Below are 576716 nucleotides of genomic sequence, written 5' to 3' on the forward strand. Positions count from 1 at the left end.
TGGTGGAATATCTCCATCAACCTGGGAGCATACAGTCAACACTACAGGCGACATCCCCAAAGCCTGAGGAGGAAAGTTTCAAACACCTCCTGGCGTGCAAGATTTGGCATGACATCAAACTGAGCAAGGTTGGACCATCCCCGCAAGTGCAAAATGTTGCATTACACCACTTTCCCGTGAGCAAGGTGGCCAGAAAGTGGTCTGGTGTCAGTGTGTGTGACTGGGCAAGTCTAGAAAGACAGCTTACACGGGCAGCTTCTGGATGGTTCTTGAGAAGCTGGTGCGGGAGCCTACAGCAGCAGGAATTGGTGGGGGCCATGGCAATCAAGAGCACCGGGAAAACAATATGCATAGAAAAAGACCTACACCTATATCCTAGCCGGTCAGATAGTATCCCAAGACAGCTGAGAGGACTACCCCAAACCAAACACAGTGATCTCCCATCGATTCCACTTGGTGGCTATTGCCCAGGACAGCAGAGAATGGCCTCGGTGGATTTCAGACACTGAAAACCTTCGGGGGCAAACGATTTTCATGATCCTCCAGCTGAATCACTGCTGCTTGGAACTCCTTAGCGTCAGCTTAGTCATGCAATGCACAACGACCAGGTTCCCTACCTTAAATTGTAAAAGGAAGATGAAGAAGGGGGACATGAACGAAAGAAGGAAGGGAAGGCATAGAGAAAGAAAGAGATTGACAGAGAGGAGAGAGAGTGAGATATTTAGAGAGATACAGGGAGAGATACAGAGGGAAGAAAAAGAGTCATCCTTTGCGTTCTACTTCTGGGGAGCTCATGCCCAGTTGAGCCCTACTCAGCAAGTTCACCGTTCACGGAAAGAGCTCACTGGGGCGTAGGAGCTTCTGGCACATCCTGAGCCTTCTGCTTCCTTGAAGGCATCCCCCGGTTCGTTCAGACTACGGGAATATTGGTCGGTCTGCCCCGTCCACAGGATGGGCCAGGTTATTTAAATTTTTTTATTTTTTGACACCTACTATTTGTATTGCGATCCATGGCAGGTTTGCCTGTGCACTGCTGGCTCCATCCCGAAGACCTCAGATACCCTTGATTGGAGTCCCCGTTCACAGAGGGAAAGTCCGCTGACGTCATAAGGAGTGCTGCTCCGCCCCGAACAACCGGGGACACATTTATCAGAGACCCCTTTCAGGCAGCGACAGTCCATTGATGTCATAAACGGGAGGTACTATACACTTTACACCCGTGGACAGATGGACCACAGTCGCCCTTCATGAAGGGACAGACCTCTGACAACATAAGGGGGCGGTCTGAAGGACAGACATCCGGGGGCATACTTCGCAGGGACCAATTTCACTCAAGGGCTGGTGCCTTTTAGGTCCCGACGAGGGCTCTTATGGTCCACGGGTGTCCCCCCCCAACCTGTCCCCCCTGGGCACTTCCAGTTACCATCCTTCTCTCGGGCCCAGTCCTGCCGGGTCTGTTTTCAGCGATCCGATTGGAATGCGCCTTTGTTGCCCAGGCTGCCTGACGGTTGAGGTCAAGTGCGGGTGGTTCTAGGGCCTTGAAGGCAACGTCTGGCTTCGCAGTCGGCCTCACACACCCCATGAAGCGCTACCGGCCGGCTGTTTGACCGGGAAACCCTTCCCACCAGCAGCTTGCGTGAGAACTATGGTTCCGGGCGCCTTCGTGTGGCCCGGCTTTCTGAGCCTCCACAGCTCAGGCCACGGGTTCTTCACAGAGCCTGCTGCTGTCCCCTCATAGAGAGCGGACGGGCTGGGGTGAAAGTGGTGTCTTCGGCCTGGGACGGGGGAGGACTAAGGCCGACAGCGATTTCCCGGGCTGTTTTGGTCCCCACAACCTTTAGGCCACCATCCGCTACCCGAGGTAGCCAAGCTCTAAGCGGTCCGGGCAGTGGCCCACACCCGCTTCCGAAGGTTCCTGCATTGACACTGGGACTTCAAGAGATCTACGTGAAGGAGGCCACGGCCTCCTAGGCCCTTGCTTGTCAGAGAGCTCACGGATCTGGAGGCTCCTTTGTGCTTTGGGAGCCTGTGCTTACTCTCCACCTGGGGTTCCTTGTCATCAGGGGACCTCACCACCAGCCAGGACACGCAGGCGCAGATAAAGACCGGAAGCCGCGCCTTCCGGCTTGTGAAACTCCGACAGGCCCCGCCCTTCACACCCTGGGAACAAGCAAGCAGTCTCCTAATGCTGTGCCTCGGCTCTCATACTCCATGTCCGCAGGGAGTCCTGTGCTCTTGGGCCAGGCAGCACCCATGTACCCCACTCAGTGCCAGCTCCGGGGCTGCTAGGGGACCCCATGCTCTTGGGCTCTTGTCCTCTGGCGCCTCTTGTTTTCCACCTGCTTCTGCCTGCCAGCTAGTTCATCCCAGCGATGCTGGCGGTGGACTTGGCTGGCTTTGCACAAGATGCACTTACCACGTTGAGCAAGGTGTACTTGACCCTTTCGGGTTCCCTCATGCAAACTCACCTGGGTGACATAGCGTGCTGCTTTGGGATGCCTTCTTCACCGTGCAGAGCAAAGAACACAAGAAACCTCATAGGCATTCCTAGGACTCTTCTGTCCGTTGCTCCCGCCTTGAGTCTGTGCCCGCAAAGCTGCTGGGGCGCACTTCAGAACGCAGTCGCCAAAGGTGCTCCCGCAGACCTTTCCCCTGACAAGAATTTCAAGCCCTGGGGCCTGCAGCCAATGGCTGACCGACCGGTTTGCTGAGTGGGGCCAGTGTCCGCACTTGGCTAGCCTTATTCAGACTCAATCCCTGCCTGCCTGATCCCCTTCTCACAAGACCTTGTGCTGCCTGCGGACTAGAGGTCCCCAACTCTTCTGGGTTCCTCCCTACCCACCTAGTGCAGCACCAAGGACTCCTTTAGCCACCTGCCTGCCTTCCTGCTTGAGAAAGGAAGTCAGTGCCTGCTGGAATATCTCCATCAACCTGGGAGCATACAGTCAACACTACAGGCCACATCCCCAAAGCCTGAGGATTAAAGTTTCAAACACCTCCTGGCGTGCAAGATTTGGCATGACATCAAACTGAGCAACGTTGGACAATCCCCGCAAGTGCAAAATGTTGCATTACACCACTTTCCTGTGAGCAAGGTGGCCAGAAAGTGGTCTGGTGTCAGAGTGTGTGTCTGGGCAAGTCTAGAAAGACAGCTTACACGGGCAGCTTCTGGATGGTTCTGGAGAAGTTAGTGCGGGAGCCTACATCAGCAGGAATTGGTGGGTCCATGGCAATCAAGAGCACCGGGAAAACAATATACATAGAAAAAGAGCTACACCTATATCCTAGCCGGTCTGATAGTATCCCAAGACAGGTGCGAGGACCATCCCAAACCAAACTCACTTATCTCCCATCGATTCCACCCGATGGCTATTGCACAGAACAGCAGAGATTGGCTTCAGTGGATTTCAGACACTGAAAACCTTCGGGGGCGAACGATGTTTCATGGTCCTCCAGCTGAATCACTGCTGCTTGGATCTCCTTATCGTCAGCCTAGTCATGCAATGCACAACGACCAGGTTCTCTACCTTAAATTATAAAAGGAAGATGAAGAAGGGGGACATGAACGAAAGGAGGAAGGGAAGGCATAGAGAAAGAAAGAGATGGACAGAGAGGGGAGAGAGTGAGAGAGAGAGGGAGAGAGAGATAGTTAGAGAGATACAGGAAGAGATACAGAAGGAAGAAAAAGAGTCAACCTTTGCGTTCTACTTCTGGGGAACTCACGCCCAGTTGAGCCCTACTCAGCAAGTTCACAATTCACGGAAAAGATAATGCCCCCAGAGAGAACCTTTATTCATAAAGATAATGCCAAGGCAGAGAACCTTCGTTCATAAAGATGATGCCCAAACAGAGGACATTCTTTCATAAAAATGATGCCCAGAGAGACAACGTTCATTCATAAAGATTATACCCAATGACAGAACCTTCATTCTTAAAGATGATGCCCAAGGAGAAAACCTTCATTCACAAAGATGATGCCCAGGCACTGAACATTCTTTCCTAAAGATATTGCACTGGCAGAGAACCTTCTTTCATAAAGATGATGCACAGAGGGAGAAATTTCGATCATAAAGATGATGCTCAGACAGAGAACATTCATTCATAAAGATGATGATCAGGCAGAGAACATTCATTCATAAAGATGATAACAAGAGAGAGAAACTTCTTTCATAAAGAGGATGCCCAGAAAGAGAACCTTTATTCAATAAAGATGCTGCCCAGAGAGGGAACCTTCATACATAAAGATGATGCCAAGGCAGAGAACTTTCATTCATAAAGATAATGCCTAGAAAGAGAAATTTCTTTCATAAAGATGATGACCAGGCAGAGAACCTTCATTCAGGAAGATGATGCCCAGAGAAAGAACCTTCTTTCATAAAGATGATGCCCATAGAGGGAACCTTCATTCAAAAATATGATGCCCAATCAGAGAAGCTTCTTTAATAAAGATGATGCCCAGACAGAGAGCCTTCGTTCCTAAAGATGATGCCCAGAGAGAGAGCCTTCCTCCATCAAGATGATGCACAAACAGAGATCTTTCTTTCTTAAAGATGTTGCCCAGAGAGAGAACCTTCATTCATATGATGATGCCCAGAGAACCTTCATTCATAAATATGATGCCCCGAGATAGAACCTCCTTGCATAAAGATGATGCCCATAGAGAGAACCTTCATTCATATAGATGATGCCCAGACTTAGAACTTTTTTCATAAAGATGATGCCGAGAGAGAGAACCTTCATTCATAAAGATGATGCCAGAGAGAGAACCTTCTTCCATAAAGATGATGCACAAACACAGATCTTTCTTTCTTAAAGATGATGCCCAGAGAGAGAACCTTCTTTCAAAAAGATGATGCCCAGAGAACCTTCATTCATAAAGGTAATGCACAATCAGAGAAGCTTCTGTCATAAAGATGATGCCAATAGACAGAGCCTTCTTTCATAAAGATGATGCACCGGCAGAGAACCTTCATTCATATAGATGATGCCGAGACTTAGAAACTTGTTTAATAAAGATGATACCCAGAGAGCAAACCTTCATTCAAAAAGATGATGCCCAATCAGAGAAGCTTCTTTCATAAAGATGATGCCCAGGCAGACAACCTTCTGTCTTTAATATGATGCCCAAAGAGAGAACCTGATTTCAAAAAGATGATGCCCAGAGAGAGCCTTCTTTCATAAAGATGATGCCCCGAGAGAACCTTCATTCATAAAGATGATGCCCAGACTTAGAAACTTGTTTCATAAAGATGATGCGCAGAGAGAACACCTTCATTCATAAAGATGATGCCCAAGTAGAGAACCTTCTTCCATAAAGATGATGCACAAATAGAGATCTTTCTTTCTTAAAGATGATGCCCAGAGAGAGAACCTTCTTTCATAAAGATGATGCCCAGAGAGAGAACCTTCATTCATAAAGATGATGCCCAGGCAGAGAACCTTCTTTCAAAAAGATGATGCCCAGAGAACCTTCATTCATAAAGGTAATGCACAATCAGAGAAGCTTCTGTCATAAAGATGATGGCAATAGACAGAGACTTCTTTCATAAAGATGATGCACCGGCAGAGAACCTTCATTCATATAGATGATGCCCAGACTTAGAAACTTGTTTAATAAAGATGATACCCAGAGAGAAAACCTTCATTCAAAAAGATGATGCCCAATCAGAGAAGCTTCTTTCATAAAGATGATGCCCAGGCAGACAACCTTCTCTCTTAAATATGATGCCCAAAGAGAGAACCTGATTTCAAAAAGATGATGCCCAGAGAGAGCCTTCTTTCATAAAGATGATGCCCCGAGAGAACCTTCATTCATAAAGATCATGCCCAGACTTAGAAACTTGTTTCATAAAGATGATGCGCAGAGAGAAAACCTTCATTCATAAAGATGATGCCCAAGTAGAGAACCTTCTTCCATAAAGATGATGCAAAAATAGAGATCTTTCTTTCTTAAAGATGATGCCCAGAGAGAGAACCTTCTTTCATAAAGATGATGCCCATAGAGAGAACCTTCATTCATAAAGATGATGCCCAGGCAGAGAACCTTCTTTCGTAAAGATGATGCCCAGGAACAGAACCTTGTTTCATAAATACGATGCCCAGCAGAGAATCTTTTTTCATAAAGATGATGCCCAAACAGAGAACTTTCTTTCATAAAGATGATGCCAAAGCAGAGAAACTTCTTTCATAAAGATGATGCCTAGAGAGAGAACCTTCATTCATAAAGATGATACAAGAGATAGAACCTTGTTTCATAAAGATGATGCCAATAGAGTGTACCTTCATTCATAAAGATGATGTCCAGAAAGAGAAACTTCTTTCATAAAGATGATACTCAGGCAGAGAACCTTCATTCATAAAGGTGATGCCCAAGCAGAGAACCTTCATTCATAAAGATGTTCGCAGAGAGAGATCCTTCTTTCATAAAGATGATGCCCAGGCAGAGAACCTTCGTTCATTAAGTTGATGCCCAGAGAGAGAACATTCATTCAGGAAGATGATTCCCAGAGAAAGAACCTTCTTTCATAAAGATGATGCCCATAGAGAGAACCTTCATTAAAAATATGATGCCCAATCAGAGAAACTTCTTTAATAAAGATGATGCCCAGACAGAGAACCTTCTTTCCTAAAGATGATGCCCAGAGAGAGAACCTTCCTCCATCAAGATGATGCACAAACAGAGATCGTTCTTTCTTAAAGATGTTGCCCAGAGAGAGAACCTTCATTCATACGATGATGCCCAGAGAACCTTCATTCATAAAGATGATGCCCCGAGAAAGAACCTCCTTGCATAAAGATGATGCCCATAGAGAGAACCTTCATTCATATAGATGATGCCCAGACTTAGAACTTTTTTCATAAAGATGATGCCGAGAAAGAGAACCTTCATTCATAAAGATGATGCCAGAGAGAGAACCTTCTTCCATAAAGATGATGCAAAAATAGAGATCTTTCTTTCTTAAAGATGATGCCCAGAGAGAGAACCTTCTTTCATAAAGATGATGCCCATAGAGAGAACCTTCATTCATAAAGATGATGCCCAGGCAGAGAACCTTCTTTCGTAAAGATGATGCCCAGGAACAGAACCTTGTTTCATAAATACGATGCCCAGCAGAGAATCTTTTTTCATAAAGATGATGCCCAAACAGAGAACTTTCTTTCATAAAGATGATGCCAAAGCAGAGAAATTTCTTTCATAAAGATGATGCCTAGAGAGAGAACCTTCATTCATAAAGATGATACAAGAGATAGAACCTTGTTTCATAAAGATGATGCCAATAGAGTGTACCTTCATTCATAAAGATGATGTCCAGAAAGAGAAACTTCTTTCATAAAGATGATACTCAGGCAGAGAACCTTCATTCATAAAGGTGATGCCCAAGCAGAGAACCTTCATTCATAAAGATGTTCGCAGAGAGAGATCCTTCTTTCATAAAGATGATGCCCAGGCAGAGAACCTTCGTTCATTAAGTTGATGCCGAGAGAGAGAACATTCATTCAGGAAGATGATTCCCAGAGAAAGAACCTTCTTTCATAAAGATGATGCCCATAGAGAGAACCTTCATTAAAAATATGATGCCCAATCAGAGAAACTTCTTTAATAAAGATGATGCCCAGACAGAGAACCTTCTTTCCTAAAGATGATGCCCAGAGAGAGAACCTTCCTCCATCAAGATGATGCACAAACAGAGATCGTTCTTTCTTAAAGATGTTGCCCAGAGAGAGAACCTTCATTCATACGATGATGCCCAGAGAACCTTCATTCATAAAGATGATGCCCCGAGAAAGAACCTCCTTGCATAAAGATGATGCCCATAGAGAGAACCTTCATTCATATAGATGATGCCCAGACTTAGAACTTTTTTCATAAAGATGATGCCGAGAAAGAGAACCTTCATTCATAAAGATGATGCCAGAGAGAGAACCTTCTTCCATAAAGATGATGCACAAACACAGATCTTTCTTTCTTAAAGATGATGCCCAGAGAGAGAACCTTCTTTCAAAAAGATGATGCCCAGAGAACCTTCATTCATAAAGGTAATGCACAATCAGAGAAGCTTCTGTCATAAAGATGATGCCAATAGACAGAGCCTTCTTTCATAAAGATGATGCACCGGCAGAGAACCTTCATTCATATAGATGATGCCGAGACTTAGAAACTTGTTTAATAAAGATGATACCCAGAGAGCAAACCTTCATTCAAAAAGATGATGCCCAATCAGAGAAGCTTCTTTCATAAAGATGATGCCCAGGCAGACAACCTTCTGTCTTTAATATGATGCCCAAAGAGAGAACCTGATTTCAAAAAGATGATGCCCAGAGAGAGCCTTCTTTCATAAAGATGATGCCCCGAGAGAACCTTCATTCATAAAGATGATGCCCAGACTTAGAAACTTGTTTCATAAAGATGATGCGCAGAGAGAACACCTTCATTCATAAAGATGATGCCCAAGTAGAGAACCTTCTTCCATAAAGATGATGCACAAATAGAGATCTTTCTTTCTTAAAGATGATGCCCAGAGAGAGAACCTTCATTCATAAAGATGATGCCCAGGCAGAGAACCTTCTTTCAAAAAGATGATGCCCAGAGAACCTTCATTCATAAAGGTAATGCACAATCAGAGAAGCTTCTGTCATAAAGATGATGCCAATAGACAGAGACTTCTTTCATAAAGATGATGCACCGGCAGAGAACCTTCATTCATATAGATGATGCCCAGACTTAGAAACTTGTTTAATAAAGATGATACCCAGAGAGAAAACCATCATTCAAAAAGATGATGCCCAATCAGAGAAGCTTCTTTCATAAAGATGATGCCCAGGCAGACAACCTTCTGTCTTAAATATGATGCCCAAAGAGAGAACCTGATTTCAAAAAGATGATGCCCAGAGAGAGCCTTCTTTCATAAAGATGATGCCCCGAGAGAACCTTCATTCATAAAGATCATGCCCAGACTTAGAAACTTGTTTCATAAAGATGATGCGCAGAGAGAAAACCTTCATTCATAAAGATGATGCCCAAGTAGAGAACCTTCTTCCATAAAGATGATGCAAAAATAGAGATCTTTCTTTCTTAAAGATGATGCCCAGAGAGAGAACCTTCTTTCATAAAGATGATGCCCATAGAGAGAACCTTCATTCATAAAGATGATGCCCAGGCAGAGAACCTTCTTTCGTAAAGATGATGCCCAGGAACAGAACCTTGTTTCATAAATACAATGCCCAGCAGAGAATCTTTTTTCATAAAGATGATGCCCAAACAGAGAACTTTCTTTCATAAAGATGATGCCAAAGCAGAGAAATTTCTTTCATAAAGATGATGCCTAGAGAGAGAACCTTCATTCATAAAGATGATACAAGAGATAGAACCTTGTTTCATAAAGATGATGCCAATAGAGTGTACCTTCATTCATAAAGATGATGTCCAGAAAGAGAAACTTCTTTCATAAAGATGATACTCAGGCAGAGAACCTTCATTCATAAAGGTGATGCCCAAGCAGAGAACCTTCATTCATAAAGATGTTCGCAGAGAGAGATCCTTCTTTCATAAAGATGATGCCCAGGCAGAGAACCTTCGTTCATTAAGTTGATGCCGAGAGAGAGAACATTCATTCAGGAAGATGATTCCCAGAGAAAGAACCTTCTTTCATAAAGATGATGCCCATAGAGAGAACCTTCATTAAAAATATGATGCCCAATCAGAGAAACTTCTTTAATAAAGATGATGCCCAGACAGAGAACCTTCTTTCCTAAAGATGATGCCCAGAGAGAGAACCTTCCTCCATCAAGATGATGCACAAACAGAGATCGTTCTTTCTTAAAGATGTTGCCCAGAGAGAGAACCTTCATTCATACGATGATGCCCAGAGAACCTTCATTCATAAAGATGATGCCCCGAGAAAGAACCTCCTTGCATAAAGATGATGCCCATAGAGAGAACCTTCATTCATATAGATGATGCCCAGACTTAGAACTTTTTTTCATAAAGATGATGCCGAGAAAGAGAACCTTCATTCATAAAGATGATGCCAGAGAGAGAACCTTCTTCCATAAAGATGATTCACAAACACAGATCTTTCTTTCTTAAAGATGATGCCCAGAGAGAAAAACTTCTTTCAAAAAGATGATGCCCAGAGAACCTTCATTCATAAAGATGATGCCCAGACTTAGAAACTTGTTTCATAAAGATGATGCCAATAGACAGAGCCTTCTTTCATAAAGATGATGCACCGGCAGAGAACCTTCATTCATATAGATGATGCCCAGACTTAGAAACTTGTTTAATAAAGATGATACCCAGAGAGAAAACCTTCACTCAAAAAGATGATGCCCAATCAGAGTAGCTTCTTTCATAAAGATGATGCTCAGGCAGACAACCTTCTGTCTTAAATATGATGCCCAAAGAGAAAACCTGATTTCAAAAAGATGATGCCCAGAGAGAGCTTTCTTTCATAAAGATGATGCCCCGAGAGAACCTTCATTCATAAAGATGAAGCCCAGACTTAGAAACTTGTTTCAAAAAGATGATGCGCAGAGAGAACACCTTCATTCATAAAGATGATGCCCAAGTAGAGAACCTTCTTCCATAAAGATGATGCACAAATAGAGATCTTTCTTTCTTAAAGATGATGCCCAGAGAGAGAACCTTCTTTCATAAAGATGATGCCCAGAGAGAGAACCTTCATTCACAAAGATGATGCCTAGGCACAGAACCTTCATTCATAAAGATGATGCCCAGCAGAGAATCTTCTTTCATAAAGATTATACTCAGGCAGAGATTCTTCTTTCATAAATATGATGCCCAAACAGAGAACGTTCATTCATAATGATGATGCCCAGAGAGAGAACAATCATTCATAAAGATGATGCCCTGGCAGAGAACCTTCTTTCGTAAAGATGATGCCCAGGCACAGAACCTTGTTTCATAAATACGATGCCCAGCAGAGAATCTTCTTTCATAAAGATGATGCCCAAACAGAGAACTTTCTTTCATAAAGATGATGCCAAAGCAGAGAAATTTCTTTCATAAAGATGATGCTTAGAGAGAAATCCTTCATTCATAATGATGATACAAGAGATAGAACCTTGTTTCATAAAGATGATGCCAATAGAGTGTACCTTCATTCATAAAGATGATGTCCAGAAAGAGAAACTTCTTTGATAAAGATGATACTCAGGCAGAGAACCTTCATTCATAAAGGTGTTGCCCAAGCAGAGAACCTTCATCCATAAAGATGTTCACAGAGAGGATCCTTCTTTCATAAAGATGATGCCCAGGCAGAGAACCTTCGTTCATTAAGTTGATGCCCAGAGAGAGAACCTTCATTCAGGAAGATTATGCCCAGAGAAAGAACCTTCTTTCATAAAGATGATGCCCATAGAGAGAACCTTCATTCATAAAGATGATACGCAGGCAGAGAACTTTCATTCCTAAAAGTGATGCCCAAGCAGAAAACTTTCATTCATAAAGATGATGCACAGTGAGGGAACCTTCTTTCATAAAGAGGATGCCCAGAGAGAGAACTATTATTCATAAAGATGATGCCCAGAGAGAGGAACTTCATTCATAAAGATGATACCAAAGCAGAGAACATTCATTGATAAAGATTATGCCGAGACAGAGAATGTTCTTTCATAAAGATGATGTCCAAACAGAGAACTTTCTTTATAAAGAGGATGCCCAGAGAGAGAACCTTCATTCGAATAGATGATTCCCAGGCAGGGAACCTTGTTTTATAAAGAAGATGCCCAGAGAGAGAATCTCCATTCATAAAGATGATGCCAGAAAGAGACCTTCTTTCGGAAAGATGGTTCCCAGGCAGAGAAACTTTTTTCATAAATATGATGCCCACAGAGAGAACCTGCTTTCATAAAAATGATGCCCAGAGATAGAGCCTTCCTTTAAAAAGATGATGTCCAGGGAGAGAGCCTTCATTCATATCGATGATACCAGTCGAAGAAAGCGATGGTGTCCGGCTATCAAAAGATATAGTGTCTGGGGTCTTAAAATCTTGAAGATAAGCAAGCAGCCATCTAGCTCAGAAGCAAAAAACCCACATGGAAGAAGCACACCAGCTAGTGCGATCATGAGGTGTCAAAGAGACCAGGAAAGGGCATCATGGAAAACAAAAAAAAAAAAGAATATGTGTGTGTGTGTATGTGTGTGTGTGTGTCTGTATATGTATATGTATATGTGTATATATATATATATATATATATATATATATACCACATTGAATGAAGGGGGAAGTGCAGAGTGGAGACCCAAGGCCCAAGTTTCAGCCACTGAAGATCCTCTCATAGAGGGGCATAGGAGAGGAGATGGGTCAGTCAGGGTGCAAGGTAGTACCGACAAAGAGCACAGCTTTACTCAGATCCTGGATGCTTCCTCCCCCCAACTACCATCATCCGAATTCTACCCTGCAGGGCTGGATAGGGCAGAGGTTGTACACTGGTACATATGAGGGCTGGAGGCACAGGGAAACCAGGGTGGATGATACCTTCAGGACCAAGGGTGTGAGGGGCAATGCTGGGAGAGCGTAGGCTGAGTCGGTTGGAAAGGGGGAACTGATTACAGGTATCCACATGTGACCTCCTCCCTGGTAGAGGGATGACAGAGAAGGGGGGGAAGGGCGACTCCGTATAGAGCAAGATATGACAAAATAACGTTGTATAAATTACAAAGGGCACATGAGTGAGGGGGGAGCGGGGAGGGAGGGGAAAAAAGAGGACCTGATGCAAACGGCTTAAGTGGAGAGCAAATGCTTTGAGAATGATTGGGGCGGGGAATATATGCATGTGATTTATACAATTGATGTATGTATACGTATGGATTGTGATAAGAGTTGTATGAGTCCCGAATAAAATGTAAAATAAGAAAAGGGAAAAAAAGGAATGAAAAGAAAATGATTAGGGCAAAGAATGTACAGATGTGCTTTGTACAATTGATGTATGTATATGTATGGACTGTGATAAGAGTTGTATGAGCCCCTAATAAAATGTTTAAAACAAAACAAAACAAAAAGATGATGCCAGAGAGAAAATCTTGTTTCATAAAGATGATGCCCAGAGAGAGTACCTTCATTCATAAAGATGATCCCAAGGCACGTAAGATGATGCCCAGTCAGAGAACCTTCTTTCATGAAGATGATGCCCAAACAGAGAACTTTCTTTATAAAGATGATGCCCATAGAGAGAACCTTCATTCATAAAGATGATGCAGAGACAGAGAATGTTCTTTCATAAAGATGATGCCCCAAAAAAGAATCTTCATTCATAAAGACGATTCCCAGGCAGAGAACCTGATTTCTTAAAGATGATGCCCAGAGAGAGAACCTTAATTCATAAAGATGATGCCCAGAGAGCGAACCTTCTTTCATAAAGATGATGCCAAGGGAAATACTTTCATTCACAAAGATGATGCCCAGGTAGAGAACCATCTTTCGTAAAGATGATGCCCAGGCATAGAGCCTTCTTTCGTAAAGATTATTCCCAGGCAGAGAACTTTCTTTCATAAATATGATGTCCAGAGAGGGAACCTGCTTTCATAAAAATGATGCCCAGAGAGAAAGCCTTCTTTCATAAAGATGATGTCCAGGCAGACAGCATTCATTCATATAGATGATGCCCAGAGAGAGAACCTTCATTCTCAAAGATGATGCCTAGAGAACCTTGTTTCATAAAGATGATGCCCAGAGAGACAACTTTCATTCATATGGATGATGCACAGGCAAAGAACCTTGTTTCATAAAGATGATGCCCAGAGAGACAACTTTCATTCATATAGATGATGCCCAAGCAGAGAACCTTGTTTCATAAAGATGATGCCCAGAGAGAGAAGCTTGACATAAAGATGATTCCCAGACAGAGAACCTTAATTCATAAAGATGATGCCCAGGCAGAGGAACTTTCGTAAAGATGACGCCAAGTCCGAGAAGCTTCTGTCTTAAATATGATGCCCAAGAGAGAACCTTCTTTCATTAAGGTGATGCCCAGAGAGAGAACCTTCATTCATTAGATGATGCCCAGTGAACCTTCATCCACAAAGATGATGCCCATTCATAGAACCTTCTTCCATAAAAATGATGCACAAACAGAGATCTTTCTTTCATAAATATGATGACCAGGGAGAACCTACTTTCATATAGATGATGCCCCGAGAGAGAGCCTTTCTACATAAAGATGATGCCCAGAGAGAGAACCTTTGTTCATAAAGATGATGCCCAGGCAGAGAACCTTCTTTCGTAAAGAAGATGCCCAGGCAGAGAACCTTGTTTCATAAAGATGATGCCCAGCAAAGAATCTTCTTTCATAAAGATGATGCCCAAACTAAGAACGTTCTTTCATAAAGATGATGCCCAGAGAGAGAAACATGTTTCATAAAGATGATGCCGAAACAGAGAACTTTCTATCATAAAGATGATGCCCAGAGAGAGAACCTTCTTTCGTAAAGATGATGCCCACGCAGAGAACTTTGTTTCATAAAGATGATGCCCAGGCAGAGAACCTTCATTCATAAAGGTGATGCCCAAGCAGAGAACCTTCATTCATAAAGATGTTCGCAGAGAGAGATCCTTCTTTCATAAAGATGATGCCCAGGCAGAGAACCTTCGTTCATAAAGTTGATGCCCAGAGACAGAACCTTCATTCAGGAAGATGATGCCCAGAGAAAGAACCTTCATTTATAAAGATGATGCCCAGATAGAGAACCCTCTTTCATAAAGATGATGCCCAGGCAGAGAACCTTCTTTCGTAAAGATGATGCCCAGAGAGAGAACCTTCCTCCATTAAGATGATGCACAAACAGAGATCTTTCTTTCTTAAAGATGTTGCCCAGAGAGAGAACCTTCATTCATACGATGATGCCCAGAGAACCTTCATTCATAAAGATGATGCCCCGAGAAAGAACCTCCTTGCATAAAGATGATGCCCATATAGAGAATCTTCATTCATATAGATGATGCCCAGACTTAGAACGTTTTTCATAAAGATGATGCCGAGAGAGAGAGAACCTTCAATGATAAAGATGATGCCCAGAGGGAGAAAATTCATTCATAAAGTTGATGCCCAGAGAAAGAACCTTCATTTATAAAGATGATGCTCTGACAGCGAACCTTCTTTAATAAAGATGATGCCAGAGAGAGAATCTTGTTTCTTAAAGATGATGCCCAGAGAGTATTTTGATACATAAAGATGATACCCAGGCAGAGAAACTTTCGTAAATATGATGCCCAGTCATAGAACCTTCAGTCTTAAATATGATGCCCAGGGAGAACCTGATTTCAAAAAGATGATGCCCAGAGTGAGAGCCTTCTTTCAAAAAGATGATGCCCCGGCAGAGAACCTTCATTCATATAGATGATGCACAAACTTAGAAACTTGTTACATAAAGATGATGCCCAGAGAGAAAACCTTCATTAATAAAGATGATGCCCAATCAGAGAAGTTTCTTTCATAAAGATGATGCCCAGGCAGAGAACCTTAATTCATAAAGATGATGCCCAATCAAAGAACCTTCATTCATAAACATGATTCCCAGAGAGAGAACCATCTTTAATAAAGAGGATGCCACGAGAGATAACTTTTATTCATAAAGGTAATGCCCAGAGAGAGAGCCTTCATTCATAAAGATGATGCCCAGAGAGAGAACCTTCATTCATAAAGATGATGCCCAGAGAGAGAATCATCATTCATAAAGATGATGCCCAGGGAAAGAACCTTCATTCACAAAGATGATGCCCAGGCAGAGAACCTTCTTTCGTAAAGATGATGCCCACGCAGAGAACCTTGTTTCATAAAGATGATGCCCAGCAGAGAATCTTCTTTCTTAAAGATGATGCCCAAACTGAGAACGTTCTTTCATAAAGATGATGCCCAGAGAGAGAAACATGTTTCATAAAGATGATGCCTAAACAGAGAACTTTCTTTCATAAAGATGATGCCCAGAGAAATTTCTTTCATAAAGATGATGCCTAGAGAGAGAACTTTCATTCATAAAGATGATACAAGAGATAGAACCTTGTTTCATAAAGATGGTGCCCATAGAGTGTACCTTGATTCATAAAGATGATGCCCAGAAAGAGAAACATCTTTCATAAAGATGATGTCCAGGCAGAGAACCTTCATTCATAAAGGTGATGCCCAAGCAGAGAACCTTCATTCATAAAGATGTTCGCAGAGAGAGAACCTTCTTTCATAAAGATGATGCCCAGGCAGAGAAACTTCGTTCATAAAGTTGATGCCCAGAGAGAGAACCTTCTTACATAAAGATGATGCACAAACAGAGATCTTTCTTTCTTAAAGATGATGCCCAGAGAGAGAACCTTCTTTCAAAAATATGATGCCCAGAGAACCTTCATTCATAAAGGTAATAAACAATCAGAGAAGCTTCTGTCATAAAGATGATGCCCAGGCAGAGAACTTTCATTCCTAAAAGTGATGCCCAAGAAGAAAACTTTCATTCATAAAGATGATGCACAGAGAGGGAACCTTCTTTCATAAAGAGGATGCCCAGAGAGATAACTATTATTCATAAAGATGATGCCCAGAGAGAGGAACTACATTCATAAAGATGATGCCAAGGCAGAGAACCTTCATTCATAAGATGATGCCCAGGCAGATAAACTTTTGTAAAGATGATGCCCAGTCAGAGAACCTTCTTTCATAAAGATGATGCCTAGAAAGAGAACCTTCTTTCATAAAGATGATGCCCAAGCAGAGAACATTCATTGATAAAGATTATGCCGAGACAGAGAACGTTCTTTCATAAAGATGACGTCCAAACAGAGAACTTTCTTTATAAAGAGGATGCCCAGAGAGAGAACCTTCATTCGAATAGATGATTCCCAGGCAGGGTACCTTGTTTTATAAAGAAGATGCCCAGAGAGAGAACTTCCATTCATAAAGATGATGCCAGAAAGAGAACCTTCTTTCGTAAAGATGATTCCCAGGCAGAGAAACTTCTTTCACAAATATGATGCCCACAGAGAGAACCTGCTTTCATAAAAATGATGCCCAGAGAGAGAGCCTTCCTTCATAAAAATGATGTCCAGGCAGAGAACCTTCTTTCGTAAAGATGATGCCCAGTAGAGAATCTTCTTTCATAAAGATGATGCCCAAACTGAGAACGTTCTTTCATAAAGATGATGCCAAGAGAGAGAAACATCTTTCATAAAGATGATGCCCAAACAGAGAACTTTCTTTAATAAAGATGGTACCTAGAGAGAGAACCTTCATTCATCAAGATGATGCCCAGGGAGAGAACCTTCATTCACAAAGATGATGCCCAGGCAGAGAAACTTCTTTCGTAAAGATGATGCCCAGGCAGAGAACCTTGTTTCATAAAGATGATGCCTAGCAAAGAATCTTCTTTCATAAAGATGATGCCCAAACTGAGAACGTTCTTTCATAAAGATGATGCCCAGAGAGAGAAACATGTTTCATAAAGATGATGCCCAAACAGAGAACTTTCTTTCATAAAGATGATGCCCAGACAGAGAACCTTCTTTCGTAAATATGATGCCCACGCAGAGAACCTTGTTTCATAAAGATGATGCCCAGGCAGAGAACCTTCATTCATAAAGCTGATGCCCCAGCAGAGATATTCATTCATAACGATGTTCGCAGAGAGAGATCCTTCTTTCATAAAGATGATGCCCAGGCAGAGAACCTTGGTTCATAAAGATGATGCCCAGGCAGAGAACCTTCATTCATAAAGGTGATGCCCAAACAGAGAACCTTCATTCATAAAGATGTTCGCAGAGAGAGATCCTTCTTTCATAAATATGATGCCCAGGCAGAGAACCTTCGTTCATAAAGTTGATGCCCAGAGACAGAACCTTCATTCAGGAAGATGATGCCCAGAGAAAGAACCTTCATTTATAAAGATGATGCCCAGATAGAGAACCCTCTTTCATAAAGATGATGCCCAGGCAGAGTACCTTCTTTCGTAAAGATGATGCCCAGAGAGAGAACCTTCCTCCATTAAGATGATGCACAAACAGAGATCTTTCTTTCTTAAAGATGTTGCCCAGAGAGAGAAACTTCATTCATACGATGATGCCCAGAGAACCTTCATTCATAAAGATGATGCCCCGAGAAAGAACCTCCTTGCATAAAGATGATGCCCATATAGAGAATCTTCATTCATATAGATGATGCCCAGACTTAGAACTTTTTTCATAAAGATGATGCCGAGAGAGAGAGAACCTTCAATGATAAAGATGATGCCCAGAGGGAGAAAATTCATTCATAAAGTTGATGCCCAGAGAAAGAACCTTCATTTATAAAGATGATGCTCTGACAGCGAACCTTCTTTTATAAAGATGATGCCAGAGAGAGAATCTTGTTTCTTAAAGATGATGCCCAGAGAGTACCTTCATACATAAAGATGATACCCAGGCAGAGAAACTTTCGTAAATATGATGCCCAGTCATAGAACCTTCAGTCTTAAATATGATGCCCAGGGAGAACCTGATTTCAAAAAGATGATGCCCAGAGTGAGAGCCTTCTTTCAAAAAGATGATGCCCCGGCAGAGAACCTTCATTCATATAGATGATGCCCAGACTTAGAAACTTGTTACATAAAGATGATGCCCAGAGAGAAAACCTTCATTAATAAAGATGATGCCCAATCAGAGAAGTTTCTTTCATAAAGATGATGCCCAGGCAGAGAACCTTAATTCATAAAGATGATGCCCAATCAAAGAACCTTCATTCATAAACATGATTCCCAGAGAGAGAACCATCTTTAATAAAGAGGATGCCACGAGAGATAACTTTTATTCATAAAGGTAATGCCCAGAGAGAGAGCCTTCATTCATAAAGATGATGCCCAGAGAGAGAACCTTCATTCATAAAGATGATGCCCAGAGAGAGAATCATCATTCATAAAGATGATGCCCAGGGAAAGAACCTTCATTCACAAAGATGATGCCCAGGCAGAGAACCTTCTTTCGTAAAGATGATGCCCACGCAGAGAACCTTGTTTCATAAAGATGATGCCCAGCAGAGAATCTTCTTTCTTAAAGATGATGCCCAAACTGAGAACGTTCTTTCATAAAGATGATGCCCAGAGAGAGAAACATGTTTCATAAAGATGATGCCTAAACAGAGAACTTTCTTTCATAAAGATGATGCCCAGAGAAATTTCTTTCATAAAGATGATGCCTAGAGAGAGAACTTTCATTCATAAAGATGATACAAGAGATAGAACCTTGTTTCATAAAGATGGTGCCCATAGAGTGTACCTTGATTCATAAAGATGATGCCCAGAAAGAGAAACATCTTTCATAAAGATGATGCCCAGGCAGAGAACCTTCATTCATAAAGGTGATGCCCAAGCAGAGAACCTTCATTCATAAAGATGTTCGCAGAGAGAGAACCTTCTTTCATAAAGATGATGCCAAGGCAGAGAACCTTCGTTCATAAAGTTGATGCCCAGAGAGAGAACCTTCTTACATAAAGATGATGCACAAACAGAGATCTTTCTTTCTTAAAGATGATGCCCAGAGAGAGAACCTTCTTTCAAAAATATGATGCCCAGAGAACCTTCATTCATAAAGGTAATAAACAATCAGAGAAGCTTCTGTCATAAAGATGATGCCCAGGCAGAGAACTTTCATTCCTAAAAGTGATGCCCAAGAAGAAAACTTTCATTCATAAAGATGATGCACAGAGAGGGAACCTTCTTTCATAAAGAGGATGCCCAGAGAGATAACTATTATTCATAAAGATGATGCCCAGAGAGAGGAACTACATTCATAAAGATGATGCCAAGGCAGAGAACCTTCATTCATAAGATGATGCCCAGGCAGATAAACTTTTGTAAAGATGATGCCCAGTCAGAGAACCTTCTTTCATAAAGATGATGCCTAGAAAGAGAACCTTCTTTCATAAAGATGATGCCCAAGCAGAGAACATTCATTGATAAAGATTATGCCGAGACAGAGAACGTTCTTTCATAAAGATGACGTCCAAACAGAGAACTTTCTTTATAAAGAGGATGCCCAGAGAGAGAACCTTCATTCGAATAGATGATTCCCAGGCAGGGTACCTTGTTTTATAAAGAAGATGCCCAGAGAGAGAACTTCCATTCATAAAGATGATGCCAGAAAGAGAACCTTCTTTCGTAAAGATGATTCCCAGGCAGAGAAACTTCTTTCACAAATATGATGCCCACAGAGAGAACCTGCTTTCATAAAAATGATGCCCAGAGAGAGAGCCTTCCTTCATAAAAATGATGTCCAGGCAGAGAACCTTCTTTCGTAAAGATGATGCCCAGTAGAGAATCTTCTTTCATAAAGATGATGCCCAAACTGAGAACGTTCTTTCATAAAGATGATGCCAAGAGAGAGAAACATCTTTCATAAAGATGATGCCCAAACAGAGAACTTTCTTTAATAAAGATGGTACCTAGAGAGAGAACCTTCATTCATCAAGATGATGCCCAGGGAGAGAACCTTCATTCACAAAGATGATGCCCAGGCAGAGAAACTTCTTTCGTAAAGATGATGCCCAGGCAGAGAACCTTGTTTCATAAAGATGATGCCTAGCAAAGAATCTTCTTTCATAAAGATGATGCCCAAACTGAGAACGTTCTTTCATAAAGATGATGCCCAGAGAGAGAAACATGTTTCATAAAGATGATGCCCAAACAGAGAACTTTCTTTCATAAAGATGATGCCCAGACAGAGAACCTTCTTTCGTAAATATGATGCCCACGCAGAGAACCTTGTTTCATAAAGATGATGCCCAGGCAGAGAACCTTCATTCATAAAGCTGATGCCCCAACAGAGATATTCATTCATAACGATGTTCGCAGAGAGAGATCCTTCTTTGATAAAGATGATGCCCAGGCAGAGAACCTTGGTTCATAAAGTTGATGCCCAGAGAGAGAACCTTCATTCAGGAAGATGATGCCCAGAGAAAGAACCTTCATTTATAAAGATGATGCCCAGATAGAGAACCCTCTTTCATAAAGATGATGCCCAGGCAGAGAACCTTCTTTCCTAAAGATGATGCCCAGAGAGAGAACCTTCCTCCATTAAGATGATGCACAAACAGAGATCTTTCTTTCTTAAAGATGTTGCCCAGAGAGAGAACCTTCATTCATACGATGATGCCCAGAGAACCTTCATTCATAAAGATGATGCCCCGAGAATGAACCTCCTTGCATAAAGATGACGCCCATATAGAGAACCTTCATTCATATAGATGATGCCCAGACTTAGAACTTTTTTCATAAAGATGATGCCGAGAGAGAGAGAACCTTCAATGATAAAGATGATGCCCAGAGGGAGAAAATTCATTCATAAAGTTGATGCCCAGAGAAAGAACCTTCATTTATAAAGATGATGCTCTGACAGCGAACCTTCTTTAATAAAGATGATGCCAGAGAGAGAATCTTGTTTCTTAAAGATGATGCCCAGAGAGTATTTTGATACATAAAGATGATACCCAGGCAGAGAAACTTTCGTAAATATGATGCCCAGTCATAGAACCTTCAGTCTTAAATATTATGCCCAGGGAGAACCTGATTTCAAAAAGATGATGCCCAGAGTGAGAGCCTTCTTTCAAAAAGATGATGCCCCGGCAGAGAACCTTCATTCATATAGATGATGCCCAGACTTAGAAACTTGTTACATAAAGATGATGCCCAGAGAGAAAACCTTCATTAATAAAGATGATGCCCAATCAGAGAAGTTTCTTTCATAAAGATGATGCCCAGGCAGAGAACCTTAATTCATAAAGGTGATGCCCAATCAAAGAACCTTCATTCATAAAGATAATTCCCAGAGAGAGAACCTTCTTTAATAAAGAGGATGCCACGAGAGATAACTTTTATTCATAAAGGTAATGCCCAGAGAGAGAGCCTTCATTCATAAAGATGATGCCCAGAGAGAGAACCTTCATTCATAAAGATGATGCCCAGAGAGAGAATCATCATTCATAAAGATGATGCCCAGGGAAAGAACCGTCATTCACAAAGATGATGCCCAGGCAGAGAACCTTCTTTCGTAAAGATGATGCCCACGCAGAGAACCTTGTTTCATAAAGATGATGCCCAGCAGAGAATCTTCTTTCATAAAGATGATGCCCAAACTGAGAATGTTCTTTCATAAAGATGATGCCCAGAGAGAGAAACATGTTTCATAAAGATAATGCCCAAACAGAGAACTTTCTTTCATAAAGATGATGCCCAAGCAGAGAAATTGCTTTCATAAAGATGATGCCTAGAGAGAGAACCTTCATTCATAAAGATGATACAAGAGATAGAACCTTGTTTCATAAAGATGGTGCCCATAGAGTGTACCTTCATTCATAAAGATGATGCCCAGAAAGAGAAATATCTTTCATAAAGATGATGTCCAGGCAGAGAACCTTCATTCATAAAGATGATGCCCAAGCAGAGAACCTTCATTCATAAAGATGTTCACAGAGAGAGAACCTTCTTTCATAAAAATGATGCCCAGGGAGAGAACCTTCGTTCATAAAGTTGATGCCCAGAGAGAGAACCTTCTTACATAAAGATGATGCACAAACAGAGATCTTTCTTTCTTAAAGATGATGCCCAGAGAGAGAACCTTCTTTCAAAAATATGATGCCCAGAGAACCTTCATTCATAAAGGTAATAAACAATCAGAGAAGCTTCTGTCATAAAGATGATGCCCAGGCAGAGAACTTTCATTCCTAAAAGTGATGCCCAAGAAGAAAACTTTCATTCATAAAGATGATGCACAGAGAGGGAACCTTCTTTCATAAAGAGGATGCCCAGAGAGATAACTATTATTCATAAAGATGATGCCCAGAGAGAGGAACTACATTCATAAAGATGATGCCAAGGCAGAGAACCTTCATTCATAAGATGATGCCCAGGCAGATAAACTTTTGTAAAGATGATGCCCAGTCAGAGAACCTTCTTTCATAAAGATGATGCCTAGAAAGAGAACCTTCTTTCATAAAGATGATGCCCAAGCAGAGAACATTCATTGATAAAGATTATGCCGAGACAGAGAACGTTCTTTCATAAAGATGACGTCCAAACAGAGAACTTTCTTTATAAAGAGGATGCCCAGAGAGAGAACCTTCATTCGAATAGATGATTCCCAGGCAGGGTACCTTGTTTTATAAAGAAGATGCCCAGAGAGAGAACCTCCATTCATAAAGATGATGCCAGAAAGAGAACCTTCTTTCGTAAAGATGATTCCCAGGCAGAGAAACTTCTTTCACAAATATGATGCCCACAGAGAGAACCTGCTTTCATAAAAATGATGCCCAGAGAGAGAGCCTTCCTTCATAAAGATGATGTCCAGGCAGAGAACCTTCCTTCGTAAAGATGATGCCCAGTAGAGAATCTTCTTTCATAAAGATGATGCCCAAACTGAGAACGTTCTTTCATAAAGATGATGCCAAGAGAGAGAAACATCTTTCATAAAGATGATGCCCAAACAGAGAACTTTCTTAAATAAAGATGATACCTAGAGAGAGAACCTTCATTCATCAAGACGATGCCCAGGGAGAGAACCTTCATTCACAAAGATGATGCCCAGGCAGAGAAACTTCTTTCGTAAAGATGATGCCCAGGCAGAGAACCTTGTTTCATAAAGATGATGCCCAGCAAAGAATCTTCTTTCATAAAGATGATGCCCAAACTGAGAACGTTCTTTCATAAAGATGATGCCCAGAGAGAGAAACATGTTTCATAAAGATGATGCCCAAACAGAGAACTTTCTTTCATAAAGATGATGCCCAGACAGAGAACCTTCTTTTGTAAATATGATGCCCACGCAGAGAACCTTGTTTCATAAAGATGATGCCCAGGCAGAGAACCTTCATTCATAAAGCTGATGCCCCAGCAGAGTTATTCATTCATAAAGATGTTCGCAGAGAGAGATCCTTCTTTGATAAAGATGATGCCCAGGCAGAGAACCTTGGTTCATAAAGTTGATGCCCAGAGAGAGAACCTTCATTCAGGAAGATGATGCCCAGAGAAAGAACCTTCATTTATAACATGATGCCCAGATAGAGAACCCTCTTTCATAAAGATGATGCCCAGGCAAAGAACCTTCTTTCCTAAAGATGATGCCCAGAGAGAGAACCTTCCTCCATTAAGATGATGCACCAACAGAGATCTTTCTTTCTTAAAGATGTTGCCCAGAGAGAGAACCTTCATTCATAGGATGATGCCCAGAGAACCTTCATTCATAAAGATGATGCCCCGAGAAAGAACCTCCTTGCATAAAGATGACGCCCATATAGAGAACCTTCATTCATATAGATGATGCCCAGACTTAGAACTTTTTTCATAAAGATGATGCCGAGAGAGAGAGAACCTTCAATGATAAAGATGATGCCCAGAGGGAGAAAATTCATTCATAAAGTTGATGCCCAGAGAAAGAACCTTCATTTATAAAGATGATGCTCTGACAGCGAACCTTCTTTAATAAAGATGATGCCAGAGAGAGAATCTTGTTTCTTAAAGATGATGCCCAGAGAGTACCTTGATACATAAAGATGATACCCCGGCAGAGAAACTTTCGTAAATATGATGCCCAGTCATAGAACCTTCAGTCTTAAATATTATGCCCAGGGAGAACCTGATTTCAAAAAGATGATGCCCAGAGTGAGAGCCTTCTTTCAAAAAGATGATGCCCCGGCAGAGAACCTTCATTCATATAGATGATGCCCAGACTTAGAAACTTGTTACATAAAGATGATGCCCAGAGAGAAAACCTTCATTAATAAAGATGATGCCCAATCAGAGAAGTTTCTTTCATAAAGATGATGCCCAGGCAGAGAACCTTAATTCATAAAGGTGATGCCCAATCAAAGAACCTTCATTCATAAAGATGATTCCCAGAGAGAGAACCTTCTTTAATAAAGAGGATGCCACGAGAGATAACTTTTATTCATAAAGGTAATGCCCAGAGAGAGAGCCTTCATTCATAAAGATGATGCCCAGAGAGAGAATCATCATTCATAAAGATGATGCCCAGGGAAAGAACCGTCATTCACAAAGATGATGCCCAGGCAGAGAAGCTTTTTTCGTAAAGATGATGCCCACGCAGAGAACCTTGTTTCATAAAGATGATGCCCAGCAGAGAATCTTCTTTCATAAAGATGATGCCCAAACTGAGAATGTTATTTCATAAAGATGATGCCCAGAGAGAGAAACATGTTTCATAAAGAAGATGCCCAAACAGAGAACTTTCTTTCATAAAGATGATGCCCAAACAGAGAAATTTCTTTCATAAAGATGATGCCTAGAGAGAGAACTTTCATTCATAAAGATGATACAAGAGATAGAACCTTGTTTCATAAAGATGGTGCCCATAGAGTGTACCTTCGTTCATAAAGATGATGCCCAGAAAGAGAAATATCTTTCATAAAGATGATGCCCAGGCAGAGAACCTTCATTCATAAAGGTGATTCCCAAGCAGAGAACCTTCATTCATAAAGATGTTCACAGAGAGAGAACCTTCTTTCATAAAAATGATGCCCAGGCAGAGAACCTTCGTTCATAAAGTTGATGCCCAGAGAGAGAACCTTCTTACATAAAGATGATGCACAAACAGAGATCTTTCTTTCTTAAAGATGATGCCCAGAGAGAGAACCTTCTCTCAAAAATATGATGCCCAGGCAGAGAACCTTCTTTCGTAAAGATGATGCCCACGCAGAGAACCTTGTTTCATAAAGATGATGCCCAGCAGAGAATCTTCTTTCATAAAGATGATGCCCAAACTGAGAATGTTCTTTCATAAAGATGATGCCCAGAGAGAGAAACATGTTTAATAAAGATGATGCCCTAACAGAGAACTTTCTTTCATAAAGATGATGCCCAAACAGAGAAATTTCTTTCATAAAGATGATGCCTCGAGAGAGAACCTTCATTCATAAAGATGATACAAGAGATAGAACCTTGTTTCATAAAGATGGTGCCCATAGAGTGTACCTTCATTCATAAAGATGACGCCCAGAAAGAGAAATATCTTTCATAAAGATGATGCCCAGGCAGAGAACCTTCATTCATAAAGGTGATGCCCAAGCAGAGAACCTTCATTCATAAAGATGTTCACAGAGAGAGAACCTTCTTTCATAAAAATGATGCCCAGGGAGAGAACCTTCGTTCATAAAGTTGATGCCCAGAGAGAGAACCTTCTTACATAAAGATGATGCACAAACAGAGATCTTTCTTTCTTAAAGATGATGCCCAGAGAGAGAACCTTCTTTCAAAAATATGATGCCCAGAGAACCTTCATTCATAAAGGTAATAAACAATCAGAGAAGCTTCTGTCATAAAGATGATGCCCAGGCAGAGAACTTTCATTCCTAAAAGTGATGCCCAAGAAGAAAACTTTCATTCATAAAGATGATGCACAGAGAGGGAACCTTCTTTCATAAAGAGGATGCCCAGAGAGATAACTATTATTCATAAAGATGATGCCCAGAGAGAGGAACTACATTCATAAAGATGATGCCAAGGCAGAGAACCTTCATTCATAAGATGATGCCCAGGCAGATAAACTTTTGTAAAGATGATGCCCAGTCAGAGAACCTTCTTTCATAAAGATGATGCCTAGAAAGAGAACCTTCTTTCATAAAGATGATGCCCAAGCAGAGAACATTCATTGATAAAGATTATGCTGAGACAGAGAACGTTCTTTCATAAAGATGACGTCCAAACAGAGAATTTTCTTAAAAAGAGGATGCCCAGAGAGAGAACCTTCATTCGAATAGATGATTCCCAGGTTGGGAACCTTGTTTTATAAAGAAGATGCCCAGAGAGAGAACCTCCATTCATAAAGATGATGCCAGAAAGAGAACCTTCTTTCGTAAAGATGATTCCCAGGCAGAGAAACTTCTTTCATACATATGACGCCCACAGAGAGAACCTGCTTTCATAAAAATGATGCCCAGAGAGAGAGCCTTCCTTCATAAAGATGATGTCCAGGCAGAGAACCTTCTTTCGTAAAGATGATGCCCACGCAGAGAACCTTGTTTCATAAAGATGATGCCCAGCAGAGAATCTTCTTTCATAAAGATGATGCCCAAACTGAGAACGTTCTTTCATAAAGATGATGCCCAGAGAGAGAAACATGTTTCATAAAGATGATGCCCCAACAGAGAACTTTCTTTCATAAAGATGATGCCCAAACAGAGAAATTTCTTTCATAAAGATGATGCCTAGAGAGAGAACCTTCATTCATAAAGATGATACAAGAGATAGAACCTTGTTTCATAAAGATGATGCCCATAGAGTGTACCTTCATTCATAAAGATGATGCCCAGAAAGAGAAACTATTTCATAAAGATGATGCCCAGGCAGAGATCCTTCATTCATAAAGGTGATGCCCAAGCAGAGAACCTTCATTCATAAAGGTGTTCGCAGAGAGAGATCCTTCTTTCATAAAGATGAAGCCCAGGCAGAGAACCTTCGTTCATAAAGTTGATGCCCAGAGAGAGAACCTTCATTCAGGAAGATGATGCCTAGAGAAAGAACCTTCATTTATAAAGATGATGCCCAGATAGAGAACCCTCTTTCATAAAGATGATGCCCAGGCAGAGAACCTTCTTTCCTAAAGATGATGCCCAGAGAGAGAACCTTCCTCCATTAAGATGATGCACAAACAGAGATCTTTCTTTCTTAAAGATGTTGCCCAGAGAGAGAACCTTAATTCATAAAGATGATGCCCCGAGAAAGAACCTCCTTGCATAAAGATGATGCCCATATAGAGAACCTTCATTCATATAGATGATGCCCAGACTTAGAACTTTTTTCATAAAGATGATGCAGAGAGAGAGAGAACCTTCAATGTTAACGATGATGCCCATAGGGAGAAAATTCATTCATAAAGTTGATGCCCAGAGAAAGAACCTTCATTTATAAAGATGATGCTCTGACAGTGAACCTTCTTTTATAAAGATGATGCCAGAGAGAGAATCTTGTTTCTTAAAGATGATGCCCAGAGAGTACCTTCATACATAAAGATGATACCCAGGCAGAGAAACTTTCGTAAATATGATGCCCAGTCATAGAATCTTCAGTCTTAAATATGATGCCGAGGGAGAACCTGATTTCAAAAAGATGATGCCCCGGCAGAGAACCTTCATTCATATAGATGATGCCCAGACTTAGAAACATGTTACATAAAGATGATGCCCAGAGAGAAAACCTTCATTAATAAAGATGATGCCCAATCAGAGAAGTTTCTTTCATAAAGATGATGCCCAGGCAGAGAACCTTAATTCATAAAGGTGATGCCCAATCAAAGAACCTTCATTCATAAAGATGATTCCCAGAGAGAGAACCTTCTTTAATAAAGAGGATGCCACGAGAGATAACTTTTATTCATAAAGGTAATGCCCAGAGAGAGAGCCTTCATTCATAAAGATGACGCCCAGGGAAAGAACCTTCATTCACAAAGATGATGCCCAGGCAGAGAACCTTCTTTCGTAAAGATGATGCCCACGCAGAGAACCTTGTTTCATAAAGATGATGCCCAGCAGAGAATCTTTTTTCATAAAGATGTTGCCCAAACTGAGAACGTTCTTTCATAAAGATGATGCCCAGAGAGAGAAACATGTTTCATAAAGATGATGCCCACACAGAGAACTTTCTTTCATAAAGATGATGCCCAAACAGAGAAATTTCTTTCATAAAGATGATGCCTAGAGAGAGAACCTTCATTCATAAAGATGATACAAGAGATAGAACCTTGTTTCATAAAGATGATGTCCATAGAGTGTACCTTCATTCATAAAGATGATGCCCAGAAAGAGAAACTTCATTCAGGAAGATGATGCCCAGATTGAGAACCCTCTTTCATAAAGATGATGCCCAGGCAGAGAACCTTCTTTCCTAAAGATGATGCCCAGAGAGAGAACCCTCCTCCATCAAGATGATGCACAAACAGAGATCTTTCTTTCTTAAAGATGTTGCCCAGAGAGAGAACCTTCATTCATACGATGATGCCCAGAGAACCTTCATTCATAAAGATGATGCCCCGAGAAAGAACCTCCTTGCATAAAGATGATGCCCATATAGAGAACCTTCATTCCTATAGATGATGCCCAGACTTAGAAACTTTTTCATAAAGATGATGCCGAGAGAGAGAGAACATTCAATGATAAAAATGATGCCCAGAGGGAGAAACTCCATTCATAAAGTTGATGCCCAGAAAAGAACCTTCATTCATAAGATGATAGCCAGGGAACCTTCATTCATAAAGATGATGCCAGCGAGAGAACCTTCTTACATAAAGATGATGCACAAACAGAAATCTTTCTTTCTTAAAGATGATGCCCAGAAAGAGAACCTTCTTTCAAAAAGATGATGCCCAGAGAACCTTCATTCATAAAGGTAATGCACAATCAGAGAAGCTTCTGTCATAAAGATGAAGCCAATAGAGAGAGCCTTCTTTCATAAAGATGATACCCAGGCAGAGAACTTTCATTCCTAAAAGTGATGCCCAAGCAGAAAACTTTCATTCATAAAGATTATGCACAGAGAGGGAACCTTCTTTCATAAAGAGGATGCCCAGAGAGAGAACTATTATTCATAAATATGATGCCCAGTGAGACGATCTACATTCATAAAGATGATGCCCAGGCAGAGAACCTTCATTCATAAGATGATACCCAGGCAGATAAACTTTCGTAAAGATGATGCCCAGTCAGAGAACCTTCTTTCATAAAGATGATGCCTAGAAAGAGAACCTTCTTTCCTAAAGATGATGCGCATCAGAGTACATTCATTGATAAAGATTATGCCGAGACAGAGAACGTTCTTTCATAAAGATGATGTCCAAACAGAGAACTTTCTTTATAAAGAGGATGCCAAGAGAGAGAACCTTCATTCGAATAGATGATTCCCAGGCAGGGAACCTTGTTTTATAAAGAAGATGCCCAGAGAGAGAACCTCCATTCATAAAGATGATGCCAGAAAGAGACCTTCTTTCGTAAAGATGATTCCCAGGCAGAAAAACTTCTTTCATAAATATGATGCCCAGAGAGAGAACCTGCTTTCATAAAAATGATGCCCAGAGAGAGAGCCTTCCTTCATAAAGATGATGTCCAGGCAGAGAGCCTTCATTCATATCGATGATGCCAGTCGAAGAAAGCGGATGGTGTCCGGCTATCAAAAGATATAGTGTCTGGGGCCTTAAAGTCTTGAAGAAAAACAAGCGGCCATCTAGCTCAGAAGCAAAAAAGCCCACATGGAAGAAGCACACCAGCTAGAGCGATCACGAGGTGTCAAAGAGACCAGGAAAGGGCACCATGGAAAACAAAAAAAAAAAAGAATATGTGTGTGTGTATGTGTGTGTATATATATATATATATATATATATATACCACATTGAATGAAGGGGGAAGTGCAGAGTGGAGACCCAAGGCCCAAGTGTCAGCCACTGAAGATCCCCTCATAGAGGGGCTTAGGAGAGGAGATGGGTCAGTCAGGGTGCAAGGTAGTAACGATGAAGAGCACAGCTTTACCTCAGATCCTGAATGCTTCCTCCCCCCAACTACCATCATCCGAATTCTACCTTGCAGGGCTGGATAGGGCAGAGGTTGTACACTGGTACATATGAGGGCTGGAGGCACAGGGAATGCAGGGTGGATGATACCTTCAGGACCAAGGGTGTGAGGGGCGATGCTGGGAGAGCGTAGGCTGAGTCGGTTGGAAAGGGGGAACTGATTACAGGGATCCACATGTGACCTCCTCCCTGGTAGAGGGATCACAGAGAAGGGGGGGAAGGGAGACTCCGTATAGAGCAAGATATGACAAAATAACGATGTATAAATTACAAAGGGCACATGATGGAAGGGGGAGCAGGGAAGGAAGGGGAAAAAGAGGACCTGATGCAAAGGGCTTAAGTGGAGAGCAAATGCTTTGAGAATGATTGTGGCGGGGAATGTATGGATGTGCTTTATACAATTGATGTATGTATACGTATGGATTGTGATAAGAGTTGTATGAGTCCCGAATAAAATGTAAAAAAAGAAAAGGGAAAAGAAAGAAATAAAAGAAAATGATTAGGGCAAAGAATTTACAGATGTGCTTTATACAATTGATGTATGTATATGTATGGACTGTGATAAGAGTTGTATGAGCCCCTAGTAAAATGTTGAAAACAAAACTAAACAAAAAGATGATGCCAGAGAGAAAATCTTGTTTCATAAAGATGATGCCCAGAGAGAGTACCTTCATTCATAAAGATGATGCCCAGGCACATAAATATGATGCCCAGTCAGAGAACCTTCTTCATGAAGATGATGCCCAAACAGAGAACTTTCTTTATAAAGATGATGCCTAGAAAGAGAACCTTCTTTCATAAAGATGATGCGCAATCAGAGAACATTCATTGATAAAGATTATGCCGAGACAGAGAACGTTCTTTCATAAAGATGATGTCCAAACAGAGTACTTACTTTATAAAGAGGATGCCAAGAGAGAGAACCTTCATTCGAATAGATGATTCCCAGGCAGGGAACCTTGTTTTATAAAGAAGATGCCCAGAGAGAGAACCTCCATTCATAAAGATGATGCCAGAAAGAGACCTTCTTTCGTAAAGATGATTCCCAGGCAGAAAAATTTCTTTCATAAATATGATGCCCAGAGAGAGAACCTGCTTTCATAAAAATGATGCCCAGAGAGAGAGCCTTCCTTCATAAAGATGATGTCCAGGCAGAGAGCCTTCAATCATATCGATGATGCCAGTCGAAGAAAGCGGATGGTGTCCGGCTATCAAAAGATATAGTGTCTGGGGTCTTAAAGTCTTGAAGAAAAACAAGCGGCCATCTAGCTCACAAGCAAAAAAGCCCACATGGAAGAAGCACACCAGCTAGTGCGATCACGAGGTGTCAAAGAGACCAGGAAAGGGCATCATGGAAAACAAAAAAAAGAATATGTGTGTGTGTGTATGTGTGTGTATATGTATGTGTGTGTATATGTATGTGTGTGTATATGTATGTGTGTGTATATGTATGTATGTGTGTGTATATGTATGTGTGTGTATATGTATGTATGTATGTGTATGTATGTATATATATATATGTGTATATATATATATATATATATATATATATATATATATATATATATATATATATATATATATACCACATTGAATGAAGGGGGAAGTGCAGAGTGGAGACCCAAGGCCCAAGTGTCAGCCACGGAAGATCCCCTCATAGAGGGGCTTAGGAGAGGAGATGGGTCAGTCAGGGTGCAAGGTAGTACCGATGAAGAGCACAGCTTTACCTCAGATCCTGGATGCTTCCTCCCCCCAACTACCATCATCCGAATTCTACCTTGCAGGGCTGGATAGGGCAGAGGTTGTACACTGGTACATATGAGGGCTGGAGGCACAGGGAATGCAGGGTGGATGATACCTTCAGGACCAAGGGTGTGAGGGGCGATGCTGGGAGAGCGTAGGCTGAGTCGGTTGGAAAGGGGGAACTGATTACAGGGATCCACATGTGACCTCCTCCCTGGTAGAGGGATCACAGAGAAGGGGGGGAAGGGAGACTCCGTATAGAGCAAGATATGACAAAATAACGATGTATAAATTACAAAGGGCACATGACAGAGGGAGGAGCGGGGAGGGAGGGGAAAAAAGAGGACCTGATGCAAAGGGCTTAAGTGGAGAGCAAATGCTTTGAGAATGATTGTGGCGGGGAATGTATGGATGTGCTTTATACAATTGATGTATGTATACGTATGGATTGTGATAAGAGTTGTATGAGTCCCGAATAAAATGTAAAAAAAGAAAAGGGAAAAGAAAGAAAGAAAAGAAAATGATTAGGGCAAAGAATGTACAGATGTGTTTTATACAATTGATGTATGTATATGTATGGACTGTGATAAGAGTTGTATGAGCCCCTAATAAAATGTTTAAAACAAAACAAAACAAAAAGATGATGCCAGAGAGAAAATCTTATTTCATAAAGATGATGCCCAGAGAGAGTACCTTCATTCATAAAGTTGATGCCCAGGCACGTAAGATGATGCCCAGTCAGAGAACCTTCTTTCATGAAGATGATGCCCAAACAGAGAACTTTCTTTATAAATATGATGCCCATAGAGAGAACCTTCTTACATAAAGATGATGCACAAACAGAGATCTTTCTTTCTTAAAGATGATGCCCAGAGAGAGAACCTTCTTTCAAAAATATGATGCCCAGAGAACCTTCATTCATAAAGGTAATAAACAATCAGAGAAACTTCTGTCATAAAGATGATGCCCAGGCAGAGAACTTTCATTCCTAAAAGTGATGCCCAAGAAGAAAACTTTCATTCATAAAGATGATGCACAGAGAGGGAACCTTCTTTCATAAGGAGGATGCCCAGAGAGATAACTATTATTCATAAAGATGATGACCAGAGAGAGGAACTACATTCATAAAGATGATGCCAAGGCAGAGAACCTTCATTCATAAGATGATGCCCAGGCAGATAAACTTTTGTAAAGATGATGCCCAGTCAGAGAACCTTCTTTCATAAAGATGATGCCTAGAAAGAGAACCTTCTTTCATAAAGATGATGCCCAAGCAGAGAACATTCATTGATAAAGATTATGCCGAGACAGAGAACGTTCTTTCATAAAGATGACGTCCAAACAGAGAACTTTCTTTATAAAGAGGATGCCCAGAGAGAGAACCTTCATTCGAATAGATGATTCCCAGGCAGGGTACCTTGTTTTATACAGAAGATGCCCAGAGAGAGAACCTCCATTCATAAAGATGATGCCAGAAAGAGAACCTTCTTTCGTAAAGATGATTCCCAGGCAGAGAAAATTCTTTCACAAATATGATGCCCACAGAGAGAACCTGCTTTCATAAAAATGATGCCCAGAGAGAGAGCCTTCCTTCATAAAGATGATGTCCAGGCAGAGAACCTTCTTTCGTAAAGATGATGCCCAGTAGAGAATCTTCTTTCATAAAGATGATGCCCAAACTGAGAACGTTCTTTCATAAAGATGATGCCAAGAGAGAGAAACATCTTTCATAAAGATGATGCCCAAACAGAGAACTTTCTTTAATAAAGATGATACCTAGAGAGAGAACCTTCATTCATCAAGATGATGCCCAGTGAGAGCACCTTCATTCACAAAGATAGTGCCCAGGCAGAGAAACTTCTTTCGTAAAGATGATGCCCAGGCAGAGAACCTTGTTTCATAAAGATGATGCCCAGCCAAGAATCTTCTTTCATAAAGATGATGCCCAAACTGAGAACGTTCTTTCATAAAGATGATGCCCAGAGAGAGAAACATGTTTCATAAAGATGATGCCCAAACAGAGAACTTTCTTTCATAAAGATGATGCCCAGACAGAGAACCTTCTTTCGTAAATATGATGCCCACGCAGAGAACCTTGTTTCATAAAGATGATGCCCAGGCAGAGAACCTTCGTTCATAAAGTTGATGCCCAGAGAGAGAACCTTCATTCATACGATGATGCCCAGAGAACCTTCATTCATAAAGATGATGCCCCGAGAAAGAACCTCCTTGCATAAAGATGATGCCCATATAGAGAACCTTCATTCATATAGATGATGCCCAGACTTAGAACTTTTTTCATAAAGATGATGCCGAGAGAGAGAGAACCTTCAATGATAAAGATGATGCCCAGAGGGAGAAAATTCATTCATAAAGTTGATGCCCAGAGAAAGAACCTTCATTTATAAAGATGATGCTCTGACAGCGAACCTTCTTTAATAAAGATGATGCCAGAGAGAGAATCTTGTTTCTTAAAGATGATGCCCAGAGAGTACCTTCATACATAACGATGATACCCAGGCAGAGAAACTTTCGTAAATATGATGCCCAGTCATAGAATCTTCAGTCTTAAATATGATGCCCAGGGAGAACCTGATTTCAAAATGATGATGCCCAATGTGAGAGCCTTCTTTCAAAAAGATGATGCCCCGGCAGAGAACCTTCATTCATATAGATGATGCCCAGACTTAGAAACTTGTTACATAAAGATGATGCCCAGAGAGAAAACCTTCATTAATAAAGATGATGCCCAATCAGAGAAGTTTCTTTCATAAAGATGATGCCCAGGCAGAGAACCTTAATTCATAAAGGTGATGCCCAATCAAATAACCTTCATTCATAAACATGATTCCCAGAGAGAGAACCATCTTTAATAAAGAGGATGCCACGAGAGATAACTTTTATTCATAAAGGTAATGCCCAGAGAGAGAGCCTTCATTCATAAAGATGATGCCCAGAGAGAGAACCTTCATTCATAAAGATGATGCCCAGAGAGAGAATCATCATTCATAAAGATGATGCCCAGGGAAAGAACCTTCATTCACAAAGATGATGCCCAGGCAGAGAACCTTCTTTCGTAAAGATGATGCCCACCTAGAGAACCTTGTTTCATAAAGATGATGCCCAGCAGAGAATCTTCTTTCATAAAGATGATGCCCAAACTGAGAACGTTCTTTCATAAAGATGATGCCCAGAGAGAGAAACATGTTTCATAAAGATGATGCCCAAACAGAGAACTTTCTTTCATAAAGATGATGCCCAGAGAAATTTCTTTCATAAAGATGATGCCTAGAGAGAGAACCTTCATTCATAAAGATGATACAAGAGATATAACCTTGTTTCATAAAGATGGTGCCCATAGAGTGTACCTTGATTCATAAAGATGATGCCCAGAAAGAGAAACATCTTTCATAAAGATGATGCCCAGGCAGAGAACCTTCATTCATAAAGGTGATGCCCAAGCAGAGAACCTTCATTCATAAAGATGTTCGCAGAGAGAGAACCTTCTTTCATAAAGATGATGCCCAGGCAGAGAACCTTCGTTCATAAAGTTGATGCCCAGAGAGATAACCTTCTTACATAAAGATGATGCACAAACAGAGATCTTTCTTTCTTAAAGATGATGCCCAGAGAGAGAACCTTCTTTCATAAAGAGGATGCCCAGAGAACCTTCATTCATAAGATGATGCCCAGGCAGATAAACTTTTGTAAAGATGATGCCCAGTCAGAGAACCTTCTTTCATAAAGATGATGCCTAGAAAGAGAACCTTCTTTCATAAAGATGATGCCCAAGCAGAGAACATTCATTGATAAAGATTATGCCGAGACAGAGAACGTTCTTTCATAAAGATGACGTCCAAACAGAGAACTTTCTTTATAAAGAGGATGCCCAGAGAGAGAACCTTCATTCGAATAGATGATTCCCAGGCAGGGTACCTTGTTTTATAAAGAAGATGCCCAGAGAGAGAACCTCCATTCATAAAGATGATGCCAGAAAGAGAACCTTCTTTCATAAAGATGATTCCCTGGCAGAGAAAATTCTTTCACAAATATGATGCCCACAGAGAGAACCTGCTTTCATAAAAATGATGCCCAGAGAGAGAGCCTTCCTTCATAAAGATGATGTCCAGGCAGAGAACCTTCTTTCGTAAAGATGATGCCCAGTAGAGAATCTTCTTTCATAAAGATGATGCCCAAACTGAGAACGTTCTTTCATAAAGATGATGCCAAGAGAGAGAAACATCTTTCATAAAGATGATGCCCAAACAGAGAACTTTCTTTAATAAAGATGATACCTAGAGAGAGAACCTTCATTCATCAAGATGATGCCCAGGGAGAGAACCTTCATTCACAAAGATGATGCCCAGGCAGAGAAACTTCTTTCGTAAAGATGATGCCCAGGCAGAGAATCTTGTTTCATAAAGATGATGCCCAGCAAAGAATCTTCTTTCATAAAGATAATGCCCAAACTGAGAATGTTCTTTCATAAAGATGATGCCCAGAGAGAGAAACATGTTTCATAAAGATGATGCCCAAACAGAGAACTTTCTTCATAAAGATGATGCCCAGACAGAGAACCTTCTTTCGTAAAGATGATGCCCATGCAGAGAACCTTGTTTCATAAAGATGATGCCCAGGCAGAGAACCTTCATTCATAGAGATGTTCGCAGAGAGAGATCCTTCTTTCATAAAGATGGTGCCCAGGCAGAGAACCTTGGTTCATAAAGTTGATGCCCAGAGAGAGAACCTTCATTCAGGAAGATGATGCCCAGAGAAAGAACTTTCATTTATAAAGATGATGCCCAGATAGAGAACCCTCTTTCATAAAGATGATGCCCAGGCAGAGAACCTTCTTTCCTAATGATGATGCCCAGAGAGAGAACCTTCCTCCATTAAGATGATGCACAAACAGAGATCTTTCTTTCTTAAAGATGTTGCCCAGAGAGAGAACCTTCATTCATACGATGATGCCCAGAGAACCTTCATTCATAAAGATGATGCCCCGAGAATGAACCTCCTTGCATAAAGATGACGCCCATATAGAGAACCTTCATTCATATAGATGATGCCCAGACTTAGAACTTTTTTCATAAAGATGATGCCGAGAGAGAGAGAACCTTCAATGATAAAGATGATGCCCAGAGGGAGAAAATTCATTCATAAAGTTGATGCCCTGAGAAAGAACCTCCATTTATAAAGATGATGTTCTGACAGCGAACCTTCTTTAATAAAGATGATGCCAGAGAGAGAATCTTGTTTCTTAAAGATGATGCCCAGAGAGTACCTTGATACATAAAGATGATACCCAGGCAGAGAAACTTTCGTAAATATGATGCCCAGTCATAGAACCTTCAGTCTTAAATATGATGCCCAGGGAGAACCTGATTTCAAAAAGATGATGCCCAGAGTGAGAGCCTTCTTTCAAAAAGATGATGCCCCGGCAGAGAACCTTCATTCATATAGATGATGCCCAGACTTAGAAACTTGTTACATAAAGATGATGCCCAGAGAGAAAACCTTCATTATTAAAGATGATGCCCAATCAGAGAAGTTTATTTCATAAAGATGATGCCCAGGCAGAGAACCTTCTTTCAAAAATATGATGCCCAGAGAACCTTCATTCATAAAGGTAATAAACAATCAGAGAAGTTTCTGTCATAAAGATGATGCCCAGGCAGAGAACTTTCATTCCTAAAAGTAATGCCCAAGAAGAAAACTTTCATTCATAAAGATGATGCACAGAGAGGGAACCTTCTTTCATAAAGAGGATGCCCAGAGAGAGGAACTACATTCATAAAGATGATGCCCAGGCAGAGAACCTTCATTCATAAGATGATGCCCAGGCAGATAAACTTTTGTAAAGATGATGCCCAGTCAGAGAACCTTCTTTCTTAGAGATGATGCCTAGAAAGAGAACCTTCTTTCATAAAGATGATTCCCAAGCAGAGAACATTCATTGATAAAGATTATGCCGAGACAGAGAACGTTCTTTCATAAAGATGACGTCCAAACAGAGAATTTTCTTAAAAAGAGGATGCCCAGAGAGAGAACCTTCATTCGAATAGATGATTCCCAGGTTGGGAACCTTGTTTTATAAAGAAGATGCCCAGAGAGAGAACCTCCATTCATAAAGATGATGCCAGAAAGAGAACCTTCTTTCGTAAAGATGATTCTCAGGCAGAGAAACTTCTTTCATAAATATGATGCCCAGAGAGAGAACCTGCTTTCATAAAAATGATGCCCAGAGAGAGAGCCTTCCTTCATAAAGATGATGTCCAGGCAGAGAACCTTCTTTGGTAAAGATGATGCCCACGCAGAGAACCTTGTTTCATAAAGATGATGCCCAGCAGAGAATCTTCTTTCATAAAGATGATGCCCAAACTGAGAACGTTCTTTCATAAAGATGATGCCCAGAGAGAGAAACATGTTTCATAAAGATGATGCCCAAACAGAGAACTTTCTTTAATAAAGATGATGCCAAAACAGAGTAATTTCTTTCATAAAGATGATGCCTAGAGAGAGAACCTTCATTCATAAAGATGATACAAGAGATAGAACCTTGTTTCATAAAGATGATGCCCATAGAGTGTACCTTCATTCATAAAGATGATGCCCAGAAAGAGAAACTATTTCATAAAGATGATGCCCAGGCAGAGATCCTTCATTCATAAAGGTGATGCCCAAGCAGAGAACCTTCATTCATAAAGGTGTTCGCAGAGAGAGATCCTTCTTTCATAAAGATGATGCCCAGGCAGAGAACCTTCGTTCATAAAGTTGATGCCCAGAGAGAGAACCTTCATTCAGGAAGATGATGCCTAGAGAAAGAACCTTCATTTATAAAGATGATGCCCAGATAGAGAACCCTCTTTCATAAAGATGATGCCCAGGCAGAGAACCTTCTTTCCTAATGATGATGCCCAGAGAGAGAACCTTCCTCCATTAAGATGATGCACAAACAGAGATCTTTCTTTCTTAAAGATGTTGCCCAGAGAGAGAACCTTCATTCATACGATGATGCCCAGAGAACCTTCATTCATAAAGATGATGCCCGAGAATGAACCTCCTTGCATAAAGATGACGCCCATATAGAGAACCTTCATTCATATAGATGATGCCCAGACTTAGAACTTTTTTCATAAAGATGATGCCGAGAGAGAGAGAACCTTCAATGATAAAGATGATGCCCAGAGGGAGAAAATTCATTCATAAAGTTGATGCCCAGAGAAAGAACCTCCATTTATAAAGATGATGTTCTGACAGCGAACCTTCTTTAATAAAGATGATGCCAGAGAGAGAATCTTGTTTCTTAAAGATGATGCCCAGAGAGTACCTTGATACATAAAGATGATACCCAGGCAGAGAAACTTTCGTAAATATGATGCCCAGTCATAGAACCTTCAGTCTTAAATATGATGCCCAGGGAGAACCTGATTTCAAAAAGATGATGCCCAGAGTGAGAGCCTTCTTTCAAAAAGATGATGCCCCGGCAGAGAACCTTCATTCATATAGATGATGCCCAGACTTAGAAACTTGTTACATAAAGATGATGCCCAGAGAGAAAACCTTCATTATTAAAGATGATGCCCAATCAGAGAAGTTTCTTTCATAAAGATGATGCCCAGGAAGAGAACCTTCTTTCAAAAATATGATGCCCAGAGAACCTTCATTCATAAAGGTAATAAACAATCAGAGAAGTTTCTGTCATAAAGATGATGCCCAGGCAGAGAACTTTCATTCCTAAAAGTAATGCCCAAGAAGAAAACTTTCATTCATAAAGATGATGCACAGAGAGGGAACCTTCTTTCATAAAGAGGATGCCCAGAGAGAGGAACTACATTCATAAAGATGATGCCCAGGCAGAGAACCTTCATTCATAAGATGATGCCCAGGCAGATAAACTTTTGTAAAGATGATGCCCAGTCAGAGAACCTTCTTTCTTAAAGATGATGCCTAGAAAGAGAACCTTCTTTCATAAAGATGATTCCCAAGCAGAGAACATTCATTGATAAAGATTATGCCGAGACAGAGAACGTTCTTTCATAAAGATGACGTCCAAACAGAGAATTTTCTTAAAAAGAGGATGCCCAGAGAGAGAACCTTCATTCGAATAGATGATTCCCAGGTTGGGAACCTTGTTTTATAAAGAAGATGCCCAGAGAGAGAACCTCCATTCATAAAGATGATGCCAGAAAGAGAACCTTCTTTCGTAAAGATGATTCTCAGGCAGAGAAACTTCTTTCATAAATATGATGCCCAGAGAGAGAACCTGCTTTCATAAAAATGATGCCCAGAGAGAGAGCCTTCCTTCATAAAGATGATGTCCAGGCAGAGAACCTTCTTTGGTAAAGATGATGCCCACGCAGAGAACCTTGATTCATAAAGATGATGCCCAGCAGAGAATCTTCTTTCATAAAGATGATGCCCAAACTGAGAACGTTCTTTCATAAAGATGATGCCCAGAGAGAGAAACATGTTTCATAAAGATGATGCCCCAACAGAGAACTTTCTTTCATAAAGATGATGCCCAAACAGAGAAATTTCTTTCATAAAGATGATGCCTAGAGAGAGAACCTTCATTCATAAAGATGATACAAGAGATAGAACCTTGTTTCATAAAGATGATGCCCATAGAGTGTACCTTCATTCATAAAGATGATGCCCAGAAAGAGAAACTATTTCATAAAGATGATGCCCAGGCAGAGATCCTTCATTCATAAAGGTGATGCCCAAGCAGAGAACCTTCATTCATAAAGGTGTTCGCAGAGAGAGATCCTTCTTTCATAAAGATGATGCCCAGGCAGAGAACCTTCGTTCATAAAGTTGATGCCCAGAGAGAGAACCTTCATTCAGGAAGATGATGCCTAGAGAAAGAACCTTCATTTATAAAGATGATGCCCAGATAGAGAACCCTCTTTCATAAAGATGATGCCCAGGCAGAGAACCTTCTTTCCTAAAGATGATGCCCAGAGAGAGAACCTTCCTCCATTAAGATGATGCACAAACAGAGATCTTTCTTTCTTAAAGATGTTGCCCAGAGAGAGAACCTTCATTCATACGATGATGCCCAGAGAACCTTCATTCATAAAGATGATGCCCCGAGAAAGAACCTCCTTGCATAAAGATGATGCCCATATAGAGAACCTTCATTCATATAGATGATGCCCAGACTTAGAACTTTTTTCATAAAGATGATGCCGAGAGAGAGAGAACCTTCAATGATAAAGATGATGCCCAGAGGGAGAAAATTCATTCATAAAGTTGATGCCCAGAGAAAGAACCTTCATTTATAAAGATGATGCTCTGACAGCGAACCTTCTTTCATAAAGATGATGCCAGAGAGAGAATCTTGTTTCTAAAAGATGATGCCCAGAGAGTACCTTGATACATAAAGATGATACCCAGGCAGAGAAACTTTCGTAATATGATGCCCAGTCATAGAATCTTAAGTCTTAAATATGATGCCCAGGGAGAACCTGATTTCAAAAAGATGATGCCCAGAGTGAGAGCCTTCTTTCAAAAAGATGATGCCCCGGCAGAGAACCTTCATTCATATAGATGATGCCCAGACTTAGAAACTTGTTACATAAAGATGATGCCCAGAGAGAAAACCTTCATTAATAAAGATGATGCCCAATCAGAGAAGTTTCTTTCATAAAGATGATGCCCAGGCAGAGAACCTTAATTCATAAAGGTGATGCCCAATCAAAGAACCTTCATTCATAAAGATGATTCCCAGAGAGAGAACCTTCTTTAATAAAGAGGATGCCATGAGAGATAACTTTTATTCATAAAGGTAATGCCCAGAGAGAGAGCCTTCATTCATAAAGATGATGCCCAGAGAGAGAACCTTCATTCATAAAGATGATGCCCAGAGAGAGAATCATCATTCATAGAGATGATGCCCAGGGAAAGAACCTTCATTCACAAAGATGATGCCCAGGCAGAGAACCTTCTTTCGTAAAGATGATGCCCAAACTGAGAACGTTCTTTCATAAAGATGATGCCCAGAGAGAGAAACATGTTTCATAAAGATGATGCCCACACAGAGAACTTTCTTTCATAAAGATGATGCCCAAACAGAGAAATTTCTTTCAAAAAGATGATGCCTAGAGAGTGAACCTTCATTCATAAAGATGATACAAGAGATAGAACCTTGTTTCATAAAGATGGTGCCCATAGTGTGTACCTTCATTCATAAAGATGATGCCCAGAAAGAGAAATATCTTTCATAAAGATGATGCCCAGGCAGAGAACCTTCATTCATAAAGGTGATTCCCAAGCAGAGAACCTTCATTCATAAAGATGTTCACAGAGAGAGAACCTTCTTTCATAAAAATGATGCCCAGGCAGAGAACCTTCGTTCATAAAGTTGATGCCCAGAGAGAGAACCTTCTTACATAAAGATGATGCACAAACGGAGATCTTTCTTTCTTAAAGATGATGCCCAGAGAGAGAACCTTCTTTCAAAAATATGATGCCCAGGCAGAGAACCTTCTTTCGTCAAGATGATGCCCACGCAGAAAACCTTGTTTCATAAAGATGATGCCCAGCGGAGAATCTTCTTTCATAAAGATGATGCCCAAACTGAGAACGTTCTTTCATAAAGATGATGCCCAGAGAGAGAAACATGTTTCATAAAGATGATGCCCAAACAGAGAACTTTCTTTCATATAGATGATGCCCATACAGAGAAATTTCTTTCATAAAGATGATGCCTAGAGAGAGAACCTTCATTCATAAAGATGATACAAGAGATAGAACCTTGTTTCATAAAGATGGTGCCCATAGAGTGTACCTTCATTCATAAAGAAGATGCCCAGAAAGAGAAATATCTTTCATAAAGATGATGCCCAGGCAGAGAACCTTCATTCATAAAGGTGATTCCCAAGCAGAGAACCTTCATTCATAAAGATGTTCACAGAGAGAGAACCTTCTTTCATAAAAATGATGCCCAGGCAGAGAACTTTCGTTCATAAAGTTGATGCCCAGAGAGAGAACCTTCTTACATAAAGATGATGCACAAAGAGAGATCTTTCTTTCTTAAAGATGATGCCCAGAGAGAGAACTTTCTTTAAAAATATGATGCCCAGAGAACCTTCATTCATAAAGGTAATAAACAATCAGAGAAGCTTCTGTCAAAAAGTTGATGCCCAGGCAGAGAACTTTCATTCCTAAAAGTGATGCCCAAGAAAAAAACTTTCATTCATAAAGATGATGCACAGAGAGGGAACCTTCTTTCATAAAGAGGATGCCCAGAGAGAGAACTATTATTCATAAAGATGATGCCCAGAGAGAGGAACTACATTCATAAAGATGATGCCCAGGCAGAGAACCTTCATTCATAAGATGATGCCCAGGCAGATAAACTTTCGTAAAGATGATGCCCAGTCAGAGAACCTTCTTTCATAAAGATGATGCCTAGAAAGAGAACCTTCTTTCATAAAGATGATGCCCAAGCAGAGAACATTCATTGATAAAGATTATGCCGAGACAGAGAACCTTCTTTCATAAAGATGATGTCCAAACAGAGAATTTTCTTAAAAAGAGGATGCCCAGAGAGAGAACCTTTATTCGAATAGATGATTCCCAGGTTGGGAACCTTGTTTTATAAAGAAGATGCCCAGAGAGAGAACCTCCATTCATAAAGATGATGCCAGAAAGAGAACCTTCTTTCGTAAAGATGATTCCCAGGCAGATAAACTTCTTTCATACATATGACGCCCACAGAGAGAACCTGCTTTCATAAAAATGATGCCCAGAGAGAGAGCCTTCCTTCATAAAGATGATGTCCAGGCAGAGAACATTCTTTGGTAAAGATGATGCCCACGCAGAGAACCTTGTTTCATAAAGATGATGCCCAGCAGAGAATCTTCTTACATAAAGATGATGCCCAAACTGAGAACGTTCTTTCATAAAGATGATGCCCAGAGAGAGAAACATGTTTCATAAAGATGATGCCCAAAGAGAGAACTTTCTTTCATAAAGATGATGCCCAAACAGAGAAATTTCTTTCATAAAGATGATGCCTAGAGAGAGAACCTTCATTCATAAAGATGATACAAGAGATAGAACCTTGTTTCATAAAGATGATGCCCATAGAGTGTACCTTCATTCATAAAGATGATGCCCAGAAAGAGAAACTATTTCATAAAGATGACGCCTAGGCAGAGAACCTTCATTCATAAAGGTGATGCCCAAGCAGAGAACCTTCATTCATAAAGGTGTTCGCAGAGAGAGATCCTTCTTTCATAAAATGATGCCCAGGCAGAGAACCTTCCTTCATAAAGTTGATGCCCAGAGAGAGAACCTTCATTCAGGAAGATGATGCCTAGAGAAAGAACCTTCATTTATAACATGATGCCCAGATAGAGAACCCTCTTTCATAAAGATGATGCCCAGGCAAAGAACCTTCTTTCCTAAAGATGATGCCCAGAGAGAGAACCTTCCTCCATTAAGATGATGCACCAACAGAGATCTTTCTTTCTTAAAGATGTTGCCCAGAGAGAGAACCTTCATTCATAGGATGATGCCCAGAGAACCTTCATTCATAAAGATGATGCCCCAAGAAAGAACCTCCTTGCATAAAGGTGATGCTCATATAGAGAACCTTCATTCATATAGGTGATGCCCAGACATAGAACATTTTTCATAAAGATGATGCCGAGAGAGAGAGAACCTTCAATGATAAAGATGATGCCAAGAGGGAGAAAATTCATTCATAAAGTTGATGCCCAGAGAAAGAAACTTCATTCATAAGATTATAGCCAGGGAACCTTCATTCATAAAGATGATGCCAGAGAGAGAACCTTCTTACATAAAGATGATGCACAAACAGAGATCTTTCTTTCCTAAAGATGATGCCCAGAGAGAGAACCTTCTTTCAAAAAGATGATGCCCAGAGAACCTTCATTCATAAAGGTAATGCACAATCAGAGAAGCTTCTGTCATAAAGATGATGCCAATAGAGAGAGCCTTCTTTCATAAAGATTATACCCAGGCAGAGAACTTTCATTCCTAAAAGTGATGCCCAAGCAGAAAACTTTCATTCATAAAGATGATGCACAGAGAGGGAACCTTCTTTCATAAAGAGGATGCCCAGAGAGAGAACTATTATTCATAAAGATGATGCCCAGAGAGAGGAACTACATTCATAAAGATGATGCCCAGGCAGAGAACCTTCATTCATAAGATGATGCCCAGGCAGATAAACTTTCGTAAAAATGATGCCCAGTCAGAGAACCTTCTTTCATAAATATGATGCCTAGAAAGAGAACCTTCTTTCCTAAAGATGATGCCCAATCAGAGAACATTCATTGATAAAGATTATGCCGAGACAGAGAACGTTCTTTCATAAAGATGATGTCCAAACAGAGAACTTTCTTTATGAAGAGGATGCCAAGAGAGAGAACCTTCATTCGAATAGATGATTCCCAGGCAGGGAACCTTGTTTTATAAAGAAGATGCCCAGAGAGAGTACCTCCATTCATAAAGATGATGCCAGAAAGAGAACCTTCTTTCGTAAAGATGATTCCCAGGCAGAGAAACTTCTTTCATAAATATGATGCCCAGAGAGAGAACCTGCTTTCATAAAAATGATGCCCAGAGAGAGAGCCTTCCTTCATAAAGATGATGTCCAGGCAGAGAACCTTCATTCATATCGATGATGACAGTCGAAGAAAGCGGATGGTGTCCGGCTATCAAAAGATAGAGTGTCTGGGGTCTTAAAGTCTTGAAGATAAACAAGCGGCCATCTAGCTCAGAAGCAAAAAAGCCCACATGGAAGAAGCACACCAGCTAGTGCGATCACGAGGTGTCAAAGAGACCAGGAAAGGGCATCATGGAAAACAAAAAAAAGAATATGTGTGTGTGTGTATTTGTGTGTGTGTGTTTGAATGAAGGGGGAAGTGCAGAGTGGAGACCCAAGGCCCAAGTGTCAGCCACTGAAGATCCCCTCATAGAGGGGCTTAGGAGAGGAGATGGGTCAGTGAGGGTGCAAGGTAGTACCGGCGAAGAGCACAGCTTTACCTCAGATCCTGGATGCTTCCTCCCCCCAACTACCATCATCCGAATTCTACCTTGCAGGGCTGGATAGGGCAGAGGTTGTACACTGGTACATATGAGGGCTGGAGGCACAGGGAATCCAGGGTGGATGAAACCTTCAGGACCAAGGGTGTGAGGGGCGATGCTGGGAGAGCGTAGGCTGAGTCGGTTGGAAAGGGGGAACTGATTACAGGGATCCACATGTGACCTCCTCCCTGGTAGAGGGATGACAGAGAAGGGGGGGAAGGGAGACTCCGTATAGAGCAAGATATGACAAAATAAACATGTATAAATTACAAAGGGCACATGAGGGAGGGGGGAGCGGGGAGGGAGGGGGAAAAAGAGGACCTGATGCAAAGGGCTTAAGTGGAGAGCAAATGCTTTGAGAATGATCGGGGCGGGGAATGTATGGATGTGCTTTATACAATTGATGTATGTATATGTATGGACTGTGATAAGAGTTGTATGAGCCCCTAATAAAATGTTGAAAACAAAACAAAACAAAAAGATGATGCCAGAGAGAAAATCTTGTTTCATAAAGATGATGCACAGAGAGAGTACCTTCATTCATAAAGATGATGCCCAGGCACGTAAATATGAAGCCCAGGCAGAGAACTTTCTTTCATGAAGATGATGCTCAAACAGAGAACTTTCTTTATAAAGATAATGCCCATAGAGAGAACCTTCATTCATAAAGATGGTGCAGAGACAGAGAATGTTCTTTCATAAAGATAATGCCCCAAAAGAGAATCTTGATACATAAAGACGATTCCCAGGCAGAGAACAGGATTTCATAAAGATGATGTCTAGAAAGAGAAACTTCATTCATAAAGATGATGCCCAGAGAGAAAACCTTCATTCATAAAAATGATGCCCAAGTAGAGAACCTTCTTCCATAAAAATGAGGCACAAATAGAGATCTTTCTTTCTTAAAGATGATGCCCAGAGAGAGAACCTTCTTTCATAAGGATGATGCCCAGAGAGAGAACCTTCATTCACAAAGATGATGCCCAGGCACAGAACCTTCTTTCGTAAAGATGATGCCCCGGCAGAGAACCTTCATTCATATAGATGATGCCCAGACTTAGAAACTTGTTTAATAAAGATGATACCCAGAGAGAAAACCTTCATTCAAAAAGATGATACCCTATCAGAGAAGCTTCTTTAATAAAGATGATGCCCATAGAGGGAGCCTTCTTTCATAAAGATGATGCCCAGGCAGAAACCTTCTGTCTTAAATATGATGCCCAAAGAGAGAACCTGATTTCAAAAAGATGATGCCCGGAGTGAGAGACTTCTTTCATAAAGATGATGCCCCGAGAGAACGTTCATTCATACAGATGATGCCCAAACTTAGAAATTTGTTACATAAAGATGATGCCCAGAGAGAAAACCTTCATTAATAAAGATGATGCACAATCAGAGAAGTTTCTTTCATAAAGATGATGCCCAGAAGAGAACCTTCATTCATACGATGATGCCCAGAGAACCTTCATTCATAAAGATGATGCCCTGAGAAAGAACCTCCTTGCATAAAGATGATGCCCATATAGAGAACCTTCATTCATATAGATGATGCCCAAAGGGAGAAACTTCATTCATAAAGTTGATGCCCAGAGAAAGAAACTTCATTCATAAGATGATAGCCAGGGAATCTTCATTCATAAAGATGATGCCAGAGAGAGAACCTTCTTCCATGAAGATGATGCACAAACAGAAATCTTTCTTTCTTAAAGATGATGCCCAGAGATAGAACCTTCTTTCAAAAAGATGATGCCCAGAGAACCTTCATTCATAAAAGTAATGCACAATCAGAGAAGCTTCTGTCATAAAGATGATGCCAATAGAGAGAGCCTTCTTTCATAAAGATGATGCCCCAGGAGAACCTTCATTCATATAGATGATGCCCAGACTTAGAAACTTGTTTCATAAAGATGATGCCCAGAGAGAAAACCTTCATTCATATAGAAGATGCCCAAGTAGAGAAACTTTTTCCATAAAGATGATGCACAAATAGAGATCTTTCTTTCTTAAAGATGATGCCCAGAGAGAGAACGTTCTCTCATAAAGATGATGCCCAGAGAGAGAACTTTCATTCATAAAGATGATGCCCAGAGAGAGAACCTTCATTCACAAAGATGATGCCCAGGCACAGAACCTTCTTTCGTAAAGATGATGCCCAGGCAGAGAACCTTGTTTCATAAAGATGATGCCCAGCAGAGAATCTTCTTTCATAAATATGATGCCCAAACTGAGAAAGTTCTTTCATAAAGATGATGCCAAGAGAGAGAAACATCTTTCATAAAGATGATGCCCAACCAGAGAACTTTCTTTAATAAAGATGATACCTAGAGAGAGAAATTTCATTCATAAAGATGATGCCCAGAGAGAGAACCTTCATTCACAAAGATGATGCCCAGATAGAGAACCCTCTTTCATAAAGATGATGCCCAGGCAGAGAACCTTGTTTCATAAAGATGATACCCAGCAGAGAATCTTCTTTCATAAAGATGATGCCCAAACTGAGAACGTTCTTTCATAAAGATGATGCCCAGAGAGAGAAACATGTTTCATAAAGTTGATACCCAAACAGAGAACTTTCTTTCATAAAGATGATGCCCAAACGGAGAAATTTCTTTCATAAAGATGATGCCTAGAGAGAGAACCTTCATTCATAAAGATGATACAAGAGATAGAACCTTGTTTCATAAAGATGATGCCCATAGAGTGTACCTTCATTCATAAAGATGATGCCCAGAAAGAGAAACTTCTTTCATAAATATGATGCCCACGCAGAGAAAATTCATTCATAAAGTTGATGCCCAAGCAGAGAACCTTCATTCATAAAGATGTTCGCAGAGAGAAATCCTTCTTTCTTAAAGATGATACCCAGGCAGAGAACATTCGTTCATAAAGTTGATGCCCAGAGAGAGAACTTTCATTCAGTAAGATGATGCCAGAGAAAGAACCTTCTTTCATAAAGATGATGCCCATAGAGAGAACCTTCATTCATAAAGATGATGCCCAGATAGAGAACCCTCTTTCAGAAAGATGATGCCCAGGCAGAGAACCTTCTTTCCTAAAGATGATGCCCAGAGAGAGAACCTTCCTCCATCAAGATGATGCACAAACAGAGATCTTTCTTTCTTAAAGATGTTGCCCAGAGAGAGAACCTTCATTCATACGATGATGCCCAGAGAACCTTCATTCATAAAGATGATGCCCCGAGAAAGAACCTCCTTACATAAAGATGATGCCCATATAGAGAACCTTCATTCATATAGATGATGCCCAGACTTAGAACTTTTTTCATAAAGATGATGCCAAGAGAGAGAGAACCTTCAATGATAAAGATGATGCCCAGAGAAAGAAACTTCATTCATAAGATGATAGCCAGGGAACCTTCATTCATAAAGATGATGCCAGAGAGCGAACCTTCTTTCATAAAGATGATGCCCAGAGATAGAACCCTCTTTCATAAAGATGATGCCCAGAGAGAGAACCTTCATTCACAAAGATGATGCCCAGGCACAGAAGCTTCTTTCGTAAAGATGATGCCCCGACAGAGAACCTTCATTCATATAGATGATGCCCAGACTTAGAAACTTGTTTAATAAAGATGATACCCAGAGAGAAAACCTTCATTCAAAAAGATGATGCCCATTCAGAAAAGCTTCTTTAATAAAGATGATGCCCATAGAGAGAGCCTACTTTCATAAAGATGATGCCCAGGCAGAAACCTTCTGTCTTAAATATGATGCCCAAAGTAAGAACCTGATTTCAAAAAGATGATGCACAGAGTGAGAGACTTCTTTCATAAAGATGATGCCCCGAGAGAACCTTTATTCATAAAGATGATGCCCAGACTTAGAAACTTGTTACATAAAGATGATGCCCAGAGAGAAAATCTTCATTAATAAAGATGATGCACAATCAGAGAAGTTTCTTTCATAAAGATGATGCCCAGAAGAGAACCTTCATTCATAAAGATGATGCCCAGAGAGAGAACCTTCATTCACAAAGATGATGCCCAGGCACAGAACCTTCTTTCGTAAAGATGATGCCCAGGCAGAGAACTTTGTTTCATAAAGATGATGCCCAGCAGAGAATCTTCTTTAATAAAGATGATGCTCAAACTGAGAACGTTCTTTCATAAAGATGATGCCAAGAGAGAGAAATATCTTTCATAAAGATGATGCCCATACAGAGACCATTCTTTAATAAAGATGATACCTAGAGAGAGAATCTTCATTCATAAAGATGATGCCCAGGGAGAGAACCTTCATTCACAAAGATGATGCCCAGGCACAGAACCTTCTTTCGTAAAGATGATGCCCAGGCAGAGAACCTTGTTTCATAAAGATGATGCCCAGCAGAGAATCTTCTTTCATAAAGATGATGCCCATACTGAGAACGTTCTTTCATAAAGATGATGCCCAGAGAGAGAAACATGTTTCATAAAGATGATGCCCAAACAGAGAACTTTCTTTCATAAAGATGATGCCCAGGCAGAGAACATTCTTTCGTAAAAATGATGCCCAGGCAGAGAACATTCATTCATAAAGGTGATGCCCAAGCAGAGAACCTTCATTCATAAAGATGATGCCCTGAGAAAGAACCTCCTTACATAAAGATGATTCCCATATAGAGAACCTTCATTCATATAGATGATGCCCAGACTTAGAACTTTTTTCATAAAGATGATGCTAAGAGAGAGAGAACCTTCAATGATAAAGATGATGCCCAGAGAAAGAAACTTCATTCATAAGATGATAGCCAGGGAACCTTCATTCATATAGACGATGCCAGAGAGAGAACCTTCTTTCATAAAGATGATGCCCAGAGATAGAACACTCTTACATAAAGATGATGCCCAGAGAGAGAACCTTCATTCACAAAGATGATGCCCAGGCACAGAAGCTTCTTTCGTAAAGATGATGCCCCGGCAGAGAACCTTCATTCATATAGATGATGCCCAGACGTAGAAACTTGTTTAATAAAGATGATACCCAGAGAGAAAACCTTCATTCAAAAAGATGATGCCCAATCAGAGAAGCTTCTTTAATAAAGATGATGCCCATAGAGAGAGCCTACTTTCATAAAGATGATGCCCAGGCAGAAACCTTCTGTCTTAAATATGATGCCCAAAGTAAGAACCTGATTTCAAAAAGATGATGCCCAGAGTGAGAGACTTCTTTCATAAAGATGATGCCCCGAGAGAACCTTTATTCATATAGATGATGCCCAGACTTAGAAACTTGTTACATAAAGACGATGCCCAGAGAGAAAATCTTCATTAATAAAGATGATGCACAATCAGAGAAGTTTCTTTCATAAAGATGATGCCCAGAAGAGAACCTTCATTCATAAAGATGGTGCCCAGAGAGAGAACCTTCATTCACAAAGATGATGCCCAGGCACAGAACCTTCTTTCGTAAAGATGATGCCCAGGCAGAGAACCTTGCTTCATAAAGATGATGCCCAGCAGAGAATCTTCTTTCATAAAGATGATGCCCAAACGGAGAACGTTCTTTCATAAAGATGATGCCAAGAGAGAGAAATATCTTTCATAAAGATGATGCCCAAACAGAGAACTTTCTTTAATAAAGATGATACCTAGAGAGAGAATCTTCATTCATAAAGATGATGCCCAGGGAAAGAACCTTCATTCACAAAGATGATGCCCAGGCAGAGAACCTTCTTTCGTAAAGATGATGCCCAGGCAGAGAACCTTGTTTCATAAAGATGATGCCCAGCAGAGAATCTTCTTTCATAAAGATGATGCCCAAACTGAGAACGTTCTTTCATAAAGATGATGCCAAGAGAGAGAAATATCTTTCATAAAGATGATGCCCAAACAGAGAACTTTCTTTCATAAAGATGATGCCCAGGCAGAGAACATTCTTTCGTAATAATGATGCACAGGCAGAGAACATTCATTCATAAAGGTGATGCCCAAGCAGAGAACCTTCATTCATAAAGATGATGCCCCGAGAAAGAACCTCCTTACATAAAGATGATGCCCATATTGAGAACCTTCATTCATATAGATGATGCCCAGACTTAGAACTTTTTTCATAAAGATGATGCCAAGAGAGAGAGAACCTTCAATGATAAAGATGATGCCCAGAGAAAGAAACTTCATTCATAAGATGATAGCCAGGGAAACTTCATTCATAAAGACGAACCAGAGAGAGAACCTTCTTTCATAATGATGATGCCCAGAGATAGAACCCTCTTACATAAAGATGATGCCCAGAGAGAGAACCTTCATTCACAAAGATGATGCCCAGGCACAGAAGCTTCTTTTGTAAAGATGATGCCCCGACAGAGAACCTTCATTCATATAGATGATGCCCAGACTTAGAAAATTGTTTAATAAAGATGATACCCAGAGAGAAAACTTTCATTCAAAAAGATGATGCCCAATCAGAGAAGCTTCTTTAATAAAGATGATGCACAGAGTGAGAGACTCCTTTCATAAAGATGATGCCCCGAGAGAACCTTTATTCATATAGATGATGCCCAGACTTAGAAACTTGTTACATAAAGATGATGCCCAGAGAGAAAATCTTCATTAATAAAGATGATGCACAATCAGAGAAGTTTCTTTCATAAAGATGATGCCCAGAAGAGAACCTTCATTCATAAAGATGATGCCCAGAGAGAGAACCTTCATTCACAAAGATGATGCCCAGGCACAGAACCTTCTTTCGTAAAGATGATGCCCAGGCAGAGAACCTTGTTTCATAAAGATGATGCCCAGCAGAGAATCTTCTTTCATAAAGATGATGCCCAAACTGAGAACGTTCCTTCATAAAGATGATGCCAAGAGAGAGAAATATCTTTCATAAAGATGATGCCCAAACAGAGAACTTTCTTTAATAAAGATGATACCTAGAGAGAGAACCTTCATTCATAAAGATGATGCCCAGGGAGAGAACCTTCATTCACAAAGATGATGCCCAGGCAGAGAACCTTCATTCACAAAGATGATGCCCAGGCAGAGAACCTTCATTCATATAGATGATGCCCAGACATAGAAACTTGTTTAATAAAGATGATACCCAGAGAGAAAACCTTCATTCAAAAAGATGATGCCCAATCAGAGAAGCTTCTTTAATAAAGATGATGCCCATAGAGAGAGCCTACTTTCATAAAGATGATGCCCAGGCAGAAACCTTCTGTCTTAAATATGATGCCCAAAGTAAGAACCTGATTTCAAAAAGATGATGCACAGAGTGAGAGACTTCTTGCATAAAGATGATGCCCCGAGAGAACTTTTATTCATATAGATGATGCCCAGACTTAGATACTTGTTACACAAAGATGATGCCCAGAGAGAAAATCTTCATTAATAAAGATGATGCACAATCAGAGAAGTTTCTTTCATAAAGATGATGCCCAGAAGAGAACCTTCATTCATAAAGATGATGCCCAGAGAGAGAATCTTCATTCACAAAGATGATGCCCAGGCACAGAACCTTCTTTGGTAAAGATGATGCCCAGGCAGAGAACCTTGTTTCATAAAGATGATGCCCAGCAGAGAATCTTCTTTCATAAAGATGATGCCCAAACTGAGAACGTTCTTTCATAAAGATGATGCCCAGAGAGAGAAACATGTTTCATAAAGATGATGCCCAAACAGAGAACTTTCTTTCATAAAGATGATGCCCAGGCAGAGAACATTCTTTCGTAAAAATGATGCCCAGAGAGAGTACCTTGTTTCATAAAGATGATGCCCAGCAGAGAATCTTCTTTCATAAATATGATGGCCAAAATGAGAACGTTCTTTCATAAAGATGATGCCAAGAGAGAGAAATATCTTTCATAAAGAAGATGCCCAAACAGAGAACTTCATTTATTAAAGATGATACCTAGAGAGAGAACCTTCATTCATAAAGATGAAGCCCAGGGAGAGAACCTTCATTCACAAAGATGATGCCCAGGCAGAGAACTTTCTTTCGTAAAGATGATGCCCAGGCAGAGAACGTTGTTTCATAAAGATGATGCCCAGCAGAGAATCTTCTTTCATAAAGATGATGCCCAAACTGAGAACGTTCTTTCATAAAGATGATGCCCAGAGAGAGAAACATGTTTCATAAAGATGATGCCCAAACAGAGAACTTTCTTTCATAAAGATGATGCCCAGGCAGAGAACATTCTTTCGTAAAAATGATGCCCAGGCAGAGAACATTCATTCATAAAGGTGATGCCCAAGCAGAGAACCTTCATTCATAAAGATGATGCCCTGAGAAAGAACCTCCTTACATAAAGATGATTCCCATATAGAGAACCTTCATTCATATAGATGATGCCCAGACTTAGAACTTTTTTCATAAAGATGATGCCCAGAGAGAGAAACATGTTTCATAAAGTTGATACCCAAACAGAGAACTTTCTTTCATAAAGATGATGCCCAAACGGAGAAATTTCTTTCATAAAGATGATGCCTAGAGAGAGAACCTTCATTCATAAAGAAGATACAAGAGATAGAACCTTGTTTCATAAAGATGATGCCCATAGAGTGTACCTTCATTCATAAAGATGATGCCCAGAAAGAGAAACTTCTTTCATAAATATGATGCCCACGCAGAGAAAATTCATTCATAAAGTTGATGCCCAAGCAGAGAACCTTCATTCATAAAGATGTTCGCAGAGAGAAATCCTTCTTTCTTAAAGATGATACCCAGGCAGAGAACATTCGTTCATAAAGTTGATGCCCAGAGAGAGAACTTTCATTCAGTAAGATGATGCCAGAGAAAGAACCTTCTTTCATAAAGATGATGCCCATAGAGAGAACCTTCATTCATAAAGATGATGCCCAGATAGAGAACCCTCTTTCAGAAAGATGATGCCCAGGCAGAGAACCTTCTTTCCTAAAGATGATGCCCAGAGAGAGAACCTTCCTCCATCAAGATGATGCACAAACAGAGATCTTTCTTTCTTAAAGATGTTGCCCAGAGAGAGAACCTTCATTCATACGATGATGCCCAGAGAACCTTCATTCATAAAGATGATGCCCCGAGAAAGAACCTCCTTACATAAAGATGATGCCCATATAGAGAACCTTCATTCATATAGATGATGCCCAGACTTAGAACTTTTTTCATAAAGATGATGCCAAGAGAGAGAGAACCTTCAATGATAAAGATGATGCCCAGAGAAAGAAACTTCATTCATAAGATGATAGCCAGGGAACCTTCATTGATAAAGATGATGCCAGAGAGAGAACCTTCTTTCATAAAGATGATGCCCAGAGATAGAACCCTCTTTCATAAAGATGATGCCCAGAGAGAGAACCTTCATTCACAAAGATGATGCCCAGGCACAGAAGCTTCTTTCGTAAAGATGATGCCCCGACAGAGAACCTTCATTCATATAGATGATGCCCAGACTTAGAAACTTGTTTAATAAAGATGATACCCAGAGAGAAAACCTTCATTCAAAAAGATGATGCCCATTCAGAAAAGCTTCTTTAATAAAGATGATGCCCATAGAGAGAGCCTACTTTCATAAAGATGATGCCCAGGCAGAAACCTTCTGTCTTAAATATGATGCCCAAAGTAAGAACCTGATTTCAAAAAGATGATGCACAGAGTGAGAGACTTCTTTCATAAAGATGATGCCCCGAGAGAACCTTTATTCATAAAGATGATGCCCAGACTTAGAAACTTGTTACATAAAGATGATGCCCAGAGAGAAAATCTTCATTAATAAAGATGATGCACAATCAGAGAAGTTTCTTTCATAAAGATGATGCCCAGAAGAGAACCTTCATTCATAAAGATGATGCCCAGAGAGAGAACCTTCATTCACAAAGATGATGCCCAGGCACAGAACCTTCTTTCGTAAAGATGATGCCCAGGCAGAGAACCTTGTTTCATAAAGATGATGCCCAGCAGAGAATCTTCTTTAATAAAGATGATGCTCAAACTGAGAACGTTCTTTCATAAAGATGATGCCAAGAGAGAGAAATATCTTTCATAAAGATGATGCCCATACAGAGACCATTCTTTAATAAAGATGATACCTAGAGAGAGAATCTTCATTCATAAAGATGATGCCCAGGGAGAGAACCTTCATTCACAAAGATGATGCCCAGGCACAGAACCTTCTTTCGTAAAGATGATGCCCAGGCAGAGAACCTTGTTTCATAAAGATGATGCCCAGCAGAGAATCTTCTTTCATAAAGATGATGCCCATACTGAGAACGTTCTTTCATAAAGATGATGCCCAGAGAGAGAAACATGTTTCATAAAGATGATGCCCAAACAGAGAACTTTCTTTCATAAAGATGATGCCCAGGCAGAGAACATTCTTTCGTAATAATGATGCACAGGCAGAGAACATTCATTCATAAAGGTGATGCCCTAGCAGAGAACCTTCATTCATAAAGATGATGCCCTGAGAAAGAACCTCCTTACATAAAGATGATTCCCATATAGAGAACCTTCATTCATATAGATGATGCCCAGACTTAGAACTTTTTTCATAAAGATGATGCTAAGAGAGAGAGAACCTTCAATGATAAAGATGATGCCCAGAGAAAGAAACTTCATTCATAAGATGATAGCCAGGGAACCTTCATTCATATAGACGATGCCAGAGAGAGAACCTTCTTTCATAAAGATGATGCCCAGAGATAGAACACTCTTACATAAAGATGATGCCCAGAGAGAGAACCTTCATTCACAAAGATGATGCCCAGGCACAGAAGCTTCTTTCGTAAAGATGATGCCCCGGCAGAGAACCTTCATTCATATAGATGATGCCCAGACGTAGAAACTTGTTTAATAAAGATGATACCCAGAGAGAAAACCTTCATTCAAAAAGATGATGCCCAATCAGAGAAGCTTCTTTAATAAAGATGATGCCCATAGAGAGAGCCTACTTTCATAAAGATGATGCCCAGGCAGAAACCTTCTGTCTTAAATATGATGCCCAAAGTAAGAACCTGATTTCAAAAAGATGATGCCCAGAGTGAGAGACTTCTTTCATAAAGATGATGCCCCGAGAGAACCTTTATTCATATAGATGATGCCCAGACTTAGAAACTTGTTACATAAAGACGATGCCCAGAGAGAAAATCTTCATTAATAAAGATGATGCACAATCAGAGAAGTTTCTTTCATAAAGATGATGCCCAGAAGAGAACCTTCATTCATAAAGATGGTGCCCAGAGAGAGAACCTTCATTCACAAAGATGATGCCCAGGCACAGAACCTTCTTTCGTAAAGATGATGCCCAGGCAGAGAACCTTGCTTCATAAAGATGATGCCCAGCAGAGAATCTTCTTTCATAAAGATGATGCCCAAACGGAGAACGTTCTTTCATAAAGATGATGCCAAGAGAGAGAAATATCTTTCATAAAGATGATGCCCAAACAGAGAACTTTCTTTAATAAAGATGATACCTAGAGAGAGAATCTTCATTCATAAAGATGATGCCCAGGGAAAGAACCATCATTCACAAAGATGATGCCCAGGCAGAGAACCTTCTTTCGTAAAGATGATGCCCAGGCAGAGAACCTTGTTTCATAAAGATGATGCCCAGCAGAGAATCTTCTTTCATAAAGATGATGCCCAAACTGAGAACGTTCTTTCATAAAGATGATGCCAAGAGAGAGAAATATCTTTCATAAAGATGATGCCCAAACAGAGAACTTTCTTTCATAAAGATGATGCCCAGGCAGAGAACATTCTTTCGTAATAATGATGCACAGGCAGAGAACATTCATTCATAAAGGTGATGCCCAAGCAGAGAACCTTCATTCATAAAGATGATGCCCCGAGAAAGAACCTCCTTACATAAAGATGATGCCCATATTGAGAACCTTCATTCATATAGATGATGCCCAGACTTAGAACTTTTTTCATAAAGATGATGCCAAGAGAGAGAGAACCTTCAATGATAAAGATGATGCCCAGAGAAAGAAACTTCATTCATAAGATGATAGCCAGGGAAACTTCATTCATAAAGACGAACCAGAGAGAGAACCTTCTTTCATAATGATGATGCCCAGAGATAGAACCCTCTTACATAAAGATGATGCCCAGAGAGAGAACCTTCATTCACAAAGATGATGCCCAGGCACAGAAGCTTCTTTTGTAAAGATGATGCCCCGACAGAGAACCTTCATTCATATAGATGATGCCCAGACTTAGAAAATTGTTTAATAAAGATGATACCCAGAGAGAAAACTTTCATTCAAAAAGATGATGCCCAATCAGAGAAGCTTCTTTAATAAAGATGATGCACAGAGTGAGAGACTCCTTTCATAAAGATGATGCCCCGAGAGAACCTTTATTCATATAGATGATGCCCAGACTTAGAAACTTGTTACATAAAGATGATGCCCAGAGAGAAAATCTTCATTAATAAAGATGATGCACAATCAGAGAAGTTTCTTTCATAAAGATGATGCCCAGAAGAGAACCTTCATTCATAAAGATGATGCCCAGAGAGAGAACCTTCATTCACAAAGATGATGCCCAGGCACAGAAGCTTCTTTCGTAAAGATGATGCCCCGGCAGAGAACCTTCATTCATATAGATGATGCCCAGACGTAGAAACTTGTTTAATAAAGATGATACCCAGAGAGAAAACCTTCATTCAAAAAGATGATGCCCAATCAGAGAAGCTTCTTTAATAAAGATGATGCCCATAGAGAGAGCCTACTTTCATAAAGATGATGCCCAGGCAGAAACCTTCTGTCTTAAATATGATGCCCAAAGTAAGAACCTGATTTCAAAAAGATGATGCCCAGAGTGAGAGACTTCTTTCATAAAGATGATGCCCCGAGAGAACCTTTATTCATATAGATGATGCCCAGACTTAGAAACTTGTTACATAAAGACGATGCCCAGAGAGAAAATCTTCATTAACAAAGATGATGCACAATCAGAGAAGTTTCTTTCATAAAGATGATGCCCAGAAGAGAACCTTCATTCATAAAGATGGTGCCCAGAGAGAGAACCTTCATTCACAAAGATGATGCCCAGGCACAGAACCTTCTTTCGTAAAGATGATGCCCAGGCAGAGAACCTTGCTTCATAAAGATGATGCCCAGCAGAGAATCTTCTTTCATAAAGATGATGCCCAAACGGAGAACGTTCTTTCATAAAGATGATGCCAAGAGAGAGAAATATCTTTCATAAAGATGATGCCCAAACAGAGAACTTTCTTTAATAAAGATGATACCTAGAGAGAGAATCTTCATTCATAAAGATGATGCCCAGGGAAAGAACCTTCATTCACAAAGATGATGCCCAGGCAGAGAACCTTCTTTCGTAAAGATGATGCCCAGGCAGAGAACCTTGTTGCATAAAGATGATGCCCAGCAGAGAATCTTCTTTCATAAAGATGATGCCCAAACTGAGAACGTTCTTTCATAAAGATGATGCCAAGAGAGAGAAATATCTATCATAAAGATGATGCCCAAACAGAGAACTTTCTTTCATAAAGATGATGCCCAGGCAGAGAACATTCTTTCGTAATAATGATGCACAGGCAGAGAACATTCATTCATAAAGGTGATGCCCAAGCAGAGAACCTTCATTCATAAAGATGATGCCCCGAGAAAGAACCTCCTTACATAAAGATGATGCCCATATTGAGAACCTTCATTCATATAGATGATGCCCAGACTTAGAACTTTTTTCATAAAGATGATGCCAAGAGAGAGAGAACCTTCAATGATAAAGATGATGCCCAGAGAAAGAAACTTCATTCATAAGATGATAGCCAGGGAAACTTCATTCATAAAGACGAACCAGAGAGAGAACCTTCTTTCATAATGATGATGCCCAGAGATAGAACCCTCTTACATAAAGATGATGCCCAGAGAGAGAACCTTCATTCACAAAGATGATGCCCAGGCACAGAAGCTTCTTTTGTAAAGATGATGCCCCGACAGAGAACCTTCATTCATATAGATGATGCCCAGACTTAGAAAATTGTTTAATAAAGATGATACCCAGAGAGAAAACTTTCATTCAAAAAGATGATGCCCAATCAGAGAAGCTTCTTTAATAAGATGATGCACAGAGTGAGAGACTCCTTTCATAAAGATGATGCCCCGAGAGAACCTTTATTCATATAGATGATGCCCAGACTTAGAAACTTGTTACATAAAGATGATGCCCAGAGAGAAAATCTTCATTAATAAAGATGATGCACAATCAGAGAAGTTTCTTTCATAAAGATGATGCCCAGAAGAGAACCTTCATTCATAAAGATGATGCCCAGAGAGAGAACCTTCATTCACAAAGATGATGCCCAGGCACAGAACCTTCTTTCGTAAAGATGATGCCCAGGCAGAGAACCTTGTTTCATAAAGATGATGCCCAGCAGAGAATCTTCTTTCATAAAGATGATGCCCAAACTGAGAACGTTCCTTCATAAAGATGATGCCAAGAGAGAGAAATATCTTTCATAAAGATGATGCCCAAACAGAGAACTTTCTTTAATAAAGATGATACCTAGAGAGAGAACCTTCATTCATAAAGATGATGCCCAGGGAGAGAACCTTCATTCACAAAGATGATGCCCAGGCAGAGAACCTTCATTCACAAAGATGATGCCCAGGCAGAGAACCTTCATTCATATAGATGATGCCCAGACATAGAAACTTGTTTAATAAAGATGATACCCAGAGAGAAAACCTTCATTCAAAAAGATGATGCCCAATCAGAGAAGCTTCTTTAATAAAGATGATGCCCATAGAGAGAGCCTACTTTCATAAAGATGATGCCCAGGCAGAAACCTTCTGTCTTAAATATGATGCCCAAAGTAAGAACCTGATTTCAAAAAGATGATGCACAGAGTGAGAGACTTCTTGCATAAAGATGATGCCCCGAGAGAACTTTTATTCATATAGATGATGCCCAGACTTAGATACTTGTTACACAAAGATGATGCCCAGAGAGAAAATCTTCATTAATAAAGATGATGCACAATCAGAGAAGTTTCTTTCATAAAGATGATGCCCAGAAGAGAACCTTCATTCATAAAGATGATGCCCAGAGAAAGAATCTTCATTCACAAAGATGATGCCCAGGCACAGAACCTTCTTTGGTAAAGATGATGCCCAGGCAGAGAACCTTGTTTCATAAAGATGATGCCCAGCAGAGAATCTTCTTTCATAAAGATGATGCCCAAACTGAGAACATTCTTTCATAAAGATGATGCCCAGAGAGAGAAACATGTTTCATAAAGATGATGCCCAAACAGAGAACTTTCTTTCATAAAGATGATGCCCAGGCAGAGAACATTCTTTCGTAAAAATGATGCCCAGAGAGAGTACCTTGTTTCATAAAGATGATGCCCAGCAGAGAATCTTCTTTCATAAATATGATGGCCAAAATGAGAACGTTCTTTCATAAAGATGATGCCAAGAGAGAGAAATATCTTTCATAAAGAAGATGCCCAAACAGAGAACTTTATTTATTAAAGATGATACCTAGAGAGAGAACCTTCATTCATATAGATGAAGCCCAGGGAGAGAACCTTCATTCACAAAGATGATGCCCAGGCAGAGAACTTTCTTTCGTAAAGATGATGCCCAGGCAGAGAACGTTGTTTCATAAAGATGATGCCCAGCAGAGAATCTTCTTTCATAAAGATGATGCCCAAACTGAGAACGTTCTTTCATAAAGATGATGCCCAGAGAGAGAAACATGTTTCATAAAGATGATGCCCAAACAGAGAACTTTCTTTCATAAAGATGATGCCCAGGCAGAGAACATTCTTTCGTAAAAATGATGCCCAGGCAGAGAACATTCATTCATAAAGGTGATGCCCAAGCAGAGAACCTTCATTCATAAAGATGATGCCCTGAGAAAGAACCTCCTTACATAAAGATGATTCCCATATAGAGAACCTTCATTCATATAGATGATGCCCAGACTTAGAACTTTTTTCATAAAGATGATGCTAAGAGAGAGAGAACCTTCAATGATAAAGATGATGCCCAGAGAAAGAAACTTCATTCATAAGATGATAGCCAGGGAACCTTCATTCATAAAGACGATGCCAGAGAGAGAACCTTCTTTCATAAAGATGATGCCCAGAGATAGAACACTCTTACATAAAGATGATGCCCAGAGAGAGAACCTTCATTCACAAAGATGATGCCCAGGCACAGAAGCTTCTTTCGTAAAGATGATGCCCCGGCAGAGAACCTTCATTCATAAAGATGTTCGCAGAGAGAAATCCTTCTTTCTTAAAGATGATACCCAGGCAGAGAACATTCGTTCATAAAGTTGATGCCCAGAGAGAGAACTTTCATTCAGTAAGATGATGCCAGAGAAAGAACCTTCTTTCATAAAGATGATGCCCATAGAGAGAACCTTCATTCATAAAGATGATGCCCAGATAGAGAACCCTCTTTCAGAAAGATGATGCCCAGGCAGAGAACCTTCTTTCCTAAAGATGATGCCCAGAGAGAGAACCTTCCTCCATTAAGATGATGCACAAACAGAGATCTTTCTTTCTTAAAGATGTTGCCCAGAGAGAGAACCTTCATTCATACGATGATGCCCAGAGAACCTTCATTCATAAAGATGATGCCCCGAGAAAGAATCTCCTTACATAAAGATGATGCCCATATAGAGAACCTTCATTCATATAGATGATGCCCAGACTTAGAACTTTTTTCATAAAGATGATGCCAAGAGAGAGAGAACCTTCAATGATAAAGATGATGCCCAGAGAAAGAAACTTCATTCATAAGATGATAGCCAGGGAACCTTCATTCATAAAGATGATGCCCAGAGATAGAACCCTCTTTCATAAAGATGATGCCCAGAGAGAGAACCTTCATTCACAAAGATGATGCCCAGGCACAGAAGCTTCTTTCGTAAAGATGATGCCCCGACAGAGAACCTTCATTCATATAGATGATGCCCAGACTTAGAAACTTGTTTAATAAAGATGATACCCAGAGAGAAAACCTTCATTCAAAAAGATGATGCCCATTCAGAAAAGCTTCTTTAATAAAGATGATGCCCATAGAGAGAGCCTACTTTCATAAAGATGATGCCCAGGCAGAAACCTTCTGTCTTAAATATGATGCCCAAAGTAAGAACCTGATTTCAAAAAGATGATGCACAGAGTGAGAGACTTCTTTCATAAAGATGATGCCCCGAGAGAACCTTTATTCATAAAGATGATGCCCAGACTTAGAAACTTGTTACATAAAGATGATGCCCAGAGAGAAAATCTTCATTAATAAAGATGATGCACAATCAGAGAAGTTTCTTTCATAAAGATGATGCCCAGAAGAGAACCTTCATTCATAAAGATGATGCCCAGAGAGAGAACCTTCATTCACAAAGATGATGCCCAGGCACAGAACCTTCTTTCGTAAAGATGATGCCCAGGCAGAGAACCTTGTTTCATAAAGATGATGCCCAGCAGAGAATCTTCTTTAATAAAGATGATGCTCAAACTGAGAACGTTCTTTCATAAAGATGATGCCAAGAGAGAGAAATATCTTTCATAAAGATGATGCCCATACAGAGACCATTCTTTAATAAAGATGATACCTAGAGAGAGAATCTTCATTCATAAAGATGATGCCCAGGGAGAGAACCTTCATTCACAAAGATGATGCCCAGGCAGAGAACCTTCTTTCGTAAAGATGATGCCCAGGCAGAGAACCTTGTTTCATAAAGATGATGCCCAGCAGAGAATCTTCTTTCATAAAGATGATGCCCATACTGAGAACGTTCTTTCATAAAGATGATGCCCAGAGAGAGAAACATGTTTCATAAAGATGATGCCCAAACAGAGAACTTTCTTTCATAAAGATGATGCCCAGGCAGAGAACATTCTTTCGTAAAAATGATGCCCAGGCAGAGAACATTCATTCATAAAGGTGATGCCCAAGCAGAGAACCTTCATTCATAAAGATGATGCCCTGAGAAAGAACCTCCTTACATAAAGATGATTCCCATATAGAGAACCTTCATTCATATAGATGATGCCCAGACTTAGAACTTTTTTCATAAAGATGATGCTAAGAGAGAGAGAACCTTCAATGATAAAGATGATGCCCAGAGAAAGAAACTTCATTCATAAGATGATAGCCAGGGAACCTTCATTCATATAGACGATGCCAGAGAGAGAACCTTCTTTCATAAAGATGATGCCCAGAGATAGAACACTCTTACATAAAGATGATGCCCAGAGAGAGAACCTTCATTCACAAAGATGATGCCCAGGCACAGAAGCTTCTTTCGTAAAGATGATGCCCCGGCAGAGAACCTTCATTCATATAGATGATGCCCAGACGTAGAAACTTGTTTAATAAAGATGATACCCAGAGAGAAAACCTTCATTCAAAAAGATGATGCCCAATCAGAGAAGCTTCTTTAATAAAGATGATGCCCATAGAGAGAGCCTACTTTCATAAAGATGATGCCCAGGCAGAAACCTTCTGTCTTAAATATGATGCCCAAAGTAAGAACCTGATTTCAAAAAGATGATGCCCAGAGTGAGAGACTTCTTTCATAAAGATGATGCCCCGAGAGAACCTTTATTCATATAGATGATGCCCAGACTTAGAAACTTGTTACATAAAGACGATGCCCAGAGAGAAAATCTTCATTAATAAAGATGATGCACAATCAGAGAAGTTTCTTTCATAAAGATGATGCCCAGAAGAGAACCTTCATTCATAAAGATGGTGCCCAGAGAGAGAACCTTCATTCACAAAGATGATGCCCAGGCACAGAACCTTCTTTCGTAAAGATGATGCCCAGGCAGAGAACCTTGCTTCATAAAGATGATGCCCAGCAGAGAATCTTCTTTCATAAAGATGATGCCCAAACGGAGAACGTTCTTTCATAAAGATGATGCCAAGAGAGAGAAATATCTTTCATAAAGATGATGCCCAAACAGAGAACTTTCTTTAATAAAGATGATACCTAGAGAGAGAATCTTCATTCATAAAGATGATGCCCAGGGAAAGAACCTTCATTCACAAAGATGATGCCCAGGCAGAGAACCTTCTTTCGTAAAGATGATGCCCAGGCAGAGAACCTTGTTTCATAAAGATGATGCCCAGCAGAGAATCTTCTTTCATAAAGATGATGCCCAAACTGAGAACGTTCTTTCATAAAGATGATGCCAAGAGAGAGAAATATCTTTCATAAAGATGATGCCCAAACAGAGAACTTTCTTTCATAAAGATGATGCCCAGGCAGAGAACATTCTTTCGTAATAATGATGCACAGGCAGAGAACATTCATTCATAAAGGTGATGCCCAAGCAGAGAACCTTCATTCATAAAGATGATGCCCCGAGAAAGAACCTCCTTACATAAAGATGATGCCCATATAGAGAACCTTCATTCATATAGATGATGCCCAGACTTAGAACTTTTTTCATAAAGATGATGCTAAGAGAGAGAGAACCTTCAATGATAAAGATGATGCCCAGAGAAAGAAACTTCATTCATAAGATGATAGCCAGGGAACCTTCATTCATATAGACGATGCCAGAGAGAGAACCTTCTTTCATAAAGATGATGCCCAGAGATAGAACACTCTTACATAAAGATGATGCCCAGAGAGAGAACCTTCATTCACAAAGATGATGCCCAGGCACAGAAGCTTCTTTCGTAAAGATGATGCCCCGGCAGAGAACCTTCATTCATAAAGATGTTCGCAGAGAGAAATCCTTCTTTCTTAAAGATGATACCCAGGCAGAGAACATTCGTTCATAAAGTTGATGCCCAGAGAGAGAACTTTCATTCAGTAAGATGATGCCAGAGAAAGAACCTTCTTTCATAAAGATGATGCCCATAGAGAGAACCTTCATTCATAAAGATGATGCCCAGATAGAGAACCCTCTTTCAGAAAGATGATGCCCAGGCAGAGAACCTTCTTTCCTAAAGATGATGCCCAGAGAGAGAACCTTCCTCCATCAAGATGATGCACAAACAGAGATCTTTCTTTCTTAAAGATGTTGCCCAGAGAGAGAACCTTCATTCATACGATGATGCCCAGAGAACCTTCATTCATAAAGATGATGCCCCGAGAAAGAACCTCCTTACATAAAGATGATGCCCATATAGAGAACCTTCATTCATATAGATGATGCCCAGACTTAGAACTTTTTTCATAAAGATGATGCCAAGAGAGAGAGAACCTTCAATGATAAAGATGATGCCCAGAGAAAGAAACTTCATTCATAAGATGATAGCCAGGGAACCTTCATTGATAAAGATGATGCCAGAGAGAGAACCTTCTTTCATAAAGATGATGCCCAGAGATAGAACCCTCTTTCATAAAGATGATGCCCAGAGAGAGAACCTTCATTCACAAAGATGATGCCCAGGCACAGAAGCTTCTTTCGTAAAGATGATGCCCCGACAGAGAACCTTCATTCATATAGATGATGCCCAGACTTAGAAACTTGTTTAATAAAGATGATACCCAGAGAGAAAACCTTCATTCAAAAAGATGATGCCCATTCAGAAAAGCTTCTTTAATAAAGATGATGCCCATAGAGAGAGCCTACTTTCATAAAGATGATGCCCAGGCAGAAACCTTCTGTCTTAAATATGATGCCCAAAGTAAGAACCTGATTTCAAAAAGATGATGCACAGAGTGAGAGACTTCTTTCATAAAGATGATGCCCCGAGAGAACCTTTATTCATAAAGATGATGCCCAGACTTAGAAACTTGTTACATAAAGATGATGCCCAGAGAGAAAATCTTCATTAATAAAGATGATGCACAATCAGAGAAGTTTCTTTCATAAAGATGATGACCAGAAGAGAACCTTCATTCATAAAGATGATGCCCAGAGAGAGAACCTTCATTCACAAAGATGATGCCCAGGCACAGAACCTTCTTTCGTAAAGATGATGCCCAGGCAGAGAACCTTGTTTCATAAAGATGATGCCCAGCAGAGAATCTTCTTTAATAAAGATGATGCTCAAACTGAGAACGTTCTTTCATAAAGATGATGCCAAGAGAGAGAAATATCTTTCATAAAGATGATGCCCATACAGAGACCATTCTTTAATAAAGATGATACCTAGAGAGAGAATCTTCATTCATAAAGATGATGCCCAGGGAGAGAACCTTCATTCACAAAGATGATGCCCAGGCACAGAACCTTCTTTCGTAAAGATGATGCCCAGGCAGAGAACCTTGTTTCATAAAGATGATGCCCAGCAGAGAATCTTCTTTCATAAAGATGATGCCCATACTGAGAACGTTCTTTCATAAAGATGATGCCCAGAGAGAGAAACATGTTTCATAAAGATGATGCCCAAACAGAGAACTTTCTTTCATAAAGATGATGCCCAGGCAGAGAACATTCTTTCGTAAAAATGATGCCCAGGCAGAGAACATTCATTCATAAAGGTGATGCCCAAGCAGAAAACCTTCATTCATAAAGATGATGCCCTGAGAAAGAACCTCCTTACATAAAGATGATTCCCATATAGAGAACCTTCATTCATATAGATGATGCCCAGACTTAGAACTTTTTTCATAAAGATGATGCTAAGAGAGAGAGAACCTTCAATGATAAAGATGATGCCCAGAGAAAGAAACTTCATTCATAAGATGATAGCCAGGGAACCTTCATTCATATAGACGATGCCAGAGAGAGAACCTTCTTTCATAAAGATGATGCCCAGAGATAGAACACTCTTACATAAAGATGATGCCCAGAGAGAGAACCTTCATTCACAAAGATGATGCCCAGGCACAGAAGCTTCTTTCGTAAAGATGATGCCCCGGCAGAGAACCTTCATTCATATAGATGATGCCCAGACGTAGAAACTTGTTTAATAAAGATGATACCCAGAGAGAAAACCTTCATTCAAAAAGATGATGCCCAATCAGAGAAGCTTCTTTAATAAAGATGATGCCCATAGAGAGAGCCTACTTTCATAAAGATGATGCCCAGGCAGAAACCTTCTGTCTTAAATATGATGCCCAAAGTAAGAACCTGATTTCAAAAAGATGATGCCCAGAGTGAGAGACTTCTTTCATAAAGATGATGCCCCGAGAGAACCTTTATTCATATAGATGATGCCCAGACTTAGAAACTTGTTACATAAAGACGATGCCCAGAGAGAAAATCTTCATTAATAAAGATGATGCACAATCAGAGAAGTTTCTTTCATAAAGATGATGCCCAGAAGAGAACCTTCATTCATAAAGATGGTGCCCAGAGAGAGAACCTTCATTCACAAAGATGATGCCCAGGCACAGAACCTTCTTTCGTAAAGATGATGCCCAGGCAGAGAACCTTGCTTCATAAAGATGATGCCCAGCAGAGAATCTTCTTTCATAAAGATGATGCCCAAACGGAGAACGTTCTTTCATAAAGATGATGCCAAGAGAGAGAAATATCTTTCATAAAGATGATGCCCAAACAGAGAACTTTCTTTAATAAAGATGATACCTAGAGAGAGAATCTTCATTCATAAAGATGATGCCCAGGGAAAGAACCTTCATTCACAAAGATGATGCCCAGGCAGAGAACCTTCTTTCGTAAAGATGATGCCCAGGCAGAGAACCTTGTTGCATAAAGATGATGCCCAGCAGAGAATCTTCTTTCATAAAGATGATGCCCAAACTGAGAACGTTCTTTCATAAAGATGATGCCAAGAGAGAGAAATATCTTTCATAAAGATGATGCCCAAACAGAGAACTTTCTTTCATAAAGATGATGCCCAGGCAGAGAACATTCTTTCGTAATAATGATGCACAGGCAGAGAACATTCATTCATAAAGGTGATGCCCAAGCAGAGAACCTTCATTCATAAAGATGATGCCCCGAGAAAGAACCTCCTTACATAAAGATGATGCCCATATTGAGAACCTTCATTCATATAGATGATGCCCAGACTTAGAACTTTTTTCATAAAGATGATGCCAAGAGAGAGAGAACCTTCAATGATAAAGATGATGCCCAGAGAAAGAAACTTCATTCATAAGATGATAGCCAGGGAAACTTCATTCATAAAGACGAACCAGAGAGAGAACCTTCTTTCATAATGATGATGCCCAGAGATAGAACCCTCTTACATAAAGATGATGCCCAGAGAGAGAACCTTCATTCACAAAGATGATGCCCAGGCACAGAAGCTTCTTTTGTAAAGATGATGCCCCGACAGAGAACCTTCATTCATATAGATGATGCCCAGACTTAGAAAATTGTTTAATAAAGATGATACCCAGAGAGAAAACTTTCATTCAAAAAGATGATGCCCAATCAGAGAAGCTTCTTTAATAAAGATGATGCACAGAGTGAGAGACTCCTTTCATAAAGATGATGCCCCGAGAGAACCTTTATTCATATAGATGATGCCCAGACTTAGAAACTTGTTACATAAAGATGATGCCCAGAGAGAAAATCTTCATTAATAAAGATGATGCACAATCAGAGAAGTTTCTTTCATAAAGATGATGCCCAGAAGAGAACCTTCATTCATAAAGATGATGCCCAGAGAGAGAACCTTCATTCACAAAGATGATGCCCAGGCACAGAACCTTCTTTCGTAAAGATGATGCCCAGGCAGAGAACCTTGTTTCATAAAGATGATGCCCAGCAGAGAATCTTCTTTCATAAAGATGATGCCCAAACTGAGAACGTTCCTTCATAAAGATGATGCCAAGAGAGAGAAATATCTTTCATAAAGATGATGCCCAAACAGAGAACTTTCTTTAATAAAGATGATACCTAGAGAGAGAACCTTCATTCATAAAGATGATGCCCAGGGAGAGAACCTTCATTCACAAAGATGATGCCCAGGCAGAGAACCTTCATTCACAAAGATGATGCCCAGGCAGAGAACCTTCATTCATATAGATGATGCCCAGACATAGAAACTTGTTTAATAAAGATGATACCCAGAGAGAAAACCTTCATTCAAAAAGATGATGCCCAATCAGAGAAGCTTCTTTAATAAAGATGATGCCCATAGAGAGAGCCTACTTTCATAAAGATGATGCCCAGGCAGAAACCTTCTGTCTTAAATATGATGCCCAAAGTAAGAACCTGATTTCAAAAAGATGATGCACAGAGTGAGAGACTTCTTGCATAAAGATGATGCCCCGAGAGAACTTTTATTCATATAGATGATGCCCAGACTTAGATACTTGTTACACAAAGATGATGCCCAGAGAGAAAATCTTCATTAATAAAGATGATGCACAATCAGAGAAGTTTCTTTCATAAAGATGATGCCCAGAAGAGAACCTTCATTCATAAAGATGATGCCCAGAGAGAGAATCTTCATTCACAAAGATGATGCCCAGGCACAGAACCTTCTTTGGTAAAGATGATGCCCAGGCAGAGAACCTTGTTTCATAAAGATGATGCCCAGCAGAGAATCTTCTTTCATAAAGATGATGCCCAAACTGAGAACGTTCTTTCATAAAGATGATGCCCAGAGAGAGAAACATGTTTCATAAAGATGATGCCCAAACAGAGAACTTTCTTTCATAAAGATGATGCCCAGGCAGAGAACATTCTTTCGTAAAAATGATGCCCAGAGAGAGTACCTTGTTTCATAAAGATGATGCCCAGCAGAGAATCTTCTTTCATAAATATGATGGCCAAAATGAGAACGTTCTTTCATAAAGATGATGCCAAGAGAGTGAAATATCTTTCATAAAGAAGATGCCCAAACAGAGAACTTTATTTATTAAAGATGATACCTAGAGAGAGAACCTTCATTCATAAAGATGAAGCCCAGGGAGAGAACCTTCATTCACAAAGATGATGCCCAGGCAGAGAACTTTCTTTCGTAAAGATGATGCCCAGGCAGAGAACGTTGTTTCATAAAGATGATGCCCAGCAGAGAATCTTCTTTCATAAAGATGATGCCCAAACTGAGAACGTTCTTTCATAAAGATGATGCCCAGAGAGAGAAACATGTTTCATAAAGATGATGCCCAAACAGAGAACTTTCTTTCATAAAGATGATGCCCAGGCAGAGAACCTTCTTTCCTAAAGATGATGCCCAGAGAGAGAACCTTCCTCCATTAAGGTGATGCACAAACAGAGATCTTTCTTTCTTAAAGATGTTGCCCAGAGAGAGAACCTTCATTCATAGGATGATGCCCAGAGAACCTTCATTCATAAAGATGATGCCCCAAGAAAGAACCTCCTTGCATAAAGATGATGCCCACATAGAGAACCTTCATTCATATAGATGATGCCCAGACTTAGAACTTTTTTCATAAAGATGATGCCGAGAGAGAGAGAGAACCTTCAATGATAAAGATGATGCCAAGAGGGAGAAAATTCATTCATAAAGTTGATGCCCAGAGAAAGAAACTTCATTCATAAGATGATAGCCAGGGAACCTTCATTCATAAAGATGATGCCAGAGAGAGAACCTTCTTACATATAGATGATGCACAAACACAGATCTTTCTTTCCTAAAGATGATGCCCAGAGAGAGAACCTTCTTTCAAAAAGATGATGCCCAGAGAACCTTCATTCATAAAGGTAATGCACAATCATAGAAGCTTCTGTCATAAAGATGATGCCAATAGAGAGAGCCTTCTTTCATAAAGATTATACCCAGGCAGATAACTTTCATTCCTAGAAGTGATGCCCAAGCAGAAAACTTTCATTCATAAAGATGATGCACAGAGAGGGAACCTTCTTTCATAAAGAGGATGCCCAGAGAGAGAACTATTATTCATAAAGATGATGCCCAGAGAGAGGAACTACATTCATAAAGATGATGCCCAGGCAGAGAACCTTCATTCATAAGATGATGCCCAGGCAGATAAACTTTCGTAAAGAAGATGCCCAGTCAGAGAACCTTCTTTCATAAAGATGATGCCTAGAAAGAGAACCTTCTTTCCTAAAGATGATGCCCAAGCAGAGAACATTCATTGATAAAGATTATGCCGAGACAGAGAACCTTCTTTCATAAAGATGATGTCCAAACAGAGAACTTTCTTTATGAAGAGGATGCCAAGAGAGAGAACCTTCATTCGAATAGATGATTCCCAGGCAGGGAACATTGTTTTATAAAGAAGATGCCCAGAGAGGGAACCTCCATTCATAAAGATGATGCCAGAAAGAGAACCTTCTTTCGTAAAGATGATTCCCAGGCAGAGAAACTTCTTTCATAAATATGATGCCCAGAGAGAGAACCTGCTTTCATAAAAATGATGCCCAGAGAGAGAGCCTTCCTTCATAAAGATGATGTCCAGGCAGAGAACCTTCATTCATATCGATGATGACAGTCGAAGAAAGCGGATGGTGTTCGGCTATCAAAAGATAGAGTGTCTGGGGTCTTAAAGTCTTGAAGATAAACAAGCGGCCATCTAGCTCAGAAGCAAAAAAGCCCACATGGAAGAAGCACACCAGCTAGTGCGATCACGAGGTGTCAAAGAGACCAGGAAAGGGCATCATGGAAAACAAAAAAAAGAATATGTGTGTGTGTGTATTTGTGTGTGTGTGTTTGAATGAAGGGGGAAGTGCAGAGTGGAGACCCAAGGCCCAAGTGTCAGCCACTGAAGATCCCCTCATAGAGGGGCTTAGGAGAGGAGATGGGTCAGTGAGGGTGCAAGGTAGTACCGGCGAAGAGCACAGCTTTACCTCAGATCCTGAATGCTTCCTCCCCCCAACTACCATCATCCGAATTCTACCTTGCAGGGCTGGATAGGGCAGAGGTTGTACACTGGTATATGAGGGCTGGAGGCACAGGGAATCCAGGGTGGATGATACCTTCAGGACCAAGGGTGTGAGGGGCGATGCTGGGGGAGCGTAGTCTGAGTCGGTTGGAAAGGGGGAACTGATTACAGGGATCCACATGTGACCTCCTCCCTGGTAGAGGGATGACAGAGAAGGGGGGTAAGGGGGACTCCGTATAGAGCAAGATATGACAAAATAAACATGTATAAATTACAAAGGGCACATGAGGGAGGGGGGAGCGGGGAGGGAGGGGGAAAAAGAGGACCTGATGCAAAGGGCTTAAGTGGAGAGCAAATGCTTTGAGAATGATCGGGGCGGGGAATGTATGGATGTGCTTTATACAATTGATGTATGTATATGTATGGACTGTGATAAGAGTTGTATGAGCCCCTAATAAAATGTTGAAAACAAAACAAAACAAAAAGATGATGCCAGAGAGAAAATCTTGTTTCATAAAGATGATGCACAGAGAGAGTACCTTCATTCATAAAGATGATGCCCAGGCACGTAAATATGATGCCCAGGCAGAGAACTTTCTTTCATGAAGATGATGCTCAAACAGAGAACTTTCTTTATAAAGATAATGCCCATAGAGAGAACCTTCATTCATAAAGATGATGCAGAGACAGAGAATGTTCTTTCATAAAGATAATGCCCCAAAAGAGAATCTTGATACATAAAGACGATTCCCAGGCAGAGAACAGGATTTCATAAAGATGATGTCTAGAAAGAGAAACTTCATTCATAAAGATGATGCCCAGAGAGAAAACCTTCATTCATAAAAATGATGCCCAAGTAGAGAACCTTCTTCCATAAAGATGAGGCACAATAGAGATCATTCTTTCTTAAAGATGATGCCCAGAGAGAGAACCTTCTTTCCTAAAGATGATGCCCAGAGAGAGAACCTTCATTCACAAAGATGATGCCCAGGCACAGAACCTTCTTTCGTAAAGATGATGCCCCGGCAGAGAACCTTCATTCATATAGATGATGCCCAGACTTAGAAACTGGTTTAATAAGGATGATACCCAGAGAGAAAACCTTCATTCAAAAAGATGATACCCAATCAGAGAAGCTTCTTTAATAAAGATGATGCCCATAGAGAGAGCCTTCTTTCATAAAGATGGTGCCCAGGCAGAAACCTTCTGTCTTAAATATGATGCCCAAAGAGAGAACCTGATTTCAAAAAGATGATGCTCGGAGTGAGAGACTTCTTTCATAAAGATGATGCCCCGAGAGAACCTTCATTCATACAGATGATGCCCAGACTTAGAATTTGTTACATAAAGATGATGCCCAGAGAGAAAACCTTCATTAATAAAGATGATGCACAATCAGAGAAGTTTCTTTCATAAAGATGATGCCCAGAAGAGAACCTTCATTCATTCGATGATGCCCAGAGAACCTTCATTCATAAAGATGATGCCCCGAGAAAGAACCTCCTTGCATAAAGATGATGCCCATATAGAGAACCTTCATTCATATAGATGATGCCCAAAGGGAGAAACTTCATTCATAAAGTTGATGCCCAGAGAAAGAAACTTCATTCATAAGATGATAGCCAGGGAATCTTCATTCATAAAGATGATGCCATAGAGAGAACCTTCTTCCATGAAGATGATGCACAAACAGAAATCTTTCTTTCTTAAAGATGATGCCCAGAGATAGAACCTTCTTTCAAAAAGATGATGCCCAGAGAACCTTCATTCATAAAAGTAATGCACAATCAGAGAAGCTTCTGTCATAAAGATGATGCCAATAGAGAGAGCCTTCTTTCATAAAGATGATGCCCCAAGAGAACCTTGATTCATATAGATGATGCCCAGACTTAGAAACTTGTTTCATAAAGATGATGCCCAGAGAGAAAACCTTCATTCATATAGAAGATGCCCAAGTAGAGAAACTTCTTCCATAAAGATGATGCACAAATAGAGATCTTTCTTCCTTAAAGATGATGCCCAGAGAGAGAACGTTCTCTCATAAAGATGATGCCCATAGAGAGAATTTTCATTCACAAAGATGATGCCCAGGCACAGAACCTTCTTTCGTAAAGATGATGCCCAGGCAGAGAACCTTGTTTCATAAAGATGATGCCCAGCAGAGAATCTTCTTTCATAAAGATGATGCCCAAACTAAGAAAGTTCTTTCATAAAGATGATGCCAAGAGAGAGAAACATCTTTCATAAAGATGATGCCCAACCAGAGAACTTTCTTTAATAAAGATGATACCTAGAGAGAGAACCTTCATTCATAAAGATGATACCCAGGGAGAGAACCTTCATTCACAAAGATGATGCCAAGGAAGAGAACCTTCTTTTGTAAAGATGATGCCCAGGCAGAGAACCTTGTTTCATAAAGATGATGCCCATCAGAGAATCTTCTTTCATAAAAATGATGCCCAAACTGAGAACGTTCTTTCATAAAGATGATGCCAAGAGAGAGAAACATCTTTCATAAAGATGATGCCCAAACAGAGAACTTTCTTTAATAAAGATGATACATAGAGAGTGAAATTTCATTCATAAAGATGATGCCCAGAGAGAGAACCTTCATTCACAAAGATGATGCCCAGATAGAGAACCCTCTTTCATATAGATGATGCCCAGGCAGAGAACCTTGTTTCATAAAGATGATACCCAGCAGAGAATCTTCTTTCATAAAGATGATGCCCAAACAGAGAACTTTCTTTCATAAAGATGATGCCATAGAGAGAACCTTCTTCCATGAAGATGATGCACAAACAGAAATCTTTCTTTCTTAAAGATGATGCCCGGAGATAGAACCTTCTTTCAAAAAGATGATGCCCAGAGAACCTTCATTCATAAAAGTAATTCACAATCAGAGAAGCTTCTGTCATAAAGATGATGCCAATAGAGAGAGCCTTCTTTCATAAAGATGATGCCCCAAGAGAACCTTGATTCATATAGATGATGCCCAGACTTAGAAACTTGTTTCATAAAGATGATGCCCAGAGAGAAAACCTTCATTCATATAGAAGATGCTCAAGTAGAGAAACTTCTTCCATAAAGATGGTGCAGAAATAGAGATCTTTCTTTCTTAAAGATGATGCCCAGAGAGAAAACCTTCATTCATAAAAATGATGCCCAAGTAGAGAACCTTCTTCCATAAAGATGAGGCACAATAGAGATCATTCTTTCTTAAAGATGATGCCCAGAGAGAGAACCTTCTTTCCTAAAGATGATGCCCAGAGAGAGAACCTTCATTCACAAAGATGATGCCCAGGCACAGAACCTTCTTTCGTAAAGATGATGCCCCGGCAGAGAACCTTCATTCATATAGATGATGCCCAGACTTAGAAACTGGTTTAATAAGGATGATACCCAGAGAGAAAACCTTCATTCAAAAAGATGATACCCAATCAGAGAAGCTTCTTTAATAAAGATGATGCCCATAGAGAGAGCCTTCTTTCATAAAGATGGTGCCCAGGCAGAAACCTTCTGTCTTAAATATGATGCCCAAAGAGAGAACCTGATTTCAAAAAGATGATGCTCGGAGTGAGAGACTTCTTTCATAAAGATGATGCCCCGAGAGAACCTTCATTCATACAGATGATGCCCAGACTTAGAATTTGTTACATAAAGATGATGCCCAGAGAGAAAACCTTCATTAATAAAGATGATGCACAATCAGAGAAGTTTCTTTCATAAAGATGATGCCCAGAAGAGAACCTTCATTCATTCGATGATGCCCAGAGAACCTTCATTCATAAAGATGATGCCCCGAGAAAGAACCTCCTTGCATAAAGATGATGCCCATATAGAGAACCTTCATTCATATAGATGATGCCCAAAGGGAGAAACTTCATTCATAAAGTTGATGCCCAGAGAAAGAAACTTCATTCATAAGATGATAGCCAGGGAATCTTCATTCATAAAGATGATGCCATAGAGAGAACCTTCTTCCATGAAGATGATGCACAAACAGAAATCTTTCTTTCTTAAAGATGATGCCCAGAGATAGAACCTTCTTTCAAAAAGATGATGCCCAGAGAACCTTCATTCATAAAAGTAATGCACAATCAGAGAAGCTTCTGTCATAAAGATGATGCCAATAGAGAGAGCCTTCTTTCATAAAGATGATGCCCCAAGAGAACCTTGATTCATATAGATGATGCCCAGACTTAGAAACTTGTTTCATAAAGATGATGCCCAGAGAGAAAACCTTCATTCATATAGAAGATGCCCAAGTAGAGAAACTTCTTCCATAAAGATGATGCACAAATAGAGATCTTTCTTCCTTAAAGATGATGCCCAGAGAGAGAACGTTCTCTCATAAAGATGATGCCCATAGAGAGAATTTTCATTCACAAAGATGATGCCCAGGCACAGAACCTTCTTTCGTAAAGATGATGCCCAGGCAGAGAACCTTGTTTCATAAAGATGATGCCCAGCAGAGAATCTTCTTTCATAAAGATGATGCCCAAACTAAGAAAGTTCTTTCATAAAGATGATGCCAAGAGAGAGAAACATCTTTCATAAAGATGATGCCCAACCAGAGAACTTTCTTTAATAAAGATGATACCTAGAGAGAGAACCTTCATTCATAAAGATGATACCCAGGGAGAGAACCTTCATTCACAAAGATGATGCCAAGGAAGAGAACCTTCTTTTGTAAAGATGATGCCCAGGCAGAGAACCTTGTTTCATAAAGATGATGCCCATCAGAGAATCTTCTTTCATAAAAATGATGCCCAAACTGAGAACGTTCTTTCATAAAGATGATGCCAAGAGAGAGAAACATCTTTCATAAAGATGATGCCCAAACAGAGAACTTTCTTTAATAAAGATGATACATAGAGAGTGAAATTTCATTCATAAAGATGATGCCCAGAGAGAGAACCTTCATTCACAAAGATGATGCCCAGATAGAGAACCCTCTTTCATATAGATGATGCCCAGGCAGAGAACCTTGTTTCATAAAGATGATACCCAGCAGAGAATCTTCTTTCATAAAGATGATGCCCAAACAGAGAACTTTCTTTCATAAAGATGATGCCATAGAGAGAACCTTCTTCCATGAAGATGATGCACAAACAGAAATCTTTCTTTCTTAAAGATGATGCCCGGAGATAGAACCTTCTTTCAAAAAGATGATGCCCAGAGAACCTTCATTCATAAAAGTAATTCACAATCAGAGAAGCTTCTGTCATAAAGATGATGCCAATAGAGAGAGCCTTCTTTCATAAAGATGATGCCCCAAGAGAACCTTGATTCATATAGATGATGCCCAGACTTAGAAACTTGTTTCATAAAGATGATGCCCAGAGAGAAAACCTTCATTCATATAGAAGATGCTCAAGTAGAGAAACTTCTTCCATAAAGATGGTGCAGAAATAGAGATCTTTCTTTCTTAAAGATGATGCCCAGAGAGAGAACGTTCTCTCATAAAGATGATGCCCAGAGAGAGAATTTTCATTCACAAAGATGATGCCCAGGCACAGAACCTTCTTTCGTAAAGATGATGCCCAGGCAGAGAACCTTGTTTCATAAAGATGATGCCCAGCAGAGAATCTTCTTTCATAAAGATGATGCCCAAACTAAGAAAGTTCTTTCATAAAGATGATGCCAAGAGAGAGAAACATCTTTCATAAAGATGATGCCCAACCAGAGAACTTTCTTTAATAAAGATGATACCTAGAGAGAGAACCTTCATTCATAAAGATGATACCCAGGGAGAGAACCTTCATTCACAAAGATGATGCCAAGGAAGAGAACCTTCTTTTGTAAAGATGATGCCCAGGCAGAGAACCTTGTTTCATAAAGATGATGCCCATCAGAGAATCTTCTTTCATAAAAATGATGCCCAAACTGAGAACGTTCTTTCATAAAGATGATGCCAAGAGAGAGAAACATCTTTCATAAAGATGATGCCCAAACAGAGAACTTTCTTTAATAAAGATGATACCTAGAGAGAGAAATTTCATTCATAAAGATGATGCCCAGAGAGAGAACCTTCATTCACAAAGATGATGCCCAGATAGAAAACCCTCTTTCATATAGATGATGCCCAGGCAGAGAACCTTGATTCATAAAGATGATACCCAGCAGAGAATCTTCTTTCATAAAGATGATGCCCAAACAGAGAACTTTCTTTCATAAAGAGGATGCCCAGGCAGAGTACCTTCTTTCGTAAAGATGATGCCCACGCAGAGAACCATGTTTCATAAAGATGATGCCCAGCAGAGAATATTCTTTCATAGAGATGATGCCCAAACTGAGAACGTTCTTTCATAAAGATGATGCCCAGAGAGAGAAATATGTTTAATAAAGATGATACCCAAACAGAGAACTTTCTTTCATAAAGATGATGCCCAAACGGAGAAATTTCTTTCATAAAGATGATGCCTAGAGAGAGAACCTTCATTCATAAAGATGATACAAGAGATAGAACCTTGTTTCATAAAGATGATGCCCATAGAGTGTACCTTCATTCATAAAGATGATGCCCAGAAAGAGAAACTTCTTTCATAAATATGATGCCCACGCAGAGAACATTTATTCATAAAGTTGATGCCCAAGCAGAGAACCTTCATTCATAAAGATGTTCGCAGAGAGAAATCCTTCTTTCATAAACATGATGCCCAGGCAGAGAACCTTCGTTCATAAAGTTGATGCCCAGAGAGAGAACCGTCATTCAGGAAGATGATGCCAGAGAAAGACCTTCTTTCATAAAGATGATGCCCATAGGGAGAACCTTCATTCATAAAGATGATGCCCAGATAGAGAACCCTCTTTCAGAAAGATGATGCCCAGGCAGAGAACCTTCTTTCCTAAAGATGATGCCCAGAGAGAGAACCTTCCTCCATCAAGATGATGCACAGAGATCTTTCATTCTTAAAGATGTTGCTCAGAGAGAGAACCTTCATTCATACGATGATGCCCAGAGAACTTTCATTCATAAAGATGATGCCCCGAGAAAGAGCCTCCTTACATAAAGATGATGCCAAGAGAGAGAAATATCTTTCATAAAGATGATGCCCAAACAGAGAACTTTCTTTAATAAAGATGATACCTAGAGAGAGAACCTTCATTCATAAAGATGATGCCCAGGGAGAGAACCTTCATTCACAAAGATGATGCCCAGGCAGAGAACCTTCTTTCGTAAAGATGATGCCCAGGCAGAGAACCTTGTTTCATAAAGATGATGCCCAGCAGAGAATCTTCTTTCATAAAGATGATGCCCAAACTGAGAACGTTCTTTCATAAAGATGATGCCCAGAGAGAGAAACATGTTTCATAAAGATGATGCACAAACAGAGAACTTTCTTTCATAAAGATGATGCCCAGGCAGAGAACATTCTTTCGTAAAAATGATGCCCAGAGAGAGTACCTTGTTTCATAAAGATGATGCCCAGCAGAGAATCTTCTTTCATAAATATGATGGCCAAAATGAGAACGTTCTTTCATAAAGATGATGCCAAGAGAGAGAAACATCTTTCATAAAGATGATGCCCAAACAGAGAACTTTCTTAATAAAGATGATACCTAGAGAGAGAACCTTCATTCATAAAGATGATGCCCAGGGAGAGAACCTTCATTCACAAAGATGATGCCCAGGCAGAGAACCTTCTTTCGTAAAGATGATGCCCAGGCAGAGAACCTTGTTTCATAAAGATGATGCCCAGCAGAGAATCTACTTTCATAAAGATGATGCCCAAACTGAGAACGTTCTTTCATAAAGATGATGCCCAGAGAGAGAAACATGTTTAATAAAGATGATACCCAAACAGAGAACTTTCTTTCATAAAGATGATGCCCAAACGGAGAAATTTCTTTCATAAAGATGATGCCTAGAGAGAGAACCTTCATTCATAAAGATGATACAAGAGATAGAACCTTGTTTCATAAAGATGATGCCCATAGAGTGTACCTTCATTCATAAAGATGATGCCCAGAATGAGAAACTTCTTTCATAAATATGATGCCCACGCAGAGAACATTCATTCATAAAGTTGATGCCCAAGCAGAGAACCTTCATTCATAAAGATGTTCGCAGAGAGAAATCCTTCTTTCATAAAGATGATGCCCAGGCAGAGAACCTTCGTTCATAAAGTTGATGCCCAGAGAGAGAACCGTCATTCAGGAAGATGATGCCAGAGAAAGAACTTTCATTCATAAAGATGATGCCCATAGGGAGAACCTTAATTCATAAAGATGATGCCCAGATAGAGAACCCTCTTTCATAAAGATGATGCCCAGGCAGAGAACCTTCTTTCCTAAAGATGATGCCCAGAGAGAGAACCTTCCTCCATCAAGATGATGCACAGAGATCTTTCTTTCTTAAAGATGTTGCCCAGAGAGAGAACCTTCATTCATATGATGATGCCCAGAGAACCTTCATTCATAAAGATGATGCCCGAGAAAGAACCTCCTTACATAAAGATGATGCCAAGAGAGAGAAACATGTTTCATAAAGATGATGCCCAAACAGAGAACTTTCTTTCATAAAGATGATGCCCAGGCAGAGAACATTCTTTCGTAAAAATGATGCCCAGAGAGAGTACCTTGTTTCATAAAGATGATGCCCAGCAGAGAATCTTCTTTCATAAATATGATGGCCAAAATGAGAACGTTCTTTCATAAAGATGATGCCAAGAGAGAGAAACATCTTTCATAAAGATGATGCCCAAACAGAGAACTTTCTTTAATAAAGATGATACCTAGAGAGAGAACCTTCATTCATAAAGATGATGCCCAGGGAGAGAACCTTCATTCACAAAGATGATGCCCAGGCAGAGAACCTTCTTCCCTAAAGATGATGCCCAGGCAGAGAACCTTGTTTCATAAAGATGATGCCCAGCAGAGAATCTTCTTTCATAAAGATGATGCCCAAACTGAGAACGTTCTTTCATAAAGATGATGCCCAGAGAGAGAAACATGTTTTATAAAGATGATGCCCAAACACAGAACTTTCTTTCATAAAGATGATGCCCAGGCAGAGAACATTCTTTCGTAATAATGATGCCTAGGCAGAGAACATTCATTCATAAAGGTGATGCCCAAGCAGAGAACCTTCATTCATAAAGATGATGCCCCGAGAAAGAACCTCCTTACATAAAGATGATGCCCATATAGAGAACCTTCATTCATATAGATGATGCCCAGACTTAGAACTTTTTTCATAAAGATGATGCCAAGAGAGAGAGAACCTTCAATGATAAAGATGATGCCCAGAGAAAGAAACTTCATTCATAAGATGATAGCCAGGGAACCTTCATTCATAAAGACGATGCCAGAGAGAGAACCTTCTTTCATAAAGATGATGCCCAGAGATAGAACCCTCTTACATAAAGATGATGCCCAGAGAGAGAACCTTCATTCACAAAGATGATGCCCAGGCACAGAAGCTTCTTTCGTAAAGTTGATGCCCCGACAGAGAACCTTCATTCATATAGATGATGCCCAGACTTAGAAACTTGTTTAATAAAGATGATACCCAGAGAGAAAACCTTCATTCAAAAAGATGATGCCCATTCAGAGAAGCTTCTTTAATAAACATGATGCCCATAGAGAGAGCCTACTTTCATAAAGATGATGCCCAGGCAGAAACCTTCTGTCTTAAATATGATGCCCAAAGTAAGAACCTTATTTCAAAAAGATGATGCACAGAGTGAGAGACTTCTTTCATAAAGATGATGCCCCGAGAGAACCTTTATTCATATAGATGATGCCCAGACTTAGAAACTTGTTACATAACGATGATGCCCTGAGAGAAAATCTTCATTAATAAAGATGATGCACAATCAGAGAAGTTTCTTTCATAAAGATGATGCCCAGAAGAGAACCTTCATTCATAAAGATGATGCCCAGAGAGAGAACCTTCATTCACAAAGATGATGCCCGGGCACAGAACCTTCTTTCGTAAAGATGATGCCCAGGCAGAGAACCTTGTTTCATAAAGATGATGCCCAGCAGACAATCTTCTTTCATAAAGATGATGCCCAAACTGAGAACGTTCCTTCATAAAGATGATGCCAAGAGAGAGAAATATCTTTCATAAAGATGATGCCCAAACAGAGAACTTTCTTTAATAAAGATGATACCTAGAGAGAGAACCTTCATTCACAAAGATGATGCCCAGGCAGAGAACCTTCTTTCATAAAGATGATGCCCAGGCAGAGAACCTTCATTCATATAGATGATGCCCAGACTTAGAAACTTGTTTAATAAAGATGATACCCAGAGAGAAAACCTTCATTCAAAAAGATGATGCCCAATCAGAGAAGCTTCTTTAATAAAGATGATGCCCATAGAGAGAGCCTACTTTCATAAAGATGATGCCCAGGCAGAAACCTTCTGTCTTAAATATGATGCCCAAAGTAAGAACCTGATTTCAAAAAGATGATGCACAGAGTGAGAGACTTCTTTCATAAAGATGATGCCCCGAGAGAACTTTATTCATATAGATGATGCCCAGACTTAGAAACTTGTTACATAAAGATGATGCCCAGAGAGAAAATCTTCATTAATAAAGATGATGCACAATCAGAGAAGTTTCTTTCATAAAGATGATGCCCAGAAGAGAACCTTCATTCATAAAGATGATGCCCAGAGAGAGAACCTTCATTGACAAAGATGATGCCCAGGCACAGAACCTTCTTTCGTAAAGATGATGCCCAGGCAGAGAACCTTGTTTCATAAAGATGATGCCCAGCAGAGAATCTTCTTTCATAAAGATGATGCCCAAACTGAGAACGTTCTTTCATAAAGATGATGCCCAGAGAGAGAAACATGTTTCATAAAGATGATGCCCAAACAGAGAACTTTCTTTCATAAAGATGATGCCCAGACAGAGAACATTCTTTCGTAAAAATGATGCCCAGAGAGAGTACCTTGTTTCATAAAGATGATGCCCAGCAGAGAATCTTCTTTCATAAATATGATGGCCAAAATGAGAACGTTCTTTTATAAAGATGATGCCAAGAGAGAGAAATATCTTTCATAAAGATGATGCCCAAGCAGAGAACTTTCTTTAATAAAGATGATACCTAGAGAGAGAACCTTCATTCATAAAGATGATGCCCAGGGAGAGAACCTTCATTCACAAAGATGATGCCCAGGCAGAGAACCTTCTTTCGTAAAGATGATGCCCACGCAGAGAACATTGTTTCATAAAGATGATGCCCGGCAGAGATCATTCTTTCGTAAAAATGATGCCCAGGCAGAGAACATTCATTCATAAAGGTGATGCCCAAGCAGAGAACCTTCATTCATAAAGATGATGCCCAGGCAGAGAACCTTCATTCATAAGATGATGCCCAGGCAGATAAACTTTCGTAAAGAAGATGCCCAGTCAGAGAACCTTCTTTCATAAATATGATGCCTAGAAAGAGAACCTTCTTTCATAAAGATGATGCCCAAGCAGAGAACATTCATTGATAAAGATTATGCCGAGACAGAGAACCTTCTTTCAAAAAGATGACGTCCAAACAGGGAATTTTCTTAAAAAGAGGATGCCCAGAGAGAGAACCTTCATTCGAATAGATGATTCCCAGGTTGGGAACCTTGTTTTACAAAGAAGATGCCCAGAGAGAGAACCTCCATTCATAAAGATGATGCCAGAAAGAGAACCTTCTTTCGTAAAGATGATTCCCAGGCAGAGAAACTTCTTTCATACATATGACGCCCACAGAGAGAACCTGCTTTCATAAAAATGATGCCCAGAGAGAGAGCCTTCCTTCATAAAGATGATGTCCAGGCAGAGAACATTCTTTGGTAAAGATGATGCCCACGCAGAGAACCTTGTTTCATAAAGATGATGCCCAGCAGAGAATCTTCTTTCATAAAGATGATGCCCAAACTGAGAACGTTCTTTCATAAAGATGATGCCCAGAGAGAGAAACATGTTTCATAAAGATGATGCCCAAACAGAGAACTTTCTTTCATAAAGATGATGCCCGGCAGAGATCATTCTTTCGTAAAAATGATGCCCAGGCAGAGAACATTCATTCATAAAGGTGATGCCCAAGCAGAGAACCTTCATTCATAAAGATGTTCGCAGAGAGAGATCCTTCTTTCATAAAGATGATGCCCAGGCAGAGAACCTTCGTTCATAAAGTTGATGCCCAGAGAGAAAACCTTCATTCAGGAAGATGATGCCCAGAGAAAGAACCTTCACTTATAAAGATGATGCCCAGATAGAGCACCCTCTTTCATAAAGATAATGCCCAGGCAGAGAACCTTCTTTCCTAAAGATGATGCCCAGAGAGAGAACCGTCCTCCATTAAGATGATGCACAAACAGAGATCTTTCTTTCTTAAAGATGTTGCCCAGAGAGAGAACCTTCATTCATAGGATGATGCCCAGAGAACCTTCATTCATAAAGATGATGCCCCAAGAAAGAACCTCATTGCATAAAGATGATGCCCATATAGAGAACCTTCATTAATATAGATGATGCCCAGACTTAGAACTTTTTTCATGAAGATGATGCCGAGAGAGAGAGAACCTTCAATGATAAAGATGATGCCAAGAGGGAGAAAATTCATTCATAAAGTTGATGCCCAGAGAAACAACTTCATTCATAAGATGATAGCCAGGGAACCTTCATTCATAAAGATGATGCCAGAGAGAGAACCTTCTTATATATAGATGATGTAGAAACAGAGATCTTTCTTTCCTAAAGATGATGCCCGGAGAGAGAACCTTCTTTCAAAAAGATGATGCCCAGAGAACCTTCATTCATAAAGGTAATGCACAATCAGAGAAGCTTCTGTCATAAAGATGATGCCAATAGAGTGAGCCTTTTTTCATAAAGATTATACCCAGGCAGAGAACTTTCATTCCTAAAAGTGATGCCCAAGCAGAAAACTTTCATTCATAAAGATGATGCACAGAGAGGGAACCTTCTTTCATAAAGAGGATGCCCAGAGAGAGAACTATGATTCATAAAGATGATGCCCAGAGAGAGGAACTACATTCATAAAGATGATGCCCAGGCAGAGAACCTTCATTCATAAGATGATGCCCAGGCAGATAAACTTTCGTAAAGAAGATGCCCAGTCAGAGAACCTTCTTTCATAAAGATGATGCCTAGAAAGAGAACCTTCTTTCCTAAAGATGATGCCCAATCAGAGAACATTCATTGATAAAGATTATGCCGAGACAGAGAACGTTCTTTCATAAAGATGATGTCCAAACAGAGAACTTTCTTTATGAAGAGGATGCCAAGAGAGAGTACCTTCATTCGAATAGATGATTCCCAGGCAGGGAACATTGTTTTATAAAGAAGATGCCCAGAGAGAGAACCTCCATTCATAAAGATGATGCCAGAAAGAGAACCTTCTGTCGTAAAGATGATTCCCAGGCAGAGAAACTTCTTTCATAAATATGATGCCCAGAGAGAGAACCTGCTTTCATAAAAATGATGCCCAGAGAGAGAGCCTTCCTTCATAAAGATGATGTCCAGGCAGAGAACCTTCATTCATATCGATGATGACAGTCCAAGAAAGCGGATGGTGTCCGGCTATCAAAAGATAGAGTGTCTGGGGTCTTAAAGTCTTAAAGATAAACAAGCGGCCATCTAGCTCAGAAGCAAAAAAGCCCACATGGAAGAAGCACACCAGCTCGTGCGATCACGAGGTGTCAAAGAGACCAGGAAAGGGCATCATGGAAAACAAAAAAAAGAATATGTGTGTGTGTATTTGTGTGTGTGTGTTTGAATGAAGGGGGAAGTGCAGAGTGGAGACCCAAGGCCCAAGTGTCAGCCACTGAAGATCCCCTCATAGAGGGGCTTAGGAGAGGAGATGGGTCAGTGAGGGTGCAAGGTAGTACCGGCGAAGAGCACAGCTTTACCTCAGATCCTGGATGCTTCCTCCCCCCAACTACCATCATCCGAATTCTACCTTGCAGGGCTGGATAGGGCAGAGGTTGTACACTGGTACATATGAGGGCTGGAGGCACAGGGAATCTAGGGTGGATGATACCTTCAGGACCAAGGGTGTGAGGGGCGATGCTGGGAGAGTGTAGGCTGAGTCGGTTGGAAAGGGGGAACTGATTACAGGGATCCACATGTGACCTCCTCCCTGGTAGAGAGATGACAGAGAAGGGGGGGAAGGGAGACTCCGTATAGAGCAAGATATGACAAAATAAACATGTATAAATTACAAAGGGCACATGAGGGAGGGGGGAGCGGGGAGGGAGGGGGAAAAAGAGGACCTGATGCAAAGGGCTTAAGTGGAGAGCAAATGCTTTGAGAATGATCGGGGCGGGGAATGTATGGATGTGCTTTATACAATTGATGTATGTATATGTATGGACTGTGATAAGAGTTGTATGAGCCCCTAATAAAATGTTGAAAACAAAACAAAACAAAAAGATGATGCCAGAGAGAAAATCTTGTTTCATAAAGATGATGCACAGAGAGAGTACCTTCATTCATAAAGATGATGCCCAGGCACGTAAATATGATGCCCAGGCAGAGAACTTTCTTTCATGAAGATGATGCTCAAACAGAGAACTTTCTTTATAAAGATAATGCCCATAGAGAGAACCTTCATTCATAAAGATGATGCAGAGACAGAGAATGTTCTTTCATAAAGATAATGCCCCAAAAGAGAATCTTGATACATAAAGACGATTCCCAGGCAGAGAACAGGATTTCATAAAGATGATGTCTAGAAAGAGAAACTTCATTCATAAAGATGATGCCCAGAGAGAAAACCTTCATTCATAAAAATGATGCCCAAGTAGAGAACCTTCTTCCATAAAGATGAGGCACAAATAGAGATCTTTCTTTCTTAAAGATGATGCCCAGAGAGAGAACCTTCTTTCATAAAGATGATGCCCAGAGAGAGAACCTTCATTCACAAAGATGATGCCCAGGCACAGAACCTTCTTTCGTAAAGATGATGCCCCGGCAGAGAACCTTCATTCATATAGATGATGCCCAGACTTAGAAACTTGTTTAATAAGGATGATACCCAGAGAGAAAACCTTCATTCAAAAAGATGATACCCAATCAGAGAAGCTTCTTTAATAAAGATGATGCCCATAGAGAGAGCCTTCTTTCATAAAGATGATGCCCAGGCAGAAACCTTCTGTCTTAAATATGATGCCCAAAGAGAGAACCTGATTTCAAAAAGATGATGCCCGGAGTGAGAGACTTCTTTCATAAAGATGATGCCCCGAGAGAACCTTCATTCATACAGATGATGCCCAGACTTAGAAATTTGTTACATAAAGATGATGCCCAGAGAGAAAACCTTCATTAATAAAGATGATACACAATCAGAGAAGTTTCTTTCATAAAGATGATGCCCAGAAGAGAACCTTCATTCATACGATGATGCCCAGAGAACCTTCATTCATAAAGATGATGCCCAGAGAGAGAACCTTCATTCACAAAGATGATGCCCAGGCACAGAACCTTCTTTCGTAAAGATGATGCCCAGGCAGAGAACCTTGTTTCATAAAGATGATGCCCAGCAGAGAATCTTATTTAATAAAGATGATGCCCAAACTGAGAACGTTCTTTCATAAAGATGATGCCAAGAGAGAGAAATATCTTTCATAAAGATGATGCCCAAACAGAGAACTTTCTTTAATAAAGATGATACCTAGAGAGAGAACCTTCATTCATAAAGATGATGCCCAGGGAGAGAACCTTCATTCACAAAGTTGATGCCCAGGCAGAGAACCTTCTTTCGTAAAGATGATGCCCAGGCAGAGAACCTTCCTTCATAAAGATGATGCCCAGCAGAGAATCTTCTTTCATAAAGATGATGCCCAAACTGAGAACGTTCTTTCATAAAGATGATCCCCAGAGAGAGAAACATTTTTCATAAAGATGATGCCCAAACAGAGAACTTTCTTTCATAAAGATGATGCCCAGGCAGAGAACATTCTTTCGTAAAAAAGATGCCCAGGCAGAGAACATTCATTCATAAAGGTGATGCCCAAGCAGAGAACCTTCATTCATAAAGATGATGCCCCGAGAAAGAACCTCCTTACATAAAGATGATGCCCATATAGAGAACCTTCATTCATATAGATGATGCCCAGACTTAGAACTTTTTTCATAAACATGATGCCAAGAGAGAGAGAACCTTCAATGATAAAGATGATGCCCAGAGAAAGAAACTTTATTCATAAGATGATAGCCAGGGAACCTTCATTCATAAAGACGATGCCAGAGAGAGAACCTTCTTCATAAAGATGATGCCCAGAGATAGAACCCTCTTACATAAAGATGATGCCCAGAGAGAGAACCTTCATTCACAAAGATGATGCCCAGGCACAGAAGCTTCTTTCGTAAAGATGATGCCCCGACAGAGAACCTTCATTCATATAGATGATGCTCAGACGTAGAAACTTGTTTAATAAAGATGATACCCAGAGAGAAAACCTTCATTCAAAAAGATGATGCCCAATCAGAGAAGCTTCTTTAATAAAGATGATGCCCATAGAGAGAGCCTACTTTCATAAAGATGATGCCCAGGCAGAAAACTTCTGTCTTAAATATGATGCCCAAAGTAAGAACCTGATTTCAAAAAGATGATGCACAGAGTGAGAGACTTCTTTCATAAAGATGAAGCCCCGAGAGAACCTTTATTCATATAGATGATGCCCAGACTTAGAAACTTGTTACATAAAGACGATGCCCAGAGAGAAAATCTTCATTAATAAAGATGATGCACAATCAGAGAAGTTTCTTTCATAAAGATGATGCCCAGAAGAGAACCTTCATTCATAAAGATGATGCCCAGAGAGAGAACCTTCATTCACAAAGATGATGCCCAGGCACAGAACCTTCTTTCGTAAAGATGATGCCCAGGCAGAGAACCTTGTTTCATAAAGATGATGCCCAGCAGAGAATCTTCTTTCATAAAGATGATGCCCAAACTGAGAACGTTCTTTCATAAAGATGATGCCAAGAGAGAGAAATATCTTTCATAAACATGATGCCCAAACAGAGAACTTTCTTTAATAAAGATGATACCTAGAGAGAGAATCTTCATTCATAAAGATGATGCCCAGGGAGAGAACCTTCATTCACAAAGATGATGCCCAGGCAGAGAACCTTCTTTCGTAAAGATGATGCCCAGGCAGAGAATCTTGTTTCATAAAGATGATGCCCAGCAGAGAATCTTCTTTCATAAAGATGATGCCCAAACTGAGAACGTTCTTTCATAAAGATGATGCCCAGAGAGAGAAACATGTTTCATAAAGATGATGCCCAAACAGAGAACTTTCTTTCATAAAGATGATGCCCAGGCAGAGAACATTCTTTCGTAAAAATGATGCCCAGAGAGAGTACCTTGTTTCATAAAGATGATGCCCAGCAGAGAATCTTCTTTCATAAATATGATGGCCAAAATGAGAACGTTCTTTCATAAAGATGATGCCAAGAGAGGGAAACATCTTTCATAAAGATGATGCCCAAACAGAGAACTTTCTTTAATAAAGATGATACCTAGAGAGAGAACCTTCATTCAAAAAGATGATGCCCAGGGAGAGAACCTTCATTCACAAAGATGATGCCCAGTCACAGAAGCTTCTTTCGTAAAGATGATGCCCCGACAGAGAACCTTCATTCATATAGATGATGCCCAGACTTAGAAACTTGTTACATAAAGATGATGCCCAGAGAGAAAATCTTCATTAATAAAGATGATGCACAATCAGAGAAGATTCTTTCATAAAGATGATGCCCAGGGAGAGAACCTTCATTCACAAAGATGATGCCTAGGCACAGAACCATCTTCCCTACAGATGATGCCCAGGCAGAGAACATTGTTTCATAAAGATGATGCCCAGCAGAGAATCTTCTTTCATAAAGATGATGCCCAAACTGAGAACGTTCTTTCATAAAGATGATGCCCAGAGAGAGAAACATGTTTCATAAAGATGATGCCCAAACAGAGAACTTTCTTTCATAAAGATGATGCCCAGGCAGAGAACATTCTTTCGTAATAATGATGCCCAGACAGAGAACATTCATTCATAAAGGTGATGCCCAAGCAGAGAACCTTCATTCATAAAGATGATGCCCCGAGAAAGAACCTCCTTACATAAAGATGATTCCCATATAGAGAAACTTCATTCATATAGATGATGCCCAGACTTAGAACTTTTTTCATAAAGATGATGCCAAGAGAGAGAGAACCTTCAATGATAAAGATGATGCCCAGAGAAAGAAACTTCGTTCATAAGATGATAGCCAGGGAACCTTCATTCATAATGACGATGCCAGAGAGAGAACCTTCTTCATAAAGATGATGCCCAGAGATAGAACCCTCTTACATAAAGATGATGCCCAGAGAGAGAACCTTCATTCACAAAGATGATGCCCAGTCACAGAAGCTTCTTTCGTAAAGATGATGCCCCGACAGAGAACCTTCATTCATATAGATGATGCCCAGACTTAGAAACTTGTTTAATAAAGATGATACCCAGAGAGAAAACCTTCATTCAAAAAGGTGATGCCCAATCAGAGAAGCTTCTTTAATAAAGATGATGCCCATAGAGAGAGCCTACTTTCATAAAGATGATGCCCAGGCAGAAACCTTCTGTCTTAAATATGATGCCCAAAGTAAGAACCTGATTTCAAAAAGATGATGCACAGAGTGAGAGACTAATTTCATAAAGATGATGCCCCTAGAGAACCTTTATTCATATAGATGATGCCCAGACTTAGAAACTTGTTACATAAAGATGATGCCCAGAGAGAAAATCTTCATTAATAAAGATGATGCACAATCAGAGAAGATTCTTTCATAAAGATGATGCCCAGAATAGAACCTTCATTCATAAAGATGATGCCCAGAGAGAGAACCTTCATTGACAAAGATGATGCCCAGACACAGAACCTTCTTTCGTAAAGATGATGCCCAGGCAGAGAACCTTGTTTCATAAAGATGATGCCCAGCAGAGAATCTTCTTTCATAAAAATGATGCCCAAACTGAGAACGTTCTTTCATAAAGATGATGCCCAGAGAGAGAAACATGTTTCATAAAGATGATGCCCAAACAGAGAACTTTCTTCCATAAAGATGATGCCCAGGCAGAGAACATTCTTTCGTAAAAATGATGCCCAGAGAGAGTACCTTGTTTCATAAAGATGATGCCCAGAGAGAGAGCCTTCCTTCATAAAGATGATGTCCAGGCAGAGAGCCTTCAATCATATCGATGATGCCAGTCGAAGAAAGCGGATGGTGTCCGGCTATCAAAAGATATAGTGTCTGGGGTCTTAAAGTCTTGAAGAAAAACAAGCGGCCATCTAGCTCACAAGCAAAAAAGCCCACATGGAAGAAGCACACCAGCTAGTGCGATCACGAGGTGTCAAAGAGACCAGGAAAGGGCATCATGGAAAACAAAAAAAAGAATATGTGTGTGTGTGTGTATGTGTGTGTATATGTATGTGTGTGTATATGTATGTATGTGTGTGTATATGTATGTGTGTGTATATGTATGTATGTATGTGTATGTATGTATGTATGTATGTATGTGTGTGTGTATATATATATATATATATATATATATATATATTTATATATATATATATATATATACCACATTGAATGAAGGGGGAAGTGCAGAGTGGAGACCCAAGGCCCAAGTGTCAGCCACTGAAGATCCCCTCATAGAGGGGCTTAGGAGAGGAGATGGGTCAGTCAGGGTGCAAGGTAGTACCGATGAAGAGCACAGCTTTACCTCAGATCCTGGATGCTTCCTCCCCCCAACTACCATCATCCGAATTCTACCTTGCAGGGCTGGATAGGGCAGAGGTTGTACACTGGTACATATGAGGGCTGGAGGCACAGGGAATCCAGGGTGTATGATACCTTCAGGACCAAGGGTGTGAGGGGCGATGCTGGGAGAGCGTAGGCTGAGTCGGTTGGAAAGGGGAACTGATTACAGGGATCCACATGTGACCTCCTCCCTGGTAGAGGGATCACAGAGAAGGGGGGGAAGGGAGACTCCGTATAGAGCAAGATATGACAAAATAACGATGTATAAATTACAAAGGGCACATGACAGAGGGAGGAGCGGGGAGGGAGGGGAAAAAAGAGGACCTGATGCAAAGGGCTTAAGTGGAGAGCAAATGCTTTGAGAATGATTGTGGCGGGGAATGTATGGATGTGCTTTATACAATTGATGTATGTATACGTATTGATTGTGATAAGAGTTGTATGAGTCCCGAATAAAATGTAAAAAAAGAAAAGGGAAAAGAAAGAAAGAAAAGAAAATGATTAGGGCAAAGAATGTACAGATGTGTTTTATACAATTGATGTATGTATATGTATGGACTGTGATAAGAGTTGTATGAGCCCCTAATAAAATGTTTAAAACAAAACAAAACAAAAAGATGATGCCAGAGAGAAAATCTTGTTTCATAAAGATGATGCCCAGAGAGAGTACCTTCATTCATAAAGTTGATGCCCAGGCACGTAAGATGATGCCCAGTCAGAGAACCTTCTTTCATGAAGATGATGCCCAAACAGAGAACTTTCTTTATAAAGATGATGCCCATAGAGAGAACCTTCTTACATAAAGATGATGCACAAACAGAGATCTTTCTTTCTTAAAGATGATGCCCAGAGAGAGAACCTTCTTTCAAAAAGATGATGCCCAGAGAACCTTCATTCATAAAGGTAATAAACAATCAGAGAAGCTTCTGTCATAAAGATGATGCCCAGGCAGAGAACTTTCATTCCTAAAAGTGATGCCCAAGAAGAAAACTTTCATTCATAAAGATGATGCACAGAGAGGGAACCTTCTTTCATAAAGAGGATGCCCAGAGAGATAACTATTATTCATAAAGATGATGCCCAGAGAGAGGAACTACATTCATAAAGATGATGCCAAGGCAGAGAACCTTCATTCATAAGATGATGCCTAGGCAGATAAACTTTTGTAAAGATGATGCCCAGTCAGAGAACCTTCTTTCATAAAGATGATGCCTAGAAAGAGAACCTTCTTTCATAAAGATGATGCCCAAGCAGAGAACATTCATTGATAAAGATTATGCCGAGACAGAGAACGTTCTTTCATAAAGATGACGTCCAAACAGAGAACTTTCTTTATAAAGAGGATGCCCAGAGAGAGAGAACCTTCATTCAAATAGATGTTTCCCAGGCAAGGTACCTTGTTTTATAAAGAAGATGCCCAGAGAGAGAACCTCCATTCATAAAGATGATGCCAGAAAGAGAACCTTCTTTCGTAAAGATGATTCCCAGGCAGAGAAAATTCTTTCACAAATATGATGCCCACAGAGAGAACCTGCTTTCATAAAAATGATGCCCAGAGAGAGAGCCTTCCTTCATAAAGATGATGTCCAGGCAGAGAACCTTCTTTCGTAAAGATGATGCCCAGGAGAGAATCTTCTTTCATAAAGATGATGCCCAAACTGAGAACGTTCTTTCATAAAGATGATGCCAAGAGAGAGAAACATCTTTCATAAAGATGATGCCCAAACAGAGAACTTTCTTTAATAAAGATGATACCTAGAGAGAGAACCTTCATTCATCAAGATGATGCCCAGGGAGAGAACCTTCATTCACAAAGATGATGCCCAAGCAGAGAAACTTCTTTCGTAAAGATGATGCCCAGGCAGAGAACCTTGTTTCATAAAGATGATACCCTGCAAAGAATCTTCTTTCATAAAGATGATGCCCAAACTGAGAACGTTCTTTCATAAAGATGATGCCCAGAGAGAGAAATATGTTTCATAAAGATGATGCCCAAACAGAGAACTTTCTTACATAAAGATGATGCCCAGACAGAGAACCTTCTTTCGTAAATATGATGCCCACGCAGAGAACCTTGTTTCATAAAGATGATGCCCAGGCAGAGAACCTTCATTCATAAAGCTGATGCCCCAGCAGAGATATTCATTCATAAAGATGTTCGCAGAGAGAGATCCTTCTTTCATAAAGATGATGCCCAGGCAGAGAACCATCGTCCATAAAGTTGATGCCCAGAGAGAGAACCTTCATTTATACGATGATGCCCAGAGAACCTTCATTCATAAAGATGATGCCCAGAGAAAGAACCTCCTTGCATAAAGATGATGCCCATATAGAGAACCTTCATTCATATAGATGATGCCCAGACTTAGAACTTTTTTCATAAAGATGATGCCGAGAGAGAGAGAACCTTCAATGATAAAGATGATGCCCAGAGGGAGAAAATTCATTCATAAAGTTGATGCCCAGAGAAAGAACCTTCATTTATAAAGATGATGCTCTGACAGCGAACCTTCTTTAATAAAGATGATGCCAGAGAGAGAATCTTGTTTCTTAAAGATGATGCCCAGAGAGTACCTTCATACATAAAGATGATACCCAGACAGAGAAACTTTCGTAAATATGATGCCCAGTCATAGAATCTTCAGTCTTAAATATGATGCCCAGGGAGAACCTGATTTCAAAAAGATGATGCCCAGAGTGAGAGCCTTCTTTCAAAAAGATGATGCCCCGGCAGAGAACCTTCATTCATATAGATGATGCCCAGACTTAGAAACTTGTTACATAAAGATGATGCCCAGAGAGAAAACCTTCATTAATAAAGATGATGCCCAATCAGAGAAGTTTCTTTCATAAAGATGATGCCCAGGCAGAGAACCTTAATTCATAAAGGTGATGCCCAATCAAAGAACCTACATTCATAAACATGATTCCCAGAGAGAGAACCATCTTTAATAAAGAGGATGCCACGAGAGATAACGTTTATTCATAAAGGTAATGCCCAGAGAGAGAGCCTTCATTCATAAAGATGATGCCCAGAGAGAGAATCATCATTCATAAAGATGATGCCCAGGGAAAGAACCTTCATTCACAAAGATGATGCCCAGGCAGAGAACCTTCTTTCGTAAAGATGATGCCCTCGCAGAGAACCTTGTTTCATAAAGATGATGCCCAGCAGAGAATCTTCTTTCATAAAGATGATGCCCAAACTGAGAACGTTCTTTCATAAAGATGATGCCCAGAGAGAGAAACATGTTTCATAAAGATGATGCCCAAACAGAGAACTTTCTTTCATAAAGATGATGCCCAGAGAAATTTCTTTCATAAAGATGATGCCTAGAGAGAGAACCTTCATTCATAAAGATGATACAAGAGATAGAACCTTGTTTCATAAAGATGGTGCCCATAGAGTGTACCTTGATTCATAAAGATGATGCCCAGAAAGAGAAACATCTTTCATAAAGATGATGCCCAGGCAGAGAACCTTCATTCATAAAGGTGATGCCCAAGCAGAGAACCTTCATTCTTAAAGATGTTCGCAGAGAGAGAACCTTCTTTCATAAAGATGATGCCCAGGCAGAGAACCTTCGTTCATAAAGTTGATGCCCAAAGAGAGAACCTTCTTACATAAAGGTGATGCACAAACAGAGATCTTTCTTTCTTAAAGATGATGCCCAGGCAGAGAACTTTCATTCCTAAAAGTGATGTCCAAGGAGAAAACTTTCATTCATAAAGATGATGCACAGAGAGGGAACCTTCTTTCATAAAGAGGATGCCCAGAGAGATAACTATTATTCATAAAGATGATGACCAGAGAGAGGAACTACATTCATAAAGATGATGCCAAGGCAGAGAACCTTCTTTCATAAAGATGATGCCTAGAAAGAGAACCTTCTTTCATAAAGATGATGCCCAAGCAGAGAACATTCATTGATAAAGATTATGCCGAGACAGAGAACGTTCTTTCATAAAGATGACGTCCAAACAGAGAACTTTCTTTATAAAGAGGATGCCCAGAGAGAGAACCTTCATTCGAATAGATGATTCCCAGGCAGGGTACCTTGTTTTATAAAGAAGATGCCCAGAGAGAGAACCTCCATTCATAAAGATGATGCCAGAAAGAGAACCTTCTTTCGTAAAGATGATTCCCAGGCAGAGAAAATTCTTTCACAAATATGATGCCCACAGAGAGAACCTGCTTTCATAAAAATGATGCCCAGAGAGAGAGCCTTCCTTCATAAAGATGATGTCCAGGCAGAGAACCTTCTTTCGTAAAGATAATGCCCAGTAGAGAATCTTCTTTCATAAAGATGATGCCCAAACTGAGAACGTTCTTTCATAAAGATGATGCCAAGAGAGAGAAACATCTTTCATAAAGATGATGCCCAAACAGAGAACTTTCTTTAATAAAGATGATACCTAGAGAGAGAACCTTCATTCATCAAGATGATGCCCAGGGAGAGAACCTTCATTCACAAAGATGATGCCCAGGCAGAGAAACGTCTTTCGTAAAGATGATGCCCAGGCAGAGAACCTTGTTTCATAAAGATGATGCCCAGCAAAGAATCTTCTTTCATAAAGATAATGCCCAAACTGAGAACGTTCTTTCATAAAGATGATGCCCAGAGAGAGAAACATGTTTCATAAAGATGATGCCCAAACAGAGAACTTTCTTCATAAAGATGATGCCCAGACAGAGAACCTTCTTTCGTAAAGATGATGCCCACGCAGAGAACCTTGTTTCATAAAGATGATGCGCAGGCAGAGAACCTTCATTCATAAAGATGTTCGCAGAGAGAGATCCTTCTTTCATAAAGATGATGCCCAGAAAGAGAACCTTGGTTCATAAAGTTGATGCCCAGAGAGAGAACCTTTATTCAGGAAGATGATGCCCAGAGAAAGAACCTTCATTTATAAAGATGATGCCCAGATAGAGAACCCTCTTTCATAAAGATGATGCCCAGGCAGAGAACCTTCTTTCCTAAAGATGATGCCCAGAGAGAGAATCTTCCTCCATTAAGATGATGCACAAACAGAGATCTTTCTTTCTTAAAGATGTTGCCCAGAGAGAGAACCTTCATTCATACGATGATGCCCAGAGAACCTTCATTCATAAAGATGATGCCCCGAGAAAGAACCTCCTTGCATAAAGATGATGCCCATATAGAGAACCTTCATTCATATAGATGATGCCCAGACTTAGAACTTTTTTCATAAAGATGATGCCGAGAGAGAGAGAACCTTCAATGATAAAGATGATGCCCAGAGGGAGAAAATTCATTCATAAAGTTGATGCCCAGAGAAAGAACCTTCATTTATAAAGATGATGCTCTGACAGCGAACCTTCTTTAATAAAGATGATGCCAGGGAGAGAATCTTGTTTCTTAAAGATGATGCCCAGAGAGTACCTTGATACATAAAGATGATACCCAGGCAGAGAAACTTTCGTAATATGATGCCCAGTCATAGAACCTTCAGTCTTAAATATGATGCCCAGGGAGAACCTGATTTCAAAAAGATGATGCCCAGAGTGAGAGCCTTCTTTCAAAAAGATGATGCCCCGGCAGAGAACCTTCATTCATATAGATGATGCCCAGATTTAGAAACTTGTTACATAAAGATGATGCCCAGAGAGAAAACCTTCATTAATAAAGATGATGCCCAATCAGAGAAGTTTCTTTCATAAAGATGATGCCCAGGCAGAGAACCTTAATTCATAAAGGTGATGCCCAATCAAAGAACCTTCATTCATAAAGATGATTCCCAGAGAGGGAACCTTCTTTAATAAAGAGGATGCCACGAGAGATAACTTTTATTCATAAAGGTAATGCCCAGAGAGAGAGCCTTCATTCATAAAGATGATGCCCAGAGAGAGAACCTTCATTCATAAAGATGATGCCCAGAGAGAGAATCATCATTCATAGAGATGATGCCCAGGGAAAGAACCTTCATTCACAAAGATGAAGCCCAGGCAGAGAACCTTCTTTCGTAAAGATGATGCCCAAACTGAGAACGTTCTTTCATAAAGATGATGCCCAGAGAGAGAAACATGTTTCATAAAGATGATGCCCAAACAGAGAACTTTCTTTCATAAAGATGATGCCCAAACAGAGAAATTTCTTTCAAAAAGATGATGCCTAGAGAGAGAACCTTCATTCATAAAGATGATACAAGAGATAGAACCTTGTTTCATAAAGATGGTGCCCATAGAGTGTACCTTCATTCATAAAGATGATGCCCAGAAAGAGAAATATCTTTCATAAAGATGATGCCCAGGCAGAGAACCTTCATTCATAAAGGTGATTCCCAAGCAGAGAACCTTCATTCATAAAGATGTTCACAGAGAGAGAACATTCTTTCATAAAAATGATGCCCAGGCAGAGAACCTTCGTTCATAAAGTTGATGCCCAGAGAGAGAACCTTCTTACATAAAGATGATGCACAAACAGAGATCTTTCTTTCTTAAAGATGATGCCCAGAGAGAGAACCTTCTTTCAAAAATATGATGCCCAGGCAGAGAACCTTCTTTCGTCAAGATGATGCCCACGCAGAAAACCTTGTTTCATAAAGATGATGCCCAAACTGAGAACGTTCTTTCATAAAGATGATGCCCAGAGAGAGAAACATATTTCATAAAGATGATGCCCAAACAGAGAACTTTCTTTCATATAGATGATGCCCAAACAGAGAAATTTCTTTCATAAAGATGATGCCTAGAGAGAGAACCTTCATTCATAAAGATGATACAAGAGATAGAACCTTGTTTCATAAAGATGGTGCCCATAGAGTGTACCTTCATTCATAAAGAAGATGCCCAGAAAGAGAAATATCTTTCATAAAGATGATGCCCAGGCAGAGAACCTTCATTCATAAAGGTGATTCCCAAGCAGAGAACCTTCATTCATAAAGATGTTCACAGAGAGAGAACCTTCTTTCATAAAAATGATGCCCAGGCAGAGAACCTTCGTTCATAAAGTTGATGCCCAGAGAGAGAACCTTCTTATATAAAGATGATGCACAAAGAGAGATCTTTCTCTCTTAAAGATGATGCCCAGAGAGAGAACCTTCTTTAAAAATATGATGCCCAGAGAACCTTCATTCATAAAGGTAATAAACAATCAGAGAAGCTTCTGTCAAAAAGATGATGCCAAGGCAGAGAACTTTCATTCCTAAAAGTGATGCCCAAGCAGAAAACTTTCATTCATAAAGATGATGCACAGAGAGGGAACCTTCTTTCATAAAGAGGATGCCCAGAGAGATAACTATTATTCATAAAGATGATGCCCAGAGAGAGGAACTACATTCATAAAGATGATGCCCAGGCAGAGAACCTTCATTCATAAGATGATGCCCAGGCAGATAAACTTTCGTAAAGATGATGCCCAGTCAGAGAACCTTCTTTCATAAATATGATGCCTAGAAAGAGAACCTTCTTTCCTAAAGATGATGCCCAAGCAGAGAACATTCATTGATAAAGATTATGCCGAGACAGAGAACCTTCTTTCATAAAGATGACGTCCAAACAGAGAATTTTCTTAAAAAGAGGATGCCCAGAGAGAGAACCTTCATTCGAATAGATGATTCCCAGGTTGGGAACCTTGTTTTATAAAGAAGATGCCCAGAGAGAGAACCTCCATTCATAAAGATGATGCCAGAAAGAGAACCTTCTTTCGTAAAGATGATTCCCAGGCAGAGAAACTTCTTTCATACATATGACGCCCACAGAGAGAACCTGCTTTCATAAAAATGATGCCCAGAGAGATAGCCTTCCTTCATAAAGATGATGTCCAGGCAGAGAACCTTCTTTGGTAAAGATGATGCCCACGCAGAGAACCTTGTTTCATAAAGATGATGCCCAACAGAGAATCTTCTTTCATAAAGATGATGCCCAAACTGAGAACGTTCTTTCATAAAGATGATGCCCAGAGAGAGAAACATGTTTCATAAAGATGATGCCCAAACAGAGAACTTTCTTTAATAAAGAAGATGCCCAAACAGAGTAATTTCTTTCATAAAGATGATGCCTAGAGAGAGAACCTTCATTCATAAAGATGATACAAGAGATAGAACCTTGTTTCATAAAGATGATGCCCATAGAGTGTACCTTCATTCATAAAGATGATGCCCAGAAAGAGAAACTATTTCATAAAGATGATGCCCAGGCAGAGAACCTTCATTCATAAAGGTGATGCCCAAGCAGAGAACCTTCATTCATAAAGGTGTTCGCAGAGAGATATCCTTCTTTCATAAAGATGATGCCCAGGCAGAGAACCTTCGTTCATAAAGTTGATGCCCAGAGAGAGAACCTTCATTCAGGAAGATGATGCCTAGAGAAAGAACCTTCATTTATAAAGATGATGCCCAGATAGAGAACCCTCTTTCATAAAGATGATGCCCAGGCAGAGAACCTTCTTTCCTAAAGATGATGCCCAGAGAGAGAACCTTCCTCCATTAAGATGATGCAGAAACAGAGATCTTTCTTTCTTAAAGATGTTGCCCAGAGAGAGAACCTTCATTCATAGGATGATGCCCAGAGAACCTTCATTCATAAAGATGATGCCCCAAGAAAGAACCTCCTTGCATAAAGGTGATGCTCATATAGAGAACCTTCATTCATATAGATGATGCCCAGACTTAGAATATTTTTCATAAAGATGATGCCGAGAGAGAGAGAACCTTCAATGATAAAGATGATGCCAAGAGGGAGAAAATTCATTCATAAAGTTGATGCCCAGAGAAAGAAACTTCATTCATAAGATTATAGCCAGGGAACCTTCATTCATAAAGATGATGCCAGAGAGAGAACCTTCTTACATAAAGATGATGCACAAACAGAGATCTTTCTTTCCTAAAGATGATGCCCAGAGAGAACATTCTTTCAAAAAGATGATGCCCAGAGAACCTTCATTCATAAAGGTAATGCACAATCAGAGAAGCTTCTGTCATAAAGATGATGCCAATAGAGAGAGCCTTCTTTCATAAAGATTATACCCAGGCAGAGAACTTTCATTCCTAAAAGTGATGCCCAAGCAGAAAACTTTCATTCATAAAGATGATGCACAGAGAGGGAACCTTCTTTCATAAAGAGGATGCCCAGAGAGAGAACTATTATTCATAAAGATGATGCCCAGAGAGAGGAACTACATTCATAAAGATGATGCCCAGGCAGAGAACCTTCATTCATAAGATGATGCCCAGGCAGATAAACTTTCGTAAAGATGATGCCCAGTCAGAGAACCTTCTTTCATAAAGATGATGCCTAGAAAGAGAACCTTCTTTCCTAAAGATGATGCCCAATCAGAGAACATTCATTGATAAAGATTATGCCGAGACAGAGAACGTTCTTTCATAAAGATGATGTCCAAACAGAGAACTTTCTTTATGAAGAGGATGCCAAGAGAGAGAACCTTCATTCGAATAGATGATTCCCAGGCAGGGAACCTTGTTTTATAAAGAAGATGCCCAGAGAGAGTACCTCCATTCATAAAGATGATGCCAGAAAGAGAACCTTCTTTCGTAAAGATGATTCCCAGGCAGAGAAACTTCTTTCATAAATATGATGCCCAGAGAGAGAACCTGCTTTCATAAAAATGATGCCCAGAGAGAGAGCCTTCCTTCATAAAGATGATGTCCAGGCAGAGAACCTTCATTCATATCGATGATGACAGTCGAAGAAAGCGGATGGTGTCCGGCTATCAAAAGATAGAGTGTCTGGGGTCTTAAAGTCTTAAAGATAAACAAGCGGCCATCTAGCTCAGAAGCAAAAAAGCCCACATGGAAGAAGCACACCAGCTCGTGCGATCACGAGGTGTCAAAGAGACCAGGAAAGGGCATCATGGAAAACAAAAAAAAGAATATGTGTGTGTGTGTATTTGTGTGTGTGTGTTTGAATGAAGGGGGAAGTGCAGAGTGGAGACCCAAGGCCCAAGTGTCAGCCACTGAAGATCCCCTCATAGAGGGGCTTAGGAGAGGAGATGGGTCAGTGAGGGTGCAAGGTAGTACCGGCGAAGAGCACAGCTTTACCTCAGATCCTGGATGCTTCCTCCCCCCAACTACCATCATCCGAATTCTACCTTGCAGGGCTGGATAGGGCAGAGGTTGTACACTGGTACATATGAGGGCTGGAGGCACAGGGAATCCAGGGTGGATGAAACCTTCAGGACCAAGGGTGTGAGGGGCGATGCTGGGAGAGCGTAGGCTGAGTCGGTTGGAAAGGGGGAACTGATTACAGGGATCCACATGTGACCTCCTCCCTGGTAGAGGGATGACAGAGAAGGGGGGGAAGGGAGACTCCGTATAGAGCAAGATATGACAAAATAAACATGTATAAATTACAAAGGGCACATGAGGGAGGGGGGAGCGGGGAGGGAGGGGGAAAAAGAGGACCTGATGCAAAGGGCTTAAGTGGAGAGCAAATGCTTTGAGAATGATCGGGGCGGGGAATGTATGGATGTGCTTTATACAATTGATGTATGTATATGTATGGACTGTGATAAGAGTTGTATGAGCCCCTAATAAAATGTTGAAAACAAAACAAAACAAAAAGATGATGCCAGAGAGAAAATCTTGTTTCATAAAGATGATGCACAGAGAGAGTACCTTCATTCATAAAGATGATGCCCAGGCACGTAAATATGATGCCCAGGCAGAGAACTATCTTTCATGAAGATGATGCTCAAACAGAGAACTTTCTTTATAAAGATAATGCCCATAGAGAGAACCTTCATTCATAAAGATGATGCAGAGACAGAGAATGTTCTTTCATAAAGATAATGCCCCAAAAGAGAATCTTGATACATAAAGACGATTCCCAGGCAGAGAACAGGATTTCATAAAGATGATGTCTAGAAAGAGAAACTTCTTTCATAAAGATGATGCCCATAGAGAAAACCTTCATTCATAAAAGTGATGCCCAAGTTGAGAACCTTTTTCCATAAAAATGAGGCACAAATACAGATCTTTCTTTCTTAAAGATGATGCCCAGAGAGAGAACCTTCTTTCATAAAGATGATGCCCAGAGAGAGAACCTTCATTCACAAAGATGATGCCCAGGCACAGAACCTTCTTTCGTAAAGATGATGCCCCGGCAGAGAACCTTCATTCATATAGATGATGCCCAGACTTAGAAACTTGTTTAATAAAGATGATACCCAGAGAGAAAACCTTCATTCAAAAAGATGATACCCAATCAGAGAAGCTTCTTTAATAAAGATGATGCCCATAGAGGGAGCCTTCTTTCATAAAGATGATGCCCAGGCAGAAACCTTCTGTCTTAAATATGATGCCCAAAGAGAGAACCTGATTTCAAAAAGATGATGCCCGGAGTGAGAGACTTCTTTCATAAAGATGATGCCCCGAGAGAACGTTCATTCATACAGATGATGCCCAGACTTAGAAATTTGTTACATAAAGATGATGCCCAGAGAGAAAACCTTCATTAATAAAGATGATGCACAATCAGAGAAGTTACTTTCATAAAGATGATGCCCAGAAGAGAACCTTCATTCATACGATGATGCCCAGAGAACCTTCATTCATAAAGATGATGCCCGAGAAAGAACCTCCTTGCATAAAGATGATGCCCATATAGAGAACCTTCATTCATATAGATGATGCCCAAAGGGAGAAACTTCATTCATTAAGTTGATGCCCAGAGAAAGAAACTTCATTCATAAGATGATAGCCAGGGAATCTTCATTCATAAAGATGATGCCAGAGAGAGAACATTCTTCCATGAAGATGATGCACAAACAGAAATCTTTCTTTCTTAAAGATGATGCCCAGAGATAGAACCTTCTTTCAAAAAGATGATGCCCAGAGAACCTTCATTCATAAAAGTAATGCACAATCAGAGAAGCTTCTGTCATAAAGATGATGCCAATAGAGAGAGCCTTCTTTCATAAAGATGATGCCCCAGGAGAACCTTCATTCATATAGATGATGCCCAGACTTAGAAACTTGTTTCATAAAGATGATGCCCAGAGAGAAAACCTTCATTCATATAGAAGATGCCCAAGTAGAGAAACTTTTTCCATAAAGATGATGCATAAATAGAGATCTTTCTTTCTTAAAGATGATGCCCAGAGAGAGAACGTTCTCTCATAAAGATGATGCCCAGAGAGAGAACTTTCATTCATAAAGATGATGCCCAGAGAGAGAACCTTCATTCACAAAGATGATGCCCAGGCACAGAACCTTCTTTCATAAAGATGATGCCCAGGCAGAGAACCTTGTTTCATAAAGATGATGCCCAGCAGAGAATCTTCTTTCATAAAGATGATGCCCAAACTGAGAAAGTTCTTTCATAAAGATGATGCCAAGAGAGAGAAACATCTTTCATAAAGATGATGCCCAAACAGAGAACTTTCTTTAATAAAGATGATACCTAGAGAGAGAAATTTCATTCATAAAGATGATGCCCAGAGAGAGAACCTTCATTCACAAAGATGATGCCCAGATAGAGAACCCTCTTTCATAAAGATGATGCCCAGGCAGAGAACATTGTTTCATAAAGATGATACCCAGCAGAGAATCTTCTTTCATAAAGATGATGCCCAAACAGAGAACTTTCTTTCATAAAGATGATGCCCAGGCAGAGAACCTTCTTTCGTAAAGATGATGCCCACGCAGAGAACCTTGTTTCATAAAGATGATGCCCAGCAGAGAATGTTCTTTCATAGAGATGATGCCCAAACTGAGAACGTTCTTTCATAAAGATGATGCCCAGAGAGAGAAACATGTTTCATAAAGTTGATACCCAAACAGAGAACTTTCTTTCATAAAGATGATGCCCAAACGGAGAAATTTCTTTCATAAAGATGATGCCTAGAGAGAGAACCTTCATTCATAAAGATGATACAAGAGATAGAACCTTGTTTCATAAAGATGATGCCCATAGAGTGTACCTTCATTCATAAAGATGATGCCCAGAAAGAGAAACTTCTTTCATAAATATGATGCCCACGCAGAGAACATTCATTCATAAAGTTGATGCCCAAGCAGAGAACCTTCATTCATAAAGATGTTCGCAGAGAGAAATCCTTCTTTCATAAAGATGATACACAGGCAGAGAACCTTCGTTCATAAAGTTGATGCCCAGAGAGAGAACCTTCATTCAGGAAGATGATGCCAGAGAAAGAACCTTCTTTCATAAAGATGATGCCCATAGAGAGAACCTTCATTCATAAAGATGATGCCCAGATAGAGAACCCTCTTTCAGAAAGATGATGCCCAGGCAGAGAACCTTCTTTCCTAAAGATGATGCCCAGAGAGAGAACCTTCCTCCATCAAGATGATGCACAAACAGAGATCTTTCTTTCTTAAAGATGTTGCCCAGAGAGAGAACCTTCATTCATACGATGATGCCCAGAGAACCTTCATTCATAAAGATGATGCCCCGAGAAAGAACCTCCTTACATAAAGATGATTCCCATATAGAGAACCTTCATTCATATAGATGATGCCCAGACTTAGAACTTTTTTCATAAAGATGATGCCAAGAGAGAGAGAACCTTCAATGATAAAGATGATGCCCAGAGAAAGAAACTTCATTCATAAGATGATAGCCAGGGAACCTTCATTCATAAAGATGATGCCAGAGAGAGAACCTTCTTTCATAAAGATTATGCCCAGAGATAGAACCCTCTTTCATAAAGATGATGCCCAGAGAGAGAACCTTCATTCACAAAGATGATGCCCAGGCACAGAAGCTTCTTTCGTAAAGATGATGCCCCGACAGAGAACCTTCATTCATATAGATGATGCCCAGACTTAGAAACTTGTTTAATAAAGATGATACCCAGAGAGAAAACCTTCATTCAAAAAGATGATGCCCATTCAGAAAAGCTTCTTTAATAAAGATGATGCCCATAGAGAGAGCCTACTTTCATAAAGATGATGCCCAGGCAGAAACCTTCTGTCTTAAATATGATGCCCAAAGTAAGAACCTGATTTCAAAAAGATGATGCACAGAGTGAGAGACTACTTTCATAAAGACGATGCCCCGAGAGAACCTTTATTCATGTAGATGATGCCCAGACTTAGAAACTTGTTACATAAAGATGATGCCCAGAGAGAAAATCTTCATTAATAAAGATGATGCACAATCAGAGAAGTTTCTTTCATAAAGGTGATGCCCAGAAGAGAACCTTCATTCATAAAGATGATGCCCAGAGAGAGAACCTTCATTCACAAAGATGATGCCCAGGCACAGAACCTTCTTTCGTAAAGGTGATGCCCAGGCAGAGAACCTTGTTTCATAAAGATGATGCCCAGCAGAGAATCTTCTTTAATAAAGATGATGCCCAAACTGAGAACGTTCTTTCATAAAGATGATGCCAAGAGAGAGAAATATCTTTCATAAAGATGATGCCCAAACAGAGAACTTTCTTTAATAAAGATGATACCTAGAGAGAGAATCTTCATTCATAAAGATGATGCCCAGGGAGAGAACCTTCATTCACAAAGATGATGCCCAGGCAGAGAACCTTCTTTCGTAAAGATAATGCCCAGGCAGAGAACCTTGTTTCATAAAGATGATGCCCAGCAGAGAATCTTCTTTCATAAAGATGATGGCCATACTGAGAACGTTCTTTCATAAAGATGATGCCCAGAGAGAGAAACATGTTTCATAAAGATGATGCCCAAACAGAGAACTTTCTTTCATAAAGATGATGCCCAGGCAGAGAACATTCTTTCGTAAAAATGATGCCCAGGCAGAGAACATTCATTCATAAAGGTGATGCCCAAGCAGAGAACCTTCATTCATAAAGATGATGCCCCGAGAAAGAACCTCCTTACATAAAGATGATTCCCATATAGAGAACCTTCATTCATATAGATGATGCCCAGACTTAGAACTTTTTTCATAAAGATGATGCCAAGAGAGAGAGAACCTTCAATGATAAAGATGATGCCCAGAGAAAGAAACTTCATTCATAAGATGATAGCCAGGGAACCTTCATTCATAAAGACGATGCCAGAGAGAGAACCTTCTTTCATAAAGATGATGCACAGAGATAGAACCCTCTTACATAAAGATGATGCCCAGAGAGAGAACCTTCATTCACAAAGATGATGCCCAGGCACAGAAGCTTCTTTCGTAAAGATGATGCCCCGACAGAGAACCTTCATTCATATAGATGATGCCCAGACGTAGAAACTTGTTTAATAAAGATGATACCCAGAGAGAAAACCTTCATTCAAAAAGATGATGCCCAATTAGAGAAGCTTCTTTAATAAAGATGATGCCCATAGAGAGAGCCTTCTTTCATAAAGATGATGCCCAGGCAGAAACCTTCTGTCTTAAATATGATGCCCAAAGTAAGAACCTGATTTCAAAAAGATGATGCCCACAGTGAGAGACTTCTTTCATAAAGATGATGCCCCGAGAGAACCTTTATTCATATAGATGATGCCCAGTCTTAGAAACTCGTTACATAAAGACGATGCCCAGAGAAAAAATCTTCATTAATAAAGATGATGCACAATCAGAGAAGTTTCTTTCATAAAGATGATGCCCAGAAGAGAACCTTCATTCATAAAGATGGTGCCCAGAGAGAGAACCTTCATTCACAAAGATGATGCCCAGGCACAGAACCTTCTTTCGTAAAGATGATGCCCAGGCAGAGAACCTTGTTTCATAAAGATGATGCCCAGCAGAGAATCTTCTTTCATAAAGATGATGCCCAAACTGAGAACGTTCTTTCATAAAGATGATGCCAAGAGAGAGAAATATCTTTCATAAAGATGATGCCCAAACAGAGAACTTTCTTTAATAAAGATGATACCTAGAGAGAGAATCTTCATTCATAAAGATGATGCCCAGGGAGAGAACCTTCATTCACAAAGATGATGCCCAGGCAGAGAACCTTCTTTCGTAAAGATGATGCCCAGGCAGATAACCTTGTTTCATAAAGATGATGCCCAGCAGATAATCTTCTTTCATAAAGATGATGCCCAAACTGAGAACGTTCTTTCATAAAGATGATGCCCAGAGAGAGAAACATGTTTCATAAAGATGATGCCCAAACAGGGAACTTTCTTTCATAAAGATGATGCCCAGGCAGAGAACATTCTTTCTTAAAAATGATGCCCAGAGAGAGTACCTTGTTTCATAAAGATGATGCCCAGCAGAGAATCTTCTTTCATAAATATGATGGCCAAAATGAGAACGTTCTTTCATAAAGATGATGCCAAGAGAGAGAAACATCTTTCATAAAGATGATGCCCAAACAGAGAACTTTCTTTAATAAAGATGATACCTAGAGAGAGAACCTTCATTCATAAAGATGATGCCCAGGGAGAGAACCTTCATTCACAAAGATGATGCCCAGGCACAGAACCTTCTTTCGTAAAGGTGATGCCCAGGCAGAGAACCTTGTTTCATAAAGATGATGCCCAGCAGAGAATCTTCTTTAATAAAGATGATGCCCAAACTGAGAACGTTCTTTCATAAAGATGATGCCAAGAGAGAGAAATATCTTTCATAAAGATGATGCCCAAACAGAGAACTTTCTTTAATAAAGATGATACCTAGAGAGAGAATCTTCATTCATAAAGATGATGCCCAGGGAGAGAACCTTCATTCACAAAGATGATGCCCAGGCAGAGAACCTTCTTTCGTAAAGATAATGCCCAGGCAGAGAACTTTGTTTCATAAAGATGATGCCCAGCAGAGAATCTTCTTTCATAAAGATGATGGCCATACTGAGAACGTTCTTTCATAAAGATGATGCCCAGAGAGAGAAACATGTTTCATAAAGATGATGCCCAAACAGAGAACTTTCTTTCATAAAGATGATGCCCAGGCAGAGAACATTCTTTCGTAAAAATGATGCCCAGGCAGAGAACATTCATTCATAAAGGTGATGCCCAAGCAGAGAACCTTCATTCATAAAGATGATGCCCCGAGAAAGAACCTCCTTACATAAAGATGATTCCCATATAGAGAACCTTCATTCATATAGATGATGCCCAGACTTAGAACTTTTTTCATAAAGATGATGCCAAGAGAGAGAGAACCTTCAATGATAAAGATGATGCCCAGAGAAAGAAACTTCATTCATAAGATGATAGCCAGGGAACCTTCATTCATAAAGACGATGCCAGAGAGAGAACCTTCTTTCATAAAGATGATGCACAGAGATAGAACCCTCTTACATAAAGATGATGCCCAGAGAGAGAACCTTCATTCACAAAGATGATGCCCAGGCACAGAAGCTTCTTTCGTAAAGATGATGCCCCGACAGAGAACCTTCATTCATATAGATGATGCCCAGACGTAGAAACTTGTTTAATAAAGATGATACCCAGAGAGAAAACCTTCATTCAAAAAGATGATGCCCAATTAGAGAAGCTTCTTTAATAAAGATGATGCCCATAGAGAGAGCCTACTTTCATAAAGATGATGCCCAGGCAGAAACCTTCTGTCTTAAATATGATGCCCAAAGTAAGAACCTGATTTCAAAAAGATGATGCCCACAGTGAGAGACTTCTTTCATAAAGATGATGCCCCGAGAGAACCTTTATTCATATAGATGATGCCCAGACTTAGAAACTCGTTACATAAAGACGATGCCCAGAGAAAAAATCTTCATTAATAAAGATGATGCACAATCAGAGAAGTTTCTTTCATAAAGATGATGCCCAGAAGAGAACCTTCATTCATAAAGATGGTGCCCAGAGAGAGAACCTTCATTCACAAAGATGATGCCCAGGCACAGAACCTTCTTTCGTAAAGATGATGCCCAGGCAGAGAACCTTGTTTCATAAAGATGATGCCCAGCAGAGAATCTTCTTTCATAAAGATGATGCCCAAACTGAGAACGTTCTTTCATAAAGATGATGCCAAGAGAGAGAAATATCTTTCATAAAGATGATGCCCAAACAGAGAACTTTCTTTAATAAAGATGATACCTAGAGAGAGAATCTTCATTCATAAAGATGATGCCCAGGGAGAGAACCTTCATTCACAAAGATGATGCCCAGGCAGAGAACCTTCTTTCGTAAAGATGATGCCCAGGCAGATAACCTTGTTTCATAAAGATGATGCCCAGCAGATAATCTTCTTTCATAAAGATGATGCCCAAACTGAGAACGTTCTTTCATAAAGATGATGCCCAGAGAGAGAAACATGTTTCATAAAGATGATGCCCAAACAGGGAACTTTCTTTCATAAAGATGATGCCCAGGCAGAGAACATTCTTTCTTAAAAATGATGCCCAGAGAGAGTACCTTGTTTCATAAAGATGATGCCCAGCAGAGAATCTTCTTTCATAAATATGATGGCCAAAATGAGAACGTTCTTTCATAAAGATGATGCCAAGAGAGAGAAACATCTTTCATAAAGATGATGCCCAAACAGAGAACTTTCTTTAATAAAGATGATACCTAGAGAGAGAACCTTCATTCATAAAGATGATGCCCAGGGAGAGAACCTTCATTCACAAAGATGATGCCCAGGCACAGAACCTTCTTTCGTAAAGGTGATGCCCAGGCAGAGAACCTTGTTTCATAAAGATGATGCCCAGCAGAGAATCTTCTTTAATAAAGATGATGCCCAAACTGAGAACGTTCTTTCATAAAGATGATGCCAAGAGAGAGAAATATCTTTCATAAAGATGATGCCCAAACAGAGAACTTTCTTTAATAAAGATGATACCTAGAGAGAGAATCTTCATTCATAAAGATGATGCCCAGGGAGAGAACCTTCATTCACAAAGATGATGCCCAGGCAGAGAACCTTCTTTCGTAAAGATAATGCCCAGGCAGAGAACCTTGTTTCATAAAGATGATGCCCAGCAGAGAATCTTCTTTCATAAAGATGATGGCCATACTGAGAACGTTCTTTCATAAAGATGATGCCCAGAGAGAGAAACATGTTTCATAAAGATGATGCCCAAACAGAGAACTTTCTTTCATAAAGATGATGCCCAGGCAGAGAACATTCTTTCGTAAAAATGATGCCCAGGCAGAGAACATTCATTCATAAAGGTGATGCCCAAGCAGAGAACCTTCATTCATAAAGATGATGCCCCGAGAAAGAACCTCCTTACATAAAGATGATTCCCATATAGAGAACCTTCATTCATATAGATGATGCCCAGACTTAGAACTTTTTTCATAAAGATGATGCCAAGAGAGAGAGAACCTTCAATGATAAAGATGATGCCCAGAGAAAGAAACTTCATTCATAAGATGATAGCCAGGGAACCTTCATTCATAAAGACGATGCCAGAGAGAGAACCTTCTTTCATAAAGATGATGCACAGAGATAGAACCCTCTTACATAAAGATGATGCCCAGAGAGAGAACCTTCATTCACAAAGATGATGCCCAGGCACAGAAGCTTCTTTCGTAAAGATGATGCCCCGACAGAGAACCTTCATTCATATAGATGATGCCCAGACGTAGAAACTTGTTTAATAAAGATGATACCCAGAGAGAAAACCTTCATTCAAAAAGATGATGCCCAATTAGAGAAGCTTCTTTAATAAAGATGATGCCCATAGAGAGAGCCTACTTTCATAAAGATGATGCCCAGGCAGAAACCTTCTGTCTTAAATATGATGCCCAAAGTAAGAACCTGATTTCAAAAAGATGATGCCCACAGTGAGAGACTTCTTTCATAAAGATGATGCCCCGAGAGAACCTTTATTCATATAGATGATGCCCAGACTTAGAAACTCGTTACATAAAGACGATGCCCAGAGAAAAAATCTTCATTAATAAAGATGATGCACAATCAGAGAAGTTTCTTTCATAAAGATGATGCCCAGAAGAGAACCTTCATTCATAAAGATGGTGCCCAGAGAGAGAACCTTCATTCACAAAGATGATGCCCAGGCACAGAACCTTCTTTCGTAAAGATGATGCCCAGGCAGAGAACCTTGTTTCATAAAGATGATGCCCAGCAGAGAATCTTCTTTCATAAAGATGATGCCCAAACTGAGAACGTTCTTTCATAAAGATGATGCCAAGAGAGAGAAATATCTTTCATAAAGATGATGCCCAAACAGAGAACTTTCTTTAATAAAGATGATACCTAGAGAGAGAATCTTCATTCATAAAGATGATGCCCAGGGAGAGAACCTTCATTCACAAAGATGATGCCCAGGCAGAGAACCTTCTTTCGTAAAGATGATGCCCAGGCAGATAACCTTGTTTCATAAAGATGATGCCCAGCAGATAATCTTCTTTCATAAAGATGATGCCCAAACTGAGAACGTTCTTTCATAAAGATGATGCCCAGAGAGAGAAACATGTTTCATAAAGATGATGCCCAAAGAGGGAACTTTCTTTCATAAAGATGATGCCCAGGCAGAGAACATTCTTTCTTAAAAATGATGCCCAGAGAGAGTACCTTGTTTCATAAAGATGATGCCCAGCAGAGAATCTTCTTTCATAAATATGATGGCCAAAATGAGAACGTTCTTTCATAAAGATGATGCCAAGAGAGAGAAACATCTTTCATAAAGATGATGCCCAAACAGAGAACTTTCTTTAATAAAGATGATACCTAGAGAGAGAACCTTCATTCATAAAGATGATGCCCAGGGAGAGAACCTTCATTCACAAAGATGATGCCCAGGCACAGAACCTTCTTTCGTAAAGGTGATGCCCAGGCAGAGAACCTTGTTTCATAAAGATGATGCCCAGCAGAGAATCTTCTTTAATAAAGATGATGCCCAAACTGAGAACGTTCTTTCATAAAGATGATGCCAAGAGAGAGAAATATCTTTCATAAAGATGATGCCCAAACAGAGAACTTTCTTTAATAAAGATGATACCTAGAGAGAGAATCTTCATTCATAAAGATGATGCCCAGGGAGAGAACCTTCATTCACAAAGATGATGCCCAGGCAGAGAACCTTCTTTCGTAAAGATAATGCCCAGGCAGAGAACCTTGTTTCATAAAGATGATGCCCAGCAGAGAATCTTCTTTCATAAAGATGATGGCCATACTGAGAACGTTCTTTCATAAAGATGATGCCCAGAGAGAGAAACATGTTTCATAAAGATGATGCCCAAACAGAGAACTTTCTTTCATAAAGATGATGCCCAGGCAGAGAACATTCTTTCGTAAAAATGATGCCCAGGCAGAGAACATTCATTCATAAAGGTGATGCCCAAGCAGAGAACCTTCATTCATAAAGATGATGCCCCGAGAAAGAACCTCCTTACATAAAGATGATTCCCATATAGAGAACCTTCATTCATATAGATGATGCCCAGACTTAGAACTTTTTTCATAAAGATGATGCCAAGAGAGAGAGAACCTTCAATGATAAAGATGATGCCCAGAGAAAGAAACTTCATTCATAAGATGATAGCCAGGGAACCTTCATTCATAAAGACGATGCCAGAGAGAGAACCTTCTTTCATAAAGATGATGCACAGAGATAGAACCCTCTTACATAAAGATGATGCCCAGAGAGAGAACCTTCATTCACAAAGATGATGCCCAGGCACAGAAGCTTCTTTCGTAAAGATGATGCCCCGACAGAGAACCTTCATTCATATAGATGATGCCCAGACGTAGAAACTTGTTTAATAAAGATGATACCCAGAGAGAAAACCTTCATTCAAAAAGATGATGCCCAATTAGAGAAGCTTCTTTAATAAAGATGATGCCCATAGAGAGAGCCTACTTTCATAAAGATGATGCCCAGGCAGAAACCTTCTGTCTTAAATATGATGCCCAAAGTAAGAACCTGATTTCAAAAAGATGATGCCCACAGTGAGAGACTTCTTTCATAAAGATGATGCCCCGAGAGAACCTTTATTCATATAGATGATGCCCAGACTTAGAAACTCGTTACATAAAGACGATGCCCAGAGAAAAAATCTTCATTAATAAAGATGATGCACAATCAGAGAAGTTTCTTTCATAAAGATGATGCCCAGAAGAGAACCTTCATTCATAAAGATGGTGCCCAGAGAGAGAACCTTCATTCACAAAGATGATGCCCAGGCACAGAACCTTCTTTCGTAAAGATGATGCCCAGGCAGAGAACCTTGTTTCATAAAGATGATGCCCAGCAGAGAATCTTCTTTCATAAAGATGATGCCCAAACTGAGAACGTTCTTTCATAAAGATGATGCCAAGAGAGAGAAATATCTTTCATAAAGATGATGCCCAAACAGAGAACTTTCTTTAATAAAGATGATACCTAGAGAGAGAATCTTCATTCATAAAGATGATGCCCAGGGAGAGAACCTTCATTCACAAAGATGATGCCCAGGCAGAGAACCTTCTTTCGTAAAGATGATGCCCAGGCAGATAACCTTGTTTCATAAAGATGATGCCCAGCAGATAATCTTCTTTCATAAAGATGATGCCCAAACTGAGAACGTTCTTTCATAAAGATGATGCCCAGAGAGAGAAACATGTTTCATAAAGATGATGCCCAAAGAGGGAACTTTCTTTCATAAAGATGATGCCCAGGCAGAGAACATTCTTTCTTAAAAATGATGCCCAGAGAGAGTACCTTGTTTCATAAAGATGATGCCCAGCAGAGAATCTTCTTTCATAAATATGATGGCCAAAATGAGAACGTTCTTTCATAAAGATGATGCCAAGAGAGAGAAACATCTTTCATAAAGATGATGCCCAAACAGAGAACTTTCTTTAATAAAGATGATACCTAGAGAGAGAACCTTCATTCATAAAGATGATGCCCAGGGAGAGAACCTTCATTCACAAAGATGATGCCCAGGCACAGAACCTTCTTTCGTAAAGGTGATGCCCAGGCAGAGAACCTTGTTTCATAAAGATGATGCCCAGCAGAGAATCTTCTTTAATAAAGATGATGCCCAAACTGAGAACGTTCTTTCATAAAGATGATGCCAAGAGAGAGAAATATCTTTCATAAAGATGATGCCCAAACAGAGAACTTTCTTTAATAAAGATGATACTTAGAGAGAGAAACTTCATTCATAAAGATGATGCCCAGGGAGAGAACCTTCATTCACAAAGATGATGCCCAGGCAGAGAACCTTCTTTCGTAAAGATAATGCCCAGGCAGAGAACCTTGTTTCATTAAGATGATGCCCAGCAGAGAATCTTCTTTCATAAAGATGATGGCCATACTGAGAAAGTTCTTTCATAAAGATGATGCCCAGAGAGAGAAACATGTTTCATAAAGATGATGCCCAAACAGAGAACTTTCTTTCATAAAGATGATGCCCAGGCAGAGAACATTCTTTCGTAAAAATGATGCCCAGGCAGAGAACATTCATTCATAAAGGTGATGCCCAAGCAGAGAACCTTCATTCATAAAGATGATGCCCCGAGAAAGAACCTCCTTACATAAAGATGATTCCCATATAGAGAACCTTCATTCATATAGATGATGCCCAGACTTAGAACTTTTTTCATAAAGATGATGCCAAGAGAGAGAGAACCTTCAATGATAAAGATGATGCCCAGAGAAAGAAACTTCATTCATAAGATGATAGCCAGGGAACCTTCATTCATAAAGACGATGCCAGAGAGAGAACCTTCTTTCATAAAGATGATGCACAGAGATAGAACCCTCTTACATAAAGATGATGCCCAGAGAGAGAACCTTCATTCACAAAGATGATGCCCAGGCACAGAAGCTTCTTTCGTAAAGATGATGCCCCGACAGAGAACCTTCATTCATATAGATGATGCCCAGACGTAGAAACTTGTTTAATAAAGATGATACCCAGAGAGAAAACCTTCATTCAAAAAGATGATGCCCAATTAGAGAAGCTTCTTTAATAAAGATGATGCCCATAGAGAGAGCCTACTTTCATAAAGATGATGCCCAGGCAGAAACCTTCTGTCTTAAATATGATGCCCAAAGTAAGAACCTGATTTCAAAAAGATGATGCCCACAGTGAGAGACTTCTTTCATAAAGATGATGCCCCGAGAGAACCTTTATTCATATAGATGATGCCCAGACTTAGAAACTCGTTACATAAAGACGATGCCCAGAGAAAAAATCTTCATTAATAAAGATGATGCACAATCAGAGAAGTTTCTTTCATAAAGATGATGCCCAGAAGAGAACCTTCATTCATAAAGATGGTGCCCAGAGAGAGAACCTTCATTCACAAAGATGATGCCCAGGCACAGAACCTTCTTTCGTAAAGATGATGCCCAGGCAGAGAACCTTGTTTCATAAAGATGATGCCCAGCAGAGAATCTTCTTTCATAAAGATGATGCCCAAACTGAGAACGTTCTTTCATAAAGATGATGCCAAGAGAGAGAAATATCTTTCATAAAGATGATGCCCAAACAGAGAACTTTCTTTAATAAAGATGATACCTAGAGAGAGAATCTTCATTCATAAAGATGATGCCCAGGGAGAGAACCTTCATTCACAAAGATGATGCCCAGGCAGAGAACCTTCTTTCGTAAAGATGATGCCCAGGCAGATAACCTTGTTTCATAAAGATGATGCCCAGCAGATAATCTTCTTTCATAAAGATGATGCCCAAACTGAGAACGTTCTTTCATAAAGATGATGCCCAGAGAGAGAAACATGTTTCATAAAGATGATGCCCAAAGAGGGAACTTTCTTTCATAAAGATGATGCCCAGGCAGAGAATATTCTTTCGTAAAAATGATGCCCAGAGAGAGTACCTTGTTTCATAAAGATGATGCCCAGCAGAGAATCTTCTTTCATAAATATGATGGCCAAAATGAGAACGTTCTTTCATAAAGATGATGCCAAGAGAGAGAAACATCTTTCATAAAGATGATGCCCAAACAGAGAACTTTCTTTAATAAAGATGATACCTAGAGAGAGAACCTTCATTCATAAAGATGATGCCCAGGGAGAGAACCTTCATTCACAAAGATGATGCCCAGGCACAGAACCTTCTTCCGTAAAGGTGATGCCCAGGCAGAGAACCTTGTTTCATAAAGATGATGCCCAGCAGAGAATCTTCTTTAATAAAGATGATGCCCAAACTGAGAACGTTCTTTCATAAAGATGATGCCAAGAGAGAGAAATATCTTTCATAAAGATGATGCCCAAACAGAGAACTTTCTTTAATAAAGATGATACCTAGAGAGAGAATCTTCATTCATAAAGATGATGCCCAGGGAGAGAACCTTCATTCACAAAGATGATGCCCAGGCAGAGAACCTTCTTTCGTAAAGATAATGCCCAGGCAGAGAACCTTGTTTCATAAAGATGATGCCCAGCAGAGAATCTTCTTTCATAAAGATGATGGCCATACTGAGAACGTTCTTTCATAAAGATGATGCCCAGAGAGAGAAACATGTTTCATAAAGATGATGCCCAAACAGAGAACTTTCTTTCATAAAGATGATGCCCAGGCAGAGAACATTCTTTCGTAAAAATGATGCCCAGGCAGAGAACATTCATTCATAAAGGTGATGCCCAAGCAGAGAACCTTCATTCATAAAGATGATGCCCCGAGAAAGAACCTCCTTACATAAAGATGATGCCCATATAGAGAACCTTCATTCATATAGATGATGCCCAGACTTAGAACTTTTTTCATAAAGATGATGCCAAGAGAGAGAGAACCTTCAATGATAAAGATGATGCCCAGAGAAAGAAACTTCATTCATAAGATGATAGCCAGGGAACCTTCATTCATAAAGACGATGCCAGAGAGAGAACCTTCTTTCATAAAGATGATGCACAGAGATAGAACCCTCTTACATAAAGATGATGCCCAGAGAGAGAACCTTCATTCACAAAGATGATGCCCAGGCACAGAAGCTTCTTTCGTAAAGATGATGCCCCGACAGAGAACCTTCATTCATATAGATGATGCCCAGACGTAGAAACTTGTTTAATAAAGATGATACCCAGAGAGAAAACCTTCATTCAAAAAGATGATGCCCAATTAGAGAAGCTTCTTTAATAAAGATGATGCCCATAGAGAGAGCCTACTTTCATAAAGATGATGCCCAGGCAGAAACCTTCTGTCTTAAATATGATGCCCAAAGTAAGAACCTGATTTCAAAAAGATGATGCCCACAGTGAGAGACTTCTTTCATAAAGATGATGCCCCGAGAGAACCTTTATTCATATAGATGATGCCCAGACTTAGAAACTCGTTACATAAAGACGATGCCCAGAGAAAAAATCTTCATTAATAAAGATGATGCACAATCAGAGAAGTTTCTTTCATAAAGATGATGCCCAGAAGAGAACCTTCATTCATAAAGATGGTGCCCAGAGAGAGAACCTTCATTCACAAAGATGATGCCCAGGCACAGAACCTTCTTTCGTAAAGATGATGCCCAGGCAGAGAACCTTGTTTCATAAAGATGATGCCCAGCAGAGAATCTTCTTTCATAAAGATGATGCCCAAACTGAGAACGTTCTTTCATAAAGATGATGCCAAGAGAGAGAAATATCTTTCATAAAGATGATGCCCAAACAGAGAACTTTCTTTAATAAAGATGATACCTAGAGAGAGAATCTTCATTCATAAAGATGATGCCCAGGGAGAGAACCTTCATTCACAAAGATGATGCCCAGGCAGAGAACCTTCTTTCGTAAAGATGATGCCCAGGCAGATAACCTTGTTTCATAAAGATGATGCCCAGCAGATAATCTTCTTTCATAAAGATGATGCCCAAACTGAGAACGTTCTTTCATAAAGATGATGCCCAGAGAGAGAAACATGTTTCATAAAGATGATGCCCAAACAGGGAACTTTCTTTCATAAAGATGATGCCCAGGCAGAGAACATTCTTTCTTAAAAATGATGCCCAGAGAGAGTACCTTGTTTCATAAAGATGATGCCCAGCAGAGAATCTTCTTTCATAAATATGATGGCCAAAATGAGAACGTTCTTTCATAAAGATGATGCCAAGAGAGAGAAACATCTTTCATAAAGATGATGCCCAAACAGAGAACTTTCTTTAATAAAGATGATACCTAGAGAGAGAACCTTCATTCATAAAGATGATGCCCAGGGAGAGAACCTTCATTCACAAAGATGATGCCCAGGCACAGAACCTTCTTTCGTAAAGGTGATGCCCAGGCAGAGAACCTTGTTTCATAAAGATGATGCCCAGCAGAGAATCTTCTTTAATAAAGATGATGCCCAAACTGAGAACGTTCTTTCATAAAGATGATGCCAAGAGAGAGAAATATCTTTCATAAAGATGATGCCCAAACAGAGAACTTTCTTTAATAAAGATGATACCTAGAGAGAGAATCTTCATTCATAAAGATGATGCCCAGGGAGAGAACCTTCATTCACAAAGATGATGCCCAGGCAGAGAACCTTCTTTCGTAAAGATAATGCCCAGGCAGAGAACCTTGTTTCATAAAGATGATGCCCAGCAGAGAATCTTCTTTCATAAAGATGATGGCCATACTGAGAACGTTCTTTCATAAAGATGATGCCCAGAGAGAGAAACATGTTTCATAAAGATGATGCCCAAACAGAGAACTTTCTTTCATAAAGATGATGCCCAGGCAGAGAACATTCTTTCGTAAAAATGATGCCCAGGCAGAGAACATTCATTCATAAAGGTGATGCCCAAGCAGAGAACCTTCATTCATAAAGATGATGCCCCGAGAAAGAACCTCCTTACATAAAGATGATGCCCATATAGAGAACCTTCATTCATATAGATGATGCCCAGACTTAGAACTTTTTTCATAAAGATGATGCCAAGAGAGAGAGAACCTTCAATGATAAAGATGATGCCCAGAGAAAGAAACTTCATTCATAAGATGATAGCCAGGGAACCTTCATTCATAAAGACGATGCCAGAGAGAGAACCTTCTTTCATAAAGATGATGCACAGAGATAGAACCCTCTTACATAAAGATGATGCCCAGAGAGAGAACCTTCATTCACAAAGATGATGCCCAGGCACAGAAGCTTCTTTCGTAAAGATGATGCCCCGACAGAGAACCTTCATTCATATAGATGATGCCCAGACGTAGAAACTTGTTTAATAAAGATGATACCCAGAGAGAAAACCTTCATTCAAAAAGATGATGCCCAATTAGAGAAGCTTCTTTAATAAAGATGATGCCCATAGAGAGAGCCTACTTTCATAAAGATGATGCCCAGGCAGAAACCTTCTGTCTTAAATATGATGCCCAAAGTAAGAACCTGATTTCAAAAAGATGATGCCCACAGTGAGAGACTTCTTTCATAAAGATGATGCCCCGAGAGAACCTTTATTCATATAGATGATGCCCAGACTTAGAAACTCGTTACATAAAGACGATGCCCAGAGAAAAAATCTTCATTAATAAAGATGATGCACAATCAGAGAAGTTTCTTTCATAAAGATGATGCCCAGAAGAGAACCTTCATTCATAAAGATGGTGCCCAGAGAGAGAACCTTCATTCACAAAGATGATGCCCAGGCACAGAACCTTCTTTCGTAAAGATGATGCCCAGGCAGAGAACCTTGTTTCATAAAGATGATGCCCAGCAGAGAATCTTCTTTCATAAAGATGATGCCCAAACTGAGAACGTTCTTTCATAAAGATGATGCCAAGAGAGAGAAATATCTTTCATAAAGATGATGCCCAAACAGAGAACTTTCTTTAATAAAGATGATACCTAGAGAGAGAATCTTCATTCATAAAGATGATGCCCAGGGAGAGAACCTTCATTCACAAAGATGATGCCCAGGCAGAGAACCTTCTTTCGTAAAGATGATGCCCAGGCAGATAACCTTGTTTCATAAAGATGATGCCCAGCAGATAATCTTCTTTCATAAAGATGATGCCCAAACTGAGAACGTTCTTTCATAAAGATGATGCCCAGAGAGAGAAACATGTTTCATAAAGATGATGCCCAAAGAGGGAACTTTCTTTCATAAAGATGATGCCCAGGCAGAGAACATTCTTTCTTAAAAATGATGCCCAGAGAGAGTACCTTGTTTCATAAAGATGATGCCCAGCAGAGAATCTTCTTTCATAAATATGATGGCCAAAATGAGAACGTTCTTTCATAAAGATGATGCCAAGAGAGAGAAACATCTTTCATAAAGATGATGCCCAAACAGAGAACTTTCTTTAATAAAGATGATACCTAGAGAGAGAACCTTCATTCATAAAGATGATGCCCAGGGAGAGAACCTTCATTCACAAAGATGATGCCCAGGCACAGAACCTTCTTTCGTAAAGGTGATGCCCAGGCAGAGAACCTTGTTTCATAAAGATGATGCCCAGCAGAGAATATTCTTTAATAAAGATGATGCCCAAACTGAGAACGTTCTTTCATAAAGATGATGCCAAGAGAGAGAAATATCTTTCATAAAGATGATGCCCAAACAGAGAACTTTCTTTAATAAAGATGATACTTAGAGAGAGAAACTTCATTCATAAAGATGATGCCCAGGGAGAGAACCTTCATTCACAAAGATGATGCCCAGGCAGAGAACCTTCTTTCGTAAAGATAATGCCCAGGCAGAGAACCTTGTTTCATTAAGATGATGCCCAGCAGAGAATCTTCTTTCATAAAGATGATGGCCATACTGAGAAAGTTCTTTCATAAAGATGATGCCCAGAGAGAGAAACATGTTTCATAAAGATGATGCCCAAACAGAGAACTTTCTTTCATAAAGATGATGCCCAGGCAGAGAACATTCTTTCGTAAAAATGATGCCCAGGCAGAGAACATTCATTCATAAAGGTGATGCCCAAGCAGAGAACCTTCATTCATAAAGATGATGCCCCGAGAAAGAACCTCCTTACATAAAGATGATGCCCATATAGAGAACCTTCATTCATATAGATGATGCCCAGACTTAGAACTTTTTTCATAAAGATGATGCCAAGAGAGAGAGAACCTTCAATGATAAAGATGATGCCCAGAGAAAGAAACTTCATTCATAAGATGATAGCCAGGGAACCTTCATTCATAAAGACGATGCCAGAGAGAGAACCTTCTTTCATAAAGATGATGCACAGAGATAGAACCCTCTTACATAAAGATGATGCCCAGAGAGAGAACCTTCATTCACAAAGATGATGCCCAGGCACAGAAGCTTCTTTCGTAAAGATGATGCCCCGACAGAGAACCTTCATTCATATAGATGATGCCCAGACGTAGAAACTTGTTTAATAAAGATGATACCCAGAGAGAAAACCTTCATTCAAAAAGATGATGCCCAATTAGAGAAGCTTCTTTAATAAAGATGATGCCCATAGAGAGAGCCTACTTTCATAAAGATGATGCCCAGGCAGAAACCTTCTGTCTTAAATATGATGCCCAAAGTAAGAACCTGATTTCAAAAAGATGATGCCCACAGTGAGAGACTTCTTTCATAAAGATGATGCCCCGAGAGAACCTTTATTCATATAGATGATGCCCAGACTTAGAAACTCGTTACATAAAGACGATGCCCAGAGAAAAAATCTTCATTAATAAAGATGATGCACAATCAGAGAAGTTTCTTTCATAAAGATGATGCCCAGAAGAGAACCTTCATTCATAAAGATGGTGCCCAGAGAGAGAACCTTCATTCACAAAGATGATGCCCAGGCACAGAACCTTCTTTCGTAAAGATGATGCCCAGGCAGAGAACCTTGTTTCATAAAGATGATGCCCAGCAGAGAATCTTCTTTCATAAAGATGATGCCCAAACTGAGAACGTTCTTTCATAAAGATGATGCCAAGAGAGAGAAATATCTTTCATAAAGATGATGCCCAAACAGAGAACTTTCTTTAATAAAGATGATACCTAGAGAGAGAATCTTCATTCATAAAGATGATGCCCAGGGAGAGAACCTTCATTCACAAAGATGATGCCCAGGCAGAGAACCTTCTTTCGTAAAGATGATGCCCAGGCAGATAACCTTGTTTCATAAAGATGATGCCCAGCAGATAATCTTCTTTCATAAAGATGATGCCCAAACTGAGAACGTTCTTTCATAAAGATGATGCCCAGAGAGAGAAACATGTTTCATAAAGATGATGCCCAAACAGGGAACTTTCTTTCATAAAGATGATGCCCAGGCAGAGAATATTCTTTCGTAAAAATGATGCCCAGAGAGAGTACCTTGTTTCATAAAGATGATGCCCAGCAGAGAATCTTCTTTCATAAATATGATGGCCAAAATGAGAACGTTCTTTCATAAAGATGATGCCAAGAGAGAGAAACATCTTTCATAAAGATGATGCCCAAACAGAGAACTTTCTTTAATAAAGATGATACCTAGAGAGAGAACCTTCATTCATAAAGATGATGCCCAGGGAGAGAACCTTCATTCACAAAGATGATGCCCAGGCACAGAACCTTCTTTCGTAAAGGTGATGCCCAGGCAGAGAACCTTGTTTCATAAAGATGATGCCCAGCAGAGAATATTCTTTAATAAAGATGATGCCCAAACTGAGAACGTTCTTTCATAAAGATGATGCCAAGAGAGAGAAATATCTTTCATAAAGATGATGCCCAAACAGAGAACTTTCTTTAATAAAGATGATACCTAGAGAGAGAATCTTCATTCATAAAGATGATGCCCAGGGAGAGAACCTTCATTCACAAAGATGATGCCCAGGCAGAGAACCTTCTTTCGTAAAGATAATGCCCAGGCAGAGAACCTTGTTTCATAAAGATGATGCCCAGCAGAGAATCTTCTTTCATAAAGATGATGGCCATACTGAGAACGTTCTTTCATAAAGATGATGCCCAGAGAGAGAAACATGTTTCATAAAGATGATGCCCAAACAGAGAACTTTCTTTCATAAAGATGATGCCCAGGCAGAGAACATTCTTTCGTAAAAATGATGCCCAGGCAGAGAACATTCATTCATAAAGGTGATGCCCAAGCAGAGAACCTTCATTCATAAAGATGATGCCCCGAGAAAGAACCTCCTTACATAAAGATGATGCCCATATAGAGAACCTTCATTCATATAGATGATGCCCAGACTTAGAACTTTTTTCATAAAGATGATGCCAAGAGAGAGAGAACCTTCAATGATAAAGATGATGCCCAGAGAAAGAAACTTCATTCATAAGATGATAGCCAGGGAACCTTCATTCATAAAGACGATGCCAGAGAGAGAACCTTCTTTCATAAAGATGATGCACAGAGATAGAACCCTCTTACATAAAGATGATGCCCAGAGAGAGAACCTTCATTCACAAAGATGATGCCCAGGCACAGAAGCTTCTTTCGTAAAGATGATGCCCCGACAGAGAACCTTCATTCATATAGATGATGCCCAGACGTAGAAACTTGTTTAATAAAGATGATACCCAGAGAGAAAACCTTCATTCAAAAAGATGATGCCCAATTAGAGAAGCTTCTTTAATAAAGATGATGCCCATAGAGAGAGCCTACTTTCATAAAGATGATGCCCAGGCAGAAACCTTCTGTCTTAAATATGATGCCCAAAGTAAGAACCTGATTTCAAAAAGATGATGCCCACAGTGAGAGACTTCTTTCATAAAGATGATGCCCCGAGAGAACCTTTATTCATATAGATGATGCCCAGACTTAGAAACTCGTTACATAAAGACGATGCCCAGAGAAAAAATCTTCATTAATAAAGATGATGCACAATCAGAGAAGTTTCTTTCATAAAGATGATGCCCAGAAGAGAACCTTCATTCATAAAGATGGTGCCCAGAGAGAGAACCTTCATTCACAAAGATGATGCCCAGGCACAGAACCTTCTTTCGTAAAGATGATGCCCAGGCAGAGAACCTTGTTTCATAAAGATGATGCCCAGCAGAGAATCTTCTTTCATAAAGATGATGCCCAAACTGAGAACGTTCTTTCATAAAGATGATGCCAAGAGAGAGAAATATCTTTCATAAAGATGATGCCCAAACAGAGAACTTTCTTTAATAAAGATGATACCTAGAGAGAGAATCTTCATTCATAAAGATGATGCCCAGGGAGAGAACCTTCATTCACAAAGATGATGCCCAGGCAGAGAACCTTCTTTCGTAAAGATGATGCCCAGGCAGATAACCTTGTTTCATAAAGATGATGCCCAGCAGATAATCTTCTTTCATAAAGATGATGCCCAAACTGAGAACGTTCTTTCATAAAGATGATGCCCAGAGAGAGAAACATGTTTCATAAAGATGATGCCCAAACAGGGAACTTTCTTTCATAAAGATGATGCCCAGGCAGAGAACATTCTTTCTTAAAAATGATGCCCAGAGAGAGTACCTTGTTTCATAAAGATGATGCCCAGCAGAGAATCTTCTTTCATAAATATGATGGCCAAAATGAGAACGTTCTTTCATAAAGATGATGCCAAGAGAGAGAAACATCTTTCATAAAGATGATGCCCAAACAGAGAACTTTCTTTAATAAAGATGATACCTAGAGAGAGAACCTTCATTCATAAAGATGATGCCCAGGGAGAGAACCTTCATTCACAAAGATGATGCCCAGGCACAGAACCTTCTTTCGTAAAGGTGATGCCCAGGCAGAGAACCTTGTTTCATAAAGATGATGCCCAGCAGAGAATCTTCTTTAATAAAGATGATGCCCAAACTGAGAACGTTCTTTCATAAAGATGATGCCAAGAGAGAGAAATATCTTTCATAAAGATGATGCCCAAACAGAGAACTTTCTTTAATAAAGATGATACCTAGAGAGAGAATCTTCATTCATAAAGATGATGCCCAGGGAGAGAACCTTCATTCACAAAGATGATGCCCAGGCAGAGAACCTTCTTTCGTAAAGATAATGCCCAGGCAGAGAACCTTGTTTCATAAAGATGATGCCCAGCAGAGAATCTTCTTTCATAAAGATGATGGCCATACTGAGAACGTTCTTTCATAAAGATGATGCCCAGAGAGAGAAACATGTTTCATAAAGATGATGCCCAAACAGAGAACTTTCTTTCATAAAGATGATGCCCAGGCAGAGAACATTCTTTCGTAAAAATGATGCCCAGGCAGAGAACATTCATTCATAAAGGTGATGCCCAAGCAGAGAACCTTCATTCACAAAGATGATGCCCAGGCAGAGAACCTTCTTCCCTAAAGATGATGCCCAGGCAGAGAACCTTGATTCATAAAGATGATGCCCAGCAGAGTATCTTCTTTCATAAAGATGATGCCCAAACTGAGAACGTTCTTTCATAAAGATGATGCCCAGAGAGAGAAACATGTTTCATAAAGATGATGCCCAAACAGAGAACTTTCTTTCATAAAGATGATGCCCAGGCAGAGAACATTCTTTCGTAATAATGATGCACAGGCAGAGAACATTCATTCATAAAGGTGATGCCCAAGCAGAGAACCTTCATTCATAAAGATGATGCCCCGAGAAAGAACCTCCTTACATAAAGATGATGCCCATATAGAGAACCTTCATTCATATAGATGATGCCCAGACTTAGAACTTTGTTCATAAAGATGATGCCAAGAGAGAGAGAACCTTCAATGATAAAGATGATGCCCAGAGAAAGAAACTTCATTCATAAGATGATAGCCAGGGAACCTTCATTCATAAAGACGATGTCAGAGAGAGAACCTTCTTTCATAAAGATGATGCCCAGAGATAGAACCCTCTTACATAAAGATGATGCCCAGAGAGAGAACCTTCATTCACAAAGATGATGCCCAGGCACAGAACCTTCTTTCGTAAAGATGATGCCCCGACAGAGAACCTTCATTCATATAGATGATGCCCAGACTTAGAAACTTGTTTAATAAAGATGATACCCAGAGAGAAAACTTTCATTCAAAAAGATGATGCCCAATCAGAGAATCTTCTTTAATAAAGATGATGCCCATAGAGAGAGCATACTTTCATAAAGATGATGCCCAGGCAGAAACCTTCTGTCTTAAATATGATGCCCAAAGTAAGAACCTGATTTCAAAAAGATGATGCACAGAGTGAGAGACTTATTTCTTAAAGATGATGCCCCGAGAGAAACTTTATTCATATAGATGATGCCCAGACTTAGAAACTTGTTACATAAAGATGATGCCCAGAGAGAAAATCTTCATTAATAAAGATGATGCACAATCAGAGAAGTTTCTTTCATAAAGATGATGCCCAGAAGAGAACCTTCATTCATAAAGATGATGCCCAGAGAGAGAACCTTCATTCACAAAGATGATGCCCAGGCACAGAACCTTCTTTCGTAAAGATGATGCCCAGGCAGAGAACCTTGTTTCATAAAGATGATGCCCAGCAGAGAATCTTCTTTCATAAAGATGATGCCCAAACTGAGAACGTTCCTTCATAAAGATGATGCCAAGAGAGAGAAATATCTTTCATAAAGATGATGCCCAAACAGAGAACTTTCTTTAATAAAGATGATACCTAGAGAGAGAACCTTCATTCATAAAGATGATGCCCAGGGAGAGAACCTTCATTCACAAAGATGATGCCCAGGCAGAGAACCTTCATTCACAAAGATGATGCCCAGGCAGAGAACCTTCATTCATATAGATGATGCCCAGACATAGAAACTTGTTTAATAAAGATGATACCCAGAGAGAAAACCTTCATTCAAAAAGATGATGCCCAATCAGAGAAGCTTCTTTAATAAAGATGATGCCCATAGAGAGAGCCTACTTTCATAAAGATGATGCCCAGGCAGAAACCTTCTGTCTTAAATATGATGCCCAAAGTAAGAACCTGATTTCAAAAAGATGATGCACAGAGTGAGAGACTTCTTGCATAAAGATGATGCCCCGAGAGTACTTTTATTCATATAGATGATGCCCAGACTTAGAAACTTGTTACATAAAGATGATGCCCAGAGGGAAAATCTTCATTAATGAAGATGATGCACAATCAGAGAAGTTTCTTTCATAAAGATGATGCCCAGAAGAGAACCTTCATTCATAAGGATGATGCCCAGAGAGAGAACCTTCATTCACAAAGATGATGCCCAGGCACAGAACCTTCTTTGGTAAAGATGATGCCCAGGCAGAGAACCTTGTTTCATAAAGATGATGCCCAGCAGAGAATCTTCTTTCATAAAGATGATGCCCAAACTGAGAACGTTCTTTCATAAAGATGATGCCCAGAGAGAGAAACATGTTTCATAAAGATGATGCCCAAACAGAGAACTTTCTTTCATAAAGATGATGCCCAGGCAGAGAACATTCTTTCGTAAAAATGATGCCCAGAGAGAGTACCTTGTTTCATAAAGATGATGCCCAGCAGAGAATCTTCTTTCATAAATATGATGGCCAAAATGAGAACGTTCTTTCATAAAGATGATGCCAATAGACAGAAATATCTTTCATAAAGATGATGCCCAAACAGAGAACTTTCTTTAATAAAGATGATACCTAGAGAGAGAACCTTCATTCATAAAGATGATGCCCAGGGAGAGAACCTTCATTCACAAAGATGATGCCCAGGCAGAGAACCTTCATTCACAAAGATGATGCCCAGGCAGAGAACCTTCATTCATATAGATGATGCCCAGACATAGAAACTTGTTTAATAAAGATGATATCCAGAGAGAAAACCTTCATTCAAAAAGATGATGCCCAATCAGAGAAGCTTCTTTAATAAAGATGATGCCCATAGAGAGAGCCTACTTTCATAAAGATGATGCCCAGGCAGAAACCTTCTGTCTTAAATATGATGCCCAAAGTAAGAACCTGATTTCAAAAAGATGATGCACAGAGTGAGAGACTTCTTGCATAAAGATGATGCCCCGAGAGTACTTTTATTCATATAGATGATGCCCAGACTTAGAAACTTGTTACATAAAGATGATGCCCAGAGAGAAAATCTTCATTAATGAAGATGATGCACAATCAGAGAAGTTTCTTTCATAAAGATGATGCCCAGAAGAGAACCTTCATTCATAAAGATGATGCCCAGAGAGAGAACCTTCATTCACAAAGATGATGCCCAGGCACAGAACCTTCTTTGGTAAAGATGATGCCCAGGCAGAGAACCTTGTTTCATAAAGATGATGCCCAGCAGAGAATCTTCTTTAATAAAGATGATGCCCAAACTGAGAACGTTCTTTCATAAAGATGATGCCCAGAGAGAGAAACATGTTTCATAAAGATGATGCCCAAACAGAGAATTTTCTTTCATAAAGATGATGCCCAGGCAGAGAACATTCTTTCTTAAAAATGATGCCCAGAGAGAGTACCTTGTTTCATAAAGATGATGCCCAGCAGAGAATCTTCTTTCATAAATATGGTGGCCAAAATGAGAACGTTCTTTCATAAAGATGATGCCAATAGACAGAAATATCTTTCATAAAGATGATGCCCAAACAGAGAACTTTCTTTAATAAAGATGATACCTAGAGAGAGAACCTTCATTCATAAAGATGAAGCCCAGGGAGAGAACCTTCATTCACAAAGATGATGCCCAGGCAGAGAACTTTCTTTCGTAAAGATGATGCCCAGGCAGAGAACCTTGTTTCATAAAGATGATGCCCAGCAGAGAATCTTCTTTCATAGAGATGATGCCGAAACTGAGAACGTTCTTTCATAAAGATGATGCCCAGAGAGAGAAACATGTTTCATAAAGATGATGCCCAAACGGAGAACTTTCTTTCATAAAGATGATGCCCAGGCAGAGAACATTCTTTCATAAAAATGATGCCTAGGCAGAGAACATTCATTCATAAAGGTGATGCCCAAGCAGAGAACCTTCATTCTTAAAGATGTTCGCAGAGAGAGATCCTTCTTTCTTAAAGATGATGCCCAGGCAGAGAACCTTCGTTCATAAAGTTGATGCCTAGAGAGAGAACCTTCATTCAGGAAGATGATGCCCAGAGAAAGAACCTTCATTTATAAAGATGATGCCCAGATAGAGAACCCTCTTTCATAAAGATGATGCCCAGGCAGAGAACCTTCTTTCCTAAAGATGATGCCCAGAGAGAGAACCTTCCTCCATTAAGATGATGCACAAACAGAGATCTTTCTTTCTTAAAGATGTTGGCCAGAGAGAGAACCTTCATTCATAGGATGATGCCCAGAGAACCTTCATTCATAAAGATGATGCCCCAAGAAAGAACCTCCTTGCATAAAGATGATGCCCATATAGAGAACCTTCATTCATATAGATGATGCCCAGACTTAGAACTTTTTTCATAAAGATGATGCCGAGAGAGAGAGAACCTTCAATGATAAAGATGATGCCAAGAGGGAGAAAATTCATTCATAAAGTTGATGCCCAGAGAAAGAAACTTCATTCATAAGATGATAGCCAGGGAACCTTCATTCATAAAGATGATGCCAGAGAGAGAACCTTCTTACATATAGATGATGCACAAACAGAGATCTTTCTTTCCTAAAGGTGATGCCCAGAGAGAGAACCTTCTTTCAAAAAGATGATGCCCAGAGAACCTTCATTCATAAAGGTAATGCACAATCAGAGAAGCTTCTGTCATAAAGATGATGCCAATAGAGAGAGCCTTCTTTCATAAAGATTATAGCCAGGCAGAGAACTTTCAGTCCTAAAAGTGATGCCCAAGCAGAAAACTTTCATTCATAAAGATTATGCACAGAGAGGGAACCTTCTTTCATAAAGAGGATGCCCAGAGAGAGAACTATTATTCATAAAGATGATGCCCAGAGAGAGGAACTACATTAATAAAGATGATGCCCAGGCAGAGAACCTTCATTCATAAGATGATGCCCAGGCAGATAAACTTTCGTAAAGAAGATGCCCAGTCAGAGAACCTTCTTTCATAAAGATGATGCCTAGAAAGAGAACCTTCTTTCCTAAAGATGATGCCCAATCAGAGAACATTCATTGATAAAGATTATGCCGAGACAGAGAACGTTCTTTCATAAAGATGATGTCCAAACAGAGAACTTTCTTTATGAAGAGGATGCCAAGAGAGAGAACCTTCATTCGAATAGATGATTCCCAGGCAGGGAACATTGTTTTATAAAGAAGATGCCCAGAGAGAGAACCTCCATTCATAAAGATGATGCCAGAAAGAGAACCTTCTTTCGTAAAGATGATTCCCAAGCAGAGAAACTTCTTTCATAAATATGATGCCCAGAGAGAGAACCTGCTTTCATAAAAATGATGCCCAGAGAGAGAGCCTTCCTTCATAAAGATGATGTCCAGGCAGAGAACCTTCATTCATATCGATGATGACAGTCGAAGAAAGCGGATGGTGTCCGGCTATCAAAAGATATAGTGTCTGGGGTCTTAAAGTCTTGAAGATAAACAAGCGGCCATCTAGCTCAGAAGCAAAAAAGCCTACATGGAAGAAGCACACCAGCTAGTGCGATCACGAGGTGTCAAAGAGACCAGGAATGGGCATCATGGAAAACAAAAAAAAGAATATGTGTGTGTGTGTATTTGTGTGTGTGTGTTTGAATGAAGGGGGAAGTGCAGAGTGGAGACCCAAGGCCCAAGTGTCAGCCACTGAAGATCCCCTCATAGAGGGGCTTAGGAGAGGAGATGGGTCAGTGAGGGTGCAAGGTAGTACCGGCGAAGAGCACAGCTTTACCTCAGATCCTGGATGCTTCCTCCCCCCAACTACCATCATCCGAATTTTACCTTGCAGGGCTGGATAGGGCAGAGGTTGTACACTGGTACATATGAGGGCTGGAGGCACAGGGAATCCAGGGTGGATGATACCTTCAGGACCAAGGGTGTGAGGGGCGATGCTGGGAGAGCGTAGGCTGAGTCGGTTGGAAAGGGGGAACTGATTACAGGGATCCACATGTGACCTCCTCCCTGGTAGAGGGATGACAGAGAAGGGGGGGAAGGGAGACTCCGTATAGAGCAAGATATGACAAAATAAACATGTATAAATTACAAAGGGCACATGAGGGAGAGGGGAGCGGGGAGGGAGGGGGAAAAAGAGGACCTGATGCAAAGGGCTTAAGTGGAGAGCAAATGCTTTGAGAATGATCGGGGCGGGGAATGTATGGATGTGCTTTATACAATTGATGTATGTATATGTATGGACTGTGATAAGAGTTGTATGAGCCCCTAATAAAATGTTGAAAACAAAACAAAACAAAAAGATGATGCCAGAGAGAAAATCTTGTTTCATAAAGATGATGCACAGAGAGAGTACCTTCATTCATAAAGATGATGCCAGGCACGTAAATATGATGCCCAGGCAGAGAACTTTCTTTCATGAAGATGATGCTCAAACAGAGAACTTTCTTTATAAAGATAATGCCCATAGAGAGAACCTTCATTCATAAAGATGATGCAGAGACAGAGAATGTTCTTTCATAAACATAATGCCCCAAAAGAGAATCTTGATACATAAAGACGATTCCCAGGCAGAGAACTGGATTTCATAAAGATGATGTCTAGAAAGAGAAACTTCATTCATAAAAATGATGCCCAGAGAGAAAACCTTCATTCATAAAAATGATGCCCAAGTAGAGAACCTTCTTCCATAAAGATGAGGCACAAAGAGATCTTTCTTTCTTAAAGATGATGCCCAGAGAGAGAACCTTCATTCACAAAGATGATGCCCAGGCACAGAACCTTCTTTCATAAAGATGATGCCCCGGCAGAGAACCTTCATTCATATAGATGATGCCCAGACTTAGAAACTGGTTTAATAAGGATGATACCCAGAGAGAAAACCTTCATTCAAAAAGATGATACCCAATCAGAGAAGCTTCTTTAATAAAGATGATGCCCATAGAGAGAGCCTTCTTTCATAAAGATGATGCCCAGGCAGAAACCTTCTGTCTTAAATATGATGCCCAAAGAGAGAACCTGATTTCAAAAAGATGATGCCCGGAGTGAGAGACTTCTTTCATAAAGATGATGCCCCGAGAGAACCTTCATTCATACAGATGATGCCCAGACTTAGAATTTGTTACATAAAGATGATGCCCAGAGAGAAAACCTTCATTAATAAAGATGATGCACAATCAGAGAAGTTTCTTTCATAAAGATGATGCCCAGAAGAGAACCTTCATTCATTCGATGATGCCCAGAGAACCTTCATTCATAAAGATGATGCCCCGAGAAAGAACCTCCTTGCATAAAGATGATGCCCATATAGAGAACCTTCATTCATATAGATGATGCCCAAAGGGAGAAACTTCATTCATAAAGTTGATGCCCAGAGAAAGAAACTTCATTCATAAGATGATAGCCAGGGAATCTTCATTCATAAAGATGATGCCAGAGAGAGAACCTTCTTCCATGAAGATGATGCACAAACAGAAATCTTTCTTTCTTAAAGATGATGCCCAGAGATAGAACCTTCTTTCAAAAAGATGATGCCCAGAGAACCTTCATTCATAAAAGTAATGCACAATCAGAGAAGCTTCTGTCATAAAGATGATGCCAATAGAGAGAGCCTTCTTTCATAAAGATGATGCCCCAAGAGAACCTTGATTCATATAGATGATGCCCAGACTTAGAAACTTGTTTCATAAAGATGATGCCCAGAGAGAAAACCTTCATTCATATAGAAGATGCCCAAGTAGAGAAACTTCTTCCATAAAGATGATGCACAAATAGAGATCTTTCTTTCTTAAAGATGATGCCCAGAGAGAGAACGTTCTCTCATAAAGATGATGCCCAGAGAGAGAATTTTCATTCATAAAGATGATGCCCAGAGAGAGAACCTTCATTCACAAAGATGATGCCCAGGCACAGAACCTTCTTTCGTAAAGATGATGCCCAGGCAGAGAACCTTGTTTCATAAAGATGATGCCCAGCAAAGAATCTTCTTTCATAAAGATGATGCCCAAACTGAGAACGTTCTTTCATAAAGATGATGCCCAGAGAGAGAAACATGTTTCATAAAGATTATGCCCAAACAGAGAACTTTCTTTCATAAAGATGATGCCCAGGCAGAGAACATTCTTTCGTAAAAATGATGCCCAGGCAGAGAACATTCATTCATAAAGGTGATGCCCAAGCAGAGAATTTTCATTCATAAAGATGATGCCCCGAGAAAGAACCTCCTTACATAAAGATGATGCCCATATAGAGAACCTTCATTCATATAGATGATGCCCAGACTTAGAACTTTTTTCATAAAGATGATTCCAAGAGAGAGAGAACCTTCAATGATAAAGATGATGCCCAGAGAAAGAAACTTCATTCATAAGATGATAGCCAGGGAACCTTCATTCATAAAGACGATGCCAGAGAGAGAACCTTCTTTCATAAAGATGATGCCCATAGAGAGAGCCTACTTTCATAAAGATGGTGCCCAGGCAGAAACCTTCTGTCTTAAATATGATGCCCAAAGTAAGAACCTGATTTCAAAAAGATGATGCACAGAGTGAGAGAATTCTTTCATAAAGATGATGCCCCGAGAGAACCTTTATTCCTATAGATGATGCCCAGACTTAGAAACTTGTTACATAAAGATGATGCCCAGAGAGAAAATCTTCATTAATAAAGATGATGCACAATCAGAGAAGTTTCTTTCATAAAGATGATGCCCAGAAGAAAACCTTCATTCATAAAGATGATGCCCAGAGAGAGAACCTTCATTCACAAAGATGATGTCCAGGCACAGAACCTTCTTTCGTAAAGATGATGCCCAGGCAGAGAACCTTGTTTCATAAAGATGATGCCCAGCAGAGAATCTTCTTTAATAAAGATGATGCCCAAACTGAGAACGTCCCTTCATAAAGATGATGCCAAGAGAGAGAAATATCTTTCATAAAGATGATGCCCAGAGAACTTTCTTTAATAAAGATGATACCTAGAGAGAGAACCTTCATTCATAAAGATGATGCCCAGGGAGAGAACCTTCATTCACAAAGATGATGCCCAGGCAGAGAACCTTCTTTCGTAAAGATGATGCCCAGGCAGAGAACCTTGTTTCATAAAGATGATGCCCAGCAGAGAATCTTCTTTCATAAAGATGATGCCCAAACTGAGAACGTTCTTTCATAAAGATGATGCCCTGAGAGAGAAACATGTTTCATAAAGATTATGCCCAAACAGAGAACTTTCTTTCATAAAGATGATGCCCAGGCAGAGAACATTCTTTCGTAAAAATGATGCCCAGGCAGAGAACATTCATTCATAAAGGTGATGCCCAAGCAGAGAACCTTCATTCATAAAGATGATGCCCCGAGAAAGAACCTCCTTACATAAAGATGATTCCAAGAGAGAGAGAACCTTCAATGATAAAGATGATGCCCAGAGAAAGATACTTCATTCATAAGATGATAGCCAGGGAACCTTCATTCATAAAGACGATGCCAGAGAGAGAACCTTCTTTCATAAAGATGATGCCCAGAGATAGAACCCTCTTACATAAAGATGATGCCCAGAGAGAGAACCTTCATTCACAAAGATGATGCCCAGGCACAGAAGCTTCTTTCGTAAAGATGATACCCCGACAGAGAACCTTCATTCATATAGATGATGCCCAGACTTAGAAACTTGTTTAATAAAGATGATACCCAGAGAGAAAACCTTCATTCAAAAAGATGATGCCCAATCAGAGAAGCTTCTTTAATAAAGATGATGCCCATAGAGAGAGCCTACTTTCATAAAGATGATGCCCAGGCAGAAACCTTCTGTCTTAAATATGATGCCCAAAGTAAGAACCTGATTTCAAAAAGATGATGCACAGGGTGAGAGACTTCTTTCATAAAGATGATGCCCCGAGAGAACCTTTATTCCTATAGATGATGCCCAGACTTAGAAACTTGTTACATAAAGATGATGCCCAGAGAGAAAATCTTCATTAATACAGATGATGCACAATCAGAGAAGTTTCTTTCATAAAGATGATGCCCAGAAGAGAACCTTCATTCATAAAGATGATGCCCAGAGAGAGAACCTTCATTCACAAAGATGATGCCCAGGCACAGAACCTTCTTTCGTAAAGATGATGCCCAGGCAGAGAACCTTGTTTCATAAAGATGATGCCCAGCAGAGAATCTTCTTTAATAAAGATGATGCCCAAACTGAGAACGTTCCTTCATAAAGATGATGCCAAGAGAGAGAAATATCTTTCATAAAGATGATGCCCAAACAGAGAACTTTCTTTAATAAAGATGATACCTAGAGAGAGAACCTTCATTCATAAAGATGATGCCCAGGGAGAGAACCTTCATTCACAAAGATGATGCCCAGGCAGAGAACCTTCTTTCGTGAAGATGATGCCCAGTCAGAGAACCTTCATTCATATAGATGATGCCAAGACTTAGAAACTTGTTTAATGAAGATGATACCCAGAGAGAAAACCTTCATTCAAAAAGATGATGCCCAATCAGAGAAGCTTCTTTAATAAAGATGATGCCCATAGAGAGAGCCTACTTTCATAAAGATGATGCCCAGGCAGAAACCTTCTGTCTTAAATATGATGCCCAAAGTAAGAACCTGATTTCAAAAAGATGATGCACAGAGTGAGAGACTTCTTTCATAAAGATGATGCCCCGAGAGAACCTTTATTCCTATAGATGATGCCCAGACTTAGAAACTTGTTACGTAAAGATGATGCCCAGAGAGAAAATCTTCATTAATAAAGATGATGCACAATCAGAGAAGTTTCTTTCATAAAGATGATGCCCAGAAGAGAACCTTCATTCACAAAGATGATGCCCAGGCACAGAACCTTCTTTCGTAAAGATGATGCCCAGGCAGAGAACCTTGTTTCATAAAGATGATGCCCAGTACAGAATCTTCTTTCATAAAGATGATGCCCAAACTGAGAACGTTCTTTCATAAAGATGATGCCAAGAGAGAGAAATATCTTTCATAAAGATGATGCCCAAACAGAGAACTTTCTTTAATAAAGATGATACTTAGAGAGAGAACCTTCATTCATAAAGATGATGCCCAGAGAGAGAACCTTCATTCACAAAGATGATGTCCAGGCACAGAACCTTCTTTCGTAAAGATGATGCCCAGGCAGAGAACCTTGTTTCATAAAGATGATGCCCAGCAGAGAATCTTCTTTCATAAAGATGATGCCCAAACTGAGAACGTTCTTTCATAAAGATGATGCCCAGAGAGAGAAACATGTTTCATAAAGATGATGCCCAAACAGAGAACTTTCTTTCATAAAGATAATGCCCAGGCAGAGAACATTCTTTCGTAAAAATGATGCCCAGAGAGAGTACCTTGTTTCATAAAGATGATGCCCAGCAGAGAATCTTATTTCATAAAGATGATGCCCAAACTGAGAACGTTCTTTCATAAAGATGATGCCCAGAGAGAGAAACATGTTTCATAAAGATGATGCCCAAACGGAGAACTTTCTTTCATAAAGATGATGCCCAGGCAGAGAACATTCTTTCGTAAAAATGATGCCCAGGCAGAGAACATTCATTCATAAAGGTGATGCCCAAGCAGAGAACCTTCATTCATAAAGATGTTCGCAGAGAGAGAGATCCTTCTTTCATAAAGATGATGCCCAGTCAGATTACCTTCGTTCATAAAGTTGATGCCCAGAGAGAGAACCTTCATTCAGGAAGATGATGCCCAGAGAAAGAACCTTCAGTTATAAAGATGATGCCCAGATAGAGAACCCTCTTTCATAAAGATTATGCCCAGGCAGAGAACCTTCTTTCCTAAAGATGATGCCCAGAGAGAGAACCTTCCTCCATTAAGATGATGCACAAACAGAGATCTTTCTTTCTTAAAGATGTTGCCCAGAGAGAGAACCTTCATTCATAGGATGATGCCCAGAGAACCTTCATTCATAAAGATGATGCCCCAAGAAAGAACCTCCTTGCATGAAGATGATGCCCATATAGAGAACCTTCATTCATATAGATGATGCCCAGACTTAAAACTTTTTTCATAAAGATGATGCCGAGAGAGAGAGAACCTTCAATGATAAAGATGATGCCAAGAGGGAGAAAATTCATTCATAAAGTTGATGCCCAGAGAAAGAAACTTCATTCATAAGATGATAGCCAGGGAACCTTCATTCATAAAGATGATGCCAGAGAGAGAACCTTCTTACATAAAGATGATGCACAAACAGAGATCTTTCTTTCCTAAAGATGATGCCCAGAGAGAGAACCTTCTTTCAAAAAGATGATGCCCAGAGAACCTTCATTCATAAAGGTAATGCACAATCAGAGAAGCTTCTGTCATAAAGATGATGCCAATAGAGAGAGCCTTCTTTCATAAAGATTATACCCAGGCAGAGAACTTTCATTCCTAAAAGTAATGCCCAAGCAGAAAACTTTCATTCATAAAGATGATGCACAGAGAGGGAACCTTCTTTCATAAAGAGGATGCCCAGAGAGAGAACTATTATTCATAAAGATGATGCCCAGAGAGAGGAACTACATTAATAAAGATGATGCCCAGGCAGAGAACCTTCATTCATAAGATGATGCCCAGGCAGATAAACTTTCGTAAAGATGATGCCCAGTCAGAGAACCTTCTTTCATAAAGATGATGCCTAGAAAGAGAACCTTCTTTCCTAAAGATGATGCCCAATCAGAGAACATTCATTGATAAAGATTATGCCGAGACAGAGAACGTTCTTTCATAAAGATGATGTCCAAACAGAGAACTTTCTTTATGAAGAGGATGCCAAGAGAGAGAACCTTCATTCGAATAGATGATTCCCAGGCAGGGAACCTTGTTTTATAAAGAAGATGCCCAGAGAGAGAACCTCCATTCATAAAGATGATGCCAGAAAGAGAACCTTCTTTCGTAAAGATGATTCCCAGGCAGAGAAACTTCTTTCATAAATATGATGCCCAGAGAGAGAACCTGCTTTCATAAAAATGATGCCCAGAGAGAGAGCCTTCCTTCAAAAAGATGATGTCCAGGCAGAGAACCTTCATTCATATCGATGATGACAGTCGAAGAAAGCGGATGGTGTCCGGATATCAAAAGATAGAGTGTCTGGGGTCTTAAAGTCTTGAAGATAAACAAGCGGCCATCTAGCTCAGAAGCAGAAAAGCCCACATGGAAGAAGCACACCAGCTAGTGCGATCACGAGGTGTCAAAGAGACCAGGAAAGGGCATCATGGAAAACAAAAAAAAGAATATGTGTGTGTGTGTGTTTGAATGAAGGGGGAAGTACAGAGTGGAGACCCAAGGCCCAAGTGTCAGCCACTGAAGATCCCCTCATAGAGGGGCTTAGGAGAGGAGATGGGTCAGTGAGGGTGCAAGGTAGTACCGGCGAAGAGCACAGCTTTACCTCAGATCCTGGATGCTTCCTCCCCCCAACTACCATCATCCGAATTTTACCTTGCAGGGCTGGATAGGGCAGAGGTTGTACACTGGTACATATGAGGGCTGGAGGCACAGGGAATCCAGGGTGGATGATACCTTCAGGACCAAGGGTGTGAGGGGCGATGCTGGGAGAGCGTAGGCTGAGTCGGTTGGAAAGGGGGAACTGATTACAGGGATCCACATGTGACCTCCTCCCTGGTAGAGGGATGACAGAGAAGGGGGGGAAGGGAGACTCCGTATAGAGCAAGATATGACAAAATAAACATGTATAAATTACAAAGGGCACATGAGGGAGGGGGGAGCGGGGAGGGAGGGGGAAAAAGAGGACCTGATGCAAAGGGCTTAAGTGGAGAGCAAATGCTTTGAGAATGATCGGGGCGGGGAATGTATGGATGTGCTTTATACAATTGATGTATGTATATGTATGGACTGTGATAAGAGTTGTATGAGCCCCTAATAAAATGTTGAAAACAAAACAAAACAAAAAGATGATGCCAGAGAGAAAATCTTGTTTCATAAAGATGATGCACAGAGAGAGTACCTTCATTCATAAAGATGATGCCAGGCACGTAAATATGATGCCCAGGCAGAGAACTTTCTTTCATGAAGATGATGCTCAAACAGAGAACTTTCTTTATAAAGATAATGCCCATAGAGAGAACCTTCATTCATAAAGATGATGCAGAGACAGAGAATGTTCTTTCATAAACATAATGCCCCAAAAGAGAATCCTGATACATAAAGACGATTCCCAGGCAGAGAACAAGATTTCATAAAGATGATGTCTAGAAAGAGAAACTTCATTCATAAAGATGATGCCCAGAGAGAAAACCTTCATTCATAAAAATGATGCCCAAGTAGAGAACCTTCTTCCATAAAGATGAGGCACAAATAGAGATCTTTCTTTCCTAAAGATGATGCCCAGAGAGAGTACCATGTTTCATAAATATGTTGCCCAGAGAGAGTGGCTATATTCATAAAGATGATGCCCAGGCAGAGAACTTTCTTTCATTAAGATGATGCCCAGAGAGGGAACCTTCATTCATAAAGATGATGCCCAGGCAGAGAACCTTCTTTCATGAAGTTGATGCCGAGGCAGTGAACCTTCTTTCATAAAGATGATGCCCAAACAGAGAACCTTCTTTCATAAAAATGATGCTAAGACAGAGAACCTTCATTTATAACGATTATGCCAGAGAGAGAATCTTATTTCATAAAGTTGATGCACAGAGAGAGTTACTTCATTCAAAAAGATGATGCCCAGAGATATAACCTTCTTTCACAAATATGGTGCCCAGAGAGAGTCCCATCATTCATAAAGATGATGCCCAGGCAGAGAACTTTCTTTCATAATGATGATGCCCTGAGAGAAAACCTTCATTCACGAAGATGATGCCCAGGCAGAGAACCTTCTTTCGTAAAGATGATGCCCTGGGAGAGAAACTTCTTTCATAAAGATGATGCCAAGACAGAGAACCTTCTTTCATAAAGATGATGCCCAAACAGAGAACCTTCTTTCATAAAAATAATGCCCAGAGAGAGAGCCTTCATTTATAAAGATGTTGCCCAAGCAGAGAACCTTCATTCATAAAAATGATGTCCACCCAGAGAACGAACCTTTATTCATAAAGATGATACCAGAGAGAGAACCAAGTTTAATATAGATGATGCCCAGATAGAGAACCTTCATTCATAAAGATGATGCTCAGGCAGAGAACCTTCATTCATAAAGATGAAGCCCAGAGAGACAACTTCCAATCATATAGATGATGCACAGGCAGAGAACCTTGTTTCATAAAGATGATGCCCAGAGTGAGAACCTTGAATCATAAAGATTATGCCCAGAGAGAGAGCCTTCTTTCATAAAGATGATGCCCCGGCAGAGAACCTTCAGTCATATAGATGATGCCCAGACTTAGAATCTTGTTTCATAAAGATGATACCTAGAGAGAGAACCCTAATTCATACAGATGTTGCCCAGGGAGAAAGTCTTTATTCATAAATATTATGACCAGGTAGAGACGTTCGTTCATAAAGATGATGGCAGAGAGAGAACCTTCTTTCATAAAGAGGATGCCCAGAAAGAGAACCTTTATTCATAAAGATGAAGCCCAGACAGTAAACCTTCTTTCATAAAGATGATGCACAGAGAGAGAACCTCTTTCATAAAGATGATGCCAAAACAGAGATCTTTCTTTCATAAAGATGATGCCCAGAGAGAGAACCTCCTTTCATAAAGATGATGCCCAGAGAGACAACCTTGAATCATAGAGATGATGCCCAGAGAGAGAACCTTCAATCATAAAGATGATGCCCAGACCTAGAACCTTCATTCATAAAGATAATACCAGAGAGAGAACCTTGTTTCATAAACATGATGCCCAGACAGAGTACCTTCATTCATAAAGATGATGATAACGCAGAGAACCTTCATTCATAAAGATGATGCCCAGAGAGAAAACCTTCATTCATAAAGATGATACACAGAGAGAAAACTTTCTGTCATAATGATGATGCCCAGACAGAGAACCTTCTTTCATAAAGAAGATGCCCAGAGAGAGAACCTTCTTTCATAAAGTTGATGCACAAACAGAGATCTTTCTTTCGTAAAGATGATGCCCAGAGAGAGAACCGTCATTCATAAAGATTATGCACAGGCAGAGAACTTTCACTCATAAAGATGATGCCAAGAGAGAGAACCTTCATTCACAAAGATGTTGCCCAGGCAGAAAACCTTCATTAATACAGGTGATGCCCAGAGAGAGAACCTTCATTCATAAAGATGATGTCCAGAGGGAACATTCATTCACAAAGATGATGCCCAAGCAAAGAACATTCTTTCGCCAAGATGATGCCCAGGAAAAGAACCTTCTATCATAAAAATGATGCCCAACGGAGAATCTTCTTTCATAAATATGATGCCCAGAGAGAGAGCCCTCAATCATAAAGATGTTGCCCAGGCAGAGAACCTTCATTCATAAAGATGATGACCAGAGAGAGAACCTTCAATCATAAAGATGATGCCCAGGCAAAGAACCTTCATTCATAAAGATGATACCAGAGAGAGAACTTTGTTTCATAAAGATGATGCCCATAGAGAGAACCATCTTTCATAAATATGTTGCCCAGAGAGAGTGGCTTCATTCATAAAGATGATGCCCAGTCAGAGAACTTTCTTTCATTAAGATGATGCCCAGAGAGGGAACCTTCATTCATAAAGATGATGCCCAGGCAGAGAACCTTCTTTCGTGAAGTTGATGCCGAGGCAGTGAACCTTCTTTCATAAAGATGATGCCCAAACAGAGAACCTTCTTTCATAAAAATGATGCTAAGACAGAGAACCTTCATTTATAACGATTATGCCAGAGAGAGAATCTTGTTTCATAAAGTTAATGCACAGAGAGGGTTACTGCATTCATAAAGATGATGCCCAGAGATATAACCTTCTTTCACAAATATGGTGCCCAGAGAGAGTGCCATCATTCATAAAGATGATGCCCAGGTAGAGAACTTTCTTTCATAACGATGATGCCCTGGAAAAGAACCTTCTATCATAAAAATGATGCCCAACGGAGAATCTTCTTTCATAAATATGATGCCCAGAGAGAGAGCTTTCAATCATAAAGATGTTGCCCATGCAGAGAACCTTCATTCATAAAGATGATGACCAGAAGAGAACCTTCAATCATAAAGATGATGCCCAGGCAAAGAACCTTCATTCATAAAGATGATGCCCAGAGAGGCACCTTTCATTCATATAGATGATGCCCAAGCAGAGAACCTTGTTTCATAAAGATGATGCCCATAGAAGGAACCTAGACATAAATATGATTCCCAGACAGAGAACCTTCATTCATAAAGGTGATACCAGAGAGAGAACTTTGTTTCATAAAGATGATTGCCAAAGAGAGAACCTTCATTCATAAAGATGATGCCCAGAGAGAGAAATTTCATTCATAAAGATAATGCCCATACAGAGAACCTTCTTTCATAAAGATGATGCTCAGACAGTGAAACTTCATTTACAAAGATGATGCCTGAGAGAGAATCTTGTTTCATAAAGTTGATGCACAGAGAGAGTACCTTCATTCATAAAGATGATGCCCAGAGAGAGAACCTTCTTTCACAAATATGGTAACCAGAGAGAGTGCCTCTATTCATTAAGATGATGCCCACGTAGAGAACTTTCTTTCATAATGATGATTCCCTGAGAGAGAACCTTCATTCATAAGATGATGCCGAAAGAGAGAACCTTCATTCACGAAGATGATGCCCAGGCAGAGAACCTGCTTTCGTAAAGATGATGCCCGAAAAGAGAACTTTCTTTCATAAAAATGATGCCCAGAGATAGAGCCTTCATTCATAAAGATGTTGCTCAGGCGAAGCACCTTCATTCATAAAAATTATGTCCACACAGAAAACGTTTATTCATAAAGATGATACCAGAGAGAGAACCTTGTTTCATAAAGATGATGCTAAGAGAGTGTACCCTCATTCATAAAGATGGTGCCCAGGCTGAGAACCTTCATTCATAACGATGATGCCCAGAGAGAGAACATTCATACATAAAGATGATGCCCAGGCAAAGAACCTTCATTCATAAAAATGATGCTAAGACAGAGAACTTTCATTCATAAAGATGATGCCTAGAGAGAGTACCAATTTTCAAAAGGATGATGCCCAGAGAGAGAACCTTCTTTCATAAAGATAATGCCCAGGCTGAGAACTTTCTTTCATAAAGATGATGCTCAGAGTGAGATACTTTTTCCATAAAGATGATGCTCAAACAGATATCTTTCTTTCATAATGATGATGCCCAGATGGTGAAACAACTTTCATAAAGATGATGCCCAGAGAGAGAACTTCTTTCATAAAGATGATGCCAACAGAGACAGCCTTCGTTCATAAAGATGATGCCCAGGCAGAGAACTTTCATTCATAAAGATGATGCCTAGAGGGAGAACCAGCATTCATAAAGATGATGCCAAAGCAGAGCACTTTCATTTATAAAGATGATACCCAGAGAGAGAACCTTCTTTCATAAAGATGAAGCCCAGAGAGAGTGCCTTCATTCATAAAGATGATGCCCAGGTGGAGAACTTTAATTCATAAAGATGGTACCTGAGAGAGAACCTTGTTTCATAAAGATGATGCCCAGAGAGAGATCCTTCTTTCAAAAACATGATGCCCAGAGAGAGAAACTTTTTCTTAAACAGGATGCCCAGGCAGAGAACTTTCATTCATAAAGATGATGCCCACAGAGAGAACCTTCGTTCATAAAGATGATGCCCAGAAAGAGAGCCTTGATCATAAACATGATGCCCAGAAAAGAACCGTCATTCATAAAGATGATGCCCAGGTAGAAATTTACATTCACAAAGATGATGCCCAGGCAGAGAACCTTCTTTCGTGAAGTTGATGCCGAGGCAGAGAACCTTCTTTCATAAAGATGATGCCCAGAGAGAGAACCTTCATTCATAAATATGATGCAGAGAGAGAACCTCCATTCACAAAGATGATGCCCAGGCAGAGAACCTTCTTTCATTAGTATGCTGCCCAGAGAAAGAGCCTTCATTCATAAAGATGTTGCCTAAGCAGAGAACCTTCATTCATAAAGATGATGCCCAGAGAGAGAACCTTCATTCATAAAGATGTTGCACAGAGAGTGAACTTTCATTCATACAGATGATGCCCAAAGAGAGACATTTCTTTCATAAAAATGATGCCCAGAGACAGAACCTTCATTCATAAACATGATGCCCAGAAGAGAACCTTCATTCATTAAGATGATGCCAAGAGAACCTTCATTTATAATGATGATGCCCAAAGAAAGTACCTTCATTCACAAAGATTATGCCCAGGCAGAAAACTTTCTTTCGTAAAGATGATTCCCAGGAAGAGAACCTTCTTTCATAAAGACGATGCCCAAACAGAGAACATTCATTCATTATGATGATACCGAGGGAGAGAACCTTCTTTAATAAAGATGATGCCCAGACAGAGAACCTTCTTTCATAAATATAATGCTCAGAGAGAGAACCTTGTTTCATAAAGATGATGCCCAGAGAGAGAAACTTCTTTCATAAAGATGATGCCCAGACTGATTGCCCTCATCATAAACATGATGCCCAGAAGAGCACCGTCATTCCTAAAGATGATGTAAAGGCAGAAACTTTCATTCATAAAGATGATGCCCAGAGAGAGAACTTTCTTTCATAAATATACTGCCCAGAGAAAGAGCCTTCATTCATAAAGATGTTGCCTACGCAGAGAACCTTCATTCATAAAGGTGATGCCCAGAGAGAGAACCTTCATTCATAAAGATGATGCCCAGGGAGACACCCTTCATTCATAAAGGTCATGCCCAGAGAGAGAGCCTACTTTCATAAAGATGATGCCCAGAAAGAGAGCCTTGATCATAAACATGATGCCAAGAAAAGAACCGTCATCCATAAATATGAAGCCCAGGTAGAAATTTATATTCACAAAGATGATACCCAGGAAGAGATCCATCATTCATGAAGATGATGCTCAGAGAAGGAACCTTCTTAAATAAAGGTGATGCCCAGGGAGGGAACCTTCATTCATAAGATGATGCCGAGAGCACCTTCATTCATAAAGGTGATGCCCAGAGAGAGAACCTTCATTCATAAAGATGATGCCCAGGGAGAGAACCTTCATTCATAAAGATGATGCCCAGAGAGAGAACTTTCATTCATAAAGATGATGCCCACGGAGAGAACCTTCTTTCATAAAGATGATGCCCAGAAAGAGAGCCTTGATCATAAATATGATGCGTAGAAAAGAACCGTCATTCAAAAAGATGAATGACCAGGTAGAAATTTACATTCATAAAGATGATGCCCAGGGAGAGAACCATCATTCATGAAGATGATGCTAAGAGAAGGAAGCTTCTTACATAAAGGTGATGCCCAGAGAGAGAACCTTCTTTCATAAAATGATGCCCAGAGAACAATCATTCATAAAGATGATGCCCAGAGATATAACCTTCTTTCACAAATATGGTGCCCAGAGAGAGTGCCATCATTCATAAAGATGATGCCCAGGTAGAGAACTTTCTTTCATAACGATGATGCCCTGGAAAAGAACCTTCTATCATAAAAATGATGCCCAACGGAGAATCTTCTTTCATAAATATGATGCCCAGAGAGAGAGCTTTCAATCATAAAGATGTTGCCCATGCAGAGAACCTTCATTCATAAAGATGATGACCAGAAGAGAACCTTCAATCATAAAGATGGTGCCCAGGCTGAGAACCTTCATTCATAACGATGATGCCCAGAGAGAGAACATTCATACATAAAGATGATGCCCAGGCAAAGAACCTTCATTCTTAAAAATGATGCTAAGACAGAGAACTTTCATTCATAAAGATGATGCCTAGAGAGAGTACCAATTTTCAAAAGGATGATGCCCAGAGAGAGAACCTTCTTTCATAAAGATAATGCCCAGGCTGAGAACTTTCTTTCATAAAGATGATGCTCAGAGTGAGATACTTTTTCCATAAAGATGATGCTCAAACAGATATCTTTCTTTCATAATGATGATGCCCAGATGGTGAAACAACTTTCATAAAGATGATGCCCAGAGAGAGAACTTCTTTCATAAAGATGATGCCAACAGAGACAGCCTTCGTTCATAAAGATGATGCCCAGGCAGAGAACTTTCATTCATAAAGATGATGCCTAGAGGGAGAACCAGCATTCATAAAGATGATGCCAAAGCAGAGCACTTTCATTTATAAAGATGATACCCAGAGAGAGAACCTTCTTTCATAAAGATGAAGCCCAGAGAGAGTGCCTTCATTCATAAAGATGATGCCCAGGTGGAGAACTTTAATTCATAAAGATGGTACCTGAGAGAGAACCTTGTTTCATAAAGATGATGCCCAGAGAGAGATCCTTCTTTCAAAAACATGATGCCCAGAGAGAGAAACTTTTTCTTAAACAGGATGCCCAGGCAGAGAACTTTCATTCATAAAGATGATGCCCACAGAGAGAACCTTCGTTCATAAAGATGATGCCCAGAAAGAGAGCCTTGATCATAAACATGATGCCCAGAAAAGAACCGTCATTCATAAAGATGATGCCCAGGTAGAAATTTACATTCACAAAGATGATGCCCAGGCAGAGAACCTTCTTTCGTGAAGTTGATGCCGAGGCAGAGAACCTTCTTTCATAAAGATGATGCCCAGAGAGAGAACCTTCATTCATAAATATGATGCAGAGAGAGAACCTCCATTCACAAAGATGATGCCCAGGCAGAGAACCTTCTTTCATTAGTATGCTGCCCAGAGAAAGAGCCTTCATTCATAAAGATGTTGCCTAAGCAGAGAACCTTCATTCATAAAGATGATGCCCAGAGAGAGAACCTTCATTCATAAAGATGTTGCACAGAGAGTGAACTTTCATTCATACAGATGATGCCCAAAGAGAGACATTTCTTTCATAAAAATGATGCCCAGAGACAGAACCTTCATTCATAAACATGATGCCCAGAAGAGAACCTTCATTCATTAAGATGATGCCAAGAGAACCTTCATTTATAATGATGATGCCCAAAGAAAGTACCTTCATTCACAAAGATTATGCCCAGGCAGAAAACTTTCTTTCGTAAAGATGATTCCCAGGAAGAGAACCTTCTTTCATAAAGACGATGCCCAAACAGAGAACATTCATTCATTATGATGATACCGAGGGAGAGAACCTTCTTTAATAAAGATGATGCCCAGACAGAGAACCTTCTTTCATAAATATAATGCTCAGAGAGAGAACCTTGTTTCATAAAGATGATGCCCAGAGAGAGAAACTTCTTTCATAAAGATGATGCCCAGACTGATTGCCCTCATCATAAACATGATGCCCAGAAGAGCACCGTCATTCCTAAAGATGATGTAAAGGCAGAAACTTTCATTCATAAAGATGATGCCCAGAGAGAGAACTTTCTTTCATAAATATACTGCCCAGAGAAAGAGCCTTCATTCATAAAGATGTTGCCTACGCAGAGAACCTTCATTCATAAAGGTGATGCCCAGAGAGAGAACCTTCATTCATAAAGATGATGCCCAGGGAGACACCCTTCATTCATAAAGGTCATGCCCAGAGAGAGAGCCTACTTTCATAAAGATGATGCCCAGAAAGAGAGCCTTGATCATAAACATGATGCCAAGAAAAGAACCGTCATCCATAAATATGAAGCCCAGGTAGAAATTTATATTCACAAAGATGATACCCAGGAAGAGATCCATCATTCATGAAGATGATGCTCAGAGAAGGAACCTTCTTAAATAAAGGTGATGCCCAGGGAGGGAACCTTCATTCATAAGATGATGCCGAGAGCACCTTCATTCATAAAGGTGATGCCCAGAGAGAGAACCTTCATTCATAAAGATGATGCCCAGGGAGAGAACCTTCATTCATAAAGATGATGCCCAGAGAGAGAACTTTCATTCATAAAGATGATGCCCACGGAGAGAACCTTCTTTCATAAAGATGATGCCCAGAAAGAGAGCCTTGATCATAAATATGATGCGTAGAAAAGAACCGTCATTCAAAAAGATGAATGACCAGGTAGAAATTTACATTCATAAAGATGATGCCCAGGGAGAGAACCATCATTCATGAAGATGATGCTAAGAGAAGGAAGCTTCTTACATAAAGGTGATGCCCAGAGAGAGAACCTTCTTTCATAAAATGATGCCCAGAGAACAATCATTCATAAAGATGATGCCCAGAGATATAACCTTCTTTCACAAATATGGTGCCCAGAGAGAGTGCCATCATTCATAAAGATGATGCCCAGGTAGAGAACTTTCTTTCATAACGATGATGCCCTGGAAAAGAACCTTCTATCATAAAAATGATGCCCAACGGAGAATCTTCTTTCATAAATATGATGCCCAGAGAGAGAGCTTTCAATCATAAAGATGTTGCCCATGCAGAGAACCTTCATTCATAAAGATGATGACCAGAAGAGAACCTTCAATCATAAAGATGGTGCCCAGGCTGAGAACCTTCATTCATAACGATGATGCCCAGAGAGAGAACATTCATACATAAAGATGATGCCCAGGCAAAGAACCTTCATTCTTAAAAATGATGCTAAGACAGAGAACTTTCATTCATAAAGATGATGCCTAGAGAGAGTACCAATTTTCAAAAGGATGATGCCCAGAGAGAGAACCTTCTTTCATAAAGATAATGCCCAGGCTGAGAACTTTCTTTCATAAAGATGATGCTCAGAGTGAGATACTTTTTCCATAAAGATGATGCTCAAACAGATATCTTTCTTTCATAATGATGATGCCCAGATGGTGAAACAACTTTCATAAAGATGATGCCCAGAGAGAGAACTTCTTTCATAAAGATGATGCCAACAGAGACAGCCTTCGTTCATAAAGATGATGCCCAGGCAGAGAACTTTCATTCATAAAGATGATGCCTAGAGGGAGAACCAGCATTCATAAAGATGATGCCAAAGCAGAGCACTTTCATTTATAAAGATGATACCCAGAGAGAGAACCTTCTTTCATAAAGATGAAGCCCAGAGAGAGTGCCTTCATTCATAAAGATGATGCCCAGGTGGAGAACTTTAATTCATAAAGATGGTACCTGAGAGAGAACCTTGTTTCATAAAGATGATGCCCAGAGAGAGATCCTTCTTTCAAAAACATGATGCCCAGAGAGAGAAACTTTTTCTTAAACAGGATGCCCAGGCAGAGAACTTTCATTCATAAAGATGATGCCCACAGAGAGAACCTTCGTTCATAAAGATGATGCCCAGAAAGAGAGCCTTGATCATAAACATGATGCCCAGAAAAGAACCGTCATTCATAAAGATGATGCCCAGGTAGAAATTTACATTCACAAAGATGATGCCCAGGCAGAGAACCTTCTTTCGTGAAGTTGATGCCGAGGCAGAGAACCTTCTTTCATAAAGATGATGCCCAGAGAGAGAACCTTCATTCATAAATATGATGCAGAGAGAGAACCTCCATTCACAAAGATGATGCCCAGGCAGAGAACCTTCTTTCATTAGTATGCTGCCCAGAGAAAGAGCCTTCATTCATAAAGATGTTGCCTAAGCAGAGAACCTTCATTCATAAAGATGATGCCCAGAGAGAGAACCTTCATTCATAAAGATGTTGCACAGAGAGTGAACTTTCATTCATACAGATGATGCCCAAAGAGAGACATTTCTTTCATAAAAATGATGCCCAGAGACAGAACCTTCATTCATAAACATGATGCCCAGAAGAGAACCTTCATTCATTAAGATGATGCCAAGAGAACCTTCATTTATAATGATGATGCCCAAAGAAAGTACCTTCATTCACAAAGATTATGCCCAGGCAGAAAACTTTCTTTCGTAAAGATGATTCCCAGGAAGAGAACCTTCTTTCATAAAGACGATGCCCAAACAGAGAACATTCATTCATTATGATGATACCAAGGGAGAGAACCTTCTTTAATAAAGATGATGCCCAGACAGAGAACCTTCTTTCATAAATATAATGCTCAGAGAGAGAACCTTGTTTCATAAAGATGATGCCCAGAGAGAGAAACTTCTTTCATAAAGATGATACCCAGACTGATTGCCCTCATCATAAACATGATGCCCAGAAGAGCACCGTCATTCCTAAAGATGATGTAAAGGCAGAAACTTTCATTCATAAAGATGATGCCCAGAGAGAGAACTTTCTTTCATAAATATACTGCCCAGAGAAAGAGCCTTCATTCATAAAGATGTTGCCTACGCAGAGAACCTTCATTCATAAAGGTGATGCCCAGAGAGAGAACCTTCATTCATAAAGATGATGCCCAGGGAGACACCCTTCATTCATAAAGGTCATGCCCAGAGAGAGAGCCTACTTTCATAAAGATGATGCCCAGAAAGAGAGCCTTGATCATAAACATGATGCCAAGAAAAGAACCGTCATCCATAAATATGAAGCCCAGGTAGAAATTTATATTCACAAAGATGATACCCAGGAAGAGATCCATCATTCATGAAGATGATGCTCAGAGAAGGAACCTTCTTAAATAAAGGTGATGCCCAGGGAGGGAACCTTCATTCATAAGATGATGCCGAGAGCACCTTCATCATAAAGGTGATGCCCAGAGAGAGAACCTTCATTCATAAAGATGATGCCCAGGGAGAGAACCTTCATTCATAAAGATGATGCCCAGAGAGAGAACTTTCATTCATAAAGATGATGCCCACGGAGAGAACCTTCTTTCATAAAGATGATGCCCAGAAAGAGAGCCTTGATCATAAATATGATGCGTAGAAAAGAACCGTCATTCAAAAAGATGAATGACCAGGTAGAAATTTACATTCATAAAGATGATGCCCAGGGAGAGAACCATCATTCATGAAGATGATGCTAAGAGAAGGAAGCTTCTTACATAAAGGTGATGCCCAGAGAAAGAACCTTCTTTCATAAAATGATGCCCAGAGAACAATCATTCATAAAGATGATGCCGAAAGAGAGAACCTTCATTCACAAAGATGATGCCAAGGCAGAGAACCTAGTTTCATTAATATGCTGCCCAGAGAAAGAGCCTTCATTCATAAAGATGTTGCCTAAGCAGAGAACCTTCATTCATAAAGGTTATGCCCAGAGAGAGAACCTTCATTCATAAAGATGATGCCCAGAGAGAGAACCGTCATTCATAAAGATGATGCCCAGGCAGAAATTTTCATTCATAAAGATGATGCTCAGAGCGAGAACCTTCTTACATAAAGGTGATGCCCAGAGAGAGAACCTTCATTCATAAAATGATGCCCAAAGAACCTTCATTCATAAGATGATGCTCAGAAAACCTTCATACATAAAGATGATGCACAGAGAGAGAACCTTCATTCACAAGGATGATGCCCAGGCAGAGAACCTTCTTTTGAAAAGATGATGACCAGGCAGAGAACCTTCTTTCATTAAGATGATGCCCAGAGAGAGAACCTTCATTCATGAAGATGATGCCCAGAGAAAGAACCTTCTTACATAGAGGTGAAGAAACTTCATTCATAAGATGATGCCCAGAGAACCTTCTTTCATAAAGATGATGCCCAGAGAGAGAATCTTCATTCATAAAGATGATGTACAGAGAGAGAACCTCCCTCACAAAGACGATGCCCAGGAAGAGTACATTCTTTTATAAAAATGATTCCCAGGCAGAGAACCTTCTTTCATAAATATGCTGCCCAGAGAAAGAGCCTTCATTCATAGATGTTGCCTAGACAGAGAACCTTCATTCATAAAGGTGATGCCCAGAGAGAGAACCTTCATTCAAAAAGATGATCACCAAGGAGACAACCTTCATTCATAAAGGTGATGCCCAGAGAGAGAACCTTCATTCATAAAGATGATGCCCAGAGAGAGAGACTTGATCATAAACATGATGCCCAGAAGAGAACCGTCATTCATAAAGATGATTCCCAGGCAAAATTTTCATTCATAAAGATGATGCCCACAGAGAGAACCTTCTTTCATAAAGATGATGCCCAGAAAGAGAGCCTTGATCATACACATGATGCCCAGAAGACAACCGTCATTCATAAAGATGATGCCAGGGCAGAAATTTTCATTCATAAAGATGATGCTCAGAGAGGGAACCATCATTCATAAGATGATGTCCACAAAACCTTCATACATAAAGATGATGCACAGAGAGAGAATCTCTATTCACAAAGATGATGCCCAGGCAGAGAACCTTCTTTCATAAATATGCTGCCCAGAGAAAGGGCCTTCATTCATAAAGATGTTGCCTAGGCAGAGAACCTGCTTTCATAAAGATGATGCCAAGAGAGAGAGCCTTCTTTCATATAGATGATGCCCAGGCAGAGAACCTTCATTCATAAAGATGATGCACAGAATTGGAACCTTCTTTATAAATATGATGCCCAGGCAGAGAACCTTCTTTCATAAAGATGATTCCCAGGTAGAGAACCTTCTTTCATAAAGATGATGCCCAGATAGAGAAACTTCTTACATAAAGATGATGCCCAAACAGAGAACCTTCTTTCATAAATATGATGCACATAGAGAGAGCCTTCATTCATAAAGATGATGCCCAAACAGAGATATTTCTTTCATAAAGATGATGCCCATAGAGAGAAAATTCTTTCATAAAGATGATGCCCAGGCAGAGAACCTTCTTTCATAAATATGCTGCCCAGAGAGACAACTTTCCTTCATATAGATGATAGCCAGGCAGAGAGCTTTTTTCAAAAAGATGATGACCAGAGAGTGTACCTTCATTCATAAAAATGATGCCCAGGTAGAGAACCTTCTTCGTAATGATGATGACCAGGCAGAGAACCTTCTTTCATTAAGATGATGCCCAGAGAGAGAACCTTCATTCATAAAAATGATGCCCAGATAGAGAAACTTCTTTCATAAAGATGATGCCCAAACAGAGAACCTTCTTTCATAAATATGATGCACATAGAGAGAGCCTTCATTCATAAAGATGATGCCCAAACAGAGATATTTCTTTCATAAAGATGATGCCCATAGAGAGAAAATTCTTTCATAAAGATGATGCCCAGAGAGAGAACCTTCATTCATAAAGATGATGCACAGAGAGACAACTTTCCTTCATATAGATGATAGCCAGGCAGAGAACTTTTTTCAAAAAGATGATGACCAGAGAGTGTACCTTCATTCATAAAAATGATGCCCAGGTAGAGAACCTTCTTCGTAAAGATGATGACCAGGCAGAGAACCTTCTTTCATTAAGATGATGCCCAGAGAGAGAACCTTCATTCATAAAGATGATGTCCAGAGAGGGAACTTTCTTTCTTAAAGAAGATGCCCAGAAAGAGAACCTTTACTCAATAAAGATGCTGCCCAGAGAGAGAGGCTTCATTCATAAAGATGATGCCCAGGCAGAGGACCTTCATTCACAAGGATGATGCCCAGGCAGAGAACCTTCTTTTGAAAAGATGATGACCAGGCAGAGAACCTTCTTTCATTAAGATGATGCCCAGAGAGGGAACCTTCATTCATGAAGATGATGCCCAGAGAAAGAACCTTCTTACATAGAGTTGAAGAAACTTCATTCATAAGATGATGCCCAGAGAACCTTCTTTCATAAAGATGATGCCCAGAGAGAGAATCTTCATTCATAAAGATGATGTACAGAGAGAGAACCTCCCTCACAAAGACGATGCCCAGGAAGAGTACATTCTTTTATAAAAATGATTCCCAGGCAGAGAACCTTCTTTCATAAATATGCTGCCCAGAGAAAGAGCCTTCATTCATAGATGTTGCCTAGACAGGGAACCTTCATTCATAAAGGTGATGCCCAGAGAGAGAACCTTCATTCAAAAAGATGATGCCCAGAGAGAGAGACTTGATCATAAACATGATGCCCAGAAGAGAACCGTCATTCATAAAGATGATTCCCAGGCAAAATTTTCATTCATAAAGATGATGCCCACAGAGAGAACCTTCTTTCATAAAGATGATGCCCAGAAAGAGAGCCTTGATCATACACATGATGCCCAGAAGACAACCGTCATTCATAAAGATGATGCCAGGGCAGAAATTTTCATTCATAAAGATGATGCTCAGAGAGAGAACCATCATTCATAAGATGATGTCCACAAAACCTTCATACATAAAGATGATGCACAGAGAGAGAATCTCTATTCACAAAGATGATGCCCAGGCAGAGAACCTTCTTTCATAAATATGCTGCCCAGAGAAAGGGCCTTCATTCATAAAGATGTTGCCTAGGCAGAGAACCTGCTTTCATAAAGATGATGCCAAGAGAGAGAGCCTTCTTTCATATAGATGATGCCCAGGCAGAGAACCTTCATTCATAAAGATGATGCACAGAATTGGAACCTTCTTTATAAATATGATGCCCAGGCAGAGAACCTTCTTTCATAAAGATGATTCCCAGGTAGAGAACCTTCTTTCATAAAGATGATGCCCAGATAGAGAAACTTCTTTCATAAAGATGATGCCCAAACAGAGAACCTTCTTTCATAAATATGATGCACATAGAGAGAGCCTTCATTCATAAAGATGATGCCCAAACAGAGATATTTCTTTCATAAAGATGATGCCCATAGAGAGAAAATTCTTTCATAAAGATGATGCCCAGAGAGAGAACCTTCATTCATAAAGATGATGCACAGAGAGACAACTTTCCTTCATATAGATGATAGCCAGGCAGAGAACTTTTTTCAAAAAGATGATGACCAGAGAGTGTACCTTCATTCATAAAAATGATGCCCAGGTAGAGAACCCTCTTCGTAAAGATGATGACCAGGCAGAGAACCTTCTTTCATTAAGATGATGCCCAGAGAGAGAACCTTCATTCATAAAGATGATGTCCAGAGAGGGAACTTTCTTTCTTAAAGAAGATGCCCAGAAAGAGAACCTTTACTCAATAAAGATGCTGCCCAGAGAGAGAGGCTTCATTCATAAAGATGATGCCCAGGCAGAGAACCTTCATTCACAAGGATGATGCCCAGGCAGAGAACCTTCTTTTGAAAAGATGATGACCAGGCAGAGAACCTTCTTTCATTAAGATGATGCCCAGAGAGGGAACCTTCATTCATGAAGATGATGCCCAGAGAAAGAACCTTCTTACATAGAGGTGATGCCCAGATAGAGAAACTTCATTCATAAGATGATGCCCAGAGAACCTTCTTTCATAAAGATGATGCCCAGAGAGAGAATCTTCATTCATAAAGATGATGTACAGAGAGAGAACCTCCCTCACAAAGACGATGCCCAGGAAGAGTACATTCTTTTATAAAAATGATTCCCAGGCAGAGAACCTTCTTTCATAAATATGCTGCCCAGAGAAAGAGCCTTCATTCATAGATGTTGCCTAGACAGAGAACCTTCATTCATAATGGTGATGCCCAGAGAGAGAACCTTCATTCAAAAAGATGATCACCAAGGAGACAACCTTCATTCATAAAGGTGATGCCCAGAGAGAGAACCTTCATTCATAAAGATGATGCCCAGAGAGAGAGACTTGATCATAAACATGATGCCCAGAAGAGAACCGTCATTCATAAAGATGATTCCCAGGCAAAATTTTCATTCATAAAGATGATGCCCACAGAGAGAACCTTCTTTCATAAAAATGATGCCCAGAAAGAGAGCCTTGATCATACACATGATGCCCAGAAGACAACCGTCATTCATAAAGATGATGCCAGGGCAGAAATTTTCATTCATAAAGATGATGCTCAGAGAGAGAACCATCATTCATAAGATGATGTCCACAAAACCTTCATACATAAAGATGATGCACAGAGAGAGAATCTCTATTCACAAAGATGATGCCCAGGCAGAGAACATTCTTTCATAAATATGCTGCCCAGAGAAAGGGCCTTCATTCATAAAGATGTTGCCTAGGCAGAGAACCTGCTTTCATAAAGATGATGCCAAGAGAGAGAGCCTTCTTTCATATAGATGATGCCCAGGCAGAGAACCTTCATTCATAAAGATGATGCACAGAATTGGAACCTTCTTTATAAATATGATGCCCAGGCAGAGAACCTTCTTTCATAAAGATGATTCCCAGGTAGAGAACATTCTTCCATAAAGATGATGCCCAGATAGAGAAACTTCTTTCATAAAGATGATGCCCAAACAGAGAACCTTCTTTCATAAATATGATGCACATAGAGAGAGCCTTCATTCATAAAGATGATGCCCAAACAGAGATATTTCTTTCATAAAGATGATGCCCATAGAGAGAAAATTCTTTCATAAAGATGATGCCCAGAGAGAGAACCTTCATTCATAAAGATGATGCACAGAGAGACAACTTTCCTTCATATAGATGATAGCCAGGCAGAGAACTTTTTTCAAAAAGATGATGACCAGAGAGTGTACCTTCATTCATAAAAATGATGCCCAGGTAGAGAACCTTCTTCGTAAAGATGATGACCAGGCAGAGAACCTTCTTTCATTAAGATGATGCCCAGAGAGAGAACCTTCATTCATAAAGATGATGTCCAGAGAGGGAACTTTCTTTCTTAAAGAAGATGCCCAGAAAGAGAACCTTTACTCAATAAAGATGCTGCCCAGAGAGAGAGGCTTCATTCATAAAGATGATGCCAGGCAGAGGACCTTCATTCACAAGGATGATGCCCAGGCAGAGAACCTTCTTTTGAAAAGATGATGACCAGGCAGAGAACCTTCTTTCATTAAGATGATGCCCAGAGAGGGAACCTTCATTCATGAAGATGATGCCCAGAGAAAGAACCTTCTTACATAGAGGTGATGCCCAGATAGAGAAACTTCATTCATAAGATGATGCCCAGAGAACCTTCTTTCATAAAGATGATGCCCAGAGAGAGAATCTTCATTCATAAAGATGATGTACAGAGAGAGAACCTCCCTCACAAAGACGATGCCCAGGAAGAGTACATTCTTTTATAAAAATGATTCCCAGGCAGAGAACCTTCTTTCATAAATATGCTGCCCAGAGAAAGAGCCTTCATTCATAGATGTTGCCTAGACAGAGAACCTTCATTCATAAAGGTGATGCCCAGAGAGAGAACCTTCATTCAAAAAGATGATCACCAAGGAGACAACCTTCATTCATAAAGGTGATGCCCAGAGAGAGAACCTTCATTCATAAAGATGATGCCCAGAGAGAGAGACTTGATCATAAACATGATGCCCAGAAGAGAACCGTCATTCATAAAGATGATTCCCAGGCAAAATTTTCATTCATAAAGATGATGCCCACAGAGAGAACCTTCTTTCATAAAGATGATGCCCAGAAAGAGAGCCTTGATCATACACATGATGCCCAGAAGACAACCGTCATTCATAAAGATGATGCCAGGGCAGAAATTTTCATTCATAAAGATGATGCTCAGAGAGAGAACCATCATTCATAAGATGATGTCCACAAAACCTTCATACATAAAGATGATGCACAGAGAGAGAATCTCTATTCACAAAGATGATGCCCAGGCAGAGAACCTTCTTTCATAAATATGCTGCCCAGAGAAAGGGCCTTCATTCATAAAGATGTTGTCTAGGCAGAGAACCTGCTTTCATAAAGATGATGCCAAGAGAGAGAGCCTTCTTTCATATAGATGATGCCCAGGCAGAGAACCTTCATTCATAAAGATGATGCACAGAATTGGAACCTTCTTTATAAATATGATGCCCAGGCAGAGAACCTTCTTTCATAAAGATGATTCCCAGGTAGAGAACCTTCTTTCATAAAGATGATGCCCAGATAGAGAAACTTCTTTCATAAAGATGATGCCCAAACAGAGAACCTTCTTTCATAAATATGATGCACATAGAGAGAGCCTTCATTCATAAAGATGATGCCCAAACAGAGATATTTCTTTCATAAAGATGATGCCCATAGAGAGAAAATTCTTTCATAAAGATGATGCCCAGAGAGAGAACCTTCATTCATAAAGATGATGCACAGAGAGACAACTTTCCTTCATATAGATGATAGCCAGGCAGAGAACTTTTTTCAAAAAGATGATGACCAGAGAGTGTACCTTCATTCATAAAAATGATGCCCAGGTAGAGAACCTTCTTCGTAAAGATGATGACCAGGCAGAGAACCTTCTTTCATTAAGATGATGCCCAGAGAGAGAACCTTCATTCATAAAGATGATGTCCAGAGAGGGAACTTTCTTTCTTAAAGAAGATGCCCAGAAAGAGAACCTTTACTCAATAAAGATGCTGCCCAGAGAGAGAGGCTTCATTCATAAAGATGATGCCCAGGCAGAGAACCTTCATTCACAAGGATGATGCCCAGGCAGAGAACCTTCTTTTGAAAAGATGATGACCAGGCAGAGAACCTTCTTTCATTAAGATGATGCCCAGAGAGGGAACCTTCATTCATGAAGATGATGCCCAGAGAAAGAACCTTCTTACATAGAGGTGATGCCCAGATAGAGAAACTTCATTCATAAGATGATGCCCAGAGAACCTTCTTTCATAAAGATGATGCCCAGAGAGAGAATCTTCATTCATAAAGATGATGTACAGAGAGAGAACCTCCCTCACAAAGACGATGCCCAGGAAGAGTACATTCTTTTATAAAAATGATTCCCAGGCAGAGAACCTTCTTTCATAAATATGCTGCCCAGAGAAAGAGCCTTCATTCATAGATGTTGCCTAGACAGAGAACCTTCATTCATAAAGGTGATGCCCAGAGAGAGAACCTTCATTCAAAAAGATGATCACCAAGGAGACAACCTTCATTCATAAAGGTGATGCCCAGAGAGAGAACCTTCATTCATAAAGATGATGCCCAGAGAGAGAGACTTGATCATAAACATGATGCCCAGAAGAGAACCGTCATTCATAAAGATGATTCCCAGGCAAAATTTTCATTCATAAAGATGATGCCCACAGAGAGAACCTTCTTTCATAAAAATGATGCCCAGAAAGAGAGCCTTGATCATACACATGATGCCCAGAAGACAACCGTCATTCATAAAGATGATGCCAGGGCAGAAATTTTCATTCATAAAGATGATGCTCAGAGAGAGAACCATCATTCATAAGATGATGTCCACAAAACCTTCATACATAAAGATGATGCACAGAGAGAGAATCTCTATTCACAAAGATGATGCCCAGGCAGAGAACCTTCTTTCATAAATATGCTGCCCAGAGAAAGGGCCTTCATTCATAAAGATGTTGCCTAGGCAGAGAACCTGCTTTCATAAAGATGATGCCAAGAGAGAGAGCCTTCTTTCATATAGATGATGCCCAGGCAGAGAACCTTCATTCATAAAGATGATGCACAGAATTGGAACCTTCTTTATAAATATGATGCCCAGGCAGAGAACCTTCTTTCATAAAGATGATTCCCAGGTAGAGAACCTTCTTTCATAAAGATGATGCCCAGATAGAGAAACTTCTTTCATAAAGATGATGCCCAAACAGAGAACCTTCTTTCATAAATATGATGCACATAGAGAGAGCCTTCATTCATAAAGATGATGCCCAAACAGAGATATTTCTTTCATAAAGATGATGCCCATAGAGAGAAAATTCTTTCATAAAGATGATGCCCAGAGAGAGAACCTTCATTCATAAAGATGATGCACAGAGAGACAACTTTCCTTCATATAGATGATAGCCAGGCAGAGAACTTTTTTCAAAAAGATGATGACCAGAGAGTGTACCTTCATTCATAAAAATGATGCCCAGGTAGAGAACCCTCTTCGTAAAGATGATGACCAGGCAGAGAACCTTCTTTCATTAAGATGATGCCCAGAGAGAGAACCTTCATTCATAAAGATGATGTCCAGAGAGGGAACTTTCTTTCTTAAAGAAGATGCCCAGAAAGAGAACCTTTACTCAATAAAGATGCTGCCCAGAGAGAGAGGCTTCATTCATAAAGATGATGCCCAGGCAGAGAACCTTCATTCACAAGGATGATGCCCAGGCAGAGAACCTTCTTTTGAAAAGATGATGACCAGGCAGAGAACCTTCTTTCATTAAGATGATGCCCAGAGAGGGAACCTTCATTCATGAAGATGATGCCCAGAGAAAGAACCTTCTTACATAGAGGTGATGCCCAGATAGAGAAACTTCATTCATAAGATGATGCCCAGAGAACCTTCTTTCATAAAGATGATGCCCAGAGAGAGAATCTTCATTCATAAAGATGATGTACAGAGAGAGAACCTCCCTCACAAAGACGATGCCCAGGAAGAGTACATTCTTTTATAAAAATGATTCCCAGGAAGAGAACCTTCTTTCATAAATATGCTGCCCAGAGAAAGAGCCTTCATTCATAGATGTTGCCTAGACAGAGAACCTTCATTCATAATGGTGATGCCCAGAGAGAGAACCTTCATTCAAAAAGATGATCACCAAGGAGACAACCTTCATTCATAAAGGTGATGCCCAGAGAGAGAACCTTCATTCATAAAGATGATGCCCAGAGAGAGAGACTTGATCATAAACATGATGCCCAGAAGAGAACCGTCATTCATAAAGATGATTCCCAGGCAAAATTTTCATTCATAAAGATGATGCCCACAGAGAGAACCTTCTTTCATAAAAATGATGCCCAGAAAGAGAGCCTTGATCATACACATGATGCCCAGAAGACAACCGTCATTCATAAAGATGATGCCAGGGCAGAAATTTTCATTCATAAAGATGATGCTCAGAGAGAGAACCATCATTCATAAGATGATGTCCACAAAACCTTCATACATAAAGATGATGCACAGAGAGAGAATCTCTATTCACAAAGATGATGCCCAGGCAGAGAACATTCTTTCATAAATATGCTGCCCAGAGAAAGGGCCTTCATTCATAAAGATGTTGCCTAGGCAGAGAACCTGCTTTCATAAAGATGATGCCAAGAGAGAGAGCCTTCTTTCATATAGATGATGCCCAGGCAGAGAACCTTCATTCATAAAGATGATGCACAGAATTGGAACCTTCTTTATAAATATGATGCCCAGGCAGAGAACCTTCTTTCATAAAGATGATTCCCAGGTAGAGAACATTCTTCCATAAAGATGATGCCCAGATAGAGAAACTTCTTTCATAAAGATGATGCCCAAACAGAGAACCTTCTTTCATAAATATGATGCACATAGAGAGAGCCTTCATTCATAAAGATGATGCCCAAACAGAGATATTTCTTTCATAAAGATGATGCCCATAGAGAGAAAATTCTTTCATAAAGATGATGCCCAGAGAGAGAACCTTCATTCATAAAGATGATGCACAGAGAGACAACTTTCCTTCATATAGATGATAGCCAGGCAGAGAACTTTTTTCAAAAAGATGATGACCAGAGAGTGTACCTTCATTCATAAAAATGATGCCCAGGTAGAGAACCCTCTTCGTAAAGATGATGACCAGGCAGAGAACCTTCTTTCATTAAGATGATGCCCAGAGAGAGAACCTTCATTCATAAAGATGATGTCCAGAGAGGGAACTTTCTTTCTTAAAGAAGATGCCCAGAAAGAGAACCTTTACTCAATAAAGATGCTGCCCAGAGAGAGAGGCTTCATTCATAAAGATGATGCCCAGGCAGAGAACCTTCATTCACAAGGATGATGCCCAGGCAGAGAACCTTCTTTTGAAAAGATGATGACCAGGCAGAGAACCTTCTTTCATTAAGATGATGCCCAGAGAGGGAACCTTCATTCATGAAGATGATGCCCAGAGAAAGAACCTTCTTACATAGAGGTGATGCCCAGATAGAGAAACTTCATTCATAAGATGATGCCCAGAGAACCTTCTTTCATAAAGATGATGCCCAGAGAGAGAATCTTCATTCATAAAGATGATGTACAGAGAGAGAACCTCCCTCACAAAGACGATGCCCAGGAAGAGTACATTCTTTTATAAAAATGATTCCCAGGCAGAGAACCTTCTTTCATAAATATGCTGCCCAGAGAAAGAGCCTTCATTCATAGATGTTGCCTAGACAGAGAACCTTCATTCATAATGGTGATGCCCAGAGAGAGAACCTTCATTCAAAAAGATGATCACCAAGGAGACAACCTTCATTCATAAAGGTGATGCCCAGAGAGAGAACCTTCATTCATAAAGATGATGCCCAGAGAGAGAGACTTGATCATAAACATGATGCCCAGAAGAGAACCGTCATTCATAAAGATGATTCCCAGGCAAAATTTTCATTCATAAAGATGATGCCCACAGAGAGAACCTTCTTTCATAAAAATGATGCCCAGAAAGAGAGCCTTGATCATACACATGATGCCCAGAAGACAACCGTCATTCATAAAGATGATGCCAGGGCAGAAATTTTCATTCATAAAGATGATGCTCAGAGAGAGAACCATCATTCATAAGATGATGTCCACAAAACCTTCATACATAAAGATGATGCACAGAGAGAGAATCTCTATTCACAAAGATGATGCCCAGGCAGAGAACATTCTTTCATAAATATGCTGCCCAGAGAAAGGGCCTTCATTCATAAAGATGTTGCCTAGGCAGAGAACCTGCTTTCATAAAGATGATGCCAAGAGAGAGAGCCTTCTTTCATATAGATGATGCCCAGGCAGAGAACCTTCATTCATAAAGATGATGCACAGAATTGGAACCTTCTTTATAAATATGATGCCCAGGCAGAGAACCTTCTTTCATAAAGATGATTCCCAGGTAGAGAACATTCTTCCATAAAGATGATGCCCAGATAGAGAAACTTCTTTCATAAAGATGATGCCCAAACAGAGAACCTTCTTTCATAAATATGATGCACATAGAGAGAGCCTTCATTCATAAAGATGATGCCCAAACAGAGATATTTCTTTCATAAAGATGATGCCCATAGAGAGAAAATTCTTTCATAAAGATGATGCCCAGAGAGAGAACCTTCATTCATAAAGATGATGCACAGAGAGACAACTTTCCTTCATATAGATGATAGCCAGGCAGAGAACTTTTTTCAAAAAGATGATGACCAGAGAGTGTACCTTCATTCATAAAAATGATGCCCAGGTAGAGAACCTTCTTCGTAAAGATGATGACCAGGCAGAGAACCTTCTTTCATTAAGATGATGCCCAGAGAGAGAACCTTCATTCATAAAGATGATGTCCAGAGAGGGAACTTTCTTTCTTAAAGAAGATGCCCAGAAAGAGAACCTTTACTCAATAAAGATGCTGCCCAGAGAGAGAGGCTTCATTCATAAAGATGATGCCAGGCAGAGGACCTTCATTCACAAGGATGATGCCCAGGCAGAGAACCTTCTTTTGAAAAGATGATGACCAGGCAGAGAACCTTCTTTCATTAAGATGATGCCCAGAGAGGGAACCTTCATTCATGAAGATGATGCCCAGAGAAAGAACCTTCTTACATAGAGGTGATGCCCAGATAGAGAAACTTCATTCATAAGATGATGCCCAGAGAACCTTCTTTCATAAAGATGATGCCCAGAGAGAGAATCTTCATTCATAAAGATGATGTACAGAGAGAGAACCTCCCTCACAAAGACGATGCCCAGGAAGAGTACATTCTTTTATAAAAATGATTCCCAGGCAGAGAACCTTCTTTCATAAATATGCTGCCCAGAGAAAGAGCCTTCATTCATAGATGTTGCCTAGACAGAGAACCTTCATTCATAAAGGTGATGCCCAGAGAGAGAACCTTCATTCAAAAAGATGATCACCAAGGAGACAACCTTCATTCATAAAGGTGATGCCCAGAGAGAGAACCTTCATTCATAAAGATGATGCCCAGAGAGAGAGACTTGATCATAAACATGATGCCCAGAAGAGAACCGTCATTCATAAAGATGATTCCCAGGCAAAATTTTCATTCATAAAGATGATGCCCACAGAGAGAACCTTCTTTCATAAAGATGATGCCCAGAAAGAGAGCCTTGATCATACACATGATGCCCAGAAGACAACCGTCATTCATAAAGATGATGCCAGGGCAGAAATTTTCATTCATAAAGATGATGCTCAGAGAGAGAACCATCATTCATAAGATGATGTCCACAAAACCTTCATACATAAAGATGATGCACAGAGAGAGAATCTCTATTCACAAAGATGATGCCCAGGCAGAGAACCTTCTTTCATAAATATGCTGCCCAGAGAAAGGGCCTTCATTCATAAAGATGTTGTCTAGGCAGAGAACCTGCTTTCATAAAGATGATGCCAAGAGAGAGAGCCTTCTTTCATATAGATGATGCCCAGGCAGAGAACCTTCATTCATAAAGATGATGCACAGAATTGGAACCTTCTTTATAAATATGATGCCCAGGCAGAGAACCTTCTTTCATAAAGATGATTCCCAGGTAGAGAACCTTCTTTCATAAAGATGATGCCCAGATAGAGAAACTTCTTTCATAAAGATGATGCCCAAACAGAGAACCTTCTTTCATAAATATGATGCACATAGAGAGAGCCTTCATTCATAAAGATGATGCCCAAACAGAGATATTTCTTTCATAAAGATGATGCCCATAGAGAGAAAATTCTTTCATAAAGATGATGCCCAGAGAGAGAACCTTCATTCATAAAGATGATGCACAGAGAGACAACTTTCCTTCATATAGATGATAGCCAGGCAGAGAACTTTTTTCAAAAAGATGATGACCAGAGAGTGTACCTTCATTCATAAAAATGATGCCCAGGTAGAGAACCTTCTTCGTAAAGATGATGACCAGGCAGAGAACCTTCTTTCATTAAGATGATGCCCAGAGAGAGAACCTTCATTCATAAAGATGATGTCCAGAGAGGGAACTTTCTTTCTTAAAGAAGATGCCCAGAAAGAGAACCTTTACTCAATAAAGATGCTGCCCAGAGAGAGAGGCTTCATTCATAAAGATGATGCCCAGGCAGAGAACCTTCATTCACAAGGATGATGCCCAGGCAGAGAACCTTCTTTTGAAAAGATGATGACCAGGCAGAGAACCTTCTTTCATTAAGATGATGCCCAGAGAGGGAACCTTCATTCATGAAGATGATGCCCAGAGAAAGAACCTTCTTACATAGAGGTGATGCCCAGATAGAGAAACTTCATTCATAAGATGATGCCCAGAGAACCTTCTTTCATAAAGATGATGCCCAGAGAGAGAATCTTCATTCATAAAGATGATGTACAGAGAGAGAACCTCCCTCACAAAGACGATGCCCAGGAAGAGTACATTCTTTTATAAAAATGATTCCCAGGCAGAGAACCTTCTTTCATAAATATGCTGCCCAGAGAAAGAGCCTTCATTCATAGATGTTGCCTAGACAGAGAACCTTCATTCATAAAGGTGATGCCCAGAGAGAGAACCTTCATTCAAAAAGATGATCACCAAGGAGACAACCTTCATTCATAAAGGTGATGCCCAGAGAGAGAACCTTCATTCATAAAGATGATGCCCAGAGAGAGAGACTTGATCATAAACATGATGCCCAGAAGAGAACCGTCTTTCATAAAGATGATTCCCAGGCAAAATTTTCATTCATAAAGATGATGCCCACAGAGAGAACCTTCTTTCATAAAAATGATGCCCAGAAAGAGAGCCTTGATCATACACATGATGCCCAGAAGACAACCGTCATTCATAAAGATGATGCCAGGGCAGAAATTTTCATTCATAAAGATGATGCTCAGAGAGAGAACCATCATTCATAAGATGATGTCCACAAAACCTTCATACATAAAGATGATGCACAGAGAGAGAATCTCTATTCACAAAGATGATGCCCAGGCAGAGAACCTTCTTTCATAAATATGCTGCCCAGAGAAAGGGCCTTCATTCATAAAGATGTTGCCTAGGCAGAGAACCTGCTTTCATAAAGATGATGCCAAGAGAGAGAGCCTTCTTTCATATAGATGATGCCCAGGCAGAGAACCTTCATTCATAAAGATGATGCACAGAATTGGAACCTTCTTTATAAATATGATGCCCAGGCAGAGAACCTTCTTTCATAAAGATGATTCCCAGGTAGAGAACCTTCTTTCATAAAGATGATGCCCAGATAGAGAAACTTCTTTCATAAAGATGATGCCCAAACAGAGAACCTTCTTTCATAAATATGATGCACATAGAGAGAGCCTTCATTCATAAAGATGATGCCCAAACAGAGATATTTCTTTCATAAAGATGATGCCCATAGAGAGAAAATTCTTTCATAAAGATGATGCCCAGAGAGAGAACCTTCATTCATAAAGATGATGCACAGAGAGACAACTTTCCTTCATATAGATGATAGCCAGGCAGAGAACTTTTTTTCAAAAAGATGATGACCAGAGAGTGTACATTCATTCATAAAAATGATGCCCGGTAGAGAACCTTCTTCGTAAAGATGATGACCAGGCAGAGAACCTTCTTTCATTAAGATGATGCCCAGAGAGAGAACCTTCATTCATAAAGATGATGTCCAGAGAGGGAACTTTCTTTCTTAAAGAAGATGCCCAGAAAGAGAACCTTTACTCAATAAAGATGCTGCCCAGAGAGAGAGGCTTCATTCATAAAGATGATGCCCAGGCAGAGAACCTTCATTCACAAGGATGATGCCCAGGTAGAGAACCTTCTTTTGAAAAGATGATGACCAGGCAGAGAACCTTCTTTCATTAAGATGATGCCCAGAGAGGGAACCTTCATTCATGAAGATGATGCCCAGAGAAAGAACCTTCTTACATAGAGTTGAAGAAACTTCATTCATAAGATGATGCCCAGAGAACCTTCTTTCATAAAGATGATGCCCAGAGAGAGAATCTTCATTCATAAAGATGATGTACAGAGAGAGAACCTCCCTCACAAAGACGATGCCCAGGAAGAGTACATTCTTTTATAAAAATGATTCCCAGGCAGAGAACCTTTTTTTCATAAATATGCTGCCCAGAGAAAGAGCCTTCATCCATAGATGTTGCCTAGACAGAGAACCTTCATTCATAAAGGTGATGCCCAGAGAGAGAACCTTCATTCAAAAAGATGATGCCCAGAGAGAGAGACTTGATCATAAACATGATGCCCAGAAGAGAACCGTCATTCATAAAGATGATTCCCTGGCAAAATTTTCATTCATAAAGATGATGCCCACAGAGAGAACCTTCTTTCATAAAGATGATGCCCAGAAAGAGAGCCTTGATCATACACATGATGCCCAGAAGACAACCGTCATTCATAAAGATGATGCCAGGGCAGAAATTTTCATCATAAAGATGATGCTCAGAGAGAGAACCATCATTCATAAGATGATGTCCACAAAACCTTCATACATAAAGATGATGCACAGAGAGAGAATCTCTATTCACAAAGATGATGCCCAGGCAGAGAACCTTCTTTCATAAATATGCTGCCCAGAGAATGGGCCTTCATTCATAAAGATGTTGCCTAGGCAGAGAACCTGCTTTCATAAAGATGATGCCAAGAGAGAGAGCCTTCTTTCATATAGATGATGCCCAGGCAGAGAACCTTCATTCATAAAGATGATGCACAGAATTGGAACCTTCTTTATAAATATGATGCCCAGGCAGAGAACCTTCTTTCATAAAGATGATTCCCAGGTAGAGAACCTTCTTTCATAAAGATGATGCCCAGATAGAGAAACTTCTTTCATAAAGATGATGCCCAAACAGAGAACCTTCTTTCATAAATATGATGCACATAGAGAGAGCCTTCATTCATAAAGATGATGCCCAAACAGAGATATTTCTTTCATAAAGATGATGCCCAGAGAGAGAACCTTCATTCATAAAGATGATGCACAGAGAGACAACTTTCCTTCATATAGATGATAGCCAGGCAGAGAACTTTTTTCAAAAAGATGATGACCAGAGAGTGTACCTTCATTCATAAAAATGATGCCCAGGTAGAGAACCTTCTTCGTAAAGATGATGACCAGGCAGAGAACCTTCTTTCATTAAGATGATGCCCAGAGAGAGAACCTTCATTCATAAAGATGATGCCCAGATAGAGAAACTTCTTTCATAAAGATGATGCCCAAACAGAGAACCTTCTTTCATAAATATGATGCACATAGAGAGAGCCTTCATTCATAAAGATGATGCCCAAACAGAGATATTTCTTTCATAAAGATGATGCCCATAGAGAGAAAATTCTTTCATAAAGATGATGCCCAGAGAGAGAACCTTCATTCATAAAGATGATGTCCAGAGAGGGAACTTTCTTTCTTAAAGAAGATGCCCAGAAAGAGAACCTTTATTCAATAAAGATGCTGCCCAGAGAGAGAGCCTTCATTCATAAAGATGATGCCCAGAGAGAACATTCATTCATAAAAATAATGCCCAGGAAGAGAACCTTCATTCACAAGGATGATGCCCAGGCAGAGAACCTTCTTTTGAAAAGATGATGCCCAGGCAGAGAATCTTCATTCATAAAGATGATGCCCCGTCAGAGAATCTTCATTCATAAAGATGATGCCCAAACAGAGAACCTTCTTTCATAAATATGATGCACATAGAGAGAGCCTTCATTCATAAAGATGATGCCCAGAGAGAGAACTTTCTTTCATAAAGATGATGCCAGATAGAGAACTTTCTTTCAAAAGATGAGGCGCAGAGAGAGACCCTTCAATCATAAATATGATGCCAAGAGAGAGAAACCTCATTAATTAAGATGATGCCAGGAGAACCTTCATTCATAATGATGATGCCCAAAGAAAGTACCTTCATTCACAAAGCTGATGCCCAGGCAGAAAACCTACTTTCGTAAAGATGATGCCCAGGTATAGAAACATCTTTCGTAAAGACGATTCCCAGGAAGAGAACCTTCTTTCTTAAAGACGATGACCATACACAGAACCTTCTTTCATAAATATGATGCACATAGAGAGAGCCTTCATTCATAAAGAGGTTCCCCAGAGAATGAACTTTCATTCATAAAGATGATGCCCAGAGAGAGAACCTTCCTTCATAAAGATGATGCCCAGAGAGAGAACCTTCATTCATAAAGATGATGCCCAGGCAGAGTACCTTCATTCACAAAGATGATGCCCAGGCAGAGAACCTTCTTCATAGAGATGATGCCCAGAGAGAGAACTGTCATTCATAAAGATGATGACCAGAGAGAGAACTTTCTTTCAGAAAGAGGATAACCAGAAAGAGAACCTTTGTTCAATAAAGATGCTGCCCAGAGAGAGAACCGTAATTCATAAAGATGATGCCCAGACAGAAATTTTCATTCATAAAGATGATGCTCAGAGCGAGAACCTTCTTACATAAAGGTGATGCCCAGAGAGAGAACCTTCATTCATAAAATGATGCCCAAAGAACCTTCATTCATAAGATGATGCTCAGAAAACCTTCATACGTAAAGATGATGCACAGAGACAGAACCTCCATTCACAAAGATGATGCCCAGGCAGAGAACCTTCTTTCATAAATATGCTGCCCAGAGAAAGGGCCTTCTTTCATAAAGATGTTGTCTAGGCAGAGAACCTGCTTTCATAAAGATGATGCCAAGAGAGAGAGAGCCTTCTTTCATATAGATGATGCCCAGGCAGAGAACCTTTATTCATATAGATGATGCCCAGAATTAGAACCTTCTTTATAAAGATGATGCCCAGGCAGAGAACCTTCTTTCATAAAGATGATGCCCAGGTAGAGAACCTTCTTTCATAAAGATGATGCCCAAACACAGATCCTTCTTTCATAAATATGATGCACATAGAGCGAGCCTTCATTCATAAAGGTGAAGCCAAAACAGAGATATTTCTTTCATAAGATGATGCCGGAGAGAGAACCTTTATTCATAAAGATGATGCACAGAGAGACAACTTTCCTTCATATAGATGATAGCCAGACAGAGAACTTTTTTCAAAAAGATGATGACCAGAGAGTGTACCTTCATTCATAAAAATGATGCCCAGGTAGAGAACCCTCTTCGTAAAGATGATGACCAGGCAGAGAACCTTCTTTCATTAAGATGATGCCCAGAGAGAGAACCTTCATTCATAAAGATGATGGCCAGAGAGGGAACTTTCTTTCTTAAAGAAGATGCCCAGAAAGAGAACCTTTACTCAATAAAGATGCTGCCCAGAGAGAGAGGCTTCATTCATAAAGATGATGCCCAGGCAGAGAACCTTCATTCACAAGGATGATGCCCAGGCAGAGAACCTTCTTTTGAAAAGATGATGACCAGGCAGAGAACCTTCTTTCATTAAGATGATGCCCAGAGAGAGAACCTTCATTCATGAAGATGATGCCCAGAGAAAGAACCTTCTTACATAGAGGTGATGCCCAGATAGAGAAACTTCATTCATAAGATGATGCCCAGAGAACCTTCTTTCATAAAGATGATGCCCAGAGAGAGAATCTTCATTCATAAAGATGATGTACAGAGAGAGAACCTCCCTCACAAAGACGATGCCCAGGAAGAGTACATTCTTTTATAAAAATGATTCCCAGGCAGAGAACCTTCTTTCATAAATATGCTGCCCAGAGAAAGAGCCTTCATTCATAGATGTTGCCTAGAGAGAGAACCTTCATTCATAAAGGTGATGCCCAGAGAGAGAACCTTCATTCAAAAAGATGATCACCAAGGAGACAACCTTCATTCATAAAGGTGATGCCCAGAGAGGGAACCTTCATTCATGAAGATGATGCCCAGAGAAAGAACCTTCTTACATAGAGTTGAAGAAACTTCATTCATAAGATGATGCCCAGAGAACCTTCTTTCATAAAGATGATGCCCAGAGAGAGAATCTTCATTCATAAAGATGATGTACAGAGAGAGAACCTCCCTCACAAAGACGATGCCCAGGAAGAGTACATTCTTTTATAAAAATGATTCCCAGGCAGAGAACCTTCTTTCATAAATATGCTGCCCAGAGAAAGAGCCTTCATCCATAGATGTTGCCTAGACAGAGAACCTTCATTCATAAAGGTGATGCCCAGAGAGAGAACCTTCATTCAAAAAGATGATGCCCAGAGAGAGAGACTTGATCATAAACATGATGCCCAGAAGAGAACCGTCATTCATAAAGATGATTCTCTGGCAAAATTTTCATTCATAAAGATGATGCCCACAGAGAGAACCTTCTTTCATAAAGATGATGCCCAGAAAGAGAGCCTTGATCATACACATGATGCCCAGAAGACAACCGTCATTCATAAAGATGATGCCAGGGCAGAAATTTTCATTCATAAAGATGATGCTCAGAGAGAGAACCATCATTCATAAGATGATGTCCACAAAACCTTCATACATAAAGATGATGCACAGAGAGAGAATCTCTATTCACAAAGATGATGCCCAGGCAGAGAACCTTCTTTCATAAATATGCTGCCCAGAGAATGGGCCTTCATTCATAAAGATGTTGCCTAGGCAGAGAACCTGCTTTCATAAAGATGATGCCAAGAGAGAGAGCCTTCTTTCATATAGATGATGCCCAGGCAGAGAACCTTCATTCATAAAGATGATGCACAGAATTGGAACCTTCTTTATAAATATGATGCCCAGGCAGAGAACCTTCTTTCATAAAGATGATTCCCAGGTAGAGAACCTTCTTTCATAAAGATGATGCCCAGATAGAGAAACTTCTTTCATAAAGATGATGCCCAAACAGAGAACCTTCTTTCATAAATATGATGCACATAGAGAGAGCCTTCATTCATAAAGATGATGCCCATAGAGAGAAAATTCTTTCATAAAGATGATGCCCAGAGAGAGAACCTTCATTCATAAAGATGATGCACAGAGAGACAACTTTCCTTCATATAGATGATAGCCAGGCAGAGAACTTTTTTCAAAAAGATGATGACCAGAGAGTGTACCTTCATTCATAAAAATGATGCCCAGGTAGAGAACCTTCTTCGTAAAGATGATGACCAGGCAGAGAACCTTCTTTCATTAAGATGATGCCCAGAGAGAGAACCTTCATTCATAAAGATGATGCCCAGATAGAGAAACTTCTTTCATAAAGATGATGCCCAAACAGAGAACCTTCTTTCATAAATATGATGCACATAGAGAGAGCCTTCATTCATAAAGATGATGCCCAGAGAGAGAACTTTCTTTCATAAAGATGATGCCAGATAGAGAACTTTCTTTCAAAAGATGAGGCGCAGAGAGAGACCCTTCAATCATAAATATGATGCCAAGAGAGAGAAACCTCATTAATTAAGATGATGCCAGGAGAACCTTCATTCATAATGATGATGCCCAAAGAAAGTACCTTCATTCACAAAGCTGATGCCCAGGCAGAAAACCTACTTTCGTAAAGATGATGCCCAGGTATAGAAACATCTTTCGTAAAGACGATTCCCAGGAAGAGAACCTTCTTTCTTAAAGACGATGACCATACACAGAACCTTCTTTCATAAATATGATGCACATAGAGAGAGCCTTCATTCATAAAGAGGTTCCCCAGAGAATGAACTTTCATTCATAAAGATGATGCCCAGAGAGAGAACCTTCCTTCATAAAGATGATGCCCAGAGAGAGAACTTTCATTCATAAAGATGATGCCCAGGCAGAGTACCTTCATTCACAAAGATGATGCCCAGGCAGAGAACCTTCTTCATAGAGATGATGCCCAGAGAGAGAACTGTCATTCATAAAGATGATGACCAGAGAGAGAACTTTCTTTCAGAAAGAGGATAACCAGAAAGAGAACCTTTGTTCAATAAATATGCTGCCCAGAGAAAGGGCCTTCATTCATAAAGATGTTGCCTAGGCAGAGAACCTGCTTTCATAAAGATGATGCCAAGAGAGAGAGCCTTCTTTCATATAGATGATGCCCAGGCAGAGAACCTTCATTCATAAAGATGATGCACAGAATTGGAACCTTCTTTATAAATATGATGCCCAGGCAGAGAACCTTCTTTCATAAAGATGATTCCCAGGTAGAGAACATTCTTTCATAAAGATGATGCCCAGATAGAGAAACTTCTTTCATAAAGATGATGCCCAAACAGAGAACCTTCTTTCATAAATATGATGCACATAGAGAGAGCCTTCATTCATAAAGATGATGCCCAAACAGAGATATTTCTTTCATAAAGATGATGCCCATAGAGAGAAAATTCTTTCATAAAGATGATGCCCAGAGAGAGAACCTTCATTCATAAAGATGATGCACAGAGAGACAACTTTCCTTCATATAGATGATAGCCAGGCAGAGAACTTTTTTTCAAAAAGATGATGACCAGAGAGTGTACCTTCATTCATAAAAATGATGCCCAGGTAGAGAACCTTCTTCGTAAAGATGATGACCAGGCAGAGAACCTTCTTTCATTAAGATGATGCCCAGAGAGAGAACCTTCATTCATAAAGATGATGTCCAGAGAGGGAACTTTCTTTCTTAAAGAAGATGCCCAGAAAGAGAACCTTTACTCAATAAAGATGCTGCCCAGAGAGAGAGGCTTCATTCATAAAGATGATGCCCAGGCAGAGAACCTTCATTCACAAGGATGATGCCCAGGTAGAGAACCTTCTTTTGAAAAGATGATGACCAGGCAGAGAACCTTCTTTCATTAAGATGATGCCCAGAGAGGGAACCTTCATTCATGAAGATGATGCCCAGAGAAAGAACCTTCTTACATAGAGTTGAAGAAACTTCATTCATAAGATGATGCCCAGAGAACCTTCTTTCATAAAGATGATGCCCAGAGAGAGAATCTTCATTCATAAAGATGATGTACAGAGAGAGAACCTCCCTCACAAAGACGATGCCCAGGAAGAGTACATTCTTTTATAAAAATGATTCCCAGGCAGAGAACCTTCTTTCATAAATATGCTGCCCAGAGAAAGAGCCTTCATCCATAGATGTTGCCTAGACAGAGAACCTTCATTCATAAAGGTGATGCCCAGAGAGAGAACCTTCATTCAAAAAGATGATGCCCAGAGAGAGAGACTTGATCATAAACATGATGCCCAGAAGAGAACCGTCATTCATAAAGATGATTCCCTGGCAAAATTTTCATTCATAAAGATGATGCCCACAGAGAGAACCTTCTTTCATAAAGATGATGCCCAGAAAGAGAGCCTTGATCATACACATGATGCCCAGAAGACAACCGTCATTCATAAAGATGATGCCAGGGCAGAAATTTTCATTCATAAAGATGATGCTCAGAGAGAGAACCATCATTCATAAGATGATGTCCACAAAACCTTCATACATAAAGATGATGCACAGAGAGAGAATCTCTATTCACAAAGATGATGCCCAGGCAGAGAACCTTCTTTCATAAATATGCTGCCCAGAGAATGGGCCTTCATTCATAAAGATGTTGCCTAGGCAGAGAACCTGCTTTCATAAAGATGATGCCAAGAGAGAGAGCCTTCTTTCATATAGATGATGCCCAGGCAGAGAACCTTCATTCATAAAGATGATGCACAGAATTGGAACCTTCTTTATAAATATGATGCCCAGGCAGAGAACCTTCTTTCATAAAGATGATTCCCAGGTAGAGAACCTTCTTTCATAAAGATGATGCCCAGATAGAGAAACTTCTTTCATAAAGATGATGCCCAAACAGAGAACCTTCTTTCATAAATATGATGCACATAGAGAGAGCCTTCATTCATAAAGATGATGCCCAAACAGAGATATTTCTTTCATAAAGATGATGCCCAGAGAGAGAACCTTCATTCATAAAGATGATGCACAGAGAGACAACTTTCCTTCATATAGATGATAGCCAGGCAGAGAACTTTTTTCAAAAAGATGATGACCAGAGAGTGTACCTTCATTCATAAAAATGATGCCCAGGTAGAGAACCTTCTTCGTAAAGATGATGACCAGGCAGAGAACCTTCTTTCATTAAGATGATGCCCAGAGAGAGAACCTTCATTCATAAAGATGATGCCCAGATAGAGAAACTTCTTTCATAAAGATGATGCCCAAACAGAGAACCTTCTTTCATAAATATGATGCACATAGAGAGAGCCTTCATTCATAAAGATGATGCCCAAACAGAGATATTTCTTTCATAAAGATGATGCCCATAGAGAGAAAATTCTTTCATAAAGATGATGCCCAGAGAGAGAACCTTCATTCATAAAGATGATGTCCAGAGAGGGAACTTTCTTTCTTAAAGAAGATGCCCAGAAAGAGAACCTTTATTCAATAAAGATGCTGCCCAGAGAGAGAGCCTTCATTCATAAAGATGATGCCCAGAGAGAACATTCATTCATAAAAATAATGCCCAGGAAGAGAACCTTCATTCACAAGGATGATGCCCAGGCAGAGAACCTTCTTTTGAAAAGATGATGCCCAGGCAGAGAATCTTCATTCATAAAGATGATGCCCCGTCAGAGAATCTTCATTCATAAAGATGATGCCCAAACAGAGAACCTTCTTTCATAAATATGATGCACATAGAGAGAGCCTTCATTCATAAAGATGATGCCCAGAGAGAGAACTTTCTTTCATAAAGATGATGCCAGATAGAGAACTTTCTTTCAAAAGATGAGGCGCAGAGAGAGACCCTTCAATCATAAATATGATGCCAAGAGAGAGAAACCTCATTAATTAAGATGATGCCAGGAGAACCTTCATTCATAATGATGATGCCCAAAGAAAGTACCTTCATTCACAAAGCTGATGCCCAGGCAGAAAACCTACTTTCGTAAAGATGATGCCCAGGTATAGAAACATCTTTCGTAAAGACGATTCCCAGGAAGAGAACCTTCTTTCTTAAAGACGATGACCATACACAGAACCTTCTTTCATAAATATGATGCACATAGAGAGAGCCTTCATTCATAAAGAGGTTCCCCAGAGAATGAACTTTCATTCATAAAGATGATGCCCAGAGAGAGAACCTTCCTTCATAAAGATGATGCCCAGAGAGAGAACCTTCATTCATAAAGATGATGCCCAGGCAGAGTACCTTCATTCACAAAGATGATGCCCAGGCAGAGAACCTTCTTCATAGAGATGATGCCCAGAGAGAGAACTGTCATTCATAAAGATGATGACCAGAGAGAGAACTTTCTTTCAGAAAGAGGATAACCAGAAAGAGAACCTTTGTTCAATAAAGATGCTGCCCAGAGAGAGAACCGTAATTCATAAAGATGATGCCCAGACAGAAATTTTCATTCATAAAGATGATGCTCAGAGCGAGAACCTTCTTACATAAAGGTGATGCCCAGAGAGAGAACCTTCATTCATAAAATGATGCCCAAAGAACCTTCATTCATAAGATGATGCTCAGAAAACCTTCATACGTAAAGATGATGCACAGAGACAGAACCTCCATTCACAAAGATGATGCCCAGGCAGAGAACCTTCTTTCATAAATATGCTGCCCAGAGAAAGGGCCTTCTTTCATAAAGATGTTGTCTAGGCAGAGAACCTGCTTTCATAAAGATGATGCCAAGAGAGAGAGAGCCTTCTTTCATATAGATGATGCCCAGGCAGAGAACCTTTATTCATATAGATGATGCCCAGAATTAGAACCTTCTTTATAAAGATGATGCCCAGGCAGAGAACCTTCTTTCATAAAGATGATGCCCAGGTAGAGAACCTTCTTTCATAAAGATAATGCCCAGGCAGAGAATCTTCTTTCATAAAGATGATGCCCAAACACAGATCCTTCTTTCATAAATATGATGCACATAGAGCGAGCCTTCATTCATAAAGGTGAAGCCAAAACAGAGATATTTCTTTCATAAGATGATGCCGGAGAGAGAACCTTTATTCATAAAGATGATGCACAGAGAGACAACTTTCCTTCATATAGATGATAGCCAGACAGAGAACTTTTTTCAAAAAGATGATGACCAGAGAGTGTACCTTCATTCATAAAAATGATGCCCAGGTAGAGAACCCTCTTCGTAAAGATGATGACCAGGCAGAGAACCTTCTTTCATTAAGATGATGCCCAGAGAGAGAACCTTCATTCATAAAGATGATGGCCAGAGAGGGAACTTTCTTTCTTAAAGAAGATGCCCAGAAAGAGAACCTTTACTCAATAAAGATGCTGCCCAGAGAGAGAGGCTTCATTCATAAAGATGATGCCCAGGCAGAGAACCTTCATTCACAAGGATGATGCCCAGGCAGAGAACCTTCTTTTGAAAAGATGATGACCAGGCAGAGAACCTTCTTTCATTAAGATGATGCCCAGAGAGAGAACCTTCATTCATGAAGATGATGCCCAGAGAAAGAACCTTCTTACATAGAGGTGATGCCCAGATAGAGAAACTTCATTCATAAGATGATGCCCAGAGAACCTTCTTTCATAAAGATGATGCCCAGAGAGAGAATCTTCATTCATAAAGATGATGTACAGAGAGAGAACCTCCCTCACAAAGATGATGCCCAGGAAGAGTACATTCTTTTATAAAAATGATTCCCAGGCAGAGAACCTTCTTTCATAAATATGCTGCCCAGAGAAAGAGCCTTTATTCATAGATGTTGCCTAGACAGAGAACCTTCATTCATAAAGGTGATGCCCAGAGAGAGAACCTTCATTCAAAAAGATGATCACCAAGGAGACAACCTTCATTCATAAAGGTGATGCCCAGAGAGAGAACCTTCATTCATAAAGATGATGCCCAGAGAGAGAGACTTGATCATAAACATGATGCCCAGAAGAGAACCGTCATTCATAAAGATGATTCCCAGGCAAAATTTTCATTCATAAAGATGATGCCCACAGAGAGAACCTTTTTCATAAAGATGATGCCCAGAAAGAGAGCCTTGATCATACACATGATGCCCAGAAGACAACCGTCATTCATAAAGATGATGCCAGGGCAGAAATTTTCATTCATAAAAATGATGCTCAGAGAGAGAACCATCATTCATAAGATGATGTCCACAAAACCTTCATACATAAAGATGATGCACAGAGAGAGAATCTCTATTCACAAAGATGATGCCCAGGCAGAGAACCTTCTTTCATTAATATGCTGCCCAGAGAAAGGGCCTTCATTCATAAAGATGTTGCCTAGGCAGAGAACCTGCTTTCATAAAGATGATGCCAAGAGAGAGAGCCTTCTTTCATATAGATGATGCCCAGGCAGAGAACCTTCATTCATAAAGATGATGCACAGAATTGGAACCTTCTTTATAAATATGATGCCCAGGCAGAGAACCTTCTTTCATAAAGATGATTCCTAGGTAGAGAACCTTCTTTCATAAAGATGATGCCCAGATAGAGAAACTTCTTTCATAAAGATGATGCCCAAACAGAGAACCTTCTTTCATAAATATGATGCACATAGAGAGAGCCTTCATTCATAAAGATGATGCCCAAACAGAGATATTTCTTTCATAAAGATGATGCCCATAGAGAGAAAATTCTTTCATAAAGATGATGCCCAGAGAGAGAACCTTCATTCATAAAGATGATGCCCAAACAGAGATATTTCTTTCATAAAGATGATGCCCAGAGAGAGAACCTTCATTCATAAAGATGATGCACAGAGAGACAACTTTCCTTCATATAGATGATAGCCAGGCAGAGAACTTTTTTCAAAAAGATGATGACCAGAGAGTGTACCTTCATTCATAAAAATGATGCCCAGGTAGAGAACCTTCTTCGTAAAGATGATGACCAGGCAGAGAACCTCCTTTCATTAAGATGATGCCCAGAGAGAGAACCTTCATTCATAAAGATGATGTCCAGAGAGGGAACTTTCTTTCTTAAAGAAGATGCCCAGAAAGAGAACCTTTACTCAATAAAGATGCTGCCCAGAGAGAGAGGCTTCATTCATAAAGATGATGCCCAGGCAGAGAACCTTCATTCACAAGGATGATGCCCAGGCAGAGAACCTTCTTTTGAAAAGATGATGACCAGGCAGAGAACCTTCTTTCATTAAGATGATGCCCAGAGAGGGAACCTTCATTCATGAAGATGATGCCCAGAGAAAGAACCTTCTTACATAGAGGTGATGCCCAGATAGAGAAACTTCATTCATAAGATGATGCCCAGAGAACCTTCTTTCATAAAGATGATGCCCAGAGAGAGAATCTTCATTCATAAAGATGATGTACAGAGAGAGAACCTCCCTCACAAAGACGATGCCCAGGAAGAGTACATTCTTTTATAAAAATGATTCCCAGGCAGAGAACCTTCTTTCATAAATATGCTGCCCAGAGAAAGAGCCTTCATTCATAGATGTTGCCTAGACAGAGAACCTTCATTCATAAAGGTGATGCCCAGAGAGAGAACCTTCATTCAAAAAGATGATGCCCAGAGAGAGAGACTTGATCATAAACATGATTCCCAGAAGAGAACCGTCATTCATAAAGATGATTCCCAGGCAAAATTTGTATTCATAAAGATGATGCCCACAGAGAGAACCTTCTTTCATAAAGATGATGCCCAGAAAGAGAGCCTTGATCATACACATGATGCCCAGAAGACAACCGTCATTCATAAAGATGATGCCAGGGCAGAAATTTTCATTCATAAAGATGATGCTCAGAGAGAGAACCATCATTCATAAGATGATGTCCACAAAACCTTCATACATAAAGATGATGCACAGAGAGAGAATCTCTATTCACAAAGATGATGCCCAGGCAGAGAACCTTCTTTCATAAATATGCTGCCCAGAGAAAGGGCCTTCATTCATAAAGATGTTGCCTAGGCAGAGAACCTGCTTTCATAAAGATGATGCCAAGAGAGAGAGCCTTCTTTCATATAGATGATGCCCAGGCAGAGAACCTTCATTCATAAAGATGATGCACAGAATTGGAACCTTCTTTATAAATATGATGCCCAGGCAGAGAACCTTCTTTCATAAAGATGATTCCCAGGTAGAGAACCTTCTTTCATAAAGATGATGCCCAAACAGAGATATTTCTTTCATAAAGATGATGCCCATAGAGAGAAAATTCTTTCATAAAGATGATGCCCAGAGAGAGAACCTTCATTCATAAAGATGATGCACAGAGAGACAACTTTCCTTCATATAGATGATAGCCAGGCAGAGAACTTTTTTCAAAAAGATGATGACCAGAGAGTGTACCTTCATTCATAAAAATGATGCCCAGGTAGAGAACCCTCTTCGTAAAGATGATGACCAGGCAGAGAACCTTCTTTCATTAAGATGATGCCCAGAGAGAGAACCTTCATTCATAAAGATGATGTCCTGAGAGGGAACTTTCTTTCTTAAAGAAGATGCCCAGAAAGAGAACCTTTACTCAATAAAGATGCTGCCCAGAGAGAGAGGCTTCATTCATAAAGATGATGCCCAGGCAGAGAACCTTCATTCACAAGGATGATGCCCAGGCAGAGAACCTTCTTTTGAAAAGATGATGACCAGGCAGAGAACCTTCTTTCATTAAGATGATGCCCAGAGAGGGAACCTTCATTCATGAAGATGATGCCCAGAGAAAGAACCTTCTTACATAGAGGTGATGCCCAGATAGAGAAACTTCATTCATAAGATGATGCCCAGAGAACCTTCTTTCATAAAGATGATGCCCAGAGAGAGAATCTTCATTCATAAAGATGATGTACAGAGAGAGAACCTCCCTCACAAAGACGATGCCCAGGAAGAGTACATTCTTTTATAAAAATGATTCCCAGGCAGAGAACCTTCTTTCATAAATATGCTGCCCAGAGAAAGAGCCTTCATTCATAAAGATGTTGCCTAGACAGAGAACCTTCATTCATAAAGGTGATGCCCAGAGAGAGAACCTTCATTCAAAAAGATGATCACCAAGGAGACAAGCTTCATTCATAAAGGTGATGCCCAGAGAGAGAACCTTCATTCATAAAGATGATGCCCAGAGATAGAGACTTGATCATAAACATGATGCCCAGAAGAGAACCGTCATTCATAAAGATGATTCCCAGGCAAAATTTTCATTCATAAAGATGATGCCCACAGAGAGAACCTTCTTTCATAAAGATGATGCCCAGAAAGAGAGCCTTGATCATACACATGATGCCCAGAAGACAACCGTCATTCATAAAGATGATGCCAGGGCAGAAATTTTCATTCATAAAGATGATGCTCAGAGAGAGAACCATCATTCATAAGATGATGTCCACAAAACCTTCATACATAAAGATGATGCACAGAGAGAGAATCTCTATTCACAAAGATGATGCCCAGGCAGAGAACCTTCTTTCATAAATATGCTGCCCAGAGAAAGGGCCTTCATTCATAAAGATGTTGCCTAGGCAGAGAACCTGCTTTCATAAAGATGATGCCAAGAGAGAGAGCCTTCTTTCATATAGATGATGCCCAGGCAGAGAACCTTTATTCATAAAGATGATGCACAGAATTGGAACCTTCTTTATAAATATGATGCCCAGGCAGAGAACCTTCTTTCATAAAGATGATGCACAGAATTAGAACCTTCTTTATAAATATGATGCCCAGGCAGAGAACCTTCTTTCATAAAGATGATTCCCAGGTAGAGAACCTTCTTTCATAAAGATGATGCCCAGGCAGAGAAACTTCTTTCATAAAGATGATGCCCAAACAGAGAACCTTCTTTCATAAATATGATGCACATAGAGAGAGCCTTCATTCATAACGATGATGCCCAAACAGAGATATTTCTTTCATAAAGATGATGCCCATAGAGAGAAAATTCTTTCATAAAGATGATGCCCAGAGAGAGAACCTTCATTCATAAAGATGATGCACAGAGAGACAACTTTCCTTCATATAGATGATAGCCAGGCAGAGAACCTTGTTTCAAAAAGATGATGCCCAGAGAGCGTACCTTCATTCATAAATTTGATGCCCAGTTAGAGAACTTTCTTCGTAAAGATGATGACCAGGCAGAGAACCTTCTTTCATTAAGATGATGCCCAGAGAGAGAACCTTCATTCATGAAGATGATGCCCAGAGAAAGAACCTTCTTACATAGAGGTGATGCCCAGATAGAGAAACTTCATTCATAAGATGATGCCCAGAGAACCTTCTTTCATAAAGATGATGCCCAGAGAGAGAACCTCCCTCACAAAGACTATGCCCAGGAAGAGTACATTCTTTTATAAAAATGATTCCCAGGCAGAGAAACTTCTTTCATAAATATGCTGCCCAGAGAAAGAGCCTTTATTCATAAAGATATTTCCTAGGCAGAGAACCTTCATTCATAAAGGTGATGCCCAGAGAGAGAACCTTCATTCAAAAAGATGATCACCAGGGAGACAACCTTCATTAATAAAGGTGATGCCCAGAGAGAGAACCTTCATTCATAAAGATGATGCCCAGAGAGAGAGACTTGATCATAAACATGATGCCCAGAAGACAACGTTCTTTCATAAAGATGATGCCCAGGCCGAGAATCTTCTTTCATAAAGATGATGCCCAAACAGAGAACCTTCTTTCATAAATATGATGCACATAGAGAGAGCATTCATTCATAAAGATGATGCCCAAACAGAGATATATCTTTCATAAAGATGATGCCCATAGAGAGAAAATTCTTTCATAAAGATGATGCCCAGAGAGAGAACCTTCATTCATAAAGATGATGCACAGAGAGACAACTTTCCTTCATATAGATGATAGCGAGGCAGAGAACCTTGTTTCAAAAAGATGATGCCAGAGAGCGTACCTTCATTCATAAAGATGATGCCCAGTTAGAGAACTTTCTTCATAAAAATGATGACCAGGCCGAGAACCTGCATTCTTAAAGATGATGCCCAGAGAGGGAACTTTCTTTCTTAAAGAAGTTGCCCAGAAAGAGAACCTTTATTCAATAAAGATGCTGCTCAGAGAGCCTTCTTTCATAAAGATGATGCCCAGAGAGAGAACCTTTATTCATAAAGATGATGCCCAGGCAGAGAACCTTCCTCCATAAAGATGATGCCCAGGCAGAGAATCTTCTTTCATAAAGATGATGCCCAAACAGAGAACCTCCTTTCATAAATATGATGCACATAGAGAGAGCCTTCATTCATAAAGATGTTGCCCAGAGAGTGAACTTTCATTCACAAAAATGATGCCCAGAGAGAGTACATTCTTTCATAAAGATGATGCCCAGAGATAGAACTTTCATTCATTAAGATGATGCCCAGGCAGAGAACATTCTTTCATAAATATGCAGCCTAGAGAAAGAGCCTTCATTCATAAAGATCTTGCCAAGGCAGAGAACCTTCATTCATAAAGATGATGCCCAGAAAGAGAACCATCATTCATGCAGATGATGCCCAGAGAAAGAAACTTCTTACCTAAAGGTGATGCCCAGAGAGAGAACCTTGATTCATAAGATGATGCCAGAGAACCTTCATTCATAAAGATGATGCCAAGAGAGAGAACATTCATTCATAAAGATGATGCACAGAGAGAGAACCTCCATTCACAAAGATGATGCCCAAACAGAGGTCTTTCTTTAATAAAGATGATGCCCAGAGAGAGAACATTCATTCACAAAGATGATGCCCAGAGAGGGAACTTTCTTTCTTAAAGTAGATGCCCAGAAAGAGAACCTTTATTGAATAAAGATGCTGCCCAGAGAGAGAGCCTTCATTCATAAAGATGATGCCCAGAGAGAGAATCGTCATTCATAATTATGATTCCCAGGCAGAGAACCTTCATTCATAAAGGTGAGGCCCAGAGAGAGAACCTCCATTCATAAGTTGATGCCAGAGAACCTTCATTCATAAAGATAGTGCCAAGAGAGAGAACCTTCATTCATAAAGATGATGCCCAGAGCGAGAACCTTCATTTATAAAGATAATGCTCTGTCAGCGAACCTTCATTTATAAAGGTGATGCCAGAAGAGAACCTTCATTCATAAGATGATGCCCAGAGAGAGAACCTTCATTCATAAATATGATGCAGAGAGAGAACCTCCATTCAAAAAGATGATGCCCAGGCAGAAAACCTTCTTTCATTAATATGCTGTCCAGAGAAAGAGCTTTCAAACATAAAGATGTTGCCTAAGCAGAGAACCTTCATTCATAAAGGTGATGCCCAGAGAGAGAACCTTTAGTCATAAAGATGATGCCCAGGGAGAGAACCTTCATTCATAAAGATGATGCCCAGAGAGAGAACTTTCATTCATAAACATGATGCCCACAGAGAGAACCTTCTTTCATAAAGATGATGCCCAGAAATAGAGCCTTGATCATAAACATGATGCGCTGAAAATAACCGTCATTCATAAAGATGATGCCCAGGTAGAAATTTACAATCATAAAGATGATGCCCAGGGAGAGAACAATCATTCATGAAGATGATGCTCAGAGAAGGAACCTTCTTACATAAAGGTGATGCCCAGAGAGAGAACCTTCATTCATAAGATGATGCCCAGAGAACCTTCATTCATAAAGATGATGCACAGAGAGAGAACCTCCATTCACAATGATGATGCCCAGCCAGAGAACCTTCTTTCATTAATATACTGCCCAGAGAAAGAGCCTTCATTCATAAAGATGTTGCCTAAGCAGAGAACCTTCATTCATAAAGGTGATGCCCAGAGAGAGAACCTTCATTCATAAGATGATGCCAAGAGAACCTGCATTCATAAGATGATGCCCAGAATACCTTCATACATAAAGATGATGCACAGAGAGAGTACCTCCATTCACAAAGATGATGCCCAGGCAGAGAACCTTCTTTCATAAATATGCTGCCCAAATAAAGGGCCTCCATTCATAAAGATGTTGTCTAGGCAGAGAACCTGCTTTCATAAAGATGATGCCAAGAGAGAGAGCCGTCATTCATTAAGATGATTCCAAGAGAACCTTCATTCATAATGATGATACCCAAAGAAAGTACCTTCATTAACAAAGATTATTCCCAGGCAGAGAACCTTCTTTCGTAAAGAAGATGCCCAGGCATAGAACCATCTTTTGTAAAGATGATTCCCAGGAAGAGAAACTTCTTTCATAAAGACGATGCCCAAACAGAGAACCTTCATTCATAATAATGATGCCCAGAGAGAGAACCATCATTCATGAAGATGATGCCCAAAGAAAGAAACTTCTTACATAAAGGGGATGCCAGATAGAGAAACTTCATTCATAAGATGATACCCAGGTAGAGAACATTCTTTCATAAATATGCTCCCTAGAGAAAGAGCCTTCATTCATAAAGATGTTGCCAAGGCAGAGAACCTTCATTCATAAAGATGATGCCCAGAAAGAGAACCATCATTCATGAAGATGATGCCCAGAAAAAGAAACTTCTTACCTAAAGGTGATGCCCAGAGAGAGAACCTTGATTCATAAGATGATGCCAGAGAACCTTCATTCATAAAGATGATGCCCAGAGAGAGAACATTCATTCATAAAGATGATGCACAGAGAGAGAACATCCATTCACAAAGATGATGCCCAAACAGAGATCTTTCTTTCATAAAGATGATGCCCAGAGAGAGAACATTCATTCACAAAGATGATGCCCAGAGAGGGAACTTTCTTTCTTAAAGTAGATGCCAAGAAAGAGAACCTTTACTGAATAAAGATGCTGCCCAGAGAGAGAGCCTTCATTCACAAAGATGATGCCCAGAGAGAGAATCGTCATTCATAATTATGATGCCCAGGCAGAGAACCTTCATTCAGAAAGATGATGCCCAGAGAGAGAACCTTCGTTCATAAAGATGATGCCCAGGCAGAGAACCTTCATTCATAAAGGTCAGGCCCAGAGAGAGAACTTCCATTCATAAGTTGATGCCAGAGAACCTTCATTCATAAAGATAGTGCCAAGAGAGAGAACCTTCATTCATAAAGATGATGCCCAGAGCGAGAAACTTCATTTATAAAGATAATGCTCTGTCAGCGAACCTTCATTTATAAAGGTGATGCCAGAAGAGAACCTTCATTCATAAGATGATGCCCAGAGAACCTTCATTCATAAAGATGATGCCCAGAGAGAGAACTTTCATTCATAAATTAGATGCAGAGAGAGAACCTCCATTCAAAAAGATGATGCCCAGGCAGAGAACCTTCTTTCATTAATATGCTGTCCAGAGAAAGAGCTTTCAAACATAAAGATGTTGCCTAAGCAGAGAACCTTCATTCATAAAGGTGATGCCCAGAGAGAGAACCTTCATTCATAAAGATGATGCCCAGGGAGAGAACCTTCATTCATAAAGATGATGCCCAGAGAGAGAACTTTCATTCATAAACATGATGCCCACAGAGAGAACCATCTTTCATAAAGATGATGCCCAGAAATAGAGCCTTGATCATAAACATGATGCGCAGAAAATAACCGTCATTCATAAAGATGATGCCCAGGTAGAAATTTACAATCATAAAGATGATGCCCAGGGAGAGAACAATCATTCATGAAGATGATGCTCAGAGAAGGAACCTTCTTACATAAAGGTGATGCCCAGCGAGAGAACCTTCATTCATAAGATGATGCCAAGAGAACCTTCATTCATAAGATGATGCCCAGAATACCTTCATACATAAAGATGATGCACAGAGAGAGAACCTCCATTCACAAAGATGATGCCCAGGCAGGAACCCTCTTTCATAAATATGCTGCCCAGAGAAAGGGCCTTCTTTCATAAAGATGTTGTCTAGGCAGAGAACCTGCTTTCATAAAGATGATGCCAAGAGAGAGAGACTTCTTTCATATAGATGATGCCCAGGCCGAGAACCTTTATTCATATAGATGATGCCCAGAATTAGAACCTTCTTTATAAAGATGATGCCCAGGCAGAGAACCTTCTTTCATAAAGATGATGCACAGGTAGAGAATCTTCTTTCATAAAGATGATGCCCTAACAGAGAACCTTCTTTCATAAATATGATGCACATAGAGAGAGCCTTTATTCATAAAGATGAAGCCAAAACAGAGATATTTCTTTCATAAAGATGATGCCCATAGAGAGAAAATTCTTTCATAAAGATCATGCCCAGAGAGAGAACCTTTATTCATAAAGATGATGCACAGAGAGACAACTTTCCTTCATATAGATGATAGCCAGGCAGAGAACCTTGTTTCAAAAAGATGATGACCAGAGCGTGTATTTTCATTCATAAAAATGATGCCCAGGTAGAGAACCTTCTTCGTAAAGATGATGACCATGCAGAGAACCTTCTTTCATTAAGATGATGCCCAGAGAGAGAATCTTCATTCATAAAGATGATGCCCAGAGAGAGAACCTTCATTCATAAAGATGATGTCTAGAGAGGGAACTTTCTTTCTTAAAGAAGATGCCCAGAAAGAGAACCTTTATTCAATAAAGATGCTGCTCAGAGAGAGAACCTTCATTCATAAAGATGATGCCCAGAGAGAGAACCTTCATTCATAAAGATGATGCCCAGGCAGAGCACCTTCATTCACAAAGATGATGCCCAGGCAGAGAACCTTCCTTCATAAAGATGATGCCAAGAGAGAGAACTGTCATTCATAAAGATGATGCCCATAGAGAGAACTTTCTTTCATAAAGAGGATACCCAGAAAGAGAACCTTTGTTCAATAAAGATGCTGCCCAGAGAGAGAGCCTTCATTCATAAAGATGATGCCCAGAGAGAACATTCATTCATAAAGATAATGCCCAGGAAGAGAACCTTCATTCACAAGGATGATGCCCCGGCAGAGAACCTTCTTTCATAAAGATGATGCCCAGGCAGAGAATCTTCATTCATAAAGATGATGCCCAAACAGAGAACCTTCTTTCATAAATATGATGCACATATAAAGAGCCTTCATTCATAAAGATGATGCCTAGAGAGAGAACCTTCATTCATATGATGTTGCCCATTGAACCTTCATTCATAAAGATGATGCCTAGAGAGAGAAACTTCATTCATAAATATGATGCACAGAGATAGTACCTCCATTCACAAAGATGATGCCCAGACAGAGAACCTTCTTTCATTAATATTCTGACCAGAGAAAGAGCCTTCTTTCATAAAGATGATGCCCAAACAGAGAACCTTCTTTCATAAATGTGATGCACATAGAGAGAGCCTTCATTCATAAAGATGAAGCCCAAACAGATATTTCTTTCATTAAGATGATGCCCATAGAGAGAAAATTCTTTCATAAAGTTGATGCCCAGAGAGAGAACCTTCATTCAAAAAGATCATGCCCAGAGAGAGAACCGTCATTCATAAAGATGATTCCCAGGCAGAGAAATTTCATTCATAAAGATGATGCCCACAGAGAGAACCTTCTTTCATAAAGATGATGACCAGAAAGAGAGCCTTGATCATAAACATAATGCCCAGAAGAGAACCGTCATTCATAAAGATGATGCCCAGGCAGAAATTTACATTCATAAAGATGATGCTCAGAGAGAGAACCTTCTTACATAAAGGTGATGCCCAGAGAGAGAACCTTCATTCATAAGATGATGCCCAGAGAACCTTCATTCATAAGATGATACCCAGAAAACCTTCATACATAAAGATGATGCACAGAGAGACAACCTCCATTCACAAAGATGATCCCCAGGCAGATAACCTTCTTTCATAAATATGCTGCCCAGAGAAAGGGCCTTCATTCATAAAGATGTTGTCTAGGCAGAGAACCTGCTTTCATAAAGATGATGCCCAGGTAGAGAACCTTCTTTCATAAAGATAATGCCCAGGCAGAGAATCTTCTTTCATAAAGATGATGCCCAAACAGAGAACCTTCTTTCATAAATATGATGCACATAGAGAGAGCCTTCATTCATAAAGATGAAGCTCAAACAGAGGTATTTCTTTCATAAAGATGATGCCCATAGGGAGAAAATTCTTTCATAAAGATGATGCCCAGAGAGAGAACCTTCATTCATAAAGATGATGCACAGAGAGACAACTTTCCTTCATATAGATGATAGCCAAGCAGAGAACCTTGTTTCAAAAAGATGATGACCAGAGAGTGTACCTTCATTCATAAAGATGATGCCCAGGTAGAGAACCTTCTTCGAAAAGATGATGACCAGGCAGAGAACCTTCTTTCATTAAGATGATGCCCAGAGAGAGAAACTTCATTCATAAAGATGATGTCCAAAGAGGGAACTTTCTTTCTTAAAGAAGATGCCCAGAAAGAGAACCTTTATTCAATAAAGATGCTGCCCAGAGAGAGAGGCTTCCTTCATAAAGATGATACCCAGGCAGAGAACCTTCATTCACAAGGATGATGCCCAGTCAGAGAACCTTCTTTTGAAAAGATGATGCCCAGGCAGAGAACCTTCTTTCATAAAGATGACGCCCAAAGAGAGAACCTTCTTTCAAAAATATGATGCACATAGAGAGAGCCTTCACTCATAAAGATGATGCCCAGAGAGAGAACTTTCTTTCATAAAGATGATGCCAGAGAGAGAACTTTCTTTCAAAAGATGAGGCCCAGAGAGAGACCCTTCAATCAAAATATGACGCCCAGAGAGAGAAACCTCATTCATTAAGATGATGCCAAGAGAACCTTCATTCATAATGATGATGCCCAAATAAAGTACCTTCATTCACAAAGATTATGCCCAGGCAGAAAACCTACTTTCGTAAAGATGATGCCCAGGTATAGAACCATCTTTCGTAAAGATGATTCCCAAGAAGAGAACCTTCTTTCTTAAAGACGATGACCAAACACAGAACATTCTTTCATAAATATGATGCACATTGAGAGAGCCTTCATTCATAAAGAAGTTGCTCAGAGAATGAACTTTCATTCATAAAGATGATGCCCAGAGAGAGAACCTTCATTCATAAAGATGATGCCCAGAGAGAGAACCTTCATTCACTAAGATGATGCCCAGGCAGAGAACCTTCATTCATAATGATGATGACCAAAGAAAGTACCTTCATTCACAAAAATGATTCCCAGGAAGAGATGCTTCTTTAATAAAGATGATGCCAGGCAGAGAACCTTCCTTCATAATGATGATCCCCAGAGAGTGAACCGTCATTCATAAAGATGATTCCCAGGCAGAGAAATTTCATTCATAAGATGATGCCCAGAGAGAGAACCTTCTTTCATAAAGATGATGCCCAGACAGAGAGCCTTCATCATAAAATGATGCCCAGAAGAGAACCATCATTCACAAAGATGATGCCCAGACAGAAATTTTCATTCATAAAGATGGTGCCAAGAGAGAGAACCTTCATTCATAGAGATGATGCCCAGAGCAAGAACCTTCATTTATAAAGATAATGCTCTGACAGCGAACTTTCATTTATAAAGGTGATGCCAGAGAGAGAATCTTGTTTCTTAAAGTTGATGCCCAGAGAGTACCTTCATACATAAAGATGATGCCCAGGCAGAGAACCTTCATTCTCAAAGATGATGCCCAGGTAGAGAACCTTCTTTCATAAAGATGATGCCCAAAGAGAGACCTTTCTTTCATAAAGATGATGCCCAGAGAGTGAACATTCATTCATAAAGATGATGCCCAGAGAGAGAACCTTCATTCATAAGATGATGCCCAGAGAACCTTCTTTCATAAAGATTATGCCCTGGTAGAGAACCTTCATTCATAAAGTTGATGCCCAGAGAGAGAACTTTCATTCATAAAAATGATGCCCAGAGAGCGAACCTTCTTTCATAAAGATGATGCCCAAAGAGAGACATTTCTTTCATAAAGATGATGCCCAGAGAGTAAACCTTCATTCATAAAGATGATGCCCAGAGAGAGAACCTTCATTCACAAAGATGATGTCACGCAGAGAAACTTCATTCATAAAGGTGATGCCAAGGCACAGAACCTTCATTCATAAAGGTGATGCCCAGAGAGAGAACTATCATTCATAAAGATGATGGCCAGACAGCGAAACTTCTTTCATACAGATGATGCCCAGAGGAAGACCTTTCTTTCATAAAGATGATGGCCAGAGAGAGACCTTTCTTTCATAAAGATGATGGCCAGAGAGAGAACCTTCATTCATAAAGATGATGCCCTGGCAGAGAACCTTCATTCATAAAGGTGATGCCCAGATAGAGAACCTTCATTGATACGTTGATGCCCAGAGAACTTTCATTCATAAAGATGATGCCCAGAGAGAGAACCTTCTACCATTACGATGATGCCCAGAGAAAGAACCTTCATTCATAAGATGGTAGCCAGGGAACCTTCATTCATAAAGATGATGCCAGAGAGAGAACCTTCTTCCATAAAGATGATGCACAAATAGAGATCTTTCTTTCTTAAAGATGATGCCCAGAGAGAGAACCTTCATTCATAAAGATGGTGCCAAGAGAGAGAACCTTCATTCATAAAGATGATGCCCAGAGCGAGAACCTTCATTTCTAAAGATAATGCTCTGACAGCGAACTTTCATTTATAAAGGTGATGTCAGAGAGAGAATCGTGTTTCTTAAAGATGATGCCCAGAGAGTACCTTCATACATAAAGGTGATACCCAGGCAGAGAAACTTTCGTAAATATGATGCACTGTCATGGAACCGTCAGTCTTAAATATGATGCCCAGGGAGAACCTGATTTCAAAAAGATGATGCCCAGAGTGAGAACCTTCTCTCACAAAGATGATGTCCCGGCAGAGAACCTTCATTCATATAGATGATGCCCAGACTTAGAAACTTGTTACATAAATTGATGCCCAGAGAGAACACCTTCATTAATAAAGATGATGCACAATCAGAGAAGTTTCTTTCATAAAGATGATGCCCAAGCAGAGAACCTTAACTCATAAAGGTGATGCCCAGTCAAAGAACCTTCATTCATAAAGATGATTCCCAGAGAGAGAACCTTCTTTAATAAAGAGGATGCCAAGAGAGAGAACTTTTATTCATAAAGGTAATGCCAGAGAGAGAGCCTTCATTCATAAAGATGATACCAAGAGAGAGAACCTTCATTCATACAGTTTATGCCCAGAGAAAGAACCTTCATTTATAAAGATGATGCCCAGGCGCAGAACATTCTGTCGTAAAGATAATGCCCAGGCAGAGAACCTTCTGAAATAAAGATGATTCCCAGGCAGAGAACATTATTTCAAAAAGATTATGCCCAGATAGAGAACCTTCATTCATAAAGATGATGCCCAGAGATAGAACTTTCATTCATAAAGATGATGCCCAGACAGCGAAACTTCTTTCATAAAGACGATGCCCAGAGAGAGACCTTTCTTTCATAAAGATGATGCCCAGAGAGTGAACTTTCATTCATAAAGATGATGCCCAGAGAGAGAACCTTCATTCATAAAGATGATGCCCAGGCAGAGAACCTTCATTCATAAAGGTGATGCCCATAGAGAGAAACTTCATTCATAAGATTTTGCCTAGAGAAGCTTCATTCATTAATATGATGCCCAGAGAGAGAACCTTCATTCATAAAGATGATGCCCAGAGAGAGAACTTCATTCATACAGATGATGCCCAGACAGCGAAACTTCTTTCATAAAGATGATGCCCAGATAGAGAACCTTCATTCACAAAGATGATGCCCTGACAGAGTAACTTCGCTCATAAAGGTGATGCCCAGGCAGAAAACCTTCATTCATAAAGGTGATGCCCAGAGAGAGAACTATCATTCATAAAGATGATGGCCAGACAGCGAAACTTCGTTCATAAAGATGATGCCCAGTGAGAGACCTTTCTTTCATAAAGATGATGGCCAGAGAGAACTTTCATTCATAAAGATGATGCCCACGCAGAGAACTTTCATTCATAAAGGTGATGCCCAGAGAGAGAACCTTCATTCATAAGATGATACCAGAGAAGCTTCATTCATAAATATGATGCCCAGAGGGAGAACCTTCATTCATAAAGATGATGCCCAGAGAGAGAACTTTCATTCATAAAGATGATGCCCAGACAGCGAAACTTCTTTCATACAGATGATGCCCTGAGAGAGACCTTTCTTTCGTAAAGATGATGCCCAGAGAGAGAACTTTCATTCACAAGGATGATGCCACGCAGAGAAACTTCATTCATAAAGGTGAGGGCCAGGCAGAGAACCTTCATTCATAAAGATGATGCCCAGAGAGAGAACTATCATTCATAAAGATGATGGCCAGACAGCGAAACTTCATTCATAAAGATGATGCCCAGAGAGAGACATTTCTTTCATAAAGATGATGGCCAGAGAGAGAACCTACATTCATAAAGATGATGCCCAGGCAGAGAACCTTCATTCATAAAGGTGATGCACAGATAGAGTACATTCATTCATACGTTGATGCCCAGAGAACTTTCATTCATAAAGATGATGCCCAGAGAGAGAACCTTCATTCATAAAGATGATGCCCAGGCAGAGAACCTTCATTCATAAAGGTGATGCCCAGATAGAGAACCTTCATTCATAAGATGATACCAGAGAAGCTTCATTCATAAAGATGATGCCCAGAGAGTGAACCTTCATTCATAAAGATGATGCCTAGAGAGAGAACTTTCATTCATAAAGATGATGCCCAGACAGCGAAACTTCTTTCATACAGATGATGCCCTGAGAGAGACATTTCTTTTGTAAAGATGATGCCCAGAGAGTGAACCTTCATTCATAAAGATGATGCCCAGGCAGAAAACTTCATTCATAAAGGTGATGCCCAGGCAGAGAACCTTCATTCACAAAGGTGATGCCCAGAGAGAGAACTATCATTCATAAAGATGATGGCCAGACAGCGAAATTTCTTTCATAACGATGATGCCCAGTGAGAGACCTTTCTTTCATAAAGATGATGCCCAGAGAGTGAACATTCATTCATAAAGATGATGCCCAGAGAGAGAACCTTCATTCACAAGGATTATGCCACGCAGAGAAACTTCATTCATAAAGGTGATGCCCAGGCAGAGAACCTTCATTCATAAAGGTGATGCCCAGAGAGAGAACTATCATTCATAAAGACGATGGCCAGACAGCGAAACTTCTTTCATAAAGATGATGCCCAGAGAGAGACCTTTCTTTCATAAAGATGATGGCCAGAGAGAGAACCTTCATTCATAAAGATGATGCCCAGGCAGAGAACCTTCATTCATAAAGGTGATGCACAGAGAGGGAACCTTCATTCATACGTTGATGCCCAGAGAACTTTCATTCATAAAGATGATGCCCAGAGATAGAACCTTCTACCATTACGATGATGCCCAGAGAAAGAACCTTCATTCATAAAGATGATGCCCAGGCAGAGAACCTTCATTCATAAAGGTGAAACCCAGATAGAGAACCTTCATTCATACGTTGATGCCCAGAGAACTTTCATTAGTAAAGATGATGCCCAGAGAGAGAACCTTCATTCATAAAGATGGTGCCAAGAGAGAGAACTTTCATTCATAAAGATGATGCCCAAGCAGAGAACCTTAATTCATAAAGGTGATGCCCAATCAAAGAACCTTCATTCATAGAGATTATTCCCAGAGAGAGAACCTTCTTTAATAAAGAGAATACCAAGAGAGAGAACTTTTATTCATAAAGGTAATGCCCAGAGAGAGAGCCTTCATTCATAAAGATGATGCCAAGAGAGAGAACATTCATTCATAAAGTTTATGCCCAGAGAAAGAACCTTCATTTAAAAATATGATGCCCAGGTGCAGAACATTCTCTCGTAAAGATAATGCCCAGGCAGAGAACCTTCTTAAATAAAAATGATTCCCAGGCAGAGAACTTTCTTTCATAAAGATTATGCCCAGATAGAGAACCTTCATTCATAAGGATGATGCCCAGAGAGAGAAATTTCATTCATAAAGATGATGCCCAGACAGCGAAAATTCTTTGATAAAGATGATGCCCAGAGAGAGACCTTTCTTTCATAAAGATGAAGCCCAGAGAGTGAACCTTCATTCATAAAGATGATGCCCAGAGAGAGAACCTTCATTCATAAAGTTGATGCCCAGGCAGAGAACCTTCATTCATAAAGGTGATGCCCAGATAGAGAATCTTCATTCATAAGATGAGGCCCTGAGAAGCTTCATTCATAAATATGATGCCCAGAGTGAGAACCTTCATTCATAAAGATGATGCCCAGAGAGAGAACTTTCATTCATAAAGATGATGCCCAGACAGCGAAACTTCTTTCATAAAGATGATGCCCAGAGAGAGACCTTTCTTTCTTAAAGATGATGCCCAGAGAGAGAACCTTCATTCACAAAGATGATGCCCAGGCAGAGAAACTTCGTTCATAAAGGTGATGCCCAGGCAGAGAACCTTCATTCATAAAGGTGATGCCCAGAGAGAGAATCTTCATTCATTAAGATGATGGCCAGACAGCGAAACTTCTTTCATAAAGATGATGCCCAGTTAGAGACCTTTCTTTCATAAGGATGATGGCCAGAGAGAGAACCTTCATTCATAAAGATGATGCCCAGGCAGAGAACCTTCATTCATAAAGGTGATGCCCAGAGAGAGAACTTTCATTCATAAAAATGATGCCCAGAGAGCGAACCTTCTTTCCGAAAGATGATACCCAAAGAGAGACCTTTCTTTCATAAAGATGATGCCCAGAGAGTGAACATTCATTCATAAAGATGATGCCCAGAGAGAGAACCTTCATTCACAAGGATGATGCCACGCAGAGAAACTTCATTCATAAAGGTGATTCCCAGGCACAGAACCTTCATTCATAAAGGTGATGCCCAGAGAGAGAACTTTCATTCATAAAAATGATGCCGAGAGAGCGAACCTTCTTTTATAAAGATGATGCCCAAAGAGAGACCTCTCTTTCATAAAGATGATGCCCAAAGAGTGAACTTTCATTAACAAAGATGATGCCCAGAGAGAGACCTTTCTTTCATAAAGATGATGCCCAGGGAGAGAACCTTCATTCATAAAGATGATGCCCAGGCAGAGAACCTTCATTCACAAAGTGATGCCCAGAGTGAGAACCTTCATTCATAAGATGATGCCCTGAGAACCTTCATTCATAAAGATGATGCCGAGAGAGAGATCTTCATTCACAAAGATGATGCCCAGGCAGAGAAACTTCTTACATAAAGATGATGCCCAAACAGAGAACGTTCTTTCATAAAGATAATTCCCAAACAGAGAACTTTCTTTAATAAAGATTATGCCTAGAGAGAGAACCTTCATTAATAAAGATGATACCAGAGACAGAACATTGTTTCATAAAGATGATTACCATAGAGTGTACCTTCATACATAAAGATGATGCCCAGATAGAGAACCTTCATTCATACGTTGAAGCCCAGAGACATTTCATTCATAAAGATGATGCCCAGAGAGAGAACCTTATACCATTACGATGATGCCCAGAGTAAGAACCTTCATTCATAAGATGATAGCCAGGGAACCTTCATTCATAAAGATGATGCCAGAGAGAGAACCTTCTTCCATAAAGATGATGCACAAACAGAGATCTTTCTTTCTTAAAGATGATGCCCAGAGAGAGAACCTTCATTCATAAAGATGGTGCCAAGAGAGAAAACCTTCATTCATAAAGATGATGCCGAGACAGCGAAATTTCTTTCATAAACATAATGCCCTGAGAGAGACCTTTCTTTCATAAAGATGATGCCCAGAGAGTGAACCTTCATTCATAAAGATGATGCCCAGAGAGAGAACTTCATTCATACAGATGATGCCCAGACAGCGAAACTTCTTTCATAAAGATGATGCCCAGATAGAGAACCTTCATTCACAAAGATGATGCCCTGACAGAGTAACTTCGCTCATAAAGGTGATGCCCAGGCAGAAAACCTTCATTCATAAAGGTGATGCCCAGAGAGAGAACTATCATTCATAAAGATGATGGCCAGACAGCGAAACTTCGTTCATAAAGATGATGCCCAGTGAGAGACCTTTCTTTCATAAAGATGATGGCCAGAGAGAACTTTCATTCATAAAGATGATGCCCACGCAGAGAACTTTCATTCATAAAGGTGATGCCCAGAGAGAGAACCTTCATTCATAAGATGATACCAGAGAAGCTTCATTCATAAATATGATGCCCAGAGGGAGAACCTTCATTCATAAAGATGATGCCCAGAGAGAGAACTTTCATTCATAAAGATGATGCCCAGACAGCGAAACTTCTTTCATACAGATGATGCCCTGAGAGAGACCTTTCTTTCGTAAAGATGATGCCCAGAGAGAGAACTTTCATTCACAAGGATGATGCCACGCAGAGAAACTTCATTCATAAAGGTGAGGGCCAGGCAGAGAACCTTCATTCATAAAGATGATGCCCAGAGAGAGAACTATCATTCATAAAGATGATGGCCAGACAGCGAAACTTCATTCATAAAGATGATGCCCAGAGAGAGACATTTCTTTCATAAAGATGATGGCCAGAGAGAGAACCTACATTCATAAAGATGATGCCCAGGCAGAGAACCTTCATTCATAAAGGTGATGCACAGATAGAGTACATTCATTCATACGTTGATGCCCAGAGAACTTTCATTCATAAAGATGATGCCCAGAGAGAGAACCTTCATTCATAAAGATGATGCCCAGGCAGAGAACCTTCATTCATAAAGGTGATGCCCAGATAGAGAACCTTCATTCATAAGATGATACCAGAGAAGCTTCATTCATAAAGATGATGCCCAGAGAGTGAACCTTCATTCATAAAGATGATGCCTAGAGAGAGAACTTTCATTCATAAAGATGATGCCCAGACAGCGAAACTTCTTTCATACAGATGATGCCCTGAGAGAGACATTTCTTTTGTAAAGATGATGCCCAGAGAGTGAACCTTCATTCATAAAGATGATGCCCAGGCAGAAAACTTCATTCATAAAGGTGATGCCCAGGCAGAGAACCTTCATTCACAAAGGTGATGCCCAGAGAGAGAACTATCATTCATAAAGATGATGGCCAGACAGCGAAATTTCTTTCATAACGATGATGCCCAGTGAGAGACCTTTCTTTCATAAGGATGATGGCCAGAGAGAGAACCTTCTTTCCTAAAGATGATACCCAAAGAGAGACCTTTCTTTCATAAAGATGATGCCCAGAGAGTGAACATTCATTCATAAAGATGATGCCCAGAGAGAGAACCTTCATTCACAAGGATTATGCCACGCAGAGAAACTTCATTCATAAAGGTGATGCCCAGGCAGAGAACCTTCATTCATAAAGGTGATGCCCAGAGAGAGAACTATCATTCATAAAGACGATGGCCAGACAGCGAAACTTCTTTCATAAAGATGATGCCCAGAGAGAGACCTTTCTTTCATAAAGATGATGGCCAGAGAGAGAACCTTCATTCATAAAGATGATGCCCAGGCAGAGAACCTTCATTCATAAAGGTGATGCACAGAGAGGGAACCTTCATTCATACGTTGATGCCCAGAGAACTTTCATTCATAAAGATGATGCCCAGAGATAGAACCTTCTACCATTACGATGATGCCCAGAGAAAGAACCTTCATTCATAAAGATGATGCCCAGGCAGAGAACCTTCATTCATAAAGGTGAAACCCAGATAGAGAACCTTCATTCATACGTTGATGCCCAGAGAACTTTCATTAGTAAAGATGATGCCCAGAGAGAGAACCTTCATTCATAAAGATGGTGCCAAGAGAGAGAACTTTCATTCATAAAGATGATGCCCAAGCAGAGAACCTTAATTCATAAAGGTGATGCCCAATCAAAGAACCTTCATTCATAGAGATTATTCCCAGAGAGAGAACCTTCTTTAATAAAGAGAATACCAAGAGAGAGAACTTTTATTCATAAAGGTAATGCCCAGAGAGAGAGCCTTCATTCATAAAGATGATGCCAAGAGAGAGAACATTCATTCATAAAGTTTATGCCCAGAGAAAGAACCTTCATTTAAAAATATGATGCCCAGGTGCAGAACATTCTCTCGTAAAGATAATGCCCAGGCAGAGAACCTTCTTAAATAAAAATGATTCCCAGGCAGAGAACTTTCTTTCATAAAGATTATGCCCAGATAGAGAACCTTCATTCATAAGGATGATGCCCAGAGAGAGAAATTTCATTCATAAAGATGATGCCCAGACAGCGAAAATTCTTTGATAAAGATGATGCCCAGAGAGAGACCTTTCTTTCATAAAGATGAAGCCCAGAGAGTGAACCTTCATTCATAAAGATGATGCCCAGAGAGAGAACCTTCATTCATAAAGTTGATGCCCAGGCAGAGAACCTTCATTCATAAAGGTGATGCCCAGATAGAGAATCTTCATTCATAAGATGAGGCCCTGAGAAGCTTCATTCATAAATATGATGCCCAGAGTGAGAACCTTCATTCATAAAGATGATGCCCAGAGAGAGAACTTTCATTCATAAAGATGATGCCCAGAGAGCGAAACTTCTTTCATAAAGATGATGCCCAGAGAGAGACCTTTCTTTCTTAAAGATGATGCCCAGAGAGAGAACCTTCATTCACAAAGATGATGCCCAGGCAGAGAAACTTCGTTCATAAAGGTGATGCCCAGGCAGAGAACCTTCATTCATAAAGGTGATGCCCAGAGAGAGAATCTTCATTCATTAAGATGATGGCCAGACAGCGAAACTTCTTTCATAAAGATGATGCCCAGTTAGAGACCTTTCTTTCATAAGGATGATGGCCAGAGAGAGAACCTTCATTCATAAAGATGATGCCCAGGCAGAGAACCTTCATTCATAAAGGTGATGCCCAGAGAGAGAACTTTCATTCATAAAAATGATGCCCAGAGAGCGAACCTTCTTTCCGAAAGATGATACCCAAAGAGAGACCTTTCTTTCATAAAGATGATGCCCAGAGAGTGAACATTCATTCATAAAGATGATGCCCAGAGAGAGAACCTTCATTCACAAGGATGATGCCACGCAGAGAAACTTCATTCATAAAGGTGATTCCCAGGCACAGAACCTTCATTCATAAAGGTGATGCCCAGAGAGAGAACTTTCATTCATAAAAATGATGCCGAGAGAGCGAACCTTCTTTTATAAAGATGATGCCCAAAGAGAGACCTCTCTTTCATAAAGATGATGCCCAAAGAGTGAACTTTCATTAACAAAGATGATGCCCAGAGAGAGACCTTTCTTTCATAAAGATGATGCCCAGGGAGAGAACCTTCATTCATAAAGATGATGCCCAGGCAGAGAACCTTCATTCACAAAGTGATGCCCAGAGTGAGAACCTTCATTCATAAGATGATGCCCTGAGAACCTTCATTCATAAAGATGATGCCGAGAGAGAGATCTTCATTCACAAAGATGATGCCCAGGCAGAGAAACTTCTTACATAAAGATGATGCCCAAACAGAGAACGTTCTTTCATAAAGATAATTCCCAAACAGAGAACTTTCTTTAATAAAGATTATGCCTAGAGAGAGAACCTTCATTAATAAAGATGATACCAGAGACAGAACATTGTTTCATAAAGATGATTACCATAGAGTGTACCTTCATACATAAAGATGATGCCCAGATAGAGAACCTTCATTCATACGTTGAAGCCCAGAGACATTTCATTCATAAAGATGATGCCCAGAGAGAGAACCTTATACCATTACGATGATGCCCAGAGTAAGAACCTTCATTCATAAGATGATAGCCAGGGAACCTTCATTCATAAAGATGATGCCAGAGAGAGAACCTTCTTCCATAAAGATGATGCACAAACAGAGATCTTTCTTTCTTAAAGATGATGCCCAGAGAGAGAACCTTCATTCATAAAGATGGTGCCAAGAGAGAAAACCTTCATTCATAAAGATGATGCCGAGACAGCGAAACTTCTTTCATAAACATAATGCCCTGAGAGAGACCTTTCTTTCATAAAGATGATGCCCAGAGAGTGAACTTTCATTCATAAAGATGATGCCCAAAGAGAGACCTTTCTTTCATAAAAATGATGCCCAGAGAGCGAACCTTCTTTTATAAATATGATGCCCAAAGAGAGACCTTTCTTTCATAAAGATGATGCCCTGATCGTGAACCTTCATTAATAAAGATGATGCCCAAAGAGAGAACCTTCATTCACAAAGATGATGCCAGGTAGAGAAACTTCATTCATAAAGGTGATGCCCAGGCAGAGAACCTTCATTCATAAAGGTGATGCCCAGAGAGAGAACTATCATTCATAAAGATGATGGCCAGACAGCGAAACTTCTTTCATGAAGATGATGCCCAGAGAGAGACCTTTCTTTCATAAAAATGATACCCAGAGAGTGAACCTTCATTCATAAAGATGATGCCCAGGGAGAGAACCTTCATTGACAAAGATGATGCCCAGGCAGAGAAACTTCTTACGTAAAGATGATGCCCAAACAGAGAACGTTCTTTCATAAAGATGATGCCCAAACAGAGAACTTTCTTTAATAAAGATTATGCCTAGAGAGAGCACCTTGATTAATAAAGGTGATACCAGAGACAGAACATTGTTTCATAAAGATGATTACCATGGAGTGTACCTTCATACATAAAGATGATGCCCAGATAGAGAACCTTCATTCATAAAGATGATGCCCAGAGAGTGCAACTTCATTCATAAAGATGATGCCCAGAGAGAGAACCTTCATTCACAAAGATGATGCCCAGACAGCAAAACTTGTTTCATAAAGATGATGCCCTGAGAGAGGACCTTCATTCATAAGATGATGCCCAGAGAACCTTCTTTCATAAAGATTATTCCCAGGTAGAGAACCTTCATTCATAAAGATGATGCCCTAGAGAGAACTTTCATTCATAAATATGATGCCCAGACAGCGAATATTCTTTCATAAAGATGATGCCCAGAGAGAGACCATTCTTTCATAAAGATGATGCCCATAGAGAGAACCTTCATTCACAAAGATGATGCCCACGCAGAGAAACTTCATTCATAAAGGTAATGCACAATCAGAGAAGCTTCTCTCATAAAGATGATGCCAATAGAGAGAGCCTTCTTTCATTAAGATGATGCCCTTAGAGAACCTTCATTCATATAGATGATGCCCAGACTTAGAAATTTCTTTCATAGAGATGATGCCCAAAGAGAGACCTTTCTTTCATAAAGATGATGCCCAGAGAGAGAACCTTCATTCACAAAGATGATGCACTGGCAGAGAAACTTCGTTCATAAAGGTGATGCCCAGGCAGAAAACCATCATTCATAAAGGTGATGCCAAGAGAGAGAACTATCATTCATAAAGATGATGGCCAGACAGCGAAACTTCTTTCATAAAGATGATGCCCAGTGAGAGACCTTTCTTTCATAAAGATGATGGCCAGAGAGAGAAACTTCATTCATAAAAATGATGCCCACGCAGAGAACTTTCATTCATAAAGGTGATGCCCAGAGAGATAAGCTTCATTCATAAGATGATACCAGAGAAGCTTCATTCATAAATATGATGCCCAGAGAGAGAACCTTCATTCATAAAGATGATGCCCAGAGAGAGAACTTTCATTCATAAAGATGATGCCCAGACAGCGAAACTTCTTTCATACAGATGATGCCCAGAGAGAGACCTTTCTTTCGTAAAGATGATGCCCAGAGAGTGAACCTTCATTCATAAAGATGATGCCCAGGCAGATAAACTTCATTCATAAAGGTGATGCCCAGGCAGAGAACCTTCATTCACTTTTGTGATGCCCAGACAGAGAACTATCATTCATAAAGATGATGGCCAGACAGCAAAACTTCTTTCATAAAGATGATGCCCAGTGAGAGACCTTTCTTTCATAAGGATAATGACCAGAGAGAAAACCTTCTTTCATAAAGATTATGCCCAGGGAGAGAACCTTCATTCATAAGGATGATGCCCAGAGAGAGAATCTTCATTCATAAAGGTGATGCCCAGGGAGAGAACCTTCATTCATTAAGGTGATACCCAGAGAGAGAACTATCATTCATAAAGATAAAGGCCAGACAGCGAAACTTATTTCATAAAGATGATGCCCAGAGAGAGACCTTTCTTTCATAAAGTTGATGGCCAGAGAGAGACCTTTCTTTCATAAAGATGATGGCCAGAGAGTGAACCTTCATTCATAAAGATGATGCCCAGGCAGAGAAACTTCATTCATAAAGGTGATGCACAGATAGAGAACCTTCATTCATATTTGATGCCCAGAGAACTTTCATTCATAAAGATGATGCCCAGAGAGAGAACCTTCTACCATTACGATGATGCCCAGAGAAAGAACCTTCATTCATAAAGATGATGCCCAGGCAGAGAATCTTCATTCATAAATGTGAAGCCCTGATAGAGAACCTTCATTCATACGTTGATCCCCAGAGAACTTTCATTCATAAAGATGATGCCCAGAGAGAGAACCTTATACCATTACGATGATGCCCAGAGAAAGAACCTTCATTCATAAGATGATAGCCAGGGAACCTTCATTCATAAAGATGATGCCAGAGAGAGAACCTTCTTCCATAAAGATGATGCACAAACAGAGATCTTTCTTTCTTAAAGATGATGCCCAGATAGGGAACCTTCATTCATAAAGATGGTGCCAAGAGAGAGAACCTTCATTCATAAAGATGATGCCCAGGCAGAGAAACTTTCGTAAATATGATGCATAGTCATAGAACCTTCAGTCTTAAATATGATGCCCAGGGAGAACCTGATTTCAAATAGATGATGCCCAGAGTGAGAGCCTTCTCTCAAAAAGATGATGTCCCGGCAGAGAACCTTCATTCATATAGATGATGCCCAGACTTAGAAACTTGTTACATAAAGATGATGCCCAGAGAGAAAACCTTCATTAATAAAGATGATGCACAATCGGAGAAGTTTCTTTCATAAAGATGATGCCCAAGCAGAGAACCTTAATTCATAAAGGTGATGCCCAATCAAAGAACCTTCATTCATAGAGATGATTCCCAGAGAGAGAACCTTCTTTAATAAAGAGGATGCCAAGAGAGAGAACTTTTATTCATAAAGGTAATGCCCAGAGAGAGAGCCTTCATTCATAAAGATGATGCCAAGAGAGAGAACATTCTTTCATAAAGTTTATGCCCAGAGAAAGAACCTTCATTTAAAAATATGATGCCCAGGTGCAGAACATTCTGTCGTAAAGATAATGCCCAGGCAGAGAACCTTCTTAAATAAAAATGATTCCCAGGCAGAGAATCTTCTTTCATAAAGATTATGCCCAGATAGAGAACCTTCATTCATAAGGATGATGCCCAGAGAGAGAAATTTCATTCATAAAGATGATGCCCAAACAGCGAAACCTCTTTGATAAAGGTGATGCCCAGAGAGTGAACCTTCATTCATAAAGATGATGCCCAGAGAGAGAACCTTCATTCATAAAGTTGATGCCCAGGCAGAGAACCTTCATTCATAAAGGTGATGCCCAGAGAGAGAATCTTCATTCATAAGATGAGGCGCAGAGAAGCTTCATTCATAAATATGATGCCCAGAGTGAGAACCTTCATTCATAAAGATGATGCCCAGAGACAGAACTTTCATTCATAAAGATGATGCCCAGACAGCGAAACTTCTTTCATAAAGATGATGCCCAGAGAGAGACCTTTCTTTCATAAAGATGATGCCCAGAGAGGGAACCTTCATTCACAAAGATGATGCCCAGGCAGAGAAACTTCGTTCATAAAGGTGATGCCCAGAGAGAGAACTATCATTCATAAAGATGATGCCCAGGCAGAGAACCTACATTCATAAAGGTGATGCCCAGAGAGAGAACTTTCATTCATAAAAATGATGCCCAGAGAGCGAACCTTCTTTCATAAAGCTGATGCCCAAAGAGAGACATTTCTTTCATAAAGATTATGCCCAGAGAGTGAACATTCATTCATAAAGATGATGCCCAGAGAGAGAACCTTCATTCATAAGATGATGCCCAGAGAACCTTCTTTCATAAAGATTATGCCAAGGTAGAGAACCTTGATTGATAAAGATGATGCCCAGAGAGAGAACTTTCATTCATAGAAATGATGCCCAGAGAGCGAACATTCTTTTATAAAGATGATGCCCAAAGAGAGACCTTTCTTTCATAAAGATGATGCCCAGAGAGTGAACCTTCATTATCAAAGATGATGCCCAGAGAGAGACCTTTCTTTCATAAAGATGATGCCCCGAGAGAGAACCTTCATTCATAAGATGATGCCCAGAGAACCTTCATTCATAAAGATGATACCCAGAGAGAGAACCTTCATTCACAAAGATGATGCCCAGGCAGAGAAACTTCTTACGTAAAGATGATGCCCAAACAGAGAACGTTCTTTCATAAAGATAATTCCCAAACAGAGAACTTTCTTTAATAAAGATTATGCCTGGAGAGAGAACCTTCATTAATAAAGATGATACCAGAGACAGAACATTGTTTCATAAAGATGATTACCATAGAGTGTACCTTCATACATAAAGATGATGCCCAGATAGAGAACCTTCATTCATACGTTGATGCCCAGAGAACTTTCATTCATAAAGATGATGCCCAGAGAGAGAACCTTCATTCATAAGATGATAGCCAGGGAACCTTCATTCATAAAAATGATGTCCAGAGAGAGAACCTTCATTCATAAAGATGATGCCTAGGCAGAGAAACTTTCATAAATATGATGCATAGTCATAGAACCTTCAGTCTTAAATATGATGCCCAGGGAGAACCTGATTTCAAATAGATGATGCCCAGAGTGAGAGCCTTCTCTCAAAAAGATGATGTCCCGGCAGAGAACCTTCATTCATATAGATGATGCCCAGACTTAGAAACATGTTACATAAAGATGATGCCCAGAGAGAAAACCTTCATTAATAAAGATGATCCACAATCAGAGAAGTTTCTTTCATAAAGATGATGCCCAAGCAGAGAACCTTAATTCATAAAGGTGATGCCCAATGAAAGAACCTTCATTCATAGAGATGATTCCCAGAGAGAGAACCTTCTTTAATAAAGAGGATGCCAAGAGAGAGAACTTTTATTCATAAAGGTAATGCCCAGAGAGAGAGCCTTCATTCATAAAGATGATGCCAAGAGAGAGAACATTCATTCATAAAGTTTATGCCCAGAGAAAGAACCTTCATTTATAAATATGATGCCCAGGTGCAGAACATTCTGTCGTAAAGATAATGCCCAGGCAGAGAACCTTCTTAAATAAAAATGATTCCCAGGCAGAGAACCTTCTTTCATAAAGATTATGCCCAGATAGAGAACCTTCATTCATAAGGATGATGCCCAGAGAGAGAAATTTCATTCATAAAGATGATGCCCAGACAGCGAAACTTCTTTGATAAAGATGATGCCCAGAGAGAGACCTTTCTTTCATAAAGATGAAGCCCAGAGAGTGAACCTTCATTCATAAGGATGATGCCCAGAGTGAGAACCTTCATTCATAAAGATGATGCCCAGAGAGATAACTTTCATTCATAAAGATGATGCCCAGACAGCGAAACTTCTTTCATAAAGATGATGCCCAGAGAGAGACCTTTCTTTCATAAAGATGATGCCCAGAGAGAGAACCTTCATTCACAAATATGATGCCCAGGCAGAGAAACTTCGTTCATAAAGGTGGTGCCCAGGCAGAGAACCTTCATTCATAAAGGTGATGCCCAGAGAGAGAAGTATCATTCATAAAGATGATGGCCAGACAGCGGAACTTCTTTCATAAAGATGATGCCCAGTGAGAGACTTTTCTTTCATAAAGATGATGGCCAGAGAGAGAACCATCTTTCATAAAGATGATGCCCAGGCAGAGAACCTACATTCATAAAGGTGATGCCCAGAGAGGGAACTTTCATTCATAAAAATGATGCCCAGAGAGCGAACCTTCTTTCATAAAGATGATGCCCAAAGAGAGTCATTTCTTTCATAAAGATGATGCCCAGAGAGTGAGCATTCATTCATAAAGATGATGCCCAGAGAGAGAACCTTCATTCATAAGATGATGCCCAGAGAACCTTCTTTCATAAAGATTATGCCAAGGTAGAGAACCTTGATTCATAAAGATGATGCCCAGAGAGAGAACTTTAAGTCATAAAAATGATCCCCAGAGAGCAAACCTTCTTTTATAAAGATGATGCCCAAAGAGAGACCTTTCTTTCATAAAGATGATGCCCAGAGAGTGAACTTTCATTAACAAAGATGATGCCCAGAGAGAGACCTTTCTTTCATAAAGATGATGACCAGAGAGAGAACCTTCATTCATAAAGATGATGCCCAGGTAGAGAACCTTCATTCACAAAGGTGATGCCCAGAGAGAGAACCTTCATTCATAAGATGATGCCCAGAGAACCTTCATTCATAAAGATGATGCCCAGAGAGAGAACCTTCATTCACAAAGATGATGCCCAGGCAGAGAAACTTCTTACGTAAAGATGATGCCCAAACAGAGAACGTTCTTTCATAAAGATCATTCCCAAACAGAGAACTTTCTTTAATAAAGATTATGCCTAGAGAGAGAACCTTCATTAATAAAGATGATACCTGAGACAGAACATTGTTTCATAGAGATGATTACCATAGAGTGTACCTTCATACATAAAGATGATGCCCAGATAGAGAACCTTCATTCATACGTTGATGCCCAGAGAACTTTCATTCATAAAGATGATGCCCAGAGAGAGAACCTTCATTCATAAGATGATAGCCAGGGAACCTTCATTCATAAAGATGATGCCAGAGAGAGAACCTTCTTCCATAAAGATGATGCACAAACAGAGATCTTTCTTTCTTAAAGATGATGCCCAGAGAGAGAACCTTCATTGATAAAGATGGTGCCAAGAGAGAGAACCTTCATTCATAAAGATGATGCCCAGACAGCGAGACTTCTTTCATAAACATAATGCCCAGAGAGAGACCTTTCTTTCATAAAGGTGGTGCCCAGAGAGTGAACTTTCATTCATAAAAATGATGCCCAAAGAGAGACCTTTCTTTCATAAAGATTATGCCCAGGTAGAGAACCTTCATTCATAAAGATGATGCCCAGAGAGAGAACCTTCATTCATAAAAATGATGCCCAGAGAGCGACCCTTCTTTTATAAATATGATGCCCTAAGAGAGACCTTTCTTTCATAAAGATGATGCCCAGAGAGTGAACCTTCATTAATAAAGATGATGCCCAGAGAGAGAACCTTCATTCACAAAGATGATGCCAGGCAGAGAAAATTCATTTATAAAGGTGATGCCCAGGCAGAGAACCTTCATTCATAAAGGTGATGCCCAGAGAGAGAACTATCATTCATAAAGATGATGGCCAGACAGCGAAACTTCTTTCATGAAGATGATGCCCAGAGAGAGACCTTTCTTTCATAAAGATGAAGCCCAGAGAGTGAACCTTCATTCATAAGGATGATGCCCAGAGTGAGAACCTTCATTCATAAAGATGATGCCCAGAGAGAGAACTTTCATTCATAAAAATGATGCCCAGAGAGCGAACCTTCTTTCATAAAGATGATGCCCAAAGAGAGTCATTTCTTTCATAAAGATGATGCCCAGAGAGTGAAAATTCATTCATAAAGATGATGCCCAGAGAGAGAACCTTCATTCATAAGATGATGCCCAGAGAACCTTCTTTCATAAAGATTATGCCAAGGTAGAGAACCTTGATTCATAAAGATGATGCCCAGAGAGAGAACTTTAAGTCATAAAAATGATCCCCAGAGAGCGAACCTTCTTTTATAAAGATGATGCCCAAAGAGAGACCTTTCTTTCATAAAGATGATGCCCAGAGAGTGAACTTTCATTAACAAAGATGATGCCCAGAGAGAGACCTTTCTTTCATAAAGATGATGACCAGAGAGAGAACCTTCATTCATAAAGATGATGCCCAGGTAGAGAACCTTCATTCACAAAGGTGATGCTCAGAGAGAGAACCTTCATTCATAAGATGATGCCCAGAGAACCTTCATTCATAAAGATGATGCCCAGAGAGAGAACCTTCATTCACAAAGATGATGCCCAGGCAGAGAAACTTCTTACGTAAAGATGATGCCCAAACAGAGAACGTTCTTTCATAAAGATCATTCCCAAACAGAGAACTTTCTTTAATAAAGATTATGCCTAGAGAGAGAACCTTCATTAATAAAGATGATACCTGAGACAGAACATTGTTTCATAAAGATGATTACCATAGAGTGTACCTTCATACATAAAGATGATGCCCAGATAGAGAACCTTCATTCATACGTTGATGCCCAGAGAACTTTCATTCATAAAGATGATGCCCAGAGAGAGAACCTTCATTCATAAGATGATAGCCAGGGAACCTTCATTCATAAAGATGATGCCAGAGAGAGAACCTTCTTCCATAAAGATGATGCACAAACAGAGATCTTTCTTTCTTAAAGATGATGCCCAGAGAGAGAACCTTCATTCATAGAGATGGTGCCAAGAGAGAGAACCTTCATTCATAAAGATGATGCCCAGACAGCGAGACTTCTTTCATAAACATAATGCCCAGAGAGGACCTTTCTTTCATAAAGATGGTGCCCAGAGAGTGAACTTTCATTCATAAAGATGATGCCCAAAGAGAGACCTTTCTTTCATAAAGATTATGCCCAGGTAGAGAACCTTCATTCATAAAGATGATGCCCAGAGAGAGAACCTTCATTCATAAAAATGATGCCCAGAGAGCGACCCTTCTTTTATAAATATGATGCCCTAAGAGAGACCTTTCTTTCATAAAGATGATGCCCAGAGAGTGAACCTTCATTAATAAAGATGATGCCCAGAGAGAGAACCTTCATTCACAAAGATGATGCCAGGCAGAGAAAATTCATTTATAAAGGTGATGCCCAGGCAGAGAACCTTCATTCATAAAGGTGATGCCCAGAGAGAGAACTATCATTCATAAAGATGATGGCCAGACAGCGAAACTTCTTTCATGAAGATGATGCCCAGAGAGAGACCTTTCTTTCTTAAAGATGAAGCCCAGAGAGTGAACCTTCATTCATAAGGATGATGCCCAGCGTGAGAACCTTCATTCATAAAGATGATGCCCAGAGAGATAACTTTCATTCATAAAGATGATGCCCTGACAGAGTAACTTCGCTCATAAAGGTGATGCCCAGGCAGAAAACCTTCATTCATAAAGGTGATGCCCAGAGAGAGAACTATCATTCATAAAGATGATGGCCAGACAGCGAAACTTCGTTCATAAAGATGATGCCCAGTGAGAGACCTTTCTTTCATAAAGATGATGGCCAGAGAGAACTTTCATTCATAAAGATGATGCCCACGCAGAGAACTTTCATTCATAAAGGTGATGCCCAGAGAGAGAACCTTCATTCATAAGATGATACCAGAGAAGCTTCATTCATAAATATGATGCCCAGAGGGAGAACCTTCATTCATAAAGATGATGCCCAGAGAGAGAACTTTCATTCATAAAGATGATGCCCAGACAGCGAAACTTCTTTCATACAGATGATGCCCTGAGAGAGACCTTTCTTTCGTAAAGATGATGCCCAGAGAGAGAACTTTCATTCACAAGGATGATGCCACGCAGAGAAACTTCATTCATAAAGGTGAGGGCCAGGCAGAGAACCTTCATTCATAAAGATGATGCCCAGAGAGAGAACTATCATTCATAAAGATGATGGCCAGACAGCGAAACTTCATTCATAAAGATGATGCCCAGAGAGAGACATTTCTTTCATAAAGATGATGGCCAGAGAGAGAACCTACATTCATAAAGATGATGCCCAGGCAGAGAACCTTCATTCATAAAGGTGATGCACAGATAGAGTACATTCATTCATACGTTGATGCCCAGAGAACTTTCATTCATAAAGATGATGCCCAGAGAGAGAACCTTCATTCATAAAGATGATGCCCAGGCAGAGAACCTTCATTCATAAAGGTGATGCCCAGATAGAGAACCTTCATTCATAAGATGATACCAGAGAAGCTTCATTCATAAAGATGATGCCCAGAGAGTGAACCTTCATTCATAAAGATGATGCCTAGAGAGAGAACTTTCATTCATAAAGATGATGCCCAGACAGCGAAACTTCTTTCATACAGATGATGCCCTGAGAGAGACATTTCTTTTGTAAAGATGATGCCCAGAGAGTGAACCTTCATTCATAAAGATGATGCCCAGGCAGAAAACTTCATTCATAAAGGTGATGCCCAGGCAGAGAACCTTCATTCACAAAGGTGATGCCCAGAGAGAGAACTATCATTCATAAAGATGATGGCCAGACAGCGAAATTTCTTTCATAACGATGATGCCCAGTGAGAGACCTTTCTTTCATAAGGATGATGGCCAGAGAGAGAACCTTCTTTCCTAAAGATGATACCCAAAGAGAGACCTTTCTTTCATAAAGATGATGCCCAGAGAGTGAACATTCATTCATAAAGATGATGCCCAGAGAGAGAACCTTCATTCACAAGGATTATGCCACGCAGAGAAACTTCATTCATAAAGGTGATGCCCAGGCAGAGAACCTTCATTCATAAAGGTGATGCCCAGAGAGAGAACTATCATTCATAAAGACGATGGCCAGACAGCGAAACTTCTTTCATAAAGATGATGCCCAGAGAGAGACCTTTCTTTCATAAAGATGATGGCCAGAGAGAGAACCTTCATTCATAAAGATGATGCCCAGGCAGAGAACCTTCATTCATAAAGGTGATGCACAGAGAGGGAACCTTCATTCATACGTTGATGCCCAGAGAACTTTCATTCATAAAGATGATGCCCAGAGATAGAACCTTCTACCATTACGATGATGCCCAGAGAAAGAACCTTCATTCATAACGATGATGCCCAGGCAGAGAACCTTCATTCATAAAGGTGAAACCCAGATAGAGAACCTTCATTCATACGTTGATGCCCAGAGAACTTTCATTAGTAAAGATGATGCCCAGAGAGAGAACCTTCATTCATAAAGATGGTGCCAAGAGAGAGAACTTTCATTCATAAAGATGATGCCCAAGCAGAGAACCTTAATTCATAAAGGTGATGCCCAATCAAAGAACCTTCATTCATAGAGATTATTCCCAGAGAGAGAACCTTCTTTAATAAAGAGAATACCAAGAGAGAGAACTTTTATTCATAAAGGTAATGCCCAGAGAGAGAGCCTTCATTCATAAAGATGATGCCAAGAGAGAGAACATTCATTCATAAAGTTTATGCCCAGAGAAAGAACCTTCATTTAAAAATATGATGCCCAGGTGCAGAACATTCTGTCGTAAAGATAATGCCCAGGCAGAGAACCTTCTTAAATAAAAATGATTCCCAGGCAGAGAACTTTCTTTCATAAAGATTATGCCCAGATAGAGAACCTTCATTCATAAGGATGATGCCCAGAGAGAGAAATTTCATTCATAAAGATGATGCCCAGACAGCGAAAATTCTTTGATAAAGATGATGCCCAGAGAGAGACCTTTCTTTCATAAAGATGAAGCCCAGAGAGTGAACCTTCATTCATAAAGATGATGCCCAGAGAGAGAACCTTCATTCATAAAGTTGATGCCCAGGCAGAGAACCTTCATTCATAAAGGTGATGCCCAGATAGAGAATCTTCATTCATAAGATGAGGCCCTGAGAAGCTTCATTCATAAATATGATGCCCAGAGTGAGAACCTTCATTCATAAAGATGATGCCCAGAGAGAGAACTTTCATTCATAAAGATGATGCCCAGAAGCGAAACTTCTTTCATAAAGATGATGCCCAGAGAGAGACCTTTCTTTCTTAAAGATGATGCCCAGAGAGAGAACCTTCATTCACAAAGATGATGCCCAGGCAGAGAAACTTCGTTCATAAAGGTGATGCCCAGGCAGAGAACCTTCATTCATAAAGGTGATGCCCAGAGAGAGAATCTTCATTCATTAAGATGATGGCCAGACAGCGAAACTTCTTTCATAAAGATGATGCCCAGTTAGAGACCTTTCTTTCATAAGGATGATGGCCAGAGAGAGAACCTTCATTCATAAAGATGATGCCCAGGCAGAGAACCTTCATTCATAAAGGTGATGCCCAGAGAGAGAACTTTCATTCATAAAAATGATGCCCAGAGAGCGAACCTTCTTTCCGAAAGATGATACCCAAAGAGAGACCTTTCTTTCATAAAGATGATGCCCAGAGAGTGAACATTCATTCATAAAGATGATGCCCAGAGAGAGAACCTTCATTCACAAGGATGATGCCACGCAGAGAAACTTCATTCATAAAGGTGATTCCCAGGCACAGAACCTTCATTCATAAAGGTGATGCCCAGAGAGAGAACTTTCATTCATAAAAATGATGCCGAGAGAGCGAACCTTCTTTTATAAAGATGATGCCCAAAGAGAGACCTCTCTTTCATAAAGATGATGCCCAAAGAGTGAACTTTCATTAACAAAGATGATGCCCAGAGAGAGACCTTTCTTTCATAAAGATGATGCCCAGGGAGAGAACCTTCATTCATAAAGATGATGCCCAGGCAGAGAACCTTCATTCACAAAGTGATGCCCAGAGTGAGAACCTTCATTCATAAGATGATGCCCTGAGAACCTTCATTCATAAAGATGATGCCGAGAGAGAGATCTTCATTCACAAAGATGATGCCCAGGCAGAGAAACTTCTTACATAAAGATGATGCCCAAACAGAGAACGTTCTTTCATAAAGATAATTCCCAAACAGAGAACTTTCTTTAATAAAGATTATGCCTAGAGAGAGAACCTTCATTAATAAAGATGATACCAGAGACAGAACATTGTTTCATAAAGATGATTACCATAGAGTGTACCTTCATACATAAAGATGATGCCCAGATAGAGAACCTTCATTCATACGTTGAAGCCCAGAGACATTTCATTCATAAAGATGATGCCCAGAGAGAGAACCTTATACCATTACGATGATGCCCAGAGTAAGAACCTTCATTCATAAGATGATAGCCAGGGAACCTTCATTCATAAAGATGATGCCAGAGAGAGAACCTTCTTCCATAAAGATGATGCACAAACAGAGATCTTTCTTTCTTAAAGATGATGCCCAGAGAGAGAACCTTCATTCATAAAGATGGTGCCAAGAGAGAAAACCTTCATTCATAAAGATGATGCCGAGACAGCGAAACTTCTTTCATAAACATAATGCCCTGAGAGAGACCTTTCTTTCATAAAGATGATGCCCAGAGAGTGAACTTTCATTCATAAAGATGATGCCCAAAGAGAGACCTTTCTTTCATAAAAATGATGCCCAGAGAGCGAACCTTCTTTTATAAATATGATGCCCAAAGAGAGACCTTTCTTTCATAAAGATGATGCCCTGATCGTGAACCTTCATTAATAAAGATGATGCCCAAAGAGAGAACCTTCATTCACAAAGATGATGCCAGGTAGAGAAACTTCATTCATAAAGGTGATGCCCAGGCAGAGAACCTTCATTCATAAAGGTGATGCCCAGAGAGAGAACTATCATTCATAAAGATGATGGCCAGACAGCGAAACTTCTTTCATGAAGATGATGCCCAGAGAGAGACCTTTCTTTCATAAAAATGATACCCAGAGAGTGAACCTTCATTCATAAAGATGATGCCCAGGGAGAGAACCTTCATTGACAAAGATGATGCCCAGGCAGAGAAACTTCTTACGTAAAGATGATGCCCAAACAGAGAACGTTCTTTCATAAAGATGATGCCCAAACAGAGAACTTTCTTTAATAAAGATTATGCCTAGAGAGAGCACCTTGATTAATAAAGGTGATACCAGAGACAGAACATTGTTTCATAAAGATGATTACCATGGAGTGTACCTTCATACATAAAGATGATGCCCAGATAGAGAACCTTCATTCATAAAGATGATGCCCAGAGAGTGCAACTTCATTCATAAAGATGATGCCCAGAGAGAGAACCTTCATTCACAAAGATGATGCCCAGACAGCAAAACTTGTTTCATAAAGATGATGCCCTGAGAGAGGACCTTCATTCATAAGATGATGCCCAGAGAACCTTCTTTCATAAAGATTATTCCCAGGTAGAGAACCTTCATTCATAAAGATGATGCCCTAGAGAGAACTTTCATTCATAAATATGATGCCCAGACAGCGAATATTCTTTCATAAAGATGATGCCCAGAGAGAGACCATTCTTTCATAAAGATGATGCCCATAGAGAGAACCTTCATTCACAAAGATGATGCCCACGCAGAGAAACTTCATTCATAAAGGTAATGCACAATCAGAGAAGCTTCTCTCATAAAGATGATGCCAATAGAGAGAGCCTTCTTTCATTAAGATGATGCCCTTAGAGAACCTTCATTCATATAGATGATGCCCAGACTTAGAAATTTCTTTCATAGAGATGATGCCCAAAGAGAGACCTTTCTTTCATAAAGATGATGCCCAGAGAGAGAACCTTCATTCACAAAGATGATGCACTGGCAGAGAAACTTCGTTCATAAAGGTGATGCCCAGGCAGAAAACCATCATTCATAAAGGTGATGCCAAGAGAGAGAACTATCATTCATAAAGATGATGGCCAGACAGCGAAACTTCTTTCATAAAGATGATGCCCAGTGAGAGACCTTTCTTTCATAAAGATGATGGCCAGAGAGAGAAACTTCATTCATAAAAATGATGCCCACGCAGAGAACTTTCATTCATAAAGGTGATGCCCAGAGAGATAAGCTTCATTCATAAGATGATACCAGAGAAGCTTCATTCATAAATATGATGCCCAGAGAGAGAACCTTCATTCATAAAGATGATGCCCAGAGAGAGAACTTTCATTCATAAAGATGATGCCCAGACAGCGAAACTTCTTTCATACAGATGATGCCCAGAGAGAGACCTTTCTTTCGTAAAGATGATGCCCAGAGAGTGAACCTTCATTCATAAAGATGATGCCCAGGCAGATAAACTTCATTCATAAAGGTGATGCCCAGGCAGAGAACCTTCATTCACTTTTGTGATGCCCAGACAGAGAACTATCATTCATAAAGATGATGGCCAGACAGCAAAACTTCTTTCATAAAGATGATGCCCAGTGAGAGACCTTTCTTTCATAAGGATAATGGCCAGAGAGAAAACCTTCTTTCATAAAGATTATGCCCAGGGAGAGAACCTTCATTCATAAGGATGATGCCCAGAGAGAGAATCTTCATTCATAAAGGTGATGCCCAGGGAGAGAACCTTCATTCATTAAGGTGATACCCAGAGAGAGAACTATCATTCATAAAGATAAAGGCCAGACAGCGAAACTTATTTCATAAAGATGATGCCCAGAGAGAGACCTTTCTTTCATAAAGTTGATGGCCAGAGAGAGACCTTTCTTTCATAAAGATGATGGCCAGAGAGTGAACCTTCATTCATAAAGATGATGCCCAGGCAGAGAAACTTCATTCATAAAGGTGATGCACAGATAGAGAACCTTCATTCATATTTGATGCCCAGAGAACTTTCATTCATAAAGATGATGCCCAGAGAGAGAACCTTCTACCATTACGATGATGCCCAGAGAAAGAACCTTCATTCATAAAGATGATGCCCAGGCAGAGAATCTTCATTCATAAATGTGAAGCCCTGATAGAGAACCTTCATTCATACGTTGATCCCCAGAGAACTTTCATTCATAAAGATGATGCCCAGAGAGAGAACCTTATACCATTACGATGATGCCCAGAGAAAGAACCTTCATTCATAAGATGATAGCCAGGGAACCTTCATTCATAAAGATGATGCCAGAGAGAGAACCTTCTTCCATAAAGATGATGCACAAACAGAGATCTTTCTTTCTTAAAGATGATGCCCAGATAGGGAACCTTCATTCATAAAGATGGTGCCAAGAGAGAGAACCTTCATTCATAAAGATGATGCCCAGGCAGAGAAACTTTCGTAAATATGATGCATAGTCATAGAACCTTCAGTCTTAAATATGATGCCCAGGGAGAACCTGATTTCAAATAGATGATGCCCAGAGTGAGAGCCTTCTCTCAAAAAGATGATGTCCCGGCAGAGAACCTTCATTCATATAGATGATGCCCAGACTTAGAAACTTGTTACATAAAGATGATGCCCAGAGAGAAAACCTTCATTAATAAAGATGATGCACAATCGGAGAAGTTTCTTTCATAAAGATGATGCCCAAGCAGAGAACCTTAATTCATAAAGGTGATGCCCAATGAAAGAACCTTCATTCATAGAGATGATTCCCAGAGAGAGAACCTTCTTTAATAAAGAGGATGCCGAGAGAGAACTTTTATTCATAAAGGTAATGCCCAGAGAGAGAGCCTTCATTCATAAAGATGATGCCAAGAGAGAGAACATTCTTTCATAAAGTTTATGCCCAGAGAAAGAACCTTCATTTAAAAATATGATGCCCAGGTGCAGAACATTCTGTCGTAAAGATAATGCCCAGGCAGAGAACCTTCTTAAATAAAAATGATTCCCAGGCAGAGAACCTTCTTTCATAAAGATTATGCCCAGATAGAGAACCTTCATTCATAAGGATGATGCCCAGAGAGAGAAATTTCATTCATAAAGATGATGCCCAAACAGCGAAACCTCTTTGATAAAGGTGATGCCCAGAGAGTGAACCTTCATTCATAAAGATGATGCCCAGAGAGAGAACCTTCATTCATAAAGTTGATGCCCAGGCAGAGAACCTTCATTCATAAAGGTGATGCCCAGAGAGAGAATCTTCATTCATAAGATGAGGCGCAGAGAAGCTTCATTCATAAATATGATGCCCAGAGTGAGAACCTTCATTCATAAAGATGATGCCCAGAGACAGAACTTTCATTCATAAAGATGATGCCCAGACAGCGAAACTTCTTTCATAAAGATGATGCCCAGAGAGAGACCTTTCTTTCATAAAGATGATGCCCAGAGAGGGAACCTTCATTCACAAAGATGATGCCCAGGCAGAGAAACTTCGTTCATAAAGGTGATGCCCAGAGAGAGAACTATCATTCATAAAGATGATGGCCAGACAGCGAAACTTCTTTCATAAAGATGATGCCCAGTGAGAGACCTTTCTTTCATAAAGATGATGGCCAGAGAGAGAACCATCTTTCATAAAGATGATGCCCAGGCAGAGAACCTACATTCATAAAGGTGATGCCCAGAGAGAGAACTTTCATTCATAAAAATGATGCCCAGAGAGCGAACCTTCTTTCATAAAGCTGATGCCCAAAGAGAGACATTTCTTTCATAAAGATTATGCCCAGAGAGTGAACATTCATTCATAAAGATGATGCCCAGAGAGAGAACCTTCATTCATAAGATGATGCCCAGAGAACCTTCTTTCATAAAGATTATGCCAAGGTAGAGAACCTTGATTGATAAAGATGATGCCCAGAGAGAGAACTTTCATTCATAGAAATGATGCCCAGAGAGCGAACATTCTTTTATAAAGATGATGCCCAAAGAGAGACCTTTCTTTCATAAAGATGATGCCCAGAGAGTGAACCTTCATTATCAAAGATGATGCCCAGAGAGAGACCTTTCTTTCATAAAGATGATGCCCCGAGAGAGAACCTTCATTCATAAGATGATGCCCAGAGAACCTTCATTCATAAAGATGATGCCCAGAGAGAGAACCTTCATTCACAAAGATGATGCCCAGGCAGAGAAACTTCTTACGTAAAGATGATGCCCAAACAGAGAACGTTCTTTCATAAAGATAATTCCCAAACAGAGAACTTTCTTTAATAAAGATTATGCCTGGAGAGAGAACCTTCATTAATAAAGATGATACCAGAGACAGAACATTGTTTCATAAAGATGATTACCATAGAGTGTACCTTCATACATAAAGATGATGCCCAGATAGAGAACCTTCATTCATACGTTGATGCCCAGAGAACTTTCATTCATAAAGATGATGCCCAGAGAGAGAACCTTCATTCATAAGATGATAGCCAGGGAACCTTCATTCATAAAAATGATGTCCAGAGAGAGAACCTTCATTCATAAAGATGATGCCTAGGCAGAGAAACTTTCATAAATATGATGCATAGTCATAGAACCTTCAGTCTTAAATATGATGCCCAGGGAGAACCTGATTTCAAATAGATGATGCCCAGAGTGAGAGCCTTCTCTCAAAAAGATGATGTCCCGGCAGAGAACCTTCATTCATATAGATGATGCCCAGACTTAGAAACATGTTACATAAAGATGATGCCCAGAGAGAAAACCTTCATTAATAAAGATGATCCACAATCAGAGAAGTTTCTTTCATAAAGATGATGCCCAAGCAGAGAACCTTAATTCATAAAGGTGATGCCCAATGAAAGAACCTTCATTCATAGAGATGATTCCCAGAGAGAGAACCTTCTTTAATAAAGAGGATGCCAAGAGAGAGAACTTTTATTCATAAAGGTAATGCCCAGAGAGAGAGCCTTCATTCATAAAGATGATGCCAAGAGAGAGAACATTCATTCATAAAGTTTATGCCCAGAGAAAGAACCTTCATTTATAAATATGATGCCCAGGTGCAGAACATTCTGTCGTAAAGATAATGCCCAGGCAGAGAACCTTCTTAAATAAAAATGATTCCCAGGCAGAGAACCTTCTTTCATAAAGATTATGCCCAGATAGAGAACCTTCATTCATAAGGATGATGCCCAGAGAGAGAAATTTCATTCATAAAGATGATGCCCAGACAGCGAAACTTCTTTGATAAAGATGATGCCCAGAGAGAGACCTTTCTTTCATAAAGATGAAGCCCAGAGAGTGAACCTTCATTCATAAGGATGATGCCCAGAGTGAGAACCTTCATTCATAAAGATGATGCCCAGAGAGATAACTTTCATTCATAAAGATGATGCCCAGACAGCGAAACTTCTTTCATAAAGATGATGCCCAGAGAGAGACCTTTCTTTCATAAAGATGATGCCCAGAGAGAGAACCTTCATTCACAAATATGATGCCCAGGCAGAGAAACTTCGTTCATAAAGGTGGTGCCCAGGCAGAGAACCTTCATTCATAAAGGTGATGCCCAGAGAGAGAAGTATCATTCATAAAGATGATGGCCAGACAGCGGAACTTCTTTCATAAAGATGATGCCCAGTGAGAGACTTTTCTTTCATAAAGATGATGGCCAGAGAGAGAACCATCTTTCATAAAGATGATGCCCAGGCAGAGAACCTACATTCATAAAGGTGATGCCCAGAGAGGGAACTTTCATTCATAAAAATGATGCCCAGAGAGCGAACCTTCTTTCATAAAGATGATGCCCAAAGAGAGTCATTTCTTTCATAAAGATGATGCCCAGAGAGTGAGCATTCATTCATAAAGATGATGCCCAGAGAGAGAACCTTCATTCATAAGATGATGCCCAGAGAACCTTCTTTCATAAAGATTATGCCAAGGTAGAGAACCTTGATTCATAAAGATGATGCCCAGAGAGAGAACTTTAAGTCATAAAAATGATCCCCAGAGAGCAAACCTTCTTTTATAAAGATGATGCCCAAAGAGAGACCTTTCTTTCATAAAGATGATGCCCAGAGAGTGAACTTTCATTAACAAAGATGATGCCCAGAGAGAGACCTTTCTTTCATAAAGATGATGACCAGAGAGAGAACCTTCATTCATAAAGATGATGCCCAGGTAGAGAACCTTCATTCACAAAGGTGATGCCCAGAGAGAGAACCTTCATTCATAAGATGATGCCCAGAGAACCTTCATTCATAAAGATGATGCCCAGAGAGAGAACCTTCATTCACAAAGATGATGCCCAGGCAGAGAAACTTCTTACGTAAAGATGATGCCCAAACAGAGAACGTTCTTTCATAAAGATCATTCCCAAACAGAGAACTTTCTTTAATAAAGATTATGCCTAGAGAGAGAACCTTCATTAATAAAGATGATACCTGAGACAGAACATTGTTTCATAGAGATGATTACCATAGAGTGTACCTTCATACATAAAGATGATGCCCAGATAGAGAACCTTCATTCATACGTTGATGCCCAGAGAACTTTCATTCATAAAGATGATGCCCAGAGAGAGAACCTTCATTCATAAGATGATAGCCAGGGAACCTTCATTCATAAAGATGATGCCAGAGAGAGAACCTTCTTCCATAAAGATGATGCACAAACAGAGATCTTTCTTTCTTAAAGATGATGCCCAGAGAGAGAACCTTCATTGATAAAGATGGTGCCAAGAGAGAGAACCTTCATTCATAAAGATGATGCCCAGACAGCGAGACTTCTTTCATAAACATAATGCCCAGAGAGAGACCTTTCTTTAATAAAGGTGGTGCCCAGAGAGTGAACTTTCATTCATAAAAATGATGCCCAAAGAGAGACCTTTCTTTCATAAAGATTATGCCCAGGTAGAGAACCTTCATTCATAAAGATGATGCCCAGAGAGAGAACCTTCATTCATAAAAATGATGCCCAGAGAGCGACCCTTCTTTTATAAATATGATGCCCTAAGAGAGACCTTTCTTTCATAAAGATGATGCCCAGAGAGTGAACCTTCATTAATAAAGATGATGCCCAGAGAGAGAACCTTCATTCACAAAGATGATGCCAGGCAGAGAAAATTCATTTATAAAGGTGATGCCCAGGCAGAGAACCTTCATTCATAAAGGTGATGCCCAGAGAGAGAACTATCATTCATAAAGATGATGGCCAGACAGCGAAACTTCTTTCATGAAGATGATGCCCAGAGAGAGACCTTTCTTTCATAAAGATGAAGCCCAGAGAGTGAACCTTCATTCATAAGGATGATGCCCAGAGTGAGAACCTTCATTCATAAAGATGATGCCCAGAGAGAGAACTTTCATTCATAAAAATGATGCCCAGAGAGCGAACCTTCTTTCATAAAGATGATGCCCAAAGAGAGTCATTTCTTTCATAAAGATGATGCCCAGAGAGTGAACATTCATTCATAAAGATGATGCCCAGAGAGAGAACCTTCATTCATAAGATGATGCCCAGAGAACCTTCTTTCATAAAGATTATGCCAAGGTAGAGAACCTTGATTCATAAAGATGATGCCCAGAGAGAGAACTTTAAGTCATAAAAATGATCCCCAGAGAGCGAACCTTCTTTTATAAAGATGATGCCCAAAGAGAGACCTTTCTTTCATAAAGATGATGCCCAGAGAGTGAACTTTCATTAACAAAGATGATGCCCAGAGAGAGACCTTTCTTTCATAAAGATGATGACCAGAGAGAGAACCTTCATTCATAAAGATGATGCCCAGGTAGAGAACCTTCATTCACAAAGGTGATGCCCACGCAGAGAAACTTCATTCATAAAGGTAATGCACAATCAGAGAAGCTTCTCTCATAAAGATGATGCCAATAGAGAGAGCCTTCTTTCATTAAGATGATGCCCTTAGAGAACCTTCATTCATATAGATGATGCCCAGACTTAGAAATTTCTTTCATAGAGATGATGCCCAAAGAGAGACCTTTCTTTCATAAAGATGATGCCCAGAGAGAGAACCTTCATTCACAAAGATGATGCACTGGCAGAGAAACTTCGTTCATAAAGGTGATGCCCAGGCAGAAAACCATCATTCATAAAGGTGATGCCAAGAGAGAGAACTATCATTCATAAAGATGATGGCCAGACAGCGAAACTTCTTTCATAAAGATGATGCCCAGTGAGAGACCTTTCTTTCATAAAGATGATGGCCAGAGAGAGAAACTTCATTCATAAAAATGATGCCCACGCAGAGAACTTTCATTCATAAAGGTGATGCCCAGAGAGATAAGCTTCATTCATAAGATGATACCAGAGAAGCTTCATTCATAAATATGATGCCCAGAGAGAGAACCTTCATTCATAAAGATGATGCCCAGAGAGAGAACTTTCATTCATAAAGATGATGCCCAGACAGCGAAACTTCTTTCATACAGATGATGCCCAGAGAGAGACCTTTCTTTCGTAAAGATGATGCCCAGAGAGTGAACCTTCATTCATAAAGATGATGCCCAGGCAGATAAACTTCATTCATAAAGGTGATGCCCAGGCAGAGAACCTTCATTCACTTTTGTGATGCCCAGACAGAGAACTATCATTCATAAAGATGATGGCCAGACAGCAAAACTTCTTTCATAAAGATGATGCCCAGTGAGAGACCTTTCTTTCATAAGGATAATGGCCAGAGAGAAAACCTTCTTTCATAAAGATTATGCCCAGGGAGAGAACCTTCATTCATAAGGATGATGCCCAGAGAGAGAATCTTCATTCATAAAGGTGATGCCCAGGGAGAGAACCTTCATTCATTAAGGTGATACCCAGAGAGAGAACTATCATTCATAAAGATAAAGGCCAGACAGCGAAACTTATTTCATAAAGATGATGCCCAGAGAGAGACCTTTCTTTCATAAAGTTGATGGCCAGAGAGAGACCTTTCTTTCATAAAGATGATGGCCAGAGAGTGAACCTTCATTCATAAAGATGATGCCCAGGCAGAGAAACTTCATTCATAAAGGTGATGCACAGATAGAGAACCTTCATTCATATTTGATGCCCAGAGAACTTTCATTCATAAAGATGATGCCCAGAGAGAGAACCTTCTACCATTACGATGATGCCCAGAGAAAGAACCTTCATTCATAAAGATGATGCCCAGGCAGAGAATCTTCATTCATAAATGTGAAGCCCTGATAGAGAACCTTCATTCATACGTTGATCCCCAGAGAACTTTCATTCATAAAGATGATGCCCAGAGAGAGAACCTTATACCATTACGATGATGCCCAGAGAAAGAACCTTCATTCATAAGATGATAGCCAGGGAACCTTCATTCATAAAGATGATGCCAGAGAGAGAACCTTCTTCCATAAAGATGATGCACAAACAGAGATCTTTCTTTCTTAAAGATGATGCCCAGATAGGGAACCTTCATTCATAAAGATGGTGCCAAGAGAGAGAACCTTCATTCATAAAGATGATGCCCAGGCAGAGAAACTTTCGTAAATATGATGCATAGTCATAGAACCTTCAGTCTTAAATATGATGCCCAGGGAGAACCTGATTTCAAATAGATGATGCCCAGAGTGAGAGCCTTCTCTCAAAAAGATGATGTCCCGGCAGAGAACCTTCATTCATATAGATGATGCCCAGACTTAGAAACTTGTTACATAAAGATGATGCCCAGAGAGAAAACCTTCATTAATAAAGATGATGCACAATCGGAGAAGTTTCTTTCATAAAGATGATGCCCAAGCAGAGAACCTTAATTCATAAAGGTGATGCCCAATCAAAGAACCTTCATTCATAGAGATGATTCCCAGAGAGAGAACCTTCTTTAATAAAGAGGATGCCGAGAGAGAACTTTTATTCATAAAGGTAATGCCCAGAGAGAGAGCCTTCATTCATAAAGATGATGCCAAGAGAGAGAACATTCTTTCATAAAGTTTATGCCCAGAGAAAGAACCTTCATTTAAAAATATGATGCCCAGGTGCAGAACATTCTGTCGTAAAGATAATGCCCAGGCAGAGAACCTTCTTAAATAAAAATGATTCCCAGGCAGAGAACCTTCTTTCATAAAGATTATGCCCAGATAGAGAACCTTCATTCATAAGGATGATGCCCAGAGAGAGAAATTTCATTCATAAAGATGATGCCCAAACAGCGAAACCTCTTTGATAAAGGTGATGCCCAGAGAGTGAACCTTCATTCATAAAGATGATGCCCAGAGAGAGAACCTTCATTCATAAAGTTGATGCCCAGGCAGAGAACCTTCATTCATAAAGGTGATGCCCAGAGAGAGAATCTTCATTCATAAGATGAGGCGCAGAGAAGCTTCATTCATAAATATGATGCCCAGAGTGAGAACCTTCATTCATAAAGATGATGCCCAGAGACAGAACTTTCATTCATAAAGATGATGCCCAGACAGCGAAACTTCTTTCATAAAGATGATGCCCAGAGAGAGACCTTTCTTTCATAAAGATGATGCCCAGAGAGGGAACCTTCATTCACAAAGATGATGCCCAGGCAGAGAAACTTCGTTCATAAAGGTGATGCCCAGAGAGAGAACTATCATTCATAAAGATGATGGCCAGACAGCGAAACTTCTTTCATAAAGATGATGCCCAGTGAGAGACCTTTCTTTCATAAAGATGATGGCCAGAGAGAGAACCATCTTTCATAAAGATGATGCCCAGGCAGAGAACCTACATTCATAAAGGTGATGCCCAGAGAGAGAACTTTCATTCATAAAAATGATGCCCAGAGAGCGAACCTTCTTTCATAAAGCTGATGCCCAAAGAGAGACATTTCTTTCATAAAGATTATGCCCAGAGAGTGAACATTCATTCATAAAGATGATGCCCAGAGAGAGAACCTTCATTCATAAGATGATGCCCAGAGAACCTTCTTTCATAAAGATTATGCCAAGGTAGAGAACCTTGATTGATAAAGATGATGCCCAGAGAGAGAACTTTCATTCATAGAAATGATGCCCAGAGAGCGAACATTCTTTTATAAAGATGATGCCCAAAGAGAGACCTTTCTTTCATAAAGATGATGCCCAGAGAGTGAACCTTCATTATCAAAGATGATGCCCAGAGAGAGACCTTTCTTTCATAAAGATGATGCCCCGAGAGAGAACCTTCATTCATAAGATGATGCCCAGAGAACCTTCATTCATAAAGATGATGCCCAGAGAGAGAACCTTCATTCACAAAGATGATGCCCAGGCAGAGAAACTTCTTACGTAAAGATGATGCCCAAACAGAGAACGTTCTTTCATAAAGATAATTCCCAAACAGAGAACTTTCTTTAATAAAGATTATGCCTGGAGAGAGAACCTTCATTAATAAAGATGATACCAGAGACAGAACATTGTTTCATAAAGATGATTACCATAGAGTGTACCTTCATACATAAAGATGATGCCCAGATAGAGAACCTTCATTCATACGTTGATGCCCAGAGAACTTTCATTCATAAAGATGATGCCCAGAGAGAGAACCTTCATTCATAAGATGATAGCCAGGGAACCTTCATTCATAAAAATGATGTCCAGAGAGAGAACCTTCATTCATAAAGATGATGCCTAGGCAGAGAAACTTTCATAAATATGATGCATAGTCATAGAACCTTCAGTCTTAAATATGATGCCCAGGGAGAACCTGATTTCAAATAGATGATGCCCAGAGTGAGAGCCTTCTCTCAAAAAGATGATGTCCCGGCAGAGAACCTTCATTCATATAGATGATGCCCAGACTTAGAAACATGTTACATAAAGATGATGCCCAGAGAGAAAACCTTCATTAATAAAGATGATCCACAATCAGAGAAGTTTCTTTCATAAAGATGATGCCCAAGCAGAGAACCTTAATTCATAAAGGTGATGCCCAATGAAAGAACCTTCATTCATAGAGATGATTCCCAGAGAGAGAACCTTCTTTAATAAAGAGGATGCCAAGAGAGAGAACTTTTATTCATAAAGGTAATGCCCAGAGAGAGAGCCTTCATTCATAAAGATGATGCCAAGAGAGAGAACATTCATTCATAAAGTTTATGCCCAGAGAAAGAACCTTCATTTATAAATATGATGCCCAGGTGCAGAACATTCTGTCGTAAAGATAATGCCCAGGCAGAGAACCTTCTTAAATAAAAATGATTCCCAGGCAGAGAACCTTCTTTCATAAAGATTATGCCCAGATAGAGAACCTTCATTCATAAGGATGATGCCCAGAGAGAGAAATTTCATTCATAAAGATGATGCCCAGACAGCGAAACTTCTTTGATAAAGATGATGCCCAGAGAGAGACCTTTCTTTCATAAAGATGAAGCCCAGAGAGTGAACCTTCATTCATAAGGATGATGCCCAGAGTGAGAACCTTCATTCATAAAGATGATGCCCAGAGAGATAACTTTCATTCATAAAGATGATGCCCAGACAGCGAAACTTCTTTCATAAAGATGATGCCCAGAGAGAGACCTTTCTTTCATAAAGATGATGCCCAGAGAGAGAACCTTCATTCACAAATATGATGCCCAGGCAGAGAAACTTCGTTCATAAAGGTGGTGCCCAGGCAGAGAACCTTCATTCATAAAGGTGATGCCCAGAGAGAGAAGTATCATTCATAAAGATGATGGCCAGACAGCGGAACTTCTTTCATAAAGATGATGCCCAGTGAGAGACTTTTCTTTCATAAAGATGATGGCCAGAGAGAGAACCATCTTTCATAAAGATGATGCCCAGGCAGAGAACCTACATTCATAAAGGTGATGCCCAGAGAGGGAACTTTCATTCATAAAAATGATGCCCAGAGAGCGAACCTTCTTTCATAAAGATGATGCCCAAAGAGAGTCATTTCTTTCATAAAGATGATGCCCAGAGAGTGAGCATTCATTCATAAAGATGATGCCCAGAGAGAGAACCTTCATTCATAAGATGATGCCCAGAGAACCTTCTTTCATAAAGATTATGCCAAGGTAGAGAACCTTGATTCATAAAGATGATGCCCAGAGAGAGAACTTTAAGTCATAAAAATGATCCCCAGAGAGCAAACCTTCTTTTATAAAGATGATGCCCAAAGAGAGACCTTTCTTTCATAAAGATGATGCCCAGAGAGTGAACTTTCATTAACAAAGATGATGCCCAGAGAGAGACCTTTCTTTCATAAAGATGATGACCAGAGAGAGAACCTTCATTCATAAAGATGATGCCCAGGTAGAGAACCTTCATTCACAAAGGTGATGCCCAGAGAGAGAACCTTCATTCATAAGATGATGCCCAGAGAACCTTCATTCATAAAGATGATGCCCAGAGAGAGAACCTTCATTCACAAAGATGATGCCCAGGCAGAGAAACTTCTTACGTAAAGATGATGCCCAAACAGAGAACGTTCTTTCATAAAGATCATTCCCAAACAGAGAACTTTCTTTAATAAAGATTATGCCTAGAGAGAGAACCTTCATTAATAAAGATGATACCTGAGACAGAACATTGTTTCATAGAGATGATTACCATAGAGTGTACCTTCATACATAAAGATGATGCCCAGATAGAGAACCTTCATTCATACGTTGATGCCCAGAGAACTTTCATTCATAAAGATGATGCCCAGAGAGAGAACCTTCATTCATAAGATGATAGCCAGGGAACCTTCATTCATAAAGATGATGCCAGAGAGAGAACCTTCTTCCATAAAGATGATGCACAAACAGAGATCTTTCTTTCTTAAAGATGATGCCCAGAGAGAGAACCTTCATTGATAAAGATGGTGCCAAGAGAGAGAACCTTCATTCATAAAGATGATGCCCAGACAGCGAGACTTCTTTCATAAACATAATGCCCAGAGAGAGACCTTTCTTTAATAAAGGTGGTGCCCAGAGAGTGAACTTTCATTCATAAAAATGATGCCCAAAGAGAGACCTTTCTTTCATAAAGATTATGCCCAGGTAGAGAACCTTCATTCATAAAGATGATGCCCAGAGAGAGAACCTTCATTCATAAAAATGATGCCCAGAGAGCGACCCTTCTTTTATAAATATGATGCCCTAAGAGAGACCTTTCTTTCATAAAGATGATGCCCAGAGAGTGAACCTTCATTAATAAAGATGATGCCCAGAGAGAGAACCTTCATTCACAAAGATGATGCCAGGCAGAGAAAATTCATTTATAAAGGTGATGCCCAGGCAGAGAACCTTCATTCATAAAGGTGATGCCCAGAGAGAGAACTATCATTCATAAAGATGATGGCCAGACAGCGAAACTTCTTTCATGAAGATGATGCCCAGAGAGAGACCTTTCTTTCATAAAGATGAAGCCCAGAGAGTGAACCTTCATTCATAAGGATGATGCCCAGAGTGAGAACCTTCATTCATAAAGATGATGCCCAGAGAGAGAACTTTCATTCATAAAAATGATGCCCAGAGAGCGAACCTTCTTTCATAAAGATGATGCCCAAAGAGAGTCATTTCTTTCATAAAGATGATGCCCAGAGAGTGAACATTCATTCATAAAGATGATGCCCAGAGAGAGAACCTTCATTCATAAGATGATGCCCAGAGAACCTTCTTTCATAAAGATTATGCCAAGGTAGAGAACCTTGATTCATAAAGATGATGCCCAGAGAGAGAACTTTAAGTCATAAAAATGATCCCCAGAGAGCGAACCTTCTTTTATAAAGATGATGCCCAAAGAGAGACCTTTCTTTCATAAAGATGATGCCCAGAGAGTGAACTTTCATTAACAAAGATGATGCCCAGAGAGAGACCTTTCTTTCATAAAGATGATGACCAGAGAGAGAACCTTCATTCATAAAGATGATGCCCAGGTAGAGAACCTTCATTCACAAAGGTGATGCTCAGAGAGAGAACCTTCATTCATAAGATGATGCCCAGAGAACCTTCATTCATAAAGATGATGCCCAGAGAGAGAACCTTCATTCACAAAGATGATGCCCAGGCAGAGAAACTTCTTACGTAAAGATGATGCCCAAACAGAGAACGTTCTTTCATAAAGATCATTCCCAAACAGAGAACTTTCTTTAATAAAGATTATGCCTAGAGAGAGAACCTTCATTAATAAAGATGATACCTGAGACAGAACATTGTTTCATAAAGATGATTACCATAGAGTGTACCTTCATACATAAAGATGATGCCCAGATAGAGAACCTTCATTCATACGTTGATGCCCAGAGAACTTTCATTCATAAAGATGATGCCCAGAGAGAGAACCTTCATTCATAAGATGATAGCCAGGGAACCTTCATTCATAAAGATGATGCCAGAGAGAGAACCTTCTTCCATAAAGATGATGCACAAACAGAGATCTTTCTTTCTTAAAGATGATGCCCAGAGAGAGAACCTTCATTCATAGAGATGGTGCCAAGAGAGAGAACCTTCATTCATAAAGATGATGCCCAGACAGCGAGACTTCTTTCATAAACATAATGCCCAGAGAGGACCTTTCTTTCATAAAGATGGTGCCCAGAGAGTGAACTTTCATTCATAAAGATGATGCCCAAAGAGAGACCTTTCTTTCATAAAGATTATGCCCAGGTAGAGAACCTTCATTCATAAAGATGATGCCCAGAGAGAGAACCTTCATTCATAAAAATGATGCCCAGAGAGCGACCCTTCTTTTATAAATATGATGCCCTAAGAGAGACCTTTCTTTCATAAAGATGATGCCCAGAGAGTGAACCTTCATTAATAAAGATGATGCCCAGAGAGAGAACCTTCATTCACAAAGATGATGCCAGGCAGAGAAAATTCATTCATAAAGGTGATGCCCAGGCAGAGAACCTTCATTCATAAAGGTGATGCCCAGAGAGAGAACTTTCATTCATAAAAATGATGCCCAGAGAGCGAACCTTCTTTCATAAAGATGATGCCCAAAGAGAGTCATTTCTTTCATAAAGATGATGCCCAGAGAGTGAAAATTCATTCATAAAGATGATGCCCAGAGAGAGAACCTTCATTCATAAGATGATGCCCAGAGAACCTTCTTTCATAAAGATTATGCCAAGGTAGAGAACCTTGATTCATAAAGATGATGCCCAGAGAGAGAACTTTAAGTCATAAAAATGATCCCCAGAGAGCGAACCTTCTTTTATAAAGATGATGCCCAAAGAGAGACCTTTCTTTCATAAAGATGATGCCCAGAGAGTGAACTTTCATTAACAAAGATGATGCCCAGAGAGAGACCTTTCTTTCATAAAGATGATGACCAGAGAGAGAACCTTCATTCATAAAGATGATGCCCAGGTAGAGAACCTTCATTCACAAAGGTGATGCTCAGAGAGAGAACCTTCATTCATAAGATGATGCCCAGAGAACCTTCATTCATAAAGATGATGCCCAGAGAGAGAACCTTCATTCACAAAGATGATGCCCAGGCAGAGAAACTTCTTACGTAAAGATGATGCCCAAACAGAGAACGTTCTTTCATAAAGATCATTCCCAAACAGAGAACTTTCTTTAATAAAGATTATGCCTAGAGAGAGAACCTTCATTAATAAAGATGATACCTGAGACAGAACATTGTTTCATAAAGATGATTACCATAGAGTGTACCTTCATACATAAAGATGATGCCCAGATAGAGAACCTTCATTCATACGTTGATGCCCAGAGAACTTTCATTCATAAAGATGATGCCCAGAGAGAGAACCTTCATTCATAAGATGATAGCCAGGGAACCTTCATTCATAAAGATGATGCCAGAGAGAGAACCTTCTTCCATAAAGATGATGCACAAACAGAGATCTTTCTTTCTTAAAGATGATGCCCAGAGAGAGAACCTTCATTCATAGAGATGGTGCCAAGAGAGAGAACCTTCATTCATAAAGATGATGCCCAGACAGCGAGACTTCTTTCATAAACATAATGCCCAGAGAGGACCTTTCTTTCATAAAGATGGTGCCCAGAGAGTGAACTTTCATTCATAAAGATGATGCCCAAAGAGAGACCTTTCTTTCATAAAGATTATGCCCAGGTAGAGAACCTTCATTCATAAAGATGATGCCCAGAGAGCGACCCTTCTTTTATAAATATGATGCCCTAAGAGAGACCTTTCTTTCATAAAGATGATGCCCAGAGAGTGAACCTTCATTAATAAAGATGATGCCCAGAGAGAGAACCTTCATTCACAAAGATGATGCCAGGCAGAGAAAATTCATTCATAAAGGTGATGCCCAGGCAGAGAACCTTCATTCATAAAGGTGATGCCCAGAGAGAGAACTATCATTCATAAAGATGATGGCCAGACAGCGAAACTTCTTTCATGAAGATGATGCCCAGAGAGAGACCTTTCTTTCATAAAGATGAAGCCCAGAGAGTGAACCTTCATTCATAAGGATGATGCCCAGCGTGAGAACCTTCATTCATAAAGATGATGCCCAGAGAGATAACTTTCATTCATAAAGATGATGCCCTGACAGAGTAACTTCGCTCATAAAGGTGATGCCCAGGCAGAAAACCTTCATTCATAAAGGTGATGCCCAGAGAGAGAACTATCATTCATAAAGATGATGGCCAGACAGCGAAACTTCGTTCATAAAGATGATGCCCAGTGAGAGACCTTTCTTTCATAAAGATGATGGCCAGAGAGAACTTTCATTCATAAAGATGATGCCCACGCAGAGAACTTTCATTCATAAAGGTGATGCCCAGAGAGAGAACCTTCATTCATAAGATGATACCAGAGAAGCTTCATTCATAAATATGATGCCCAGAGGGAGAACCTTCATTCATAAAGATGATGCCCAGAGAGAGAACTTTCATTCATAAAGATGATGCCCAGACAGCGAAACTTCTTTCATACAGATGATGCCCTGAGAGAGACCTTTCTTTCGTAAAGATGATGCCCAGAGAGAGAACTTTCATTCACAAGGATGATGCCACGCAGAGAAACTTCATTCATAAAGGTGAGGGCCAGGCAGAGAACCTTCATTCATAAAGATGATGCCCAGAGAGAGAACTATCATTCATAAAGATGATGGCCAGACAGCGAAACTTCATTCATAAAGATGATGCCCAGAGAGAGACATTTCTTTCATAAAGATGATGGCCAGAGAGAGAACCTACATTCATAAAGATGATGCCCAGGCAGAGAACCTTCATTCATAAAGGTGATGCACAGATAGAGTACATTCATTCATACGTTGATGCCCAGAGAACTTTCATTCATAAAGATGATGCCCAGAGAGAGAACCTTCATTCATAAAGATGATGCCCAGGCAGAGAACCTTCATTCATAAAGGTGATGCCCAGATAGAGAACCTTCATTCATAAGATGATACCAGAGAAGCTTCATTCATAAAGATGATGCCCAGAGAGTGAACCTTCATTCATAAAGATGATGCCTAGAGAGAGAACTTTCATTCATAAAGATGATGCCCAGACAGCGAAACTTCTTTCATACAGATGATGCCCTGAGAGAGACATTTCTTTTGTAAAGATGATGCCCAGAGAGTGAACCTTCATTCATAAAGATGATGCCCAGGCAGAAAACTTCATTCATAAAGGTGATGCCCAGGCAGAGAACCTTCATTCACAAAGGTGATGCCCAGAGAGAGAACTATCATTCATAAAGATGATGGCCAGACAGCGAAATTTCTTTCATAACGATGATGCCCAGTGAGAGACCTTTCTTTCATAAGGATGATGGCCAGAGAGAGAACCTTCTTTCCTAAAGATGATACCCAAAGAGAGACCTTTCTTTCATAAAGATGATGCCCAGAGAGTGAACATTCATTCATAAAGATGATGCCCAGAGAGAGAACCTTCATTCACAAGGATTATGCCACGCAGAGAAACTTCATTCATAAAGGTGATGCCCAGGCAGAGAACCTTCATTCATAAAGGTGATGCCCAGAGAGAGAACTATCATTCATAAAGACGATGGCCAGACAGCGAAACTTCTTTCATAAAGATGATGCCCAGAGAGAGACCTTTCTTTCATAAAGATGATGGCCAGAGAGAGAACCTTCATTCATAAAGATGATGCCCAGGCAGAGAACCTTCATTCATAAAGGTGATGCACAGAGAGGGAACCTTCATTCATACGTTGATGCCCAGAGAACTTTCATTCATAAAGATGATGCCCAGAGATAGAACCTTCTACCATTACGATGATGCCCAGAGAAAGAACCTTCATTCATAAAGATGATGCCCAGGCAGAGAACCTTCATTCATAAAGGTGAAACCCAGATAGAGAACCTTCATTCATACGTTGATGCCCAGAGAACTTTCATTAGTAAAGATGATGCCCAGAGAGAGAACCTTCATTCATAAAGATGGTGCCAAGAGAGAGAACTTTCATTCATAAAGATGATGCCCAAGCAGAGAACCTTAATTCATAAAGGTGATGCCCAATCAAAGAACCTTCATTCATAGAGATTATTACCAGAGAGAGAACCTTCTTTAATAAAGAGAATACCAAGAGAGAGAACTTTTATTCATAAAGGTAATGCCCAGAGAGAGAGCCTTCATTCATAAAGATGATGCCAAGAGAGAGAACATTCATTCATAAAGTTTATGCCCAGAGAAAGAACCTTCATTTAAAAATATGATGCCCAGGTGCAGAACATTCTGTCGTAAAGATAATGCCCAGGCAGAGAACCTTCTTAAATAAAAATGATTCCCAGGCAGAGAACTTTCTTTCATAAAGATTATGCCCAGATAGAGAACCTTCATTCATAAGGATGATGCCCAGAGAGAGAAATTTCATTCATAAAGATGATGCCCAGACAGCGAAAATTCTTTGATAAAGATGATGCCCAGAGAGAGACCTTTCTTTCATAAAGATGAAGCCCAGAGAGTGAACCTTCATTCATAAAGATGATGCCCAGAGAGAGAACCTTCATTCATAAAGTTGATGCCCAGGCAGAGAACCTTCATTCATAAAGGTGATGCCCAGATAGAGAATCTTCATTCATAAGATGAGGCCCTGAGAAGCTTCATTCATAAATATGATGCCCAGAGTGAGAACCTTCATTCATAAAGATGATGCCCAGAGAGAGAACTTTCATTCATAAAGATGATGCCCAGAGAGCGAAACTTCTTTCATAAAGATGATGCCCAGAGAGAGACCTTTCTTTCTTAAAGATGATGCCCAGAGAGAGAACCTTCATTCACAAAGATGATGCCCAGGCAGAGAAACTTCGTTCATAAAGGTGATGCCCAGGCAGAGAACCTTCATTCATAAAGGTGATGCCCAGAGAGAGAATCTTCATTCATTAAGATGATGGCCAGACAGCGAAACTTCTTTCATAAAGATGATGCCCAGTTAGAGACCTTTCTTTCATAAGGATGATGGCCAGAGAGAGAACCTTCATTCATAAAGATGATGCCCAGGCAGAGAACCTTCATTCATAAAGGTGATGCCCAGAGAGAGAACTTTCATTCATAAAAATGATGCCCAGAGAGCGAACCTTCTTTCCGAAAGATGATACCCAAAGAGAGACCTTTCTTTCATAAAGATGATGCCCAGAGAGTGAACATTCATTCATAAAGATGATGCCCAGAGAGAGAACCTTCATTCACAAGGATGATGCCACGCAGAGAAACTTCATTCATAAAGGTGATTCCCAGGCACAGAACCTTCATTCATAAAGGTGATGCCCAGAGAGAGAACTTTCATTCATAAAAATGATGCCGAGAGAGCGAACCTTCTTTTATAAAGATGATGCCCAAAGAGAGACCTCTCTTTCATAAAGATGATGCCCAAAGAGTGAACTTTCATTAACAAAGATGATGCCCAGAGAGAGACCTTTCTTTCATAAAGATGATGCCCAGGGAGAGAACCTTCATTCATAAAGATGATGCCCAGGCAGAGAACCTTCATTCACAAAGTGATGCCCAGAGTGAGAACCTTCATTCATAAGATGATGCCCTGAGAACCTTCATTCATAAAGATGATGCCGAGAGAGAGATCTTCATTCACAAAGATGATGCCCAGGCAGAGAAACTTCTTACCTAAAGATGATGCCCAAACAGAGAACGTTCTTTCATAAAGATAATTCCCAAACAGAGAACTTTCTTTAATAAAGATTATGCCTAGAGAGAGAACCTTCATTAATAAAGATGATACCAGAGACAGAACATTGTTTCATAAAGATGATTACCATAGAGTGTACCTTCATACATAAAGATGATGCCCAGATAGAGAACCTTCATTCATACGTTGAAGCCCAGAGACATTTCATTCATAAAGATGATGCCCAGAGAGAGAACCTTATACCATTACGATGATGCCCAGAGTAAGAACCTTCATTCATAAGATGATAGCCAGGGAACCTTCATTCATAAAGATGATGCCAGAGAGAGAACCTTCTTCCATAAAGATGATGCACAAACAGAGATCTTTCTTTCTTAAAGATGATGCCCAGAGAGAGAACCTTCATTCATAAAGATGGTGCCAAGAGAGAAAACCTTCATTCATAAAGATGATGCCGAGACAGCGAAATTTCTTTCATAAACATAATGCCCTGAGAGAGACCTTTCTTTCATAAAGATGATGCCCAGAGAGTGAACTTTCATTCATAAAGATGATGCCCAAAGAGAGACCTTTCTTTCATAAAAATGATGCCCAGAGAGCGAACCTTCTTTTATAAATATGATGCCCAAAGAGAGACCTTTCTTTCATAAAGATGATGCCCTGATCGTGAACCTTCATTAATAAAGATGATGCCCAAAGAGAGAACCTTCATTCACAAAGATGATGCCAGGTAGAGAAACTTCATTCATAAAGGTGATGCCCAGGCAGAGAACCTTCATTCATAAAGGTGATGCCCAGAGAGAGAACTATCATTCATAAAGATGATGGCCAGACAGCGAAACTTCTTTCATGAAGATGATGCCCAGAGAGAGACCTTTCTTTCATAAAAATGATACCCAGAGAGTGAGCCTTCATTCATAAAGATGATGCCCAGGGAGAGAACCTTCATTGACAAAGATGATGCCCAGGCAGAGAAACTTCTTACGTAAAGATGATGCCCAAACAGAGAACGTTCTTTCATAAAGATGATGCCCAAACAGAGAACTTTCTTTAATAAAGATTATGCCTAGAGAGAGCACCTTGATTAATAAAGGTGATACCAGAGACAGAACATTGTTTCATAAAGATGATTACCATGGAGTGTACCTTCATACATAAAGATGATGCCCAGATAGAGAACCTTCATTCATAAAGATGATGCCCAGAGAATGCAACTTCATTCATAAAGATGATGCCCAGAGAGAGAACCTTCATTCACAAAGATGATGCCCAGACAGCAAAACTTGTTTCATAAAGATGATGCCCTGAGAGAGGACCTTCATTCATAAGATGATGCCCAGAGAACCTTCTTTCATAAAGATTATTCCCAGGTAGAGAACCTTCATTCATAAAGATGATGCCCTAGAGAGAACTTTCATTCATAAATATGATGCCCAGACAGCGAATATTCTTTCATAAAGATGATGCCCAGAGAGAGACCATTCTTTCATAAAGATGATGCCCATAGAGAGAACCTTCATTCACAAAGATGATGCCCACGCAGAGAAACTTCATTCATAAAGGTAATGCACAATCAGAGAAGCTTCTCTCATAAAGATGATGCCAATAGAGAGAGCCTTCTTTCATTAAGATGATGCCCTTAGAGAACCTTCATTCATATAGATGATGCCCAGACTTAGAAATTTCTTTCATAGAGATGATGCCCAAAGAGAGACCTTTCTTTCATAAAGATGATGCCCAGAGAGAGAACCTTCATTCACAAAGATGATGCACTGGCAGAGAAACTTCGTTCATAAAGGTGATGCCCAGGCAGAAAACCATCATTCATAAAGGTGATGCCAAGAGAGAGAACTATCATTCATAAAGATGATGGCCAGACAGCGAAACTTCTTTCATAAAGATGATGCCCAGTGAGAGACCTTTCTTTCATAAAGATGATGGCCAGAGAGAGAAACTTCATTCATAAAAATGATGCCCACGCAGAGAACTTTCATTCATAAAGGTGATGCCCAGAGAGATAAGCTTCATTCATAAGATGATACCAGAGAAGCTTCATTCATAAATATGATGCCCAGAGAGAGAACCTTCATTCATAAAGATGATGCCCAGAGAGAGAACTTTCATTCATAAAGATGATGCCCAGACAGCGAAACTTCTTTCATACAGATGATGCCCAGAGAGAGACCTTTCTTTCGTAAAGATGATGCCCAGAGAGTGAACCTTCATTCATAAAGATGATGCCCAGGCAGATAAACTTCATTCATAAAGGTGATGCCCAGGCAGAGAACCTTCATTCACTTTTGTGATGCCCAGACAGAGAACTATCATTCATAAAGATGATGGCCAGACAGCAAAACTTCTTTCATAAAGATGATGCCCAGTGAGAGACCTTTCTTTCATAAGGATAATGGCCAGAGAGAAAACCTTCTTTCATAAAGATTATGCCCAGGGAGAGAACCTTCATTCATAAGGATGATGCCCAGAGAGAGAATCTTCATTCATAAAGGTGATGCCCAGGGAGAGAACCTTCATTCATTAAGGTGATACCCAGAGAGAGAACTATCATTCATAAAGATAAAGGCCAGACAGCGAAACTTATTTCATAAAGATGATGCCCAGAGAGAGACCTTTCTTTCATAAAGTTGATGGCCAGAGAGAGACCTTTCTTTCATAAAGATGATGGCCAGAGAGTGAACCTTCATTCATAAAGATGATGCCCAGGCAGAGAAACTTCATTCATAAAGGTGATGCACAGATAGAGAACCTTCATTCATATTTGATGCCCAGAGAACTTTCATTCATAAAGATGATGCCCAGAGAGAGAACCTTCTACCATTACGATGATGCCCAGAGAAAGAACCTTCATTCATAAAGATGATGCCCAGGCAGAGAATCTTCATTCATAAATGTGAAGCCCTGATAGAGAACCTTCATTCATACGTTGATCCCCAGAGAACTTTCATTCATAAAGATGATGCCCAGAGAGAGAACCTTATACCATTACGATGATGCCCAGAGAAAGAACCTTCATTCATAAGATGATAGCCAGGGAACCTTCATTCATAAAGATGATGCCAGAGAGAGAACCTTCTTCCATAAAGATGATGCACAAACAGAGATCTTTCTTTCTTAAAGATGATGCCCAGATAGGGAACCTTCATTCATAAAGATGGTGCCAAGAGAGAGAACCTTCATTCATAAAGATGATGCCCAGGCAGAGAAACTTTCGTAAATATGATGCATAGTCATAGAACCTTCAGTCTTAAATATGATGCCCAGGGAGAACCTGATTTCAAATAGATGATGCCCAGAGTGAGAGCCTTCTCTCAAAAAGATGATGTCCCGGCAGAGAACCTTCATTCATATAGATGATGCCCAGACTTAGAAACTTGTTACATAAAGATGATGCCCAGAGAGAAAACCTTCATTAATAAAGATGATGCACAATCGGAGAAGTTTCTTTCATAAAGATGATGCCCAAGCAGAGAACCTTAATTCATAAAGGTGATGCCCAATCAAAGAACCTTCATTCATAGAGATGATTCCCAGAGAGAGAACCTTCTTTAATAAAGAGGATGCCAAGAGAGAGAACTTTTATTCATAAAGGTAATGCCCAGAGAGAGAGCCTTCATTCATAAAGATGATGCCAAGAGAGAGAACATTCTTTCATAAAGTTTATGCCCAGAGAAAGAACCTTCATTTAAAAATATGATGCCCAGGTGCAGAACATTCTGTCGTAAAGATAATGCCCAGGCAGAGAACCTTCTTAAATAAAAATGATTCCCAGGCAGAGAACCTTCTTTCATAAAGATTATGCCCAGATAGAGAACCTTCATTCATAAGGATGATGCCCAGAGAGAGAAATTTCATTCATAAAGATGATGCCCAAACAGCGAAACCTCTTTGATAAAGGTGATGCCCAGAGAGTGAACCTTCATTCATAAAGATGATGCCCAGGGAGAGAACCTTCATTCATAAAGTTGATGCCCAGGCAGAGAACCTTCATTCATAAAGGTGATGCCCAGAGAGAGAATCTTCATTCATAAGATGAGGCGCAGAGAAGCTTCATTCATAAATATGATGCCCAGAGTGAGAACCTTCATTCATAAAGATGATGCCCAGAGACAGAACTTTCATTCATAAAGATGATGCCCAGACAGCGAAACTTCTTTCATAAAGATGATGCCCAGAGAGAGACCTTTCTTTCATAAAGATGATGCCCAGAGAGGGAACCTTCATTCACAAAGATGATGCCCAGGCAGAGAAACTTCGTTCATAAAGGTGATGCCCAGAGAGAGAACTATCATTCATAAAGATGATGGCCAGACAGCGAAACTTCTTTCATAAAGATGATGCCCAGTGAGAGACCTTTCTTTCATAAAGATGATGGCCAGAGAGAGAACCATCTTTCATAAAGATGATGCCCAGGCAGAGAACCTACATTCATAAAGGTGATGCCCAGAGAGAGAACTTTCATTCATAAAAATGATGCCCAGAGAGCGAACCTTCTTTCATAAAGCTGATGCCCAAAGAGAGACATTTCTTTCATAAAGATTATGCCCAGAGAGTGAACATTCATTCATAAAGATGATGCCCAGAGAGAGAACCTTCATTCATAAGATGATGCCCAGAGAACCTTCTTTCATAAAGATTATGCCAAGGTAGAGAACCTTGATTGATAAAGATGATGCCCAGAGAGAGAACTTTCATTCATAGAAATGATGCCCAGAGAGCGAACATTCTTTTATAAAGATGATGCCCAAAGAGAGACCTTTCTTTCATAAAGATGATGCCCAGAGAGTGAACCTTCATTATCAAAGATGATGCCCAGAGAGAGACCTTTCTTTCATAAAGATGATGCCCCGAGAGAGAACCTTCATTCATAAGATGATGCCCAGAGAACCTTCATTCATAAAGATGATGCCCAGAGAGAGAACCTTCATTCACAAAGATGATGCCCAGGCAGAGAAACTTCTTACGTAAAGATGATGCCCAAACAGAGAACGTTCTTTCATAAAGATAATTCCCAAACAGAGAACTTTCTTTAATAAAGATTATGCCTGGAGAGAGAACCTTCATTAATAAAGATGATACCAGAGACAGAACATTGTTTCATAAAGATGATTACCATAGAGTGTACCTTCATACATAAAGATGATGCCCAGATAGAGAACCTTCATTCATACGTTGATGCCCAGAGAACTTTCATTCATAAAGATGATGCCCAGAGAGAGAACCTTCATTCATAAGATGATAGCCAGGGAACCTTCATTAATAAAAATGATGTCCAGAGAGAGAACCTTCATTCATAAAGATGATGCCTAGGCAGAGAAACTTTCATAAATATGATGCATAGTCATAGAACCTTCAGTCTTAAATATGATGCCCAGGGAGAACCTGATTTCAAATAGATGATGCCCAGAGTGAGAGCCTTCTCTCAAAAAGATGATGTCCCGGCAGAGAACCTTCATTCATATAGATGATGCCCAGACTTAGAAACATGTTACATAAAGATGATGCCCAGAGAGAAAACCTTCATTAATAAAGATGATCCACAATCAGAGAAGTTTCTTTCATAAAGATGATGCCCAAGCAGAGAACCTTAATTCATAAAGGTGATGCCCAATGAAAGAACCTTCAATCATAGAGATGATTCCCAGAGAGAGAACCTTCTTTAATAAAGAGGATGCCAAGAGAGAGAACTTTTATTCATAAAGGTAATGCCCAGAGAGAGAGCCTTCATTCATAAAGATGATGCCAAGAGAGAGAACATTCATTCATAAAGTTTATGCCCAGAGAAAGAACCTTCATTTATAAATATGATGCCCAGGTGCAGAACATTCTGTCGTAAAGATAATGCCCAGGCAGAGAACCTTCTTAAATAAAAATGATTCCCAGGCAGAGAACCTTCTTTCATAAAGATTATGCCCAGATAGAGAACCTTCATTCATAAGGATGATGCCCAGAGAGAGAAATTTCATTCATAAAGATGATGCCCAGACAGCGAAACTTCTTTGATAAAGATGATGCCCAGAGAGAGACCTTTCTTTCATAAAGATGAAGCCCAGAGAGTGAACCTTCATTCATAAGGATGATGCCCAGAGTGAGAACCTTCATTCATAAAGATGATGCCCAGAGAGATAACTTTCATTCATAAAGATGATGCCCAGACAGCGAAACTTCTTTCATAAAGATGATGCCCAGAGAGAGACCTTTCTTTCATAAAGATGATGCCCAGAGAGAGAACCTTCATTCACAAATATGATGCCCAGGCAGAGAAACTTCGTTCATAAAGGTGGTGCCCAGGCAGAGAACCTTCATTCATAAAGGTGATGCCCAGAGAGAGAAGTATCATTCATAAAGATGATGGCCAGACAGCGGAACTTCTTTCATAAAGATGATGCCCAGTGAGAGACTTTTATTTCATAAAGATGATGGCCAGAGAGAGAACCATCTTTCATAAAGATGATGCCCAGGCAGAGAACCTACATTCATAAAGGTGATGCCCAGAGAGGGAACTTTCATTCATAAAAATGATGCCCAGAGAGCGAACCTTCTTTCATAAAGATGATGCCCAAAGAGAGTCATTTCTTTCATAAAGATGATGCCCAGAGAGTGAGCATTCATTCATAAAGATGATGCCCAGAGAGAGAACCTTCATTCATAAGATGATGCCCAGAGAACCTTCTTTCATAAAGATTATGCCAAGGTAGAGAACCTTGATTCATAAAGATGATGCCCAGAGAGAGAACTTTAAGTCATAAAAATGATCCCCAGAGAGCAAACCTTCTTTTATAAAGATGATGCCCAAAGAGAGACCTTTCTTTCATAAAGATGATGCCCAGAGAGTGAACTTTCATTAACAAAGATGATGCCCAGAGAGAGACCTTTCTTTCATAAAGATGATGACCAGAGAGAGAACCTTCATTCATAAAGATGATGCCCAGGTAGAGAACCTTCATTCACAAAGGTGATGCCCAGAGAGAGAACCTTCATTCATAAGATGATGCCCAGAGAACCTTCATTCATAAAGATGATGCCCAGAGAGAGAACCTTCATTCACAAAGATGATGCCCAGGCAGAGAAACTTCTTACGTAAAGATGATGCCCAAACAGAGAACGTTCTTTCATAAAGATCATTCCCAAACAGAGAACTTTCTTTAATAAAGATTATGCCTAGAGAGAGAACCTTCATTAATAAAGATGATACCTGAGACAGAACATTGTTTCATAGAGATGATTACCATAGAGTGTACCTTCATACATAAAGATGATGCCCAGATAGAGAACCTTCATTCATACGTTGATGCCCAGAGAACTTTCATTCATAAAGATGATGCCCAGAGAGAGAACCTTCATTCATAAGATGATAGCCAGGGAACCTTCATTCATAAAGATGATGCCAGAGAGAGAACCTTCTTCCATAAAGATGATGCACAAACAGAGATCTTTCTTTCTTAAAGATGATGCCCAGAGAGAGAACCTTCATTGATAAAGATGGTGCCAAGAGAGAGAACCTTCATTCATAAAGATGATGCCCAGACAGCGAGACTTCTTTCATAAACATAATGCCCAGAGAGAGACCTTTCTTTCATAAAGGTGGTGCCCAGAGAGTGAACTTTCATTCATAAAAATGATGCCCAAAGAGAGACCTTTCTTTCATAAAGATTATGCCCAGGTAGAGAACCTTCATTCATAAAGATGATGCCCAGAGAGAGAACCTTCATTCATAAAAATGATGCCCAGAGAGCGACCCTTCTTTTATAAATATGATGCCCTAAGAGAGACCTTTCTTTCATAAAGATGATGCCCAGAGAGTGAACCTTCATTAATAAAGATGATGCCCAGAGAGAGAACCTTCATTCACAAAGATGATGCCAGGCAGAGAAAATTCATTTATAAAGGTGATGCCCAGGCAGAGAACCTTCATTCATAAAGGTGATGCCCAGAGAGAGAACTATCATTCATAAAGATGATGGCCAGACAGCGAAACTTCTTTCATGAAGATGATGCCCAGAGAGAGACCTTTCTTTCATAAAGATGAAGCCCAGAGAGTGAACCTTCATTCATAAGGATGATGCCCAGAGTGAGAACCTTCATTCATAAAGATGATGCCCAGAGAGAGAACTTTCATTCATAAAAATGATGCCCAGAGAGCGAACCTTCTTTCATAAAGATGATGCCCAAAGAGAGTCATTTCTTTCATAAAGATGATGCCCAGAGAGTGAACATTCATTCATAAAGATGATGCCCAGAGAGAGAACCTTCATTCATAAGATGATGCCCAGAGAACCTTCTTTCATAAAGATTATGCCAAGGTAGAGAACCTTGATTCATAAAGATGATGCCCAGAGAGAGAACTTTAAGTCATAAAAATGATCCCCAGAGAGCGAACCTTCTTTTATAAAGATGATGCCCAAAGAGAGACCTTTCTTTCATAAAGATGATGCCCAGAGAGTGAACTTTCATTAACAAAGATGATGCCCAGAGAGAGACCTTTCTTTCATAAAGATGATGACCAGAGAGAGAACCTTCATTCATAAAGATGATGCCCAGGTAGAGAACCTTCATTCACAAAGGTGATGCTCAGAGAGAGAACCTTCATTCATAAGATGATGCCCAGAGAACCTTCATTCATAAAGATGATGCCCAGAGAGAGAACCTTCATTCACAAAGATGATGCCCAGGCAGAGAAACTTCTTACGTAAAGATGATGCCCAAACAGAGAACGTTCTTTCATAAAGATCATTCCCAAACAGAGAACTTTCTTTAATAAAGATTATGCCTAGAGAGAGAACCTTCATTAATAAAGATGATACCTGAGACAGAACATTGTTTCATAAAGATGATTACCATAGAGTGTACCTTCATACATAAAGATGATGCCCAGATAGAGAACCTTCATTCATACGTTGATGCCCAGAGAACTTTCATTCATAAAGATGATGCCCAGAGAGAGAACCTTCATTCATAAGATGATAGCCAGGGAACCTTCATTCATAAAGATGATGCCAGAGAGAGAACCTTCTTCCATAAAGATGATGCACAAACAGAGATCTTTCTTTCTTAAAGATGATGCCCAGAGAGAGAACCTTCATTCATAGAGATGGTGCCAAGAGAGAGAACCTTCATTCATAAAGATGATGCCCAGACAGCGAGACTTCTTTCATAAACATAATGCCCAGAGAGGACCTTTCTTTCATAAAGATGGTGCCCAGAGAGTGAACTTTCATTCATAAAGATGATGCCCAAAGAGAGACCTTTCTTTCATAAAGATTATGCCCAGGTAGAGAACCTTCATTCATAAAGATGATGCCCAGAGAGAGAACCTTCATTCATAAAAATGATGCCCAGAGAGCGACCCTTCTTTTATAAATATGATGCCCTAAGAGAGACCTTTCTTTCATAAAGATGATGCCCAGAGAGTGAACCTTCATTAATAAAGATGATGCCCAGAGAGAGAACCTTCATTCACAAAGATGATGCCAGGCAGAGAAAATTCATTCATAAAGGTGATGCCCAGGCAGAGAACCTTCATTCATAAAGGTGATGCCCAGAGAGAGAACTTTCATTCATAAAAATGATGCCCAGAGAGCGAACCTTCTTTCATAAAGATGATGCCCAAAGAGAGTCATTTCTTTCATAAAGATGATGCCCAGAGAGTGAAAATTCATTCATAAAGATGATGCCCAGAGAGAGAACCTTCATTCATAAGATGATGCCCAGAGAACCTTCTTTCATAAAGATTATGCCAAGGTAGAGAACCTTGATTCATAAAGATGATGCCCAGAGAGAGAACTTTAAGTCATAAAAATGATCCCCAGAGAGCGAACCTTCTTTTATAAAGATGATGCCCAAAGAGAGACCTTTCTTTCATAAAGATGATGCCCAGAGAGTGAACATTCATTAACAAAGATGATGCCCAGAGAGAGACCTTTCTTTCATAAAGATGATGACCAGAGAGAGAACCTTCATTCATAAAGATGATGCCCAGGTAGAGAACCTTCATTCACAAAGGTGATGCTCAGAGAGAGAACCTTCATTCATAAGATGATGCCCAGAGAACCTTCATTCATAAAGATGATGCCCAGAGAGAGAACCTTCATTCACAAAGATGATGCCCAGGCAGAGAAACTTCTTACGTAAAGATGATGCCCAAACAGAGAACGTTCTTTCATAAAGATCATTCCCAAACAGAGAACTTTCTTTAATAAAGATTATGCCTAGAGAGAGAACCTTCATTAATAAAGATGATACCTGAGACAGAACATTGTTTCATAAAGATGATTACCATAGAGTGTACCTTCATACATAAAGATGATGCCCAGATAGAGAACCTTCATTCATACGTTGATGCCCAGAGAACTTTCATTCATAAAGATGATGCCCAGAGAGAGAACCTTCATTCATAAGATGATAGCCAGGGAACCTTCATTAATAAAAATGATGTCCAGAGAGAGAACCTTCATTCATAAAGATGATGCCTAGGCAGAGAAACTTTCATAAATATGATGCATAGTCATAGAACCTTCAGTCTTAAATATGATGCCCAGGGAGAACCTGATTTCAAATAGATGATGCCCAGAGTGAGAGCCTTCTCTCAAAAAGATGATGTCCCGGCAGAGAACCTTCATTCATATAGATGATGCCCAGACTTAGAAACATGTTACATAAAGATGATGCCCAGAGAGAAAACCTTCATTAATAAAGATGATCCACAATCAGAGAAGTTTCTTTCATAAAGATGATGCCCAAGCAGAGAACCTTAATTCATAAAGGTGATGCCCAATGAAAGAACCTTCATTCATAGAGATGATTCCCAGAGAGAGAACCTTCTTTAATAAAGAGGATGCCAAGAGAGAGAACTTTTATTCATAAAGGTAATGCCCAGAGAGAGAGCCTTCATTCATAAAGATGATGCCAAGAGAGAGAACATTCATTCATAAAGTTTATGCCCAGAGAAAGAACCTTCATTTATAAATATGATGCCCAGGTGCAGAACATTCTGTCGTAAAGATAATGCCCAGGCAGAGAACCTTCTTAAATAAAAATGATTCCCAGGCAGAGAACCTTCTTTCATAAAGATTATGCCCAGATAGAGAACCTTCATTCATAAGGATGATGCCCAGAGAGAGAAATTTCATTCATAAAGATGATGCCCAGACAGCGAAACTTCTTTGATAAAGATGATGCCCAGAGAGAGACCTTTCTTTCATAAAGATGAAGCCCAGAGAGTGAACCTTCATTCATAAGGATGATGCCCAGAGTGAGAACCTTCATTCATAAAGATGATGCCCAGAGAGATAACTTTCATTCATAAAGATGATGCCCAGACAGCGAAACTTCTTTCATAAAGATGATGCCCAGAGAGAGACCTTTCTTTCATAAAGATGATGCCCAGAGAGAGAACCTTCATTCACAAATATGATGCCCAGGCAGAGAAACTTCGTTCATAAAGGTGGTGCCCAGGCAGAGAACCTTCATTCATAAAGGTGATGCCCAGAGAGAGAAGTATCATTCATAAAGATGATGGCCAGACAGCGGAACTTCTTTCATAAAGATGATGCCCAGTGAGAGACTTTTCTTTCATAAAGATGATGGCCAGAGAGAGAACCATCTTTCATAAAGATGATGCCCAGGCAGAGAACCTACATTCATAAAGGTGATGCCCAGAGAGGGAACTTTCATTCATAAAAATGATGCCCAGAGAGCGAACCTTCTTTCATAAAGATGATGCCCAAAGAGAGTCATTTCTTTCATAAAGATGATGCCCAGAGAGTGAGCATTCATTCATAAAGATGATGCCCAGAGAGAGAACCTTCATTCATAAGATGATGCCCAGAGAACCTTCTTTCATAAAGATTATGCCAAGGTAGAGAACCTTGATTCATAAAGATGATGCCCAGAGAGAGAACTTTAAGTCATAAAAATGATCCCCAGAGAGCAAACCTTCTTTTATAAAGATGATGCCCAAAGAGAGACCTTTCTTTCATAAAGATGATGCCCAGAGAGTGAACTTTCATTAACAAAGATGATGCCCAGAGAGAGACCTTTCTTTCATAAAGATGATGACCAGAGAGAGAACCTTCATTCATAAAGATGATGCCCAGGTAGAGAACCTTCATTCACAAAGGTGATGCCCAGAGAGAGAACCTTCATTCATAAGATGATGCCCAGAGAACCTTCATTCATAAAGATGATGCCCAGAGAGAGAACCTTCATTCACAAAGATGATGCCCAGGCAGAGAAACTTCTTACGTAAAGATGATGCCCAAACAGAGAACGTTCTTTCATAAAGATCATTCCCAAACAGAGAACTTTCTTTAATAAAGATTATGCCTAGAGAGAGAACCTTCATTAATAAAGATGATACCTGAGACAGAACATTGTTTCATAGAGATGATTACCATAGAGTGTACCTTCATACATAAAGATGATGCCCAGATAGAGAACCTTCATTCATACGTTGATGCCCAGAGAACTTTCATTCATAAAGATGATGCCCAGAGAGAGAACCTTCATTCATAAGATGATAGCCAGGGAACCTTCATTCATAAAGATGATGCCAGAGAGAGAACCTTCTTCCATAAAGATGATGCACAAACAGAGATCTTTCTTTCTTAAAGATGATGCCCAGAGAGAGAACCTTCATTGATAAAGATGGTGCCAAGAGAGAGAACCTTCATTCATAAAGATGATGCCCAGACAGCGAGACTTCTTTCATAAACATAATGCCCAGAGAGAGACCTTTCTTTAATAAAGGTGGTGCCCAGAGAGTGAACTTTCATTCATAAAAATGATGCCCAAAGAGAGACCTTTCTTTCATAAAGATTATGCCCAGGTAGAGAACCTTCATTCATAAAGATGATGCCCAGAGAGAGAACCTTCATTCATAAAAATGATGCCCAGAGAGCGACCCTTCTTTTATAAATATGATGCCCTAAGAGAGACCTTTCTTTCATAAAGATGATGCCCAGAGAGTGAACCTTCATTAATAAAGATGATGCCCAGAGAGAGAACCTTCATTCACAAAGATGATGCCAGGCAGAGAAAATTCATTTATAAAGGTGATGCCCAGGCAGAGAACCTTCATTCATAAAGGTGATGCCCAGAGAGAGAACTATCATTCATAAAGATGATGGCCAGACAGCGAAACTTCTTTCATGAAGATGATGCCCAGAGAGAGACCTTTCTTTCATAAAGATGAAGCCCAGAGAGTGAACCTTCATTCATAAGGATGATGCCCAGAGTGAGAACCTTCATTCATAAAGATGATGCCCAGAGAGAGAACTTTCATTCATAAAAATGATGCCCAGAGAGCAAACCTTCTTTCATAAAGATGATGCCCAGAGAGTGAACATTCATTCATAAAGATGATGCCCAGAGAGAGAACCTTCATTCATAAGATGATGCCCAGAGAACCTTCTTTCATAAAGATTATGCCAAGGTAGAGAACCTTGATTCATAAAGATGATGCCCAGAGAGAGAACTTTAAGTCATAAAAATGATCCCCAGAGAGCGAACCTTCTTTTATAAAGATGATGCCCAAAGAGAGACCTTTCTTTCATAAAGATGATGCCCAGAGAGTGAACTTTCATTAACAAAGATGATGCCCAGAGAGAGACCTTTCTTTCATAAAGATGATGACCAGAGAGAGAACCTTCATTCATAAAGATGATGCCCAGGTAGAGAACCTTCATTCACAAAGGTGATGCTCAGAGAGAGAACCTTCATTCATAAGATGATGCCCAGAGAACCTTCATTCATAAAGATGATGCCCAGAGAGAGAACCTTCATTCACAAAGATGATGCCCAGGCAGAGAAACTTCTTACGTAAAGATGATGCCCAAACAGAGAACGTTCTTTCATAAAGATCATTCCCAAACAGAGAACTTTCTTTAATAAAGATTATGCCTAGAGAGAGAACCTTCATTAATAAAGATGATACCTGAGACAGAACATTGTTTCATAAAGATGATTACCATAGAGTGTACCTTCATACATAAAGATGATGCCCAGATAGAGAACCTTCATTCATACGTTGATGCCCAGAGAACTTTCATTCATAAAGATGATGCCCAGAGAGAGAACCTTCATTCATAAGATGATAGCCAGGGAACCTTCATTCATAAAGATGATGCCAGAGAGAGAACCTTCTTCCATAAAGATGATGCACAAACAGAGATCTTTCTTTCTTAAAGATGATGCCCAGAGAGAGAACCTTCATTCATAGAGATGGTGCCAAGAGAGAGAACCTTCATTCATAAAGATGATGCCCAGACAGCGAGACTTCTTTCATAAACATAATGCCCAGAGAGGACCTTTCTTTCATAAAGATGGTGCCCAGAGAGTGAACTTTCATTCATAAAGATGATGCCCAAAGAGAGACCTTTCTTTCATAAAGATTATGCCCAGGTAGAGAACCTTCATTCATAAAGATGATGCCCAGAGAGAGAACCTTCATTCATAAAAATGATGCCCAGAGAGCGACCCTTCTTTTATAAATATGATGCCCTAAGAGAGACCTTTCTTTCATAAAGATGATGCCCAGAGAGTGAACCTTCATTAATAAAGATGATGCCCAGAGAGAGAACCTTCATTCACAAAGATGATGCCAGGCAGAGAAAATTCATTCATAAAGGTGATGCCCAGGCAGAGAACCTTCATTCATAAAGGTGATGCCCAGAGAGAGAACTTTCATTCATAAAAATGATGCCCAGAGAGCGAACCTTCTTTCATAAAGATGATGCCCAAAGAGAGTCATTTCTTTCATAAAGATGATGCCCAGAGAGTGAAAATTCATTCATAAAGATGATGCCCAGAGAGAGAACCTTCATTCATAAGATGATGCCCAGAGAACCTTCTTTCATAAAGATTATGCCAAGGTAGAGAACCTTGATTCATAAAGATGATGCCCAGAGAGAGAACTTTAAGTCATAAAAATGATCCCCAGAGAGCGAACCTTCTTTTATAAAGATGATGCCCAAAGAGAGACCTTTCTTTCATAAAGATGATGCCCAGAGAGTGAACTTTCATTAACAAAGATGATGCCCAGAGAGAGACCTTTCTTTCATAAAGATGATGACCAGAGAGAGAACCTTCATTCATAAAGATGATGCCCAGGTAGAGAACCTTCATTCACAAAGGTGATGCCCAGAGAGAGAACCTTCATTCATAAGATGATGCCCAGAGAACCTTCATTCATAAAGATGATGCCCAGAGAGAGAACCTTCATTCACAAAGATGATGCCCAGGCAGAGAAACTTCTTACGTAAAGATGATGCCCAAACAGAGAACGTTCTTTCATAAAGATCATTCCCAAACAGAGAACTTTCTTTAATAAAGATTATGCCTAGAGAGAGAACCTTCATTAATAAAGATGATACCTGAGACAGAACATTGTTTCATAGAGATGATTACCATAGAGTGTACCTTCATACATAAAGATGATGCCCAGATAGAGAACCTTCATTCATACGTTGATGCCCAGAGAACTTTCATTCATAAAGATGATGCCCAGAGAGAGAACCTTCATTCATAAGATGATAGCCAGGGAACCTTCATTCATAAAGATGATGCCAGAGAGAGAACCTTCTTCCATAAAGATGATGCACAAACAGAGATCTTTCTTTCTTAAAGATGATGCCCAGAGAGAGAACCTTCATTGATAAAGATGGTGCCAAGAGAGAGAACCTTCATTCATAAAGATGATGCCCAGACAGCGAGACTTCTTTCATAAACATAATGCCCAGAGAGAGACCTTTCTTTCATAAAGGTGGTGCCCAGAGAGTGAACTTTCATTCATAAAAATGATGCCCAAAGAGAGACCTTTCTTTCATAAAGATTATGCCCAGGTAGAGAACCTTCATTCATAAAGATGATGCCCAGAGAGAGAACCTTCATTCATAAAAATGATGCCCAGAGAGCGACCCTTCTTTTATAAATATGATGCCCTAAGAGAGACCTTTCTTTCATAAAGATGATGCCCAGAGAGTGAACCTTCATTAATAAAGATGATGCCCAGAGAGAGAACCTTCATTCACAAAGATGATGCCAGGCAGAGAAAATTCATTTATAAAGGTGATGCCCAGGCAGAGAACCTTCATTCATAAAGGTGATGCCCAGAGAGAGAACTATCATTCATAAAGATGATGGCCAGACAGCGAAACTTCTTTCATGAAGATGATGCCCAGAGAGAGACCTTTCTTTCATAAAGATGAAGCCCAGAGAGTGAACCTTCATTCATAAGGATGATGCCCAGAGTGAGAACCTTCATTCATAAAGATGATGCCCAGAGAGAGAACTTTCATTCATAAAAATGATGCCCAGAGAGCGAACCTTCTTTCATAAAGATGATGCCCAAAGAGAGTCATTTCTTTCATAAAGATGATGCCCAGAGAGTGAACATTCATTCATAAAGATGATGCCCAGAGAGAGAACCTTCATTCATAAGATGATGCCCAGAGAACCTTCTTTCATAAAGATTATGCCAAGGTAGAGAACCTTGATTCATAAAGATGATGCCCAGAGAGAGAACTTTAAGTCATAAAAATGATCCCCAGAGAGCGAACCTTCTTTTATAAAGATGATGCCCAAAGAGAGACCTTTCTTTCATAAAGATGATGCCCAGAGAGTGAACTTTCATTAACAAAGATGATGCCCAGAGAGAGACCTTTCTTTCATAAAGATGATGACCAGAGAGAGAACCTTCATTCATAAAGATGATGCCCAGGTAGAGAACCTTCATTCACAAAGGTGATGCTCAGAGAGAGAACCTTCATTCATAAGATGATGCCCAGAGAACCTTCATTCATAAAGATGATGCCCAGAGAGAGAACCTTCATTCACAAAGATGATGCCCAGGCAGAGAAACTTCTTACGTAAAGATGATGCCCAAACAGAGAACGTTCTTTCATAAAGATCATTCCCAAACAGAGAACTTTCTTTAATAAAGATTATGCCTAGAGAGAGAACCTTCATTAATAAAGATGATACCTGAGACAGAACATTGTTTCATAAAGATGATTACCATAGAGTGTACCTTCATACATAAAGATGATGCCCAGATAGAGAACCTTCATTCATACGTTGATGCCCAGAGAACTTTCATTCATAAAGATGATGCCCAGAGAGAGAACCTTCATTCATAAGATGATAGCCAGGGAACCTTCATTCATAAAGATGATGCCAGAGAGAGAACCTTCTTCCATAAAGATGATGCACAAACAGAGATCTTTCTTTCTTAAAGATGATGCCCAGAGAGAGAACCTTCATTCATAGAGATGGTGCCAAGAGAGAGAACCTTCATTCATAAAGATGATGCCCAGACAGCGAGACTTCTTTCATAAACATAATGCCCAGAGAGGACCTTTCTTTCATAAAGATGGTGCCCAGAGAGTGAACTTTCATTCATAAAGATGATGCCCAAAGAGAGACCTTTCTTTCATAAAGATTATGCCCAGGTAGAGAACCTTCATTCATAAAGATGATGCCCAGAGAGAGAACCTTCATTCATAAAAATGATGCCCAGAGAGCGACCCTTCTTTTATAAATATGATGCCCTAAGAGAGACCTTTCTTTCATAAAGATGATGCCCAGAGAGTGAACCTTCATTAATAAAGATGATGCCCAGAGAGAGAACCTTCATTCACAAAGATGATGCCAGGCAGAGAAAATTCATTCATAAAGGTGATGCCCAGGCAGAGAACCTTCATTCATAAAGGTGATGCCCAGAGAGAGAACTTTCATTCATAAAAATGATGCCCAGAGAGCGAACCTTCTTTCATAAAGATGATGCCCAAAGAGAGTCATTTCTTTCATAAAGATGATGCCCAGAGAGTGAAAATTCATTCATAAAGATGATGCCCAGAGAGAGAACCTTCATTCATAAGATGATGCCCAGAGAACCTTCTTTCATAAAGATTATGCCAAGGTAGAGAACCTTGATTCATAAAGATGATGCCCAGAGAGAGAACTTTAAGTCATAAAAATGATCCCCAGAGAGCGAACCTTCTTTTATAAAGATGATGCCCAAAGAGAGACCTTTCTTTCATAAAGATGATGCCCAGAGAGTGAACATTCATTAACAAAGATGATGCCCAGAGAGAGACCTTTCTTTCATAAAGATGATGACCAGAGAGAGAACCTTCATTCATAAAGATGATGCCCAGGTAGAGAACCTTCATTCACAAAGGTGATGCTCAGAGAGAGAACCTTCATTCATAAGATGATGCCCAGAGAACCTTCATTCATAAAGATGATGCCCAGAGAGAGAACCTTCATTCACAAAGATGATGCCCAGGCAGAGAAACTTCTTACGTAAAGATGATGCCCAAACAGAGAACGTTCTTTCATAAAGATCATTCCCAAACAGAGAACTTTCTTTAATAAAGATTATGCCTAGAGAGAGAACCTTCATTAATAAAGATGATACCTGAGACAGAACATTGTTTCATAAAGATGATTACCATAGAGTGTACCTTCATACATAAAGATGATGCCCAGATAGAGAACCTTCATTCATACGTTGATGCCCAGAGAACTTTCATTCATAAAGATGATGCCCAGAGAGAGAACCTTCATTCATAAGATGATAGCCAGGGAACCTTCATTAATAAAAATGATGTCCAGAGAGAGAACCTTCATTCATAAAGATGATGCCTAGGCAGAGAAACTTTCATAAATATGATGCATAGTCATAGAACCTTCAGTCTTAAATATGATGCCCAGGGAGAACCTGATTTCAAATAGATGATGCCCAGAGTGAGAGCCTTCTCTCAAAAAGATGATGTCCCGGCAGAGAACCTTCATTCATATAGATGATGCCCAGACTTAGAAACATGTTACATAAAGATGATGCCCAGAGAGAAAACCTTCATTAATAAAGATGATCCACAATCAGAGAAGTTTCTTTCATAAAGATGATGCCCAAGCAGAGAACCTTAATTCATAAAGGTGATGCCCAATGAAAGAACCTTCATTCATAGAGATGATTCCCAGAGAGAGAACCTTCTTTAATAAAGAGGATGCCAAGAGAGAGAACTTTTATTCATAAAGGTAATGCCCAGAGAGAGAGCCTTCATTCATAAAGATGATGCCAAGAGAGAGAACATTCATTCATAAAGTTTATGCCCAGAGAAAGAACCTTCATTTATAAATATGATGCCCAGGTGCAGAACATTCTGTCGTAAAGATAATGCCCAGGCAGAGAACCTTCTTAAATAAAAATGATTCCCAGGCAGAGAACCTTCTTTCATAAAGATTATGCCCAGATAGAGAACCTTCATTCATAAGGATGATGCCCAGAGAGAGAAATTTCATTCATAAAGATGATGCCCAGACAGCGAAACTTCTTTGATAAAGATGATGCCCAGAGAGAGACCTTTCTTTCATAAAGATGAAGCCCAGAGAGTGAACCTTCATTCATAAGGATGATGCCCAGAGTGAGAACCTTCATTCATAAAGATGATGCCCAGAGAGATAACTTTCATTCATAAAGATGATGCCCAGACAGCGAAACTTCTTTCATAAAGATGATGCCCAGAGAGAGACCTTTCTTTCATAAAGATGATGCCCAGAGAGAGAACCTTCATTCACAAATATGATGCCCAGGCAGAGAAACTTCGTTCATAAAGGTGGTGCCCAGGCAGAGAACCTTCATTCATAAAGGTGATGCCCAGAGAGAGAAGTATCATTCATAAAGATGATGGCCAGACAGCGGAACTTCTTTCATAAAGATGATGCCCAGTGAGAGACTTTTCTTTCATAAAGATGATGGCCAGAGAGAGAACCATCTTTCATAAAGATGATGCCCAGGCAGAGAACCTACATTCATAAAGGTGATGCCCAGAGAGGGAACTTTCATTCATAAAAATGATGCCCAGAGAGCGAACCTTCTTTCATAAAGATGATGCCCAAAGAGAGTCATTTCTTTCATAAAGATGATGCCCAGAGAGTGAGCATTCATTCATAAAGATGATGCCCAGAGAGAGAACCTTCATTCATAAGATGATGCCCAGAGAACCTTCTTTCATAAAGATTATGCCAAGGTAGAGAACCTTGATTCATAAAGATGATGCCCAGAGAGAGAACTTTAAGTCATAAAAATGATCCCCAGAGAGCAAACCTTCTTTTATAAAGATGATGCCCAAAGAGAGACCTTTCTTTCATAAAGATGATGCCCAGAGAGTGAACTTTCATTAACAAAGATGATGCCCAGAGAGAGACCTTTCTTTCATAAAGATGATGACCAGAGAGAGAACCTTCATTCATAAAGATGATGCCCAGGTAGAGAACCTTCATTCACAAAGGTGATGCCCAGAGAGAGAACCTTCATTCATAAGATGATGCCCAGAGAACCTTCATTCATAAAGATGATGCCCAGAGAGAGAACCTTCATTCACAAAGATGATGCCCAGGCAGAGAAACTTCTTACGTAAAGATGATGCCCAAACAGAGAACGTTCTTTCATAAAGATCATTCCCAAACAGAGAACTTTCTTTAATAAAGATTATGCCTAGAGAGAGAACCTTCATTAATAAAGATGATACCTGAGACAGAACATTGTTTCATAGAGATGATTACCATAGAGTGTACCTTCATACATAAAGATGATGCCCAGATAGAGAACCTTCATTCATACGTTGATGCCCAGAGAACTTTCATTCATAAAGATGATGCCCAGAGAGAGAACCTTCATTCATAAGATGATAGCCAGGGAACCTTCATTCATAAAGATGATGCCAGAGAGAGAACCTTCTTCCATAAAGATGATGCACAAACAGAGATCTTTCTTTCTTAAAGATGATGCCCAGAGAGAGAACCTTCATTGATAAAGATGGTGCCAAGAGAGAGAACCTTCATTCATAAAGATGATGCCCAGACAGCGAGACTTCTTTCATAAACATAATGCCCAGAGAGAGACCTTTCTTTAATAAAGGTGGTGCCCAGAGAGTGAACTTTCATTCATAAAAATGATGCCCAAAGAGAGACCTTTCTTTCATAAAGATTATGCCCAGGTAGAGAACCTTCATTCATAAAGATGATGCCCAGAGAGAGAACCTTCATTCATAAAAATGATGCCCAGAGAGCGACCCTTCTTTTATAAATATGATGCCCTAAGAGAGACCTTTCTTTCATAAAGATGATGCCCAGAGAGTGAACCTTCATTAATAAAGATGATGCCCAGAGAGAGAACCTTCATTCACAAAGATGATGCCAGGCAGAGAAAATTCATTTATAAAGGTGATGCCCAGGCAGAGAACCTTCATTCATAAAGGTGATGCCCAGAGAGAGAACTATCATTCATAAAGATGATGGCCAGACAGCGAAACTTCTTTCATGAAGATGATGCCCAGAGAGAGACCTTTCTTTCATAAAGATGAAGCCCAGAGAGTGAACCTTCATTCATAAGGATGATGCCCAGAGTGAGAACCTTCATTCATAAAGATGATGCCCAGAGAGAGAACTTTCATTCATAAAAATGATGCCCAGAGAGCAAACCTTCTTTCATAAAGATGATGCCCAGAGAGTGAACATTCATTCATAAAGATGATGCCCAGAGAGAGAACCTTCATTCATAAGATGATGCCCAGAGAACCTTCTTTCATAAAGATTATGCCAAGGTAGAGAACCTTGATTCATAAAGATGATGCCCAGAGAGAGAACTTTAAGTCATAAAAATGATCCCCAGAGAGCGAACCTTCTTTTATAAAGATGATGCCCAAAGAGAGACCTTTCTTTCATAAAGATGATGCCCAGAGAGTGAACTTTCATTAACAAAGATGATGCCCAGAGAGAGACCTTTCTTTCATAAAGATGATGACCAGAGAGAGAACCTTCATTCATAAAGATGATGCCCAGGTAGAGAACCTTCATTCACAAAGGTGATGCTCAGAGAGAGAACCTTCATTCATAAGATGATGCCCAGAGAACCTTCATTCATAAAGATGATGCCCAGAGAGAGAACCTTCATTCACAAAGATGATGCCCAGGCAGAGAAACTTCTTACGTAAAGATGATGCCCAAACAGAGAACGTTCTTTCATAAAGATCATTCCCAAACAGAGAACTTTCTTTAATAAAGATTATGCCTAGAGAGAGAACCTTCATTAATAAAGATGATACCTGAGACAGAACATTGTTTCATAAAGATGATTACCATAGAGTGTACCTTCATACATAAAGATGATGCCCAGATAGAGAACCTTCATTCATACGTTGATGCCCAGAGAACTTTCATTCATAAAGATGATGCCCAGAGAGAGAACCTTCATTCATAAGATGATAGCCAGGGAACCTTCATTCATAAAGATGATGCCAGAGAGAGAACCTTCTTCCATAAAGATGATGCACAAACAGAGATCTTTCTTTCTTAAAGATGATGCCCAGAGAGAGAACCTTCATTCATAGAGATGGTGCCAAGAGAGAGAACCTTCATTCATAAAGATGATGCCCAGACAGCGAGACTTCTTTCATAAACATAATGCCCAGAGAGGACCTTTCTTTCATAAAGATGGTGCCCAGAGAGTGAACTTTCATTCATAAAGATGATGCCCAAAGAGAGACCTTTCTTTCATAAAGATTATGCCCAGGTAGAGAACCTTCATTCATAAAGATGATGCCCAGAGAGAGAACCTTCATTCATAAAAATGATGCCCAGAGAGCGACCCTTCTTTTATAAATATGATGCCCTAAGAGAGACCTTTCTTTCATAAAGATGATGCCCAGAGAGTGAACCTTCATTAATAAAGATGATGCCCAGAGAGAGAACCTTCATTCACAAAGATGATGCCAGGCAGAGAAAATTCATTCATAAAGGTGATGCCCAGGCAGAGAACCTTCATTCATAAAGGTGATGCCCAGAGAGAGAACTTTCATTCATAAAAATGATGCCCAGAGAGCGAACCTTCTTTCATAAAGATGATGCCCAAAGAGAGTCATTTCTTTCATAAAGATGATGCCCAGAGAGTGAAAATTCATTCATAAAGATGATGCCCAGAGAGAGAACCTTCATTCATAAGATGATGCCCAGAGAACCTTCTTTCATAAAGATTATGCCAAGGTAGAGAACCTTGATTCATAAAGATGATGCCCAGAGAGAGAACTTTAAGTCATAAAAATGATCCCCAGAGAGCGAACCTTCTTTTATAAAGATGATGCCCAAAGAGAGACCTTTCTTTCATAAAGATGATGCCCAGAGAGTGAACTTTCATTAACAAAGATGATGCCCAGAGAGAGACCTTTCTTTCATAAAGATGATGACCAGAGAGAGAACCTTCATTCATAAAGATGATGCCCAGGTAGAGAACCTTCATTCACAAAGGTGATGCTCAGAGAGAGAACCTTCATTCATAAGATGATGCCCAGAGAACCTTCATTCATAAAGATGATGCCCAGAGAGAGAACCTTCATTCACAAAGATGATGCCCAGGCAGAGAAACTTCTTACGTAAAGATGATGCCCAAACAGAGAACGTTCTTTCATAAAGATCATTCCCAAACAGAGAACTTTCTTTAATAAAGATTATGCCTAGAGAGAGAACCTTCATTAATAAAGATGATACCTGAGACAGAACATTGTTTCATAAAGATGATTACCATAGAGTGTACCTTCATACATAAAGATGATGCCCAGATAGAGAACCTTCATTCATACGTTGATGCCCAGAGAACTTTCATTCATAAAGATGATGCCCAGAGAGAGAACCTTCATTCATAAGATGATAGCCAGGGAACCTTCATTCATAAAGATGATGCCAGAGAGAGAACCTTCTTCCATAAAGATGATGCACAAACAGAGATCTTTCTTTCTTAAAGATGATGCCCAGAGAGAGAACCTTCATTCATAGAGATGGTGCCAAGAGAGAGAACCTTCATTCATAAAGATGATGCCCAGACAGCGAGACTTCTTTCATAAACATAATGCCCAGAGAGGACCTTTCTTTCATAAAGATGGTGCCCAGAGAGTGAACTTTCATTCATAAAGATGATGCCCAAAGAGAGACCTTTCTTTCATAAAGATTATGCCCAGGTAGAGAACCTTCATTCATAAAGATGATGCCCAGAGAGCGACCCTTCTTTTATAAATATGATGCCCTAAGAGAGACCTTTCTTTCATAAAGATGATGCCCAGAGAGTGAACCTTCATTAATAAAGATGATGCCCAGAGAGAGAACCTTCATTCACAAAGATGATGCCAGGCAGAGAAAATTCATTCATAAAGGTGATGCCCAGGCAGAGAACCTTCATTCATAAAGGTGATGCCCAGAGAGAGAACTATCATTCATAAAGATGATGGCCAGACAGCGAAACTTCTTTCATGAAGATGATGCCCAGAGAGAGACCTTTCTTTCATAAAGATGAAGCCCAGAGAGTGAACCTTCATTCATAAGGATGATGCCCAGCGTGAGAACCTTCATTCATAAAGATGATGCCCAGAGAGATAACTTTCATTCATAAAGATGATGCCCTGACAGAGTAACTTCGCTCATAAAGGTGATGCCCAGGCAGAAAACCTTCATTCATAAAGGTGATGCCCAGAGAGAGAACTATCATTCATAAAGATGATGGCCAGACAGCGAAACTTCGTTCATAAAGATGATGCCCAGTGAGAGACCTTTCTTTCATAAAGATGATGGCCAGAGAGAACTTTCATTCATAAAGATGATGCCCACGCAGAGAACTTTCATTCATAAAGGTGATGCCCAGAGAGAGAACCTTCATTCATAAGATGATACCAGAGAAGCTTCATTCATAAATATGATGCCCAGAGGGAGAACCTTCATTCATAAAGATGATGCCCAGAGAGAGAACTTTCATTCATAAAGATGATGCCCAGACAGCGAAACTTCTTTCATACAGATGATGCCCTGAGAGAGACCTTTCTTTCGTAAAGATGATGCCCAGAGAGAGAACTTTCATTCACAAGGATGATGCCACGCAGAGAAACTTCATTCATAAAGGTGAGGGCCAGGCAGAGAACCTTCATTCATAAAGATGATGCCCAGAGAGAGAACTATCATTCATAAAGATGATGGCCAGACAGCGAAACTTCATTCATAAAGATGATGCCCAGAGAGAGACATTTCTTTCATAAAGATGATGGCCAGAGAGAGAACCTACATTCATAAAGATGATGCCCAGGCAGAGAACCTTCATTCATAAAGGTGATGCACAGATAGAGTACATTCATTCATACGTTGATGCCCAGAGAACTTTCATTCATAAAGATGATGCCCAGAGAGAGAACCTTCATTCATAAAGATGATGCCCAGGCAGAGAACCTTCATTCATAAAGGTGATGCCCAGATAGAGAACCTTCATTCATAAGATGATACCAGAGAAGCTTCATTCATAAAGATGATGCCCAGAGAGTGAACCTTCATTCATAAAGATGATGCCTAGAGAGAGAACTTTCATTCATAAAGATGATGCCCAGACAGCGAAACTTCTTTCATACAGATGATGCCCTGAGAGAGACATTTCTTTTGTAAAGATGATGCCCAGAGAGTGAACCTTCATTCATAAAGATGATGCCCAGGCAGAAAACTTCATTCATAAAGGTGATGCCCAGGCAGAGAACCTTCATTCACAAAGGTGATGCCCAGAGAGAGAACTATCATTCATAAAGATGATGGCCAGACAGCGAAATTTCTTTCATAACGATGATGCCCAGTGAGAGACCTTTCTTTCATAAGGATGATGGCCAGAGAGAGAACCTTCTTTCCTAAAGATGATACCCAAAGAGAGACCTTTCTTTCATAAAGATGATGCCCAGAGAGTGAACATTCATTCATAAAGATGATGCCCAGAGAGAGAACCTTCATTCACAAGGATTATGCCACGCAGAGAAACTTCATTCATAAAGGTGATGCCCAGGCAGAGAACCTTCATTCATAAAGGTGATGCCCAGAGAGAGAACTATCATTCATAAAGACGATGGCCAGACAGCGAAACTTCTTTCATAAAGATGATGCCCAGAGAGAGACCTTTCTTTCATAAAGATGATGGCCAGAGAGAGAACCTTCATTCATAAAGATGATGCCCAGGCAGAGAACCTTCATTCATAAAGGTGATGCACAGAGAGGGAACCTTCATTCATACGTTGATGCCCAGAGAACTTTCATTCATAAAGATGATGCCCAGAGATAGAACCTTCTACCATTACGATGATGCCCAGAGAAAGAACCTTCATTCATAAAGATGATGCCCAGGCAGAGAACCTTCATTCATAAAGGTGAAACCCAGATAGAGAACCTTCATTCATACGTTGATGCCCAGAGAACTTTCATTAGTAAAGATGATGCCCAGAGAGAGAACCTTCATTCATAAAGATGGTGCCAAGAGAGAGAACTTTCATTCATAAAGATGATGCCCAAGCAGAGAACCTTAATTCATAAAGGTGATGCCCAATCAAAGAACCTTCATTCATAGAGATTATTACCAGAGAGAGAACCTTCTTTAATAAAGAGAATACCAAGAGAGAGAACTTTTATTCATAAAGGTAATGCCCAGAGAGAGAGCCTTCATTCATAAAGATGATGCCAAGAGAGAGAACATTCATTCATAAAGTTTATGCCCAGAGAAAGAACCTTCATTTAAAAATATGATGCCCAGGTGCAGAACATTCTGTCGTAAAGATAATGCCCAGGCAGAGAACCTTCTTAAATAAAAATGATTCCCAGGCAGAGAACTTTCTTTCATAAAGATTATGCCCAGATAGAGAACCTTCATTCATAAGGATGATGCCCAGAGAGAGAAATTTCATTCATAAAGATGATGCCCAGACAGCGAAAATTCTTTGATAAAGATGATGCCCAGAGAGAGACCTTTCTTTCATAAAGATGAAGCCCAGAGAGTGAACCTTCATTCATAAAGATGATGCCCAGAGAGAGAACCTTCATTCATAAAGTTGATGCCCAGGCAGAGAACCTTCATTCATAAAGGTGATGCCCAGATAGAGAATCTTCATTCATAAGATGAGGCCCTGAGAAGCTTCATTCATAAATATGATGCCCAGAGTGAGAACCTTCATTCATAAAGATGATGCCCAGAGAGAGAACTTTCATTCATAAAGATGATGCCCAGAGAGCGAAACTTCTTTCATAAAGATGATGCCCAGAGAGAGACCTTTCTTTCTTAAAGATGATGCCCAGAGAGAGAACCTTCATTCACAAAGATGATGCCCAGGCAGAGAAACTTCGTTCATAAAGGTGATGCCCAGGCAGAGAACCTTCATTCATAAAGGTGATGCCCAGAGAGAGAATCTTCATTCATTAAGATGATGGCCAGACAGCGAAACTTCTTTCATAAAGATGATGCCCAGTTAGAGACCTTTCTTTCATAAGGATGATGGCCAGAGAGAGAACCTTCATTCATAAAGATGATGCCCAGGCAGAGAACCTTCATTCATAAAGGTGATGCCCAGAGAGAGAACTTTCATTCATAAAAATGATGCCCAGAGAGCGAACCTTCTTTCCGAAAGATGATACCCAAAGAGAGACCTTTCTTTCATAAAGATGATGCCCAGAGAGTGAACATTCATTCATAAAGATGATGCCCAGAGAGAGAACCTTCATTCACAAGGATGATGCCACGCAGAGAAACTTCATTCATAAAGGTGATTCCCAGGCACAGAACCTTCATTCATAAAGGTGATGCCCAGAGAGAGAACTTTCATTCATAAAAATGATGCCGAGAGAGCGAACCTTCTTTTATAAAGATGATGCCCAAAGAGAGACCTCTCTTTCATAAAGATGATGCCCAAAGAGTGAACTTTCATTAACAAAGATGATGCCCAGAGAGAGACCTTTCTTTCATAAAGATGATGCCCAGGGAGAGAACCTTCATTCATAAAGATGATGCCCAGGCAGAGAACCTTCATTCACAAAGTGATGCCCAGAGTGAGAACCTTCATTCATAAGATGATGCCCTGAGAACCTTCATTCATAAAGATGATGCCGAGAGAGAGATCTTCATTCACAAAGATGATGCCCAGGCAGAGAAACTTCTTACCTAAAGATGATGCCCAAACAGAGAACGTTCTTTCATAAAGATAATTCCCAAACAGAGAACTTTCTTTAATAAAGATTATGCCTAGAGAGAGAACCTTCATTAATAAAGATGATACCAGAGACAGAACATTGTTTCATAAAGATGATTACCATAGAGTGTACCTTCATACATAAAGATGATGCCCAGATAGAGAACCTTCATTCATACGTTGAAGCCCAGAGACATTTCATTCATAAAGATGATGCCCAGAGAGAGAACCTTATACCATTACGATGATGCCCAGAGTAAGAACCTTCATTCATAAGATGATAGCCAGGGAACCTTCATTCATAAAGATGATGCCAGAGAGAGAACCTTCTTCCATAAAGATGATGCACAAACAGAGATCTTTCTTTCTTAAAGATGATGCCCAGAGAGAGAACCTTCATTCATAAAGATGGTGCCAAGAGAGAAAACCTTCATTCATAAAGATGATGCCGAGACAGCGAAATTTCTTTCATAAACATAATGCCCTGAGAGAGACCTTTCTTTCATAAAGATGATGCCCAGAGAGTGAACTTTCATTCATAAAGATGATGCCCAAAGAGAGACCTTTCTTTCATAAAAATGATGCCCAGAGAGCGAACCTTCTTTTATAAATATGATGCCCAAAGAGAGACCTTTCTTTCATAAAGATGATGCCCTGATCGTGAACCTTCATTAATAAAGATGATGCCCAAAGAGAGAACCTTCATTCACAAAGATGATGCCAGGTAGAGAAACTTCATTCATAAAGGTGATGCCCAGGCAGAGAACCTTCATTCATAAAGGTGATGCCCAGAGAGAGAACTATCATTCATAAAGATGATGGCCAGACAGCGAAACTTCTTTCATGAAGATGATGCCCAGAGAGAGACCTTTCTTTCATAAAAATGATACCCAGAGAGTGAGCCTTCATTCATAAAGATGATGCCCAGGGAGAGAACCTTCATTGACAAAGATGATGCCCAGGCAGAGAAACTTCTTACGTAAAGATGATGCCCAAACAGAGAACGTTCTTTCATAAAGATGATGCCCAAACAGAGAACTTTCTTTAATAAAGATTATGCCTAGAGAGAGCACCTTGATTAATAAAGGTGATACCAGAGACAGAACATTGTTTCATAAAGATGATTACCATGGAGTGTACCTTCATACATAAAGATGATGCCCAGATAGAGAACCTTCATTCATAAAGATGATGCCCAGAGAATGCAACTTCATTCATAAAGATGATGCCCAGAGAGAGAACCTTCATTCACAAAGATGATGCCCAGACAGCAAAACTTGTTTCATAAAGATGATGCCCTGAGAGAGGACCTTCATTCATAAGATGATGCCCAGAGAACCTTCTTTCATAAAGATTATTCCCAGGTAGAGAACCTTCATTCATAAAGATGATGCCCTAGAGAGAACTTTCATTCATAAATATGATGCCCAGACAGCGAATATTCTTTCATAAAGATGATGCCCAGAGAGAGACCATTCTTTCATAAAGATGATGCCCATAGAGAGAACCTTCATTCACAAAGATGATGCCCACGCAGAGAAACTTCATTCATAAAGGTAATGCACAATCAGAGAAGCTTCTCTCATAAAGATGATGCCAATAGAGAGAGCCTTCTTTCATTAAGATGATGCCCTTAGAGAACCTTCATTCATATAGATGATGCCCAGACTTAGAAATTTCTTTCATAGAGATGATGCCCAAAGAGAGACCTTTCTTTCATAAAGATGATGCCCAGAGAGAGAACCTTCATTCACAAAGATGATGCACTGGCAGAGAAACTTCGTTCATAAAGGTGATGCCCAGGCAGAAAACCATCATTCATAAAGGTGATGCCAAGAGAGAGAACTATCATTCATAAAGATGATGGCCAGACAGCGAAACTTCTTTCATAAAGATGATGCCCAGTGAGAGACCTTTCTTTCATAAAGATGATGGCCAGAGAGAGAAACTTCATTCATAAAAATGATGCCCACGCAGAGAACTTTCATTCATAAAGGTGATGCCCAGAGAGATAAGCTTCATTCATAAGATGATACCAGAGAAGCTTCATTCATAAATATGATGCCCAGAGAGAGAACCTTCATTCATAAAGATGATGCCCAGAGAGAGAACTTTCATTCATAAAGATGATGCCCAGACAGCGAAACTTCTTTCATACAGATGATGCCCAGAGAGAGACCTTTCTTTCGTAAAGATGATGCCCAGAGAGTGAACCTTCATTCATAAAGATGATGCCCAGGCAGATAAACTTCATTCATAAAGGTGATGCCCAGGCAGAGAACCTTCATTCACTTTTGTGATGCCCAGACAGAGAACTATCATTCATAAAGATGATGGCCAGACAGCAAAACTTCTTTCATAAAGATGATGCCCAGTGAGAGACCTTTCTTTCATAAGGATAATGGCCAGAGAGAAAACCTTCTTTCATAAAGATTATGCCCAGGGAGAGAACCTTCATTCATAAGGATGATGCCCAGAGAGAGAATCTTCATTCATAAAGGTGATGCCCAGGGAGAGAACCTTCATTCATTAAGGTGATACCCAGAGAGAGAACTATCATTCATAAAGATAAAGGCCAGACAGCGAAACTTATTTCATAAAGATGATGCCCAGAGAGAGACCTTTCTTTCATAAAGTTGATGGCCAGAGAGAGACCTTTCTTTCATAAAGATGATGGCCAGAGAGTGAACCTTCATTCATAAAGATGATGCCCAGGCAGAGAAACTTCATTCATAAAGGTGATGCACAGATAGAGAACCTTCATTCATATTTGATGCCCAGAGAACTTTCATTCATAAAGATGATGCCCAGAGAGAGAACCTTCTACCATTACGATGATGCCCAGAGAAAGAACCTTCATTCATAAAGATGATGCCCAGGCAGAGAATCTTCATTCATAAATGTGAAGCCCTGATAGAGAACCTTCATTCATACGTTGATCCCCAGAGAACTTTCATTCATAAAGATGATGCCCAGAGAGAGAACCTTATACCATTACGATGATGCCCAGAGAAAGAACCTTCATTCATAAGATGATAGCCAGGGAACCTTCATTCATAAAGATGATGCCAGAGAGAGAACCTTCTTCCATAAAGATGATGCACAAACAGAGATCTTTCTTTCTTAAAGATGATGCCCAGATAGGGAACCTTCATTCATAAAGATGGTGCCAAGAGAGAGAACCTTCATTCATAAAGATGATGCCCAGGCAGAGAAACTTTCGTAAATATGATGCATAGTCATAGAACCTTCAGTCTTAAATATGATGCCCAGGGAGAACCTGATTTCAAATAGATGATGCCCAGAGTGAGAGCCTTCTCTCAAAAAGATGATGTCCCGGCAGAGAACCTTCATTCATATAGATGATGCCCAGACTTAGAAACTTGTTACATAAAGATGATGCCCAGAGAGAAAACCTTCATTAATAAAGATGATGCACAATCGGAGAAGTTTCTTTCATAAAGATGATGCCCAAGCAGAGAACCTTAATTCATAAAGGTGATGCCCAATCAAAGAACCTTCATTCATAGAGATGATTCCCAGAGAGAGAACCTTCTTTAATAAAGAGGATGCCAAGAGAGAGAACTTTTATTCATAAAGGTAATGCCCAGAGAGAGAGCCTTCATTCATAAAGATGATGCCAAGAGAGAGAACATTCTTTCATAAAGTTTATGCCCAGAGAAAGAACCTTCATTTAAAAATATGATGCCCAGGTGCAGAACATTCTGTCGTAAAGATAATGCCCAGGCAGAGAACCTTCTTAAATAAAAATGATTCCCAGGCAGAGAACCTTCTTTCATAAAGATTATGCCCAGATAGAGAACCTTCATTCATAAGGATGATGCCCAGAGAGAGAAATTTCATTCATAAAGATGATGCCCAAACAGCGAAACCTCTTTGATAAAGGTGATGCCCAGAGAGTGAACCTTCATTCATAAAGATGATGCCCAGGGAGAGAACCTTCATTCATAAAGTTGATGCCCAGGCAGAGAACCTTCATTCATAAAGGTGATGCCCAGAGAGAGAATCTTCATTCATAAGATGAGGCGCAGAGAAGCTTCATTCATAAATATGATGCCCAGAGTGAGAACCTTCATTCATAAAGATGATGCCCAGAGACAGAACTTTCATTCATAAAGATGATGCCCAGACAGCGAAACTTCTTTCATAAAGATGATGCCCAGAGAGAGACCTTTCTTTCATAAAGATGATGCCCAGAGAGGGAACCTTCATTCACAAAGATGATGCCCAGGCAGAGAAACTTCGTTCATAAAGGTGATGCCCAGAGAGAGAACTATCATTCATAAAGATGATGGCCAGACAGCGAAACTTCTTTCATAAAGATGATGCCCAGTGAGAGACCTTTCTTTCATAAAGATGATGGCCAGAGAGAGAACCATCTTTCATAAAGATGATGCCCAGGCAGAGAACCTACATTCATAAAGGTGATGCCCAGAGAGAGAACTTTCATTCATAAAAATGATGCCCAGAGAGCGAACCTTCTTTCATAAAGCTGATGCCCAAAGAGAGACATTTCTTTCATAAAGATTATGCCCAGAGAGTGAACATTCATTCATAAAGATGATGCCCAGAGAGAGAACCTTCATTCATAAGATGATGCCCAGAGAACCTTCTTTCATAAAGATTATGCCAAGGTAGAGAACCTTGATTGATAAAGATGATGCCCAGAGAGAGAACTTTCATTCATAGAAATGATGCCCAGAGAGAGAACATTCTTTTATAAAGATGATGCCCAAAGAGAGACCTTTCTTTCATAAAGATGATGCCCAGAGAGTGAACCTTCATTATCAAAGATGATGCCCAGAGAGAGACCTTTCTTTCATAAAGATGATGCCCCGAGAGAGAACCTTCATTCATAAGATGATGCCCAGAGAACCTTCATTCATAAAGATGATGCCCAGAGAGAGAACCTTCATTCACAAAGATGATGCCCAGGCAGAGAAACTTCTTACGTAAAGATGATGCCCAAACAGAGAACGTTCTTTCATAAAGATAATTCCCAAACAGAGAACTTTCTTTAATAAAGATTATGCCTGGAGAGAGAACCTTCATTAATAAAGATGATACCAGAGACAGAACATTGTTTCATAAAGATGATTACCATAGAGTGTACCTTCATACATAAAGATGATGCCCAGATAGAGAACCTTCATTCATACGTTGATGCCCAGAGAACTTTCATTCATAAAGATGATGCCCAGAGAGAGAACCTTCATTCATAAGATGATAGCCAGGGAACCTTCATTAATAAAAATGATGTCCAGAGAGAGAACCTTCATTCATAAAGATGATGCCTAGGCAGAGAAACTTTCATAAATATGATGCATAGTCATAGAACCTTCAGTCTTAAATATGATGCCCAGGGAGAACCTGATTTCAAATAGATGATGCCCAGAGTGAGAGCCTTCTCTCAAAAAGATGATGTCCCGGCAGAGAACCTTCATTCATATAGATGATGCCCAGACTTAGAAACATGTTACATAAAGATGATGCCCAGAGAGAAAACCTTCATTAATAAAGATGATCCACAATCAGAGAAGTTTCTTTCATAAAGATGATGCCCAAGCAGAGAACCTTAATTCATAAAGGTGATGCCCAATGAAAGAACCTTCATTCATAGAGATGATTCCCAGAGAGAGAACCTTCTTTAATAAAGAGGATGCCAAGAGAGAGAACTTTTATTCATAAAGGTAATGCCCAGAGAGAGAGCCTTCATTCATAAAGATGATGCCAAGAGAGAGAACATTCATTCATAAAGTTTATGCCCAGAGAAAGAACCTTCATTTATAAATATGATGCCCAGGTGCAGAACATTCTGTCGTAAAGATAATGCCCAGGCAGAGAACCTTCTTAAATAAAAATGATTCCCAGGCAGAGAACCTTCTTTCATAAAGATTATGCCCAGATAGAGAACCTTCATTCATAAGGATGATGCCCAGAGAGAGAAATTTCATTCATAAAGATGATGCCCAGACAGCGAAACTTCTTTGATAAAGATGATGCCCAGAGAGAGACCTTTCTTTCATAAAGATGAAGCCCAGAGAGTGAACCTTCATTCATAAGGATGATGCCCAGAGTGAGAACCTTCATTCATAAAGATGATGCCCAGAGAGATAACTTTCATTCATAAAGATGATGCCCAGACAGCGAAACTTCTTTCATAAAGATGATGCCCAGAGAGAGACCTTTCTTTCATAAAGATGATGCCCAGAGAGAGAACCTTCATTCACAAATATGATGCCCAGGCAGAGAAACTTCGTTCATAAAGGTGGTGCCCAGGCAGAGAACCTTCATTCATAAAGGTGATGCCCAGAGAGAGAAGTATCATTCATAAAGATGATGGCCAGACAGCGGAACTTCTTTCATAAAGATGATGCCCAGTGAGAGACTTTTATTTCATAAAGATGATGGCCAGAGAGAGAACCATCTTTCATAAAGATGATGCCCAGGCAGAGAACCTACATTCATAAAGGTGATGCCCAGAGAGGGAACTTTCATTCATAAAAATGATGCCCAGAGAGCGAACCTTCTTTCATAAAGATGATGCCCAAAGAGAGTCATTTCTTTCATAAAGATGATGCCCAGAGAGTGAGCATTCATTCATAAAGATGATGCCCAGAGAGAGAACCTTCATTCATAAGATGATGCCCAGAGAACCTTCTTTCATAAAGATTATGCCAAGGTAGAGAACCTTGATTCATAAAGATGATGCCCAGAGAGAGAACTTTAAGTCATAAAAATGATCCCCAGAGAGCAAACCTTCTTTTATAAAGATGATGCCCAAAGAGAGACCTTTCTTTCATAAAGATGATGCCCAGAGAGTGAACTTTCATTAACAAAGATGATGCCCAGAGAGAGACCTTTCTTTCATAAAGATGATGACCAGAGAGAGAACCTTCATTCATAAAGATGATGCCCAGGTAGAGAACCTTCATTCACAAAGGTGATGCCCAGAGAGAGAACCTTCATTCATAAGATGATGCCCAGAGAACCTTCATTCATAAAGATGATGCCCAGAGAGAGAACCTTCATTCACAAAGATGATGCCCAGGCAGAGAAACTTCTTACGTAAAGATGATGCCCAAACAGAGAACGTTCTTTCATAAAGATCATTCCCAAACAGAGAACTTTCTTTAATAAAGATTATGCCTAGAGAGAGAACCTTCATTAATAAAGATGATACCTGAGACAGAACATTGTTTCATAGAGATGATTACCATAGAGTGTACCTTCATACATAAAGATGATGCCCAGATAGAGAACCTTCATTCATACGTTGATGCCCAGAGAACTTTCATTCATAAAGATGATGCCCAGAGAGAGAACCTTCATTCATAAGATGATAGCCAGGGAACCTTCATTCATAAAGATGATGCCAGAGAGAGAACCTTCTTCCATAAAGATGATGCACAAACAGAGATCTTTCTTTCTTAAAGATGATGCCCAGAGAGAGAACCTTCATTGATAAAGATGGTGCCAAGAGAGAGAACCTTCATTCATAAAGATGATGCCCAGACAGCGAGACTTCTTTCATAAACATAATGCCCAGAGAGAGACCTTTCTTTCATAAAGGTGGTGCCCAGAGAGTGAACTTTCATTCATAAAAATGATGCCCAAAGAGAGACCTTTCTTTCATAAAGATTATGCCCAGGTAGAGAACCTTCATTCATAAAGATGATGCCCAGAGAGAGAACCTTCATTCATAAAAATGATGCCCAGAGAGCGACCCTTCTTTTATAAATATGATGCCCTAAGAGAGACCTTTCTTTCATAAAGATGATGCCCAGAGAGTGAACCTTCATTAATAAAGATGATGCCCAGAGAGAGAACCTTCATTCACAAAGATGATGCCAGGCAGAGAAAATTCATTTATAAAGGTGATGCCCAGGCAGAGAACCTTCATTCATAAAGGTGATGCCCAGAGAGAGAACTATCATTCATAAAGATGATGGCCAGACAGCGAAACTTCTTTCATGAAGATGATGCCCAGAGAGAGACCTTTCTTTCATAAAGATGAAGCCCAGAGAGTGAACCTTCATTCATAAGGATGATGCCCAGAGTGAGAACCTTCATTCATAAAGATGATGCCCAGAGAGAGAACTTTCATTCATAAAAATGATGCCCAGAGAGCGAACCTTCTTTCATAAAGATGATGCCCAAAGAGAGTCATTTCTTTCATAAAGATGATGCCCAGAGAGTGAACATTCATTCATAAAGATGATGCCCAGAGAGAGAACCTTCATTCATAAGATGATGCCCAGAGAACCTTCTTTCATAAAGATTATGCCAAGGTAGAGAACCTTGATTCATAAAGATGATGCCCAGAGAGAGAACTTTAAGTCATAAAAATGATCCCCAGAGAGCGAACCTTCTTTTATAAAGATGATGCCCAAAGAGAGACCTTTCTTTCATAAAGATGATGCCCAGAGAGTGAACTTTCATTAACAAAGATGATGCCCAGAGAGAGACCTTTCTTTCATAAAGATGATGACCAGAGAGAGAACCTTCATTCATAAAGATGATGCCCAGGTAGAGAACCTTCATTCACAAAGGTGATGCTCAGAGAGAGAACCTTCATTCATAAGATGATGCCCAGAGAACCTTCATTCATAAAGATGATGCCCAGAGAGAGAACCTTCATTCACAAAGATGATGCCCAGGCAGAGAAACTTCTTACGTAAAGATGATGCCCAAACAGAGAACGTTCTTTCATAAAGATCATTCCCAAACAGAGAACTTTCTTTAATAAAGATTATGCCTAGAGAGAGAACCTTCATTAATAAAGATGATACCTGAGACAGAACATTGTTTCATAAAGATGATTACCATAGAGTGTACCTTCATACATAAAGATGATGCCCAGATAGAGAACCTTCATTCATACGTTGATGCCCAGAGAACTTTCATTCATAAAGATGATGCCCAGAGAGAGAACCTTCATTCATAAGATGATAGCCAGGGAACCTTCATTCATAAAGATGATGCCAGAGAGAGAACCTTCTTCCATAAAGATGATGCACAAACAGAGATCTTTCTTTCTTAAAGATGATGCCCAGAGAGAGAACCTTCATTCATAGAGATGGTGCCAAGAGAGAGAACCTTCATTCATAAAGATGATGCCCAGACAGCGAGACTTCTTTCATAAACATAATGCCCAGAGAGGACCTTTCTTTCATAAAGATGGTGCCCAGAGAGTGAACTTTCATTCATAAAGATGATGCCCAAAGAGAGACCTTTCTTTCATAAAGATTATGCCCAGGTAGAGAACCTTCATTCATAAAGATGATGCCCAGAGAGAGAACCTTCATTCATAAAAATGATGCCCAGAGAGCGACCCTTCTTTTATAAATATGATGCCCTAAGAGAGACCTTTCTTTCATAAAGATGATGCCCAGAGAGTGAACCTTCATTAATAAAGATGATGCCCAGAGAGAGAACCTTCATTCACAAAGATGATGCCAGGCAGAGAAAATTCATTCATAAAGGTGATGCCCAGGCAGAGAACCTTCATTCATAAAGGTGATGCCCAGAGAGAGAACTTTCATTCATAAAAATGATGCCCAGAGAGCGAACCTTCTTTCATAAAGATGATGCCCAAAGAGAGTCATTTCTTTCATAAAGATGATGCCCAGAGAGTGAAAATTCATTCATAAAGATGATGCCCAGAGAGAGAACCTTCATTCATAAGATGATGCCCAGAGAACCTTCTTTCATAAAGATTATGCCAAGGTAGAGAACCTTGATTCATAAAGATGATGCCCAGAGAGAGAACTTTAAGTCATAAAAATGATCCCCAGAGAGCGAACCTTCTTTTATAAAGATGATGCCCAAAGAGAGACCTTTCTTTCATAAAGATGATGCCCAGAGAGTGAACATTCATTAACAAAGATGATGCCCAGAGAGAGACCTTTCTTTCATAAAGATGATGACCAGAGAGAGAACCTTCATTCATAAAGATGATGCCCAGGTAGAGAACCTTCATTCACAAAGGTGATGCTCAGAGAGAGAACCTTCATTCATAAGATGATGCCCAGAGAACCTTCATTCATAAAGATGATGCCCAGAGAGAGAACCTTCATTCACAAAGATGATGCCCAGGCAGAGAAACTTCTTACGTAAAGATGATGCCCAAACAGAGAACGTTCTTTCATAAAGATCATTCCCAAACAGAGAACTTTCTTTAATAAAGATTATGCCTAGAGAGAGAACCTTCATTAATAAAGATGATACCTGAGACAGAACATTGTTTCATAAAGATGATTACCATAGAGTGTACCTTCATACATAAAGATGATGCCCAGATAGAGAACCTTCATTCATACGTTGATGCCCAGAGAACTTTCATTCATAAAGATGATGCCCAGAGAGAGAACCTTCATTCATAAGATGATAGCCAGGGAACCTTCATTCATAAAGATGATGCCAGAGAGAGAACCTTCTTCCATAAAGATGATGCACAAACAGAGATCTTTCTTTCTTAAAGATGATGCCCAGAGAGAGAACCTTCATTCATAGAGATGGTGCCAAGAGAGAGAACCTTCATTCATAAAGATGATGCCCAGACAGCGAGACTTCTTTCATAAACATAATGCCCAGAGAGGACCTTTCTTTCATAAAGATGGTGCCCAGAGAGTGAACTTTCATTCATAAAGATGATGCCCAAAGAGAGACCTTTCTTTCATAAAGATTATGCCCAGGTAGAGAACCTTCATTCATAAAGATGATGCCCAGAGAGAGAACCTTCATTCATAAAAATGATGCCCAGAGAGCGACCCTTCTTTTATAAATATGATGCCCTAAGAGAGACCTTTCTTTCATAAAGATGATGCCCAGAGAGTGAACCTTCATTAATAAAGATGATGCCCAGAGAGAGAACCTTCATTCACAAAGATGATGCCAGGCAGAGAAAATTCATTCATAAAGGTGATGCCCAGGCAGAGAACCTTCATTCATAAAGGTGATGCCCAGAGAGAGAACTATCATTCATAAAGATGATGGCCAGACAGCGAAACTTCTTTCATGAAGATGATGCCCAGAGAGAGACCTTTCTTTCATAAAGATGAAGCCCAGAGAGTGAACCTTCATTCATAAGGATGATGCCCAGCGTGAGAACCTTCATTCATAAAGATGATGCCCAGAGAGATAACTTTCATTCATAAAGATGATGCCTAGACAGCGAAACTTCTTTCATAAAGATGATGCCCAGAGAGAGACCTTTCTTTCATAAAGATGATGCCCAGAGAGAGAACCTTCATTCACAAATATGATGCCCAGGCAGAGAAACTTCGTTCATAAAGGTGGTGCCCAGGCAGAGAACCTTCATTCATAAAGGTGATGCCCAGAGAGAGAAGTATCATTCATAAAGATGATGGCCAGACAGCGAAACTTCTTTCATAAAGATGATGCCCAGTGAGAGACTTTTCTTTCATAAAGATGATTGCCAGAGAGAGAACCATCTTTCATAAAGATGATGCCCAGGCAGAGAACCTACATTCATAAAGGTGATGCCCAGAGAGAGAACTTTCATTCATAAAAAAGATGCCCAGAGAGCGAACCTTCTTTCATAAAGATGATGCCCAAAGAGAGTCATTTCTTTCATAAAGATGATGCCCAGAGAGTGAACATTCATTCATAAAGATGATGCCCAGAGAGAGAACCTTCATTCATAAGATGATGCCCAGAGAACCTTCTTTCATAAAGATTATGCCAAGGTAGAGAACCTTGATTCATAAAGATGATGCCCAGAGAGAGAACTTTAAGTCATAAAAATGATCCCCAGAGAGCGAACCTTCTTTTATAAAGATGATGCCCAAAGAGAGACCTTTCTTTCATAAAGATGATGCCCAGAGAGTGAACTTTCATTAACAAAGATGATGCCCAGAGAGAGACCTTTCTTTCATAAAGATGATGACCAGAGAGAGAACCTTCATTCATAAAGATGATGCCCAGGTAGAGAACCTTCATTCACAAAGGTGATGCTCAGAGAGAGAACCTTCATTCATAAGATGATGCCCAGAGAACCTTCATTCATAAAGATGATGCCCAGAGAGAGAACCTTCATTCACAAAGATGATGCCCAGGCAGAGAAACTTCTTACGTAAAGATGATGCCCAAACAGAGAACGTTCTTTCATAAAGATCATTCCCAAACAGAGAACTTTCTTTAATAAAGATTATGCCTAGAGAGAGAACCTTCATTAATAAAGATGATACCTGAGACAGAACATTGTTTCATAAAGATGATTACCATAGAGTGTACCTTCATACATAAAGATGATGCCCAGATAGAGAACCTTCATTCATACGTTGATGCCCAGAGAACTTTCATTCATAAAGATGATGCCCAGAGAGAGAACCTTCATTCATAAGATGATAGCCAGGGAACCTTCATTCATAAAGATGATGCCAGAGAGAGAACCTTCTTCCATAAAGATGATGCACAAACAGAGATCTTTCTTTCTTAAAGATGATGCCCAGAGAGAGAACCTTCATTGATAAAGATGGTGCCAAGAGAGAGAACCTTCATTCATAAAGGTGATGCCCAGGCAGAGAACCTTCATTCATAAAGGTGATGCCCAGAGAGAGAACTATCATTCATAAAGATGATGGCCAGACAGCGAAACTTCTTTCATGAAGATGATGCCCAGAGAGAGACCTTTCTTTCATAAAGATGATTCCCAGTGAGTGAACCTTCATTCATAAAGATCATGCCCAGGGAGAGAACCTTCATTCACAAAGATGATGCCCAGGCAGAGCAACTTCTTACGTAAAGATGATGCCCAAACAGAGAACGTTCTTTCATAAAGATGATGCCCAAACAGAGAACTTTCTTTAATAAAGATTATGCCTAGAGAGAGAACCTTGATTAATAAAGGTGATACCAGAGACAGAACATTGTTTCATAAAGATGATTACCATGGAGTGTACCTTCATACATAAAGATGATGCCCAGATAGAGAACCTTCATTCATAAAGATGATGCCCAGAGAGAGAACTATCATTCATAAAGATGATGCCCACACAGCGAAACTTCTTACATAAAGATGATGCCCAGAGAGAGACCTTTCTTTCATAAAGATGATGCCCAGAGAGTGAACCTTCATTCATAAAGATGATGCCCAGGCAGAGGACCTTCATTCATAAAGGTGATGCCCTGAGAGAGGACCTTCATTCATAAGATGATGCCCATAGAAACTTCTTTCATAAAGATTATTCCCAGGTAGAGAACCTTCATTCATAAAGATGATGCCCAAGAGAGAACTTTCATTCATAAAAATGATGCCCAGACAGCGAAAATTCTTTCATAAAGATGATGCCCAGAGAGAGACCTTTCTTTCATAAAGATGATGCCCAGAGAATGAACCTTCATTCATAAAGATGATGCCCAGAGAGAGAACCTTCATTCACAAAGATGATGCCCAGGCAGAGAAACTTCATTCATAAAGGTAATGCACAATCAGAGAAGCTTCTCTCATAAAGATGATGGCAATAGAGAGAGCCTTCTTTCATAAAGATGATGCCCCGAGAGAACCTTCATTCATATAGATGATGCCCAGACTTAGAAACTTGTTTCATAAAGATGATGCCCAAGTAGAGAACCTTCTTCCATAAAGATGATGCACAAATAGAGATGTTTCTTTCTTAAAGATGATGCCCAGAGAGAGAACCTTCTTTCATAAAGATGATGCCCAGGCAGAGAACCTTCATTCATAAAGATGATGCCCACGGAGAGAACCTTCATTCACAAAGATGATGCCCAGGCAGAGAAACTTCTTACGTATAAATGATGCCCAAACAGAGAACGTTCTTTCATAAAGATGATGCCCAGAGAGAGAAACATCTTTCATAAAGATGATGCCCAAACAGAGAACTTTCTTTAATAAAGATTATGCCTAGAGAGCGAACCTTCATTAATAAAGATGATACCAGAGACAGAACAATTATTCATAAAGATGATTACCATAGAGTGTACCTTCATACATAAAGTTGATGCCCAGATAGAGAAACTTCATTCATACGTTGATACCCAGAGAGCTTTCATTCATAAAGGTGATGCCCAGAGAGAGAACCTTCTACCATAAAGATGATGCCCAGAGAAAGAACCTTCATTCATAAGATGATAGCCAGGGAACCTTCATTCATAATGATGATGCCAGAGAGAGAACCTTCTTCCATAAAGATGATGCACAAACAGATCTTTCTTTCTTAAAGATGATGCCCCGAGAGAGAACCTTCTTTCAAAAAGAAGATGCCCAGAGAACCTTCATTCATAGAGGTAATGCACAATCAGAGAAGCTTCTGTCATAAACATGATGCCAATAGAGAGAGCCTTCTTTCATTAAGATGATGCCCCGGAAGAGAACCTTCATTCATATAGATTATGACCGCCTTGGAAAATTATTTAATAAAGATGATACCCAGAGAGAAAACCTTCATTCAAAATGATGATGCCTAATCAGAGAAGCTTCTTTATTAAAGATGATGCCCAGGCAGAGAAACTTCTGTCTTAAATATGATGCCCAAAGAGAGAACCTGATTTCATAAAGATGATGCCCAGAGACGGAACCTTTTCATTCACAAAGATGATGCCCAGGCACAGAACCTTCTTTCGTAAAGATGATGCCCAGGCTGGGAACCTTGTTTCATAAAGATGATACCCAGGCAGAGAATCTTCTTTCATAAATATGATGCCCAAACAGAGAACGTTCATTCATAAAGATGATGCCCAGAGAGAGAAACATCTTTCATAAAGATGATGCCCAAACAGAGAACTTTCTTTAATAAAGATGATACCTAGAGAGAGAACCTTCATTCATAAAGATGATGCCCAGAGAGAGAACCATCATTCATAAAGATGATGCCCAGATTGAGAACCTTGTTTCATAAAGATGATGCCCAGCAGAGAATCTTCTTTCATAAAAATGATTCCCAAACTGAGAACGTTCTTTCATAGAGATAATGCCCAGAGAGAGAAACATGTTTCATAAAGATGATGCCCAAACATAGAACTTTCTTTCATAAACATGATGGCCAAACAGAGAAATTTCTTTCATAAAGATGATGCCTAGAGAGAGAACCTTCATTCATAAAGATGATAGAAGAGATAGAACCTTCTTTCAAATAGATGATGCCCAGGCAGAGAACCTTCGTTCATAAAGTTGATGCCAAGAGAGAGAACCTTCCTCCATCAAGATGATGCACAAACAGTGATCTTTCTTTCTTAAAGATGTTGCCCAGAGAGAGAACCTTCATTCATAAAGATGATGCCCTGAGAAAGAACCTCCTTGCATAAAGATGATGCCGATATAGAGAACCTTCATTCATATAGATGATGCCCAAACTTAGAACTTTTTTCATAAAGATGATGCCGAGAGAGAGAGAACCCCCAATGATAAAGATGATGCCCAGAGGGAGAAACTACATTCATAAAGTTGATGCCCAGAGAAAGAACCTACATTCATAAGATGATAGCCAGGGTACCTTCATTCATAAAGATGATGCCAGAGAGAGAACCTTCTTCCAAAAAGATGATGCACAAACAGAGATCTTTCTTTCTTAAAGAACATGCCTAGAGAGAGAACCTTCTTTCAAAAAGGTGATGCCCAGAGAACCTTCATTCATAAAGGTAATGCACAATCAGAGAAGCTTCTGTCATAAAGATGATGCCAATAGAGAGAGCCTTCTTTCATAAAGATTATACCCAGACAGAGAACTTTCATTCCTAAAAGTGATGCCCAAGCAGAAAACTTTCATTCATAAAGATGATGCACAGAGAGGGAACCTTCTTTCATAAAGAGGATGCCCAGAGAGAGAACTATTATTCATAAAGATGATGCCCAGAGAGAGGAACTTCATTCATAAAGATGATGCCCAGGCAGAGAACCTTCATTCATAAGATGATGCCCAGGCAGATAAACTTTCGTAAAGATGATGCCCAGTCAGAGAACCTTCTTTCATGAAGATGATGCCTAGAAAGAGAACCTTCTTTCATAAAGATGATGCCCAATCAGAGAACATTCTTGATAAAGATTATGCCGAGACAGAGAACGTTCGTTCATAAAGATGATGTCCAAATAGAGAACTTTCTTTATAAAGAGGATGCTAAGAGAGAGAACCTTCATTCGAATTGATGATTCCCAGGCAGGGAACCTTGTTTTATAAAGAAGATGCCCAGCTAGAGAATCTCAATTCATAAAGATGATGCCAGAAAGAGAACCTTCTTTCCTAAAAATGATTCCCAGGCAGAGAAACCTCTTTCATAAATATGATGCCCAGAGAGAGAACCTGCTTTCATAAAAATGATGCCCAGAGAGAGAGCCTTCCTTCATAAAGATGATGTTCAGGCAGAGAGCCTTCATTCATTTCCATGATGCCAGTCGAAGTAAGCGGATGGTGTCCGGCTATCAAATGATATAGTGTCTGGGGTCTTAAAGTCTTGAAGATAAACAAGCGGCCATCTAGCTCAGAAGCAAAAAAGCCCACATGGAAAAAGCACACCAGCTAGTGCGATCATGAGGTGTCAAAGAGACCAGGAAAGGGCATCATGGAAAACAAAAAAAGAATATGTGTGTGTGTGTGTGTGTTTGTGTATATATATGTGTGTATATATATATATATATATATATATATATATATATATATATATATATATATGTATGTATATATATTTATTTATTTATATATACCACATTGAATGAAGGGGGAAGTGCAGAGTGGAGACCCAAGGCCCAAGTGTCAGCCACTGAAGATCCCCTCATAGAGGGGCTTAGGAGAGGAGATGGGTCAGTGAGGGTGCAAGGTAGTACCGGCGAAGAGCACAGCTTTACCTCAGATCCTGAATGCTTCCTCCCCCCAACTACCATCATCCGAATTCTACCTTGCAGGGCTGGATAGGGCAGAGGTTGTACACTGGTACATATGAGGGCTGGAGGCACAGGGAATCCAGGGTGGATGATACCTTCAGGACCAAGGGTGTGAGGGGCGATGCTGGGAGAGGGTAGTCTGAGTCGGTTGGAAAGGGGGAACTGATTACAGGCATCCACATGTGACCTCCTCCCTGGTAGAGGGATGACAGAGAAGGGGAGGAAGGGAGACTCCGTATAGAGCAAGATATGACAAAATAACGATGTATAAATTACAAAGGGCACATGAGGGAGGGGGGAGCGGGGAGGGAGGGGAAAAAAGAGGACCTGATGCAAAGGGCTTAAGTGGAGAGCAAATGCTTTGAGAATGATTGGGGCGGGGAATGTATGGATGTGCTTTATACAACTGATGTATGTATACGTATGGATTGTGATAAGAGTTGTATGAGTCCCGAATAAAATGTAAAAAAAGAAAAGGGAAAAGAAAGAAAGAAAAGAAAATAGTTAGGGCAAAGAATGTACAGATGTGCTTTATACAATTGATGTATGTATATGTATGGACTGTGACAAGAGTTGTATGAGCCCCTAATAAAATGTTGAAAACAAAACTAAACAAATAGATGAAGCCAGAGAGAAAATCTTGTTTCATAAAGATGATGCCCAGAGAGAGTACCTTCATTCATAAAGATGATGACCAGGCACGTAAATATGATGCCCAGTCAGAGAACCTTCTTTCATGAAGATGATGCCCAAACAGAGAACTTTCTTTATAAAGATGATGCCCATAGAGAGAACCTTCATTCATAAAGATGATGCAGAGACAGAGAATATTCTTTCATAAAGATGATGCCCCAAAAGAGAATCTTTATTCATAAAGATGATTCCCAGGCAGAGAACCTGATTTCATAAAGATGATGTCTAGAAAGAGAAACTTCTTTCATAAAGATGATGCCCATAGAGAGAAACTTCATTCATAAAGATGATGCCCAGAGAGCGAACCTTCTTTCATAAAGATGATGCCCAGACAGAGAACATTCCTTCATAAAGTTGATGCCCAGAGAGAGAACCTTCATTCATAAATATGATGCCCAGAGAACCTTCATTCATAATGATGATGCCAAAGGAAATACTTTCATTCACAAAGATGATGCCCAGGTAGAGAACAATCTTTCGTAAAGATGATGCCCAGGCATAGAACATTCTTTCGTAAAGATGATTCCCAGGCATAAATATGATGCCCAAAGAGGAAACCTGCTTTCATAAAGATGATGCCCAGAGTGACAGCCTTCTTTCATAAAGATTATGCCCCGGCAGAGAACTTTCATTCATATAGATGATGCCCAGACTTAGAAACCTGTTTCATAAAGATGATGCCCAGAGAGAGAGCCTTAATTCATAAAGATGATGCCCAGAGAGAGAACCTTAATTCATAAAGATGATGCCTATAGAGACAACCTTCATTGATAAAGATTATGCTGAGGCAGAGAATCTTCATTCATAAAGATGATGCCCAGAGGGAGAACGTTCATTCATAAGATGATGCCCAGAATACCTTCATTCATGAAGATGATGCCCAGAGAGAGAACCTTCATTCATAAACATGATTCCCAGAGAGAGAACCTTCATTCTCAAAGAAGATGCCCAGGCAGAGAACCTTCTTTCGTAAAGATGATGCCCAGGCAGAGACCGTTGTTTCATAAAGATGATGCCTAGAGACAGAAACATCTTTCATAAAGATGATGCCCAAACAGAGAACTTTCTTTAATAAAGATGATGCCAGGGAGAAAGAACCTTGTTTCATAAAGATGATGCCCAGGCAGAGATCCTTCTTTCGAAAGATGATGCGCAGGCAGAGAACCTTCTTTCATAAAGATGATAAGAGAGAGAGAACCTAGTTTCATAAAGATGATGCACAGAGAGAGTACCTTCATTCATAAAGATGATGCCCAGAGAGAAAACCAACTTTCATAAATATGTTGCCCAGAGAGAGTGCCTTCATTCATAAAAATGATGTCCAGGCAGAGAACTTTCTTTCATAAAGATGATGCCCAAAGAGAGAACCTTCATTCATAAAGATGATAACAGAGAGAGAACCTTGTTTCATAAAGATGATGCACAGAGAGAGTACCTTCATTCATAAAGATGATGCCCACAGAGAGAACCATCTTTCATAAATATGTTGCCCAGAGAGAGTGACTTCATTCATATAGATGATGCACAGGCAGAGAACTTTCTTTCATTAAGATGATGCCCAGAGAGAGAACCTTCATTCATAAAGATGATGCCCAGGCAGAGAACCTCCTTTCCTGAAGTTGATGCCGAGGCAGAGAACCTTCTTTCATAAAGATGATGCCCAAACAGAGAACCTTCTTTCATAAAAATGATGCTCAGACAGAGAACCTTCTTTTATAAAGATGATGCCAGAGAGAGAATCTTGTTTCATAAAGTTGATGCACAGAGAGAGTACCTTCATTCAAAAAGATGATGCCCAGATATACAACCTTCTTTCACACATATGCCCAGAGAGAGTGCCTTCATTCATAAAGATGATGCCCAGGCAGAGAACTTTCTTTGATAACAATGATGCCCTGAGCAAGAACCTTCATTCATAAGATGATGCCCAAAGAAAGAACCTTCATTCACGAAGATGATGCCCAGGCAGAGAACCTTCTTTCGTAAAGATGATGCCCAGGGAGAGAAACTTGTTTCATAAAGCTGATGCCAAGACAGAGAACCTTCTTTCATAAAGATGATGCCGAAACAGAGAACCTTCTTTCATAAAAATGATGCCCAGAGAGAGAGCCTTCATTTATAAAGATGTTGCCCAAGCAGAGAACCTTCATTCATAAAGATGATGCCCAAGCAAAGACCCTTCATTCAAAAAATGATGTCCACCCAGAGAACGAACCTTTATTCATAAAGATGATACCAGAGAGAGAACCAAGTTTAATATAGATGATGCCTAGATAGAGAACCTTCCTTCATAAAGATGATGCCCAGAGAGACAACTTTCATTCATATAGATGATGCACGGGCAGAGAACCTTGTTTCATAAAGATGATGCCCAGAGTGAGAACCTTGAATCATAAAGATTATGCCCAGAGAGAGAGCCTTCTTTCAAAAAGATGATGCCCCGGCAAGAACCTTCAGTCATATAGATGATGCCCAGACTTAGAATCTTGTTTCATAAAGATGATACCTAGAGAGTGAACCCTAATTCATACAGATGTTGCCCAGAGAGAAAGTTTTTATTCATAAATATTATGACCAGGCAGAGACATTCGTTCATAAAGATGAAGCCCAGACAGTAAACTTTCTTTCATAAAGACGATGCACAGAGAGAGAACCTCTTTCATAAAGATGATGCCAAAACAGAGATCTTTCTTTCATAAAGATGATGCCCAGAGAGAGAATCTCCTTTCATAAAGATGATGCCCAGAGAGATCACCTTGAATCATAAAGATGACGCCCAGAGAGATAACCTTCATTCATAAAGATGATGCCCAGACCGAGAACCTTCATTCATAAAGATGATGCCCAGACCGAGAACCTTCATTCATAAAGATAATACCAGAGAGAGAACCTTGTTTCATAAACATGATGCCCAGACAGAGTACCTTCATTCATAAAGATGATGCCCAGACCGAAAACCTTCATTCATAAAGATGATGCCCAGACCGAGAACCTTCATTCATAAAGATAATACCAGAGAGAAAACCTTCATTCATAAAGATGATGCCTAGAGAGTGAACCTTCATTAATAAAGATGATGCCCAGAGAGAGAACCTTCATTCACAAAGATAATGACAGGCAGAGAAACTTCATTCATAAAGGTGATGCCCTGGCAGAGAACCTTCATTCATAAGATGATGCCCAGGGAGAGAACCTTCATTCACAAAGATGATGCCCAGGCAGAGAAACTTCTTACGTAAAGATGATGCCCAAACAGAGTACGTTCTTTCATAAAGATGATGCCCAAACAGAGAACTTTCTCTAATAAAGATTATGCCTAGAGAGAGAACCTTCATTAATAAAGATGATACCAGAGACAGAACATTGTTTCATAAAAATGATTACCATAGAGTGTACCTTCATACATAAAGATGATGCCCAGATAAGAACCTTCATTCATACGTTGATGCCCAGAGAACTTTCATTCATAAAGATGATGCCCAGAGAAAGAACCTTATACCATTACGATGATGCCCAGAGAAAGAACCTTCATTCATAAGATGATAGCCAGGGAACCTTCATTCATAAAGATGATGCCAGAGAGAGAACCTTCTCCCATAAAGATGATGCACAAACAGAGATCTTTCTTTCTTAAAGATGATGCCCAGAGAGAACCTTCATTCATAAAGATGGTGCCAAGAGAGAGAACCTTCATTCATAAAAATGATGCCCAGAGAGAGAACTATAATTCATAAAGATGATGCCCAGACAGCGAAACTTCTTTCATAAAGATGATGCCCAGAGAGAGACTTTTCTTTCATAAAGATGATGCCCGGAGAGTGAACTTTCATTCATAAAGATGATGTCCAGGCAGAGAACCTTCATTCATAAAGGTGATGCCGCGAGAGAGGACCTTCAATCATAAGATGATGCCCAGAGAACACTCATTCATAAAGATGATGCCCAGAAATAGAACCTTCATTCATAAAGATGATACCCAGGGAAAGAACCTTTATTCACAAAGATGATGCCCAGGCAGAGAAACTTCATTCATAAAGATGATGCCCAGAGAGAAAACTTTCATTCATAAAGATGATACCCAGAGAGAAAACGTTCTGTCATAATGATGATGCCCAAACAGAGAACCTTCTTTCGTAAAGAAGATGCACAAACAGAGGTCTTTCTTTCGTAAAGATGATGCGCAGAGAGAGAACCGTCATTCATAAAGATTATGCCTAGGCAGAGAACTTTCACTCATAAAGATAATGCCAAGAGAGAGAACCTTCATTCACAAAGATGATGCCCAGGCAGAGAACCGTCATTAATAAAGGTGATGCACAGGCAGAGAACCTTCATTCATAAATGTGATGCCCAGAGAGAGAACTATCATTCATAAAGATGATGGCCAGACAGCGAAACTTCTTTCATAAAGATGATGCCCAGTGAGAGACTTTTCTTTCATAAAGATGATGCCCAGGTAGAGAATCTTTATTCATAAAGATGATGCCCAGAGAGAGAACTTTCATTCATAAAAATGATGCCCAGAGAGCGAACCTTCTTTTATAAATATGATGCCCAAAGAGATACCTTTCTTTCATAAAGATGATGCCCAGAGAGTGAACCTTCATTAATAAAGATGATGCCCAGAGAGAGTACCTTCATTCACAAAGATAATGCCAGGCAGAGAAACTTCATTCATAAAGGTGATGCCCTGGCAGAGAACCTTCATTCATAAAGGTGATGCCCAGACTGCGAAACTTCTTTCATAAAGATGATGCCCAGAGAGAGACCTTTCTTTCATAAAGGTGATGCCCAGAGTGTGAACCTTCTTTCATAAAGATGATGCCCAGAGAGAGAACCTTCATTCATAAAGATGATGCCCAGGCAGAGAACCTTCATTCATAAAGGTGATGCCCAGAGAGAGAACCTTCATTCATAAGATGATGCCCAGGGAGAGAACCTTCATTCACAAAGATGATGCCCAGGCAGAGAAACTTCTTACGTAAAGATGATGCCCAAACAGAGAACGTTCTTTCATAAAGATGATGCCCAAACAGAGAACTTTCTCTAATAAAGATTATGCCTAGAGAGAGAACCTTCATTAATAAAGATGATACCAGAGACAGAACATTGTTTCATAAAGATGATTACCATAGAGTGTACCTTCATACATAAAGATGATGCCCAGATAGGAACCTTCATTCATACGTTGATGCCCAGAGAACTTTCATTCATAAAGATGATGCCCAGAGAGAGAACCTTATACCATTACGATGATGCCCAGAGAAAGAACCTTCATTCATAAGATGATAGCCAGGGAACCTTCATTCATAAAGATGATGCCAGAGAGAGAACTTTCTCCCATAAAGATGATGCACAAACAGAGATCTTTCTTTCCTAAAGATGATGCCCAGAGAGAGAACCTTCGTTCATAAAGATGGTGCCAAGAGAGAGAACCTTCATTCATAAAAATGATGCCCAGAGAGAGAACTATCATTCATAAAGATGATGCCCAGACAGCGAAACTTCTTTCATAAAGATGATGCCCAGAGAGAGACCTTTCTTTCATAAAGATGATGTCCAGAGAGTGAACTTTCATTCATAAAGATGATGCCCAGGCAGAGAACCTTCATTCATAAAGGTGATGCCGCGAGAGAGGACCTTCATTCATAAGATGATGCCCAGAGAACCTTCATTCATAAAGATGATGCCCAGAAAGAGAACCTTCATTCATAAAGATGATGCCTAGGGAGAGAACCTTCATTCACAAAGATGATGCCCAGGCAGAGAAACTTCATTCATAAAGATGATGCCTAGGGAGAGAACCTTCATTCACAAAGATGATGCCCAGGCAGAGAATCTTCATTCATAAAGAAGATGCCAAGAAAGAGAACTTTCATTCATAAAAATGATGCCCAGACAGCGAAACTTCTTTCATAAAGATGATGTCTAGAGAGAGACCTTTCATTCATAAAGATGATGCCCAGAGAGTGAACCCTAATTCATAAAGATGATGCCCAGAGAGAGAACATTCATTCATAAAGATGGTGCCAAGAGAGAGAACCTTCATTCATAAAAGTGATGCCCAGAAAGAGAATCTTCATTCATAAAGATGATGCCTAGGGAGAGAACCTTCATTCACAAAGATGATGCCCAGGCAGAGAATCTTCATTCATAAAGAAGATGCCAAGAAAGAGAACTTTCATTCATAAAAATGATGCCCAGACAGCGAAACTTCTTTCATAAAGATGATGTCTAGAGAGAGACGTTTCATTCATAAAGATGATGCCCAGAGAGTGAACCCTCATTCATAAAGGTGATGCCCAGAGAGAGAACCTTCATTCATAAAGATGGTGCCAAGAGAGAGAACCTTCATTCATAAAAATGATGCCCAGAGAGAGAACTATCATTCATAAAGATGATGCCCAAACAGCGAAACTTCATTCATAAAGATGATGCCCAGAGAGAGACCTTTCTTTCATAAAGATGATGCCCAGAGAGTGAACTTTCATTCATAAAGATGATGCCCAGGCAGAGAACCTTCATTCATAAAGATGATGCCCAGAGAGTGAACTGTCATTCATAAAGATGATGGCTAGACAGTGAAACTTCTTTCATAAAGATGATGCCCAGAGAGAGACTTTCTTTCATAAAGATGATGGCCCGAGAGAGAACCTTCATTCATAAAGATGATGCCCAGGCAGAGAACCTTCATTCAAAAGGTGATGCCCAGAGAGAGAACCTTCATTCATAAGATGATGCCCAGTGAGAGAACCTTCATTCACAAAGATGATGCCCAGGCAGAGAAACCTCGTACGTAAAAATGATGCCCAAACAGAGAACGTTCTTCATAAAGATGATGCCCAGAGAGAGAAACATCTTTCATAAAGATGATGCCCAAACAGAGAACTTTCTTTAATAAAGATTATGCCTAGAGAGAAAACCTTCATTAATAAAGATGATACCAGAGACAGAACATTGTTTCATAAAGATGATTACCATAGAGTGTACCTTCATACATAAAGATGATGCCCAGATAGAGAACCTTCATTCATACGTTGATGCCCAGAGAGCTTAAATTCATAAAGCTGATGCCCAGAGAGAGAACCTTCTACCATAAAGATGATGCCCAGAGAAAGAACCTTCATTCATAAGATGATAGCCAGGGAACCTTCATTCATAAAGATGATGCCAGAGAGAGAACCTTCTTCCATAAAGATGATGCACAAACAGAGATCTTTCTTTCTTAAAGATGATGCCCAGAGAACCTTCATTCATAAAGGTAATGCACAAACAGAGAAGCTTCTGTCATAAAGATGATGCCAATAGAGAGACCCTTCTTTCATAAAGATGATGCCCCGGCAGAGAACCTTCATTCATATAGATGATGCCCGACTTGGAAACTTGTTTAATAAAGTTGATACCCAGAGAGAAAACCTTCATTCAAAAAGATGATGTCCAATCAGAGAAGCTTATTTAATAAAGATGATGCCCAGGCAGAGAACCTTCTGTCTAAATATGATGCCCAAAGAGAGAACCTGATTTCAAAAAGATGATGCCCAGAGTGAGAGTGTTCTTTCATAAAGATGATGCCCCGAGAGAACCTTCATTCATATAGATGATGCCCAGACTTAGAAACTTGTTTCATAAAGATGATGCCCAGAGAGAAAACCTTCATTCATAAAGATGATGCCCAAGTAGAGAACCTTCTTTCATAAAGATGATGCCCAGAGAGGGAACCTTCATTCAAAAAGATGATGCCCAGGCACAGAACCTTCTTTCGTAAAGATGATGCCCAGGCAGAGAAACTTGTCTCATAAAGATTATACCCTGGCAGAGAATCTTCTTTCATAAATATCATGCCCAAACAGAGAACGTTCATTCATAAAGATGATGCCCAGAGAGAGAAACATCTTTCATAAAGATGATGCCCAAACAGAGAACTTTCTTTAATAAAGATGATACCTAGAGAGAGAACCTTCATTCATACAGATGATGCCCAGAACATTCTTTCGCCAATATGATACCCAGGAAAAGAACCTTCTATCATAAAAATGATGCCCAACGGAGAATCTTCTTTCATAAATATGATGCCCAGAAGAGAGAGCCTTCATTCATAAAGATGTTGCCCAGGGAGCGAACCTTCATTCACAAAGATGATGCCCAGGCAGAGAACCTTCTTTTGTAAAGATGATGGCCACGCAGAGAACCTTGTTTCATAAAGATGATGCCCAGCAGAGAATCTTCTTTCATAAAAATGATGCCCAAACTGAGAACGTTCTTTCATAGAGATGATGCCCAGAGAGAGAAACATGTTTCATAAAGATGAAGCCCAAACAGAGAACTTTCTTTCATAAAGATGATGCCCAAACAAAAAAATTTCTTTCATAAAGATGATGCCTAGAGAGAGAACCTTCATTCATACGATGATGCCCAGAGAACCTTCTTTCATAAAGATGATGCCCAGATAGAGAACCTTCATCCATAAAGATGATGGACAGAGAGAGAACTATCATTCATAAAGATGATGCCCAGACAGCGAAACTTCTTTCATAAAGATGATGCCCTGAGAGAGACCTTTCTTTCATAAAGATGATGCCCAGAGAGTGAACCCTCATTCATAAAGGTGATTCCCCGAGAGAGGACCTTCATTCATAAGATGATGCCCAGAGAACCTTCATTCATAAAGATGATGCCCAGAGAGAAAACCTTCATTCACAAAGATGATTCCCAGGCAGAGAAACTTCATTCATAAAGGTGATGCCCAGAGAGAGAACCTTCATTCATAAGATGATGCCCAGAGAGAGAACTTTCATTATAAAAATGATGCCCAGACAACAAAACTTCTTTCATAAAGATGATGCCGAGAGAGACACCTTTCTTTCATAAAGATGATGCCCAGAGAGTGAACCTTCATTCATAAAGATGATGCACAGAGAGAACCTTCATTCACAAAGATGATTCCCAGGCAGAGAAACTTCATTCATAAAGGTGATGCCCAGAGAGAGAACCTTCATTCATAAAGGTAATGCACAATCAGAAAAGCTTCTTTCATAAAGATGATGCCAATAGAGAGATGATGCCCCGGCAGAGAACCTTCATTCATATAGATGATGCCCGACTTGTAAACTTGTTTAATAAAGATGATGCCCAGAGAGAAAACCTTCATTCAAAAAGATGATGCCCAATCAGAGAAGCTTCTTTAATAAAGATGATGCCCATACAGGGAGGCTTCTTTCATAGAGATGATGCCCAGGCAGAGAACCATCTGTGTTAAATATGATTCCCAAAGCGAGAACCTGATTTAAAAAAGATGATGCCCAGAGTGAGAGCCTTCTTTCATAAAGATGATGCCCCGAGAGAATCTTCATTCATATAGATGATGCCCAGACTTAGAAACTTGTTTCATAAAGATGATGGCCAGAGAGAAAACCTTCATTCATAAAGATGATGCCAAAGTAGAGAACCCTCTTCCATAAAGATGATGCACAAATAGAGATCTTTCTTTCTTAAAGATGATGCCCAGAGAGAGAATCTTCATTCATAAAGATGATGCCCAGAGAGGGAACCTTCATTCACAAAGATGATGCCCAGGCACAGAACCTTCTTTCGTAAAGATGATGCCCAGGCAGAGAACCTTGTTCCATAAAGATGATTCCGAGGCAGAGAATCTTCTTTCATAAATATGATGCCCTAACAGAGAACGTTCATTCATAAAGATGATGCATAGAGAGAGAAACATCTTTAATAAAGATGATGCCCAAAAAGAGAACTTTCTTTAATAAAGATGATACCTAGAGAGAGAACCTTCATTTATAAAGATGATGCCCAGAGAACCTTCATTCATAAAGATGATGCCCAGAGAGTGAACCCTCATTCATAAAGATGATGCCCAGAGAGAGAACATTCATTCATAAAGATGGTGCCAAGAGAGAGAACCTTCATTCATAAAAGTGATGCCCAGAAAGAGAACCTTCATTCATAAAGATGATGCCTAAGGAGAGAACCTTCATTCACAAAGATGATGCCCAGGCAGAGAATCTTCATTCATAAAGAAGATGCCAAGAAAGAGAACTTTCATTCATAAAAATGATGCCCAGTCAGCGAAACTTCTTTCATAAAGATGATGTTTAGAGAGAGACCTTTCATTCATAAAGATGATGCCCAGAGAGTGAACCCTCATTCATAAAGGTGATGCCCAGAGAGAGAACCTTCATTCATAAAGATGGTGCCAAGAGAGAGAACCTTCATTCATAAAAATGATGCCCAGAGAGAGAACTATCATTCATAAAGATGATGCCCAGACAGCGAAACTTCATTCATAAAGATGATGCCCAGAGAGAGACCTTTCTTTCATAAAGATGATGCCCAGAGAGTGAACTTTCATTCATAAAGATGATGCCCAGGCAGAGAACCTTCATTCATAAAGATGATGCCCAGAGAGTGAACTGTCATTCATAAAGATGATGGCTAGACAGTGAAACTTCTTTCATAAAGATGATGCCCAGAGAGAGACTTTCTTTCATAAAGATGATGGCCCGAGAGAGAAACTTCATTCATAAAGATGATGCCCAGGCAGAGAACCTTCATTCAAAAGGTGATGCCCAGAGAGAGAACCTTCATTCATAAGATGATGCCCAGTGAGAGAACCTTCATTCACAAAGATGATGCCCAGGCAGAGAAACCTCGTACGTAAAAATGATGCCCAAACAGAGAACGTTCTTCATAAAGATGATGCCCAGAGAGAGAAACATCTTTCATAAAGATGATGCCCAAACAGAGAACTTTCTTTAATAAAGATTATGCCTAGAGAGAAAACCTTCATTAATAAAGATGATACCAGAGACAGAACATTGTTTCATAAAGATGATTACCATAGAGTGTACCTTCATACATAAAGATGATGCCCAGATAGAGAACCTTCATTCATACGTTGATGCCCAGAGAGCTTAAATTCATAAAGCTGATGCCCAGAGAGAGAACCTTCTACCATAAAGATGATGCCCAGAGAAAGAACCTTCATTCATAAGATGATAGCCAGGGAACCTTCATTCATAAAGATGATGCCAGAGAGAGAACCTTCTTCCATAAAGATGATGCACAAACAGAGATCTTTCTTTCTTAAAGATGATGCCCAGAGAACCTTCATTCATAAAGGTAATACACAAACAGAGAAGCTTCTGTCATAAAGATGATGCCAATAGAGAGACCCTTCTTTCATAAAGATGATGCCCCGGCAGAGAACCTTCATTCATATAGATGATGCCCGACTTGGAAACTTGTTTAATAAAGTTGATACCCAGAGAGAAAACCTTCATTCAAAAAGATGATGTCCAATCAGAGAAGCTTATTTAATAAAGATGATGCCCAGGCAGAGAACCTTCTGTCTTAAATATGATGCCCAAAGAGAGAACCTGATTTCAAAAAGATGATGCCCAGAGTGAGAGTGTTCTTTCATAAAGATGATGCCCCGAGAGAACCTTCATTCATATAGATGATGCCCAGACTTAGAAACTTGTTTCATAAAGATGATGCCCAGAGAGAAAACCTTCATTCATAAAGATGATGCCCAAGTAGAGAACCTTCTTCCATAAAGATGATGCCCAGAGAGGGAACCTTCATTCAAAAAGATGATGCCCAGGCACAGAACCTTCTTTCGTAAAGATGATGCCCAGGCAGAGAAACTTGTCTCATAAAGATTATACCCTGGCAGAGAATCTTCTTTCATAAATATCATGCCCAAACAGAGAACGTTCATTCATAAAGATGATGCCCAGAGAGAGAAACATCTTTCATAAAGATGATGCCCAAACAGAGAACTTTCTTTAATAAAGATGATACCTAGAGAGAGAACCTTCATTCATACAGATGATGCCCAGAACATTCTTTCGCCAATATGATACCCAGGAAAAGAACCTTCTATCATAAAAATGATGCCCAACGGAGAATCTTCTTTCATAAATATGATGCCCAGAAGAGAGAGCCTTCATTCATAAAGATGTTGCCCAGGGAGCGAACCTTCATTCACAAAGATGATGCCCAGGCAGAGAACCTTCTTTTGTAAAGATGATGGCCACGCAGAAAAACTTGTTTCATAAAGATGATGCCCAGCAGAGAATCTTCTTTCATAAAAATGATGCCCAAACTGAGAACGTTCTTTCATAGAGATGATGCCCAGAGAGAGAAACATGTTTCATAAAGATGAAGCCCAAACAGAGAACTTTCTTTCATAAAGATGATGCCCAGAGAACCTTCTTTCATAAAGATGATGCCCAGATAGAGAACCTTCATCCATAAAGATGATGGACAGAGAGAGAACTATCATTCATAAAGATGATGCCCAGACAGCGAAACTTCTTTCATAAAGATGATGCCCTGAGAGAGACCTTTCTTTCATAAAGATGATGCCCAGAGAGTGAACCCTCATTCATAAAGGTGATTCCCCGAGAGAGGACCTTCATTCATAAGATGATGCCCAGAGAACCTTCATTCATAAAGATGATGCCCAGAGAGAAAACCTTCATTCACAAAGATGATTCCCAGGCAGAGAAACTTCATTCATAAAGGTGATGCCCAGAGAGAGAACCTTCATTCATAAGATGATGCCCAGAGAGAGAACTTTCATTATAAAAATGATGCCCAGACAACGAAACTTCTTTCATAAAGATGATGCCGAGAGAGACACCTTTCTTTCATAAAGATGATGCCCAGAGAGAGAACCTTCATTCACAAACATGATTCCCAGGCAGAGAAACTTCATTCATAAAGGTGATGCCCAGAGAGAGAACCTTCATTCATAAAGGTGATGCCCAATCAGAGAAGCTTCTTTCATAAAGATGATGCCAATAGAGAGATGATGCCCCGGCAGAGAACCTTCATTCATATAGATGATGCCCGACTTGTAAACTTGTTTAATAAAGATGATGCCCAGAGAGAAAACCTTCATTCAAAAAGATGATGCCCAATCAGAGAAGCTTCTTTAATAAAGATGATGCCCATAGAGGGAGGCTACTTTCATAGAGATGATGCCCAGGCAGAGAACCATCTGTGTTAAATATGATTCCCAAAGCGAGAACCTGATTTAAAAAAGATGATGCCCAGAGTGAGAGCCTTCTTTCATAAAGATGATGCCCCGAGAGAATCTTCATTCATATAGATGATGCCCAGACTTAGAAACTTGTTTCATAAAGATGATGGCCAGAGAGAAAACCTTCATTCATAAAGATGATGCCAAAGTAGAGAACCCTCTTCCATAAAGATGATGCACAAATAGAGATCTTTCTTTCTTAAAGATGATGCCCAGAGAGAGAATCTTCATTCATAAAGATGATGCCCAGAGAGGGAACCTTCATTCACAAAGATGATGCCCAGGCACAGAACCTTCTTTCGTAAAGATGATGCCCAGGCAGAGAACCTTGTTCCATAAAGATGATTCCGAGGCAGAGAATCTTCTTTCATAAATATGATGCCCTAACAGAGAACGTTCATTCATAAAGATGATGCCCAGAGAGAGAAACATCTTTAATAAAGATGATGCCCAAACAGAGAACTTTCTTTAATAAAGATGATACCTAGAGAGAGAACCTTCATTTATAAAGATGATGCCGAGAGAACCTTCTTTCATAAAGATGATGCCCAGATAGAGAACCTTCATTCATAAAGATGATGCCCAGAGAGAGAACTATCATTCATAAAGATGATGCCCAGACAGCGAAACTTCTTTCATAAAGATGATGCCCAGAGAGTGAACCTTCATTCATAAAAATGATGCCCAGACAGCGAAAATTCTTTCATAAAGATGATGCCCAGAGAGTGAACCTTCATTCATAAAGATGATGCCCAGAGTGGGAACCTTCATTCACAAAGATGATGCCCAGGCAGAGAAACTTAATTCATAAAGGTAATGCACAATCAGAGAAGCTTCTGTCATAAAGATGATGCCAATAGAGAGAGCCTTCTTTCATAAAGATGATGCACCGAGAGAAACTTCATTCATATAGATGATGCCCACACTTAGAAACTTGTTTCATAAAGATGATGCCCAGAGAGAGAACCTTCATTCACAAAGATGATGCCCAAGTAGAGAACCTTCTTCCATAAAGATGATGCACAAATAGAGATCGTTCTTAAAGATGATGCCCAGAGAGAGAACCTTCTTTCATAAAGATGATGCCCAGATAGAGAACCTTCATTCATAAAGATGATGTCCAGAGAGAGAACTATCATTCATAAAGATGATGCCCAGACAGCGAAACTTCTTTCATAAAGATGATGCTCAGAGAGTGAACCTTCATTCATAAAGATGATGCCCAGGCAGAGGACCTTCATCCATAAAGGTGATGCCCCGAGAGAGGACCTTCATTCATAAGATGATGCCCAGAGAACCTTCTTTCATAAAGATGATGCCCAGGTAGAGAACCTTCATTCATAAAGATGATGCCCAGAGAGAGAACTTTCATTCATAAAAATGATGCCCAGACAGCGAAAATTCTTTCATAAAGATGATGCCCAGAGAGTGAACCTTCATTCATAAAGATGATGCCCAGAGAGGGAACCTTCATTCACAAAGATGATGCCCAGGCTGAGAAACTTCATTCATAAAGGTAATGCACAATCAGAGAAGCTTCTGTCATAAAGATGATGCCAATAGAGAGAGCCTTCTTTCATAAAGATGATGCACTGAGAGAACCTTCATTCATATAGATGATGCCCACACTTAGAAACTTGTTTCATAAAGATGATGCCCAGAGAGAGAACCTTCATTCACAAAGATGATGCCCAAGTAGAGAACCTTCTTCCATAAAGATGATGCACAAATAGAGATCTTTCTTAAAGATGATGCCCAGAGAGAGAACCTTCTTTCATAAAAATGATGCCCAGGCAGAGAACCTTCATTATCAAAGGTGATGCCCAGAGAGAGAACCTTCATTCATAAGATGATGCCCAGAGAACCTTCTTTCATAAAGATGATGCCCAGGCAGAGAACCTTCATTCTTAAAGATGATGCCCAGGGAGAGAACCTTCATTCACCAAGATGATGCCCAGCAGAGAAACTTCTTTCGTAAAAATGATGCCCAAACAGAGAACGTTCTTTCATAAAGATGATGCCCAGAGAGAGAAACATCTTTCATAAAGATGATGCCCAAATAGAGAACTTACTTCAATAAAGATTATACCTAGAGAGAGAACCTTCATTAATAAAGATGATACCAGAGACAGAACATTGTTTCATAAAGATGATTACCATAGAGTGTACCTTCATACATAAAGATGATGCCCAGATAGAGAACCTTCTTTCATACGTTGATGCCCAGAGAGCTTTCATTCATAAAAGTGATGCCCAGAGAGAGAACCTTCTACCCTAAAGATTATGCCCAGAGAAAGAACCTTCATTCATAAGATTATAGCCAGGGAACCTTCATTCATAAAGATGATGCCAGAGAGAGAACCTTCTCCCATAAAGATGATGCACAAACAGAGATCTTTCTTTCTTAAAGATGATGCCCAGAGAGAGAACCTTCATTCATAAAGATGATGCCCAAGTAGAGAACCTTCTTCCATAAAGATGATGCACAAATAGAGATCTTTCTTAAAGATGATGCCCAGAGAGAGAACCTTCTTTCATAAAGATGATGCCCAGATAGAGAACCTTCATTCATAAAGATGATGTCCAGAGAGAGAACTATCATTCATAAAGATGATGCCCAGACAGCGAAACTTCTTTCATAAATATGATGCCCAGAGAGTGAACCTTCATTCATAAAGATGATGCCCAGGCAGAGGACCTTCATCCATAAAGGTGATGCCCCGAGAGAGGACCTTCATTCATAAGATGATGCCCAGAGAACCTTCTTTCATAAAGATGATGCCCAGGTAGAGAACCTTCATTCATAAAGATGATGCCCAGAGAGAGAACTTTCATTCATAAAAATGATGCCCAGACAGCGAAAATTCTTTCATAAAGATGATGCCCAGAGAGTGAACCTTCATTCATAAAGATGATGCCCAGAGAGGGAACCTTCATTCACAAAGATGATGCCCAGGCTGAGAAACTTCATTCATAAAGGTAATGCACAATCAGAGAAGCTTCTGTCATAAAGATGATGCAAATAGAGAGAGCCTTCTTTCATAAAGATGATGCCCCGAGAGAACCTTCATTCATATAGATGATGCCCACACTTAGAAACTTGTTTCATAAAGATGATGCCCAGAGAGAGAACCTTCATTCACAAAGATGATGCCCAAGTAGAGAACCTTCTTCCATAAAGATGATGCACAAATAGAGATCTTTCTTAAAGATGATGCCCAGAGAGAGAACCTTCTTTCATAAAAATGATGCCCAGGCAGAGTACCTTCATTAACAAAGGTGATGCCCAGAGAGAGAACCTTCATTCATAAGATGATGCCCAGAGAAACTTCTTTCATAAAGATGATGCCCAGGCAGAGAACCTTCATTCACCAAGATGATGCCCAGGCAGAGAAACTTCTTTCGTAAAAATGATGCCCAAACAGAGAACGTTCTTTCATAAAGATGATGCCCAGAGAGAGAAACATCTTTCATAAAGATGATGCCCAAATAGAGAACTTACTTCAATAAAGATTATACCTAGAGAGAGAACCTTCATTAATAAAGATGATACCAGAGACAGAACATTGTTTCATAAATATGATTACCATAGAGTGTACCTTCATACATAAAGATGATGCCCAGATGGAGAACCTTCTTTCATACGTTGATGCCCAGAGAGCTTTCATTCATAAAAGTGATGCCCAGAGAGAGAACCTTCTAACCTAAAGATTATGCCCAGAGAAAGAACCTTCATTCATAAGATGATAGCCAGGGAACCTTCATTCATAAAGATGATGCCAGAGAGAGAACCTTCTCCCATAAAGATGATGCACAACCAGAGATTTTTCTTTCTTAAAGATGATGCCCAGAGAGAGAACCTTATTTCAAAAAGATGATGCCCAGAGAACCTTCATTCATAAAGGTAATGCACAATCAGAGAAGCTTCTGTAATAAAGATGATGCCAATAGAGAGAGCCTTCTTTCATAAAGTTGATGCCCCGGCAGAGAACTTTCATTCATATAGATGATGCCCGCCAGGGAAACTTGTTTAATGAAGATGATACCTAGAGAGAAAACCTTCATTCAAAAAGATGATGCCCAATCAGAAAAGCTTATTTAATAAAGATGATGCCCAGGCAGAGAACCTTCTGTCTTAAATATGATGCCCAAAGAGAGAACCTGATTTCAAAAAGATGATGCCCAGAGTGAGAGCCTTCTTTCTTAAAGATGATACCCCGAGAGAACCTTCATTCATATAGATGATGCCCAGACTTAGAAACTTGTTTCATAAAGTTGATGCCCAGCAAGAAAACCTTCATTCATAAAGATGATGCCCAAGTAGAGCACCTTCTTCCATAAAGATGATGCACAAATAGAGATCTTTCTTTCTTAAAGATGATGCCCAGAGGGAGAACCTTCGTTCATAAAGATGATGCCCAGAGAGAGAACCTGATTTCATAAAGATGATGCCCAGAGAGGGAACCTTCATTCACAAAGATGATGCCCAGGCACAGAACCTTATTTAGTAAAGATGATGCCCAGGCAGAGAACCTTTTTTATAAAGATGATACCCAGGCAGAGAATCTTCTTTCATAAATATGATGCCCAAACAGAGAACGTTCATTCATAAAGATGATGCCCAGAGAGAGAAACATCTTTCATAAAGATGATACCCAAACAGAGAACTTTTGTAATAAAGATGATACCTAGAGAGAGAACCTTCATTCATAAAGATGATGCCCTGGGAGAGAACCTTCATTCACAAAGATAATGCCCAGTTTGAGAACCTTGTTTCATAAAGATGATGCCCAGCAGAGAATCTTCTTTCATAAAAATGATTCCCAAACTGAGAACGTTCTTTCATATTGATGATGCACAGAGAGAGAAACATGTTTCATAAAGATGATGCCCAAACAGAGAACTTTCTTTCATAAACATGATGTCCAAACAGAGAAATTTCTTTCAAAAAGATGATGCCTAGAGAGAGAACATTCATTCATAAAGATGATACAAGAGATAGAACCTTCTTTCAAAAAGATGATGCCCAGGCAGAGAACCTTCGTTCATAAAGTTGATGCCAAGAGAGATAACCTTCCTCCATCAAGATGATGCACAAACAGTGATCTTTCTTTCTTAAAGATGTTTCCCAGAGAGAGAACCTTCATTCATACGATGATGCCCAGAGAACCTTCATTCATAAAGATGATGCCCCGAGAAAGAACCTTCTTGCATAAAGATGATGCCAATATAGAGAACCTTCATTCATATAGATGATGCCCAGACTTAGAACTTTTTTCATAAAGATGATGCCGAGAGAGAGAGAACCCTCAATGATAAAGATGATGCCCAGAGGGAGAAACTATATTCATAAAGTTGATGCCCAGAGAAAGAACCTTCATTCATAAGATGATAGCCAGGGAACCTTCATTCATAAAGATGATGCCAGAGAGAGAACCTTCTTCCATAAAGATGATGCACAAACAGATATCTTTCTTTCTTATAGATGATGCCTAGAGAGAGAACCTTCTTTCAAAAAGAAGATGCCCAGAGAACCTTCATTCATAAAGGTAATGCACAATCAGAGAAGCTTCTGTCATAAAGATGATGCCAATAGAGAGAGCCTTCTTTCATAAAGATGATACCCAGGCAGAGAAATTTCATTCCTAAAAGTGATGCCCAAGCAGAAAACTTTCATTCATATAGATGATGCACAGAGAGGGAACCTTCTTTCATAAAGAGGATGCCCAGAGAGAGAACTATTATTCATAAAGATGATGCCAGGCAGAGAACCTTCATTCATAAGATGATGCCCAGGCAGATAAACTTTCGTAAAGATGATGCCCAGTCAGAGAACCTTCTTTCATAAAGATGATGCCTAGAAAGAGAACCTTCTTTCATAAAGATGATGCCCAATCAGAGAACATTCATTGATAAAGATTATGCCGAGACAGAGAACGTTCTTTCATAAAGATGATGTCCAAACAGAGAACTTTCTTTATAAAGAGGATGCCCACAGAGAGAACCTTCATTCGAATAGATGATTCCCAGGCAGGGAACCTTCTTTCATAAAGAAGATGACCAGAGAGAGAACCTTCTTTCATAAAGATGATGCACAAACAGAGATCTTTCTTACGTGAAGATGATGCCCAGAGAGAGAACCGTCATTCATAAAAATTATGCCCAGGCAGAGAACTTTCACTCATAAAGATGATGCCCAGAGAGAGTACCTTCATTCATAAAGATGATGCCCAGGCACGTAAATATGATGCCCAGTCAGAGAATCTTCTTTCATGAAGATGATGCCCAAACAGAGAACTTTCTTTATAAAGATGATGCCCATAGAAAGAACCTTCATTCATAAAGATGATGCAGAAACAGAGAATGTTCTTTCATAAAGATGATGCCCAAAAGCAAATCTTTATTCATAAAGACGATTCCCAGACAGAGAACCTGATTTCATAAAGATGCTGTCTATAAAGAAAACCTTCATTCGTAAAGATGATGCCCATAGAGAGAAACTTCATTCATAAAGATGATGCCCAGAGAGCGAACCTTCTTTCATAAAAATGATGCCCAGACAGAGAACATTCCTTCATAAAGATGATGCCCAGAGAGAGAACCTTCATTCATAAATATGATGCCCAGAGAACCTTCATTCATAATGATGATGCCAAGGGAAATACCTTCATTCACAAAGATGATGCCCAGGTAGAGAACCATATTTCGTAAAGATGATGCCCAGGCATGGAACATTCTTTCGTAAAGATGATTCCCAGGCAGAGAACCTTCTTTCATAAATATGATGCCCAGAGAGAAAGCCTTCTTCCATAAAGATGATGTCCAGGCAGAGAGCCTTCATTCATATAGATGAAGCTCAGGTAGAGAACCTTGTTTCATAAAGATGATGCCCAGAGAGAGAACCTTCATTCATAAAGATGATGCCTAGACAGAGAACCTTCATTTATAAAGATGATGCCAGTCGAAGAAAACAGATGGTGCCCGGCTATCAAAAGATATATTGTCGGGGGTCTTAAAGTCTTGAAGATAAACAAGTGGCCATGTAGCTCAGAAGCAAAAAAGCACACATGGAAGAAGCACACCAGCCAGTGTGATCACGAGGTGTCAAAGGGACCAGGTATAAGGCATCATGCAAAAAAAAAAAAAAAGAATATGTGTGTGTGTGTGTGTGTGTGTGTGTATAAAACAAAACAAACAAACAAAAAGAGATGATGCCAGAGAGAGAACTTTCTTTCATAAAGATGATGCCCAGAGAGTGAACCTTCATTCATAAAGATGATGCCCAGAGAGAGAAACTTCTTTCATAAAGATGATGCCCAGTCAGAGAACCTTCTTTCTAAAAGATGATGCCCAAACATAGAACCTTCTTTCATAAAAATGATGCCCAGAGAGTGAACCTTCATTCGTAAAGATGTTGCCCAAGCAGAGAACATTCATTCATAAAGATGATGCCCAGGCAAAGAACCTTCATTCAAAAAAATGATGTCCACCCAGAGATCGAACCTTTATTCATAAATATGATACCAGAGAGAGAACCAAGTTTAATATAGATGATGCCCAGATAGAGAACCTTAATTCTTAAAGATGATGCCCAGAGATTAACCTTCATTCATAAAGATGATACCCAGAGAGAAAACGTTCTGTCATAATGATGATGCCCAGACAGAGAACCTTCTTTCATAAAGGAGATGCCCAGAGAGAGAACCTTCTTTCATAAAGATGATGCACAAACAGAGATCTTTCTTTCGTAAAGATGATGCCCAGAGAGAGAACCGTCATTCATAAAGAGTATGCCCAGGCAGAGAACTTTCACTCATAAAGATGATGCCAAGAGAGAGAACCTTCATTCACAAAGATGATGCCCAGGCAGAGAACCTTCATTAATACAGGTGATGCCCAGAGAGAGAACCTTCATTCATAAAGATGATGTCCAGAGGGAACATTCATTCACAAAGATGATGCCCAAGCAGAGAACATTTTTTCGCCAAGATGATGCCCAGGAAAAGAACCTTCTATCATAAAAATGATGCCCAACGGAGAATCTTCTTTCGTAAATATGATGCCCAGAGAGAGAGCCTTCATTCATAAAGATGTTGCCCAGGCAGAGAACCTTCATTCATAAAGATGTTGACCAGAGAGAGAACCTTCAATCATAAAGATGATGCCCAGGCAAAGAACCTTCATTCATAAAGATGATGCCAGAGAGACACCTTTCATTCATATAGATGATGCCAAAGCAGAGAACCTTGTTTCATAAAGATGATGCCCATAGAGAGAACCTTGACATAAAGATGATTCCCAGACAGAGAACCTTCTTTCATAAAGATGATACCAGAGAGAGAACTTTGTTTCATAAAGATGATGCACAGAGAGAGTACCTTCATTCATAAAGATGATGCCCAGAGAGAGAACCTTCTTTCATAAATATGTTGCCCAGAGAGAGTGCCTTCATTAATAAAGATGATACAGAGGCAGAGAACTTTCTTTCATAAAGATGATTGCCAAAGAGAGAGATCCTTCATTCATAAAGATGATGCCCAGAGACAGAAACTTCATTCATAAAGATGATGCCCAGACAGAGAACCTTCTTTCATAAAGATGATGCTCAGACAGTGAAACTTCATTTATAAAGATGATGCCAGAGAGAGAATCTTGTTTCATAAAGTTGATGCACAGAGAGAGTACCTTCATTCATAAAGATGATGCCCAGAGAGAGAACCTTCTTTCAAAAATATGGTAACCAGAGAGAGTGCCTTCATTCATAAAGATGATGCCCAGGTAGAAAACTTTCTTTCATAACGATGATTCCCTGAGAGAGAACCTCCATTCATAAGATGATGCCCAAAGAGAGAACCTTCATTCACGAAGATGATGCCCAGGCAGAGAACCACTTTTCATAAAGATGATGCCTGAAAAGAGATGATACCAAAGAGAGAACCTTGTTTAATATAGATGATGCCCAGACAGAGAACCTTCATTCATAAAGATGATGCCCAGAGAGAGAGCCTTCATTAATAAAAATGATGCCCATTGAGAGAAGTTTTTTTCACAAAAATGTTGCCAAAGAGAGAACCTTGTTTCATAAAGATGATGCCTAGAGGGTGTACCTTCATTCATAAAGATGGTACCCAGGCAGAGAACCTTCATTCATAACGATGATGCCCAGAGAGAGAACATTCATTCATAAAGATGATGCCCAGGCTTAGAATCTTGTTTCATAAAGATGATACCTAGAGAGAGAACCCTAATTCATACAGATGTTGCCCAGAGAGAAAGTCTTTATTCATAAATATTATGACCAGGCAGAGACGTTCGTTCATAAAGATGATGCCCAGAGAGAGAACCTTCTTTCATAAAGAGGATGCCCAGAAAGAGAACCTTTATTCATAAAGATGAAGCCCAGAGAGTAAACCTTCTTTCATAAAGATGATGCACAGAGAGAGAACCTCCTTTTATAAAGATGATGCCCAGAGAGACAACCTTGAATCATAAAGATGATGCCCAGACTGGAACCTTCATTCATAAAGATAATACCAGAGAGAGAACCTTGTTTCATAAACATGATGCCCAGACAGAGTGCCTTCATTCATAAAGATGATGCCCAGAGAGAAACCTTCATACATAAAGATGATACACAGAGAGAAAACGTTCTGTCATAATGATGATGCCCAGACAGAGAACCTTCTTTCATAAAGAAGATGCCCAGAGAGAGAACCTTCTTTCATAAAGATGATGCACAAACAGATATCTTTCTTTCGTAAAGATGATGCCCAGAGAGAGAACCGTCATTCATAAATATTATGCCCAGGCAGAGAACTTTCACTCATAAAGATGATGCCAAAAGAGGAAAACTTCATTCATAAAGATGATGCCCAGGCAGAGAACCTTCTTTCATAAAGATGATGCTCAGACAGTGAAACTTCATTTATAAAGAGGATGCCAGAGAGAGAATCTTGTTTCATAAAGTTGATGCACAGAGAGAGTACCTTCATTCATAAAGATGATGCCCAGAGAGAGAACCTTCTTTCACAAATATGGTAACCACAGAGAGTGCCTTTATTCATAAAGATGATGCCCAAATGGAGAACTTTCTTTCATATAGATGATGCCCAGAGAGATAACTTCTTTCATAAAGATGATATCCAGAGAGACAGCCTTCTTTCATAAAGATGATGCCCAGGCAGGGAACTTTCATTCATAAAGATCTTGCCCAGAGATAGAACCAATTATCATAAAGATGATGCCCAGAGAGAGAATCTTCTTTCATAAAGATGATGCTCACAGTGAGAAACTTTTTCCATAAAGATGATGCTCAAACAGAGATCTTTCTTTCATAAAGATAATGCCCAGAGAGAGAACCAATTTTCATAAAGATGGTGCCCAGAGAGAGAATCTTCTTTCATAAAGATGATGCCCAGGCTGAGAACTTTCTTTCATAAAGATGATGCTCAGAGTGAGAAACATTTTCCATAAAGATGATGCTCAAAGAGAGATCTTTCTTTCATAAAGATAATGCCCAGAGAGAGAAACAACTTTCATAAAGATGATGCCCAGAGAGACAACTTTCATTCATATAGATGATGCACAGTCAGAGAACCTTGTTTCATAAAGATGATGCCCAGATTGAGAACCTTGAATCATAAAGTTGATGCCCAGAGAGAGAGCCTTCTTTCATAAAGATGATGCCCCGGCAGAGAACCTTCAGTCATATAGATGATGCCCAGACTTAGAATCTTGTTTCATAAAGATGATACCTAGAGAGAGAACCCTAATTCATACAGATGTTGCCCAGAGAGAAAGTCTTTATTCATAAATATTATGACCAGGCAGAGACGTTTGTTCATAAAGATGATGCCCAGAGAGAGAACCTTCTTTCATAAAGAGGATGCCCAGAAAGAGAACCTTTATTCATAAAGATGAAGCCCAGACAGTAAACCTTCTTTCATAAAGATGATGCACAGAGAGAGAACCTCCTTTTATAAAGATGATGCCAAAACAGAGATCTTTCTTTCATAAAGATGATGCCCAGAGAGACAACCTTGAATCATAAAGATGATGCCCAGACCGAGAACCTTCATTCATAAAGATAATACCAGAGAGAGAACCTTGTTTCATAAACATGATGCCCAGACTGAGTGCCTTCATTCATAAAGATGATGATAAGGCAGAGAACCTTCATTCATAAAGATGATGCCCAGAGAGAAAACCTTCATTCATAAAGATGATACACAGAGAGAAAACGTTCTGTCATAATGATGATGCCCAGACAGAGAACCTTCTTTCGTAAAGAAGATTTCCAGAGAGAGAACCTTCTTTCATAAAGATGATGCACAAACAGAGATCTTTCTTTCATAAAGATGATGCCCAGACACGTCAGACAAAGGGCTCATTACTAAAATCTACAACACCATCATGACCTGCAAAAAGAGGAAAACAGTTAACCCCCTAAGGAATTGGGCAAAAGAAATGAGAAGAACTTTCACTAGAGAGGAGATCAATATGGCCAATAAATATATGAGAAAGTGCTCGAAGTCCCTTGCCATAAGAGAAATGCAAATCAAAACAGCCATGAGATACCACCTAACACCCCTGAGGCTAGCCCAGATCAGTAAATCAGAGAGCAACAAGTGTTGGATTGGCTGTGGTGAAGTAGGAACCCTCCTCCACTGCTGGTGGTCGTGCAGATTTGTACAGACACTGTGGAAAGCAATCTGGCAATACCTAAAGAAAATGGAAATTGATCTACCTTACGACCCAGCCATCCCTCTACTGGGCATATACCCGGTTGAAGCAGCAAATAAAACACGACCAGTCATATGCGCTCCAATGTTTATTGCGGCACAATTCACAATAGCAAAGACTTGGAAACAGCCTAAGTTTCCATCGATAGACGAGTGGATTAGCAAACTTTGGCACATACACACAATGGAGTGTTATGCAGCACTAAAAAGCACCGATGAGCACATGAAACACGTTATTTCTTGGGAAGAGCTGGAAGGAATTATGTTAAGCGAGGTAAGCCAGACCCAAAGGGACAGGTACAACATGAGTCCCCTGAGGTAAGTACAATCAGCATGACAGAAATGGGGCATTAATCCACCCAAGGGGAGGGTATGGTTTATATCTCCACAGGGAAAGTGGGACCAGACTTGAACCCAGTGTCGCAAGGTGTGAATGCAATATCCCGGCGTGGAGGAGGGAGCCGGTGGAGAGGTCTGGGAGGCTGGCCCCAGCACCATAAATTAAGTGGATTCCTGCCCCTCCCCCGAAAAGAACTTGTTCCAAAGGACGACATTGACTCTGCAGCTATGGGAGATGGACATATTTGATCAGAGCACACGGGAGCAGATGAAGGGGCAGGAGGAGAGAGTGGAGCACAGCCTGGCCCACCAGGCCGTGATGATGATGTTCCTGAGTAGAGCAGCCAGTCCACAGACAGAACAACATGGCTGGCCCTTCTATGAGACATGATGCCCCTCAGTGACTAAGGGCGATACAGGGGACAGCACCGGAGACACAGTGTGGGAATTGCACCTGACCTGATCCCACCACACCAGGGAAATCACTGGGGGAGTGCAGCGGAACAGCAAGGGAATGGAGTGGCAAGGTCCCCAGGGAATGCTGAAAGTGGACTTTGGGGCCAGGGCGTGGTGCCCCAACAGACTGGACTGGAAAACGCTCCTAAGGGCCAGCAAAGATCCCTGAACTAACTACAAGCTTTTCTCTTGTGAACTGTTTTGTTCTGTTCTTTTTCAGTGGTTTGTTTTGGTTGTTTTGTTGTCTGGTTGTATACTGTTGCTTTGTGTTCCTCTGTCTAGTTTTCATGCATGTTAGTGACTCCACAGGTCTGTCTGAATAGGACAGGCTGGATGAACTATCTGGATGAAAAACAACGGGACCGACAGTTCCGGGGGGACTTGGGGTGGGGGGGTAGAGGGGGTAAGGAAGTGGTGTTAACAAACCCAGGGACAAGGGAAAAACATGGGACCCCAAATGGTAGAGAAGGGGGAGTGGCAGGCCTTGTGGGAAATGATCAAGGGTAAGGTTGCTTAGAGAAGAGGTATACTCTAGCCCAGGTGGCGATGAAGCATGGTAGTAGGGCAGGAGGAAGGTCAAGGGAGATGGAGGAAAGAGCTAGGAGTCAAAGGGCATTCATGGAGGTCTAGACAAAGTCATGTACATGCAAATATATATAGGAGGTTGGGGAAATAGATCTTTGTGTCTATATTTATAGGTCAAGTATTAAGGTGGCGGAAGGACCTTGGGCCTCTCCTCAAACACTCCCTATATGCATGAATACCTTCTTTTATTAAATTGGAACTCTATGATGCTCACTCTACCAACACAACGGCTGGAGCCAAAGTGGGTGAACAAGTAAATGTGGTGAAGAAAGCTGATGGTGCCCAGCTATCAAAAGAGATAGTGACTGGGGTCTTAAAGGCTTGAAGATAAACAAGCGGCCATCTAGCTCAGAAGCAACAAAGTCCACATGGAAGAACACACCAGCCTGTGTGATCGAGTGGTCCCAAAGGGATCAGTTACCAGGCATCAAAGAACAAAAAATCATATCATTGACTGCACACCTCCATGATAGGATCGCTGAAGACAAATGTGTGCACAAGCAAATGTGGTGAAGAAAGCTGATGGTGCCCGGCTATCAAAAGAGATAGTGTCTGGGGTCTTAAAGGCTTGAAGGTGAACAAGCGGCCATCTCGCTCAGAAACAAATAAGCCCACATGGAAGAAGCACACCGGCCAGTGCGATCACGAGGTGCCCAAGGGACCAGATATAAGGCAACATGCAAAAAAAAAATTAAAAAGATATAAGTGTGTGTATGTATGTGTATGTATGTGTATATGTATATATGTATGTGTATATATATTATATTAAATGAAGGGGGAAGTGCAGAGTGGAGACCCAAGGCCCAAGTGTCGGCCAATGGAGATCCCCTCATAGAGGGGCTTAGGAGAGGAGATGGGTTAATTAGGGTGTGAGGTAGTATCGATGAAGAACACAGCTTTCCCCCAGATCCTGGATGCTTCCTCCCCCCAACAACCATGATCCGAATTCTACCTTGCAGGGCTGGATAGGACAGAGGCTGTACACTGGTACATATGAGGGTTGGAGGTACAGGGAATCCAGGGTGGATGATACCTTCAGGACCAAGGGTGTGAGGGACGATGCTGGGAGAGTGGAGGGTGAGTGGGTTGGAAAGGGGGAACTGATTACAAGGAGCCACATGTGACCTCTTCCCTGGGAGAGGGACAGCAGAGAAGGGGGGAAGGGAGACCCCCGATAGGGCAAGATATGACAAAATAACGAGGTATAAATTACCAAGGGCATATGAGGGAGCGGGGAAAGGGGATGGAGAGGGGGGGAAGAGTACCTGATGCAAGGGGCTTAAGTGGAGAGCAAATGCCTTGAGAATGATTGGGGCAGGGAATGTATGGATGTGCTTTATACAATTGTTGTATGCATATGTATGGATTGTGGTAAGAGTTGTTTGAGTCCCTAATAAAATGTAAAAGAAGAAAAGAGAAAAAAATGATTAGGGCAAAGACTGTACAGATGTGCTTTATACAATTGATGTATGTATATGTATGAACTGTGAAAAGAATTGTATCAGCCCCAATAAATTGTTAAAATAAAAAAAAAACAGATTAATTTGCATGAAATAAAATGACACTGTTTTATTTTGAATTTCAAAAACTGAAAACAGCTTAAGTGTAGCTTTTTGATAAATTTTTTGTCTTTCTATGGGCTCTTCTTAAGATCAGAGAAAATGTACATTTAATAAAATTCTCTAATTAGCAAAAAAAAAAAAAAGATGGTGCCCAGAGGGAGAACCGTCATTCATAAAGATTATGCCCAGGCAGAGAACTTTCACTCATAAAGATGATGCCAAGAGAGAGAACCTTCATTCACAAAGAAAATGCCCAGGCAAAGCACCTTCATTAATACAGGTGATGCCCAGAGAGAACCTTCATTCATAAAGATGATGTCCAGAGGGAACATTCTTTCACAAAGATGATGCCCAAGCAGAGAACATTCTTTCGCCAAGATGATGCCCAGGAAAAGAACCTTCTATCATAAAAATGATGCCCAACGGATAATCTTCTTTCATAAATATGACGCCCAGAGAGAGATCCTTCATTCATAAAGATGTTGCCCAGGCAGAGAACCTTCATTCATAAAGATGATGACCAGAGAGAGAACCTTCAATCATAAAGATGATGCCCAGGCTAAGAACCTTCATTCATAAAGATGATGCCCAGAGAGACACCTTTCATTCATATAGATGATGCCAAAGCAGAGAACCTTGTTTCATAAAGATGATGCCCATAGAGAGAACCTTGACATAAAGATGATTCCCAGACAGAGAACCTTCATTCATAAAGATGATACCAGAGAGAGAACTTTGTTTCATAAAGATGATGCACAGAGAGAGTACCTTCATTCATAAAGATGATGCCCAGAGAGAGAACCTTCTTTCATAAATATGTTGCCCAGAGAGTGTCCCTTCATTCATAAAGATGATACAGAGGCAGAGAACTTTCTTTCATAAAGATGATTGCCAAAGAGAGAACCTTCATTCATAAAGATGATGCCCAGAGACAGAAACTTCATTCATAAAGATGATGCCCAGGCAGAGAACCTTCATTCATAAAGATGATGCCCAGAGACACAACTTTCATTCATATACATGATGCCCAAGGAAAGAACCTTCATTCTTAAAAATGATGTCCACCCAGAGAACGAACCTTTATTCATAAAGATGATACCAGAGAGAGAACCAAGTTTAATATAGATGATGCCCAAATAGAGAACCTTCATTCATAAAGATGATGCCCAGGCAGAGAACCTTCATTCATAAAGATGATGTCCAGAGAGACAACTTTCATTCATATAGATGATGCACAGGCAGAGAACCTTGTTTCATAAAGATGATGCCCAGAGTGAGAACCTTGAATCATAAAGATTATGCCCAGAGAGAGAGCCTTCTTTCATAAAGATGATGCCCCGGCAGAGAACCTTCAGTCATATAGATGATGCCCAGACTTAGAATCTTGTTTCATAAAGATGATACCTAGAGAGAGAACCCTAATTCATACAGATGTTGCCCAGAGAGAAAGTCTTTATTCATAAATATTATGACCAGGCAGAGACATTTGTTCATAAAGATGATGCCCAGAGAGAGAACCTTCTTTCATAAAGAGGATGCCCAGAAAGAGAACCTTTATTCATAAAGATGAAGCCCAGACAGTAAACCTTCTTTCGTAAAGATGATGCACAGAGAGAGAACCTCCTTTTATAAAGAAGATGCCAAAACAGAGATCTTTCTTTCATAAAGATGATGCCCAGAGAGAGAACCCCCTTTCATAAAGATGATGTCCAGAGAAACAACCTTGAATCATAAAGATGATGCCCAGACCGAGAACCTTCATTCATAAAGATAATACCAGAGAGAGAACCTTGTTTCATAAACATGATGCCCAGACAGAGTGCCTTCATTCATAAAGATGATGATAAGGCAGAGAACCTTCATTCATAAAGATGATGCCCAGAGAGAAAACCTTCATTCATAAAGATGATACACAGAGAGAAAACGTTCTGTCATAATGTTGATGCCCAGACAGAGAACCTTCTTTCATAAAGAAGAAGCCCAGAGAGAGAACCTTCTTTCATAAAGATGATGCACAAACAGAGATCTTTCTTTCATAAAGATGATGCCCAGAGAGAGAACCGTCATTCATAAAGATTATGCCCAGGCTGAGAACTTTCTTTAATAAAGATGGTGCCCAGAGAGAGAGCCTTCATTCATAAATATGATGCCCATTGTGAGAAGTTTTTTCACAAAAACGATAACAAAGAGAGAACCTTGTAATAAAGATGATGCCAAGAGAGTGTACTTTCATTCATAAAGATGGTGCCCAGGCAGAGAACCTTCATTCATAACGATGATGCCCTGAGAGAGAACCTTCTTACATACAGATGTAACCCGGGGAAAGAACCTTCTTTCATAAAGATGATGCCCAAATAGAGAACTCTCTTTCATAAAGATCATGCCCAGAGAGATAACTTCTTTCATAAAGATGATGCCCAGAGAGACAGCCTTCTATCATAAAGATGATCCCCAGGCAGAGAACTTTCATTCATAAAGATCTTTCCCAGAGAGAGAACCAATTTTCATAAAGATGATGCCCAGAGAGAGAATCTTCCTTCATAAAGATAATGCCCAGGCTGAGAACCTTCTTTCATAAAGATGATGCTCACAGTGAGAAACTTTTTCCATAAAGATGATGCTCAAAACAGAGATCTTTCTTTCATAAAGATAATGCCCAGAGAGAGAACCAATTTTCATAAAGATGATGCCCAGAGAGAGAATCTTCTTTCATAAAGATAATGCCCAGGCTGAGAACCTTAATTCATAAAGATGATGCTCAGAGTGAGAAACATTTTCCATAAAGATGATGCTCAAAGAGAGATCTTTGTTTCATAAAGATAATGCCCAGAGAGAGAAACAACTTTCATAAAGATGATGCCCAGAGAGAGAGCCTTCATTCATAAAGATGATGCCAAGGCAGAGAACTTTCATTTTATAAAGATGATACCCAGAGAGAGAACCTTCTTTCATAAAGATGATGCCCAGAGAGAGAGCCTTCATTCATAAGGATGATGCCCAGGCAGAGAAACTTCTTTCATATAGATGATGCCCAGGGAAAGAACCTTCTTTCAAAAAGATGATGCCCAAACAGAGATCTCTCTTTCATAAAGATGATGCCCAGAGAGAGAACTTCTTTCATAAAGATGATGCCCAGAGAGACAGCCTTCGTTCATAAAGATGATGCCAAGGCAGAGAACTTTCATTCATAAAGATGATGCCCAGAGAGAGAACCTTCTTTCATAAAGATGATGCCCAGGCTGAGAACCTTCTTTCATAAAGATGATGCTCAGAGTGAGAAACTTTTTCCATAAAGATGATATTCAAACAGAGATCTTTCTTTCATAAATTTGATGCCCAGAGGGTGAAACAACTTTCATAAAGATGATGCCCAGAGAGAGAGCCTTCATTCATAAAGATGATGCCTAGAGAGAGAACCAGCATTCATAAAGATGATGCCAAAGCAGAGCACTTTCATTTATAAAGATGATACCCAGAGAGAGAACCTTCTTTCACAAAGATGATGCCCAGAGAGAGTGCCTTCATTCATAAAGATGATGCCCAGGTGGAGAACTTTAATTCATAAAGATGGTACCTGAGAGAGAACCTTTTTTCATAAAGATGATGCCCAGAGAGAGATCCTTCTTTCAAAAAGATGATGCCCAGAGAAAGAACCTTCATTCATAAAGATGATGCCCAATCAGAGAAGCTTCTTTCATAAAGATGATACCCATAGAGAGAACTTCTTTCATAAAGATGATGCCCAGACAGAGAACCTTTAATCATAAAGATGATGCACAGGCAGAGAACCTTCATTCATCAAGATGATTCCCAGAGAAAGAACCTTCTTTCATAAAGAAGATGCCCAGAGAGAGAACCTTTACTCATAAAATGATGCTCAGATAGAGAGCCTTCATTCATAAAGATGATGCCCAGAGAGAGAACCTTCTTTCATAAAGATGATGCCCAGAGAGAGAACCTTCTTTCATAAAGATGAAGCCCAGAGAGAGAACTTCATTCAAAAAGATGATGCCCTGGAAAAGAACCTTCTTTCATAAAGATGATGTCCAACCATAGAAACTTTATCCATAAAGATGATACCAGAGAGAGAACCTTCATACATAAAGATGATGCCAAGAGAGACATCTTTCATTCATATGGATGAGGCCCAGGCAGAGAAGGTAGTTTCATAAAGATGATGACCAGAAAGAGAACCTTCAATCTTAAAGATGATTCCCAGGCAGAGAACCTCCTTTCATAAAGATGATGTCCAAACAGAGAACCTTCTTTCATAAAGATGATGCCCATAGAGAGAACTTCTTTCATAATGATGATGCCCAGACAGAGAACCTTCAATCATAAAGATGATGCACAGGCAGAGAACCTTCATTCATCAATATGATTCCCAGAGAAAGAACCTTCTTTCATAAAGAAGATGCCCAGAGAGAGAACCTTTATACATAAAATGATGCCCAGATAAAGAGTCTTCATTCATAAAGATGATGCCCAGAAAGAGAACCTTCTTTCATAAAGAGGATGCCCAGAGAGAGAACATTTAGTCATAAATATGCTGTCCACCCAGAGAACCTTTGTTCATAAAGATGATATCAGAGAGAGAACCTTGTTTAATATAAATGATGCCCAGGCAGAGAATCTTCCTAAATAAGGATTATGCCCAGGGAGTGAACCTTCATTCATAATGATGATGCCCAGACACAACTTTAATTCTTATAGATGTTGCACAGTCAGAGAACCTTGTTTCTTAAAGATGATACCCAGGGAGAGAACCTTGAATCATAAAGATGACGCCCAGACAAAGACTTCATTCATAAAGATGATACCAGAGAGAGAACCTTGTTTCATAAAGATGATGCAAAGAGAGAATACCTTCATTCATAAAGATGATGCCCAGGCAGAGAACCTTCATTCATAAAGATGATGCCCAGAGAGAGAACCTTGTTTCATAAAGATGATACCCAGGAAAAGAACCTTCTTTCATAAAGATGATGCCCAGAGAGATAACTTCTTTCATAAAGATGATGCCCAGAGAGGCAGCCTTCTTTCATAAAGATGATGCCCAGGGGGAGAACTTTCATTCATAAAGATCTTGCCCAGAGAGAGAACCAATTTTCATAAGGATGATGCCCAGAGAGAGAACCTTCTTTCATAAAGATGATGCCCAGGCTGAGAACCTTCTTTCATAAAGATGATGCTCAGAGTGCGAAACTTTTTCCATAAAGATGATGCTCAAACAGAGATCTTTCTTTCATAAAGATGATGCCCAGGGGGTGAAACAACTTTCATAAAGATGATGCCCAGAGAGAGAGCCTTCATTCATAAAGATGATGCCTAGAGAGAGAACCAGCATTCATAAAGATGATGCCAAAGCAGAGCACTTTCATTTATAAAGATGATACCCAGAGAGACAACTTTCATTCATATAGATGATGCCCACAGAGAGTGCCTTCATTCATAAAGATGATGCCCAGGAGGAGAACTTTAATTCATAAAGATGGTATCTGAGAGGGAACCTTGTTTCATAAAGATGATGCCCAGAGAGAGATCCTTCTTTCAAAAAGATGATGCCCAGAGAAAGAACCTTCATTCATAAAGATGATGCCCAATCAGAGAAGCATTTTCATAAAGATGATGCCCATAGAGAGAACTTCTTTCATAAAGATGATGCCCAGACAGAGAACCTTCAATCATAAAGATGATTCCTAGACAGAGAACCTTCATTAAGAAAGATGATGTGGGAGAGAGAGCCTTCATTCATAAAGATGATGCCCAGAGAGACAACCTTCTTTCATAAAGATGAAGCCCAGAGAGAGAACCTTCATTTAAAAAGATGATGCCCTGGAAAAGAACCTTCTTTCATAAAGATGCTGTCCACCCAGAGAACCTTTGTTCATAAAGATGATAACAGAGAGAGAACCTTCTTTAATATAGATGATGCCCTGACAGAGAACCTTCATACATAAAGATGATGCCAAGAGAGACATATTTCATTCATATGGATGAGGCCCAGAGACACAACTTTAATTCATATAGATGATGCACAGTCAGAGAACCTTGTTTCTTAAAGATGATGCCCAGGAAAAGAACCTTCTTTCATAAAGATGATGCCCAGAGAGATAACTTCTTTCATAAAGATGATGCCCAGAGAGGCAGCCTTCTTTCATAAAGATGATGCCCAGGGGGAGAACTTTCATTCATAAAGATCTTGCCCAGAGAGAGAACCAATTTTCATAAGGATGATGCCCAGAGAGAGAACCTTCTTTCATAAAGATGATGCCCAGGCTGAGAACCTTCTTTCATAAAGATGATGCCCAGAGTGACAACTTTCATTCATATAGATGATGCACAGACAGAGAACTTTCATTCATAAAGATGATGCCCAGAGAGAGAAACTTCTTTCATAAATATGAGGTCCAGGGAAAGAACCTTCTTTCATTAAGATGATGCTCAGAGTGAGAAACTTTTTCCATAAAGATGATGCTCAAACAGAGATCATTCTTTCATAAAGATGATGCCCAGAGAGAGAACTTATTTCATAAAGATGATGCCCAGAGAGACAACCTTCATTCATAAAGATGATGCCCAGGCAGAGAACTTTCATTCATAAAGATGATGCCTAGAGAGAGAACCAATTTTCATAAAGATGATGCCCAGAGAGAGAACCTTCTTTCATAAAGATGATGCCCAGGCTGAGAACCTTCTTTCATAAAGATGATGCTCAGAGTGAGAAACTTTTTCCATAAATTTTATGCTCAAACAGAGATCTTTCTTTCATAATGATGATGCCCAGAGGGTGAAACAACTTTCATAAAGATGATGCCCAAAGAGAGAACTTCTTTCATAAAGATGATGCCCAGACAGAGAACCTTCAATCATAAAGATGATGCATAGGCAAAGAACCTTCATTCATCAAGATGATTCCCAGAGAAAGAACCTTCTTTCATAAAGAAGATGCCCGGAGAGAGAACCTTTACTCATAAAATGATGCTCAGATAGAGAGCCTTCATTCATAAAGATGATGCCCAGGGACAGAACCTTCCTTCATAAAGATTTTGCCCAGGCAGAGAACCTCCTTTCATAAAGATGATGCCCAGATAGAGAAAATTCTTTCATAAAGATGATGCCCGAGAGAGAGAGCCTTCATTCATAAAGATGATGCCCAGAGAGAGAACCTTCTTTCATAAAGGTGATGCCCATAGAGAGAACCTTCATTCATAAAGATGATGCCCAGAGTGAGATCCTTCTTTCATAAAGATGAAGCCCAGAGAGAGAACCTTCATTCAAAAAGATGATGCCCTGGAAACGAACCTTCTTTCATAAAGATGATGTCCATCCATAGAAACTTTATCCATAAAGATGATACCAGAGAGAGAACCTTCTTTAATATAGATGATGCCCTGACAGAGAACCTTCATACATAAAGATGATGCCAAGAGAGACATCTTTCATTCATATGGATGAGGCCCAGGCAGAGAACATAGTTTTATAAAGATGATGCACAGAAAGAGAACCTTCAATCTTAAAGATGATTCCCAGGCAGAGAACCTCCTTTCATAAAGATGAAGTCGAAACAGAGAACCTTCTTTCATAAAGATGATGCCCAGGGAGACAACCTTGTTTCATAAAGATGATGCCCAGAGAGAGAACCTTCATTCATAAAGAAGATGCCCAGACAGAGAACCTGCATTTATAAAGATAATACCAGAGAGAGAATCTTGTTTCATAAAGATTATTCCCGGAGAAAGTACCTTCATTTATAAAGATGATGCCCAGACAAAGAATCTTTCATAAAGATGATGCCCAGAGTTAGAACCTTCTTTCATAAAGAAGATGCCCAGAGGGAGAACCTTTATACATAAAATGATGCCCAGATAAAGAGTCTTCATTCATAAAGATGATGCCCAGAAAGAGAACCTTCTTTCATAAAGAGGATGCCCAGAGAGAGAACATTTAGTCATAAAGATGCTGTCCACCCACAGTACCTTTGTTCATAAAGATGATATCAGAGAGAGAACCTTGTTTAATATAGATGATGCCCAGACAGAGAATCTTCCAAAATAAGGATTATGCCCAGGGAGTGAACCTTCATTCATAAAGATGATGCCCAGAGACACAACTTTAATTCTTACAGATGATGCACAGTCAGAGAACCTTGTTTCTTAAAGATGATACCCAGGGAGAGAACCTTGAATCATAAAGATGACGCCCAGACAAAGACCTTCATTCATAAAGATGATACCAGAGAGAGATCCTTGTTTCATAAAGATGATGCAGAGAGAGAATACCTTCATTCATAAAGATGATGCCCAGGCAGAGAACCTTCATTCATAAACATGAAGCCCAGAGAGAGAACCTTCATTCATAAAGATGATGTACAGAGAGAACACCATCATTCATAAAGATGATGCCCAGAGAGAGAACCTTCATTCATAAATATGATGCCCAAAGAAAGAACCTTCATTCAAAAAGAAGATGCCCAGGCAGAGAACGTTCATTCATAAAGATGATGCCCAGAGAGAGAAACTTCACATAAAGATGATGCCCTGGAAAAGAACCGACTTTCATAAAGATGATGTCCACAAGAGAACCTTTATTCATAAAGGTGATACCAGAGAGAGAACCTTGTTTCATAAAGTTGATGCCCAGTGAGAGAACATTCATTCATGAAGATGATGCCCAGAGAGAACCTTCTTTCATAAAGATGAAGCCCAGAGAGAGAACCCTCATTCAAAAGATGATGCCTTGGAAAAGAATCTTCATTCATAAAGATGATGCCCACGCAAAGAACTTTCTTTCATAAAAATGATGTCCACCCAGAGAAACTTTATTCATAAAGATGATACCAGAGAGAGAACCTTGTTTAACATAGATGATGCCCACACAGAGAACCTGCAGACATAAACTTGATGCCAAGGCAGAGAACCTTCATTCATAAAGATGATGCCCAGAGAGACAACTTTCATTCATATAGATGATGCACAGTCAGATAACCTTGTTTCATAAAGATGATGCCCAGAGAGAGAACCTTGAATCATAAAGATGATGCCCAGAGAGAGAACCTTGAATCATAAAGATGATGCCCAATGAAGGGGGAAGTGCAGAGTGGAGACCCAAGGCCCAAGTGTCAGCCAATGGAGATCCCCTCATAGAGGGGCTTAGGAGAGGAGATGGGTTAATTAGGGTGTGAGGTAGTATCGATGAAGAACACAGCTTTCTCCCAGATCCTGGATGCTTCCTCCCCCCAACTACCATGATCCGAATTCTACCTTGCAGGGCTGGATAGGACAGAGGCTGTACACTGGTACATAGGAGGGTTGGAGATACAGGGAATTCAGGGTGGATGATACCTCCAGGACCAAGGGCGTGAGGGACGATGCTGGGAGAGTGGAGGGTGAGTGGGTTGGAAAGGGGGAACTGATTACAAGGAGCCACATGTGACCTCTTCCCTGGGAGAGGGACAGCAGAGAAGGGGGGAAGGGAGACCCCAAATAGGGCAAGATATGACAAAATAACGAGGTATAAAATACCAAGGCCATATGAGGGAGGGGGGAAAAGGGAGGGAGTGGGGGAAAAAAAGGAGGACCTGATGCAAGGGGCTTAGGTGAAGAGCAAATGCCTTGAGAGTGATTGGGACAGGGAGTGTATGGGTGTGCTTTGTACAATTGATGTATGTATATGTATGGATTGTGGTAAGAGTTGTTGGAGTCCCTAATAAAATGTAAAAGAAGAAAAAAAAAAAAAGAAAAACCAATAAATTGTTCAAGGTCAAAAAAAAAAAAAAGATGATGCCCAGACAACGATCCTTCATTCATAAAGTTGATACCAGAGAGAGACCATTGTTTCATAAATATGATACACAGAGAGAGTATCCTCACTCATAAAGATGATGCCCAGGCCGAGAACCTTCATTAATAAAGATGATACCACAGAGAGAACCTTGTTTTATATATATGATGCCCAGGGAGAGAACCTTCTTTCATAAATATGATGCCAAAACGGAGAATTTTCTTTCATAAATATGATGCCCAGAGAGAGAGCCTTCATTCATAAAGATGATGCCCAGGCAGAGAACCTTCATTCATAAAGATGATACCCAAACAGGGAGCCTTTTTTCATAAAGATGATGCCCTGATAGACAACATTCATTCATAAAGATTATACCCATAGAGTATACCTTCATTCAGAAAGATGATGCCCATGCAGAGAACCTTCTTTCTTAAAGATGATGCAGAGGCAGAGAACCTTCATTCACAAAGATGATGCCCAGGCAGATAACCTTCTTTCATAATGATGATTCCCTGGCAGAGAACCTTCTTTCATATATATGATGCCCAGAGAAAGAGCCTTCATTAATAAAGATGTTGCCTAGGCAGAGTACCTAAATTCATAATTGTGATGCCCAGAGAGAACCTTCATTCACAAAGATGATGCCCGGCAGAGAACCTTCATTCATAAAGGTGATGCACAGAGAGAGAACCTTCATTCATAAAGATGATGCCCAGGCAGAGAACCTTCTTTCGAAAAGTTGATGCCCAGGCAGAGAACCTCCTTTCATAAAGATGATGCCCAGACAGAGAACCTTCATTTATAAATATGATGCCAGAGATAGAATATTGTTTCATAAAGTTGATGCCCAGAGAGAGTACCGTCATTCATAAAGATGATCCCGTGTCAGAGAAGGTTTTTTCATAAAGATGATGCCCAAACAGAGAACTTTCTTTATAAAGATGATGCCCATAGAGAGAAATTTCTTTCATAAATATGATGCCAAGCGAGAGAACCTGCTTTCATAAAGATGATACCCAGAGAGAGAGCCTTCTTTCATATAGATGATGCCAAGGTAGAGAACCTTCATTCATATAGATGATGCCCAGAAATAGAACATTCATTCATAAAGTTGATGCACAGATAGAGAACTTTTATTCATAAAGATAATGAAAGGCAGAGAACCTTCGTTCATAAAGATGATGCCCACACAGAGAACCTTCTTTCATAAAGTTGATGCCCAGAGAGACAGCATTCATTAATAAATATTATACCCAATTAGAGGATCTTGATTCATAAAGATGATGCCGGGGAGAAAAACTTCATTCACAAAGTTGATGCACAGGCAGAGAACCTTCTTTCAAAAAGATGATGCCCAGAGAGAGAACCTTCAATCATAAAGATGATGCCCATAGAGGGAACCTTCATTCATAAAGATGATACCAAAGAGAGAATCTACTTTCATAAAGATGATAACCCAAACTGAGAACCTTCTTTCATAAAGATGATGATCAGGCAGAGAAACATCATTCATAAAGATAATGCCCAGAGAGAGAACTTTATTTCATAAAGAGGATACACAGAAAGAGAACCTTTGTTCAATAAAGATGCTGCACAGAGACAGAGCCTTCATTCATAAAGATGATGCCCAGACAGGGAACCTTCTTTCATAAAGATGATGCCCAGAGACAGAATCTTCATTCATTAAGATGATGCCAAGAGAACCTTCATTCCAATGATGATGCCCAAAGAAAATACCTTCATTCACAAAGATTATGCCCAGCCAGAGAACCTTCATTCATAAAGATGATGCACAGAGAGACAACTTTCATTCATATAGATGATACCCAGGCAGAGAACCTTGTTTCATAAACATGATGCCCAGAGAGAGAACCTTCAATCATAAAGATGATTCCTTGAAGAGAACCTTCTTAAAAAAAGACGATGCCCAAACAGAGAACCTTCATTCATAATGATGATGCCCAGAGAGCGTACCTTATTTCATAAAGTTGATGCCCAGGTAGAGAACATTCTTCATAAATATGATTCTCAGAGAGAGAACTTTTTTTTCATAAAGATGTTATCCAAACAGAGATCTTTCTTTCATAAATATGATGCACATAGAGAGAGCCTTCATTCATAAAGATGTTGCCCAGAGAGTGAACTTTCATTCATAAATATGATGCCCAAAGAGAGACCTTTCTTTCATAAAGATGATGCCCAGAGACAGAACCTTCGTTCATAAACATGATACCCAGAAGAGAACCTTCATTCATTAAGATGATGCCAAGAGAACCTTCATTCATAAAGATGATGCTCAGAGAGAGAACCTTCATTCATAAAAATGATGCAGAGAGAGAACCTCCATTCACAAAGATGATGCCCAGGCAGAGAACTTTCTTTCATTAATATGCTGCCCAAAGAAAGTACCTTCATTCACAAAGATTATGCCCAGGCAGGAAACCTTCTTTCGTAACGATGATGCCCAGGAATAGAACCTTCTTTCATAAAGACTATGCCCAAACAGAGAACATTCATTCATAATGATGATACCGAGAGAGAGAACCTTCTTTAATAAAGATGATGCCCAGATAGAAAACCTTCTTTCATAAAGATGTTGCGAGAGAGTGAACTTTCATTCATAAAGATGATGCCCAAATAGAGACCTTTCTTTCATTAAGATGATGCCAAGAGAACCTTCATTCATAATGATGATGCCCAAAGAAAGTACCTTCATTCACAAAGATTATGCCCAGGCAGAAAACCTTCTTTTGTAACGATGATGCCCAGGAATAGAACATTCTTTCATAAAGACGATGCCCAAACAGAGAACATTCATTCATAATGATAATACCGAGAGAGAGAACCTTCTTTAATAAAGATGATGCCCAGATAGAAAACCTTCTTTCATATATATAATGCTCAGAGAGAGAATCTTGTTTCATAAAGATGATGCCCAGAGAGAGAATCTTCTTTCATAAAGATGATGCCCAGACTGATTGCCCTCATCATAAACATGATGACCAGAGGAGAACCGTCATTCATAAAGATGATGTCAAGGCAGAAACTTTCATTCATAAAGATGATGCCCAGAGAGAGAACCTTCTTTCATAAATATGCTGGTCAGAGAAAGAGCCTTCATTCATAAAGATGTTGCCTAGGCAGAGAACCTCATTCATAACGGTGATGCCCAGAGAGAGAACCTTCATTCATAAAGATGATGCCCAGTTAGACAACCTTCATTCATAAAGTGATGTCCAGAGAGAGAACCTTCATCCATAAAGATGATGCCCAGAGAGAGAACCGACTTTCATAAAGATGATGCCCAGAAAGAGAGCCTTGATCATAAACATGATGCCCAGAAAAGAACCGTTATTCATAAAGATGATGCCCAGGTAGAAATTTATATTCATAAAAATGAAGCCCAAGGAGAGAACCATCATTCATGAAGATGATGCTCAGAGAAAGAACCTTCTTACATAAAGGTGATGCCAAGAGAGAGAGAACCTTCATTCATAAAGATGATGCCCAGAGAGAGAAACTTCATTCATAAATATGATGCACAGAGAGAGAACCTCCATTCAAAAAGATGATGCCCAGGCAGAGAACCTTCTTTCATTAATATGCTGCCCAGAGAAAGAGCCTTCATTCATAAAGATGTTGCCTAAGCAGAGAACCTTCATTCATAAAGGTGATGCCCAGAGAGAGAACCGTCATTCATAAAGATGATGCCCAGAGAGAGAACCGTCATTCATAAAGATGATTCCCAGGCAGAGAAATTTCATTCATAAAGATGATGCCCACAGAGAGAACCTTCTTTCATAAAGATGATGCCCAGGCAGAAATTTTCATTCATAAATATGATGCTCAGAGAGAGAACCATCATTCATGAAGATGAAGCCCAAAGAAAGAACCTTCTTACATAAAGGTGATGCCCAGAGAGAGGACCTTCATTCATAAGTTGATGCCCAGAAAAGCTTCATACATAAAGATGATGCACAGAGAGAGAACCTCCATTAACAAAGATGATGCCCAGGCAGAGAACCTTCTTTCAAAAATATGCTGCCCAGAGAAATGGCGTCATTCATAAAGATGTTGTCTAGGCAGAGAACCTGCTTCCATAAAGATGATGCCAAGAGAGAAAGCCTTCATTCATATAGATGATGCCCAGAGTTAGAACCTTCTTTATAAAGATGATGCCCAGGCAGAGAACATTTTTCATAAATATGATGCACATAGAGAGAGTCTTCATTCATAAAGATGAAGCCCAAACAGAGATATTTCTTTCATAAAGATGATGCCCACAGAGAGAAAATTCTTTCATAAAGATGATGCCCAGAGAGAGAACCTTCATTCATAAAGATGATGCCCAGAGAGACAACTTTCCTTCATATAGATGATAGCCAGGCAGAGAACCTTGTTTCAAAAAGATGATGCCCAGAGAGCGTACCTTCATTCATAAAGATGATGCCCAGGTAGAGAACCTTCTTCGTAAAGATGATGACCAGGCAGAGAACCTCCTTTCATAAAGATGATGCCCAAAGAGAAAACCTGCTTTCAAAAAGATGATGCCCAGAGTGATAGCCTTCCCTCATAAAGATGATGCTCTGGCAGAGAACCTTCATTCATATAGTTGATGCCCAGACTTAGAAACTTGTTTCATAATGATGATTCCCAGAGAGAGAATCTTCTTTCATAAAGAGGATGCTCAGAGATAAAACTTTTATTCCTAAAGATGATGCACAGACTGAGAATCGTCATTCATAAAGATGATTCCCAGAGAGAAAACCGTCATTCATAAAGATGATGCCCAGAGAGAGATAACTTTCATTCCTAAAGATGATGCCCAGTCAGAGAATCGTCATTCATAAAGATGATTCCCAGAGAGAGAACCTTCATTCACAAAGATGATCCCAATAAAGAACATTATTTGATAAAGATGATTCCCAGAAGAGAACCTCCTTTCATAAATATGATGCCCAGAGAAAGAGACTTCATTCATAAAGATGATGCCCAGGTAGAGAACCTTCATTCATAAAGAAAATGCCCAGAGCGAGAACCTTCATTCATAAAAATGATGCCCAGGAGAGAACCATCATTCATGAAGATTATGCCCAGAGAAAGAACCTTCTTAAATAAAGGTGATGCCCAGAGAGAAAACCTTTTTTCATAAAGATGATCCAAGGCAGAGAACCTTCTTTCATAAATATGATGCTCTAGAAAGAGCCTTCATTCATAAAGATGTAGCCCAAACAGAGATCTTTCTTTCATTAAGATGATTCACAGAGAGAGAACATTCTTTTATAAAGATGAGGCCCAGAGAGAGAACCTTGTTACAAAAAGATGATGCCCAGAGATAGAACCTTCAATCATAAAGATTATTCCCAGACACAGAACCTTCATTCATTAAGATACCAGAGAGAGAACCTTGTTTCATCAAGATGATGCCCAGAGAGAGAACCTTCAGTCAGAAAGATGATACCCAGAGAGAGAACCTTCTTTCTTTCTTTTTTTTTTTTTAACAATTTATTGGGATGATACAATTCTATTCACAGTTCATACATATACATACATCAATTGTATAAAGCACATCTGTACAGTCTTTGCCCTAATCATTTTTTTCTCTTTTCTTCTTTTACATTTTATTAGGGACTCCAACAACTCTTACCACAATCCATACATATGCATACATCAATTGTATAAAGCACATCCATACATTCCCTGCCCCAATAATTCTCAAGGCATTTGCTCTCCACTTAAGCCCCTTGCATCAGGTCATCTTTCCCCCCCCACCTCCCTCCCCTTTCCCCCCTTCCTCATATGCCCTTGGTAATTTATACCTCGTTATTTTGTCATATCTTGCACTATTCGGGGTCTCCCTTCCCCCCTTCTCTGCTGTCCCTCTCCCAGGGAAGAGGTCACATGTGGCTCCTTGTAATCAGTTCCCCCTTTCCAACCCACTCACCCTCCACTCTCCCAGCATCGTCCCTCACGCCCTTGGTCCTGAAGGTATCATCCACCCTGGATTCCCTGTACCTCCAACCCTCATATGTACCAGTGTACAGCCTCTGTCCTATCCAGCCCTGCAAGGTAGAATTCGGATCATGGTAGTTGGGGGGAGGGAGCATCCAGGATCTGGGGGAAAGCTGTGTTCTTCATGGATACTACCTCAGACCCTAATTAACCCATCTCCTCTCCTAAGCCCCTCTATGAGGGGATCTCCATTGGCCGACACTTGGGCCTTGGGTCTCCACTCTGCACTTCCCCCTTCATTTAATATAATATATATACACATATATATATACATATACACATATATACACATACATACACACACTTATATCTTTTCTTTTTTTTTTGCATGATGCCTTATATCTGGTCCCTTGGGCACCTCGTGATCGCACTGGCCGGTGTGCTTCTTCCATGTGGGCTTATTTGTTTCTGAGCGAGATGGCCGCTTGTTCACCTTCAAGCCTTTAAGACCCCAGACACTATCTCTTTTGATAGCCGGGCACCATCAGCTTTCTTCACCACATTTGCTTGTGCACCCATTTGTCTTCAGCGATCCTATCATGGAGGTGTGCAGTCAATGATATGATTTTTTGTTCTTTGATGCCTGGTAACTGATCCCTTTGGGACCACTCGATCACACAGGCTGGTGTGTTCTTCCATGTGGACTTTGTTGCTTCTGAGCTAGATGGCCGCTTGTTTATCTTCAAGCCTTTAAGACCCCAGTCACTATCTCTTTTGATAGCCGGGCACCATCAGCTTTCTTCACCACATTTACTTGTTCACCCACTTTGGCTCCAGCCGTTGTGTCGGGAGAGTGAGCATCATATAGTTCCAATTTAATAAAAGAAGGTATTCATGCATAGAGGGAGTGTTTGAGTAGAGGCCCAAGGTCCTTCCGCCACCTTAATACTTGACCTATAAATATAGACACAAAGATCTATTTCCCCAACCTCCTATATATATTTGCATGTACATGACTTTGTCTAGACCTCCATGAATGCCCTTTGACTCCTAGCTCTTTCCTCCATCTCCCTTGACCTTCCTCCTGCCCCACTACCATACTTCATCGCCACCTGGGCTAGAGTATACCTCTTCTCTAAGCAACCTTACACTTGATCATTTCCCATCAGGCCTGCCACTCCCCCTTCTCTACCCTTTGGGGTCCCATGTTTTTCCCTTGTCCCTGGGTTTGTTAACACCACTTCCTTACCCCCCCTACCCCCCACCCCAAGTCCCCCCGGAACTGTCGGTCCCATTGTTTTTCATCCAGATAGTTCATCCAGCCTGTCCTATTCAGACAGACCTGTGGAGTCACTAACATGCACGAAAACTAGACAGAGGAACACAAAGCAACAGTATACAACCAGACAACAAAACAACCAAAACAAACCACTGAAAAAGAACAGAACAAAACAGTTCACAAGAGAAAAGCTTGTAGTTAGTTCAGGGATCTTTGCTGGGCCTTAGGAGCGTTTTCCAGTCCAGTCTGTTGGTGCACCACGCCCTGGCCCCAAAGTCCACTTTCAGCATTCCCTGGGGACCTTGCCACTCCATTCCCTTGCTGTTCCGCGGCACTCCCCCATTGATTTGCCTCGGTGTGGTGGGATCAGGTCAGGTGCAATTCCCACACTGTGTCTCCGGTGCTGTCCCCTGTATCGCCCTTAGTCACTGAGGGGCATCATGTCTCATAGTAGGGCCAGCCATGTTGTTCTCTCTGTGGACTGGCTGCTCTACTCAGGAACATCATCATCACGGCCTGGTGGGCCAGGCTGTGCTCCACTCTCTCCTCCTGCCCCTTCATCTGCTCCCGTGTGCTCTGATCAAATATGTCCATCTCCCATAGCTGCAGGGTCAATGTCGTCCTTTGGAACAAGTTCTTTTCGGGAGAGGGGCAGGAATCCACTTAATTTATGGTGCTGGGGCCAGCCTACCAGACCTCTCCACCGGTTCCGTCCTCCACGCCGGGATATTGCATTCACACCTTGCGACACTGGGTTGAAGTCTGGTCCCACTTTCCCTGTGGAGATATAAACCATACCCTCCCCTTGGGTGGATTAATGCCCCATTTCTGTCATGCTGATTGTACTTACCTCAGGGGACTCATGTTGTACCTGTCCTTTTGGGTCTGGCTTACCTCGCTTAACATAATTCCTTCCAGCTCTTCCCATGAAATAACGTGTTTCATGTGCTCATCGGTGCTTTTTAGTGCTGCATAATACTCCATTGTGTGTATGTGCCAAAGTTTGCTAATCCACTCGTCTATCGATGGAAACTTAGGCTGTTTCCAAGTCTTTGCTATTGTGAATTGTGCCGCAATAAACATTGGAGCGCATATGACTGGTCGTGTTTTATTTGTTGCTTCAACCGGGTATATGCCCAGTAGAGGGATGGCTGGGTCGTAAGGTAGATCAATTTCCATTTTCTTTAGGTATCGCCAGATTGCTTTCCACAGTGTCTGTACAAATCTGCACGACCACCAGCAGTGGAGGAGGGTTCCTATTTCACCGCAGCCCCTCCAACACTTGTTGCTCTCTGATTTACTGATCTGAGCTAGCCTGAGGGGTGTTAGGTGGTATCTCATGGTTGTTTTGATTTGCATTTCTCTTATGGCAAGGGACTTCGAGCACTTTCTCATATATTTATTGGCCATATTGATCTCCTCTCTAGTGAAAGTTCTTCTCATTTCTTTTGCCCACTTCCTTAGGGGGTTAACTGTTTTCCTCTTTTTGCAGGTCATGATGGTGTTGTAGATTTTAGTAATGAGCCCTTTGTCTGACGTGTCATTACTAAAAATCTTCTCCCAGTCTGTGGGTTGCCTTGTCACCCTCTTGGCAAAGTCTTTCGAGGTGCACAGGTGTTTTATTCTTATTAGATCCCATTTGTCGATTTCCAGATCACCTGTGTGTGTCCCCTTCCCTGTTGCAGTGAGCCTATGTGCTCCCTGGGCCAGTGCTCTGAGATTAGTCCCGATTCCCTCCTTAATGGTCCTGATGGTTTGGGGTTTGACTTCTAGATCTGTGATCCACCTTGAGTGTATTCTTGTGCATGTGGTGAGGTAGACGTCTTGTTTCAACTTTCTACATGTGGATATCCATTGTTTCCAGCACCACTTATTAAAGAGGGCATCTGCTTCCCACTTGACGTTTTTGGGACCCTTGTCGAAGATCAGTTGTCTATATGCTGATGATTTTACTCCTGGGCTTTCTATTCTTTTCCACTGGTCTGAGTGTCTATCATTGTGCCAGTACCATGCTGTTTTGACCACTGTAGCTGTGTAGTAGGCATTAAAATCAGGAAGGGCGAGTCCTCCAATTGTGTCCTTCTTCTTGAGGAGTTCTCTGCTAATTCTGGGTTTCTTCCCTCTCCATATGAAGTTGGTGGTCAGTTTTTCCAATTCTTTGAAGAAGGTTGATGGTAATTGGATTGGTATAGCATTGAACTTGTAGAGTGCTTTAGGAAGAACTGTCATCTTTACTATGTTCAGCCTACCTAACCATGAGCAGGGGAGCTTCATCCATTTGTGAAGGTCACTTTTGGTTTCCTGTAATAGGGTTTTATAATTATGCTTATATAGGTCTTTAGTATTTTTTGTTAAGTATATTCCTAGGTATTTCAGTTTGTTCTTGGCTACTGTGAAGGGTACTTCCCTCTTAAACGCCTCTTCCATGGCCCTGTCCGATGTGTATAGAAACCCTACCGACTTCTGTTTATTGATCTTGTATCCTGCTACTCTTCCGTATTCCTCTATTGCTGTAAGTAATCCAACTGTGGAGTTTTGGGGATCTTCAATGTATAGGATCATGTCATCTGCAAATAACGATAGTTTCACCTCCTCCTCTCCCAACTGGATCCCTTTGATGTCCTCCCGCTGTCTTATGTTGTTAGCCAGAACCTCCAAAACGATATTGAATAGAAGAGGGGACAGGGGGCACCCTTGTCTTTTACCCTTTTTCAGTGGTATTGTTCTTGTCTTTTCTCCATTGACTATGGTGTTGGCTGTTGGTCTTTCATAGATAGCTTGTATGAGCTTGAGGAACTTACCTTCCAATCCTATCTTCATGAGTGTTTTGATTAGGAATGGATGCTGGATGTTGTCAAATGCTTTTTCTGCATCTATGGATATTATCATATGGTTTTTATCCTTTTTCTTCTCGATGTGGTGTATGATATTGATGGATTTTCGGATGTTAAACCATCCCTGCATCGCTGGGATGAATCCTACTTGGTCGTGGTGAATGATATGTTTGATGTTCCTTTGTATTCTATTGGCCAATATTTTGTTAAGGATTTTTGCATCTATGTTCATTAGAGATATTGGTCTATAATTCTCTACACTTGTGGGGTCTTTTCCCTGTTTGGGTATCAAAGTAATGCTGGCTTTGTAAAATGAGTTTGGGAGCTTGCCGTTCTTTTCTATGTTATGGAATACTTTGTGGAGGATCGGTGTCAGCTCTTCCCTGAATGTTTGGTAAAATTCTGCTGTGTAGCCATCTGGCCCTGGGGCCTTTTTCCTTGGTAGGTTTTTGATGACACTCTCTATTTCTTCCTTCGCTATGGGTTTGTTGAGGTTCTTGATCTCTGTCTCAGATAATCTAGGGATAGATTGTTTTTCTAGATATTTATCCATGTCTTCCAGGTTTCTGAATTCATTAGAATACAAACCTTCATAGTACTTTGTGATTATCCTTTTTATCTCATTGGGGTCTGTTGTTATTGCCCCCGATTCATCCCTCATCCTGGCTATTGATGATTGTTCCTTTCTATCTTTGGTAAGCTTTGCTAGGGGAGTGTCAATTTTATTAATTCATTCATAAAACCAGCTTCTAGTTGCGTTAATCCTTTGCATTGTTCTTTTGTCTTCCCACTGGTTTAACTCCGCCCTGATTTTTATTATTTCTTTTCTCTTGCTATTGGAGGGGTAGTTCTGTTGACTCTGTTCTAGTTGTTGGAGGTTTTGTGTTAACATATCTGTCATACGCCTTTCTTCTTTTTTCATGTATGCATTCAGTGATATCAAGCTACCTCTGATAACTGCCTTTGCAGTGTCCCATAAGTTTTGATATGTTGTATGCTCGTTCTCATTAGTTTCTAGAAATTTCCTGATATCCTCTGTGATCTGGACCTTAACCCATTCATGTCGCAGGAGATCGTTGTTTATTCTCCAATTGGGGGCCCTTGCTTTTCTGGGTGCCCTCCTATTAATCTCCAGCTTTATGGCATGGTGGTCTGAGAAAGACGTCTGGATAATATCTATGTGTTTGAATTTACTCAGGCTGGCCTTGTGCCCAGCATGTGATCTATTCTTGAGAAAGATCCGTGTGGATTGGAGAAGAATGTGAAACCTTTTGCTTTTGGATGAAAGGCTCTATAGATGTCTATCAGGCCCTGTTGCCTAATTACATTGTTTAGCTCTCTGGCCTCTTTGCTGAGCTTCTTTCCCTGTGACCTGTCTTTCTCTGATAGTGGAGTGTTGAAGTCCCCCACTATTATTGTTGTTTCCGTGATTTCTTCTGTCATTTTTTTAATAGTTTGTTTGACGAAATTTGCCGCACCATTATTAGGTGCGTAGATAATCAGTATGCTTATTGCTTCCTGGTTTATTGAGCCTTTGAGCATTATGTAATGTCCCTCTTTGTCTCTTTTTATGTTTTGGATCTTGAGATCCATTTTGTCGGAGATTAAGATAGCCACTCCTGCCTTCTTGGAGTTACCATTTGCTTGGTAAACTTTCTGCCAGCCCTTTATTCTCAGCATATGCTTGTCTGCTTGCTTAAGGTGTGTCTCTTGCAGGCAGCAGATTGATGGGTTATGTTTTCTAATCCAATCCTCCAGCCTCTTTCTTTTAACATTTGAATTGAGCCCATTTGTATTCAAAGTGATTATTACAATCTCTGGCTTCATGGTTGCCATATTCTGTTTTGTGTTTTGGGTCTTTGCCTATCTTCCTTCATATCAGTGTACTGCGTTTGAGTGGAGGGTTTCTATCCTGTCCTCTTTTCCATCTGAGACCGTGTTTTCCTGGTACGTGTTGCTGGCATGTTGGCTTCTAGATGGAGATGGGCTATATGGTGGTCTCCTGGTGGTTCTAGTTGGAGCTTGATCTTCTGGCCATAGTGAGTCAGCCAGTATGTTCTGCAGGGTCGGGTGACTTGCAGTATATTTTTTGAGTTCTTCCTTGTCCTGGAAGACCCTTATATTACCCTCTATCTTAATGGATAACTTGGCAGGGTATAGGATTCTGGGGGAGGCATTTTCATCTTTCAGTTTTTGGAAGATGTTGCTCCATTCTCTCCTCCTCTTCATGGTTTCAGCTGATAAGTCTGAGCATAACCTTACCTGCGCTCCTTTGTATGTGACTGTCTTCCTTTCTCTTGATGCTCATAGAATTTTCTCTTTTTCCTCTAAGTTGGATAATTTTACAATTATATGCCTTGGCGTGTTCTTCTTGGTGTTTAGCTTAGCCGGCGTCCTCTCTGCTTCCTGTATGAGAGTCGGATTCTCCTTTGTTAGGTTGGGGAAATTTTCTTCCAGGAATTCCTTTGCTATCTTGGCGGTCGATTTGTGTGTTATGTTGTGTTCCGGTAGACCGATTATTCGAATATTATTCCTCTTCATAGCATCTGTCATTGATCTCAGGCTGTCTTCTGTTTCTTTAATTTTCCTATCTGATTGTTTTTCTCGCTAGCTTCGTTTGGTTTGAGCGTCCTCGAGTTCACTGATACGGTTCTCAGCCTCCTCAAGCCTAGATATAGCTTCTGTGACCTTTTGTGTGGCCTCTGCTACCTCCTCTGTTAGTTTCTGCAGTTCCTTTTGGTGGATAGTATTCATCCCCTCTATTGTGGACTTCATCCCCTCTATTGTGCATTTCATCCCTTCTTTCGTTGCATCCTTATTTTGGTTTGCTTCTCTTAGCTCCTGTATTACTGCAAGCAGAGTTCTGAAGATTTCCTTTTGTGGCTGATCTATATCTGTTTCTTCTATGAGTGACGTTAGGTCTGTTAAAGTGCCTCGTTTTTCTGATTTTTTTGTTGGGAGTGATGTGGTCTGTTGATTTTTCCTTGATCCTTTAATAGGCCCCATGCTTCTGGGAGACAGGAGTAACCTTATTGTGTGGAGGCTCAGGCCACTGTGCCGTCTCCTGGGGTGGCTGGGGCGGGCTGCGGCAGGCTTAGGGCTGGCACTGGGGACCCAACAGGGCCCCAGGTGGTGAGAGCTGGCTGGAGCTCACTGAAGGCTCCTCAGGGACTGCAAAGCCGAGACCCAGGCTCCACTGCAGGTGGAGTGTTTGATCTGCCCGGGCTGTGAGCGGGCGCTGGGAGGCCCCTTGGATAGCTGCGCAGGCAGCTGCGGGACACTGCAGGGAACAATGGTGTTCGCTCTCCGCCCTTTTGGCGCAAAACCGCAGGGGGTAATGGCGCCGGCCAAGGAGGCTTGGCGCGAAACCGCAGGCGGCAATGGCGCCCTTCCTCTGCTCAGGCTCAGAGTCGCGGCCGCCGGGGTCCCCGCAGCACCCTGGGGAGGGCACCTACTCTTGTGCCTTGCGCAGGGGGGGGCCCTTGGTGGGCAGACTCAGCAGCGCAGGGCGTGGCGCTCCGCGGAAGCTCAGGGTCCGGGACAGGCACGGGTTGGGCTATGGCTCCTGTTGGCGGGAAGTGCTCAGCGCATGGTCCCCGCCAGGAGTGGAGCTGGCGCTAGGCTGCCAGGGGCTGGCGGGGGCGGGCGGGGGTGGGAGGCCAGCGCACGGAGGGCAGGTGGAGAGGTCCGCGGCAGCAGTGCGGGTAGATGGTCCCCCGTGTGGGTCGCCAGACAACCCGCGGGTCCGCTCCCCTGAGCTTGGATGAATGGAGGGAGGGACGTGGGCCCGAGGGCAGATCGCTGTCCTGTGGGGAGAGGGGAACTGCGGGAGAGGAAAGCTTCTCTCCCAGTGGGGATCCACGATAGGGAGTGGGGAGTGGGCCGCTGGAGTAGGCAGGGCAGGCAAGCGGCTCTGGGCTGGCGTCGGGTTTGGGGATGGAGCCTAAGCCAGTCGCCAGTGAGCTCACGGCAGCTTAGTGGCCAGACATGTCCCACTAGTCCGGTCCTCTTTCACCTAGACCCTTGCTCCGGACAAATACGTGGGGTAGGACTGGGGTGCTGTCCCAGGGGGATATTTCACTCACCAGACTCTTACTATTCAGCTACCTGGTCGCCAATCCCGCTTTGTTTGGAGGAGCTCTCAGAGTATGCGGGTGTCCCTGTCGGCCATCTTCCCCCTCTTCTTCGAGAACCTTCTTTCTTAAACAGGTTGCACAGAGAGAGAACCGTCATTCATAAAGATGATGCCCAGGCAGAGAACTTTCATTCATAAAGATGATGCCCAGGGAGAGAACCTCCATTCACAAAGATGATGTGCAGGCAGAAAACTTGCTTTCGTAAAGATAATGCCCAGGCAGAGAACCTTCTCTAATAAAGATGATGCCCAGGCAGAGAATCTTCTTTCATAAAGATTAAGCCCAAACAGAGAACCTCCTTTCATAAATATGATGCACATAGAGAGAGCCTTCATTCATAAAGATGTTGCCCAGAGAGTGAACTTTCATTCATAAAGATGATGCCCAAAGAGAGACCTTTCTTTCATAAAGATAATGCCCAGAGAGAAACCTTCATAAATAAACATGATGCCCAGAAGAGAACCTTCATTCATTAAGATGATGCCAAGAGAACCTTCATTCATAATGATGATGCCCAAAGAAAGTATCTTCATTCACAAAGATTATGCCCAGGCAGAAAACCTTCTTTCGTAACGATGATGCCCAGGCATAGAACCTTCTTTCCTAAAGACGACGCACAAACAGAGAACATTCATTAATAATGATGATACCGAGAGAGAGAACCTTCTTTAATAAAGATGATGCCCAGAGAGAGAACCTTCATTCATAAGATGATGCCCAGAGGACCTTCATTCATAAAGATGATGCCCAGAAAACAACCGTCATTCATAAAGATGAGGCCCAGGTAGAAATTTACATTCATAAAGATGATGCCCAGGAAGAGAACCATCATTCATGAAGATGATGGTCAGAGAAAGAACCTTCTTACATAAGGGTGATGCCCAGAGAGAGAACCTTCATTCATAAAGATGATGCCCAGAGAGAGAAAATTCATTCATAAAGATGATGCACAGAGAGAGAACCTCCATTCACAAAGATGATGCCCAGGCAGAGAACCTTCTTTCAATAATATGCTGCCCAGAGAAAGAGCCTTCATTCATAAAGATGTTGCCTAAGCAGAGAACTTTCATTCATAAAGGTGATGCCTAAAGAGAGAAGCTTCATTCATAAAGATGATGCCCAGGGAGAGAACCTTCTTTCATAAAGATGATGGCCAGAGAGAGAACCGTCATTCATAAAGATGATTCCCAGGCAGAGAACTTTCATTCATAAAGATGATGCCCTCAGAGAGAACCTTTTTTCAAAAAGATGATGCCCAGAAAGAGAGCCTTGATCATACACATGATGCCCAGAACACAACTGTCATTCATAAAGATGATGCCCAGGCAGAAATTTTCATTCATAAATATGATGCTCAGAGAGATAACCATCATTCATGAAGATGATGCCCAGAGAAAGAACCTTCTTCCATAAAGGTGATGCCCAGAGAGAGAACCTTCATTCATAAGATGATGCCCAGAGAACCTTCATTCATAAGATGATGCCCAGAAAACCTTCATATTTAAAGATGATGCACAGAGAGAGAACCTCTATTCACAAAGATGATGCTCAGGCAGAGAACCTTCTTTCATAAATATGCTGCCCAGAAAAAGGGCCTTCATTCATAAAGATGATGCCCGGGCAGAGAACCTTCTTTCGTAAAGATGATGCCCAGGTAGAGAACCTTCTTTCATAAAGATGATGCTCAGGCAGAGAATCTTCTTTCATAAAGATGATGCACAAACAGAGAACTTTCTTTCATTAATATGATGCACATAGAGAGAGCCTTCATTCATAAAGATGATGCCCAAACAGAGATATTTCTTTCATAAAGATGAAGCCCATAGAGAGAAAATTCTTTCATAAAGATGATGCCCAGAGGGAGAACCTTCATTCATAAATATGATGCACAGAGAAACAACTTTCCTTCATATAGATGATACCCAGGCAGAGTACCTTGTTTAAAAAAGAAGATGTCCAGAGAGCATACCTTCATTCATAAAGATGATGCCCAGTTAGAGAACTTTCTTCGTAAAGATGATGAACAGGCAGAGAACCTTCTTTCATTAAGATGATGCCCAGAGAGAGAACCTGCATTCATAAAGATGATGCCCAGAGAGAGAACTTTTTTCTTAAAGAAGATGCCCAGAAAGAGAACCTTTATTCAATAAAGATGCTGCTCAGAGAGAGAGCCTTCATTCATAAAGATGATGCCCAGGCAGAGAACCTTCCTTCATAAAGATGATGCCCAGGCAGAGAATCTTCTTTCATAAAAATGATGCCCAAACAGAGAACCTTCTTTCATAAATATGATGCACATAGAGAGAGCCTTCATTCATAAATATGATGCAAATAGAGAGAGCCTTCATTCATAAAGATGTTGCCCAGAGAGTGAACTTTCATTCATAAAGATGATGCCCAGAGAGAAAACTTTCTTTCATAAAGATGATGCCCAGAGATAGAACCTTCATTCATAAAGATGATGCCCAGAGAGAGAACCTTCATTCATTAAGATGATGACAAGGGAACCTTCATTCATAATGATGATACCCAAAGAAAGTACCTTCATTCACAAAGATTATGCCTAGGCAGACAACCTTCTTTCGTAAAGATGATGCCCAGGCATAGAACCATCTTTCGTAAAGATGATTCCCAGGAAGAGAACCTTCTTTCATAAAGAAGATGCCCAGAGAGAGAACCTTCATTCATAAAGGTGATGCACAGAGAGAGAACCTCCATTCACAAAGATGATGCCCAAACAGAGATCTTTCTTTCATAAAGATGATGCCCAGAGAGAGAATCTTCATTCATAAAGATGATGCACAGAGAGGGAACTGTCTTTCTTAAAGTAGATGCCCAGAAAGAGAACCTTATTGAATAAAGATGCTGCCCAGAGAGAGAACTTCTTTCATAAAGATGATGGCCAGAGAGAGAAATTTCTTTCATAATGATGATGCCCAGAGACAGAACCATCATTCATGAAGATGATGCCCAGAGAAAGTACCGTCATTCATAAAGATGATGCCCAGGCAGAGAACTTTCATTCATAAAGATGATGTCCACAGAGAGAACCTTCTTTCATAAAGATGATGCCCAGACAGAGAGCATGATCATAAACATGATGCCCTGAAGAGAACCGTCATCCATAAAGATGATGCCCAGGTAGAAATTTTCATTCATAAAGATGATTCCCAGAGAGAGAACCTTCTTATAGAAAGGTGATGCCCAGAGAGAGAACCTTCATTCATAAGATGATGCCCAGACAACCTTCATTCACAAAGATGATGCCCAGGCAGAGATCATATTTTTCTAAAGATTACCCAGGCAGAGAACCTTCTTTCATAAATATGCTGCCCAGAGAAAGAGCCTTCATTCATAAAGATGTTGCCCAGGCAGAGAACCTTCATTCATATAGATTATGCCCAGAATTAGAACCTTCTTTATAAATATGATGCAAAGAGAGAGAACCTTCATTCATAAAGATGATGCACAGAGACAGAACTTTCATTCATAGAACTTTCATCACAGAGAACTTTCCTTCACTGAGAATGCCCTGGCAGAGATCCTTCTTTCATAAATATGATGCCCAGGCAGAGAATCTTCTTTCATAAAGATGATGCCCAAGCAGAGAACCTTCTTTCATAAATATGATGCACATAGAGAGAGCTTTCATTCATAAAGATGTTGACCAGGGAGTGATCTTTCATTCAAAAAGATGATGCCCAAGGAGAGAACCTTCATTCATAAAAATGATGCCCAGAGAGAAAAACTTCATTCATTAAGATGATGCCAACAGAACCTTCATTTATAATAATGATGCCCAGAGAAAGTACTTTCATTCCCAAAGCTTATGCCCAGGCAGAGAACCTTCTTTCATAAAGATGATGCCCAGCATAGAACCACCTTTCGTAAAGATGATTCACAGGAAGAGAACCTTCTTTCATAAAGACGATGCCCAACAGAGAACCTTCATTCATAAAGATGATGCCCAGAGAGAGAACCTCCATTCACAAAGATGATGCCCAAACAGAGATCTTTCTTTCATAAAGATGATGCCCCGAGAGAGAACCTTCAATCATATAGATGATGCCCAGAGAGGGAACTTTCTTTCTTAAAGTAGATGCCCAGAAAGAGAACCTTTATTGAATAAAGATGCTGCCCAGAGAGAGAGCCTTCATTCATAAAGATGATGCCCAGAGATGGAACTTTCTTTCTTAAAGTAGATGCCCAGAAAGAGAACCTTTATTGAATAAAGATGCTGCCTAGAGAGAGAACCTTAATTCATAAAGATGATGCCCAGAGAGGGAACCTTCTACCATAAGATGATGCCCAGAGAAAGAACCTTCATTCATAAGATGATAGCCAGGGTACCTTCATTCATAAAGATTATGCCAGAGAGAGGACCTTCTTCCATAAAGATGATGCACAAACAGAGATCTTTCTTTCTTAAAGATGATGCCCAGAGAGAGAACCTTCTTTCAAAAAGATGATGCCCAGAGAACCTTCATTCATAAAGGTAATGCACAATCAGAGAAGCTTCTGTCATAAAGATGATGCCAATAGAGAGAGCCTTCTTTCATAAAGATGATACCCCGGCAGAGAACATTCATTCATATAGATGATGCCCGCCTTGGAAACTTGTTTAATAAAGATGATACCCAGAGAGAAAACCTTCATTCAAAAAGATGATGCCCAATCAGAGAAGCTTCTTTAATAAAGATGATGCCCAGGCAGAGAACCTTCTGTCTTAAATATGATGCCCAAAGAGAGAACTTGATTTCAAAAAGTTGATGCCCAGTGAGAGCCTTCTTTCATAAAGATGATGCCCGGAGAAAAGCTTCATTCATATAGATGATGCCCAGACTTAGAAACTTGTTTCATAAAGATGATGCCCAGAGAGAAAACCTTCATTCATAAAGATGATGCCCAAGTAGAGAACCTTCTTCCATAAAGATGATGCACAAATAGAGATCTTTCTTTCTTAAAGATGATGCCAAGAGAGAGAACCTTCTTTCATAAAGATGATGCCCAGAGAGGGAACCTTCATTCACAAAGATGATGACCAATCAGAGAAGCTTGTTTCATAAAGATGATACCCAGGCAGAGAATCTTCTTTCATAAATATGATGCCCAAACAGAGAACGTTCATTCATAAAGATGATGCCCAGAGAAAGAAACATCTTTCATAAAGATGATGCCCAAACAGAGAACTTTCTTTAATAAAGATGATACCTAGAGAGAGAACCTTCATTCATAAAGATGAAGCCCAGAGAGAGAACCATCATTCATAAAGATGATGCCCAGGGAGAGAACCTTCATTCACAAAGATGATGCCCAGGCTGAGAACCTTGTTTCATAAAGATGATGCCCAGCAGAGAATCTTCTTTCATAAAAATAATGCCCAAACTGAGAACGTTCTTTCATAGAGATGATGCCCAGAGAGAGAAACATGTTTCATAAAGATGATGCCCAAACAGGGAACTTTCTTTCATAAAGATGATGCCCCGAGAGAGAACCTTCAATCATATAGATGATGCCCAGAGAGGGAACTTTCTTTCTTAAAGTAGATGCCCAGAAAGAGAACCTTTATTGAATAAAGATGCTGCCCAGAGAGAGAGCCTTCATTCATAAAGATGATGCCCAGAGATGGAACTTTCTTTCTTAAAGTAGATGCCCAGAAAGAGAACCTTTATTGAATAAAGATGCTGCCTAGAGAGAGAACCTTAATTCATAAAGATGATGCCCAGAGAGGGAACCTTCTACCATAAGATGATGCCCAGAGAAAGAACCTTCATTCATAAGATGATAGCCAGGGTACCTTCATTCATAAAGATTATGCCAGAGAGAGGACCTTCTTCCATAAAGATGATGCACAAACAGAGATCTTTCTTTCTTAAAGATGATGCCCAGAGAGAGAACCTTCTTTCAAAAAGATGATGCCCAGAGAACCTTCATTCATAAAGGTAATGCACAATCAGAGAAGCTTCTGTCATAAAGATGATGCCAATAGAGAGAGCCTTCTTTCATAAAGATGATACCCCGGCAGAGAACATTCATTCATATAGATGATGCCCGCCTTGGAAACTTGTTTAATAAAGATGATACCCAGAGAGAAAACCTTCATTCAAAAAGATGATGCCCAATCAGAGAAGCTTCTTTAATAAAGATGATGCCCAGGCAGAGAACCTTCTGTCTTAAATATGATGCCCAAAGAGAGAACTTGATTTCAAAAAGTTGATGCCCAGTGAGAGCCTTCTTTCATAAAGATGATGCCCGGAGAAAAGCTTCATTCATATAGATGATGCCCAGACTTAGAAACTTGTTTCATAAAGATGATGCCCAGAGAGAAAACCTTCATTCATAAAGATGATGCCCAAGTAGAGAACCTTCTTCCATAAAGATGATGCACAAATAGAGATCTTTCTTTCTTAAAGATGATGCCAAGAGAGAGAACCTTCATTCATAAAGATGAAGCCCAGAGAGAGAACCATCATTCATAAAGATGATGCCCAGGGAGAGAACCTTCATTCACAAAGATGATGCCCAGGCTGAGAACCTTGTTTCATAAAGATGATGCCCAGCAGAGAATCTTCTTTCATAAAAATAATGCCCAAACTGAGAACGTTCTTTCATAGAGATGATGCCCAGAGAGAGAAACATGTTTCATAAAGATGATGCCCAAACAGGGAACTTTCTTTCATAAAGATGATGCCCAAAGAGAGAAATTTCTTTCATAAAGATGATGCCTAGAGAGAGAACCTTCATTCATAAAGATGATACAAGAGATAGAACCTTCTTTCATAAAGATGATGCCCAAGCAGAGAACCTTCGTTCATAAAGTTGATGCCAAGAGAGAGAACCTTCCTCCATCAAGATGATGCACAAACAGTGATCTTTCTTTCTTAAAGATGTTGCCCAGAGAGAGAACCTTCATTCATACGATGATGCCCAGAGAACCTTCATTCATAAAGATGATGCTCCGAGAAAGAACCTCCTTGCATAAAGATGATGCCGATATAGAGAACCTTCATTCATATAGATTATGCCCAGACTTAGAACTTTTTTCATAAAGATGATGCCGAGAGAGAGAGAACCCTCAATGATAAAGATGATGCCCAGAGGGAGAAACTACATTCATAAGGTTGATGCCCAGAGAAAGAACCTTCATTCATAAGATGATAGCCAGGGAACCTTCATTCATAAAGATGATGCCAGAGAGAGAACCTTCTTACATAAAGATGATGCACAAACAGAGATCTTTCTTTCTTAAAGATGATGCCAAGAGAGAACCTTCTTTCAAAAAGATGATGCCCAGAGAACCTTCATTCATAAAGGTAATGCACAATCAGAGAAGCTTCTGTCATAAAGATGATGCCCATAGAGAGAGCCTTCTTTCATAAAGATGATACCCAGGCAGAGAACTTTCATTCCTAAAAGTGATGCCCAAGCAGAAAACTTTCATTCATAAAGATGATGCACAGAGAGGGAACCGTCTTTCATAAAGAGGATGCCCAGAGAGAGAACTATGATTCATAAAGATGATGCCCAGAGAGAGGAACTACATTCATAAAGATGATGCCCAGGCAGAGAACCTTCATTCATAAGATGATGCCCAGGCAGATAAACTTTCGTAAAGATGATGCCCAGTCAGAGAACCTTCTTTCATAAAGATGATGCCTAGAAAGAGAACCTTCTTTCCTAAAGATGATGCCCAATCAGAGAACATTCATTGATAAAGATTATGCCGAGACAGAGAACGTTCTTTCATAAAGATGATGTCCAAACAGAGAACTTTCTTTATAAAGAAGATGCCCAGAGAGAGAACCTCCATTCATAAAGATGATGCCAGAAAGAGAACCTTCTTTCGTAAAGATGATTCCCAGGCAGAGAAACTTCTTTCATAAATATGATGCCCAGAGAGAGAACCTGCTTTCATAAAAATGATGCCCAGAGAGAGAGCCTTCCTTCATAAAGATGATGTCCAGGCAGAGAGCCTTCATTCATATCGATGATGCCAGTCGAAGAAAGCGGATGGTGTCCGGCTATCAAAAGATATAGTGTCTGGGGTCTTAAAGTCTTGAAGATAAACAAGCGGCCATCTAGCTCAGAAGCAAAAAAGCCCACATGGAAGAAGCACACCAGCTAGTGCGATCACGAGGTTTCAGAGAGACCAGGAAAGGGCATCATGGAAAACAAAAAAAAGAATATGTGTGTGTGTGTGTGTATGTATGTGTATATATATGTATGTATGTATGTGTATATATATATATATATATATATATATATATATATATATATATATATATATATATATATATATATATATATATATATATATATATATATATATATACCACATTGAATGAAGGGGGAAGTGCAGAGCGGAGACCCAAGGCCCAAGTGTCAGCCACTGAAGATCCCCTCATAGAGGGCCTTAGGAGAGGAGATGGGTCAGTCAGGTGCAAGGTAGTACCGACGAAGAGCACAGCTTTACCTCAGATCCTGGATGCTTCCTCCCCCCAACTACCATCATCCGAATTCTACCTTGCAGGGCTGGATAGGGCAGAGGTTGTACACTGGTACATATGAGGGCTGGAGGCACAGGGAATCCAGGGTGGATGATACCTTCAGGACCAAGGGTGTGAGGGGCGATGCTGGGAGAGCGTAGGCTGAGTCGGTTGGAAAGGGGGAACTGATTACAGGCATCCACATGTGACCTCCTCCCTGGTAGAGGGATGACAGAGAAGGGGAGGAAGGGAGACTCCGTATAGAGCAAAATATGACAAAATAACGATGTATAAATTACAAAGGCACATGAGGGAGGGGGGAGCAGGGAGGGAGGGGAAAAAAGAGGACCTGATGCAAAGGGCTTAAGTGGAGAGCAAATGCTTTGAGAATGATTGGGGCGGGGAATGTATGGATGTGCTTTATACAATTGATGTATGTATACGTATGGATTGTGATAAGAGTTGTATGAGTCCCGAATAAAATGTAAAAAAAGAAAAGGGAAAAGAAAGAAAGAAAAGAAAATGATTAGGGCAAAGCATGTACAGATGTACTTTATACAATTGATGTATGTATATGTATGGACTGTGATAAGAGTTGTATGAGCCCCTAATAAAATGTTGAAAACAAAACTAAACAAAAAGATGATGCCAGAGAGAAAATCTTGTTTCATAAAGATGATGCCCAGAGAGAGTACCTTCTTTCATAAACATCATGCCCAGGCACGTAAATATGATGCCCAGTCAGAGAACCTTCTTTCATGAAGAAGATGCCCAAACATAGAACTTTCTTTATAAAGATGATGCCCATAGAGAGACCCTTCATTCATAAAGATGATGCAGAGACAGAGAATGTTTTTTCATAAAGATGATGCCCCAAAAGAGAATCTTCATTCATAAAGATGATTCCCAGGCAGAGAACCTGATTTCATAAAGATGATGTCTAGAAAGAGAAACTTCTTTCATAGAGATGATGCCCATAGAGAGAAACTTCATTCATAAAGATGATGCCCAGAGAGCGAACCTTCTTTCATAAAGATGATGCCCAGACAGAGAACATTCCTTCATAAAGTTGATGCCCAGAGAGAGAACCTTCATTCATAAATATGATGCCCAGGGAACCTTCATTCATAATGATGATGCCAAGGGAAATACCTTCTTTCACAAAGATGATGCCCAGGTAGAGAACCATCTTTCGTAAAGATGATGCCCAGGCATAAACATTCTTTCGTAAAGATGATTCCCAGGCAGATAACCTTCTTTCATAAATATGATGCCCAGAAAGAGAACCTGCTTTCATAAAAATGATGCCCAGAGAGAAAGCCTTCTTTCATAAAGATGATGTCCAGGCAGAGAGCCTTCATTCATATAGATGAAGCTCAGGTAGAGAACCTTGTTTCATAAAGATGATGCCCAGAGAGAGAACCTTCATTCATAAAGATGATGCCTAGACAGAGAACCTTCATTTATAAAGATGATGCCAGTCGAAGAAAGCAGAAGGTGCCCGGCTATCAAAAGATATATTGTTGGGGGTCTTAAAGTCTTGAAGATAAACAAGTGGCCATCTAGCTCAGAAGCAAAAAAGCCCACATGGAAGAAGCACACCAGCCAGTGCGATCACGAGGTGTCAAAGGGACCAGGTATAAGGCATCATGCAAAAAAAAAAAAAAGAATATGTGTGTGTGTGTGTGTGTGTGTATAAAACAAAACAAAAAAAAAAGAGATGATGCCAGAGAGAGAATTTTTTTCATAAAGATGAAGCCCAGAGAGTGAACTTTCTTTCATAAAGATGATGCCCAGAGAGTGAACCTTCATTCATAAAGATGATGCCCAGAGAGAGAAACTTCTTTCATAAAGATGATGCCCAGTCAGAGAACCTTCTTTCTAAAAGATGATGCCCAAACAGAGAACCTTCTTTCATAAAAATGATGCCCAGAGAGAGAACCTTCATTCATAAAGATGTTGCCCAAGCAGAGAACATTCATTCATAAAGATGATGCTCAGGCAAAGAACCTTCATTAATAAAAATGATGTCCACCCAGAGAACGAACATTTATTCATAAAGATAATACCAGAGAGAGAACCAAGTTTAATATAGATTATGCCCCGATAGAGAACCTTCATTCATAAAGATGATGCCCAGGCAGAGAACCTTCATTCATAAAGATGATGCCCAGAGAGAGAACTTTCATTCATATAGATGATGCACAGGCAGAGAACCTTGGATCATAAAGATGATGCCCAGACAGAGAACCATCATTCATAAAGATGATACCAGAGAGAGAACCTTGTTTCATAAAGATGATGCACAGAGAGAGTACTTTCATTCATAAAGATGATGCCCAGGAAGAGAACCTTCATTCATAAAGATGATGCCCACCGAGAGAACCTTTATTCATAAAGATGATACCAGAGAGAGAACCATGTTTCATAAAGATAATGACCAGAGAGAGAACTTGAATCATAAAGATTATGCGCAGAGAGAGAGCCTTCTTTCATAAAGATGATGCCCCGGCAGAGAACCTTCAGTCATATAGATGATGCCCAGACTTAGAAATTTGTTTCATAAATATGATGCCCAGGCAGAGAACATTCATTCATACAGGTGATTCCCAAGAAGAAAACCTTCATTCATAAAGATGATGCACAGAGAGGGAACCTTCTTTCATAAAGCGGATGCCCAGAGAGAGAACTATTATTCATAAAGATGATGCCCAGTGAGAGAAACTTCATTCATAAAGATGATGCCCAGGCAGATAAACTTTCGAAAAGATGATGCCCAGTCAGAGAACCTTCTTTCATAAAGGTGATGCCTAGAAAGGGAACCTTTTTTCATTAAGATGATGCCCAGCAGAGAACATTCATTGATAAAGATTATGCCGAGACAGAGAACGTTCTTTCGTAAAGATGATGTCCAAACAGAGAACTTTCTTTATAAAGAGGATGCCCAGAGAGAGAACCTTCATTCGAAAAGATGATCCACAGGCAGGGAACCCCGTTTTATAAAGAAGATGCCCAGAGAGAGAACCTTCATACATAAAGATGATGCCCCGAGAGAGAATCTTCATTCATAAAGATGATGCCCAGGAAGAGAACCTTGTTTCAAAAAGATGTTGCCTACAAAGCGAATCTTCTCGTGAAAGAAGGGGAGTGCATGATGGGGACCCAATGCCCACGTGTAGAGAGCTGAACACCCCTTCCAGAGGGGTAGTGAGGAGGAGATGGGCCACACAGTGTTCAGTGTAACAACAATGAAACTCAAAACCTTCCTCTAATTCCTGAGCGCTTCCTCCCCTATCATCATGACCCCAATCCTACCTTGCCTTGCGGACCTGGTTGTACCAGAGGTTGTACAGCGGTGCAGTGGGGATCTGGAGGCACAGGGAATCTAGGACAGACGAACCCTTCAACACCAGCGGTGGGAGAGGTGACACCAGGAGGGAAGGGCATGTAGAACGGGAGAACCGTTCTCGGAGATCTATGTGTAACCTCCTCTCTGGGAGATTGTCAAGGGGTAGGCGGGTGAGGTGAGACACCAGAGAATGTAAGATAAGACATAATAATTATTTATAAACTATCAAGGGACCAGGGTGGGATAGGGGAGGGAGGGGGATGGGGGAAAAAAAAGGGAAACCGAGCTGATTCCAGGAACCCAAGTGGAAGGTGAATTATGAGAGTGATGAGTGCAACGAATGTATAAGGGTGCTTTGCTCATTTGATGTATGCACAGATTGTGATAAGAGCCTTATGAGCCCCAATAAAAGGATTTAAAAAAAGAAAGAAAATGATTAGGGCAAAGAATGTACAGATGTGCTTTATACAATTGATGTATATATATGTATATGTATGGATTGTGATAAGAGTTGTATGAGCCCCTAATAAATGTAAATAAATAAATAATTTAATTAATTAATAAAAAATAATATAAAATTAGAAACAAAAAACAAAGAGAATCTTCTTTCAGAAAGATGATGCCCAGGCAGAGAACCTTCTTTCATAAAGATTATGCCCAAACAGAGAACCTTCTTTCATAAATATGATGCCCAAAGAGGAAACCTGCTTTCATAAAGATGATGCCCTGAGTGACAGCCTTCTTTCATAAAGATTATGCCCCGGCAGAGAACTTTCATTCATATAGATGATGCCCAGACTTAGAAACCTGTTTCATAAAGATGATGCCCAGAGAGAGAGCCTTAATTCATAAAGATGATGCCCAGAGAGAGAACCTTCATTCATAAACATGATGCCCAGAGAAAGAACCTTCATTCACAAAGAAGATGCCCAGGCAAAGAACCTTCTTTCGTAAAGATGATGCCCAGGCAGAGAACGTTGTTTCATAAAGATGATGCCCAGAGACAGAAACATCTTTCATAAAGATGATGCCCAACAGAGAACTTTCTTTAATAAAGATGATGCCAGAGAGAAAGAACCTTGTTTCATAAAGATGATGCCCAGGCAGAGATCCTTCTTTCGAAAGATGATGCACAGGCAGAGAACCTTCTTTCATAAAGATGATAACAGAGAGAGAATCTTGTTTCATAAAGTAGATGCACAGAGAGAGTACCTTCATTCATAAAGATGATGCGCAGAGAGAGAACCACCTTTCATAAATATGTTGCCCAGAGAGAGTGCCTTCATTCATAAATATGATGCCCAGGCAGGGAACTTTCTTTCATAAAGATGATGCCCAAAGAGAGAAACTTCATTCATAAAGATGATAACAGAGAACCTTGTTTCATAAAGATGATGCACAGAGAGAGTACCTTCATTCATAAAGATGATGCCCACAGAGAGAACCATCTTTCATAAATATGTGGCCCAGAGAGAGTGCCTTCATTCATAAATTTGATGCCCAGGCAGAGAGCCTTCTTTCATAAATAGATTCCCAAAGAGGAAACCTGCTTTCATAAAGATGATGCCCTGAGTGACAGCCTTCTTTCATAAAGATTATGCCCCGGCAAGAACATTCATTCATATAGATGATGCCCAGTCTTAGAAACCTGTTTCATAAAGATGATGCCCAGAAGGAGAGCCTTAATTCATAAAGATGATGCCCAGAGAGAGAACCTTCATTCACAAAGATGATGCCTAGAGAGACAACCTTCATTCATAAAGATTATGCCCAGGCAGAGAACCTTCATTCATAAAGATGATGCCCAGGCAGAGAACTTTCTTTCATTAAGATGATGCCCAGAGAGAGAACCTTCATTCATAAAGATGATGCCCAGGCAGAGAACCTTCTTTCATAAAGATGATGCCCAAACAGAGAACCTTCTTTCATAAAAATGATGCTGAGACAGAGAACCTTCTTTTATAAAGATGATGCCAGAGAGAGAACCTTCTTTCACAAATATGGTGCCCAGAGAGAGTGCCTTCATTCATAAAGATGATGCCCAGGCAGAGAACTTTCTTTCATAACAATGATGCCCTGAGCGAGAACCTTGATTCATAAGATGATGCCCAAAGAAAGAACCTTCATTCACGAAGATGATGCCCAGGCAGAGAACCTTCTTTCGTAAAGATGATGCCCAGGGAGAGAAACTTGTTTCATAAAGCTGATGCCAAGACAGAGAACCTTCTTTCATAAAGATGATGCCCAAACAGAGAACCTTCTTTCATAAAAATGATGCTGAGACAGAGAACCTTCTTTTATAAAGATGATGCCAGAGAGAGAACCTTCTTTCACAAATATGGTGCCCAGAGAGAGTGCCTTCATTCATAAAGATGATGCCCAGGCAGAGAACTTTCTTTCATAACAATGATGCCCTGAGCGAGAACCTTCATTCATAAGATGATGCCCAAAGAAAGAACCTTCATTCACGAAGATGATGCCCAGGCAGAGAACCTTCTTTCGTAAAGATGATGCCCAGGGAGAGAAACTTGTTTCATAAAGCAGATGCCAAGACAGAGAACCTTCTTTCATAAAGATGATGCCGAAACAGAGAACCATCTTTCATAAAAATGATGCCCAGAGAGAGAGCCTTCATTTATAAAGATGTTGCCCAAGCAGAGAACCTTCATTCATAAAGATGATGCCCAAGCAAAGACCCTTCATTCAAAAAATGATGTCCACCCAGAGAACGAACCTTTATTCATAAAGATGATACCAGAGAGAGAACCAAGTTTAATATAGATGATGCCCAGATAGAGAACCTTCCTTCATAAAGATGATGCCCAGAGAGACAACTTTCATTCATATAGATGATGCACAGGCAGAGAACCTTGTTTCATAAAGATGATGCCCAGAGTGAGAACCTTGAATCATAAAGATTATGCCCAGAGAGAGAGCCTTCTTTCATAAAGATGATGCCCGGCAGAGAACCTTCAGTCATATAGATGATGCCAAGACTTAGAATCTTGTTTCATAAAGATGATACCTAGAGAGAGAACCCTAATTCATACAGATGTTGCCCAGATAGAAAGTTTTTATTCATAAATATTATGACCAGGCAGAGACGTTCGTTCATAAAGATGATGCCCAGAGAGATAACCTTCTTTCATAAAGAGGATGCCCAGAAAGAGAACCTTTATTCATAAAGATGAAGCCTAGACAGAAAACCTTCTTTCATAAAGATGATGATAAGGCAGAGAACCTTCATTCATAAAGATGATGCCCAGAGAGTAAACCTTCATTCATAAAGATGATACCCAGAGAGAAAACGTTCTGTCATAATGATGATGCCCAGACAGAGGACCTTCTTTCATAAAGAAGATGCCCAGAGAGAGAACCTTCTTTCATAAAGATGATGCACAAACAGAGATCTTTCTTTCGTAAAGATGATGCCCAGAGAGAGAACCGTCATTCATAAAGATTATGCCCAGGCAGAGAACTTTCACTCATAAAGATGATGCCAAGAGAGAGAACCTTCATTCACAAAGATGATGCCCAGGCAGAGAACCTTCATTAATACAGGTGATGCCCAGAGAGAGAACCTTCATTCATAAAGATGATGTCCAGAGGGAACATTCATTCACAAAATGATTCTCAAGCAGAGAACATTCTTTCGCCAAGATGATGCCCAGGAAAAGAACCTTCTATCATAAAAATGATGCCCAACGGAGAATCTTCTTTCATAAATATGATGCCCAGAGAGAGAGCCTTCATTCATAAAGATGTTGCCCAGGCAGAGAACCTTCATTCATAAAGATGATGACCAGAGAGAGAACCTTCAATCATAAAGATGATGCCCAGGCAAATAACCTTTATTCATAAAGATGATGCCCAGAGAGACACCTTTCATTCATATAGAAGATGCCAAAGCAGAGAACCTTGTTTCATAAAGATGATGCCCATAGAGAGAACCTTGACATAAAGATGATTCCCTGACAGAGAACCTGCATTCATAAAGATGATACCAGATAGAGAACTTTGTTTCATGAAGATGATGCACAGAGAGAGTACCTTCTTTCACAAATATGGTAACCAGAGAGAGTGCCTTCATTCATAAAGATGATGCCCAGAGAGAGAACCTACTTTCACAAATATGGTAACCAGAGAGAGTGCCTTCATTCATAAAGATAATGCCCAGGTAGAGAACTTTCTTTCATAACGATGATTCCCTGAGAGATAACCTTCATTCATAAGATGATGCCCAAAGATAGAACCTTCAGTCACGAAGATGATGCCCAAGCAGAGAACCTCCTTTCATAAAGATGATGCCTGAAAAGAGAACTTTCTTTCATAAAAATGATGCCCAGAGAGAGAGCCTTCATTCATAAAGATGTTGCCCAGGCAAAGCACCTTCATTCATAAAAATTATGTCCACACAGAAAACGTTTATTCATAAAGATGATACCAGAGAGAGAACCTTGTTTAAAATAGACGATGCCCAGACAGAGAACCTTCATTCATAAAGATGATGCTCAGAGAGAGAGCCTTCCTTCATAAAAATGATGCCCATTGAGGGAAGTTTTTTCACAAAAATGATACCAAAGAGAGAACCTTCTTTCATAAAGATGATGCCAAGAGAGTGTACCTTCATTCATAAAGATGGTGCCCAGGCAGAGAACCTTCATTCATAACGATGATGCCCAGAGAGAGAACATTCATTCATAAAGATGATGCCCAGGCTTAGAATCTTGTTTCATAAAGATGATACCTAGAGAGAGAATCCTAATTCACACAGATGTTGCCCAGAGAGAAAGTCTTTATTCATAAATATTATGACCAGGCAGAGACGTTCGTTCATAAAGATGATGCCCAGAGAGAGAACCTTCTTTCATAAAGAGGATGCCCAGAAAGAGAACCTTTATTCATAAAGATGAAGCCCAGACAGTAAACCTTCTTTAATAAAGATGATGCACAGAGAGAGAACCTCCTTTTATAAAGATGATGCCCAGAGAGACAACCTTGAATCATAAAGATGATGCCCAGACCGGAACCTTCATTCATAAAGATAATACCAGAGAGAGAACCTTGTTTCATAAACATGATGCCCAGACAGAGTGCCTTCATTCATAAAGATGATGCCCAGAGAGAAAACCTTCATTCATAAAGATGATACACAGAGAGAAAACGTTCTGTCATAATGATGATGCCCAGACAGAGAACCTTCTTTCATAAAGAAGATGCCCAGAGAGAGAACCTTCTTTCATAAAGATGATGCACAAACAGATATCTTTCTTTCGTAAAGATGATGCCCAGAGAGAGAGAACCGTCATTCATAAATATTATGCCCAGGCAGAGAACTTTCACTCATAAAGATGATGCCAAGAGAGAAAAACTTCATTCCTAAAGATGATGCCCAGGCAGTGAACCTTCTTTCATAAAGATGATGCTCAGACAGTGAAACTTCATTTAAAAAGATGATGCCAGAGAGAGAATCTTGTTTCATAAAGTTGATGCACAGAGAGAGTACCTTCATTCATAAAGATGATGCCCAGAGAGAGAACCTTCTTTCACAAATATGGTAACCACAGAGAGTGCCTTTATTCATAAAGATGATGCCCAAATGGAGAACTTTCTTTCATAAAGATGATGCCCAGAGAGATAACTTCCTTCATAAAGATGATACCCAGAGAGACAGCCTTCTTTCATAAAGATGATGCCCAGGTAGGGAATTTTCATTCATAAAGATCTTGCCCAGAGAGAGAACCAATTTTCATAAAGATGATGCCCAGAGAGAGAATCTTCTTTCATAAAGATGATGCCCAGGCTGAGAACCTTCTTTCATAAAGATGATGCTCACAGTGAGAAACTTTTTCCATAAAGATGATGCTCAAACAGAGATCTTTCTTTCATAAAGATAATGCCCAGAGAGAGAACCAATTTTCATAAAGATGATGCCCAGAGAGAGAATCTTCTTTCATAAAGATGATGCCCAGGCTGAGAACCTTCTTTCATAAAGATGATGCTCAGAGTGAGAAACTTTTTCCATAAAGATGATGCTCAAAGAGAGATCTTTCTTTCATAAAGATAATGCCCAGAGAGAGAAACAACTTTCATAAAGATGATGCCCAGAGAGACAACTTTTATTCATATAGATGATGCACAGGCAGAGAACCTTGTTTCATAAAGATGATGCCCAGATTGAGAACCTTGAATCATAAAGTTGATGCCCAGAGAGAGAGCCTTCTTTCATAAAGATGATGCCCCGGCAGAGAACCTTCAGTCATATAGATGATGCCGAGACTTAGAATCTTGATTCATAAAGATGATACCTAGAGAGAGAACCCTAATTCATACAGATGTTGCCCAGAGAGAAAGTCTTTATTCATGAATATTATGACCAGGCAGAGACGTTTGTTCATAAAGATGATGCCCAGAGAGAGAACCTTCTTTCATAAAGAGGATGCCCAGAAAGAGAACCTTTATTCATAAAGATGAAGCCCAGACAGTAAACATTCTTTCATAAAGATGATGCACAGAGAGAGAACCTCCTTTTATAAAGATGATGCCAAAACAGAGATCTTTCTTTCATGAAGATGATGCCCAGAGAGAGAACCCCCTTTCATAAAGATGATGGCCAGAGAGACAACCTTGAATCATAAAGATGATGCCCAGACCGAGAACCTTCAATCATAAAGATGATGCCCAGACCGAGAACCTTCATTCATAAAGATAATACCAGAGAGAGAACCTTGTTTCATAAACATGATGCCCAGACAGAGTGCCTTCATTCATAAAGATGATGATAAGGCAGAGAACCTTCATTCATAAAGATGATGCCCAGAGAGAAAACCTTCATTCATAAAGATGATACACAGAGAGAAAACGTTCTGTCATAATGATGATGTCCAGACAGAGAACCTTCTTTCATAAAGAAGATTTCCAGAGAGAGAACCTTCTTTCATAAAGATGATGCACAAACAGAGATCTTTCTTTCGTAAAGATGATGCCCAGACACGTCAGACAAAGGGCTCATTACTAAAATCTACAACACCATCATGACCTGCAAAAAGAGGAAAACAGTTAACCCCCTAAGGAAGTGGGCAAAAGAAATGAGAAGAACTTTCACTAGAGAGGAGATCAATATGGCCAATAAATATATGAGAAAGTGCTCGAAGTCCCTTGCCATAAGAGAAATGCAAATCAAAACAGCCATGAGATACCACCTAACACCCCTGAGGCTAGCCCAGATCAGTAAATCAGAGAGCAACAAGTGTTGGATTGGCTGTTGTGAAGTAGGAACCCTCCTCCACTGCTGGTGGTCGTGCAGATTTGTACAGACACTGTGGAAAGCAATCTGGCAATACCTAAAGAAAATGGAAATTGATCTACCTTACGACCCAGCCATGCCTCTACTGGGCATATACCCGGTTGAAGCAGCAAATAAAACACGGCCAGTCATATGCGCTCCAATGTTTATTGCGGCACAATTCACAATAGCAAAGACTTGGAAACAGCCTAAGTTTCCATCGATAGACGAGTGGATTAGCAAACTTTGGCACATACACACAATGGAGTGTTATGCAGCACTAAAAAGCACCGATGAGCACATGAAACACGTTTTTTCATGGGAAGAGCTGGAAGGAATTATGTTAAGCGAGGTAAGCCAGACCCAAAGGGACAGGTACAACATGAGTCCCCTGAGGTAAGTACAATCAGCATGACAGAAATGGGGCATTAATCCACCCAAGGGGAGGGTATGGTTTATATCTCCACAGGGAAAGTGGGACCAGACTTCAATCCAGTGTCGCAAGGTGTGAATGCAATATCCCGGCGTGGAGGAGGGAGCCGGTGGAGAGGTCTGGGAGGCTGGCCCCAGCACCATAAATTAAGTGGATTCCTGCCCCTCCCCCGAAAAGAATTTGTTCCAAAGGACGACATTGACTCTGCAGCTATGGGAGATGGACATATTTGACCAGAGCACACGGGAGCAGATGAAGGGGCAGGAGGAGAGAGTGGAGCACAGCCTGGCCCACCAGGCCGTGATGATGATGTTCCTGAGTAGAGCAGCCAGTCCACAGACAGAAAAACATGGCTGGCCCTACTATGAGACATGATGCCCCTCAGTGACTAAGGGCGATACAGGGGACAGCACCGGAGACACAGTGTGGGAATTGCACCTGACCTGATCCCACCACACCGAGGCAAATCACTGGGGGAGTGCAGCGGAACAGCAAGGAAATGGAGTGGCAAGGTCCCCAGGGAATGCTGAAAGTGGACTTTGGGGCCAGGGCGTGGTGCCCCAACAGACTGGACTGGAAAACGCTCCTAAGGGCCAGCAAAGATCCCTGAACTAACTACAAGCTTTTCTCTTGTGAACTGTTTTGTTCTGTTCTTTTTCAGTGGTTTGTTTTGGTTGTTTTGTTGTCTGGTTGTATACTGTTGCTTTGTGTTGCTCTGTCTAGTTTTCGTGCATGTTAGTGACTCCACAGGTCTGTCTGAATAGGACAGGCTGGATGAACTATCTGGATGAAAAACAACGGGACCGACAGTTCCGGGGGGACTTGAGGTGGGGGGGTAGAGGGGGTAAGGAAGTGGTGTTAACAAACCCAGGGACAAGGGAAAAACATGGGACCCCAAATGGTAGAGAAGGGGGAGTGGCAGGCCTTGTGGGAAATGATCAAGGGTAAGGTTGCTTAGAGAAGAGGTATACTCTAGCCCAGGTGGCGATGAAGTATGGTAGTGGGGCAGGAGGAAGGTCAAGGGAGATGGAGGAAAGAGCTAGGAGTCAAAGGGCATTCATGGAGGTCTAGACAAAGCCATGTACATGCAAATATATATAGGAGGTTGGGGAAATAGATCTTTGTGTCTATATTTATAGGTCAAGTATTAAGGTGGCGGAAGGACCTTGGGCCTCTACTCAAACACTCCCTCTATGCATGAATACCTTCTTTTATTAAATTGGAACTCTATGATGCTCACTCTCCCAACACAACGGCTGGAGCCAAAGTGGGTGAACAAGTAAATGTGGTGAAGAAAGCTGATGGTGCACAGCTATCAAAAGAGATAGTGACTGGGGTCTTAAAGGCTTGAAGATAAACAAGCGGCCATCTAGCTCAGAAGCAACAAAGTCCACATGGAGCAACACACCAGCCTGTGTGATCGAGTGGTCCCAAAGGGATCAGTTACCAGGCATCAAAGAACAAAAAATCATATCATTGACTGCACACCTCCATGATAGGATCGCTGAAGACAAATGGGTGCACAAGCAAATGTGGTGAAGAAAGCTGATGGTGCCCGGCTATCAAAAGAGATAGTGTCTGGGGTCTTAAAGGCTTGAAGGTGAACAAGCGGCCATCTCGCTCAGAAACAAATAAGCCCACATGGAAGAAGCACACCGGCCAGTGTGATCACGAGGTGCCCAAGGGACCAGATATAAGGCATCATGCAAAAAAAAAAAAAGATATAAGTGTGTGTATGTATGTGTATATATGTGTATATGTATATATATATATGTGTATATATATTATATTAAATGAAGGGGGAAGTGCAGAGTGGAGACCCAAGGCCCAAGTGTCGGCCAATGGAGATCCCCTCATAGAGGGGCTTAGGAGAGGAGATGGGTTAATTAGGGTGTGAGGTAGTATCGATGAAGAACACAGCTTTCCCCCAGATCCTGGATGCTCCCTCCCCCCAACTACCATGATCCGAATTCTACCTTGCAGGGCTGGATAGGACAGAGGCTGTACACTGGTACATATGAGGGTTGGAGGTACAGGGAATCCAGGGTGGATGATACCTTCAGGACCAAGGGCGTGAGGGACGATGCTGGGAGAGTGGAGGGTGAGTGGGTTGGAAAGGGGGAACTGATTACAAGGAGCCACATGTGACCTCTTCCCTGGGAGAGGGACAGCAGAGAAGGGGGGAAGGGAGACCCCGAATAGGGCAAGATATGACAAAATAACGAGGTATAAATTACCAAGGGCATATGACGGAGGGGGGAAAGGGGAGGGGGGGGGGAAAGAGGACCTGATGCAAGGGCCTTAAGTGGAGAGCAAATGCCTTGAGAATTATTGGGGCAGGGAATGTATGGATGTGCTTTATACAATTGATGTATGTATATGTATGGATTGTGGTAAGAGTTGTTGGAGTCCCTAATAAAATGTAAAAGAAGAAAAGAGAAAAAAATGATTAGGGCAAAGACTGTACAGATGTGCTTTATACATTTGATGTATGTATATGTATGAACTGTGAAAAGAATTGTATCAGCCCCAATAAATTGTTAAAAAAAAAATAAAGTTAAAAAAAAAAAAAGATGATGCCCAAACAGGGAGCCTTTTTTCATAAAGATGATGCCCTGATAGACAACATTCATTCATAAAGATTATACTCATAGAGTGTACCTTCATTCATAAAGATGATGCCCAAAAAGAGAAATTTCTTTCATAAAGATGATGCCCATGCAAAGAACCTTCTTTCATAACGATGATTCCACGGCAGAGAACCTTCTTTCATAAATATGATGCCCAGAGAAAGAGCCTTCATTAATAAAGATGTTGCCTAGGCAGAGAACCTAAATTCATAATGGTGATGCCCAGAGAGAGAACCTTCATTCATAAAGATGATTCCCAGGCAGAGAACCTTCATTCATAAAGATGATGCCCAGAGAGAGAACTTTCTTTCATAAAGAGGATACCCAGAAAGAGAACTTTTGTTCAATAAAGATGCTGCCAAGAGAGAGAGCCTTCTTTCATAAAGATGATGCCCAGAGAGAGAACCTTTATTCATAAAGATGATGCCCAGGTAGAGAACCTTCATTCATATAGATGATGCCCAGAGTGACAACTTTCATTCTTGTAGATGATAGCCAGGCAGAGAACCTAGTTTCAAAAAGATGATGCCCAGAGAGAAAACCTTCATTCATAAAGATGATTCCCAGGCAGAGAACCTTCATTCATAAAGATGATGCCAAGAGAGAGAACTTTCTTTCATAAAGAGGATACCCAGAAAGAGAACCTTTGTTCAATAAAGATGCTGCCAAGAGAGAGAGCCTTCATTCATAAAGATGATGCCCAGAGAGAGAACCTTAATTCATAAAGATGATGCCCAGAGTGACAACTTTCATTCATGTAGATGATAGCCAGGCAGAGAACCTTGTTTCATAAAGATGATGCCCAGAGAGAGAACCTTCAATCATAAAGATGATTCCCAGACAGAGAACCTTCATTCATAAAGATGATACTTGAGAGAGAACCTATTTTCATAAAGATGACGCCCAGAGAGCGTACCTTCATTCATAAAGATGATGACCAGGCAGAGAACCTTCTTTCATAAAGATGATGCCCAGAGAGAGAACCAATTTTTCATAATTTGATGCCCAGAGAGAGTACCGTCATTCATAAAGATGATGTCATGGCTGAGAGGTTCTTTCATAAAGATGATGCCCAAACACATAACTTTCTTTATAAAGATGATGCCCAGAGAGAGAGCCTTCTTTCATATAGATGATGCCCAGGCAGAGAACCCTCATTCATATAGATGATGCCCAGAATTAGAACATTGTTTATAAAGATGATGCCCAGAGAGAGAACCTTCATTCATAAAGTTGATGCCCAAACAGAGAACCTTCTTTCATAAAGATGATACCCAGAGATACACCCTTCATTCATAAAGATTATACCCATAGAGTGTACCTTCATTCATAAAGATGATGGCCAGAAAGAGAAATTTCTTTCATAACGATGATTTCCAAGCAGAGAACCTTCTTTCATAAATATGATGCACAGAGAAAGAAACTTCATTAATACAGATGTTGCCTAGGCAGAGAACCTTCATTCATAAAGGTGATGCCCAGAGAGAACCTTCTTTCATAAAGATGATGCCCAGGCAGAGAACCTTCATTCATAAAGATGATGACCAGGCAGATAACCTTCTTTCATAACGATGATTCCCCGGCAGAGAACCTTCTTTCATAAATATGATGCCCAGAGAAATAGCCTTCATTAATAAAGATGTTGCCTAGGCAGAGAACCTAAATTCATAATGGTGATGCCCAGAGAGAGAACCTTCATTCATAAAGATGATGCCCACACAGGGAGCCTTTTTTCATAAAGATGATGCCCTGATAGACAACATTCATTCATGAAGATTATACCCATAGAGTGTACCTTCATTCATAAAGATGATGCCCAGAAAGAGAAATTTCTTTCATAAAGATGATGCCCATGCAGAGAACCTTCTTTCTTAAAGATGATGCAGAGGCAGAGAACCTTCATTCACAAAGATGATGCCCAGGCAAATAACCTTCTTTCATAACGATGATTCCCCGGAAGAGAACCTTCTTTCATAAATATGATGCGCAGAGAAAGAGCCTTCATTAATAAAGATGTTGCCTAGGCAGAGAACCTAAATTCATAATGGTGATGCCCAGAGAGAGAACCTTCATTCATAAAGATGATTCCCAGGCAGAGAATCTTCATTCATAAAGATGATGCCCAGAGAGAGAACTTTCTTTCATAAAGAGGATACCCAGAAAGAGAACTTTTGTTCAATAAAGATGCTGCCAAGAGAGAGAGCCTTCTTTCATAAAGATGATGCCCAGAGAGAGAACCTTTATTCATAAAGATGATGCCCAGAGTGACAACTTTCATTCTTGTAGATGATAGCCAGGCAGAGAACCTTGTTTCATAAAGATGATGCCCAGAGAGAGAACCTTCATTCATAAAGATGATTCCCAGGCAGAGAACCTTCATTCATGAAGATGATGCCCAGAGAGAGCACTTTCTTTCATAAAGAGGATACCCAGAAAGAGAACCTTTGTTCAATAAAGATGCTGCCAAGAGAGAGAGCATCATTCATAAAGATGATACCCAGAGAGAGAACCTTCATTCATATAGATGATGCCCAGAGTGACAACTTTCATTCTTGTAGATGATAGCCAGGCAGAGAACCTTGTTTCATAAAGATGATGCCCAGAGAGAGAACCTTCATTCATAAAGATGATTCCCAGGCAGAGAACCTTCATTCATAAAGATGATGCCCAGAGAGAGAACTTTCTTTCATAAAGAGGATACCCAGAAAGAGAACCTTTGTTCAATAAAGATGCTGCCAAGAGAGAGAGCATCATTCATAAAGATGATGCCCAGAGAGAGAACCTTCATTCATAAAGATGATGCCCAGGCAGAGAACCTTCATTCATATAGATGATGCCCAGAGTGACAACTTTCATTCATTTAGATGATAGCCAGGCAGAGAACCTTGTTTCATAAAGATGATGCCCAGAGAGAGAACCTTCAATCATAAAGATGATTCCCAGACAGAGAACCTTCATTCATAAAGATGATACTTGAGAGAGAACCTTTTTTCATAAAGATGATGCCCAGAGAGCGTACCTTCATTCATAAAGATGATGACCAGGCAGAGAACCTTCTTTCATAAAGATGATGCCCAGAGAGAGAACCAATTTTTCATAATTTGATGCCCAGAGAGAGTACCGTCATTCATAAAGATGATGTCGTGGTTGAGAGGTTCTTTCATAAAGATGATGCCCAAAAACAGAACTTTCTTTATAAAGATGATGCCCAGAGAGAGAGCCTTCTTTCATATAGATGATGCCCAGGCAGAGAACCCTCATTCATATAGATGATGCCCAGAATTAGAACATTGTTTATAAAGATGATGCCCAGAGAGAGAACCTTCATTCATAAAGTTGATGCCCAAACAGGGAACCTTCTTTCATAAAGATGATACCCAGAGATACACCCTTCATTCATAAAGATTATACCCATAGAGTGTACATTCATTCATAAAGATGATGGCCAGAAAGAGAAATTTCTTTCATAAGGATGATTCCCAAGCAGAGAACCTTCTTTCATAAATATGATGCACAGAGAAAGAACCTTCATTAATAAAGATGTTGCCTAGGCAGAGACCCTTCATTCATAAAGGTGATGTCCAGAGAGAACCTTCTTTCATAAAGATGATGCCCAGGCAGAGAACCTTCATTCATAAAGGTGATGCACAGAGAGAGAACCTTCATTCATAAAGATGATGTCCAGGCAGAGAACCTTCTTTCGAAAAGTTGATGCCCAGGAGGAGAACCTACTTTCATAAAGATGATGCCAGAGAGACAACCTTCTTTCTTAAAGATGATGCCCAGGCAGAGAAAATTCTTTCATAAATATGATGCCCAAACAAGAACCTACTTTCATAAAGATGATGCCCAGAGAGACAACCTTCATTCATAATGATTATACCCAATGAGAGAACCTTCATTCACAAAGATGATGCCCAGGCAGTGAACATTCTTTCGTAAAGATGATGCACAGGCAGAGAACCTTCTTTCCTAAAGATGATGCCCAGAGAAAGAACTTTCATACATAAAGATGATGCCCAGGCAGAACCTTCTTTCTTAAAGATGATACCCAGAGAGAGAACCTTAATTCACAAAGATGATGCCCAGGCAGATAACATTCTTTCATAACAACGATTGCCAAGCAGATAACTTTCTTTCATAAATATGATGCCCAGAGGAAGCACCTTCATTAATAAAGATGTTGCCCAGGCAGAGAACCTTCATTCATAAAGATGATGCCGAGGCAGAGAACCTTCATTCATAAAGATGATGCACAGACAGAGAACCTTCATTTATAAAGTTCATGCCAGAGAGAGAATATTGTTTCATAAAATTGATGCCCAGAGAGAGTACCGTCATTCATAAAGATGATGCCCTGGCCGAGAAGGTTCTTTCAAAAAGATGATGCTCAAACACAGAACTTTCTTTATAAAGATGGTGCCCAGAGAGAGAACTTTCTTTCATAAATATGATGCCCTGAGAGAAAACCTGCTTTCATAAAGATGATACCCAGGGACAGAGCCTTCTTTCATATATATGATGCCCAGGAAGAGAACCTTCATTCATATAGATGATACCCAGAAATAGAACCTTGTTTATAAAGATGATGCCCAGAGAGAGAACCTTCATTCATAAAGATGATGCACAGAGAGAGAACCTTTATTCATATAGATAATGAAAGGCAGAGAAGCTTCGTTCATAAAGATGATGCCCAAACAGAGAACCTTCTTTCATAAAGATGATGCCTAGAGAGACAACATTCATTCATAAAGATTATACACAATGAGAGGACCTTCATTCATAAAGATGATGCCAGGGAGAAAAACTTCATTCACAAAGATGATGCACAGGCAGAGAACCGTCTTTCATAAAGATGATGCCCAGAGAGAGAACCTTCAATCATAAAGATGATGCCCATAGGGGGAACCATCATTCATAAAGATGATACCAAAGAGAGAATCTTTTTTCATAAAGATGATGCCCAAACAGAGAACCTTCTTTCATAAAAATGATGATCAGGAAGAGAACCTTCATTCATAAAGATGATGCCGAGAGAGAGAACTTTCTTACATAAAGAAGATACCCAGAAAGAGAACCTTTGTTCTATAATGATGCCGCCCAGAGAGAGAGCCTTCATTCATAAAGATGATGCCCAGAGACAGAACCTTCATTCATTAAGATGATGCCCAGAGAGAGAAGCTTCACTTATTAAGATGATGACAAGAGAACCTTCATTCCTAATGATGATGCCCAAAGAATGTACCATCATTCACATATATTATGCCCAGCCAGAGAACCTTCTTTCATAAATATGATGCCCAGAGAGAGAACATTCATTCATAAAGATGATGCACAGAGAGACAACGTTCATTCATATAGATGATAGCCAGACAGAGAACCTTGTTTCAAAAAGATGATGCCCAGAGAGAGAACCTTCATTCATAAAGATGATGCACAGAGAGACAACTTTCATTCATATAGATGATAGCCAGGCAGAGAACCTTGTTTCAAAAAGATGATACCCAAAGAGAGAACCTGGAACCATAAAGATGATGCCCAGGCAAAGAACCTTCATTCACAAAGATGATGCCCAGGCAGAGAACCTTCTTTCGTAAAGATGATGCCCAGGCAGAGAATCTTCTTTCATAAGGATGATGCCCAAACAGAGAACCTTCTTTCATAAAGATGATAATCTAGCAAAGAACCTTCATTCATAAAAATGATGTCCACCCAGAGAACCTTTACTCATAAAGATGATACAAGAGAGAGAACCTTGTTTAATATAGATGATGCCCAGACAGAGAACCTTCATACATAAAGATGATGCCCAGAGAGACAACTTTCATTCATATAGATGATGCACAGTCAGAGAACCTTGTTTCATAAAGATGATGCCTAGAGAGGGAACCTTGAATCATAAAGACGATGCCCAGACAATGATCCTTCATTCATAAAGATGATGCCCAGAGAGACAACTTTCATTCATATAGATGATGCACAGTCAGAGAACCTTGTTTCATACAGATGATGCCTAGAGAGCGAACTTTGAATCATAAAGACGATGCCCAGTCAATGATCCTTCATTCATAAAGATGATACCAGAGAGAGACCATTGTTTCATAAATATGATGCACAGAGAGCGTACCTTCATTCATAGAGATGATGCCCAGAGACAGAACCTTCATTCATTAATATGATTCCCAGAGAGAGAAACTTCATTCATTAAGATGATGCCAAGAGAACCTTTATTCATAAAGATAATGAAAGGCATAGAACCTTCAACCATAAAGATGATGCCCAGGTAGAGAATCTTCTTTCATAAAGATGATGCCCAAACAGAGAACCTTCTTCATACAGATGATGATCAGGCAGAGAACCGTCATTCATAAAGATGATGCCCAGGCAAAGAACCTTCATTCTTAAAATGATGTCCACCCAGAGAATCTTTATTCATTAAGATGATACCAGAGAGAGAACGTTGTTTAATATAGATGATGCCCAGACAGAGAACCTTCATACATAAAGACGATGCCCAGGCAGAGAACCTTCATTCATAAAGATGATGCCCAGAGAGACAACTTTCATTCATATAGATGGTGCACAGTCAGAGAACCTTGTTTCATAAATATGATGCACAGAGAGAGTACCTTCATTCATAAAGATGATGCCCAGGAAGAGAACCTTCATTCATAAAGATGATGCCCAGGCAAAGGACCTTCATTCATAAAAATGAAGTCCACACAGAGAATCTTTATTCATAAAGATGATACCAGAGAGAGAACCTTGTTTTATGTAGATGATGCCCAGAGAGAGAGCCTTCATTCATAAAGATGTTGCACAGGCAGAGAAACTTCATTCATAAAGATGATGCCCAGGCAAGAACCTTTATTCATAAAGATGATGCCCTAGAGACTTTCATTCATATAGATGATGTCCAGGCAGAGGACCTTGTTTCATAAACATGATGCCCAGAGAAAGAACTGAATCACAAAGATGATGCCCAGGCAGAGAACTTTCATTCACAAAGATGATGCCCAGGCATAGAACCATCTTTCATAAAGATGATTCCCAGGAAGAGAACCTTCTTTAAAAAGGCCAAGCCCAAACAGAGAACCTTCATTCATAATGATGATGCCCAGAGAGAGATCCTTCTTTAATAAAGATGATGCCCAGACAGAGAACATTCTTCATAAATATGATTCTCAGAGAGAGAAAGTTTTTCATAAAGATGATATGCAAACAGAGATCTTTCTTTCATAAAGATGATGCCCAGAGAGAGAGCCTTGTTTCATAAAGATGATGCCCAGAGAGAGAACCTTCTCTCATAAAGATGATGGCCAGACAGAGAGCCTTCATCATAAACCTGATGCCCAGAAGAGAACCGTCATTCATAAAGATGATGCCCAGGCAGATATTTTCATTCATAAAGATGATGCCCAGAGAGAGAACCATCATTCATGATGAATATGCTCAGAGAAAGAACCTTCTTACATAAAGGTGATGCCCATAAAGAGAACCTTCATTCATAACGATGATGCCCAAAGAAAGAACTTTCATTCATAAAAATAATGCACAGAGAGAGGACCTCCATTCACAAAGATGATGCCCAGGCAGAGAACATTCTTTAATAAAGATGATTCCCAGGCAGAGAACCTTCTTTCATAAATATGCTGCCCAGAGATAGAGTCTTCATTCATAAAGATGTTGCCTAGGCAGAGAACCTTCTTTCATAAAGGTGATGCCCAGAGAGAGAACCTTCATTCATAAAGATGATGCCCAGGGAGAGAACCTTCATTCATAAAGGTGATTCCCAGAGAGAGAACCTTCATTCATAAAGATGATGCCCAGGCAGAGAACCTTCCTTCATCAAGATGATTCCCAGAAATAGAACCTTCTTTCATAAAGAAGATGCCCAGAGAGAGAACCTTTACTCATAAAATGATGCTAAGATAGGGAGCCTTCATTCATAAAGATGATGCCCAGATACAGAACCTTCATTCATAAAGATTTTGCCCAGGCAGAAAACTTTCATTCATAAAGTTGATGCTGAGAGAGACAACTTTCGGTCATATAGATGATGCCCAGGCAGAGAACCTTCATTCATAAAGATGATGCCCAGAGAGAGAAACTTCATTTATGAAGATGATGCCCAAGAAAGAACCTTCTTTCATAAAGATGATGCCCAAAGAGAACACCTTCATTCATAAAGATGATGCCCAGGCAGAGAACCTTCATTCATAAAGATGATGCCCAGAGAGACAACTTTCATTCATATAGATGACGCCCAGGCAGAGAACCTTGTTTCATAAAGATGATGCCCAGAGAGAGGACCTTCTTTCATATAGATGGTGCCCAGAGAGAGTGCCTTCATTCATAAAGATGATGCCCAGGCAGAGAACCTTCTTTCATAAAGACGATGCCCAGATAGAGAAACTTCTTTCATAAAGATGATGCCCAGAGAGAGAACCTTCATTCAAAAAGATGATGCCCAGAGAGAGAACCTTCTTTCATAAAGATGAAGCCTAGGGAGTGAACATTCATTCAAAAAGATGATGCCCTGGAATAGAACCTTTTTTCATAAAGATGATGTCCATCCATAGAACCTTTATCCATAAAGATGATACCAGAGAGATAACCTTGTTTAATATAGATTATGCCCTGACAGAGAACCTACATACATAAAGATGATGCCAAGAGAGACAACTTTCATTCATATGGATGAGGCAAAGGCAGAGAACGTAGTTTAATAAAGATAATGTCCAGAGAGAGAACCTTCAATCACAAAGATGATTCCCAGGCAGAGAACCTCCTTACATAATGATGATGTCCAAACAGAGAACCTTCTTTCATAAAGATGATGCCCAGACAGAGAACCTGCATTTATAAAGATAATGCCAGAGAGAGAATCTTTATTCATAAAGATGATTCCCGGAGAGAATACCTTCATTCATAAAGATGATGCCCAGAAGACAACCTTTCGTAAAGATGATGCCCAGAGTTAGAAAATTCTTTCATAAAGAAGATGCCCAGAGGGAGAACCTTTCTACATAAAATGATGCCCAGAAAAAGAGTCTTCATTCATAAAGATGATGCCCAGAAAGAGAACCTTCTTCCATAAAGAGGATGCCCAGAGAGAGAACATTTAATAATAAAGATGCTGTGCACCCAGAGAACCTTTATTCATAAAGATGATATCAGAGAGAGAACCTTGTTTAATATAGATGATGCCCAGACAGAGAACATTCATACATAAAGATGATGCCCAGGTAGAGAAACTTCATTCATAAAGATGATGCACAGAGAGAGAACCTTTATTCATAAAGATAATGCCAAGGAAGAGAACCTTCGTTCATAAAGATGATGCCCAAACATGGAATCTTCTTTCATAAACATGAAGCCCAGAGAGACAACATTCATTCAAAAGATTATACCCATAGAGTGTACCTTCATTCATAAAGATGAAGGCCAGAAAGAGAAATTTCTTTCATAAAGATGATGCCCATGCAGAGAACCTTCATTCAAAAGATGATGTCCAGGCAGAGAACCTTCATTCATAAAGGTGACACCCAGACAGAGAACCTTCATTCATAAAGAGGATGCACAGAAAGAGAACCTTCATTCATAAAGATGATACCAGAGAGAGAATCTTGTTTCATAAAGATGATGCCCAGAGAGCGTACCTTCATTCATAAACATGATGCCCAGGTAGAGAACCTTCTTCGTAAAGATGATGCCAAGGCAGAGAACCTTCTTTCATAAAGATGATGCCCAGGCAGAGAACCTTCTTTCATAAAGACGATGCCCAACAGAGAACCTTCATTCATAATGATGATGCCCAGAGAAATAACCTTTTTAAATAGAGATGATGCCCAGACAGAGAACATTCTTTCATAAATATGCTGCCCAGAGAAAGAGCCTTCATTAATAAAGATGTTGCCTAGGCAGAGAACCTTCATTCATAAAGGTGACACCCAGAGAGAGAACCTTCATTCATAAAGATGATACCAAAGAGAGAATCTTGTTTCATAAAGATGATGCCCAGAGAGCGTACCTTCATTCATAAAGATGATGCCCAGGTAGAGAACCTTCTCCGTAAAGATGATGCCAAGGCAGAGAACCTTCTTTCACAAAGATGATGCCCAGGCAGAGAACCTTCTTTCATAAAGACGATGCCCAAAACAGAGAACCTTCATTCATAATGATGATGCCCAGAGAGAGAACCTTTTTTAATAGAGATGATGGCCAGACAGAGAACATTCTTTCATAAATATGCTGCCCAGAGAAAGAGCCTTCATTCATAAAGATGTTGCCTAGGCAGGAACCTTCATTGATAAAGATGATGCCCAGAGAGAGAACCTTTACTCATAAAGATAATGAAAGGCAGAAAACCTTCGTTCATAAAGATGATGCCCAGAGAGACAACAATCATTCATAAAGATTATACCCAATGAGAGGACCTTCATTCATAAAGATGATGCCAGGGAGAAAAACTTCATTAACAAAGATGATGCAGAGGCAGAAACCTTCTTTCATAAAGATGATGCCCAGAGAGAGAACATTCAATCATAAAGATGATGCCCAGAGAGGGAACTTTCTTTCATAAAGTGATACCCAGATAGAGAACCTTCATTCATAAAGATGATGCCCAGAGACAGAACCTTCATTCATTAATATGATGACCAGAGAGAGAAATTTCATTCATTATGATGATGCCAAGAGAACCTTCATTCCTAATGATGATGTCCAAAAAAGTACCTTCATTCACAAAGATTATGCCCAGCCAGAGAACCTTCTTTCATAAAGATGATGCCCAGAGAGAGAACCTTCACTCATAAAGATCATGCACAGAGAGAAAACTTTTATTCATATAGATGAGAGCCAGGCAGAGAACCTTGTTTCAAAAAGATGATGCCCAAAGAGAGAACCTTCTACCATAAAGATGATGCCCAGGCAGAGAACCTTCATTCACAAAGATGATGCCCAGGCAGAGAACCTTTTTTTCATAAAAATGATGCCCAGGTAGAGAATCTTCTTACATAAAGATGATGCCCAAACAGAGAACCTTCTTTCATAAAGATGATGCCCACAGGGAACATCCATACCTAAAGATGATGTATCAGGCAGAGAACCTTCATTCATAAAGATGATGCCCAGAGAGAGAACCTTCTTTCATAAAGATGATGCCCAGGCAAAGAATCTTCATTCATAAAGATGATGCCCACAGGGAACATCCATACCTAAAGATGATGTCCAGGCAGAGAACCTTCATTCATAAAGATGATGCCCAGAGAGAGAACCTTCTTTCATAAAGATGATGCCCAGGCAAAGAATCTTCATTCATAAAGATGATGCCCAAACTGAGAACCTTCTTTCATAAATATGATGCACATTGAGAGAGCCTTCTTCATAAAGATGTTGCTCAGAGAATGAACTTTCATTTATAAAGATGATGCCCAGAGAGAAACTTCATTCACAAAGATGATTCCCAGGCAGAGAACCTTCATTCATAAAGGTGATGCCCAGAGAGAGAAACTTCATTCATAAAGATGATGCCCAGAGAGAAAACCTTCATTCATAAAGACGTTGCCCAGAGAGTGAACTTTCATTCATAAAGATGATGCCCAAATAGAGACGTTTCTTTCATAAAGATGATGCCCAGAGACAGGACCTTCATTCATATACATGATGCCCAGAAGAGAACTTTCATTCATTAAGATGATGCAAAGAGAACCCTCATTCATAATGATGATGCCCAAAGAAAGTACCTTCATTCACAAAGATTATGCCCAGGCAGAAAACCTTCTTTAATACGATGATGCCCAGGCATAGAACCTTCTTTCATAAAGACGATGACCAAACAGAGAACATTCATTCATAAAGATAATACCGAGAGAGAGAACCTTCTTTAATAAAGATGATGCCCAGACAGAGAACCTTCTTAATAAATATAATGCTCAGAGAGAGAACCTTGTTTCATAAAGATGATGCCCAGAGAGAGAACCTTCTTTCATAAAGATGATGCCCAGACTGATTGCCCTCATAATAAACATAATGCCCAGAAGAGAACCGTCATTCATAAAGATGATGTCAAGGCAGAAACTTTCATTCATAAAGATGATGCCCAGAGAGAGAACCTCCATTCACAAAGATGATGCCCACGCAGAGAACATTCTTTCATAAATATGATGCCCAGAGAAAGAGCCTTCATTAATAAAGATGTTGCCCAGGCAGAGATCCTTCATCCATAAAGGTGATGCCCACAGAGAGAACTTTCATTCATAAAGATGATGCCAAGGCAGAGCACCTTCATACATAAAGGTGATGCCCAGAGTGAGAACATTCATTCATAAAGATGATGCCCAGGCAGAGAACCTTTATTCATAAAGATGATGCCCAGAGAGAGAACCGTTATTCATAAAAATGATGCCCAGGTAGATAACTTTCATTCGTTAAGATGATGCACAGAGCGAGAACCTTCATTCATAAAAATGATGCCCAGGGAGAGAACCATCATTCATGAAGATGATGCCCAGGGAAAGAACCCTCTTTCATAAAGGTGATGCCCAGAGAGAGAACCTTTTTCCATTAAGATGATTCAAGGCAGAGAACCTTCTTTCATAAATATGATGCCCAGAGAAAGAGCCTTCATTCATTAAGATGTTGCCCAGGCAGAGAAACTTCATTCATAAAGGTGATACCAAAGAGAGAACCTTGTTTCATAAAGATGATGCCCAGGCAGAGAACCTTCATTCACAAAGATGATGCCCAGGCAGAGAACTTTCTTTCGTATAGATGATGCCCAGACAGAGAACCTTCTTTCATATATATGATGCCCAGAGAAAGGGCCTTCATTCAAAAAGATGTTGCCCAGAGAGTGAACTTTCATTCATAAAGATGATGCCCAGAGAGAGAACTTCATTCATAAAGATGATGCCCAGAGAGAGAACCTTCATTCATAAAGATGTTGCAGAGGCAGAGAAACTTCATTCACAAAGATGATGCCCAGGCAGAGAACCTTCTTTCATAAAGATGATGCCCAGGCAGAGAATATTCTTTCATAAAGATGATGCCCAAACAAGGAACATTTTTTGTTAAATATGATGCACATAGAGACAGCCTTCATTCAGAAAGATGATGCACAAATAGAGATCTTTCTTTCATAAAGATGATGCCCAGCGACAGAACCTTCATTCATAAAGATGATGCCCAGCGACAGAACCTTCATTCATAAAGATGATGCCAACAGAACCTTCATTTATAATAATGATGCCCAAAGAAAGTACCCTCATTCACAAAGAATATGCGCAGGCAGAGAACCTTCTTTCGTAAACATGATGCCCAGGCATAGAACCATCTTTCATAAAGATGATTCCCAGGAAGAGAAACTTCTTTCATACTGACGATGTCCAAACAAAGAACATTCATTCATAATGATGATGCTCAGAGAGAGAACCTTGTTTCATAAAGATGATGCCCAGAGAGAGAACCTTCTTTCATAAAGATGATGGCCAGACAGAGAGCCTTCATCATAAACATGATGCCCAGAAGAGAACCGTCATTCATAAAGATGATGCCCAGGCAGAAACTTTCATTCATAAAGATGATGCCCAGAGAGAGAACCATCATTCATGAAGATGATGCCCAGAGAAAGAACCTACTTACATAAAGGTGATGCCCAGATAGAGAACCTTCATTCATAATAGGATGCCCAGAGAACCTTCATTCATAAAGATGATGCCCAAAGAGGGAACCTTCATTCATAAAGATGTTGCCGAGGCAGAGGAACTTCATTCACAAAGATGATGCCCAGGCAGAGAACCTTCTTCCATAAAGATGATGCACAGGCAGAGAATCTTCTTTCATAAAGATGATACCCCAACAAAGTACCTTCTTTCATAAATATGATGCACATAGAGAGAGCCTTCATTCAGAAAGATGATGCATAAACAGGACCTTTCTTTCATAAAGATGATGCCCAGACACAGAACCTTCATTCATAAAGATGATGCGCAGAGAGAGAACCTCCATTCACAAAGATGATGCCCAGGCAGAGAACATTCTTTCATAAAGATGATTCCCACAGAGAGAACCTTCTTTCATAAATACTCTGCCCATAGAAAGAGCCTTCATTCATCAAGATGTTGCCTACGCAGAGAACCTTCATTCATAAAGATGTTGCCCAGAGTGAGAACCGTCATTCATAAAGATGATGCCTAGGCAGAGAACCGTCATTCATAAAGATGATGCCCAGAGAGAGAACCGTCATTCATAAAGATGATGCCTAGACAGAGAACTTTCATTCATAAAGATGATGCCCACAGAGAGAACCTTCTTTCACAAAGATGATGCCCAGATAGAGAGCCTTGATCATAAACTTGATGCCCAGAAGAGAACCGTCATTCATAAAGATGACACCCAGGCAGAAATTTTCATTCATATAGATGATGCCCAGAGAGAGGACCATCTTTCATGAAGATGATGCCCAGGGAAAGAAACTTCTTACATAAAGATGATGCCCAGAGAGAGAACCATATTCATAAGATGATGCCCAGAGAACTTTCATTTATTATAATGATGCCCAAAGAAAGTACCTTCATTCACAAAGATTATGCCCAGTCAGAGAACTTTCTTTCGTAAAGATGATGCCCAGGCGCCTCCAGAGACCCGGTCCAACACAGAGCAACCATCTTTCATAAAGCTTGGGGCACCGTCTGTAGTGTGAGTGAGGAGTGATTTCCCCTTGACATTCAGCGAACTCATAAAAAAAAAATAAAAAAAAAGATGATGCCCAAGCGTAGAACCATCTTTCGTAAAGATGATTCCCAGAAAGAGAACCTTCTTTCATAAAGAAGATGCCCAAACAGAGACATTCATTCACAATGATGATGCCCAGAGAGAGAACCTTTATTTAATAAAGATGATGCCCAGACAGAGAACCTTCTTTCATAAATAAGCTACCCAGAGAAAGAGCCTTCATTCATAAAGATGTTGCCAAGGCAGAGAATCTTCATTCATAAAGGTGATGTCCAGAGAGAGAACCTTCTTTCATAAAGATGATGCCCATGGAGAGAACCTTCATTCATAAAGATGATGCACATTCAGAGGACCTTCATTCATAAAGATTATGCCCAAACACAGAACCTTCATTCATTAAGATGATACCAGGGAGAGAACCTTGTTTCATAAAGATGATGCCCAGATAGCGTACTTTCATTCATAAAAATGATGCCCACGTAGAGAACCTTCTTCGTAAAGATGATGACCAGGCAGAGAACGTTCTTTCATAAAGATGATGCCCAGAGAGAGAACCTTCTTTCTTATAGAGGATGCCCAGAAATAGAACCTTTATTCACTAATGATGCTGAACAGAGAGAGAGCCTTCATTCATAAAGATGATGCCCAGAGAGAGAACCTTCAATCATAATGATGATGCCCAGGCAGAAAACCTTCATTCACAAAGATGATGTCCAGGCAGAGAACCTTCTTTCGTAAAGATGATGCCCAGGCAGAGAATTTTCTTTCTTAAAGATGATGCCCAAACAGTGAACCTTCATTCATATATATGATGCACATAGAGAGAGCCTTCATTCATAAAGATGTTGCCCAGGGAATGATCTTTCATTCATAAAGATGATGCCCAAAGAGAGAACCTTCATTCATAATGATGATGCCCAGAGAGAGAACATTTTTAATAAAGATGATGCCCATACAGAGAACCTTCTTTCATAAATATGCTGCCAAGAGAAAGAACCTTCATTCATAAAGATATTGCCAAGGCAGAGAATCTTCATTCATAAAGGTGATGTCCAGAGAGAGAACCTTCTTTCATAGAGATGATGCCCATGGAGAGAACCTTCATTCATAAGGTGATGCCCAGAGAGAGAACCTTCATTCATAAAGATGATGCTCAGGCAGAGAACCTTCATTCATAAAGATGATGCCCAGAGAATGAACTGTCATTTATAAAAATGATACCCAGGCAGTGAACATTCATTCTTAAAGATGATGCCCACAGAGAGAACATTCATTCATAAAAATGATGCCCTGGGAGAGAACCATCATTAATGGAGATGATGGCCATAGAAAGAACCTTCTTTCATAAAGATGATGCACAGCGAGAGAACCATCATTCATTGAGTTGATGCCCAGAGAAAGAACCTTCTTCCATAAAGGTGAAACCCAGATAGAGAACCTTCATTCATAAGATGATGCCCAGAGAACCTTCATTCATAAAGATGATGCCCTCAGAGAGAACCTCCATTCACAAAGATGATGCCCAGGCAGAGAACATTCTTTCATAAATATGATGCCTAGAGAAAGATCCTTCATTCATAAAGATGTTTCCCAGGCAGAGAACCTTCATTCATAAATGTGATGACCAGAGAGCGTACCTTTATTCATAAAGATGACGCCCAGGCAGAGTAACTTCATTCATAAAGGTGATGCCCAGAGAGAAAACCTTCATTCATAAAGATAATACCAGAGAGAGAATCTTGTTTCATAAAGATGATGCCCAGAGAATGAACTCTCATTTATAAAGATGATACCCAGGCAGAGAACATTCATTCTTAAAGATGATGCTCACAGAGAGAACCTTCATTCATAAAAATGATGCCCAGGGAGAGAACCATCATTAATGGAGATGATGGCCATTGAAAGAACCTTCTTTCATAAAGGTGATGCCCAAAGAGAGAACTTTCATTCATAAAGATGATGCACAGCGAGAGAACCATCATTCATTGAGTTGATGCCCAGAGAAAGAACCTTCTTCCATAAAGGTGATACCCAGATAGAGAACCTTCATTCATAAGATGAGGCCCAGAGAACCTTCATTCATAAAGATGATACCCTCAGAGAGAACCTCCATTCACAAAGATGATGCCCAGGCAGAGAACATTCTTTCATAAATATGATGCCTAGAGAAAGATCCTTCATTCATAAAGATGTTTCCCAGGCAGAGAACCTTCATTCATAAAGGTGATGACCAGAGAGCATACCTTTATTCATAAAGATGATGCCCAGGCAGAGTAACTTCATTCATAAAGGTGAAGCCCAGAGAGAGAACCTTCATTCATAAAGATAATACCAGAGAGAGAATCTTGTTTCATAAAGGTGATGCCCAGTCAGAGAAACTTTCATAAGATGATGCCCAGTCAGAGAACCCTCTTTCATAAAGATGATGCCCAGAGAGAGAACTTTCATTCATAAAGATGATGCCCAGAGAGGGAACCTTCATTGATAAAGATGATGCCATGACAGAGAACTTTCTTTATGAAGATGAGGCCCAGAGAGAGAACCTTCATTCATATAGATGATGCACAGGCATCGAATTTGTTTCATAAAGAAGATGCCTAGAGAGAGAACCTTCATACAAAAAGGTGATGCCCAGGCAGAGAACATTGCTTCATAAACATGATGCCTAGAAAGAGAACCTCCTTTCATAAAGATGATGCCCAAAGAGAGAACCTGCTTTCAAAAATATGATGCCCTGAGTGATAGCCTTCTGTCATAAAGATGATGCCCTGGCAGACAACCTTCATTCATATAGTTGATGCCCAGACTTAGAAACTTGTTTCATAAAGATGATTCCCAGAGAGAGAACCTTCTTTCATAAAGAGGATGCCCAGAGATAAAACTTTTATTCCTAACGGTGATGCCCAAAGGGAGAGCCTTCATTCTTAAAGATGATGCCCAGAGAGAGAACCGTCATTCATAAAGATGATGCCCAGAGAGAGAGAGAACTTTCATTCATAAAGATGATGCCCAGACAGAGAATCGTCATTCATAAAGATGATTCCCAGAGAGAGAACCATCATTCATGAAGATGATGCCCAGAGAAAGAATCTACTTACATATAGGTGAAGCCAAGAGAGATAACCTTCATTCATAAGATGATACCCAGAGAACCTTCATTCATAAAGGTGATGCCCAGACAGAGAAGTTTCATTCATAAACATGATGCGCATGGACAGAACCTTAATTCATAAAGGTGATGCCCAGAGAGAGAACCTTCATTCATAAAGATGATGCCCAGAGAGAGAACCGTCATTCTTAAAGATGATGCCCAGGCAGAGAACTTTCATTCATAAAGATGATGCCCACAGAGAGAAGCTTCATTCATAAATATGATGCCCAGGGAGAAAACCATCATTCATGGAGTTGATGCACAGAAAGAACATTATTTCGTAAAGGTGATGCCCAGAGAGAGAACCTTCATTCATAAGATAATGCCCAGAGAACCTTCATTCATAAAGATGATGCACACAGAGAGAACCTTCATTCACAAAGATGATGCCCAGTCAGAGAACATATTTTTCATAAAGATGATTCCCAGGCAGGGAACCTTCTTTTATAAATATGATGCCCAGAGAAAGAGACTTCATTCATAAAGATGTTTCCCAGGCAGAGAACCTTCATTCATAAAGATGATGCCCAGGCAGAGAACCTTCATCCATAAAGATGATGCCCAGGCAGAGAACCTTCATTCATAGAGGTTATGCCCAGAGAGAGAACTTTCATTCATAAAGATGATACCAGAGAGAGTATCTTGTTTCATAAAAATGATGCCCAGTCAGAGAAATTTTCATAAGATCATGCCCAGTCAGAGAACTTTCTTTCATAAAGATGATGCCAAGAGAGAGAACTTTCATTCATAAAGATGTTGCCCAGAGAGAGAACCTTCATTATATAGATGATGCACAGGCAGGGAATTTGTTTCATAAAGAAGATTGCCAGAGAAAGAACCTTCATTCAAAAAGGTGATACCCAGGCAAAAAACCTTGCTTCATAAAGATGATGCCTAGAAAGAGAACCTTCTTTCATAAAGATGATGCCCAAAGAGAGAACCTGCTTTCAAAAATATGACGCCCAGAGTGATAGCCTTCTCTCATAAAGATGATACCCTGGCAGAGAACCTTCATTCATATAGTTGATGCCCAGACTTACAAACTTGTTTCATAAAGATGATTCCCAGAGAGGGAACCTTCTTTCATAAAGATGATGCCCATAGAGAGAACCTTCATTCAAAAAGATGATGCCAAGAGAGAACACTTTTTCATAAAAATGATTCCCAGGAGGAGAACCTTCTTTCTTAAATATGATGCCTAGAGAAAGAGCCTTCATTCATAAAGATGTTCCCCAGGCAGAGAACCTTCATTCATAAAGGTGATGCCCAGATAGAGAACCTTCATTCATAAAGATGATGCCCAGGCAGAGAACCTTCATTCATAAAGATGATGCACAGAGAGAGAACCGTCATTCATAAAGAGGATGCCCAGGAAGAGAACTTTCATTCATAAAGATGATGCACACAGGGAGAACTTTAATTCATAAAAATGATGCCCAGAGAAAGAACCTTCTTTCATAAAGGTGATGACCAGATAGAGAAACTTCATTCATAAATGATGCCGAGAGAACCTTCATTCATAAAGAGGATGCCCAGAGAGAGAACCTTCATTCACAAAGATGATGCTCAGGCAGAGAACATTCTTTCATAAATATACTGCCCAGAGAAAGAGCCTTCATTCATAAAGATGTTTCCCAGGCAGAGAACCTTCATTCATAAGATGATACCCAGAGAACCTACATTCATATAGAAGATGCCCAGATAGAGAACCTTCATTCATAAAGAGATTGCCCAGAGAGAGTACCTTCATTCAGAAAGATGATGCCCAGGTACGTAAATATGATGCCCAGTCAGAGAACCTTATTTCATTAAGATGATGCCCAAACAGAGAACTTTCTTTATAATGATGATGCCCACAGAGAGAACCTTCACTCACAAAAATGATGCCCAGGGAGAGAACCATCATTCATTGAGTTGTTGCCAGAGAAAGAACCTTCTTTCATAAAGGTGATGCCCAGATAGAGAACCATCATTCATGAAGATGATGCCCAGGGAAAGAACCTTCTTACATAAAGGTGATGCCCAGAGAAAGAACCTTCATTCATAAGATGATGCCCAGAGAACCTTCATTTATAATAATGATGCACAAAGAAAGTACCTTCATTCACAAAGATTATGCCCAGGCAGAGAACCTGCTTTCGTAAATATGATGCCCAGGCATAGAACCATATTTCGTAAAGATGATTCCCAGGAAGAGAACCTTCTTTCTTAACGATGATGCCCAGGCAGAGAACCTTCTTTCATAAAGATGATGCCTAGGCAGAGAATCTTCTTGCATAAAGATGATGCCCAAACAAAGAACCTGCTTTCGTAAATTTGGTGCACATAGAGAGAGCCTTCATTCATAAAGATGATGCACAAACAGAGATCTTTCTTTCATAAAGATGATGCCCAGAGAGAGACCTTTCTTTCATCAAGATGATGCCCAGACAGAGAGCCTTCATCATAAACATGATGCCCAGAAGAGAACCGTCATTCATAAAGATGATGCCCAGGCAGAAATTTTCATTCAAAAAGATGATGCCCAGAGAAAGAACCATCTTACATAAAGGTGATGCCCAGAGAGGGAACATTCACACATAACGATGAAGCACAGAGAGAGAACCTCCATTCACAACGATGATGCCCAGGCAGAGAACATATTTTTCTAAAGATGATGCCCAGGCAGAGAACCTTCTTTCATAAAGATGATGCCCAGGCAGACAATCTTCTTTCATAAAGATGATGCCCAAACAAAGAACCTTCTTTCATAAATATGATGCACATAGAGAGAGCCTTCATTCATAAAGATGTTGCCGAGAGATTGAACTTTCATTCATAAAGATGATGCCCAGAGAGAGAACTTTCTTTCATAAAGATGATGGCCAGAGAACCTTCATTCATAAAGATGATGCCCAGAGAGAGAAACTTCATTCATTAAAATGATGCCAAGAGATCCTTCATTCATAATGATGATGCCCAAAGAAAGTACCTACATTCACAAAGATTATGCCCAGGCATAGAACCATTTTCGTAAAGATGATTCCCAGGAAGAGAACTTTCTTTCATAAAGACGATGCCCAAACAGAGAACATCATTCATAATGATGATGCTCAGAGAGAGAATCTTTTTCATAAAGATGATGCCCAGCCAGAGAGCCTTCATCATAAACATGATGCCCAGAAGAGAACCGTCATTCATAAAAATGATGGCCAGGCAGAAATTTTCATTCATAAAGATGATGCCTAGAGAAAGACCCTTCTTACATAAAGGTGATGCCCAGAGAGAACCTTCATTCATAAGATGATGCCCAGAGAACCTTCATTCATAAAGATGATGCCCAGAAAGAGAACCTTCACACATAAAGATGAAGCACATAGAGAGAACCTCCATTCGCAAAGATGATGCCCAGGCAGAGAACATATTTTTCTTAAGATGATGCCCATGCAGAGAACCTTCTTTCATAAATATACTGCCCAGAGAAAGAGCCTTCATTCATAAAGATGTTGCCTAGGCAAGGAACATGCTTTCAAAAAGATGATGTCGAGAGAGTGCCTTCTTTCATATAGATAATGCCCAGACAGTACCTTGTTTATAAAGATGATGCCAAGAGAGAGAACCTTCATTCATAAAGATGATGCACAGAGAGAGAACCTTTATTCATAAAGATAATGCCATAGCAGAGAACCTTCGTTAATAAAGTTGATGCCCAAACAGAGAACCTTCATTCATAAAGGGGCTGCCCAGGCAGACAACCTTCATTTATAAAGATGATGCGCAGGCAGAGAACCTTCTTTCTTAACGATGATGCCCAGGCACAGAACCTTCTTTCATAAAGATGATGCCTAGGCAGAGAATCTTCTTGCATAAAGATGATGCCCAAACAAAGAACCTTCTTTCATAAATATGGTGCACATAGAGAGAGGCTTCATTCATAAAGATGATGCACAAACAGAGATCTTTCTTTCATAAAGATGATGCCCAGAGAGAGACCTTTCTTTCATCAAGATGATGCCCAGAGACAGAACCTTCATTCATAAAGATGATGCACAGAGAGAGAACCTTCATTCACAAAGGTGATGGCCAGGCAAAGAACATTCTTTCATAAAAATGATTCCCAGGCAGAGAACATTCTTTCATAAATATGATGCCTAGAGAAAGAGCCTTCATTCATAAAGATGTTGCCCAGGAAGAGAAACTTCATTCATAAAGGTGATGCCCAGAGAGAGAACCTTCAGTCATAAAGATGATATCAGAGAGAGAATCTTGTTTCATAAAGATGATGCCCAGAGAGCGTACCTTCATTCATAAAGATGATGCCCAGGTAGGGAACCTTCTTCGTAAAGATGATGCCCAGGCAGTGATCCTTCTTTCATAATGATGATGATCAGGCAGAGAAACATCATTCATAAAGATGATGCCCAGAGAGAGAACTTTCTTTCATAAAGAGGATACCCAGAAAGAGAACCTTTGTTCAATAAAGATGCTGCCCAGAGAGAGATCCTTAATTCATAAAGATGATGCCCAAAAAGGAAACCTTCATTCATAAAGGGGCTGCCCAGGCAGACAACCTTCATTTATAAAGATGATGCGCAGGCAGAGAACCTTCTTTCTTAACGATGATGCCCAGGCAGAGAACCTTCTTTCATAAAGATGATGCCCAGGCAGAGAATCTTCTTGCATAAAGATGATGCCCAAACAAAGAACCTTCTTTCATAAATATGGTGCACATAGAGAGAGCCTTCATTCATAAAGATGTTGCCGAGAGATTGAACTTTCATTCATAAAGATGATGCCCAGAGAGAGAACTTTCTTTCATAAAGATGATGGCCAGAGAACCTTCATTCATAAAGATGATGCCCAGAGAGAGAAACTTCATTCATTAAAATGATGCCAAGAGATCCTTCATTCATAATGATGATGCCCAAAGAAAGTACCTACATTCACAAAGATTATGCCCAGGCATAGAACCATTTTCGTAAAGATGATTCCCAGGAAGAGAACTTTCTTTCATAAAGACGATGCCCAAACAGAGAACATCATTCATAATGATGATGCTCAGAGAGAGAATCTTTTTCATAAAGATGATGCCCAGAGAGAGAACCGTCATTCATAAAGATGATGCCCAGAGAGAGAACTTTCATTCATAAAGATGATGCCCACAGAGAACCTTCATTCATAAAAATGATACCCAGGGAGAGAACCATCATTCATTGAGTTGATGCCAGAGAAAGAGCCTTCGTTCAAAATGTGATGCCCAAATAGAGAACCTTCATTCATAAGATGACGCCGAGAGAACCTTCATTCATAAAGATGATGCCCAGGCAGAGAACCTTCTTTCATAAATATGTTGTCCAGAGAAAGAGCCTTCATTCATAAAGATGATGCCCAGAGAGAAAATCGTCATTCATAAACATGATGCCCTGGCAGAGAACTTTCATTCATAAAGATGGTGCCCAGAGAGAGAACCTTCATTCATAAAGATGATGCCCAGAGAGAGAACGGTCATTTATAAAGATGATGCCCAGGCAGATAACTTTCATTCATAAAGATGATACACAGAGCAAGAACCTTCAATCATAAAAATGATGCCCAGGTAGAGAAACATCATTCATGAAGATGATGCCCAGAGAAAGAACCTTCTTTCATAAAGATGATGCCCAGACAGATAACCTACATTTATAAAGATGATGCCAGAGAAAGAATCTTGTTTCATAAAGATGATGCCCAGAGAGAGAACCTTCATTCATGAAGATGATGCCAACAGATCCTTCATTCATAATGATGATGCCCATAGAAAGTACCTTAATTCACAAAGATGATGCCCAGGCAGAGAACCTTCATTCATAAAGATGATGCCCAGAGAGAGAACCGTCATTCATAAAGATGATGCCCAGAGAGAGAACTTTCATTCATAAAGATGATGCCCACAGAGAACCTTCATTCATAAAAATGATGCCCAGGGAGAGAACCATCATTCATTGAGTTGATGCCAGAGAAAGAGCCTTCTTTCATAAAGGTGATGCCCAGAGAGAGAACCTTCATTCATAAGATGACGCCGAGAGAACCTTCATTCATAAAGATGATGCCAAGAGAGAGAACCTTCATTCACAAAGATGATGCCCAGGCAGAGAACCTTCATTCATAAAAATGTTGTCCAGAGAAAGAGCCTTCATTCATAAAGATGTTGCCCAGGCAGAGAACCTTCATTCATAAAGGTGATGACCAGAGAGAGAATTTCATTCATAAAGATGATGCCCGCAGAGAACTTTCATTCATAAAGGTGATGCCAAGAGAAAACCTTCATTCACAAGATGATGCCCAGAGAATCTTCATTCATAAAGATGAGGCCCAGAGAGAGGCCCAGAGAGAGAACATTCATTTATAAAGATGTAGCTCCGGCAGAGAACCTTCATTCATAAAGATGATGCCCAGAGAGAGAACCTTCATTCATAAAGATGATGCACAGAGAGAGAATCTTCATTCAAAAATATGATGCCCAGAGTGATAGCCTTCTCTCATACAGATGATGCCCTGGCAGAAAACCTTGATTTCTATAGTTGATGCACAGAATTACAAACTTGTTTCATAATGATGATGCCCAGAGAGAGAACCTTTTTTAATAAAGATGATGCCCATACAGAGAACATTCTTTCATAAATATTCTGCCCAGAGAAAGAGCCTTCATTCATAAAGATGTTGCCAAGGCAGAGAATCTTCATTCATAAAGGTGATGTCCGAGGAGAGAACCTTCTTTCATAAAGATGATGCCCATGGAGAGAACCTTCATTCATAAAGGTGATGCGCAGAGTGAGAAACTTCATATATAAAGATGATACCCAGGCAGAGAACATTCATTCTTAAAGATGATGCCCACAGAGAGAACCTACATTCATAAAAATGATGCCCAGGGAGAGAACCATCATTAATGGAGATGATGGCCATAGAAAGAACCTATAAAGGTGATGTCCAGAGAGAGAACCTTCATTCATAAGATGATGCCCAGAGAACCTTCATTCATAAAGATGATGCACAGGGAGAGAACCATCATTAATGGAGATGATGGTCATAGAAAGAACCTTCTTTCATAAAGGTGATGTCCAGAGAGAGAACCTTCATTCATAAGATGATGCCCTGAGAACCTTCATTCATAAAGATGATGCACAGAGAAAGAACCTTCATTCACAAAGGTGATGGCCAGGCAAAGAACATTCTTTCATAGAGATGATTCCCAGGCAGAGAACCTTCTTTCATAAATATGATGCCTAGAGAAAGAGCCTTCATTCATAAAGATGGTGCCCAGGCAGAGAAACTTCATTCATAAAGGTGATGCCCAGAGAGAGAACTTTCAGTCATAAAGATGATACCAGAGAGAGAATATTATTTCATAAAGATGATGCCCAGAGAGCGTACCTTCATTCATAAAGATGATGCCCAGGTAGAGAACCTTCTTCGTAAAGATGATGCCCAGGCAGAGAACCTTCTTTCATAAATATGCTGCCGAGAGAAAGAGCCTTCATTCATAAAGATGTTGCCTAGGCAGGGAACCTGCTTTCATAAAGATGATGCCCAGAGAGAGAGACTTCTTTCATATAGATGATGCCCAGGCAGAGAACCTTGTTTCATAAAGATAATACCCAGAGAGAGTAGCTTCAGTCATAAAGATGATGCCCAGGCAGAGAAAGTACTTTCGTAAAGATGATGCCCAGGCAGAAAACCTTCTTTCATAAAGATCATGCCAAGAGAGAGAACCTTGTTTTATTAAGATGATGCCCAGAGAGAGAACCTTCATTCATAACGATGATGCCAAGTCAGAGGGAGAACCTTCTGTCTTAAAGATGATGCCCATAGAGATAACCTTCACTCATAAAGATGATGCCCAGAGAGAGAACCTTCATTCATGAAGATGATGCCCAGAGAGAGAACCTTCTTTCATAAAGATGATGCCCAGAGAGAGAATGTTTCATAAAGATGATGCCCAGACCTAGAACCTTATTTCATAAATAGGATGCCCAGAGAGAGAACATTTAATCATAAAGATGATGCCCAGAGAGAGAACATTCTTTCATAAAGATGATGCCCTGAGAGAGAACTTTCATTCATAAACATGATGCCCAGAGAACCTACATAAATAAAATATTGCCCAGAGGGAGAACATTCATCAATAAAGATGATGCCCAGAGAGAGAACCTTCTTTCATAAAGATGATGCCAATGGAGAGAACCTTTAATCATAAAGATAATGCCAAGAGAGAACCTTCTTTCATAAAGATGATGTCCAGAGAGAGAACCTTGTTTCATAAAGATGATACCAAGAGAGAGTACCTTCATTCATAAAGTTGATGCCCAGAGAGAAAATATTCTTTCATAATTTGATGCCCAAGAGAGAAGCTTCTTTCATAAAGTTGATGCCCAGAGAGAAAACATTCTTTCATAAGTTGATGCCCAAGAGAGAACCTTCATTCATAAAGATGATGCCCAGAGAGAGAACCTTCATTCATAAAGATGATGCCCAGAGAGTGAACCTTCATTCATAAATATGATGCCCAACAGAGAACCTTCATTTTTATGATTATACAGGAGAGAGAACCTGTTTTCTTAAAGATATTACCCAGAGAGTACCTTCATTCATTAAGATGATGCCCAGAGAGAGAACCTTCATTCATGAAGATGATGTCAAGAGAGAAAACCTTCTTTCATAAAGTTGATGCCCAGAGAGAGAACGTTTCGTAAAGATGATGCCCAGACCTAGAACCATATTTCATAAAGAGGATGCCCAGAGAGAGAACCTTCATTCATAAAGATGAGGCCCAGAGAGAGAACCTTCATTCATCAAGATGATGGCCAGAGAGAGAACCTTCTTTCATAAGTTGATGCCCAAGAGACAACGTTCTTTCATAAAGTTGATGCTCCTAGAGAAAATATTCTTTCATAAGTTGATGCCCAAGAGAGAACCTTCATTCATAACCATGATGCCAGGCAGAGAACCTTCATTCATAACGATTATACCGGAGAGAGAACATTGTTTCATAAAGATAATACCCAGAGAGTACCTTCTTTCTTAGAGATGATGCCCAGGCAGAGAAAGTACTTTCATAAAGATGATGCACAGGCAGAAAACCTTCTTTCATAAAGACCATGCCCAGAGAGAGAACCTTCACACATAAAGATGAAGCACAGAGAGAGAACCTCCATTCAAAAGATGATGCCCAGGCAGAGAACATATTTTTCTAAAGAGGATTCTCAGGCAGAGAACCTTCTCACATAAATATGCTGCCGAGAGAAAGAGCCTTCATTCATAAAGATGTTGCCTAGGCAGAGAAACTGCTTTCATAAAGGTGATGCCCAGAGAGAGAGCCTTCTTTCATATAGATGATGCCCAGGCAGAGAACCTTCATTCATATAGATGATGCCCAGAATTAGAACCTTCTTTATAAAGATGATGCCAAGAGCGAGAACCTTCATTCATAAAGATGATGCACAGAGAGAGAACCTTTATTCATAAAGATAATGCCATAGCAGAGAACCTTCGTACATAAAGATGATGCCCAAACAGAGAACCTTCATTCATAAAGATGATGTCCACCAGAGAACCTTGTTTCATAAAGATAATACCCAGAGAGAGTAGCTTCATTCATAAAGATGATGCCCAGGCAGTGAAAGTACTTTCGTAAAGATGATGCCCAGGCAGAAAACCTTCTTTCATAAAGATCATGCCAAGAGAGAGAACCTTGTTTTATTAAGATGATGCCCAGAGAGAGAACCTTCATTCATAACGATGATGCCAAGTCAGAGAAGCTTCTTTCATATACATGATGCCAATAGGGAGAACCTTCTGTCTTAAAGATGATGCCCAGAGAGAGAACCTTCACTCATAAAGATGATGCCCAGAGAGAGAACCTTCATTCATGAAGATGATGCCCAGAGAGAGAACCTTCTTTCATAAAGATGATGCCCAGAGAGAGAATGTTTCATAAAGATGATGCCCAGACCTAGAACCTTATTTCATAAATAGGATGCCCAGAGAGAGAACATTTAATCATAAAGATGATGCCCAGAGAGAGAACATTCTTTCATAAAGATGATGCCCTGAGAGAGAACTTTCATTCATAAACATGATGACCAGAGAACCTACATACATAAAATGATGCCAATGGAGAGAACCTTTAATCATAAAGATAATGCCCAGAGAGAGAACGTTCTTTCATAAAGATGATGTCCAGAGAGAGAACCTTGTTCCATAAAGATGATACCAAGAGAGAGTACCTTCATTCATAATGTTGATGCCCAGAGAGAAAATATTCTTTCATAAGTTGATGCCCAAGAGAGAAGCTTCTTTCATAAAGTTGATGCCCAGAGAGAAAACATTCTTTCATAAGTTGATGCCCAAGAGAGAACCTTCATTCATAAAGATGATGCGCAGAGAGAGAACCTTCATTCATAAAGATGATGCCAAGAGAGAGAACCTTCATTCATAGAGATGATGCCCCGAGAGTGAACCTTCATTCATAAATATGATGCCCAGGCAGAGAACCTTCATTTTAATGATTATACAGGAGAGAGAACCTGTTTTCTTAAAGATATTACCCAGAGAGTACCTTCATTCATTAAGATGATGCCCAGAGAGAGAACCTTCATTCATGAAGATGATGTCAAGAGAGAAAACCTTCTTTCATAAAGTTGATTCCCAGAGAGAGAACGTTTCGTAAAGATGATGCCCAGACCTAGAACCTTATTTCATAAAGATGAGGCCCAGAGAGAGAACCTTCATTCATAAAGATGAGGCCCAGAGAGAGAACCTTCATTCATCAAGATGATGCCCAGAGAGAGAACCTTCTTTCATAAGTTGATGCCAAAGAGAGAACGTTCTTTCATAAAGTTGATGCTCCGAGAGAAAATATTCTTTCATAAGTTGATGCCCAAGAGAGAACCTTCATTCATAACCATGATGCCCAGGCAGAGAACCTTCATTCATAACGATTATACCGGAGAGAGAACATTGTTTCATAAAGATAATACCCAGAGAGTACCTTCATTCTTAGAGATGATGCCCAGGCAGAGAAAGTACTTTCATAAAGATGATGCACAGGCAGAAAACCTTCTTTCATAAAGACCATGCCCAGAGAGAGAACCTTGTTTCATTAAGGTGATGCCCAGAGAGAGAACTTTCATTCATAAAGATGATGTCCAGGCAGAGAACCTTTCGTAAAAATGATGCCCAAGCAGAGAACTTTCATTCATGAAGAAGATGTCAAGAGAGAGAACCTTCATTCATGAAGTTGATGCCGAGAAAGAGACCTTCTTTCATGAAGATGATGCACATGAGAGAACCTTCATTCATAAAGATGATGCCCAGCCTGGGAACCTTCATTCATAACGATGATGCCAAATCAGAGAAGATTCTTTCATAAAGATGATGCAAATAGGGAGAACCTTCATTAATGAAGATGATGTCAAGAGAGAGAACTGTTTTCATAAAGATGATTCCCAGAGAGAGAACCTTCATTCATGAAGTTGATGCCCAGAGAGAGAATCTTCTTTCATAAAGATGATGCCCAGGCAGAGAACGTTTCGTAAAGATGATGCCAAGACCTAGAACCTTATTTCATAAAGAGGATTCCCAGAGAGAGAACCTTCATTCATAAAGATGAGGCCCAGAGAGAGAACCTTCATTCATCAAGATGATGCCCAGAGAGAGAACCTTCTTTAATAAAGATGATGCCTAGAGGGAGAACTTTCATTCATAAAGATTGTGCCCAGACAGAGAACCTACTTCCATAATGATGATACCGAGACAGAGAACCTTCTTTCATAAATATGATGCCCAGAGATAGAACCTTCTTTCATAAAGATGATGGGCATACAGAGAACATTTTTTAATAAAGATAATGCCCAGAGAGAGAACCTTGTTGCATAAAGATGATGCCGTGAGAGAGAACCTTCATTCATAAACATGATGCCCAGAGAACCTACATTCATAAAATGATGCCCAGAGAGAGAACCTTCATTCATAAGATGATGCCCAGAGATATAATCTTTATTCATATATATGATGCCCAGAGAGAGCCTTCATTCATTAAGATGATGCCCAGGCAGAGAACTTTCATTCATAAAGATGATGCCCAGTGTGAACCTTCATTCATAAAGATGATGCCCAGAGAGAGAACCTTCTTTCATAATGATGATGCCTATAGGGAGAACTTTCATTCATAAAGATGATGCTCAGACAGAGAACATACTTCCATAATGATGATACCGAGACAGAGAACCTTCTTTCATAAATATGATGCCCAGAGATAGAACCTTCTTTCATAAAGATGATGGGCATACAGAGAACATTTTTTAATAAAGATAATGCCCAGAGAGAGAACCTTGGTTCATAAAGATGATGCCGTGAGTGAGAACTTTCATTCATAAACATGATGCCCAGAGAACCTACATTCATAAAATGATGCCCAGAGAGAGAACCTTCATTCATAATGATTATACCGGAGAGAGAACCTTGTTTCATAAAGATAATACCCCGAGAGAGTACCTTCATTCATAAAGATGATGCCCAGGCAGAGAAAGTACTTTCATAAAGATGATGCCCAGAGAGAGATACTTCATTCATGTATATGATGCCCAGACAGAGAATCTTGTTTCATAATGTTGATGCCAAGAGAGGGAACCTTCATTCATAAAGATGATCCCCAGACAGAGAACCTTTCGTAAAGATGATGCCAAGGCAGAGAACCTTATTTCATAAAGAGGATGCCCAGAGAGAGAGCCTTCATTAATAAAGAAGATGTCCAGGCAGAGAACCTTCATTCGTAAAGAAGATGGCCAGAAGAGAACCGTCATTCATAAAGATGATGCCCAAGCAGAAATTTTCATACATAAAAATGATGCCCAGTGAGAGAACCATCATTCATGAAGATGATTCCCAGAGAAAGAACCTTCTTACATAAAGGTGATGCCCAGAGAGAGAACCTTCATTCATTAGATGATGCCCAGAGAGAGAACATTCTTTCATAAAGATGATACCAGAGAGAGAACCTTCATTGAAAAGATGATGGCCAGAAAGAGAATCTTTATTCTTAAAGATAATGCTCGGAGAGAGAAATTTCTTTCATAAAGATGATCCCCAAATAGTGAACTTTCTTTCATAAAGATGATGCCCAGAGAGAGAACCTTCATTGATAAAGATGATGGACAGAAAGAGAACCTACATTCATAGAGATGATTCCCCGAGAGAGAACTATCTTTCATAAAGATGATCCCCTAACGGTGAACTTTCTTTCATAAAGATGATGCCCAGAGAGAGAACCTTCTTTCTGAAAATGATGCCCAGAGTGAGAGCCTCCATTCATAAAGATGTTGCACAGAGAAGGAACATTCATTCAAATAGATGATGCCCGGCAGAGAACCTTGTTTAATAAAGATGATGCCCACAGAGAGAACCTTCATTCATAAAGATGATGCCCAAACAGGGAACCTTCTTTCAGACAGATGATGCCCAGGGAGAGAACTTTTTCCTGAAAGATGTTGCCCAGGGAGAGAACCTTCATTCATAAAGATGATGCCTAGAGGGAGAACCTTCATTTATAAAGATGATGCCCAGAGAGAGAACCTTGTTTCATAAAGATGATGCCAAGAGAGAGAACCTTCATTCAGAAAGTTGATACCCAGAGAGAAAACATTCTTTCATTAGTTGATGCCCAACAGAGAACCTTCATTCATAAAGATGATGCGCAGAAGGAGAACCTTCAATCATAAAGATGATGCCCAGGGAGAGAACCTTCATTAATAAAGATGATACCAGAGAGAGAACCTTGTTTTATATATATGATGCCCAGGAAGAGAACCTTCTTTCATAAAGATGATGCCGAAAAGGAGAATTTTCTTTCATAAATATGATGCCCAGAGAGAGAGCCGTCATTCATAAAGATGATGCCCAGGCAGAGAACCTTCATTCATAAAGATGATGCCCAGGCAGAGAAACTTTATTCATAAAGTTGATGCCCAGAGAGAGAACCTTCAATCATAAAGATGATGCCAATAGAGGGAACCTACATTCATAAAGATTATACCAAAGAGAGAACCTTGTTTCATAAAGATGATGCCCAGACAGAGACCCTTCAAACTTAAAGATGATTACCAGGCAGAGAAACTCCTTTCATAAAGATGATGTCCAAACAGAGAACCTTCTTTCATAAAGATGATGCCCATAGAGAGAACTTCTTTCATAAAGATGATGCCCAGACAGAGAACCTTCAATCATAAAGATAATGCACAGGCAGAGAACCTTCATTCATCAAGATGATTCCCAGAGAAAGAACCTTCTTTCATAAAGAAGATGCCCAGAGAGAGAACATTTAGTCATAAAGATGCTGTCCACCCAGAGAACCTTTGTTCATAAAGATGATATCAGAGAGAGAACCTTGTTTAATATAGATGATGCCCAGACAGAGAATCTTCCTTAATAAGGATTATGCCCAGGGAGTGAACCTTCATTCATAAAGATGATGCCCAGACACACAACTTTATTCATATAGATGATGCACAGTCAGAGAACTTTGTTACTTAAAGATGATACCCAGGGAGAGAACCTTGAATCATAAAGATGATGCCCAGACAAAGACCTTCATTCATAAAGATGATACCAGAGAGACAACCTTGTTTCATAAAGATGATGCACAGAGAGAATACCTTCATTCATAAAGATGATGCCCAGGCAGAGAACCTTCATTCATAAAGATGAGGCCCAGAGAGAGAACCTTCTTTCATAAAGATGATGCCCAGGGACAGAACCTTCTTTCATAAAGATGATGCGCAAACAGAGAACTTTCTTTCATAAAGATGATGCCCAGAGAGATAACTTCTTTCATAAAGATGATGCCCAGAGAGACAGCCTTCTTTCATAAAGATGATGCCCAGGCAGAGAACTTTCATTTATAAAGATGATACCCAGAGAGAGAGCCTTCTTTCATAAAGATGATGCCCAGGCTGAGAACTTTCATTCATAAAGATGATGCCTAGAGAGAGAACCAATTTTCATAAAGATGATGCCCAGAGAGAGAACTTTCTTTCATAAAGATGATGCCCAGAGAGAGAACCTTCTTTCATAAAGATGATGCTCAGAGTGAGAAACTTTTTCCATAAAGATGATGCTCAAACAGAGATCTTTCTTTCATAATGATGATGCCCAGAGGGTGAAACAACTTTCATAAGGATGATGCCCAGAGAGAGAACTTCTTTCATAAAGATGATGCCCAGAGACACAGCCTTCATTCATAAAGATGATGCCTAGGCAGAGAACTTTCATTCATAAAGATGATGCCTAGAGAGAGAACCAATTTTCATAAAGATGATGCCCAGAGAGAGAACCTTCTTTCCTAAAGATGATGCCGAGGCTGAGAACCTTCTTTCATAAAGATGATGCTCAGAGTGAGAAACTTTTTCCATAAAGATGATGCTCAAACAGAGATCTTTCTTTCATAAAGATGATGCCCAGAGAAAGAACCTTCATTCATAAAGATGATGCCTATAGAGAGAACCATCATTCATAAAGATGATGCCAACGCAGAGCACTTTCATTTATAAAGATGATACCCAGAGAGAGAACCTTCTTCCATAAAGATGATGCCCAGAGAGTGTGCCTTCATTCATAAAGATGATGCCCAGGTGGAGAACTGTAATTCATAAAGATGGTACCTGAGAGAGAACCTTGTTTCATAAAGATGATGCCCAAAGAGAGATCCTTCTTTCAAAAAGATAATGCCCAGAGAAAGAACCTTCATTCATAAAGATGATGCCCAATAAGAGAAGCTTCTTTCATAAAGATGATGCCCAGACAGAGAACCTTCAATCATAAAGATGATGCACAAGCAGAGAACCTTTATGCATCAAGATGATTCCCAGAGAAAGAACCTTCTTTCATAAAGAAGATGCCCAGAGAGAGAAATTTTACTCATAAAATGATGCTCAGATAGGGAGCCTTCATTCATAAAGATGATGCCTAGAGACAGAACCTTCATTCATAAAGATTTTGCCCAGGCAGAGAACCTCCTTTCATAAAGATGATGCCCTGGAAAAGAACCTTCTTTCATAAAGATGATGTCCATCCATAGAAACTTTATTAATAAAGATGATACCAGAGAGAGAACCTTGTTTAATATAGATGATGCCCAGACATAGAACCTTCATACATAAACATGATGCCCAGACAATGATCCTTCATTCATAAAGATGATACCAGAGAGAGACCCATGTTTCATAAATATGATGCACAGAGAGAGTATCTTCATTAATAAAGATGATGCCCAGGCCGAGAACCTTCATTAATACAGATGATACCAGAGAGAGAACCTTGTTTTATATATATGATGCCCAGGGAGAGAACCTTCTTTCATAAATATGATGCCGAAACAGAGAATTTTCTTTCATAAATATGATGCCCAGAGAGAGAGCCTTCATTCAAAAAGATGATGCCCAGGCAGAGAACCTTTATTCATAAAGATGATGCCCAGAGAGACAACTTTCATTCATATAGATGATGCCCAGGCAATGAACATTCATTTGTAAAGATGATGCACAGGCAGAGAACCTTCTTTCATAAAGATGATGCCCTGAGAGAGAACCTCCAATCATAAAGATGATGCCCATTGAGGGAACCTTCATTCATAAAGATTATACCAAAGAGAGAACCTTGTTTCATAAAGATGACGCCCAGACAGAGAACCTTCTTTCATAAAGATGATGCCCAAACAGGGAGCCTTTTTTCATAAAGATGATGCCCTGATAGACAACATTCATTCATAAAGATTATACCCATAGAGTGTACCTTCATTCATAAAGGTGATGCCCAGAAAGAGAAATTTCTTTCATAAAGATGTTGCCCATGCAGAGAACCTTCTTTCTTAAAGATGATGCGGAGGCAGAGTACCTTCATTCACAAAGATGATGCCCAGGCAGATAACCTTCTTTCATAACGATGATTCCCCGGCAGAGAACCTTCTTTCATAAATATGATGCCCAGAGAAAGAACCTTCATTAATAAAGATGTTGCCTAGGCAGAGACCCTAAATTCATAATGGTGATGCCCAGAGAGAGAACCATCATTCATAAAGATGATTCCCAGGCAGAGAACCTTCATTCATAAAGATGATGCCCAGAGTGAGAACTTTCTTTCATAAAGAGGATACCCAGAAAGAGAACCTTTGTTCAATAAAGATGCTGCCAAGAGAGAGAGCCTTCATTCATAAAGATGATGCCCAGAGACACAACTTTAATTCATATAGATGATGCACAGTCAGAGAACCTTGTTTCTTAAAGATGATGCACGGAGAGAATACCTTCATTCATAAAGATGATGCCCAGGCAGAGAACCTTCATTCATAAACATGAAGCCCAGGGAGAGAACCTTCTTTCATAAAGATGATGCCCAGACAGAGAACCTTCAATCCTAAAGATGATGCACAGGCAGAGAACCTTCATTCATCAAGATGATTCCCAGAGAAAGAACCTTCTTTCATAAAGAAGATGCCCAGAGAGAGAACATTTAGTCATAAAGATGCTGTCCACCCCGAGAACCTTTATTCATAAAGATGATATCAGAGAGAGAACCTTGTTTAATATAGATGATGCCCAGACAGAGAATCTTCCTAAATAAGGATTATGCCCAGGGAGTGAACCTTCATTCATAAAGATGATGCCCAGAGACACAACTTTATTTATATAGATGATGCACAGTCAGAGAACTTTGTTACTTAAAGATGATACCCAGGGAGAGAACCTTGAATCATAAAGATGATGCCCAGACAAAGACCTTCATTCATAAAGATGATACCAGAGAGACAACCTTGTTTCATAAAGATAATGCACAGAGAGAATACCTTCATTCATAAAGATGATGCCCAGGCAGAGAACCTTCATTCATAAAGATGAAGCCCAGAGAGAAAACCTTCTTTCATAAAGATGATGCCCAGGGAAAGAACCTTCTTTCATAAAGATGATGCCCAAACAGAGAACTTTCTTTCATAAAGATGATGCCCAGAGAGATAACTTCTTTCATAAAGATGATGCCCAGAGAGACAGCCTTCTTTCATAAAGATGATGCCCAGGCTGAGAACCTTCTTTCATAAAGATGATTCCCAGAGTGACAACTTTCATTCATATAGATTATGCACAGACAGAGAACCTTTATTCATAAAGATGATGCCCAGAGAGACAACTTTCATTCATATAGATGATGCCCAGGCAATGAACATTCATTTGTAAAGATGATGCACAGGCAGAGAACCTTCTTTCATAAAGATGATGCCCTGAGAGAGAACCTCCAATCATAAAGATGATGCCCATTGAGGGAACCTTCATTCATAAAGATTATACCAAAGAGAGAACCTTGTTTCATAAAGATGACGCCCAGACAGAGAACCTTCTTTCATAAAGATGATGCCCAAACAGGGAGCCTTTTTTCATAAAGATGATGCCCTGATAGACAACATTCATTCATAAAGATTATACCCATAGAGTGTACCTTCATTCATAAAGGTGATGCCCAGAAAGAGAAATTTCTTTCATAAAAATGTTGCCCATGCAGAGAACCTTCTTTCTTAAAGATGATGCGGAGGCAGAGTACCTTCATTCACAAAGATGATGCCCAGGCAGATAACCTTCTTTCATAACGATGATTCCCCGGCAGAGAACCTTCTTTCATAAATATGATGCCCAGAGAAAGAACCTTCATTAATAAAGATGTTGCCTAGGCAGAGACCCTAAATTCATAATGGTGATGCCCAGAGAGAGAACCATCATTCATAAAGATGATTCCCAGGCAGAGAACCTTCATTCATAAAGATGATGCCCAGAGTGAGAACTTTCTTTCATAAAGAGGATACCCAGAAAGAGAACCTTTGTTCAATAAAGATGCTGCCAAGAGAGAGAGCCTTCATTCATAAAGATGATGCCCAGAGACACAACTTTAATTCATATAGATGATGCACAGTCAGAGAACCTTGTTTCTTAAAGATGATGCACGGAGAGAATACCTTCATTCATAAAGATGATGCCCAGGCAGAGAACCTTCATTCATAAACATGAAGCCCAGGGAGAGAACCTTCTTTCATAAAGATGATGCCCAGACAGAGAACCTTCAATCCTAAAGATGATGCACAGGCAGAGAACCTTCATTCATCAAGATGATTCCCAGAGAAAGAACCTTCTTTCATAAAGAAGATGCCCAGAGAGAGAACATTTAGTCATAAAGATGCTGTCCACCCCGAGAACCTTTATTCATAAAGATGATATCAGAGAGAGAACCTTGTTTAATATAGATGATGCCCAGACAGAGAATCTTCCTAAATAAGGATTATGCCCAGGGAGTGAACCTTCATTCATAAAGATGATGCCCAGAGACACAACTTTATTTATATAGATGATGCACAGTCAGAGAACTTTGTTACTTAAAGATGATACCCAGGGAGAGAACCTTGAATCATAAAGATGATGCCCAGACAAAGACCTTCATTCATAAAGATGATACCAGAGAGACAACCTTGTTTCATAAAGATAATGCACAGAGAGAATACCTTCATTCATAAAGATGATGCCCAGACAGAGAACCTATATTCATAAAGATGAAGCCCAGAGAGAAAACCTTCTTTCATAAAGATGATGCCCAGGGAAAGAACCTTCTTTCATAAAGATGATGCCCAAACAGAGAACTTTCTTTCATAAAGATGATGCCCAGAGAGATAACTTCTTTCATAAAGATGATGCCCAGAGAGACAGCCTTCTTTCATAAAGATGATGCCCAGGCTGAGAACCTTCTTTCATAAAGATGATTCCCAGAGTGACAACTTTCATTCATATAGATTATGCACAGACAGAGAACATTCATTCATAAAGATGATGCCCAGAAAGAGAAAATTCTTTCATAAAGATGATGCCCAGGGAAAGAACCTTCTTTCATAAATATGATGCTCAGAGTGAGAAACATTTTCCATAAAGATGATGCTCAAACAGAGATCTTTCTTTCATAAAGATGATGCCCAGAGAGAGAACTTCTTTCATAAAGATGATGCCCAGAGAGACATCCTTCGTTCATAAAGATGATGCCCAGGCAGAGAACTTTCATTCATAAAGATGATGCCTAGAGAGAGAACCAATTTTCATAAAGATGATGCCAAGAGGGTGAAACAACTTTCATAAAGATGATGCCCAGAGAGAGAACTTCTTTCATAAAGATGATGCCCAGAGACACAGCCTTCATTCATAAAGATGATGCCTAGGCAGAGAACATTCATTCATAAAGAGGATGCTTAGAGAGAGAACCAATTTTCATAAAGATGATGCCCAGAGAGAGAACCTTCTTTCCTAAAGATGATGCACAGGCAGAGAACATTTATTCATCAAGATGATACCCAGAGAAAGAACCTTCTTTCATAAAGAAGATGCCCAGAGAGAGAACTTTTACTCATAAAATGATGCTCCGATAGAGAGCCTTCATTCATAAAGATGATGCCCAGAGAGAGAACATTCATTCATGAAGATGATGCACATAGAGAGAACCTTGAATCATAAAGATGATGCCCAGACAATGATCCTTCATTCATAAAGATGATACCAGAGAGAGACCCTTGTTTCATAAATATGATGCACAGAGAGAGTATCTTCATTCATAAAGATGATGCCCAGGCCGAGAACCTTCATTAATAAAGATGATACCAGAGAGAGAACCTTGTTTTATATATATGATGCCCAGGGAGAGAACCCTCTTTCATAAATATGATGCCGAAACGGAGAATTTTCTTTCATAAAGATGATGCCCAGAGAGAGAGCCTTCATTCATAAAGATGATGCCCAGGCAGAGAACCTTTATTCATAAAGATGATGCCCAGAGAGACAAGTTTCATTCATATAGATGATGCCCAGGCAATGAGCATTCATTTGTAAAGATGATGCACAGGCAGAGAACCTTCTTTCATAAAGATGATGCCCTGAGAGAGATCCTTCAATCATAAAGATGATGCCCATAGAGGGAACCTTCATACATAAAGATTATACCAAAGAGAGACCCTTGTTTCATAAAGATGATGCCCAGACAGAGAACCTTCATTCATAAAGATGATGGCCAAACAGGGAGCCTTTTTTTCATAAAGATGATGCCCTGATAGACAACATTCATTCATAAAGATTATACCCATAGAGTGTACCTTCATTCATAAAGATGATGCCCAGAAAGAGAAATTTATTTCATAAAGATGATGCCCATGCAGAGAACCTTCTTTCTTAAAGATGATACAGAGGCAGAGAACCTTCATTCACAAAGATGATGCCCAGGCAGATAACCTTCTTTCATAACGATGATTCCCCGGCAGAGAACCTTCTTTCATAAATATGATGCCCAGAGAAAGAGCCTATATTAATAAAGTTGTTGCTTAGGCAGAAAACCTAAATTCATAATGGTGATGCCCAGAGAGAGAACCATCATTCATAAAGATGATGCCCAGAGAGAGAACCTTCATTCATAAAGATGATACCAGAGAGAGAATCTTGTTCCATAAAGATGATGCCCAGAAAGCGTACCTTCATTCATAAAGATGATGCCCTGGTAGAGAACCTTCATTCATATAGATAATGCCCAGAGTGACAACTTTCATTCATGTAGATGATAGCCAGGCAGAGAACCTTGTTTCATACAGATGATGCCCAGATAGAGAACCTTCAATCATAAAGATGATTCCCAGACAGAGAACCTTCATTCATATAGATGAAGCCCAGAATTAGAACCTTGTTTATAAAGATGATGCCCAGAGAGAGAACCTTCATTCATAAAGTTGATGCCCAAACAGAGAACCTTCTTTCATAAAGATGATACCCAGAGATACAACCTTCATTCATAAAGATTATACCCATAGAGTGTACCTTCATTCATAAAGATGGTGGCCTGAAAGAGACATTTCTTTCATAACGATGATTCCCAAGCAGAGAACCTTCTTTCATAAATATGACGCACAGAGAAAGAACCTTCATTAATAAAGATGTTGCCTAGGCAGAGACCCTTCATTCTTAAAGGTGATGCCCAGAGAGAACCTTCTTTCATAAAGATGATGCCCAGGCAGAGAACCTTCATTCATAAAGGTGATGCACAGAGAGAGAACCTTCATTCATAAAGATGATGTCCAGGCAGAGAACCTTCTTTCGAAAAGTTGATGCCCAGGCAGAGAACCTTCTTTCATAAAGATGATCCCAAAGAGAGAACCTCCTTTCATAAAGATGATGCCCAGACAGAGAACTTTCATTTATAAAGATGATGCCAGAGAGAATCTTGTTTCATAAAGTTGATGCCCAGAGAGAGAACCATCATTCATGAAGATGATGCCCAGAGAAAGAACCTTCTTACATAAAGGTGATGCTCAGATAGAGAACCTTGATTCATAAGATGATGCCCAGATTACCTTCATTCATAACAATGTTGCCCAAAGAGAGAACTTTCATTCATAAAAATAATGCACAGAGAGAGAACCTCCATTCACAAAGATGATGCCCAGGCAGAGAACATTCTTTCATAAAGATGATTCCCAGGCAGAGAACCTTCTTTCATAAATATGCTGCCCAGAGGTAGAGTCTTCATTCATAAATATGTTGCCTAGGCAGAGAACCTTCATTCATAAAGGTGATGCCCAGAGAGAGAACCTTCATTCATAAAGATGATGCCCAGAGAGAGAACCTTCATTCATAAAGGTGATGCCCAGAGAGAGAACCTTCATTCATAAAGGTGATGCCCAGAGAGAGAAACTTCTTTGATAAAGGTGATGCCCAGAGAGAGAACCTTCAATCATAAAGATGATGCCCAGAAAGAGAACCTTCCTTCATCATGATGATTCCCAGAAATAGAACCTTCTTTCATAAAGAAGATGCCCAGAGAGAGAACCTTTACTCATAAAATGATGCTTAGATAGGGAGCCTTCATTCATAAAGATGATGCCCAGAGACAGAACCTTCATTCATAAAGATTTTGCCCAGGCAGAGAACTTTCATTCATAAAGATGATGCTGAGAGAGACAACTTTCGGTCATATAGATGATGCCCAGGCAGAGAACGTTCATTCATGAAGATGATGCCCAGAGAGAGAACCTTCATTCATGAAGACGATGCACAAGAAAGAACCTTCTTTCATAAAGATGATTCCCAAAGAGAACACCTTCATTCATAAAAATGATGCCCACGCAGAGAACCTTCATTCATAAAGATGATGCCCCGAGAGAGGACCTTCTTTAATATAGATGGTGCCCAGAGAGAGTGCCTTCATTCATAAAGATGATGCCCATGCAGAGAACCTTCTTTCATAAAGACGATGCCCAGATAGAGAAACTTCTTTCATAAATATGATGCCCAGAGAGAGAACCTTTAATCATAAAGATGATGCCAAGAGAGACAACTTTCATTCATATGGATGAAGCAGAGGCAGAGAACGTAGTTTCATAAAGATGATGTCCAGAGAGAGAACCTACAATCATAAAGATGATTCCCAGGCAGAAAACCTCCTTACATAATGATGATGTCCAAACAGAGAACCTTCTTTCATAAAGATGATGCCCAGACAGAGAACCTGCATTTATAAAGATAATGCCAGAGACAGAATCTTTTTTCATAAAGATGATTTCCGGAGAGAATACCTTCATTCATAAAGATGATGCCCAGACAGAGAACCTGCATTCAATAAGGTGATGCCCAGAGAGAGAACCTTCATTCATAAAGATGATACTAGAGAGAGAATCTTGTTTCATAAGGATGATGCCCAGAGAGCGTACCTTCATTCATAAAGATGATGCCCAGGTTGAGAACCTTCTTCGTAAAGATGATGCCAAGGCAGATAACCTTCTTTCATAAAGATGATGCCCAGGCAGAGAACCTACATTTATAAAGATGATGCCAGAGAGAGAATCTTGTTTCATAAAGATGATGCCCAGAGAGAGTACCGTCATTCATAAAGATGATGCCCAGTCAGAGAAACTTTCGTAAGATGATGCCCAGTCAGAGAACCTTCTTTCTTAAAGATGATGCCCAGAGAGAGAACTTTCATTCATAAAGATGATGCCCACAGAGAGAACCTTCATTGATAAAGATGATGCCGAGACAGAGAACCTTCATTCATATAGTTGATGCGCAGGCTTAGAAACTTGTTTCATAAAGATGATGCCCAGGTAGAGAACCTTCTTCGTAATGATTATGCCCAAACAGAGAACCTTCTTTCATAAAGACGATGCCCAAACAGAGAATCTTCATTCATAATGATGATGCCCAGAGAGAGAACCTTTTTTAATAGAGATGATGGCCAGACAGAGAACATTCTTTCATAAATATGCTGCCCAGAGAAAGAGCCATCATTCATAAAGATGTTGCCTAGGCAGGAACCTTCATTCATAAATATGATGCCCAGAGAGAGAACCTTTACTCATAAAGATAATGAAAGGCAGAAAACCTTCGTTCATAAAGATGATGCCCAGAGAGACAACAATCATTCATAAAGATTATACCCAATGAGAGGACCTTCATTCATAAAGATGATGCCAGGGAGAAAAACATCATTCACAAAGATGATGCAGAGGCAGAAACCTTCTTTATAAAGATGATGCCCAGAGAGAGAACATTCAATCATAAAGATGATGCCAAGAGAGGGAAGATTCTTTCATAAAGAGGATATCCAGAAAGAGAACCTTTATTCAATAAAGATGCTGCCCAAAGAGAGAGCCTTCATTCATAAAATGATGCCCATACAGCGAAACTTCTTTCATAAAGATGATGCCCAGGGACAGAACCTTCATTCATTAATATGATGCCCAGAGACAGAAACTTCATTCATTAAGATGATGCCAAGAGAACCTTCATTCCTAATGATGATGCCCAAAAAAGTACCTTCATTCACAAAGATTATGCCCAGCCAGAGAACCTTCTTTCATAAAGATGATGCCCATAGAGAAAACTTTCATTCATATAGATGAGAGCCATGCAGAGAACCTTGTTTCAAAAAGATGATACCCAAAGAGAGAACCTTCAACCATAAAGATGATGCCCAGGCAGAGAACCTTCATTCACAAAGATGATGCCCAGGCTGAGAACCTTCTTTCATAAAGATTATGCTCAGAGTGAGAAACTTTTTCCATAAAGATGATGCTCAAACAGAGATCTTTCTTTCATAAAGATGATGCCCAGAGGGTGAAACAACTTTCATAAAGATGATTCCCAGAGAGAGAGCCTTCATTCATAAAGATGATGCCTAGAGAGAGAACCCTCATTCATAAAGATTATGCCAAAGCAGAGCACTTTCATTTATAAAGATGATACCCAGAGAGAGAACCTTCTTTCATAAAGATGATGCCCAGAGTGACAACTTTCATTCATATAGATGATGCCCAGAGTGACAACTTTCATTCATATAGATGATGCACAGACAGAGAACCTTCTTTCAAAAATATAATGGTCAGAGAGAGAACCTTCTTTCATAAAGATGATGCCCAGACTGATTGCCCTCATCGTAAACATGATGCCCAGAAGGGAACCGTCATTCATAATGATGATGTCATGGCAGAAACTTTCATTCATAAAGATGATGCCCAGAGAGAGAACCTTCTTTCATAAATATGCTGCCCAGAGAAAGAGCCTTCATTAATAAAGATGTTGCCTAGGCAGAGAACCTTCATTCATAAAGGTGATGCCCAGAGAGAGAACCTTCATTCATAAAGATGATGCCCAGGGAGACAACGTTCATTCATAAAGGTGATGCCCAGAGAGAGAAATTTATTCACAAAGATGATGCCCAGAGAGAGAACCGACTTTCATAAAGATGATGCCCAGGCAGAGAACTTTCATTCATAAAGATGATGCCCACAGAGAGAACCTTCTTTCATAAAGATAATGCCCAGAAAGAGAGCCTTGATCATAAACATGATGCCAGAAAAGAACAGTCATTCATAAAGATGATGCCCAGGTAGAAATTTACATTCATAAAGATGATGCCCAGGGAGAGAACCATCATTCATGAAGATGATGCTCAGAGAAAGAACCTTCTTACATAAAGGTGATGCCCAGGGAGAGAACCTTCATTCATAAGATGATGTCCAGAGAACCTTCATTCATAAAGATGATGCCCAGAGAGAGAACCTCCATTCATAAATATGATGCACAGAGAAAACCTCCATTCACAAAGATGATGCCCAGGCAGATAACATTCTTTCATTAATATGCTGCCCAGAGAAAGAGCCTTCATTCATAAAGATGTTGCCTAAGCAGAGAACCTTCAATCATAACGGTGATGCCCAGAGAGAAACTTCATTCATAAAGATGATGCCCAGAGAGAGAACCTTCATTCACAAATATGATGCCCAGGCAGAGAACCTTCCTTCATAAAGATGTTGCCCAGGCAGAGAATCTTCTTTCATAAAGATGATGCCCAAACAGAGAACCTTCTTTCATAAATATGATGCACATAGAGAGAGACTTCATTCATAAAGATGTTGCCCAGAGAGTGAACTTTCATTCATAAAGATGATGCCCAGAGAGAAAACTTTCTTTCATAAAGATGATGCCCAGAGAGAGAACCTTCATTCATTAAGATGATGCCAAGAGAACCTTCATTCATAATGATGATACCAAAAGAAAGAACCTTCATTCACAAAGATTATGCCCAGGAGGAGAACCTTCTTTCGTAAAGATGATGCCCAGGCATGGAACAATCTTTCGTAAAGATGATTCCCAGGAAGAGAAACTTCTTTCATAAAAACGATGCCCAAACAGAGAAAATTCATTCATAATGATGATGCCCAGACAGTGAAACGTCATTCATAAAGATGATTCCCAGAGAGAGAACCTTCATTCACAAAGATGATGCCAATAGAGAACATTATTTCATAAAGATGATTCCCAGGAAGAGAACCTTCTTTCATAAATATGATGCCCAGAGAAAGAGACTTCATTCATAAAAATGTTGCCAAGGAAGAGAACCTTCATTCGTAAAGATGATGCCCAGGTAGAGAACCTTCATTCATAAAGAAAATGCCCAGAGCGAGAACCTTCATTCATAAAAAATGATGCCCAGGGAGAGAACCATCATTCATAAAGATTATGCCCAGAGAAAGAACCTTCTTAAATAAAGGTGATGCCCAGAGAGAAAACCTTTTTTCATAAAGATGATACAAGGCAGAGAACCTTCTTTCATAAATATGATGCTCTAGAAAGAGCCTTCATTCATAAAGATGTAGCTCAAGCAGAGAACCTTCATTCATAAAGATGATGCCCAAAGAGAGAACCTTCATTCATAAAGATGCTGCGCTGGCAGAGAACATTCATTCACAAAGATGATGCCCTGGCAGAGAACCTTCTTTCGTAAAGATGATGACCAGGCAGAGAACCTTCTTTCATAAAGATTATACCCAGGCAGAGAATCTTCTTTCATAAAGATGATGCCCAAATAGAGAACCTTCTTTCATAAATATGAAGCACATAGAGAGAGCCTTCATTCATAAAGATGATGCCCAAAAAGAGATCTTTCTTTCATTAAGATGATTCACAGAGAGAGAACATTCTTTCATAAAGATGAGGCCCAGAGAGAGAACCTTGTTTCAAAAAGATGATGCCCAGAGAGAGAACATTCAATCATAAAGATTATTCCCAGACACAGAACCTTCTTTCATTACGATACCAAAGAGAGAACCTTGTTTCATCAAGATGATGCCCAGAGAGAGAACCTTCTTTCTTAAACAGGATGCACAGAGAGAGAACCGTCATTCATAAATATGATGCCCAGTCAGAGAACTTTCATTCATAAAGATGATGCTCAGGCAGAGAACATGCTTTAATAAAGATGATGCCCAGGCAGAGAATCTTCTGTCATAAAGATGATGCCCAAACAAAGAACATTCTTTCATAAATATGATGCACATACAGAGAGCCTTCATTCATAAAGATGTTGACCAGGGAGTGATCTTTTATTCATAAAGATGATGCCCAGTGAGAGAATTTTCTTTCATAAAGATGATGCCCAGAGAGAGAACCTTCATTCATTAAGATGATGCCAAGAGAACCTTCATTCATAATGATGATGCCCAAAGAAAGTACCTTCATTCACAAAGATTATGCCCAGGCAGAGAACCTTCTTTCGTAAAGGTGATGCCCAGCATAGAACCACCTTTCGTAAAGATGATTCACAGGAAGAGAACCTTCTTTCATAAAGACGATGCCCAACAGAGAACTTCATTCATAATGATGATGCCCAGAGAGAGAACATCTTTTAATAAAGATGATGCCCAGACAGAGAACGTTCTTTCATAAAGAAGCTGCCCAGAGAAAGAGCCTTCATTCATAAAGATGTTCCCCAAGCAGAGACCCTTCATTCATAAAGGTGATGCCCAGAGAGAGAACCTTCATTCATAAGTTGATGCCCACAGAACCTTCATTCATAAAGACGATGCACAGAGAGAGAACCTTCATTCAAAAAGATGATGCCCAGGCAGAGAACATTCTTTCATAAAGATGATTCCCAGACAGAGAACCTTCTTTCATAAATATGATGCCCAGAGAAAGAGCCTTCATTCATAAAGATGATGCCCAGGCAGAGAAACTTCATTCATAAAGGTGATGCCCTGATAGAGAACCTTCATTCATAAAGATGATGCGCAGAGAGAGAATCTTGTTTCATAAAGATGATGCCCAGAGAGCGTACCTTGATACATAAAGATGATGCCCACGTAGAGAACCTTCTTCGTAAAGATGATGCCTAGCAGAGAACCTACTTTCATAAAGATGATGCACGAGAGACAACTTTCATTCATATAGATGATAGACAGGCAGAGAACCTTGCTTCAAAAGAGGATTCCCAGGGAGAGAACCTTCAATTATAAAGATTATTCCCAGACAGAGTAACTTTTTTCATTAAGATGATACTAGAGAGAGAACCTTGTTTCATAAAGATGATGCCCAGAGAGCGTACCTTCATTCATAAAGATGATGCCCAGGTAGAGAACCTTCCTTAATAAAGATGACGCCCAGAGAGACAACCTTCATTCACAAAGATGATGCCCAGAGAGAGAACCTTCATTCACAAAGATGATGCCGCGAGAAAACATTTTTCATAAAGATGATTCCCAGGAAGAGAACCTTCTTTCATAAATATGATGCCCAGAGAAAGAGCCTTCATTGATAAAGTTATTCCCCAAGCAGAGAACCTTCATTCATAAAGGTGATGCCCAGAGAGAGAACCTTCATTCATAAAGATGATGCCCAGAGAGAGAACCTTCATTCATAAGATGATGCCCAGAAAACGTTCATTCATAAAGATGATGCCCAGAGAGAGAACCTCCATTCACAAAGATGATGCCCAGGCAGAGAACATTCTTTCATAAATATGATGCCCAGAGAAAGAGCCTTCATTAATAAAGATGTTGACCAGGCAGAGAACCTTCATCCATAAAGGTGATGCCCAGAGTGAGAACCTTCATTCATAAGATGATGCCTAGAGAAACATAATTCATAAAGATAATGCCCAGAGAGAGAACCTTCATTCATAAAGATGATGCCCAGGCAGAGAACCTTCATTCGTAAAGATGATGCCCAGAAAGAGAACCGTCATTCATAAAGATGATGCCCATGTAGATAACTTTCATTCATAAAGATGATGCACAGAGCGAGAACCTTCATTCATAAAAATGATGCCCAGGGAGAGAACCATCATTCATGAAGATGATGCCCAGAGAAAGAACCTTCTTTCATAAAGGTGATGCCCAGAGAGAGAACCTTTTTTCTTTAAGATGATTCAAGGCAGAGAACCTTCTTTCATAAATATGATGCCCAGAGAAAGAGGCTTCATTCAAAAAGATGTTGCCCAGGCAGAGAACCTTCATTCATAAAGGTGATACCAGAGAGAACTTGTTTCATAAAGATGATGCCCAGGCAGAGAACCTTCATTCACAAAGATGATGCCCAGGCAGAGAACCTTCTTTCGTAAAGATGATGCCCACGCAGAGAATCTACTTTCATAAAGATGATGCCTAGGCAGAGAATCTTCTTTCATAAAGATGATGCCCAAACAGAGAACATTCTTTCATAAATATGATGCACATAGAGAGAGCTTTCATTCAAAAAGATGTTGCCCAGAGAGTGAACTTTCATTCATAAAGATGATGCCCAGAGAGAGAACTCATTCATAAAGATGATGCCCAGAGAGAGAACTCATTCATAAAGATGTTAGCGAGGCAGAGAAACTTCATTCACAAAGATGATGCCCAGGCAGAGAATCTTCTTTAATAAAGATGATGCCCAAACAAAGAACATTCTTTCATAAATACGATGCACATAGAGAGAGCCTTCATTCAGAAAGATGATGCACAAACAGAGATCTTTCTTTCATAAAGATGATGCCCAGAGGGAGACCTTTCTTTCATAAAGAAGATGCCCAGCGACAGAAACTACATTCATAAATATGATGCCAACAGAACCTTCATTTATAATAATGATGCCGAAAGAAATTACCTTCATTCACAAAGAATATGCACAGGCAGAGAACCTTCTTTCATAAAGATGATGCCAAGGCATAGAACCATCTTTCATAAAGATGATTCCCAGGAAGAGAACCTTCTTTCATAATGACGATGTCCAAACAGAGAACATTCATTCATAATGATGATGCTCAGAGAAGAACCTTCTTTCATAAAGATGATGGAAAGACAGAGAGCCTTCATCATAAACATGATGCCCAGAAGAGAACCGTGATTCATAAACATGATGCCCAGGCAAAAACTTTCATTCATAAAGATGATGCCCAGGCAGAAACTTTCATTCATGAAGATGATGCCCAGAGAAAGAACCTTCTTACATAAAGGTGATGCCCAGATAGAGAACCTTCATTCATAAGATGATGCCCAGAGAACCTTCATTCATAAAGATGATGTCCAAAGTGAGAACCTTCATTCATAAAGATGTTGCCGAGGCAGAGAAACTTCATTCACAAAGATGAAGCCCAGGCAGAGAAGCTTCTTCCATAAAGATGATGCCCAGGCAGAGAATCTTCTTTCATAAATATGATGCACATAGAGAGAGCCTTCATTCAGAAAGATGATGCACAAACAGGACCTTTCTTTCATAAAGATGATGCCCAGACACAGAACCTTCATTCATAAAGATGATGCCAGAGAGAGAACCATTTTCATGAAGATGATGCCCAGGAAAAGAACCTTCTTACATAAAGATGATGCCCAGAGAGAGAACTATCATTCATAAGATGATGCCCAGAGAACTTTCATTTATTATAATGATGCCCAAAGAAAGTACCTTCATTCACAAAGATTATGCCCAGTCAGAGAACTTTCTTTTGTAAAGATGATGCCCAGGCGCCTCCAGAGACCCGGTCCAACACAGAGCAAGCATCTTTCATAAAGCTTGGGGCACCGTCTGTAGTGTGAGTGAGGAGTGATTTCCCCTTGACATTCAGCGAACTCATAAAAATAAAAAAATAAAAAAATATGATGCCCAGGCATAGAACCATTTTTCTTAAGATGATTCCCAGGAAGAGAACCTTCTTTCATAAAGAAGATGCCCAAACAGAGAACCTTCATTCACAATGATGGTGCCCAGATAGGGAACCTTTATTTAATAAAGATGATGCCCAGACAGAGAACCTTCTTTCATAAATAAGCTACCCAGAGAAAGAGCCTTCATTCATAAAGATGTTGCCAAGGCAGAGAATCTTCATTCATAAAGGTGATGTCCAGAGAGAGAACCTTCTTTCATAAAGATGATGCCCATGGAGAGAACCTTCATTCATAAAGGTGATGCCCAGAGGGAGAACCTTCATTCATAAAGATGATGCACAGGCAGAGGACCTTCATTCATAAAGATTATGCCCAAACAGAGAACCTTCATTCATTAAGATGATACCAGGGAGAGAACCTTGTTTCATAAAGATGATGCCCAGATAGCGTACTTTCATTCATAAAGATGATGCCCAGGTAGAGAACCTTCTTCGTAAAGATGATGACCAGGCAGAGAACTTTCTTTCATAAAGATGATGCCCAGAGAGAGAACCTTCATTCATAAAGATGATGCCCAGAGAGAGAACCTTCTTTCTTAAAGAGGATGCCCAGAAATAGAACTTTTATTCACTAATGATGCTGCCCAGAGAGAGAGCCTTCATTCATAAAGATGATGCCCAGAGAGAGAACCTTCAATCATAATGATGATGCCCAGGCAGAGAACCTTCATTCACAAAGATGATGACCAGGCAGAGAACCTTCTTTCGTAAAGATGATGCCCAGGCAGAGAATTTTCTTTCATAAAGATGATGCCCAAACAGTGAACCTTCATTCATATATATGATGCACTTAGAGAGAGCCTTCATTCATAAAGATGATGCCCAGGGAATGATCTTTCATTCATAAAGATGATGCCCAAAGAGAGAACCTTCATTCATAATGATGATGCCCAGAGAGAGAACATTTTTAATAAAGATAATGCCCATACAGAGAACCTCCTTTCATAAATATGCTGCCCAGAGAAAGAGCCTTCATTCATAAAGATGATGCCCAGGCAGAGGAATTTCATTCATAAAGGTGATGCCCTTATAGGGAACCTTCATTCATAAAGATGATGCGCAGAGAGAGAATCTTGTTTCATAAAGATGATGCCCAGAGAGCGTACCTTGATACATAAAGATGATGCCCAGGTAGAGAACCTTCTTCGTAAAGATGATGCCTAGCAGAGAAGCTTCTTTCATAAAGATGATGCACAGAGAGACAACTTTCATTCATATAGATGATAGACAGGCAGAGAGCCTTGTTTCAAAAAGATGATTCCCAGGGAGAGAACCTTCAATTATAAAGATTATTCCCAGACAGAGAAACTTTTTTCATTAAGATGATACCAGAGAGAGAACCTTGTTTCATAAAGATGATGCCCAGAGAGCGTACCTTCATTCATTAAGATGATGCCCAAGCAGAAATTTTTATTAATAAAGATGATGCCCAGAGAGGGAACTTTCATTAATAAAGATGATGCCCAGAGAGAGAACCTTCATTCATAAAGATGATGCACTGAGAGAGAACCTTCATTCATAAATATTATACCCAATGAGAGAACCTTCATTCATAAAGATGATGCCCAGAGAGAGAACCGTCATTCATAAAGATGATGCCCAGGTAGATAACTTTCATTCATAAAGATGATGCACAGAGCGAGAACCTTCATTCATAAAAATGATGCCCAGGGAGAGAACCATCATTCATGAAGATGATGCCCAGAGAAAGAACCTTCTTTCATAAAGGTGATGCCCAGAGAGAGAACCTTTTTTCTTTAAGATGATTCAAGGCAGAGAACCTTTTTTCATAAATAAGATGCCCAGAGAAAGAGCCTTCATTCATAAAGATGTTGCACAGGCAGAGAACCTTCATTCAAAAAGGTGATACCAAAGAGAGAACTTGTTTCATAAAGATGAGGCCCAGGCAGAGAACCTTCATTCACAAAGATGATGCCCAGGCAGAGAACCTTCTTTCGTAAAGATGATGCCCAGGCAGAGAATCTTCTTTCATAAAGATGATGCCCAAACAGAGAAAATTCTTTCATAAATATGATGCGTATAGAGAGAGCCTTCATTCAAAAAGATGTTGCCCAGAGAGTGAACTTTCATTCATAAAGATGATGCCCAGAGAGATAACTCATTCATAAAGATGATGCCCAGAGAGAGAACCCTCATTCATAAAGATGTTAGCGAGGCAGAGAAACTTCATTCACAAAGATGATGCCCAGGCAGAGAACCTTCTTTCATAAAGATGATGCCCCGGCAGAGAATCTTCTTTAATAAAGATGATGCCCAAACAAAGAACATTCTTTCATAAATATGATGCACACAGAGAGAACCTTCATTCAGAAAGATGATGCACAAACAGAGATCTTTCTTTCATAAAGATGATGTCCAGAGGGAGATATTTCTTTCATAAAGATTATGCCCATCGACAGAAATTTCATTCATAAAGATGATGCCAACAGAACCTTCATTTATAATAATGATGCCCAAAGAAAGTACCTTCATTCACAAAGAATATGCGCAGGCAGAGAACCTTCTTTCGTAAAGATGATGCCCAGGCATAGAACCATCTTTCATAAAGATGTTTCCCAGGAAGAGAACCTTCTTTCATAATGACGATGTCCAAACAGAGAACATTCATTCATAATGATGATGCTCAGAGAGAGAACCTTGTTTCATAAAGATGATGCCCAGAGAGAGAACCTTCTTTCATAAAGATGATGGAAAGACAGAGAGCGTTCATCATAAACATGATGCCCAGAAGAGAACCGTCATTCATAAACATGATGCCCAGGCAGAAACTTTCATTCATGAAGATGATGCCCAGAGAAAGAACCTTCTTACATAAAGGTGATGCCCAGATAGAGAACCTTCATTCATAAGATGATGCCCAGAGAAGCTTCATTCATAAAGATGATGCCCAAAGAGAGAACCTTCATTCATAAAGATGTTGCCGAGGCAGAGAAACTTCATTCACATAGATGAAGCCCAGGCAGAGAACCTTCTTCCATAAAGATGATGCCCAGGCAGAGAATCTTCTTTCATAAATATGATGCACATAGAGAGAGCCTTCATTCAGAAAGATGATGCACAAACAGGACCTTTCTTTCATAAAGATGATGCCCAGACACAGAACCTTCATTCATAAAGATGATGCCCAGAGAGAGAACCATCTTTCATGAAGATGATGCCCAGGAAAAGAACCTTCTTACATAAAGATGATGCCCAGAGAGAGAACTATCATTCATAAGATGATGCCCAGAGAACTTTCATTTATTATAATGATGCCCAAAGAAAGTACCTTCATTCACAAAGATTATGCCCAGTCAGAGAACTTTCTTTCGTAAAGATGATGCCCAGGCGCCTCCAGAGACCCGGTCCAACACAGAGCAAGCATCTTTCATAAAGCTTGGGGCACCGTCTGTAGTGTGAGTGAGGAGTGATTTCCCCTTGACATTCAGCGAACTCATAAAAATAAAAAAATAAAAAAATATGATGCCCAGGCATAGAACCATCTTTCTTAAGATGATTCCCAGGAAGAGAACCTTCTTTCATAAAGAAGATGCCCAAACAGAGAACCTTCATTCACAATGATGATGCCCAGATAGAGAACCTATATTTAATAAAGATGATGCCCAGACAGAGAACCTTCTTTCATAAATAAGCTACCCAGAGAAAGAGCCTTCATTCATAAAGATGTTGCCAAGGTAGAGAATCTTCATTCATAAAGTGATGTCCAGAGAGAGAACCATCTTTCATAAAGATGATGCCCATGGAGAGAACCTTCATTCATAAAGGTGATGCCCAGAGAGAGAACCTTCATTCATAAAGATGATACACAGGCAGTGGACCTTCATTCATAAAGATTATGCCCAAAGAGAGAACCTTCATTCATAATGATGATGCCCAGGCAGAGAACATTTTTAATAAAGATGATGCCCATACAGAGAACCTTCTTTCATAAATATGCTGCCTAGAGAAAGAGCCTTCATTCATAAAGCTGTTGCCAAGGCAGAGAATCTTCATTCATAAAGGTGATGTCCAGAGAGAGAACATTCATTCATAAAAATGATTCCCAGGGAGAGAACCATCATTAATGGAGATGATGGCCATAGATAGAACCTTCTTTCATAAAGGTGATGCCCAGAGAGAGAACCTTCATTCATATACATGATGCACATAGAGAGAGCCTTCGTTCATAAAGATGTTCCCCTGGGAATGATCTTTCATTCATAAAGATGATGCCCAGAGAGAGAACCTTCTTTCTTAAAGAGGATGCCCAGAAATAGAACCTTTATTCACTAATGATGCTGCCCAGAGAGAAAGCCTTCATTCATAAAGATGATGCCCAGAGAGAGAACCTTCAATCATAATGATGATGCCCAGGCAGAGAACCTTCATTCACAAAGATGATGTCCAGGCAGAGAACCTTCTTTCGTAAAGATGATGCCCAGGCAGAGAATTTTCTTTCATAAAGATGATGCCCAAACAGTGAACCTTCATTCATATATATGATGCACATAGAGAGAGCCTTCATTCATAAAGATGATGCCCAGGAAATGATCTTTCATTCATAAAGATGATGCCCAGAGAGAGAACCTTCATTCATAATGATGATGCCCAGGCAGAGAACATTTTTAATAAAGATGATGCCCATACAGAGAACCTTCTTTCATAAATATGCTGCCCAGAGAAAGAGCCTTCATTCATAAAGATGTTGCCAAGGCAGAGAATCATCATTCTTAAAGGTGATGTCCAGAGAGAGAACCTTCATTCATAAAGATGATGCGCAGAGAGAGAATTTTGTTTCATAAAGATGATGCCCAGAGAGCGTACCTTGATACATAAAGATGATGCCCAGGTAGAGAACCTTCTTTGTAAAGATGATGCCTAGCAGAGAACCTTCTTTCATAAAGATGATGCACAGAGAGACAACTTTCATTCATATAGATGATAGACAGGCAGAGAACCTTGTTTCAAAAAGATGATTCCCAGGGAGAGAACCTTCAATTATAAAGATTATTCCCAGACAGAGAAGCTTTTTTCATTAAGATGATACCAGAGAGAGAACCTTGTTTCATAAAGATGATGCCCAGAGAGCGTACCTTCATTCATAAAGATGATGCCCAGGTAGTGAGCCTTCCTTAATAAAGATGACGCCCAGAGAGACAACCTTCATTCACAAAGATGATGCCCAGAGAGAGAACCTTCATTCACAAAGATGATGCCGCGGGCAAACATTTTTCATAAAGATGATTCCCAGGAAGAGAACCTTCTTTCATAAATATGATGCCTAGAGAAAGAGCCTTCATTGATAAAGTTATTCCCCAGGCAGAGAACCTTCATTCATAAAGGTGATGCCCAGAGAGAGAACCTTCATTCATAAAGATGATGGCCAGGGAGAGAACCTTCATTCATGAGATGATGCCCAGAAAACGTTCATTCATAAAGATGATGCCCAGAGAGAGAAGCTCCATTCACAAAGATGATGCCCAGGCAGAGAACATTCTTTCATAAATATGATGCCCAGAGAAAGAGCCTTCATTAATAAAGATGTTGCCCAGGCAGAGAACCTTCATCCATAAAGGTGATGCCCAGAGAGAGAACCGTCATTCATAAAGATGATGCCTAGAGAAACTTAATTCATAAAGATAATGCCCAGAGAGAGAACCTTCATTCATAAAGATGATGCCCAGGCAGAGAACCTTCATTCATAAAGATGATGCCCAGAGAGAGAACCGTCATTCATAAAGATGATGCCCAGGTAGATAACTTTCATTCATAAAGATGATGCACAGAGCGAGAACCTTCATTCATAAAAATGATGCCCAGGGAGAGAACCATCATTCATGAAGATGATGCCCAGAGAAAGAACCTTCTTTCATAAAGGTGATGCCCAGAGAGAGAACCTTTTTTCTTTAAGATGATTCAAGGCAGAGAACCTTCTTTCATAAATATGATGCCCAGAGAAAGAGTCTTCATTCATAAAGATGTTGCCCAGGCAGAGAACCTTCATTCATAAAGGTGATACCAAAGAGAGAACTTGTTTCATAAAGATGATGCCCAGGCAGAGAACCTTCATTCACAAAGATGATGCCCAGGCAGAGAACCTTCTTTCGTAAAGATGATGCCCACGCAGAGAACCTACTTTCATAAAGATGATGCCCAGGCAGAGAATCTTCTTTCATAAAGATGATGCCCAAACAGAGAACATTCTTTCATAAATATGATGCACATAGAGAGAGCCTTCATTCAAAAAGATGTTGCCCAGAGAGTGAACTTTCATTCATAAAGACGATGCCCAGAGAGAGAACTCATTCATAAAGATGATGCCCAGAGAGAGAACCTTCATTCATAAAGATGTTAGTGAGGCAGAGAACCTTTATTCACAAAGATGATGCCCAGGCAGAGAACCTTCTTTCATAAAGATGATGCCCAGGCAGAGAATCTTCTTTAATAAAGATGATGCCCAAACAAAGAACATTCTTTCATAAATATGACGCACATAGAGAGAACCTTCATTCAGAATGATGATGCACAAACAGAGATCTTTCTTTCATAAAGATGATGCCCAGAGGGAGATCTTTCTTTCATAAAGATGATGCCCAGCGACAGAAATTTCATTCATAAAGATGATGCCAACAGAACCTTCATTTATAATAATGATGCCCAAAGAAAGTACCTTCATTCACAAAGAATATGCGCAGGCAGAGAACCTTCTTGCGTAAAGATGTTGCCCAGGCATAGAACCATCTTTCATAAAGTTGTTTCCCAGGAAGAGAACCTTCTTTCATAATGACGATGTCCAAACAGAGAACATTCATTCATAATGATGATGCTCAGAGAGAGAACCTTGTTTCATAAAGATGATGCCCAGAGAGAGAACCTTCTTTCATAAAGATGATGCCCAGACAGAGAGCCTTCATCATAAACATGATGCCCAGAAGAGAACCGTCATTCATAAACATGATGCCCAGGCAGAAACTTTCATTCATAAAGATGATGCCCAGGCAGAAACTTTCATTCATGAAGATGATGCCCAGAGAAAGAACCTTCTTACATAAAGGTGATGCCCAGATAGAGAACCTTCATTCATAAGATGATGCCCAGAGAATCTTCATTCATAAAGATGATGCCCAAAGAGAGAACCTTCATTCATAAAGATGTTGCCGAGGCAGAGAAATTTCATTCACATAGATGAAGCCCAGGCAGAGAACCTTCTTCCATAAAGATGATGCCCAGGCAGAGAATCTTCTTTCATAAATATGATGCACATAGAGAGAGCCTTCATTCAGAAAGATGATGCACAAACAGGACCTTTCTTTCATAAAGATGATGCCCAGACACAGAACCTTCATTCATAAAGATGATGCCCAGAGAGAGAACCATCTTTCATGAAGATGATGCCCAGGAAAAGAACCTTCTTACATAAAGATGATGCCCAGAGAGAGAACTATCATTCATAAGATGATGCCCAGAGAACTTTCATTTATTATAATGATGCCCAAAGAAAGTACCTTCATTCACAAAGATTATGCCCAGTCAGAGAACTTTCTTTCGTAAAGATGATGTCCAGGCGCCTCCAGAGACCCGGTCCAACACAGAGCAAGCATCTTTCATAAAGCTTGGGGCACCGTCTGTATTGTGTGTGAGGAGTGATTTCCTCTTGACATTCAGCGAACTCATAAAAATAAAAAAATAAAAAAAGATGATGCCCAGGCATAGAACCATCTTTCTTAAGATGATTCCCAGGAAGAGAACCTTCTTTCATAAAGAAGATGCCCAAAGAGAGAACCTTCATTCATAATGATGATGCCCAGGCAGAGAACATTTTTAATAAAGATGATGCCCCTACAGAGAACCTTCTTTCATAAATATGCTGCCCAGAGAAAGAGCTTTCATTCATAAAGATGTTGCCCAGGCAGAGAACCTACATCCATAAAGGTGATGTCCAGAGAGAGAACCTTCTTTCATAAAGATGATGCCCATGGAGAGAACCTTCATTCATAAAGGTGATGCCCAGAGAGAGAACCTTCATTCATAAAGATGATGCACAGGCAGAGGACCTTCATTCATAAAGATTATGCCCAAAGAGAGAACCTTCATTCATTAAGATGATACCAGGGAGAGAACCTTGTTTCATAAAGATGATGCCCAGATAGCGTACTTTCATTCATAAAGATGATGCCCAGGTAGAGAACCTTCTTCGTAAAGATGATGACCAGGCAGAGAACTTTCTTTCATAAAGATGATGCCCAGAGAGAGAACCTTCATTCATAAAGATGATGCCCAGAGAGAGAACCTTCTTTCTTAAAGAGGATGCCCAGAAATAGAACCTCTATTCACTAATGATGCTGTCCAGAGAGAGAGCCTTCATTCATAAAGATGATGCCCAGAGAGAGAACCTTCAATCATAATGATGATGCCCAGGCAGAGAACCTTCATTCACAAAGATGATGTCCAGGCAGAGAACCTTCTTTCGTAAAGATGATGCCCAGGCAGAGAATTTTCTTTCATAAAGATGATGCCCAAACAGTGAACCTTCATTCATATATATGATGCACATAGAGAGAGCCTTCATTCATAAAGATGATGCCTAGGGAATGATCTTTCATTCATAAAGATGATGCCCAAATAGAGAACCTTCATTCATAATGATGATGCCCAGAGAGAGAACATTTTTAATAAAGATGATGCCCATACAGAGAACCATCTTTCATAAATATGCTGCCCAGAGAAAGAGCCTTCATTCATAAAGATGTTGCCAAGGCAGAGAATCTTCATTCATAAAGGTGATGGCCAGAGAGAGAACATTCATTCATAAAAATGATTCCCAGGGAGAGAACCATCATTAATGGAGATGATGGCCATAGATAGAACCTTCTTTCATAAAGGTGATGCCCAGAGAGAGAACCTTCATTCATATACATGATGCACATAGAGAGAGCCTTCGTTCATAAAGATGTTGCCCTGGGAATGATCTTTCATTCATAAAGATGATGCCCATGGAGAGAACCTTCATTCATAAAGGTGATGCCCAGAGAGAGAACCTTCATTCATAAAGATGATGCACAGGCAGAGAACCTTCATTCTTAAAGATGATGCTCACAGAGAGAACCTTCATTCACAAAAATGATGCCCAGGGAGAGAACCATCATTAATGGAGATGATGGCCATAGAAAGAACCTATTTTCATAAAGGTGATGCCCAGAGAGAGAACCTTCATTCATAAAGATGATGCACAGCGAGAGAACCATCATTCATTGAGTTAATGCCCAGAGAAAGAACCTTCTTCCATAAAGGAGATACCCAAATAGAGAACCTTCATTCATAAGATGATGCCCAGAGAACCTTCATTCATAAAGATGATGCACTCAGAGAGAACCTCCATTCACAAATATGATGCCCAGGCAGAGAACATTCTTTCATAAACATGATTCCCAGGCAGAGAACCTTCTTTCTTAAATATGATGCCTAGAGAAAGATCCTTCATTCATAAAGACGTTTCCCAGGCAGAGAACCTTCATTCATAAAGGTGATGACCAGAGAGCGTACCTTTATTCATAAAGATGATGCCCAGGCAGAGTAACTTCATTCATAAAGGTGATGCCCAGAGAGAGAACCTTCATTCATAAAGATAATACCAGAGAGAGAATCTTGTTCATAAAGATGATGCCCAGTCAGAGAAACTTTCGTAAGATAATGCCCAGTCAGAGAACCCTCTTTCATAAAGATGATGCCCAGAGAGAGAACTTTCATTCATAAAGATGATGCCCAGAGAGAGAACCTTCATTGATCAAGATGATGCCGTGACAGAGAACGTTCTTTCATAAAGATGATGCCCAAACAGAGAACTTTCTTTATGAAGATGAGGCCCAGAGAGAGAACCTTCATTCATATAGATGATGCACAGGCACCGAATTTGTTTCATAAAGAAGATGCCTAGAGAGAGAACCTTCATTCAAAAAGGTGATGCCCAGGCAGAGAACATTGCTTCATAAACATGATGCCTAGAAAGAGAACCTCCTTTTATAAAGATGATGCCCAAAGAGAGAACCTGCTTTCAAAAATATGATGCCTGAGTGATAGCCTTCTGTCATAAAGATGATGCCCTGGCAGACAATCTTCACTCATATAGTTGATGCCCAGAGTTAGAAACTTGTTTCATAAAGATGATTCCCAGAGAGAGAACCTTCTTTCATATGGAGGATGCCCAGAGATAAAACTTTATTCATAACGGTGATGCCCAAAGTGAGAGCCTTTATTCATAAAGATGATGCCCAGAGAGAGAACCATCATTCATAAAGATGATGCCCAGAGAGAGGGAGAACTTTCATTCATAAAGATGATGCCCAGACAGAGAATCGTCATTCATAAAGATGATTCCCAGAGAGAGAACCATCATTCATGAAGATGATGCCCAGAGAAAGAATCTACTTACATAAAGGTGAAGCCAAGAGAGATAACCTTGATTCATAAGATGATACCCAGAGAACCTTCATTCATAAAGGTGATGCCCAGAGAGAGAACCTTCATTCATAAACATGATGCGCATGGACAGAACCTTAATTCATAAAGGTGATGCACAGAGAGAGAACCTTCATTCATAAAGATGATGCCCAGGCAGAGAACATTCATTCATAAAGATGATGCCCACAGAGAGAACCTTCATTCATAAATATGATGCCCAGGGAGAAAACCATCATTCATGGAGTTGATGCACAGAAAGAACCTTATTTCATAAAGATGATGCCCAGAGAGATAACCTTCATTCATAAGAAATTGCCCAGAGAACCTTCATTCATAAAGATTATGCACACAGAGAGAACCTTCATTCACAAAGATGATGCCCAGTCAGAGAACATTTTTTCATAAAGATGATTCCCAGGCAGAGAACCTTCTTTTATAAATATGATGCCCAGAGAAAGAGACTTCATTCATAAAGATGTTTCCCAGGCAGAGAACCTTCATTCATAAAGATGATGCCCAGGCAGAGAACCTTCATTCATAAAGGTTATGCCCAGAGAGAGAACTTTCATTCATAAAGATGATACCAGAGAGAGAATCTTGTTTCATAAAGATGATGCCCAGTCAGAGAAATTTTCGTAAGATCATGCCCAGTCAGAGAACTTTCTTTCATAAAAATGATGCCCAGAGAGAGAACTTTCATTCATAAAGATGTTGCCCAGAGAGAGAACCTTCATTATATAGATGATGCACAGGCAGGGAATTTGTTTCATAAAGAAGATTGCCACAAAAATAACCTTCATTCAAAAAGGTGATACCCAGGCAAAAAACCATGATTCATAAAGATGATGCCTAGAAAGAGAACCTTCTTTCATAAAGATGATGCCCAAAGGGAGAACCTGCTTTCAAAAATATGATGCCCAGAGTGATAGCCTTCTCTCATAAAGATGATACCCTGGCAGAGAACCTTCATTCATATAGTTGATGCCCAGACTTACGAACTTGTTTCATAAAGATGATTCCCAGAGAGGGAACCTTCTTTCATAAAGATGATGCCCAGAGAGAGAACCTTCATTCAAAAAGATGATGCCAAGAGAGAACACTTTTTCATATAAATGATTCCCAGGAGGAGAACCTTTTTTCTTAAATATGATGCCTAGAGAAAGAGCCTTCATTCATAAAGATGTTCCCCAGAGAGAACCTTCATTCATAAAGGTGATGCCCAGAGAGAGAACCTTTATTCATAAAGATGATGAGCATAGAGAGAAACTTCATTCATAAATATGATGCCAAGGCAGAGAACCGTCATTCATAAAGAGGATGCCCAGGAAGAGAACTTTCATTCATAAAGATGATGCACACAGAGAGAACCTTAATTCATAAAAATGATGCCCAGAGAAAGAACCTTCTTTCATAAAGGTGATGCCCAGATAGAGAAACTTCATTCATAAATGATGCCGAGAGTACCTTCATTCATAAAGAGGATGCCCAGAGAGAGAATCGTCATTCACAAAGATGATGCTCAGGCAGAGAACATTGTTTCATAAAGATGATTCCCAGGCAGAGAACCTTCTTTCCAGAGAAAGAGCCTTCCAGAGAAAGAGCCTTCCCAGGCAGAGAACCTTCTTTCATAAATATGTTGTCCAGAGAAAGAGCCTTCATTCATAAAAATGTTCCCCAGGCAGAGAACCTTAATTCATAAAGATGATGTCCAGAGAGAGAACCTTCATTCCAAAGATGATGCCCAGGCAGAGAACATCCTTTCATAAAGATGATTCCCAGGCAGAGAACGTTCTTTCATAAATATGTTGTCCAGATAAAGAGCCTTCATTCATAAAGATGTTGCCCAGGCAGAGAACGTTCATTCATAAAGGTGATGCCCAGAGAGAGAACCTTCATTCATAAAAATGATGCCCAGGTAGAGAAATAACATTCATGAAGATGATGCCCAGAGAAAGAACATTCTTTCATAAAGATGATGCCCAGACAGAGAACCTACATTTATAAAGATGATGCCAGAGAGAGAACCGTCATTCATAAAGAGGATGACCAGTCAATGAAACTTTCATAAGATGATGCCCAGTCATAGAACCTTCATTCATAAAGATGATGCCCAGAGAGAGAACCTGCATTCATGAAGATGATGCCAAGAGATCCTTCATTCATAATGATGATACCCAAAGAAAGTAACTTCATTCACAATGATTATTCCCAGGCAGAGCTCCTTCTTTCGTAAAGATGATGCCCAGGCATAGAACCATTTTCGTAAAGATGATTCCCAGGAAGAGAATCTTCTTTCATAAGACGATGCACAAACAGAGAACATTCATTCATAATGATGATGCTCAGAGAGAACCTTGTTTCATAAAGATGATGCCCAGAGAGAGAACCTTCTTTCATAAAGATGATGCCCAGAAGAGAGCCTTGATCATAAACATGATGCCCAGAAGAGAACAGTCATTCATAAAGATGATGCCCAGGCAGAAATTTTCATTCATAAAGATGATGCCCAGAGAGAGAACCTTCTTCGTAAAGATGATGACCAGGCAGAGAACTTTCTTTCATAAAGATGATGCACAGAGAGAGAACCTTCATTCATAAATATTATACCAAATGAGAGAACCTTGATTCATAAAGATGAGGCCCAGACAGAGAACTTTCTTTCATATAGATGATGCCCAGGCAGAGAATCTTCTTTCATAAAGATGATGCCGAAACAGTGAACCTTCTTTCATAAATATGATGCACATAGAGAGAGCCATCATTCATAAAGATGTTGCCCAAGGAATGATCTTTCATTCATAAAGATGATGCCCAAACCGAGAACCTTCATTCATAATGATGATGCCCAGAGAGAGAACCTTTTTTAATAAAGATGATGCCCAGACAGAGAACATTCTTTCATAAATATTCTGCCCAGAGAAAGAGCCTTCATTCATAAAGATGTTGCCAAGGCAGAGAATCTTCATTCATAAAGGTGATGTCCAGAGAGAAAACCTTCTTTCATAAAGATGATGCCCATGGAGAGAACCTTCATTCATAAAGGTGATTCCCAGAGTGAGAAACTTCATATATAAAGATGATGCACAGGCAGAGAACCTTCATTCATAAAGAAGATGCCCAGAGAGAAACCATCATTTATAAAGGTGATACCCAGGCAGAGAACAAACATTCTTAAAGATGATGCCCACAGAGAGAACCTTCATTCATAAAAATGATGCCCAGGGAGAGAACCATCATTAATGGAGATGATGGCCATAGATAGAACCTTCTTTCATAAAGGTGATGTCCAGAGAGAGAACCTTCATTCATAAGATGATGCCCAGAGAACCTTCTTTCATAAAGATGATGCACAGGGAGAGAACCATCATTAATGGAGATGATGGCCATAGAAAGAACCTTCTTTCATAACGGTGATGTCCAGAGAGAGAACCTTCATTCATAAAGATGATGCACAGAGAGAGAGAACCTTCATTCACAAAGGTGATGGCCAGGCAAAGAACATTCTTTCATAAAGATGATTCCCAGGCAGAGAACCTTCTTTCAAAAATATGATGCCTAGAGAAAGAGCCTTCATTCATAAAGATGTTGCCCAGGCAGAGAAACTTCATTCATAAAGGTGATGCCCAGAGAGAGAACCTTCAGTCATAAAGATGATACCAGAGAGAGAATCTTGTTTCATAAAGATGATGCCCAGAGAGCGTACCTTCATTCATAAAGATGATGCCCGGGTAGAGAACCTTCTTCGTAAAGATGATGCCCAGGCAGAGAACCTTCTTTCATAATGATGATGATCACGCAGAGAAACTTCATTCATAAAGATGATGCCCAGAGAGAGAACTTTCTTTCATAAAGAGGATACCCAGAAAGAGAACCTTTGTTCAATAAAGATGCTGCCCAGAGAGAGATCCTTAATTCATAAAGATGATGCCCAAAGAGAGAATCTTCATTCATAAAGATGATGCCCAGGCAGAGAACCTTCTTTCGTAAAGAAGATGCCCAGGCAGAGAATCTTCTTGCATAAAGATGATGCCCAAACAAAGAACCTTCTTTCATAAATATGATGCACATAGGCAGAACCTTCATTCATAAAGATGATGCCCAGAGAGAGAACCTTCATTCATTAAAATGATGCGAAGAGATCCTTCATTCATAATGATGATGCCCAAAGAAAGTACATACATTCACAAAGATTATGCCCAGGCATAGAACCATTTTCGTAAAGATGATTCCCAGGAAGAGAACCTTCTTTCATAAAGACGATGCCCAAACAGAGAACATCATTCATAATGATGATGCTCAGAGAGAGAACCTTTTTTCATATAGATGATGCCCAGAGTGAGAACCGTCTTTCATAAAGATGATGCCCAGACAGAGAGCCTTCATCATAAACATGATGTCTAGAAGAGAACCGTCATTCATAAAGATGATGCCCAGGCAGAAATTTTCATTCAAAAAGATGATGCCCAGAGAAAGAACCATCTTACATAAAGGTGATGCCCAGAGAGAGAACATTCACACATAAAGATGAAGCACAGAGAGAGAACCTCCATTCACAAAGATGATGCCCAGGCAGAAAACATATTTTTCTAAAGATGATGCCCACGCAGAGAACCTTCTTTCATAAATATGCTGCCCAGAGAAAGAGCCCTCATTCATAAAGATGTTGCCTAGGCAGAGATCATGCATTCATAAAGATGATGCCCAGAGAGAGAGCCTTCTTTCATATTGATGATGCCCAGGCAGAGAACCTTCATTCATATAGATGATGCCTAGAATTAGAACCTTGTTTATAAAGATGAGGCCAAGAGAGAGAACCTTCATTCATAAAGATGATGCACAGAGAGAGAACCTTTATTCATAAAGATAATGCCATAGCAGAAAACCTTCATTCATAAAGATGATGCCCAAACAGAGAACCTTCATTCATAAAGATGAGGCCCAGACAGAGAACTTTCTTTCATAAAGATGATGATCAGCCAGAGAACCTTCATTCATAAAGATGATGCCCAGAGAGAGAACTTTCTTTCATAAAGAGGATACCCAGAAAGAGAATCTTTTTCAATAAAAATGCTGCCCAGAGAGAGAGCCTTAATTCATAAAGATGATGCCCAGAGAGAGAACCTCCATTCCTAAAGATGATGCCCAGGCAGAGAACCTTCATTCACAAAGATGATGCCCAGCCAGAGAACCTTCTTTCATAAAGATGATGCCCAGGCAGAGAACCTTCTTTCATAAAGATGTTGCCCAGGTGGACAATCTTCTTTCATAAAGATGATGCCCAAACAGAGAACCTTCTTTCATAAATATGATGCAAGTAGACAGAGCCTTCATTCATAAAGATGATGCCCAGAGAGAGAACTTTCTTTCATAAAGATGATGACAAGAGAACCTTAATTCATAAAGATGATGCCCAGAGAGAGAACCTTCACACATAAAGATGATGCACAGAGAGAGAAAACCTCCATTCACAAAGATGATGCCCAGGCAGAGAACCTTCTTTCGTAAAGATGATGCCCAGGCAAGAACCTTCATTCATAAAGATGATGCCCAGAGAGAGAAACTTCATTCATTAAAATGATGCCAAGAGATCCTTCATTCATAAGGATGATGCCCAAAGAAAGTACCTACATTCACAAAGATTATGCCCAGGCATAGAAACATTTTCGTAAAGACGATTCCCAGGAAGAGAACCTTCTTTCATAAAGACGATGCCCAAACAGAGAACATCATTCATAATGATGATGCTCAGAGAGAGAATCTTGTTTCATATAGATGATGCCCAGAGAGAGAAGCGTCTTTCCTAAAGAAGATGCCCAGATAGAGAGCCTTCATCATAAACATGATGCCCAGAAGAGAAACGTCATTCATAAAGATGATGCCCAGGCAGAAATTTTCATTCATAAAGATGATGCCCAGAGAAAGAACCTTCTTACATAAAGGCGATGTCCAGAAAGAGAACCTTCACACATAAAGATGAAGCACATAGAGAGAACCTCCTTTCGCAAAGATGATGCACAGGCAGAGAACATATTTTTCTAAAGATGATGCCCAGGCAGAGAACCTTCTTTCATAAATATACTGCCCAGAGAAAGAGCCTTCATTCATAAATATGTTGCCTAGGCAAGGAACATGCTTTTAAAAATATGATGCCCAGAGAGAGAGCCTTCTTTCATATAGATGATGCCCAGGCAGAACCTTGTTTATAAAGATGATGCCAAGAGACAGAACCTTCATTCAAAAAGATGATGCACAGAGAGAGAACCTTTATTCATAAAGATAATGCCATAGCAGAGAACCTTCGTTCATAAAGATGATGCCCAAACAGAAAACCTTCATTCATAAAGATGAGGCCAAGACAGAGAACTTTCTTTCATAAAGAGGATACCCAGAAAGAGAATCTTTTTTCCATAAAAATGCTGCCCAGAGAGAGAGCCTTAATTCATAAAGATGATGCCCAGAGAGAGAACTTTCATTCCTAAAGATGATGGCCAGGCAGAGAACCTTCATTCACAAAGATGATGCCCAGCCAGAGAACCTTCTTTCGTAAAGATGATGCCCAGGCAGAGAACCTTCTTTCATAAAGATGTTGCCCAGGTGGACAATCTTCTTTCATAAAGATGATGCCCAAACAGAGAACCTTCTTTCATAAATATGATGCACATAGACAGAGCCTTCATTCATAAAGATGATGCCCAGAGAGAGAACTTTCTTTCATAAAGATGATGACAAGAGAACCTTAATTCATAAAGATGATGCCCATAGAGAGAACCTTCACACATAAAGATGATGCACAGAGAGAGAAAACCTCCATTCACAAAGATGATGCCCAGGCAGAGAACCTTCTTTCGTAAAGATAATGCCCAGGCAAGAACCTTCATTCATAAAGATGATGCCCAGAGAGAAAACCGTCATTCATAAACATGATGCCCTGGCAGAGAACTTTCATTCATAAAGATGGTGCCCACAGAGAGAACCTTCATTCACAAAGATGATGCCCAGAGAAAGAGCCATCATTAATAAAGATGTTGCCCAGGCAGAGAACCTTCATTGATAAAGGTGATGCCCACTGAGAGAACCTTCATTCACAAAGATGATGCCCAGGGTGAGAACATATTTTTCTAAAGATGATTCCCAGGCAGAGAACCTTCTTACATAAATATTCTGCCCAGAGAAAGAGCCTGCATTCATAAAGATGTTGCCTAGGCAGAGAACCTGCTTCATAAAGATGATGCCCAGAGAGAGAGCCTTCTTTCATATAGATGATGCCCATGGAGAGAACCTTCATTCAAAAACGTGATGCCCAGAGTGAGAAACTTCATATATAAAATGATGCACAGGCAGAGAACCTTCATTCATAAGGAAGATGCCCAGAGAGAAACAATCATTTACTAAGATGATACCCAGGCAGAGAACATTCATTCTTAAAGATGATGCCCACAGAGAGAACCTTCATTCATAAAAATGATGCCCAGGGAGAGAACCATCATTAATGCAGATGATGGCCATAGAAAGAACCTTCTTTCATAACGGTGATGTCCAGAGAGAGAACCTTCATTCATAAGATGATGCAGTGAGAACCTTCATTCATAAAGATGATGCACAGAGAGAGAACCTTCATTCACAAAGGTGATGGCCAGGCAAAGAACATTCTTTCATAAAGATGATTCCCAGGCAGAGAACCTTCTTTCATAAATATGATGCCTAGAGAAAGAGCCTTCATTCATAAAGATGTTGCCCAGGCAGAGAAACTTCATTCATAAAGTTGATGCCCAGAGAGAGAACCTTCAGTCATAAAGATGATACCAGAGAGAGAATCTTGTTTCATAAAGATGATGCCCAGAGAGCGTACCTTCATTCATAAAGATGATGCCCAGGTAGAGAACCTTCTTCGTAAAGATGATGCCCAGGCAGAGATCCTTTTTTCATAATGATGATGATCAGGCAGAGAAACTTCATTCATAAAGATGATGCCCAGAGAGAGAACTTTCTTTCATAAAGAGGATACCCAGAAAGAGAACCTTTGTTCCATAAAGATGCTGCCCCCAGAGAGATCCTTAATTCATAAAGATGATGCCCAAAAAGAGAACCTTCATTCATAAAGGTGCTGCCCAGGCAGACAACCTTCATTCATAAAGATGATGCCCAGGCAGAGAACCTTCTTTCGTAACGATGATGCCCAGGCAGAGAACCTTCTTTCATAAATATACTGCCCAGAGAAAGAGCCTTCATTCATAAATATGTTGCCTACGCAAGGAACATGCTTTTAAAAAGATGATGCCCAGAGAGAGAGCCTTCTTTCATATAGATGATGCCCAGGCAGAACCTTGTTTATAAAGATGATGCCAAGAGAGAGAACCTTCATTCATAAAGATGATGCACAGAGAGAGAACCTTTATTCATAAAGATAATGCCATAGCAGAGAACCTTCGTTCATAAAGATGATGCCCAAACAGAGAACCTTCATTCATAAAGATGAGGCCCAGACAGAGAACTTTCTTTCATAAAGATGATGATCAGGCAGAGAACCATCATTCATAAAGATGATGCCCAGAGAGAGAACTTTCTTTCATAAAGAGTATACCCAGAAAGAGAATCTTTTTTCCATAAAAATGCTGCCCAGAGAGAGAGCCTTAATTCATAAAGATGTTGCCCAGAGAGAACTTTCATTCCTAAAGATGATGCCCATGCAGAGAACCTTCATTCACAAAGATGATGCCCAGCCAGAGAACCTTCTTTCATAAAGATGATGCCCAGGCAGAGAACCTTCTTTCATAAAGATGTTGCCCAGGTGGACAATCTTCTTTCATAAAGATGATGCCCAAACAGAGAACCTTCTTTCATAAATATGATGCAAGTAGACAGAGCCTTCATTCATAAAGATGATGCCCAGAGAGAGAACTTTCTTTCATAAAGATGATGACAAGAGAACCTTAATTCATAAAGATGATGCCCAGAGAGAGAACCTTCACACATAAAGATGATGCACAGAGAGAGAAAACCTCCATTCACAAAGATGATGCCCAGGCAGAGAACCTTCTTTCGTAAAGATGATGCCCAGGCAAGAACCTTCATTCATAAAGATGATGCCCAGAGAGAGAAACTTCATTCATTAAAATGATGCCAAGAGATCCTTCATTCATAAGGATGATGCCCAAAGAAAGTACCTACATTCACAAAGATTATGCCCAGGCATAGAAACATTTTCGTAAAGACGATTCCCAGGAAGAGAACCTTCTTTCATAAAGACGATGCCCAAACAGAGAACATCATTCATAATGATGATGCTCAGAGAGAGAATCTTGTTTCATATAGATGATGCCCAGAGAGAGAACCGTCTTTCCTAAAGAAGATGCCCAGATAGAGAGCCTTCATCATAAACATGATGCCCAGAAGAGAACCGACATTCATAAAGATGATGCCCAGGCAGAAATTTTCATTCATAAAGATGATGCCCAGAGAAAGAACCTTCTTACATAAAGGCGATGTCCAGAAAGAGAACCTTCACACATAAAGATGAAGCACATAGAGAGAACCTCCTTTCGCAAAGATGATGCACAGGCAGAGAACATATTTTTCTAAAGATGATGCCCAGGCAGAGAACCTTCTTTCATAAATATACTGCCCAGAGAAAGAGCCTTCATTCATAAATATGTTGCCTAGGCAAGGAACATGCTTTTAAAAATATGATGCCCAGAGAGAGAGCCTTCTTTCATATAGATGATGCCCAGGCAGAACCTTGTTTATAAAGATGATGCCAAGAGAGAGAACCTTAATTCATAAAGATGATGCACAGAGAGAGAACCTTTATTCATAAAGATAATGCCATAGCAGAGAACCTTCGTTCATAAAGATGATGCCCAAACAGAAAACCTTCATTCATAAAGATGAGGCCAAGACAGAGAACTTTCTTTCATAAAGAGGATACCCAGAAAGAGAATCATTTTTCCATAAAAATGCTGCCCAGAGAGAGAGCCTTAATTCATAAAGATGATGCCCAGAGAGAGAACTATCATTCCTAAAGATGATGGCCAGGCAGAGAACCTTCATTCACAAAGATGATGCCCAGCCAGAGAACCTTCTTTCGTAAAGATGATGCCCAGGCAGAGAACCTTCTTTCATAAAGATGTTGCCCAGGTGGTCAATCTTCTTTCATAAAGATGATGCCCAAACAGAGAACCTTCTTTCATAAATATGATGCACATAGACAGAGCCTTCATTCATAAAGATGATGCCCAGAGAGAGAACTTTCTTTCATAAAGATGATGACAAGAGAACCTTAATTCATAAAGATGATGCCCATAGAGAGAACCTTCACACATAAAGATGATGCACAGAGAGAGAAAACCTCCATTCACAAAGATGATGCCCAGGCAGAGAACCTTCTTTCGTAAAGATGATGCCCAGGCAAGAACCTTCATTCATAAAAATGATGCCCAGAGAGAAAACCGTCATTCATAAACATGATGTCCTGGCAGAGAACTTTCATTCATAAAGATGGTGCCCACAGAGAGAACCTTCATTCACAAAGATGATGCCCAGGGTGAGAACATATTTTTCTAAAGATGATTCCCAGGCAGAGAACCTTCTTTCATAAATATTCTGCCCAGAGAAAGAGCCTGCATTCATAAAGATGTTGCCTAGGCAGAGAACCTGCTTCATAAAGATGATGCCCAGAGAGAGAGCCTTCTTTCATATAGATGATGCCCAGGCAGAGAACCTTCATTCATATAGATGATGCCCAGAATTAGAACCTTGTTTATAAAGATGATGGCAAGAGTGAGAACCTTCATTTATAAAGATGATGCACGGAGAGAGAACCCTTATTCATAAAGTTAATGACATAGCAGAGAACATTCGTTCATAAGTTGATGCCCAAACAGAGAACCTTCTTTCATAAAGATGATGCCAGAGAGACAACCTTCATTCATTAAGATGATGCCAAGAGAACCTTCATTCGTAATGACGATGCCCAGAGAGAGAACCTTTTTAATAAAGATGATTCCCAGACAGAGAACCTTCTTTCATAAATATGCTGCCCAGAGAAAGAGCCTTCATTCAAAAGATGTTGCCTAGGCAGAGAACCTTCTTTCATAAGGGTGATGACCAGAGAGAGAACCTTCACACACAAAGATGATGCACAGAGAGAGAACCTCCATTCACAAAGATGATGCCCTGGCAGAGAACATATTTTTCTAAAGATGATTCCCAGGCAGAGAACCTTCTTTCATATATATGCTGCCCAGAGAAAGAGCCATCATTCATAAGGATGTTGCCTAGGCAGAGAACCTGCTTCATAAAGATGATGCCCCGAGAGAGAGCCTTCTTTCATATAGATGATGCCCAAGCAGAGAACCTTCATTCATATTGATGATGCCCAGAATTAGAACCTTGTTTATAAAGATGATGGCAAGAGAGAGAACCTTCATTTATAAAGATGATGCACAGAGAGAGAACCCTTATTCATAAAGTTAATGATATAGCAGAGAACATTCGTTCATAAAGATGATGCCCAAACAGAGAACCTTCTTTCATAAAGATGATGCCCAGAGAGACAACTTTCATTCATTAGGATGATACCAAGAGAACCTTCATTCGTAATGACGATGCCCAGAGAGAGAACCTTTTTAATAAAGATGATTCCCAGACAGAGAACCTTCTTTCATAAATATGCTGCCCAGAGAAAGAGCCTTCATTCAAAAGATGTTGCCTAGGCAGAGAACCTTCATTCATAAGTTGATGCCCAGAGAAACTTAATTCATAAAGATAAGCCCCAGAGAGAGAACCTTCATTAATAAAGATGATGCCCAGCAGAGAACCTTCATTCATAAAGATGATGCCCAGAGAGAGAACCGTCTTTCATAAAGATTATGCCCAGGCAGATACCTTTCATTCATAAAGATGATGCACAGAGCGAGAACATTCATTCATAAAAATGATGCCCAGGGAGAGAACCATAATTCATGAAGATGATGCCCAGAGAAAGAACCTTCTTTCATAAAGGTGATGCCCAGTGGGAGAACCTTTTTTTCATAAAGATGATTCAAGGCAGAGAACCTTCTTTCATAAATATGATGCCCAGAGAAAGAGCCTTCATTCATAAAGATGTTGCCCAGGCAGAGAACCTTCATTCATAAAGGTGATACCCAAGAGAGAACCTTGTTTCATAAAGATGATGCCCAGAAAGAGAACCTTCTTTCATAAAGATGAGGATCAGGCAGAGAAACTTCATTCATAAAGATGATGCCCAGAGAGAGAACTTTCTTTCATACAGAGGATACCCAGAAAAAGAACCTTTGTTCAATAAACATGCTGCCCAGAGACATAGCCTTCATTCATAAAGATGATGCCCAAAGAGAGAGCCTTCATTCAAAAAGATGATGCACAAACAGAGAACTTTCTTTCATAAAGATGATGCCCAGAGAGAGAACTTTCTTTCATCAACATGATGCCCGGAGACAGAACTTTCATTCATAAAGATGATGCCGAGAGAGAGAACCTTCATTCATTAAGATGATGCCAAGAGAACCTTCATTCATAATGATGATGCCCAAAGAAAGTACCTTCATTCACAAAGATTATGCCCAGGCATAGAACCATATTCGTAAAGATGATTCCCAGGAAGAGAACCTTCTTTCATAAAGACGATGCCCAAACAGAGAACATTCATTCATAATGATGATGCTCAGAGAGAGAATCTTTTTTCATAAAGATGATGCCCAGGAGAGAACCTTCTTTCATAAAGATGATTCCCAGACAGAGAGCCTTCATCATAAACATGATGCCCAGAGAGAGAACCATCATTCATGAAGATGATGCCCAGAGAAAGAACCTTCTTACAAAAAGGTGAAGCCCAGGGAGAGAACCTTCATTCATTAGATGATGCCCAGAGAACCTTCATTTATAAAGATGATGCCCAGAGAGAGAACCTTCACACATAAAGATGATGCACAGAGAGAGAACCTCCATTCACAAAGATGATGCCCAGGCAGAGAACATATTTTTCTAAAGATGATTCCCAGGCAGAGAACCTTCTTTCATAAATATGCTGCCCAGAGAAAGAGCCATCATTCATAAAGATGTTGCCTAGGCAGAGAACCTGCTTCATAAAGATGATGCCCAGAGAGAGAGCCTTCTTTCATATAGATGATGCCCAAGCAGAGAACCTTCATTCATATAGATGATGCCAGAATTAGAACCTTGTTTATACAGATGATGGCAAGAGAGAGAAACTTCATTTATAAAGATGATGCACAGAGAGAGAACCCTTATTCATAAAGTTAATGATATAGCAGAGAACATTCGTTCATAAAGATGATGCCCAAACAGAGAACCTTCTTTCATAAAGATGATGCCCAGAGAGACAACTTTCATTCATTAAAATGATTCCAAGAGAACCTTCATTCGTAATGACGATGCCCAGAGAGAGAACCTTTTTAATAAAGATGATTCCCAGACAGAGAACCTTCTTTCATAAATATGCTGCCCAGAGAAAGAGCCTTCATTCAAAAGATGTTGCCTAGGCAGAGAACCTTCATTCATAAGGGTGATGCCCAGAGAGAGAACCATCATTCATAATAATGATACCAGAGATAGAATCTTGTTTCATAAAGATGATGCCGAGAGAGCGTACCTTCATTCATAAAGATGATGCCCAGGTAGAGAACCTTTTTCATACAGATGATGCCCAGGCAGAGAACATTCTTTCATAAAGATGATGCCCTGGCAGAGAACCTTCATTCATATAGATGATGCCCAGAATTAGAACCTTTTTTATAAAGATGATGGTAAGAGAGAGAAACTTCATTTATAAAGATGATGCACAGAGAGAGAACCCTTATTCATAAAGTTAACGATATAGCAGAGAACATTCGTTCATAAAGATGATGCCCAAACAGAGAACCTTCTTTCTTAAAGATGATGACCAGAGAGAGAACTTTCATACATAAAGATGATACCCACAGAGAGAATCTTCACTGATAAAGATGAAGCCGAGACAAAGAACATTCTTTCATAAAGATGAAGCCCACAGAGAGAACCTTCATTCATAAAGATGATGCCAAGGCAGAGAACCTTCATTCATAAGTTGATGCCCAGAGAAACTTAATTCATAAAGATAAGCCCCTGGGAGAGAACCATAATTCATGAAGATGATGCCCAGAGAAAGAACCTTCTTTCATAAAGGTGATGCCCAGTGGGAGAACCTTTTTTCATAAAGATGATTGAAGGCAGAGAACATTCTTTCATAAATATGATGCCCAGAGAAAGAGCCTGCATTGATAAAGATGTTGTACAGGCAGAGAACCTTCATTCATAAAAGTGATACCCAAGAGAGAACCTTGTTTCATAAAGATGATGCCCAGACAGAGAACCTACTTTCATAAAGATGAGGATCAGGCAGAGAAACTTCATTCATACAGATGATGCCCAGAGAGAGAACTTTCTTTCATTAAGATGATACCAAGAGAACCTTCATTCATGATGACGATGCCGAGAGAGAAGCTTTTTTAATAAAGATGATTCCCAGACAGAGAACCTTCTTTCATAAATATGCTTCCCAGAGAAAGAGCCTTCATTCAAAAGATGTTGCCTAGGCAGAGAACCTTCATTCATAAAGATGATGCCTGGTAGAGAACCTTCTTCGTAAAGATGATGCCCAGGCAGAGAACCTTCTTTCATAAAGATGATGCCCTGGAAGTGAACCTTCTTTCAAAAAGATGATGCCCAGACAGAGAACCTACATTTATAAAGATGATGCCAGAGAGAGAATCTTGTTTCATAAAGATGATTCCCAGAGAGAGTACCATCATTCATAAAGATGATGCCCAGTCAGAGAATCTTTTTTAAGATGATGCCCAGTCAGAGAATCTTCTTTCTTAAAGATGATGCCCAGAGAGAGAACCATCATTGATAAAGATGATGCCGAGACAGAGAACATTCTTTCATAAAGATGATGCCCAAACAGAGAACTTTCTTTATGAAGATGATGCCCAGAGAGAGAACCTTCATTCATATAGATGATGCAGAGGCAGGGAATTTGTTTGATAAAGAAGTTGCCCTGGCAGAGAACCTTCATTCACATAGTTGATGCCCAGGCTTAGAAACTTGTTTCCTAAAGATGATTCCCAGAGAGAGAACCATCTTTCATAAAGCAGATGCCCAAAGATAAAACTTTTATTCATAAAGGTGATGCCCAGAGAGAGGGCCTTCATTCATAAAGTTGATGCCCAGAGAGAGAACCTTCATTCACAAAGATGATGCCGAGAGAGAACATTTTTTCATAAAGATGATGCACAGAGAGAAAACCTTTATTCATAAATATAATGCCATAGCAGAGAACCTTCGTTCATAAAGACGATGCCCAGAGAGAAAACCTTCATTCATTAAGATGATGCCAAGAGAAACTTCATTCATAATGACGATGCCCAGAGTGAGAACCGTTTTTAATAAAGATGATTCCCAGACAGAGAACCTTCTTTCATAAATATGCTGCCCAGAGAAAGAGCCTTCATTCAAAAGATGTTGCCTAGGCAGAGAAACTTCATTCATAAGGGTGATGCCAAGGAGAGAACCATCATTCATAAAGATGATGCCCAGGCAGAGAACTTTCATTCATAAAGGTGATGCCAAGAGAGAGAACCTTCATTCATAAAGATGATACCAGAGAGAGAATCTTGTTCCATAAAGATGATGCCCAGAAAGCATACCTTCATTCATAAAGATGATGCCCAGGTAGAGAACATTCTTTCATAAAGATGATGCCCTGGCAGAGAACCTGCTTTAATAAAGATGATGCCAAGACAGAAAACCTACATTTATAAAGATGATGCCAGAGAGAGAATCTTGTTTCATAAAGATGATGCCCAGAGAGAGTACCGTCATTCATAAAGATGATGCCCAGTCAGAGAATCTTTCGTACGATGATGCCCTGTCAGAGAACCTTCATTAACAAAGATGATGCCGAGGGAGAACATTTTTTCATAAAGATGATTCCCAGGAAAAGAACCTTCTTTCATAAATATGATGCCCAGAGAAAGAGCCTTCATTCATAAAGATATTCCCCAGGCAGAGAACCTTCGTTTATAAAGGTGATGCCCAGAGAGAGAACCTTCATTCATAAAGATGATGCCCAGGCAAGAACCTTCATTCATAAAGATGATGCCCAGAGAGAAAACCGTCATTCATAAAGATGATGCCCAGGCAGAGAACTTTCATTCATAAAGATGGTGCCCACAGAGAGAACCTTCATTCATAAAAATGATGCCCAGAGAAAGAGCCTTAATTAATAAAGATGTTGCCAGGCAGAGAACCTTCATTCATAAAGGTGATGCCCAGTCAGAGAAACTTTCGTAAGATGATGCCCTGTCAGAGAACCTTCTTTCTTTAAGATGATGCCCAGAGAGAGAACTTTCATTAATAAAGATGATGCCCACAGAGAGAACCTAAATTGATAAAGATGATGCCGAGACAGAGAACATCCTTTCATAAAAATGATGCCCAAACAGAGAACTTTCTTTATGAAGATGATGCCCAGAGAGGGAACCTTCATTCATATTGATGATGCAGAGGCAGGGAATTTGTTTGATAAAGAAGTTGCCCTGGCAGAGAACCTTCATTCACATAGTTGATGCCCAGGCTTAGAAACTTGTTTCATAAAGATGATTCCCAGAGAGAGAACCTTCTTTCATAAAGCGGATGCCCAAAGATAAAACTTTTATTCATAAAGGTGATGCCCAGAGAGAGAGCCATCATTCATAAAGTTGATGCCCAGGCAGAGAACCTTCATTCACAAAGATGATGCCGAGAGAGAACATTTTTTCATAAAGATGATTCCCAGGAAGAGAAAATTCTTTCATAAATATAATGCCCAGAGAAAGAGCCTTCATTCATAAAGATGTTCCCCAGGCAGAGAACCTTCATTTATAAAGGTGACGCCCAGAGAGAGAACCTTCATTCATAAAGATGAAGCCCAGGCAAGAACCTTCATTCATAAAGATGATGCCCAGAGAGAAAACCTTCATTCATAAAGATGATGCCCAGGCAGAGAACTTTCATTCATAAAGATGGTGCCCACAGAGAGAACATTCATTCATAAAAATGATGCCCAGAGAAAGAGCCTTCATTAATAAAGATGTTGCCCAGGCAGAGAAACTCATTCAAAAGGTGATGCCCACAGAGAGAACCTTCATTCACAAAAATGAGCCCAGAGAAAGAGCCTTCATTAATAAAGATGATTCCCAGGCAGAGAACCTTCATTCATAAAGGTGATGCCCACAGAGAGAACATTCATTCACAAAGATGATGCCCAGGCTGAGAACATATTTTTCTAAAGATGATTCCCAGGCAGAGAACCTTCTTTCATAAATATGCTGCCCAGAGAAAGAGCCTTCTTTCATATAGATGATGCCCAGGCAGAGAACCTTCATTCATATAGATGATGCACAGAATTAGAACCTTGTTCATAAAGATGATGCCAAGAGAGAGAACCTTCATTCATAAAGATGATGCATAGAGCTAGAACCTTTATTCATAAATATAATGCCATAGCAGAGAACCTTCGTTCATAAAGATGATGCCCAGAGAGAAAACCTTTATTCATTAAGATGATGCCAAGAGGAACTTCATTCATAATGACGATGCCTAGAGTGAGAACCTTTTTTAATAAAGATGATTCCCAGACAGAGAACCTTCTTTCATAAATATGCTGCCCAGAGAAAGAGCCTTCATTCAAAAGATGTTGCCTAGGCAGAGAAACTTCATTCATAAGGGTGATGCCAAGGAGAGAACCATCATTCATAAAGATGATGCCCAGGCAGAGAACCTTCATTCATAAAGGTGATGCCCAGAGAGAGAACCTTCATTCATAAAGATGATACCAGAGAGAGAATCTTGTTTCATAAAGATGACTCCCAGAAAGCGTACCCTCATTCATAAAGATGATGCCCAGGTAGAGAACCTTCTTTCATAAAGATGATGCCCTGGCAGAGAACCTTCTTTCATAAAGATGATGCCCAGACAGAAAACCTACATTTATAAAAATGATGCCAGAAAGAGAATCTTGTTTCATAAAGATGATGCCCAGAGAGAGTACCGTCATTCATAAAGATGATGCCCAGTCAGAGAATCTGTCATAAGATGATGCCCTGTCAGAGAACATTTTTTCTCAAAGATGATGCCCAGATAGAGAACTTTCATTCATAAAGATGATGCCAAGGCAGAGAACCTTCATTCATACAGGTGATGCCCAGAGAGAGAACCTTCATTCATAAGTTGATGCCCAGAGAAACTTAATTCATAAAGATAAGCCCCAGATAGAGAACCTTCATTAATAAAGGTGATGCCCAGCAGAGAACCTTCATTCATAAAGATGATGCCCAGAGAGAGAACCGTCATTCATAAAGATGATGCCCAGGCTGATAACTTTCATTCATAAAAATGATGCACAGAGCGAGAACATTCATTCATAAAAATGATGCCCAGGGAGAGAACCATAATTCATGAAGATGATGCCCAGAGAAAGAACCTTCTTTCATAAAGGTGATGCCCAGTGGGAGAACTTTTTTTTCATAAAGATGATTCAAGGCAGAGAACTTTCTTTCATAAATATGATTCCCAGAGATAGAGCCTGCATTGATAAAGATGTTGTACAGGCAGAGAACCTTCATTCATAAAGGTGATACCCAAGAGAGAAGCTTGTTTCATAAAGATGATGCCCAGACCGAGAACTTTCTTTCATAAAGATGAGGATCAGGCAGAGAAACTTCATTCATACAGATGATGCCCAGAGAGAGAACTTTCTTTCATTAAGATGATGCCAAGAGAACCTTCATTCATGATGACGATGCCAAGAGAGAGAACCTTTTTTAATAAAGATGATTCCCAGACAGAGAACCTTCTTTCATAAATATGCTTCCCAGAGAAAGAGCCTTCATTCAAAAGATGTTGCCTATCAGAGAACCTTCCTTCATAAGGGTGATGCCCACGAGAGAAGCTACCTACATAAAGATGATACCAGAGAGAGAATCTTTTTTCATAAAGATTATGCCCAGAGAGTGTAACTTCATTCATAAAGATGATGCCTGGTAGAGAACATTCTTCGTAAAGATGATGCCCAGGCGGAGAACCTTCTTTCATAAAGATGATGCCCTGGCAGAGAACCTTCTTTCATAAAGACGATGCCCAGACAGAGAACCTACATTTATAAAGATGATGCCAGAGAGAGAATCTTTTTTCATAAAGATGATGGCTAGAGAGAGTACCGTCATTCATAAAGATGATGCTAGTCAGAGAATCTTCTTTCTTAAAGATGATGCCCAGAGAGAGAACCATCATTGATAAAGATGATGCCAAGACAGAGAACATTCTTTCATAAAGATGATGCCCAAACAGAGAACTTTCTTTATGAAGATGATGCCCAGAGAGAGAACTTTCATTCATATAGATGATGCACAAGCAGGGAATTTGTTTCATAAAGAATTGCCCTGGCAGAGAACCTTCATTCACATAGTTGATGCCCAGGCTTAGAAACTTGTTTCATAAAGATGATTCCCAGAGAGAGAACTTTCTTTCATAAAGAGGATGCCCAAAGATAGAACTTTTATTCATAAAGGCGATGCCCAGAGAGAGATCCTTCATTCATAAAGTTGATGCCCAGAGAGAGAACCTTCATTCACAAAGATGATGCCGAGAGAGAATATTTTTTCATAAAAATGATTCCCAGGAAGAGAACCTTCTTTCATAAATATGATGCCCAGAGAAAGCCTTCATTCATAAAGATGTTCGCCAGGCAGAGAACCTTCATTTATAAAGGTGACGCCCAGAGAGAGAACCTTCATTCATAAAGGTGATGCCCAGACAAGAACCTTCATTCATAAAGATGATGCCCAGAGAGAAAACCGTCATTCATAAAGATGATACCCAGGCAGAGAACTTTCATTCATAAAGATGGTGCCCAGAAAGAGCTTTCATTAATAAAGATGTAGCCCAGTCAGAGAACCTCATTCATAAAGGTGATGCCCACAGAGAGAACCTCCATTCATAAAAATGATGCCCAGAGGAAGAGCCTCCATTAATAAAGATGTTGCCCAGGCAGAGAACCTTAATTCATAAAGGTGATGCCCACAGAGAGAACATTCATTCACAAAGATGATGCCCAGGCTGAGAACATATTTTTCTAAAGATGATTCCCAGGCAGAGAACCTTCTTTCATAAATAATCTGCCCAGAGAAAGAGCCTTCATTCATAAAGATGTTGCCTAGGCAGGGAACCTGCTTTCATAAAGATGATGCCCAGAGATAGAGCCTTCTTTCATATAGATGATGCCCAGGCAGAGAACCTTCATTCATATAGATGATGCCCAGAATTAGAACCTTGTTCATAAAGATGATGCCAAGAGAGAGAACCTTCATTCATTAAGATGATGCCAAGAGAAACTTCATTCATAATGACGATGCCCAGAGTGAGAACCTTTTTTAATTAAGATGATTCCCAGACAGAGAACCTTCTTTCATAAATATGCTGCCCAGAGAAAGAGCCTTCATTCAAAAGATGTTGCCTAGGCAGAGAAACTTCATTCATAAGGGTGATGCCAAGGAGAGAACCATCATTCATAAAGATGATGCGGAGGCAGAGAACCTTCATTCACAAAGGTGATGCCGAGAGAGAGAACCTTCATTCATAAAGATGATACCAGAGAGAGAATCTTGTTCCATAAAGATGATGCCCAGAGAGAGAACCTTCATTCATATAGATGATGCACAGGCAGGGAATTTGTTTCAAAAAGAAGTTGTCCCTGCAGAGAACCTTCATTCACATAGTGATGCCCAGGCTTAGAAACTTGTTTCATAAAGATGATTCCCAGAGAGAAAATCTTCTTTCATAAAGAGGATGCCCAGATATAAAACTTTTATTCATAAAAGTGATGCCCAGAGAGAGAGCCTTCATTCATAAAGATGATGCCCTGAGAGAGAAACTTCATTCACAAAGATGATGCCGAGAGAGAACATTTTTTCATAAAGCTGATTCCCAGGAAGAGAACCTTCTTTCATAAATAAGATGCCCAGAGAAAGAGCCATCATTCATAAAGATGTTCCCCAGGCAGAGAACTTTCATTCATAAAGGTGATGCCCACAGAGAGAACATTCATTCATAAAGATGATGCCAAAGCAGAGAACCTTCATTCATAAAGGTGATACCCAGAGAAAAACCTTCTTGCATAAAGGTGATGCACAGAGAGAGAACGTTCATTCATTAGATGATTCCCAGAGAACCTTCATTCATAAAGATGATGCCCAGAGAGATAACCTTCACACATAAAGATGATGCATAGAGAGAGAACCTCCATTCACAAAGATGATGCCCAGGCAGAGAACATACTTTTCTAAAGATGATTCCCTGGCAGAGAACCTTCTTTCATAAATATGCTGCCCAGAGAAAGAGCCTTCATTCATAAAGATGTTGCCTAGGCAGAGAAACTGCTTCCATAAAGATGATGCCCAGAGAGAGAGCCTTCTTTCATATAGATGATGTCCAGGCAGAGAACCTTCATTCATATAGATGATGCCCAGAATTAGAACCTTGTTTATAGAGATGATGCACAGAGAGAGAACCTTTATTCATAAAGATAATGCCATAGCAGAGAACCTTTGTTAATAAAGATGATGCCCGAACAGAGAACCTTCTTTCATAAAGATGATGCCCAGAGAGACAACCTTCATTCATAAATATTATACCCAATGAGAGAACCTTCATTCATAAAGATAATGCCCAGACAGAGAACTTTCTTTCATAAAATGATGATCAGGCAGAGAACCTTCATTCATAAAGATGATGCCCAGAGAAAGAACTTTCTTTCATAAAGAGGATACCCAGAAAGAGAATCTTTGTTCAATAATAATGATGCCCAAGAGAGAGCCTTAATTCATAAAGATGATGCCCAGAGAGAGAACCTTCATTCACAAAGATGATGCCCAGGCAGAGAACCTTCTTTCGTAAAGATGATGCCCAGGTAGAGAACCTTCTTTCATCAAAATGATGCCCAGGCAGAGAATCTTCTTTCATAAAGATGAAGCCCAAACAGAGAACCTTCTTTCATAAATATGATGCACATAGAGAGAGCCTTCATTCATAAAGATGATGCCCAAACAGAGATCTTTCTTTCATAAAGATGATGCCCATAGAGGGAACAATCTTTCATAAAGATGATGTCCAGAGAGAGAACCTTCAATCATAAAGATGATGCACAGAGAGACAACTTTCATTCATATTGATTATAGCCAGTCAGAAAACGTTGTTTCAAAAAGATGATGCCCAGAGTTCGTACCTTCATTCATAAAGATGATGCCCAGAGAGGGAACTTCTTTCTTAAAGAGGATGCCCAGAAAGAGAACCTTTATTCAATAAAGATGCTGCCCAGAGAGAGAGCCTTCATTCTTAAAGATGATGTCCAGATAGAGACCCTTCATTCAAGAAGATGAGGCCCAGGCAGACAACCTTCATTAACAAAGATGATTCCCAGGCAGAGAACTTGCTTTCGTAAAGATGAGGCCCAGGCAGAGAATCTTCTTTCATAAAGATGATGCTCAAACAGAGAACCTTCTTTCATAAATATGATGCACAAAGAGAGAGCCTTCATTCATAAAGATGTTGCCCAGAGAGTGAATTTTCATTCATAAAGATGATGGCAAGAGAGAGACATTTCTTTCATAAAGACGATGCCCAGAGAAAGAACCTTCATTCATAAAGATGATGCCCTGAGAGAGAACCTTCATTCATTAAGATGATGCCAAGAGATCCTTCATTCATAATGATGATGCCCAATGAAAGTACCTTCTTTGACAGAGATTATGCCCAGGCAGAGAACCTTCTTTCATAAAGATGATGCCCAGGCATAGAACCATTTTCGTAAAGATGATTCCCAGGAAGAGAACCTTCTTTCATAAAGACGATGCCCAAACAGAGAATATTCATTCATAATGATGATGCTCCGAGAGAACTTTGTTTCATAAAGATGATGCCCAGAGAGAGAACCTTCATTCATAAGATGATGCCAAGAGAACCTTCATTCATAAAGATGATGCCCATAGAGAGAACCTTCATTCATACAGATGATTCACAGAGAGAGAACCTCCATTCACAAAGATGATGCCCAGGCAGAGAACATTCTTTCATAAAGATGATTCCCAGGCAGAGAACCATCTTTCATAAATATGCTGCCGAGAGAAAGAGCCTTCATTCATAAAGATGTTGCCTAGGCAGAGAACCTGCTTTCATAAAGATGATGCCCAGAGAGAGAGCCTTCTTTCATATAGATGATGCCCAGGCAGAGAACCTTCATTCATATAGATGATGCCCAGAATTAGAACCTTGTTCATAAAGATGATGCCAAGAGAGAGAACCTTCATTCATAAAGATGATACACAGAGAGAAAACCTTTATTCATAAAGGTAAAGCCAAAGCAGAGAACCTTCGTTCATAAAGATGATGCCCAAACAAAGAACCTTCTTTCATAAAGATGAGGCCCAGACTGAGAACTTTCTTTCATAACGACGATGCCCAGAGAAAGAGTCTGCATTGATAAAGATGATGCCCAGGCAGAGAACCTTCTTTCATAAAGATGATGCCCAGGTAGAGAACTTTCTTTCATAAAGATGATGCCCAGAAAGAGAACCATCATTCATAAAGATGATGCCCGGAGAGAGAATCTTCATTCATTAAGATAATGCCAAGAGAACCTAATTCATAATGACGATGCCCAGAGAGAGAACCTTTTTTAATAAAGATGATTCCCAGACAGAGAACTTTCTTTAATAAATATGCTGCCCAGAGAAAGAGCCTTCATTCAAAAGATGTTTCCTAGGCAGAGAACCTTCATTCATAAGGGTGATGCCCAGGAGAGATACATCATTCATAAAGATGATACCCAGGCAGAAAACCTTAATTCATAAAGGTGATGCCCAGAGAGAGAATCTTCATTCATAAAGATGATACCAGAGAGAGAATCTTGTTTCATAAAGATGATGCCCAGAAAGCGTACCTTCATTCATAAAGATGATACCAGAGAGAGAATATTGTTTCATAAAGATGATGCCCAAAGAGCGTACCTTCATTCATAAAGATGATGCCCAGATAGAGAACCTTCTTCGTAAAGATGATGCCCAGGCAGAGAACCTACATTTATAAAGATGATGCCAGAGAGAGAATCTTGTTTCATAAAGATGATGCCCAGAGAGAGTACCATCATTCATAAAGATGACGCCCAGTCAGAGAAACTTTCGTAAGATGATGCCCAGTCAAAGAACCTTGTTTCTTAAAGATGATGCCCAGAGAGAAAACTTTCCTTCATAAATATGATGCCCACAGAGAGAACCTTAATTGATAAAGATGATGCCGAGACAGAGAACATTCTTTCATAAAGATGATGCCCAAACAGAGAACTTTCTTTATGAAGATGATGCCCAGAGAGAGAACCTTCATTCATATAGATAATGCACAGGCAGGGATTTGTTTCATAAAGAAGATGCCCAGAGAGAGAACCTTCATTCATATAGATGATGCACAGGCAGGGAATTTGTTTCAAAAAGAAGTTGTCCAGGCAGAGAACCTTCATTCACATAGTGATGCCCAGGCTTAGAAACTTGTTTCATAAAGATGATTCCCAGAGAGAAAACCTTCTTTCATAAAGAGGATGCCCAGATATAAAACTTTTATTCATAAAAGTGATGCCCAGAGAGAGAGCCTTCATTCATAAAGATGATGCCCTGAGAGAGAAACTTCATTCACAAAGATGATGCCGAGAGAGAACATTTTTTCATAAAGATGATTCCCAGGAAGAGAACCTTCTTTCATAAATAAGATGCCCAGAGAAAGAGCCATCATTCATAAAGATGTTCCCCAGGCAGAGAACTTTCATTCATAAAGGTGATGCCCACAGAGAGAACATTCATTCATAAAGATGATGCCAAAGCAGAGAACCTTCATTCATAAAGGTGATACCCAGAGAAAAACCTTCTTGCATAAAGGTGATGCACAGAGAGAGAACGTTCATTCATTAGATGATTCCCAGAGAACCTTCATTCATAAAGATGATGCCCAGAGAGATAACCTTCACACATAAAGATGATGCATAGAGAGAGAACCTCCATTCACAAAAATGATGCCCAGGCAGAGACAATACTTTTCTAAAGATGATTCCCTGGCAGAGAACTTTCTTTCATAAATATGCTGCCCAGAGAAAGAGCCTTCATTCATAAAGATGTTGCCTAGGCAGAGAAACTGCTTCCATAAAGATGATGCCCAGAGAGAGAGCCTTCTTTCATATAGATGATGTCCAGGCAGAGAACCTTCATTCATATAGATGATGCGCAGACAGAGAACCTACATTTATAAAGATGATGCCAGAGAGAGTACCGTCATTCATAAACATGATTCCCAGTCAGAGAAACTTTCGGAAGATGATGCTCAGTCAGAGAATCTTCTTTCTTAAAGATGATGCCCAGAGAGAGAATTTTGATTCATAAAGATGATGCCCACAGACAGAACCATCATTGATAAAGATGATGCCGAGACAGAGAACATTCTTTCATAAAGATGATGCCCAAACAGAGAACTTTCTTTATGAAGATGATGCCCAGAGAGAGAACCTTCATTCATATAGATGATGCATAGGCACGGAATTTGTTTCATAAACATTTGCCCTGGCAGAGAACCTTCATTCACATAGTTGATCCCCAGGCTTAGAAACTTGTTTCATAAAGATGATTCCCAGAGAGAGAACATTCTTTCATAAAGAGTATGCCCAAAGATAAAACTTTTATTCATAAAGGTGATGCACAGAGAGAGAGCCTTCATTCATAAAGATGATGCCCAGAGAGAGAACCTTCATTCACAAAGGTGATGCCGAGAGAGAACATTTTTTCATAAAGATGATTCCCAGGAAGAGAACCTTCTTTCATAAATATGATGCCCAGAGAAATAGCCTTCATTCATAAAGATGTTCCCCAGGCAAAGCACCTTCATTTATAAAGGTGATGCCCAGAGAGAGAACCTTCATTCATAAAGATGATGCCCAGGCAAAGCACCTTCATTTATAAAGGTGATGCCCAGAGAGAGAACCTTCATTCATAAAGATGATGCCCAGGCAAGAAGCTTCATTCATAAGGATGATACCCAGAGAGAAAACCGTCATTCATAAAGATGATGCCCAGGCAGAGAACTTTCATTAATAAAGATAGTGCCCACAGAGAGAACATTCATTCATAAAAATGATGCCCAGAGATAGAGCCTTAATTAATAAAGATGGTCCCCAGGCAGAGAACCTTCATTCACAAAGATGATGCCCAGGCAGAGAACATATTTTTCTAAAGATGATTCCCAGGCAGAGAACCTTCTTTCATAAATATGCTGCCCAGAAAAAGAGCCTTCATTCATAAAGATGTTGCCGAGGCAGACAACCTGCTTTCATAAAGATGATGCCCAGAGAGAGAGCCTTCTTTCATATAGATGATGCCCAGGCAGAGAACCTTCATTCATATAGATGATGCCCAGAATTAGAATCTTGTTTATAAAGATGATGCCAAGGCAGAGAACCTTCATTCATAAAGGTGATGCCCAGAGAGAGAACCTTCATTCATAAGATAATGCCCAGGCAGAGAACCTCCATTCATAAAGATGATGCCAAGAGATCCTTCATTCATAATGATGATGCCCAAAGAAAGTACCTTCATTCACAAAGATTATGCCCAGGCATAGAACCATTTTGGTAAACATGATTCCTAGGAAGAGAACCTTCTTTCATAAAGACGATGCCCAAACAGAGAACATTCATTCATAATGATGATGCTCAGAGAGAGAATCTTTTTTCATAAAGATGATGCCCAGTCAGAGAGCCTTCATCATAAACATGATGCCCAGAAGAGAACCGTCATTCATAAAGATGATGCCCAGGCAGAAATTTTCGTTCATAAAAATGATGCCCAGAGAAAGAACGTTCTTACATAAAGGTGATGCCCAGAGAGAGAATCTTCATTCATAAGATGAAGCCCAGGGAACCTTCATTCATAAAGGGGATGCCCACAGAGAGAACCTCCATTCACAAAGATGATGCCCAGGCAGAGGACATATTTTTCTAAAGATGATTCCCAGGCAGAGAACTTCTTTCATAAATATGCTGCCCAGAGAAAGAGCCTTATTCATAAAGATGTTGCCTAGGCAGAGAACCTGCTTTCATAAAGATGATGCCCAGAGAGAGAGCCTTCTTTCATATAGATGATGGCCAGGCAGAGAACCTTCATTCATATAGATGATGCCCAGAATTAGAACCTTTTTCATGAAGAAGATGCCAAGAGAGAGAACCTTCATTCATAAAGATGATGCCCAGACAGAGAACTTTCTTTCATTAAGATGATGATCAGGCAGAGAGCCTTCATTCATAAATATGATGCCCAGAAAGAGAACTTTCTTTCATAAAGAGGATACCCAGAAAGAGAATCTTATTTCAATAAAAATGCTGCCCAGGGAGAGAGCCTTAATTCATACAGATGATGCCCAGGCAGAGAACTTTCATTCACAAAGATGATGCCCAGAGAGAGAACTTTGTTTTATAAGGATGATGCCCAAACAGAGAAACTTCTTTCATAAAGATGATGCCTAGAGAGACAACCTTCATTCATTAAGATGATGCCAAGAGAACCTTCATTCATAATGCGATGCCCAGAGAGAGAACCTTTTTTAATATGATGATTCCCAGGCAGAGAACCTTCTTTCATAAATATGCTGCCCAGAGAAAGAGCCTTCATTCAAAAGATGTTGGTTGCCTAGGCAGAGAACCTTCATTCATAAGGGTGATGCCCAGGAGAGAACCATCATTCATAAAGTTGATGCCCAGGCAGAGAACCTTCATTCACAAAGGTGATGCCCAGAGAGAAAACCTTCATTCATAAAGATTATACCAGAGAGACAATCTTGTTTCATACAGATGATGCCCAGAGAGCGTACCTTCATTCATAAAGATGATGCCCAGGTAGAGAACCGTCTTCGTAAAGATGATGCCCGGGCAGAGAACCTTCTTTCATAAAGATGATGCCCTGGCAGAGAACCTTCTTTCATAAAGATGATGCCCAGACAGAGAACCTACATTTATAAAGATGATGCCAGAGAGAGAATCTTGTTTCATAAAGATGATGCCCAGAGAGAGTACCGTCATTCATAGAGATGATGATCAGGCAGAGAACCTTCATTCATAAGGGTGATGCCCAGGAGAAAACCTTCATTCATAAAGATGATACCAGAGAGAGAATCTTGTTTCATAAAGATGATGCCCAGAGAGCGTACCTTCATTCATAAAGATGATGCCCAGAGAGAGAACCGTCATACATAAAGATGAAGCCATGGCAGAGAACCTCCTTTCATAAAGATGATGCCCAGACAGAGAACCTACATTTATAAAGATGATGCCAGAGAGAGAATCTTGTTTCATAAAGATGATGCCCAGAGAGAGTACCGTCATTCATAAACATGATTTCCAGTCAGAGAAACTTTCGGAAGGTGATGCACAGTCAGAGAATCTTCTTTGTTAAAGATGATGCCCAGAGAGAGAATTTTGATTCATAAAGATGATGCCCACAGACAGAACCATCATTGATATAGATGATGCCGAGGCAGAGAACATTCTTTCATAAAGATGATGCCCAAACAGAGAACTTTCTTTATGAAGATGATGCCCAGAGAGAGAACCTTCATTCATATAGATGATGCATAGGCACGGAATTTGTTTCATAAACATTTGCCCTGGCAGAGAACCTTCATTCACATAGTTGATCCCCAGGCTTAGAAACTTGTTTCATAAAGATGATTCCCAGAGAGAGAACTTTCTTTTATAAAGAGGATGCCCAAAGATAAAACTTTTATTCATACAGGTGATGCACAGAAAGAGAGCCTTCATTCATAAAGATGATGCCCAGAGAGAGAACCTTCATTCACAAAGGTGATGCCGAGAGAGAACATTTTTTCATAAAGATGATTCCCAGGAAGAGAACCTTCTTTCATAAATATGATGCCCAGAGAAATAGCCTTCATTTATAAAGATGTTCCCTAGGCAGAGCACCTTCATTTATAAAGGTGATGCCCAGAGAGAGAACCTTCATTCATAAAGATGATGCCCAGGCAAGAACCTTCATTCATAAGGATGATACCCAGAGAGAAAACCGTCATTCATAAAGATGATGCCCAGGCAGAGAACTTTCATCAATAAAGATAGTGCCCACAGAGAGAACATTCATTCATAAAAATGATACCCAGAAATAGAGCCTTCATTAATAAAGATGGTCCCCAGGCAGAGAACCTTCATTCACAAAGATGATGCCCAGGCAGAGAACATATTTTTCTAAAGATGATTCCCAGGCAGAGAACCTTCTTTCATAAATATGCTGCCCAGAGAAAGAGCCTTCACTCATAAAGATGTTGCCTAGGCAGAGAACCTGCTTTCATAAAGATGATGCCCAGAGAGAGAGCCTTCTTTCATATAGATGATGCCCAGGCAGAGAACCTTCATTCATATAGATGATGCCCAGAATTAGAATCTTGTTTATAAAGATGATGCCAAGGCAGAGAACCTTCATTCATAAAGGTGATGCCCAGAGAGAGAACCTTCATTCATAAGATAATGCCCAGGCAGAGAACCTCCATTCATAAAGGTGATGCCAAGAGATCCTTCATTCATAATGATGATGCCCAAAGAAAGTACCTTCATTCACAAAGATTATGCCCAGGCATAGAACCATTTTGGTAAAGATGATTCCTAGGAAGAGAACCTTCTTTCATAAAGACGATGCCCAAACAGAGAACATTCATTCATAATGATGATGCTCAGAGAGAGAATCTTTTTTCATAAAGATTATGCCCAGAGAGAGAACCTTCTTTCATAAAGATGATGCCCAGTCAGAGAGCCTTCATCATTAACATGATGCCCAGAAGAGAACCGTCATTCATAAAGATGATTCCCAGGTAGAAATTTTCATTCATAGATGATGCATAGAGAGAACACTCATTCATAAAGATGATGCCCAGAGAGAGAACCTCCATTCATAAAGATGATGCCAAGAGATCCTTCATTCATATTGATGATGCCCAAAGGAAGTACCTTCATTCACAAATATTATGCCCAGGCATAGAACCATTTCGGTAAAGATGATTCCTAGGAAGCGAACCTTCTTTCATAAAGACGATGCCCAAACAGAGAACATTCATTCATAATGATGATGCTCAGAGAGAGAATCTTGTTTCATAAAGATGATGCCCAAAGAGAGAACATTATTTCATAAAGATGATGCCCTGACAGAGAGCTTTCATCATAAACATGATGCCCACAAGAGAACTGTCATTCATAAAGTTGATGCCCAGGCAGAAATTTTCATTCATAAAGATGATGCCCAGAGAAAGAAGGTTCTTACATAAAGGTGATGCCCAGAGAGAGAAACTTCATTCATAAGATGATGCCCAGGGAACCTTCATTCATAAAGGGGATGCCCACAGAGAGAACCTCCATTCACAAAGATGATGCCCAGGCAGAGGACATATTTTTCTAAAGATGATTCCCAGGCAGAGAAAATTCTTTCATAAATATGCTGCCGAGAGAAAGAGCCTTCATTCATAAAGATGTTGCCTAGGCAGAGAACCTGCTTTCATAAAGATGATGCCCAGAGAGAGAGCCTTCTTTCATATAGATGATGCCCAGGCAGAGAACCTTCATTCATATAGATGATGCCCAGAATTAGAACCTTGTTCATAAAGATGATGCCAAGAGAGAGAACCTTCATTCATAAAGATGATACACAGAGAGAAAACCTTTATTCATAAAGGTAAAGCCAAAGCAGAGAACCTTCGTTCATAAAGATGATGCCCAAACAAAGAACCTTCTTTCATAAAGATGAGGCCCAGACTGAGAACTTTCTTTCATAACGACGATGCCCAGAGAAAGAGCCTGCATTGATAAAGATGATGCCCAGGCAGAGAACCTTCTTTCATAAAGATGATGCCCAGGTAGAGAACTTTCTTTCATAAAGATGATGCCCAGAAAGAGAACCATCATTCATAAAGATGATGCCCGGAGAGAGAATCTTCATTCATTAAGATAATGCCAAGAGAACCTAATTCATAATGACGATGCCCAGAGAGAGAACCTTTTTTAATAAAGATGATTCCCAGACAGAGAACTTTCTTTAATAAATATGCTGCCCAGAGAAAGAGCCTTCATTCAAAAGATGTTTCCTAGGCAGAGAACATTCATTCATAAGGGTGATGCCCAGGAGAGATACATCATTCATAAAGATGATACCCAGGCAGAGAACCTTAATTCATAAAGGTGATGCCCAGAGAGAGAATCTTCATTCATAAAGATGATACCAGAGAGAGAATCTTGTTTCATAAAGATGATGCCCAGAAAGCGTACCTTCATTCATAAAGATGATACCAGAGAGAGAATCTTGTTTCATAAAGATGATGCCCAAAGAGCGTACCTTCATTCATAAAGATGATGCCCAGGTAGAGAACCTTCTTCGTAAAGATGATGCCCAGGCAGAGAACCTACATTTATAAAGATGATGCCAGAGAGAGAATCTTGTTTCATAAAGATGATGCCCAGAGAGAGTACCATCATTCATAAAGATGACGCCCAGTCAGAGAAACTTTCGTAAGATGATGCCCAGTCAGAGAACCTTGTTTCTTAAAGATGATGCCCAGAGAGAAAACTTTCCTTCATAAATATGATGCCCACAGAGAGAACCTTAATTGATAAAGATGATGCCGAGACAGAGAACATTCTTTCATAAAGATGATGCCCAAACAGAGAACTTTCTTTATGAAGATGATGCCCAGAGAGAGAACCTTCATTCATATAGATAATGCACAGGCAGGGATTTGTTTCATAAAGAAGATGCCCAGAGAGAGAACCTTCATTCATATAGATGATGCACAGGCAGGGAATTTGTTTCAAAAAGAAGTTGTCCAGGCAGAGAACCTTCATTCACATAGTGATGCCCAGGCTTAGAAACTTGTTACATAAAGATGATTCCCAGAGAGAAAATCTTCTTTCATAAAGAGGATGCCCAGATATAAAACTTTTATTCATAAAAGTGATGCCCAGAGAGAGAGCCTTCATTCATAAAGATGATGCCCTGAGAGAGAAACTTCATTCACAAAGATGATGCCGAGAGAGAACATTTTTTCATAAAGCTGATTCCCAGGAAGAGAACCTTCTTTCATAAATAAGATGCCCAGAGAAAGAGCCATCATTCATAAAGATGTTCCCCAGGCAGAGAACTTTCATTCATAAAGGTGATGCCCACAGAGAGAACATTCATTCATAAAGATGATGCCAAAGCAGAGAACCTTCATTCATAAAGGTGATACCCAGAGAAAAACCTTCTTGCATAAAGGTGATGCACAGAGAGAGAACGTTCATTCATTAGATGATTCCCAGAGAACCTTCATTCATAAAGATGATGCCCAGAGAGATAACCTTCACACATAAAGATGATGCATAGAGAGAGAACCTCCATTCACAAAAATGATGCCCAGGCAGAGACAATACTTTTCTAAAGATGATTCCCTGGCAGAGAACCTTCTTTCATAAATATGCTGCCCAGAGAAAGAGCCTTCATTCATAAAGATGTTGCCTAGGCAGAGAAACTGCTTCCATAAAGATGATGCCCAGAGAGAGAGCCTTCTTTCATATAGATGATGTCCAGGCAGAGAACCTTCATTCATATAGATGATGCCCAGAATTAGAACCTTGTTTATAGAGATGATGCACAGAGAGAGAACCTTTATTCATAAAGATAATGCCATAGCAGAGAACCTTTGTTAATAAAGATGATGCCCGAACAGAGAACCTTCTTTCATAAAGATGATGCCCAGAGAGACAACCTTCATTCATAAATATTATACCCAATGAGAGAACCTTCATTCATAAAGATAATGCCCAGACAGAGAACTTTCTTTCATAAAATGATGATCAGGCAGAGAACCTTCATTCATAAAGATGATGCCCAGAGAAAGAACTTTCTTTCATAAAGAGGATACCCAGAAAGAGAATCTTTGTTCAATAATAATGATGCCCAAGAGAGAGCCTTAATTCATAAAGATGATGCCCAGAGAGAGAACCTTCATTCACAAAGATGATGCCCAGGCAGAGAACCTTCTTTCGTAAAGATGATGCCCAGGTAGAGAACCTTCTTTCATCAAAATGATGCCCAGGCAGAGAATCTTCTTTCATAAAGATGAAGCCCAAACAGAGAACCTTCTTTCATAAATATGATGCACATAGAGAGAGCCTTCATTCATAAAGATGATGCCCAAACAGAGATCTTTCTTTCATAAAGATGATGCCCATAGAGGGAACAATCTTTCATAAAGATGATGTTCAGAGAGAGAACCTTCAATCATAAAGATGATGCACAGAGAGACAACTTTCATTCATATTGATTATAGCCAGTCAGAAAACGTTGTTTCAAAAAGATGATGCCCAGAGAACGTACCTTCATTCATAAAGATGATGCCCAGAAAGGGAACTTCTTTCTTAAAGAGGATGCCCAGAAAGAGAACCTTTATTCAATAAAGATGCTGCCCAGAGAGAGAGCCTTCATTCTTAAAGATGATGTCCAGATAGAGACCCTTCATTCAAGAAGATGAGGCCCAGGCAGACAACCTTCATTAACAAAGATGATTCCCAGGCAGAGAACTTGCTTTCGTAAAGATGAGGCCCAGGCAGAGAATCTTCTTTCATAAAGATGATGCTCAAACAGAGAACCTTCTTTCATAAATATGATGCACAAAGAGAGAGCCTTCATTCATAAAGATGTTGCCCAGAGAGTGAATTTTCATTCATAAAGATGATGGCAAGAGAGAGACATTTCTTTCATAAAGACGATGCCCAGAGAAAGAACCTTCATTCATAAAGATGATGCCCTGAGAGAGAACCTTCATTCATTAAGATGATGCCAAGAGATCCTTCATTCATAATGATGATGCCCAATGAAAGTACCTTCTTTGACAGAGATTATACCCAGGCAGAGAACCTTCTTTCATAAAGATGATGCCCAGGCATAGAACCATTTTCGTAAAGATGATTCCCAGGAAGAGAACCTTCTTTCATAAAGACGATGCCCAAACAGAGAATATTCATTCATAATGATGATGCTCCGAGAGAACTTTGTTTCATAAAGATGATGCCCAGAGAGAGAACCTTCATTCATAAGATGATGCCAAGAGAACCTTCATTCATAAAGATGATGCCCATAGAGAGAACCTTCATTCATACAGATGATTCACAGAGAGAGAACCTCCATTCACAAAGATGATGCCCAGGCAGAGAACATTCTTTCATAAAGATGATTCCCAGGCAGAGAACCATCTTTCATAAATATGCTGCCGAGAGAAAGAGCCTTCATTCATAAAGATGTTGCCTAGGCAGAGAACCTGCTTTCATAAAGATGATGCCCAGAGAGAGAGCCTTCTTTCATATAGATGATGCCCAGGCAGAGAACCTTCATTCATATAGATGATGCCGAGAATTAGAACCTTGTTCATAAAGATGATGCCAAGAGAGAGAACCTTCATTCATAAAGATGATACACAGAGAGAAAACCTTTATTCATAAAGGTAATGCCAAAGCAGAGAACCTTCGTTCATAAAGATGATGCCCAAACAAAGAACCTTCTTTCATAAAGATGAGGCCCAGACTGAGAACTTTCTTTCATAACGACGATGCCCAGAGAAAGAGCCTGCATTGATAAAGATGATGCCCAGGCAGAGAACCTTCTTTCATAAAGATGATGCCCAGGTAGAGAACTTTCTTTCATAAAGATGATGCCCAGAAAGAGAACCATCATTCATAAAGATGATGCCCGGAGAGAGAATCTTCATTCATTAAGATAATGCCAAGAGAACCTAATTCATAATGACGATGCCCAGAGAGAGAACCTTTTTTAATAAAGATGATTCCCAGACAGAGAACTTTCTTTAATAAATATGCTGCCCAGAGAAAGAGCCTTCATTCAAAAGATGTTTCCTAGGCAGAGAACCTTCATTCATAAGGGTGATGCCCAGGAGAGATACATCATTCATAAAGATGATACCCAGGCAGAAAACCTTAATTCATAAAGGTGATGCCCAGAGAGAGAATCTTCATTCATAAAGATGATACCAGAGAGAGAATCTTGTTTCATAAAGATGATGCCCAGAAAGCGTACCTTCATTCATAAAGATGATACCAGAGAGAGAATATTGTTTCATAAAGATGATGCCCAAAGAGCGTACCTTCATTCATAAAGATGATGCCCAGGTAGAGAACCTTCTTCGTAAAGATGATGCCCAGGCAGAGAACCTACATTTATAAAGATGATGCCAGAGAGAGAATCTTGTTTCATAAAGATGATGCCCAGAGAGAGTACCATCATTCATAAAGATGACGCCCAGTCAGAGAAACTTTCGTAAGATGATGCCCAGTCAAAGAACCTTGTTTCTTAAAGATGATGCCCAGAGAGAAAACTTTCCTTCATAAATATGATGCCCACAGAGAGAACCTTAATTGATAAAGATGATGCCGAGACAGAGAACATTCTTTCATAAAGATGATGCCCAAACAGAGAACTTTCTTTATGAAGATGATGCCCAGAGAGAGAACCTTCATTCATATAGATAATGCACAGGCAGGGATTTGTTTCATAAAGAAGATGCCCAGAGAGAGAACCTTCATTCATATAGATGATGCACAGGCAGGGAATTTGTTTCAAAAAGAAGTTGTCCAGGCAGAGAACCTTCATTCACATAGTGATGCCCAGGCTTAGAAACTTGTTTCATAAAGATGATTCCCAGAGAGAAAACCTTCTTTCATAAAGAGGATGCCCAGATATAAAACTTTTATTCATAAAAGTGATGCCCAGAGAGAGAGCCTTCATTCATAAAGATGATGCCCTGAGAGAGAAACTTCATTCACAAAGATGAGGCCGAGAGAGAACATTTTTTCATAAAGCTGATTCCCAGGAAGAGAACCTTCTTTCATAAATAAGATGCCCAGAGAAAGAGCCATCATTCATAAAGATGTTCCCCAGGCAGAGAACTTTCATTCATAAAGGTGATGCCCACAGAGAGAACATTCATTCATAAAGATGATGCCAAAGCAGAGAACCTTCATTCATAAAGGTGATACCCAGAGAAAAACCTTCTTGCATAAAGGTGATGCACAGAGAGAGAACGTTCATTCATTAGATGATTCCCAGAGAACCTTCATTCATAAAGATGATGCCCAGAGAGATAACCTTCACACATAAAGATGATGCATAGAGAGAGAACCTCCATTCACAAAGATGATGCCCAGGCAGAGAACATACTTTTCTAAAGATGATTCCCTGGCAGAGAACCTTCTTTCATAAATATGCTGCCCAGAGAAAGAGCCTTCATTCATAAAGATGTTGCCTAGGCAGAGAAACTGCTTCCATAAAGATGATGCCCAGAGAGAGAGCCTTCTTTCATATAGATGATGTCCAGGCAGAGAACCTTCATTCATATAGATGATGCCCAGAATTAGAACCTTGTTTATAGAGATGATGCACAGAGAGAGAACCTTTATTCATAAAGATAATGCCATAGCAGAGAACCTTTGTTAATAAAGATGATGCCCGAACAGAGAACCTTCTTTCATAAAGATGATGCCCAGAGAGACAACCTTCATTCATAAATATTATACCCAATGAGAGAACCTTCATTCATAAAGATAATGCCCAGACAGAGAACTTTCTTTCATAAAATGATGATCAGGCAGAGAACCTTCATTCATAAAGATGATGCCCAGAGAAAGAACTTTCTTTCATAAAGAGGATACCCAGAAAGAGAATCTTTGTTCAATAATAATGATGCCCAAGAGAGAGCCTTAATTCATAAAGATGATGCCCAGAGAGAGAACCTTCATTCACAAAGATGATGCCCAGGCAGAGAACCTTCTTTCGTAAAGATGATGCCCAGGTAGAGAACCTTCTTTCATCAAAATGATGCCCAGGCAGAGAATCTTCTTTCATAAAGATGAAGCCCAAACAGAGAACCTTCTTTCATAAATATGATGCACATAGAGAGAGCCTTCATTCATAAAGATGATGCCCAAACAGAGATCTTTCTTTCATAAAGATGATGCCCATAGAGGGAACAATCTTTCATAAAGATGATGTTCAGAGAGAGAACCTTCAATCATAAAGATGATGCACAGAGAGACAACTTTCATTCATATTGATTATAGCCAGTCAGAAAACGTTGTTTCAAAAAGATGATGCCCAGAGAACGTACCTTCATTCATAAAGATGATGCCCAGAGAGGGAACTTCTTTCTTAAAGAGGATGCCCAGAAAGAGAACCTTTATTCAATAAAGATGCTGCCCAGAGAGAGAGCCTTCATTCTTAAAGATGATGTCCAGATAGAGACCCTTCATTCAAGAAGATGAGGCCCAGGCAGACAACCTTCATTAACAAAGATGATTCCCAGGCAGAGAACTTGCTTTCGTAAAGATGAGGCCCAGGCAGAGAATCTTCTTTCATAAAGATGATGCTCAAACAGAGAACCTTCTTTCATAAATATGATGCACAAAGAGAGAGCCTTCATTCATAAAGATGTTGCCCAGAGAGTGAATTTTCATTCATAAAGATGATGGCAAGAGAGAGACATTTCTTTCATAAAGACGATGCCCAGAGAAAGAACCTTCATTCATAAAGATGATGCCCTGAGAGAGAACCTTCATTCATTAAGATGATGCCAAGAGATCCTTCATTCATAATGATGATGCCCAATGAAAGTACCTTCTTTGACAGAGATTATACCCAGGCAGAGAACCTTCTTTCATAAAGATGATGCCCAGGCATAGAACCATTTTCGTAAAGATGATTCCCAGGAAGAGAACCTTCTTTCATAAAGACGATGCCCAAACAGAGAATATTCATTCATAATGATGATGCTCCGAGAGAACTTTGTTTCATAAAGATGATGCCCAGAGAGAGAACCTTCATTCATAAGATGATGCCAAGAGAACCTTCATTCATAAAGATGATGCCCATAGAGAGAACCTTCATTCATACAGATGATTCACAGAGAGAGAACCTCCATTCACAAAGATGATGCCCAGGCAGAGAACATTCTTTCATAAAGATGATTCCCAGGCAGAGAACCATCTTTCATAAATATGCTGCCGAGAGAAAGAGCCTTCATTCATAAAGATGTTGCCTAGGCAGAGAACCTGCTTTCATAAAGATGATGCCCAGAGAGAGAGCCTTCTTTCATATAGATGATGCCCAGGCAGAGAACCTTCATTCATATAGATGATGCCCAGAATTAGAACCTTGTTCATAAAGATGATGCCAAGAGAGAGAACCTTCATTCATAAAGATGATACACAGAGAGAAAACCTTTATTCATAAAGGTAATGCCAAAGCAGAGAACCTTCGTTCATAAAGATGATGCCCAAACAAAGAACCTTCTTTCATAAAGATGAGGCCCAGACTGAGAACTTTCTTTCATAACGACGATGCCCAGAGAAAGAGCCTGCATTGATAAAGATGATGCCCAGGCAGAGAACCTTCTTTCATAAAGATGATGCCCAGGTAGAGAACTTTCTTTCATAAAGATGATGCCCAGAAAGAGAACCATCATTCATAAAGATGATGCCCGGAGAGAGAATCTTCATTCATTAAGATAATGCCAAGAGAACCTAATTCATAATGACGATGCCCAGAGAGAGAACCTTTTTTAATAAAGATGATTCCCAGACAGAGAACTTTCTTTAATAAATATGCTGCCCAGAGAAAGAGCCTTCATTCAAAAGATGTTTCCTAGGCAGAGAACCTTCATTCATAAGGGTGATGCCCAGGAGAGATACATCATTCATAAAGATGATACCCAGGCAGAGAACCTTAATTCATAAAGGTGATGCCCAGAGAGAGAATCTTCATTCATAAAGATGATACCAGAGAGAGAATCTTGTTTCATAAAGATGATGCCCAGAAAGCGTACCTTCATTCATAAAGATGATACCAGAGAGAGAATCTTGTTTCATAAAGATGATGCCCAAAGAGCGTACCTTCATTCATAAAGATGATGCCCAGGTAGAGAACCTTCTTCGTAAAGATGATGCCCAGGCAGAGAACCTACATTTATAAAGATGATGCCAGAGAGAGAATCTTGTTTCATAAAGATGATGCCCAGAGAGAGTACCGTCATTCATAAAGATGACGCCCAGTCAGAGAAACTTTCGTAAGATGATGCCCAGTCAGAGAACCTTGTTTCTTAAAGATGATGCCCAGAGAGAAAACTTTCCTTCATAAATATGATGCCCACAGAGAGAACCTTAATTGATAAAGATGATGCCGAGACAGAGAACATTCTTTCATAAAGATGATGCCCAAACAGAGAACTTTCTTTATGAAGATGATGCCCAGAGAGAGAACCTTCATTCATATAGATAATGCACAGGCAGGGATTTGTTTCATAAAGAAGATGCCCAGAGAGAGAACCTTCATTCATATAGATGATGCACAGGCAGGGAATTTGTTTCAAAAAGAAGTTGTCCAGGCAGAGAACCTTCATTCACATAGTGATGCCCAGGCTTAGAAACTTGTTTCATAAAGATGATTCCCAGAGAGAAAATCTTCTTTCATAAAGAGGATGCCCAGATATAAAACTTTTATTCATAAAAGTGATGCCCAGAGAGAGAGCCTTCATTCATAAAGATGATGCCCTGAGAGAGAAACTTCATTCACAAAGATGATGCCGAGAGAGAACATTTTTTCATAAAGCTGATTCCCAGGAAGAGAACCTTCTTTCATAAATAAGATGCCCAGAGAAAGAGCCATCATTCATAAAGATGTTCCCCAGGCAGAGAACTTTCATTCATAAAGGTGATGCCCACAGAGAGAACATTCATTCATAAAGATGATGCCAAAGCAGAGAACCTTCATTCATAAAGGTGATACCCAGAGAAAAACCTTCTTGCATAAAGGTGATGCACAGAGAGAGAACGTTCATTCATTAGATGATTCCCAGAGAACCTTCATTCATAAAGATGATGCCCAGAGAGATAACCTTCACACATAAAGATGATGCATAGAGAGAGAACCTCCATTCACAAAGATGATGCCCAGGCAGAGAACATACTTTTCTAAAGATGATTCCCTGGCAGAGAACCTTCTTTCATAAATATGCTGCCCAGAGAAAGAGCCTTCATTCATAAAGATGTTGCCTAGGCAGAGAAACTGCTTCCATAAAGATGATGCCCAGAGAGAGAGCCTTCTTTCATATAGATGATGTCCAGGCAGAGAACCTTCATTCATATAGATGATGCCCAGAATTAGAACCTTGTTTATAGAGATGATGCACAGAGAGAGAACCTTTATTCATAAAGATAATGCCATAGCAGAGAACCTTTGTTAATAAAGATGATGCCCGAACAGAGAACCTTCTTTCATAAAGATGATGCCCAGAGAGACAACCTTCATTCATAAATATTATACCCAATGAGAGAACCTTCATTCATAAAGATAATGCCCAGACAGAGAACTTTCTTTCATAAAATGATGATCAGGCAGAGAACCTTCATTCATAAAGATGATGCCCAGAGAAAGAACTTTCTTTCATAAAGAGGATACCCAGAAAGAGAATCTTTGTTCAATAATAATGATGCCCAAGAGAGAGCCTTAATTCATAAAGATGATGCCCAGAGAGAGAACCTTCATTCACAAAGATGATGCCCAGGCAGAGAACCTTCTTTCGTAAAGATGATGCCCAGGTAGAGAACCTTCTTTCATCAAAATGATGCCCAGGCAGAGAATCTTCTTTCATAAAGATGAAGCCCAAACAGAGAACCTTCTTTCATAAATATGATGCACATAGAGAGAGCCTTCATTCATAAAGATGATGCCCAAACAGAGATCTTTCTTTCATAAAGATGATGCCCATAGAGGGAACAATCTTTCATAAAGATGATGTTCAGAGAGAGAACCTTCAATCATAAAGATGATGCACAGAGAGACAACTTTCATTCATATTGATTATAGCCAGTCAGAAAACGTTGTTTCAAAAAGATGATGCCCAGAGAACGTACCTTCATTCATAAAGATGATGCCCAGAAAGGGAACTTCTTTCTTAAAGAGGATGCCCAGAAAGAGAACCTTTATTCAATAAAGATGCTGCCCAGAGAGAGAGCCTTCATTCTTAAAGATGATGTCCAGATAGAGACCCTTCATTCAAGAAGATGAGGCCCAGGCAGACAACCTTCATTAACAAAGATGATTCCCAGGCAGAGAACTTGCTTTCGTAAAGATGAGGCCCAGGCAGAGAATCTTCTTTCATAAAGATGATGCTCAAACAGAGAACCTTCTTTCATAAATATGATGCACAAAGAGAGAGCCTTCATTCATAAAGATGTTGCCCAGAGAGTGAATTTTCATTCATAAAGATGATGGCAAGAGAGAGACATTTCTTTCATAAAGACGATGCCCAGAGAAAGAACCTTCATTCATAAAGATGATGCCCTGAGAGAGAACCTTCATTCATTAAGATGATGCCAAGAGATCCTTCATTCATAATGATGATGCCCAATGAAAGTACCTTCTTTGACAGAGATTATACCCAGGCAGAGAACCTTCTTTCATAAAGATGATGCCCAGGCATAGAACCATTTTCGTAAAGATGATTCCCAGGAAGAGAACCTTCTTTCATAAAGACGATGCCCAAACAGAGAATATTCATTCATAATGATGATGCTCCGAGAGAACTTTGTTTCATAAAGATGATGCCCAGAGAGAGAACCTTCATTCATAAGATGATGCCAAGAGAACCTTCATTCATAAAGATGATGCCCATAGAGAGAACCTTCATTCATACAGATGATTCACAGAGAGAGAACCTCCATTCACAAAGATGATGCCCAGGCAGAGAACATTCTTTCATAAAGATGATTCCCAGGCAGAGAACCATCTTTCATAAATATGCTGCCGAGAGAAAGAGCCTTCATTCATAAAGATGTTGCCTAGGCAGAGAACCTGCTTTCATAAAGATGATGCCCAGAGAGAGAGCCTTCTTTCATATAGATGATGCCCAGGCAGAGAACCTTCATTCATATAGATGATGCCCAGAATTAGAACCTTGTTCATAAAGATGATGCCAAGAGAGAGAACCTTCATTCATAAAGATGATACACAGAGAGAAAACCTTTATTCATAAAGGTAATGCCAAAGCAGAGAACCTTCGTTCATAAAGATGATGCCCAAACAAAGAACCTTCTTTCATAAAGATGAGGCCCAGACTGAGAACTTTCTTTCATAACGACGATGCCCAGAGAAAGAGCCTGCATTGATAAAGATGATGCCCAGGCAGAGAACCTTCTTTCATAAAGATGATGCCCAGGTAGAGAACTTTCTTTCATAAAGATGATGCCCAGAAAGAGAACCATCATTCATAAAGATGATGCCCGGAGAGAGAATCTTCATTCATTAAGATAATGCCAAGAGAACCTAATTCATAATGACGATGCCCAGAGAGAGAACCTTTTTTAATAAAGATGATTCCCAGACAGAGAACTTTCTTTAATAAATATGCTGCCCAGAGAAAGAGCCTTCATTCAAAAGATGTTTCCTAGGCAGAGAACCTTCATTCATAAGGGTGATGCCCAGGAGAGATACATCATTCATAAAGATGATACCCAGGCAGAAAACCTTAATTCATAAAGGTGATGCCCAGAGAGAGAATCTTCATTCATAAAGATGATACCAGAGAGAGAATCTTGTTTCATAAAGATGATGCCCAGAAAGCGTACCTTCATTCATAAAGATGATACCAGAGAGAGAATATTGTTTCATAAAGATGATGCCCAAAGAGCGTACCTTCATTCATAAAGATGATGCCCAGGTAGAGAACCTTCTTCGTAAAGATGATGCCCAGGCAGAGAACCTACATTTATAAAGATGATGCCAGAGAGAGAATCTTGTTTCATAAAGATGATGCCCAGAGAGAGTACCATCATTCATAAAGATGACGCCCAGTCAGAGAAACTTTCGTAAGATGATGCCCAGTCAAAGAACCTTGTTTCTTAAAGATGATGCCCAGAGAGAAAACTTTCCTTCATAAATATGATGCCCACAGAGAGAACCTTAATTGATAAAGATGATGCCGAGACAGAGAACATTCTTTCATAAAGATGATGCCCAAACAGAGAACTTTCTTTATGAAGATGATGCCCAGAGAGAGAACCTTCATTCATATAGATAATGCACAGGCAGGGATTTGTTTCATAAAGAAGATGCCCAGAGAGAGAACCTTCATTCATATAGATGATGCACAGGCAGGGAATTTGTTTCAAAAAGAAGTTGTCCAGGCAGAGAACCTTCATTCACATAGTGATGCCCAGGCTTAGAAACTTGTTTCATAAAGATGATTCCCAGAGAGAAAACCTTCTTTCATAAAGAGGATGCCCAGATATAAAACTTTTATTCATAAAAGTGATGCCCAGAGAGAGAGCCTTCATTCATATAGATGATGCCCTGAGAGAGAAACTTCATTCACAAAGATGATGCCGAGAGAGAACATTTTTTCATAAAGATGATTCCCAGGAAGAGAACCTTCTTTCATAAATAAGATGCCCAGAGAAAGAGCCATCATTCATAAAGATGTTCCCCAGGCAGAGAACTTTCATTCATAAAGGTGATGCCCACAGAGAGAACATTCATTCATAAAGATGATGCCAAAGCAGAGAACCTTCATTCATAAAGGTGATACCCAGAGAAAAACCTTCTTGCATAAAGGTGATGCACAGAGAGAGAACGTTCATTCATTAGATGATTCCCAGAGAACCTTCATTCATAAAGATGATGCCCAGAGAGATAACCTTCACACATAAAGATGATGCATAGAGAGAGAACCTCCATTCACAAAAATGATGCCCAGGCAGAGACAATACTTTTCTAAAGATGATTCCCTGGCAGAGAACTTTCTTTCATAAATATGCTGCCCAGAGAAAGAGCCTTCATTCATAAAGATGTTGCCTAGGCAGAGAAACTGCTTCCATAAAGATGATGCCCAGAGAGAGAGCCTTCTTTCATATAGATGATGTCCAGGCAGAGAACCTTCATTCATATAGATGATGCGCAGACAGAGAACCTACATTTATAAAGATGATGCCAGAGAGAGTACCGTCATTCATAAACATGATTCCCAGTCAGAGAAACTTTCGGAAGATGATGCGCAGTCAGAGAATCTTCTTTCTTAAAGATGATGCCCAGAGAGAGAATTTTGATTCATAAAGATGATGCCCACAGACAGAACCATCATTGATAAAGATGATGCCGAGACAGAGAACATTCTTTCATAAAGATGATGCCCAAACAGAGAACTTTCTTTATGAAGATGATGCCCAGAGAGAGAACCTTCATTCATATAGATGATGCATAGGCACGGAATTTGTTTCATAAACATTTGCCCTGGCAGAGAACCTTCATTCACATAGTTGATCCCCAGGCTTAGAAACTTGTTTCATAAAGATGATTCCCAGAGAGAGAACATTCTTTCATAAAGAGTATGCCCAAAGATAAAACTTTTATTCATAAAGGTGATGCACAGAGAGAGAGCCTTCATTCATAAAGATGATGCCCAGAGAGAGAACCTTCATTCACAAAGGTGATGCCGAGAGAGAACATTTTTTCATAAAGATGATTCCCAGGAAGAGAACCTTCTTTCATAAATATGATGCCCAGAGAAATAGCCTTCATTCATAAAGATGTTCCCCAGGCAAAGCACCTTCATTTATAAAGGTGATGCCCAGAGAGAGAACCTTCATTCATAAAGATGATGCCCAGGCAAAGCACCTTCATTTATAAAGGTGATGCCCAGAGAGAGAACCTTCATTCATAAAGATGATGCCCAGGCAAGAAGCTTCATTCATAAGGATGATACCCAGAGAAAAAACCGTCATTCATAAAGATGATGCCCAGGCAGAGAACTTTCATTAATAAAGATAGTGCCCACAGAGAGAACATTCATTCATAAAAATGATGCCCAGAGATAGAGCCTTAATTAATAAAGATGGTCCCCAGGCAGAGAACCTTCATTCACAAAGATGATGCCCAGGCAGAGAACATATTTTTCTAAAGATGGTTCCCAGGCAGAGAACCTTCTTTCATAAATATGCTGCCCAGAAAAAGAGCCTTCATTCATAAAGATGTTGCCGAGGCAGACAACCTGCTTTCATATAGATGATGCCCAGGCAGAGAACCTTCATTCATATAGATGATGCCCAGAATTAGAATCTTGTTTATAAAGATGATGCCAAGGCAGAGAACCTTCATTCATAAAGGTGATGCCCAGAGAGAGAACCTTCATTCATAAGATAATGCCCAGGCAGAGAACCTCCATTCATAAAGATGATGCCAAGAGATCCTTCATTCATAATGATGATGCCCAAAGAAAGTACCTTCATTCACAAAGATTATGCCCAGGCATAGAACCATTTTGGTAAAGATGATTCCTAGGAAGAGAACCTTCTTTCATAAAGACGATGCCCAAACAGAGAACATTCATTCATAATGATGATGCTCAGAGAGAGAATCTTTTTTCATAAAGATGATGCCCAGTCAGAGAGCCTTCATCATAAACATGATGCCCAGAAGAGAACCGTCATTCATAAAGATGATGCCCAGGCAGAAATTTTCGTTCATAAAGATGATGCCCAGAGAAAGAACGTTCTTACATAAAGGTGATGCCCAGAGAGAGAATCTTCATTCATAAGATGAAGCCCAGGGAACCTTCATTCATAAAGGGGATGCCCACAGAGAGAACCTCCATTCACAAAGATGATGCCCAGGCAGAGGACATATTTTTCTAAAGATGATTCCCAGGCAGAGAACTTCTTTCATAAATATGCTGCCCAGAGAAAGAGCCTTATTCATAAAGATGTTGCCTAGGCAGAGAACCTGCTTTCATAAAGATGATGCCCAGAGAGAGAGCCTTCTTTCATATAGATGATGGCCAGGCAGAGAACCTTCATTCATATAGATGATGCCCAGAATTAGAACCTTTTTCATAAAGAAGATGCCAAGAGAGAGAACCTTCATTCATAAAGATGATGCCCAGACAGAGAACTTTCTTTCATTAAGATGATGATCAGGCAGAGAGCCTTCATTCATAAATATGATGCCCAGAAAGAGAACTTTCTTTCATAAAGAGGATACCCAGAAAGAGAATCTTATTTCAATAAAAATGCTGCCCAGGGAGAGAGCCTTAATTCATACAGATGATGCCCAGGCAGAGAACTTTCATTCACAAAGATGATGCCCAGAGAGAGAACTTTGTTTTATAAGGATGATGCCCAAACAGAGAAACTTCTTTCATAAAGATGATGCCTAGAGAGACAACCTTCATTCATTAAGATGATGCCAAGAGAACCTTCATTCATAATGCGATGCCCAGAGAGAGAACCTTTTTTAATATGTTGATTCCCAGGCAGAGAACCTTCTTTCATAAATATGCTGCCCAGAGAAAGAGCCTTCATTCAAAAGATGTTGGTTGCCTAGGCAGAGAACCTTCATTCATAAGGGTGATGCCCAGGAGAGAACCATCATTCATAAAGTTGATGCCCAGGCAGAGAACCTTCATTCACAAAGGTGATGCCCAGAGAGAAAACCTTCATTCATAAAGATTATACCAGAGAGACAATCTTGTTTCATACAGATGATGCCCAGAGAGCGTACCTTCATTCATAAAGATGATGCCCAGGTAGAGAACCGTCTTCGTAAAGATGATGCCCGGGCAGAGAACCTTCTTTCATAAAGATGATGCCCTGGCAGAGAACCTTCTTTCATAAAGATGATGCCCAGACAGAGAACCTACATTTATAAAGATGATGCCAGAGAGAGAATCTTGTTTCATAAAGATGATGCCCAGAGAGAGTACCGTCATTCATAGAGATGATGATCAGGCAGAGAACCTTCATTCATAAGGGTGATGCCCAGGAGAAAACCTTCATTCATAAAGATGATACCAGAGAGAGAATCTTGTTTCATAAAGATGATGCCCAGAGAGCGTACCTTCATTCATAAAGATGATGCCCAGAGAGAGAACCCTCATACATAAAGATGAAGCCATGGCAGAGAACCTCCTTTCATAAAGATGATGCCCAGACAGAGAACCTACATTTATAAAGATGATGCCAGAGAGAGAATCTTGTTTCATAAAGATGATGCCCAGAGAGAGTACCGTCATTCATAAACATGATTTCCAGTCAGAGAAACTTTCGGAAGGTGATGCACAGTCAGAGAATCTTCTTTGTTAAAGATGATGCCCAGAGAGAGAATTTTGATTCATAAAGATGATGCCCACAGACAGAACCATCATTGATATAGATGATGCCGAGGCAGAGAACATTCTTTCATAAAGATGATGCCCAAACAGAGAACTTTCTTTATGAAGATGATGCCCAGAGAGAGAACCTTCATTCATATAGATGATGCATAGGCACGGAATTTGTTTCATAAACATTTGCCCTGGCAGAGAACCTTCATTCTCATAGTTGATCCCCAGGCTTAGAAACTTGTTTCATAAAGATGATTCCCAGAGAGAGAACTTTCTTTCATAAAGAGGATGCCCAAAGATAAAACTTTTATTCATACAGGTGATGCACAGAAAGAGAGCCTTCATTCATAAAGATGATGCCCAGAGAGAGAACCTTCATTCACAAAGGTGATGCCGAGAGAGAACATTTTTTCATAAAGATGATTCCCAGGAAGAGAACCTTCTTTCATAAATATGATGCCCAGAGAAATAGCCTTCATTTATAAAGATGTTCCCTAGGCAGAGCACCTTCATTTATAAAGGTGATGCCCAGAGAGAGAACCTTCATTCATAAAGATGATGCCCAGGCAAGAACCTTCATTCATAAGGATGATACCCAGAGAGAAAACCGTCATTCATAAAGATGATGCCCAGGCAGAGAACTTTCATTAATAAAGATAGTGCCCACAGAGAGAACATTCATTCATAAAAATGATGCCCAGAAATAGAGCCTTCATTAATAAAGATGGTTCCCAGGCAGAGAACCTTCATTCACAAAGATGATGCCCAGGCAGAGAACATATTTTTCTAAAGATGATTCCCAGGCAGAGAACCTTCTTTCATAAATATGCTGCCCAGAGAAAGAGCCTTCACTCATAAAGATGTTGCCTAGGCAGAGAACCTGCTTTCATAAAGATGATGCCCAGAGAGAGAGCCTTCTTTCATATAGATGATGCCCAGGCAGAGAACCTTCATTCATATAGATGATGCCCAAAATTAGAATCTTGTTTATAAAGATGATGCCAAGGCAGAGAACCTTCATTCATAAAGGTGATGCCCAGAGAGAGAACCTTCATTCATAAGATAATGCCCAGGCAGAGAACCTCCATTCATAAAGATGATGCCAAGAGATCCTTCATTCATAATGATGATGCCCAAAGAAAGTACCTTCATTCACAAAGATTATGCCCAGGCATAGAACCATTTTGGTAAAGATGATTCCTAGGAAGAGAACCTTCTTTCATAAAGACGATGCCCAAACAGAGAACATTCATTCATAATGATGATGCTCAGAGAGAGAATCTTTTTTCATAAAGATTATGCCCAGAGAGAGAACCTTCTTTCATAAAGATGATGCCCAGTCAGAGAGCCTTCATCATTAACATGATGCCCAGAAGAGAACCGTCATTCATAAAGATGATTCCCAGGTAGAAATTTTCATTCATAGATGATGCATAGAGAGAACACTCATTCATAAAGATGATGCCCAGAGAGAGAACCTCCATTCATAAAGATGATGCCAAGAGATACTTCATTCATATTGATGATGCCCAAAGGAAGTACCTTCATTCACAAATATTATGCCCAGGCATAGAACCATTTAGGTAAAGATGATTCCTAGGAAGCGAACCTTCTTTCATAAAGACGATGCCCAAACAGAGAACATTCATTCATAATGATGATGCTCAGAGAGAGAATCTTGTTTCATAAAGATGATGCCCAAAGAGAGAACATTATTTCATAAAGATGATGCCCTGACAGAGAGCTTTCATCATAAACATGATGCCCACAAGAGAACTGTCATTCATAAAGTTGATGCCCAGGCAGAAATTTTCATTCATAAAGATGATGCCCAGAGAAAGAAGGTTCTTACATAAAGGTGATGCCCAGAGAGAGAAACTTCATTCATAAGATGATGCCCAGGGAACCTTCATTCATAAAGGGGATGCCCACAGAGAGAACCTCCATTCACAAAGATGATGCCCAGGCAGAGGACATATTTTTCTAAAGATGATTCCCAGGCAGAGAAAATTCTTTCATAAATATGCTGCCGAGAGAAAGAGCCTTCATTCATAAAGATGTTGCCTAGGCAGAGAACCTGCTTTCATAAAGATGATGCCCAGAGAGAGAGCCTTCTTTCATATAGATGATGCCCAGGCAGAGAACCTTCATTCATATAGATGATGCCCAGAATTAGAACCTTGTTCATAAAGATGATGCCAAGAGAGAGAACCTTCATTCATAAAGATGATACACAGAGAGAAAACCTTTATTCATAAAGGTAAAGCCAAAGCAGAGAACCTTCGTTCATAAAGATGATGCCCAAACAAAGAACCTTCTTTCATAAAGATGAGGCCCAGACTGAGAACTTTCTTTCATAACGACGATGCCCAGAGAAAGAGCCTGCATTGATAAAGATGATGCCCAGGCAGAGAACCTTCTTTCATAAAGATGATGCCCAGGTAGAGAACTTTCTTTCATAAAGATGATGCCCAGAAAGAGAACCATCATTCATAAAGATGATGCCCGGAGAGAGAATCTTCATTCATTAAGATAATGCCAAGAGAACCTAATTCATAATGACGATGCCCAGAGAGAGAACCTTTTTTAATAAAGATGATTCCCAGACAGAGAACTTTCTTTAATAAATATGCTGCCCAGAGAAAGAGCCTTCATTCAAAAGATGTTTCCTAGGCAGAGAACCTTCATTCATAAGGGTGATGCCCAGGAGAGATACATCATTCATAAAGATGATACCCAGGCAGAGAACCTTAATTCATAAAGGTGATGCCCAGAGAGAGAATCTTCATTCATAAAGATGATACCAGAGAGAGAATCTTGTTTCATAAAGATGATGCCCAGAAAGCGTACCTTCATTCATAAAGATGATACCAGAGAGAGAATCTTGTTTCATAAAGATGATGCCCAAAGAGCGTACCTTCATTCATAAAGATGATGCCCAGGTAGAGAACCTTCTTCGTAAAGATGATGCCCAGGCAGAGAACCTACATTTATAAAGATGATGCCAGAGAGAGAATCTTGTTTCATAAAGATGATGCCCAGAGAGAGTACCGTCATTCATAAAGATGACGCCCAGTCAGAGAAACTTTCGTAAGATGATGCCCAGTCAGAGAACCTTGTTTCTTAAAGATGATGCCCAGAGAGAAAACTTTCCTTCATAAATATGATGCCCACAGAGAGAACCTTAATTGATAAAGATGATGCCGAGACAGAGAACATTCTTTCATAAAGATGATGCCCAAACAGAGAACTTTCTTTATGAAGATGATGCCCAGAGAGAGAACCTTCATTCATATAGATAATGCACAGGCAGGGATTTGTTTCATAAAGAAGATGCCCAGAGAGAGAACCTTCATTCATATAGATGATGCACAGGCAGGGAATTTGTTTCAAAAAGAAGTTGTCCAGGCAGAGAACCTTCATTCACATAGTGATGCCCAGGCTTAGAAACTTGTTTCATAAAGATGATTCCCAGAGAGAAAATCTTCTTTCATAAAGAGGATGCCCAGATATAAAACTTTTATTCATAAAAGTGATGCCCAGAGAGAGAGCCTTCATTCATAAAGATGATGCCCTGAGAGAGAAACTTCATTCACAAAGATGATGCCGAGAGAGAACATTTTTTCATAAAGCTGATTCCCAGGAAGAGAACCTTCTTTCATAAATAAGATGCCCAGAGAAAGAGCCATCATTCATAAAGATGTTCCCCAGGCAGAGAACTTTCATTCATAAAGGTGATGCCCACAGAGAGAACATTCATTCATAAAGATGATGCCAAAGCAGAGAACCTTCATTCATAAAGGTGATACCCAGAGAAAAACCTTCTTGCATAAAGGTGATGCACAGAGAGAGAACGTTCATTCATTAGATGATTCCCAGAGAACCTTCATTCATAAAGATGATGCCCAGAGAGATAACCTTCACACATAAAGATGATGCATAGAGAGAGAACCTCCATTCACAAAGATGATGCCCAGGCAGAGAACATACTTTTCTAAAGATGATTCCCTGGCAGAGAACCTTCTTTCATAAATATGCTGCCCAGAGAAAGAGCCTTCATTCATAAAGATGTTGCCTAGGCAGAGAAACTGCTTCCATAAAGATGATGCCCAGAGAGAGAGCCTTCTTTCATATAGATGATGTCCAGGCAGAGAACCTTCATTCATATAGATGATGCCCAGAATTAGAACCTTGTTTATAGAGATGATGCACAGAGAGAGAACCTTTATTCATAAAGATAATGCCATAGCAGAGAACCTTTGTTAATAAAGATGATGCCCGAACAGAGAACCTTCTTTCATAAAGATGATGCCCAGAGAGACAACCTTCATTCATAAATATTATACCCAATGAGAGAACCTTCATTCATAAAGATAATGCCCAGACAGAGAACTTTCTTTCATAAAATGATGATCAGGCAGAGAACCTTCATTCATAAAGATGATGCCCAGAGAAAGAACTTTCTTTCATAAAGAGGATACCCAGAAAGAGAATCTTTGTTCAATAATAATGATGCCCAAGAGAGAGCCTTAATTCATAAAGATGATGCCCAGAGAGAGAACCTTCATTCACAAAGATGATGCCCAGGCAGAGAACCTTCTTTCGTAAAGATGATGCCCAGGTAGAGAACCTTCTTTCATCAAAATGATGCCCAGGCAGAGAATCTTCTTTCATAAAGATGAAGCCCAAACAGAGAACCTTCTTTCATAAATATGATGCACATAGAGAGAGCCTTCATTCATAAAGATGATGCCCAAACAGAGATCTTTCTTTCATAAAGATGATGCCCATAGAGGGAACAATCTTTCATAAAGATGATGTCCAGAGAGAGAACCTTCAATCATAAAGATGATGCACAGAGAGACAACTTTCATTCATATTGATTATAGCCAGTCAGAAAACGTTGTTTCAAAAAGATGATGCCCAGAGAACGTACCTTCATTCATAAAGATGATGCCCAGAGAGGGAACTTCTTTCTTAAAGAGGATGCCCAGAAAGAGAACCTTTATTCAATAAAGATGCTGCCCAGAGAGAGAGCCTTCATTCTTAAAGATGATGTCCAGATAGAGACCCTTCATTCAAGAAGATGAGGCCCAGGCAGACAACCTTCATTAACAAAGATGATTCCCAGGCAGAGAACTTGCTTTCGTAAAGATGAGGCCCAGGCAGAGAATCTTCTTTCATAAAGATGATGCTCAAACAGAGAACCTTCTTTCATAAATATGATGCACAAAGAGAGAGCCTTCATTCATAAAGATGTTGCCCAGAGAGTGAATTTTCATTCATAAAGATGATGGCAAGAGAGGGACATTTCTTTCATAAAGACGATGCCCAGAGAAAGAACCTTCATTCATAAAGATGATGCCCTGAGAGAGAACCTTCATTCATTAAGATGATGCCAAGAGATCCTTCATTCATAATGATGATGCCCAATGAAAGTACCTTCTTTCACAGAGATTATGCCCAGGCAGAGAACCTTCTTTCATAAAGATGATGCCCAGGCATAGAACCATTTTCGTAAAGATGATTCCCAGGAAGAGAACCTTCTTTCATAAAGACGATGCCCAAAGAGAGAATATTCATTCATAATGATGATGCTCCGAGAGAACTTTGTTTCATAAAGATGATGCCCAGAGAGAGAACCTTCATTCATAAGATGATGCCAAGAGAACCTTCATTCATAAAGATGATGCCCATAGAGAGAACCTTCATTCATACAGATGATTCACAGAGAGAGAACCTCCATTCACAAAGATGATGCCCAGGCAGAGAACATTCTTTCATAAAGATGATTCCCAGGCAGAGAACCATCTTTCATAAATATGCTGCCGAGAGAAAGAGCCTTCATTCATAAAGATGTTGCCTAGGCAGAGAACCTGCTTTCATAAAGATGATGCCCAGAGAGAGAGCCTTCTTTCATATAGATGATGCCCAGGCAGAGAACCTTCATTCATATAGATGATGCCGAGAATTAGAACCTTGTTCATAAAGATGATGCCAAGAGAGAGAACCTTCATTCATAAAGATGATACACAGAGAGAAAACCTTTATTCATAAAGGTAATGCCAAAGCAGAGAACCTTCGTTCATAAAGATGATGCCCAAACAAAGAACCTTCTTTCATAAAGATGAGGCCCAGACTGAGAACTTTCTTTCATAACGACGATGCCCAGAGAAAGAGCCTGCATTGATAAAGATGATGCCCAGGCAGAGAACCTTCTTTCATAAAGATGATGCCCAGGTAGAGAACTTTCTTTCATAAAGATGATGCCCAGAAAGAGAACCATCATTCATAAAGATGATGCCCGGAGAGAGAATCTTCATTCATTAAGATAATGCCAAGAGAACCTAATTCATAATGACGATGCCCAGAGAGAGAACCTTTTTTAATAAAGATGATTCCCAGACAGAGAACTTTCTTTAATAAATATGCTGCCCAGAGAAAGAGCCTTCATTCAAAAGATGTTTCCTAGGCAGAGAACCTTCATTCATAAGGGTGATGCCCAGGAGAGATACATCATTCATAAAGATGATACCCAGGCAGAAAACCTTAATTCATAAAGGTGATGCCCAGAGAGAGAATCTTCATTCATAAAGATGATACCAGAGAGAGAATCTTGTTTCATAAAGATGATGCCCAGAAAGCGTACCTTCATTCATAAAGATGATACCAGAGAGAGAATATTGTTTCATAAAGATGATGCCCAAAGAGCGTACCTTCATTCATAAAGATGATGCCCAGGTAGAGAACCTTCTTCGTAAAGATGATGCCCAGGCAGAGAACCTACATTTATAAAGATGATGCCAGAGAGAGAATCTTGTTTCATAAAGATGATGCCCAGAGAGAGTACCATCATTCATAAAGATGACGCCCAGTCAGAGAAACTTTCGTAAGATGATGCCCAGTCAAAGAACCTTGTTTCTTAAAGATGATGCCCAGAGAGAAAACTTTCCTTCATAAATATGATGCCCACAGAGAGAACCTTAATTGATAAAGATGATGCCGAGACAGAGAACATTCTTTCATAAAGATGATGCCCAAACAGAGAACTTTCTTTATGAAGATGATGCCCAGAGAGAGAACCTTCATTCATATAGATAATGCACAGGCAGGGATTTGTTTCATAAAGAAGATGCCCAGAGAGAGAACCTTCATTCATATAGATGATGCACAGGCAGGGAATTTGTTTCAAAAAGAAGTTGTCCAGGCAGAGAACCTTCATTCACATAGTGATGCCCAGGCTTAGAAACTTGTTTCATAAAGATGATTCCCAGAGAGAAAACCTTCTTTCATAAAGAGGATGCCCAGATATAAAACTTTTATTCATAAAAGTGATGCCCAGAGAGAGAGCCTTCATTCATAAAGATGATGCCCTGAGAGAGAAACTTCATTCACAAAGATGATGCCGAGAGAGAACATTTTTTCATAAAGCTGATTCCCAGGAAGAGAACCTTCTTTCATAAATAAGATGCCCAGAGAAAGAGCCATCATTCATAAAGATGTTCCCCAGGCAGAGAACTTTCATTCATAAAGGTGATGCCCACAGAGAGAACATTCATTCATAAAGATGATGCCAAAGCAGAGAACCTTCATTCATAAAGGTGATACCCAGAGAAAAACCTTCTTGCATAAAGGTGATGCACAGAGAGAGAACGTTCATTCATTAGATGATTCCCAGAGAACCTTCATTCATAAAGATGATGCCCAGAGAGATAACCTTCACACATAAAGATGATGCATAGAGAGAGAACCTCCATTCACAAAAATGATGCCCAGGCAGAGACAATACTTTTCTAAAGATGATTCCCTGGCAGAGAACTTTCTTTCATAAATATGCTGCCCAGAGAAAGAGCCTTCATTCATAAAGATGTTGCCTAGGCAGAGAAACTGCTTCCATAAAGATGATGCCCAGAGAGAGAGCCTTCTTTCATATAGATGATGTCCAGGCAGAGAACCTTCATTCATATAGATGATGCGCAGACAGAGAACCTACATTTATAAAGATGATGCCAGAGAGAGTACCGTCATTCATAAACATGATTCCCAGTCAGAGAAACTTTCGGAAGATGATGCGCAGTCAGAGAATCTTCTTTCTTAAAGATGATGCCCAGAGAGAGAATTTTGATTCATAAAGATGATGCCCACAGACAGAACCATCATTGATAAAGATGATGCCGAGACAGAGAACATTCTTTCATAAAGATGATGCCCAAACAGAGAACTTTCTTTATGAAGATGATGCCCAGAGAGAGAACCTTCATTCATATAGATGATGCATAGGCACGGAATTTGTTTCATAAACATTTGCCCTGGCAGAGAACCTTCATTCACATAGTTGATCCCCAGGCTTAGAAACTTGTTTCATAAAGATGATTCCCAGAGAGAGAACATTCTTTCATAAAGAGTATGCCCAAAGATAAAACTTTTATTCATAAAGGTGATGCACAGAGAGAGAGCCTTCATTCATAAAGATGATGCCCAGAGAGAGAACCTTCATTCACAAAGGTGATGCCGAGAGAGAACATTTTTTCATAAAGATGATTCCCAGGAAGAGAACCTTCTTTCATAAATATGATGCCCAGAGAAATAGCCTTCATTCATAAAGATATTCCCCAGGCAAAGCACCTTCATTTATAAAGGTGATGCCCAGAGAGAGAACCTTCATTCATAAAGATGATGCCCAGGCAAAGCACCTTCATTTATAAAGGTGATGCCCAGAGAGAGAACCTTCATTCATAAAGATGATGCCCAGGCAAGAAGCTTCATTCATAAGGATGATACCCAGAGAGAAAACCGTCATTCATAAAGATGATGCCCAGGCAGAGAACTTTCATTAATAAAGATAGTGCCCACAGAGAGAACATTCATTCATAAAAATGATGCCCAGAGATAGAGCCTTAATTAATAAAGATGGTCCCCAGGCAGAGAACCTTCATTCACAAAGATGATGCCCAGGCAGAGAACATATTTTTCTAAAGATGATTCCCAGGCAGAGAACCTTCTTTCATAAATATGCTGCCCAGAAAAAGAGCCTTCATTCATAAAGATGTTGCCGAGGCAGACAACCTGCTTTCATAAAGATGATGCCCAGAGAGAGAGCCTTCTTTCATATAGATGATGCCCAGGCAGAGAACCTTCATTCATATAGATGATGCCCAGAATTAGAATCTTGTTTATAAAGATGATGCCAAGGCAGAGAACCTTCATTCATAAAGGTGATGCCCAGAGAGAGAACCTTCATTCATAAGATAATGCCCAGGCAGAGAACCTCCATTCATAAAGATGATGCCAAGAGATCCTTCATTCATAATGATGATGCCCAAAGAAAGTACCTTCATTCACAAAGATTATGCCCAGGCATAGAACCATTTTGGTAAAGATGATTCCTAGGAAGAGAACCTTCTTTCATAAAGACGATGCCCAAACAGAGAACATTCATTCATAATGATGATGCTCAGAGAGAGAATCTTTTTTCATAAAGATGATGCCCAGTCAGAGAGCCTTCATCATAAACATGATGCCCAGAAGAGAACCGTCATTCATAAAGATGATGCCCAGGCAGAAATTTTCGTTCATAAAAATGATGCCCAGAGAAAGAACGTTCTTACATAAAGGTGATGCCCAGAGAGAGAATCTTCATTCATAAGATGAAGCCCAGGGAACCTTCATTCATAAAGGGGATGCCCACAGAGAGAACCTCCATTCACAAAGATGATGCCCAGGCAGAGGACATATTTTTCTAAAGATGATTCCCAGGCAGAGAACTTCTTTCATAAATATGCTGCCCAGAGAAAGAGCCTTATTCATAAAGATGTTGCCTAGGCAGAGAACCTGCTTTCATAAAGATGATGCCCAGAGAGAGAGCCTTCTTTCATATAGATGATGGCCAGGCAGAGAACCTTCATTCATATAGATGATGCCCAGAATTAGAACCTTTTTCATGAAGAAGATGCCAGAGAGAGAACCTTCATTCATAAAGATGATGCCCAGACAGAGAACTTTCTTTCATTAAGATGATGATCAGGCAGAGAGCCTTCATTCATAAATATGATGCCCAGAAAGAGAACTTTCTTTCATAAAGAGGATACCCAGAAAGAGAATCTTATTTCAATAAAAATGCTGCCCAGGGAGAGAGCCTTAATTCATACAGATGATGCCCAGGCAGAGAACTTTCATTCACAAAGATGATGCCCAGAGAGAGAACTTTGTTTTATAAGGATGATGCCCAAACAGAGAAACTTCTTTCATAAAGATGATGCCTAGAGAGACAACCTTCATTCATTAAGATGATGCCAAGAGAACCTTCATTCATAATGCGATGCCCAGAGAGAGAACCTTTTTTAATATGATGATTCCCAGGCAGAGAACCTTCTTTCATAAATATGCTGCCCAGAGAAAGAGCCTTCATTCAAAAGATGTTGGTTGCCTAGGCAGAGAACCTTCATTCATAAGGGTGATGCCCAGGAGAGAACCATCATTCATAAAGTTGATGCCCAGGCAGAGAACCTTCATTCACAAAGGTGATGCCCAGAGAGAAAACCTTCATTCATAAAGATTATACCAGAGAGACAATCTTGTTTCATACAGATGATGCCCAGAGAGCGTACCTTCATTCATAAAGATGATGCCCAGGTAGAGAACCGTCTTCGTAAAGATGATGCCCGGGCAGAGAACCTTCTTTCATAAAGATGATGCCCTGGCAGAGAACCTTCTTTCATAAAGATGATGCCCAGACAGAGAACCTACATTTATAAAGATGATGCCAGAGAGAGAATCTTGTTTCATAAAGATGATGCCCAGAGAGAGTACCGTCATTCATAGAGATGATGATCAGGCAGAGAACCTTCATTCATAAGGGTGATGCCCAGGAGAAAACCTTCATTCATAAAGATGATACCAGAGAGAGAATCTTGTTTCATAAAGATGATGCCCAGAGAGCGTACCTTCATTCATAAAGATGATGCCCAGAGAGAGAACCGTCATACATAAAGATGAAGCCATGGCAGAGAACCTCCTTTCATAAAGATGATGCCCAGACAGAGAACCTACATTTATAAAGATGATGCCAGAGAGAGAATCTTGTTTCATAAAGATGATGCCCAGAGAGAGTACCGTCATTCATAAACATGATTTCCAGTCAGAGAAACTTTCGGAAGGTGATGCACAGTCAGAGAATCTTCTTTGTTAAAGATGATGCCCAGAGAGAGAATTTTGATTCATAAAGATGATGCCCACAGACAGAACCATCATTGATATAGATGATGCCGAGGCAGAGAACATTCTTTCATAAAGATGATGCCCAAACAGAGAACTTTCTTTATGAAGATGATGCCCAGAGAGAGAACCTTCATTCATATAGATGATGCATAGGCACGGAATTTGTTTCATAAACATTTGCCCTGGCAGAGAACCTTCATTCACATAGTTGATCCCCAGGCTTAGAAACTTGTTTCATAAAGATGATTCCCAGAGAGAGAACTTTCTTTCATAAAGAGGATGCCCAAAGATAAAACTTTTATTCATACAGGTGATGCACAGAAAGAGAGCCTTCATTCATAAAGATGATGCCCAGAGAGAGAACCTTCATTCACAAAGGTGATGCCGAGAGAGAACATTTTTTCATAAAGATGATTCCCAGGAAGAGAACCTTCTTTCATAAATATGATGCCCAGAGAAATAGCCTTCATTTATAAAGATGTTCCCTAGGCAGAGCACCTTCATTTATAAAGGTGATGCCCAGAGAGAGAACCTTCATTCATAAAGATGATGCCCAGGCAAGAACCTTCATTCATAAGGATGATACCCAGAGAGAAAACCGTCATTCATAAAGATGATGCCCAGGCAGAGAACTTTCATCAATAAAGATAGTGCCCACAGAGAGAACATTCATTCATAAAAATGATACCCAGAAATAGAGCCTTCATTAATAAAGATGGTCCCCAGGCAGAGATCCTTCATTCACAAAGATGATGCCCAGGCAGAGAACATATTTTTCTAAAGATGATTCCCAGGCAGAGAACCTTCTTTCATAAATATGCTGCCCAGAGAAAGAGCCTTCACTCATAAAGATGTTGCCTAGGCAGAGAACCTGCTTTCATAAAGATGATGCCCAGAGAGAGAGCCTTCTTTCATATAGATGATGCCCAGGCAGAGAACCTTCATTCATATAGATGATGCCCAGAATTAGAATCTTGTTTATAAAGATGATGCCAAGGCAGAGAACCTTCATTCATAAAGGTGATGCCCAGAGAGAGAACCTTCATTCATAAGATAATGCCCAGGCAGAGAACCTCCATTCATAAAGGTGATGCCAAGAGATCCTTCATTCATAATGATGATGCCCAAAGAAAGTACCTTCATTCACAAAGATTATGCCCAGGCATAGAACCATTTTGGTAAAGATGATTCCTAGGAAGAGAACCTTCTTTCATAAAGACGATGCCCAAACAGAGAACATTCATTCATAATGATGATGCTCAGAGAGAGAATCTTTTTTCATAAAGATTATGCCCAGAGAGAGAACCTTCTTTCATAAAGATGATGCCCAGTCAGAGAGCCTTCATCATTAACATGATGCCCAGAAGAGAACCGTCATTCATAAAGATGATTCCCAGGTAGAAATTTTCATTCATAGATGATGCATAGAGAGAACACTCATTCATAAAGATGATGCCCAGAGAGAGAACCTCCATTCATAAAGATGATGCCAAGAGATCCTTCATTCATATTGATGATGCCCAAAGGAAGTACCTTCATTCACAAATATTATGCCCAGGCATAGAACCATTTCGGTAAAGATGATTCCTAGGAAGCGAACCTTCTTTCATAAAGACGATGCCCAAACAGAGAACATTCATTCATAATGATGATGCTCAGAGAGAGAATCTTGTTTCATAAAGATGATGCCCAAAGAGAGAACATTATTTCATAAAGATGATGCCCTGACAGAGAGCTTTCATCATAAACATGATGCCCACAAGAGAACTGTCATTCATAAAGTTGATGCCCAGGCAGAAATTTTCATTCATAAAGATGATGCCCAGAGAAAGAAGGTTCTTACATAAAGGTGATGCCCAGAGAGAGAAACTTCATTCATAAGATGATGCCCAGGGAACCTTCATTCATAAAGGGGATGCCCACAGAGAGAACCTCCATTCACAAAGATGATGCCCAGGCAGAGGACATATTTTTCTAAAGATGATTCCCAGGCAGAGAAAATTCTTTCATAAATATGCTGCCGAGAGAAAGAGCCTTCATTCATAAAGATGTTGCCTAGGCAGAGAACCTGCTTTCATAAAGATGATGCCCAGAGAGAGAGCCTTCTTTCATATAGATGATGCCCAGGCAGAGAACCTTCATTCATATAGATGATGCCCAGAATTAGAACCTTGTTCATAAAGATGATGCCAAGAGAGAGAACCTTCATTCATAAAGATGATACACAGAGAGAAAACCTTTATTCATAAAGGTAAAGCCAAAGCAGAGAACCTTCGTTCATAAAGATGATGCCCAAACAAAGAACCTTCTTTCATAAAGATGAGGCCCAGACTGAGAACTTTCTTTCATAACGACGATGCCCAGAGAAAGAGCCTGCATTGATAAAGATGATGCCCAGGCAGAGAACCTTCTTTCATAAAGATGATGCCCAGGTAGAGAACTTTCTTTCATAAAGATGATGCCCAGAAAGAGAACCATCATTCATAAAGATGATGCCCGGAGAGAGAATCTTCATTCATTAAGATAATGCCAAGAGAACCTAATTCATAATGACGATGCCCAGAGAGAGAACCTTTTTTAATAAAGATGATTCCCAGACAGAGAACTTTCTTTAATAAATATGCTGCCCAGAGAAAGAGCCTTCATTCAAAAGATGTTTCCTAGGCAGAGAACCTTCATTCATAAGGGTGATGCCCAGGAGAGATACATCATTCATAAAGATGATACCCAGGCAGAGAACCTTAATTCATAAAGGTGATGCCCAGAGAGAGAATCTTCATTCATAAAGATGATACCAGAGAGAGAATCTTGTTTCATAAAGATGATGCCCAGAAAGCGTACCTTCATTCATAAAGATGATACCAGAGAGAGAATCTTGTTTCATAAAGATGATGCCCAAAGAGCGTACCTTCATTCATAAAGATGATGCCCAGGTAGAGAACCTTCTTCGTAAAGATGATGCCCAGGCAGAGAACCTACATTTATAAAGATGATGCCAGAGAGAGAATCTTGTTTCATAAAGATGATGCCCAGAGAGAGTACCGTCATTCATAAAGATGACGCCCAGTCAGAGAAACTTTCGTAAGATGATGCCCAGTCAGAGAACCTTGTTTCTTAAAGATGATGCCCAGAGAGAAAACTTTCCTTCATAAATATGATGCCCACAGAGAGAACCTTAATTGATAAAGATGATGCCGAGACAGAGAACATTCTTTCATAAAGATGATGCCCAAACAGAGAACTTTCTTTATGAAGATGATGCCCAGAGAGAGAACCTTCATTCATATAGATAATGCACAGGCAGGGATTTGTTTCATAAAGAAGATGCCCAGAGAGAGAACCTTCATTCATATAGATGATGCACAGGCAGGGAATTTGTTTCAAAAAGAAGTTGTCCAGGCAGAGAACCTTCATTCACATAGTGATGCCCAGGCTTAGAAACTTGTTTCATAAAGATGATTCCCAGAGAGAAAATCTTCTTTCATAAAGAGGATGCCCAGATATAAAACTTTTATTCATAAAAGTGATGCCCAGAGAGAGAGCCTTCATTCATAAAGATGATGCCCTGAGAGAGAAACTTCATTCACAAAGATGATGCCGAGAGAGAACATTTTTTCATAAAGCTGATTCCCAGGAAGAGAACCTTCTTTCATAAATAAGATGCCCAGAGAAAGAGCCATCATTCATAAAGATGTTCCCCAGGCAGAGAACTTTCATTCATAAAGGTGATGCCCACAGAGAGAACATTCATTCATAAAGATGATGCCAAAGCAGAGAACCTTCATTCATAAAGGTGATACCCAGAGAAAAACCTTCTTGCATAAAGGTGATGCACAGAGAGAGAACGTTCATTCATTAGATGATTCCCAGAGAACCTTCATTCATAAAGATGATGCCCAGAGAGATAACCTTCACACATAAAGATGATGCATAGAGAGAGAACCTCCATTCACAAAGATGATGCCCAGGCAGAGAACATACTTTTCTAAAGATGATTCCCTGGCAGAGAACCTTCTTTCATAAATATGCTGCCCAGAGAAAGAGCCTTCATTCATAAAGATGTTGCCTAGGCAGAGAAACTGCTTCCATAAAGATGATGCCCAGAGAGAGAGCCTTCTTTCATATAGATGATGTCCAGGCAGAGAACCTTCATTCATATAGATGATGCCCAGAATTAGAACCTTGTTTATAGAGATGATGCACAGAGAGAGAACCTTTATTCATAAAGATAATGCCATAGCAGAGAACCTTTGTTAATAAAGATGATGCCCGAACAGAGAACCTTCTTTCATAAAGATGATGCCCAGAGAGACAACCTTCATTCATAAATATTATACCCAATGAGAGAACCTTCATTCATAAAGATAATGCCCAGACAGAGAACTTTCTTTCATAAAATGATGATCAGGCAGAGAACCTTCATTCATAAAGATGATGCCCAGAGAAAGAACTTTCTTTCATAAAGAGGATACCCAGAAAGAGAATCTTTGTTCAATAATAATGATGCCCAAGAGAGAGCCTTAATTCATAAAGATGATGCCCAGAGAGAGAACCTTCATTCACAAAGATGATGCCCAGGCAGAGAACCTTCTTTCGTAAAGATGATGCCCAGGTAGAGAACCTTCTTTCATCAAAATGATGCCCAGGCAGAGAATCTTCTTTCATAAAGATGAAGCCCAAACAGAGAACCTTCTTTCATAAATATGATGCACATAGAGAGAGCCTTCATTCATAAAGATGATGCCCAAACAGAGATCTTTCTTTCATAAAGATGATGCCCATAGAGGGAACAATCTTTCATAAAGATGATGTCCAGAGAGAGAACCTTCAATCATAAAGATGATGCACAGAGAGACAACTTTCATTCATATTGATTATAGCCAGTCAGAAAACGTTGTTTCAAAAAGATGATGCCCAGAGAACGTACCTTCATTCATAAAGATGATGCCCAGAGAGGGAACTTCTTTCTTAAAGAGGATGCCCAGAAAGAGAACCTTTATTCAATAAAGATGCTGCCCAGAGAGAGAGCCTTCATTCTTCAAGATGATGTCCAGATAGAGACCCTTCATTCAAGAAGATGAGGCCCAGGCAGACAACCTTCATTAACAAAGATGATTCCCAGGCAGAGAACTTGCTTTCGTAAAGATGAGGCCCAGGCAGAGAATCTTCTTTCATAAAGATGATGCTCAAACAGAGAACCTTCTTTCATAAATATGATGCACAAAGAGAGAGCCTTCATTCATAAAGATGTTGCCCAGAGAGTGAATTTTCATTCATAAAGATGATGGCAAGAGAGAGACGTTTCTTTCATAAAGACGATGCCCAGAGAAAGAACCTTCATTCATAAAGATGATGCCCTGAGAGAGAACCTTCATTCATTAAGATGATGCCAAGAGATCCTTCATTCATAATGATGATGCCCAATGAAAGTACCTTCTTTGACAGAGATTATGCCCAGGCAGAGAACCTTCTTTCATAAAGATGATGCCCAGGCATAGAACCATTTTCGTAAAGATGATTCCCAGGAAGAGAACCTTCTTTCATAAAGACGATGCCCAAAGAGAGAATATTCATTCATAATGATGATGCTCCGAGAGAACTTTGTTTCATAAAGATGATGCCCAGAGAGAGAACCTTCATTCATAAGATGATGCCAAGAGAACCTTCATTCATAAAGATGATGCCCATAGAGAGAACCTTCATTCATACAGATGATTCACAGAGAGAGAACCTCCATTCACAAAGATGATGCCCAGGCAGAGAACATTCTTTCATAAAGATGATTCCCAGGCAGAGAACCATCTTTCATAAATATGCTGCCGAGAGAAAGAGCCTTCATTCATAAAGATGTTGCCTAGGCAGAGAACCTGCTTTCATAAAGATGATGTCCAGAGAGAGAGCCTTCTTTCATATAGATGATGCCCAGGCAGAGAACCTTCATTCATATAGATGATGCCCAGAATTAGAACCTTGTTCATAAAGATGATGCCAAGAGAGAGAACCTTCATTCATAAAGATGATACACAGAGAGAAAACCTTTATTCATAAAGGTAATGCCAAAGCAGAGAACCTTCGTTCATAAAGATGATGCCCAAACAAAGAACCTTCTTTCATAAAGATGAGGCCCAGACTGAGAACTTTCTTTCATAACGACGATGCCCAGAGAAAGAGCCTGCATTGATAAAGATGATGCCCAGGCAGAGAACCTTCTTTCATAAAGATGATGCCCAGGTAGAGAACTTTCTTTCATAAAGATGATGCCCAGAAAGAGAACCATCATTCATAAAGATGATGCCCGGAGAGAGAATCTTCATTCATTAAGATAATGCCAAGAGAACCTAATTCATAATGACGATGCCCAGAGAGAGAACCTTTTTTAATAAAGATGATTCCCAGACAGAGAACTTTCTTTAATAAATATGCTGCCCAGAGAAAGAGCCTTCATTCAAAAGATGTTTCCTAGGCAGAGAACCTTCATTCATAAGGGTGATGCCCAGGAGAGATACATCATTCATAAAGATGATACCCAGGCAGAGAACCTTAATTCATAAAGGTGATGCCCAGAGAGAGAATCTTCATTCATAAAGATGATACCAGAGAGAGAATCTTGTTTCATAAAGATGATGCCCAGAAAGCGTACCTTCATTCATAAAGATGATACCAGAGAGAGAATCTTGTTTCATAAAGATGATGCCCAAAGAGCGTACCTTCATTCATAAAGATGATGCCCAGGCAGAGAACCTACATTTATAAAGATGATGCCAGAGAGAGAATCTTGTTTCATAAAGATGATGCCCAGAGAGAGTACCGTCATTCATAAAGATGACGCCCAGTCAGAGAAACTTTCGTAAGATGATGCCCAGTCAGAGAACCTTGTTTCTTAAAGATGATGCCCAGAGAGAAAACTTTCCTTCATAAATATGATGCCCACAGAGAGAACCTTAATTGATAAAGATGATGCCGAGACAGAGAACATTCTTTCATAAAGATGATGCCCAAACAGAGAACTTTCTTTATGAAGATGATGCCCAGAGAGAGAACCTTCATTCATATAGATAATGCACAGGCAGGGATTTGTTTCATAAAGAAGATGCCCAGAGAGAGAACCTTCATTCATATAGATGATGCACAGGCAGGGAATTTGTTTCAAAAAGAAGTTGTCCAGGCAGAGAACCTTCATTCACATAGTGATGCCCAGGCTTAGAAACTTGTTTCATAAAGATGATTCCCAGAGAGAAAATCTTCTTTCATAAAGAGGATGCCCAGATATAAAACTTTTATTCATAAAAGTGATGCCCAGAGAGAGAGCCTTCATTCATAAAGATGATGCCCTGAGAGAGAAACTTCATTCACAAAGATGATGCCGAGAGAGAACATTTTTTCATAAAGCTGATTCCCAGGAAGAGAACCTTCTTTCATAAATAAGATGCCCAGAGAAAGAGCCATCATTCATAAAGATGTTCCCCAGGCAGAGAACTTTCATTCATAAAGGTGATGCCCACAGAGAGAACATTCATTCATAAAGATGATGCCAAAGCAGAGAACCTTCATTCATAAAGGTGATACCCAGAGAAAAACCTTCTTGCATAAAGGTGATGCACAGAGAGAGAACGTTCATTCATTAGATGATTCCCAGAGAACCTTCATTCATAAAGATGATGCCCAGAGAGATAACCTTCACACATAAAGATGATGCATAGAGAGAGAACCTCCATTCACAAAGATGATGCCCAGGCAGAGAACATACTTTTCTAAAGATGATTCCCTGGCAGAGAACCTTCTTTCATAAATATGCTGCCCAGAGAAAGAGCCTTCATTCATAAAGATGTTGCCTAGGCAGAGAAACTGCTTCCATAAAGATGATGCCCAGAGAGAGAGCCTTCTTTCATATAGATGATGTCCAGGCAGAGAACCTTCATTCATATAGATGATGCCCAGAATTAGAACCTTGTTTATAGAGATGATGCACAGAGAGAGAACCTTTATTCATAAAGATAATGCCATAGCAGAGAACCTTTGTTAATAAAGATGATGCCCGAACAGAGAACCTTCTTTCATAAAGATGATGCCCAGAGAGACAACCTTCATTCATAAATATTATACCCAATGAGAGAACCTTCATTCATAAAGATAATGCCCAGACAGAGAACTTTCTTTCATAAAATGATGATCAGGCAGAGAACCTTCATTCATAAAGATGATGCCCAGAGAAAGAACTTTCTTTCATAAAGAGGATACCCAGAAAGAGAATCTTTGTTCAATAATAATGATGCCCAAGAGAGAGCCTTAATTCATAAAGATGATGCCCAGAGAGAGAACCTTCATTCACAAAGATGATGCCCAGGCAGAGAACCTTCTTTCGTAAAGATGATGCCCAGGTAGAGAACCTTCTTTCATCAAAATGATGCCCAGGCAGAGAATCTTCTTTCATAAAGATGAAGCCCAAACAGAGAACCTTCTTTCATAAATATGATGCACATAGAGAGAGCCTTCATTCATAAAGATGATGCCCAAACAGAGATCTTTCTTTCATAAAGATGATGCCCATAGAGGGAACAATCTTTCATAAAGATGATGTTCAGAGAGAGAACCTTCAATCATAAAGATGATGCACAGAGAGACAACTTTCATTCATATTGATTATAGCCAGTCAGAAAACGTTGTTTCAAAAAGATGATGCCCAGAGAACGTACCTTCATTCATAAAGATGATGCCCAGAGAGGGAACTTCTTTCTTAAAGAGGATGCCCAGAAAGAGAACCTTTATTCAATAAAGATGCTGCCCAGAGAGAGAGCCTTCATTCTTAAAGATGATGTCCAGATAGAGACCCTTCATTCAAGAAGATGAGGCCCAGGCAGACAACCTTCATTAACAAAGATGATTCCCAGGCAGAGAACTTGCTTTCGTAAAGATGAGGCCCAGGCAGAGAATCTTCTTTCATAAAGATGATGCTCAAACAGAGAACCTTCTTTCATAAATATGATGCACAAAGAGAGAGCCTTCATTCATAAAGATGTTGCCCAGAGAGTGAATTTTCATTCATAAAGATGATGGCAAGAGAGAGACATTTCTTTCATAAAGACGATGCCCAGAGAAAGAACCTTCATTCATAAAGATGATGCCCTGAGAGAGAACCTTCATTCATTAAGATGATGCCAAGAGATCCTTCATTCATAATGATGATGCCCAATGAAAGTACCTTCTTTGACAGAGATTATACCCAGGCAGAGAACCTTCTTTCATAAAGATGATGCCCAGGCATAGAACCATTTTCGTAAAGATGATTCCCAGGAAGAGAACCTTCTTTCATAAAGACGATGCCCAAAGAGAGAATATTCATTCATAATGATGATGCTCCGAGAGAACTTTGTTTCATAAAGATGATGCCCAGAGAGAGAACCTTCATTCATAAGATGATGCCAAGAGAACCTTCATTCATAAAGATGATGCCCATAGAGAGAACGTTCATTCATAAAGATGATTCACAGAGAGAGAACCTCCATTCACAAAGATGATGCCCAGGCAGAGAACATTCTTTCATAAAGATGATTCCCAGGCAGAGAACCATCTTTCATAAATATGCTGCCCAGAGAAAGAGCCTTCATTCATAAAGATTTTGCCTAGGCAGAGAACCTGCTTTCATAAAGATGATGCCCAGGCAGAGAACTTTCATTGATAAATATGATGCCCACAGAGAGAACCTCCTTTAATAAGATGATGCCCAGACAGAGACCCTTGATCATAAACATGATGCCCAGAAGAGAACCGTCATTCATAAAGATAATTCCTAGGCAGAAATTTTAATTCATAAAGATGATGCCCAGGGAGGGAACCATCATTCATGAAGATGATGCCCAGAGAAAGAACCCTCTTACATAAAGGTGATGCCCAGATAGAGAACCTTCATTCATAAGATGATGCCCAGAGAACCTCCATTCACAAAGATGATGCCCAGGCAGAGAACATATATTTCTAACGCTGATTCCCAGGGAGAGAACCTTCTTTCATAAATATGCTGCCCAGAGTAAGAGCCTTCATTCATAAAGATGTTGCCTAGGCCGAGAACCTGCTTTCATAAAGATGATGCCCAGAGAGAGAGCGTTCTTTCATATAGATGATGCCCAGGCAGAGAATCTTCATTCATATAGATGATGCCCAGAATTAGAACCTTGTTCATAAAGATGATGCCAAGAGAGAGAACCTTCATTCATAAAGATAATCCCATAGCAGAGAACCTTCGTTCATAAGATGATGCCCAAACAGAGAACCTTCTTTCATAAAGATGATGCCCAGAGAGACAACCTTCATTCATAAATATTATACCCAATGAGAGCAGCTTCATTCATAAAGATGAGGCCTAGACAGAGAATTTCCTTTCATAAAGATGATGATCAGGCAGAGAACCTTCATTCATAAAGTTGATGCACAGAGAGAACACTTACTTTCATAAAGTGCATACCCAGAAAGAGAATCTTTTTTCAATAAAAATGCTGCCCAGAGAGAGAGCTTTAATTCATAAAGATGATGCCCAGAGAGAGAACCTTCTTTCATAAAGATGATGCCCAGACAGAGAGCCTTCATCATAAACATGATGCCCAGAAGAGAACCGTCATTCATAAAGATGATGCCCAGGCAGAAATTTTCATTCATAATGATGATGCCCAGAGAACCTTCATTCATAAAGGTATTGCCCAGAGAGAGAACCTTCACACATAAAGATGATGCACAGAGAGAGAACCTCCATTCACAAAGATGATGCCCAGGCAGAGAACATATTTTTCTAAAGATGATTCCCTGGCAGAGAACCTTCTTTCATAAATATGCTGCCCAGAGAAAAAGCCTTCATTCAAAAGATGTTGCCTAGGCAGAGAATCTTCATTCATAAGGGTGATGCCAAGGAGAGAACCATCATTCATAAAGATGATGCCCAGGCAGAGAACCTTCATTCATAAAGGTGATGCCCAGAGAGAGAACCTTCATTCATAAAGATTATACCAGAGAGAGAATTTTGTTTCATAAAGATGATGCCCAGAGAGCGTACCTTCATTCATACAGATGATGCCCAGGTAGAGAAACTTCTTCGTAAAGATGATGCCCAGGCAGAGAACCTTCTTTCTTAAAGATGATGCCCTGGCAGAGAACCTTCTTTCATAAAGTTGATGCCCAGACAGAAAACCTACATTTATAAAGATGATGCCAGAGAGAGAATCTTGTTTCATAAAGATGATGCCCAGTCAGAGAAACTTTCGTAAGATGGTGCCCTGTCAGAGAACCTTCTTTCTTAAAGATGATGCCCAGAGAGAGAACTTTCATTCATAAAGATGATGTCCAAAGAGAGAACCTTCATTGATAAAGATGATGCCGAGACAGAGAACATTCTTTCATAAAGATAATGCACAGGCAGGGAATTTGTTTCATATAGAAGTTGCCCTGGCAGAGAACCTTCATTCACATAGTTGATGCCCAGGCTTGGAAACTTGTTTCATAAAGATGATTCCCAGAGAGAGAACCTTCTATCATAAAGAGGATGCCAGAGATAAAACTTTTATTCATAATGGTGATGCCCAGAGAGAGAGCCTTCATTCATAAAGATGATGCCCAGAGAGAGAACCTTCATTCACAAAGATGATGCCGAGAGAGAACATTTTTTTCATAAAGATGAATCCCAGGAAGAGAACCTTCATTCGTAAAGGTGATGCCCACAAAGAGAACCTTCATTCATAGAGATGATGCCAAGGCAGAGAACCTTCATTCATAAAAGTGATGCCCAGAGAGAGAACCTTCATTCATAAGATGATGCCCAGAGAAACTTAATTCATAAAGATAAACCCCAGTGAGAGAACCTTCATTAATAAAGATGAAGCCCAGGCAGAGAACCTTCATTCATAAAGATGATGCGCAGAGAGAGAACCGTCATTCATAAAGAGGATGCCAACTGATCCTTCATTAATAATGATGATGCCCAAAGAAAGTACCTTCATTCACAAAGATTATGCCCAGGCATAGAACCATTTTGGTAAAGATGATTCCCAGAAAGAGAACCTTCTTTCATAAAGACGATGCCCAAACAGAGAACATTAATTCATAATAATGATTCTCAGGGAGAGAATCTTGTTTCATAAAGATGATGCCCAGGTAGAGAATCTTCTTCGTAAAGATGATGCCCAGGCAGAGAACCTTCTTTCTTAAAGATGATGCCCTGGCAGAGAACCTTCTTTCATATAGATGATGCCCAGGCAGAGAACCTCCATTCATATAGATGATGCCCAGAATTAGAACCTTGTTCATAAAGATGATGCCAAGAGAGATAACTTTCATTCATAACTGTGATACACAGAGTGAAAACCTTTATTCATAAAGGTAATGCCATTGCAGAGACCCTTCGTTCATAAAGATGATGTCCAAACAGAGAACCATCTTTCATAAAGATGATGCCAAGAGAGACAACCTTCATTCATTAAGATGATGCCAAGAGAACCTTCATTCATAATGACGATGCCCAGAGAGAGAACCTTTTTTAATAAAGATGATTCCCAGACAGAGAACCTTCTTTCATAAATATGCTGCCCAGAGAAAGAGACTTCATTCAAAAGATGTTGCCTAGGCAGAGAACCTTCATTCATAAGGGTGATGCCAAAGAGAGAATCATCATTCATAAAGATGATGCCCAGGCAGAGAACCTTCATTCATAAAGGTGATGACCAGAGAGAGAACCTTCATTCATAAAGATTATACCAGAGAGAGAATCTTGTTTCATAAAGATGATGCCCAGAGAGCGTACCTTCATTCATAAAGATGATGCCCAGGTAGAGAACCTTCTTCGTAAAGATGATGCCCAGGCAGAGAACCTTCTTTCTTAAAGATGATGCCCTGGCAGAGAACCTTCTTTCATAAACATGATGCCCAGACAGAAAACGTACATTTATAAAGATGATGCCAGAGAGAGAATCTTGTTTCCTAAAGATGATTCCCAGAGAGAGTACCATCATTCATAAAGATGATGCCCAGTCAGAGAAACTTTCGTAAGATGGTGCACTGTCAGAGAACCATCTTTCTTAAAGATGATGCCCAGAGAGAGAACTTTCATTCATAAAGATGATGCCCACAGAGAGAACCTTCATTGATAAAGATGATGCCGACACAGAGAACTTTCTTTATGAAGATGATGCCCAGACAGAGAACCTTCATTCATAAAGATGATGCCCACAGAGAGAACCTTCATTGATAAAGATGATGCCGACACAGAGAACTTTCTTTATGAAGATGATGCCCAGACAGAGAACCTTCATTCATAAAGATGATGCCCACAGAGAGAACCTTCATTGATAAAGATGATGCCGAGACAGAGAACTTTCTTTCATAAAGATGATGATCAGGTAGAGAACCTTCATTCATAAAGAGGATGCCCAGAGAGAGAACTTTCTTTCATAAAGAGGATACCCAGAAAGAGAATCTTTTTTCAATAAAAATGTTTCCCAGGGAGAGAGCCTTAATTCATAAAGATGATGTCCAGAGAGAGAACCTTCTTTCATAAATATGTTTCCCAGAGAAAGACCCTTCATTCAAAAGATTTGCCTAGGCAGAGAACCTTCATTCATAAGGGTGATGCCCAGGAGAGAATCATCATTCATAAAGATGATGCCCAGGCAGAGAACCTTCATTCATAAAGGTGATGCCCAGAGAGAGAACCTTCATTCATAAAGATGATACCAAAGAGAGAATCTTGTTTCACAAAGATGATGCCCAGAGAGCGTACCTTCATTCATAAAGATGATGCCCAGGTAGAGAACCTTCTTCGTAAAGATGATGCCCGGGCAGAGAACCTTCTTTCATAAAGATGATGCCCTGGCAGAGAACCTTCTTTCATAAAGATGATGCCCAGACAGAGAACCTACATTTATAAAGATGATGCCAGAGAGAGAATCTTGTTTCATAAGGTGATGCCCAGAGAGAGTACCGTCATTCATAAAGTTGATGCCCAGTCAGAGAAACTTTTGTAAGATGATGCCCAGCCAGAGAACCTTCTTTCTTAAAGATGATGCCCAGAGAGAGAACTTTAATTCATAAAGATTATGCGCACAGAGAGAACCTTCATTGATAAAGATGATGCCGAGACAGAGAACATTCTTTCATAAAGATGATGCCCAAACAGATAACTTTCTTTATGAAGATGATGCCCAGAGAGAGAACCTTCTTTCCTAAAGGTGATGGCCAGAGGGAGAACCTTTTTTCATAAAAATGATTCAAGGCAGAGAACCTTCTTTCATAAATATGATGCCCAGAGAAAGAGCCTTCATTCATAAAGATGTTGCCCAGGCAGAGAACCTTCATTCATAAAGGTGATACCCAAGAGAGAACCTTGTTTCATAAAGATGATGCCCAGACAGAGAACCTTCTTTCATAAAGATGAGGATCAGGCAGAGAAACTTCATTCATAAAGATGATGCCCAGAGAGAGAACTTTCTTTCATAAAGAGGATATCCAGATAAAGAACCTTTGTTCAATAAAGATACTGCCCAGAGACATAGCCTTCAATCATAAATATGATACCCAAAGAGAGAACCTTCATTCATAAAGATGATGCACAAACAGAGATCTTTCTTTCATAAAGATGATGCCCAGAGAGGAATTTTCTTTCATAAAGATGAAGCCCGGAGACAGAACTTTCATTCATAAAGATGATGTCCAGGCAGAGAACCTTCATTCATTAAGATGATGCCAAGAGAACCTTCATTCATAATGATGATGCCCAAAGAAAGTACCTTCATTCACAAAGATTATGCCCAGGCATAGAACCAGTTTGGTAAAGATGATTCCCAGGAAGAGAACCTTCTTTCATAAAGACGATGCCCAAACAGAAAACATTCATTCATAATGATGATGCTCAGAGAGAGAATCTTGTTTCATAAAGATGACGCCCAGAGAGCGAACCGTCATTCATAAAGATGATGCACAGGCAGAAATTTTCATACATAAAAAAGATGCCCAGAGAGAGAACCATCATTCATGAAGATGATTCCCAGAGAAAGAACCTTCTTACATAAAGGTGATGCACAGAGAGAGAACCTTCATTCATTAGATGATACCCAGAGAACCTTCATTCATAAAGATGATGCCCAGAGAGAGAACCTTCACACATAAAGATGATGCACAGAGAGAGAACCTCCATTCACAAAGATGATTCCCAGGCAGAGAAAGTATTTTTCTAAAGATGATTCCCAGGCAGAGAACCTTCTCTCATAAATATGCTGCCCAGAGAAAGAGCCTTCATTCATAAAGATGTTGCCTAGGCAGGGAACCTGCTTTCATAAAGATGATGCCCAGAGATAGAGCCTTCTTTCATATAGATGATGCCCAGGCAGAGAACCTTCATTCATATAGATGATGCCCAGAATTAGAACCTTCTTTATAAAGATGATGCCAAGAGAGAGAACCTTCATTCATAAAGATGATGCACAGAGAGAAAACCTTTATTCATAAAGATAATGCCATAGCAGAGAACCTTCGTTCATAAAGATGATGCCCAAACAGAGAACCTTCATTCATAAAGATGATGCCCAGAGAGAGAACTTTCTTTCATAAAGAGGATACCCAGAAAGAGAATCTTTTTTCAATATAAATGCTGCGCAGAGAGAGCCTTAATTCATAAAGATGATGCCCAGAGAGAGAACCTTCATTCACAAAGATGATGGTCAAGCAGGGAACCTTCATTCACAAAGATGATGCCCAGGCAGAGAACCTTCTTTCGTAAAGATTATGCCCAGGCAGAGAACATTCATTCATAATGATGATGCTCAGAGAGAGAATCTTGTTTCAAAAAGATAATGCCGAGAGAGGGAATCTTCATTCATAAAGATGATCCCCAGGCAGCGAATCTTTCGTAAAGATGATGGCAAGGCAGAGAACATTATTTCATAAAGAGGATGCCCAGAGAGAGCCTTCATTCATAAAGAAGATGTCCAGGCAGAGAACTTTCATTCGTAAAGATGATGCCCAGCAGAGAACTTTCATTAATAAAAATGATGCCCAGAGAGAGAACCTGCATTCATAAACATGATTCCCAGACAGAGGACATTCATTCATAAAGATGATGTCCACCAGAGAACCTTGTTTCATAAAGATAATACCCAGAGAGAGTAGCTTCATTCATAGAGATGATGCCCAGGCAGAGAAAGTACTTTCGTAAAGATGATGCCCAGGCAGAAAACCTTCTTTCATAAAGATCATGCCCAGAGAGATAACCTTGTTTTATTAAGATGATGCCCAGAGAGAACCTTTATTCATAAAGATGATGCCAAGTCAGAGAACCTTCTTTCATAAAGATGATGCTCAGAGAGAGAACCTCCATTCATAAAGATGATGCCCAGAGAGACAGCCTTCACTCATAAAGATGATGCCCAGAGAGAGAACCTTGTTTCTTAAAGATGATGCCCAGAGAGCATACCTTCATTCATAAAGATGATGGCCAGGTAGAGAACTCTTCTTTCGTAAAGATGATGTCCAGGCAGGGAACCTTCTTTCATAAAGATGATGCCCAGAGAGAGAACCTTCATTCATAAAGAGGATGCCCAGAGATACAACTTTTATTCATATAGATGATAGCCAGGCAGAGAACCTTGTTTCATAAAGATGATGCCCAGAGAGCGTACCCTCATTCATAAAGATGATGCCCAGGTAGAGAACCTTCTTTCGTAAAGATGATGTCGAGGCAGGGAACCTTCTTTCATAAAGATGGTGCCCAGAGAGAGATCCTTCATTCATAAAGATGATGCCCAGAGTGAGAAACTTCATTCATAACATGATGCCCAGAGAGAGAAACTTCATTCATAACATGATGCCCAGAGCACGTTCATTCAATAAGATGATGCCAAAACAGAGAACTTTCTTTTAGAGATGATGCCCAGAGAGAGAAACTTCATTCATATAGATGATGCACAGGCAGGGAATTTGTTTCATAAAGAAGATGACCAGAGAGAGAACCTTCATTCAAAAAGGTGATGCCCAGGCAAAGAACCTTGTTTCATAAAGATGATGCCTAGAAAGAGAACCTCCTTTCATAAAGATGATGCCCAAACAGAGAACCTACTTTCATAAATATGATGCCCAAAGAGAGAACCTTCTTTCAAAAAGATGATGCCCAGAGTGATAGCCTTCTCTCATAAAGATGATGCCCTGGCAGAGAAACTTCATTCATATAGTTGATGTCCAGACTTAGAAACTTGTTTCATAAAGATGATGCCTAGAGAGAGAACCTTCTTTAATAAAGAGGATGCCAAAGGACGACATTGACTCTGCAGCTCCGGGAGATGGACATATCTGATCAGAGCACACGGAGCAGATGAAGGGGCAGGAGGAGAGAGTGGAGCACAGCCTGGCCCACCAGGCTGTGATGATGATGTTCCTGAGTAGAGCAGCCAGTCCACAGAGAGAACAACATGGCTGGCCTCACTATGAGACATGATGCCCCTCAGTGACTAAGGGCGATACAGGGGACAGCACCAGAGACACAGTGTGGGAATTGCACCTGACCTGATCCCACCACACCCAGGCAAATCACTGCGGGAGTGCCGCGGAACAGCAAGGGAATGGAGTGGCAAGGTCCCCAGGGAATGCTGAAAGTGGACTTTGGGCCCAGGGCGTGGTGCCCCAACAGACTGGACTGGAAAACTCTCCTAAGGGCCAGCAAACGATCCCTGAACTAATTACAATCTTTTCTCTTGTGAACTGTTTTGTTCTGTTCTTTGTCAGTGGTTTATTTTTGTTGTTTTGTTGTCTGGTTGTATACTGTTGCTTTGTTTTCCTCTGTCTTGTTTTCGTGCATGTTAGTGACTCCACAGGTCTGTCTGAATAGGACAGGCTGGATAAACTATCTGGAGGAAAAACAACAGGACCGACAGTTCCGGGGGGACTTGGGGTGGGGGGTAGAGGGGGTAAGGAAGTGGTGTTAATAAACCCAGGGACAAGGGAAAAACATGGGATCCCAAATGGTAGAGAAGGGGGAGTGGCAGGCCTGGTGGGAAATGATCAAGGGTAAGGGTGCTTAGAGAAGAGGTATACTCTAGCCCAGGTGGCGATGAACCATGGTAGTAGGGCAGGAGGAAAGTCAAGGGAGATGGAGGAAAGAGCTAGGAGTCAAAGGGCATTCATGGAGGTCTAGACAAAGACATGTACATGCAAATATATATAGGAGGATGGGGAAATAGATCTATGTGTCTATACTTATCGGTCAAGTATTAAGGTGGCGGAAGGACTTTGGGCCTCTACTCAAACACTCCCTCAATGCATGAATACCTTTTTTTATTAAATTGGAACTCTCTGGTGCTCACTCTCCCAAAACAATGGCTGGAGCCAAAGTGGGTGAACAAGTAAATGTGATGAAGAAAGCTGATGGTGCCCGGCTATCAAAAGAGATAGTGACTGGGGTCTTAAAGGCTTGAAGATAAACAAGCGGCCATCTAGCTCAGAAGCAACAAAGTCCACATGGAAGAACACACCAGCCTGTGTGATCGAGTGGTCCCAAAGGGATCAGTTACCAGGCATCAAAGAACAAAAAATCATATCATTGACTGCACACCTCCATGATAGAATCATTGAAGACAAATGGGTGCATAAGCAAATGTGGTGAAGAAAGCTGATGGTGCCCGGCTATCAAAAGAGATAGTGACTGGGGTCTTAAAGGCTTGAAGATAAACAAGCGGCCATCTAGCTCAGAAGCAACAAAGTCCACATGGAAGAACACACCAGCCTGTGTGATCGAGTGGTCCCAAAGGTATCAGTTACCAGGCATCAAAGAACAAAAAATCATATCATTGACTGCACACCTTCATGATAGAATCATTGAAGACAAATGGGTGCATAAACAAATGTGGTGAAGAAAGCTGATGGTGCCCGGCTATCAAAAGAGATAGTGACTGGGGTCTTAAAGGCTTGAAGATAAACAAGCGGCCATCTAGCTCAGAAGCAACAAAGTCCACATGGAAGAACACACCAGCCTGTGTGATCGAGTGGTCCCAAAGGTATCAGTTACCAGGCATCAAAGAACAAAAAATCATATCATTGACTGCACACCTCCATGATAGAATCATTGAAGACAAATGGGTGCATAAACAAATGTGGTGAAGAAAGCTGATGGTGCCCAGCTATCAAAAGAGATAGTGTCTGGGGTCTTAAAGGCTTGAAGGTGAACAAGCGGCCATTTAGCTCAGAAGCAAAAAAGCCCACATGGTAGAAGCACACCAGCCAGTGCGATCACGAGGTGCCAAGGGACCAGGTATAATGCACCATGCAAAAAAAAACAACCAACGATATGTGTGTGTATGTATGTGTATATGTATATGTGTTTGTGTATATATATATGCATATATATATACCATATTAAATGAAGGGGGAAGTGCAGAGTGGAGACCCAAGGCCTAAGTGTTGGCCAATGGAGATCCCTTCATAGAGGCATTTAGGAGAGGAGATGGGTTAATTAGGGTGCGAGGTAGTACCGATGAAGAACACAGCTTTACCCCAGATCCTGGATGCTTCCTCCCCCCACTACCATGATCTGAATTCTACCTTGCAGAGCTGGATAGGACAGAGGTTGTACACTGGTACATATGAGGGCTGGAAGTACAGGGAATCCAGGGTGGATGATACCTTCAGGACCAAGGGTGTGAGGGACGATGCTGGGAGAGTGGAGGGTGAGTGGGTTGGATAGGGGGAACTGATTACAAGGATCCACATGTGACCTCTTCCCTGGGAGAGGGACAGCAGAGAAGGGGGGAAGGGAGACTCCAGATAGGGCAAGATATGACAAAATAACGAGGTATAAATTACCAAGGGCACATGAGGGAGGGGGGAAAGGGGAGGGAGGGGTAAAAAACAGAGGACCTGATGCAACGCGCTTAAGTGGAGAGCAAATGCCTTGAGAATGATTGGGGCAGGGAATGTATGGATGTGCTTTATACAATTGATGTATGTATAGGTATGGATTGTGATAAGAGTTGTATGAGTCCTGAATAAAATGTAAAAAAAGAAAAGGGAAAAGAAAGAAAGAAAAAAAAATGATTAGGGCAAAGGCAGTACAGATGTGCTGTATACAATTGATGTATGTATATGTATGAACTGTGATAAGAATTGTATGAGCCCCTAATAAATTGTTAAAATTTAAGAAAAAAAGAGAATGATTGGGGCAGGGAATATATGGATGTGCTTTATACAATTGATGTATGTATATGTATGGATTGTGATAAGAGTTGTATGAGTTCCTAATAAAATGTAAAAAAAGAAAAGAAAATTATTAGGGCAAAGAATGTACAGATGTGCTTTACACAATTGATGTATGTATGTGTATGGATTGTGATAACAGTTGTAGGAGCCCATAATAAACGTTAAAAAAAAAAGAATGCCCAGATATAAAACTTTTACTCATAAAGGTGATGTCCAGAGAGAGAGACTTCATTCATAAAGATGATGCCCGGAGAGAGAATCGTCATTCATAAAGATGATTCCCAGAGAGAGAACCATCATTCATGAAGATGATGCCCAGAGAAAGAACCTACTTACATAAAGGTGATGCCAGAGAGAGAACCTTCATTCATAAATATGATGCCTAGAGAAAGAACCTTCATTCACAAAGATGATGCCGAGGCAGAGAACATCCTTTCATAAAGATGATGCACAGAGAGAGAACCATCATTCATAAAGATTATGCCCAGGCAGAGAACTTTCATTCATAAAGATGATGCACAGAGAGAGAAACTTCATTCATAAAGCTGATGCCCCGGGGGAGAACCGTCATTCATGAAGAAGATGCCCAGATAAAGAACCTTCTTTCATAAAGGTGATGCCCAGAGAGAGAACCTTCATTCATAAGATGATGCCCAGAGAACCTTCATTCACAAAGATGATGCCCAGACAGAGAACATTCTTACATAAAGATGAATCCCAGAAGGAGAACCTTCTTTTATAAATGATGCCGAGAGAAGGAGCCTTCATTCATACAGATGTTGCCCAGGCAGAGAACCTTCATTGATAAAGGTGATGCCCAGAGAGACAACCTTCATTCATAAGATGATGCCCAGAGAACCTTAATTCATAAAGTTGAGGCCCAGAGAGAGAACCTTCACTCATAAAGATGATACACAAAGAGACAACTCTCATTCATATAGATGATAGCCAGGCAGAGAATCTTGTTTCATATTGATGATGCGCAAAGAAAACGCTCAATCCTAAAGATGATTCCCAGGCAGAGAACCTTCATTCATTAGGATGATACCAGGGAGAGAACCTTGTTTCATAAAGATGATGCCCAGAGAGCGTACCTTCATTCATAAAGATGATAACCAGGTAGAGAACATTCTTTCGTAAAGATGATGTCCAGGCAGGGAAACTTCTTTCATAACGATGATGCACAGAGAGAAAACCTTCATTAATAAAGATGATGCCCAGAGTGAGAACCTTCATTCATAAAGGTGATGCCCAGAGTGACAACATTCATTCATATAGATGATAGCCAGGCAGAGAACCGTGTTTAATAAAGATGAAGCCCAGAGAGAGAACCAACAATCAAAAAGATGATGCACAGATAGCGTACCTTCATTCATAAAGATGATGCCAAGTAGAGAACATTCTTCGTAAAGATGATGCCCAGGTTGTGAACCATCTTTCATAAAGATGATGCCCAAAGAGAGAACGTTCTTTATAAAGATGATGCCCAGAGAGAGAACTTCATTCACATAGATGATGCCCAGGCAGGGAACCTTGTTTCGTAAAGAAGATGCGCAGAGAAGGAACCTTCATTCATAAAGATGATTTTCAGAGAGAGAACCTTCATTTATAAAGATGATGCCGAGAGAGAACGTTCTTTCATAAAGATGATGCCCAGACAGGGAGCCTTCATCATAAAGATGATGGCCAAGAGAACCTTCATTCATAAAGATGATGCCAAGAGAGAGAACCTTCTTTCATAAAGACGAATCCAAGGCAGAGAACATTCTTTCATAAATATGATGCCCTAACAAAGAGCCTTCATTCATAAAGATTTTGCCCAGGCAGAGAACCTTCATTTGTAAAGGTGATGCCCAGAGAGAGAACCTTCTTTCATAAAGATGATGCCCAGAGAGAGAATCTTCATTCATAAAGATGTAGCCCAAAGAGAGAACTTTCATTCATAAAGTTAATGCCCAGTCAGAGAACCTTCTTTCATAAACAAGATAACCAGAGAGAGAACCTTCATTCAAAAAGATGATGCCCAGAGAAAAACCTTCTTACATAAAGATGTTGCCCAGAGAGAGAACCTTTATTCATAAAGATGATCCCAGAAAGAGAACCTTCATTCATAAAGATGATGCCCAGGCAGAGATCCTTTATTCATAAAGATGATGCACATAGAGACAAATTTCATTCATATAGATGATAGCCAGGCAGAGAACCTTGTTTCATAAAGATGATGCCCAGTGAGAGACACTTCAATCATAAAGATGATTCCCAGACAGAGAATCTTCATTCATAAAGATGATGCCCAGAGAGAGAACTTACTTTCGTAAAGATGATGCCCAGAGAGAGAACCTTCTTTCACAAAGATGATGCCCAGAGTGAGAAACTTCATTCATAAAGATGATGCCCAGAGAGAGAACTTTCATTCATAAGATGATGCCCAGAGAACCTTCATTCATGAAGATGATGCCCAGAGAGAGAATCTTATTCATAAAGATGATGCACAGAGAGACAACTTTCATTCATATAGATCATAGCCAGGCAGAGAACCTTGTTTCATAAAGATGATACCCAGAGAGAGAACCTTCATTCAAAAAGATGATGCCCAGAGAAAAAATTTCTTACATAAAGGTTTGCCCAGAGAGGGAACCTTCATTCATAAAGATGATGCCCAGGCAGAGAACATTCATTCATAAAGGTGATGCCCAGAGAGAGAACCTTCATTCTTAAAGGTGATTCCCAGGCAGAGAACCATCATTCATAAAGATGATTCCCAGAGACAGAACCGTCATTCATAAAGATGATTCCCAGGAAGAGAACTTTCATTCATAAAGATGATGCCCACCGAGAGAACCTTCATTCATAAAAATGATTCCCAGGGAGAGAACCATCATTCATGGAGATGATGCCCAGAGAAAGAGCCTTCTTTCATAAAGGTGATGCCCAGAGAAAGAACCTTCATTCATAAATGATGCCCAGAGAACCTTCATTCACAAATTGATGCCCAGAGAGAGAACCTTCATTCACAAATAGGATGCCCAGGCAGAGAACATTCTTTCATAAAGATGATTCCCAGGCAGAGAACCCTCTTTCATAAATATGATGCACAGAGAAAGAGCCTTCATTCATAAAGATGTTGCCCAGGCAGAGAACCTTCATTCATAAAGGTGATGCTCAGGCAGAGAACCTTCATTATTAAAGGTGATGCCCATAGAGAGAACCTTCATTCATAAGATGATGCCCAGAGAACCTTAATTCATAAAGATGAAGCCCAGAGAGAGAACCTTCATAAATAAAGATGATGCCCAGGCAGAGAACTTTCATTCATGAAGATGATGCACAGAGCGAGAACCTTCATTGATAAAAATGATGCTCAGGGAAAACCATCATTCATAAAGATGATGCCCAGAGAAAGAAAATTATTGAATAAAGGTGATGCCCAGAGAAAGAACCTGTTTTCATAAAGATGATTCCCAGGCAGAGAACCTTCTTTCATAAATATGATGCCCAGTTAAAGAGCCTTCATTCATAAATATGTTGCCCAGGAAGAGATCCTTCATTCACAAAAATGATGCCGAGGCAGAGAACATTCTTTCATAGAGATGATTCCCAGGCGGAGAACCTTCTTTTATATATGATGCACAGAGGAAGAGCGTTCATTCATAAATATATTGCCCAGGCAGAGAACCTTCATTCATAAAGCTGATTCCTAGAGAGAGAACCTTAATTCATAAAGATGATGACCAGGAAGAGTACCTCCATTCATAAAGATAATGCCCAGAGAGACTGTCATTCATAAAGATGATGTCCATGCAGAGAACTTTCATTCATAAAGATAATGCTCACAGAGAGAACCTTCATTCAAAAAAATGATGCCCAGGGAGAGAACCATCATTCATGGAGATGATGCCCAGAGAGAGAACCTTCTTTCATAAAGGTGATGCCCAGAGAGAAAACGTTCATTCATAAGATGATGCACATGGAACCTTCATTCATAAAGATGATGGCCAGAGAGAGAACTTTCATTCATAAAGATGGTGCCTAGGCAGAGATCCTTCATTCATAATGATGATGCACAGAGAGACAACTTTCATTCATATAGATGATAGCCAGACAGAGAACCTTCATTCATAAAGATGATGCCCAGAGAGAGAACCTTCATTCATAAAGGTGATGCCCAGAGAGAGCATTTTCGTTCATAAGATGATGCCCAGAGAACCTTTATTCATAAAGATGATGCCCAGAGAGAGAACCTTCATTCATAAAGATGATACACAAAGAGACAACTCTCATTCATATAGATGATAGCAAGCTAGAGAACCTTGTTTCATAAAGATCATGCTCAGAGAGAGAACCTTCAATCATAAAGATGATGCCCAGAGAGAGAACCTTCTATCATAAAGATGATGCCCAGAGAGAGAACCTTCATTCATAAAGATGATGCCCAGAGAGAGAACTTTCATTCATAAAGATGATGCCCGGTCAGAGAACCTTCTTTCATAAAGATAATGCCCAGAGAGAGAACATTCATTCATAAAGAGAATTGCCAGAGAGAGAACGTTCATTGATAAAGATGATGCCGAGACAGCGAACGTTATTTCATAATGATGATGCCCAAACAGAGAACTTTCTTCATAAAGATGATGCCCAGAGAGAGAACCTTCATTCATATAGATTATGCCCAGGTAGGGAACCTTGTTTCATAAAGATGATGGACAGAGAGAGAACCTTCATTAGTAAAGATGATTTCCAGAGACAGAACCTTGTTTCATGAAGATGATGCCCAGAGAAAGAACCTCCTTTCATAAAGATGGTGCCCATAGAGAGAACCTTCATTCATAACGATGATTCCAATAGAGAGAGAACCTTGTTTCATAAAGATCATGCCCAAACAGGGAGCCTTCATCATAAAGATGAAGCCCAGAGAAAGAACATTCATTCATAAAGATGATGCCCACAGAGAGAACCTTCATTCATAAAGATGATGCCCAGGCAAAGATCCTTTATTCATAAAGATGGTGCCCTGAAAGACAACTTTCATTAATATTGATGATAGCCAGGCAGAGAACCTTGTTTCATAAAGATGATGCCCAGAGAGAGACACTTCAATCATAAAGATGATTCCCAGAAAGAGAACCTTCATTAATAAAGATGATGCCCAGGCAGAGAACTTTCGTTCATAAAGATGATGCCCAGGCAGAGAACTTTCGTTCATTAAGATGATGCCTAGGGAGAGAACCGTATTCATGTAGATGATGCCCAGAGAAAGAACCTTCTTTCATAAAGGTGATGCCCAGAGAGAGAACCTTCTTTCATAAAGATGATGGGCATACAGAGAACATTTTTTAATAAAGTTAATGCCCAGGAGAGAACCTTGTTTCATAAAGATGATGCCCAGAGAGAGTACCTTCATTCATAAAGTTGATGCCCAGAGAGAAAACATTCTTTCATAATTTGATGCCCAAGAGAGAACCTTCTTTCATAAAGTTGATGCCCAGAGAGAAAATATTCTTTCATAAGAGTATGCCCAAGAGAGAACCTTCATTCATAAAGATGATGCCCAGAGACAGAACCTTCATTCATAGAGATGATGCCCAGAGAGTGAACCTTCATTCATAACATGATGCCCAGGCAGAGCACCTTCATTCATAACGATTATACCGGAGAGAGAACCTGCTTTCATAAAGATATTACCCAGAGAGTACCTTCATTCATAAAGATGATGCCCAGGCAGAGAAAGTACTTTTGTAAAGATGATGCCCAGAGAGAGAACCTTCTTTCATAAAGTTGATGCCCAGAGAGATAATGTTTCGTAAGGTGATGCCTAGACCTAGAATCTTATTTCATAAATAGGATGCCCAGAAAGAGAACCTTTATTCATAAAGATGATGCCCAGAGAGAGAACCTTCTTTCATAAATATAATGCACAGAGAGAGAACCTTGTTTCATAAAGATGATGCCGTGAGAGAGAACCTCTTTCATAAACATGATGCCCAGAGAACCTACATTCATAAAATGATGCCCAGAGAGAGAACCTTTATTCATAAAGATGATGCCCAGAGAGATAATCTTTATTCATATATATGATGCCCAGAGAGAGCCTTAATTCATTAAGATGATGCCCAGGCAGAGAACTTTTATTCATAAAGATGATGCCAGGACAGAGAACCTTCATTCATAAAGTTGATGCCCAGAGAGAGAACCTTCATTCATAAAGATGATGTCCAAACAGGGAATCTTCATTAATAAAGGTTATGCCCAGGCAGAGAACGTACTTTCGTATAGATGATGCCCAGGCAGAAATCCTTCTTTCCTAAAGATGATGCCCAGAGAGAGAACCTTCATTCATAAAGATGATGTCCAGAGAGAGAACCTTGTTTCATAAAGATGATGCCCAGAGAGAAAACATTCTTTCAAAAGTTGATGCCCAAGAGAGAACCTTCTTTCATAAAGTTGATGCTCCGAGAGAAAATATTCTTTCATAAGTTGATGCCCAAGAGAGAACCTTCATTCATAAAGATGATGCCCATAGAGAGAACCTGCATTCATAGAGATGATGCCCAGAGAGTGAACCTTCATTCATAAACATGATGCCCAGGCAGAGAACCTTCATTCATAACGATTATACCAGAGAGAGAACATTGTTTCATAAAGATAATACCCAGAGAGTACCTTCATTCTTAGAGATGATGCCCAGCCAGAGACAGTACTTTCATAAAGATGATGCACAGGCAGAAAACCTTCTTTCATAAATATGATCCCCAAACAGACACCTTCTTTCATAAACGTGATGCCTTTAGAGAGAGCCTTCTTTCATAAAGATGATGCCCCTGCAGAGAACCTTCATTCGTATAGATGTAGCCCAGATATAGATGCTTCTTTTGTAAAGATGATGCCCAGACAGAGAACCTGTTTTCATAAATATGAATCCCAGAGAGATAACATTTATTCATAAAGTTGATGCCCAAACAAAGATCTTTCTTTCATAAAGATGATGCCCAGAGAGAGAACCTTCTTTCCTAAAGATGATGCCCAGAGAGAAAGCCTTCATTCATAAAGATGATGTCCAGAGAGAGAACCATCATTCATAAAGATGATGCCCAGGCAGAGAACCATTATTCATAATGATGATTCTCGGCAGACAACCTTCATTCATATAGATGATGCCCAGACTTAGAACCTTGTTTCATAAAGATGATACCCAGAGAGTGTACCTTTATTCTTAAAGATGATGCCCAGAGAGAGAACCTTCATTCATAAAGAGGATGCACAGAAAGAGAACCTTCATTCATAAAGATCATGCCCAGAGAGAGAACCTTCATTCATTAAGATGATGGCAAGAGAACCTTCATTCATAATGATGATGCCCAAAGAATGTACCTTCATTCACAAAGATTATGCCCAGGCAGAGAACCTTCTTTCATAAAGATGATTCCCAGGCAGAGAACCTTCTTTCATAAAGATGATGCCCAGGCAGAGAACCCTCATTCATAAAGATGATGCCCACAGAGAGAACCTTCATTCATGAAGATGATGCACAGAGAGAGAGCCTTCTTTCAAAAAGAGGATGCCCAAGGAGAGAACATCCATTCATAAAGATAAAGCCCAGGCAGAGTACTTTCATTCATCAAGATGATGCCCAGAAAGAGAAACTTCTTTCGTAATGATGATTCCCAGGCAGAGAATCTTCTTTCATAGAGATGATGCCCAGGCAATGAACCTTCATTCATAAAGATGATGCCCAGAGAGAGAACCTTCATTCATAAAGATGATGCCCAGAGAACCTTCATTCATAATGATGAAGCCCAGAGAGAGTACCTTCATTCACAAAGATGATAACCAGGCAGAGAACTTTCTTTCGTAAAGATGATGCCCAGGCATAGGACTTTTTTCGTAAAGATGATGCCCAGGCAGAGAACCTTCTTTCATAAATATGATGCCCAGGGAGAGAACATGCTTTCATAAAGATGATGCCCAGAGAGAGAGCCTTCTTTCATATAGTTGATGCCCAAAGAGAGAACCTTCTTTCATAAAGATGATGCCCAAACAGAGATCCTTCTTTCATAAAGATGATGCCCAAACAGATACCTTCTTTCATAAAGGTGATGCCTTTAGAGAGAGCCTTCTTTCATAAAGATGATGCCCCGGCAGAGAACCTTCATTCATATAGATGATGCCCAGATATAGAACCTTCTTTTGTAAAGATGATGCCAAGGGAGAGAACCTTCTTATATAAAGATGATGCCAAAACAGAGAACCTTCTTTCATAAATATGATGCCCAGAGAGAGAACCTTCTTTCATAAAGATGATGCCCAGGCATAGAGCCTTCATTCATATAGATGATGCCCGGGCAGGGAACCTCATTTCATAAAGATGATGCCCAGAGGGACCCTTCATTCATAAAGATGATGACAAATAGAGAAAATTCTTTCATAAATAAGATGCCCAGAGAGAGAACCTTCTTTCATAAAGATGATGCCCAGAGAAAGAACATTCTTTCATAAAAATGACGCCCATAGAGAGAACCTTTATTAATAAAGCTGATTCCCAGAGAGAGAACCTTTTTTCATAAAGATGATGCCCAAAGAGAGAAACTTCTTTAATAAAGATGGTGCCCAGAGAGAGAGCCTTCATTCATAAAGATTATGTTCAAAAGAGAACCTTCTTTCATAAAGATGATGCCCAGAGAGTGAACTTTCATTCATAAAGATGATGCCCAGAGAACCTTCATTCATAATGATGATGCCCAGAGAAAATACCTTCATTCATAAAGATGAGGCCCAGGCAGAGAACCTTCTTTCGTAAATATGATGTACAGGCATAGAACCTTCTTTCGTAAAGAGGATTCCCAGGCAGAGATCTTTCTTTCATAAAGATGCTGCCCAGAGAGAGAACCTTCACTGATAAAGATGATGCTGAGACAGAGAACGTTCTTTCATAAAGATGATTCACAGGGAAAGAAACTTCTTTAGTAAAGATGATGCCCAAGCAGAGAATCTTCATTCATAAAGATGATGCCTAGTAAGAGAACCTTCATGCATAAAGATGAAACAAGAGAAAGAACATTGTTTCATAAATATGATGCCCAGGCAGAGAACCTTCTTTCATAAAGTTGATGCCCAGAGAGAGTACCTTCATTCATAAAGGTGATGCCCAGGGAGAGAACCTTCATTAAGAAGTTGATGCCCAGAGAACCTTCATTCATAAAGATGATGCTCACAGAGAGAACCTTCATTCATAAAGATGATGCCCAGAAATAGAACCTTCATTCACAAAGATGATGCCCAGGTAGAGAAATTTCTTTCGTAGAGATGATGCCCAGGCAGAGAACCTTCTTTCATAAAGATAATGCCCATAGAGAAAACATTCATTCATAAAGATGATGCACCAACAGAGGTCTTTCTTTCATAAAGATGATGCCCAGAAAGCGAGCCCTCATTCATAAAGATGATGCCCAGAAAGAGAACCTTCATTCATAAAGTTGATGCCCAGAGAGAACCTTCATTCATAATGATGATGTCCAGAGAAAGTACCTTCATTCACCAAGATGTCGCCAAGGCAGAGAACCTTCTTTCATAAAGGTGATTTCCAGGCATAGAACCTTCTTTTGTAAAGATGATTCCCAGGCAGAGAACCTACTTTCATAAAGATGATGCCCAAACCGAGAACCTTCTTTCATAAAGATGATGCCCAGAGAGAGAACCTTCTTCACCGTGCGGAGCAAAAAACTCAAGAAACCTCATAGGCATTCCCAGGACTCTTTTGTCCGTTGCTCCCGCTTTGAGTCTGTGCCCCCAAAGCTGCCGCGGCGCACCTCAGAACACAGTTGCCTAGGTAGTCCCGCAGACCTTTCCCCTGACAAGACTTTCAAGCCCTGGGCCCTGCAGCCAATGGCTGACCGACCGGTTTGCTGAGTGGGGCCAGTGTCCGCACTTGGCTAGCCTTATTCAGACTCACTCCCTGCCTGCCTGATCCCCTTCCCACAAGACCTTGTGCTGCCTGCGGACTAGAGGTCCCCAAATCCCTCTAGGTTCCTCCCTACCCACCTAGTGGAGCACCAAGGACTCCTTTAGCCACCTGCCTGCCCTCCTGCGTGAGAAAGGAAGTCAGTGCCTGGTGGAATATCTCCATCAACCTGGGAGCATACAGTCAACACTACAGGCGACATCCCTAAAGCCTGAGGAGGAAAGTTTCAAACACCTCCTGGCGTGCAAGATTTGGCATGACATCAAACTGAGCAAGGTTGGACAATCCCCACAAGTGCAAAATGTTGCATTACACCACTTTCCCGTGAGCAAGGTGGCCAGAAAGTGGTCTGGTGTCAGTGTGTGTGACTGGGCAAGTCTAGAAAGACAGCTTGCACGGACAGCTTCTGGCTGGTTCTGGAGAAGCTGGTGCAAAGCCTACAGCAGCAGGAACTGGTGGGGGCCATGGCAATCAAGAGCACAGGGAAAACAATATGCATAGAAAAAGAGCTACACCTATATCGTAGCCGGTCAGATCGTATCCCAAGACAGCTGAGAGGACCACCCCAAACGAAACTCACTGATCTCCCATCGATTCCACTTGATGACTATTGCCCAGGACAAAAGTGGATTTCAGACAGTGTGAAAACCTTCGGGGGCGAACGATGTTTCATAGTCCTCCAGCTGAATCACTGATGCTTGGAACTCCTTAGCGTCAGCTTAGTCATGCAATGCACAACGACCAGGCTCCCTACCATAAAGTCTAAAAGGAATATGAAGAAGGGGGACAAGAACAAAAGGAGGAAGGGAAGGCATAGAGAAAGAAAGATTGACAGAGAGGGGAAGAGTGAGAGAGAGAGGGAGAGAGAGAGATAGTTAGAGAGTTACATGGAGAGATCCAGAGGGAAGAAAAAGAGTCATCCTTTGCGTTCTACTTCTGGGGAGCTCACGCCCAGTTGAGCCCTACTCAGTAAGTTCACCATTCACGGAAAAGATGAAGCCCAGAGAGAGAACATTTATTCATAAAGATAATGCCAAGGCAGAGAACCTTCGTTCATAAAGATGATGCCCAAACAGAGAACCTTCTTTCAAAAACATGATGCCCAGACAGAGAACCTTCATTCCTAAAAGTGATGCCCAGAGAGAGAACTTTAATTCATAAAGGTGATGCCGAGAAAGAGACGCTTCCTTCATAAAGATGATGCCCATAGGGAGGACCTTCATTCTTAAAGATGATGCCCAGAGAACCTTCATTCATAAAGATGATGCCCACAGAGAGAACCTTTATTCATAAAGATGATGCCCAGGGAGAGAACTTTCACTCATAAAGATGATGCCCAATCAGAGAGACTTCTTTCATAATATTATGACATAGAGAGAACCTTCTTTCATAAAAAGATGATGCACATGCAGAGAACCTTCATTCATAAAGATGATTCCCAGAGAGAGAAACATCTTTCTTAAAGATGATGCCCAAACAGAGAACTTTCTTTCATAAAGATGATGCCCAAACAGAGAAATTTCTTTCAAAAAGATGATGCCTAGAAAGACAACCTTCATTCATAAAGGTGATGCCCAGAGAGAGAATCTTCATTCATCAAGATGATGCCCAGAGAGAGAACCTTCTTTCATAAGTTGATGCCCAAGAGAGAACCTTCTTTCATAAAGTTGATGCTCTGAGAGAAAATATTCTTTCATAAGTTGATGCCCAAGAGAGAACCTTCATTCATAAAGATGATGCCCATAGAGAGAACCTTCATTCATAGAAATGATGCCCAGAGAGTGAACCTTCATTCATAACCATGATGCCCAGGCAGAGAACCTTCATTCATAACGATTATACCGGAGAGAGAACATTGTTTCATACAGATAATACCCAGAGAATACCTTCATTCTTAGAGATTATGCCCAGGCAAAGAAAGTACTTTCATAAAGATGATGCACAGGCAGAAAACCTTCTTTCATAAAGATCATGCCCAGAGAGAGAACCTTGTTTCATTAAGGTGATGCCCAGAGAGAACTTTCATTCATAAAAATGATGCCCAGGCAGAGAACCTTTCGTAGAAATGATGCCGAAGCAGAGAACTTTCTTTCATGAAGAAGATGTCAAGAGAGAGAACCTTCTTTCATAAAGATGATGCCCAGAGTGAGAACCTTCATTCATGAAGTTGATGCCGAGAAAGAGACCTTCTTTCATGAAGATGATGCACATGAGAGAACCTTCTTTCATAAAGATGATGCCCAGGCAGGGAACCTTCATTCATATAGATGATGCCAAATCAGAGAAGATTCTTTCATAAAGATGATGCCAATAGGGAGAACCTTCATTAATGAAGATGATGTCAAGAGAGAGAACCGTTTTTCATAAAGATGATTCCCAGAGAGAGAACCTTCATTCATGAAGATGATGTCAAGAGAGAAAACCTTCTTTCATAAAGATGATGCCCAGAGTGAGAACCTTCATTCATGAAGTTGATGCCCAGAGAGAGAATCTTCTTTCATAAAGATGATGCCCAGGCAGAGAACGTTTCGTAAAGATGATGCCAAGACCTAGAACCTTATTTCATAAAGAGGATGCCAAGAAAGAGAACCTTCATTCATAAAAATGATGCCCAGAGAGAGAACCTTCTTTCATAAAGATGATGCCTAGAGGGAGAACTTTCATTCATAAAGATGATGCCCAGACAGAGAACCTACTTCCATAATGATGATACCGAGACAGAGAACCTTCTTTCATAAATATGATGCCCAGAGATAGAACCTTCTTTCATAAAGATGATGGGCATACAGAGAACATTTTTTAATAAAGATAATGCCCAGAGAGAGAACCTTGTTGCATAAAGATGATGCCGTGAGAGAGAACCTTCATTCATAAACATGATGCCCAGAGAACCTACATTCATAAAATGATGCCCAGAGAGAGAACCTTCATTCATAAGATGATGCCCAGTGATATAATCTTTACTCATATATATGATGCCCAGAGAGAGCCTTCATTCATTAAGATGATGCCAAGGCAGAGAAAGTACTTTCATAAAGATGATGCCCAGGCAGAAAACTTTCTTTCATAAAGATGATGCCCAGAGTGAGATACTTCATTCATATATATGATGCCCAGACAAAGAATCTTGTTTCCTAATGTTGATGCCGAGAGAGGGAACCTTCATTCATAAAGATGATCCCCAGGCAGAAAACCTTTCGTAAAGATGATGCCAAGGCAGAGAACCTTATTTCATAAAGAGGATGCCCAGAGAGAGAGCCTTCATTCATAAAGAAGATGTCCAGGCAGAGAACCTTCATTCGTAAAGATGATGCCCAGGCAGAGAACCTTCATTCATAAACATGGTGCCCAGTCAGAGAACCTACTTTTATAAAGATGATGCCCAGAGAGAGATACTTCATTCATATATATGATGCCCAGACAGAGAATCATAAAGATGATTCCCAGACAGAGGACATTCATTCATAAAGATTATGTCCACCAGAGAACCTTGTTTCATAAAGATCATACCCACAGAGAGTACCTTCATTCATAAAGATGATTCCCAGGCAGAGAAAGTACTTTCGTAAGATGATGCCCAGGCAGAAAACCTACTTTTATAAAGATGATGCCCAGAGAGAGATACTTCATTCATATATATGATGCCCAGACAGAGAATCTTGTTTCATAAAGATGATGCCCAGAGAGAGAACCTTCATTCATAAAGATGATGCCCAGGCAGATAACCTTTCGTAAAGATGATGCCAAGGCAGAGAACATTCATTCATATAGATGATGCACATAGAGAGACCTTCTTTCTTAAAGATGATGCACAGGCAGAAAAACTTCTTTCATAAAGATGTTGCCCAGAGAGAGATACTTCATTCATATATATGATGCCCAGACAGAGAATCTTGTTTCATAAAGATGATGCCCAGAGGGAGAACCTTCTTTCATAAAGATGATGCCCAGGCAGAGAACCTTCATTCATAAAGATGATGCCAAGGCAGAGAACCTTCATTAATAAAGATGATGCCCAGAAAGAGAAACTTCATTCATAAAGATGATACCAGAGACAGAACCTTGTTTCATAAAGACGATGCCCAGAGAGTGTACCTTCATTCATGAAGATGAGGCCCAGGCAGAGAACCTTCATTCATATAGATGATGCCAGACAGAGAACCTTCATTCATGAAGTTGATGTCCAGAGGGAGAATCTTCATTCATAAAGATGATACCAGAGACAGAACCTTATTTCATAAAGATGATGCCCAGAGAGAGTACCTTCATTCATAAAGATGTTGCCCAGGCAGAGAACCTTTCGTAGGAGTCCGGGAAGATGACCGAGAGGGACACCCGCATACTCTGAGAACTCCTCCAAACAAAGCGGGCCTTGCGACTAAGTAGCTGAATAGTAGGAGTCTGGTGAGTGAAATATCCCCCTGGGACAGCACCCCTGTCCCACCCCATGTATTTGTCCTGAGCAGGGGTCTAGGTGAAAGAGGACCAGACTTGCGGGACATCTCTGGTCACTAAGCTACTGTGAGCTCACTGGCGACTGGCCTAGGCTCCATCCCCAAACCTGACCCCAGCCCAGAGTCGCTTGCCGGCCCTTCCTAGACAGGCGCAGCAGGTCATGCTCCCCTACACCAGTGGCCCACTCGAGGATCCCCACTGGGAAAGAAGCTTTCCTCTCCAGCGGTTCCCCTCTCCCCACAGGGAAGCGATCTGCCCTCAGGCCCGCGTCCCTCCCTCCATTCATCCAAGCTCCAGCGAGCGGACACACAGGTTGTCTGGCGACCCCCACGGGGGACCATCCACCCGCACCGCTGCCACAGACCTCTCCACCTGCGTGCGCCAGCCTCCCACCCCCCGCCATTCCCCGCCCGCACCTGGCAGCCTAGCGCCAGCTCCACTCCTGGCCTGGACCCTGCGCTGAGCACTTCCCGCTGACAGGAGCCATAGCCCAACCCTCGTCTGTTCCAGACCCTGAGATTCCGCGGAGCGTTGCGGCCCACGTTGCTGAGTCTGACCGCCAAGGGCCCCTCCCTGCGCAAGGCACAAGAGTAGGTGCCCTCCCCAGGGTGCTGCGGGGACCCCGGCGGCCGTGACTCTGAGCCTGAGCGGAGGCTGGGTGCCATTACCCCCTGCGGTTTTGAGCCAAGCCACTACTGTCCGCGGGGTTCTGAGCTCAGAGTGGGGCGGAGGGCGAACACCATTGTTCCCTGCAGTGTTGCCCCGTGCCTGCTCACAGCCCAGGCAGATCAAACATTCCACCTGCAGCGGAGCCTGGGACTCGGCTTTGCAGTCCCTGAGGAGCCCTTGGTGAGCTCCAGCCAGCTCTCACCACCTGGGGGCCCTGTGGGGTCCCCAGTGCCAGCCCTAAGCCTGCCCCAGCCCGCCCCAGACACCCCAGGAGACAGCACGGTGGCCTGAGCCTCCACACAGTACCCTTAGCTGCCCTAGCACTTCCCAGCTAAAGCACGAGGACCTCCAGTGGGGAGAGGCTGGACCTGGGAGGGCTTGCTGAGCTGAAGAGCATTCCCAACAACACATAGATCAGCACCACATCTTGGGACAATACGAACTCAGCCACTTCTGCGCTCTATTAGGCATCACCAGCGCTTAGAGGGAAAGGGGGAAATTTTCAGACATTCACATCTACACATCCTCCATCTAGCATAGGTTTTTTTCTGTTTGTGTGTGTGTGTGTGTGTGTGTTTGTTGTTTTTTTTCCCTGTCTTTTTGTTTTTTTGCCTTTTGGGTGTTTTTTGTTTGTTTTGTTTTTTATTCCTTCTTCCCTTTCTTTTACTTTCTGCGCTGTATTCTCTCTCCTTCCTTCCTACTTTTTCATTAATGCTTGTACTTCTCTTCTGCCCCTTTTCTATAGATTCTCCTTCTCTCTCTTTTTTCTTTCTTCTCCTTCCACCTCTACTAGTATCACAGCTTGTCCCTCTTCTATTATAGATTCTCTTCCCTCTCCCCCCAATTTTTTCTTCCTCTGCCCAATATTATGTTAACAACTATTTTTATATCATTAACCTTTTAAATTCTTTTTATTACTAACCCCCCTCCTCATAAAGGGGGCTGCTAAGGGCACCTTGTCACACCTGGTCAAAGCAGCCTTAGGGCACTCACTGAGGCCCCAGCCCCCACTCCAGCTGCTGAAACATCTCGGCACTGCAGGCCACCAACCCGACAGGGAACTCGGTCTACAAAGCAGTCTGACCCACCCTTACAGTAGGTCATAGGCAATCGGCTGAAAGAATCCTTAACCATAACATATATAAGGTTACTCCTGTCTCTCAGAAGCATGGGGCCTATGAAAGGATCAAGGAAAAATCAACAGACCACATCACTCCCAACAAAAAAATCAGAGAAACGAGGCACTTTAACAGATCTAACGTCACTCATAGAAGAAACAGATATTGATCAGCCACAAAGGGAAATCTTCAGAACTCTGCTTGCAGAAATACAGGAGCTAAGAGAAGCAAACCAAAATAAGGATGCAACGATAGAGGGGATGAAATGCACAATAGAGGGGATGAAGTCCACAATAGAGGGGATGAATACTATCCACCAAAAGGAACTGCAGAAACTAACAGAGGAGGTAGCAGAGGCCACACAAAAGGTCACAGAAGCTATATCTAGGCTTGAGGAGGCTGAGAACCGTATCAGTGAACTCGAGGACGCTCAAACCAAACGAAGCAAGCGAGAAAAACAATCAGATAGGAAAATTAAAGAAACAGAAGACAGCCTGAGATCAATGACAGATGCTATGAAGAGGAATAATATTCGAATAATCGGTCTACCAGAACACAACATAACACACAAATCGACAGCCAAGATAGCAAAGGAATTTCTGGAAGAAAATTTCCCCAACCTAACAAAGGAGAATCGACTCTCATACAGGAAGCAGAGAGGACACCGGCTAAGCTAAACACCAAGAAGAACACGCCAAGACATATAATTGTAAAATTATCCAACTTAGAGGAAAAAGAGAAAATTTTACGAGCATCAAGAGAAAGGAAGACAGTCACATACAAAGGAGCGCAGGTAAGAATATGCTCAGACTTATCAGCAGAAACCATGAAGAGGAGGAGAGAATGGAGCAACATCTTCCAAAAACTGAAAGATAAAAATGCCTCCCCCAGAATCCTATATCCTGCCAAGTTATCCATTAAGATAGAGGGTAAGATAAAGGTCTTCCAGGACAAGGAAGAACTCAAAATATATACTGCAAGTCACCCGACCCTGCAGAACATTCTGGCTGACTCATTAGGCCAGAAGATCAAGCTCCAACTAGAACCACCAGGAGACCACCATATAGCCCATCTCCATCTAGAAGCCAACATGCCAGCAACACGTACCAGGACAACACGGTCTCAGATGGAAAAGAGGACAGGATAGAAACCCTCCACTCAAACACAGTACACTAATATGAAGAAAGATAGGCAAAGACCCAAAACACAAAACAGAATATGGCAACCATGAAGCCAGAGATAGTAATAATCACTCTGAATACAAATGGGCTCAATTCATACGTTAAAAGAAAGAGGCTGGAGGATTGGATTAGAAAACATAACCCATCAATCTGCTGCCTGCAAGAGACACACCTTAAGCGAGCAGAAAAACATATGCTGAGAATAAAGGGCTGGCAGAAAGTTTACTAAGCAAATGGTAACTCCAAGAAGACAGGAGTGGCTATCTTAATCTCCGACAAAAGGGATTTCAAGATCCAAAACATAAAAAGAGACAAAGAGGGACACTACATAATGCTCAAAGGCTCAGTAAACCAGGAAGCACTTAGCATACTGAATATTGGAAGGTAAGTTCCTCAAGCTCATACAAGCCATCTATGAAAGACCAACAGCCAACGTCATAGTCAATGGAGAAAAGACAAGAACAATACCACTGAAAAAGGGTACAAGACAAGGATGCCCCCTGTCCCCTCTTCTATTCAATATCGTTTTGGAGGTTGTGGCTAACAACATAAGACAGCAGAAGGACATCAAAGGGATCCAGTTGGGAGAGGAGGGAGTGAAACTATCGTTATTTGCAGATGACATAATCCTATACATTGAAGAAGGCCAAAACTCCACAGTTAGAATTCTTACAGCAATAGAGGAATACGGAAGAGTAGCAGGATACAAGATCAATAAACAGAAGTCGGTAGGGTTTCTATACACATCGGACAGGGCCATGGAAGAGGCGATTAAGAGGGAAGTACCCTTCACAGTAGCCAAGAACAAACTGAAATACCTTGGAATATATTTAACAAAAAATACTAAAAACCTTTATAAGCATAATTATAAAACCCTATTACAGGAAACCAAAAGTGACCTTCACAAATGGTTAGGTAGGCTAAACATAGTAAAGATGACAGTTCTTCCTAAAGCACTCTACAAGTTCAATGCTATACCAATCCAATTACCATCAACCTTCTTCAAAGAATTGGAAAAACTGACCACCAACTTCATATGGAGAGGGAAGAAACCCAGAATTGGCAGAGAACTCCTCAAGAAGAAGGACACAATTGGAGGACTCGCCCTACCTGATTTTAATGCCTACTACACAGCTACAGTGGTCAAAACAGCATGGTACTGGCACAATGATAGACACTCAGACCAGTGGAAAAGAATAGAAAGCCCAGGAGTAAAATCATCAGCATATAGACAACTGATCTTCGACAAGGGTCCCAAAAACGTCAAGTGGGAAGCAGATGCCCTCTTTAATAAGTGGTGCTGGAAATAATGGATATCCACATGTAGAAAGTTGAAACAAGATGTCTACCTCACCCCATGCACAAGAATACACTCAAGGTGGATCACAGATCTAGAAGTCAAACCCCAAACCATCAGGACCATTAAGGAGGGAATCGGGACTAATCTCAGTGCACTGGCCCAGGGAGCACATAGACTCACTGCAACAGGGAAGGGGACACACACAGGTGAACTGGAAATCGACAAATGGGATCTAATAAGAATAAAACACCTGTGCACCTCAAAAGACTTTGCCAAGAGGGTGACAAGGCAACCCACAGACTGGGAGAAGATTTTTAGTAATGACACATCAGACAAAGGGCTCATTAATAAAATCTACAACACCATGGTGACCTGCAAAAAGAGGAAAACAGTTAACCACCTAAGGAAGTGGGCAAAAGAAATGAGAAGAACTTTCACTGGAGAGGAGATCAATATGGCCAATAAACATATGAGAAAGTGCTTGAAGTCCCTTGCCATAAGAGAAATGCAAATCAAAACAACCATGAGATACCACCTAACACCCCTGAGGCTAGCCCAGATCAGTAAATCAGAGAGCAACAAGTGTTGGAGGGGCTGTGGTGAAGTAGGAACCCTCCTCCACTGCTGGTGGTCGTGCAGATTTGTACAGACACTGTGGAAAGCAATCTGGCGATACCTAAAGAAAATGGAAATTGATCTACCTTATGACCCAGTCATCCCTCTACTGGGCATATGCCCGGTTGAAGCAGCAAATAAAACACGACCAGTCATATGTGCTCCAATGTTTATTGCGGCACAATTCACAATAGCAAAGACTTGGAAACAGCCTAAGTTTCCATCGATAGACGAGTGGATTAGCAAACTTTGGCACATACACACAATGGAGTATTATGCAGCACTGAAAAGCACCGATGAGCACATGAAACACGTTATTTCTTGGGAAGAGATGGAAGGAATTATGTTAAGCGAGGTAAGCCAGACCCAAAGGAACAGGTACACCATGAGTCCCCTGAGGTAAGTACAATCAGCATGACATAAATAGAAGAATAAACATCCATCCCACAATAAACGGGAGGAAGCATAGATAGTTGGAGGGAGAACAGGCCACACCTAGGGAGGTACATGAGAGCCCAGCATAAAGAATGAGTAGTGGGGTAGAGAGAGGGAGAACCGGGAGGGGGACAATCTGAATGGATGGTATGGGGGGGTCAGGGTACTAACCCACCCGGGGAAGAGTATCGGTTGTGTCCCCACAGATCTGGAACATGCATACGGACCCCAACATGACACACCAAACAAGGAGGAAAACGCAAAGTACAGAGGTCTACACAAAGAGGCTGGACGACAAGCCGGCCCAAACCAGAATTAGGCCGACCCCCACACTTGAAGGGAATACCACAGAAAACAAAAATAGATAGTCTGGAGTAGGAAAGGAACTGACCCACCACACCACATCCAGAAGGAAGCTGAAACAAAGGAAGGAGAAAGGACGTAGTGGAGTACACCTGGGTCCACCAAGCCCAAAGTCGATAGACCAGTTAGAAGGGCCCGTCATACAGAGAGGACCATTCAGCTGACCACACTACGAGATACGACATCCTGCACCAACACATGGCCCTACTTGGGACAGCACCTGAGACACAATGGGGGATGGGCGACTGAGCTGACCCCGCCACACTGAGGCAAACACTGGGGGCGGGCAATGGAGCAGCGGAGGAAGCAGAGCAGAGGGAGCCCGAGGGAGTATAAAGGATGGTCTACAGGCCAACGAAAGGACCTTGAACTACTAGCAATTTTTCTTTTAATATTTGCTATCTTTTTGCTTAGTCTTTTTTAATTTGTTTTGTTTTTTACCTTGTAAATTTTGTATGTTAGTGGCTTTTCTGCTTATCAGCGTGTCGATGTTGCTTCTGTCAAAGCCATGTTCTTATGGGCCACTTGGGTACAGTCAAAGTCATATCCATTTGTATGCACATATTGCTATGTCAGCAGGTCCACCTAGACAAGATAGGCTGGACAAATAATGAGAGAAGAAAACAACAGGACCAACGGTCCTGGAGGGACATGAGAGCGTGGGAGGTAGGGAAAGGGAGGAGGTGTCGCCCAACACAGAAACAAGGGAACAGCGAATGGTTCTAAACCAGAGGAGGGAGGGGAGGGTAGGACTGGAAGGGAGTGACCAAGAGCAAGGTAACTGAGAGGAACTACTGAACCCAGAATGAAGGCCAAACATGGTAATGGGTCGGGAGGAAAGCGAAAGGAAATAAAGGAAAGGAGTAGGAGGCAAAGTGCATACAGAGAAGCCTAAACACAGACATGTACATATGTAAATATATTTATGTTTATGGGGGCAATAGATTTATACGCATATATTTATAGGTTCAGTAGTAGGGTAGCAGATGGACATTGGGCCTCCTCATGCATAATCCCCCAATACAATAGCACCTCGCCCTGCTAAGCAGCCATTGCAGGATACCCATCTTCCCGACATGATCACTGAAGACAGCCGTGTGTGTAAGCAAATGTGGTGAAGAAAGCTGATGGTGCCCGGCTATCAAAATAAGATATAGCGTCTGGGGTCTTAAAGGCTTGAAGGCAAATAAGCGGCCATCTAGCTCAGAAGCAACAAAGCCCACAGAGAAGAAGCACACAGCCTAAGCGAACACAAGGTGTTGAATGGACCATGTAGCAGATACGAAGGAACGAAAACAATCATTGTGTGATCACCTTACTCACATAATGGCTGAAGACGAAAGTGTGCATAAGCAAGTGTGGTGAAGAAGGCGGATGGTGCCCGGCTACTGAGAGATATAGCGTCTGGGGACTTAAAGGCTTGAAAGCAAACAAGCGGCCATCTAGCCCAGAAGCAACGGAGCCCACACGGAAGCAGCACACCTACATAGGTGACCATGAAGGACAGAGGAGACCAGGTCTCCAACATCAAAGGTGGGGTGGTGGTGAGAATCACATCACCGTGAAAGAGGGGGAGTGCATGATGGGGACCCAATGCCCACCTGTAGAGAGCTGAACACCCCTTCCAGAGGGGTAGTGAGGAGGAGATGGGCCACACAGGGTTCAGTGTAACAACAATGAAACTCAAAACCTTCCTCTAGTTCCTGAACGCTTCCTCCCCTCCCAATCATCATAACCCCAATCCTACCTTGCCTTGCGGACCTGGTTGTACCAGAGGATGTACAGCGGTGCACTGGGGATCTGGAGGCACAGGGAATCTAGGACAGACGAACCCTTCAACACCAGCTTTGGGAGAGGCGACACCAGGAGGGAAGGGCATGTAGAAAGGGAGAACCGATCTCGGAGATCTATGTGTAACCTCCTCTCTGGGAAATTGTCAAGGGAGAGGCGGGTGAGGGGAGACGCCGGGGAGTGTAAGATAAGATATAATAATTATTTATAAACTATCAAGGGACCAGCGTTGGGATCGGGGAGGGAGGGGGATGGGGGAAAAAAAAGGGAAACCGAGCTGATTTCGGGAACCCAAGTGGAAGGTGAAATATGAGAGTGACGAGTGCAACGAATGTATAAGGGTGCTTTGCTCATTTGATATATGCACAGATTGTGATAAGACCCTTATGAGCCCCTATTGAAAGATTATAAAAAAAGAAAGAAAATGATTAGGGCAAAGAATATACGGATGTGCTTTATACAATTGATGTATGTATATGTATGGATTGTGATAAGAGTTGTATGAGCCCCTAATAAAATGTAAAAAAAAAAAAAATAGAGAGAGACAGAGAAAGGTATAGATATGTATAAAAGTGAACCCACATATCATGAGAGCACAAGGGTATAATTTAGAAAATATGTACTCACTGATATATGAAGCCAGGTCATGAGTCAAGAGGGATAAGGATTTGGTGACCTGTCTGGAGAGAACTTTGTAGACCATCACCCATTTTTCCTTGAGGGATCAGTTTAATATATGATAGTGGTTTATCCATTGAACTTCTAGCCACAAGATCAGCAGGTTGAAGCCATAAGGTTGTCAACGTCTGTAAAATGTTTAAATCTTGGAAAATTAAAGGGACATTTCTACTCTGTCCAATAGGGGCCCTATGAGTTAGTATTGATTCTATGGTAACAAGTGTGGTTTAGTTTTTTTTGATGGTGACATACGGTTTACCCTGTCAAACAACCACAATAAAATCTTCTACTGAAAAAAAAAAAAAGATGATGCCCAGGCAGAGAACTTTCATACATAAAGGTGATGCCAAGAGAGAAAAGCCTTCATTCATTAAGATGATGCCTATAGAGAGAACTTTCATTCATAAAGATGATGCCAATTAAAAGAAGCTTCTTTCATAAAGATGATGCCCAATCAGAGAAGCTTCTTTCATAAATATGATGCCCATAGAGAGAACCTTCTTTCATAAAGATGATGCCAAGGCAGTGAACTTTCATTCATAAAGATGATGCCCAGAAAGAGAACCTTCATTCATAAAGATGATGCCCAGAGAAAGAACTTTTTTTCATAAAGGTGATGCCCAGAGAGAGAGACTTCGTTCATAAAGATGATGCCCAGAGAGAACCGTCATTCATAAAGATTATGCCCAGGCAGAGAACTTTCATTGATAAAGATGATGCCAAGAGAGAGAACCTTCATTCACAAAGATGATGCCCAGGCAGAGAACCTTCATTAATAAAGGTGATGCCCAGAGAAGGAACCTTCATTCATAAAGGTGATGCCCAGAGAGAGAACTTTTATACATAAAGGTGATGCCAAGAGAGAGAAGCCTTCATTCATAAAGATGATGCCTATAGAGAGAACTTTCATTCATAAAGATGATGCCCAATCAGAGAAGCTTCTTTCATAAATATGATGCCCATAGAGAGAACCTTCTTTCATAAAGATGATGCCAAGGCAGTGAACATTCATTCATAAAGATGATGCCCAGGCAAAGAACCTTCATTCATAAAGCTGATCCCCAGAGAAAGAACTTTTTTTCATAAAGGTGATGCCCAGAGAGAGAGACTTCGTTCATAAAGATGATGCCCAGAGAGAACCGTCATTCATAAAGATTATGCCCAGGCAGAGAACTTTCATTGATAAAAGATGATGCCAAGAGAGAGAACCTTCATTCACAAAGATGATGCCCAGGCAGGGAACCTTCATTAATAAAGGTGATGCCCAGAAAAAGAAACTTCATTCATAAAGATGATGTCCAGAGAGGGAACATTCATTCACAAAGATGATGCCCAGGCAGAGAACATTCTTTCGCCAAGATGATGCCCAGGAAAGAACATTCTATCATAAAAATGATGCCCAAACGGAGAATCTTCTTTCATAAATATGATGCCCAGAGAGAGAGCCTTCATTCTTAAAGATGTTGCTCAGGCAGAGAACCTTCATTCATAAAGATGATGCCCAGAGACAGATCCTTCAATCATAAAGATGATGCCCAGGCAGAGAACTTTCGTTCATTAAGATGATGCCTAGGGAAAGAACCGTATTCATGTAGATGATGCCCAGAGAAAGAACCTACTTACATAAAGGTGATGCCAGAGAGAGAACCTTCATTCATAAATATGATGCCTAGAGAAAGAACCTTCATTCACAAAGATGATGTCGAGGCAGAGAACATCCTTTCATAAAGATGATGCACAGAGAGAGAACCATCATTCATAAAGATTATGCCCAGGCAGAGAACTTTCATTCATAAAGATGATGCACAGAGAGAGAAACTTCATTCATAAAGCTGATGCCCCGGGGGAGAACCGTCATTCATGAAGAAGATGCCCAGATAAAGAACCTTCTTTCATAAAGGTGATGCCCAGAGAGAGAACCTTCATTCATAAGATGATGCCCAGAGAACCTTCATTCACAAAGATGATGCCCAGACAGAGAACATTCTTACATAAAGATGAATCCCAGAAGGAGAACCTTCTTTTATAAATGATGCCGAGAGAAGGAGCCTTCATTCATACAGATGTTGCCCAGGCAGAGAACCTTCATTGATAAAGGTGATGCCCAGAGAGACAACCTTCATTCATAAGATGATGCCCAGAGAACCTTAATTCATAAAGTTGAGGCCCAGAGAGAGAACCTTCACTCATAAAGATGATACACAAAGAGACAACTCTCATTCATATAGATGATAGCCAGGCAGAGAATCTTGTTTCATATTGATGATGCGCAAAGAAAACGCTCAATCCTAAAGATGATTCCCAGGCAGAGAACCTTCATTCATTAGGATGATACCAGGGAGAGAACCTTGTTTCATAAAGATGATGCCCAGAGAGCGTACCTTCATTCATAAAGATGATAACCAGGTAGAGAACATTCTTTCGTAAAGATGATGTCCAGGCAGGGAAACTTCTTTCATAACGATGATGCACAGAGAGAAAACCTTCATTAATAAAGATGATGCCCAGAGTGAGAACCTTCATTCATAAAGGTGATGCCCAGAGTGACAACATTCATTCATATAGATGATAGCCAGGCAGAGAACCGTGTTTAATAAAGATGAAGCCCAGAGAGAGAACCAACAATCAAAAAGATGATGCACAGATAGCGTACCTTCATTCATAAAGATGATGCCAAATAGAGAACATTCTTCGTAAAGATGATGCCCAGGTTGTGAACCATCTTTCATAAAGATGATGCCCAAAGAGAGAACATTCTTTATAAAGATGATGCCCAGAGAGAGAACTTCATTCACATAGATGATGCCCAGGCAGGGAACCTTGTTTCGTAAAGAAGATGCCCAGAGAGAGAACCTTCATTCATAAAGATGATTTTCAGAGAGAGAACCTTCATTTATAAAGATGATGCCGAGAGAGAACGTTCTTTCATAAAGATGATGCCCAGACAGGGAGCCTTCATCATAAAGATGATGGCCAAGAGAACCTTCATTCATAAAGATGATGCCAAGAGAGAGAACCTTCTTTCATAAAGACGAATCCAAGGCAGAGAACATTCTTTCATAAATATGATGCCCTAACAAAGAGCCTTCATTCATAAAGATTTTGCCCAGGCAGAGAACCTTCATTTGTAAAGGTGATGCCCAGAGAGAGAACCTTCTTTCATAAAGATGATGCCCCGAGAGAGAATCTTCATTCATAAAGATGTAGCCCAAAGAGAGAACTTTCATTCATAAAGTTAATGCCCAGTCAGAGAACCTTCTTTCATAAACATGATAACCAGAGAGAGAACCTTCATTCAAAAAGATGATGCCCAGAGAAAAACCTTCTTACATAAAGATGTTGCCCAGAGAGAGAACCTTTATTCATAAAGATGATCCCAGAAAGAGAACCTTCATTCATAAAGATGATGCCCAGGCAGAGATCCTTTATTCATAAAGATGATGCACATAGAGACAAATTTCATTCATATAGATGATAGCCAGGCAGAGAACCTTGTTTCATAAAGATGATGCCCAGTGAGAGACACTTCAATAATAAAGATGATTCCCAGACAGAGAATCTTCATTCATAAAGATGATGCCCAGAGAGAGAACTTACTTTCGTAAAGATGATGCCCAGAGAGAGAACCTTCTTTCACAAAGATGATGCCCAGAGTGAGAAACTTCATTCATAAAGATGATGCCCAGAGAGAGAACTTTCATTCATAAGATGATGCCCAGAGAACCTTCATTCATGAAGATGATGCCCAGAGAGAGAATCTTATTCATAAAGATGATGCACAGAGAGACAACTTTCATTCATATAGATCATAGCCAGGCAGAGAACCTTGTTTCATAAAGATGATACCCAGAGAGAGAACCTTCATTCAAAAAGATGATGCCCAGAGAAAAAAATTCTTACATAAAGGTTTGCCCAGAGAGGGAACCTTCATTCATAAAGATGATGCCCAGGCAGAGAACATTCATTCATAAAGGTGATGCCCAGAGAGAGAACCTTCATTCTTAAAGGTGATTCCCAGGCAGAGAACCATCATTCATAAAGATGATTCCCAGAGACAGAACCGTCATTCATAAAGATGATTCCCAGGAAGAGAACTTTCATTCATAAAGATGATGCCCACCGAGAGAACCTTCATTCATAAAAATGATTCCCAGGGAGAGAACCATCATTCATGGAGATGATGCCCAGAGAAAGAGCCTTCTTTCATAAAGGTGATGCCCAGAGAAAGAACCTTCATTCATAAATGATGCCCAGAGAACCTTCATTCACAAATTGATGCCCAGAGAGAGAACCTTCATTCACAAATAGGATGCCCAGGCAGAGAACATTCTTTCATAAAGATGATTCCCAGGCAGAGAACCCTCTTTCATAAATATGATGCACAGAGAAAGAGCCTTCATTCATAAAGATGTTGCCCAGGCAGAGAACCTTCATTCATAAAGGTGATGCTCAGGCAGAGAACCTTCATTATTAAAGGTGATGCCCATAGAGAGAACCTTCATTCATAAGATGATGCCCAGAGAACCTTAATTCATAAAGATGAAGCCCAGAGAGAGAACCTTCATAAATAAAGATGATGCCCAGGCAGAGAACTTTCATTCATGAAGATGATGCACAGAGCGAGAACCTTCATTGATAAAAATGATGCTCAGGGAAAACCATCATTCATAAAGATGATGCCCAGAGAAAGAAAATTATTGAATAAAGGTGATGCCCAGAGAAAGAACCTGTTTTCATAAAGATGATTCCCAGGCAGAGAACCTTCTTTCATAAATATGATGCCCAGTTAAAGAGCCTTCATTCATAAATATGTTGCCCAGGAAGAGATCCTTCATTCACAAAAATGATGCCGAGGCAGAGAACATTCTTTCATAGAGATGATTCCCAGGCGGAGAACCTTCTTTTATATATGATGCACAGAGGAAGAGCGTTCATTCATAAATATATTGCCCAGGCAGAGAACCTTCATTCATAAAGCTGATTCCTAGAGAGAGAACCTTAATTCATAAAGATGATGACCAGGAAGAGTACCTCCATTCATAAAGATAATGCCCAGAGAGACTGTCATTCATAAAGATGATGTCCATGCAGAGAACTTTCATTCATAAAGATAATGCTCACAGAGAGAACCTTCATTCAAAAAAATGATGCCCAGGGAGAGAACCATCATTCATGGAGATGATGCCCAGAGAGAGAACCTTCTTTCATAAAGGTGATGCCCAGAGAGAAAACGTTCATTCATAAGATGATGCACATGGAACCTTCATTCATAAAGATGATGGCCAGAGAGAGAACTTTCATTCATAAAGATGGTGCCTAGGCAGAGATCCTTCATTCATAATGATGATGCACAGAGAGACAACTTTCATTCATATAGATGATAGCCAGACAGAGAACCTTCATTCATAAAGATGATGCCCAGAGAGAGAACCTTCATTCATAAAGGTGATGCCCAGAGAGAGCATTTTCGTTCATAAGATGATGCCCAGAGAACCTTTATTCATAAAGATGATGCCCAGAGAGAGAACCTTCATTCATAAAGATGATACACAAAGAGACAACTCTCATTCATATAGATGATAGCAAGCTAGAGAACCTTGTTTCATAAAGATCATGCTCAGAGAGAGAACCTTCAATCATAAAGATGATGCCCAGAGAGAGAACCTTCTATCATAAAGATGATGCCCAGAGAGAGAACCTTCATTCATAAAGATGATGCCCAGAGAGAGAACTTTCATTCATAAAGATGATGCCCGGTCAGAGAACCTTCTTTCATAAAGATAATGCCCAGAGAGAGAACATTCATTCATAAAGAGAATTGCCAGAGAGAGAACGTTCATTGATAAAGATGATGCCGAGACAGAGAACGTTATTTCATAATGATGATGCCCAAACAGAGAACTTTCTTCATAAAGATGATGCCCAGAGAGAGAACCTTCATTCATATAGATTATGCCCAGGTAGGGAACCTTGTTTCATAAAGATGATGGACAGAGAGAGAACCTTCATTAGTAAAGATGATTTCCAGAGACAGAACCTTGTTTCATGAAGATGATGCCCAGAGAAAGAACCTCCTTTCATAAAGATGGTGCCCATAGAGAGAACCTTCATTCATAACGATGATTCCAATAGAGAGAGAACCTTGTTTCATAAAGATCATGCCCAAACAGGGAGCCTTCATCATAAAGATGAAGCCCAGAGAAAGAACATTCATTCATAAAGATGATGCCCACAGAGAGAACCTTCATTCATAAAGATGATGCCCAGGCAAAGATCCTTTATTCATAAAGATGGTGCCCTGAAAGACAACTTTCATTAATATTGATGATAGCCAGGCAGAGAACCTTGTTTCATAAAGATGATGCCCAGAGAGAGACACTTCAATCATAAAGATGATTCCCAGAAAGAGAACCTTCATTAATAAAGATGATGCCCAGGCAGAGAACTTTCGTTCATAAAGATGATGCCCAGGCAGAGAACTTTCGTTCATTAAGATGATGCCTAGGGAGAGAACCGTATTCATGTAGATGATGCCCAGAGAAAGAACCTTCTTTCATAAAGGTGATGCCCAGAGAGAGAACCTTCTTTCATAAAGATGATGGGCATACAGAGAACATTTTTTAATAAAGTTAATGCCCAGGAGAGAACCTTGTTTCATAAAGATGATGCCCAGAGAGAGTACCTTCATTCATAAAGTTGATGCCCAGAGAGAAAACATTCTTTCATAATTTGATGCCCAAGAGAGAACCTTCTTTCATAAAGTTGATGCCCAGAGAGAAAATATTCTTTCATAAGAGTATGCCCAAGAGAGAACCTTCATTCATAAAGATGATGCCCAGAGACAGAACCTTCATTCATAGAGATGATGCCCAGAGAGTGAACCTTCATTCATAACATGATGCCCAGGCAGAGCACCTTCATTCATAACGATTATACCGGAGAGAGAACCTGCTTTCATAAAGATATTACCCAGAGAGTACCTTCATTCATAAAGATGATGCCCAGGCAGAGAAAGTACTTTTGTAAAGATGATGCCCAGAGAGAGAACCTTCTTTCATAAAGTTGATGCCCAGAGAGATAATGTTTCGTAAGGTGATGCCTAGACCTAGAATCTTATTTCATAAATAGGATGCCCAGAAAGAGAACCTTTATTCATAAAGATGATGCCCAGAGAGAGAACCTTCTTTCATAAATATAATGCACAGAGAGAGAACCTTGTTTCATAAAGATGATGCCGTGAGAGAGAACCTCTTTCATAAACATGATGCCCAGAGAACCTACATTCATAAAATGATGCCCAGAGAGAGAACCTTTATTCATAAAGATGATGCCCAGAGAGATAATCTTTATTCATATATATGATGCCCAGAGAGAGCCTTAATTCATTAAGATGATGCCCAGGCAGAGAACTTTTATTCATAAAGATGATGCCAGGACAGAGAACCTTCATTCATAAAGTTGATGCCCAGAGAGAGAACCTTCATTCATAAAGATGATGTCCAAACAGGGAATCTTCATTAATAAAGGTTATGCCCAGGCAGAGAACGTACTTTCGTATAGATGATGCCCAGGCAGAAATCCTTCTTTCCTAAAGATGATGCCCAGAGAGAGAACCTTCATTCATAAAGATGATGTCCAGAGAGAGAACCTTGTTTCATAAAGATGATGCCCAGAGAGAAAACATTCTTTCAAAAGTTGATGCCCAAGAGAGAACCTTCTTTCATAAAGTTGATGCTCCGAGAGAAAATATTCTTTCATAAGTTGATGCCCAAGAGAGAACCTTCATTCATAAAGATGATGCCCATAGAGAGAACCTGCATTCATAGAGATGATGCCCAGAGAGTGAACCTTCATTCATAAACATGATGCCCAGGCAGAGAACCTTCATTCATAACGATTATACCAGAGAGAGAACATTGTTTCATAAAGATAATACCCAGAGAGTACCTTCATTCTTAGAGATGATGCCCAGCCAGAGACAGTACTTTCATAAAGATGATGCACAGGCAGAAAACCTTCTTTCATAAATATGATCCCCAAACAGACACCTTCTTTCATAAACGTGATGCCTTTAGAGAGAGCCTTCTTTCATAAAGATGATGCCCCTGCAGAGAACCTTCATTCGTATAGATGTAGCCCAGATATAGATGCTTCTTTTGTAAAGATGATGCCCAGACAGAGAACCTGTTTTCATAAATATGAATCCCAGAGAGATAACATTTATTCATAAAGTTGATGCCCAAACAAAGATCTTTCTTTCATAAAGATGATGCCCAGAGAGAGAACCTTCTTTCCTAAAGATGATGCCCAGAGAGAAAGCCTTCATTCATAAAGATGATGTCCAGAGAGAGAACCATCATTCATAAAGATGATGCCCAGGCAGAGAACCATTATTCATAATGATGATTCTCGGCAGACAACCTTCATTCATATAGATGATGCCCAGACTTAGAACCTTGTTTCATAAAGATGATACCCAGAGAGTGTACCTTTATTCTTAAAGATGATGCCCAGAGAGAGAACCTTCATTCATAAAGAGGATGCACAGAAAGAGAACCTTCATTCATAAAGATCATGCCCAGAGAGAGAACCTTCATTCATTAAGATGATGGCAAGAGAACCTTCATTCATAATGATGATGCCCAAAGAATGTACCTTCATTCACAAAGATTATGCCCAGGCAGAGAACCTTCTTTCATAAAGATGATTCCCAGGCAGAGAACCTTCTTTCATAAAGATGATGCCCAGGCAGAGAACCCTCATTCATAAAGATGATGCCCACAGAGAGAACCTTCATTCATGAAGATGATGCACAGAGAGAGAGCCTTCTTTCAAAAAGAGGATGCCCAAGGAGAGAACATCCATTCATAAAGATAAAGCCCAGGCAGAGTACTTTCATTCATCAAGATGATGCCCAGAAAGAGAAACTTCTTTCGTAATGATGATTCCCAGGCAGAGAACCTTCTTTCATAGAGATGATGCCCAGGCAATGAACCTTCATTCATAAAGATGATGCCCAGAGAGAGAACCTTCATTCATAAAGATGATGCCCAGAGAACCTTCATTCATAATGATGAAGCCCAGAGAGAGTACCTTCATTCACAAAGATGATAACCAGGCAGAGAACTTTCTTTCGTAAAGATGATGCCCAGGCATAGGACTTTTTTCGTAAAGATGATGCCCAGGCAGAGAACCTTCTTTCATAAATATGATGCCCAGGGAGAGAACATGCTTTCATAAAGATGATGCCCAGAGAGAGAGCCTTCTTTCATATAGTTGATGCCCAAAGAGAGAACCTTCTTTCATAAAGATGATGCCCAAACAGAGATCCTTCTTTCATAAAGATGATGCCCAAACAGATACCTTCTTTCATAAAGGTGATGCCTTTAGAGAGAGCCTTCTTTCATAAAGATGATGCCCCGGCAGAGAACCTTCATTCATATAGATGATGCCCAGATATAGAACCTTCTTTTGTAAAGATGATGCCAAGGGAGAGAACCTTCTTATATAAAGATGATGCCAAAACAGAGAACCTTCTTTCATAAATATGATGCCCAGAGAGAGAACCTTCTTTCATAAAGATGATGCCCAGGCATAGAGCCTTCATTCATATAGATGATGCCCGGGCAGGGAACCTCATTTCATAAAGATGATGCCCAGAGGGACCCTTCATTCATAAAGATGATGACAAATAGAGAAAATTCTTTCATAAATAAGATGCCCAGAGAGAGAACCTTCTTTCATAAAGATGATGCCCAGAGAAAGAACATTCTTTCATAAAAATGACGCCCATAGAGAGAACCTTTATTAATAAAGCTGATTCCCAGAGAGAGAACCTTTTTTCATAAAGATGATGCCCAAAGAGAGAAACTTCTTTAATAAAGATGGTGCCCAGAGAGAGAGCCTTCATTCATAAAGATTATGTTCAAAAGAGAACCTTCTTTCATAAAGATGATGCCCAGAGAGTGAACTTTCATTCATAAAGATGATGCCCAGAGAACCTTCATTCATAATGATGATGCCCAGAGAAAATACCTTCATTCATAAAGATGAGGCCCAGGCAGAGAACCTTCTTTCGTAAATATGATGTACAGGCATAGAACCTTCTTTCGTAAAGAGGATTCCCAGGCAGAGATCTTTCTTTCATAAAGATGCTGCCCAGAGAGAGAACCTTCACTGATAAAGATGATGCTGAGACAGAGAACGTTCTTTCATAAAGATGATTCACAGGGAAAGAAACTTCTTTAGTAAAGATGATGCCCAAGCAGAGAATCTTCATTCATAAAGATGATGCCTAGTAAGAGAACCTTCATGCATAAAGATGAAACAAGAGAAAGAACATTGTTTCATAAATATGATGCCCAGGCAGAGAACCTTCTTTCATAAAGTTGATGCCCAGAGAGAGTACCTTCATTCATAAAGGTGATGCCCAGGGAGAGAACCTTCATTAAGAAGTTGATGCCCAGAGAACCTTCATTCATAAAGATGATGCTCACAGAGAGAACCTTCATTCATAAAGATGATGCCCAGAAATAGAACCTTCATTCACAAAGATGATGCCCAGGTAGAGAAATTTCTTTCGTAGAGATGATGCCCAGGCAGAGAACCTTCTTTCATAAAGATAATGCCCATAGAGAAAACATTCATTCATAAAGATGATGCACCAACAGAGGTCTTTCTTTCATAAAGATGATGCCCAGAAAGCGAGCCCTCATTCATAAAGATGATGCCCAGAAAGAGAACCTTCATTCATAAAGTTGATGCCCAGAGAGAACCTTCATTCATAATGATGATGTCCAGAGAAAGTACCTTCATTCACCAAGATGTCGCCAAGGCAGAGAACCTTCTTTCATAAAGGTGATTTCCAGGCATAGAACCTTCTTTTGTAAAGATGATTCCCAGGCAGAGAACCTACTTTCATAAAGATGATGCCCAAACCGAGAACCTTCTTTCATAAAGATGATGCCCAGAGAGAGAACCTTCTTCACCGTGCGGAGCAAAAAACTCAAGAAACCTCATAGGCATTCCCAGGACTCTTTTGTCCGTTGCTCCCGCTTTGAGTCTGTGCCCCCAAAGCTGCCGCGGCGCACCTCAGAACACAGTTGCCTAGGTAGTCCCGCAGACCTTTCCCCTGACAAGACTTTCAAGCCCTGGGCCCTGCAGCCAATGGCTGACCGACCGGTTTGCTGAGTGGGGCCAGTGTCCGCACTTGGCTAGCCTTATTCAGACTCACTCCCTGCCTGCCTGATCCCCTTCCCACAAGACCTTGTGCTGCCTGCGGACTAGAGGTCCCCAAATCCCTCTAGGTTCCTCCCTACCCACCTAGTGGAGCACCAAGGACTCCTTTAGCCACCTGCCTGCCCTCCTGCGTGAGAAAGGAAGTCAGTGCCTGGTGGAATATCTCCATCAACCTGGGAGCATACAGTCAACACTACAGGCGACATCCCTAAAGCCTGAGGAGGAAAGTTTCAAACACCTCCTGGCGTGCAAGATTTGGCATGACATCAAACTGAGCAAGGTTGGACAATCCCCACAAGTGCAAAATGTTGCATTACACCACTTTCCCGTGAGCAAGGTGGCCAGAAAGTGGTCTGGTGTCAGTGTGTGTGACTGGGCAAGTCTAGAAAGACAGCTTGCACGGACAGCTTCTGGCTGGTTCTGGAGAAGCTGGTGCAAAGCCTACAGCAGCAGGAACTGGTGGGGGCCATGGCAATCAAGAGCACAGGGAAAACAATATGCATAGAAAAAGAGCTACACCTATATCGTAGCCGGTCAGATCGTATCCCAAGACAGCTGAGAGGACCACCCCAAACGAAACTCACTGATCTCCCATCGATTCCACTTGATGACTATTGCCCAGGACAAAAGTGGATTTCAGACAGTGTGAAAACCTTCGGGGGCGAACGATGTTTCATAGTCCTCCAGCTGAATCACTGATGCTTGGAACTCCTTAGCGTCAGCTTAGTCATGCAATGCACAACGACCAGGCTCCCTACCATAAAGTCTAAAAGGAATATGAAGAAGGGGGACAAGAACAAAAGGAGGAAGGGAAGGCATAGAGAAAGAAAGATTGACAGAGAGGGGAAGAGTGAGAGAGAGAGGGAGAGAGAGAGATAGTTAGAGAGTTACATGGAGAGATCCAGAGGGAAGAAAAAGAGTCATCCTTTGCGTTCTACTTCTGGGGAGCTCACGCCCAGTTGAGCCCTACTCAGTAAGTTCACCATTCACGGAAAAGATGAAGCCCAGAGAGAGAACATTTATTCATAAAGATAATGCCAAGGCAGAGAACCTTCGTTCATAAAGATGATGCCCAAACAGAGAACCTTCTTTCAAAAACATGATGCCCAGACAGAGAACCTTCATTCCTAAAAGTGATGCCCAGAGAGAGAACTTTAATTCATAAAGGTGATGCCGAGAAAGAGACGCTTCCTTCATAAAGATGATGCCCATAGGGAGGACCTTCATTCTTAAAGATGATGCCCAGAGAACCTTCATTCATAAAGATGATGCCCACAGAGAGAACCTTTATTCATAAAGATGATGCCCAGGGAGAGAACTTTCACTCATAAAGATGATGCCCAATCAGAGAGACTTCTTTCATAATATTATGACATAGAGAGAACCTTCTTTCATAAAAAGATGATGCACATGCAGAGAACCTTCATTCATAAAGATGATTCCCAGAGAGAGAAACATCTTTCTTAAAGATGATGCCCAAACAGAGAACTTTCTTTCATAAAGATGATGCCCAAACAGAGAAATTTCTTTCAAAAAGATGATGCCTAGAAAGACAACCTTCATTCATAAAGGTGATGCCCAGAGAGAGAATCTTCATTCATCAAGATGATGCCCAGAGAGAGAACCTTCTTTCATAAGTTGATGCCCAAGAGAGAACCTTCTTTCATAAAGTTGATGCTCTGAGAGAAAATATTCTTTCATAAGTTGATGCCCAAGAGAGAACCTTCATTCATAAAGATGATGCCCATAGAGAGAACCTTCATTCATAGAAATGATGCCCAGAGAGTGAACCTTCATTCATAACCATGATGCCCAGGCAGAGAACCTTCATTCATAACGATTATACCGGAGAGAGAACATTGTTTCATACAGATAATACCCAGAGAATACCTTCATTCTTAGAGATTATGCCCAGGCAAAGAAAGTACTTTCATAAAGATGATGCACAGGCAGAAAACCTTCTTTCATAAAGATCATGCCCAGAGAGAGAACCTTGTTTCATTAAGGTGATGCCCAGAGAGAACTTTCATTCATAAAAATGATGCCCAGGCAGAGAACCTTTCGTAGAAATGATGCCGAAGCAGAGAACTTTCTTTCATGAAGAAGATGTCAAGAGAGAGAACCTTCTTTCATAAAGATGATGCCCAGAGTGAGAACCTTCATTCATGAAGTTGATGCCGAGAAAGAGACCTTCTTTCATGAAGATGATGCACAGGAGAGAACCTTCTTTCATAAAGATGATGCCCAGGCAGGGAACCTTCATTCATATAGATGATGCCAAATCAGAGAAGATTCTTTCATAAAGATGATGCCAATAGGGAGAACCTTCATTAATGAAGATGATGTCAAGAGAGAGAACCGTTTTTCATAAAGATGATTCCCAGAGAGAGAACCTTCATTCATGAAGATGATGTCAAGAGAGAAAACCTTCTTTCATAAAGATGATGCCCAGAGTGAGAACCTTCATTCATGAAGTTGATGCCCAGAGAGAGAATCTTCTTTCATAAAGATGATGCCCAGGCAGAGAACGTTTCGTAAAGATGATGCCAAGACCTAGAACCTTATTTCATAAAGAGGATGCCAAGAAAGAGAACCTTCATTCATAAAAATGATGCCCAGAGAGAGAACCTTCTTTCATAAAGATGATGCCTAGAGGGAGAACTTTCATTCATAAAGATGATGCCCAGACAGAGAACCTACTTCCATAATGATGATACCGAGACAGAGAACCTTCTTTCATAAATATGATGCCCAGAGATAGAACCTTCTTTCATAAAGATGATGGGCATACAGAGAACATTTTTTAATAAAGATAATGCCCAGAGAGAGAACCTTGTTGCATAAAGATGATGCCGTGAGAGAGAACCTTCATTCATAAACATGATGCCCAGAGAACCTACATTCATAAAATGATGCCCAGAGAGAGAACCTTCATTCATAAGATGATGCCCAGTGATATAATCTTTACTCATATATATGATGCCCAGAGAGAGCCTTCATTCATTAAGATGATGCCAAGGCAGAGAAAGTACTTTCATAAAGATGATGCCCAGGCAGAAAACTTTCTTTCATAAAGATGATGCCCAGAGTGAGATACTTCATTCATATATATGATGCCCAGACAAAGAATCTTGTTTCCTAATGTTGATGCCGAGAGAGGGAACCTTCATTCATAAAGATGATCCCCAGGCAGAAAACCTTTCGTAAAGATGATGCCAAGGCAGAGAACCTTATTTCATAAAGAGGATGCCCAGAGAGAGAGCCTTCATTCATAAAGAAGATGTCCAGGCAGAGAACCTTCATTCGTAAAGATGATGCCCAGGCAGAGAACCTTCATTCATAAACATGGTGCCCAGTCAGAGAACCTTCATTCATAAAGATGATTCCCAGACAGAGGACATTCATTCATAAAGATTATGTCCACCAGAGAACCTTGTTTCATAAAGATCATACCCACAGAGAGTACCTTCATTCATAAAGATGATTCCCAGGCAGAGAAAGTACTTTCGTAAGATGATGCCCAGGCAGAAAACCTACTTTTATAAAGATGATGCCAGAGAGAGATACTTCATTCATATATATGATGCCCAGACAGAGAATCTTGTTTCATAAAGATGATGCCCAGAGAGAGAACCTTCATTCATAAAGATGATGCCCAGGCAGATAACCTTTCGTAAAGATGATGCCAAGGCAGAGAACATTCATTCATATAGATGATGCACATAGAGAGACCTTCTTTCTTAAAGATGATGCACAGGCAGAAAAACTTCTTTCATAAAGATGTTGCCCAGAGAGAGATACTTCATTCATATATATGATGCCCAGACAGAGAATCTTGTTTCATAAAGATGATGCCCAGAGGGAGAACCTTCTTTCATAAAGATGATGCCCAGGCAGAGAACCTTCATTCATAAAGATGATGCCAAGGCAGAGAACCTTCATTAATAAAGATGATGCCCAGAAAGAGAAACTTCATTCATAAAGATGATACCAGAGACAGAACCTTGTTTCATAAAGACGATGCCCAGAGAGTGTACCTTCATTCATGAAGATGAGGCCCAGGCAGAGAACCTTCATTCATATAGATGATGCCAGACAGAGAACCTTCATTCATGAAGTTGATGTCCAGAGGGAGAATCTTCATTCATAAAGATGATACCAGAGACAGAACCTTATTTCATAAAGATGATGCCCAGAGAGAGTACCTTCATTCATAAAGATGTTGCCCAGGCAGAGAACCTTTCGTAGGAGTCCGGGAAGATGACCGAGAGGGACACCCGCATACTCTGAGAACTCCTCCAAACAAAGCGGGCCTTGCGACTAAGTAGCTGAATAGTAGGAGTCTGGTGAGTGAAATATCCCCCTGGGACAGCACCCCTGTCCCACCCCATGTATTTGTCCTGAGCAGGGGTCTAGGTGAAAGAGGACCAGACTTGCGGGACATCTCTGGTCACTAAGCTACTGTGAGCTCACTGGCGACTGGCCTAGGCTCCATCCCCAAACCTGACCCCAGCCCAGAGTCGCTTGCCGGCCCTTCCTAGACAGGCGCAGCAGGTCATGCTCCCCTACACCAGTGGCCCACTCGAGGATCCCCACTGGGAAAGAAGCTTTCCTCTCCAGCGGTTCCCCTCTCCCCACAGGGAAGCGATCTGCCCTCAGGCCCGCGTCCCTCCCTCCATTCATCCAAGCTCCAGCGAGCGGACACACAGGTTGTCTGGCGACCCCCACGGGGGACCATCCACCCGCACCGCTGCCACAGACCTCTCCACCTGCGTGCGCCAGCCTCCCACCCCCCGCCATTCCCCGCCCGCACCTGGCAGCCTAGCGCCAGCTCCACTCCTGGCCTGGACCCTGCGCTGAGCACTTCCCGCTGACAGGAGCCATAGCCCAACCCTCGTCTGTTCCAGACCCTGAGATTCCGCGGAGCGTTGCGGCCCACGTTGCTGAGTCTGACCGCCAAGGGCCCCTCCCTGCGCAAGGCACAAGAGTAGGTGCCCTCCCCAGGGTGCTGCGGGGACCCCGGCGGCCGTGACTCTGAGCCTGAGCGGAGGCTGGGTGCCATTACCCCCTGCGGTTTTGCGCCAAGCCACTACTGTCCGCGGGGTTCTGAGCTCAGAGTGGGGCGGAGGGCGAACACCATTGTTCCCTGCAGTGTTGCCCCGTGCCTGCTCACAGCCCAGGCAGATCAAACATTCCACCTGCAGCGGAGCCTGGGACTCGGCTTTGCAGTCCCTGAGGAGCCCTTGGTGAGCTCCAGCCAGCTCTCACCACCTGGGGGCCCTGTGGGGTCCCCAGTGCCAGCCCTAAGCCTGCCGCAGCCCGCCCCAGACACCCCAGGAAACAGCACGGTGGCCTGAGCCTCCACACAGTACCCTTAGCTGCCCTAGCACTTCCCAGCTAAAGCACGAGGACCTCCAGTGGGGAGAGGCTGGACCTGGGAGGGCTTGCTGAGCTGAAGAGCATTCCCAACAACACATAGATCAGCACCACATCTTGGGACAATACGAACTCAGCCACTTCTGCGCTCTATTAGGCATCACCAGCGCTTAGAGGGAAAGGGGGAAATTTTCAGACATTCACATCTACACATCCTCCATCTAGCATAGGTTTTTTTCTGTTTGTGTGTGTGTGTGTGTGTGTGTGTGTGTTTGTTTGTTGTTTTTTTTCCCTGTCTTTTTGTTTTTTTGCCTTTTGGGTGTTTTTTGTTTGTTTTGTTTTTTATTCCTTCTTCCCTTTCTTTTACTTTCTGCGCTGTATTCTCTCTCCTTCCTTCCTACTTTTTCATTAATGCTTGTACTTCTCTTCTGCCCCTTTTCTATAGATTCTCCTTCTCTCTCTTTTTTCTTTCTTCTCCTCCCACCTCTACTAGTATCACAGCTTGTCCCTCTTCTATTATAGATTCTCTTCCCTCTCCCCCCAATTTTTTCTTCCTCTGCCCAATATTATGTTAACAACTATTTTTATATCATTAACCTTTTAAATTCTTTTTATTACTAACCCCCCTCCTCATAAAGGGGGCTGCTAAGGGCACCTTGTCACACCTGGTCAAAGCAGCCTTAGGGCACTCACTGAGGCCCCAGCCCCCACTCCAGCTGCTGAAACATCTCGGCACTGCAGGCCACCAACCCGACAGGGAACTCGGTCTACAAAGCAGTCTGACCCACCCTTACAGTAGGTCATAGGCAATCGGCTGAAAGAATCCTTAACCATAACATATATAAGGTTACTCCTGTCTCTCAGAAGCATGGGGCCTATGAAAGGATCAAGGAAAAATCAACAGACCACATCACTCCCAACAAAAAAATCAGAGAAACGAGGCACTTTAACAGATCTAACGTCACTCATAGAAGAAACAGATATTGATCAGCCACAAAGGGAAATCTTCAGACCTCTGCTTGCAGAAATACAGGAGCTAAGAGAAGCAAACCAAAATAAGGATGCAACGATAGAGGGGATGAAATGCACAATAGAGGGGATGAAGTCCACAATAGAGGGGATGAATACTATCCACCAAAAGGAACTGCAGAAACTAACAGAGGAGGTAGCAGAGGCCACACAAAAGGTCACAGAAGCTATATCTAGGCTTGAGGAGGCTGAGAACCGTATCAGTGAACTTGAGGACGCTCAAACCAAACGAAGCAAGCGAGAAAAACAATCAGATAGGAAAATTAAAGAAACAGAAGACAGCCTGAGATCAATGACAGATGCTATGAAGAGGAATAATATTCGAATAATCGGTCTACCAGAACACAACATAACACACAAATCGACAGCCAAGATAGCAAAGGAATTTCTGGAAGAAAATTTCCCCAACCTAACAAAGGAGAATCCGACTCTCATACAGGAAGCAGAGAGGACACCGGCTAAGCTAAACACCAAGAAGAACACGCCAAGACATATAATTGTAAAATTATCCAACTTAGAGGAAAAAGAGAAAATTTTACGAGCATCAAGAGAAAGGAAGACAGTCACATACAAAGGAGCGCAGGTAAGAATATGCTCAGACTTATCAGCAGAAACCATGAAGAGGAGGAGAGAATGGAGCAACATCTTCCAAAAACTGAAAGATAAAAATGCCTCCCCCAGAATCCTATATCCTGCCAAGTTATCCATTAAGATAGAGGGTAAGATAAAGGTCTTCCAGGACAAGGAAGAACTCAAAATATATACTGCAAGTCACCCGACCCTGCAGAACATTCTGGCTGACTCATTAGGCCAGAAGATCAAGCTCCAACTAGAACCACCAGGAGACCACCATATAGCCCATCTCCATCTAGAAGCCAACATGCCAGCAACACGTACCAGGACAACACGGTCTCAGATGGAAAAGAGGACAGGATAGAAACCCTCCACTCAAACACAGTACACTAATATGAAGAAAGATAGGCAAAGACCCAAAACACAAAACAGAATATGGCAACCATGAAGCCAGAGATAGTAATAATCACTCTGAATACAAATGGGCTCAATTCATACGTTAAAAGAAAGAGGCTGGAGGATTGGATTAGAAAACATAACCCATCAATCTGCTGCCTGCAAGAGACACACCTTAAGCGAGCAGAAAAACATATGCTGAGAATAAAGGGCTGGCAGAAAGTTTACTAAGCAAATGGTAACTCCAAGAAGACAGGAGTGGCTATCTTAATCTCCGACAAAAGGGATTTCAAGATCCAAAACATAAAAAGAGACAAAGAGGGACACTACATAATGCTCAAAGGCTCAGTAAACCAGGAAGCACTTAGCATACTGAATATTGGAAGGTAAGTTCCTCAAGCTCATACAAGCCATCTATGAAAGACCAACAGCCAATGTCATAGTCAATGGAGAAAAGACAAGAACAATACCACTGAAAAAGGGTACAAGACAAGGATGCCCCCTGTCCCCTCTTCTATTCAATATCGTTTTGGAGGTTGTGGCTAACAACATAAGACAGCAGAAGGACATCAAAGGGATCCAGTTGGGAGAGGAGGGAGTGAAACTATCGTTATTTGCAGATGACATAATCCTATACATTGAAGAAGGCCAAAACTCCACAGTTAGAATACTTACAGCAATAGAGGAATACGGAAGAGTAGCAGGATACAAGATCAATAAACAGAAGTCGGTAGGGTTTCTATACACATCGGACAGGGCCATGGAAGAGGCGATTAAGAGGGAAGTACCCTTCACAGTAGCCAAGAACAAACTGAAATACCTTGGAATATATTTAACAAAAAATACTAAAAACCTTTATAAGCATAATTATAAAACCCTATTACAGGAAACCAAAAGTGACCTTCACAAATGGTTAGGTAGGCTAAACATAGTAAAGATGACAGTTCTTCCTAAAGCACTCTACAAGTTCAATGCTATACCAATCCAATTACCATCAACCTTCTTCAAAGAATTGGAAAAACTGACCACCAACTTCATATGGAGAGGGAAGAAACCCAGAATTGGCAGAGAACTCCTCAAGAAGAAGGACACAATTGGAGGACTCGCCCTACCTGATTTTAATGCCTACTACACAGCTACAGTGGTCAAAACAGCATGGTACTGGCACAATGATAGACACTCAGACCAGTGGAAAAGAATAGAAAGCCCAGGAGTAAAATCATCAGCATATAGACAACTGATCTTCGACAAGGGTCCCAAAAACGTCAAGTGGGAAGCAGATGCCCTCTTTAATAAGTGGTGCTGGAAACAATGGATATCCACATGTAGAAAGTTGAAACAAGATGTCTACCTCACCCCATGCACAAGAATACACTCAAGGTGGATCACAGATCTAGAAGTCAAACCCCAAACCATCAGGACCATTAAGGAGGGAATCGGGACTAATCTCAGTGCACTGGCCCAGGGAGCACATAGACTCACTGCAACAGGGAAGGGGACACACACAGGTGAACTGGAAATCGACAAATGGGATCTAATAAGAATAAAACACCTGTGCACCTCAAAAGACTTTGCCAAGAGGGTGACAAGGCAACCCACAGACTGGGAGAAGATTTTTAGTAATGACACATCAGACAAAGGGCTCATTAATAAAATCTACAACACCATGGTGACCTGCAAAAAGAGGAAAACAGTTAACCACCTAAGGAAGTGGGCAAAAGAAATGAGAAGAACTTTCACTGGAGAGGAGATCAATATGGCCAATAAACATATGAGAAAGTGCTTGAAGTCCCTTGCCATAAGAGAAATGCAAATCAAAACAACCATGAGATACCACCTAACACCCCTGAGGCTAGCCCAGATCAGTAAATCAGAGAGCAACAAGTGTTGGAGGGGCTGTGGTGAAGTAGGAACCCTCCTCCACTGCTGGTGGTCGTGCAGATTTGTACAGACACTGTGGAAAGCAATCTGGCGATACCTAAAGAAAATGGAAATTGATCTACCTTATGACCCAGTCATCCCTCTACTGGGCATATGCCCGGTTGAAGCAGCAAATAAAACACGACCAGTCATATGTGCTCCAATGTTTATTGCGGCACAATTCACAATAGCAAAGACTTGGAAACAGCCTAAGTTTCCATCGATAGACGAGTGGATTAGCAAACTTTGGCACATACACACAATGGAGTATTATGCAGCACTGAAAAGCACCGATGAGCACATGAAACACGTTATTTCTTGGGAAGAGATGGAAGGAATTATGTTAAGCGAGGTAAGCCAGACCCAAAGGAACAGGTACACCATGAGTCCCCTGAGGTAAGTACAATCAGCATGACATAAATAGAAGAATAAACATCCATCCCACAATAAACGGGAGGAAGCATAGATAGTTGGAGGGAGAACAGGCCACACCTAGGGAGGTACATGAGAGCCCAGCATAAAGAATGAGTAGTGGGGTAGAGAGAGGGAGAACCGGGAGGGGGACAATCTGAATGGATGGTATGGGGGGGTCAGGGTACTAACCCACCCGGGGAAGAGTATCGGTTGTGTCCCCACAGATCTGGAACATGCATACGGACCCCAACATGACACACCAAACAAGGAGGAAAACGCAAAGTACAGAGGTCTACACAAAGAGGCTGGACGACAAGCCGGCCCAAACCAGAATTAGGCCGACCCCCACACTTGAAGGGAATACCACAGAAAACAAAAATAGATAGTCTGGAGTAGGAAAGGAACTGACCCACCACACCACATCCAGAAGGAAGCTGAAACAAAGGAAGGAGAAAGGACGTAGTGGAGTACACCTGGGTCCACCAAGCCCAAAGTCGATAGACCAGTTAGAAGGGCCCGTCATACAGAGAGGACCATTCAGCTGACCACACTACGAGATACGACATCCTGCACCAACACATGGCCCTACATGGGACAGCACCTGAGACACAATGGGGGATGGGCGACTGAGCTGACCCCGCCACACTGAGGCAAACACTGGGGGCGGGCAATGGAGCAGCGGAGGAAGCAGAGCAGAGGGAGCCCGAGGGAGTATAAAGGATGGTCTACAGGCCAACGAAAGGACCTTGAACTACTAGCAATTTTTCTTTTAATATTTGCTATCTTTTTGCTTAGTCTTTTTTAATTTGTTTTGTTTTTTACCTTGTAAATTTTGTATGTTAGTGGCTTTTCTGCTTATCAGCGTGTCGATGTTGCTTCTGTCAAAGCCATGTTCTTATGGGCCACTTGGGTACAGTCAAAGTCATATCCATTTGTATGCACATATTGCTATGTCAGCAGGTCCACCTAGACAAGATAGGCTGGACAAATAATGAGAGAAGAAAACAACAGGACCAACGGTCCTGGAGGGACATGAGAGCGTGGGAGGTAGGGAAAGGGAGGAGGTGTCGCCCAACACAGAAACAAGGGAACAGCGAATGGTTCTAAACCAGAGGAGGGAGGGGAGGGTAGGACTGGAAGGGAGTGACCAAGAGCAAGGTAACTGAGAGGAACTACTGAACCCAGAATGAAGGCCAAACATGGTAATGGGTCGGGAGGAAAGCGAAAGGAAATAAAGGAAAGGAGTAGGAGGCAAAGTGCATACAGAGAAGCCTAAACACAGACATGTACATATGTAAATATATTTATGTTTATGGGGGCAATAGATTTATACGCATATATTTATAGGTTCAGTAGTAGGGTAGCAGATGGACATTGGGCCTCCTCATGCGTAATCCCCCAATACAATAGCACCTCGCCCTGCTAAGCAGCCATTGCAGGATACCCATCTTCCCGACATGATCACTGAAGACAGCCGTGTGTGTAAGCAAATGTGGTGAAGAAAGCTGATGGTGCCCGGCTATCAAAATAAGATATAGCGTCTGGGGTCTTAAAGGCTTGAAGGCAAATAAGCGGCCATCTAGCTCAGAAGCAACAAAGCCCACAGAGAAGAAGCACACAGCCTAAGCGAACACAAGGTGTTGAATGGACCATGTAGCAGATACGAAGGAACGAAAACAATCATTGTGTGATCACCTTACTCACATAATGGCTGAAGACGAAAGTGTGCATAAGCAAGTGTGGTGAAGAAGGCGGATGGTGCCCGGCTACTGAGAGATATAGCGTCTGGGGACTTAAAGGCTTGAAAGCAAACAAGCGGCCATCTAGCCCAGAAGCAACGGAGCCCACACGGAAGCAGCACACCTACATAGGTGACCATGAAGGACAGAGGAGACCAGGTCTCCAACATCAAAGGTGGGGTGGTGGTGAGAATCACATCACCGTGAAAGAGGGGGAGTGCATGATGGGGACCCAATGCCCACCTGTAGAGAGCTGAACACCCCTTCCAGAGGGGTAGTGAGGAGGAGATGGGCCACACAGGGTTCAGTGTAACAACAATGAAACTCAAAACCTTCCTCTAGTTCCTGAACGCTTCCTCCCCTCCCAATCATCATAACCCCAATCCTACCTTGCCTTGCGGACCTGGTTGTACCAGAGGATGTACAGCGGTGCACTGGGGATCTGGAGGCACAGGGAATCTAGGACAGACGAACCCTTCAACACCAGCTTTGGGAGAGGCGACACCAGGAGGGAAGGGCATGTAGAAAGGGAGAACCGATCTCGGAGATCTATGTGTAACCTCCTCTCTGGGAAATTGTCAAGGGAGAGGCGGGTGAGGGGAGACGCCGGGGAGTGTAAGATAAGATATAATAATTATTTATAAACTATCAAGGGACCAGCGTTGGGATCGGGGAGGGAGGGGGATGGGGGAAAAAAAAGGGAAACCGAGCTGATTTCGGGAACCCAAGTGGAAGGTGAAATATGAGAGTGACGAGTGCAACGAATGTATAAGGGTGCTTTGCTCATTTGATATATGCACAGATTGTGATAAGACCCTTATGAGCCCCTATTAAAAGATTATAAAAAAAGAAAGAAAATGATTAGGGCAAAGAATATACGGATGTGCTTTATACAATTGATGTATGTATATGTATGGATTGTGATAAGAGTTGTATGAGCCCCTAATAAAATGTAAAAAAAAAAAAATAGAGAGAGACAGAGAAAGGTATAGATATGTATAAAAGTGAACCCACATATCATGAGAGCACAAGGGTATAATTTAGAAAATATGTACTCACTGATATATGAAGCCAGGTCATGAGTCAAGAGGGATAAGGATTTGGTGACCTGTCTGGAGAGAACTTTGTAGACCATCACCCATTTTTCCTTGAGGGATCAGTTTAATATATGATAGTGGTTTATCCATTGAACTTCTAGCCACAAGATCAGCAGGTTGAAGCCATAAGGTTGTCAACGTCTGTAAAATGTTTAAATCTTGGAAAATTAAAGGGACATTTCTACTCTGTCCAATAGGGGCCCTATGAGTTAGTATTGATTCTATGGTAACAAGTGTGGTTTAGTTTTTTTTGATGGTGACATACGGTTTACCCTGTCAAACAACCACAATAAAATCTTCTACTGAAAAAAAAAAAAAAAAGATGATGCCCAGGCAGAGAACTTTCATACATAAAGGTGATGCCAAGAGAGAGAAGCCTTCATTCATAAAGATGATGCCTATAGAGAGAACTTTCATTCATAAAGATGATGCCCATTAAAAGAAGCTTCTTTCATAAAGATGATGCCCAATCAGAGAAGCTTCTTTCATAAATATGATGCCCATAGAGAGAACCTTCTTTCATAAAGATGATGCCAAGGCAGTGAACTTTCATTCATAAAGATGATGCCCAGAAAGAGAACCTTCATTCATAAAGATGATGCCCAGAGAAAGAACTTTTTTTCATAAAGGTGATGCCCAGAGAGAGAGACTTCGTTCATAAAGATGATGCCCAGAGAGAACCGTCATTCATAAAGATTATGCCCAGGCAGAGAACTTTCATTGATAAAGATGATGCCAAGAGAGAGAACCTTCATTCACAAAGATGATGCCCAGGCAGAGAACCTTCATTAATAAAGGTGATGCCCAGAGAAGGAACCTTCATTCATAAAGGTGATGCCCAGAGAGAGAACTTTTATACATAAAGGTGATGCCAAGAGAGAGAAGCCTTCATTCATAAAGATGATGCCTATAGAGAGAACTTTCATTCATAAAGATGATGCCCAATCAGAGAAGCTTCTTTCATAAATATGATGACCATAGAGAGAACCTTCTTTCATAAAGATGATGCCAAGGCAGTGAACATTCATTCATAAAGATGATGCCCAGGCAAAGAACCTTCATTCATAAAGCTGATCCCCAGAGAAAGAACTTTTTTTCATAAAGGTGATGCCCAGAGAGAGAGACTTCGTTCATAAAGATGATGCCCAGAGAGAACCGTCATTCATAAAGATTATGCCCAGGCAGAGAACTTTCATTGATAAAAGATGATGCCAAGAGAGAGAACCTTCATTCACAAAGATGATGCCCAGGCAGAGAACCTTCATTAATAAAGGTGATGCCCAGAAAAAGAAACTTCATTCATAAAGATGATGTCCAGAGAGGGAACATTCATTCACAAAGATGATGCCCAGGCAGAGAACATTCTTTCGCCAAGATGATGCCCAGGAAAGAACATTCTATCATAAAAATGATGCCCAAACGGAGAATCTTCTTTCATAAATATGATGCCCAGAGAGAGAGCCTTCATTCATAAAGATGTTGCTCAGGCAGAGAACCTTCATTCATAAAGATGATGCCCAGAGACAGATCCTTCAATCATAAAGATGATGCCCAGGCAAAGAACCTTCATTCATAAAGATGATGCCTAGAGAGACAACTTTCATTCATATAGATGATGCCCAAGCAGAGAACATTGTTTCATAAATATGAAGCCCAGAGAGAGAACCTTGACATAAAGATGATTCCCAGACAGAGAACCTTCATTCATAAAGATGATGCCCAGGCAGAGGACCCTTCGTAAAGATGACGCCCAGTCCGAGAACCTTCTGTCTTAAATATGATGCCCAAGAGAGAACCTTCTTTCATTAAGGTGATGCCCAGAGAGGGAACCTTCGTTCATAAGATGATGTCCAGAGAATCTTCATCCATAAAGATGATGCCCATTCAGAGAAACTTCTTCCATAAAGATGATGCACAAACAGATCTTTCTTTCATAAATATGATGCCCAGAGAGAGAACCTTCATTCATAAAGGTGATGCCCAGAGAGAGAACCTTCATTCATAAGTTGATGCCAGAGAACCTTCATTCATAAAGATGGAGCCAAGAGAGAGAAACTTCATTAATAAAGATGATGCCCAGAGAGAGAACCTTCATTTATAAAAATGATGCTCTGACAGCGAACCTTCATTTATAAAGATGATGCCAGAGAGAGAATCTTGTTTCTTAAAGATGATGCCCAGAGAGTACCTTCATACATAAAGATGATACCCAGGCAGAGAAACTTTCGTAAAGATGATGCTCAGTCATAAGACCGTCTGCCCAGTCATAGAACCGTCCGTCTTAAATATGATGCCCAGAGAGAACCTGATTTCAAAAAGATGATGCCCAAAGTGAGAGCCTTCTTTCAAAAAGATGATGCCCCGGCAGAGAACCTGCATTCATATAGATGATGCCCAGACTTAGAAACTTGTTTCATAAAGATGATTCCCAGAGAGAAAACCTTCATTAATAAAGATGATGCCCAATTAGAGAAGCTACATTCATAAAGATGATGCCCATAGAGAGAGCCTTCTTTCATAAAGATGATGCCCAGGCAGAGAACCTTAATTCATAAAGGTGATGCCCAATCAAAGAACCTTCATTGATAGAGATGATTCCCAGAGAGAGAACCTTCTTTAATAAAGAGGATGCCAAGAGAGAGAACTTTTATTAATAAAGGTAATGCCCAGAGAGAGAGCCTTCATTCATAAAGATGATGCCCAAAGAGAGAACCTTCATTCATAAAGGTGATGCCCAGAGAGAGAACCTTCATTTATAAGATGATGCCCAGAGAACCTTCATTCATAAAGATGATGCCCGGAGAGAGAACCTTCATTCATAAAGATGATGCCAACACAGAGAAACTTCTTACGTAAAGATGATGCCCAAACAGAGAACGTTCTTTCATAAAGATGATGCCCAGAGAGAGAAACATCTTTCATAAAGATGATGCCCAAACAGACAACTTTCTTTAATAAAGATTATGCCTTGATAGAGAACCTTTATTAATAAAGATGATACCAGAGACAGAACATTGTTTCATAAAGATGATTACCATAGAGTGTACCTTCATACATAAAAATGATGCCCAGATAGAGAGCCTTCATTCATTCGTTGATGCCCAGAGAAATTTCATTCATAAAGATGATGCCCAGAGAGAGAACCTTCATTCATAAAGATGGTGCCCAGAAAGAGTACCTTCATTCATAAAGATGATGCCCACACAGAGAACCTTTCGTAAAGATGAAGCCCAGTCAGAGAGCTTTCTGTCTTAAATATGATGCCCAAAGAGAGAACCTGCTTTCAAAAAGATGATGCCCAAAGAGAGAACTTTCAAATATAAAGATGATGCCCAGGCAGAGAACCTTCATTCACAAAGATGATGCCCAGGCAGAGAACTTTCTTTCGTAAAGATGATGCCCAGGCAGAGAACCTTGTTTCATAAAGATGATGCCCAGCAGAGATCTTCTTTCATGAAGATGATGCCCAAACTGAGAACGTTCTTTCATAAAGATGATGCCCAGAGAGAGAAACATGTTTCATAAAGATGATGCCCCAAAAGAGAACTTTCTTTCATAAAGATGATGCCTAGAGAGAGAACCTTCATTCATAAAGATGATGCCCAGTAAGAGAAACTTCTTTCATAAAGATGATTCCCAGGCAGAGAACCTTCATTCATTAAGGTGATGCCCAAGCAGAGAACCTTCATTCATAAAGATGTTCGCAGAGAGAGAACCTTCTTTCATAAAGATGATGCCCAGCCAGGGAAGCTTCGTTCATAAGTTGATGCCCAGAGACTGAACCTTCATTCAGGAAGATGATGCCCAGAGAAAGAACCTTCTTTCATAAAGATGATGCCCATAGAGAGAACCTCCATTCATCAAGATGATGCCCAGATAGAGAACCTTCTTTCCTAAAGATGATGCCCAGAGAGAGAACCTTCCTCCATCAAGATGATGCACAAACAGAGATCTTTCTTTCTTAAAGATGTTGCCCATAGAGAGAACCTTCATTCATATAGATGATGCCCAGACTTAGAACTTTTTTCATAAAGATGATGCCGAGAGAGAGAACCTTCATTGATAATGATGATGCCCAGAGAAAGAACCTTCATTCATAAGATGATAGCCAGGGAACCTTCATTCATAAAGATGATGCCAGAGGGAGAACTTTCTTCCATAAAGATGATGCACAAACAGAGATCTTTCTTTCTAAAAGATGATGCCCAGAGAGAGGACCTTCTTTCAAAAAGATGATGCCCAGAGAACCTTCATTCATAAAGGTAATGCACAATCAGAGAAGCTTCTGTCATAAAGATGATGCCAATAGAGAGAGCCTTCTTTCAAAAAGATGATGCCGAGGCAGAGAACTTTCATTCCCAAAGGTGATGCCCAAGCAGAAAACTTTCATTCATAAAGATGATGCACAGAGCGGGAACCTTCTCTCATAAAGAGGATGCCCAGAGAGAGAAACTTCATTCATAAAGATGATGCCCAGGCAGAGAACCTTCATTCAGAAGATGATGCCCAGGCAGATAAACTTTCGTAAGATGATGCCCAATCAGAGAACCTTCTTTCATAAAGATGATGCCTAGAAAGAGGACCTTCTTCATTAAGATGTGGCTCAAGCAGAGAACATTCATACATAACGATGATGCCCCGGCAGAGAACCTTCATTCATATATGATGCTCAGACTTAGAAACTTGTTTTATGAAGATGATGCCGAGAGAGAGAACCTTAATTCTTAAAGATGATGCCCAGAGAGAGAATATTTATTCATAAATAGTATGCCCAGTTAGAGAACTTTTGTTCATAAAGATGAAGCCCAGAGATAGAACCTTCTTTCAAAAAGAAAATGCCCAGGCAGAGATCCTTCATTCATAAAGATGATTCCCAAAAGGAGAACCTTCATTCATAAAGATGATGACCAGAGAGAGAACCTTCTTCAAAAGGAAGATGCCCAATCAGGGAAGATTCTTTCATAAAGATGATGCCCATAGAGAGAACCTTCTTTCATAAAGACGATGCCCAGACAGAGAACCTTCATTCATAAAGATGATGCCCAGGCAGGAATACTTCATTAATAAAGATGATTCCCAGAGAGAGAACCTTCATTCATAAAGATGATGCCGATAGAGAGAACCTTCATTCATAAATATGATGCCCAGAGAGAGAACCCTTTTTCATAGAGAAGATGCCCAAACAGAGATCTTTCTTTCATAAAGATGATGCCCACAGAGAGAACATACATTCATAAAGATGATGCCCAGGCAGATAACCTTCATTCATCATGATGATGCCCAGGCAGAGAATCTTCATTCATAAAGATGATTCCCAGAGAGAGAACCTTTATTCATAAAGACGATGCTCAGAGAAAGGGCCTTCATTCATAAAGATGATGCCCAGAGAGAGAACATTCATTTATAAAGATGAAGCCCAGGCAGATAACTTTCATTCATAAAGATGATGCCCAGAGTGATAACTTTCATTCATGAAGTTGATGCCCAGAGCAAGAACCTTCTTTCATAAAGAGGACGCCCATAGATAGAACCTTGATTCATAAAGATGATGCACGGCCAGAGAACCTTCATTCATAAAGATGATGCACAGGCAGAGAATCATCTTTCATAAAGATGATGCCCTGAGAGAGAACCTTCTTTCAAAAAGAAAATGTCCAGGCGGAGAACCTTCAATCATAAAGATGATTCTCAAAGAGAAGACCTTCATTCATAAAGATGACGCCCATAGAGAGAACATTCAATCATAAATATGATGCCCAGAGAGAGAAGCTTTTTTCATAAAGATGATGCCAAGAGAGAGAACCTTCTTTAATAAAGATGGTGCCCAGAGAGAGAGCCTTCATTCATAAAGATTATGCCCAAGAGAGAACCTTCATTCATAAAGATGATGCCCAGAGAGTGAACTTTCATTCATAAAGATGATGCCCAGAGTGAGAACTTTCTTTCATAAAGATGATGCCCAGAGAACCTTCATTCATAATGATGATGCCCAGAGAAAATACCTTCATTCACAAAAATGAGTCCCAGGCAGAGAACCTTCTTTCGTAAATATGATGTACAGGCAAGAACCTTCTTTCGTAAAGAGGATTCCCAAGCAGAGAACCTTCTTCATAAAGATGATGCCCAGGCCGAAAAACTTTCGTAAAGATGATGCCCAGTCAGAGATCTTTCTTTCATAAAGATGCTGCCCAGAGAGAGAACCTTCACTGATAAAGATGATGCTGAGACAGAGAACGTTCTTTCATAAAGATGATTCACAGGGAAAGAAACTTCTTTAGTAAAGATGATGCCCAAGCAGAGAAATTTCATTCATAAAGATGATGCCTAGTCAGAGAACCTTCATGCATAAAGATGATACAAGAGAAAGAACATTGTTTCATAAAGATGATGCCCAGGCAGAGAACCTTCTTTCATAAAGATAATACCGGAGAGAGAAATTTCTTACATAAAGTTGATGCCCAGAGAAAGTACCTTCATTCATAAAGGTGATGCCCAGGGAAGAACCTTCATTAAGAAGTTGATGCCCAGAGAACCTTCATTCATAAAGATGATGCTCACAGAGAGAACCTTCATTCATAAAGATGATGCCCAGAAAGAGAACCTTCATTCACAAAGAGGATGCCCAAACAGAGATCTCTCTTTCATAAAGATGATGCCCAGAAAGAGAACCCTCATTCATAAAGATGATGCCCAGAAAGAGAACCTTCATTCATAAAGATGATGCCCAGAGAGAACCTTCATTCATAATGATGATGTCCAGAAAAAGTACCTTGATTCACCAAGATGTAGCCAAGGCAGAGAACCTTCTTTCATAAAGGTGATTCCCAGGCATAGAACCTTCTTTTGTAAAGATGATTCCCAGGCAGAGAACCTACTTTCATAAACATGATGCCCAAACCGAGAACCTTCTTTCATAAAGATGATGCCCAGAGAGAGAACCTTCTTCACCGTGCGGAGCAAAAAACTCAAGAAACCTCATAGGCATTCCCAGGACTCTTTTGTCCGTTGATCCCGCTTTGAGTCTGTGCCCGCAAAGCTGCCACGGCGCACCTCAGAACACAGTTGCCTAGGTAGTCCCGCAGACCTTTCCCCTGACAAGACTTTCAAGCCCTGGGCCCTGCAGCCAATGGCTGACCGACCGGTTTGCTGAGAGGGGCCAGTGTCCGCACTTGGCTAGCCTTATTCAGACTCACTCCCTGCCTGCCTGATCCCCTTCCCACAAGACCTTGTGCTGCCTGCGGACTAGAGGTCCCCAAATCCCTCTAGGTTCCTCCCTACCCACCTAGTGGAGCACCAAGGACTCCTTTAGCCACCTGCCTGCCCTCCTGCGTGAGAAAGGATGTCAGTGCCCGGTGGAATATCTCCATCAACCTGGGAGCATACAGTCAACACTACAGGCGACATCCCTAAAGCCTGAGGAGGAAAGTTTCAAACACCTCTTGGCGTGCAAGATTTGGCATGACATCAAACTGAGCAAGGTTGGACAATCCCCGCAAGTGCAAAATGTTGCATTACACCACTTTCCCGTGAGCAAGGTGGCCAGAAAGTGGTCTGGTGTCAGTGTGTGTGACTGGGCAAGTCTAGAAAGACAGCTTGCACGGGCAGCTTCTGGCTGGTTCTGGAGAAGCTGGTGCAAAGCCTACAGCAGCAGGAACTGGTGGGGGCCATGGCAATCAAGAGCACAGGGAAAATAATATGCATAGAAAAAGAGCTACACCTATATCCTAGCCGGTCAGATAGTATCCCAAGACAGCTGAGAGGACCACCCTAAACGAAACTCACTGATCTCCCATCGATTCCACTTGATGACTATTGCCCAGGACAAAAGTGGATTTCAGACAGTGTGAAAACCTTCGGTGGCGAACGATGTTTCATAGTCCTCCAGCTGAATCACTGATGCTTGGAACTCCTTAGCGTCAGCTTAGTCATGCAATGCACAACGACCAGGCTCCCTACCATAAAGTCTAAAAGGAATATGAAGAAGGGGGACAAGAACAAAAGGAGGAAGGGAAGGCATAGAGAAAGAAAGATTGACAGAGAGGGAAAGAGTGAGAGAGAGAGTGAGAGAGAGAGATAGTTAGAGAATTACATGGAGAGATCCAGAGGGAAGAAAAAGAGTCATCCTTTGCGTTCTACTTCTGGGGAGCTCACGCCCAGTTGAGCCCTACTCAGTAAGTTCACCATTCACGGAAAAGATGAAGCCCAGAGAGAGAACATTTATTCATAAAGATAAGACCAAGGCAGAGAACCTTCGTTCATAAAGATGATGCCCAAACAGAGAACCTTCTTTCAAAAAGATGATGTCCAGACAGAGAACCTTCATTCCTAAAAGTGATGCCCTGAGAGAGAACTTTAATTCATAAAGGTGATGCCGAGAAAGAGACGCTTCCTTCATAAAGATGATGCCCATAAGGAGGACCTTCATTCTTAAAGATGATGCCCAGAGAACCTTCATTCATAAAGATGATGCCCACAGAGAGAACCTTTGTTCATAAAGATGATGCCCAGGGAGAGAACTTTCATTCATAAAGATGATGCCCAATCGGAGAGACTTCTTTCATAATATTATGACCATAGAGAGAACCTTCTTTCATAAAAAGATGATGCAAATGCAGAGAACCTTCATTCATAAGGATGATTCCCAGAGAGAGAAACATCTTTCTTAAAGATGATGCCCAAACAGAGAACTTTCTTTCATAAAGATGATGCCCAAACAGAGAAATTTCTTTCATAAAGATGATGCCTAGAAAGACAACCTTCATTCATAAAAATAATACAAGAGATGGAAACTTGTTTCATTAAGATGATGCCCATAGAGTGTACTTTCATTCATAAAGATGATGCCCAGAAAGAGAACCTTCATTCATAAAGGTGATGCCCAGAGAGACAACTTTTATACATAAAGGTGATGCCAAGAGAGAGAAGCCTTCATTCATAAAGATGATGCCTATAGAGAGAACTTTCATTCATAAAGATGATGCCCATTCAGAGAAGCTTCTTTCATAAAGATGATGCCCAATCAGAGAAGCTTCTTTCATAAATATGATGCCCATAGAGAGAACCTTCTTTCATAAAGATGATGCCAAGGCAGTGAACTTTCATACATAAAGATGATGCACAGTCAGAGAACCTTCATTCATAAAGATGATGCCCAGAGAAAAAACTTTTTTTCATAAAGGTGATGCCCAGAGAGAGAGACTTCGTTCATAAAGATGATGCCCAGAGAGAACCATCATTCATAAAGATTATGCCCAGGCAGAGAAATTTCATTGATAAAGATGATGCCAAGAGAGAGAACCTTCATTCACAAAGATGATGCCCAGGCAGAGAACCTTCATTAATAAAGGTGATGCCCAGAGAAAGAACCTTCATTCATAAAGGTGATGCCCAGAGAGAGAACTTTTATACATAAAGGTGATGCCAAGAGAGAGAAGCCTTCATTCATAAAGATGATGCCTATAGAGAGAACTTTCATTCATAAAGATGATGCCCATTCAGAGAAGCTTCTTTCATAATGATGATGCCCAATCAGAGAAGCTTCTTTCATAAATATGATGCCCATAGAGAGAACCTTCTTTCATAAAGATGATGCCAAGGCAGTGAACTTTCATTCATAAAGATGATGCACAGGCAGAGAACCTTCATTCATAAAGATGATGCCCAGAGAAAGAACTTTCTTTCATAAAGGTGATGCCCAGAGAGAGAGACTTCGTTCATAAAGATGATGCCCAGAGAGAACCGTCATTCATAAAGATTATGCCCAGGCAGAGAACTTTCATTGATAAAGATGATGCCAAGAGAGAGAACCTTCATTCACAAAGATGATGCCCAGGCAGAGAACCTTCATTAATAAAGGTGATGCCCAGAGAAAGAACCTTCATTCATAAAGATGATGTCCAGAGAGGGAACATTCATTCACAAAGATGATGCCCAGGCAGAGAACATTCTTTCGCCAAGATGATGCCCAGGAAAGAACATTCTATCATAAAAATGATGCCGAAACGGAGAAGCTTCTTTCATAAATATGATGCCCATAGAGAGAACCTTCTTTCATAAAGATGATGCCAAGGCAGTGAACTTTCATTCATAAAGATGATGCACAGGCAGAGAACCTTCATTCATAAAGATGATGCCCAGAGAAAGAACTTTCTTTCATAAAGGTGATGCCCAGAGAGAGAGACTTCGTTCATAAAGATGATGCCCAGAGAGAACCGTCATTCATAAAGATTATGCCCAGGCAGAGAACTTTCATTGATAAAGATGATGCCAAGAGAGAGAACCTTCATTCACAAAGATGATGCCCAGGCAGAGAACCTTCATTAATAAAGGTGATGCCCAGAGAAAGAACCTTCATTCATAAAGATGATGTCCAGAGAGGGAACATTCATTCACAAAGATGATGCCCAGGCAGAGAACATTCTTTCGCCAAGATGATGCCCAGGAAAGAACATTCTATCATAAAAATGATGCCCAAACGGAGAATCTTCTTTCATAAATATGATGACCAGAGAGAGAGCCTTCATTCATAAAGATGTTGCTCAGGCAGAGAACCTTCATTCATAAAGATGATGCCCAGAGAGAGATCCTTCAATCATAAAGATGATGCCCAGGCAGAGAACCTTCATTCATAAAGATGATGCCTAGAGAGACAACTTTCATTCATATAGATGATGCCCAAGCAGAGAACCTTGTTTCATAAAGATGATGCCCAGAGAGAGAACCTTGACATAAAGATGATTCCCAGACAGAGAACCTTCATTCATAAAGATGATGCCCAGGCAGAGGACCCTTGGTAAAGATGACGCCCAGCCCGAGAACCTTCTGTCTTAAATATGATGCCCAAGAGAGAACCTTCTTTCATTAAGGTGATGCCCAGAGAGGGAACCTTCGTTCATAAGATGATGTCCAGAGAACCTTCATCCATAAAGATGATGCCCATTCAGAGAAACTTCTTCCAAAAAGATGATGCACAAACCGATCTTTCTTTCATAAATATGATGCCCAGAGAGAGAACTTACTTTCATAAAGATGATGCCCCGAGAGAGAACCTTCATTCATAAAGATGATGCCCAGGCAGAGAACCTTCATTCATAAAGGTGATGCCCAGAGAGAGAACCTTCATTCATAAGTTGATGCCAGAGAACCTTCATTCATAAAGATGGAGCCAAGAGAGAGAAACTTCATTAATAAAGATGATGCCCAGAGAGAGAACCTTCATTTATAAAAATGATGCTCTGACAGCGAACCTTCATTTATAAAGATGATGCCAGAGAGAGAATCTTGTTTCTTAAAGATGATGCCCAGAGAGTACCTTCATACATAAAGATGATACCCAGGCAGAGAAACTTTCGTAAAGATGATGCTCAGTCATAAGACCGTCTGCCCAGTCATAGAACCGTCCGTCTTAAATATGATGCCCAGAGAGAACCTGATTTCAAAAAGATGATGCCCAGAGAGCTTTCTTTCAAAAAGATGATGCCCCGGCAGAGAACCTTCATTCATATAGATGATGCCCAGACTTAGAAACGTGTTTCATAGAGATGATTCCCAGAGAGAAAACCTTCATTAATAAAGATGATGCCCAATTAGAGAATCTACTTTCATAAAGATGATGCCCATAGAGAGAGCCTTCTTTCATAAAGATGATGCCCAATCAAAGAACCTTCATTGATAAAGATGATTCCCAGAGAGAGAACCTTCTTTAATAAAGAGGATGCCAAGAGAGAGAACTTTTATTCATAAAGGTAATGCCCAGAGAGAGAGCCTTCATTCATAAAGATGATGCCCAAAGAGAGAACCTTCATTCATAAAGGTGATGCCCAGAGAGAGAACCTTCATTTATAAGATGATGCCCAGAGAACCTTCATTCATAAAGATGATGCCCAGAGAGAGTACCTTCATTCATAAAGATGATGCCCAGGGAGAGAACATTCTTTCCTAAAGATGATTCCCAGGCAGAGAACCTTCTTTCATCAATATGTTGTCCAGAGAGAGAAACATCTTTCATAAAGATGATGCCCAAACAGAAAACTTTCTTTTATAAAGATTATGCCTAGATAGAGCACCTTTATTAATAAAGATGATACCAGAGACAGAACATTGTTTCATAAAGATGATTACCATAGAGTGTACCTTCATGCATAAAGATGATGCCCAGATAGAGAACCTTCATTCATAAAGATGGTGCCCAGAAAGAGTACCTTCATTCATAAAGATGATGCCCACACAGAGAACCTTTCGTAAAGATGAAGCCCAGTCAGAGAGCTTTCTGTCTTAAATATGATGCCCAAAGAGAGAACCTGCTTTCAAAAAGATGATGCCCAAAGAGAGAAGTTTCAAACATAAAGATGATGCCCAGGCAGAGAACCTTCATTCACAAAGATGATGCCCAGGCAGAGAACTTTCTTTCAAAAGATGATGCCCAGGCAGAGAACCTTGTTTCATAAAGATGATGCCCAGCAGAGATCTTCTTTCATAAAGATGATGCCCAAACTCAGAACGTTCTTTCATAAAGATGATGCCCAGAGAGAGAAACATGTTTCATAAAGATGATGCCCCAAAAGAGAACTTTCTTTCATAAAGATGATGCCTAGAGAGAGAACCTTCATTCATAAAGATGATGCCCAGTAAGAGAAACTTCTTTCATAAAGATGATTCCCAGGCAGAGAACCTTCATTCATAAAGGTGATGCCCAAGCAGAGAACCTTCATTCATAAAGATGTTCGCAGAGAGAGAACCTTCTTTCATAAAGATGATGCCCAGGCAGGGAAGATTCGTTCATAAGTTGATGCCCAGAGAGAGAACCTTCATTCAGGAAGATGATGCCCAGAGAAGAACCTTCTTTCATAAAGATGATGCCCATAGAGAGAACCTCTATTCATCAAGATGATGCCCAGATAGAGAACCTTCTTTCCTAAAGATGATGCCCAGAGAGAGAACCTTCCTCCATCAAGATGATGCACAAACAGAGATCTTTCTTTCTTAAAGATGTTGCCCATAGAGAGAACCTTCATTCATATAGATGATGCCCAGACTTAGAACTTTTTTCATAAAGATGATGCCGAGAGAGAGAACCTTCATTGATAATGATGGTGCCCAGAGAAAGAACCTTCATTCATAAGATGATAGCCAGGGAACCTTCATTCATAAAGATGATGCCAGAGAGAGAACTTTCTTCCATAAAGATGATGCACAAACAGAGATCTTTCTTTCTAAAAGATGATACCCAGAGAGAGAACCTTCTTTCAAAAAGATGATGCCCAGAGAACCTTCATTCATAAAGGTAATGCACAATCAGAGAAGCTTCTGTCATAAAGATGATGCCAATAGAGAGAGCCTTCTTTCAAAAAGATGATGCCCAGGCAGAGAACTTTCATTCCCAAAGGTGATGCCCAAGCAGAAAACTTTCATTCATAAAGATCATGCACAGAGCGGGAATCTTCTCTCATAAAGAGGATGCCCAGAGAGAGAAACTTCATTCATAAAGATGATGCCCAGGCAGAGAACCTTCATTCAGAAGATGATGCCCAGGCAGATAAACTTTCGTAAAGATGATGCCCAATCAGCGAACCTTCTTTCATAAAGATGATGCCTAGAAAGAGAACCTTCTTCATTAAGATGTTGCTCAAGCAGAGAACATTCATACATAACGATGATGCCCCGGCAGAGAACCTTCATTCATATAGATGATGCTCAGACTTAGAAACTTGTTTCATGAAGATGATGCCGAGAGAGAGAACCTTAATTCTTAAAGATGATGCCCAGAGAGAGAATATTTATTCATACATAGTATGCCCAGGTAGAGAACCTTTGTTCATAAAGATGAAGCCCAGAGAGAGAACCTTCTATCAAAAAGAAAATGCCCAGGCAGAGATCCTTCATTCATAAAGATGATTCCCAAAGGGAGAACCTTCATTCATAAAGATGATGACCAGAGAGAGAACCTTCTTCAAAAGGAAGATGCCCAATCAGAGAAGATTCTTTCATAAAGATGATGCCCATAGAGAGAACCTTCTTTCATAAAGACGATGCCCAGACAGAGAAAATTCATTCATAAAGATGATGCCCAGGCAGGAATACTTCATTAATAAAGATGATTCCCAGAGAGAGAACCTTCATTCATAAAGATGATGCCGATAGAGAGAACCTTCATTCATAAAGATGATGCCCAGAGAGAACCGTCTTTCATAAAGATGATGCCCAAACAGAGAACTTTCTTTCATAAATATGATGCCCAGAGACAGAACCGTCTTTCATAAAGATGATGCCGAAACAGAGAACTTTCTCTCATAAATATGATGCCCAGAGCGAGAACCTGCTTTCATAAAGATGATGCCCAGAGAGAGAGATTTATTTCATAAAGATGATGCCCAGGCAGAAAAACTTTCGTAAAGATGATGCCCACCAAGCCTGGTGGGAAATGATCAAGGGTAAGGTTGCTTAGAGAAGAGGTATACTCTAGCCCAGGTGGCGATGAAGCATGGTAGTAGGGCAGGAGGAACGTCAAGGGAGATGGAGGAAAGAGCTAGGAGTCAAAGGGCATTCATGGAGGTCTAGACAAAGACATGTACACGCAAATATATATAGGAGGATGGGGAAATAGATCTATGTGTCTATATTTATAGGTCAAGTATTAAGGTGGCGGAAGGACCTTGGGCCTCTACTCAAACACTCCCTCTATGCATGAATACCTTCTTTTATTAAATTGGAACTCTATGATGCTCACTCTCCCGACACAACGGCTGGAGCCAAAGTGTGTGAACAAGTAAATGTGGTGAAGAAAGCTGATGGTGCCCGGCTATCAAAAGAGAAAGTGACTGGGGTCTTAAAGGCTTGAAGATAAACAAGCCGCCATCTAGCTCAGAAGCAACAAAGTCCACATGGAAGAACACACCAGCCTGAGTGAGCGAGTGGTCCCAAAGGGATCAGTTACCAGGCATGAAAGAACAAAAATCATATCATTGACTGCACACCTCCATGATAGGATCGCTGAAGACAAATGGGTGCATAAGCAAATGTGGTGAAGAAAGCTGATGGTGCCCGGCTATCAAAAGAGATAGTGTCTGGGGTCTTAAAGGCTTGAAGGTGAACAAGCGGCCATCTAGCTCAGAAGCAAATAAGCCCACATGGAAGAAGCACACCGGCCAGTGCGATCACGAGGTGCCCAAGGGACCATGTAGAAGGCATCATGCAAAAAAAAAAAAAAAAAAGATGTAAGTGTGTGTATGTATGTGTATATATGTGTATATGTATATATGTATGTATATATATGTATATATATATATCATATTAAATGAAGGGGGAAGTGCAGAGTGGAGACCCAAGGCCCAAGTGTCGACCAAGGGAGATCCCCTCATAGAGGGGTTTAGGAGAGGAGATGGGTTAATTAGGGTGTGAGGTAGTATCGATGAAGAACACAGCTTTCCCCCGGATCCTGGATGCTTCCTCCCCCCAACTGCCATGATCCGAATTCTACCTTGCAGGGCTGGATAGGACAGAGGCTGTACACTGGTGCATATGAGGGTTGGAGGTACAGGGAATCCAGGGTGGATGATACCTTCAGGACCAAGGGTGTGAGGGACGATGCTGGGAGAGTGGAGGGTGAGTGGGTTGGAAAGGGGGAACTGATTACAAGGATCCACATGTGATCTCTTCCCTGGGAGAGGGACAGCAGAGAAGGGAGGAAGGGAGACTCCGGATAGGGCAAGATATGACAAAACAACGATGTATAAATTACCAAGGGCATATGAGGGAGGGGGGAAGGGGAAGGGAGGAGGAGAAAAAAAAGAGGACCTGATGCAAGGGGCTTAAGTGGAGAGCAAATGCCTTGTGAATGATTGGGACAGGGAATGTATGGATGTGCTTTATACAATTGATGTATGTATATGTATGGATTGTGGTAAGAGTTGTATGAGTCCCTAATAAAATTTAAAAGAAGAAAAGAGAAAAAAATGATTAGGGCAAAGACTGTACAGATGTGCTTTATACAATTGATGTATGTATATATATGAACTGTGAAAAGAATTGTTTCAGCCCCAATAAATTGTTAAAATTAAAAAAAAAAAAAAAGTTGAAAAAAAAAAAAAGATGATGCCTGGAAGAGAACCTTCTTTCATAAAGATGATGCCCACAGAAAGAACATACATTCATAAAGATAATGCCCAGGCAGATAACCTTCATTCATCATGATGATGCCCAGACAGAGAATCTTCATTCATAAAGATGATTCCCAGAGAGAGAACCTTTATTCATAAAGACGATGCTCAGAGAAAGGGCCTTCATTCATAAAGATGATGCCCAGAGAAAGAACATTCATTTATAAAGATGAAGCCCAGGCAGATAACTTTCATTCATAAAGATGATGCACAGAGAGATAACTTTCATTCATGAAGTTGATGCCCAGAGCAAGAACCTTCTTTCATAAAGAGGACGCCCATAGATAGAACCTTGATTCATAAAGATGATGCACGGCCAGAGAACCTTCATTCATAAAGATGATGCACAGGCAGAGAATCATCTTTCATAAAGATGATGCCCTGAGAGAGAACCTTCTTTCAAAAAGAAAATGTCCAGGCGGAGAACCTTCAATCATAAAGATGATTCTCAATGAGAAGACCTTCATTCATAAAGATGACGCCCATAGAGAGAACATTCAATCATAAATATGATGCCCAGAGAGAGAAGCTTTTTTCATAAAGATGATGCCCAGAGAGAGAACCTTCTTTAATAAAGATGGTGCCCAGAGAGAGGCTTCATTCATAAAGATTATGCCCAAGAGAGAACCTTCATTCATAAAGATGATGCCCAGAGAGTGAACTTTCATTCATAAAGATGATGCCCAGAGTGAGAACTTTCTTTCATAAAGATGATGCCAAGAGAACCTTCATTCATAATGATTATGCCCAGAGAAAATACCTTCATTCACAAAGATGAGGCCCAGGCAGAGAACCTTCTTTCGTAAATATGATGTACAGGCATAGAACCTTCTTTTGTAAAGAGGATTCCCAAGCAGAGAACCTTCTTTCATAAAGATGATGCCCAGGCCAAAAAACTTTCGTAAAGATGATGCCCAGGCAGAGATCTTTCTTTCATAAAGATGCTGCCCAGAGAGAGAACCTTCACTGATAAAGATGATACTGAGACAGAGAACGTTCTTTCATAAACACGATTCACAGGGAAAGAAACTTCTTTAGTAAAGATGATGCCCAAGCAGAGAAACTTCATTCATAAAGATGATGCCTAGTCAGAGCACCTTCATGCATAAAGATGATACAAGAGAAAGAACATTGTTTCATAAAGATGATGCCCAGACAGAGAACCTTCTTTCATAAAGGTAATACCGGAGAGAGAAACTTCTTTCATAAAGTTGATGCCCAGAGAGAGTAACTTCATTCATAAAGGTGATGCCCAGGGAGAGAACCTTCATTAAGAAGTTGATGCCCAGAGAACCTTCATTCATAAAGATGATGCTCACAGAGAGAACCTTCATTAATAAAGATGATGCCCAGAAAGAGAACCTTCATTCACAAAGGTGATGCCCAGGTAGAGAAATTTCTTTCGTAGAGATGATGCCCAGGCAGAGAACCTTCATTCATAAAGATGATGCCCAGACAACAAACTTTCTTTCATAAAGATGATGCCCATAGAGAAAACATTCATTCATAAAGATGATGCCCAAACAGAGATCTTTCTTTCATAAAGATGACGCCAAGAAAGAGAGCCCTCATTCATAAAGATGATGCCCAGAAGAGAACCTTCATTCATAAAGATGATGCCCAGAGAGAACCTTCATTCATAATGATGATGTCCAGAGAAAGTACCTTCATTCACCAAGATGTAGCCAAGGCAGAGAACCTTCTTTCATAAAGGTGATTCCCAGGCATAGAACCTTCTTTTGTAAAGATGATTCCCAGGCAGAGAACCTACTTTCATAAAGATGATGCCCAAACAGAGAACCTTCTTTCATAAAGATGATGCCCAGAGAGAGAACCTTCTTCACCGTGCGGAGCAAAGAACTCAAGAAACCTCATAGGCATTCCCAGGACTCTTTTGTCCGTTGCTCCCGCTTTGAGTCTGTGCCCGCAAAGCTGCCGCGGCACACCTCAGAACACAGTTGCCTAGGTAGTCCCGCAGACCTTTCCCCTGACAAGACTTTCAAGCCCTGGGCCCTGCAGCCAATGGCTGACCGACCGGTTTGCTGAGTGGGGCCAGTGTCCGCACATGGCTAGCCTTATTCAGACTCACTCCCTGCCTGCCTGATCCCCTTCCCACAAGACCTTGTGCTGCCTGCGGACTAGAGGTCCCCAAATCCCTCTAGGTTCCTCCCTACCCACCTAGTGGAGCACCAAGGACTCCTTTAGCCACCTGCCTGCCCTCCTGTGTGAGAAAGGAAGTCAGTGCCTGGTGGAATATCTCCATCAACCTGGGAGCATACAGTCAACACTACAGGCGACATCCCTAAAGCCTGAGGAGGAAAGTTTCAAACACCTCCTGGCGTGCAAGATTTGGCATGACATCAAACTGAGCAAGGTTGGACAATCCCCGCAAGTGCAAAATGTTGCATTACACCACTTTCCCTGTGAGCAAGGTGGCCAGAAAGTGGTCTGGCGTCAGTGTGTGTGACTGGGCAAGTCTAGAAAGACAGCTTGCACGGGCAGCTTCTGGCTGGTTCTGGAGAAGCTGGTGCAAAGCCTACAGCAGCAGGAACTGGTGGGGGCCATGGCAATCAAGAGCACAGGGAAAACAATATGCATAGAAAAAGAGCTACACCTATATCCTAGCCGGTCAGATCGTATCCCAAGACAGCTGAGACGACCACCCCAAACGAAACTCACTGATCTCCCATCGATTCCACTTGATGACTATTGCCCAGGACAAAAGTGGATTTCAGACAGTGTGAAAACCTTCGGGGGCGAACGATGTTTCATAGTCCTCCAGCTGAATCACTGATGCTTGGAACTCCTTAGCGTCAGCTTAGTCATGCAATGCACAACGACCAGGCTCCCTACCATAAAGTCTAAAAGGAATATGAAGAAGGGGGACAAGAACAAAAGGAGGAAGGGAAGGCATAGAGAAAGAAAGATTGACAGAGAGGGGAAGAGTGAGAGAGAGAGGGAGAGAGAGAGATAGTTAGAGAGTTACATGGAGAGATCCAGAGGGAAGAAAAAGAGTCATCCTTTGCGTTCTACTTCTGGGGAGCTCACGCCCAGTTGAGCCCTACTCAGTAAGTTCACCATTCACGGAAAAGATGAAGCCCAGAGAGAGAACATTTATTCATAAAGATAATGCCAAGGCAGAGAACCTTCGTTCATAAAGATGATGTCCAAACAGAGAACCTTCTTTCAAAAAGATGATGCCCAGACAGAGAACATTCATTCCTAAAAGTGATGCCCAGAGAGAGAACTTTAATTCATAAAGGTGATGCCGAGAAAGAGACGCTTCCTTCATAAAGATGATGCCCATAGGGAGGACCTTCATTCTTAAAGATGATGCCCAGAGAACCTTCATTCATAAAGATGATGCCCACAGAGAGAACCTTTATTCATAAAGATGATGCCCAGGGAGAGAACTTTCATTCATAAAGATGATGCCCAATCAGAGAGACTTCTTTCATAATATTATGACCATAGAGAGAACCTTCTTTCATAAAAAGATGATGCACATGCAGAGAACCTTCATTCATAAAGATGATTACCAGAGAGAGAAACATCTTACTTAAAGATGATGCCCAAACAGAGAACTTTCTTTCATAAAGATGATGCCCAAACAGAGAAATTTCTTTCATAAAGATGATGCCTAGAAAGACAACCTTCATTCATAAAAATAATACAAGAGATGGAAACTTGTTTCATTAAGATGATGCCCATAGAGTGTACCTTCATTCATAAAGATGATGCCCAGAAAGAGAACCTTCATTCATAAAGGTGATGCCCAGAGAGAGAACTTTTATACATAAAGGTGATGCCAAGAGAGAGAAGCCTTCATTGATAAAGATGATGCCTATAGAGAGAACTTTCATTCATAAAGATGATGCCCATTCAGAGAAGCTTCTTTCATAAAGATGATGCCCAATCAGAGAAGCTTCTTTCATAAATATGATGCCCATAGAGAGAACATTCTTTCATAACGATGATGCCAAGGCAGTGAACTTTCATTCATAAAGATGATGCACGGGCAGAGAACCTTCATTCATAAAGATGATGCCCAGAGAAAGAACTTTTTTTCATAAAGGTGATGCCCAGAGAGAGAGACTTCGTTCATAAAGATGATGCCCAGAGAGAACCGTCATCCATAAAGATTATGCCCAGGCAGAGAACTTTCATTGATAAAGATGATGCCAAGAGAGAGAACCTTCATTCACAAAGATGATGCCCAGGCAGAGAACCTTCATTAATAAAGGTGATGCCCAGAGAAAGAACCTTCATTCATAAAGATGATGTCCAGAGAGGGAACATTCATTCACAAAGATGATGCCCAGGCAGAGAACATTCTTTCGCCAAGATGATGCCCAGGAAAGAACATTCTATCATAAAAATGATGCCCAAACAAAGAATCTTCTTTCATAAATATGATGCCCAGAGAGAGAGCCTTCATTCGTAAAGATGTTGCTCAGGCAGAGAACCTTCATTCATAAAGATGATGCCCAGAGACAGATCCTTCAATCATAAAGATGATGCCCAGGCAAAGAACCTTCATTCATAAAGATGATGCCTAGAGAGACAACTTTCATTGATATAGATAATGCCCAAGCAGAGGACCTTGTTTCATAAAGATGATGCCCAGAGAGAGAACCTTGACATAAAGATGATTCCCAGACAGAGAACCTTCATTCATAAAGATGATGCCCAGGCAGAGGACCCTTCGTAAAGATGACGCCCAGTCCGAGAACCTTCTGTCTTAAATATGATGCCCAAGAGAGAACCTTCTTTCATTAAGGAGATGCCCAGAGAGGGAACCTTCGTTCATAAGATGAGGTCCAGAGAACCTTCATCCATAAATATGATGCCCAGAGAGAGAACCTTCTTCCAAAAAGATGATGCACAAACAGATCTTTCTTTCATAAATATGATGCCCAGAGAGAGAACCTTGATTCATAAAGATGATGCACAGCCAGAGAACCTTCATTCATAAGGAGGACGCCCATAGAGAGAACCTTGATTCATAAAGATGATGCCCTGAGAGAGAACCTTCTTTCAAAAAGAAAATGTACAGGCGGAGAACCTTCAATCATAAAGATGATTCTCAAAGAGAAGACCTTCATTCATAAAGATGACGCCCATAGAGGGAACCTTCATTCATAAAGATGATGCCCAGAGAGTGAACTTTCATCCATAAAGATGATGCCCAGAGTGAGAACTTTCTTTCATAAAGATGATGCCCAGAGAACCTTCATTCATAATGATGATGCCTGAGAAAATACCTTCATTCACAAAGATGAGGCCCAGGCAGAGAACCTTCATTCATAAAGGTGATGCACAAGCAGAGAACCTTCATTCATAAAGATGTTCGCAGAGAGAGAACCTTCTTTCATAAAGATGATGCCCATAGAGAGAACCTTCATTCATCAAGATGATGCCCAGATAGAGAACCTTCTTTCCTAAAGATGATGCCCAGAGAGAGAACCTTCCTCCATCAAGATGATGCACAAACAGAGATCTTTCTTTCTTAAAGATGTTTCCCATAGAGAGAACCTTCATTCATATAGATGATGCCCAGACTTAGAACTTTTTTCATAAAGATGATGCCAAGAGAGAGAACCTTCATTGATAATGATGATGCCCAGAGAAGGAACCTTCATTCATAAGATGATGCCCAGGCAGATAAACTTTTGTAAAGATGATGCCCAATCAGAGAACCTTCTTTCATAAAGATGATGCCTAGAAAGAGAACCTTCTTTCATAAAGATGTTGCTCAAGCAGAGAACATTCATACATAACGATGATGCCCCGGCAGAGAACCATCATTCATATAGATGATGCTCAGACTTAGAAACTTATTTCATGAAGATGATGCCGAGAGAAAGAACCTTAATTCTTAAAGATGATGCCCAGAGAGAGAATATTTATTCATACATAGTATGCCCAGGTAGAGAACCTTTGTTCATAAAGATGAAGCCCAGAGAGAGAACCTTCTATCAAAAAGAAAATGCCCAGGCAGAGATCCTTCATTCATAAAGATGATTCCCAAAGGGAGAACCTTCATTCATAAAGATGATGACCAGAGAGAGAACCTTCTTCAAAAGGAAGATGCCCAATCAGAGAAGATTCTTTCATAAAGATGATGCCCATAGAGAGAACCTTCTTTCATAAAGACGATGCCCAGACAGAGAACCTTCATTCATAAAGATGATGCCCAGGCAGGAATACTTCATTCATAAAGATGATTCCCAGAGAGAGAACCTTCATTCATAAAGATGATGCCGATAGAGAGAACCTTCATTCATAAATATGATGCCCAGAGAGAGAACCCTTTTTCATAGAGAAGATGCCCAAACAGAGATCTTTCTTTCATAAAGATGATGCCCAGAGAGAACCGTCTTTCATAAAGATGATGCCCAAACAGAGATCTTTCTTTCATAAAGATGATGCCATGAGACACAACCGTCTTTCATAAAGATGATGCCGAAACAGAGAACTTTCTTTCATAAATATGATGCCCAGAGCGAGAACCTGCTTTCATAAAGATGATGCCCAGAGAGAGAGATTTATTTCATAAAGATGATGCCCAGGCAGAAAAACTTTCGTAAAGATGATGCCCAGGAAGAGAACCTTCTTTCATAAAGATGATGCCCACAGAGAGAACATACATTCATAAAGATGATGCCCAGGCAGATAACCTTCATTCATCATGATGATGCCCAGACAGAGAATCTTCATTCATAAAGATGATTCCCAGAGAGAGAACCTTTATTCATAAAGACGATGCTCAGAGAAAGGGCCTTCATTCATAAAGATGATGCCCAGAGAGAGAACATTCATTTATAAAGATGAAGCCCAGGCAGATAACTTTCATTCATAAAGATGATGCCCAGAGAGATAACTTTCATTCATGAAGATGATGCCCAGAGCAAGAACCTTCTTTCATAAAGAGGACGCCCATAGATAGAACCTTGATTCATAAAGATGATGCACGGCCAGAGAACCTTCATTCATAAAGATGATGCACAGGCAGAGAATCATCTTTCATAAAGATGATGCCCTGAGAGAGAACCTTCTTTCAAAAAGAAAATGTCCAGGCGGAGAACCTTCAATCATAAAGATGATTCTCAAAGAGAAGACCTTCATTCATAAAGATGACGCCCCTAGAGAGAACATTCAATCATAAATATGATGCCCAGAGAGAGAACCTTTTTTCATAAAGATGATGCCCAGAGAGAGAACCTTCTTTAATAAAGATGGTGCCCAGAGAGAGAGCCTTCATTCATAAAGATTATGCCCAAAGAGAACCTTCATTCATAAAGATGATGCCCAGAGAGTGAAATTTCATTCATAAAGATGATGCCCAGAGTGAGAACTTTCTTTCATAAAGATGATGCCCAGAGAACCTTCATTCATAATGATGATGCCCAGAGAAAATACCTTCATTCACAAAGATGAGGCCCAGGCAGAGAACCTTCTTTTGTAAATATGATGTACAGGCATAGAACCTTCTTTTGTAAAGAGGATTCCCAAGCAGAGAACCTTCTTTCATAAAGATGATGCCCAGGCCGAAAAACTTTCGTAAAGATGATGCCCAGGCAGAGATCTTTCTTTCATAAAGATGCTGCCCAGAGAGAGAACCTTCACTGAAAAAGATGATGCTGAGACAGAGAATGTTCTTTCATAAAGATGATTCACAGGAAAGAAACTTCTTTAGTAAAGATGATGCCCAAGCAGAGAAACTTCATTCATAAAGATGATGCCTATTCAGAGAACCTTCATGCATAAAGATGATACAAGAGAAAGAACATTGTTTCATAAAGATGATGCCCAGGCAGAGAACTTTCTTTCATAAAGATAATACCGGAGAGAGAAACTTCTTTCATAAAGTTGATGCCCAGAGAGAGTACCTTCATTCATAAAAGTGATGCCCAGGGAGAGAACCTTCATTAAGAAGTTGATGCCCAGAGAACCTTCATTCATAAAGATGATGCTTACAGAGAGAACCTTCATTCATAAAGATGATGCCCAGAATGAGAACCTTCATTCACAAAGGTGATGCCCAGGTAGAGAAATTTCTTTCGTAGAGATGATGCCCAGGCAGAGAACCTTCTTTCATAAAGATGATGCCCAGACAGAGATCTTTCTTTCATAAAGATGATGCCCAGAGAGAGAGCCCTCATTCATAAAGATGATGCCCAGAAAGAGAACCTTCATTCATAAAGATGATGCCCAGAGAGAACCTTCATTCATAATGATGATGTCCAGAGAAAGTACCTTCATTCACCAAGATGTAGCCAAGGCAGAGAACCTTCTTTCATAAAGGTGATTCCCAGGCATAGAACCTTCTGTTGTAAAGATGATTCCCAGGCAGAGAACCTACTTTCATAAAGTTGATGCCCAAACAGAGAACCTTCTTTCATAAAGATGATGCCCAGAGAGAGAACCTTCTTCACCGTGCGGAGCAAAGAACTCAAGAAACCTCATAGGCATTCCCAGGACTCTTTTGTCCGTTGCTCCCGCTTTGAGTCTGTACCCGCAAAGCTGCCGCGGCACACCTCAGAACACAGTTGCCTAGGTAGTCCCGCAGACCTTTCCCCTGACAAGACTTTCAAGCCCTGGGCCCTGCAGCCAATGGCTGACCGACCGGTTTGCTGAGTGGGGCCAGTGTCCGCACATGGCTAGCCTTATTCAGACTCACTCCCTGCCTGCCTGATCCCCTTCCCACAAGACCTTGTGCTGCCTGCGGACTAGAGGTCCCCAAATCCCTCTAGGTTCCTCCCTACCCACCTAGTGGAGCACCAAGGACTCCTTTAGCCACCTGCCTGCCCTCCTGTGTGAGAAAGGAAGTCAGTGCCTGGTGGAATATCTCCATCAACCTGGGAGCATACAGTCAACACTACAGGCGACATCCCTAAAGCCTGAGGAGGAAAGTTTCAAACACCTCCTGGCGTGCAAGATTTGGCATGACATCAAACTGAGCAAGGTTGGACAATCCCCGCAAGTGCAAAATGTTGCATTACACCACTTTCCCTGTGAGCAAGGTGGCCAGAAAGTGGTCTGGCGTCAGTGTGTGTGACTGGGCAAGTCTAGAAAGACAGCTTGCACGGGCAGCTTCTGGCTGGTTCTGGAGAAGCTGGTGCAAAGCCTACAGCAGCAGGAACTGGTGGGGGCCATGGCAATCAAGAGCACAGGGAAAACAATATGCATAGAAAAAGAGCTACACCTATATCCTAGCCGGTCAGATCGTATCCCAAGACAGCTGAGACGACCACCCCAAACGAAACTCACTGATCTCCCATCGATTCCACTTGATGACTATTGCCCAGGACAAAAGTGGATTTCAGACAGTGTGAAAACCTTCGGGGGCGAACGATGTTTCATAGTCCTCCAGCTGAATCACTGATGCTTGGAACTCCTTAGCGTCAGCTTAGTCATGCAATGCACAACGACCAGGCTCCCTACCATAAAGTCTAAAAGGAATATGAAGAAGGGGGACAAGAACAAAAGGAGGAAGGGAAGGCATAGAGAAAGAAAGATTGACAGAGAGGGGAAGAGTGAGAGAGAGAGGGAGAGAGAGAGATAGTTAGAGAGTTACATGGAGAGATCCAGAGGGAAGAAAAAGAGTCATCCTTTGCGTTCTACTTCTGGGGAGCTCACGCCCAGTTGAGCCCTACTCAGTAAGTTCACCATTCACGGAAAAGATGAAGCCCAGAGAGAGAACATTTATTCATAAAGATAATGCCAAGGCAGAGAACCTTCGTTCATAAAGATGATGTCCAAACAGAGAACCTTCTTTCAAAAAGATGATGCCCAGACAGAGAACATTCATTCCTAAAAGTGATGCCCAGAGAGAGAACTTTAATTCATAAAGGTGATGCCGAGAAAGAGACGCTTCCTTCATAAAGATGATGCCCATAGGGAGGACCTTCATTCTTAAAGATGATGCCCAGAGAACCTTCATTCATAAAGATGATGCCCACAGAGAGAACCTTTATTCATAAAGATGATGCCCAGGGAGAGAACTTTCATTCATAAAGATGATGCCCAATCAGAGAGACTTCTTTCATAATATTATGACCATAGAGAGAACCTTCTTTCATAAAAAGATGATGCACATGCAGAGAACCTTCATTCATAAAGATGATTACCAGAGAGAGAAACATCTTACTTAAAGATGATGCCCAAACAGAGAACTTTCTTTCATAAAGATGATGCCCAAACAGAGAAATTTCTTTCATAAAGATGATGCCTAGAAAGACAACCTTCATTCATAAAAATAATACAAGAGATGGAAACTTGTTTCATTAAGATGATGCCCATAGAGTGTACCTTCATTCATAAAGATGATGCCCAGAAAGAGAACCTTCATTCATAAAGGTGATGCCCAGAGAGAGAACTTTTATACATAAAGGTGATGCCAAGAGAGAGAAGCCTTCATTGATAAAGATGATGCCTATAGAGAGAACTTTCATTCATAAAGATGATGCCCATTCAGAGAAGCTTCTTTCATAAAGATGATGCCCAATCAGAGAAGCTTCTTTCATAAATATGATGCCCATAGAGAGAACATTCTTTCATAACGATGATGCCAAGGCAGTGAACTTTCATTCATAAAGATGATGCACGGGCAGAGAACCTTCATTCATAAAGATGATGCCCAGAGAAAGAACTTTTTTTCATAAAGGTGATGCCCAGAGAGAGAGACTTCGTTCATAAAGATGATGCCCAGAGAGAACCGTCATCCATAAAGATTATGCCCAGGCAGAGAACTTTCATTGATAAAGATGATGCCAAGAGAGAGAACCTTCATTCACAAAGATGATGCCCAGGCAGAGAACCTTCATTAATAAAGGTGATGCCCAGAGAAAGAACCTTCATTCATAAAGATGATGTCCAGAGAGGGAACATTCATTCACAAAGATGATGCCCAGGCAGAGAACATTCTTTCGCCAAGATGATGCCCAGGAAAGAACATTCTATCATAAAAATGATGCCCAAACAAAGAATCTTCTTTCATAAATATGATGCCCAGAGAGAGAGCCTTCATTCGTAAAGATGTTGCTCAGGCAGAGAACCTTCATTCATAAAGATGATGCCCAGAGACAGATCCTTCAATCATAAAGATGATGCCCAGGCAAAGAACCTTCATTCATAAAGATGATGCCTAGAGAGACAACTTTCATTGATATAGATAATGCCCAAGCAGAGGACCTTGTTTCATAAAGATGATGCCCAGAGAGAGAACCTTGACATAAAGATGATTCCCAGACAGAGAACCTTCATTCATAAAGATGATGCCCAGGCAGAGGACCCTTCGTAAAGATGACGCCCAGTCCGAGAACCTTCTGTCTTAAATATGATGCCCAAGAGAGAACCTTCTTTCATTAAGGAGATGCCCAGAGAGGGAACCTTCGTTCATAAGATGAGGTCCAGAGAACCTTCATCCATAAATATGATGCCCAGAGAGAGAACCTTCTTCCAAAAAGATGATGCACAAACAGATCTTTCTTTCATAAATATGATGCCCAGAGAGAGAACCTTGATTCATAAAGATGATGCACAGCCAGAGAACCTTCATTCATAAGGAGGACGCCCATAGAGAGAACCTTGATTCATAAAGATGATGCCCTGAGAGAGAACCTTCTTTCAAAAAGAAAATGTACAGGCGGAGAACCTTCAATCATAAAGATGATTCTCAAAGAGAAGACCTTCATTCATAAAGATGACGCCCATAGAGGGAACCTTCATTCATAAAGATGATGCCCAGAGAGTGAACTTTCATCCATAAAGATGATGCCCAGAGTGAGAACTTTCTTTCATAAAGATGATGCCCAGAGAACCTTCATTCATAATGATGATGCCTGAGAAAATACCTTCATTCACAAAGATGAGGCCCAGGCAGAGAACCTTCATTCATAAAGGTGATGCACAAGCAGAGAACCTTCATTCATAAAGATGTTCGCAGAGAGAGAACCTTCTTTCATAAAGATGATGCCCATAGAGAGAACCTTCATTCATCAAGATGATGCCCAGATAGAGAACCTTCTTTCCTAAAGATGATGCCCAGAGAGAGAACCTTCCTCCATCAAGATGATGCACAAACAGAGATCTTTCTTTCTTAAAGATGTTTCCCATAGAGAGAACCTTCATTCATATAGATGATGCCCAGACTTAGAACTTTTTTCATAAAGATGATGCCAAGAGAGAGAACCTTCATTGATAATGATGATGCCCAGAGAAGGAACCTTCATTCATAAGATGATGCCCAGGCAGATAAACTTTTGTAAAGATGATGCCCAATCAGAGAACCTTCTTTCATAAAGATGATGCCTAGAAAGAGAACCTTCTTTCATAAAGATGTTGCTCAAGCAGAGAACATTCATACATAACGATGATGCCCCGGCAGAGAACCATCATTCATATAGATGATGCTCAGACTTAGAAACTTATTTCATGAAGATGATGCCGAGAGAAAGAACCTTAATTCTTAAAGATGATGCCCAGAGAGAGAATATTTATTCATACATAGTATGCCCAGGTAGAGAACCTTTGTTCATAAAGATGAAGCCCAGAGAGAGAACCTTCTATCAAAAAGAAAATGCCCAGGCAGAGATCCTTCATTCATAAAGATGATTCCCAAAGGGAGAACCTTCATTCATAAAGATGATGACCAGAGAGAGAACCTTCTTCAAAAGGAAGATGCCCAATCAGAGAAGATTCTTTCATAAAGATGATGCCCATAGAGAGAACCTTCTTTCATAAAGACGATGCCCAGACAGAGAACCTTCATTCATAAAGATGATGCCCAGGCAGGAATACTTCATTCATAAAGATGATTCCCAGAGAGAGAACCTTCATTCATAAAGATGATGCCGATAGAGAGAACCTTCATTCATAAATATGATGCCCAGAGAGAGAACCCTTTTTCATAGAGAAGATGCCCAAACAGAGATCTTTCTTTCATAAAGATGATGCCCAGAGAGAACCGTCTTTCATAAAGATGATGCCCAAACAGAGATCTTTCTTTCATAAAGATGATGCCATGAGACACAACCGTCTTTCATAAAGATGATGCCGAAACAGAGAACTTTCTTTCATAAATATGATGCCCAGAGCGAGAACCTGCTTTCATAAAGATGATGCCCAGAGAGAGAGATTTATTTCATAAAGATGATGCCCAGGCAGAAAAACTTTCGTAAAGATGATGCCCAGGAAGAGAACCTTCTTTCATAAAGATGATGCCCACAGAGAGAACATACATTCATAAAGATGATGCCCAGGCAGATAACCTTCATTCATCATGATGATGCCCAGGCAGAGAATCTTCATTCATAAAGATGATTCACAGAGAGAGAACATTTATTCATAAAGACGATGCTCAGAGAAAGGGCCTTCATTCATAAAGATGATGCCCAGAGAGAGAACATTCATTTATAAAGATGAAGCCCAGGCAGATAACTTTCATTCATAAAGATGATGCACAGAGAGATAACTTTCATTCATGAAGTTGATGCCCAGAGCAAGAACCTTCTTTCATAAAGAGGACGCCCACAGATAGAACCTTGATTCATAAAGATGATGCACGGCCAGAGAACCTTCATTCATAAAGATGATGCACAGGCAGAGAATCGTCTTTCATAAAGATGATGCCCTGAGAGAGAACCTTCTTTCAAAAAGAAAATGTCCAGGCGGAGAACCTTCAATCATAAAGATGATTCTCGAAGAGAAGACCTTCATTCATAAAGATGACGCCCATAGAGAGAACATTCAATCATAAATATGATGCCCAGAGAGAGAACCTTTTTTCATAAAGATGATGCCCAGAGAGAGAACCTTCTTTAATAAAGATGGTGCCCAGAGAGAGAGCGTTCATTCATAAAGATTATGCCCAAAGAGAACCTTCATTCATAAAAATGATGCCCAGAGAGTGAACTTTCATTCATAAAGATGATGCCCAGAGTGAGAACTTTCTTCATAAAGATGATGCCCAGAGAACCTTCATTCATAATGATGATGCCCAGAGAAAATACCTTCATTCACAAAGATGAGGCCCAGGCAGAGAACCTTCTTTTGTAAATATGATGTACAGGCATAGAACCTTCTTTTGTAAAGAGGATTCCCAAGCAGAGAACCTTCTTTCATAAAGATGATGCCCAGGCCGAAAAACTTTCGTAAAGATGATGCCCAGGCAGAGATCTTTCTTTCATAAAGATGCTGCCCAGAGAGAGAACCTTCACTGATAAAGATGATGCTGAGACAGAGAACGTTCTTTCATAAAGATGATTCACAGGGAAAGAAACTTCTTTATTAAAGATGATACCCAGGCAGAGAAACTTCATTCATAAAGATGATGCCTAGTCAGAGAACCTTCATGCATAAAGATGATACAAGAGAAAGAACATTGTTTCATAAAGATGATGCCCAGGCAGAGAACCTACATTCGTAACGATGATGCCCAGGCAGAGAACCTTCTTTCATAAAGATAATACCGGAGAGAGAAACTTCTTTCATAAAGTTGATGCCCAGAGAGAGTACCTTCATTCATAAAGGTGATGCCCAGGGAGAGAACCTTCATTAAGAAGTTGATGCCCAGAGAACCTTCATTCATAAAGATGATGCTGACAGAGAGAATCTTCATTCATAAAGATGATGCCCAGAAAGAGAACCTTCATTCACAAAGGTGATGCCCAGGTAGAGAAATTTCTTTCGTAGAGATGATGCCCAGGCAGAGAACCTTCTTTCATAAAGATGATGCCCAGACAGCGAACTTTCTTTCATAAAGATGATGCCCATAGAGAAAACATTCATTCATAAAGATGATGCCCAGAGAGAGAGCCCTCATTCATAAAGATGATGCCCAGAAAGAGAACCTTCATTCTTAAAGATGATGCCCAGAGAGAACCTTCATTCATAATGATGATGTCCAGAGAAAGTACCTTCATTCACCAAGATGTAGCCAAGGCAGAGAACCTTCTTTCATAAAGGTGATTCCCAGGCATAGAACCTTCTTTTGTAAAGATGATTCCCAGGCAGAGAACCTACTTTCATAAAGATGATGCCCAAACAGAGAACCTTCTTTCATAAAGATGATGCCAAGAGAGAGAACATTCTTCACCGTGCGGAGCAAAGAACTCAAGAAAACTCATAGGCATTCCCAGGACTCTTTTGTCCGTTGCTCCCGCTTTGAGTCTGTACCCGCAAAGCTGCCGCGGCGCACCTCAGAACACAGTTGCCTAGGTAGTCCCGCAGACCTTTCCCCTGACAAGACTTTCAAGCCCTGGGCCCTGCAGCCAGAGGCTGACCGACCGGTTTGCTGAGTGGGGCCAGTGTCCGCACTTGGCTAGCCTTATTCAGACTCACTCCCTGCCTGCCTGATCCCCTTCCCACAAGACCTTGTGCTGCCTGCGGACTAGAGGTCCCCAAATCCCTCTAGGTTCCTCCCTACCCACCTAGTGGAGCACCAAGGACTCCTTTAGCCACCTGCCTGCCCTCCTGCGTGAGAAAGGAAGTCTGTGCCTGGTGGAATATCTCCATCAACCTGGGAGCATACAGTCAACACTACAGGCGACATCCCTAAAGCCTGAGGAGGAAAGTTTCAAACACCTCCTGGCGTGCAAGATTTGGCATGGCATCAAACTGAGCAAGGTTGGACAATCCCCGCAAGTGCAAAATGTTGCATTACACCACTTTCCCGTGAGCAAGGTGGCCAGAAAGTGGTCTGGTGTCAGTGTGTGTGACTGGGCAAGTCTAGAAAGACAGCTTGCACGGGCAGCTTCTGGCTGGTTCTGGAGAAGCTGGTGCAAAGCCTACAGCAGCAGGAACTGGTGGGGGCCATGGCAATCAAGAGCACAGGGAAAACAATATGCATAGAAAAAGAGCTACACCTATATCCTAGCCGGTCAGATCGTATCCCAAGACAGCTGAGAGGACCACCCCAAATGAAACTCATTGATCTCCCATCGATTCCACTTGATGACTATTGCCCAGGACAAAAGTGGATTTCAGACACTGTGAAAATCTTCGGGGGCGAACGATGTTTCATAGTCCTCCAGCTGAATCACTGATGCTTGGAACTCCTTAGCGTCAGCTTAGTCATGCAATGCACAACGACCAGGCTCCCTACCATAAAGTCTAAAAGGAATATGAAGAAGGGGGACAAGAACAAAAGGAGGAAGGGAAGACATAGAGAAAGAAAGATTGACAGAGAGGGGAAGAGTGAGAGAGAGAGGGAGAGAGAGAGATAGTTAGAGAGTTACATAGAGAGATCCAGAGGGAAGAAAAAGAGTCATCCTTTGCGTTCTACTTCTGGGGAGCTCACGCCCAGTTGAGCCCTACTCAGTAAGTTCACCATTCACGGAAAAGATGAAGCCCAGAGAGAGAACATTTATTCATAAAGATAATGCCAAGGCAGAGAACCTTCGTTCATAAAGATGATGCCCAAACAGAGAACCTTCTTTCAAAAAGATGATGCCCAGACAGAGAACATTCATTCCTAAAAGTGATGCCCAGAGAGAGAACTTTAATTCATAAAGGTGATGCCGAGAAAGAGACGCTTCCTTCATAAAGATGATGCCCATAGGGAGGACCTTCATTCTTAAAGATGATGCCCAGAGTACCTTCATTCATAAAGATGATTCCCACAGAGAGAACCTTTATTCATAAAGATGATGCCCAGGGAGAGAACTTTCATTCATAAAGATGATGCCCAATCAGAGAGACTTCTTTCACAATATTATGACCATAGAGAGAACCTTCTTTCATAAAAAGTTGATGCACATGCAGAGAACCTTCATTCATAAAGATGATTCCCAGAGAGAGAAACATCTTTCTTAAAGATGATGCCCAAACAGAGAACTTTCTTTCATAAAGATGATGCCCAAACAGAGAAATTTCTTTCATAAAGATGATGCCTAGAAAGACAACCTTCATTCATAAAAATAATACAAGAGATGGAAACTTGTTTCATTAAGATGATGCCCATAGAGTGTACCTTCATTCATAAAGATGATGCCCAGAAAGAGAACCTTCATTCATATAGGTGATGCCCAGAGAGAGGACTTTTATACATAAAGGTGATGCCAAGAGAGAGAAGCCTTCATTCATAAAGATGATGCCTATAGAGAGAACTTTCATTCATAAAGATGATGCCCATTCAGAGAAGCTTCTTTCATAAAGATGATGCCCAATCAGAGAAGCTTCTTTCATAAATATGATGCCCATAGAGAGAACCTTCTTTCATAAAGATGATGCCAAGGCAGTGAACTATCACTCATAAAGATGATGCACAGGCAGAGAACCTTCATTCATAAAGATGATGCCCATAGAGAACCGTCATTCATAAACATTATGCCCAGGCAGAGAACTTTCATTGATAAAGATGATGCCAAGAGAGAGAACCTTCATTCACAAAGATGATGCCCAGGCAGAGAACCTTCATTAATAAAGGTGAGGCCCAGAGAAGGAAACTTCATTCATAAAGATGATGTCCAGAGAGGGAACATTCATTCACAAAGATGATGCCCAGGCAGAGAACATTCTTTCGCCAAGATGATGCCCAGGAAAGAACATTCTATCATAAAAATGATGCCCAAACGGAGAATCTCCTTTCATAAATATGATGCCCAGAGAGAGAGCCTTCATTCATAAAGATGTTGCTCAGGCAGAGAACCTTCATTCATAAAGATGATGCCCAGAGACAGATCCTTCAATCATAAAGATGATGCCCAGGCAAAGAACCTTCATTCATAAAGATGATGCCTAGAGAGACAACTTTCATTCACATAGATGATGCCCAAGCAGAGAACCTTGTTTCATAAAGATGATGCCCAGAGAGAGAACCTTGACATAAAGATGATTCCCAGACAGAGAACCTTCATTCATAAAGATGATGCCCAGGCAGAGGACCCTTCGTAAAGATGACGCCCAGTCCGAGAACCTTCTGTCTTAAATATGATGCCCAAGAGAGAACCTTCTTTCATTAAGGTGATGCCCAGAGAGGGAACCTTCGTTCATAAGATGATGTCCAGAGAACCTTCATCCATAAAGATGATGCCCATTCAGGGAACCTTCTTCCATAAAGATGATGCACAAACAGATCTTTCTTTCATAAATATGATGCCCAGAGAGAGAACCTTGATTCATAAAGATGATGCACAGCCAGAGAACCTTCATTCATAAAGAGGACGCCCATAGAGAGAACCTTGATTCATAAAGATGATGCCCTGAGAGAGAACGTTCATTTATAAAAATGATGCTCTGACAGCGAACCTTCATTTATAAAGATGATGCCAGAGAGAGAATCTTGTTTCTTAAAGATGATGCCCAGAGAGTACCTTCATACATAAAGATGATACCCAGGCAGAGAAACTTTCGTAAAGATGATGCCCAGTCATAGAACCGTCTGCCCAGTCATAGAACCGTCTGTCTTAAATATGATGGCCAGAGAGAACCTGATTTCAAAAAGATGATGCCCAGAGTGAGAGCCTTCTTTCAAAAAGATGATGCCCCGGCAGAGAACCTTCATTCATATAGATGATGCCCAGACTTAGAAACGTGTTTCATAAAGATGATTCCCAGAGAGAAAACCTTCATTAATAAAGATGATGCCCAATTAGAGAAGCTACTTTCATAAAGATGATGCCCATAGAGAGGGCCTTCTTTCATAAAGATGATGCCCAGGCAGAGAACCTTTATTCATAAAGGTGATGCCCAATCAAAGAACCTTCATTGATAAAGATGATTCCCAGAGAGAGAACCTTCTTTAATAAAGAGGATGCCAAGAGAGAGAACTTTTATTCATAAAGGTAATGCCCAGAGAGAGAGCCTTCATTCATAAAGATGATGCCCAAAGAGAGAACCTATATTCATAAAGGTGATGCCCAGAGAGAGAACCTTCATTTATAAGATGATGCCCAGAGAACCTTCATTCATAAAGATGATGCCAAGGCAGAGAAACTTCTTACGTAAAGATGATGCCCAAACAGAGAACGTTCTTTCATAAAGATGATGCCCAGAGAGAGAAACATCTTTCATAAAGATGATGCCCAAACAGAAAACTTTCTTTAATAAAGATTATGCCTAGATAGAGAACCTTTATTAATAAAGATGATACCAGAGACAGAACATTGTTTCATAAAGATGATTACCATAGAGTGTACCTTCATACATAAAGATGATGCCCAGATAGAGAACCTTCATTCATACGTTGATGCCCAGAGAACTTTCATTCATAAAGATGATGCCCAGAGAGAGAACCTTCATTCATAAAGATGGTGCCCAGAAAGAGTACCTTCATTCATAAAGATGATGCCCACACAGAGAACCTTTCGTAAAGATGAAGCCCAGTCAGAGAGCTTTCTGTCTTAAATATGATGCCCAAAGAGAGAACCTGCTTTCAAAAAGATGATGCCCAAAGAGAAAACTTTCAAACATAAAGATGATGCCCAGGCAGAGAACCTTCATTCACAAAGATGATGCCCAGGCAGAGAACCTTCTTTCGTAAAGATGATGCCCAGGCAGAGAACCTTGTTTCATAAAGATGATGCCCTGCAGAGATCTTCTTTCATAAAGATGATGCCCAAACTGAGAACGTTCTTTCATAAAGATGATGCCCAGAGAGAGAAACATGTTTCATAAAGATGATGCCCAGAGAGAGAAACATGTTTCATAAAGATGATGCCCCAAAAGAGAACTTTCTTTCATAAAGATGATGCCTAGAGAGAGAACCTTCATTCATAAAGATGATGCCCAGAAAGAGAAACTTCTTTCATAAAGATGATTCCCAGGCAGAGAACCTTCATTCATAAAGGTGATGCCCAAGCAGAGAACCTTCATTCATAAAGATGTTCGCAGAGAGAGAACCTTCTTTCATAAAG

The sequence above is a fragment of the Tenrec ecaudatus genome, chromosome Y, assembly GCF_050624435.1.
Source record: "Tenrec ecaudatus isolate mTenEca1 chromosome Y, mTenEca1.hap1, whole genome shotgun sequence".
NCBI classification, from domain to species: Eukaryota; Metazoa; Chordata; class Mammalia; order Afrosoricida; family Tenrecidae; genus Tenrec; species Tenrec ecaudatus.